Below are 483,337 nucleotides of genomic sequence, written 5' to 3' on the forward strand. Positions count from 1 at the left end.
CTAGTGCACTGAGAATAAATGCTCAAATGCTTCATGAGAGGAATTGTATGTCACTAGTTGTACTAGTAGCAAGCACTTGACAACTACTGCACTTGCACTTTTTTCAGTGTTGTCTTACTAGTGAGGCCAACGAGTGTACTAGTACGTGGACCTTAAGGTGTAAATCAAGGGCAAGGAATAAGTGCTCACACGGCTCTCTATAAATCCTGTGAGTGTTACCGTGGCAACATTTTTCTCCAATTTGTTTTCACGCCGGGGACCCGAATCTCCCTTCAAACCTTGAGCTCCCGATCGCTCGCTCATTTGATCGTTTCAAAATTCGCTGCCACGTTATCGTCGCCCCGTGAGTCATCGGTGGCTCGTTATTTTTAGGGTTTCTCACGCAACGACAACATTGTGTCAAATATGACGCACACGCTGTAACACTCGTGTATGGCCAAAAAAAAAAAAAAAAAAACATGTACAGACACACGAGAGAGACTTTCTTCTCATTCTTTATTTCAACACGTTAAGCTACGTAAAAGTGGCAACATGACACGAAGTTGCGCCGTATCAACTGCTTTATAGGCCTCTATCTCGCTCTCCCTCTCACACACACACACACAATCTCAAATTTAAAAAACAACACTCTCCCACACTAAAAGAAAACAAACCAAAAAACGCACACAGCAATCTCTTGCACATAAAACTCTCACACCAAAATACCTCTCGCGCATAGAATCACAACGAAGACTCTCGCGTGCAAAAATACCTTTCACAACAACAACAAAAAAACTCTCACACAAAGAAATAGCTCTCGTGGCAATAATTCTCTCACATAAAACATCTCTCACACACAGCATTACTTCGCTCACACAACAAAAACTCTCACACAAAGAAATACCTCTGACACACACAATTACCTTTCGCATGTAAAAAAAAAAAAAAAAAAAATCTGACACAAAGAAATAACTCTCACAAGAAAAAACCTCTCACACAAACCGAAGAACTGTTTTATTAAAAAAACAGTTTTGTGCGCGTCAATGTCGTCTGCGGGCTGCACCGCACCTCGTCCGCTGCAGCTTGTGTTCCTATCAAAAGACTTCCACAAATCCAAATGAAGACAGACAGCAAGAGAAGTTTTTGAAACACGCACACGTTGGCGCCATCGGTTGATTGTAAACGTCGTCCGTCCGAGCGTTCTCGAACGCACCTCGTCGTAGCGTTCCCACGCAGTCCTTCCGCCGAGTGTCAGATCTTCTACTACAGAACTGACAAGTCGTGGCAGGATTTGGATTTGAGCCAGAAGGCCACGCCGGGATTGTTCCTGGCCACCATCTTGTCGAGAAATCGCTTAACCTTGGCGGGGAGGCTCTCGCGGCGGGAGCGGGGGCGGGGCCGGCGTTTGGCGTCCCGGCAGTCCCGGCGCAGGCGCAGCTGGCGCACGACGCCGCGGAAGGCCTCCCACACGTTGTGCTGCACGGCGGCCGACGTCTCGATGAACTTGCAGTCCAAAACGGCGGCGCAGACGCGGCCCTCTGGAGGCCAAACGTTCAGCGTTAATTCAGGAAAAAAAAAAAAACACAAAAAAAAAACCGCCATATTGACGTACGCATACCTACATAGTCGTCATTCTAATAACATTTCAGCCATTCGTCATGAAAAAAAATCAGAAATCACCACAACACTAAGATGCATTTGTTTTAGTTTTCGTGAAAACGGCAAATTACGCAATAGGAGAAAAAAAAAAAAAAAACAATACGATTGGCCGGCGACCGGTTCAGGGTGTGCCCCGCCTCCCGCCCCAAGATAGCTGGGATAGGCTCCGGCAGGCCCGCGACCCGCGTCAGGAGAAGCGGTAAAAGAAAATGGATGGCTGGAGAAAAAGCCAATCGTTGCGGTTTGGCGCCCGTCGATTCACATATTTGGTTTGGCAACTATTTTTCCTTTTTTCAGAGGGGAATCCACAAACGCTTCCCGGCGGTATATCCCCGCTCATTCGAGAATTTGGAGGGTTTGCCACCTACGGATCACACAGCAGTCTACATATTGTACCGTGTGCACCTTTTAGAAAACAACTTCACCATTGCAACTAAAGCGGGACAGTTTCAGAAAGAGCGTGCAGTTATGCCCGACCTTGTAAACGTATACATACAAGTGGTGCCAGTGCGCGGTTACCAAAAAAAATAAATACAAATAAAGTGTCATTTGAACTGAGCTGTCGCAATATTTAGTGTCTTGGAATATTTCATTTTGACCGAAGTGCGGTGCGAAGGCAGCACAGCATTGGATGGGAAATCGCTTTATTTATTCTGCTCCTGAAAGCTGCCACCTTGAAGCTTTCGCGAGTGCGTCAACATCAGGCGACTGATCCTGAGGCGCAGCCAATCGCAGGAGGTCATTGAAGTGGTAAGCGCTCGTTCGCGTCGTTGCCAGTGCGCCGTCCGACAACAGTTAATTCGATCAAAATATTGCATTTCGTGTGTTTTCTATCCCCACAGGCTGGATTGAACTGGATGCATTCGTTCTTTATTAACTTATAACCAACCTCGTGCGTGAATCAAAGGACAATTGAGCTGCGTAGATTTAAAAAAATTAAAAGAAACTAAAAACCTTCACAGGTGTAGAATTGGAGGTTTCTCACCGTTGGTGGAAACTTCCCTGCGTCGCACCAGGTCACACTTGTTGCCCACCAGGATGATGGGCGTGTGTCGGGCGGGGCGAAGGCGGCGCAGGCTGATGCGCAGCTCCGACGCCCGCAGGAAGGACGCCCGGTCGGTTATGGAGTACAGCAGCAGGAAGGCGTCGGCCGAGCGCACGTAGCGCTCCTCCGCACAGTCGCTGTCGCTCTGAAAACAAACAAACGCACACGCATGTTGTGGGGAATCAGTAAGATGGGTGTGGTGTATGTGCGTGCACGTGTGTCTGGGGGGGTGGGGGGGGGGCACTCACACAGTTGGGGCCCGGCCCCATGCAGCTATGGCCGACTCCGGCCCTGGCTGACTCACCTCTGCATCCCACGTGTCCAACAGCGTGATGGCGGCTGCCTCTCCGTCCACGTCAACTTCCCTCTCGTGCACTTCATCTGAGCCCAAAAATATACAAAGTCATTGGACAATTCATGAGGCAGGACAACATTTGAAATGTTTAGCACTTAGTCGCCATTGTATCTCAGGTGTGTCGCATATTTATCGATGGGGGGGGAATCCTCGGTTTACGACGGCGTTGCGCTCCTGCGGTGGGAACGAAAGCCCAATTTGTCACCGACCCAACGCAGTAGTAAAGGCGTAATCACCATAAATCGTTGTCTTAAAATAACACTTACAGGCCACAATTCAACAACGCAATAAGTGAGATGAGTTTGTGTTTTTGCATGTGTGCACGTGACATTTTGGTGAGAGTTTTTTCTTAGTTTGTGCGAGATGTTTTTTTTTTTTTTTTTTCGTATTTGCGGGAGAGATCGATCACCCCCAACCCCCCCCCCCCAAAACCGCCTCCTCCTCTCTCACCTCCGCACAGCTCGCAGTCGTCGCTGTCCATGCTGTCGGCGGCCCCGGAGAAGATGCGGGCGAAGGCGCTCTTCCCGACGCCGCCGGCCCCGAGCAGCGCCACCCGGTACGGCTCGAGCGCGTCGGCGGAGATGACGGAGTCGGACGAGGAGGCGCGGCTGGCGCGCCCGGCGCGGCCGCTGCCTCCGTCCGAGTCTCCGGCGGAGCTGGCGCACGACTTGGAGCGGGACATGTAGGCGGGCACGCCGTCCGGGAGCGGGCGGCTCGCGGCCGGTTCGCTGATGCTCCAGCGGTGGATCCGCGACTGCGGGCGCACGCCGGACATCATCGCGGTGGCGTCGGTCCCGACGAACAATTGCGGCTTCTTCGAACTCGGCTTCAGTCACTGCCGCATTTGCGAGCGAGACGAGGTGAGGTGAGCGTCATGGTGCCGACGCGCGGTGCCGCGCTGCTTGCTGGGGCTTTGCCCACTGCGCGTTTATATGAGGGGCGAGGGGCCACGGGGGGCGGGGCTAGACGCACCCACCCGCGGATCACTGGCCGCGAGCATTGACAAAACGACGTAAAAGCGGATTTGAGCCGGCGACACTCGGATGTTCTTTTCGCGTTCGGGCCGCGTCGTCCTCTTCAAATGAAACGTAGTGGTGGACCACCCTGGACCAAAGTCACAGCAAAAGTCCACGATTCCCGTCTTGGCCTTGCGTTTGCCATGATCAGTTTTTTCTGTTTTTGAGGTTGCACGCAGAAACATCGAAATTGAAGGAAATTCCAGTATTGATGATAATCATTTATTTGATTGCCCCCGTTTTCTACTGCCTTCGTTTGAAGGACCCCTCCCTAATGCTGTGAACGTTGACACTTATTCCATAGTTCTGGACCTAAAAACGATGCCTGCAGAGGAGAAGGAGAGAAAAAAAAATAAAAAAAATAAACCCAAAACAGACCGATCAATTTTAGGCTCGTTTTCTGATGACATATTTGGTTGTCAGACACAATTTGGCGCGCCCACATTGCGGTCGAAACCTGCGCGAGCCTGCTGACGTCAGGACGAGGACATTTTCTTCTTGAACTAGTACATGTTCTGCAGCGTAATTGTCGCCTATGTTGTCTCATAAGTCTGGATGTTTTTATTTTTTAAAGAGCAAGTGAAAAGAGTGAGATACATTTGAGTAGGTTTGTTTTGTTCAACTCTATTGCTTCGTTGCCGCATCAGGTGGTCATTTCTGCCTATTAACGCGATTGGCCCGAGTGTTGTTTGTTTACTAAAGTGCAGAGGGAACCAGGCGTCTTATACGAATGCTAGTGTTGGCGGGCGCTCGACGTACTGATGCCCGTTACTATGGAAACTGCCGCACTGATCCATAACAAAGACCGCCCCTGTTGGTCAACGAAGCGCTCGCGAACGGCGCCACTCAAGTGTGACGCATTGGTTCCTTGTTGCCGACAACCTCCAAAATCCAACGCCACAAAAATTTCCGATTGAGAGCATTCCTGGGGGAAACGTATGGCAGAAAGAGACCTCAGCACACCGTAGATATAAAAGTTTACACACCCCTGTTCAAATGGCAGGTTTGTATGAAAAATGAGACCAGGATAAATTTCAAAACATATTCCCACCATTAATGTGACCTATGACCTGTGCAAGTTTTTTCAAATCTTTTTGAGGGGGGAAAGTAAAGCTCAACAACTGTGACAAGCTGGTTGCACAAGTGTGCACACCCTCTTATGAGTGGAATGTCGCTGTGTTCAGAATTAATTGCAATGAAACATGTTAAATACGAGTCCGCACACACCTGCCATCATTTAAAGCTGCTCCGATTAGCCACAAATACATTTCCGATGCTCTAGTAAGTTTTCCCCGACATTTGTTTTTGCTTTCTCACAAAAGCCTGAAGGCTTTGTGCACTAACTGGTACTTGGAAGTGTTCATAATTTGCTGCACGGTGACTAAGGCCCCAGATCCAGCTGAAAAACAAAACAAAAAAAGGGAAGCTGCTGCCACCATGCTTGACTGTAGGTATTTTGTTGTTGTGGTGATGAGCAGCATTGTGTTAGCACCACCCACCCACCCACCTTCTGTACCGCTTCTCCTCACGCGGGTCACGCTGGAGCCTATCCCAGCTATCGTCGGGCGAGAGGCGGGGTACATCCTGAACTGGTCGCCAGCCAATCGCAGGGCACAGAGATACAAACAACCTTTCGCACTCCCATTCACACCTACGGACAATTTAGAGTCTTCAATTAACCTAGCATGCATGTTTTGGGGATGTGCGAGGAAACCGGAGTGCCTGGAGAAAACTGTGAGTCAGATGTGCTAACCAGTCACCACCGTACTGACCTTTTGGAATTACGGCTAAAAAGTTAGACCTCGCTTTCACCGGACAATAGAAAAACACGCTGGAAAACATGTTATGGTTCGATGGGCGGTCGCCCTGTGACAAGTGGTGGGGAGCCATTACACTAATTGCGGGATTAGGCCGCTTTCTCTGCCGTTGTTCGTGTCGTGCGGCGCTTGTGTGCGAGGAGGCTGTGTAGTCTGATCTGCCGCGGCCTTCTACTCTGATCTCATCTGGCTGACGGTCGACGGGGGCGACATTAAATCCTCGTTAAGTGCCGGAGCGAGACCGGCGTCGGAGGCTTTCGTACCGCACGTCGGCAGGGTCACGAGGTGGTTAGTTGAGACGGATAGCCACATCCAAAGTGACGGCAGCGTTCCGCCCCACATGCTGGGACAATCATGGGGACACGACAGCTCATATCAAGCACACTGTGGAACCGCTCATTAGCACAACGTGTTCTGGGATAATGGCTGACCATTTTCCCGCAAAAGACAAACAGTAATGTAAATACAAACAACTTGTTCCATGGTCAAACTGTTACCAATTATTTGGGTTTTTTCTTTTTTTGTAATTACACAAGCAATTTGAAGTCACATTTCTAACTGCTATACAGAGCTGATCAGTGGTGTCAAGAAGAAGACAGTCAGTAACCTCAACCCGCAAGATAAACTTCCAAAGTTCTACTATTTGTTTGGGTTAGGGTTAGTTCCTGTCAAGATAATATATACGTGCATCTATTCATCAGTGAACTGACAGCTTTCAAACTAGGCCTACCTAGCATTTGGCGCCTCCACAGCAATATGCGATAATTCATACTCCATTTGGAGAAAATTCTTTCCAGACCAAAAGCGCACAAAGCTCCATAAAATAAAAGGCCCATGTTGGTTCAGCGGGGGCTTGAGGGACAGGACCCAAGTGAGTGGAAGCGGAAGGACATGCAGTCACATATAGAAAAACGCCCAGTACGCCCACTCAACTTTCGAAAGTGTGCGTGTGCGTGTATTTGGGGTGGTAAAATGTGAGTTAGCCCAAAAAAGTTCAGAAGCCGTCAGGCCAGAGCAAAATCAGTTTAATTGAAACCCTAGGAAGAACAGTGGCTGCAGTATGTAGCAGTGTGAGGCGCTGCACAGGCTGTCCATAGGCAGAGAGGTCATAAAAAGGGTGAGGGGCAAAGTCCGGCGTGGAAAGGAGGAGCACGCGTGAACACAAGACGGGATGTTTGGAGCCACGAAGGCCGCCGCGCTCCGAAGGACGCGTGCCCTCTTTGTTCGTCGATGAGATCACGCCAGCGAGCCTTCAGCGTGCCATTGAAGCGGCAGACGATCAAATATTTGGCGGGCCTGCGCGCTATGTGCAGCCTGCTGCACGTGGCTATAAGCTCGTGCAGCTTAAACGCCAATGATCCTCGAAGCGATCGCGAATGAAATACAAGACGTGCGACCTCTGTGAGGGTTAATGCCAGAGGCTCGGCCCGACTGCCTCTCCATTCAGAGGTCCAGAGCTCACAGGGAATAAACATCCAATCTGTGATTTAGTCTCTCATCAAAACAACTGCACCCCACCCCCACCAGCGGTGGACTCATTCATTTAAATCCATACGACAAGCCTTTGAGCAGGCAGGCTTAAAAAGGTCGGCTCGGTAGCGGACGGTTAAGAGGCTTTTAAAAAAATTCCATCCCGTGCACCCATCAGACACACGCCCCCGGGACACCGTTCGGATCAATCGGACGAGTGACACTCGTTTGTCTGACACGTGTTCAGTAGCAACGCTAAAGCTCGGAAAAAGCTACCGTCCGTCCACCACGAAGGTCACGGATGAGCTGGAACCTATCCCGGCTGAGTTGACTTTGGCAGACAGGCCAAGTGGTTGCCAGACAATCGCAGGGCCCGTTATAGATACTCGCAGACATACCTACGAACAATTTGGAGTCTTCGGTTGGGGGGGGGGAAACTCCACACAGGAACGGCGTGCATGTAAACCACCCTGGCATATTGCCACACACGGTACCATATTCTGGCCTGGCAGATGGGGCAGGCCAACACTGGGAGGCGTCTGGAGGCACAACACTCCTTTAGAATAGTATTAGTCACATTTTATAAATACTGATACACTATTACAAAACTAACGAGAGAGAGTTAAAAAAGAGATGCGTATACAGGGGAGATTTATTCGATTAGCATTTAGTCAATCAATTACTTCAGCTATACTGCAACTGTAGAACAACAACAATACTACACGATATGTCAAGTAAAACTGGAGTTTAAAACATTCCCCCCCCAAAAAAAAACATCATTATATCGAAATGAAGAAAAACTTCAAGACCTAATGCAGACCGGACGGAAGAAAAAGTTGCGTAGCTCCCCGGAAATTAAACTCGGTCGCACACAACACTGCGGAGTGAGCCAAGTCTATTGGAAGGCTAAGCCTTTACTGAGCCACAGGTCGTAATTTCATCTTTAACGTTACAACATTTGGTGAATGTCCCCACTTGAATTTACTTTTTCACATCTGCGTAGGAAAGTGTCGACCGGATCTATTGAATTAGTTTCCATTATGACAGGGTTGTTACAGAATCAGGAGTTCAGAGTATTCGGCGAGAACTTCGCCTCTTCTATTCAGTAGAATAGTACACTGAAGATTCTAATTCTAAATTATTAGAATAAATACAAGTATTACCTGAATATTCTTTAACGACCCTGTAAGAATGTAGTGACTGTAATTTGATAGCTATTCGATGCCAACGATAAAAAAAAAAAAATCAAATAATTGATGGTTAGGAAATGTACTCCAATCCTTGCAATAGACTCCACAAACATCTAGGCTGTTCTGCATTCCAAAAGGTCATATCTAATCACAAAAACACCCAATTCTTTCATCATTTAAAAACAGCACCAACGAAAGAAATAGCGCTTGCCGTCATTCGAGTGGCGTGAGTGGGAACCGATCCCGGCCAAGTGCTGGAGTACATCTTTGACTGGTCACCAGCTAATCTCATCTACCGTGACATTAATTAAAATACAAAGTGTTTTCAATCGACATGAGATTTTTTTTTTTTTATGGGATGTAAAAACAAAGTATAGCGGACTACATCGTACTAAATCCTAATATTAGATCTAATTGTAGTAAAGCCATATGAGAAGAGGCACTTTTGTTCGATGCGCCAATAATGGGAAGTAACAGTCATTTCGTGACCGTTGCAATGCTGAAACTTGGCCACCATTCACTTGTGGGTCAAATATTACGAGTTTGATATTCGGATAGCACAACCGGATCAAGCAACATTACCATCAACACATCATCTAATTAGAGCGAAAGGAGCTGACTATTACAGGCATCACAAGGGGATCAAGAGTAATAATTCTGGGAGTTAATGGAGCGCCTCTCATGAGAAAAGCAGACCATCCCAGAAACGTAGTTATTGCACAAAGAAAATTGCGCAAGAGTTGCGTGGTAAATAATAATTAGCCCTTTTATGTAAAAGCGCAGTTGAATACAAACCACACACGGCACACGCAGAACACTCACGCACGTAACTCCCACGCAGCGCCTCAGTGCCGAGCAGCACCGGCAAACGAGGGTGACGAGTGTCCCGCGTCACTCGACCGACGCGACTCACTGCACCGTCAAGTGGAAGGTCACAGGATGAGACCGCGTCACCGCGGCAAAGCTTATTGTTCTGTGAAACGTGTCAACTCATGGCGGGAAAGTTACAACGCAGGAGAGTGTAAACGAGATTATTCCGAATTGATGCTTTGCATGAACTCTCAGCACCTAAACATGCCTCATCATTAAGATGAACTGCTGTCATCCATATTACCTTCAATGGATGACACAGGAACTCTGCGTGAGCACCACACGAGCCCTGTAACAATGGACATTAAATAATGAATGTTTTAAAGTCACTTTTAAGACAACTCTTTCCATTTCACTTACCATACAAAACATTAGGGACACCAGCACAATCTGAGATCCTCTGTTAACCCAGGAACAACGCCAGCCATCCTGTTTCTCCATTTCAATTAAACTCCGGTTTTGTTTTTTTTGTTTTTTTTTTAGACACCTTACCTACTTTAAGGAGGACTTACAAAGATAATGATGCTCAGTTGTGTTTGCGCATGTGACAGTGGGGTAAAACGACACAGTTGCACTCACAGAAAGGTGAGGCGAGGCGTGTCACAACACATTTCATTATGATGACTGCGGTTCTACACCAGTGGACAACTACAACCCAATGCTGGTAAATTTGTAACTCTCTACGTTTATGTTTAATGCTGGATATTTAGGAGAGTTCATGTTTGCCTGACAAAATCATCTTTTCTTGGTAGCAAAGAGTGGTGGTTATTGTTCCACGTGAGAGATGGTCTGGAAGGCAAAGGTGATGTGGTCTCGGGCGTGATCGAGGTAAGGGTCAGAGAAGGTGTCGGCTTCTCCGGAGAAATGTCTCCACTGCATCAGCTCGGACATGCTGAGGTGCTTCTGGGCCGACCCGCCGCGGTCGCGGCCGAGTTGGCGTGGCCGATTTTCAGAAGACTGCTCCTCTTCCTCTTTCACATCTGAGCAGAAAGTTGGGGGGGGGGAAAAAAAAAAAAAAAAAAAAAAAAAAAAAAAAAAGTGTTTGAGAGAATGTTTAACTGATTTAAAAACAGGCCTACCTTTGACCGAGCCATCCATGTCACAGCCGCAGTTCAACAGGTCGTGGGTAAGAGAGGGCGTGTCCGTCAGGCTGAAGAGATCGCGCAGCTCGTTGGCGGAGAAGCTGGCGTGCTCGGAGCCTTTGCCGAGGTCCACCACTGCCCCAGAAAGCCCCTGTTTGGACACCTGCCGCTGGAATATGCGCTCCTCAATCGTGCCTAAGAGGATCACATAAAGCTTCAAATGAGTTATTGATATTCTGTTTTTGTTGCCCTTCGACTTTCTTCCGAGACCTTTGAAGCTTGTGATACGAGCAGCATCCAAACGGCAGTTTTACATGGATTTTGTAACTGATTTTAAAAATAAATTCTGAACCACAATTTATTGGAGAGAAAAAAAAGAAACATGTACAGGGTGTAAATCAGGTGCAGTAATAAAATGTGTGCAAACAGACATACTTAGCCACGTGCACTCAATTCCAAAAGGATGACTATTTTTACCTGCAGTGAGGAGACGGTAGGTGTGCACGGTTTTCTTCTGTCCGTCTCGCCACACTCGAGCCATAGCCTGCATAAAGCAAAGAAGGAAAAGTTCTAATGCGGTAAACAAAATCAATCATCTACCATTGTTTTTTTTTGGGTGGGGGGGGGGGATTACCTGAATATCAGTGGCAGGGTTCCAGTCAAGGTCATAGAGCACCAGGTGGGAAGCCCCCACCAGATTAAGCCCTACGCCACCAGCTTTGGAGCTGAGCAGAAACAGGAAACTGGGAGAATAAGGGCTGTTGAAGCGGTCGACCAGCCGCTGCCTCTGGCCGGTGGGCGTTTGTCCGTCGAGCCGACAGAACGTGTAGCTCATGTCCACGCAAAACCTCTGCAGCATGTCCAGCGTCTGAGTGTAGTTGGACACCACAACCGCCCTGGGGGAGACACGGCCAGTGTCACAACTAGGGCCTGACCGATTTAATGGGCCAAACTGGCGAAGATCAGCTTTTTGTGTTTCGTTTTAAACATAAGACAACGATGATGAAATCCAAACAAACACCCCCCACCCCCCAAAAAACTTCTCCGTTGTCAAGTTAAACAAACACCAAAGGATAAAGTATTGTCAAACTGCCAATTGTTCTGCCTGCAATTCATACCTTTATTTTGATGTTGCCATTTTATTATTTATATACATTTTTAATTAATCAGCTGACTAATCAGTTAGTAGAATTTTATTCTACCAAATATTGGAATCCGCATCAGCCTCAAAAAAAGGCCCCGGTCACAACTGCAATTTGACACAGACAACAAGAGAAACCCAAAGACTTGACAAAGACGTACTGTACCTGTCTGATGGGCTGAGCCGTCTGATGGTCTTCAGGAGGTCCAACAGAACCAAAAGTTTCCCCGAGTCAGCAGGGTTTAAGCAATCTGAAGAGTAGGTTTCGGAGAAAAACGGTGCTAGGCCTTCATATAATGAGCTCTCCTCTGATTCACATTTCATTTTGTCCTGAAAGCACGTCGCCACACAGAAATGAGAACAATAATGGCGCTTGCATGATTCAATGAATCCAATTTTAAATCCAAGCCAAACAGACTCACCAGGATGGTGGTGTGAAGCAAAGCAGGGTGGTTACACAGCTTTTTCAGGGCAGTGATGCAGGCCAAGTGCGTGTGTGCTTGCGCGGAGCCCTGGAGGCAGGCTCTGAAGATTCTGTGGTTCAGAAGATGCCTGTAGATCTCTCGCTGCGGCGGGGACGGCCTGCAGAACAAGGTCCAGTCGAGGCGCGGCGGCAGGTAGCGGTTGATGATCTCCTGCGTCCTCCTCAGGATGAACACGCCGGTAAGTCGGGAGAGCTCAGACGCTCGCTCGTCTCCCGAGGCTCGATCGTCCTATTGGCAGAGATGGATGCAGGGGCAGAAAAGTTTGGTTTCATATGCTGATTCACAGATGGGGCACACGGGGTTACAGATCTCGATAACTTGGAAGCTTGTGGAAAACTTGATTTATCACCATCATAATCATCGGTATTTCAATTTGGTGTAACTCATTTTAGACAGATTCAATACACAAAAAGTGAAGTATTTTACAATTGTATTTTTTTTTTTTTACATTTTGATTATAGCGTACAGCTAATAATAAAAAAAATCACAATCTAAAGAATTCACAGTTTGTATATTAGAAACAATCAAAATGCGTTTGACTCCATTTATGAGTTTTTTTTAATGTGATTTTTTCACCAACTGTTTATCTGTCATATAATATTTATATTATTATATGTATAAAGTAAGGATGCACCGATACCACTTTTTTTTTTTTTTTCCCCTCAGTCTGAGTACAAGTAGTACCTGCCGATACAGAGTAGCGATACTTGATAATACCATTACATCTTGCAACTGTGATGAAAATGTGTTTTATTGTAAATTTATTTAATGTTAAAACAAAACACAAAAAAACATGGGGGCTTGAAACTTGTTGCTGGCAAACGGCCGGCAGGGCTGATGCCTTCGTTGCCGTCCGAGCAGAGCATCATTTGCATTTGGCAAAAAATGTTGTCACCTGTGTTTACCTTAAAAGCATCTCGACACAACTGACACACAACTGGTGCAGTGGGATGCATGTGTAGCATCGGTGCACTTCACGAGTATTGTACAGACCCACAGGAACAGTAAGTTGCAATATTATGAGGAGAAAGTCTTTAATTTCAAGCAGAATCAGAATCATCTTTATTTGCCAAGTATGTCCAAGAAACACACAAGGAATTTGTCTCCGGTAGTTGGAGCCGCTCGAGTACGACAACAGACCGTCAATTGACAGAGAACACTTTGTTTTTTTGTCAATGTCTTTCTGTCTCCAGTCACTGAGCAATAAAGGGTTGCTAGTTATCTGGTAATGCCAGTACAATAATTTTTTTCTTTTGACAATTGTGCAAAAAGATGCAGAGTCCTCTAGCACTTAGAGCAGTTCGAATGACTAATATCGCAATAGTCCGGTGCAATGACCATAGTGCAAAGGGCGCTGAGACTTCAAGCGAGTAGTGAGATAATCTGGGACTATGTCGATTGCGCAAATGTTGCAGATACTCCTCAGTCAGTGTGCAAATGTTGGAATGTTATTAATAACATCAAAATATTTAATGAATAAAATATCAGAATACGAGAAGCAACAGTTGTAACAGTATGATGACAAAACTGAATTTTGTGACTTTTAAATGCTGCAACAGTACCTAATGAAGAGTGCAGAGAGATGATGTATTGTATTGTACTGTACTGTATATCATCAGGTCCGTGAGTGAGCGTCACCTCGGAGCAGGAAGGCTGCCTGGAACGGAGAATGGGCTCTTCAAACACCTTCCTATACGCAGTGGTGGAGCCAAGTATGCCCGGATTAACAAACTCGATGATGGCGTAGAACTCCTGCAAATCATTCTGCACTGGGGTGCCTTCAAATTATGTAAATCAACTCAGCTGGAGCTTGTCAATTTCCTTGAGCCGTCAAGAAAGGTGCAACGCAAGCATACCCGTTAGTATGACCCTGCGAGCGCAGCTCAGGCTGCTGAGGGCCGAGGACGTTTTGATGCTGCTGTTCTTTAATCTGTGACCCTCGTCGCAGATGATAAGACCGAACTCCACTTTTTGCACCTGACAACAAAAAGGTGGCATTCGAGCAGATGTCTTTCCACAAGATTCAGCATGAAAAGTTGGACACAAACCTGCTCGAGGCAGCGCAGAAGCATCTCGTAGCTGATCACGAGAACATTGTGCAGAGGGGACAACAGAAACTGCTCAATCCTGTGATCCTTTAAAAAGGACAACAAACAGTACAACATTAGACAACAACCGTGAGAAGAATAGTCCTGGTAACTTCACTCACTGGTCACAATACTATGCACGCCTGCATAATTGAGTCAGATCATACACAAAACGGGTTTTTAAAACTCTGCTTTTACACACAATAGTGTAATTAGAACTGCAAAGCGTCCACCCAGACCCAAGCGAACCAACACCAGCACCAGATTTTTGATGTCACAGTCATTCTGTATGTTAGTTGGCCACCTACTTCCTGGTTTACGGAGGAAGGCAAGACGTTGCGGAGATGTTGCTGACACTTTGATTCTGGCGTGCACTGCTACCACTCTCGGCGAGAGGAAATCAAACAACTAAAAGTGAAACGCAAGTCTTCGATGCGCACATTCATCTGCCGTGAGAGATCATCAGGTGTGCCGCAGGAAACTATCCAATTTCACTGAAATGTTTTGATTTACTACAAGTAACGTATCTTTGCCAGCAAAATATAGTGACAGGCAAAACAATTAAATGCTCTTCCACTAGATAGCAGAGGTACATAATTCACCTGCGTAGCCACCTGTTGCCATTTATACAGCAGAATAAGTCACGGCACGCACCCACTGAGTAAATGATTTCAGCACATATATATACTTTTTGTCCCAAATCAAATGTGCGCCTTGGCTCAGTTCAAACGACAAACTCTCTTTCCGTACCCGATCCACTGTGAAAACGCCGATCCTCTCACGGCCGAGCCACTTGTTGAACTCGGCGGCCCAGTTCTGCACCAGGCTGCCGGGAGTGACCACCAGCACCCGCTTGGCCACCGCTTTCCCTCCGTACGGCCCCTGCTTGAGCAAGGTCCAGCACAGCGCCACGCTCTGGAGGCTCTTCCCCAGACCCATCTCGTCGGCCAGGATGGCCCCGTAGCGTCCTGCGGCTCTGACGTCACAAATACACACGGACGCGGATTACTCCATTCCCCGATAAACCGCCGGTACTCAAACTAGGGACCGGGGGACATTGGGCGTCCGCAAGCTGTAGCTCGGGGGTCTGAAAAATTATTTGAAATACGTTGTGTAGTATCTTAGTTTTGTGAACATTTTAAGTTCTGGTTTGATTGTGACGTATCATCACATAAATCTGACGTTCCTGCATGAATGACATTTTTTTTTTTTAAATGTAGAACAAAACATTATTACAAGAATAAAGTGCTATTTTTTTTCCAAGAACAGAACAGTATATTATTACGAGGCCAACGTTGCATTTTTTTTTTAATTCACTGGATAAAATTTCTTCCCTCGTTACCTTTACTTTGCTATCATAACATGACGACTTTATTCTTGTACAATTACAACTTTCTGTTTTTATTGTCCTTATGTTCTACTCCTGAATGTGAGCGCGAATGGTTGTTTGTTTCTATGTGCCCTGCGATTGGATGGCGACCAGTTCAGGATGTACCCCGCCTCCTGCGGCCCGCGGCCCTAGTGAGGATAAGCGGTAAAAGAAAATGGGTGGATTGATGTTCTACTCCAATGACATAACTTTTTCCCTCAAAAAAAAACAAAAACAATGAATTTTTTTTATTGTAACCTTGCACATTTTTTTCTCGAAAATAGGCAACTTTTTAATTCCTATGTTATTTAGGGGTGCACATGGTAGCTGCGTTTAACTGATGTTTGGACTGTGAGGGGTTGTCGGAAAAATGTCTCCCATGTCAGGGGTTCATCCAGAGGTCTCATTAATTTGGACACATTCAAACAGGAATAATACCTCATGCCCATGACACATTCGTAGAGAAAGAGCAGGCCGTCTCTCTGATGGGGGCGCAGGTGGGCCGTCAGGTGCGGGTCAACCACAACATCAACTACCGGAAGCCCTAACTTGTTATAAGACCACTGGTGGTTGGGAGCGGGCCGAGGCATCACCAGAGCACCTGAGAACAACAAGGTCGGTTTTGTCGACATTAAGAAAGAACCTTGTTGAATACTGTTTTGAAGAGCAAGGATAGAGAAGTTCTGATTGAATCTACTCACCGAGAGCTTGTGGATCATAGAGAGGTCTGCGGATCTGTTCCTCCGTTGGTTGAGATCCAAGATGCTCTGCTCTCCCCGACAGCGTAGGGGGGCAGAAAGGTTTTGACGCCAAGCGATGGGAAGGAGGGGGCGCCCTCTTCTGGAGCAGCTCTTCTCCGTCTACCCGAGCTTCTTGGAAACAACGTCCCGTGGCGAAGGTTTCTGCCGATATGACTCCCATAACCTCCACCTCCTTGGCTCCGATCATCAGGGTTTCTCCTTCAGCCAGAGAGGCCAGCACTGACATTTTGTAGCCGCTACCTACGTGGACATACAGTGCTATTACATTGATGCATTTTCAATACCACTGGATACCAGCTAGCGTATGAAATGTGGGGGGTGGGGGGATTATTTACTTCAATTCATGTATCTTTGTTCATCTATCTTTGCCAGCGAATGTATTGTGACAGGCAGAACGAATAAGGGGGTCTAAACCAAGGAACGTCATAGATTTCTGTAATCCTGTGGGGTCTATGAAGCCCTTTGAGACTCTTTTGCAACTAAGGGCTAAACATCGTAAATAACCTCAATTTGATCCTGGTTTGCAACATCTCACCCTGTCCAATGTCCTTGCCCTCCATATCTTTGAGGGTGGCTGTGCGGCCCCTCGTCACCAGCACGGCGTCCCCCTCCCAGCGCTTGTGTTTCTTCTTGCTGGCCTTACACCACATCACGCTGAAGTACCGCACCGTGTCCCGGCTCAGGTCTGCGTTTGGGGCCGGATTTGAAGCGGCGCATGTTTGAGGGAGGCCTGTGGAAACAAATGCAAAATACACAATGATGACGCGCATACGAGACACACAGGCAGGCACCGTCAGCAGATGGCACTGTTGCACAAGTTGTGCACTCCCACGTCTACTGGACGTCAAAACCCATTCACATGCATTCAAGTGTGCTCCCCTAGCAGCAACTTCAAATATCTTTATGAAAAATACAGACATTCAAAAAAAAAAGCAGTTCGAGTGAAGGTGTGATAAAAAAATTAAAAAATTTAAAACCCAGCAGAGTGACTCTCTTTTTAATAGAAAAGACCAAAAAAATGTACAAAAAAACAAAAACTAATTGACAACAATTATGGCCCCAACATTGCATCTCCCTTCTTCCAATTGGCAATCGATCTCATTTTAAAGTCATTTTTAGCAACACACTGAACAGGAAGTGACGACATACAGTGGAACCTCCATAGCTGAACGCCCTGAAAGCCAGACAGTCACCGTGGTGATGCCATGTGCGACTTCAACTCAGCATGTCAAGAACTGAATGCATTTTGCTTTTTCTTTGATTTCGTGTTTTGCGATGCCTCTGCAGTCGTACCAAAGATGGCAAAGAGGAAGTGCGAGAACCAAAAAACAAAAATAGCAAAACCTCGCTTTGCGTGCATGTTTGCGACAACGGGTGAGGAGTTTTACTTTACTACAGTTTTATTGTAGTGTTTGACTTTTCTTTATAAGTGTATGACAGTTAAGAATGTTAAAATGTTAATTAAACATAACCCGTGGGTCTTGAAGTTCAAATACAATTGATCTCAATGGGGACAAATTGTTAAATAATTAGAACAAATTGGAAGTCAACCAACTTTTGTGTGACTTTGGAGGCTCGACTGTACAGCATTGCGTTGTAAGGCGTCCTGTGACATATTTCTAGCAGGTTAACAATTTATCTTCCCCAGCTGCTTGCAAGAAAATGTAGAGCTATTTTTTTTTTTTTAAATAATCACTGAAACAAAGACCACAGGCAAAATCTTATTGCAAATATTCAAATTATCGGAATATTCCAAATACCAGTAATAATGGTGACAGATTTAGGCAGAAATGGCATCCGCTAGATGCCCTTTGTGTATGTACACACACACACACACACAGTATATTGTATTCCCTTATGAAATCATTACTTTTTAAAAAAATATATTCTGGGCAAACACAGTGTTTGGTAATGCATTGGTTTTTACAACAATGGCAACATTAAGCGAGAGTGACGATAAGTAGAACCTCAGTGTCTGCTGGAGGCACGACGTTGACCAAAATTCCGATCTGACATCATAACAGCGCGACACAGTGTAACTTGTCAGTTGAATGAACAAAGCAGAGCGCGGTTGAGGACATCCAGTAATTTGTGTTCTTTCCTCCTGTTCCTCATGTTTGTACGTCTTTTTCATTCCCAGTGTAGCACAAAGGTGACAATTTTCTTGTGACTCATCCTCAGACTGCAGTCTGTCAAGCTCAACCCTTTAGGTACTGCACCACTGCGAGAAGATGCCAACGCGTGGTATTTTCCTGGCTCCTTTGACAAATTCAATGTCAAAATATGCAGACACCGATATGGATGATGTGGAAAACTACATCTATGATGTCCCTTTCCGGGCCGTGCCTCAGACCAGCACGTTCGTCCTCGCTAAAGAGGGACGGGAAGCCCGTGTCGGAGTCGGGCCACCCTCAGCTTCTCCACTTTGATCTTGGCTCTTAAAAGTTCCTCCTCCAGCTGCTGCTTCCTCTTGAGCCCCTCCCTCTTCTCCTCCAGGTACAACGCCACCTTCCTGTGATTGGCTAGCACCAACTCGTGCTCCTCTTTGGCCAGGTGCAGCGGGGGGAAGCGCTCGGGCTCGTGGTGAGGGTAGATATCGTCGGGGTAGAAGTCGTGGCGTAAAGAAAGGGGCGAGGCCGAGAGGGGGACGTTGACAGACGAAGGGGCTGGCGAAGAGGATGAGAGGAAATCTCGGACGCCGTCCGCGTCCTGTTCCCCCGCCTGCTCCGGGCCTGACTCCGCGTGCGTGGAGGGGAATGGGAGATCCGGAGGCGGTTTTATGTCATCTTGGGCATCCAGATGGACCGCCTCGTGGGGACCGGCGGGGACGGCTGCAGAGTAGTCCTGAGGGCCGACCGGACAGGAGCTGCCGCCAGGATGCTCGACTGGACACGTGTGCTTACTGTATATTAATCTGAGGATGGACACAAGGATCGAGGTGAGTGAGAAAACGAGGTCCACGTGGTTCACGGAAGCGTGAAAAAACATCAGCAAATGAGTGTAGACTAGCAAGACGAGCACCCCCCCCCCCCCCCCCGGATGCCTTCTGGATTTTCTCATGCATTCCAACACAAGCGGATGAAAGTGTGGAGCTGCTCAACAGTAAGACCCCATCGAGTTGCAGTATGCAAATTGACACATCAGGTTTTTCCATTATTTTGGAATCTATCCTCCGTGAGGCCCTGAAAAACTCACCGGGCAAGCTTTGTATGTCTGAGAGGAACTAAGTTTAGCCTGGGTTGTTAGTGAAAGAAAAAACTTTTTTATTTTTTTAAAACTACATCTACAAATGACCTGGGCTATGTGTCTGTTTTAATAATTCTAATATGATTTTAGAGCAAAAATGTTTGTCCTCTCCTGTTGTACCTAACGCATCCTGTAGTTCGTAACAGTACACAATGAAAAAAAGAAATGTCTCAAAATGAAAAGTGATACCATTTGTGGCTTTGACCTCAAGTACAACTCAAAATGCAAAGTAAGTAAGTCAATCTCTAATTCCAGACACTTGTCAAATGCTCTCTCATATGCAACAGAAAGAAATTACCAACAAGGCCACTTGAGCATGTGGGTAAAAGACGCAGACCGTTTTGCATGTAGCGTGCACTCCGATTTTCTAATAGTGGGATATGGCACGAACAAAACGTTGATCAGCGCGTGTTTGCCTCTTGCAGGAATGTGCAGCCGGTTGTGGCGAGTCCCCGCCTACCTGCGCAGAGCCAGGTCCTTGTCGTGGACGGGCACATGTTGAAACAGGTGAGGGATCATCTCCATGATTCTCCTGGTTGGCTCAGAGATGCTCGCTCTGTATTCCGGCTGGGCGTGCCTCCGTTGCATCACTTCCTGTTTGGCCGACTCCTTCAGCCTCTTGTAGAGGGTCCTGAGGCCCTGCGCCGTGCGGCGGGGCCTGTCGCCCCCCAGGGCGTTGTACTGCTCCGCCACAGCGTCCCAGCACTTGTTCTTGTCCACGATGACGGCGTGCTTGTTGGTGTGCTCCTCCAGGATGCGGATGTGAGGCCGGACGAGCTTCAACAGGTCCAGCTTCTCGGAGAGCGTGAAGTTGGACGAGCGAGCTTTCCCCACCACGCTGGAGAGGAACACCGAGCCGGACGCCATCTTAAAGCCCCGGACGGGCCTTCGGCTGTCGCCGCCCCACACCTGTCTTTTTCCTTCCCGTTACAGGATTCTCTTAGTCCTCCCAGATATAAGGTTAACACCGATTCAAGTGCTCCACATCCCTTTTTCCTCCTCTTCCCATTCCAAATCGAACACGGGCCGTGATCCGTCATTGAGCGTGGAATCCCACCACCGCTTGGTCCCCCCCCCCACCCCCTCTGCTTCCTTGCACAACGAAATCAGGCTGTTGCCGAGCACAATAAGAATCAGGCTTAACTAGGCCAGCCTCGCTTAGGCCCCCGCCTACCTCCCGGGGTTTTGGATGAATTCCTCCAAGCTTAGACTGACGTAGCTAAGCCGCTTAAACCCAGGCCGACCTACTTCCAGCTGGGCCTCTCTAAACCCCAAACCCGGCACAGCGAGGCCGCGCAGCCACAAAGTAAAAAAACACAACAAAAAATGGTGACACACACGTGTGTGTGTGTGTGTGGGGGGGGGGGGGGGGGGGGGGGAAATCGGTGGATATCAGTTTATATTGGGTCAGGAGACTGCTTTGCCGGAAGGAGTGTGCGGCGCGCGTTTAACTAACGCAACGCTGAGGGGAGTTTACGGGAGCGCGCTGCGCATGCGCGTGAAAGAGAGGCTCGTGGTGATGCTACATGCTAATAAAACCATCGCCAGCTATTTATTTACATGGGCCAACATGCTGGGTATTCTCGCCGCTTGTGTGCTCGTGTCGACTATTAACGAGCATGTAGTTAAAATTGGCTGCAGTTGTTTCGGTAAAGGTGTTTGTTTTCAATAAACGATCATTTGACATCGGAAATGTCGCGCCTGCCTGAAAATTGAAGGCGTGTGCGTGCATAACTCCGAGTGGCCACCAGAGGGAGACACCATGTCTGAAAACAAAATACAGTCAACCCCCGCCTATTCGTTAAAATAATTCGGTCACCAAATCATTCAGTGCTTCGGCATTCAGTTCATGGTTCCGCCCTGCGATTCACAATTACAATAGCCTGTTCACTTACTGAGGGACGGTGCGTTTACGGGCAAAAGTACACAGTCATTTGCGTCAGAAATCTTTGAGTAGTACACGTGCACATCTCCAGGATCACCAACACCATTGCAAGCATAATGCCAATAAGTCTTCCTCAGCAGTGGGGGAGACACATTCAAATGTTTTCAAAACAATGCTAGTCATGGTGCACATTTTATATAAATAAACACGTTTTTCTAGAAATAATTTTTTACATTTTTTTTCTGATGTATGGAAACCGATGGGAGACCCTTTAGAATGCTCTCAGATGCCATTAGCTAATAGGAAATTAGTCATTGGGGTCAAGGAAATGATGCATCTCAAATAACAAGACTAACAACTTTGTATCCCGTAGAGAAATTTAGCCTGGGTTGTTATTAGACGTTTGGCAGAGTTTGTCTGTGTTTGCAATCCCTACCTGTCCACTATATAGTGTGGTCGCCATTTTGTCGTGATGCTTAAAAAGGTGCCATGAGTAAAAGTTATTTTGAGGTTTTGTGCCAACACTGCCTGCTCTTTGGAACTGTTCATAATTCCTTCCACCTGGACTAAGGCCTTCATCTGAAGGAGGAAAAAAAAAAAAAAAAAAAAAAACACCATTTGCAAAGCATACTTCATTGTAGGTCTGGTGTTCTTTTAGTGATAAGCAGTGTTGTGTTTGCACCAGACATATCTTTCTGTATTACGGCCGAAGGGTTCAACCTCGGTTTCACGGGACCACAACACATTTCTCCAGATTTTGTTATGGTCCACTTAAACACATTCCTGATCATGTCCATCCCGTTAGCCCCCAGGACAATCTCAGCTTCTTCAACTCAGCTGTCTCCAGTCTTCTGGCGTACCTCCAAACCATATAACACGGCTCTTACCTCGTTTCTCATACAAATATTTACCATTATTATGACAGCTGTAGGTCTCTCGAGTACACACACAATAAGCGTAAAAGCGGTGACTGTGCTTTGCAAAAAACATTCTTTTTTCAACTAATTCCCTTGCGAAACCAAAGAGCAAACATCGAAGAAAGTCGCTGCGGTCCTTACCTGCCCCTCTGTTTTCTCGCGGTGTTGTGCGCTCTTGCCAGGCAGCGCTCGGATGTTCTGTCACAGCAACATTCTCCTTACTTTCTGTTGCATTGAGCACTCTGGCCAGAGCCTTTGACAAAGCTGGTGCTGGCTGGACAGCGTATCCACTTTTGCCGGGAGGTGGAGCCGCTACACTTCTTTGGACCTGCCAGTCAAGTAGTTGTGTGAGGGAATGCACATTTTTATTTATTTTTTTTAAACGATACAACATATTTATTGTAAGTTAATTTTGCGGACCCCCAAGTTCTGGCTCAGGGACCCCAGTGTGATAGATAGCTTACCTTATTCAAGGCATTGTCCAAGGCAGGTTTAGGGAACTGGGGCTTGGTTTCGGCACCAGTACATGAAGCAGCAGCTCCGGGAGGCACAAAACGAGGCTTTTTTGCAGCATTACCCCGAAGCTGGCTGGGAGCTGCCGAGCGCCTCATGATATCAACCGCTGTCTGTCAAAACCGAACAGAAAACGAGAAACATTAACATTACCGACACCACCGGTGAATGCCAACCACGGTGCCGTGGCATACCAGAGCGCTGCGAGAGATTATCGAGTGTGGCGGAGAAAATTTTCAAATTTCACTGAGCTATTTAGGTGGAAAATGGGTATTTATTCACCACAAATAATGTCTCTTTGTTAATCTAGCTATGCCAGTGATTTATGGTGACAGACAGAGCAATGACATACGCTTCCATAACCTGGCAGAAGATACAATTGACCTGTTGCCATTCATACGACAAGTAAGCAGGCAAATTTAACACTGAGTTAGTAAATTTGTTTGTAAATTGAGTCGAGATTGAGATAACCAGTATTTCAGGACTGTCAAAATACTTTTTGACATTTTGGTATGGTGGTGTACAGTGAGCTTTATCTAAGGTAAAATATTTGCCCTGGCTAAAAAAAGGTTAGGAAACACTGATCTGCACAACACATTATACTAGTATTTAATTACAACTATTCCAGTTAAGGCAACAGTTCAAAATGAAAAATATACAAGTCACCATTAGTTAAGTTTGGAGGATGATTCATTCGTAATGATGTGAAAAGCAATTACATTGATTTGTAATTGATGAAGCCTACTACGACTTTCCTTTTGAATTAAGTGTGCCACTAAACAGTAGATTTTATTTACTTTTTTTGAGATTATTTCTCCACAATTTACTGTCACGATTATTGAAAGATCCTTGGATACTCGGTCAGTAAATAAAGACGCGAACCAAAGTGAGACTGTCGACGCATCGAGCGCCGTCCATCGCTTGCAACAACCAACCAACGGACATGACAATTTGCAGACAATATTCAAATAATGGTTACGACAAAACCTACTTGCTCCTAGCTAGTAGACGCCATTACCGTGTTCGTTAAACCTTACTTGAGCTTCTCTCGTCTGCTCACGACTGATTTGTTTCTCTTCCGCTTTATTCTTCCCGCTGAGTGAGTTGTTAAATGTGATTGGTTGAACATCCAGGAAGTGGGTGAGATGGAATGAAAGGGGTGCGTTTGGTTTGTTGTACCGAAGTAGGTGATGCCGTCGAGACACAGCTAAAGGCGATAATTAAGGAGCTTCATTCCAAATGTGTTCCAATGAAAAAAATACATTTTACGGTCTAGCACCTGTGAAAAATGTAGATGCTCATATTTTGAATTTACATTCAGTTGAAAGTCGAAGGAACAAGTAATAATGTAAGAGGAATAACACAGGGCAGTTGGACAGCGTGAGGGGCAGCTGTGGCGAAGGATGCCTCCTGAGGTCCACGATCATCTCTACAGTCTTGAGCGTGTTCAGCTCCAGGTTGTGTCGGCCGCACCAAAGCTCACTTCCTGTCGATATGCAGACTCTTCACAGTCTTTGATGAGGCCGATGACTGTGGTGTCGTCTGCAAACTTCAGGACCTTGACAGCCGGGTGCGTGGAGAAGCAGTCGTTCGTGTAGAGAGAGAAGAGTAGCGGCAAGAGGACACATCCTTGGGGGGCCCCGGTGCTGATAGTGCATGTGGATGAGGTGGTGTCCCCCAGCCTCACCTGCTGTGTCCTGCCCGTCAGGAAGCTGTAGATCCACCAGCAGATGGCAGGAGGAGAGGAGTTCGAGGATGATGGTGTTGAACGCGGAGCTGAAGTCCACGAACAGGATCCTCGCGTAGGTCCCCGCGCCGTCGAGGTGTCAAATGCAGTCCCGTGTTGACTGCGTTATCCGCAGACCTGTTTGCTCTTGAGGTGGTCCAGCACGAGGCGTTCAAAGGACTTCATGACCACAGATGCCAGAGATCGATTGAAGACCTCTGTGAAAACTGGAGCAAGCTGGCCCACGCAGGATGGGGACCCAAGGCCCGGGCCCGCCGCTTTGTTGGTCTTTTGCTGTTTGAACATGCGACTCACATCCTGTTCGTGGATGGTCTACACAGAAGGGGGAGTCAGAGGTGTGATGGTGGTCGTCTGTGGTGCGTCTGGGCTGTGAAAGCGTCCTTTTAAAATCTGCAGTGTGTGTTGAAGTCATCAGGAAGTCCTTTATTGGGGGGGGGGGGGGGGGGCACAGGTAATTGGTTAGCGATTGTAATCCTCACCAGACTGACGCGGAGTCGTTAGCAGCAAACTGGCTTTCAATCTTTTCTGCATAATTTCCCATGGCGATGTTAATTTCTTTTGTCACCTGGTTTCTGTACAGGGCCCTGTCCCCACTCCTAACTGCTAACTAATCATTTTAAGTGTGTGCGTGTGCGCCACAGCTGTCCAACTCATATTGCATACTGAATGCCATTGCTGGCTTCTCGGTAAATTGGATGTATGACGCCCATTCCCGAATATGTTTCATTCAATATCTTTTTAAGATGGCAGCACAGTGGTCGAGTGGTGAGCACGTCTGCCTCACAGGTCTGAGGTTTCTGGCATGGACCTCGGCTCCGGCCTTCCAGTGACTCGCCCTGGCTTTTGCGCAAACGCCTGCTCTAGCAGTTTTGTGCTTTCTTCAGTGGTGGCATTAGCAGACCTTCAGCTGTGTCAATGTTGGCGAGTCATGAGCAAGGGCATGATAATTCAATTTTAAATGAATTCCTTTTTCTTAACCAGGTAAGGCAACTGAGAAGAGAGAACAAAAAAATTGTTAAATGCTGATAGCCTCACTGTCCGAATTATACTTGAAAATAAATAGAAAAAAAAAGAAGGGTATCGTGACTTTTGGGACTCCGTATATTATTGCATGTTTCCAATCAAAACATTTGATGCTGTGTGTGTGTTGAAAAACGACATAATAAATGGCTGGGATGACCTGCATGCGTTTGTTGATTTTTGACGTCATCTGATGTTGTGCAGCCTGTAATCCAATCGGGGAAGGAGAGAGTTTAATCCAAGTTAATCCCACATCCCGAGATAGAGAGAAACCTACGAGGATAGGCAGCGGTAATCTCTGACCGCAACCCCGTTAAACAGCTCATCTGGTAAGGAAGGACGCGGCCGATAGTTTGTGGGTGGGTCTCATTTGTCTCTCTGATGTGCCCCGACTGTCGTTTGACAGCTGCCTTCGTGTGCCCTCAAACCTTTTGTTGTCAGGGATCCCTCCCCATGGAGACGCCCTCCCGGAGGCAGGGGCGGGGGCGGGATTTGGGAGAGACGAGTCCCTCGGCTTGATGGAGCAGCGAAGAAAGACGCCGGGAAGCTGAGGGACAAGAGTCGCCTGCGGAGGTCACCAAATCAGCAGAAAGCCGACGAGTCGGAACATCGGGTGAGTGCTCCGTATGAACGACACGGGCCTTTGTGGGGCCCCAAGCACAATTTGATTTGGGCCCCCCCCCCCACCACCACCACCACCACCGCGCGCCACCTCGGCTTGACTACTACCCATACAAGTCATGCAGGGTTGTTTTCATATAAATTCAATTCGATAACGGTCAAGGCATGGCCCGCTGCATATACTTTTGAAAAACAATTCATTTCAATGACAGAACTATTTGAATTATTGGAAGTTGTTTTCATTCAAAAGGTCATAATTGTTTCGAAGAAAAAAAATATTCTAAAGTCATATTTTCACACTTTTAATGCCAAAATGTCTGCACAGTTATGTGTCTGAAATGAAGTTTCATGATTTGCAACATGTTTTTGAAGATGCTAATGACATTTTTGGATGTATCGGATTTCTGTCCTATTGCTTAAGTTATCTTTCCATGAAAAATAACACAAATGGATTTTCGTGGTGAAAGTGTTCTATTTTTTTACTTCTTTTACAAACGCTTCTTTATCAGTCAAGCTGTCTTTATCATTATTGCCACGGGAGAGGGCCTCATTACCCAAGATGCATGTCATTGTACAACCCCAGTTCCAATGAAGTTGGGACATTCTGTTAAACAAATAAAAACAGAATACGATGATTTGCAAATCATGTTCGACCTATATTGAATTGAATACACGACAAAGACAAGATAGTTAATGTTCAAACGAATAAACTTTATTGTTTTTAGCAAATAATTATAACTGAATTGTTTGGCTGCAACACGTTCCAAAAAAGCTGGGACAGGGTCATGTTTACCCACTGTGTTACATCAGCTTTTCTTTGAACAACATTCAATAAACGTTTGGGAAACTGAGGACACGACGCTTTGTAGGTGGAATTCTTTCCCATTCTTGCTCGATGTACAGCTTCAGCTGTTCAACAGTCCGGGGTCTCCCTTGTCGTATTTTACGCTTCATTATGCGCCACGCGTTTTCAATGGGAGACGGGTCTGGACTGCAGACAGGCCAGTCTCGTACCCGCACTCTTTTACTACAAAGAAATGAATGTGGTTTGGCATTGTCTTGCTGAAATAAGCAGGGGCGTCCATGAAAAAGACGTCGCTTGGATGGCAGCATATGTTTCTCCAAAACTTGTATGTAACTTTCAACATTAATGGTGCCTTCGCAGATGTGTAAGTTACCCATGCCATTGGCACTAACACAGCCCCATAGCATCACAGATGCTGGCTTTTGAACTTTGCGTCCATAACAGTCCGGATGGTTCTTTTCCTCTCTGGCACGGAGGACACGACGTCCACAATTTCCATAAACAATTTGAAATGTGGACTCGTCGGACCACAGAACACTTTTCCACTTTGCGTGTGTCCATCTTAGATGAGCTCGGGCCCAGAGAAGCCGGCGGCGTTTCTGGGTGTTGTTGATAAATGGCTTTTGCTTTGCACAGTAGAGTTTCAAGTTGCACTTACGGATGTCGCGCCAAACTGTATTTACTGACATTGGTTTTCTGAAGTGTTCCTGAGCCCATGCGGTGATATCCGTTACACATCGATGTCGGTTTTTGATGCAATGGTGCCTGAGGGATCGAAGGTCACGGCCTTGCCGCTTCCATGCAGCGATTTCTCCAGATTCTCTGAACCTTTTGATGACATTATGGACCGTAGATGATGAAATCCCTCAATTCCTTGCAATTGTATGTTGAGGAACATTGTCCTTAAATTGTTGGACTATTTTCTCACGCACTTGTTCACAAAGAGGTGAACCTCGCCCCATCTTTGCTTGTGAATGACTGAGCAATTCAGGGAAGCAATCATGGCCCCCACCTGTTCCCAATGAGCCTGTTCACCTGTGGGATGTTCCAAACATGTGTTTGATGAGCATTCCTCAACTTTCTCCGTCTTTTTTGCCACCTGTCCCAGCTTTTTTGGAACGGGTTGCAGCCACAAAATTCTAAGTGAATGATTATTTGCTAAAAACAATCAAGTTGAGCAGTTTGAACATGAAAGATCTCGTCTTTGTAGTGTATTCAATTAAATATAGGTTGAACATGATTTGCAAATCATTGTATTCTCTTTTTATTTATGTTTAACACAAGGTCTCAAGTTTATTGGAATTGGGGTTGTATGAAAAGTCTCAATAATAAATAAAGTTTGATTTGTTTTTGTTGTTGCAATACACCAGAGGGATCTGTGAGCTGACGTGCCAGGATGTGGCGGCCATTTTGCACTCACACAATAGCAGACAGCAGGATAAATGCTGTTATATCTGCGATATGAATGAATATGTATGAATTTGATGTTTGCTTCATCTCTGTTTAAAAAAAAATCGTCACCATTTTCAGTGGGGCTTAGTGGTCAGGGGCCACAAGCAGCATTCGCGTAGTCGTCGACGAGTGTTTCTACCGTCACGCGTGCTCTTTGCAGGATGGGGTACGACCTGGAGAGGTTCGTGGGCTTCGTGAACGAAGGGCCTCCTGTGCTGCGTGTGTCGCGACGTGTTACAGCGCCCCCTCCAGGCGCCCTGCGAGCACGCCTTCTGCAGCGCCTGCATCAGCAGCTGGCTGCTCCATCACCGCACGTGTCCCGAGGACAGGCAGCCGCTGGACGTGGGCGCCCTCAAGCCTCTCTACAGGTGTGCCATTCGGTCGATGGCGTTCGTAGTGTGGCGGGCAGCCCGGCGTGTGTTCTTAAAAGAATGAGGCAGCAATGTACTCACTGACACAAATTCAGCATACAGCCGATAGTCGACGATAGGACAAACGCTATGGAAATGTCATTGAATTCACGTCTCAGGTCGTGCCGTTGTGTTGCCAGGTACATGCGCAACGATCTGAACCGTCTGCAGATCCGCTGCGTGAATGCCGGCCAGGGCTGCGAGGCGTTGTGCTCGCTGGAGGGCCTGCACACGCACGAGGACGAGTGCGACTTTGCCTTTGTATCGTGCACCAACCCAGGTATGAAGACACGGCTCGTTGTCATATCGTGTGATCAATAAACGCTCAAGACATGGCCCACAGAATTTCCTTTTGAAAATCAACGAGTATTTGAATTATTGAAAGTTGTTAGCCAACAAACTAGGTCGTAGTTTCTGAGAAAGGTATTCTAAAGTCACATTTTTCAAACTTTTAAATGTCCAAATGTCCCAACTTAAGTTTCATGATTTGCAACATGTTTTCTGAAGATTCTAATTCCATTTTTGGATAAGTCAGATTTTTCTCCGATTGCTTAATATGCCTTTTCCATGAAACCCAACACAAATGCATCTCAAGAGTCCAAATTTGTATTATTTTGCTTCTTTGAAAAACGATCCGTCTTTACCGTTATTACAATTGTATAACGTCAAGAGCGTAATGGGTTTCACGAGTAATTAGGACCATTTATGCACTTTTATCTGTCCGCAGAGTTTCAAGGGCAACACGTCAATTGTGCAAGTCACCATTTTTGTCTTTACCCTTACGCACTTTTGTCTTAACCGTTATAAAAGAAGTGCATTTCAATGGTCCACCAGCCTTTGCTCTGTCAATAAGGATTGCCTTTCCTACGAATGCCTAAAACCTTAACTCATCAATAACATTTTGAAAAAAGGACTCAATACGTGGCTGTTTCAGCATGGGAGACATTTACCCATGGAAAATTGCTACGTTACATTTTTCTTTTCTGTCTTTACCATTATTGATTAAATTATATGAAAATGACCCACTTACCTTTGACTAAGTCAATCACTATGTCTATTTTTAAAGGGACATCGATGGATATCCACGTGTAGTGTAAATGTAATCCGACACCTTTGACCATCAACGTGTGAGGGCAACAGGTGGCTCCTTAGTTACCATGGTTACCATACGAAGCGTTAGTGCATCTATGGGGGCTTGTTGAGAGGGCAGCTGGGGTCAACTTGCCATCATTTTTTAATGAGCGTTTGTGTACAAACCGTGCTCTTGTTCTCTCAACGTGACGGCGGACAGGTGGCGACTACATTTGTCAACGTTGCGGTACGTATGGCGAGCACGAGCGTACGTGCATGCTGAGTGCGTTCGTTTGTTACATGCTGCAGTGTGCTACCTTTGCCTGCCTGTCATTCGGATTTAATGTAGATACAGGAATTCAAATCTACAACTGAGGATTTTGTTACATACTATCAAGTTGATTGATACATCTTTTTGCCAATTTCCCTCCTGGGGCCCCCGCGAGCAGCCTTGAATTTCAAATACGCAAGACAAGAAATGAAAGCTGAATTAACACTCAATTATTACAGTAAGTAGCGTTAGTAATTAGTTTCATTCTATCGTCACGATCGAGCTAACAAAATATTTTTTGTTCAAAATGTTCAACTTTGGTTTCATGGGACCATAACACACTTTCCCCACGTATGTTTGAAATATTTCAACAGGGGTGTGTAGACTTTTCATATCCACTGTATGCCCCAAAAGTGACCTTCGCTGTCTACAATGCAGTTTTTCCCAGTTGTGTCGTTGGTACGGACCAATGTCAGCCGTCTCTCGGGGGGCCCTTCAATTGCCTGGGCTGCCTGCCGTGTGTTTGGTGTCTGTGCCTTCTAAACACTATTACTAGCAACACAAATGTACACAATCAATTTTGGTTACTATACCCAACCCTGACTCACTGTGTACATTTTTGTTTTTGTTTTTTTGCACTGCTAAATCCAGACTTGTTTTTCAAAGTAAACATTGCGTGTGCATTTCAGGGTGTCCCGCACAGGTGGAGAGGCGAGCTTTGGAGGCTCACCTGTCAGGATGTAACTTCTGCAGCCGCGAGTGTCCCAACGGCTGCGGCCACACTCTTCTCTCCCTCGAGCAGTCGCAGCACAACTGTGTGGCGGACCTGCGGGCCGAAGTGGAAATGTTGCGGTACGTAACCACGTAGAAACGGCGGCGCTACCGCCCGTCACCTGTCGTAATTCAAATGTCAATGCGCCCCGTGAAGGGTGGAGATGCTGTGCAAGGTGGACGAGGTGAGACGGGAGATGGAGTCTCGCTTGGACTCGCAGAGGAGACACATGGTGCAGAAGGAGTCGCAACTCAAGAACGAAGTCGAGGAAGTGAAGGTAACAAATAACCACAACTTCAAGTCTTTTTCTACTTCCATCTTGTTCAGACTTAGATATCCCCCCCCCCCCCATAGGAAATACAGTGGACCTCCGCGAAGGCAGACTGCGAATTGTGAAAATCTGTGGTTAATTGACACCCATTAGAATTGCAATGAATTCACACCTCCCCCAAATTTGTTATTTTTTTAAAACAAAACATTCTTGACGAAGCAGGATAAACCACCACTAAGTGTTTTCAGGGTTGTCGCCCCCCCCAAAAAAAATAAAAAACCAAAATTGAAAGAACTGAAAAAAAAAAAAATCTAAATCTAAATGCGGGTGGAACCACAAGTTAGCGGCAGTCCACTTTAATGGAATTTTAATTCGTTCAAAGGTCAGACTGCCTTCATCATAATTTCCACTGTCATACGAACAAAGTAGTAAATTGCTGTAAACAAACTTGTATACTTACCCTTTGATGCACTAATGGACGCGGATGGAGATTACTGCTTGTGCTTGGGAGGCGAGTCTCTTCACCTCTTAGCGCAGCTGATTGTTATGTCAGTCGACTTAACCTTAGAAGCCAGGAAACAGACGCATGTATCGCTTTCCTACTTTACAATAAGTTTTTTACGGTTACAATCCCGCATTTCCTCTCTTCCATCTCTGGGGAAAATCCGACATTTGTCGCGAAAGCTTCATGCCTTTCGTGTGCAGGGCCAGTTGTCGCGCATAATGTGTGACGTGCGCGCCCTGCTCGGAGCAGAAAGGCACAGGCGACAAGAGCTAGCAGAGGTGGACCTGGAGAAGAGGGAACTGCTGGAGCTCCTCAGAGACCCGCACCCCGCCAGGAGCCAGCAGTCCGTCGACCCGACGGGCCGAGACCAGGTCCGGGGGGACCGGCCGACACCCGAATGGGAACTCTGCCAAGAGCCGCTACGGCGCCAGCGGAGGGAGGCGTCTTTACATCTATCCGGTCTCTCGCTTCACTCGACTGCGGCTTTAAACGGATCCGCCGGTCCTCCTTCACCTCAGACGAGTGAAGGTGCACGCAAGAGCGGAACCCGGAGTCTGACGCTGGATTGCATCAAGAAGAAGAGCCGTGAGGTCACCGTGATCTGAGTAGACTGAACCAAAGACTAGCCAATAAGGATAGATCCTTTTTTGTATGTGCGTGTTTTTTTAAGACTACAGTCTTCTTTACAATTTTAGAAACAATAGAATACAGTAATCCCTCGCTAAACCCAACAGCGAGTAAGCAGGGGTCCGCTGTATAATTTCACATAAGGAGAAAAAGGAAACCTTAGTGAGCAATTTCAACTCACACATTTGAACATGACCGGATTAACGCACATGCCACAGTTAGAGGTCCATGAAATAAAGTTGCAAATACCAACCAGGCCCCACGATTAGCTAATGCACATACGCATAACAATATGGACAGGAATAAATGCAAGTAAAGAGCAACATTTAGCTTGATAATAATAAGTCGTTTTGGAAATTGTAACAAATGTTATCCCCGCGATAAACGCGGGATTACGGCACTGAGAATGAGATGCGTTTGAAAGGCTTTTGTATGCAAATCTACTTTAGTCGAATTGTTTGTTGTTTGACCTGTGAATAAACTGATTAATTTTGTGGCCTGGCTTTTCACTCGATAAGTGTCAATTTGAAATTATTTTACTTTATAATGGAGTTATTGGTAATTAACCAATTATTTCACATTTTCATTTATTTTAGTCATATTGTATTCATCTTATTTACAATAAATCAATCATCCAATTATTAATTTAATTTAAATAAAAACTAAATGAAAAATAATATTTTAATTAAAAATGTTTGGGGGGCGGGGCGGGGGGGAGAACCCTCTACAATGCAATAAAATAGCTGTGCCTTGAGATAAAGTTGTTCCGTGACCACGCTTGTGACTTAAAAGACTTCAATCATCTTTCTCCATTGAAATGGATGGCATGCCAATAATCCACTCCAGCACCCCCCCACCCCCCCAAAAAAATATTAAAAAGGAAAATAGCAATCTATAATATTGTACATTATAAAAACATATAGTCCTGACATAATTGAGACAGCTTTTATTTTCCTTTTTAGCTACCAAATTTGCTTCACTGTAGCAATCAACGACATGAAAAACACTCCGAACTTTATTTTCTAGTTACAACTTATAATAACAAAACAACACAAAATCTGCATTAGATGCTGACAAGATCACCAGGGACACATTTCCACGGAGATGGCATAAAACAACCTGATTGGTCCGTTTGGAGCCGCGGCAGGCTTTTGAGTCAACATTTACCTGGTGAAGGAGCGCACGTGCCGGCCCCTCCCGCCGCCGCTCCCTCCCCCGCCGCTGAACTTGCTCACCTGGGAGCCTCTCCCTCCTCCTCCTCCTCCGCCGCCTCCCACGTTGCCACCTCCTCCTCCGCCGCCGCCGCTAAGCCACGTCAGCCCGGTGCCACCTCTGCCACGTGGCGCTCGATCACGAGGAGCCAGACGATACGCGTCTGGGAATTTCAGATGAGAGGGTGGCGGCCCATTGAAATACACTTCTTTTCATAACAGTAAAGACAAAAGTGCATAACGGTAAAGACAACAGCTTCATAAAAATCGTGTCAGTTGCACAATTTCAGTGTTTCCCTTCAAACTCTGCAGATAAATGCGTTTAAGTGAGTGCATAAATGATCCGAACTATTCATAAAACCACTACACTCTTGTCTCTATACTATTGTAAGAACAGTGAAGACATGAAATAGTTCCCACTCTGTCACAAATTTGTCCATATCCATTCATATCTGAGAAATAACAGCATTTATTTCCCTGTCTGCTATTGAGTAAATGCAAAATGATTAATTGATTTTCAAAAGGAAAGACAGTGGGGTAAGAAAACGATCCATCCAGTTGGTACAGTTTTATGTGTGTGTGTGTTGATTCCTTACTTGCAGGAAGTTGCCGTGAGGGCAGAGGTCCTCGCGTGAAGTTGCTCTGGCCCCCGCGAGGTTCACTGTAGGTTCCCCTGTGAGTGACGGCCGGGACTTGCGCTCCTCCATGAGCGCTCCAGGACGAACCTCGGCCGGCCTCCCTGCGAGGGTAGTTGCCTGTGGAACCGAGAGGCTTTTATCGCCCTCTGTTGGACAACTTCGGATTAACAAATTAAAAAACGGACTGTTTGGAGCCCTGCCCTCTGGGGATTCCTAAAGAATAATTTTACTGATATTATTGAATTGTTCTGGCCGTTACAAAATTTGTTTCACACTTCAGGCTGTAATGTAATGCAAAGCATTTGCAACCAAGTACTAAAAAGTGAAAGTTTGATTTATGAATGTTAATTTGTCTCATTATTTTTAGTAGGCCCTTAAAAAGTGGGAGGCATATATACAAACATGTCATTCCTCCACCGTTCACCTGATTTGGATGGAAATACCCTCAAAATACAGCTGAAAGTCGGCAATTAAAGCACATGTTGTCCGTTTCTTTTGAAATCCCTCGTAGTGGTGTTTAGAGCCAAAAAGATGACAATTGTGTCGATAATAATGCCAATATTTATGGACCTGACTGTATCGGGAAAAGCTGAAAGAGGCTCCACTTCACCCGTGACAACAATGAGGATCAACTGTACAGAAAATGGACGGACAGACGGATGTGTCGGCACAATATGCACTAAAAGACCTGTTCTGCATTATGGCATATGACTAACATGAACTCAAACCATGTTAAAAAGACAAGATGGGTGCGCTTACCAGAGAGTAGAACAGTTTTGGGCTGCGGTGGAGTAAAGAAGCGCGTCTGATTGTGGAAGGTGGCCCTGCCTCTGTTGCCAGTGAAAAGTCCTCTTGTGGGGAGCTTGGGGGAGCTTTTCAGAGGCCGTTTAGGAGGCAAAAGTCCAATTGGGGTGGTAATGTCTTTAAACTCAGCTGCCACAAAGTCATCCACGTGCATGCTGGGAGGACGGGAAGTGTTCTGTTTGCGCTGGCGGAAGATGTCGTGGGGTCGGCAGAAGTTCTGTCCCAAGCCCCCTCGGCCTCCCCGGCCACGCGGCGCGGCCATGATGTGCGCTCTCTTCGCAGGTTCCACGTAGTCTGACTTACCGCTACAAAAACAATTCCCAATCCTCCAGTCAACGACATTGAAGTCTGCGCAAAGTGTTCAGCAGAGACGTGACTCGATGTGCTACCTGGACGTAATGAAGGTCTCGTGCTTGTGTCTCCCCAGCCGGAAGCCTTTTTGAGCCTTGGCGTGACCAGGCGAGGAGGGCTCGGACAGGAAGGAGCGTTCCAGTTCTGCCTTCAGGTCCAGTTCTGGACAACATTCCTGAGCCAAACCCACCAGATCCACCTTCACCTGTGACACACGCATACAATTATGTTAATTCTCATGCACATGAACAGTGTCCCACGGCCACCAAACTATCACTTTGGACAAATCAAATATTTTTATTTTTACGATTTTACGATTCTATTCTACAATGAAATGGGAGGGGGGGAAATAAAAAAAAAAAATCGGATACACTCTTGTGGTACAGGGCACACTAATGTGACTGGGACTCACTGTTCTAGGTCAAATGGAGTACCCACCATGTCGAGCTCAGTTTCTATGTCATCTGTTTGGAAGGGAGAGAACCACAGAGCCTTGAGTTGCTCATCAAGTGCTTCGGAAAGAATAAAAACAGTCCTACAGATTTAAAAAAAAAAAAAAAAAAAAAGGGAGAATAAATTAGTTTGGTGAGGGGGAGTTTAAGCGGAGTAAAAGCACAAGGGCACAGTTCCATTTGTTGTATTATCAGCAGCTGTACCTGTGATTAAACTGAGTTGCGAGAGTCTCGGCTGCTGGCAGAGTGGGCTCTGTATCAACTGCAGGAGGCTCATCGGCAGCAGCCTCCAACGTTTGCCTCAGGACGGTCACACTCTCCAACAGGGTCTCCAGTGCATCATCCTCCTTACACATTTTCTGAAAGGGAAACAACAAATCCACGTTTCAATACAAGTCAGCATCAACATTTGTTGAGTACGAATCCTATTATGACAAGTGCACTCATTTGTACCTTGATTTGTTTCTCGAAAGTCTGAATAGGATGCGAGTCAGACTTTTCCCACTGCAGAAGAGCCTTCATCTCAGATGCACTCAGCAACCGTGAAGGAGGAACAAAGGGCGACTCCTCGACGGATGCCTGGCCCTCCTCATGACACTGCTATATATATAATACACGTAAACACAGTTCCAAAATGACTCAGGCTTGTGTCTGGAAAAAGTTCACCTCCTTATGAGAGAAAGTTGTGCAAAAAGTCCTGAAATAATTGAACATTTGAACATGAGCATTCAAAAGTTAAGAGAAAGTCAAATTAAGTTCAACTGTGAAGGTGGTATTGCATTTTAGGCTTGTCCTGAAATCTCAACCGAAATTTACCACTGGTTCAGTGTTGACAATCTGTCGGAGGAAGTCCAACAAAGCTGAGAGCAGGTCTGCAGAGTCCTTGTTGAAGGGGAACGCTAATCTCTTCAGAAGCGAGAATAAACCTGGACTGTGTTTCTTCAGAGCCCTGAAACATTGTACCACACTAAAATGAGATTCCTGGAAGTAGCAATAGTGATGGCAAAACATTTTTTAAAAAGTCAATACAAAACTGTCCATAAGTCTAACGAACAACTTTTGGTGGGAAAAGGAGAGAAACAGAAGAGCAGTGGTATTTACACTTTGAGGTGGTAAACTCCATAGTCGTGCTCTGTGAGGAATGTTAAAGTCCTGATACAGGTGAGAAGAAGCGGTGCGCTGCTGTCCCTATTTCCCAAAACCTCCATCAAGGAGTTGCAAATGGATGACATCATCTCTCGGCCTGGGAGCGCGTTGGCCAGCTGTTCCAGCTCTGACACGCAGCTTTCGCTCCCTTGAGAAATCACCAGAGAAATGTCCTGGAGGAGATGGCAATACATCTTTTTAGATTACACTCTTTTCCTTGGAAATATAGTATCGGGAACACCACTGCCGCAAATTGTAGTAGTGGAACTGACTCGGGACAATATTTTAGAATCGCCTATACTGTACTCATTGTTTAAACAGTAAATATAACCCAAAATATGATACCAAAACACCTTAATATAAAAAATAAAAAGGCTTACAGATTTGATTTCGAAAAAAAATCCCCGCCAATAGCCACCCAGCAGAGCAAAAACATACACATAGGGCGAAGACTCTCCATAGCTAGGACAGCCGAGTATCACTTCAACATGCCGGTTCTTCCTTGACACCAATTCTTATGTTCCCATTGTCCAGTGCGTTGGTGGCATGTCACAAAGAGCATAAAAAACGCAACTATTTGTGTTTTTCTCTCAGCTAATAGCTGAGGATAGGTTCCGCAGAAAACAACGGGACTAGGTGAAGTCGTGAATAGACAAACGGCGAACAAGCGGGGGTACACTGTACGGTTTACGCTCTGTTGACTTTGCTTACCTGGTCACACAGTGACTGTAATATGGTTCCCATTAGTTCGCTGCATTGCTGTTGCTGTAATGAGTGGGTGGCGGGAGGAACCAGGAGAGGCAGCAGCAAGGGGAAGAGATCTGCCAGTTGTTCGTCTCCAGACACTGACCCAGAAAGCAAGTGGAGCACGGGACACTTACAAGCTCTCTGTGACGCCAGCGCGTCAGTCAGAGAAAGCAGACGCAAGACTTGGGCCCAGCACGGACGTTTCCCCTCCGCCCTGCAGGTGGAAATTTTTTTCCCTCGGTCAATTTGGAGTCATTAAAAAGTCACCACAGCGCCCATTTGCGTCCGTCACTCACGGCTGTAGCTCCTCCGACAGCAACTCTAGCAAGGTCTTCATGATGAGCGTTGCGGTGGGTGAAGACAGGTCAGCCAGCTGAAGACACACTCTCCTGAGGATGGCCAAGAGCGGAGCGCAGCTGGTGACGCACACACACTGCAATGCCTCAGAGAACACTTTCCATTGTGCCCGTACGTGCATGCTCCACAGCTTCCTTGTGTTTAAGGCCACTGCAACGTCTTGTACCGACAACACCTGAGGAAGCAACGACAAGAACGTGTAACAAGTAAAAAGGAAGAAACAGTCTCGATTGTGGCAAACTGAGGTACCTGAGTGCTTTGCATTGGAAGTGGCAGTGGCAGGAGCTCAGACAACAGTGTAAGACCGGAGAAGAGCCCTTCAGGAGCCTTGAGTAATGACACTAAAACCTCTTTTAACATCAGTGACCACGTGTTACTGGCCAGTGTCTCCTCTGTATGAGTCACCTGCAAAAAACGTGCAAGTTGGTTACCCTGTTGGAAATGTAATTTACTTTTTTTGCAATTAACCTCATGGTTGTTCTTAACACAGATAATAAAATAAAACACGCGTCAATGTAAATACAGAATAAAACATGTTTGTTGCATTGTATGTGTACAGCATGTGGAAAACCACCATACCATACCATGCTGACCTAATGACAAATCTACTCACATTAGACAATATCGCTTCATTCGACAACCCATAACTACTTCAAAATCTCAGACAAACTAATAGATTGCACCACAAGGTGGCACTTCGTGGTCATATGGGGGAAAATATGTCAAGTTTGAGACTAGAAGAATGTTACATGACCAGAGAGAGCCAATCACAAGTTTCAGTTTTAGGAGGAGGAAGTTATATGAAAAATATCTGAGCTTTTGGGGCTATTTTTCAAATCCAACTAAAATTGTAATCATGGAAATTTCCAAATGCAACTGTAATTTAATTACACATTTTCTCCCAGTAAAAGATTATAATTACATACATTTTGTAGTTAACTGACAACGTCATTACATGTAACTAGTTCCTCCGCACCATATGACCTATTAAAGAGGCAACACTTAGTCTCCCAAACCTTACACACCTCTTCATTGACACCCTGCGTAAAAGTCAGCAGGACATCAACAATAAGAGCCTGCACCCTGGTTTCATCCCCATCCAGTCGTCCCGATGCAGGGATGGAACAAACTATCATGTGGAGCATGACCAAGATGTTGGCCACTCGAGTGTCCCTGAACTGGAACGCGCCTCCGCGGAGCAGCTCCGTCAGCATGGTGCGCAGCAACCGCAGCGTACTGACGCAAACGTGGAGGATCATGCAGCGCTGCGGCGTGGGGCCCATGTTTCCGTGCAAGCGCCACGGCTGCAGCAGCACGCTGCACAGCTTCTGCAGGACTCGCACGCATGTATCCAGACCCTCGCCTGAGAACAGCTGAACACAGGCAAGACTCCATTTCAGGTCCCTTTGCTGACCTGGAGAAACATGGTGGACAAGCTGAGAACTGCGTATGGCGCTGCTTACAGTAACTAAAACTTCTGTATTTCCTCTTACAGTGGCCATGGGCAGCGACTACCGCACAGAAAAAAAGATGCCAAAGTTTGAGGTGCACTGTTTATTTATTACAGTACACGAGGAATTCTCAACTGGTAGGTCGGGACCCAAAAGTGGATCGCAGACCCTTTAAGGGTGTGTTGCGGATAGACAACAGTGCAAAAATTACCGGGGGTCCTTCGCTTTAGGGTCGCAACTATCGACTATTTTTGGAACTGAGTATTTGACCAATTATCTCATCGATCAATCGGATACAAATGGATTTTGCATTATCAAACAATAACAGTAACTGAGGTCTAAGTATGATTTTTGCCCACTTGGGGTCACAATCCTCAGGTTCCACACTATAATATCTGTGACTTTCCGTGTTTATGACTTTAAAAGGCAGGAACTGGCCTGGTGAGTGACGTGTGCGTCAGCGAACAAGAGTGTAGTTGGCTGTTGTTGGCTGAGCTTAGTGGCTGGCTGTTAACTGGCTCACTGTTTGCCAGTCAGTTGTGAGCCATGGAGGCTCGACTGTGAATGTGCTTATTACAAGTTTCTTTTGTTCAATAATGTGATTGAAAGTGCACCGGTGGCTGTGTCTTATCCTTCAACTCCTGCGGGGGCATTTCAATCCGTTCTACCTAGTGGTGGTAGGATACTGATGTTCATGTTCATCCTCAGTTTCTTAATAAGGTGCTCTGAATTATTTACCTCCAACAGGAGGCAGGGGGCAGGCAATGTGGCAGATCACCCTTAGAGCAGTGACCAATCCGGTTCCCTCGGGAGTCAACACATTTTCCACATTCTGAAGACATGAGACAGCACACATACAAATGATATATAGCGCTATTACTTTTATGCAGTCATGCACCGATGCAGGCATATGTTAGAGCAGTCCAGACATGTCAGCTGGACCCCGGCATACCATGGAAGATAACTCTTGGGTTTGTTGTAAGATGAGCTCATTTAGCTGAATATGTGCCTTGGAAGACGCTTTTTGCGTATTAAGTCTTGTAAGTTACCAAATGTAATTGTTTTGATAGAGAGGATATTTATACCTGTTTGACGTAGTCTAGAAGTGGTGAGATGCTGCCGATCTCAAAGCGCACTTTTTCCAAGGGCTCCAGCCATTTGCTCAGCTCTGACGAACAACAACCGGAGTAATCATTGAGAGGACATGCCGCCACGGCAAACATTTCCAACACATTTGCACATTTGTCACATTTACCCTGTAACTTGGCATTGGTGTCGTCAGCCTTGGCTATGAAGAGCAGTGGCGCAGCATACTGTTCCATCATCCGCAGTTCATTTGAGCTTTGCGTCACCAGTAAGATGAGCATACACGCGTAGTTATACGTCACTGCTTTGCGAGTCTTGGCTTCACTTAAAAAAAAAAAAAAAAAAAAAAAAGGAAGGATATTTTTACACTTGACATGAGTAAAACGTAGGGTTGGGTGATATTGAAGAAGGAGAAGAAGAGGAACTCACCCTTGTCCTTCCTTGCTGTAGTGCTGCAACAGTGTGACAAGACAGGACAAGTTGTTGTCCAAACTCAATACGTGTACCACAGCACTGCGGCCAGTCGCGGTGAAGGTCATCAGATAGAGTGAATGGAGGATGGCCAGGACCTCCGGATTGTCACCTTCATCCAAGCCCACACCTCCGTCTCCTCCTGAGGTCACATGGCTCAAGAGCTCCGAGACCCCCTGAAGAGCATGCAGGGCCTGCATGAGCCACACGCCGAAGCCCTCTTCACCAAACCCGGGCCCGCTGAGAGCGCCCTCTCCTCCCGGGAAGGCCGTCTCCTCTGCGTCGTTCTCGGCCACGGACGCGAGAAGGCGCAAGACTAGGTTGGTGGGAGCAGGGTTGGGCGAGAAGGAAGAGCAGACCCGACTGCGTGAGCGACAGGAAGCGAAGGAGCTCTCTCACGGCTTGGGTAACGCCCAAGTGTCCAGCCGCCGCTGCTGCAGAAAGCACCACTGACTGTGCTCTCCAGGAAATGGCATGCATGCAAGTACCTGGAGATGATGACTCAAGTCAACCTCGGGGGCACAAGTGAATTTTAAAATGCACTTCGGAACCAAGGGTGTGTCAATGTGTACCTGTAAAGTGTTGGGTATGGATCATCCCTCTCCTGTGGTCCCGTTATTCTCACAGAAGTTGGAAAGGCTTTTCCTGGGGGCTGCACCATGCAGTGAGGGGCGGTCTCCAGCAGCTGATACAACTCCTCCAGGGCACCCACCAAGCGATCGAGCTCGGCTTCGCTCACGGCGGAGGAACTCAGGGCTGGCTCCTCCTCCATGGTGGTGTCCACATCCTCGAGCTCCTCCTGAAAAGTGATTGTTAACAATGGCTGTCAAAATAGCCATAATGTTTAACCCAGTGGTTCTGAAACATTTGAAAGCAAGTACCACCTCAAATAATCCTAAGCGCTCCAAGTACCACAAAGTTAAATGCAACTGAACTTTACTTACTAAATAAAAAAATAAAAAAATACTGTACTTGAGAAGACAAAAATTATTGTACATAAAATAAGTACTTTAATGGATTTAGAAAAACATTGTTTAAAATAACCTGTTCCATAGCTCCAAGCATCATGCATTAGATTGTATTTCATCAGTAATTCTCACGAGAGAGAACCCACGCACCACACCTCGAGAATCATTGGTTTAACCCATGGGGACCTACTTTGACACAGTCTCCTAATGTTCTGGAATGCCCCTTACATGTTTATGCTCGACTCGGAAGGCATAAAGTCCCGAAGTGAAATGTACTCAACAACCTGGTGAGTCTGTGTATCCATGACAACATTTCAACAACAAGTCAGCATGGTTGGCACATTTCAAAAAGGCAAGTAAGCAACCACCCATATGACAATAAAAATTGTCCCTTGTTGTATTGAAGCTCTTCTGACCTCATTGTTTCAAGAAACTATTGTATATAAAAGAACTTAAGAAACTATCACTGTGCCATAAGTCAGCCTTAGCCTTAGAATAGCCTTAACATCAAAATAGTCAAAACTGCTACTTGACACTTACCATATATCACAATAGGACAAATTAGGTAATGCAATTATTTTGAACTGACGTACTATGCTGTTCAAGTTGAAACAGAATTTGAAAATGTAAAGGAAAAAAATGTCAAATTAAATGAACAATAAACTCTATGCATTACATCTCACCGCATAAATTGCGTCGCAGCTTTACTAGAATTCAGCCATTTTCTTTACCGCGTATCCTCACGCGGGCCGCGGGCTGCTGCAGCCTATCCCAGCTAACTTTGGGCGGGAGGCGTGGTACACCCTAAACCGGTCGCCAGCCAATCGCAGGGCACATAGAAACAAACAACCATTTACACTCACATTCACACCTACGGGCAATTTAGAGTCACCAATCAACCTACCATGGATAATTTGATACAGTATGGGTCTCTGTGTGTGTCTGTGTGTGTGTGTGTGTGTGTGTGTGTGTGTGTGTGTGTGTGTGTGTGTGTGTGTGTGTGTGTACCTGCTGCGGCTCGCTCCATGCTGCTGCTGTACGCCGGAGGTCGAGCAGTATCTCAAACATGTGACTTTTCTGAAGGATGGCATTGCCAGCAGTTATGACCCTCACCGTTTCATCACGCAGGAAGAGCTGCACTAAAAGCTGTGAAGGACAAGAATGTAAAAGGTAAGGAAAATAAAGCACTTTTTTCCCCCAGAAAATGCGCATGTAAAGTAGGGACGGCAATTAATTGATTTTATTGATTCATTCAGGTTTGTCAGTTTTCGTAGGTCAACGGGCACTCCTGCTAACAAACTAACAAAAGCGCTAGTACACAAAAGCAGACTCAATGTTGCAAACTTAGCAATTTGGTTGCTACATTTTTAGTTTCGTGCACTGCACAATAAACCTTGGCCTCCCTTCCGCCAGTGCAATTGTAGAACCGAGAGGCTTTTATAGGCCCTCTGTTGGACAACTTGGGATGCTAACAAGTTGGAAGAAACTACAGCAGTGGTTGTCAAACAGATTACACCAAGTACCACATCAAAAAATACTTGGCTCTCCAAGTACCACCATAATGACAAATATTAAAATACAGCAGCATAGTAGTTTTTATTTCCAAGTTTTTTTATTATTATTATGTAAGCCACTGTAAAGCTATGTGGTTTGAACGTAAGCACGCTGCTTAAATACATAAAAATTTAAAATAAACTGTAACACTGTAAGCCACTGTAACATTATGAACAATTTGCAACATTTAATTCAGTGACAGTTTCGCATGCCACAAGAGGGAGTCGGCATGCCAATAGTGGTACTCGTACTAAACTTCAACTACAGGACTGATATACAGAATCAAATAATGACTGTCATTCATAGACACAAGGGTTCTCAAACTTTGCCCCCTTTATTTTTTTAAGGACCACGTTTTTTTTTTAATGCCGAAATATATGCCATAAGAATTTAACATCCATCCATCCATTTTCCATACCGCTTATCCTCACTTGGCGGGCATACTGGAGCCCATCCCAGCTGACTCTGGGCGAGAGGCAGGGTACACCCTGAACTGGTCGCCAGCCAATCGCAGGGCACATATAAACAAACAACCATTCACACTCACACCTAGGGACAATGTAGTGTTTTCAATTAACTGGTATTATTATATTTTATTTTCACTTTTGTCCTTTTCAAGGTGACTCAGCAGCAGTGGTGCGCTCTCTATTGACCAGCCGCCACTGGTCATTTGTTGTTTCTATGCGCAAAGAGGAAAAGTAATGTACTAAAATTGAAAATGGGATTCTTGTGGGGGAAAACAAAATTCCAAAACTTAATAGTAAGACCGTATGGCCCAGCCCTGGTTTAAAGATGTAATTAGAAAGATAAAATTGGTGCAAACCTGATAGCCACTCTTCTCTGACTCGCCAGCGTTGAGGAAAGCCTCTACCCCGACAGGAGAACTGATCAGAGCATCAAGTGCCCTGAGAAGACTCAGTTTCAATGTGGAGGATACGTGGTCCCTGTGGAGGAGCTCCAACAGCACATCCAGAGCCCCGTCACGCAGTAGCGCCTTCAGGCCCTGTGGACACTCCGCTAGGTACGACGCTAGCTTGGCACCTGCTTTCAGTTGTCTGAGGTTGAGCGCAATTGGTTGTGTGAGGGCAATCTCCATACTTAATGCTTGGAGAGCCCACTGGGCTAAAAGACTGACATGCTCTTCCAAGGCCACGCGCTCGGCCTGTTTAATGAGGCAAGCCAAGTCCTTGGCGAGTAGTCCCGACACTTCTTCCAAGGCGGTGACCCAGCGGACATCTCTGTCTTCGCCAATGCTTCCGAGGAGCTCTTTCACCTGCGCAACCCCATCAGCATCATCTCCACCTGCTACTTCCTCGGGACAACTAGGGTCTTTGCTCTTCTCCACACTGGGCTTCTCAAGCTGGGTATCGAAGTGTGTTTTGTACGGAGGGGTGAAGTAGACAAGGGGTCGGAGTTCTCGTTCATAGGGGTCGAACTGGACTGGCGGCACAGATGCAAGGTCCTCGGGAGTGTAGTCCATGTCAAAGGAGGGTAGCTTGAAGGTGCCATTATCCAGGTCATCCTCATCACTCGAAATCTGCTCATAGCCGTCATCACCTAGTCCGAGAAAAAAAAAAAAAAAAAAAAAAAAAAAAGAGACAAAAAAGGAGGGTCGTCAGAAAATGTATCGGCGCCATTGTAAATGATGGTATTCTATCATCACAGCTACAAAAAGGGAGCGAGAGCAAAGAAGCTGTTGACTAATGTATTCTGCCTTTCTTGTTTAAGAATACATAGGCTGTGTTCAGAATCATTTCACTCCTGAATCATTATATAGGGATTTTTCTATAGTGGACTACATAGGACATGAATATCTAGTTTAAGCAAATTTTACCGAATAGTTCACTCACCGGTCAAATGAAAAATTGTTTTCAAACACTTCTTAGGTGTACAGTTAATTAAAACATCACTGTCGCATAATTACAACATACTGGATGAACGTGAGTTGGTGGATCTTTCGTGACAAATACTGTATTCAACAAATAAATACATTATAATAATGTTATATTGTTTTAAGATGAGCGTATTTTACAAAATGAATACAAGCAAAGCATTTTTCCATCCATGTTGTGATGTGTTGCTCACGTAGTTTCACACCACGCCTCAAATTTGTGTCATGTCAAAAAACAAACCGTACCCCAGAAGCAGAACATCATTTATCTGTATCGTCGCAATGCATCATGGGATATATTGCTTTTATCCGGTGTTCACTACTATTCAAGATGCACCGTGTGACCCACTGAGGCCACTGAATAGGGGAGAACCCATACTCACTACTTATTCGCTGCTGCTTTTTACAAAACAAATGAAGGGTAATACAGCCGGAAGCAGTATCTGATTGCTTATCATATTTGTATCTATACATATGGATTGGTATAATGTGTTAAACAATGAAAGGTGAATAATCTCAAAGTGGCCCTTGCATCAGTCCATCCAAGAAACCTTTTTTTTTTATTATTATTATTTTTTTTATACAGCCTTAATGTAGTAGACAGGGGGTGAATGCGAACACAGCCATAGACAGACCTGATGGCAGCAGCACTTCCAAACATGCAGGGACAGTTGAGCATGCAGAACACGATGACAGCATGAGTGCGGTCCATCTTTACTGGTAAGCGTAAGATTGTTGACCGTAAGCCAGGTAAACTGAGGATATTGATGAGGCAGCATGCCATAGCAAATCCATTTTTTCACTCAATCCCAAATGGACCCACTTCATGTAACCATCACAAAATCTGTTAACTTGTGAACGGTAGACGCTGTACTTCTAAGAGGTTTTGAATTTTGCGTCCATTTGAGATTGGAGACTGAATGTGTCCCACCAAACAACTCCCCTACCTTCCTCCATCTCCTCGTCCTCACCCTCATCTTCTTCTTCTTCCTCTTCCTCCAGAGCGCTCCCCTCCGTCCGCGTGTCGTCCTCCTGCTCTTGCTCCTCTTCTTCGTCCTCAGCTTCCTCTTGCTCGGCATCCGAGTACGCTTCGTCGGCAGCCAGCGACCGCTCAGGCGACACGGCCTCCAGGTAGTCCTCGCGGCCCTCGCGTGCCTCGTCTTTGACCATGCCCACTGTCGATCGCAGCCAAGATGACAACAGTTAGCAAAACAATAGGATGTCTTATTTCAAAGAACATTGCTGGAAAACTCAAGTATTACAGCAAACCACCACTTTGCGGGGGGATACTTTCCAGACCCACCCACAATGGGTGAAAACCCACGATATATTGGGAGTAGTTTAAAAGAGTACCGTGATACCTCAGAGTAAGTAATTGAACGATACCACATCTTTTTAGTACCCGTAATTCTGTGCAGATCAACAGATGGTGAACATTTCTCCAAAAAAGTGACTTCAAGCTGTTTAGTACAGTGGTTACTCCACTGACGAGCATGCTGCGGGAGACTGTTGCAAATTGTAGCATACTTTATTCAGCCTCCAACACCCCAGAGAACAACAGTACGACCAGCGCGCGGGGCTATCACCCGAAGCAGTTATGGACGACAAAAATCCAATCTAATCTACAATCCTCCTTATGCAGAGCTTCACATCGCCAAATCTGAAAACAGGTTTGCGGGCTTCCTGGGTATGCAGCCAAACTATAATAGCTACGGGCTAACATTTATGTCCCGTCTCGTCAAGGCGTATTCATCAAAGAGCCATGTTTTGCTCGTCACCGTCACATTATCATTATGAAAAAAGGGGCGTCAACGGAGACAAAATGATATTGTTGATGCTGAACACTATTAATAAGTTATGTTACTCACTGCTGGCTCCCGGAACTTGGACTTGCTCCTCATCGTCATCATCAGGGGGCGGGGGCCCGGGTGGGGTGCGAGGTCCTCGGGGTGCGGGTCTGGGGGGGCTCCCATTGTACTGGTCATCTTTTTCCCACTCTACATAGTAAAACAATGAGCACTGTAAGGGAACAGCTACTCAAATGATGTTCACCGGCCTTTCGTTTGACTGACGCCCACCTTGTTTTACAAGTCTTTTGGGCCCGCATGGCTGCTGAGGGGGTGGGGGAGGGGGCGGCGGGGGCGAGCCTTGCTCGTGTCCATGCGAACGCTCCGCTGTCCCGTACACAGCCAAGGTCAGACTGGTGTACCAGCCACGCAGCACCAGGCCATCTGTGTTGATCTTCGCACACGCACAAATATGTTTGATGGCTTTTGTTGACTTTTCGAAGACACAATTTATCCTGACCGGCATATTTGTCACATCTTGGAGGACGGATCTATGAATTGCTCTAAATACTAGTTTGACCCAACACCTTCAGATGTCTGCTAGAAAGCCGGAAAAAAAACAAACACCTCTCATTTACAACGAACTTAATGCAGCCGAATTACAGGTTGTAGGTTACGCACAAAATATAATTGTTACATCAGGAAAACCTGCTACTTTAACTGGGGTGTGTTCACATTCTATTTCGGCTCACCTTTCCACTGGGTCTGAAGACAATCGACTTGTTCTCGTCATACTCCAGACTGAGGGCAAAAAGAAAGACAGGATATGTACAATAATTTGTCCATAGTTGCCATAAATTAGAACGTGGCACGACAGAGTATATCAGCTCGCAACAAACTATTCTGCTCACTGCGTCATATGTATAAGACATATTTTAGAAAGTGACATATTAATATGAACGCTACCATTCCACACACCGTAACAGGACCACATACAGATACAGAATTGTTTATTCTCTGAAAATGTGTCACTCGTACAATATTTCCTTAGTAGTAAGGCAGCTTTTTACTGAGATAATAACACAGGTGGGTGAGCAATAAGACCAAGGTTATTGTTCCTCTCTAATCCTCCCCAATTAAAACACCAAGAACAAAACTGACTTTCACAAAAAAAAAAAAAAAAAAAAAAAGCGTTGACTTTTTTTTTGGTCTAGGTGATGACAGCTACAAGCAGTAGCCATCGGTGACAACCACTTATGTGGACTCAATAATTATTGGGTGCTTATCACTTTAGTTCTCAGCACCGACAAGGACATCTACAAAAAAATTCAGTGGTAAAAATACTCCTTCCAAGGTCCCTGGCAAAGATAATCAATAACTCAGATGTGTCATATCTACAATTGAATTCAACATTGATTGATACTAATTCAAACTCTGGTGCAACTCCTTTACACCCCTGTTATAGTAGGGGGAATAAAAAATAGAACTCATTCAGGTTTCCTCACTGGACCACTGATGAGTGCTGCGTCACTCTCAACTACAACATGGGTGGGGCCGAGTTTCAGGTGAGACCAGTTAGCCAAAACAGGAACAAAGAAGCTTGAATATGGGTGGGTGCGCACGCACGCACGCACGCACACACACACACACACACAGACACACACACACAGACACACCTCACTGGCCTCTGAGAACACGGTTTGGATGATACGGTGACTGGTTCTACAGGTCAGGCAGACATGTGCATCTTAAGGCACTTTGGGGATCTACCCACGAAATACAGACGTGGAAAGAGGAGAGCCTCATAAGGATACAGAAACAAAACAAGATGGAGGAGGGTGGGGGCAGAGAGAAAGAATGTTATCCTCACCTGCCAAGTCTGTTGAAGGTAGGGCTGTTGGGTTTGGGGACGTTTTTGAAGAACAGCTCCAACTGGAAGGCATGAGGGGACGTCTCTCTAGAAAGTCAAACACACACTCGATGAAATGGATGAATATCTTTTGTGTGTGCTCGAAACACTTGACTTGAAACGCATCAACATAGGAGAGGTGGACAAAGCGACAGGGGACATTTATTTGTTACTCATCAAGAACTTCACAACAGTTGTATAAATTTCATATAGGGACACGATATTTTGTTGTGATATACAATAACGGAGACCAAGAAAAATCTTTTTCAAAACTTTTTCCACCATTAGAGTGACCTATAACCTGGTGCAACTCAATTGGAAAAGAAAAGACACACAGATAGTTTTTGCACAAGTGTGCACACCCTCTTGTAACTGGGGCTTGTGTTCAGAATGAACCAATCACACTCGAACTCATGTTAAATGACAGTCAGTACACACCTGTCACCATTTAAAGTGCCCCTGATTAACCCCAAAAACAGTTTAACTGTTCAAGTATGCTTTTGCTGACACCTCAAAAGTTGGAGGTCCAACTGCCGTGTGTGTGTGTGAGAGAGAGAGAGAGAGAGAGAGAGAGAGAGAGAGAGAGAGAGAGAGAGAGATAGAGAGAGCAAGAGAGAGAGAAACACAAGATAAAGGATACATTCCAAGTGTTACTGAAAACATTGCATTTTTGTCCTGGGAAAATTTGTTTTGAAATGTGAACACATCAGAGGGATACGTCAGACTGGTGATGTGGTTTCAGTGTCATAGTATCGGTGCTTTTTAATGAGTTCAAGCACTGTGCAGACGTACAGTATCGGCACCGGTACCAATACGGGTGCAACCCTGCTAAACGCACAGAGTGGACGTGTTGCCACAGTAATTATTCAGCCACAGATATGAGTGATTTGTGACTTCTATAATCGACGTCTACAAAAAATGAAGTCATTGAAGAGTGAACGTCTCGTTTCTCCTTCCTTCCTCGCTGTGCTCCTCTGTTGTTCTCCTCGACTTAGTCCTTGATGGCATCTTAGATGGAGGGAGCTAACATGTAACCAAAGGAGTGAGGAACGAAGAGGTTGCAAACGAAGAAATAGGATTTAACCTGAGTGTGTTGGTGATCATGGGCTAGTCATCAAATGTCTTACCCGCATGCTCTGCTCTCAGGTAAATTGCTGTGGGCTTTTATTCCGGGAGGAATTACCCGGATTTCTGTGATCAGCGCCACGCAAGGGAAGCGCACCACATCCACATTGGTGAACTGCGTGTGAACCGACAAAGAAACGGGATGGTAAATGTTTACAAGTGCATCCAACCATGACCGACACACAGGCCAGCGACAACAGCTCGGATCGGAAGTAAACAAAGCCAAGATTCGCCAGAGCGCGATCTCCAACTATTAGCAAAAAGCATAAATAACATAGATAAATGACATAGAAAATACACACAAAACTGAATTATTACGTGAATCAATGTTAATTGTCTCGTTTGCGTGGAGACGATGCTAACATTAGCATGCTAGCCCTCGAACCTGCGTTTGGCTGTACAAAAACTACAGAATACAAACAAGACACGTGATAAATGCAGACAACTCTTCGGCTAGAATAAAATAATACGTTTCGTTACCTCAGCGCTTTGGTGTTTAAACGTGTCTAGAAACAGAAGCTCAGTTGAAGAATCCCCCGCCATTGCTTTCGGCTACAGTGGCCGCGGGGTCAACTTCCGCCTTCAGTAATGACTTCCGGGGCACGACCGTCAACCGCATCTTGACGTAATAACAACATAACTGAAAAGAAACATTGTACTTATGAAACGGTAACATGTTATTTGCTGTATACTGAATTCATATCAATATTACAAACCAAAGTTGTTATTATCAAATTCACTGAATGTTCAAATTAAGCAGGCCAGAAATGTACAGGAGAACAGGAATCTACAGTATGGGACGCGGGCCACATGCGGCCCACTGAGCATTTACAATATAAAGAGTCCTCTAATATTTTCTGCATTCATTTAGCCGTGTTTTAAATATTTGGTTAATGTATTTATTTTTGTTTGTTGGTTTTTAGTAAGTTTGTTTTTTCTTTTCGTTTTTTCCCCTTGCCCGATTGGAGGTTTAGATTAAGGGATGTGGTCAATCTTTGGCAACTGTGGGCCTGTGAAGACCTTACAGCTCTTTTGTGATTAAGAGCTATACAAATAAACTGACTGGACTAGTGATTTATCTCATGATATAAGAAGTTGAGTTGCTGTGAATAAAAAAAAAATAGTAATGCAAACAATTTTGCATATACATGAATTTTAAAGAGCTATTATTGACTGTAATATACATGACGTACAAAAGGAGCATGACATGATTTATTATAATTAAAAATCATAGAAATTATGTAAAGTATAACATATATAAAAACAAATATATTTTTATTCAAACACTTTGCTATTTAAATATAATCAAATAAAAATAGTAAAATACAAATGAGCATGAAGTATTTTAGTTTTCAAGTATTTTAGACAAATAAAAATATAATATTTTATATGATATATATATTTTATATTATGTTATATATTAAAATATATATATCTATAATAATATTTTATATTATTTTATATTATATTTTATATAAAATATAAAGTATTTTTATTTTTAACACTCTACTTAAAAATTGCAATTGAATTAATGATTAATAATAGAGTAAAAATGAGCATGAATAAGTATTGTATTATTTAAATGAACAATTTTACCCAAAAAAACCACACAAATATTAATGAAATAAAGACGTTTTCGTTTATTAAGTTATTGGATACAGTTAACTACAGTATAATTCCATAATTACAAATATTAATATAAAAAGAGCATGGATTCGTATTTTATAATTAAAATAACACATTTTACAATCCAAATCCAAAAATAGTAACAAAAAAATGTTTCTTAAATCATTGGCTAAATAATCGTAGTTAAAATACAGGAAGTGAAAAGAAATGTAACGAATTTACATAAATTAGTAAAAAAGTAAAATACTGTAACAAATTCTACATTTTATTTTATTAAATAATGAGGCATTGAACGACAATGAAATGAAATTTGGGCAGTAAAACGATTGAATTATTTCAATGAACTATTTGAGATCTCCAAAGGACCTGGACTGGACCATTCTCCCCGTTTTCCCACCCGAGACGGAGTTTTTCCTTGCACTGGCCACGTACTGTTTCAGTGTTTTTGAACGTAATGACTTCTTTTTTTTTTTGGACACCGGCAGCAGTTGTGACTGCCTCTTCGGTGTGGTCGTCGTGTGCCACGTCGGAAAGAGCACCTGGAGGAGGAGGAGGAGGAGGGAGGCGGCAGGTGGGCGCGTCACGTGACCGCCCCCACAGGTAGCCCGTCGACTATAAAAACGACGTTCGGCCATTGCTGCGCGATGGTGGCTTCGGGAGGCTTCGCGTAACAACAAAACCAACAAAAAACAGCAAAGTGCGGATTATCCACGGAGCTCACCTTTCGCGCCCAGGGAGGAGGAGGAGGAGGAGGAGGGGGGCAAAGGTGTTCGTTCCTCTTTTGGACTCATTTGGACTTTGAGCTCGCAGAAGTCTTTTGCCTTTTTTTTTTTTTGGGGGGGGGGCGGGTGGGGGTGGGCCGGTCCTCGAATGACGGCGCAGGTGGACTACGTGGTGGTGCTGTGCGCCGCCACATCTGGGGCCAGCGGGGAGCTGCTGGGCTCCGACGAGAAGGAGCTAGCCAGGCTGCTGTGGCAGCAGGTGGACGTCAACAACAACAAGGTCAACACTCAACGCCGCCGTATTTGTAAAGCACTCGCGTCCAGGTCAACGGAGTCACTTTTCTTTCGGAACTAAAAAGGTCGTCAAACAACCATGTTTTTGTTTGGTTTAGTTTTTTGTTTGATAGGCTTGAACACGACGTGCTAAATGTCGTTAATTTTCCATCCCAACACATTTGTAGTCCTCTTATGTGAGCATAGGTGTGTACCTAATAGTCACTTAACTGTTTAAACCACCCAAGACCGGTTTTATGTTTTCCATTTCCAAGTCTAACACTAAGTATTCCATTATACGTCCATTCAGTTGACAACACGCTGCACTTGACATGCTTATATTTGTACACATTCCATGTCTACTTGCCAACAAGTCTGGCATGTTTTCCGACTAGTGATGACACCAATATGATGTTAAAAAGCCTTAAAACAGGTGATCCTACCAAATTACCTCGAGATTTATTCGTGATATTGTTAAAATAAACCAACGCTGTTTGTTCTTTAGTTTCAAGTGTAGCTTCTATCGGCTAAGCCGAATATTCTAAACCGTGTTCAAACAGTAAGTAGACTTGAGCATTTGACGCTCGAGACTATTTTAGCTAAGCTTAATGCGTACCCCTTCTACGTAACCGCTTAACCTTGCAAAGGTTGAATCGAGGCAACTTTTCTGGTTTGTCGACGACGTTGCCAAATATCCTCAGCAAACGCGAAAAAGTCCCGTTGCCTTGATTCAGCCTTTGCGGTTTACCTTGGCCTGCATGTGTGAGAATCAACACAGATTCAATAGACTTCTTTTGTCTACGTTTAAAAAAACATTCAGTTATTGTCAATTATATACACTGCAAGCTTTACCCTTTCTACAGTATGTAAAACTGCAGCCATTTACGTTGGATAAAGCCCGTTTTTTTCTTTCGTCCATCTGTTATGATGGCGTTATATCCTGAACAAAGTGCTCACGTGTCTGTCATCTCTCAATGTGTAGAATTGAGCAAATGAGTAGAATTGAACTTAAAATGTGCCACTCAGAATCCTTGTATGCCCTGGATTCGTGTCTGACGTTTTTTTTTTTTTTTTTTTTTCCCCCCGGACATGGTTTTATTGTTGTGAAGTTGGGCAAGGTGAACGAGCTGGTGATTAAACCGGAAGTGTCAGACGTGGCTGATGAAAAAAAGGAGGAGGACGCGGCGGAGGACCTCGTTGAAGAAGAAAATGCATCCGGAGCAGATTGTGTCTTTACAGCAAAGAGCCTGGAGGCTGCTCTAAATATGGTAATACTTACAACACTGACAGTCCATGGCGCAATATAGGCCAGTGTTGTTTTACATGCGAGACTTCATTTCTTTTTGAAAACACTCTGCAGTTCCACCTCCAGCTGACGAACGAGGTGAACAGCGCAGGTGCGGGCACGTCAGCGTGTTTATGTACCGACGGGCAGCTCCCCATCCGTCAAGTGATTCACCCCGAGGCCGCTAGCAAGGTGAGCGGGCTGGCTCGGTGAACGCCCCGCAGCCAGGGCGGATGTTCGCTCGCTCACTGCTCGCTGCAGAAAACCTTTTGCAGCGCACGCGCACACATGCGGCCGCAAAGCATTGTTGCGTCGGCGCTGTGTTTCGGGTCGAAGTTGCTCAGCGGAGATGTATTTAAGATGACTTGATGACTGTAACACACCCATATCACATTTTAGCACAAAGTGTCACCGCCAACATTTTCCCACATCTTTTAAAAGACCAGAAGCCAGAAAACAATAGGGTTGCCTGACTTCTGATTTTTTTTTTCAAGTCAACACTAAATGTCATCTGAGTTGACCGACAAGTCGCTGATGACCTTATTGATATTTTTCTCAGTACAGTACTGTAATAATATATATATATATATATATATATATATATATAATTTTTTTAAAAATATATATATATAATCACAGGCAGAGGGAATGCTTTGCAATAATCTAGGTTCACTGACCAGTGGCGGTCCTACCAAGAAAGGGACCCTGAGTGACACCCCACTTTGCTACCTTTGGCTCCTCCCCCAAAGTGTTGCAGCGTTTGCATATGATCACAGACCTCTTCGTGTGCAGTGAAATAAATCTGCGCTCTCCTTCCACCTTGGTAGCGGCTGGCCGAGAAGGTGTTAAAAATCCTGCTCGAGCCTCACTTGCCAAAGCTGCAGATTGAGAAATGCGAGACAAATCAATTCAGGGGACGGACTCATTTCATTCAGCGCACTCATCTGTTGCTGCAAGCGGTTCTGCCTCCTCCTCAAGCGAGAAATGTGATTAGCATCTAGTCGAACTCGCACTCCAAACGTCGTGGTGGAGTAGCAAAGATGACAAACTGACTAGGTGACTAGTCTGTGCAACCCCTAGATGTCACATACTATAATGTCTTAAACCAAAAAAAACCAAAAAAGGGATGTATGCTCACGTCCTCAAATCATGCCCTCCCTCTCTAGAGCATCCTGGTCCCAGACTGTTTCTACTCCTTCTTTGACCTTCGTAAAGAGTTCAGGACGTACTTCCCCTCTGACCTCAGTTCTTTGGATGTATACGCCATGGTGGAGTGTATCCTTTACACGCGTGACATGCTATGAAAACCCTTCGACAATTGTTGTCGTAATTGTTGATGCGAAGAGCACACACGCTACAAATAAGCCACAGGCTGTTGGCTTTGAGAATTAAAGTTTTGAAATTCAAATGACCAGCGCCTTGCTGAACACCTGGTTAACTCTATGTTTATCCAACAGGGCAAGCCGAACGCACACACCCACTGGAACAGGAAACAATTTACTACCGCTGTCGCTTCTTTCTAACCCTGTCAGTTTCTTTACTTTCTTCCTTTGTCACGTTGTCATTATTGCTTTCCTTGACTGACGTCCTGTTCAGCTTTAAGCATACCGGTAGAGGCGCCTGCTATCTGCGACTCCCTGGGTGCGCCGGATCCGTTGGCCACGTTGCCTCCAGAAGTAGCAGTGCGGCAGGTCCAGATGATGGCCAAAATCGTGCTTTGCCTGCTTTCTGAGCCATTACGTGAGTAGCGCAAACCGCTGTCAGCTCAACGAAAGCTTCGACGACGGTGATGTGTACTGCTGTGTTTATAATATAACGGATGATATGTATAATATGATGAAATGGATTCAGTAAAATAAAGTCCAAAGGCACTTCAGTGGACGGGCGCATCAAATCAATGATTTTAATGTGCAAGGTACAGTCCAGTACTTTCTTTTTTTTTTTTTTAAAGCAAAATTAATATAGCAATAGTTTGAATGCTACATTTGGTTCTGGGGGATTGTGATAACAATTAATGCAAAAAAAGAAGTTCTAATGACAACATATAGGAAGGAAATCCTATCGAATATAGGTTTATATAATTGATATATTATATATAATATGTATTACAATCACAATAGACATTGTTAAATTAACACCTCGAACCGTGTGACCAGTGTAAGGCAGATTTATTCATTTTTCCTCCTCATTATATGATGCAAGTGTCACATGAGTATATTCTGTAGTTGGCACCAACTTTGATGAGCCGTGATTCTACGCCAAGTAAACGTACTTTACATCGTTGTCACTATGATTTATGAAGACACATCTCCACTGCAGGTCACACATTCTCTGAGCCGGAAAGAGTTAACGAGAAGTTTGAGACGGGTACTTGGTAAGTTATGTTTACTCCAGTCTAATATTCCTTTTGGCTCTCGTTAAGGACGCTCATAGGGCACAAGCGCTTCACCTTGATGTTTGTTTGCAGTAGTAAAATGGAGAAAGTGAGTGACGGCACGGTGATCCGAGCCAGAGGGTTGCCATGGCAGTCGTCAGACCAGGACATTGCCCGTTTTTTCAGCGGACTAAATATTGCCAAGTGAGTGTGTTAGCATCAGTGTTGTTTTTGACAGCCATTTTAGGGGGGGGGGGGGGGGGGCGATGAAATTGCTTATTAGGATTAGTAACATTTTAGTCATTTCAGTATGTGACAGACAATACGAGGAAACCCTAAAGCACGTGAAAACATGTCCGACTGTGTATTGCTTTGTGCCGCGCAGAGGAGGGGCTGCGCTGTGCCTCAACGCTCAGGGGAGGAGGAACGGCGAGGCCCTCGTTCGTTTTGTCAGCGAAGAGCATCGAGACCTGGCGCTGCAAAGACACAAACACCATATGGGCAACAGATACATAGAGGTAACCTGTCGGAAGCCGCTTGACCCACAAACCTAAAGCAACCCAACCGCTTCACCGACTACTCGCGCTGTCATTCGATAATGGACTTCCTTTCATTGCAGGTTTACAAGGCAACCGGAGAAGACTTCCTGAAGATAGCAGGAGGTGAGGATAACAGCCTGTTATGTTCATATGATGGAGGTCTTTGTGTTCAATGTATACCACAATTAGATGTCCATCACAAGTCTGCTGTCATCACAATTAGAATTTCAAACACTCGTCACCGAGCACAAATCCAGTATCCATCACCCCGAATTTACCGTGGGAGTATTTTAGACTGCGAGTGGAACATGAACTTGTTGTGGGGTAGTTATGATGTAAATGAACCCCACTGTATACAAGCAATTCAAATGTCAATTTCTGTAAACCCCTTAAATGTTCTTTTTAATCTCATGCTCTGAATGTTCTGAGGTCGTGTTTTGATGTCTGTGTCCTATTCTCAGAAGCGTTGCCATAGTATGGATGTCGTACAACTTCTTACATGCGACATGTTCCTTTTCTTCAGACCGCGAGCTAGTTTATATTCAACTGTCCGTCAGCGCAATTCATTCATAAGGATGCTGAACGATCAATTATGAATGCGTTTTGAAGTGTTGCCAAAACCATGCTGGCAAGAATACAAGGGACTTTTTTTCTTGACTGAAATCACACAATCAAGTGTCATATTAAGCCTAATTTTTGTTGTTGTTTTTGTTTGTTTTTTTTTTAAACCCGTGGTGTCTCTCTGTGCCAGGTACATCCAACGAAGTAGCCATATTCCTGTCTCGTGAGGACCAGATCATAGTGAGGATGCGAGGTCTCCCTTTCACGGCTACGCACGAGCAGGTGCTCGCCTTCTTCTCGCCGGGGGACGCACTCAAAGACGCGTGTCCGGTCAGCGGCGGGCGGGACGGCATCCTGTTTGTGCGCTACCCGGACGGTCGACCCACCGGCGACGCCTTTGTACTATTCGCCTGCGACGAACATGCCCAGTGTGCGCTCAGGAAACACAAGGAGATCCTGGGGAGAAGATATATCGAATTATTCAAGAGCACGGCAGCGGAGGTCCAGCAGGTACAGTACGCGGAATGTGCATTTCAATGCGACTTAGAATTGTCTTGTGGTTTTGCTCAAAGGGCAGATCGCTCCGTTTGCATGTGTGCGCTGCCGGGTGACAACATGCGGGACTGTGACTCCCCCCCTCCTCAATTCTTTGCTAGGACCACTAAAGTAGAATTTCAGGGTGGAGACTTGCAAATGAAGGTGGGCCATGTGTTTACCTTTCCACAGTAACAGTATTAACTCCTCCTTTGTCCTCTGTTCATTGTTTCTTACGTCTTCATTGCCCGCCAGATGTAATCAAGCGGACTTCCTCGAATAACTCGCAGCCTCGACACACATCCATGCAGGATCCATTTCCGACAAGAGTACACTTTTATTAGTTCCCTCTAGAAATGCAAACAGACCGAGGTCCTGTTGGCAACGAGCCAGCTCCTTGCTTAGACAACAAAACAAGTCTTCAGGCCATGTGGAAAATCGGATAAAACCAGCTTATGTATAAGTATGTCTGTATACGTACCCTATGCAATGTACATGAGAGGTTTGCATTCTGTCTGGTGCAGCCCCACAGCACCAGAATGCAAACGGTAGTCTCTTCTTCTAACATCGTCTTTATGAACCAGAAATTAGCCTGCTTATTAACAATATTTTGTTCACTTATATTCCTATAGGTTTTCCTTCCTTTGACGGAAGTTTTTTTTTTTTTTTTGCTTCCCCCCCCCCCCCCTTTTCATACAAGGGGATCCTCAGTTGACCTACCGTCCTGACATACGACATTTCCAACGCGGCGTACTGTGAAACTATCAGTGTTGTGCAAAAGTATTGTGATGATGTCATACCTCTACTTAGCGGAGGTCTGCACTCAATCGAATGCTATTGTAGTTTAGGACCAATCCGAGCCGCAAGTGTAATAAATGTAGAGTTTTGTATTGTAGGTGTTGAACCGCTACTCGTCTGCCCCCCTGATCCCCGTGGCCCCCGCCCCCTTGCTGTCAGTGTTGCCCGCGGTGTCACTCCTGCCCCCTCCCATCCTTGTGAGGGACTGCCTGAGGCTGCGGGGCTTGCCCTACTCGGCGAGCATAGAGGACATCCTCAACTTCCTGGGCGAGTTCACCCACAACATCCGACCGCACGGCGTGCACATGGTCCTCAACCAGCAGGTACGTGCGCTAACCGCAACAGCCGTAAGCGATCAATAAATGTGGAAACGGCACAGAGTAACGCGAAAATACTGCTAGTGCTACCTTATGTTGGCATTTTTTTAGCATAAGGAGGGTGTGCGCTCGAGCGAAGCGGATCTGAATAGCGATCCGAAAGAGTCAACCCGTGTGGATTAGATTTAAGAATGGGAACGGCTAACACTGCGATGTAAAAACTCATCAACAGTAAACATGATTTGTGTGAGCTAAATAGAAGCTAAAAATAGACGAGAAGGTGCTGCTCCAGGATCGGGAATATCCACATATGAGCTGCATCTTTGTTTTAACCGCAGGGGGAAAAAGTCTGAACTTTTCAGTCATGTCTGAGTGCGTTTCCAGGGTCGTCCGTCAGGCGACTGCTTTATCCAGATGTCGTCGGCAGAGCGAGCACTTTTGGCCTCCCAGCAGCTCCACAAACACGTGATGTCCTGCCAGCACGGGCCCAACAGCCGCTACGTGGAGGTGTTCCCCTGCAGCGCCGAGGAGATGGGCCTGGTGCTGATGGGAGGCTCGCTCTCGCACTCGCACACGCACACACACAGCCGCAACAGGAGTGGGACAGGGCTCAGCCCGCCGCCATGTAAGTCCAGACGTAAGTGCTGCTGGGAGCTGGGGGTGCTTCGGGCCTGCAGGGGTAGGTGGGCTCCTGCCGTGAGGGGCTGGGTTTTCTACAATCTAGAAGTGTGGACTGGACATAATGGTCCAACCAGGAGATTCACAACTCTGTGTGTGCGTGTGCGTGTGCGTGTGTCCTCTTAATGAATTGGGGTGATGAATTCAGTAGTCTGCATGCTCCGATGTTACTCTTTCAGTTTGGACCCTACACATTTATTTTGACGAGTTCGCACCAGAAGCATGTTTGTTACGCTCCCCTTTTACACTTGCCAATGATTAATAGTGGCTCAATAAATAATAGGAGGGGTTAAAAAATGTGGCAAAGGGCTTGTCTTGTCTCCACTCTCCAGTCTTACCAGTTCGTCTTGGTTGAAGAGTAAAGTGGCACACCTATTGTGTTTGTCTCATTAATTAATAAGTGGGCAGGGCTTAACATCAAACATGGCAACTTTTTAAAAATTTATTATTATTATTATTTTTTTTTTTTTAAAAGAAGCCTTTCACTCACACTTCTAAATGCTGATTACTGATACATTAATGATCGCACCAAAGAACAGGACACAACACAAACTGTAGATAGAATTGAGGTCATGTTGGGACAAGTCTTGACTTTTATGACCGACAATAAATACCAAATAGTGAGTTCCTGCTGTTCTATAAAGCTACATAAAATGCCCATCGTCAAATACCAGTTCCAGGAGGGGAATGAGTTCAGAATAGATCAATATAAAATTCCAAAAGCTATTAATTAGAATGAACCATGACGTATAATATCGAGAGCATTGTCTAATTTTGCTAGTGTGGCTACAAATAGGAGACGTTCCAGCATGGAGACTTTGCCTGATTTGGGGAAAGTAGAGCCAAAATTAATTCCAAGGAGGCTGACAATTGCAAACCACGGTCACCCACTTTACCTTCAAACCAATTAGGACTAAAAATAAGGGGGGGGGGGGGGGGGGGGTGAGAAATTCTCAATATTTGGACAACACTGCAAACAATGTGATACACGTTGTGTATACATACGACACTTGTGTGCGCGGTGATGTGAAGGTGGTCCTTGTTTGCAATCGTGCATGAGCGCCTCTCCTAAACTGTGAACACACGACACAATCACGCTTTTTGCGTTGGCACACTTTGAGTGGCCTGACGTCTTTTGTTTGTGTTGTTTCTAATCCAGGTTTATCTCCGCCGTCCTACTCCTTCACCCCCACCCCGCCTGTTCTGCCTACCGAGGGCGCCGCCGGCCTCTACCCCCCGCTTGGTCAGGTGTTGCTAGCTCCTCGCCCCCTACCCCCGGGGCATGCCTACTACCCGTCCTCGGCGCAGCTGTACATGAACTACGCAGCCTACTATCCCAGGTAAGCGGCGAGCGTGTTGACAAACGTGCTGCGTTTCTTCAAATGGTGGCCTCCGCGTGAAGTCTTAGAATGAATCTCCAAGTGTGTCATCTACTTAAACATGTTACCTTTTATTTTAATCCCATTTCCAGCAAACAATGCAGTGAGCACATCACTTGCGAGGTAGTCGGTAAAGCATGGGTACACGCATACTTATAATCGTAAAATAATAATTTTGCGCCACTTCCGACTCATGTCAGCAAAGGCCCAATTATCGGACGATTCTAAAAAAAAAAAAAAGATCCTGAGTGATTATCCTGTGGGGTGGGGTGTGTTAAGAATAATTTTAACTGCCTGATCTGCTCGGACAATCATAAATAGACTTTACACCGATCTGATCGGCTTGATCGGTATCGGCCGATAACTGGCATTTATGCTTCACGGCCGATCGGCTTTCATGTCATAATTCGCCGAGCCGTTTAATAACAATCAAGTAATTTAATTGCAGTAAGTTAGCACCATTATTTCTGTCATGTTGCAATGTTGGTTTGATCTGACTGATTAGAACACATGACCTGACTACAGGATACTTTTGAAGATACTCGGTATACAGTACACAAGTATATACAGCCAATGAACAAGTCATTTAAATGGACACATTCCTCCGTCTTGTGATCGGTTATCGTTTTTTTTAAACTCGCTGATCGGTCCCGAAAATCCTGATCGTCTAAAGCCTAAGCAGGGACCGATTGAGTTCGCCTCCTACGGCACTGCGTTCTTAATAGGAACTAAAAATGCATTTCCGTCGGACACAGAAGGTGCAATTCTACACCCCCCCGCGCAAGCATTTGTACAAACAACAAAAGCTTCCTCGCAATTACACTCCCGGTTAGTCAATGAATCAACCCGTATCGCTTTTCGCTCAGAGGGTTGCTCAGCTGTCATATGGACAACTTTTTGACATGCCCATCTCACGCGGCAGGCGGCATGTTTGTTTGAGTACGCTGAGCGCAAAACATTTCGGTGAGCTTGAAGACGATTCTAATGAGGACCTCGGTGGAAAGGCGGGAGCGTAGTAGTGTGAGTCGGAGCGAGGCGCGTCATCTGACTTTTCTGGTTGACCTTCTGGGGCAAAGGGAGTTTATAACAACTCCACTTTATGGTATTAGAACCTGCTTGACGTGGCCGAGCTCTGTGCGGAGCCTTCTGGCATTGAGAAAGAAGGTACAACTGTATTTGTAGTATCGCGATCCCCTTGTTATGTATGCTAATAAACGCGTACTTTCAAGTGTGTCGATAACAGTCGATACCTTCTTTTTCCGCAGCCCACCTGGCTCTCCCACGACTGTGGGTTTCTTCCCCTCCCCGTCTGCCCTGTCCTCCCCCGGGGGGTTGATGCGCATGCCGGGTCTGACCTACAACAGCAAAGACCTCATTAACGCAATGCAGGGCTATCAGGTAAACGAAGCGATTTCTCCTCAACAGAATCCGAACGCCTCAATACAAATCTCCTCGTGTCGAGGGTGCGTGTTTGCCTGGAGGCTCTCAAACGAGTTTATCCTGTCTACTCTCCCTGCTCCGTGAGTCTCGTTTTCCGCCGCTTGTGCCGACTTGTAGTCTCAAAGCTCATGTCAACGTGGAACCCAGACACCCAGAAATGTGCTTAATCACTAAGATTGAGTTATTTAGGGGTCAGTGTAGCCCGTTTTGTGTCGTGTTACCTCCCCCCGCCTTCCTGGTGTCGATCATTCTTCGCTCTCGCCGGCTCTCGACCCACGCCAGGTTGTTGTAGCCCAAAAAAAAATGGCCGTGTTTTTGGGAGAAGTTGTAGGTTTGTGGCAAGGGGAATTTGCAGGTCACTATGAGGGAACCATTACTCATTTCAGGGACAGAGGAGCGACAGACAAAATAAGGCTCAAAATGGATATATTCCCCCAAAACATATAGAGTAGACACACTAATAAGACTTGTTTTCAAGTGTGCGGTATACATGAATTCCCACGTCGTTAGCCAAAGAGCATAATTGCCCAAGTCATTTTTGGACGTCCTCAGAAAAAACAACAAATTCAGCAGTCCAGTAGCCTCGATTGAACCTTTGCGGGTTTTCCGTGACCCGAAGGACTGATGAGCGCAATTTTTCGGGAGCACATTTGGTATTTTTTCATTCATATTGTGAGAGTAAGTTCAAAATGACTTCGGCAATGATGCTCTTTGGCTAATGAGCTGCATCTCACTAAATTCCCCCCCAAAATTGCTTTCACTAGTTCAATTCAGAAAGTGAAAAACATTATGTAAATTCCTTGCACACAGTGACATTTTTAATCTTTGTATATATATATATATATATATATTATTATTATTTTTTTTTAAATATATAATTATGATGATTATAGCCTACAGCCTCTCCTCATGCGCGTTCCCCCTAAATGTCCAGACCGCAGTGGAGCCGGTCTCCGTCCTGAGCAGCAGCCTGATTGGCCAAGCGGGCGGCGGCGAGCCTCCCGTCGTGTCCCTCCCCGCCCTCGTGAGCAAGCCCGCCGGACACTACCTGGACCTGAGCCTGCTCTGAGAGTCACACGCACGTATTGTTAGGTTGTTGTTGTTGTTGTTTTATAACTAGTCTTATTTATATCTTCAAGAACAGCCACTATTATATTTTATAACGTGTACGGCTTTAGCCAAAAGCAGTTTGTCTTTTATTGCACAGTGTGTATCTCTTAAAAAGCTTTGTAGAAATTGTTTTTAATGTTGCATCATTTGAATAATCACTCTTGTATATCTGATTGCCAAAGTAGTAAAGAATGACTTTTTAGCAAGAGAGCTCAGCGTTTCAAGCTTCTCTGTGAAGAGAGAAAAGTGTGTGTGAGTTTGTTGAATGAGAGTAATGCGTGCGTTGTAATTTTTGGCATGGCAGCATTAGGGCCACACTGAGAGGGTTGGGGGGGATAATAATAATAATAATAATGAAAAAAATAAAAAAAATTAGGGCAAATAAAGTATTATGAGGGAAAAAAAGGAATTGTTTGAAAGTCAATATTACAGGAAAGGTTGGATTTAAAAATCCTAATATCACGAGAATAACATTGTAACATCTTGAAAAAGTTTATATATATATATATATATATAATTTTTTTTTTCTTTTTTCTTTTTTGCGTGGCGAAACGTCTGCCATGTTTTAGAGTCATTTAAGAATATTTTAATATTTGTAATACTCTAAAATAGTATTATTAGATGACAGTGGTAATGAGAAAAACTAATTCGGGAAAAAGGTTGGCAACCTTAAAAGAGAGAAAAAGGTTTAACTAAAGTTGTAATACCAAGTGAAAAAAGTCATATTTTTCAGAAATTTGAAATACCGACTATTATTTGCATAGTCTGACTTTTTGGGAAACAAATTAATCTTACAAGAAAAAGTCCTGGGTTTTTTTTATTGGAAAACTCCTAAGAATAAATTGGAATATTCTGAGAATTTTCAGTTTTTTTTTTTTTTTTAAATTATTATTCTTTTGGGGGAAGTTTATGATTAGGTCGTTATATTAAAACAAATCTAAAACGTCTTAATGCTAAAAGTCTTTTTTTTCACCTTAAAGGTCTAATTGTTACAAGAATAAATTTGCCATTTTTAAAAGAATAATATTAAGAGACAAAGTTGCAATCTTAAGAGAATGTCGGAATAGTCGGAGAATATTTTTCAACGATGTGGGTGCAGGAATGTTTTGAGAGCAAAGTCTTAATGGGATTGTTTTTTTCTTAATGATATGAGTAACGTCATATTTTTTTTTTTAAATTTTAGGTTAAACTATTACAAGAACAAAACTGCCGTTTCCGTCAAATTTCCCACCCGCACCTGAATGCGACAGTCTGAGACCAACCGTACATAACATGTAATATTCTTGAAAAACATTTCTCTCAATAGTACTACTTTGTCTTCAAATGATTGTTTCCTTTTCAGTGTGGCGCTAACACTCCTTATTGTTCATATTTTCGTAGCAGATCAGTTTGTGTAATCCACGTGATGTTTTTCAATCCACCTCCAGTACACACCGATTGTATTGGGAGCGTTCGTGCATGAAGAAGTTTAGCGGTTAAAGCTTCCGATGTTTACACAGCCGCCCGTACCGACGCACTGCTAATCGACGCTCGCCTCATGACGGTTTGTTTGAATGCTGGTTCGTGTTACGCTGCGAGTCGCTCATCCAGCTTGGCTTCCATTTCAGCTCCTGACTACTAAAGAGGGCTAACTCCATTTGGATCATTTTGCAGTTTTACATGTTATGGCCGCCGCCCGACGACAAGCGGTCTAAGTCCAAACAGCCGTCAGATTGATCCATTATTCCTGAATGATGAGAAATGACATTCACGTACAGTACAGCGTGCTGTCTCGGAGATGTGTACCTCAAATCGGGTTTCCCAATTAAGATGAATGGAAATACCATTAATCCGCCTCGGTGAGAGGTTAAAAAAAAAAAAAAAAAAAAAAAAAAAAGTTTTGTGGATTCTAATAAAAGGAAACGCTATACTATTTTATTTTATAAAACAATCATAACATAATTGATTAAGCTGTAAACAGTTTGTGCAACATGAGAAGTCAATGGTGCAATGCTGCAATAATATAGTTGTAATATGTCATTTTTTGCAGAGGATAAACAACATATGCTTGTGAGTATTGTTGCATGCGATCTTGTCTGCATGTATTGTTATCGCTTGTGTTGAAATATGTTGCTTAAAGGTTGATCATTACTGCAACATGCATACTAGCGTTATTAGCCTGACTGTGGTGTTTTGCATTGTGTGTTAGCATTAAGCTAGTGGAATTTTGTATGACAGACTTAGTTAACTGTAATTGTTTTATGTTCAGTTTTCCAGCCTACTTCACGTGGGAGTGGCAATAAACGGCTCGAAGTAAACACTCCTTTTCTTTTTTGAAGAATTGTAAACGATCTGCAAAACCTGAGAAGTTGGCTCGCGCTCGTAAGTCCGATTTTTGTTGCTCGCAACTCAAGACAAAAAAACCCCAAAACAAACAGACAAAGAAAAACTGGCCAAGTGACTGTTCGCATTTTGTAACTCGAGATACTGCTATAACATGCGGACGCACTGGCACCCGTGCGGGGGAAAAAAAATGTAATTAATTAACGAATAGTGACCTTCCCCCTGTGTTTCAAAATGGCAACTAAACCTTAATTTTGACCACTATTCATCTGAAAGATTATCGGTTTCTCCATTCATTTGTGCACTTAAGTTCAAAATGACAGAAGTGGAGTTAGCCCACTCTTAATTGTCAGTGGCTCGTTTGGTTTTGAATGCGCCTTACATGTTTTGTTGCCGACGTCGTCGTGCCTTTTTGTTGGCGGTTAAAGCGGCGCTCCGGTTGTGCGTCTTCAAGATCTCTTTTCACATTTGTCCACCAAAAGCTGCTCACTAAATGTAAACTGTCGCTGCGGATTGAAATACATTGACATTGTCGACTCGTGTTTTGTGTATGTAGTAGGACTGGAAGGTCCTGCTGAAAAATAAAACGGATGATGACATTTGCAGTTTTGCAGCTCTCTCACTGGCATTATTCACGTTGCCTATAAGAGGGGGTGACGAGACGGTGGCCCAAGGCTAGAGTGGGAACTCCCTCACATGGTCCACAGTCTCTCTCTCTCTCACACTCACACACATTCTCGTGGTGTTTCTTTTTTCCATAGAAAGGAAGAATAGTGAGAAGAGGAAACGGGGAAGAAAGAAGGAAAGCAGACAAAAAGCATGTCGCAGCCCCTCAGGGAAGATTTGCCATTGTTGTCATTGAATATCAGCGTGCCCCCCACCCTGCTTGATCCCGTGAAACCCTCACACGGACTCTTAGACTTTAACGCCACTCTATGGATCACATGGGCCAGCAACATACAACCCCAATTCCAATGAAGTTGGGGCGTAGGGTTAAACATAAATTCAAACAGAATACAATGATTTCCAAATCACGTTCAACCTATATTTAATTCAATACACGACAAAGACAAGATATTTCATGTTCAAACTGAGAAACGTGATTGTTTTTAGCAAATAATCATGAACTTGGAATTTTATGGCCGCAACGGGTTCCAAAAAAGCTGGGAACAGGGGGCAAAAAAGACGGAGAAAGTTGAGGAATGCTCACCCGACACCTGTTTGGAACATCCCGCAGGTGAACAGGCTCATTGGGAACAGGTGGGTGCCGTGATTGGCTAGAAAAGGAGCTTCCCTCAATTGCTCAGTCATTCACAAGCAAAGATGGGGCGAGGTTCAACTCTTTGTGAACAAGTGCGTGAGAAAATAGTCCAACAGTGTAAGGAAAATGTTCCTCAACGTACAAGTGTGAGGAATTGAGGGATTTCATCATCTACGGTCCATAATATCATCAAAAGGTTCAGAGAATCTGGAGAAATCACTGCACGTAAGCGGCAAGGCCGAAAACCGACATCGAATGCCCGTGACCTTCGACCCCTCGGGCGGCATTGTATCAAAAACCGACATCAATGTGTAACGGATATCACCGCACGGGCTCAGGAACACTTCAGAAAACCAATGTCAGTAAATCCAGTTCGGCGCTCCATCCGTAAGTGCAACTTGAAACTCTACTATGCAAAGCAAAAGCCATTTATCAACAGCACCCAGAAACGCCGCCGGCTTCTCCGGGCCCGAGCTCATCTAAGATGGACACACGCAAAGTGGAAAAGTGTTCTGTGGTCCGACGAGTCCACATTTCAAATTGTTTTTGGAAATGGTGGACGTCGTGTCCTCCGGGCCAAAGAGGAAAAGAACCATCTGGACTGTTATGGACACAAAGTTCAAAAGCCAGCATCTGTGATGGTATGGGGCTGCGTTAGTGCCAATGGCATGGGTAACTTACACATTTGTGGAGGCACCATTCATGCTGAAATGTACATACGGGGTTTGGAGAAACATACGCTGCCATCCAAGCGACGTCTTTTTCATGGACGCCCCTGCTTATTTCAGCAAAACAATGCCAAACCACATTCTGCACGTGTTACAACGGCGTGGCTTACGGAGTAAAAGAGTGCGGGCACTAGACTGGCCTGCCTGCAGTCCAGACCTGTCTCCCGTTGAAAACGCGCGGCGCATTATGAAGCGTAAAATACGACTGAAGCTGTACATCGAGCATGAATGGGAAAGAATTCCACCGACAAAGCTTCAACAACGAGTGTCCTCGGTTCCCAAACGTTTATTGAATGTTGTTCAAAGAAAAGCTGATGTAACACCGTGGTAAACATGAGCCTGTCCCAGCTCTTTTGGAACCTGTTGCGGCCATCAAATTCCAAGTTCATGATTATTTGCTAAAAACAATCAAGTTTATAAGTTTGAACATGAATATCTTGTCTTTGCCGCGTATTCAATTAAATATAGGTTGAACGTGATTTTCAAATCATCATAAAAACCTGACCTGAACAAGAGAAATGAAGCCCATTTTTGGATTGAACGATGCAAAATTGTCCCGAATCAGTTGAATTTGTTTTGTCGATGTAACCCAGTAGAATCAAAAGCGTCTTAGCCACTCTGGTTTTTTTTCCCCTTTCATCCCAAAAATCAGTAAAAAAAGAAAAAATAGATTTAAAAAAATGTTAATATATTAGAATGGTTAGTGTTTAAGAACATTTTGATGTGTTTGAGTGTTACTTACTGAGTTACATAAATTGTTTGGTTGTTTACAGAACACTACTATTTTTTGAATGTGAGACTTTTCTTTCAGAATGATCATACAATAATTCTCGCTCATCCAAATATTTAGAAATGCTGAACTGTGAGGATATAGTACACTTTTTTTTTTTTTTAACTTTGTGACATTTTATTTTGCAATATTTTTATTCATTTTAGAAATAATTCTCCTTCATCAAAATATTTTGAAATTAAAAAAGTACAAACAAAAATATACTGTAGTATGTATAGTACAGGATTTTCACTTGAGTATACTGTATTTGAAACTTTCATTTGTATTTGTATTTTGTTAAAATAAGGAAATCAAACATTTCCACTCATCAAACTATTCAAGAAAACCTGAAGTATGTATTTTTTGGAAATAGAATTCTGAAGGCGCCAATACTTTTGAGCACGAGTCTCTTTCTCCTGAGGTGAGCTCACATTGACATCTTGCTTTGGCTCACAGCAACGTGATGGCGAGAGAGGAACAACTTTCTTATGCTAGATCCAAAGATGATCTGGTTATAATTAACACAGAACACATTTTGTGAGTTTTTTTCCCCAATAATATTTTTCTTGTGTGATTAACTGGTAGAACTCACATTTTGTGTTTTTTGTTGTTGTTTTTTTACTTTTGTATTTAAAAAAAAAAACCAAAGTGAGATCTGCCATCACTGTAATTCCACTCCCATCATTGTGGTAGAGCAACAAAAAAACAAAAAAAAAAAGTGCGGCAAAGTACTTTTCCTTCATGGTTGCACCACTTCTGTGATTGGCTGGGAACAATCACGTGCTTCCGCTGCCTGATCAGGAGAGGCCGTTTAGGATTCCTGTGGTTCATCTCGAAAAGGTTACAGAACCAGATGCTATTAAAAAAAAAGAATAATAATAATAAATATGTTCAAAGGTAAATTGAGTTTCTTTTTCAGCGGGCCTCTTGGCGAAACGTTGAACTGACTTGTGACGAGCATCCTACATGAACGCCTTCCTTTTGTATGAGCGTTAAATTGATCCTAACCTCGCAGTACTGTACAGCAATTACGGCGTGACTCACTGACAGGCTAGGGGGGGGGGGGGGGGGGGGGGGGGAAGCTCAATCACTTATATTCTTCTTTATAATGGCGACATTCCCTTACAGGGAGGGTAGGCCCGCACACACACACACACAGGCGCAAGCATGCAGGGCGAGGCTGATCCACATTCTCATGTCAGCACACACACACACACATCACAGATGCACCTGGGCGCTTTTCCAAGTGCCGATGACGTGGCCTCCGTTTGGTTTGAGGTGAAGTGTGCTGCACATTTAAAAACAACCTCGTGAATCCAAATTGCATGACCATTTATGTTCTTGATGTTCATGAAGAAGAACAAAAAGAAGGAGGCGTTGCCGCGTGATTGTGTGCCGAGGCAGCTGGGTGACTTCGCCCTCATCGGATCGGCAACACAAATAGAAAAACAACAATAGGCGAACGTTTGGCTGTGGGAAAATAGAAAAGAACGTGCCAAAACCATGACGGCGTCACACGGTCCGACATTGACAACCACAATTTGGATCATTTGTTCTGTGCAATTGTTTTGTAAGTATTCATTTTCCCCCAAATTTGCTCGTTGCCTAGCAGGCACGAGCACACACAAAATGCTCAAGCCCCCCCCCAAAAAAAGGCAACAATTAAGAAAAAAAAAAAATCGTCGTATATGGATGAGGCATTATTTATTTATTTCTGTTAACATTGTCAACACAATAATACAATTATTTACAAGGGAAGTGAAGCTAGAGCAGAAATAAAGTTTACACACCTCAGTTGAGAAAAAATGAGACCGAGATGAATCATTTAAAAACTTTTTTTCCACTATTAGTTAACGTGTAATCTATCCAACTCTATGTTAAAAAAAAACAACAACAACAACAACAACAAAAAAACATTTTAGCGAGGGTAAGTAAAAATGAACAAAAAAACTGAAACGTGGTTGTGCAAGTGCACACACCCTCTTCTAAATGAGGATGTGGCTCTGTTCATAATTGCGCAATCACATTGAAAGTCAGAAATTGGAGTCAACACGCAGCTGCCACCATTTAAACTGCCCCCGATTAACACCAAATCAATCTCAGTTGTTCTAGTAGGCTTTTCGTGACATTAGAAAATAATGATAATAATTCCGAGGCATCACTGTCATATATATAATTATGTATATAACTCTGCCAAGGACTCAAATAAAGATATCACAACACTTTGGGTGGAATTGATGACACAGAAGGTTTTTTTTGTTTGTTTGTTTTTTAATATTGATGAATGACAAGGCAAAAAGGGCCCTTTTTTCTCCATCCAGGGCTGCTGAGCACCACTCGGGTTCTATGCGTGCACGTGCCTACTTTGTAGCATTACTTCCAGGACATGGATGTTCATTTTAGATCAATATCGATTCTGAACTGTAAGTCGCGTACGGTTTTATGACATCTACATTCATTATGACATTATTATTATTAGCGGAGATGACCGAGCGAGGAAAAGGGACATATGGAAAGCTGGCGGTAGCGATGCTTCGCACTTACGTACGAAGTCGGGTTACGTCGCCGCAGTGGGAGCGCAACTGCGTCGTAAACCGAGGACACGCTGCGGCGCAGTGCAGCAGAACTGAACACTTCTTTGACCAGCGGGGCGCATTTGTCTCCTCCTGGTGGACGCTTAAGACAACAGCAATTTGATTTAAAAAAAACCCCCCCAAAAAATCAATGTCAAATGAAAAGTTGGATTATTCATTATAATTGACAATCGAGCTAATTTGATGGTCATTATTTGAAAATACTGTATTAAAATAATCAATCGAGGAATTGGATTACACCCCCGAACCGAAAGACATTCAAGCGAGCCGAAAGGAATACGAAAGCAAATTCAGTGGGTATAAAAAGTCTACACACCCCTGCTCTTGTAGGTGGTCATGCTGGAAAAGTTTTGAAATGATTCATCTTGCAAAAAAAAAAAAAAAGACGAGCATCCGAACAGGAGAGCGCGGAGTTTTTATAGCCACTGTACTTATACACGTTCTTGCGTTATGAATGCATGTTGCAAATGAATCCGTGAAATACGCACGCACACAAAAAAAGAGAAAAGTTGATTGCAGTCGACGCTTCGGGTGTCCCGCTCGCACATCACGGCGTCGAGCGACAGGCGCTCACAGCTCGGTCATCAAGAGGGCTCGCAGGATCTTCTCTCGGTCCAGCCTCGCTTCCTCTCCGCTAGACGCACACATACGCACGCGCACGCATACTGAGAATAAAGTGACGTTCCCATGACTGAAGAAAAGCATCGTCAACAAAGAATTGCGGCAAAGATTAAGTTCCCGTGAGAACACCTCACCGGGTGTTCCAGGTCCTTGATATCCAGTTTTAAGGTTCATGTACTAGTATGCTAGTAGTATGTACTAGTAACTCGTCGGTTACCTGTCGTGATGGGCCGCAAGGTAAGGGGCCGAGCGAGGGAGGGGGCTACAGTAGCACGAAGGAGAGAGGTGGGGAGAGGGCAAAGGGGACACACGGCACGGACTAGCAACTTCCAGTGCTGGCACCTTGTCCACCTGGAACACACATGGACGCGTGCACGTGCACGTGCACGCCAAGGCAACGCTCGTTGGACGGTGCGTTCGTGTTCGCGTGTGCGCGTACGTGCGTGTTGGGTCACCTGCGGGTAAACGGACGGCTGGATCTGTCGGTCCGGTGAACCGGACGAGCCGGACTGGGCCGCGCTCTCGCAAGAGATGGCTGCGAGAGCTTCCGGAAGGTTGTCTTCGTCTCCGTGGTCGCTGAGGGAGCAAAAGAAAACAAAAAGAAATGATGATCATTATCGATCATCACTGTATGCATTCATTTTGGGAAACAACGATGAACAATTTTGCCAATTGTCTGACGTTACGGACCAAACCAGGAACTGCATCATAATCAGTTTATGCTTGTGCATTTTCTGCACACATGCGGGATAAGGTCCTGTTTTTGAATGAAGCGATACAAAGAAAAAAAATCGATTTCCTAATTTTTTTATGCGATTCATCATTTAATCGGAAAAACCAATTGACAGATTCAGCTATTATTCAAATCATCGTTGGTTGCGGGCCCAATGTGTTGATATCCCAAATTCTGAGCAGCCACTGAGTCGAATTTGTAAAAGTATGTCAGCTTTGAGGAGAATGTTTTTGAACGATAATCGACATGTTTTTGATTGTCGTTCGTTCAGGCCGCGACGGGACGTGAACTCACAAGCTGAACTGTCTGACGAGACGTTTCCTGCGGCTGGCGCACGAGCCGGACGGCGGCCGGAGCCTCTCGGACGCCGAACGGACGTCCGGTCTCGGGGACATTTTGTCGGCGGGCAAACTGGACGCGGACGAGTCTTGCGAAGAGGTTTGATACCTGAAGACAGCAATTTTGCATGTTTGGCCCGAACATCGATCCGTTCCCTTGAGCGTTTTGTCCTCGTGAGGCTTGCGGGTCAGCTGGAAGGAGAGGCGGAGTCTTCCATTCACCCAAGACGCATGCTTTTTATGTTTTATAACTTTGAAAAATAATTTGTCGTGAGCCTCAAAATACTTTGGGATTGCATACATTCGTCATGGTCTCCACAGTCACGCCCGGTGGCGGCGAGCTACTCGTGCAGCCACCGCCGCCCGCAGGGGGGCAGTCTGACGCAGGGGCGCAGTCCGCCGTTCTCCGACCACCGGAGTTCCAAGTTCATCCCAAAGCAAGCGTGTCGAGTGCACAAGATGAACTTTCGCTTTTGGGAGGGGGTGAATGTATATAGAGGGAGAGGAGAAAGGATGAATAGAGCTTGCCTGTCCTTGAGAGGCACATCGGAGTTCTTCCCTCTTGGACTCGTTGAGCCGTCCTTCTATTTGATGGAGGAGGTACAACAAAAATAAAGAAATAAATACAAAGGATGGGAATAAAGGCGATATCAAATGTATATAAGCCCGAGAACATCTACGGCACCCACCCCGAAAGCCGCCTCCATCTGGGCCTTAAGAATGTTACACTTGAGGTGGTTTGGAAGCAGCGCCGGGGAGGAAGCGGCGGAGGGGCGGAGAGATTTTTCCGGAATGCCGCTTCTCTTCTCCCTGCAGGTGGCACACGAGGGAGAGGGGACGACGTCTCGCGTTGTCAGCGGAGGAAGAAAGTCAACGTGTGGAAAGGTGAGTGGGTGGGTGGGGGTGCGCGTGCGTGCGTGCGTGCGTGCGTGCGTGCGTGCGCCCGTGACCTTGTTGTCCATGTTGATGCAGAGCGAGGGCCACGCGGGACACTCGCCGTCCGACTCGGCGGCCTCGCGCGGACACGCCGACGAAGCCCGACACACTAGCGCAGGTCGAGAAGAACACATTTGGAATGAGCCACATATTTTTTTTTTTTGGGGGGGGGGGGGTGTCTTTCAACAATTGCAAAACACAATGAAATTGAAATACATCATTCAAATAAATAAATAAAACAGTGAAAGTTCTGGACCCCCCCCCCCCCCCCCACAAAAAAATGTCCCAAATCATAAAGATGAAACAAACAAAACAAAACAAATTCAATTGATTCTAATTTGCAAATGTGTCTTTGTTCGTCTAGCTACGCCAGCGACCTCCAGCGATAAGCAGAATCATGAAAAGCTCGTCTTGTGCAGCCGTTCTAGTAGGCTTTCCGTGACGTTCTTGAAAAGATGACACCTTTTGTTTCTCCAAATTGAGTCGTGCAGGTTACAGGCCACGTTTTTCGAACGATCCGTCTTGGTCTCCTTTTGTCTGTGCCACAAAAACCTGGCATTTGAACAGGGGTGTGTAGACTTTTGATACCCACTGCAGAGGCTCCGTGGAAATCAGATGAGAAAGCGGAGGTGGCCTTTTCGCGGTACTCACGGATTTCGCAGTGCGCGTGGCGGCGGCGGCGGCGGAGCTCGGCAGAACACGACGCCTCGTTCTCTTCCGCGCTCAGCTGGAGGTCGCGAGCGGGAGCGCTCGGAGGGAAGCTGAGGGACCAACACAGCACATCCGAAGCAGTCAAGCCTGCCTAAACGCTGCAAGAGTTTTTTTTGGGTGACTTTTTGAACAAAAAATAAACACGCGTGAAATTCAGTTCCATTTCATCCCTTGTGCTTCCATGAAATTCTCAATTACTCCAATGGAAAGTTTCCACCATTCCCCCCACTCAGAGATAGACAAATAGACAATTACAGACTCAATAGAACATGAAAATTCCCTCATCTTCCTTTATTTGAGAAGCAATATGGCAAAAACCCATTGATGAATTCATGAAGGCACAATGTGATTCCAGAATGGAGCTCCGCCCACAATCACAGCAAAAGCACATGACAGCATAAAGTACGTCAACAACTGCAACCAAAAGAAGCAGCAAACAAACGTGCAGCATCCCGAAAGTCCTGCGCAAGTTTGGACCCTCGTAACCTCTGGAAAATGACGTTCTTGAAGAAACAAATGCAATTGGGAAACGTTTTTCCTTTCAGGGACCGTTTGAATCCTCTGAAGGTCGCTCGAAGGCCACGCCTGCACTGATTATTATTAGGATTTTTCTTTTCCAATGGTGTGTTTTCCTACCTGCGGTCTAAAAAAAAAAAACAAAAACAATAACTTTCACCCTCAAAAGCGTTATAAAAAATGTCGCCATGAAAAGTCCAGTTTGGCCAATCAAAATCATGTCGTCTGTGATCGCACAAAATCAGCACAAAATGTTCTTTTGTTGATCGAATGGGAAATACATTCATGTCACACATTTCTAAATGTTTCTATTATGTACTGCGTTCCCCAAAAATGTCACCTAAATTCAAAGTCTAGTAATATTTTTGACAGTTGTCGCTCAAATGAACTCAAATTTAAAAAGGTGTGTAAAAAAATGTTTTTTTAAAAAGTTGATTGTTGTACTTTTTCTTATTTTTTTTTTTGCAGGGTGAAGAATGACATTCAGCAGCAATTAAAATGTATTTTTTTGTGTTACAATATGCTCCAACAAAGTCAAAATTTTGGGGGGGAGGAAATTCTAGAACCACTCCCCAAGTACAGTTCAGTTGTATTTAACTTTTTTTTTCAAACAATACACGTGCGCTTCATCTTGTTTTCAAACTTTTTAGTTAAGCCACATTTTTATTTCAAGTTCATGTGCGTTACATTTTAGTGGGAATGAATATTTAAGACCTTTTTTTTTTTTTTTTTTTTAACATTTAATGTTCATGTTTAAACTGCACCATGTTACAGTGGCTTCTAATCATATTAAATATACTTTTTAGGAATAAAACCTCGGTCTCATCTTTTTATTTTGACTTATTGGACCAACTTCTCTATTGTATTTTGATGTGGGTCAGGATCTGGTACCGGAGCAAAGTATTTTTGATAAAACATTGAAGAACCACTAGCCCCGAACATTCGGTTCTTGTTGTTTTTTTTACAGAAATTTACATGGCGATCCAGATCGAATGCTCTCATTTGGCCCACGAGCCTTAGGTTTCCCACCCCTGCGACAAAGGCACCACGAAGCACGCCCTCTCTTCAGCCCATAGCAACAAAGATATTATGGGATATAATCCAACCATGCACAAACACACTCAGATACTCGTCTGACTCGGGTTACATTCTCGGGGGGGGTCCACAAAGCGGAGATGTGACGGAGGATGATGAGGACGATGATGATGATGATGAAGAGGAATGTGCAAGTCCAAGGTCAAATCGAGGTCAAAGCGTGGTCATGACCTTGTCCTTGTGAACGACACTGATGACTGGCGCGTGGAGCAAGCTGCTGGTTCGCTCCGGGACGGCGGGGTGGGCGGGCACGGGACCGCGAGAGGGCGGCGAGGCCCTGACGGGAGGCCTGAACGCACACGCAAGCGCACGCACGCACGCGCGCGCGCACACACACACACACACACACACACATTCTGTATGTGACGATGCAGGACATGACATGAGATGAAAACACAGATACGATGGCATCTAAAAATAGAAACGGGCCCTGCAGACCATGTTGCCGCGGTGGGCAAAGTTCGGCCCGCGGGCCCGATATGGCCCCGCGCGCCGCTCTTTAATCGGCCACCAAGCATTCACATTTACACAAGGGGGCCTGTAATATTTGTTGCATTAATTTAGCTCTTCTGTTTTATATTTAGTTAATCGTTACATGGTTGTTTCATTGATTTGTTTTGAATAATAACACACAAACAGGGCACCCACCTGTGCGGCGCCGTGTGTCCGGAGGGCTGCAGGTAAACGGCGGGCGTGTAGGCGGAGCGGGCCGGGCGCCACGCCTCGTGCGCCGCCGGCGGGATGTTGTGCCGGTACTGCAGAGGATCGAAGAGACGACGAAAATGAAACGTTGACGCACGGGCCGAGCCGGACGTGGGCGCGCTACGGATGCGCGTGTAAGAAGGTCATCCGAGGTCACTCACCGCATGTTGGCCGGGATCGGGGCTGGCGGGAAGGCGCAGAAACAAACGACAACAATGAGCGATCGCAGATGAACTTGAGCGCTTCGGTTTCATGTACAGTTAAGCCCGATGCGAATCGTAGCCTGAGCAACTTTGGAAAGTTTCTGAAGGATCCTGCTGACTTTGAGTTTGATCCGCGGCAGACGGATGAAACGAAATGTTTGCTGTTCAGTTGCTAATATTATTAGAAAATCTGAGATGAATGCAGCAACTCCAAACGTAATTCATATTTACTACATTTGAACCTTTTGTAGTTGCCCTGTTCAGAAGCATGTCGACTTGAACTTCAATTGAACAAATGTATTCATAGTCCTTGCAGCGAGAATATGCGGAAAGCGTTTTAAGATGAAGTGTGTTGTTGATTGTTGTTGTTCAAGTGCGATGTACTGCAGAATTGAGCTTTCATCTTTCATTTACAGTGTGCAGCGGACCCCCGCGGATTCTCCTATTCACAGATTTTTTTTTTTTTGAAATGTTAAAATTATTATTATTATTTTTAATTTTTTTTGGGGGGGGAACCACCGCCATTTTTCTATGGAAAACATTTACTGGCGGTGTATCCCCACGTATTCAAGAAGGTTTCCCCAGTGGGCGTCAATTCACAGACTTCCATTAAGTGCACGTCCATTTCATGTAATAGCACATCGTAATGCTGTCATGTGAAAAGCATGCGTGTGAGGGTTTCGGTGCTGCTACCTGATGCGTGGCGGCTTGGCTGGCGAAATGGCAGAGACTGAAAGGGCAACGCACACACACACACACACACACACACACAATGTCAGTAAAGACGTACTGTACTGCATGTCGCGGCGTTGACGTGTGCGTCGGATGGCCGTGAGACGCGATCGCGGTTAGCGCTCTATTGAAATCAGCTCACTTCAATTCGAGACGCCGGCGCCGCCTCATCTTTCTTCAAAGCTATTGTCGGGAAAATGACGGCGAGACACGCAGCAGACACTCTATCACGTGTACAACTGCATGAAATCCCACACGCGAAACGTGTTGAGAAGAGAACTCGGAGAAATGTACGTAAAGTTGTGAACGGCGGCCATGTTGCCAGAGCGCGAGCGGACGTGCACACAAGACTCACCCTTGCCCAGCGACTGCGTGCGGGAGGGATATCGTCTGCTGGGCCGCCTCTCGAAGGTGCTGGCCCTCCTCAGCCGGCTCCCGTGCGTCGCCTGGTACTCCGTTTTACCGCTGACATCGGCAGAAAGCGGGAATTACGCATTATCTTCTGGTTATGGCCGCCGCTGCAGCTGCAGCTCCAACATTAGCCGTTGGAAGTTGAATTCAATTCATCCGCGGCGATAATATAAATATTCCCACGGGGGGAGATTATTTGCTTTGATAAACGTGAGACGCTAAACAATACGAAGGCCGTATCTCTGTCGCCATAGGAACCCCTCCACGTAACCATAGATACTAAGTAACCATAGATACACAAAGCGCACGTCTTTAAATACTTTCATTCTTCATTTTTTCGATCGTTTCGATATCTTCGGGGGGTCGAAGTGGGCATAAGCAGAGATGTCCGCGTGAATTTCCGCTGCCGAAGCGACAGACAAATGGAACGATGTCAGCGCACGCACGCAGAGCGGAACATCTCTTTGGGAAAGCAAATACGGATAACGCTTCAAGTTTTGAGCCTGGGGAGCAGCAAATTGAGGGTGGGTGTTCTACACGGGGAGAAGGGTTTTCCTGATTTTGGGGGGGGGCGGTGTATTATACTTTATATCGAGAGAAATGATGGTCGTTGCCATTTTTACCTTTTTGTTCACAGCGGGACTCGAACCGGCGAAGCGGGTGAGCTACCACAGCACCCACTTCGTAGGATTCCATATCAAAAGTAGTGCACTGTAATTAGCGGAAATAATAACGCAAATAACAACTTGACCGGGCTTTGTCTTGATCTGCTTGGATGCGGTCAAGTCGTACTCGTGTCGGTGGTTTGAGCGAATTTTCGCTACGAAATTCTCACGAGGTCCCGTCGCTTCCCTTAGGCGAGGCGAGCGTTACCTGAATCTGAAGCGCGAGCCGAGTCGCGTGAAGTCGCCGCGGCCCGCCTTGCCCGCGGTCGGCTGGCGGAGCCGGAAGAAGGCGTGGCTCTCCACGGCGCACTTCCACACGTGCTTGCAGCTCTTGGCGCTGGCCAGCTGGAACGCAAACGTGTGCTCCTGCTCGCGGCCCTTCCATGTGGGAAACAAATATTTGGGAGTCCGGCCAACACTGACCTCATTGTGACGTGCGGTTGCGTGTGTTTGTCTGCTCGTACCCGATCGTCATCTTCCACCACCACCAGAGTGAGTCGACTCTTTTTAAAGTCCAGACGAGTGATTTTGGGCCTAAACGTCACAAATGTTCAGATCGCACAAATGTCACATTTGACTTTGAGCCATAATGAACACACATTTTGCAAATCATTTGAAAGCAGCGGCTCTGTGAAATCAGTCATAAGATCGACAGCTTTTCGCAGGGGATAAGGACCGAGCCCCCCCCAAAAAAAATTGTTTTGATCATTTCCTATTAGACTGGAAATATACCACAAACTAGCACGCCTAAATGCTTTCACATCATTTCGAATGCATTATTATTAAATGGCTTACAGATGATTTAGTTTTGAACAAATGAACTGGGAATGCACGTGCACATTTGGCTAAGGCTAACTTTCACCAACAACCCAGGCTAAACTAAGCTCCTCCCCAACACACAACGTCAAAATGCATCAATTAAACATCCAATTTGGCCAATCAAAATCAATTAAACATACTGTCTTGACACAAATGACTACTTTCCTATTAGCCAGGGTTTTTGGCGCCACCTTGTGGCGCTGCAAATAGTTGAGGATCGCTTCCACATTTGAAAAAAAGTGAAGAGGTGGATTTGTGAATAGTGAAGCCCAAATAGTTTGTTGTAATTTGAGAAATGTTGTCTTTTTCAAGATGACGCCTTTTTAACGTAGTCTGCCTCGGACGTTCCACGTGATTTATTTATTTATTTTTTTTTTTTTTTTTTGTGACAGACTTTCTAACTACTATGTCTCTCATTAGTGCGCGGACCAAAACGCAACAAAAAGTGAACCCAAAAAAAAAAAAAAAAAAATGGTGGAGCTGAGCATTGTATTTGTGCTTGCTTGTCCGCCTCATGCGGCCAACGCTGTTAAAAAAAAAAAAAAAAAAAAAAAAACAAGAAGCGTTCTTGTGCGCAAGCTTCAGCCACGCTCTCTCTCTCGAGTTATTTGTTGACTTTCATCCCGGCTGCAATCCGCGCTCGAGAAGCGCAACGAGTTTGCAACTTGTAAAACTTCATTCAACTACTTCAAATACGGCCGCCGCGGTATTTATGACACGTCTCGATATTTAAATAGCAGTAAGAACGGAGCAGGAAAAGCAGCAGGGGACGCCCCGCAAAAAAAGGTTTGACATTTTGCTTATGAATCAGACGAGCGTTGAAGACGTCTTACCAAAAGAAGAGGCCGATTTTGTTGGAGCCCTCGAACACCAGGATGCCAGTAGGCGTGAGACCCAGCGCGTAGTCCCCGCCGTCTCTCCCCTGATGAAAACCACACGCACGTTCAGCACTCAAGGAACGCGCACCCTACGCCAACGCCATCGATGCACAAACGAGGCAGACCTTCACAAAGTGCATATCGACGCCGTAGAGCTCCAGCCACTTGCATTTGTTGAGGAAGGAGATCTCGGCTTGAGTCGGACTCTTCCCCCTGAAAGCGAGACGGCGCGCGGGTAACGACATCGCGCCCAAAAATTGCGTGCTGCCGACCGGCGTGTCCTCGCGTGGCTTGAGCGAAAGCACATCATAGGTCATCTAATCCCGGACGGCAACCGCCGCTGGGTTAAACACTGCCCGGAATCAATCACGACTCCCCCGGGGATTAATCCGCTTCATCCTTCACACGGAGCGGCGGGAGGGCGGCCGACCGGCCGAGGAGACGCCGAAAACCGCCCGGAATCTCACCTGAGATCCAGCCACCTGCCGAAGATGTCCGCCTCCATGGCCGCGCTCTGCTTGGGAGCGAAGCGGAACTCCGACACCAGCTCGGGGGAGTGGTCCAAAGGATCGCAGTCGCCCAGCTCGCCTGCACAAAAAATACATTTAAAAAACCAACGTGGAAAAGCCTCACTGTGCATTTCGAGACAACTGCAGCCAACACTCACTGCAACGCACTCCAATATTGATCATTGGCTTTATCGCTACCGATTTGTACTGTTTGTGTTTCCAAACTTGTATCGAAACAAAACGTCACCAACAGTGGATGCACGCGTTCATTGCCTGTCGCTATACATCACTGGCATGGATAGTTGGACAATTCATATTCAGAATGTGATTCATGCAACCCCACGTTCAACCCCCCCCCCCCATAATATTCTTTCCCTGCAATCAAATAGGACACATTACATTCCTTGCCAAATGTTAGTAAAAGGAAATCAAATCATCGTGCAGGAAAAGTCTACTCACTCTGCAAACAATATGCAGCCAGCTCAACTGAGACATCATACGGACATTTCAATCTGAGGAGAGGGGGAAGACAAAGAAAAGAAAGAAAACGGGTGTGATGAGCTGCACCACGCACACTCGCTAAGTCAATTGCAATCATCTGGGTGCGCGTGTGCGTGCGCGTGCGCGTGGAGGAGGAGCAAGCCTTTTCCCAAAATAATCACCTCTCTTCAGATCCTGATCTTGAGCGTTATAATGGAGCTGCACCCGGGGGACCTGTGGCCCAGATAGAGTCGGAACGTCGGGATGGGAAACGCGCTGCCTGCGACGACTGTGAGCGTCGCGCAGGTCGCGAAGCCGCGCAAAAGCGTGGTACCGAATAAGGAGCAATTTGAAAAGTGTCACCGCTTAGCGCGGCCTGCATTTTAAAATCGCACCGCGGGAAATGGGGGGGGGGGGGGGGACGACGACAAACAAACAAACAAAAAAAGCATTGGAGAGGAGACTGAGGGCAGCAAGGAAACGGAGGAGCAAAGCGGAGACTGCGGAGTTCCATGCGGCAGCCGGAGCTAGGGCACAGCGTTTGTTTTTGACGGTTTCCAGCCTCAAACGACGGACGAGCGGCAGTGGTTTCTGCTGACTCGGCATATTTGGAACCGGGCGCTGCTGTATATTGTAGCGCCTTTGCCGGTACAAAACAGCGTGTCAAGTTCTATGCAGTCAAAAAGAAAAAGGAAAAAAAAAAAAAAGTCCAGCTGGGTTACTGTTAAGACTTACTTGGCAGACAGAATGTCCTGTCGGAGCTGCAGCACAAACAGATACCTGCGGCGAGAAAACATCCATTTCATCTTCACTTCTCTCTTACAACACACACACTTTGTGCTAGAAAGTCGACTTGGATTTGTTATTTTTTTTTTCCTTTTCTTATCCAAATCTTCCCATGGCAACAAAGTAATTAGCCTTGCGTCCCTTCTGGACCTCCTCCTCCTCCTCCTCCTCCTCCTCCTCATCTGGCTCAGGCCAAAAAGAGCTTTATTCATTTTTGTTTTGTTTTTGTCGTCTTACCTTGTAAATTCCTCACGCAGGTTATTTGGCTCGGAGGAGTAAAACTTTACTCGGAAGAAGAGTCGGAACGGCGGACCATCTAAAAGAAGGACGGACGAAAGGCAATTGGTCAGCATCATATCTTCTTTTCCGAGCAACACTGCATGCGCTGTAAATGTACACTCGTTGGACACTCGACGCGATCGTCCTCTGCACACTCCAAGGTCTTGGGCAAGAAGTCCAAACAGAAACAAAGACAACTGCTATATGGTTGTTGGAAACGCACAATCTTCCCAACAACCACGCCGCTTTACGTTCGCGCTGTCCATTTAGCGTAATGCGATGAAATCAACGCAAAACGCCACAGACAGGCTAGCAAAGAAGCACCGGCAGCGCGGGGTTAGAACCCTTTATTTAAGCAATGGCGTTTTTGGGGTTGGTCACTCCCCCCCCCCCCCCCAAAAAAACAAAGAAAAACAAGAGAAAAAGGGAAAAAAAGATTCAAGTAGAAAAATAATTGAGAACAAAATATGGGATTGTGCGGCTGTTGAATGGCAAGTGTGCGGTGGTCCGTTCTCCATTTGATTTAATCACGTCATTACTGTATGCTTTGAAATTGCAGTTTCCGTGACATGAAGTACAATATACTGGTCACATTGTTTATTCTCATTCCTGCGTCTGCTGCCCTCCGCAGTCGAGTCAACGCTTTGCGCCAATTACGGTCGCTCTTGTATTGGCTCTCGTTAGAACGCCCGGCGGGGTCGCGCGGGGCAGCAAACGAGAGTTGAGCTCCCGCTGCTAATGGCCGTCGCGGCAACACGAGCGACACGACGACGTCCAGATGAATCTCACCTCGGATCTGTTTCTTGATTTGCTTGGACACGTCCAGCCAGTGCTGGAAGAGCACAAAGCCGGAATGAGCGCGGGCCAAAAAGGAGCTCGTTGACGTGCGCGGCCGGGACTCACCGAGACCTGGTCCGCGTCCATGTACTGCAGCCCGAAGTAATCCGCCTCCACCAGATCTATGTGATACATGATTTGGTCAAAAAGCTCCTGGCCTTTGCTTTTGCTCTACAACAGAAGAACAAAAAAGTGAATTGTTTCCTGGTGCTGAGTCAGCTGATTTTTTTTTTTTTTTTTTTTTTTTTTTCTGGGAAAAGTGAGCCTTTGCCTGTTTTTTTGTGCGAAACAGCCAAAGTACAACGTTTCCACAACAGAATCCCTTGTAGCCAATTTTTTTATTTCAATATTTGTCAGGAAAAAAAAAATAATAATCCAATCACCGATTCATCGGGACGATTGATTTAAAAAACATATCATGAATAAAATGACCTTCTTTTTTGTTCCCTTAAAACTTACAAACACAAACATATGAGTCACAATGCTTTGTCCCACAAACTTGCAACAAAGCATGAATTGATATATGGATGAATGTATACAGCATACAAGCAACACAATAAGTTAGCGGCCAAACACGATTCACTTTCCTCGACTCCATTATTTGATGACTTGAAAATAAAAACCAGAGACGGCTTTCTCCGATGTCAAAAAGGTCATCTTTGACAGAGTTGGCGAGCTCCAACTCAAGGCCGGGGGGGCCAAATCTTGCCTGCCACACCGTTTTATGCGGCCCACGAAAGCAAATCATGTGCGTCAACTTCCTTGATTCTTCCTAAAATCTGGAGCAACATTTTTAATTGTCATACATCATAAATAATAACGTTGAGATTCTGCAAGTATTTTATTTTTATGACCATCATTTTTTTTTTTTTTTTTTTTTTTTACAGTTCTTGAACAATAGTTGAACAAACTGATTGCAAAACGAGTTCTCCGTCGGTTTGTTGTGCATGTATAATAATACGATGAGTCACGGTCGTAACAGAACCTCTGACGGAAACTATGACTACAATACGGCTGGCGAGAAAAATATTAATATCGCGTCCCGGTCGCCACGGAGGACAAACAACCGGAAGTGAACCGCACACACACACTTACACCCGCGTGTGTAAAAAAAAAAGATGTCAGCCTTGTACTTTGGACCCTGATAACCGATTCAAACTTCCTGCTGAGTGTGTGAGGAAATCAGAGGTATTAAAGGGGAAGGCCGAGGATCATAAAAAAAAAAAGAAAAGAAAAGAAAAAATAATCGTAAATATGACATTCTGCGACAGGGTGATTGAAGTCCTGACCTGGATCCCATTCGTGCACATGAACAAAATTTGCCTGGCGCGTCATAGTCCCACGCGGTGAGCGTCTAATCATCTTTTTGGGTCTGGGCTCACCTGTGTCGCAGCCTCGGGGGAAACGCGAGGACGTGAGCCGACTTGTTGCGACACATCTGCGACTAAGCCGACGGGCGCCGACGAGCCGTGTGTCACTTTGCGTTATTGGGAGGAGCCTCCGTGTTGTTGCTGCCAGTCCCAGCTGGACGCACACACACACGCACACGCACGCACACACAGCCCGAGCGGCGTGAGGTGACGCACACGCAACCTTCAAAATGGAAACATCTTACCGAGAGGCACTTACGCACGCATACCCACACGCTCACTCGCTCGCCCACACACGCTGACACCGAAGCAGATGAGGGAGTCCGAGAATGGGCGGCGGAGGAGAGAAAGTGGCCATGAGCAAGACGGCGTGTTAAAAAAAAAAAAACAGAGAAGAAGACGAGGATTAAGATGGCACGAGAAGGGAAGACGAGGGGAATTCTGATGGCGGGGAAAATAAAGAACGAGGCGGGTGAGGAAGTTGGTTGCATTCTGGTCGTTTGGGTGAATTTCCCTAAAGTCAAACCGGGGAAGCAGAAGAGGCCACGCCCCTCCGCGCACGAGGCCAACGCGTTTTGTTCGGCTCGCTCGACACTCATCGCGGTGTGGTTGGCCGCCATTGTTGTGGGATTTTCTCCCCAAAAACATGGAAGGAGCACTTCAAACGCTCCAAAATTCCACATAGCGAAGACATTCGACCGACCGCTGATGTGCGAGACCTGTTTTGCGGCGCGCGCCGCCCCTCATCTTCCAATTGCACGTTAACTTGGGTTTTTAGGGTTAAAAGACGTCGTTAGAAATGTTATGGTACTTTTGACGCAGCGACTTCTCGGAATTTTGGCCCGTGCAAGCGGTTGGTGGAAATTTCTAACTGAAACTTGTCAGCCAATCAGAGAAGGGCTTGGATGAAATGAGACGGTTGTCGGGAAATGATTCAGTTTGACTTCATTTTGAAGGCATTTTCCGACCAGATGATCAATAAGCAATATCAGGCAAAAACCTCTCTGACATGCGCTCGCGGCCGACAACGAGGCACTCTAAAGCAGCCTGCACTGTCGGAAGGGAAGATGCATTTTTGGGGAGCGGGCATAGCTAACTAGCTCGCTAACGGCACATCGCAATAACCGCTGATGCCGACGAAGGCGCCCGAGCTTTTACAAAGTGGGGGAGGGGCAACTGTGCCTGACGCCCAAGTGTGTCACTGGCCCCTGTTTGAGGCGATCTGGAAAACGGAAAAGGTGAAAAACAGTTTAAGGCTGTATCTTCAAATAGTTCTCACTTCTCAGTCTTTGCACATCGTCGGCAATTCTCTCCTCGGCAGTCGAGTGGGCCAAATGTGAAGTTAGTGTTTGTTCGCGTGCGCTTAAACTTGTTCGGCGACTGCCCGCATCGCTCGTTCGTCTGTCAACGCACAACGGTGACGCCAAAAGCGCCGTGCTACTCTTATTTTCCTTTCGTTTGTACTCGCTGCCGTGCGGTTCGAGTCAGATTTAAAAGTGATTTTGCCATCAATAGTCCAATAATAACGATCACCAAAGTGATGGGGGGGGGGGCAGAACACTAAGTTGTAAACCAGGGATGGGAAACCTTTCTGGGCAAACTCAATTGATATAAAACCAATCCGAAGCAACCATTGAATAAATGTGGGCCATGAGATTTGATTGGTTTTCAGAACGGCGCCGATCCAACGCTCCTCGCGGGCCCGCGTGACCCACAGGGTGAAGGTTCGAGCGCCCCGGATGTTAAAAAAAAAAAAAAAAAAAAAATAGACTGGATCCTCATCGCGGTCACGGGTAGAGCCGCGGCCAATCCCCGCCCGGCTGACTTCGGGCCCTTTGGCGATTGGGTCGCACAGCCAGCACGCACGGGCAAACGATCATTCACATTCGCAGTCGTCGGTGAAGAAGCCTGAGGGAAAGCCACGCAATCACGGGGGCCGACGTGCAAACGCCACGCAGGAAGGCCCCGCACGGGATTGGAACCTCCGACCTCGGAACTGCGAAACAGATGCGCTAACCGCTGCCGGAATCGACTAGAAAGTTACTCCAAATATCCCATCCATCAATTTCTGCGTCTCGCCGCCACGGCGCAGCTCCTTACAAAAATGTGTCCCCCCCCCCCAAAAAAAAAAATTTACGTTCGGTCATAATAACGCTCTCGTCTCAATGTCGTCACCAATTTGCTTACGCCGTGTAAATCAGGGTCTGATGAAGTAAATGATTATTGTGCAGCGACAGAATATTTCGTGGTTATGCCTGTCACTATACGTCGCTGGCAAAGATAGATGGAGTCAAGTCGATTAGATAAATTTGGGTGGGAGCACTTCCCCACCCATCCGCCATCTGTCTTTCTGTGGCCACAAAAAGTGATTGAAAAAGTGGAACTCGAGAAGAAGAGAACGATGAGCGGGAGTGTGGATGGAACTCGTTCGAAGGAGGCTGCGCGCTCGCTCGCTCACTCACGGGCAAATCCACGCTGACGTCCGAGCCGTCCAGCAGCAGGACCCGGCAGGTGATGGCGCTGCTCGCGGTGCCGGCGGCCGGGATGTGCACGGCCGCTCCGCCGGTGACCACGGCGGGCGCGTGGACGACCTGCTGCTGGTGGGCCGTGAGCAGGGGGTTCCCTCCTCCGGCCGGCCCGTCCCCCTCGTCCCTCTCGCTCGCCTGGCGACGGCTCCTCGAGCGGAGGCTGAACGTCCGGCGCAAAAAGCCCATCATGCTTCCTTGCTTCCTTCCTTCCTTCCTTCCTCCGTGAGAGGACGGAGTCCCGCGACGGCGGCCGAGGAGAGCCCCGTCGTCTCCCCGGGCCGAGGAGTCACTCGGTCGGTCGGCAGGCGCACGAGACGGAGACTCGGGGACTCGACAGACGCGCTCGCCAATGGACGAAGAAGCCAACCAGTTGATTTGCCCTCCCCCTCCGTTTCCTGCCCGACCTCTCGCGGGTGCACCTGCCGCCTCGTCCGACCGACGCACCGGGGGGACTCTGCGGTGTGGCGACCCCTTCGTCACACGGCCCGGGGCGGGGGGAGGAGGAAAGTCTCGCGCATGTGGCCGGTGTGGGAGCACCCCCACCGCGGGTCGACGAGCTTCACAAGCGCCGCATGGGAAGGGAACCGCAAACTCCGCTGCTGCGAAAAGTCAAACCAGCGAAACTGGACAAACAGCCACATCTGCGCATGCGTACGAACACTTGAAACTTCTGCGACCTGCGCGCGCGCGCGTACGAGTCTGCGTGCGCGCGCAGCTCGTACAGCGACACCTGGTGGTCACATGCCCACCTGGCACAAGGCCGATGGGAGGGGAAATGACACGAAAGCTATTTTATGTGGCATACGTCAAAAAACAGTGTTAACTAGGTTATTAACCAAATATTCATATATATAGATGTATATATACATTCACTTATTCACGGTTTTAGTTTATCATTATTACTTTTTCATTAGATTTATTTTATTCTGGGGGGAGGGGAACCCAGCCTTGTTTTTTGCATAAGCCGCTTTATCGGCACTATTTCCCGGAATACACAAAGCACGCATTACAATTTTTTTTTCATCAATTATTGCATCAATTCACTGATTTTCACTCTTCGCAATGTATGTTCCACTGTTTGTATTGGTGATGTTGTCTCTGATCTAATCACCGTAGACGAGGGGGTCCCACAGGGTTCAATTTTAGTACCATTTCTCTTCTCTTCATCAATATTGAAAACCCCCAAAAATAAAAAATTGTCTGTGTCAACAATTCCAGCCAGTGTTTTGATATCTGACATTCATCTGTTTGAGTCCTTTCGAGAATCAAACGAGTTTGAAAGTGATTGATGGTAGTTAAGAGTTTTGTTTATCACATAAATCTGCCATTTGAACAGGTTTGTATAGACGTTTTATATCCACTGTAGCTTCCCTTCACCTCCTTTGTTATTAGTTGTTACGTAGACTGTCGATTTTGCTATCCCCGGTCCTCAGAACTGTGACGCGGACCCTCTAACCAGTCGCGCACCGTGTGTTCATTAAACTTGGAATTATATCAGTGATAGAAAGCAGCACTTTTTTTTTTTTTTTTTTTTTTCCCCTGACTTTGGTGGCAGCCGGCCAACGGCAGGTTGTAAGCAAACTCGTAACCTCAACTGTCATGTGCACTCAGCATCAATGAAAGACTGCATTCAAGTTTATTAAGATGCTGGCGGACGGCCGACTTATTTGGAGGAGGATCCTAATAAAGCAGACCAAGGGTGTACAAATCAGTGTTTATTTCATGGTGAGAATAATTTAATTGAAAAGTGGCAGCAACACCGCAGCACCCCAACGCAGTATTTTGTGTAGTACACACGCTTGTGCTCCTCTACTAAAAGGCCTTTTAAACACACAAAGCACACATTACAACAATCACGCCGCCGTCCTGCAGACGAGGCTAACTTGTTCCTGAGCTCAGCGGCCTCGATTCGTTTCGTGCGTCGCATTCAAGGTCGGTCGGCGCCGTAGGCAGAGCGTTAAGGCGGACGAGTTTAAAATTCAAATGGTCCAATTTGATCTCAGCTACAGTGCTCGCATCCGGCTGCGTTCGGACGCGACGTCATTCTCATCCGGACCGCGTCGCGACACCGCAGGCGCAACAGAGGTTCGTCTCTCGCGGTGCTCGTCGGCCCCTCGGTGGGAGTCGCTCGGGTGGAAGTTACGAGGCTCAATTTCCTCTGGTGCTCGTTCTGATTTGGGCTACGGGGCCGCAGAGCCCCCTCGCTTCTCCTTGTAGACTCGCAGGATGGCCTCGCACACAAACTGGAACTGACACTGGAACAGACCAAAAGAGAAGTCTGAGACGGGGGGGTAACTGGTCAACATCGCAAAGCAACGCAATTTCTGTAGAGGTTGCACGCGAATGGCAAAAAGCTGAAGCTGATCTTAAATGCGGTGTCAATAATTGAAACGTTGAACATGAGACTTGATGAGAGGCGGCGCGATACGGATGGGAATCAATCCCGAGATGCCCTGCGGGACTTGGAGATTTCGAAGTCGGAATGGTTTGAAATGTCGTGAACGGGCTGAATATTTTCAAATTGGAATGGTTTGCATCACTAAAACAAATGTGAGAGTTATGTAAAATGTCTCTTAAATTGGGGTCTTCTATTGTGGAAAAATGTGGAATTTGGGGGCTAAATAGTTGTAAAGATGTTCCTTCCGAATGTGCTGAACTGTTGAAATTTGCAATGGGAACAACGCGCCACTTTTCACATTGACTTGAACTGGAGGTTTTCAAAGTGGACAGTGTGGAATTCTATGAAAACTGGGATTTTGTTTCACTTTCCCGACGGCATTCTGGAAGAGGTGATCCCTGATTTCAACAGATGTTCCTGGAATGGATGATGTTTGCTCCAGTGTACCGTGGTCTGAATCATCATGGCTCGCTGATCTCTCAGTGTTTTGACAATGTCCAGCGGGAACACCGGCAGCCCCCGATCCAGCAGCGTCAGCGCCGTCTCCATGGTGATCAGAACGCCCGTCCGTCCGATCCCGGCGCTGGAAGAGAAGCGCCGGACCGGAGTGATACGGCGGAGGGCCGTGCGTTCGGTTAGCGGAGGCGCGCGTTACCTGCAGTGCACCACGAGAGGCTCTCGGGCTCGCCTCCTCTCCCGCGCCGAGCCGACGAACAGCAGGAAGTCGGAGGGGTCGTCGGGTACGCCGTGGTCGGGCCACGCCACGTACTGCAGGTGCGTGACCGCACGCTCTTCGCCCCGCTGAGTCGGCGCGCACAAAAAGATCGTTAGCGGCTGGCGCTAACGATCTTCAAGAAGAAGCGCACGACCTCTGTCGCGACATTCGACGAGAGCGCACCACCTACAGACGGCTCCGAGAACGTTTTGTTTTTCGTTTTTTTTTAAAATTTGGCCTTGAAGAGATTTGGAAAGCGGCTATACAAAGAAACGGCGTGCAATCAAATTTGGCGCGGAGGCACGTCGGCCTCGCAGTACGGAGGTTGGAATTGCGCAAAGTTTGAACGTCCAACGCCTCGTCTCTCATCGAACGGAAACAATATATTCCATTGAAATGCGTTCGCAACCTTCTGAGTTAGTTTGGTAACAAACAAAAACAAAACAAAAAACAAAAAAAAACACACATACAAACTTGTTTAGTGTCATTAATAAACCAGAAAAGAGCTGGCACTGCAGGCTTCGACACAGTGACTCTGTTTGGTGTGTGAGGAGACAAAAAAGAAAGATGGCTGCCGTGCAGGAAAACAGAGCGTCGGGATCCCGAGGCGAGATCAGAAAGGGCGGGTGACGACGATGGGATGAAAGCAGGAAAACAGGTGGAGATTATTGAGAGAGGAGCGCAGAAGAGCTGAGTCGATTATTATTTTGTATTTTTGGGGGGTTTAAAACAGCCATGCGGCCTGCGACGCCATGCGGGGATTAACGGCGAGCGCCAGGGTAACAGATGGCCCCACACGGGCGCATTTGCGCATGCGTGTGCGCGCGTTCATACTTCATGCCTCCTTGAGCATTGGCAGCTTCACTCGGGGTGTTCATGCGGAAAATTCTCATCACATTATACGGGGCGTTTTCATATAATTTGGTCGATAACGGTAAAGACAAATGGGGGGACAAACAAAAGTATCTAATTTAGCAATTGTTCTGTGCGTAAATGTCAGAGCAGTGTTGACAGAGCAAATGGCAGCGGCCCGTTGAAATGCACATCTTTTTATAACGGTAAAGACAGAACGTGCGTAACGGTAACCACGTAAACAGCTTCATAAAAATGCCGCGCGTTGCACAATTTCCACGTGTTGCCCTTCAAGCGCGACAGGCGCATGTGCATAAATGATCCGAACTACCCGCTACGCCCATTTCACGCTCTTGCCGCTATACAATCGTAATAACGGCAAAGACGCGCAACTTTCGACGCCGCGATGCGTTCGCGTTACTTTTCTTGGAAAAGTCAACTTGAGCGAAAGGAGAAAAATCTGATGAAGCCCCAAATTTTATGACAACTTGAGAATTTGTTTGTTTTTTCTTCTTCTTCTTGGAAACAATTGACCTTTTAATGCAGAACAACTGCCAATAATTGAAACACTCATGAGTAAGATTCATTGATTTTGCAAAGGAAATTCAGTGGGCCCCATCTTTAGCGTTATCGATCAAGTGATATGAAAATGACCAATTTGACGGTGACGAGTGTGCGCCATGTAAGCCCGCCCGCATTTGGATGTCGCACTCGCTCACCTGTGTACGCACACAGCGGCCCGCCTACACGGAAATGAGCACGTGTTGGCTGCCGGTAACTTCCCGCGGAGACGGGACATATGGCGCCGAAGCGGCACGCGTCGCAGAAAACTAGCGCCGCGTCGGCTGTCGCAATTCGCTCGTGCGGCTATGGAAGTCGGCGTTAAAGGGCCAGCGCGGGGGATTTGGTGGCGCCTGGCAGTCAAGCGAATAGCCCACCCCCCCGACCCCCTTTTGTTTCCTAGCATGAAAGCAAAATGCACCGTGACCTTTAGGTGTCTCATTTAACATGTGTCACTGCCGCTACACGTCCCGGATGAATTACATAAATATCATTATCATGCTGTGATATTGTGACTTCTATTCCACCCGTTTCGGATTCAAATCGGGGAACACTACTTCAGCAGCGCCTCGGTTTCCCCCCCCCCGATTGGCTGGCGGGTATACATTAAAAGCGCGTGCCGCACCCAAAGTTCAGCCCAAGTTGAATCTGCCTTAGAAATTCATCCGCCGCCCGACCACCTGTAACCATGGCAACATTTGTAAGAGCACGGCTGCTGCTTCGAGACGTAGACAACTGCAGCGAGCGCTCCTGGCTTAAGAGCGTAAAGAACGCGATGGAGGGCACGACGTAACGGGAGTGCGTTGATTGACAGAAGAGGGGGAGGGGGCGGAACGGGCAACTGACAAAAATGTTACTGGCCATGACCTTTAGGTTAGGACTTGATTATTTTTGATAACATACGCTATAAGTAGCAACGTGACAAGACGTCTGTCAAAATGCCGAGTTCGGTTGTAACGGCGACATCCACCCGAGTACAACGCAGCAAGAATTGTGAAAATCGGATGATGGGTTCCAGAGAAATGGAGGTTGGTTTTTTTTTTTGTGCCGGAAAAAAAAATTGGGTTTGGGGGAAGGCTTTTGTGTTGGATTTGATTTGAAACGAGCACGTTTGTACTTCCCGTCCAGTAAAAACAGAGAGCCCGAGGTCTTATTTCTATTGTGGTCCTCAGTCGTAGTATGTGTGGGATCGCCTATTGAGGATCTGCCCCAAAAACGCCTTCAAATTGGAGTAAAGCAGTACAAATGAATTCTTTCTCAAGAAAGAACGTTTCGGGGAAACCCTTCTCCGATTGGCTGACAAGTTTCAGTTCAAAATATCGCTCAATGGCTTGGACGGGCTGAATTCCGGAGATGTTGACGCATCCAAATTGCAATGTTTCTCACGCCGTCATTTGCCCTAAAAACTCGACTTCACGCAAATTCTTCTTTTTCTTTTCCTACTAATATTCGGCAAATGAAAGCTAATTGGTGAGAAAAGCTGTCGAATAGGTCCTGTACCCTATCTTTCAATTGTTGCTGTCGTGTAATAGATTTGAACAAAAATACTCATTGTGAAGTGAGGACAGTAAGGTTCTCCTGCTGTACCTGAGTGTGCGCGAGGGTGAACCGCCGCGTCACGTAGGCCAGGTTGCACTCCTCCGAGTGACACGTCACCCGCACGTGTCCGTAATCCTTGCCTTCCGGCGGATGCGGCCAGTACTGGTGGCACTTGGTCTGCAAATGCATCACAGCGAGCGGCAAATGACGTTACTCGAGGCGTCAGTCGCGAGACCATCTCCTCGCTCTTGAAATCTAACTGTAACTGTACGTTTGCGGACCACGGACCGGTGGGGATTCTTCAGGAGCAGGGTGCGAAGCGATTGTCAACGCGCGCGAGCCTCAAGACGGGAAAATGTCAAGGCACTTGACGAAGAGCCGAAAAACGAACAATTAATGAGCGTTTGAGGTTACCAAGCAACAGGCGAGCTGCGAGGGAGCGCACTTTGTTTGTTCAAGACCTTGATAATGACGCCGCGCTATACAGTACCAAGCTTAGCCCGACAAGTAGCGAACACACACGCTCGTGACAAGACGGACAGGAACAAAATGCGAGTAAAGAGCAACGTGTAGCTTGATGTTCGACGACGGTGCTGTAGTTAAAAACAAAGCGATGAATTCTGGGCTGCCATAATCTTTTCACTAACTAAATTGCCAGTGTGAGGAATGGTGCCAGTACTTACAGAAAACATCAATCATGTTTCAATGTTTTGCACTGAATATTGCACTTTGAGGTACATGCTTAGTTTCCTACCTCAGATTGTGTTTGTGTTTCCACATTATGGATGTACAGTCCATAATGTAGTAGTTTAATTCCACAAAAAAAAAAAAAAAAAAAAAAAGTTCATTCAAGCAACAAGATTTTCTTCATGTTTTTTTTTTTTTTAGACTGTCGGGTGAAAGCTGCAGCTGGCTCCTAGCGTGGACTGAATGGGTGGTCACAATGAGGAAGTGACGCACAAGCGAGAAGTACAGTGGCCTGAAAGGTTCAAAAAGAAAAGCGCTCCGTTATAAAAGTGGACCAATGTGATAGCGTGGGGACAAATTACATGTTATACCGTAATTGCTCATGTATAATACGGTCTCAAATATTATGCGCACCCCCGACATCGACCCCAAAAATCCCCCAAACTCTCGTACCCATGTATAACGCATATACTCACAACAAAGTATTATCCGTATGAATTAGGTTTTTCATATGAATATTCTGCTACGTGGGCATGCACTCACAATTCACATTTTGTAACATTAGACATTACATATCATATTGGACTGAAAGTACATCTTTTTCCACAACCCCTAGGTACCGCTATACATTATACAATGTGAAAGAATTCTTTTCATTTTCCTTATAGCTATGTATAATCATTTGGGGGGGAAACATGCACATTACACATGAGACGTTACGGTAATAATGATTCTTCCTTTTCATTCGCATAGGGCAAAAATCACAATTGAGCCTTTTCATGACCCGTGCAGTCATCGCGCATCTCATAAAAGCGGAACTACACCACGTCCGCATGTGCGGTGTCATCCCGGAGCAAACGTGTGCGTTTGCGGCACGAAGGTGTCGAGGGAGGCGGAGTCGTACTCGTACCCTTCCCCGCTCCGTCAGAGTTGTAAGCATGACGACGGTGTGCGACTGCTGCTCCCAAACAGTTTGCCAAAAGTGAGCGCAGGTCTGCGGCAGTGGACCCTGAGCTGCAACATAACGTAAACACACCCCAGACACCGGAGGTTCCACCTAAGAAACAAACGCACACTTTAGCGCGGGACATACTTGCACGCGAGAGGTAAATCCACGGCTGTGACGCGCACCGCGATGTGGCTGGCGTTGATGTAGTCGTCCTGGCCCTGGAGGGCGACTCTGGTTGCGTCATCTGCAAGCGGACTAGGACATGAGCACTCGAGCATATCCGCGCACCTCGACGACTAAAATCTCGACGCCAGCGACGAGTGGTTCAAAGTTCGACAGGAAGCACTCACAGGGTAAAATGTCCCGGTAGCGATTCTTGTCCATGTTCTTGGGAAGCCGAGCGCAGCTTAGCGACAAGCCGGGCTTCCTCCTGTATAAATTCTGGGAATCATAAGAATGCAAACGGGTGAACACACGTACACGAACAATGTTGGGCTAGTGAACATTAGGGCCAGCATCTGCCAACCAAAAAGGGTTAGTACTCAAAAGGCTAATTAAGGTACTCCACATGACGGAAAGGGAAACGCTCAATCCTGCCAAGAATGACAAACCCGTTTTACTGCAGTGTACGAATTAGAGGCTGCACAGACGAGTCAACAATACGGTGAACCCCCGCGAGCTTGCGGCTCCGCACCCGCGGATTCACCTCCTCAAAAGAGTTTTGGATCAAATAACTTTATATGACGATGCGCACGTTCCGCGTAAACTCAATGAATGAGATATTCAATGCCTTGCCATAATCTATATTCATCAAAGCATTCCCTCGTCCTGTGACCTTCATATTAGCGTCCACTTAAAAAAAAAAAAAAACCACATTATTTGATGTCATGCAACCCCGGGTATGAAGTACAAACGCGCTTTTGAACATCCGTCAAGCGCTCTGTAACTCACATACCTCGAAATGGAAGCACAGCGTCCCTGACTGAATTCCTCTCTCCAACAGTCGCATGGATTCGTCCAGCGTGGCGACCCGCCCCGAGCGGCCGGGAGACGGCGGCGCGTCTCCCCGGGACGGAGCGGCGAGGGCGAGGGCCGGGGACGGCAGCAGGAGCGCCGCCGCTCGGCCGGGACCTGGAACGCAAGGTCACCCGAGGGCGGCCGCGGCCGTGAGACTCGGCCTCGGCGCTTATCTGCCATTTGTCTTATCTGCCGTCGGCGAGCGGACCTTTGCGTTTGACGAGCAGGGCCAGCTCCCGGGAGTGCGACTCTCTGCTGGCCCGTATGAACATGACCACCTGGTCGTGCGTGTGTTCAGAAATGTCTCGACCGTTGATGAGCACCACCTGGTCACCCTCCAGCAGTTTGGGCTCACATCGACCGGCCTAAAGACGAGTCAGCGTCACTAAACAGTAAATAGCTCCGATCCGCCCGGCGTGGCCTCAACGACCTTGCAATAAGTTGCAAGTGTAGAAACTCCTTCACCTGCGAACGTCCGCTTTATTCATGTTAATATACAGTATTCCATTTGATTCCCACAACGTTCTGCGGGTTGCCACTTGGAAGGCAAGATCCCCAGTCAATCACAGGATAACATTTGCATTTGGCGATATGCTAATAAAATGAACAACGACGACAGCGGGACAATAGGAACATGTCACTCAACTCTTTTAGAGTCGAGAGATTCCGCCAAATTCCCTCCCTGCTGGCCAGAGAGAGAACGGCAGCGTGCTCGCGTCTTACCGGAGAGTCGGGTTTAACGTGGGATACGGCGAGAGCCATCTTCTGATCCACCCCGCCCTGAGGGGAAATCAAACAGCAAGAATGGAGCGGCAAACGCACGACAGCCGCCACGAGAGGACACGTGACGGTCTTGCACTCACTTTAACGTTGAAGCCAAACTTGCCCTCGCGATCGGGGGCAATGCGTATCAGCAGCAGGTCGCCCTCGCCGAGGGCCTGCCGGATCAACAAACGCTCACGATCAGCACACAAAAACGCCGCTGTGCCGTACGCAATGGCCATTAAGCAAGTACCTTGTTACTGTAGACGGAGCCGCTGACGCCGTCCTCTTCTGCTGCGCCGTCGTCGGCTTGCAACGGGATCTCGTCCAACCTTTGGTGACGCATTGCGATAAGAGTGAGGGCCCTCATAAATCATATCACCTTACATGTTCGTTCAAGAGGATTGTCATGTGCGGTCCATAACCAAAAGCATCAAGTCACTTTTACGGGCGGGTTCGTTCACGAAGCCTTTTTGTGGTGACAACGCGGTTATGCGTGTACCTTATTTCATCAAATAGGGTCCAAAGCGCAGGCTTACGATGGCGCATGCCCATGTGAACCAAACTCGACTGTTGCTATCGTTAAGGTAACTCGGCCACCTGAAAGGCACCACCGGTTCAGTTTTGTTTTTGTTTTTTTTCCCCCCCTGAGCGGAAAGAACGGAGGCGTGGAGCGGTTTACGGGGGCTTTGAGACGGAGGCCGCTGTTACATGGGATGCGCTCAAGATGAATTTAAGCTTTTGAGAGAAAAAAGAAATAAGTACAAACGCGCCACCCTAAGAGATCGTCACATGCATTCTGACAGCGAGTCAAGTGAGCGTGTAACTGTTCTAAATGTTGAAAAACAGGTTATGAACAGACAAAAATATGACGTTTTGCATTCAAAAAAAACTCGCGAGGGTGGGATGTGCAAATGAAAACAAAAAAAAAACACAACACAAACCAACGGCGATCTGTTGCGAGGAGGGTGAATTCGAGCACTTGAAACTTTGAGGAGCTCATCCAAAAATTCAAGTCTACAAACTGAGTCAGCGATTCGGCGTGAAAGCCGCTCGTCAAGACGAGACCGAGATGAAGCACGCACTGATGCAGCGACGCGTCCCCCTCGCTGCCCTTGCTGCCGCCGACGGACGCCCTGTACGTGTAGAAGACGTCTTCGCCCTCGGACGCGTCTTTCTGCTCGCCGCTCAGCTCCATGGACGACGGGCGCACTTTGCGGACGCCGTGGCGAACGCGAGGACTGCGCCTGTCGCGCGGACAAAAAACAGGAGGAGGAGGATGATGATTCTAGAAAATTCTGTCAGATGAGACTTGGGACTCTAGACTGGCCGGCGCTCATACCAGTTGGGCGTGCTGGGGGGCGATCTAGACGGCAGACTCTTTGTTTCCAAATATTCTGACGAAATGGACCGGCGCAGGACCGGGTTCCACACCATCCCGCCCACTACACGCTGGCAAACCGGACCGCTACAAAGATGTCGACAAGATCTGTAATATTTCGGTATTTCCGACAGAAATACATACGATACACTATGGGGGCACCTTTCGTTTTTACTGTTTGCCAGGCCCAGGTGCTGAGTAATCAGCCGCCTGTAGGAATGAACGTTGCTTTTGTTGTGTTTGGGGCTCCCGGCGCTGCGGCTGCAGCTGAAGAAGGAGTGGTGATCCACACAGGAGCGCCACAGGTTCTTGCAGGTCTTGGAGCACGGCAGAACCAGCGACACCACGCAGTCCTGGGTCTCCCCCTGCGGAACAGCGATTGCATCGAGGTCACGTCATCCCCGTTGTTGAACGTAGCGCCAGGATAGAATATGAGGGACGCGCCCGTGCCAGTTTCCGTATCGATTGTACAAATGTTCCAACGCTACGGCGCCGGTACCGCGTCACGGCACTCTTCATCGGTTTATATTGCGTCAACAAGCAGGAATTAGCCTGCTAACCAACAAACGCTTCCGCCGACGTAAACAGTTTGGCCCTGGATGAGGTCTCACTGGCATTCTAGTTACACGGCGAGGTCATTATAGTGTCGCTGAAGCAACTCGTTTTGGTGGCCTTGGACTTTTGGATCACTTTAGCGATTCACAGCAAGAAATGACTCACATGTTTGCGCTTGAGATGGATGAAGAAGCGCTTCCTCTTTAATGAAATCTTGATAATGTTTCCCCTGCATGGGAGCAACATCCTTCGCTGTGAACTTGAGCGTAAAAGAGAAAAAGGCCAACGACATTGCGATCAACGCGGCGATCGCTCACTCACCAGGGGAAGAAACTGGAGCAAATCATATTACAGAATATCGCAACGCCGCTTGATGCCAAGCCCACCGTGAGAGGGGCATTGTTGGTGTCCTGAAAGCGAGAGAGAGAGAGAGAGAGAGAAGCGAGCGTGTCAACGAAATGTCGGCCAGGAAAGGAAAGCGGCGCACGAGTGGCGCTATAAACGCGGGAGGCCGTGATACCAGGGCGGCGTGCGGCTCCACGCCGTACAGCTCCAGCGTCCGGGCCGTGTTGAGGAAACACAGCTCTGCCTCACTTTTCGTCAGACCGCTGCAAGGGCACACGACGACACGCGCGTCAATCGAGTGACGACGGAGCGCAGCGAGGGTTCCGAACGGATGCCATGAACCGCATTATACTTGTGCTTGGGATGCAGCTCCTCCACTTTGGATGCAAAGTTCTCGTCCTGCTCAGGGATGAAGTGGCACTTTGACAAGTAACCGCTTTGCCGGGACGGACCGTGGTCCCCCAGCTCGGCTGGGGGTCAAAGAGGAGGAGAAGCGGTCATGGCAGGATGACGCCGGTGCGCTATATTGGCAAACGTCTTGGGACACACCTCTTGATTATTCAATCAAATCGCAGGGTGCGCTTCACCCCTTTGCTAGCAAATTCATCTTAAAGGCGACATGCCGCGGAAAACGTACTTTTTAATGGCTTGTATAAACAAATACTTGAGATGAAACCGCGTCCGTGACAAATCATTTCCACCTATTTCGGTCTTGCTCGTAGTTGTTACCTTTTTTTGCCAGGAATTCCCGACAGAGTTTCCAATTAATTTTGTTTGCCCATATGTCGGGGCTCTGCCGCCAGGACATTTTTCCTACGACGATAAATATCAATTTCGGATCGTGCTGCCTGGGGGGCGGGGGCAAATCGCAAGGAGGTCAAACAAGGAAAACCTACGACGGATGAATGCATTTCAAATATTGATGACATTTTCAAGATGGAGGGAATTACGTTTGCTTTAAGACTGCAACAAAGTGTCAATCGAGTGACCACAATACTGTAGTATCGGTGCGCCTTTAAGGGGCGTGGCCTAATGAGCGACGAAAGCCGAACTCGCTTTCTTCATGTTCTTAAATGCCTTCTTTAAGTCTTTCCAAAAGACACTTTGGACAATTTTACGCTTCGGACTTTGTGGAATAGTTCGAGGAGCGTCCATTTGTTCCTCGCGCGCATCGAGCAAGAGCCATAAAAGATGTTGCTTTGATAAACGGACCAGAATTCCCACAGAAAAAACCCACAAATCTTATAGAAGAGAGAGAGGGAGAGAGGCGTGTCTACACTGCAAAGTTCCGTATGATTCTCCTAATCCGCTGGTGTCCCAATACTTTTGCAGAGAACTCGAGAGCACGTTCAACAGCGCGCGATGATTCACGCGGTTGTTCTGAAGTCATTCACCGGCGGTCGCCCCGGGAGACTTACACTGGACGGCGTAAGAGGCCAGCACGACGGCCGAACTCAGCGGGCACTGCAACCTGCAATCGGCGTGACACAATGGAACAGCTATGAAAGTGTACGCAAACGGGCCGGGGCGATGTCGCGTGCGTTCGGGCTCGTCGTGCGCACCGACCTGCCCTCTTTAATGTCAGTCCAGATCTGGAGGAAGTAAAGGTTCCTGCGGGGGTCGAATAAAAGAGACTTTAGCACAGGGAAATGCATCGATTTTGGGGGGGGGGGGGGGGCAAATGAAATCATACGAAAGAAACACTTTGTCATTGCTCACCATGTAGCTGCTTAACAAATACTTCTTAGTACACCTGCACAATCTTGAAAGATACCAGTGCTGTATCCAAAATATCGCTTTTATAAAGATAATGTGGGTCAGAGAGATTCCGCAACGTTTATTATCGAGGGGTCAAACTGTAGCGCATCATGTTTGCCGGTGTTTTCACATTTTAGTCGACTAAGAACGTAAAACGTTCTACGCTACTGCTACGACGACCACGATCGTAAACATTTTCAGATAATCCCAAAGTGAGCCATGTTCTCTCTAATAAAGCAGTTCTTCGACTGGATTTCACAAGATTGCGCAGGCGTACCGAAATGTTGCAACGACCGAATACAAAACAAAATGAACTCGAGCAAAAAAAATATTAGAGCACCTCGTCTGTTCACACTGCAGAGAGTTGGGATCGGAAATGAAGAAGCGCACCCGGAAGTTTAGATAAAAGGGACACGCGACACCTGCAGAGAAATGTCAAATCTTAAATCCGCAGTCAGCTCAATCGCCTGCGCGGCGTCTGACGTAAATATCCAAATGTACTTTGGAACGGGAGAAAATTGCCAGCGAATTGCCTGGTAGCCACCTTTTAGCTGCTTCTTCAAGGGTCTCTCAGGCTCCAACCATCTCTAAGAGAAAGAAATTCATCACACATAAAGTCTTAGAGGGGATTCATGCAAGCACACCCTGTGGTAAAACGGCAAATGAGCGAGTGCAACGTGCCCGGGCGCTCACAGGCGAGTGCGCGTCGGCTGCGACGGAGGCGACGGCCGTGCCGGACTCTTTGATCTGCAGACTGAAGAGCTGCCTCTCCTGCAGGTCCAGGTGGTCGCACACTCGGTCCAACAGAACCGCACCTTCATCTTGCTTCTGAAAACAGATGACGTCAGGCGCGCCCCGCCAACGCGCCCGTCGCAGTAAATACACAATCCGCCGTGTTGCAAGGATCCGTGTTTTTGATTTGCGGCCAAACTACAGTGACAATATTCTGTGTGGAAAGATAAACACTTGTTTTAAATGCCACGTGCGGTACAAAGACCTCGTTGTCCTACCCGAAGCTCTTTCCTTTGTTTTCCTCCGATCTTTCTCTCATTATGTCAGGAAAGATTTTGCAAGATCACCACACAAGGACTGTATTGCGGTCACACCAGGGGCGGGGGAGGTGATCATTTTCACCTTTTAACGTGATAAGTTTCACTCTTTTGCATTTGGCAAAACAAAACGAAGCAATTCCTTCGGCTTCAGGTCACTGGCGGCAGGTGTGCCTTCTTTTGTCTCTTATGCAATAGCCGTGGCAGGCGAGCGGTTAGCACGATCGCATCACAATTGCGAGGTTGAGGGTTCGAATCTTGGCTGCGGCCTTCCAGTGCGAAGTTTGCATTTGCTATCCGGGTTTTCTCCCACATTCCAAAAACATGCATGCTACATTCCCGCAATTGCTCATCGGTGTGACTGGCTCGTCCCCGTCTTTGCACTACATACGACTGCAATTTCTCTAAACTCCACTGGAAACTTCAGCTTTACAGATGCCACGCGTATTGCGGTAACGACATCTGCTGCGGACAAATGCTGCCATGAGTCATAATAGTCTCAAGGTAAATAAAGACACCTCGCGACACTCAAATGTTTTTTTGAACCTCTTCGAGGTGGGGAATCGATTGATTCAATTGGATGGCGGCACCCAGCGATGAATTGAGGTATGTTGCCAAGTTAGGGCAGAGGCAACCATTTGAGGTAACGCAGTACTTACTCGGCTACAGTTAGGACGCAAAATATCCCATGTTTTAGTCGGTATACCTTCATCGCAGCCATGACTGCCATCTCAGCAAAGGCGCTCTTTCAATATCGAAGTGCGTACCAAGACTTTTTTACTCCGATGTATCATGTGACTGAGGGATCTTATGTTGCATTTTTAATATTCAGACAAAAAAATGTCGCCTGAGAGTGCAACACTGTGATTGCCTTGGAGCAAACTGGACGCGCACATTTGCATCTAAATGTTTGACACGATGCGCTGATGACGCAAAAGCCTCGCGAGTGTAACAACCGCAAGGGGTGAACGTCTCCTTGACACCAAGGTCACCGGTGAACAGGAGATGTGGATCAATGGGGGGGGGGGGGGCGTCGCGCTCGGACACGCCGACCGTTAGCAGAGCGCGGTGACATAGCGGCAACATACAATCTCTTCATACACACGGGCAGGAAACTGCGCCTCTCGGCGCGTGTCGTACGTTTACTCGGAAGGTCTCGATGGTGCCGTCCAGCAGCTGAACTAGGCAGAGCAGGTCCGGATTTGGCATGTCTGTTACCGCGGTAACCACACCGGCCCCTCAGGCTGGTCACGGACCTGGAACACACGACACGACAACAAACGTGAGCGGCGCGCTCCCGAGGCCGTCGTCTGCCAGCGTCGCGAATGCAAAGGAGCGACTGCGGGCGGTGGCGGACCTACGGCTCGCGGGCCACATGCGGTCGGCGAGAGGACACCGCAAACAAATAAAACGCTGGAGGAACTGTTACGGAAATGCAGTGTTGCCTCGCGAGATCACAGATTCGGTGCGTTGCGGATTATTGTTCATATTCATGTTGCGCATAATTCGCCAAATCACACGATTTGGAGGGTACAGCGGATCATTTTTTCCTTTTCATTCATTTATTGAAAACCGGGACATTATTTCAAATTGACAGTGCAGAAAATGCGCAAACATAAACTGATTACGATTCAGTTCCTGGTTTGAAACGTGTGCCAGAAAATAGGCTGAAACGTGAAAGCAGATGTTTGCAACGGTCTTATTTTGCTTAAACACGAGGATAATAAGTCCGCTTTCAGGGAAGACGACAGAAATGCGAGAAGATTTACGGTTCAGAGGCTGAAATCCCGAGAATTTGGACAAGTTAAATTAAGTGAAACAATGGCTCGAAAACGATTCATCGAGTATGAAAATAGTTGTCGATTCATTTGGTCATGGATTAATTGTCGCACCTCTACTTCCTAGCCTCAAACATTACAACTGTAAAATGAAAACAGATATTACAAGGAATGCAACCCTAACCCGAACCCGCCATGAACGATGGATGACTGCATTTTGTAACTCCAGCGTTGACCGTTAAATGTAGCGTCGTGGGGCTCGCCTCACGCTTTGCGTCTCGTCGCCTCTCGCAAAGATGGCTGAATGAGAAGAATGTCAAACATCCCCCCCCCCCCCCCCCCCCCCCCCCCCCGAGCTCCAACGCACCCATTTTTTTTAGGAGTTGCAGGCTGCACACGTACACTTCGGATGTATTCACTGGCACTCGTAAAGGGTGCTGGAGGAATGTCCCGGCATGCATGCGAGTGTGCCCGGTCCTGTCTTGGCTTCCAGGTAAACGATTAATGAATCGCACTTTAAAAACACACGCACGCACAAGCGCCCACAGTGTTCCCAGTTAATGTTTGAACACGGCGACATACTTGGAATGTATTAAAACCGAGCCGAGCTCTACTCGATGGCCCGTTGTAAGCCTCTCACAGGCTTACTTACAAGTCAACGTTTTATAACCGGGATAATCGGCATCTACGTGCCGGTCAGCATCTCGATGCGATTTGTTGACTGGGACACGCTCATTGGTGCGCAATGAGAGATCGCCAGGTCACTTCCCCAAAAGTATTTATTTGCAACAACTAATGTATTATATGTATACAATCTATGGCAGTGACGTATAATGACAGGCAGGGCAATGCAATGCTCTTCCGCAAGATGGCAGAATGCACATCATGGAGCATAATGAAGTGCCCTGAGATGTCTTATTCGAATGTCAAATAATCATGTGGGGGTTTAAAACGCTTGGGATTCAGCAGCACGCCCGAACCCGATGTGGACTCGTCGACAAGAGTACAGACACAGAACAGAGCCAACGGGGGGCTTCTCTCTAAAAAAAAAAAAGTAGCCACAACGACAGTATGTTGTGGTCCACATCGAGGCCGGTGACCTCTGCGTACTTTGAACCGAACGCGGAACCTGTTGACAGCCTGCGCGCGCGTGCGAGCGTGCGCGTGAGCGCGGCTGACTACACGCCCTAAACACGAAGAAACGAGTCAACTTGTGCTGCAACTCGGCCGACATGAAACTTTTCTTGGGAGGAAGGGAGGCGGGACAGAGAAGAGGAAAAAGTCACGTCTACCTCCGTCGTCCCGCTTCAGAGGCGAGTGAGCGGCGGCAGCGGCGGCGGCGGCGGAGTCCGACGACCCAAGCGGAGGAGGAAGGCGAATATCCGGGACACTTCTCATCACCGGCTGCCCTGATTGCGAGTAGCCCCGCCCCTTCGCGACGCGCGCTCCCGCCGCCCAGAGCTGGACGTCACGCTGCCGGACGGGCGCGCGCACGCAAGCAATAAATAGCCGTGGTGCACGTTTCGACACACTTTCTGGTACTATATATATATATATAAAACAACAAATAAATTAAAAATTAATTACGTTTTTAAGTGAAATGAAGTTTCTTAACTTTTTTTTTTTTTTAAACTTTTTTGAAGTGTTTTTATCTTTTCTTCTCTGTTCGTTTAGCTGGCCCATTAAGGAATTACAATTGATAAAGCTCTTAGCCAGAAGTCCCATATGAATGATACAAAAGGAAAAATAGCAAAATGTCAACTCCACAAAATTTGCCGTGTGAACGTTATACAACATTATGACTGTTCCATACGTAACCTGCCGTGCAGAATTCTTCCGCGTGCCCGAAGCTAGCCGGCGACACTTTGGGCCTTTGTCACGGCGACCGGGGCCGTCGGGGGCGATCGGCTTTCTCTACTCCGCGCTCACTTCGCTGCCACAGCGGAGCCGAATCCTCTTCAGAAAGACTTCACTTGGCCACTGAACATCTACAGTCGATCGAGACTTGGGACAAAGTACCGTGGTCAGATAGCCAAAGTGTTTGGAGGATGAAAACATGAGTCGGAGCCAAAGAACAGCATGGCCGTGGGGGAAAATACAGTATTATGATTCCAGATGTTTTTCTGCATCGCATGGAACGGAGCCACGGACTGGAAAATGTCCTCTCCTCATCAAGAACCCTGAAGACGGGTCACGAAACGTGTGTTGTGGCACGACACGCACCCCCAAAAATTGTGCCCGGGCCCCAGAGGAGCGGCTCAAGACGAAGCGTATTGAGGTCACGGAGCGGCCTAGTCCCGCTCCGTGACCTCAAACCAACGGGAAACATTTGGAGGGAAAACTAAAGACTTTCCTCACTCGCTCTGCCGGACCCGAAATAGCACCTCACGCTATTTTCATTCATCGTACGATCGCGCGTGGTCACAAAAAGGGGAAGATTTACAAGGACGATTGAACAAGTGTAAGTGTAAACAAGTGTAAATGCTGAAGCAGTTCCGGTCGGTCCTAAATCTCAGCGTGGCCCAGTAATGACGCACACACGTCCAGCGGATTGTTCGGCGTGAGACGAGAGGACTCGTCCGCAGTTGTCAAATGCCCTCACTCGAGGTCATGACCTATTCACCATATTTAGTCTGCACTGGACCTTCGATTCTGCTCTCTTGAGTTTCGGTAAAACAGCCAAGGGCCACTGGTGGAGCCCGATTAAGAGTATTATTTGTACTGTTTGCCAGTGGGCATGAATGATCATTTCATTTGTTGGGGGGAATTCACAACGATGACACAAGATCGGGAAATGGGCTCGAGTGCACGCGCAATGAAGGAGCTATTCTTCTAAAGCAGAACCATCTTCTGTATCAAACATATCAAACAAATCATTTGGGTTGAATTTGTTATACAGTATATGTCAATGAAAATATGGACACTCACCTCCCGCGCTGACCTTTTATCACGGAGTCGGCAAAGCTCCGAGGGTCAGTGAACGCAGCACTGCCGGCCATCTGGGCCGGAGGTCTGTGAAAAGGAGCTCAAAGTGCTTTTGAGAGCAGCCCGGATGATTTGTTGGACACATTTGGTCCGCGTGGCGCCGACCTGCGCCAAAATCAGGTTGGCTTGTGTCATTTTTCGGCGCAGGGAATCAACTTCCGGTTACGTCGAATGGAACGACGAGAATGACGTCATACGGTTAAAACCATAACAATAACAATATGGTGGCAAAGTTGAGTCTGGCATTTTAGAACACAGTCAATTATTGCCACTTCGACGCGACTCGCCCCGTTTGGATAGCAATGAAGCGAAATAACCCCATTCTACTTTTGCAACTCTTGTTGCTTTGTTGTTGTCTTTTTTGGGGTTGTATGTGTTGTTGTTGTTGTTTTTGTTTCGTGTCATCTCTCAGTCCTTTGATTCAGGTGCTACTGGCCAGACACACAAAACATGGAGGCTACTACGCTGTGAAAGTGTGACGCAAACAGACCTTTGTCATGAGGAACGAGGTAAACTACCTAGAACACACTCTTCAAACGTCGGACGTGTGTTTGTTTTTACTTCCCCTCTGCACGAGATGTTTTCTTTTGAATTAATTGAGTTGCGAAGGTTATAGGTTACCGTTTTGAAATGATTGACGTGCGAAGGCCCTCTTGTCATGTCTTATTTTTTGGATATCACAAAAAACCTGGCATTTGAGCGGGGTGTGTAGACTTTTTATATCCACCGTCCTTACCTACACGCACACTATTATTACTGCATTTGTAGCAGCCGCACGTGACGGTTGAGAGGCGCGTTCTGCTTAAAGGACTGCAACATCCTTTCTTGGTGGGACTCCACTGCTCTTTCCAGACACCAAGCACGCTCTACTCTGTTGTGGACTGTGCTAATGGAGGCGAGGTAAACAAACGCTGAAACATTCACAGTTGTTATTTCTAAATGGTAAATGTCATGCTGTTGCGAAACCTCTAAAATAAAACTGAAAATCTACACTTCAATATTTGAAATGCTTTATTTCAATTCCATTTTAGTGGTGTATGAAGGCAAAATAAAAACATTTTAAAAAAAAACTCTTTGTCACTGTCCAAATACTTTTGGGTATAATTGTATGTAGTGGGAGGAGAAAAAAAGGTCAGAATATGTAGTTATGACACATTTAATTCTTTCAAAATATACAAGCGCATATTCCAACATTCCCATTCTGTTATCACATTCAGAGCTTTCCAAAGTGTAGAAAGAAATTCTGTACAATGTACGCCATCATCCAAATACAGCAACGAGGAAACATATTTTCTTTCCAAAGTTGGCCTCGGCGGAGGTCTACGCTCTACTGAGCGACCTTTTAGTAACACAGCGGACTCCCGCTGTTGGCGGGGGACAGGGACCGGGTCGGAACGCAAATAGCAAAAAATCCCTGGAGAATTGACGCCTGCTATAATTGCATTGGAAAAAGTCAAAATATTAAAAAATAAAAATAAAAAATGAACCGCCGGTAAGCATTTTCAGGGGTTCCTCTCCAAAACAAGAACAAACAAACAGAAACAAATCTGCGAATAGGTGAATCCGCAGGTGCCGAACTGAGAGTATGCGAGGGTCCACTGCACTGCTAAAACAACAAATCCAATGGCGCTCTAAGACTTTTGCACAGTACCGTCGAACCAAGGGGATCCTTTTGTATCGGTAAACGCTTCACTCCACAAAGCGTTCTGATATTTAATAGACGGTGAAGGTAACGTAGCTTTGGTCATCCTGGCAGGCGAAGTAAGCGATCAGCTGACCATTGCACATCATCAGAAACAAGCCACTGCCTGTGGAACAACATAAATGTGCTGCATTAAAAATACAACGAATCTCATACACTCGCAATGTACAAGCCCGATTCCAATGAAGTCGGGATGTTGTGTTAAACATAAATTAACACACACACACACAGAATACAATGATTTGCAAATCATGTGCGACCTATATTTAATTCAATACACTACAAAGACAATATATTTCATGTTCAAACTGATCAATTTGATTGTTTTTAGCAAATAATCATGAACTTAGAATTTGATGGCTCCAAAAAAGCTGGGACAGGCTCATGCTTACCACTGTGTTACATCACCTTTTCTTTGAACAACATTCAATAAACGTTTGGGAACTGAGGACACGAATTGTTGACGCTTTGTAGGTGGAATTCTTTCCCATTCTCGCTCGATGTACAGCTTCAGCCGTTCAACGGTCCGGGGTCTACGTTGTCGTATTTTACGCTTCATAATGCGCCACACGTTTTCAATGGGAGACAGGTCTGGACTGCAGGCAGGCCAGTCCAGTGCCCGCACTCTTTTACTCCGTAAGCCACGCCGTTGTAACACGTGCAGAATGTGGTTTGGCATTGTCTTGCTGAAATAAGCAGGGGCATCCATGAAAAAGACATTGCTTGGATGGCAGCATATGTTTCTCCAAAACCTGTATGTACCTTTCAGTATTAATGGTGCCTTCACAGATATGTAAGTTACCCATGCCATTGGCACTAACACAGCCCCATACCATCACAGATGCTGGCTTTTGAACTTGGCGTCCATAACCGTCCGGATGGTTCTTTTCCTCTTTGGCCCGCAGGACACGACGTCCACCATTTCCAAAAGCAATTTGAAATGTGGACCTCGTCGGACCACAGAACACTTTTCCACTTTGCGTCGGTCCATCTTAGATGAGCCGGCGGCGTTTCTGGGTGCTGTTGATAAATGGCTTTTGCTTTGCATAGTAGAGTTTCAAGTTGCACTTACGGATGTCGCGCCGAACTGGATTTACTGACATTGGTTTTATGAAGTGTTCCTGAGCCCATGCGGTGATATCCTTTACACATCGATGTCGGTTTCTGATACAATGCCGCCTTTTTGGAACGTGTTGCAGCCATAAAATTCTAAATTCAGGATTATTTGCTAAAAACAATCAAGTTGATCCGTTTGAACATGAAATATCTTGTCTTTGTAGTGTATTCAATTCAATATAGGTCGAACATGATTTGCAAATCATTGTATTCCGTTCGTATTTATGTTTAACACAACGTCCCAACATCATTGGAATTGGGGTCGTACATTAAGTCGTGTACAGGCCAGGTCGTCGGTCTCACCTAAGGCCAACCACCACTGCCAGGCCAGCGGAAACTCCAGCATCACTGCAACATGAAATCTAAATAATATTCGGCAAGGTGTCCAATCGAAAGCGCTTCACACCCAAAGACGACTCGAACTCACCGAGGCTGGTGATGAAGACGTGCAGACAAGTGACCGTGAGCGCGTAGTCCCACACCCTCCTCTTGACCACGGCGGCGAACAGCAAGCCACTGCAGAAGTAAGTCAGCTCCAAGGACAGCAGGTTGACTGGCACACAGCAAACAAAACACACATCAGGAGACCACGTCGCTTGTTGGCGAGCTGCCTTCGGTGTGCCCACCCAAGTATTTCGAGATGGAGTCCTCCGGCTTGGTCTTGAAGTCAAAAGGTATCCGTCCATCAAAGCCATCCAACCTGTGCGAGTAAGGAAGCTCAGTTCGTGCCTTACTCACTGGTTTGAATTCCTTTTATATTTATGGCCAACAGTCATTCAAATATTTACTGCGATTATAACATTTATGGGAGGTTAAGAACAGCACGCAGCTAGTTTCCGGAGCGGCGTGACAATATGGTCACGCGGCATAAGAAAGCACGCCGACTTACCGCCATACGTCATGTTTGGCAATTACGACCACAAAAGTGTTTTTTTTTTCATACAAATATTTAATGTAATTCCGACTTAACTACTGTGTTAGTAATAGACAAGTGAGTCTCAAAAAAAAAAAAAAATCCTCGAATCAAACATAGTTGAATGAAGCTTGTAGCGATGCATGCGTGCCTGTTAAAGCTTTCTTTTTTTTGGGTCTTTTTTTTGTATCCTTGTTCTCACCTGAAGGCACCGAAACAAACACTGCCGATCATGTAGAACAGAGCGTAGAAGATGAGCAGGCACAGCAGCAGGTTGAAGAAAACGGTCTGGCAGGCAGGCGGGCACAAACGTGGAGTTAGGTTACTACGAGTAGGATGATGGACATAAATTCCCATGTTGGACAATTCATGCTCGGAGGAAAGCTGCGGCCTTTTGCTGCGTAATATATATACAAAATATACAGCAGTGTGAGATCAGTTTCCTATTTAAGGGTTTTCACTTAGCAGGTCCAAAAACGATGATTGATTTATTACACTTGTATCTTTGTTCATCTATCAATGTACAGTGACAGGAAGAACAATTGAATGCACTTTAATCTGTAGCCACCTGTTGCCATCCCAACAACAGAATAATAACAGCTTCGTGTTCAACCAAAGTGGCCCAAATTTCAACATTTAGTAAGGAATTATTTTGTTTTTTAAATCAGTGTATATACCATGTGACCTTTTTGTTCGGTGACGTGCCATTAGAGTTTTTCTTCTGTCGAGAAAGGTTGGGAAACACGACACTAGGGCGTGTACCAAAATGCATCACACATTTGTAATGGTTTCGGTCGTGAAGCTTAACAGGGGCACCACAATATCAGCCGCAGCTCTCCGCATGACGCCCTAAAACGTGACGTCGTCCATCAAAACTGAGCGTGATTATGTATCGGATCCTATTCGACGGCATCGGTACCGTGTCAAAGCCAAACTGAGACGCCATTGCTATTTACATTGCAATATACTGCAGCCGCATTCACTGCCGTCGTAAATATCAGCATGCAGTGTTGTGTGCTTGTGCTTTTACCTCCGAGTCGAGCGCTTTGCTTTTGAATGCCATCCGATGGTGTCTTCGGGTCAGCACAATGCCGCAAACGTTCTAATCCGGCCGCGCGTCGTCATCGTCGTCCTCCTCATCCTCTGCGCCCCTCCACGCTCCTCTGCCGCCATCTAGAGGCCGACGCGTGGAGCGACCGAGCGAAATCCGCCCGCTCCTCTTCGCCGTGACTAAATGAACTCACCTCACCCAAGAAAAAAAATACAATCCAATGAAAAAAGCGACACGGGCGTTTGTTCACTAAGAACACTTGTTCCCACCGCGGATAGGGACAACAACGTGTGTACGTGTGTCTTTCGTTGTGTGTTTGTGTGTGTGTGTGTGTGTGTGAAGCATATCAAGTCATCGTTGCAATGCTACAAGCTAAAAGGCGTCTTTGCGATCTGCAGCCATGATGGACGACCGTGCAGGTTGAGCGGGCGCTTGCGCTGCTTGACGCACGTCCAACCGAGCGAGCTAAAACTAACGTTCCTTCCCTCACTTGGAGACAAACTTGGACCTCAATGAGAGCTTGAGCTGCACTCGGGTTACGTTTCGAGCGCGTTGCGTAAGAATCACAAGTATTGTTTTGGTCGACTTTTCCCTTTAAAAACAAACAAACAAACAAACAAACACGTCCCCCACCCCGCTTTTTACACATGCATGCACACAACTGCACGTGTGCTGTGCACGCGTAACACATCAAACCTGAGGAATACCACAAGGTCGGATTCCAATGCATTGTCGTGCAATGATTATAAAATGGAGGTGGCGTGGAATCGTCGTTTTGTTTATCGTTAAGGGCAGACAATGCGAATATAAGCAAGCGCGATGAGCTCGCTCAGGTCGACCGGATGCTCGCGTGTCACGACGCCGGTCAAAGTGACTCCTCGGCGGGCTGTGTCACGAGCGCACGCCGCTCAAAGCGCGCGCGTGTGTGTTTGCGCGTGTGTTGTATTGACCAGCGATCGTAAAGTGAACTTTTTTTTTTTTTTTTTTTTCCCCCGGAGCACAAACTTGTCAGGGCAGCGCATCTTCCGCGCATGCGCAACCCCTTCAGCTCCAAATAAGAGTTAAAAGAGAAACGAGGTGAGTTCCACATTTTTGTTGAAAAACACAATAGGTTGACTAATGGTCATTTATTGTAAGTTAAGGGCGTTTTGTTTGAATAAAATCCCGTGCGGTTTCTCCCCGCGGGCGTCAGTTTGCGTTATTTTGCCCACTCCGGTTTGTGAAACGGTGAGAATAATCGTTTTTCAAGTTTCTATTGAAGAATTTAATCGGGCAACAATGTCGAAGGTGGTGACAGTAAGGCGGCGTTATTATCGGTCTAAATGCTGATGGGCGGAATAGCGCTGAGGTCTTTTTGCGACTGTTATCAACCTGGAAACTTATTTCTGACGGCTTGCCTGCATCCGATGCCGATGCTAATGCTAATGCTAGCTCCCAGTTAGCTTGCCTGTCGGCGGCGCTAAGCTAAACTAAGCTATGCTAGCCGAGCTGGGGCTGACATTCCGTGACAACAAAGTGAAGAAAATCAGCGGAGCGACGGGAAACAGGCCGTCGGGAAATTGCCGGGCGAGCGTCGGCCCTTGTTCGAGGCGCCGGCCCGTCTCGTGTGTGTTGTTTGGTGGCGTAACTTGAGTAATTGACATAGTTTCAAAGGTGTTGGTTGGCCTCTTCCCCCCGCCCCCCAATTGCGCCGCCATTTTGTACCTAGACCAATGCTAATCACGGGGCGCTCTTGCCCTCCACTTTTATTTATGGCAGGAATAAAAAAAGAAAAAAACAAATTCAAAAAAACGCGAGCAGCCGTGTACAAAGTCAAAGTTACGCCACACGCAATCGTGAGTTACTTTTCTCCGGGTCGAGGCCCTCGAACAGCACAAAAACATCTTATTCCCAGCTTTGACCCTGCGTCAGTACGAAAACGTTATATCGCAGTGGAAATTGGATTAAAACGCCGACAAGTGGAGGCAGTCGGCGAGGAAAGCGGCGTTCTTGTGGAAAGTGTTCAACAAACCCAGCCGACGGCTGTTTACGTGAAAGCAAAGAGCCGTCTTTAAGAGATACTGTTAAAACGAGCAAAAGATGAACTTATGTGCTTAACTTGAAGTCTGGAGCAGTTTTCTCGTGATTGCCACTAAACGGGGTGTTGCTTCGCCCTAATGGGCCGCTCTGTCAACACAATTGCCCGCGAGTTGGCCTGCAAAAAGAGTGTTTTTGTGTGGAATCCAAGTGCATGGTGGATCCTGCGAGCCGACACACAGTCGCCATCAAGCGGTGATGTTGCAAATCGCTGTTTACAAGTGCACCTCGCCTTTATTTACATCGGGAGCCACATTCTCAACTCGGTGGCTTACAAAAACGCACTACTAAAAGTCATAGATATATAGGCTCATATATATATATATATTCACACTCTTATTTATATTATTTTTGCTGTATTTATGATGCTAATGTCATTTTTAAGGAATTCCAAGGATCCGGAATGGCTGACACTCCACCCAGCGACGGCCCCTCGCAAGCCGCCGACTTTGACATGATGGGCGCTCTGGACTGGAAGGACGGCATTGCCACATTGCCGGGAAGTGACATCAGGGTACAACAAATGAGTTTCACTCGTTTACATGGTGGCCTTGTGGTGTGCCTCCACTTTAGGCAAAGCGCCCCTCTGTGTGGGGCAAAAAAAAACAGCAACTCAAAGTTCACTCCCCCACCCCTTTCCATGAAAGGATTAGCCCAATCAGTCTCAAGACGTGTGAAATATCACGACAATAAGAAAATAAATAAAATAAAATAAAACAAGATTTAAAAACAAAAAGCAAAAAAAAAAATATTTGCAGTTGTGAATGTGTGTAAAGGTGAAAATGCAGGAAGGCTCAGCCTTCACCAGGAATGTTCACCTTTCGTTTTGGTGACAATCCACATATTGGTAAAGTCATAGAAAAATGACAAAGAAACAAATTCAAAGAATCCTTATGTTTTGTAACAGGCACGGGACAAAAATGCATGTCTCTCAAATTCTTGAAAAAATTTTTTTTTTTCTATGTATAGGCAGGATCTGGGCACAGAAAAAAAAACAAAAAATGAGAGGCCTCTCACTGGTGAGCTATTTTAAAAACAGGCCCGCAGACTACCGTATTTTCATGACCATAAGGCGCACCGTATTATAAGGCGCGGTCTCAGTTACGGGGTTTATTTCTGTATTTAACACACACATAAGGCGCACCGCATTATTGGGCACAGGCATGCTAAAACATACGCTAGCTTAACACATACGCTAGCATGCATGCTAGCTCATGTTTTTAAAAAGGCAGTAGGAGCAAAACTGAGTTCGGTCGTACTTTATTGAAGTATTTAACAATGTACTCACGTTATTTTTTTGGATCAATCCTCATCCGCAAATCCATCAAAGTCCGCATCTTCTGTATCCGAAATGAACAGCTGGGCAAGTTCTCCATCAAACGCGCCGGGTTCCGTCTCCTTGCCGGGGGGGGGGGGCTGTTCAGCAATGATGCCGGCTTTCGCGAAAGCTCGGACAACAATCAACGCAGATACCTTAGCCCAGGCATCCACAATCCATTCACATATGGTGGCGTAACTCGCCCGCCGCTTCATCTTCTTGACTTGGCGAAGCTCGTTTTCCTTCTTCCTCCACTTGCGCACGATGGATTCGTTGATCTTGAATTCTCTCGCGGCTGCTCCATTCCCACGTTCCGCCGCGTAACTGATAGCTTGCAGTTTAAACGGTGCTTCGTAAGCGCGTCTCTTCGCAGGTGCCGTTTTCGGGGCTCCTTAGCCGAACCGATGATGTTTTGCACAATGCACATACCGGCGCTGTATACCTACTGGGGGCGTGCCTTTCGCGTCCTCTTTCACGCGCACCCTTCCCCTTTTAACGTCCGCATGCTGTCCGTCAGTCACGTCCGCCTTTCCTCTATATAAGCAGCGTGTCGGCAGGAAATGCTCCCAGTCAGTCAAGCGGGGCGCCCATCAAAGTCACACAACATTTACAGATTTTGGAACTCGGGAATTTGGTTTCATCTGAACCTTCACTTTATCTGCATCTTCTCATTCTCCGTGATGAATCATATTTTTGTCTTCCCTGTTCTTCAGTTCCGCATGACAGAATTTGGCACACTTGAGATTGTGACGGACGCAGACGTTAAAGGTCAGCAGCAGCAGCAGCAGCAGCAGCATCCGACGCCTAAAAAGGACGCCTCGGACCCGGTGTCGTCTCACAGTCCCACCCCTCCGCCGGAGGGCCAATCGCAGACTAAAACGGCACCCGAACCGGCCGGTGATATTCAGCCGGCATCGTCTCAAAGAAAAGGTACCGTGGTTTATCTTTTAGGCCCACTGGTCGTTTGTTTATATGTGCCCCGCGATTGGGTGGCAACCAGTCCAGATTGTCCAAAGTCCGCTCGGATAGGCTTCAGCTCACCCTCCACCCCATTGAGGACATTGGTATCGAAAATGTCACCAAAGCTGTTCTCTGTTCAAGGTCGCATTCTTTCCTGCAGCCCCTGGCCCTGTTGTTCTGTCTTTGGAGGAGACCCCCACTCTGAAAAGTCCCAAAGTGGAAGTCGGTCCGAGTGTGGAAGTCGGTCCAAACGGGGAGCTCGCTCGGTGCAGAACCTGTAGTGGTCCCGTTGCTCGGGATGCCCTCCTACAGGGAAAGTTCTGCAGCGCCAACTGTGCCCAGCCCACCAGCGGCAGGTACAAATCACATGTTTGGCTATGCTTTTTTTCCCCCGCCGTGAATTGCATTTGTTTCTTACGAGAGCTCCTTTTTTTCTGTCCAGATCGTCTCCCGGAGAGGCCCGGGAGTGCCCGGCTCCCGAAAGCGAGACCTTGGGTAAACGTGTGCGTAAAAAGAGGAAAATCTATATGGACTCTGGCGACGAGGAGGAAGACAACCAAGAGGAACCAGAAGTAGGGGGGAGCGTCCGCATGCCAGTGTCACACCAGCATGCGTAACAGCGACGTCATCACAAATGTTCTCTTTTCAATTTGGCCAGGAGAAAGCCAAGAGTACCAAAGGCAGGAGAGGAGCCAAGATGGCCAAACTCGGTACGTTTGTATGCTGGCACTACAAGGGGAGGGAGTGTCAATCAATTCTGAGGAAGCCCGGAAATGTCACGCTACCAGCATTCTCCGTGTACTACCTAGTAAAACGCGCTATATTCAGCTTGTAATTAACACCAATTGGGTTTTTCGTAGGACGTCAAATGTTGCTTAATACAAACCTTGTCTGGATTGCATCAAGATCCAGTCGATGTTTTTATAACGGGGCTTGAGCCCGCAACATGGGCCCGAAAGGATTTCCTCCTTCAGTTCAGTGAGAAAAATGGTGACGCGTTAAGTACTTGATTCAGCCGCTGTATGTCTTTGTGCCGCCCCCAGCCACGGCCTCGCTGAGTAAGAAGCGGGCGTGGAGCTGGTCCGCCTACCTGGAGGAGGAGCGGGCGATCGCCGCCCCAGTCAAACTCTTCAAAGAGGTAGCGACCCTTCGCGCCGTCGAGACGCGAGACGTCTTTGTGTTCTCTGGCCGCCGACCGATCGTTTGCCTTCTTTCGCAGCACCAGTCGTTTCCTCAAAGCCGGAACAGCTTCAAGGTGGGGATGAAGCTGGAGGGGCTCGACCCGTGTCACCCGTCCCTCTTTTGTGTGCTCACCGCGGCAGAGGTGAGGCCCGCCGTCATCGAGCCGAGGCATCGATGATGATGATGATCGTGACTCGGCGTACAATCTGGGCCTGTTGAACGCGAAGCTCTTGTATTGCAAGCTGTCGTATGTACGGCAACTGGAGGTCGTCGAAGCTTTTTCCAGCTGGCGCAGCGGTGTCAAACATACAGCCCGTGGGCCAAAACCCACCCGCGAGGAGGTGCAATCTGGCCCGCAGGAGGAATTTGAACGTGAACAAAAACACAAGACATTGTGGTGGTGGGCACTCAGGATAATTTGAGGAATCGTTATGCCCATGTAGGAAATGGAATGGTAATAAGTCCGAGTTTTTTTTTTTCTTGGTAAGTTTGTTTAATTTTAAAGTGCAATACTTTATTTTTCAGTTCCAAATACTTGTGCCTAAAAGCTTTGTCCCTTTAAATGACAGTTATTAAGCACACGTGTAGCTGACAAACCGAAGCAAAATTTGCTTTGTAAAATTCTTAAAAAAAAAAAAAACAAAAGTACTTACATCTCAAGATTTTCTTAACGTACTTATGAAAAGCTTATTTATTATGAAGTATGGTATGATTTTAGGGGTTTGGCCCCTTTGACAAATGCGGCTGCGATGACTGACACACCTGATCGAGTGGGAAGAGCATTTCATTGTTCTGCCTGTCGTTATACGTCGCTCATATAGATAGATGAAGAAAGACATTATTTGTCGTGGATAAATAGGGAGCGAAACATATCTGAAGGCCAATATGAGATCAATTTAAAACTCAGTCAACTTTATAAATTGAAGTTTTCAGTGAACTTTATAAGAGATTCTGCTCAGCCTGGGAACTCCCTGCACTTTTTGATTTTGTTTGACCTTGAAGATGAGTGAATTATGAATTCGATAAGTTTGGAAAACTTAATTTGCTGTAGCAAACTTTAAGGGCGGTATTTATTTGTTGAAGTTTTCATTGAACTTTAACGGACACGCTGCCGAGGCTGCGAGTTCCCTGCGCTTTTTGTTCAACTTTGAAAACAAAAATTAATCTATTGTCGAAGATGTATATTAAAAAAACTTTAGCATGTTGCAAATCGGAAAAGCTGTTTTAACAAACACGTGCTTAAAGCATTTGAACAAAGGGCGACGCCCATATTTTCCATTTTCCTCCAAATGGACACGGGCTCCAAATATCGGTTATCGGCTTTCTCGGTATCGAAAAAAAACCCCACATATCAGTCGATATCCATAAATCGAGAGTCATTTTGGACCAATGAAAGGAAATGGGCTCATTTCCTGCGGCAGACCTGACGATCTCTCGCGCGACGCAGCACGGAAAGCAAATCGCTGATTGCGCTGCCGGACTGTATCCGCAGATCCAAGGCTACCGAGTGAGGCTTCACTTCGACGGCTACCCGGAGTGCTACGACTTCTGGGCCAATGCCGACTCGTGGGATTTGAAACCGGCAGGCTGGTGTGAGAAAAATGGACACAAATTATTGCTGCCCAAAGGTAGAAACGCGCGCACACACACACACACAGTGACCAGCTTTACACTTGCGACTCAGTGCTTTTGTATTTCACATCAATTTGGTGACATTTGTGCGGGAGGTTGTAAGGATGGAGAGTTCAACTGGAGCATGTACGTGAAGAACTGCAGAGGCCAGCTGGCGCCCAAGCACCTCTTCAAGAGCCTCAACACCGTGAGTGTCACGCGCCGTCGTCGGCTTCCGGAGCCGTCCTTTCGCCTTTCACCTCCTTTCACCCCCGCCCCGCTTCCGCGTGTCCCCTTCCAGTCCGTGACGCCGTCCGGTTTTCGAGCGGGCATGAAGCTGGAGGCGGTGGACAGGAAGAACCCGTCGCTGATCTGCGTGGCCACCATCGCCGCTGTGGTGGACAACAGACTTCTCGTTCACTTTGACAACTGGGACGACACGTACGATTACTGGTGAGCCTGGCCGCGGCGGTCCCGCTCAGGCGCGAATGCAGAGCGCGTCCATCTACAAGTGTGTCCGCCGCTTCGACATTTACGTCGGCAGTCTAGAATTGCTGGAAGGAGGAAATATCGTAACTTCCGCATTCAGAATATTTTGAGTTTCTGCAGAAGCACAACAAATTCCAAGCAGAAATGTGACATCATTTGAAAAATGAATACCCGAGTAACCGCGTCCCAGGCAAATGACGTGAAATGTTTCAAGTGGAAAAATACAACTCTTGTTTATCAAAATTCCAACAACCTGTTCAAATGGATTGAATTAAGGTTTGCCCGAGGTCTGTTGGGATGGGCTCCAGAAATGCAAACGATCCCTCGAGATCGGAAAGTGGACGGCTCATCGTCGAATCTGTGATGTATTTCTCGATTCCATGTTAAATGCACAGTCGAGATGCAATCTGGGTGAAACTTGGTTTGCCATTTCAACTTCTGACCCGCTGCGCACGTAGCGTTTCAGCGACAGACGTTCGATGATCTTCTTCTCGTGTGGACTACTTTTGGGGGACTATTTGTTTATCAGATTTATCACTGTGGATTTTCAACAAATACTGTCGAGGCTACATCCACAATGAAAACTCGCGTGTGCTTGTGCAGTAGATGAAGACACAACGATGAATTGTGTTGCTGAATCTAACATAAATACTAAATGCTTCATCAACTCTTAATCACTAGAAACTTTTTCTCTTGAGGTATTTTCACATTTCTGTCCAAAAAAAAATGATCATGGAGTTTATAGGGTAGTTGCTTGTAATGTTTAGACAGTAGCAGAATAGTTTTTGTGTACATTCAGATAAGACAGTTCTGGTGGTGCTACAATGGTATTCATAAAATGTTTTAACATATATATATATATATATATATATATATATATTTTTTTTTTTTTTAATATAAATGTCACATTCAATGAGTCAATTTGTGCTACGAAGGTGTGACGCTAGCAGTCCGTACATCCACCCGGTCGGCTACTGCGAAGAGGCCGAGCTCACGCTGACCACTCCAGCTGGTAAGACACAGACCAAGACACACGTGGGTCAGTATCAACTACTTTGCTCTTGGAACTAATATGTAGATAATATTAATCGTTGCCTGCTGACTTGCTATTAACATGTTGATTGTACCGATAAAGTTTTGAATTCAAGTTCATTTCTGTTTTTTAAATGGGTATCATTTTGTTGGAATTAAAAACAAAACAAAAAATGTGGCAAGAGACTAGTATATAGAGTGAATATATTTCATTGCTATCAATATTTTCATTGTTTTATTGATCTGTTCTTGTTGGGCAGTTTTAAAGAAACACAATATGTTGCACCATTCTAAAGGATCCAGGTAGAGTGACATTAAAATGGTCTTTTCCTACTGAAAGATACCCATTTACGAAATTATCACGATTATTATCCAACAAACAATCCAAATACAAGAATGCATCAAAAAGTGTCTTGACAATATGTTCATTATGTGTTTGTAGTTTGCGGTGGTGTCGAACTGCACTGCAACACAATGAGAGGCGTTTCTAATATTTCGCCACAAAATATTCGAACGCGCTCTCGGTAGGATGCAGCTAAAAGGCAAAACTTTTGATGCAGCTCTTTGGATAGCCGCATTGTTGGCTTGCACCTGGTGTCGTGGTTATTGTGATTAGTTTCCTTTGACCCATTGCAAGTTAGGAATGTTAGCAATGCATGCTGTAATCACTGCCTGTACGCTTAGTTAGTAGTGAACAACTCGTCATTTAGCGGCAATGTTTTCATTTGCTCTCACCAGAATATAAGCAACCAAAAAGTTTCTCCTGGGAGAAATATCTGGAAGAGACGAGCACACAGGCCGCGCCCGCCCGGGCTTTCAAACCGGTAAGTTCACGTACACCCATAAATGTCTCCTTTGGGTGTGCAATCCAACATTTGATCAATTAATTTGTGAATATTGCTGAGGATTTGTTTCTTGACATGCACTGCTTCCACTAACATGGCGACCAACACGGAGGAGCTAGCTTACAAAGCGCAGCCAGTGTGGCCAACTGAACATTTTTGACCCCACTAACGACTATTTTGCAAAATAGAAGTCACGAGCGACTTGAATTCCCAAACAAATTTGATTAACACATTCACTGCCATTGACGGCTGTAGAAGTCAAATATCCACGTTAACCGGGAAGGCTGGCAGTGAATGAGTTAATTGCTTTACCTGTCCAGCCCGTAACACAAGATTAAGATATTAAGGATCATGTTTGACATTTTTTTCTCCAAGCGGGAGCACTTATTTTCTTATTGTCTGTAAGAAAACCAGTTTATTTCTGTTATTTCTGTGGAAATAAAAATGGCGGGAGAGAAATAACCCAAAGGTAGCGAAAAAGCAAAATTTGTTTTTAAAAAATGTTCGTCATTTGCTTTCCCTATAAGCAAATTGGGGGGAAAAAAATTATCATCAAAAATGTGATTTTTGTAATAATAACAACAATAATAATTTAAAAAACAAAACAAAATGTGAATTCTTATTTTGAGGCCGTATGCCGGCGGTTTGGAATGTGCGTAACGGTGTCTTTTCTGGCAGAGACCTCTGCACGGCTTCCAGGTGGGGATGAAGGTGGAAGCCGTGGACAAGAGGAACCACGTGCTCATCCGCGTCGCCACCGTGACCGACACGGACGACCACCGGCTGAAGGTACGAAACGGCCGCCGGCTCCGGCCGCGCCGAGGCTCGTCTCCTCGCTCACCGCCGTCGGCCGTCTTTTCTAGATCCATTTCGACGGCTGGAATCCAGACTACGACTTCTGGGTAGAGACCGACTGCCCCGACCTGCACCCCGTAGGCTGGTGTCTCAAAACCGGACACTCTCTGCACCACCCCAACAGTGAGACGCTCGTCTTACTCCTCGTGACGCAATGCGAAAGTCTTTTTTTTTTTTTTTTTTTTTTTGTCTTGCACAAAATCAAAACCCACACGGTCAGACTGGAGCTGAAATTCAAACCCCGAGGCTCAGAAGTGTGAGGCGAACGTGCTAACCACTAGGCGACCGTGTCGCCCGGGAACAGTCCGACGGCTTTTTGTATTTCCTGAAGATGACCCTTCCAAGTGAATGTGTGTGCGTGTGTGTGCGCGTGTGCTCTCAGGCGTCAATGATGCGAGCCCTCCAGGACAGGGATGTCCCACCCCAGGATGCAACGGGGTCGGCCACATCAGAGGACCTCGTTACGGCACACACTACACGTCAGTCCGCTTGGTTTTTTCTCACTTTTGAAAGTTTTGAAATCACGCTTTTACGGTGGCCGAAAAAGGTCAACAGTTGCAAACGCCACAACATAACGACATTAAGGGAGAACACAAGCGAGTGCCGGGACCCCCTCCCACTGTCGAATCCGCCCGGGGGCTCGCATTGCCGACGGGTTTCCGTTGAAAAGCTTGTCCTCGTGAAGTGACACTTGACCCGTTGACCCAAAAGCTCCTTCAAACCTTCGATATCTATGCTTGTCATGATTTTCCGAGACGGAGATTCCCCATCTTTCGATTGAATGTTGAATGTTGAAGGCAAGCATTTCAGTAACAGATTATCTGAAAGGGACAACAAATGACCCGAGCTGCAAATACAAAGACGTTATATATGGAATGATAAGACAACATTTGACAAAAATGGGAATGATGCAGATTGATGAAATGTCACCCACCGGTTTTAATTCATAGGAGTGAAGAACTTCAACTGTTTTTTTTATTTTTTTTTATTTCTGTAGACGTTTTCTGAATCAGAATCAGAATCATCTTTATTTGCCAAGTATGTCCAAAACACACAAGGAACTTGTCTCCGGTAGTCGGAGCCGCTCTAGTACAACAGACAGTCAATTGACAGAACGCTTTGGAGACATAAAGACATTGGCAAAAAACAATTGTGCAAAAAGATGCAGAGTCCTCGAGCACTTAGAATCACTAATATTGCAATAGTCCGGTGCAATGACCGTTGTGCAAAGGGCGCCGAGACTTCAAGGAGCGTATGCTCACCTCTTGACCTTCGAGGCGGGAAGTTACAGAACGAGGCTGGAAAAGCACGTGAAGGAAAGCTATTTTGGAAAGTAAGCACGTTCGGATTGTCGTAATATGAAATGTCGATACTCCAATGTTGTTCATTGAAACGTACGCAACATCCCGGCTCAGTCGCTCGGTCCGGCGCCCAGTCGCGTACCCAGGCAACGCTGCCGAATACGGTGGGAGGGAGCCCCCCCCCCGCTCACTTCTGTCGTACTTTGAATGTTGTGGCGTTGGCGATCGTTGAGGCCGCCGCGCGTTTATCCGTCTGAGCGCTCCAACCGAGTGCGCTACGTGCAGTCAGGTGAGCTGTCCCTACTCGGAGATGAACCTGAACAAAGACAGCCTGCTCCCAGACCGTCTGACCGGCGAGCGACCCCACACGTCAGGCGGCGTCCAGCCCCGCGGGCGGCGCCCCGACTCCAACGCCACTGCGCAGACCGCCGCGCCGGACCGGCCCGAGGCGGCCGACGACTCCCGCGCCAGGTCCGCCCCGACGTGGCTCCTCTCTGCGTTCGGCGCCGCGGCCCGCGCCTGACGGTCGCTTGTCTCTGTTGCTAGGAAACCGGCGGAGGCGGAGGCCGACCTCTCGGCCCGCGGCGGCCAGCCGGAACCGCCGGGGGGGGCCGGCGAGCAGAACCCGAATGGAACGAGACTCAAACGGTGAAAACGACCACGACGACAAAAAAACACCAGATGGAATGAAAATAATCGTAAGCTGTAACGTGGTTCCTTCAGGGCCGCTCCTGTTCCCAAATATCTGAAAATGCACTGCGTGAAAGAAGAGTCTGCCGACGGGAAAGGTGTGTACGCTTTCTGCATGGATGCTGTGGAACCGCCAAAGTGGGCATTTTCAAACAATGCAAAGTCATGCAAACGGACAAATTGTTGCCATCATAAAACCTTTATCAACTCAAAGGCCAACGTTTACCAACATGACGATTTAAAAAAACAAACCAAAAAAAAAAAAAAAACAGCTTTGGTGATATTGTGTGTGGTGTTCTCCGATAATCTCAACACAGTTTAGCGCACACACGTTAAGATTCTGCTCCACCCACCGCCGATCTCGGAATCTCGCTTCATCACACGTGATCGCGCAAAAAGAGAAGAAACACGATGTCACCGCGGTGTTTCCGAAAGGTTGCCGCAAGCGGGGCCTTTGGAAAATCTCCAAAAGATTTACTTTGGAAAAGACTTTTCTCCCAAAAAAAAGCCATTTGTTTTCCTTGCCGGTCGTTTCCGTGTTTGTCAGTCTCGGGCGCCTCTCGATTGGCCCCGTTCCGTTCCACGTCGCGATTCACGGCATCACGACTGAGCCGTCGGCTTTCGCCGCACACGAATATCGAACGCGTTCAAGATTTAAGTTTCTCGGTCCCGACCCGTTGCAGAGCCAATAATCGGGGCAAATCTGCTTTGAGCAAACTTCAGACCTCACGATCATCTTGGCAATAATCTAAGACAAAAGATAGTTTGACGTCCTTGGAAGTGGCAGACAACTGTTAATGTTGGTTGCGTTGTACACTGTAATCACCGTTACTATTAAGACGCAATAACAATAAGACGCTTGAGTCGTTAATGGTGAAAGCGTAATGCGAAGGTCGTTTGCAATCAAAAATGAGACTTCCTGGTTCACGTTTGAATTGTCACACAGAAAGAGACAAAAAAAACCAAAAGTATGCTGATGTTTTGTTGAAGTGTTTTTTGGAAAATGTCAAGTCAAATTGTAGGACCGTCGCTCAGGTGTGCATTGGACTTGTGAAAGGACGTGTCACTAACGCTAATATCGTCTGTGGTCCTGCGCTCAGCCTCCCCGGACTCGCTTTCCCTGCAGCAAGCCCTCCACGAGTCGGTGTTCTCCCCCGGCATCTCCGCCGCTCCCCCCCACCGGGTGGCGCTGTGCTGGGACAAGCACTGTCAACTGCTGCCCGAGGTGCTGGGCCTGAGCGCCAAGCGGGTGGCGGGATGGAGCACCGACGAGGTCACGCATTGCACACACTCGCATTGTCCTCAACTGTACGACGTTTCTAAGAGTACACTTTTTTTTTTTTTAGTTTGATTCGAATTGCAATATTGAATTGTTTAATATATACAGGTACATGTCACTAAATAAGAATATATTTACTGCAATTTCGTGAGATGATTCATCAAAATAAATTGTGCAACAGAAGCCTGCCGAGGACGACAGATGTGCTTCATCGTTCTCCAACTTGTGAGTGAAACTCCTCGAGGCCGTTTGCATTTGCCAGCTCGTCCAATTTTCCGTCGTCTGCAGTCTTCTGTTGCACGATTTATTTAGGAATGTCATCTCAATAAATTACAGAGACTATATTCAAATGTATTGCGATGTACCAATACGAACGCTGAAACCTGTTGTTGTTTGTCTGAATGTCATTACCTTTGTGATGTATTCATGTGCATACAAAATCACAATCTCCCTTTTTGCTGGTTTGAAAAGGGCTAATATCGGCCAATTAATTTGGTCGGGCACCCAGTCCGGCGACTGCAGTCCCTTGCACGGGGGAAAGGAGAACCGCAGTCACCGATGCATAGTTGAAGACAAACGCAATGAGCGCACTCATGCAGCAGCTGCTGTTGGCCACAGTTCACGCCCACGATATTAGCCCTTTTCAAATCGGCAGACATCGGACGATTTAACATCAATAAATAAGTCAAACATCTTCTTTTTAAAGAATCTGCAAAAATCGGCCGATGAGAAAGAAAGTTAGTCTTCAAAAGAGGAATAATCAAAATAGTTGTCGATCAGTCGATGAATTGTTGCACCCGTTGTTGACTTTGTGCTCCCACGCTGTTGAAACACAACAGGCAGGAAACGGCGGCCTTTACAAGCTGTGTACAAGGGGCTGCTGTTATTATGGGATGTGACATCCAAGCATAGAAAATGGGCGGGTCAGCTTCTCCCCCCCCCCCCCAATTCCGTGTTGTTGCCATTCTACAAGTTGAAATTGTGTTCGACTGCGTGAAAGGAGCTTACAATTTGTTTGTTTGTTCTTTTAGGTGGCCACTTTTGTCAAGGGACTGCCAGGATGTAAAGAACACGCGGCCACATTTAAAACAGAGGTACGATTCTCAAACAGCTCCTATACGTGATTGAATTTTGGATTTTTCCTGTTCAAATCCGTGCGCTTTTGTTTTGTCTAGCAAATAGACGGCGAAGCCTTCCTGCTGCTCACCCAATCGGACATCGTCAAGATCCTGTCCATCAAGTTAGGCCCCGCCCTGAAGATCTACAACTCCATCCTCATGTTTAAAAGTGCCGACGAAGAATAAGCGAAGACCAGCGACGGAAAAGTCGTCAGCTTGAATAAGTTGCTCTCGTCTTCTCGATGGACTTCTTTTTACTTGTATTATGTTTACTGAAACGTTAAATAACTGCAGACACCTTCAAAAATGTTCCTTAAATAGTTTGTGGGTTGGTCATCCCCCCCCCCAAAAAAAAGAACTTTTACAGCTTTCAAAGCTGATTCATCAAGCTTTGTCGCTTGTTTTTTTTTTTTTATTATTATTATTTTTTTTTTATAGAGCGCAACCGAGAGCTGAGAACAGTATTAGTTATGTGATCAAATTGAAACTTGTTTTTGTGTGTGTGAGGGTTGGGGAACATTTGTCCCCATCGGGCGCCACGTCGCTTTTTATAAAGTCCTCAGAGGGCTGTTTGAAATTTCTGAACTGATCCAACAAATGTTTATTATTACTGTATGTATATATGGAACATTTAAGGTTGTATTTGTTGGAAGTGCACAGCGGGTCGGATGAAACTGACTTGGTTTCCCCCACCCCAGCTTGAACTCGTAATTTGAGGAAAGTCCTGGTTTATCATTTTCATTGTTTTGATGGCACGTGAATGTTTTAAAAAAAAAAGTGTCTTTGCAAATATACCCAGCTCCACAAGGATTCACTCCAGCTTGGTTATGCAAAGATTGCAGGCAAAGATACAAAATGTCATTTTGAGGCCGCCAACATTTTGAAATGTGTACATCAGCCAGTGTTTATACGCAAACAGCTTTTTATTTATGTATTCTAATTTAAAGGTTGATGCTACGCTGTCCAGGAGTGCGTGCGTGGGGAATAAATGAGACTTCAGACACTAAATGTCCATTCCTGCTATCCTCGGTGTCATTTCATTACACACTGCACAAACGTCATGTAATTTGCTCGTCTTCAACACCTTCCATATAGTGTTTACATATATAATACACACACATATTGTGTTCACCGACTGTGCAGTGTAGTCTGATGGGAAGCAGTTCTTGAAAAGCTGTCAACCTGGTTTTGGAAAGTTTGCAGCAAAACTTAGAAGCCAAAGAGAATTACATGTTTATTGAAGCAAAAACCTCTGCTAGCTTAATGCTAACACATAAAGCAAAACGCAATAGGCGAGCTTACGAATAGCATTGATGTAGCGGTATCCTCTTCTTTTCCTTTGGGCTTGTCCCTTTAGGGGTCGCCACAGCGCGTCATCCTTTTCCATGTAAGCCTGTACTCTCCTGCATCCTCTTCTCGAACACCAACTGCTCTCATGTCTTCCCTCACGACATCCATCGACCTTCTCGTTGGTCTTCCTCTCGCTCACTTGCCTGGCAGCTCCATCCTCATCATCCTTCTACCAATATACTCCCTATTTCTCCTCTGGACGTGTCAAAACCATTGAAGTCTCCTACTTTGTCTCCAAAACATCGAACCTCGGCTGTCGCCCTGATGAGCTCCTTTGTAATTTTATCCAACCTGGTCACTCCTAGAGCAGAACCTCAACATCTTGATTTCCGCCACCTCCAGCTCCGCTTCCTGTTGTCTCTGCAGTGCCACTCTCTCTAATCCGTAAATCACGGCTGGCCTCACCACTGTTTTATGAACTTTGCCCTTCATCCTAGCAGAGACTCATACTTCTCTGCCACTCCAGACTTCCGCATGCAGTACCACAGTTCCTCTCTGGGTACTCTGTCATAGGCTTTCTCTAGATCTACAAAGACACAATGTTGCTCCTTCTGACCTTCTGTGTACTTTTCCATCAACATCCTCAAGGCAAATAATGCATCTGTGGTACTCTTTCTAGGCATGAAACCATACTGTTGTTCGCAAATACTCACTTTTGTCCTGAGTCAAGCCTCCACTACTCTTTCCCATAACTTCTTTGTGTGGCTCATCAGGCTTTATTCCTCTGTAGTTCCCACAGCTCTGCACATCACCCTTGTTCTTAAAAATGGGACGCTAGAATTCTATTGAACAAGCTGGTCAAAAACTCCGCAGCCACCTCTCCTAGATGCTTCCATACCTCCACAGGAATGTCATCAGGACCAACTGCCTTTCCATGTTTCATGCCTTTCTAACTTCATTTCCCTTACTAATCATTGCCACTTCCTGGTCCACCACACTTGCCTCTTCTACTCCCACTGTCTGACCAACCTGTAAAGATCCTTTTCTCCTTCTTTAGTGTCCAACCAGGCAAACGTGTCATCTTATGCCTCTTGTTTGGCCTTTGCCACCTCTACCTTTGCCCTGTGTCGCATCTCAATGTATTCCTTTCGCCTCTCCTCGGTCCTCTCAGTGTCCCACTTCTTCTTTGCTAACCTTTTTCCTCGTATGATTTCCTGTACTGTGAGGTTCCACCACCAAGTCTCCTTCTCTCCTCCCCTGCCTGCCTCTCTGATCTCTGCAAGATTCGGTGCTGCTGAAAGCAAAGACAACACACAGCACAGGGATGCTGACCCAGAATGCAGAGCAGGCTCCCTTAAAAAAACTAAACTAAAACTTTGCTAATGATAGAGAAACGCAAAAAAAGAGACAAAAAGCAGCAGAGCAAAGGAAAATGCAGATTAAACAAGCAAGCTTCAGGTAAGAGGACAAAAAAGTTGGTGACAGTCAATGCAGAAGTTCAAGGTCACAATTAAGATGGTGGAACTGATGTATATCGCGCGCGCGCACACACGCACACACACACACACAGGCACCTTCGATTTTAAACATTGACTGCAACCCGTTCCAAGTCAGTTTTTGTTGTTGAATGGGTCATTTAGTCAGCCATCTTTATACCCATCCCTGTGTTCCTTCATTCATTCATAAATTATAATTTTTTTTTGTTTCCATGTTGCATTATGAAATCCATTCATTTCAGACATTGTTTTGGTCAAAATCTTTTGGAATGATTTGAGGTGAACTACTAATAGAATTAGGACATCTGTTTGAAATATCATCTGTTGTGCCATTTCCTTCACATTGTGTTACTGGAGTTTTGGCGTGATTTGAACGTTTTTGTTTTTTTTGTATCTAGCTACCAGCTGCAACATTCATTCGCAAATATTTTAAGGATACATTTTCAAAAAGTGAATAACAGAAATCAACAAATGTCATAGAAAACTGAACCAAATTGTCACAGTTTGAATATCTCTGCTCCCCAGAAGAAAAGCTTCAAAGCTGAATCGGAGGGATTTACCCCCGTTTACAGATACAAGGAAATTACTCCAAAATCAACAATATTGTAAGTTTATTTGCACACAATCATTTTCTAAGTCAATCCATGCTGCGAAATAAAATACACACACGAAAAGGCATCCAGCGATCGGACTGCCAGACGAGGCGCCGGCGAGGTCGGTCGCGCGGGTCGACGCTTCAGTCGGGGCTCTCGGTGAGCATCCTGTTGAAGCAGAGGACGGCGGGCTGCGCCGTCAGGTTCTGGATGCTGTAGGCGTGGCCTGTTTGCGCGCAGCGCGAGAGACGAGCGAATGAGGAACGCGTCGATAGAGCGGGGCTGGCCCACGCGGCCTTAAAACCAAATGTGGGATTTGAGCCATTCGAGAGCGAGCGGGACTGTTCAAAAAGCCGCCGAAGAGCGGATTCCAGAAAGAACTCGCGGCGGAGTACGAAAACGGCCCATTCCCCTTTCAACAAATAACATCTCGTCGTACTCTCCTACACGTCGTCGCGAGTCTTCAATCAAGGTCGAAGTTGATCGAGAATACATTGCACGCGGTGGCGGCACGAGTCCAAACACAGCACTCGGATACGAGATGACAACGCCGAATATGTAACACGTTTGTACAAAGTCACCTCCCTCGATGATTTCAAACAAATCAACTGGAGTGAATTGCTCAAATCAGTAAGAGTGGAACTCAAGTGGCTGTTCTTACCGCACGGCACCATGAAGGAGTTGCCCGCGTGCACACACGACTCCATGTTGTCTACCATGACACTGACGGAGCTTGTTAGCAGGAAAAAAACCTTCAGGGGGGAAAAAAAATAAACAAACGATTTTGTTGTTTGTTTTTTTTAGCTATTTGGAGAAAAACCAAATCTGACCGTGGTGGCGCTGTGGTCCACCCACAGAGGTTTCTTCATGAAGGAGCCGAGGAGCATTTTCCCTTGGGAGAAGGACGCACAACGCAGATCCTCCGCGACGCCCATGGCTCGGCTTTTGTGGAAGTACCAGTCAAAGTGGTCGGGGGAGACGTTGGCCAAATCTGCAGGGGACAATTGCCCAAAAATGGTTGTGTTTGCTCAACAATTAAGAAGTTATGCTCTGATCGACGTCAGCTGGTTGGGCAGTGACTAAATGAAGCCGGTAGGCACCCAAATCGGTACCAACAATCGGGGCAAATTTAGACCACTTCCGCCACCCGTCGCTTGGAAAGTGGACAGAGAAAATGTTTGTGCTCTTACTCTGGTTCTTCTTTCCTTTCAGGGTGGTGGGGAACAGATAGCGGAGCCACTCGGTCAGGTCGGCCTCGTCCTCGGCCCGCAGGGAGAACGGCTTGAGGGGCGGAGCGCACAGGTCGCTAACGGACAGCTCGGTCGAAGGCTGTCTGGTCGACGGGAGGTCTGGAACGAGGACGAGGACGAGTCGCTCGTTGAATATCACGAGAGCATGTTGGCGCGTCGACAAAAACGGTGGTAAAAGTCCTTCAAGTCGGGGAAGGAACTAAATAATGATGATTCGGCATCGAGCGAGCGGGACGACCAGTGAGGAAACCCCCTTTTCCCCAGCGGCGTCTCCCTGCGCCGCGCGCTTTGATTCAATCTGCATTTCCCCGCTGGAGAAGGCTCTCTGAGACTTTCGGCAACTGCGGGCTGAGGAAGCCCTCGGACATTTTGACGATTAAGGTACATACAAACACATTTGGTTCGAAAGGTTGCTGACACTGACCGGCGTCGTCGTACGGTTCCAGATCGATCATGCGCACCGGCCCGCTATGAAATCTGCTCCCCCGCACCCAAAAAAGACAAAACCATGAAGAAATGAGAAACACATAGCGTAGCATGATCAGAAGCGCCGCGTTTTCCTGACATGTCCTGCGAAGGGCAGACGCCGTCCGGGGTTCCGCCGTGGTTGTCGGGAGCGTAGACCCGCACCGCGACGTCATCACTTCCGGCGGCGTCTCCGTTGCCGGGTAAGGGCCGGCCGGAGAAACGGTCCACAGAGGATTTGAGACTTTTGGGCACCCGCGGCGCCCTTCGAGCGAGCGGACGTCCGACGGCACCTCCGTCCGATTCTGGCGGAGTTCTGCTTCGGGGGTCTTTTGTTTCCTCGCCCAGGCCGGCCCTTTCGCGAGCCGGGCCGAGAAGCCGAAGGGACTCCGCCTCGGCGTCCTTCGGCGCGCCGGCGGCTTTCCACCACTCGCCGGGCGGTCTGGTTCGTCGTTTCTCCGCCGGCTGCTGGAAAGATGCTGTGGGACTCGGCGGGGTGGGCTCGCGGGACACTTTTTTCTTACTTGAAACTTGCGGGAGCGGGTGACCCTCTGTAAGACAAACATGTTGGCATTTGAGTGGGTCAAAACAAACAAACAACCTTGGTTGAACAATACTCTACTGCGGAGACACCAGAGGCCTTCAGCTGTGCGTATTTTGTGTTCATGTTTTCTCGTCATCCTCGTAGCTCGAAGGACACGTCGTGCGGGATCGACTCGGCAGGTATTGGAAAAACCTCGATACGATTCGGTGCAGTGTCTTTGGTCCAATCAATACGACATTTAGAAATAAATGTAAGAGGCAGACGGCACAGCGGCGCAAGGGTTTCAAATGTCCGCCTACAGTCGGGAGATCTGGGTTCGAGTTGGCGCGTTCTCCCGGGGCTTGCTACTTTTTTTTTTTTGCGGGTATCCTCGCACGCTCCAAAAACATGCACGTTAGTTTCTTTGAAGACTAAATCGGCGGTCGCCCTGTGATCGGTCGCCGGCGGGTCCGGGGCGTAGCCGCCCTCTCGCCCCAAACCGGCTGGGTGGACATCGGCGGTTTCGGCTGCGTGCGTCGTACCCGATTTGCGGCTCCGGTCTCGTCGGGTGAATTCCGGAGGACTGAAGAGCACAGGAGCGGAGTCCTGCTCCGGGAATCCCCGTTGCTCCTGCTCTTTCCCGTCTTCCGCTCCATCTGTGGTGGCGGGGTTCTTCAGCGCTCCTTTCTTTTTCTTTTTCTTTTTCAACTTTCCCTCCTTGGCCCTTTCGCCGTCCTTCTCGGTCGTCGTGCTCTTGAGCCCTTTTTTGGCCTCGGCCGGTTCTCGCCGGTCGTCTCTGGGCTCCGGCTGCTCCGCGTTCCGAAGGCAGCTCAGCCACCACTCTCCGGGCGGATTTCTTTTCCTCTTGCCCAGCACCTGATGTGCTTCGGGGGAACTCTCGTTAGGAGCAGACTGATGGTTTTGTTCAAATGTTCTACCGGCCGCCGAATCCTGCGCAGGGTCGAGTTTCCCAAAGTCAAAATCTGTGGGATGAAAGATACATCTGTCATCTTTTTTGAAAACATGAATTCATTTGCAAAGTGTATTCTAGAGCACATTAGTAAGGAGTGACATCAAATTAAAGGAATGATAAAGGGGGTTAAATAACAGCGGCGCGGAATAGTTTGCATCCAAACAACCCCAGCACGCGTTTCTCCACGCAGGGTATAATGGGCGAGGCTGGCCGCATATCCGGGGCCACTTTCAGGCAATTGGCTCCTCCAAGGACGCCGTCCTTCTCCAGAGCCTCTTTGAGGTTGAATAGTAAAAGGTTGCCTCTGCGTGATTTTAGTCGCGCAGGTCCTTCTGACATTCAGCCGTGACCTTTTCCGCGTTGCAGTTTGTATCCGATCGGACATAACGAGAAGATGAAACTCACCTGAAGGGGAAGCCGGGTCAGCATCGGCACGCGCGTGACGCCGCGCCTTCCTTCTTTTGGCTTTTGCATCCGGCCTGCCGCTCTTGGGATCGTCTCTGCCGGCTTTTGAAGACTTCGGCACCCCGGAAGAACGTCCGACTTTCCGGTCGGCGGTCGCCTCACGCGGACGCTGTCGATTCTTTTTTGGGGGGGCGTCACGATGCGCCGGCTCGTTCTTTTTGGTTTTTTTGCGGGCCGTCTGCTCTTCGGCTGACTCGCGGCTGGGCAGATGCGTCTCCGGCCCGTGGTCCTCGGAGCCTCCGTCCGGCGAGCTGCCTTTGTCGCTGCTGGACTTTTTGCTCCTTTCTTGCTTACTTTTGGGTTTAGTGGGGATGGAAAAGCGAAAAGGCACATCGTCGTCCAGAATCAGGAAATCGTCCTCCAATTCGGGAGGGGGTGAGGGCGTCAGGGTCTTCCTGAAATTGAGAAAACAAACACGGAAGGTCTTATTATTTGCTTTTGCGGAAGTTAATTTTCCGTAATATGTAACAAATCACATTATTTTCTTATGGAAAATGTCAGCTCAACTGACGGTTTGGCTTTGGACTGGCCCGAGTCTCGACCCTTCTTCAGGAAGGTCCAGATGTCTTTGTTGACGGGGGGAGGCGAGCTCTCCACTGTGGACTCCCCGTGAACGTCCTCACAGTCCTTCTCGAGAGTGGGCACACGAGGCTGCTGCGCCGACTCGCTGACGACAACAACAAATAGAAACGTCATCTTTCAGCATAACAATGGCCCAAAGCACACATTTGAAACAACAAAAAAATGGCGACGGCAGAAAAAGATCGAGGTTTTGGAAAGGCCCAGCAAGGGTCCAGACGTAAATCTGATGGAAAACGTGCCGTCAAGAGGGCTTTGCATGGGAGGCCTTCAATAGTTGTCCGATTTGGAGCATATTTGCAAAGAACAGTGGGAAAATATTGCATCATCAAGTTGAGAGAAAAAGAGCGAAGCCAAAAGGTGCTGCAACAAAATGGTAGTTGGAAGGTGTGCATATTTATGCAACCATGTTTATAAACATTTTCATGTTTTCAGAGTAAAGTGAAGGTACCTTTGTATTTGAACATTTTAAAAAGATAAATGAAGACAAGATTTTTTTCCCCCCCCATTTTCCATTTTTTTTTTTTGACAAGATTTTTTTTCTAGATTTTTAAACTGGTCAATTGGATCCGAAAGGAAAATGACCAAACTCAACGCTTGCATTTGGAGAGTCTTGTCACTGGCCACGGGACTTTTCTCATGACTGGAAAGGGAACAATTCATAATCATAAAACAATTGGACATATCTTGCCGTGTGCACACCGCTTTATAATGAAAGAAACTTTAGGACGTACGGTTGCGCCCGCAACCCGTTCTTGCCGCTGCTGAAGACGAACTTTCTCGGGGGAGACTCCGCGTCATCAAGTCTAGGAAAAAAAACGTGCAGCCTTCGCAATATTGCAAGCAGAAGCAAAACAAAACTCCGATCAATCAATTCTTACTTGTCAGATGACGGTTGAATCGCGGACAGGTTTTTCTCTTCTTCGGAGTCAAAGACGATCGGCGCCAGCATTTTGCCTTCGTCATTAGCGTCTGCCCGCGCAGAATTGCCAGCTGTGCTCTCCTCTCGGGGGCTCGACGTCCTCACTGGCCCTTCGAAAGGAGCTTTTCAATGTCGTTGCATGTTGAAACAAAATGCCCAGCATGCTTCAGAGGCGTGCACGTCTCTTACCGACGCGGAGTGCACAACTTGGCGTGCGTGCCGCGCGGCGCAACGGATCTTCTTCAGAAGGCTACAGCAATATAAAAGAAAACAGGTTTTGTTTAGTTTAAGGTAAGGCTGGGCAAGATTGCCTGAAATAAAGTCTTTCCCCCCCCCACAACAATCAGATTTCATTTTAAAAAGAGTGAAAGCAACATAAGCGAGAAGGGAACTGCCACAAAAGATTTGGCAAGAGCTTTCTGAAGAATATTTGACTTCCATTTTTGAGATAATGCCACAAGTGCGTTCAGTTGTTAAATCTGCTCAAAGTGACAACTTTAATATTAGAGTCAAAGGTTTGGAATACATTTTTGTTTGGAAATTGGTTCCAGGATTTCTTTTGCAACTTGAATAGTTGTTTTGTTCTGTGCTTTTTGTTTCAGACTAGGATGGGAAAGTGCATCCATTTAAATTTTAAAAAGCTGGAAAAATTGGGGTGGTATAAAACCTTTGACCGGTTGTGTATGTACAACAACGTGAGAATGATTCCGCTCATGTTGTCTTTTCTCTTAGCGGGAATTAAACTCACTGGTTGTTTCTTTGGAAAAATAATCCCAAGGGGGAAAAAGTCACCAAGTATAACAACCTAATTGCTAAGTGCAAACACTAACTGCGCTTTTGTACACCAGCCCCTCTCAGCGCACGTCAGCGGGGACTTGCTTGGATACAATTGATTAAAAAATTATAATAATTATACCCGACAAACGAACTGGAAATAATTGAGTGGGGGACCTCTATAGTGGCCAGCAACCAGACTAGCATCTCCCCAACAATGAGTTGCCATTTTGACTTTTTTTTAAAAGCTGCACCAGGACGCAAATCCGTGACTTCAAAGTAGCGATAGACCGAGATGGGGTTCCCCCCCCCCGTCCCCCGTCCCCCCCCCCCAGGGCTGATACCGTTATCGATTATTAGTTGTCAAGGAGGTCAATAATCAATTAATTGGAGCCGATATTCGTTTTGTGGTCAAAATAAAACTATTGGCGGCAGAATTTGCAATAAAACTCCCAACACTTGACTTCGTTTAAACACGTTTATTTAACAGCTTTTCAAATGGGCAATGTTTTTTTTTTTTATCTTAGAAAATAGGCATCTTTGTTTTAAAATTCTAACAAAAAGTGCAAGGAGTTCCCAGGCCCAGCAGCATGTCTTACAAAGGTAAATAAAAACTCACAGTTAAATAGCGCCCTAATGTTTTCTATAGTAACTAGTTTTCCAAAATTACTATGATTTAAATGTTTTACATCATAATAATATTTTCATTTAAAGTTCAAAAACAAAAAGTGCAGGTAGCTTCCAGGGCCAGCAGCATCTCTTACAAAGTTAACTGCAAACTGAAATAAAAAGTTCTGTGAAGTAAGTAAGCGAGAGTTCGAGTTGTCACGTCCACCGCCGGAGTGCGCTGCGCCGCCTTTCCACTCGTCGACGACCGGCTCCTTGCAGCTCATCCTCACGGCGGCTCACCAGAGCGACGTGCCAGGAGAGCCGAGCGTCTCCTCCGCACGGCCGCGGAAGGAGCGCGTTCTCTCCGTGGCCTTTGCGGTCATTCTCGCGTGTTCATACCTAGCCGCCTGGAGCGGCAGGAACGGTTAAACGGCCATTATTTGCCGACAGTTTAACACGTCGCGCGCACACGCGCAATTCTCTCGCCATGCCTGCAATAAAACTACCTGAATTTGACTCTTCAACTCTCTCGCACTATTTCCCTATGAAGATTTTTAGCAATCATGTTTCCCGTGGCTAAACCTCTCCCCGGAACCACTCATATGGTTGACGCGGCAAAAAAGCAGCTAGCTGGGTGTTAGCCTGTGCGCTAACCTCATCACGTCGTCTACTAGCGGGGGTCAGCTGAAGGGCAAGGCACTGACTGGCAGCTTTATTTAGACAGCGCATTGAAATCACGGACAAGATGAACTTGAAGCAAACTGCAGCGAGCTGCTGGCAGTGCCTGCGAGGAGAGCCGCCGCGTGTGTTTGCATAGAACCTTACAAGGAGTTGTGCGTTGTAGAAGACTAGGACTTACTACAATTTGTGTAGAGTCTGCTGCCTTAACTTACCTTTGAAACATATACTTGCTCCCTGGACCGTCTCCATTTGGTAAAACTCTCTCTTCTCTGTCCCGTGTGTGAGACTGAGAGCATTGTGCACGCGTTGCACGGCTTTTACTGCGCGCTGATTGGCTTTTACTGAGTGCAGTGGCTGTGCACAGGTAACCAATCAGCTGCTGCTCTGAGCGGGCCAATACTGGAGAGAGAGGTCACAGACGGAGGGCTCGCCGCGGCTGTATCAGAGCTCAAATAACCCGGTATTAAATCATCGGCCGCCGGAGTAAAAAAAAAAAAAAGGCCGTGTGTCAAAACGCCAAATCATCAACCCCGGTGATCGGCCTATTAATACTCCAAGTTCAATTCCTTACAGATGAGCTACTGCCGCCCCAATGTGTGTTATGTGTAATAAGTACCGCTGCAGGTTCTGGCGTCAGATCCGGATCCGATTCAGAGAGTCGAAGAGTTGAGGGTCTATCAGAATGAAAGTCTGTGCAGGGGGGGGATAAAGAACGAATGAAAGTCTGTGCAGGTAAAAAAAGAAAGAAAGTAAGAAAATACAAATCTGAAAATTGTGTTCGGCAGATTGATGGAAATGTCGATAACGGCAACGTCGATGCGAGACACTGAAGAAGATGATTTTTAATGTGCTTATTTGTGTGGTTTGAGCAGACGCGGCGGTGTATTATACATCGCGTACACGTCACCAATCAGTGTATGTTCATGAAGTCAAGCTGGCATTGACGGGGGACGTCTATCTGCGGACTCTCATTGGCAGGTATCCGATTCGTACACTTCGTACAGGGAAAAGTAGATGAACCCTCTGGAATTTCTCAAATTTCAGCATAAATTGGTCATCAAATGTACATATTTTCACGACCATAAGGCGCACCGCATTAAAAGGCGCAGTCTCTGTTACGGGGCTTCTTTCTCTATTTAACACATACATAAGGCGCACCGCATTATTGGGCGCAGGCATGGTAAAACATACGCTGGCTTAAAACATACAGTAGCATGCATGCACGCTAAAACATGCTAGCGTATGCTTTTAAAAAGGCAGCGGGAGCAAAACTGAGTTCGGCTGTACTTTATTGAAGCATTTAACATTTTTTTTGATCAATCCTCATCCACAAATCCATCAACGTCCTCGTCTTCTGTATCCGAAATGAACAGCTGGGCAAGTTCTCCATCAAACACGCCGGGTTCCCTCTCGTCATCGCCGGAGTCGGTCTCGTTGCCGGGGGGGGGCTGTTCAGCAATGATGCCGGCGTTTTCCTTCTTCCTCCACTTGCGAACGATGGATTCGTTGATCTTGAATTCTCTCGCGGCTGCTCCATTCCCACGTTCCGCCGCGTAACTGATAGCTTGCAGTTTAAACGGTGCTTCGTAAGCGCATCTCTTCGCAGGTGCCGTTTTCGGGGCTCCTTAGCCGAACCGATGTAGTTTTGCACAATGCACATACCGGCGCTGTATACCTACTGGGGGCGTGCCTTTCGCGTCCTCTTTCACGCGCACCCTTCCCCTTTTAACGTCCGCATGCGGTCGTCAGTCTCGTCCGCCTTTCCTCTATATAAGCAGCGTGTCGGCAGGAAATGCTCCCAGTCAGTCAAGCGGGGCGCCCATCAAAGTCACAACAACATTTACAGATTTTGGAACTATGTGCACGCATAAGGCGCGCCGCATTATAAGGCGCACTCGTCCATTTTGGATAAATTTTAAGACTTAAGTGCGCCTCATGGTCGTGAAAATACGGTAGGCCGATCATCTAAATCACAAGAATAAACTGTCTCCTTAAAATAATACCACACAAAAACGAGGATGTTTTAATATTTTTCATAGAGAATAACACGTAAACATTGAACATGGAGGACAAAGTAAGTAAAGCTTTGGATTCAATAAGTTCTTGACCCTGGACCCTTCGGCAGTAATAACCTCAAGCAAATGTTTCGTGTAGTTGCAGATCAAACGTGCAGAACCATCAGGATGAATTTTTGGATTTCAGGATGAATGCGACTGACGACATCGTCAACAATCGTTATAGATGTTCATTGGTGGAGTGCAAATCTTAACTTTTGTCCACATTCATAACATCGACCAAAAATACCCTATATATGCGCAACCTGTACGAATGTGTTGATTTCATCAGATTTATTTATGAACTTCGGAACGGCCTGGTCGGGCCTGCGTCTGGAAGATACGTAGTACCCCGACAAAGTGGCATACTGGCCCCGGGCCACCTTAATGCATACTAACAGATTGACAGCAAATATTGTAGTATGGCACACAACTAACATAAGATGAACTAAAAACAATAACCTGAGAACACTTACCCAAGTCATCACACATCCTGTCGACGTCGCCCATTGATAGCCTGCGTCGCCATTCTTCGTTAGGTGCACTGGTAACATAAGCAGATTTAGCACATTAGCTTTCAAAGCATGAAAAATGTGTAAATTGTGTAAACTACACATCTTACTTCGGGGGGGGGGGGGAAAAAAAAAAAAAAAAAAAAAAAAAAAAAATCGGAGCTTCCTCTTTGGTCTCCTCTGTCGACGGACAGGTAGACATTTTTTTTTTTTTTTTTACTATTGTAGATATGTATGTAATATTTCAAAGACTGATTGATTTACATGAGACCAGCATTGTCAAAGATCTTTTGAAGACGATTCTACTGATAAAAGGAGCTTCCCTGAATTGTTCAGTCATTCACAAGCAAAGATGGGGCGAGGTTCGCCTCTTTGTGAACAAGTGCGTGAGAAAATAGTCCAACAGTTTAAGGACAATGTTCCTCAACCTATTGCAAGGAATTTAGGGATTTCAGGGGAATCTGGAGAAATCACTGCATGTAAGCGGCAATGCCGAAAACCAACATTGAATGCAGCAACCACACTAGCATCTGAGTGGAACACAGTGGTAAACATGACCCTGTCCCAGCTTTTTGGAACGTGTTGCTGCCATCAAATTCCAAGTTCATGATTATTTGCTAAAAACAATTGAACATGACATATCTTGTCTTTGTAGTGTATTCTATGAAATATAGGTCGAACATGATTTGAAAATCATTGTATTCTGTTTTTTATTTATGTTTGACACAACGTCCCAACTTCATTGGAATTGGGGTTGAACATATAGTGCCATAAACAGTTATAAGAAAGCCAGCAAACGGATTGGCTTTAAAATAAAAATACGTATTATGATGGCTTGATGGATTTGCAAAATGACCTTGTTCGCCTACTAGAAGATTTCGAGGGGTGTTTGTCAACTATAATTTCTGGTAACGATGTCCCGATTGGCGAAACTTCCAAATCGTGATTAAAACTCGGATCCTGTACCCCGTTTTTAGGTCACCATTAGCGCTATACTGGTCAGGCGAAACACGGAAACCACTCAAAATGCTCGATTAGTTGTGTGGCTCGTCGAGGGGCCACATTGGACAGCCAGTCAACGGCGGATCGGCAACACACAAAGCTAACTATTGGACATTTGTCTCCTTCCTAAAGCTTGAGCGCACACGAAAGTTGGGGAAGAAATAGAAACGTTAACTTACCAAATATCGATAGGTTTCCTCCATGTCATGTATTTCTTCCTCTTCAAAGGAAACGGCAAGCTAGCTGTAAGCACACAAGACGCTTTTGTTTTCAAAGACTGTTTGAAACGTTTGACGCGTAACAATGGCGGCGTAGTGTTTGGAAATATCCCGCGCATCCTCCTCTGTTTTGCCTCGGAGGGGCGGCTTTTCCATTTGGCAAATTGACTGGATCCACAAACGGCCCTAAAACAGGTTAATAAATTTTTATTCCGTTTAAACGCATAATTATTGTTTTAGTATTCATTCACGCACTTAAAACACATCAAAATGCGTAATATTTCATGATCGTTTCAAGTTGCCCCCCCCCCTCCAAACTCATGCAATGGAATAGTCCATGTTCTTACTGCGCATGTGCACACTGGACTCATGACGCGCTGACATGAAGAGTGAACCCTCACTGTGAAGAAGTGCTATAACAAATCAAATTCACTTACAATAAATACTTTATACAGTAGACCCTGCGGACTTGCGTTTCCGTGCAGAGAACATAATACTATTACATAATATATCTATAGAATACATACACAATATATCAACATAATACTCTGCTCTGCCTTTGTCTCCCTAATCTCCGTTCAGTTCCTCTTCCGGAAAAAGTGTTCACTACAGCCATTTGCATCCTTTTTGCAAAGTCTACCACCATCTGTCCCTCCAAGTTCCTTTCCTGGATGCCGTACTTACCCATCACTTCTTCATCACCCCTATTTCCTTCAGCAACATGTCCATTACAATCTGCACCAATCTCGACTCTCTGTCTGGGATGCTCAGAACTACTTCGTCTCGCTCCTGCCAGAATTTCTCTTTCACCTCTCGGTCACATCCTACCTGCGGGGCATAGCCGCTAATCACATTACACATAACACCCTCAATTTCAAGTTTCAGCCTCATCACTCGATCTGACACTCTTCTCACCTCCAAGATATCCTTAGCCAACTCTTCTTTTAAAATAACCCCGATTCAATTTCTCTTCCCATCGACACCATGGTAAAATAATTGAAACCCTGCCCCTAAACTTCTAGCCTTACTGCTTTTCCACCTGGTCTCCTGGACACACAATATATATCAACCTTTCTCCTAATCATCATGTCAACCGGCTCCTGAGACTTCCCTGTCATAGCCGCAACATTCAAAGTCCCCACCTTCAGTTCTCGACTCTGTGCTTTCCTCTTCTCTTTCTGCCGAAGAACCCGCTTTCCACCTCTTCTTCGACTGCGACCCAGAGTAGCTGTATTTCCACCGGCGCCCTTCAGGTTGACGTACCGTGTTGTGGGCAGACTCCACACAACAATAACATTCAAATACACGTGAAACCCACGATCCAACTGATAGTCTCAACTAAAATGCAGACGTTTCCAAAGAAACACTGCATGCAAGACAGTGATTCCAGTGAGGAATTGTGCCACAAGATGTTTTTCAATCTCACTTAATTAGTCCAAATTATTCACCGCAAGCGGCACTGTGGACAACCGGTTAGCACATCTGCCTCACAGTTCTGAGGTTGCGGGTTCTCCCCGTGCCTGCATGGCTTTACTCCGGGTACTCCGGTTTCCTCCCACATCCCCGGAAAAACATGCAATGTTGGTTCATTGAAGACTTTCAACTTGGCCATAAGTGTGAATGTGAATGAAAAAGGTGTGTTTGTTTCGATGTGCCCTGCGATTGCTGGCGACCAGTTCAGGGTGTGCCCGCCTCTCGCCCACAGTCAGCCGGGATCGACCGCGACACGGAAAATTGCTGGATGCATATCTACCACGATTGATCTATCTTTGTTCATCTATCTATGCCAGCGACATATAGTCACAGGCAGAACAATTCACTGCTCTTCCACTAGGTGGCAGAAGGTACTTTTAACATGTTTATCCACCGGTTGCCATTTGTGTACAAGAATAATAGCGTTTGTGTTCAACTTAACAGGCCCACATTTCACAATGGGTAACAGCACATTTGAGTTAATTGAGACGAGATCATCATAACTCAAGTACGGTATCTACGGTTTGTGACGTTTTTCTAACTGTAAAATATGTGTCTTGGCCCATTAAAGGTTGAGAAACACAGAATTGTAAGATATAGTATGCATCAACTTTTGGTCGTGCATGCATATGAATACAAATAAGAGCAAACGCAGCCACGTCGTTATGTCCAGGTTGTTTGTCTGTCGAAGTCCATATTTTTAAATCAATGTGAATGTGTCAACCACCAAGAATAACACAACTCACCGTGGGACTGCCCTTGATTCCCACGACCCTCCTCCACACGCACACGCACGCACGCGCGCTCATAAGCACACAGAGCGAGGAGAGGCAGAGCAGCTTTGCACCACTTTTGCAACAACACCGTTACTTCCTAGAAAAAAAAAAAAAAAAAGGGAGCTTCACTTGAGTTCGGCAAGGAGAGGGAGGAAGGGGAAAGTCTCCATTAGAACATGAAAACCCAAAAAGGACCTTGGAGTGGCAGTGCACGAGGCAACTGATGCTTGTTGAGTGGGGACCATGATTCGCACTGATGAGCAAACAAGGCAAGTAGGCATTTTTTTTCCCTCTTATTTTTGGGGGTGAACAACTGCAGTGCAGCCAGCAACAGTGCTACACTGCTGAGAGCACGTTGATGGCTACATCACACTCACACTTTGTCCCCTTGAAGCACACACACATGAAAAATGATGACTTGCGAATGACTGCAGTAAAGTGATAACCACTGAAAGGGGTCAAATCATGCAAAGCAAGAGAGCAAAAATGGTGGTGCGCACCTCAGATGACCAGGAAAAGGGATGTGCTTTCTTGAACAATTCCAAGGAGAAAGTAGAACGGTTAACAGAAATGGGGAAAACGTGTTTGTTCGTTCAACCACATTGTGTCCCGTGGCTGCAAGGAGAGATGCCAGAGTGAAAGCAGTACAAACTGTGCTCCACATCTTGAGACGGAGGGGACTGCCTTGCTCAAGGGCACCTTGACAGTAGCGAGGAAGCAGACGAGCATCTCTCCAATGACCAGTTGCGATTTTTACATTTGGTTGGCAGCGGGCCTCGGATTGCTACAGATGAGCTTCTGTCGCTACATTGTAAAATGAAAACCTCGCTGAGCGTGCCAATCAAAAGTGTGCAAAATAGCCATCTGCAGAATCTTCTGGGGTATTTCCCTTGTCTAACGCAGTCATCAGCAATGGTAGAAATATTCCAGTACGAGTGAAAGAATCTTGCTGCTGCCCCACAGAGGACAGGCATCTCATTAAGTCAGCCACATGTCCTATTAAAGCAGCTATTTCCTGTCGTGTCCTCCAAAACCCACAGTGCCCCCCTTGGTTCTTACTAAAGCTACACACTTTTGTCTTGCAGTTTGAATCAAGATGATGACAGCCGCCAGCAGTCCTGTCAGCAGCCCCTTCTCGTCCCACTCGTCACCCACCTGCCTCCCAGCATGTCACCTTAAAAAAGGCGACGCCACCCGCACCCGACTGCACTTGCGCTCGGCCCCGGGCGCCTGGCTGATGGTGGGCGTGGTGGTGGTGCTGACGGGGATGAGCGTGGCCGCGGCGGGTTACGCGTCCGCGGCGCCGAGGCCCACGGGCGGCCGCGGGTCCGGCCACGTGGACAGGATGAAACTGGCCGGGCCCGTGGTCATGGGTGTCGGCCTGTTCATCTTCATCTGCGCCGCCACCCTGCTCTACGAGAACCGGGATCGGGAGGGCCACAGGTTGGAGACGTGCGAAGACCTGGAGGACTTGAACGGGGACCTCGGCTGGGAGGACCCGCAAGAGCAGGCCAGCTTCAGTAGTCAGGAACAGTGGGAGATCAGAGGCGGGGAGCAGGGGTGCGTTACGCCTCCTCTCTCCAACCAGGACTGGACCCTCTACCCCCCTTCTCTTTCCGTGGCTTGCCAAAACCTTGAGGACCGATCACCGCTGCGTCATCTGGATCACGCAGAGGACGGCGGGGCCGAGAGGGAGGGGAGGTCAACACTTCTGGCTCGAGTTCTGCACCACCAGGAGCCAAGTCCTCACTCGTCCTCCCCCGGCCCATCCTTTCCTCACTCCTCCGCCTTCCCGGACGACTCCAGCGAGATTAACTTTCAGACACGGATCGGCCCTGCACTCCCTGAGCCCTGAACATTTTCACGGGGTCAGAGGAATTGGGCACACCGAACACTATCCTCCACGGACATGTTTGTCTGCTGGAAAGTCAGTCAGATCCTACGTGGAACTTACCGAGTCGGATCACGGAGCGTTCATGTCCAAAGTAAACAAAAAAACATGTCTGACAACCTCTAAGCGCGTCGTCTAATATAAAAATGTATATTCCACTTAGTGGATATGCCAACAAGACACCTTATCATTTTGCCATCCTTGTTCAGTTATTTTTCCATTCAAGCAGTGAGCCTTGACCGACTGTTTCACACCACTTTGTGATAAATACAGTATATATCATATTAGAATTTACCTTTTACATTCATGATGGGCGATGCCATTTTTGTGTGACAACAGATTTGTACTTCTCGGGGAAGTTGGGGTACTCGGTTTGGGGTAGACATCGACTTCCACTGGACTGACTTCCAGAAATTTCAAGGCCTTTTTCCCAGTCCTGGTCAGAGATTTTAGACTTCCCAGTTTTCTGGAACGGAGCCCTCATAAATTCCAGAATCAGAGCCGTAACAGAAGACCTGCCATTTATCCGCTTTGGAATTTGACAAAGAACCCACTTGACAGCGGGATATTGCTGTAACTGTCTGGGCTTTCACACAGCAATACAGAATCCCGCAGATACGGGGATTCTGTATATGCGGGATATTGATCAGTGCCAGTGCCTTAGAAAATGCGTTGAACTTTCAACGCACCAAGGTGCAGAAGAGAGAGATGTGGGTGTCAGGTGTTTGCTGGCATTGCGCTGTCCTGCCTCTTCATCCCCTTCATTGTGTATCAGTGTTGTTTATGCAGAAAGAGGCATAAAAATGGTAGCTTTTTTTCAGGCATTCTTTTTAGTTTAAGTGGCAACTGTTACGGTTCCGAAATTACTTCCAAAGGCGGAAAACTGCGGGTTCAGTTCACCACCCCCATTCAATTGAACTGTCATTTATACAGAACAGCAATGGAAAATGGCGCTTTTTACAAGCAGTGTAAAACAAACTCAAGACTCGCTATTGGCGAAAGGCTGTTTTTGCCTCACCCACCCAAGCTTTGCTGCTGTTTTGTATTTTTTGACTGAGCCCCAACTCCCTAAAAGCTTCTTCTTGTCATACTATATTAGGACTGGAGTTTTGCTGAAATGTATTTCATGTCGCAGGATGCACACTTCCTGCACCGTCTCCTCGGACGGGTTCTCTTTAAGAGGATGAGGCAGTTTAGGTGCCAAATGAGCTTGTATCTTATCTCACGCGTACCATAATCTAGTCTTTATCTGAGGAAATGGTTTCTTGGTCCAAAAAAGAGATGGTACGTTAAGGCCACACTCCTCTCACTCCACACCTACAGCCAGGCTATAAATACCAGCCGGGGCTCTGCATTCTTCTTTAAATTCACAATGTCTGCTGTTTAGCTTTCTCTTTTTCCCTTCAGTGTGGTCAGGCAAGGTGTTAAAGAATTTCAATTAGAGCTTGGATGCAAAAGAAGGATAGCATTTAAAAGGGTGGAAAAATTCCAATGAGGCTATTGACTTTTCCCTGACGCAGCAGAAGTGAGGAAAGCTCAACTCTCGCACCATCCTGACCTTTTCATCTCACTATCATCTTTACTTAAAAATCCAGCAGGCCTTTTCTTCTTGCTGCGTGCAAGGGGTGGTGTTTAATAGTCACTTTAGGCTCACTGAATGTTTTGTCACTGCTGAAGTGTACAAGTCATTTGCATCTCTCCATCCCCCTAGCACAGAGCGGAGGCTTTTGTGTGGGCAGGCTGTGCTGAGATGCTATGATTCTGCGGCAGCGCGAAGTTGGCGAAGGTGCGACTGCATCTTGCAACAAGCTGCCAGCCTCCTTCGCACGAGTTGCTCAGAAAGACGCCACGCACACACGCACGCATACGTAAGTCATTCTCAGTCAGAGATGTGGGACACTATGCCACCTTCAAGAAATGCCTTCTCAAGTTATCAGTTCACCAACAAGTTCGATATTTCTCTCGAGTTTAGTGGGAAATTGGACAAATAGTTAAGCACCGTGTGGGATAGAGTGGCCTGTCCCAAATAATTGGCAGGCGTACTTACTTTCAAAAAGTACTGCATGTGTATTGATGATATGGTAGATGTTTATCACAAGACACAGATTGCACAGCAGACATGGCTTCTGTAAAGCTGGTGCTTAAAGTGGTGCATGAAGAGAAAGGGCTGCTGCAGGCAGCTGCTCAACATTTCAACACTAACCCGAAAATAAATCTGTACTAAAAAAAATAAAAATAAAAATACAAGCTCTAAATGATTTGACATTTGAACAAGAAGAGAGATAAACGCCTGGTACTGCAGTCCAAAATTTGAGGAATTACACTGTTATGCTTAGAAAGAAACATTTTCCACAAGAGTCAATGAACCAACTGCAAAACATTGGGTCAACTTGCAAAATCTGATGAGACAAATACAAGAGCTGTAACAAAAATTCCAAATAATCTCTGTGCCGCTCTGTGCATGTTAAGTAGCGCACAAAAATTGTGAGACTTGGTGGACATCCAGTTGAGTTGCCGTGTATAGGGTTAAGGCAATAAAACAATCACAGCTTATTGTTTTATGAAATCCTATTAAATTCTCCAGAGCACAGATTCCACACACACCGTGCCAGCAAATATTTCACAGCAGATTCTTTGTCCGTACATCTCCATATAAACGCTTCAAATCAAATCTCTGGGCAGTAATCGTAAAATTGACTAACTGGACTATTTCAGCATCGGTAAATGTTGCAACACTAATTTATGTTAGCAAAAAAAAAAAAAAAAAAGCTCTGTCGTCTCCTATGTACGCGTGTGTGCCCGCCAATTGTATAATCCAAGTTTGAATGCATTGTGGATATAACTGAATTAAACCCCCACCTCCGAGTGTGTGCGCGCGTGCGTATGAGTTCATGTGTATTGAGCAGACAGCCAGTAAGATATAAGCCTCTTTACTGAGCGCTGACTCAGGACACACGCAGTTTTGCTGCTCTGAAACAGACACACAAGCCGTGAAAAAAATAAAATAAATAAGTGTGATGGTGAGAAGCAGCCAGCCTGAAAATGTTCATTTCACTTCGCCCACAACAGAACAATTTGCTATAATGGGAGACAGGCGTTGCCATCATCCTTCTCTTCACCGGGAGCTTAAATGTGCCATTTCTCCTGTGTCACACATGGTGAAAATGCTAATAAACCAAATAGCAATTCCGACATTCAAGGCAACACAACATCATTCTGCTGGTCAAGCAGTTGCTTGTTGGACAGGTTGTTGTTTTTCAGGTATGCAGTAGCTGATTAGCGCTGATTGGAAAAGCGGAGGCATCACTGACTAATCCAATTTAGTGCCCTCGCGGTGGAAACGGCAGCAAAAGTATCCCGCTGACGATGAGAGGACAAATATTGTGTCTTTTGGCTGTCTTGATGCTAATGTATGCTCAAGGTAAGACAACAAACATCCGGAAACGAGTCATCAACAGGCCTTAGTCACTCAACTCGAGTTATTGAATTGTATTCGTAGGAAACAGCCTGCTGCACATATTTGTCGTAGTAAAGTGACATTTGTGTTTAATCCTATTACAATACAAGCCTACTTCAATTTGCGTTTACATACCGGAACAGATAGTAATATAATATGTATTTTATACTCTCAGTTTCCAATTTCTTTAAGCGCATACGGTGTGTGTGTGTGTGTGTATAAAAAGTGGCGGCACGGTGGCCGACTGTTTAGCACACAGATCTGGGGACCGGGGTTCAAATCCCGGCCCCGCCTGTGTGGAGTTTGCATGTTCTCCCCATGTCTGCGTGGCTTTTCTCCGGACACTCCGGTTTCCTCCCACATTCCCAAAACATGCATGGTAGGTTAATTGAAGACTCTAAATTGCCCATAGGTGTGAATGTGAGCGCGAATGGGTGTTTGTATATACATGTGCCCTGCGATTGGCTGGCGACCAGTTCAGGTACCCTGCCTCTCGCTCGAAGATAGTTGAGGTAGACTGCAGCACGACCGCGACCCTAGTGAGGATAAGCCGTACAGAAAATGGATGGATGGATGAATATAATATACAACCCCAATTACAATGAAGTTGGGAAGTTGTGCTAAACATAAATAAAAACAGAATACAATGATTTGCAAATCATGTTCGACCTATATTTAATTGAATACACTACAAAGACAAGATAGTTAATGTTCAGACTTATAAACCTTATTGTTTTTAGCAAATAATCATGAACTTACAATTTTATGGCTGCAACATGTTCCAAAAGAGCTGAGACAGGGTCATGTTTACCACGGTGTTACATCACCTTTTCTTTGAACAACATTCAATAAACGTTTGGGAACTGAGGACAGTCATTGTTGAAGCTTTGTAGTTGGAATTCTTTCCCATTCATGCTTGATGTACAGCTTCAGCTATTCAACAGTCCGGGGTCTCCGTTGTCGTATTTTACGCTTCATAATCCGCCACACATTGGGAGACAGGTCTGCACTGCAGGCAGGCCAGTCTAGTACCCGCACTATTTTACTACGAAGCCACGCTCTTGTAACACGTGCAGAATGTGTTTTGGCATTGTCTTGCTGAAATAAGCATGGGCGTCCATGAAAAAGACGTCGCTTGGATGGCAGCGTATGTTTCTCCAAAACCTGTATGTACCTTTCAGCATTAATGGTGCCTATACAGATGTGTAAGTTACACATGCCATCGGCACTAACACAGCCCCATACAATCACAGATGCTGGCTTTTGAACCTTGCGTCCATAACAGTCCGGATGGTTCTTGTCCTCTTTGGCCCGCAGGACGTGACGTCCACAATTTCCCCCAAAAATTTGAAATGTGGACTCATCGGACCACAGAACACTTTTCCACTTTGCGTCAGTCCATCTATGTTTAACACAACGCCTCAACTTCATTGGAATTGGGGTTGTATGTAGAAATGTGCGCACACACTTGGTCTCTATACCCTTGAGTAAGACAGCTGTATTTGGAAGTAATATGCTGCACTTTACAGTCGCAGGGAAAAACCCAAACTGTTCCTAATTGTTGCTGAAATGTCTCACATACAGTGCCAATAAATGACTAATTATAAGGGAAGTAGCCTGGGACTTTTGGAGCTATCGCATGACAGCAGATCAATTATCTTGTGCATTCTTTGTGGACAAAGGTCTTGTTAGATGATGCCAGCTCTTTTCTGTTTCGTTGCCAGCATCTGTATTCTTATTAAAACAGGATGCTGCCACGAGACCACAAGCCATCCCGAACAACACAAATCACCCAAACAAATTCCACAATGCTGGAGAATAAACAAAATATCTCTGCGATGCTGAAGAACAAAATGAGGCTCATGACTTTGGCTTGCTGTCCTAAAACAGAATGACTCAAGGCCTTGTAACTACAAATATTGTATATAACAGGATTTAAGTGACTAGCACATACCATGTGAAACAAGTTTATTCAAAGCAATGTAAAGGACAATTCATATAGTCATGTAAATATTTCACAGATGCTGCTAATTTTATGGTTTTTTTTTACATAAATGGGCTATTTAAATAAAAGATGTATGATATGATGTATTTTTCAATATACAACATTAGGGACACCTTGAATGAACCCATTGTGGTGGTGCATAAGGGCAAAATCTGGTCTTAAAATCAATAGAAAGTGAATGAAATGAGAAAAACATATCAAACCTGGAAAAATGGTTTGCTACGAGAATCAGAAAGTTTTAGTTGGCAAGATTTTTTTAAAACAAGTAAACATAGCTGGCCAGAAAAAAAAATGTCTTAAAACTAGTGTATTATGACCTATACTTCTTATTTTAAGCTAAACATAGTCAAAACCAGTACCGGTAATAACATTTCATTTACAAGTTCTAAAACCTTCTTCATATTTTTAAGGAAAGAAATTCTTGAAGCAAGTGAAATGCTCTTAAACAAATACCCAATGTTAAGAACAACTATCTTGGCAGACAACAAACAAGAATACCTCAACTGGAGTTATTTATTATAGTTTAGCTTTTTTTGCAGCGTGGACCTCAGTGTATTTTGCACAACTCTCTTATTGGGTCTCATTGGAGCAGATTGCCTAATGAAGTGTTCCATAATATGTTTACATGCTGTTGCGGCCACTATCTGTGAGAGTGAGTCAGTAAAGAGTACCTGTGTGGGCTCAGGTGAGGAAGAGGAGCAGCTGGAGCAGATGATGGAGGCGGCAGGTCTCGGGGAAGAGGAGGAATCGCTGCAGTGTTTCCGTTGTGACCTTGGCTTCTGGGACGCATGCTACACCACGGAAACCAACTGCAGCCTCGGGGAACGATGCTTCACGGGCCGCGGGAAGGCAGGTGTGTTGTATGGAAAGCTGTTTGAGCGTTTGTTCGCTATCCTTGATTCCGCTCTTATCCTGCGAACATTGGCACTTATTCCACAGTTCTGGACTAAAAAAAACGACGTCTGCAGAAAAAAATTCCCCCCCAAAATAGACTTAGGCTTTTTCTTTTTTCCAATGCCATATTTGGTTTTCAGCTAGATTTTGGTTTGTCCACATTTAGGTGAAAAACTACGTGAGCATTTTGACGTTAGCAGCATTTCCTTATTCAACTAGTCCAGTGTTCCATACATGTTCCATGTATAAGTGCATTCTTTGTTCTCACTAGTAAGACAACTGTGTCTTGCTAGCAGTACCGGCGCTGGCTTGAATGGCGCCCTGTCGCCATTCTGAATGTGCGTAACTGACAATAGCAAGATCCAGAATTTTTTCAGCGAGTAGCATTAGCACTGCTGTCAGTGTCAGCCAAGGAGAAAGGAGTTGACACAAGTGACGATTTTCATCACGAAAATGTATTACATGCTAAACTATATCAAATGAATATTATTATTGATTAATATTCTTACCAATTGCAGTAAAAAGCATTGAGATTATTTAAGAGTTTAATCCAAGATTTTAATGTTGAATTTTATCGAGTTTAGGGAATTGGAGAATTTTCTCAAATTGACACTTTTAAATTGATATCGATAAATATTCAAAATCTTTGCGGTTGGACAGACGGATGTGGAAGGCCCTCAAATGATTATATAGGCCCACGAGTTGGATATCAAGCATATCATACAAAATCTTGAACCATTTTTCTGTAAAGGAGTAGTATTAAATTACGGGATGTTTCATGGCCTTTCCCCCCCCCCTTTCAGTTGACGTCCTGGATGTAAAGACACTAGGCTGTGTGAAAGCAGAGGAGTGTAATGTGGAGACCACCGTGGAGCTCGTCTCCAAGAACACCGTCTTTGTCATGACCAAACACTGTTGCGACACCCCCTTCTGCAACGCTGCATTTAAGCTGACGGCTGACAAGCTGTCGAGCGTCACTGCAGCCTTCCTGATGTCCTGGTGCGTCGCAGGGATCTCGACACACTGAGAAGCCAACGTTTATTCATTGTGTGTGTGTGTGTGTGTGTGTGTGTGCTGCCAATATGGGGGGAAGATAACAAATCATCAGTGACACAGGTTTTTGCATGGACAGTTGCAAAACAAATATCAAAACATACTTTTGGCAGATACATTTGTCTCTATTTTGTAACCACTTCATCTGACGAAAGCAGCGGTGGGGAACCTAATCAAGGCCCACAATAAATTTATGAAAGAAAATATGCGACAATCAAAAACGTTTTATTTTTATATGAGCATCTGTGGGCTCAATGTTTTGGGGATTTTTAAAGCAATTCCTTTCAGGTTTTATTGGTTTTTAGAACTACATGGTGGACCAGATAAAATGTGGAATGTAGGTTCCCGACCCTTGGGCTAAAGGATAACCAATAAAAGCATCCAACTTCAGATACCAACTCACTCAAGTAAATGTAGTGGAAAAACATGTGCTTCAGTACAACAAATTCAAAATTTGTACGTTAACAAAATGAACAGTAAGTACAAAGCATCAGAATTGTTGTCCAGTATTTTGGAACCTTATTTGGTGACGGAGGAGAACAGTTCAGGTGTCCTGCAGCTGTCCAGCAAAGGGCAGAACCTCCTCTTTCATGAAGCGCTGCACATCCAGACTGCCATCATCCAGGTCGAGGCTCATAAATCTCTCCACCAAAGCCTTGTATCTGTCAAACACGCACCTGGATGTCTAATACACACTCCAAACTGCTGGCTAAACAAGAAGTTGGACCAACCTATTGGCCTGCTCATCTGACGACACACTGTCAATACGCTGGATGGCTCTTCCCGTCCTGTAAAGCTCAGACACTTCCAGCCCTCTCTGTACGAGGTTGGCAGGCAAGCCGGCCAGCCGAGCCACGTTGGCGGCGTAACTGGACTGGCAGACGCCTTCCTTCAATTGGTAAAGGAAAACCAACTCATCTCCATCTACCGCTGTGTCTAGAGTCTGAAACACAAACAACACGCACACATCCTTGTCAGGTAAAACCAATCGTCAGACTCGGTCAACGGGTAGTTCTGTTATCTCCAAAGCTCTGCAGAACATCATGTCAATAGCTTAAAGCCTCATCCTGCACTCAAACACTCCAGGCTGCTGTTTAAATATTGCAGTGAGAGGATCTGCCTGTACCAGGAGAGACAGCAGGCTGGAAGGGGGTAATAGACCCGGCTGAAGCAAACTGTAAAAGTTAGTGGCCAGCAGGATGTGAGGAACGTCCACTGGAGCTTTCCTCAGCCAGTGAGAGATGGTCGCGGCCAGCAAGGACAAGCCATCCACCTGTATGAGGGAAATTGGACTGATTGGTTTGATAGAATTCTTTTTAAAACGTTAACAAACAAACAACAAAACAAACAAGATTTGAACAAAAAACATTGAAATAAAATCTAATTATACATATTAAAAAAGGAGTAGAAAGAAGTAAAACTATTTGCTCCAACCTCTAGCTCTACTTCATTATAATGCTATTTAGAACATCAATATAGTACTATAATAATATAATAACAATAATAAGTTGGAAATATTAATATATACACATCCTTATTCCTATACTGTGGATCCCCGCTATTCGCAGAGGATAGGGACCGGGCCGGCCCCGGAATAGCAAAAGTTCACGCATAATTAACGCCCAATAAAATTGCATTGCAAAAAACATTTTTTTCCCCCGTAATTTTTTTGTTTCGTTTTTTTTAAACTAAAAAAATATATATATTCTTGAATAAGCGGGGAGAAACCGCCACTAAGCGTTTTTTTTAGGTTGCCCCCCAAAAAACAAACAACAACAACAAAATTGTGGGAAAAAAAATGAAAAACAATTGAAATAAAATCAGTGGATAGTACAATAATACAAATGATTATATCAGGAAGAGCAGTATGTTGAATTTGAACAATGATAAGTCAAAAGTCAAGTTCAACTCATCACGCAAAGCCTTGAATGCTTCACATTGTGCACAGTCCCAACAATTCAAACGTGAGCTAGCCAACAGATGATGATGTGTGGAATTTGTTTTCGAGAAAAGCTGGTCGTTTTCCACCATCGTCAGCTTAGTTTTTTTAATCTATGAATTTCTAGAAATACCTTCATCATGCATGCCTTTAACAATAGTAAGCGAATGTACACGTAGCCAAAACATGCAATAAAAAGTGCAGTCTGCAGTCATTTGGATCTGCAAGTATTTGGGCGTAAATGTTTCCTCCGAGATAGTTTTAGCACTTGCCGGTAATAAAGCATTAAAGCTCCCATTTGTGTTGGCTCTGAGGCAGAAGACACTCTTTCAAGCAAAAACTGCCTCATGTATTCAACCTGTGCAATGACGACACCAAATGATTTGTAAATGAAAATGTCACAGTGTGTGAAGCTTTGTTCGAGTGTTTAAATAAAATCATGAATGATTGAGACCATATTTACTTGTATCATTTATTTACTCAACTGAAGAGAGTACTAGGCAACTGTTAGGGGTTAATGGAGGCCGATATTACTTTATTTTATTGTCAAGAATGCATTTTTATACTGATATTCAATAATACACCTGATTAAAAAACATTTACAATACAGAAATTTTTAATAAAAAATCTATATAACTACATTGTATTGCATTGTATTGTAATTGATAAACTATATAATGATGTATGTTATGATATATTGTATTATGGCCTCTCATTCACAAAAGAGTAGATCTCTACGTGTCTATTTGGGCTGCTGTTTATTTATTCAAGTGGACGACGCACCCGCAGCAATTAAGGAGAGGAGACATTAGGCCGCTGTTTTGAAAATAACATTTCCTATGATACAATGCAATTCTACACCACTGCAAATTACACTGGCATTAATAAACTTGGAACTACATCTTGTTAAATGAATACGTCTCTGACAGTGCCAATTAAAACTGAGCAGTTGTTATTGTTAAAAAGGCTGAATTATGGATACATACAGCTCTTGTATTGGATCTCATTAGATTGTGCAAGTGGTCATAATGTTGCGAATGGTGGGTGGCACATGTTAAGCTGCAGCTCAGCATGAAATAATACAGTAAATGTTGGCTGGTGCTGGTTTCGAGAGTTTTAATGAGCACGTTCCCTGTGCATGTAGGCGAATGTGTTTCTGTTTTCCTTACAGTGTTTGTCCCTTTTCCAAATTCATCAACGAGGACTAATGAGCCGCCCGTGCTGCTGTTGACTGCCTGGGACATCTGGGAAAAAAAAAAAAAAATGAGTTGTCACGTTGCGTGGGTGGATTAGTGGGCTGTCCAAATATTTTGACAGTTGCAGTTGGGCGTAGTAGAGCTGGATGACAATTGTTCTGGAATTTGATTTATTTCCACACGCCATTCGTGTGTTTGCATGCATGCGTGCGTGTGTGCACATCAACCTGGTTTAGGTCAATCATAAAGGTGCTGAGGCCCACAGACACAGACTCTCTGCCCGGCATGCAGGTAAATATTGCGTCCACCAGGCCTATCTCGGCGCCCTTGGCAGGCACGTCGGACCCAATGAGAGCCATGAACACAATCAGACCGACCTAGTAAACAAATATCAACAAATGACGTACGGGAAAACAATAGTCGAAACACAAGATCATGAGTCTGAGTAGGGGACTTCACAACACGGATGGTGATTGCAAATGTACAGCTAAAACCCTGATAGGTTTGATAAGATTTGACAAACTAGGTTATCTACCATCATGCTTTATCATCACATCTACAGTACATGTGTTGTGAGGAGGTTGTTGGAAGTGGTGAATCCCAAATCTAAGGCAGAGACGGAGAGCAACATTAACATTAGTACTTAATAATAATACACGTAATAAATTCATTACATATGTCAATTTGCGGCGGCACGGTGCTCGACTGATTAGAGCGTCTGCCTCACAGTTCTGAGGACAGGGGTTCAATCCCCGGCCCCGCCTGTGTGGAGTTTGCATGTTCTGCAGCTTTGGTGGTCGCTGAAGCGAAAACTCGGGAGTTCGGTGAGGCCATGGAGAAAGACTTCCGGACGGCTTCAAGGAAATTGTCCCTGTGCCTGTGTGGGTTTTCTCCGCGCACTCCAGTTTCCTCCCACATCCCAAAAACATGCATGGCAGGTTAATTGACAACTTTAAATTGCCCAAAGGTGTGACTGTGAGTGCGAATGGTTGTCTGTTTGTATGTGCCCTGCGATTGGCTGGCAACCAGTTCAGGGTGTACCCCGCCTCCTGCCCGATGACAGCTGAGATAAGCTCCAGCACGCCCGCGACCCAAGTGAGGAGAAGCGGCTCAGAAAATGGATGCATGGATGGTCATACTGACATTAATACATTTCCATAAGCATTTTCTATCACTAATCTGGATTGTTTATTTGCATATTAAAAACCTATATCTAACGTAGTCTCAACATTAGGAAGAATATTGACTAATACCTTCATATCTGTGAATGTAAGAAGAGGCATACATTCATCAAGCCTTTCTATAATTTGCTGCTCAGTGCTTTGGAGGAGGACTTACAAAAAGACGACGACCATGTGTGATGGTTAGTTTGGGCAAGTCCTGTAAACACCGCATGTAGAGTAACGCAATGTTTCAAAAGCAGAAAAGACTGAGCCATATTTCAGCAATGCAGGCAATTGCACGCAAAGACCCATTACATGGCTCGATCACCTAAGAATGTGGAGTGGTGTCTAATATAAAGGCCAGGTGCCCTAATATGGTTGTATCCGCACCATAGGATCACGATAAAGGTTTTCTATTCTTATTCTATTCTGTGTCTTAGTTCCAAATATGGTTCCTTCCCCTTCAAATGAATGCTTTACCTGCTTGAGGTAGATGCTCTTTCCAGATGAGTTGGGCCCAGTGATGATCTTGATTCTACCCTGTGACTCATAGCTCTCAAAGGAGTTGGCCACAAACACAGGAGAACACACCTCCAACAGCGGGTGTCTGGTGGGGAAAACACCAGCCGTCTTTTAACACTGCAATCGTTCAAATCTTTGATTTTGTCTGACAAGTGCCAACCTGCCCTGAGTGATGGATATTGCCTTGCGGCTGACGAGCTTGGGTGAGGTGTAGCCGTACTCTTGGGAGGCTTTGCTCAACGCCATCAGACAGTCCAGCTCAGCAGCCAGGTCCAGAACCTTCAAATTGTGAACGATCGGGGATGAGAAACTTTCCGTAATTCAAACAATGAAATTAAAAGAAAATACAAATAAAAATAAAAAAACTTACCAACTACATGCACAATAATGAATGCCAATTATAACATTCTACCTTTTGTTTGATACTGTCAGAGAGCTACAGTATTTCACAATATATTATTATAGTGGCTGTACTTTGCAATGGAGTATTATATCTTTTTCCAACACAAGGTGAGGAATATTTAGCCTCTCATGAAGCCAGCTCGGAAGGAATATTAGAGACAGCTCCCTTCTCTTCCCATTGGAATTTGCAGGGGTTCCTAATGTTGTGGCCAGTGAGTGCTCATCATATCGTTAAAGAGGGAGGCAGGTTTGAAAGATGTTGCTGAGATGCACAGTTACTTTATACAGGGCAGCGCTCCTCTCCAGGATGGCGTTCTGAAGCTGAGTCATGACAGTTGTCTCCATGTCTGGAAAAGAGACGGTTTACTATCAGCAGAGCATCTTGGCCAATGTTTTGTGTTTGTGTGAGAGAAATAACAACCTCTAATGTCGCAGTGCAAATCTCCCAGAAGGTTGTCAAGTTCCTTGGTCCTCTGGCTTCTGTAGTGCAGGCGATCCTCTGATAGAAACTAGCACACATGTCGCACGCATGAACACAAGTCGTACATATGTGACTGAGCATACAATCGCAATAAACGCGTTCAACTGTTTCAACTAGGGCCGAAACATTTATCAACTGCAAAATCAATGTGTGAACAGCTTCAACTGTGGTATTGATGTTTTTTCCCCCCCTAGAAATCATTTGCCTCCTTTTAGCATTTAAGAGCCTACTTCTAACAAATTACAATCGGATGACACCTGAGAGGCGGCACGGTGGGCGTCTGGTTCGAGCGTCTGCCTCACAGTTCTGAGGACCGGGGTTCAATGTACCGGCATTACCAGACAACTAGCAACCCTTTATTGCTCAGTGACTGTTTTTTTTATTTTATAAAAAAAAAAATTTGTCAATGTCTTTATGTCTCAAATGTGTTCTCTGTCAATTGACTGTCTGCTGTCGTACTGGAGCGGCTCCAACTACTGGAGACAAAATTCCTTGTGTGTTTTTTTTGGACATACTTGGCAAATAATGATGATTCTGATTCTGATTCAATCCCCGGCCCCGCCTGTGTGGAGTTTGCATGTTCTCCCCCTGCCTGCGTGACTGTGACTGCGAATGGTTGTTTGTTTGTATGTGCCCTGCGATTGGCTGGCAACCAGTTCGGGGTGTACCCCGCCTCCTGCCCTATGATAGCTGAGATAGGCTCCAGCACGGCCGCGACCCTAGTGAGGAGAAGCGGCTCAGGAAATGGATGGATGACATCTGGGAACGTCCTTGGAAAATTCTAACCTATTAGTGATGGACATAATAAGTGATGAGGCTACGTCAACGATTCTTTCGATTATGTGGAAATGAGTGTTGATTAATATTGCTTTGAAGCAGTTGAAGCAAAATGGAGTCTACATAGTAATCCCCCTCCATTGTGGGGATTACACGCAAATATATATATAACGATATAGAAATATCCAATTTAAATACACGCAAATACTGTAGCACCCTTGAAGAGCAATGAAAACATGTTAATAAACGTGTGTTAATAAACCCACCATGAACTCGAGCCCCACCATCTCAAAGTCCTCTTTCTCCACCATGTTAGGCTGCCGAGGGATAGAGAGCAAGAACCCAATCTGGTGGGACAGCAATGTATGAGTGGCAATATGTCTGCGCATTCAGCCTATTATGCTGCTTACGCTGGCACAAGCTCTGCTACTGAATGAAAAAAAAGTTTTGGGGAGGGTAAAAGAGGAAGTAAAAAAGAAGAAGGAAACCAGAGGGATGTAGATGACGCAGCAGGAGGGGATTCTGGCATCCAGGTGCGCCAGCTCTCTTCTCGCAACATCCGTCAGGAAGTGAGACAAGCCCGCCATCTGCCTTTTCTCTGACAGAGAAAAGCAGCATATACAAGATTAGTGATTCCCAGCCTCTCTGCCACGGAATATTTGTGTGTCCAATTTCACTCAATTGGCCCAAAAATGCATATTTACTGAAAACAAATAATGTATCCTTGTTCAAAGTTCATGTAGCTATGCCAGTGGCATGGTAATGTAATGATTGGAAGAACATTTAAATGCTCTTCCACTATATGGCAGACAGTACAATAAACCCGTGCATCCAACTGTTACAATCCATACATTAGAATATTCTTTGTGTTCAAGTAATTTTGTGGGTAAACTGAGATGAGATCATCGTTATTGCAGGATACGGCTGGTGTGAGGCAGAATTCTTGCATCTCCAAAACCATCATTTTTTCAGGAAAACATTGTTGTGTCATTAACATCCCATTGTTGAGTCATTAACATCCCATTGTCAAAGACAGCAAACCGTTTTCAACACTTTAGATTGGTCAATAATATGCAAAAAGAACAGACCTACGTGGGGATCGACCGAGAGAATCCATTTGTGTCACACTCACTCTCATCGATTGCCGGATCTATGTTTGGTTTGATGGTGAAGCGGTTCTCGGCCACGCTGGATTCAAAGTCCACCTGCGTGTCGGCAACAAGAAGCATAAAGCTCGTGAAGTGCGTGTTTCAGCGCAACTTGAACGAAGAAAGATCTGGTCGAGCACCACGCGGCTGATGAGAGAGGCGACGTGGTGGAGGTCATCAGAGAGGCCTTCGCTGATGTCCCGGAAAAGCTGAATGGACTGAGGAAGGTGGCGTACCGTATCTCTGACACATACTGCACTGTACACCGTCTTAAAAAAAGACACAGTCAGCTCCACAAACTACAGTAGCACAACGCTATCTAATGAATGAGCCGTACAACGTGGTTTTACCTTGTAGAGACTCTGCCAGTCTGTCACTTTGGTATGTGAGAGAGACATCCTGCGCAGAAGAGTCTGCAACATACAAACAGGCTTTATGATGTCGGTAAGCGATCCCAGATGGAGCAACAAAAAGGACGATGTGAGTCTTAAGTACTGGGATGTTTCTGATGTTACGTAGCGACATCCGCAAAGTGTTCAAGGAGTCTGAATTCCGAGGTGACGTGAAGAAGCGGATCACTTCCTGTCTCCTGCGTAACACAGCGAGGTCCACTGTTGGCCGCAGGAACCACTGACTGGGGCGGAGAAGGACATCATAGTACAAGTCCGCTTGAACAGTTCCGTAAACTATTTAATATTTACAGTTCAGATAGTTGTGCGCTCAAGTATAAGTTACATGAAGAAAATTCACATTCCAATTGAAAATGCAAAGAGCATGAAATTAAAATGTAATCAGAGTACCGGTAAACAAAGGTGGGAAAGTAGGAAGCATTTATCATGAGATATATAGATAAGATACTGTATATTGTGTATAAAATACAACAGGTGATTCATTTTTAATCATTATCCATCCACCCAATCAATCTATAATAATGGGCTGCAGGATTTTTGTATATGTTTCTAAGTGGTACTACAGCAAACCCCACTCCATCATGGGGTTACGTTCCAGACCCCGTCCGCGATAAGTGAAAATCCGCGATACCGGAATACCTACAGAAATATCCATCCATCCATTTTCTGTACCGCTTCTCCTCACGCTGGACCCTATCCCAGCTATCTTTGGGCGAGAGGCAAGGTACACCCTGAACCGGTCGCCAGCCAATCGCAGGGCACATTGAAACAAACAACCATTCGTACTCACATTCACACCTAAGGGCAATTTAGAGTTGTCAATTAACCTACCATGCATCTTTTGGGGATGTGGGAGGAAACAGGAGTGCCCGGAAAAAACCCACGCAGGCACGGGGACAATTTCCTTGAAGCCGTCCGGAAGTCTTTATCCATGGCCTCACCGAACTCCCGAGTTTTCGCTTCAGCGACCACCAAAGCTGCATTCCGCTTGGCCAGCCGGTACCCATCAGCTGCCTCAGGAATCCCACAGGCCAAAAAGGCCCGATAGGACTCCTTCTTCAGCTCGACGGCATCCCTCACCGTTGGTGTCCACCGACGGGTTCGGGGATTGCCGCCGCGACAGGCACCGACCACCTTACGGCCACAGCTCCGGTCGTCCGCCTCAGCGATGGAGGCGCGGAACACGGTCCGCTCGGACCCGATGTCCCCCGCCTTCCCCGGAACGTGAGCAAAGTTCTGCCGGAGGTGGGAGTCGAAACTCCTTTTGACAGGGGATTCCGCCAGACGTTCCCAGCAGACCCTCACAATACGCTTGGGCCCGCCACGTCGGACCGGCATCTTCCCCCACCATCGGAGCCGACTCACCAGCAGGAGGTGATCGGTTGACAGCTCCGCCCCTCTCTTCACCCGAGTGTCCAAGACATGCGGCCGCAAGTCCGATGACACGACCGCAAAGTCGATCATCGAACTGCGACCTAGGGTGTCCTGGTGCCAAGTGCACACGTGGGCACCCTTATGCTTGAACATGGTGTTCGTTATGGATAACCCGTGATGAGCACAGAAGTCCAATAACAACACACCACTCGGGTTCTGATCGGGGGGGCCGTTCTTCCCAATCACGCCCTTCCAGGTCTCACTGTCATTGCCCACGTGAGCACTGAAGTCCCCCAGCAGAACGATGGAGTCCCCAGCGGGAGCACTCTCCAGCACCCCCTCCAAGGATTCCAAAAAGGGTGGGTACTCTGAACTGCTGTTTGGCGCATAGGCACAAACAACATTCAGGACCCATCCCCCCACCCGAAGGCGGAGGGAGGCTACCCTCTCGTCCACCGGGGTGCACCCCAATATACAGGCGCCGAGCCGGGGGCAATCAGTATACCCACACCTGCTTGGCGCCTCTCACCGTGGGCAACTCCAGAGTGGAAGAGAGTCCAACCCCTCTCAAGACGAATGGTACCAGAGCCCAAGCTGTGTGTGGAGGCGAGTCCGACTATATCTAGTCTGAACTTCTTGACCTCGCACACCAGCTCGGGCTCCTTCCCTGCCAGAGAGGTGACAATCCACGTCCCTAGAGCCAGCTTCTGTAGCCGGGGATCGGATCGCCAAGGTACCCGCCTTCGGTCACCGCCCGGCCCGCGCTGCACCCGACCCCTATGGCCCCTCCCACAGGTGGTTAGCCCACGGGAAGGGGGACCCACGTTACCCTTTCGGGCTGTCCACCTACTGGACAGTTTAACGTTTAAAGGCTCCTTATTTTGTCGACGTGACTGGAATTTCTCACCGTAGCAGTCTGGATCCAAACTTGCAACTGCAGCAGTTCAATATTCCTGCAAGGAACAACAAAGACAAGCAGTGACAGTTGCTTGTAAACTGAGTGTTAATATGTTGGGCCAGAGCCTGTTTCTGTGGCACTGTACCGTAAAGACTCAATCCTTCTTTTTCGCCCGAATGAAGCTTATACACTGATGGGTGACGCTCTGATTTGAAGATCTGCAGAACACTTGAAAATGATAACAATATTTGATCAGTCAACACTCAACACCAACTCTACATATACTTTACTAAATTCTGCACAACATTGCGGACAACATTGTTTGAGATGACATCGCTACGTAATATATGATCGTGGTAATACTGCATAGGGAGCTTATTTACAACATTCATCTGACAGACTGTTCGGGCCTCTGTGAGTGCTGCTTTATTGGTTAGCAACAGGGTTCAAAGGTTAACTCTTTGTCTCTGTGTGAATCATAGATGTCTTTTAACTGAGATTATTACAGTGACTGAACGTTTTTTTCCAAGATGTTAAAAAGGGAAGCATATATTTTAATACGGAAGCGTATTGCTGCCACGCCAGACGTTAAAACGTGATGATTGACTTCCGCATTCAACTAAACAAAACGAAGCAGTTACTTCCGGTTTAGGTCACTGTCAGAGCCCTATATGAACGTACAATACGTGTGTGTCTTCTTTTTAAATATTTTCAAAAACGTTCCCTTATTTTTTTACAGTATCATAGAAAGCAGCTTCGTTACGTAGCTTGTAACTTTGATTTGTAAGGCACAAAAAGAAGACACACGTACCTTCATAGAGCTGCGCCAATGATCTGAACCGGAAAGAATTGCTTTTTGTTTTGTTTTGCCGAACACGAAAGTGAAACTTATGACGGCATAACGTATCACGTTAAAAGATGAAGAGATGAAATTTATCATGATTTAATGTGAAATTCATCACATTAGAACATGAACTTTATCACACGATGGCGTCATACTGAACGTATCATGTTAAAACGTGAAATTACGTTGAAACGTGAACTTTATCGCGTTATAACATGATACCAGTCTCTTCTCAAATCGTGGGTCGCGTCGCTCTCTCCATTTATGCCGTACAGTACTAAAAGAAAAGGGCAATTGCACGTCCACTACAGTAGGTGGCAGTGGCGCTCATTGTGCTTCATGAGACACGGTCTGTCATGCGGGATGAATTTTATGCACAAATGATACTATTTATATATGGAGAGTGGGGAGGGGGAGGGCGAAATGTTTTCTTCTTCCTGGGGGGCGTAACAGAAAACAATTGAGAAGCACTGCGTTATACTGAACTTATCACGTTAAAACGTTAACTTTGTCACACTATAACGTTGTACTGAATTTATCGCATTAAAACGTGAGCTTTATCACGTTATAACGTCATACTGAACTTATGTTGAAACGTGAAAGTTATCACATTAAAACGTGAACTTCATTGCGTTATAACATTATAGTGAATTCATCACGTTAAGACGGGAACTTTATCGCGTTTTTTCTGGTGTGGCAGCAATACGCTTGCATATTTTAATAACACAAATAAATGTGATATATTCAAGTATTTATTTTGTTTTGATCAACTAACTACGAGGCTAAAGAGCATTGTCAACTGGTTGGACGGTTATACAGTATGCTGGATTAATATAGGCCAATAGAGGCCACTTACCTGTATGCTTCCCTGTCGATGTACACCACACCCTTACTGTATTGGGGAAAATAATGAACAACTGTCATTGTCATAGAAAAATCATGTTCTGTGTGTATGCGTGTTGATGAGGCGCACCTTACAGTGTGTAGGCATTGAAGTTCATAATAGGAACGGCAACACTGCTGTCTTCCAGCTCAACTCCTACTCTCCTCCGGTCCAGACATTTGAGAAGACCGCCCAATGCCCTCAGCTATGTCCCACCACCCAATGCACACACACACGCACCAAGACATAAATGCTATAAAACTGGCACTTAACGAGCTGGCATGCAGCATTAACAATTGGCTCACCGTGAGGGGCGCGTCAAAGGAGATACAGGAGGCGAGATAGGCCATCTTGTCTTTCTCAGAGATGGAGGCAGGGAGGAAAGGCAGATGGGCTGAAACCAGCCTCGTCCTACTGACTTCCAGACCTGTCACATTCAAAGTTAAAATTGTACATTTGATGCAAACGTACGGTGCCCCAGACATGACATGGGGGGGGGGTGTTAATTATGGCCACAATATAGGTATGATGTGGACCAAAAAAATACTTATTTTGTGCACACCTGATACGGAAGTATTTTGTGGCCATGAATTCCGTATCAGGTGTGCACAAAATTCTAATTTGTGGTCATTAAGTACTGGTATTATATGTGCAAAAAATACAAGAAATAATTAATAATTGCTGGACACTTGGGTAGGCAAATTGAGGAGCACATTGTGTTGCAGTTTCTTGTAATGGTGCACTCCATTTGCGTCATGAGACTGATACAAAATGGGACTTTGTTACACCTATTTCGTGGCCACAATTTAGTATTTTGTGGCCATTTTCGTATTCAGACATGCAAGTTGTTCGTAGGAATGATATCTAACCCACACATTCATATTTCGTGTGCATGAGACTTGAGGCCACAGATTTGTATTTTGTGCACACGTTACAACTATTGTGTGGCCACAAATGAGTATATTGTGGCCACAACTTTCATATTTTATGACAAATTATAATTTTGTGTGTATGTTCTGGCCACAATATAAATATAATGTTCACGTCATGTTTGGTTCTCTGTACAAACGTTCTTAAAAAAATCAAAAATACAATGAAATTAAAAGAGGGCCATCTGGAGTGTATTCATACCAAAGTCAAGATATGGATAAAAAACCACCTCAGGTTTGTAGTCCGGGTTTGAACCTGAGAAGAATTTGACGAAAATCATGATGTAAGTCTTTGGAGTCGGTGTACAACAGCATATCTTATCCTTTATCACAGTTTCAGGCAGCCAATGCCGAGCTGCACTGATCCACATATCGTTCCCTTGACCCAGATAGCGCTTGCCTGATACACTATGTCAACAGCACGACGAGTCCTCTGGCACATATTGACTTTGTTCTGTCTTTGCCAGAACACCTTTCTTCTCACGGACTCACCGAGCTGGAGCAGGAAGCGGGTCATGCAGCGCTCCTGCTTTGCACTGGTGATCATCACTTGAGGACAAATCTCCTGGATGACTGCACGGTTGAAGAATGGTGATGAGAAAAAAAAGGAGAAATTAGGCACAAATCTGTAGTTTTAACCACCCACTTTATCAATTTGACCCCATTTAACGCTCATCGTCGCTCAATGAATATTTAATGACTCTAATTAAATAGGGACAATTGGGTCAACATCAAATTATTCAATGGTCTTTTTTTCCAGTGTTCTGTACATCTTGTATGCATTAGCCTTGTTTGGGGCCATTTGACCCAATGCTGTTTCAGCTGTATAAAACCTGTCATAAATATATTTAGGGATACTTTGGTAATCAACAAACTAACATTGAATTGCTGCGTTCAATTTGACTTGTGGCTATTTTAGCTGGATAAAACATGCAAGAAATATATTTAGCGTTAATTAGGCAGTTAACAAACATAAAGTAAACAACACATACATTGGAGTACCTCTCGTCATTTTCTGAAGGTTTAAATTATTCTGGTCAATTTGACCCGGGCCTGTTTCCGGCTGTAGGAAACATATATGTTTAGGGCTACTTAAGTAGTCAACAAACACAGTAAGTGACACATGAAGTTGCCGACGTAAAGTACACTGCTGCCACCGTCACTATGTCTGGCATTGGGTGTTTTGAATAATTGATTGTAGGTTAACGTTGCTTTGGTCAATGGCGCCTCGGGATAAACAGGAGCCGTGTTTACCTCTGGCCAGCAGGTGTAGCTCGTGGTTATCCGGCGTATCCACCATGTAGTGAACCGACGAGTCTTTGCTGTCATAGAAGCAGAGGCCCACTTGGCCCTGTTGTGCCAAAACACTCAATAAAATCTAAGGAAAACACAATCTTGTCAAGTGCTGCTATATTTTCATTTCAAAGGAATTGAAAGTTAGGAGGTTGGATTCTTAAAACCTCAGATGAGTCTTCCTCTTCCTCTGTGGAAGCAAAGGTGGCACCTCTCCCTCCCCCCACCTCGTCCATCGCCGCCATTGACAAATCTGAATAATATTATCGAAAAAAGACAGAAACAAGACAGGGTGTTTCACAGCATTTGGGCCAGATAGCCACGTAACCTTGTGGGAAAAGCGAAAACATTGTTAATATTGCGTTGCTGACAAATCTGAATAATATTATCGAAAAAAAGAAAGAGACAAAACAGGCTCTTTAAGAAAATTTGGGCCGGCAGTCTAGTTATTAAGCTAGCCGCTAATCGGCAATGAAATCAAAAGACAACTTTACGTCCTTGGAAATTAATTTAGAACGAAATAAAATCATGTCAAAAACAACTTACATTGTGAACTTTCAGATAAATTTCAGCGTTAATCACGGAGCGTTGTGGGAAAAGCGAAAATATTGTTAATATTGTGTTGCTGTTTAGCTTGGCTAAGAGCTAACATTCAAATGTGTCGCACGGAAGGGCCGCTTTACGGCACTTCTCATGGTTGTCCTAGCAACACTCGCGCCTTGCGCTCAAATCACGTTAAAGTAATGAAATACATTTACTACATTTTTAAAATGTATGTAACGATGTCAAACTAATAAACACAAAGACATATTTATCTACAGCTTTGTTTATAGAATGAAAATTAAGCATATTCTACACTACCAGGTGGGCAGAATAGCCCAAAATTGTACTCGAGTACTTTTACTTTAGAATAATATCAGGTAAGGAGAAGTAGAAATCAGTCCTCGAAATAACTACTTAAGTATTCAGTGAAAAAAACTACTCAAGTATGGTAATGAGTCAGTGATGACCTTTTTTTGTTTTTTTTTTCCTCAACAAGTGAACGTCAATTAAACAAAAACAGAAAACAGGACCGAAGATTCGGATATTGCCCAAAAATATCAGTTAAACGCATCAAGGCAAATTCATTCAGGAGAAATCCTCCTAAATTACCTTTGCACTTTACTGCATTTGGTGCGCGGGAAGAACTATACTGCACATCGTGGCTTATCTGAAATGTAAATTCAAGCAATGACATACAAGTGGAACCTTTATGGGTCATTTATTTTGTATGCGCAAACATAATTTTACCATAGGAAACAAAAGGAACAATGTAAATCTCCAATACAGACACTTGTTTTGAAACGTTGTCTTTATGTTACATTGTAATAAATACTGCATATTATGTCTTATGTACATTTAAAGAAAATCATTTCTTCTTCGACGGGACTGATTGTGTCAACTCTGCAGAGCTGCTCCAGACTGCCACACCAAAAGAAATAATGTGCATCCTCGCCCTTAGCACAAAGTCATTTTTGTCACGGGCCACATCGTCGTTATAGTTTCCCTGCGAAACCATATAAATGTATGATGGCCTCATATTATTACATTTATGCAACAAAATGATGGATAACTACTTTTGAAATCAGAAGCCAGTAAAAACTGGTTGCAATATCTCAATGTTAAAAAGCAATTTTTCCTGTTTTGCTTTTTTTTTTTTTTTGCAAGAAACATGAAGTCACAATGGGCCGCATAAAATGATGTGGCGGGCCGGATCTGGCCCCCGGGCCTTGAGTTTGACGGAGAGGATACCGGGGGTGGGGGGGGGGGGTCTGATAAAATGAGCAATTTCAAAAATGCCCTTGCCGTGTAATCATAGAATCATGAAATCATGACTTTGGCCGACATCATCACGTCAACGAGGATGGTGGCGTCCTTACTCGTTTCCGTCCGTCCGATGGATGGAGGGATGGATGGATGGAGGGATGGAGGGAGGGCTCACATTTGTGTCCGTTTCAAAGGCCTCTTACCGGACGCGTCCGCCCGGTAACGTGTTTTAACGACCTCCGTGGCAGCAACGGCGCTGCGGGTGCTGACGGACGTTTATTCTCTTTCTCTCTTTTTTTTTTTTACGGTAAAAAACAGCAAAAGGAGCCGCGGACAGGAAAATACACTTGAGCCCGTTGTTCTGTTTAAGACCGTCACGCTTTACCGCGTTCGGTAGTGGACATAAACATAAATGGTGAAACACAAGATGAGGAGCAAACTCGGACTTTTAATGAACAAGACGAGAAAAATGAAATAGAATCCAAAGCGGCTCATTTTTCCCCCCTCCCCTGAGGTGCGCATGCGCGGAACGGATGTTTTTATTTTTTATTTTTTATATTTATTATTTATCCCTCAGCGTTGACTTTCAGGAAGGATGGCGATCAGCTATTCTGGGTTCGTTTGTCAGGACGACGGTGTATTGAGGCAAATATTGAAATATTTGCGCATTTTTTCAAAAAGTTTTTTCTTTGAATCAAAATTGATATAGGAAAATTAATCAACATGCTAAATCTCGACTCTTGATTCCTTTGCCTGAGTAGGTTGCCATTCGACATTTGACAAGAGCAAGACTATTTTCATAATCGTGAAAGTAAACAATGGAATTCTGCATTCAGGTTGTAGTTGTTGTTTTATTTTTATTCTAGTTCTTTTTCTATTTTATTTTTCTTTTCCCACCTTTTCGATCGGGTTGCATGGTGAAAGGACACGTGCATTGTGTGGGGATCTTCTCACGTCCCTGTGTTTGCTGTTCCAGCGTCAGTTTTGTACTTTCAGCATGGTGGTCATGGTGACGACAACAAAAAGATTTCTTTGGGCTGCCATATTCTTGTGCGCCCTGTGACAAGTGAATCTTCATTCGCTCACCTGCACAAAACGCCCTCACGCAGCAGGCGGCGAGCGCCACAAGTGCAGCCTGCATCCTCGTCGCGTCCAAGAAGCCAAAAGCCCGCCCGTCCGTCATCCACAATCACACAATCATGAAGTCACGTTTGGACTGCCTTCCAACGGTGAAATCCTTTCTTCATCGCTTTCCTGGCCTGAATTGTCAGACATCTGGAAATTGCACCCAAGGATGAACCCGGATTGTGCAATTCTCCTCCTGATGTTTTGGCTGATTTCCTTGGACTTTCCCATGATGTTACACAAAGAAGCAGAATGTTTCAGCTGTGTCGAGTACAAATACATCCACAGGTGAGTCTCCGACTCAGACGTTGTCAATGAACCTATCGGAAGGTGCTTAAAGAAATGATGTCATCGTCTGGGTTTCCCCCCATTGTTTAAAGACATAGTAGTCTCATTGTATGTAAACTTCGGACTTTGAAGAAAGTAATGAAAAGTTGCCAAAAAAAAAAATAGGGTATTTAGCAAAGGCAAATCATTTTGATCATCTAAATTGAGCTGAAACCTGAAATTTTTGGTCTGATTTCATGTGAGACAGTGAATAAAAAACAAATTCTTTTTAGATTGTGTGTGCAAACATCTGTTTTCAATTGTATTTGAATAAAATACTATTACAATGCAATTTAATATGGTTCTTCTTTGAAGGCGTCCGTTGGGGGCGGGGGGAATAAATAAATATTAAAGCCTCAGCATTTGAGTTCTATTCAATGAAACCCTCATCTTAGCACATCTAACGAGATTGGAAAATGAAGAAGTTAAGCTGATATTAACAGAGAAACCAAACACGATTCAGGACAACACAGTGCAGTCTGCTCAAGTCATCCTCAGCCTCAGCCAATCAGGAAGACATCCAATGAGAACTCGACAATGTGGGTATCACGGAGGCAATCCCGAACGAGGAAAGACGCAAATCCAGCAATCTTGACATCGAAATCGTGGAAGTTATTGGATTCAAACAGAAAATCATTATCAAGCACAAAGCATAAAATGGAAACAAATTGTATTCATCGTGATTATTCTTCCCCCCCCACCCCCCTCACTCTTCATGATGCAGTTGAGGCTCCGCCTCCCCTGGCCTCACGTCCCTGCTGTCACCACTTGTTGAGACTCTCTCACATCCTGAAAACAAAAAATATCACACATACACACAGCTGTTATCAAATATCAGCTAAGAAACTGTTGCATTGCACTCGGAAGTGACAAGAAATAAAAGCTTGTGGCAAGTCTGTCTTAAAAGTACAATTTGCACGAGTCACTCACCAGGCACATTCCTTCTGTAGTAAATGAGCCCAGCAGAAAAAGAAAGCAGACCAACGATCAGCCCCGTTGCCCCCAACGTGATCTTGTTCCTCACGGACTCGGGCATTGGCTCTGAAAATACCAGCAGAACACATTTATTGACATGCTGAACGTTGCAAGTGAACCGAGGAGGTCAAGTGAGGTATGAATGTCACCAAAGTTGCACATGTCCGACATTTTGCTTTGCTTCTCAGCTTTTCAGACTTTTAAGGAGATGGACGTTCAACTTTATTCGAAGACTGCGCCCCAACCTGCAAGTTTTTCAAGCCATCAGCATTTTTTTTTGCAGTCCAAAATTTGCACTATGAGCAACCTGCTCGAGTGAAGTTCAACGTTTTGTTTTGTTTTTTAAATGGAGAAATGAATCGCCCGTAATGCCCTCGCACGTGGGCACGGAGAGCCGCAGTCGCAAAAAGCCGTAACATTTCACGGGTCAAAATATGTATTGTTTCAAATATAACGCATTGATGTCACACACTTTGGCGTTGACAACAACAAAAAAAGTAACCCCCATGAAAATCGGTTGAGGAATGAGCAAGTTCCAATTCATTTCATCTATGTTCTGTACCGCTTCATCCTCGCAATGTCCCCGCATTTCCGTCGAAGGCAACTTGGACCTCCCCAGTCACGTGACCGGCGGACATACCCCAGTCATAAATCCTGGGCTCCTGGAGGCTGCCGTGCTCCACCATGCAGCTGACGGTGTGCCCGGGCGTCGGCGTGTGCTGCAAGTGCGAGTGCCTCTGGTAGAGCCAGTTGCCGTTGGGTAGCGACTCAGTGGACGTCACGTTAGACGTCACCTTCTCGCCGTTTCTCAGCCACGTCACCGCGATATCCTTCGGGTAGAAGTCGTACACGCTGCAGACGAGGGCGGCCGGAGGCCGGCCGTCCGACGTGCCCTCGGCTAACCGCAGTCGGACTTTGGGCTCCACTGCAACGAAATGTCAAGGCAACGAGACGGTGTTGAACTAGAGAAGTGAGACGTGGTGGGGAGGAAGAGAAAAGGTGGCGTTCGTTTCCCCTTTGCAGAAGTCGGAGGTCGCGACTAGAACCTGAGAGAGGGCACTGTTACATTGTTATCGCACCATCTCCGTTGTAAGTTGATCCCAAACGTATTTGATTGAGCGCATTTCTTTCACGGCAAACTCATCTCAACCTTTACAGGGTTTTTTTTTGGGGGGGGGGGGGTTTGTGTGTTTGTTTTAGTTTTGCCGGAACAGAACAAGGGCCTTCCCACAGAGTTGTAAGCGTGCGAAATGTCAAAACATACAATTCAAGAGGCGCTAAGGCATCCAGCCTGACCGCTTGACCAACTGATTGTTGCAAACACTTCTTATAATCGAATGTACAGTAAGTGATAAAGCAGATCACCTTTCCGGTCAAAGATGTCGTATGTTTCTTTGATCCACGTCTTGCAGTCTTCCACCTTTCTTTTGATATTGTTCAAATAATGAGAATTGAGAATTTTCGCAATTTGCTTTCCTGTCTTTGTCTCGGCGCTAAAGTTTCCCGAGGTGCTGCTGTATTGGAGATAAAGCATCTTGTCATAGTAGATCTGCAGCAGGAGGATCATGTCGCGCCCATCACTGGAGGTTCCCTGGCATTGCAACAAAGCATGAATATATTGCGCATCTGCAGCAGAAAAAGAAAGCAAAAATCCATGACTTCAAAAGGAAATTAGCAACAGAAGAACGATTAAAACCATTCAAATCGATCAGTTCGTTTTAAAACAGCTTCAATTGGTCAATACAAGCGCCTGCCCCTTTGGAAAATGTGCCCTTTTTTTGTTGCAGCCTTTTTTTCCCCCCCCTCCAAAAAAAATCAAAATCCAAAAATCAAATCAAATTACAAATGACCCGCCCTGTCGTCAATTTTACCGCAAAGTTTTTGGGTGTATTTAAAATGTACTCACCTGCACGCAAACACACCAGGCAAAAACACAATTGTGAGAGCGGGTGCATGGCGGCGAGAGGAAGCGACAAGTGGACTCAAACTGAAAGTGAAGCCAAAAAGAGCGAAGTTTGACACTTTTAAGGCGTGGCAAATTCAGACGTTTCTCATCAAAATCTCGCCGAACCAGCTGCACTGTCCCTTCATCTTCCTGATGCTATAAAAGTCAAAATGTACGTCACAAATAAACACACTGCGAATCAAATGCAAAAAAAACGAAAAAATACAAAAATAAATCACTTCGACTCCAAAAATATTGTCCCCAATTTCTTCATTTTGGTTGATGATTGATGGAAGCATTCGGGTTTGGCATCCAAAGATGACTCGGAGACATGACACTTCATTGACAGGTAGCATTCGTTCACAAGACCCAAAGTACGTGTTCCGCCGTCGAATACTGCGGCACCGCTAAATTGCGACCGACATGAAAACCAGAGTGCGAGTACGACCGCTTTCCAAGTCCGACCTTTGTGCTCTCCTTCTCTTTTTCTGTCCGACCTTTGTGCTCTCCTTCTCTTTTTCTGTCCGACCTTTGTGCTCTCCTTCTCTTTTTCTGTCCGACCTTTGTGCTCTCCTTCCCTTTTTCTGTTCCTCTACGTCTTTGCTTATCAATTTCCTGTTTCTTTGTCAGGTGTGTGGAAAAACACAGACTTCATATCTAGGGTGCTGGCACGTCTGGCGAATCTGCCCACGCCTTCAAAATGGGGAGCGCTCTTCCATGCCACTTAAACTGCGCAGTGGAAACTTGGTTTTCGTATGCTCTAGTTTTCATATGGTTCAATTCTCGACAATTTATTCTTCTTCTTCTTATTTATTTTTTTTTTTACACGTCAAGTCACATACCCGTGGGTGCACACAAGCTGAAACACGCCGCTTCTTTGTGAAACATCAAGTCAAGTCTTTCTGAAGGATTTGGCAAGCAAGTCGCACGTCACAAAACCGGCGACCTCTGATTCGAAATACATCCAATAAAATCACAAAAGAGATGTTGCGTATCGTCCTTTGACTCCCAGAAAAACTCCAGACGCGACTCCGAGCAACGCCACGCTCAGGCCCACGCCGCAGAAGACGTCCGGCCCGACGCCGGGATGACTGAACTCCACCTCTGTGACGTTGAGAAAAGACGCAATTAGCATTTGTTGCTAAACACGTGAGCCGTAGAAAATGGATGAAATCATCTACCCAAGAAAATTGTTTTTGGCTTGTCCAGGGCCGAGTGCTCCACGGTGCAGCCGTAAACGTCGCCTTCCTTTGGTGTGAAAGTCAGCGTTGCTATCGTGCGGAAGGTGAGATCCTCGTTGTGGTAGTAACGACGGAGCGAGCCCTCCTCCGACAGCGCGACGCCATTTTTGCTCCAGTGAACTCGGATGTCGGGTGGGAAGAAATGATCCATGAAGCAAATCAAGGTGTTTGTTTCTTGACCAGGCTGAAGCTGGTCTGCCGGGTAGAGGACACTCTCTGGGGGGTCTGGCGGGGGGCCGGGTAGAAAAAAAACCCTGGTCATCGGACAGCTAACGTGACTAAAATGACACTTAGGGCCAGAAGTATTTGGACAAAGACATTTCAAGAAAGACCGTCTTGACAGGAAGTCATATCATATAACATAAAGAACCTGATTTTCACTAAGGCAGAAAGCGCCCCAAAGCGAGGTCGCAATTTGGACTTTACACGGTTCACGGTCGGCACAAACAGTTGGAAGTGCGGCCGTCGTGAGTTGGAAGAAGTCTGAATCTCTTTTTCTTCAAGCACAACTCGATCGTTTTATTTGGAATGTCGAGGGAAGGGAAAATCTCCCGCCGCTGTCCAAATCATTCTGGATCTAACTGTATGAACGCGGGAAGCTGAAAGAAAATCTTTTTGTTACCTTCTATGTTTGCTGGATATTTGATGTTTTGCTCTGCAAACGCCAAACCCGCCCGGCAGTCTCGGGTGTTTCTCTGTAAGCTTTTTGGGGAAAACAAATGCAGAAACACCGAGGCTGGATCGAAAATAATAAATTTGGGCATCGTGAACACGAACTTTTTCTGGGTGTAATCCACATATGTGACCTCATTGCCGTTGACTGTCCCCACTTCAGAAGTTGTCTCGGCGGAACAAGACAGGAGGATGCAGCTTTTGTGGAGCACTGAAAGACAACAAATCATCGCGCTGCCACTCAGATAAGCATAGCACGTGAAAATGTGCTCAGCTCGTTCTTACCTTGCGAACGAGTGCCGAGGCAGTTGAGCATCAGGACGATGCAAGTGGACAGCTTCATAGTTCAACGGCAAATAATCGTCAGCGTGGAAACAAAATAAGCGCTCAGAAATCTTCAACGATCAGTCGCCGCTGAAATATACGGAAAGACCTTGAAATCCACAACTACTTCCCCACGATGACGCTTTGTGAATCAGGTTTTACGAGCTGCTTATCTGTTTTTTTTGCAAACTGGATCGGCCAGCGTGACGGGAGGGATTGCGCAATCTCGAGGCGCCGCAAAGCTGGGCTGCCGCATTTCCTGTCTCGCCCGTCAAGCAGAAATGCAGCGAAACGTTGCGACGAGGGAATCACGGGTGTGAAACTGAAACTCCTTCAAAAGCGCACACCAGAAATTGTTATTATTATTTATTATTTTTTTTTTTTTTTTTAAATTTTTTTGTTTGTTTTTACCCTGGACAGAAAAAGACAATATCACACACACAGAGACACACACACACGCACACACGCTTGTTGCACAATCTCTGCACGCACGCCCGCGACCCCAAGGAGGTCTTTCAACTAGGGGTGGGACTCGATTTTTTGTTTTGTTTAAATGGACATAATTAATGAGTCTGTAATGAATTGACCTCAATCGGAGTTTAGTCGAACAACAATAGTTGTCTTAAAAGTTCTCAGGCGCTCACTTGCACTCGTGAAATTTGGGGAAAACACACGTTTTCGCATTCCAGCAAGGTGTCCGATATCCAACCCATTTTGCCGCCTCCATGGTAACCTTCTAAAAATAAACTTCAGCATCAAAAAAAGAACAATGGAAGTCAAGTCTTGGTTTCTATGTGATCAGGTAACAGGTCGTCTTGTGGAGCAGTGCAAAGTGAATATGTTGTCAAAACAAAAAAACAATTCCAAACCCTGTAGCTCTCTTTAATTGTAAATCTTCAAAAAATAATAATAATAATTTAAAAAACCTTACATTGACAGCATGATGCAAAGAGCACTACTGTCACATGATTTGTGTCTTTTGTGTCGCCAGCAGAGAAGTCAACGTTGTGTTGGACACAAAGGCGCAATTGTTGTGTGTTGTTGTGTATTGTTGTGGGGAGGGCGGCACCCACTTCACATCGGGTTCCACCGAAACCGAACGCCATCCATCCGATCCGGATCGGGTTTTAATCTACTGAGTTATTGCTTTCGCTGCAGGCTGCGCGACCGTTTTTGACAGAGGTGGCAAAAAGTAAATCGCAAGCTGTGCTTAAGCCACAAAGCGTTACAGTTGTTTCCTTGTTTAAAAGAGATTTTTGATTTTTAAATAATCATGACAGTCTCAAGTCTCAAAGTCGTGATGTCATGAAAACACAATCGTCGTGATATTACGTGCCCTTGCCTGCGAGCTAATGAGCTAACTAGACCGGCGGCGATGTCGTCTAATATGCCATTGTGACACGAGGAGAGTGTGGAGAAGAACCCAACTGCAAAACACCAACCCCCCGGAAAAAGATGGTCAGGCTTTGAAGATGTCTTGGTGCAAAGGGATGCAATGTTCCATAATCCACAGATAGAAGATCAGGAAATGCTCAGATTTCACTGTTGTCTTAATCCACGATTCACAGAGAGCAGAAACGGGGGAAACTCTTACCTTGGAGCAGCATCCCTAACGGCCACGGGGACCGGAACAGGCAAATGTTCTCAGACAGAACTCTCACTGAGTCTTGTTGTAGCATCTTGCATGTCTGACTGTCGTAACAGAAAACAATTGAGAAGGGCTGGCGTAGTAGCATGGTCGCAACGGGCCAAGTTAGGATTACAATAAGGAACTGACAATTGCGCGCCCCGTCGGAATACGTGACACAGGTGAGGGCGCCCTCGTCCTAAGTGGCTGCCTTCAAGTGACATCACCAGGGAGCCGGCCAAAGGGGAGAGGGGAGCGGAAGGTCTCGTTCACTCCATCTGCGGCCGACACCAGCCAGGTGAGTGCGATCTTTTTCATCGCCGTCTTTGGTTCTTCGCGTTATCTTGGATTTTGTGCTCCACGCACCACAGGCGCGCAGCCGCAGAGTCGTGAGCAGTTGATGGACTTGCAATATTGACGCTGTCCAATCGTATTTACGTTCGAAGTGTTGCTGGGCCGCTTTATTGCTTGACGCTTGATTGTTTTTTGAAACGCAAGCTCTAATTTGCTCAACTAAAATTGGTTGAGGACAACAGCATCATTGAAAGTGTACATTGACCGTGATTACGGCACGCATTTGTTTTGTTGCCGTCAACGTTCAGATTATTTGATGGACCGATGAATGCATTTATTCTAATATTCATAATATTCACATCTGGTTTTTAATACATAATATGAGTTCAGGACTGTGACAGTTTGGTGCAGTTTTGGCGCTGGAGTTGGTTTTTAAGGGAGTATTTTTGAAATGTTTAGTTTCTTTAACTCCTTTGTTTTTAATTGTCTTTTATGGTTTATGTTGGATCTTTTTGTCGAGCACTTCGTTACAGCTGTGGCTGTTTTTAAAAATATTAAAATGTCATGTTGAGTATGAATTCTATTCTGTTCTAATGATCATTTTTATCAACTATTATAAAGATGATTCAATATTATTTTATGACTACATACAATCTGTAAAATGTTTGCCATGAGCACAATTGATTCATAATAATACATTGATAACAACATTATAATATGCATTAATTCATTATTTTAATTGTATTATTTTGATTATGATCAGTTTTGAATGTATTTTTTTTTTTACCAATTTTAGTACTGTTTGATATTCCAATTGTTATATCATCCATTGTAATGTGAAAAAGCGAATTCAATATTAATATGTATTTATTCTATTAATTTCCCAGTTGGGTATTTGATTTGACATTATTTATTTATTACTTCGATGTATTCTTTTGTTATTTTACATATGATTTGAATAATTTCGTATCGTTATTCTTAGCGTTGTTTTCAATGTTTTGTTTGTTTGCGTGTGTAATTTCATGTTGTTTTGTTATATTTGTGGGTTTTGTTTTTTTTTGGTGATGAAAATGTTGTTCTTAACGCTCTTCAGCATTGTTCTGTTACTTTGCAATTTTCGTCACTTTTGGGTCCAATTCATCTTCCCCGCATTTCTCATTTAGCTTATAGTTGCCGCGGGTTGTTTTTGGTTCAATCTTGGGCTCTTGTTACTACGGCAACACGCGCCCCCCCCCCACCCCCACCCCTTACGAACGCGTGAGACTTACAGCACATGACGACATCATCATCATCATCCTCATCCTCATCCTCATCATCATCATGGGCCGCTGTGGTCGTTGGGTTTCCAGGGTGCGCAACCCAGAGGAGGCCGAGCTGGGGAGGAAAAAAACAAAACAAAACAAAACAAAACAAAACACGCAACCCTCGTCAGCGGGTCTCCCGGCGGGCCCCGTCCAAGAACAAACACATTTTAATTGTCACGTGCACGGATAAAACGCGTGCAAAAAGCACTGTCCCGTATGTCTCAACAAATCCACGCCCTGGAGGATGGACCTGCTGCTGTGTTTCTCAGTGTTCAGGTAATGCGAGAAGACAAATTGGCCCCAAAAAGGTCGCTGTTTCCAACGCGGTCCCCCGTTATTGTTCTCCATGGCCACTCACCAAACAATTACGGCATCACATTCACCGAAACAATCGGCGCGATTGTAAAGGAGAGCGTGACAAAGCTCTCACGGCGGCTATTTGCGCAGATGGTCGTCGCGTCTTTCGTAAAAGAAAGTCATTAGAACGAGTAAAGCGTTTGCATTGTCCCAAAAGAACATCTTTTGCTCTGGTGTCAATATGCTGCGCGTTGGGAGCCTCATGTTTATTTCTTTTTTTCTCCTTCCAGGCTCCTTTTCTGCCACAGCGACAACGGCCTCAACCGTTTTGCAAATGCGCACAGGTATCAGGTTCGCTCATTCTACAAGCAATTGACAGTTGGCCGTTCCTTGTTTGAACTTGTTTTGTCAGATGATATAACCAGCATCTTTCAATGGAGGAAAATGATATCCTTTAATCGTGTTTGTACTTTGACCGCATACAGCTCCGCCTCGACGCACGACCTGATTTGCGAGATTTCGAGACGTTCGCGTATATCAGAGCGGCTGGCAATAATATTGAATATGCTCTGAGGGATAAAACCTCTGCCAACGGTAAAATGTTCTTCATTTTGACTGATGTTTTTTTGTTTTGTTTTTTTCCAGACTGCACCAGCGTCATGCCAATACACCTCTTTTTCGGTCTACTTCTCGTCACCATGTCCGGCGCCACCTCCCCGGCCCCTCCGTCCCCCCCTACCACCGGGGTGCCCGCCTCCACGCCGGCCTCCACGTCCATAGGTACGAGCATGACCCCCGCCGCCTCGCCTTCCACGGGAGCACCCGCAACCGCCCCACCGCAACCTGCCGCGAGCACACCTTTATCTACAGCGACCAGCCCCGTGCCGCGGTCGTCCTCCAGCGGCGGCGGCGGCGGCAGCTCAATGACGGCCACCGCCACAGGCACACCTTTATCCACAGGAACAAGCCCCGTGCCGTGGTCGTCCTCCAGCGGCGGCTCAACTGCAGCCACCGCCACAGGCACACCTTTATCCACTGGAACAAGCCCCATGCCGTGGTCGTCCTCCCGCGGCGGCAGCGGCAGCTCAGCTTCGCCCACCGCCACAGGCACACCTTTATCCACAGGAACAAGCCCCATGCCGTGGTCGTCCTCCAGCGGCGGCTCAACTGCAGCCACCGCCACAGGCACACCTTTATCCACAGGAACAAGCCCCGTGCCGCGGTCGTCCTCCAGCGGCGGCGGCGGAGGCAGCTCAATGACGGCCACCGCCACAGGCACACCTTTATCCACAGGAACAAGCCCCGTGCCGTGGTCGTCCTCCAGCGGCGGCTCAACTGCAGCCACCGCCACAGGCACACCTTTATCCACAGGAACAAGTCCCGTGCCGTGGTCTTCCTCCAGCGGCGGCTCAACTACAGCCACCGCCACAGGCACACTTTTATCCACTGGAACAAGCCCCATGCCGTGGTCGTCCTCCAGCGGCGGCTCAACTGCAGCCACCGCCACAGGCACACCTTTATCCACTGGAACAAGCCCCATGCCGTGGTCGTCCTCCCGCGGCGGCAGCGGCAGCTCAGCTTCGCCCACCGCCACAGGCACACCTTTATCCACAGGAACAAGCCCCATGCCGTGGTCGTCCTCCAGCGGCGGCTCAACTGCAGCCACCGCCACAGGCACACCTTTATCCACTGGAACAAGCCCCATGCCGTGGTCGTCCTCCAGCGGCGGCTCAACTGCAGCCACCGCCACAGGCACACCTTTATCCACTGGAACAAGCCCCATGCCGTGGTCGTCCTCCAGCGGCGGCAGCGGCAGCTCAGCTTCGCCCACCGCCACAGGCACACCTTTATCCACAGGAACAAGTCCCATGCCGTGGTCTTCCTCCAGCGGCGGCGGCAGCAGCTCAACTACAGCCACCGCCACAGGCACACCTTTATCCACAGGAACAAGAAGCGGCATCATGCAGCCGTCGGCCGCTGGAACTAACGCTGCTGCTTCTACACAAACAACTTCTGCTAGCTCAGTCCGTGCTCCTAATACAGGAGCCATCTCTGCTTCCTCCTCCTCCTCCTCCTCCTCCACCACCACCTTGATGTTTAGCACAACCTGGAGTCCAAACAGCAACTCCGGGACCATGAAGACAATGCCGATGATGTCGTCTCCCGCCGAGGTGTCCACGTCCACCAGTATGTTTTGGTTTACAGGTTCATGTTGTTCCATCCATCCATCCATTTTCTTCTATCCATGATCGGGTCACAGGGACATCACCTTATGCAGGGAAGACCAGACTTCCCACTCCCTAGCCACTTCGTCCAGCTCTTCTGGGGGGGGGGGGCGTTCCCAGGTCAGCTGAAAAACAAGTCCCTCCGGCGTATCCTGGGGCATTCCCAGAAAACCTCACCAGGGAGGCGTCTGGGGGCATCCTAACCAGATGCTCCCAGACGCCTCATCTGGCTCCTCTCGATGCGGAGGAGCAGCGGCTCTACTCCGAGATCCTCCCGGATGACCGAGCTTCTCACTGTATCTCTAAGGGAGAGCCCGGACACCCTGCGGAGGAAACTCATTTCGGGCCGCTCGTATCCGGGATCTCGTTCTTTCGGTCACGACCCGCAGCTCGCGACCATAGGTGAGGGTAGGAACGTAGATCGACCGGTAAAATGAGGGCTTAGCCTTTCGGCTCAGCTCCTCCTTCACCGTGACGGACCGATACAGAGTCCGCTTCACTGCGGATCTCCCGCTCTATTCTTCTCTCACTCACGAATAAGACCTTGAGATACTTGGGGCAGGATCTCTTCCTTGACCCAGAGAGGGCGCGTCACCCTTTTCCGACTGAGGACCACGGTCTCAGATTTGGAGGTGCTGAATTTCATCCGAACCTCTTCGCACACGGCTGTGAACCGCTCCAGCGAGAGTTGGAGATCACAGCTTGATGTAGCCGTCAGAACCACATCTGCAAAAAGCAGAGACGCAACGCTGAGGCCACCAAACAAGAGCCCCTCAACGCCACGGCTGCGCCGAGAAATTCCCTCCGTGAAGGTGATGAACAGAATTGGTGACAAAGGGCAGCCGTGGCGGAGTCCAACCCTCACTGGAACCGAATTCGACTTACTGCCGGCAATGCAAACCGGACTCTGACAACGGTCATACAGGGACCGAAAAGCCCGTAAAAGGGACTCCGGTACTCTATACTACCGGAGCCCCCTCCATGTTGGGCGAAGTCCCACGCACCCTCGAGCACCCTGCTGAGGGTTTTCGAGCTGGTCCACTGTTCCACAGCCAGGAAGAAAAACACACTGCTCCTCCTTAATCTGATCTGGGTTTTTTTAAGAAATGTCTTTTTTTTAAGATGAAAGTTTCATTTTGTCCAGGACAAAAGTAAATTGTTTGAAGAAAAAACATTTGTAGTTTTTTTTTTTTTTTTTTTTAATTCCACCTCAAGAAAAAAAAAAGTTGTTTCTTTAGGGGAAAAAAGTATCCTATCAAAAAAAAAAAAATCCCAACAAAAGGGTTCCAAGAGAATTTAAACAAAGGTCTAAAAGTTGATGATGATGATGTTATGCAATTTTCATAGAGCTGAAAAAAGTCATATTTATTAAAGAAAAATTCGTAAATGTTCAATTTAAAAAAAATATTATTTTCCCCAAGAATGAAATCGAACGTGCCTCTACGAAAGTCCTTTCATGGTTTTATGATGTTGTCGCTTTCCCACGTAAACAATCCCACGTCTCCGCAGCCACGGCCGCGTCCGGCGCCGGCGCCGGGCACTCCACGATGATGATGACGATGTCCGCACACGCGGGAGGGAGCATGTCCGGTATGACAACAAGCACAATGAACATGGCAAGTCCAACTCAAACCTAACAAGAGCAACCGTGGATGGAAAAAGTCTACACACCCCTGTTGAAATGCCAAATTTTGGTGCCAACATTCAAGAGTGCTTCTAATTAACCCCAAATAAAGTTCCGATGTTCTCGTGAGCTTTTCCTGAAGGTTTTGTGCTAAGACAGACTACTATTTGGAACTGCTCATAACTCCCTCCACCTTGACCGAGGCTGTATTGAGCGGTTCTCGAGGGCTTTAACATTTTGTGAGAAGTCATCGAATAAACTGCTGACACGGAGTGAACGACTAGAAAACTCAAATTCAGATCTCCCTACCTAAAATTGATTAACGAGCCAGTTCGATGTGCAAACCATTTAAAAAGATGACATTTTGCGATTTAAAAAGAAAAGGAAAAAAACAAAATACGAATGCCACGAAAAGCCTACTAGAACAGCTCGATCTTATCTTGCCACCTATTTTAATAGGTGGTATTTGAATCGGGGTGTGCAGACTTATTATAGCCACTCTGTCTCTCTCTATAGACATCGTTTTCCCATATCCTCAGCTTTTTGAAACGTGTCCCCCCAGGTGCAGATCTACTGTCCGGTATTCTCGTGTAATTGCTCAGAATGCAACGCCATGTACGCCAGTCATAATGCCACCCTTTGTGCCAGCGGCGAATGGTGTCAGGTAGGGGGCACCCAAACCGCGCACCGACCACCGCATCTTGGTGCGTCATGAGACAGGAACCGTATTTCATCCTTCCTTTTTCGACTGGTATAACGCTGGCATGGAAACGGGAGTTCAGAATATCCAGTGAGAGGATTTTCATTCCAAAAGAATATGTAAAAAATAAAAAAATTAAAAATACAACAAACCTATAATAACAATATTACAACATGGTATATATTAACACATTGAAAGATCTATCCTATGTTTTCCCTTTTTTCTTTACATCTCTTTTGTTGTTAAGATCATAACTTTTTGTCCTTGACTATACGCAACTACGCTGTGAAAACATAAAAAAAAAAAATATTATTTAAAAAATAGGACGGTGTTATTATACCTCTATGATATTTTGGTTTTTCAAAAATAGGCAATATTACATTGGTGTTTCATTTGCATTATGGATTACGAAAGGGCGCCTGATTTTTATTGAATTGTTAATTGTACGTTTTGCCATCTCGTGGCGGTGACATTCTAATTAAAAGGTTAGATTATCATTTTTAATGGGACAGGAAAACATCTCTCCGAATGTTCTGAACTCCTGACCACAATGCCTGTTGCGTCACGATGAATCGGTTCCGCAATATCAAATCATTAACGCTCAATTCATCGCCGATCGTGCCCGTAGCACCACATTTGTACTTTCTGTACACGTCGATCGAACGTGCCTCTACGAAAGTCCGGAAGTTTAAAACTGCATTCTGGTGTTGTGGTGTAACGCGTTAGCTGTCGAAGATGGACATGTGCGACTACGCGGCCAACTGCAGCGCCCCCTGTGACAGCGGCTGCGCCAACGCCTCTCGCGCCAACTGCGCCGTGGCCTGCTGCAACAGCACGGGCTGCCTCGCCGACGCGTTCGCGTCCCTGGCGACGACGACGACGACCACGGGTAGGCGACACGTAACGCTCGGCTCGCAATCTGTGGAACTGTAAACCCGCATTCACGTCGAACTCAACTCGACGAGTATATGTTATTTAAATGTCTAATTTGTCGGCATTACTTGTTAATTCTGATTACGATGAACTTGTTCATGTGCTTATTGTCATTTGGTTGTTGTTTTTTTAAGACCGATCAATAGTTTCTAGGAAGGAAAACGATTGAAATAGTGTAGCATTTCTAACTCATAAAACCCTGAATGTGGATTGTATGATGAACAACGAGCTCTCCAGCACGTTGGCTATTTTGCACGTCACCTGGTAGCTTGTCCACTTTGTAAACTGTTTCTCATTTGAGCATAAATGAGATGAGCCTCCATTTGCCTGGTGCAACCTATCATAGCCACAATAGTTACGCGCAGTGGCTCGAGGATGTCACTTTAAGTAGTCGAGTCGTAGAGCATTATTTTACTCCCAAAAGAGAGCATATTAACGTAACGCCTTACTGAAGCGTTACTGGCAACGAGATACCAGGTTTGATTTTTTTTTTTTTTAAATCTACTTCGCCAGGGTTTACATCCTTCCGTCCACTTTCGACACATCTTATTCTCAACGTCATTGCTTGATGATGGCGTCTCGTTGTTTTTGCCAAACAGTTGCTCCGAGCACCGCAGCGACCACGACCGCCGCCCCCGCCCGGAAAACTACGCCGGCCCACGTAAGGACGATCAAGTTGCTTTCCACTGCACAGACGTTGGTCGCGTTTCCACTTCGAAATTGTACCGCGGGAACCTGAGAAAAACGGATTTTTTGATTCTTCGATCAATTCGATTTGCGGTCGTGAACACTAAACAGGTTTAACATTCACGATGGCCGGCCTGACCGTTTTGCAAACATCAGGGAGGAAGACAGGATCATCACTCAGGCTCGCCTTTTCGAGACATCCGCCAATCGGGCCTTTGCTGATTTGGAGCGGAGGGGTCACAAAATGCACAAATTTGCTCCGATTGTCGGCACGTGTTTCTGCTCCGCTTTAGGCGCGTCATAAATCTTACGCGCCGCGCAGTGGAAAACGCGACTGGCTGCTTGTGGTGTATCGAACATTATTCCCCCCCCCCCTCGCCCTCGCTCTCGCTCTCTCAGGGAAACAAATGCCGCCAAGGGACGTGCACCGGCGCCACCTGCTACGCCGGCTTCAGCAACACGCTGCAGACGTGCGCCTCCGCGCAGGTGCACTGCCAGGTCAGGACCAGAACACACCAGTCAAGGGCGCGGCTCAGTTCGCTTTGGTTGCAGTCAGTAAAGTCGAACGCTTGTGTACGCACAATTTTATTTCAAATGCCATATGGAAAAAATAAACTGATAGCAGTCAATTCTCCCAAAAAGGAATGATTCTCAAATAAACATTGACAATATTTATTATATTATTTTTAAAAATTATTATTTATTTTTTGTATTTTTTTATTTTATTTATTTATTTATTTTAAAAATAATAATAATTAACAGTACATAACGGCTTCAGTGCTTTCTTCTTGTTAGGAAATGACCGATGGAGTCGAGTGTAACAGTAACAATTTGAACAGTGTAAATTATTATGCCATAAAAACTCCAACGGGTCATTAAAATCAGTATTTTACCATCCATTACCACTCAAATTGTGAGGTGAGGTTGGAATGAGTCAACGAGTTTGACATAACGCCAAAAGCCTATCGCTAGCCGTGACGTCCGCGAGCCAGAAGCTGAGCTGCGCTGAACCGAAGCCCCGCAATTGGCAGGAGATGGGGACCGAGCGCTGCTGCGAATAGCAAAGAAAAATCTACGCGTCATTGACACACGCCTAAAAGGAGTTTGTAAGATGGCAGCCAAGCACTTCAAACAGAGGCTCATAAAGCATCAACACCGCGCGTCGAGCGCAGTGCTTCTCAAACCAAGTGCACCCTAAAATAAGGACTCTTCAAGTACCCAGCCACTGTAGCATGATGCACATTTGGAACATTTAATTCAGTGATTCTTTCACGTACCACTAGAGGGAGCCCACCTACCATGAGCGGTACTCCAACAGCACTTTGAGAACCACGGATTATTCGAGCATGTACACAATCATGAACCGACGATACAGAAATGGTCGACTTCAGTCGAGAAATCATTCAACGCAAACGAACCACCTTCACATAAGGCTCAATATTAGCTAGCGTACTAGCATGAACGACACGCTAGCACGAGCTGACGTGAGCTCGCACACGAGCAAAACAAATTGGATACGCGTTAGCACTTTACACAAACGATATCAGTCATGAAAGTCACCTTTTGCCATTTACACACAGTAATAAATGTGATGGAATACAACAGGCAAAGCTGTAACTGCAACGTAGACGACACAGCTACTTGTCGCTACATCGGAGGAGAAGCAAAAACATGCTTTCGGTTTGGAAGATCGAATGTTAAGAATGGCGAGGGCCGCCGTTACAAAACACACACCAACATTGTTCGGATGGATTTATTGACTGATGTCTGTGACAGCGCGGACAAAAATCATCGGCAAAGCGTCAACACCGTACGTGCGGCGTGTACACGATCATGAGCTCGTGTTACATGAACGACGGTATTCAGTAGTTGGCTCCTGAGCCCTGCGCCATCTTTTCCCCCAGCTGATGAAAGAAACGGTGGGCTCCGCCACACAGTGGACGGCGGGCTGCGCCGCCAACTGCTCGGCGCAGACGCCGTGCGAGGCCGCCGCGCCGCCTCCCTGCCACCTGGAGTGCTGCGACGCCGCGCCCGACGCGTCCTGCCTGTGGCTCAACGGGACGCTCAACCACGTGTCGTCCCGAGCCGCGGGCCCTCGTCTTCTCGCGGGACCGGCGGCGACCTCGCTGTGCCTGCTGCTGGCGTCGGGGCTCCTGCTGTGAGGCGGCCGTCCCTTCGGCGAAGCGCGTGCGCGACCCAGCGCGCCCCCGCCCGTGACCTTGCTGATTGTATTTTACGAAATGTTTGGGAACACACACACGCACACTTGGCAGCTTTTTCCCCCCAGTTAAAAGGCCAAAGACAATTTGATGGAAGAAGTATTTAAAAGAGACATCATCATATTACATTTAGTTTGTAAAACGCAACATGCAACCCGTCCTGTGTCGTTTCCTATTCTATTAAAAAGAAACGTGCCTTACAGCTTAAGATTCGGATAAGGAAGACAACCCTAATGAATGTTGATCGCGTAGCACAATGCAGCACACTGGTGCCTTGAGATACAACAAAAACTTTGCAAATGTTGTTTTTAATAAGGAATATAATATAATATTGCACTTCATAAAAACGGGAAAAACAGCACAATTAAGTAGAACGTAAAGAAACAAACGGTTTTCCCATCGTGCGTTAATGCTCAAATTCATTTCATTGTGCCGCTCCTTCTGGTGTGCCCACATTGGCCACCGGGGGGCAGTACAATACAGTCAAACAGACAAGTGTCAGGTGAGCAAAATCCGGTGAGCACAGCAGGCGGCGGCGGCACTGAGCGCGCGCTGCAGAGCGACGTCCGCCAAATTAATACCTTCCCTGCCATGGACGGCTTTAGAAGTCAAATATCCATGTTAACCGGCGAGGCTGGCAGTGAACGAGTTAACGACAATACATGGAACGTGTCGAAAGGCAACCGAATTTTGTTCGGCTATTCCCCTTTGTTTGTCGAGAATAGGCTTATCACAAGCTCTGGTTTGCGTCAGGGTTGTTCTTTTCTCGTACAACCACACAGTCTAGCCGGCTCCCGTTGCGCACATATCATATCATATATGTAGAAATCGGGGGCGTCATTATGGACGGGAGAGCAACAGGAACATGCAAACGCCCCACAGGAAGGCCGCAGCCCGGATTTGAACCCACCACCGCTGAACTGTGAAACATCTGCGGTGGTGGGTTTCATTGTTTTTAATTCCGTGAACAAACAAACAAACAAACACAAACACTGGTTTCTGATCAAATTTAATAAGTGCATTTTTTTTATTGAAACTTACATTGTGATTCATGCGAAAGGCTACCAGTTTGATACACACTTCTGAAATAACACATTTGCTCGAATTCCCTAAAATAATAAATTACCATTATGTTATGATGAATAATTAATGACATTCATTTACACCATGCAACAATGTATGTCTGTAAATCTCTGTCATTTACCTCGCCATATATTTTTTTCTCCAAAGGAATACAAAAATAATCTCGTACGATTTTGGTGATTGGGTGATTAGCTCAGAAAGTCAAATTAAGTTTTCATGCGCCGTAGAATTCTGCTTTAGCCAGTAATATATTTAGTAAGCAAGATTGCACATTTGGATTCTTCCCGGCGGTTGTTGCGGTAGCTTTAAAAGCAGGGTGGTCCCGGTCCAGGTCCAGGAGGAACGCCTTCAGCCCCGGGTGGAATTCTTCAACCTCCTCATCACGCTGCAGCCACAAAACAAGGAGATTTGATCTTAACTCAGTTTAGTTGGGTTTAATTTTCGGTTCTTTTAGCCACTACCGTGGATACCGGCAACCTCCGAAGTCCAACACCTCAACAGTCTTACAATTTGATTTGGTTTTTTATATTCTGACTATTTTTCTCTTTAAAAAGTACAACTTAATCTCACAATACTAAAAAAAAAAAATTGTTTTTGAAATCTATTTTAATGTTGTATTACAATGACTTTTTACTTTGGATTTTTTTAGTATTATGACTTTAAGATCGTTACATTTACTTTAAAATTACTTTCTTTAAAATTCTTATTTTATATCTTTTCAAATATTACGACTTTCTAATACTCTCAAATGATGCGTTTTCTTTAAAAAAAAAATGATTTTAATCTTTTATTATTGCAACTATGTTTGAAAAGAAATTGAAATCTAATACGACATTTTTCTTTTAAACAAAAATACATTTTTAATCTTACCACTTTGTCTTTAAAATATTATGACTATAATGCTGTAATTATACAACTTTTATTTTCTTTGAAATGATACGACTTAATCTGGCAATATTAAAGCTTTTTTTGTCCTAAACGAAATACTTCTATCGTAATATCATGAGTTGATATTTGAAATAAAATATGCTCATCATCACACGAGAAACGATGTTAAAAAATGTAATCTCGTAATCTTATGTTTTGTTTTGTTTTTTCGCCAAAATAAAAGAAATAAAAAAGTGTTTGGAATGTTATACGGGTTTTTTTTTTGTAAACAACAACAAAAAAAGATTTAAAAAAAAAACAAAAAAAACATGATTTAAAAAGTTTAGTCATACATTTCAAAATTGTAATTTTATTTTAAATATATATTATAAATATATATTTCTTTTTTTTGGAAGAAAAAATATTTCTTTTTTTGGAAGCCCGCAAAAATTGGACCTTTTTATGAAAAAGCTTATTTGGAATGAAAAACACTTTCATGTTTTTGAAAAAAAAAAAAGCCATATTTTCCAGGGGAAAATAAATCCATAATTTTATGAAAAAAAGTTGGAGATCTTGGAGGGAAAACACTTGCTTATTTTATATTTCGAAAACATCATACTATATTTATTATATAGTATATATATAACTTTTTGAGAAATAGTAATTTATTTGCCTGTATGTTTTCAAGAGTATAATAATCAGATTTAAAAAATTTCTGTTTATTAAAATAAAAGTTAAGATTTTTGAGTTGTATCTTTTTAAGAAAACTGTATATTTTCTGAGAAAAAAATAGTTTCAAAATTTTTTAGTACAAATGTGTATATGTATTTTTAAGAACCAAGTTGTATATTTAGTTAACATAAGGAAAAAGGTTGTATAATTTGAGAAAAAATAAATTCAAGAAAAAAACTATTTTCCCTTTTGGAAAAAAAAAAAAAAAAAAAAACAGAGAAAAAACAAACTGGAATTTTGTTCAAGAAAAAAGTGTTAAATGTCACAAGCTGAAAGTTGAAGTCGTCCAAATTCCTCTGAGCGACATCCGTCCTTCACTCGCCTCCCAAAATGACTTGAAAGTTTCGCGAGGTTAAAATGCGTTCAAATCTTACCGGCTGCCGCTCGGCTGTCGAGCGGCCGTCGTCTGACCGATAAAGTCGAGGAAGGCAAACGTCAAAGGTCAACAAGCGGCCGGTGAAAGGACACTTCCTGTCTGCGTTTTGATTTCTTCACGTTAAAAGCCCGCTGGTGTTTCTCTGGATGGAAGTGGATGTCGAAAAACAAATATAGTGGACCTTCAGCGATTTTTGAGATTTTCACTATTCGCGGTCCGGCCCGGTCTTTATTGGCCATTAATAGCGGGGGTCCATTGTATGAGAAAAACAATAACCCCTAACCCTGTACAACACCCGGTGAGGACAAGATGAGAGAGGACAGAAAAGGTCAGGACAGGACAGGACAGGACAGTTGGGAGACGTTAGTGGCCAGAGAACTTAAAGTGTCATTAGCAGGCTGCGACAGAGACTGGAGGAATCACAGAAAGGCACACGAGTGCGGGGGGACTTCGGTCGCTCCGGCCTGACGACCGCGACGGCCAACGGGGTGGCGTCCGCGAGCGTCGGGCCGCGAAGCATTTCTGCACGTCGACGCGAAGCGGCGGCCGCTTCCTGGAAAAAGTCGGACGGGCGTCGAAGAGCGGGCGACTCACCGGGCCGGCACGCGCGGCCAGACGGACGCGATTCCCGTCAGCGTCGACTGAAAAGCCAGACAAAATATTCGCCCGAACGAGACAAACTACATGATCGAGGTCATCTCGGATTTTTGCTACAAATATATATTGTATTTTGTTATCGATTTGTTATAGTTCCTGGTTTTTATGAGCTACATCCAAGCATTTTATTTTTTTAATTTCAAAACAAGACAAAAAGACATTTTTTTCCAAAGTCAATTGAAGGATATATGAAATAAATATTTGCTCCACTAAGTTTAAACATTTTTGGAAAATAGTGTAAAATAAATCAAATAAAAGCTAAACTCAAAATATGATACAAGCCTTTTTATTTTTTTTTCAGACGAGTCATCTAAAAAAAAAAAAACGAGTTCATTTAGTTTTAAAAACTAAATCACCTAATTTCATTTTTATATTTATTACAAAAATGGAGCAATAAAATGTTTTGTAATAAATGAAATACAACTAAAATGAACTGTAAAATATAATATAAATATATTATGAATATAAATTAAATCTATAAAAATGAAAATATATGTGTATTTGTTGTTTTTATAAAAACATATTGTTCTTGTAATTGTTCCAATGATTGCCAGTTGGACAATGTTTTATTGTCGGTGTTTTTAGAGCAAACAAAAACAACAACAAAATTCTAAAGTGATTTTTTTTTTTTTAATATATATATTGACCAATAACAACTCGCTGTCTTTTCCTAAAGTGATGCATTCAATTATCGTTATCATTTCAATATTGGCGATGTTTTGCGATGACCGCCGCGAACTCGAATACGCGTGAACGCGTGCGAGCGACGTACCGCCGCCCTCGGCCAGCAGGCGGCGCCCGGACCGCTCAAATCTCCCGGAGCGCCGCCGGCCCGACGTCGGGCGCGCCCGCCGGGATCGGCGCCGTCTGCGCGGCATCGACGCCATGGAAAAGTTGGTTCGCTGGTCACGTCCTGGTCACAATTTGGCTGGCGTGTTTTAGCGACGGCTTTTCCCTCCAGAAAAACGCTTCTTATGCGTTTCAAATGGCTTACTTCGAGCAGGATCCCTCGCCGCATCGTGGCCGCGGTTCGTTTGAAGCTGCTGCGCATCCACGCTGGCTGCCAACATCTGCTTCTACGAAGCCAGCCGGTGAGCTTGGTAGCTACGGCTCAATCATCTGCCACGACGTGTTGCATGAATCTCGCACGACGGACAGCATCTCGCCGTTGTACGTTATCGTTTGATTGATTTCATTCCAATCCAAAAATTCGGACTCAGCGTTCATTTTTTTCCCTTCTTTTTCCCAAAACTCACAAATCGACTTGACTTAGCACCGATTCATTCGTGGCGCTAGTAACCACGTCAGGAGTTCGCAAACTTAAAAACAGAGCTAAGCCGTTCTCAGGTTTTGTTTCCAACGATGTGAAATGTGTCCGAAAGCCGCAGAGACTGACAACAAGAATTGTTGAGATGCTGGAACTTTATTTGTCAACGCGTCTTAACGAGCAGAAGACAGAATATACTGTGAGTATCAAAAAGAAGAATAAGCGACATCGTTGATGGGTTTCGGTGTATTGCGCTTGAGGCACGCACGTGCACGCGTCGCTTAGAAAAGTCAACACGCACACACACACACTCAGTGCCAATAGGATTTTCTTTTATACGTTTGATAGAAATCCCTGATAAAAGAATGCATACTGTAGCCAAGGTGCAGTTGAAGAAGAAGAAGAATGCGGCGCGTTCACGCCACGGCTTCCTCCGGGAGCGGCTCGTATCCTCCGTCTGCTTTGGCGCGGCTCTGGAAAAGAAAAAGAAAAAGAAAAAGAAAAAAGGCAACGCATCATCTCATTTCTTCTCACACAAACAAAGCGTGTGGGAAAAAGAAACAGCATGATCATACGTCAATTTGACTGTTTTGGAACTGCAAATGTCTTTAATAAAGGAAATGCTCCTATTTAACCTTTGTATTTGGTATTCGTACTGTATATGTTGCGTTAGTAACTGTCTCTTTTATACTTTTGTCACTTTTCTTGTGGAACTGGCTTTTCATCGGAAGAATACACATTTATTTTGCGTATTTTTTTGTTCCAAAATAAATTACACCCTTAAAAAATATGATGATTATTATATGAGAATAAAGCCATGTTTTAGCACACTAAAACATGGTTTCATTCTCATATAATAATAATAATTCTTCAAAAAATACAGCTTTATTCTTTCAGTTTTTAATTAATTTCTTCATTTAATTTAACAATTTTTCATACTTATTTCAATTTATTTTGACGTCATTATTGAATTCAACTTATTTCAATTTGCTTCTTGAAATTATTTTCTTTTGCAACTTTAAAAAAATAATCATAACAGACAACCTTTCCCCCCCCCTCAAATGTATAACTTTTTAAGTATAAAGGAATTATGACTTTATCTTAAAGGAAAACAAACAAAATAAAAATAAAAAAAGAAAGAAAGAAAATAACCCAAAAAATAAAAATAATCACCCTTTTTCAATCTTGGATAAAAAAAATGGAAGTATTCTCACAACATTCCGACTTTGATCTCATTCGGTAATGAATTGTTCTGCTTTTATTGCAGCGCTAATAGTCGTGAGCAACGGTCGACGTCATTGCCCAAGCACGCCAGCAGGGGGGCGGGCAAACGTCTCGACGGGCGGTCGATCGTTACCTGCTGCCAGCGGTCGTCGCAGCCGCCGTCGCCGTCGCCGTCGTCGCCGTCGCCGCGGCACAAAGATTTGATGGCGAGCACGCAGGAGCTGACGACCAGGCACAGTTCCAGTACGCACAGCACGATGGCGACGCCGTTGACGCCTCTCAGCAACATCTACGCCGCCGCGCACAAAAAAACATGACTTTTGATCGAAAAAAAAAGAAACGAACAAAAATCATTCTCATAAATTACGCATTGTTATTTATTCATTCAATGAATTACTGGATAGTAATATTATTTGATTTTCATCATATGACATTTTTTTACATTTTTTTTTTTTTACAAAAAATACATTTTACCTCAAAAAAAACCTTTGTTCTCTCAATATTATTACTACGGAAATACATATTTTTCTTTTTGAAAAAGTACTACTTTATCTGGTCTTATTTGTTTATTTCAATATGACTTATTTTGAAAAAAACGTTTTATTATTATTTTTTTATTGTCATTTCATAAATACAACTTTTTATCTCACAAGATTAATTATTTTTCTTTAAAAAAAAATACAACTTTATTCTGGAAATACTATTTTTTTTCTCTAAAAACTAAATCTTTATCTTTACAAATACTTCTATGTGGAAAGATATGACATTATTCATTTAAGATGATGACTTTTTATTTTGTAAATCCAATGTCATACTGGTAAGATTGCATATTTTTTGAAAAAAATATCGTTTTCATTTATAAAAAAAAAAGTATTTTAGCTCATACAAAATAGGACTTTTTCTCTTGATTTCCCCCCCCCCCCCCCCCCAAGATTACGACTTTATACTTGTATGTGTACAACCCTTTTTAAGAAAAAATTATAAGAAATATGAAATTTGATCAAAACTACATTTGTTTTGTAATTTTGATTTTGAAGTTTTTTGAACTCTCGCGGGATTAGTGCTGGCTAGAAAAAAAAAAAAATGATGATTTTGAAAATACGATTTGTTTTTTTCAAACTTTTATTTTGGAAATGCAACTTTTTATCTCGCAATATTCCATTTTTTGTTCACTAAAAAAATCCGACTTTATTCTCGCGGCGTCGCTGCTTTTTAATTTTTTTGTTTTTTTCATGAACACGACTTTCCTCTCACGTCATTCCAACGTCATCGTGGACGCGCTCGTCCAACGATTTGCGCGCGGCGCGTGAAAGTGGGCGGCCACTCACGAGAGTCAGGGCTTTCCCCTCCATGCAGCGCTCCAAATAATTTTGCGCGGCGGGACTCGGGGTGGTCGCGGTGCGCCTGCCGGACTCGTAACCGTCGTAAACGTCGTACTCTCGGCACACTCGCCACAAGTATACGTAGGCCACGTTCTTGGCGTAAAGGACGACGCCGGCGATAGCGAAGGCGATGCCCGAGAAGTTCAGAATCACATTGACCAACACCTAAAAGACAAAAAGGCACAGATGATAGAAATAAATCAAGAAAAAAATACGACATGCTGGCAGTTCGGCACCCGACTAACCAGTTTGTGGATTTTTTTTTTTTCTTATTTTCTTTCAGTTTTTTAATCATATTGTTTCCCAATTGTTTTTCCTTTTCTACTCACCAGACACGGACTCGGGAACTTCTCGGACAAAATGCAGACGATGCCGAAGACGATGAACTGCGAAGGACAAAGACGACGAACAGACATCAACATTTAAAGGGGAATTATTGCGCTTTTTGTTCACCAACAGTTCCATAGTGTCTTAAAATCATGACATGTAACGCTGTAGTACAACTTTATTATTGTGAGATTGCATCTTTTCTTTGGGGAAAAAAATGCTTTTCCTTCTTGGAAAATATGAATTCATTTTTGGAATATGACATTCTACAAAAAATACAACTCTTCTGTGAAATAAAGTGATTTTTTTCAATCTAAAAATGATATGACTTCATTCTCACAATATGAAGATTGTAAGACATTTTAACTTGATTTTTTTTCTTTTTTTACAATTTATCTTAAGATTTTTTTTATTTTAAATATTTTATCGAAAAAAAAGCATTAAAAAATGACTTTTTTCACTCTTTTTTTTTTAAATACAACTTTATTCTCTTGTTATTATGATTTTTCACGAAGAAAATAAAATTTGTCTAAAAATAATGACTTCATTCTTCGAAGATAAAGATATTATTGATTTATATTTGTTTTTAACTACAACCCCAATTCCAATGAAGTTGGGACGTTGTGTTAAACATAAATACAAACGGAATACAATGATTTGCAAATCATGTTCAACCTATATTTAATCGAATACACTTCAAAGACAAGATATTTCATGTTCAAAATGATAAACTTGATCGTTTTTAGCAAATAATCATGAACTTGGAATTTTATGGCTGCAACAGGTTCCAAAAAAGCTGGGACAGGTGGCAAAAAAAGAGTGAGAAAGTTGAGGAATGCTCCTCCAACACGTGTTTGGAACATCCCGCAGGTGAGCAGGCTCATTGGGACCAGGTGGGGGCCGGGATTGGCTAGAAAAGGAGCTTCCCTCAATTGCTCGGTCATTCACAAGCAAAGATGGGGCGAGGTTCACCTCTTTGTCAACAAGTGCGTGAGAAAATAGTCCAGCAGTTTAAGGACAATGTTCCTCAACGTACAATGGCAAGGAATTGAGGGATTTCATCATCTACGGTCCATAATATCATCAAAAGGTTCAGAGAATCTGGAGAAATCACTGCACGTAAGCGGCAAGGCCAAAAACCGACATCGAATGCCCGTGACCTTCGATCCCTCAGGCGGTACAGCATCAAAACCCGACATCAGTGTGTAAAGGATATCATCGCGTGGGCTCAGGAACACTTCAGAAAACCAACGTCAGTAAATCCAGTTCGGCGCTCCATCCGTAAGTGCAACTTGAAACTCTACTACGCAAAGCAAAAGCCATTTATCAACAGCACCCAGAAACGCCGCCGGCTCATCTAAGATGGACCGACGCAAAGTGGAAAAGTGTTCTGTGGTCCGACGAGTCCACATTTCAAATTGTTTTTGGAAATTGTGGACGTCGTGTCCTCCGGGCCAAAGAGGAAAAGAACCATCCGGACTGTTATGGACGCCAAGTTCAAAAGCCAGCATCTGTGATGGTATGAGGCTGTGTTAGTGCCAATGGCATGGGTAACGCACACATCTGCGAAGGCACCATTCATGCTGAAAGGTACATACAGGTTTTGGAGAAACATACGCTGCCATCCAAGCGACGTCTTTTTCATGGACGCCCCTGCTTATTTCAGCAAGACAATGCCAAACCACATTCTGCACGTGTTACAACAGCGTGGCTTCGTAGCAAAAGAGTGCGGGTACTCGACTGGCCTGCCTGCAGTCCAGACCTGTCTCCCAACGTGTGGCGGATTATGAAGCGTAAAATACGACAAGGGAGACCCCGGACCGTTGAACGGCTGAAGCTGTACATCGAGCAAGAATGGGAAAGAATTCCACCTACAAAGCTTCAACAATGAGTGTCCTCAGTTCCCAAACGTTTATTGAATGTTGTTCAAAGAAAAGCTGATGTAACACAGTGGTAAACATGTTTAACACAATGTCCCAACTTCATTGGAATTGGGGTTGTAGAAGAAATATGACAATTTCTTTTGTGAATTGGATTTTTGTTTTGTTTTGTTTTGTTGGGAAAATACATAATTTAGCTACAAATAACTTTTTGGGATGAATTTCAAACTTGACGGGTGGGCAGACCCCCAATTAACTTTGTTTCACTTTTCCATCATCTGTCCCGTTTGCAGCGTCTTACCAGTGCTCCCAACCAGTGAGGAAAGGCACTTGAATCCATTTCCCAGCTGGAGGCCGGCCCGCTGCACATGAGGATGGCGCCCAGGCCGATGTTGAGCAAGCCCACCATGATGTGCAGCGCCCCCAGAACGGACTGAGAAGTCCCCGTGACGCCCCTCAGGTGGCGGGACACCGAGCAGCACGCGGGGCTGTAGCACAGGCCCCCAAAGATTTGGCAGAGGGGGGGGAAGCGACTTTTGGGGTTGGAGGTCAGCGTCAGCATCATCACCCCGTCCGCCTTGGTCATGGTCACCGACATCCTGTGTGTCTGAATGGATGAATGAGAGGCATTTATGTGCATTAGTTTTGAACAGATCTGCCCAATCCAATATGGCAGACGCGTTGACGTATTGCAGTAACGGGCCATCACGCTCGATGAGGCGCCCACGCATATAATGTCTACGGTGTGGCACACACGAAGCTAAAACAAACAAAAACTAAAGAACGAGCTTGTTAGCAGAAGACGGTTTGTAAACCGGGCAGTTTGAAATGTGGAAACGTACAACAAAAATCCATGTCTTTTCCGATGAGAAGGCGACATTATTTTTTCTCCCTCGCCGGCGGAAGTGGCGCTGGGTGTGACTTTAGCAACAGAGCACGCAGTGCTGCCACCAATGGTCACAAGGTGTACTGTATTTACAAAGCATGGCTTTAGAAAGCCTTTTAACACGCAGAAGCTTCAACTATAATCTCGTATTAGTCTCCAGCCACGAGTAGCACTCCAATTATGGCAAATATTTTCGCCGACGTGTAGTTTGTGAGATCGGAAGACACGCTGCGCCATTGTTGCGCTTTCTAAACCAACAACACGCGAGGACGCCAACGCGGAAAATCATTTTCATTTTTATTGAGAAACGCAACATAATGCTTCTCACTTGCCTCCGTGTGGAGATTGAACAAAGCCGATCGAGTCCTGGATGACGTGTGAGGGCCGAGGACGACTTTCGAGTTGTTCCCGGAAAACCACCTCCAAATGTTTAACCCTTTAACGCGCCCGCCGCAGATCACAATCGCGCAAGTGCTTCTCAAACTTCTTACACCGGCAAATACCACCAAAAAAAAACAAAACAATCCCCAAATACTCAACTCTACAAGAACCATTCACTATCATGACCGACATAAAAGTACGGGAGCCTATACACTGCACTTTATTGTGTAATGTTGCAATTTCTTTTCTCGAATGATATTCATTTCATCCCATAAAGACGATGTTTTTTTGTTGAAAACGGCAACTTTGTTGTCGTAGTAGTACCAAATGTTCATTTTGAAGAAAATGCGTTGGATGCGTGTGGATGGTGTGCCTCCGTGTGTGGGTGTGTTCCCTGGAGGTGGTCAACAATATTGTTGTTGTTGTTGTTGTTGTTGTTGTTGGTGAAACGACCGCCCTGCAAAGCAATGAGTCGCTCACTCGTCTGAAGGCAAAACAGCTGCTTTGCAGGCTCGTGCACACATAGACGTCAAAGGGGGGCTCGAGACCCTGCCCTTTTCCTCGCTCGGCTGCTGGGAAGCGAGTCCGCGCGAAGTCCGCTAAGACGTTTGCTCACGAATACGCGGATTGGCTTTTTCTTACCCACGTTCCCAAAACACGTTCGCTTCGAAGAAGCTCGTTTGTCCACGGCCGCCACGTTGTTCGACCCACGGTTTAAAGGCGACTCTTGCGCCGTGGCCGTCATCAACAGCTGCCCTTTCTGCGTTTGTGGGGTGTCAGATTGCAGGATGATTGCATGACATCGTCTGTCTGGATAGGATCGTGCTACATGTATACAGTTGTTTATAAAGATGATTCTGATTCTGATTTAGCTCAATTCTAACTTTTTCTTTTTGCAACAAACTCCCGTACACCGACTCAATTGTTTTAACAATGCTTATGTCTTTAAAAATCTGTTTTTTCCTAGCAATACTAAATGTAAAAAGTGACCATCTGTAATTTTTTGACATAAAATCATTTCCTTCCACATTTTTGCAACGTCACCAAAAGGAGGATAGAAATGACATTCATCAGACTCACCCAATTAATATACCAACTATTTAGCATTTTATTGGTGTGAATTTTTTTCTTTTTTTTCTTTTGGGGGGGAATCTGGCTTGCTAAGATTAAGGAACACTGCTGTTCCATTCTGTATTCAAATAAATCGGAGAGTGCCTTCAAAATTCAGCTATTTCAGGCCCCACATTTATAAACATTATAGTGGACATCTTTTTTATTTTTTTTTCAAGTTTTCCATTCCACATCTTCTCAAGACTTTCTACCGTACGTACGTAAGTAATCTCACTTGTCATTTGGCACCGAATATTGTGCAGACTGGAAGTGGTGTTGCCTCCCTGGTCGCTGGCGTGTACGTGTACGTATCCGCGCGTGCGCGCGCGCGTCGCTGCTGGGGGCTGAATGATCGCCTGATGAATATCACCCGCGCCTGCCTGGAAATGTTTCTTGCTTGGTACAGAGCGCGAGCAGGCAGGGTGCCGACATTTCTGTTGTATAGTGTTCAAATTAAATGCCAGGTTGCTTCTTCGTGCAGTTCCAGTACCACCTGGTGGCAAGTTTGTGAGTGTATTGTCATTTCAATTAGGCATATCTTCGCCCCCCCCCCCCCCCCATTTTTGAGGACCCACCCGAAGTCTGATGGAAGTGAACAGAATCGGGTGGAATTCCCCCGTCAAATGTCGAAAATCACGATGTGCGCGTCAATTAGCTAGTAAGTGCCTCAATGACAAGAATTATTAGCGAATGTAGCTTGTCTATGTACGCTGAACTGAATTCTACCTCCGCTCTTGTAGGTCATCTTATGTTCCTGCCTCTTCGGGGAAAAAAGTGTTCACTACAGCCATTTGCATCCTTCTTGAAAAGTCTACCACCATCTGTCCCTCCAGGTTCCTTTCCTGGATGCCGTACTTAGCCGTCACTTCTTCATCACCCCTATTTCCTTCACCAACATGTCCATTACAATCTGCACCAATCACGACTCTCTCTCTCTGTCTGGGATGCACAGAACTACTTCGTGTAGCTCCTTCCAGAATGTTTCTTTCACCTCTAGGTCACATCCTACCTGCGGGGCATAGCCGCTAATCACATTATACATAACACCCTCAATTTCAAGTTTCAGCCTCATCACTCGATCTGATACTCTTTTCACTTCCGAGACATTCTTAGCCAACTCTTCCCCGACTCCATTTCTCTTCTCTCATCTACACCATGGTAAAATAGTAATAATTGAAACCCTGCCCCTAAACTTCTAGCCTTACTGCCTTTCCACTTGGTCTCCTGGACACAATATAATCAACCTTTCTGCTAATCATCATGTCCAACCGACTCCTGAGATTTTCCTGTCATAGTCCCAACATTCAAAGTCCTCACATTCAGTTCTAGGCTCTGTGCTTTCCTCTTCTCTTTCTGCCGAAGAACCCGCTTACCACCTCTTTGACTTCGAGCCACAGTAGCTGAATTTCCAACGGCGCCCCGCAGGTTGACGGCGCCGGTGGCAGACGTCGTTAACCCGTGCCACGACCGATCCGGTCTGGAATTCTTTGGATGAACGCTCATATTTGTTTGGCAAAGTTTTAAGCCGGATGCCCTTCCTGACGCAACCCTCTGCATTTATCCGGGCTTGGGACCGGCCTACAGTTTGCACTGACTTGTGCCTCCGTTGAACAAAAAGTTACTATTGGCAGCAAAATCAAAGTAACTGTAATCTGAGTACTCTAATATAAAAAGTAACACGTTAGATTACTTGTGACATCACCGGACCACATTTTGGGAGTAACGCGTTACTTACCGGTATAACTGGTTTTGAAGTATAGTGCCTGCAAGTGCAAACTCCTCACCAGCGGCGGTGAAAAGGCCAAACGCTGGATATAAAAAATATATATACTTGCTGGCTAGTTAGCTGCTAACGACATTGCCGAGTGAGCCGGCAAAACACCACATACTAACGATTGCTTTAATGGTGAAAATAGAAAACAGTAGAAGGCGACTTGCGGACTAATTAGCTGCTAACGTTGCCGCCGAGTACGAAGCCTAAACGTCATGTTCTAACGGTAGCCTCGAAAGTCCAACCAATTTACTTTTACTCACTTAAAATGAGTCAATTGCTGATAGTCACCTAACGGTACCTATTTTAGTCTACTTAACATTTGATATCCAAAATCTTTTGCTTGAATTAACCCCCCCCCCCCCCCCCAAAAAAAAAAAATGGAAAAGAACAAATCATTGCAAAACTAGCTCATACCTTAAATTTCACCGCGTTGGTGTGGTGAAAAATGGCCGCGGTTGGCATTACTTGTAGTCCAGATTGTGTCATACAACGCCAAATTGGCGGCAAGAGGAGTACGGAAGTAAAAATATAGTCCAGCATCTCTCGGTTTTGATGAAACATAAATGGAAAGAACTCTCACGGTTGAATTGTCAGGACTAGAATTGTCACTAATTCGGTGCACTGAGAAAACCCAAAGATATAAGACGGTGCCAAATAAAGCTGTCATGAGACAAGAATCATACAAATCCCATCATGCACCGGCCGTGGTGACCTGTGACCCCTCCCACTTCGCGGTTGAGTAAATACAACACGCATCATATGCGTAGTAGGGCTGCATTTAACATGGCTCACTGTGGTGATGTAAAAAAGCGCTTGTGAAGAAGACAGTCCCCAGTTTCTTGTGTTTTGAACAAAAACAGGAATTCCGAATTGGATTTTTCGGTGTAAAACTCCAAAACTATATTTTCAGTGTTGATATTACATTATAACACTATGTAACCATTCCAAATGCTCAAGATGATTTTTTTTTTTTCAGTGTACCACTGTTAGCCAAAACACTAGCTGTTGCTAACTTAGTCTAAAAGCACAGCAGTGAAGTTCGGTGCTCATATCCACAATCATACAAGCTTCAAACAAGGAAGGCGCAAAGGTTTTTACCGTTCTTATTTAACGGTTAAACAAGAATTAGATACATTTAAGATTCAGCTCCTCCCCTCCCGAGCTGGCCACTAAAGCGTGCGCAAATCACATTCAATTCAATCCTTTGGTCAAAATTAGATATTACACTTTGGTACCAAGCTGTCAATTGAAATTACAATTAAAAAATACAACTGAAATCACAAAATAAAACAAAGATTCAACAATTGAAAAAAATAAAATAAACGTGACGGCATTATTTTTTTCTTCAGTGTATTAGCATGTGATTTCCCATCGATCAAACCTTTATATGTGGCCTTTATTTTTATTATAGCACCTTACAAAGCAAGATAAGTGCTTAACAAAACAAAGGACAAACACATCGATACCCAACGCCCAATTAGTCGCAATTAGAAAAGACGATTAAAACATCATGTGCAGCAGCGCCATCGTGCGAGCTGGTGGACCCCAGTCAAGAAACACTAAACATGGCCAATGAGTACAATAACCGATACTCGCTACACATTCCAACAGCACTACGTAGGGCACTAGTGGATAGGGAGCGATTCCCGAGACAGCCCATGACGACGACTAGCACCCATGCCACTTGGCTCCACCCACGTGCGAGGTAGCCAACCACAACCGCCGAAGCGATGCCATTCCAAACGACAAAAAAACGTCTGGCCGTTGAGAGCCAATTAGCCGAGTCGGAGGTTAGGGCGGGCCGAGCGGGCGTTCGCACAATGGGCGTCCGCAAGGCGGGCGAACGCATCCTCCCGATTCCTCGTGATGTTTGTCTGCGTTCCTGCGGTCACCTGACGACTGACGCCGGCTCAATGCGGCAACTGTGCGCTCAAATGGAAAGCATCACGGCACCTATACAACATTACCAATGTCTGCTTTGTCAGGGCCGGGAAACGCCAAACAACGAGCGGAGAGGTAGAGAATATTTGCATCTGGCACCAGTGCGCTTGAATGGCACGTAATCGGGCACACATTTTCATTATCGCAGGACACACGAAAATCAAAGTATAACCTGTGGTGTGCAACGAATATTAAGTCAAACATTTGAATTTGCCGTTTGTCAACACCAGGAGCGTTGGAAAATGCGTACTAGCGCATCAGTGCGTCCGATTGAGGCAAAATCCGGCACGTGTTGCTCATGAACTCAGAACTCACAAATATCTAAACATTAGCTATATTGTGAAACGCAGGGTAAGTCTGCCATTGTCGTTGAAAGTGTTGTAAAATATTGCCATCCGGCACCAGTGTGTCGGATCAACTCGAAATTCGGCATGCATGTTTGAGCTTGGTGGTACAGTTTGAGGATTAGAAATCTTGAGCCCCGATCTCGAACGAAACTGCATTGTTGTCTTACTTCAAATGAGCGAATAGCTAATTGTTCTTTTCTCATCTTTTGAACAAAGTGCTCAGTGTCAGACACCATTTCAAACCCGGTATGTCTCCACATGACGGGTTGTGACCGGAAAGAATACTTTTGTTTTGCACTTTTTGAACATGACGCCTGCCTTTCTGTGCCATAGATAGAAAAGCCGCCACCACGTGATTACAGGGCAGCCAGGGTGTTTCCACGCTCCCGAAAATAGCCCTTTCCTCCATTTCGGAAATATGAGCAATGCAAATTCAACCTTTTTAAATTTAAATCCAGCACAGCCGCTGCAATGGTTTCATTAATCACATAGAAGAAAGGGGGGAAAAAATATATATATTTTTTTTTTGTTTATTCTGAGAATTCCATTGGAATAACATCTACCGTGAAACACACGGTAATGAAATACGCTAAATAGATGCATTTAAGACAATGTTTGGTAAATATGAGGAAAATGTTCAGATGATAAACTGCTTCAGTAATGTCTTGTGCAACACACGTTTGGTCATAGTGGTTAACAACAGCACATAAATTCATAAAATACGGAATAATGCGAAAAAGGCGTAGCAGTTCACGATAAGCAATTATATAACAATATAATTTCATTTTTGTGCTAGCTACATGCTACTGACAGCAGAACAGGGCAAAATGAGATTTGGCAAGTCATCAAACTTCTCTGCCAGGCTTAAGCTTCACGCAAGACCAAAAACTAAAAATTTCAGAATTGCGCATCGCCCATCTGTCTCGTGCACGTACTGTACGTCCAACTTGAGAGCAATTAGACACAATTCCCAGCATGAGAAAGTCTCTGAAGTCAGAAAGACAAACAAGGCGAAACAAGCCTAAAATGCCTGCTTCATACCAAAATGGCTGACTTCCTGTGCGTTATTTGCCATGGCTCCTTGAGACTTTTTTGTGGGTCTACTCATGACAGACGTTCCTACCAAATTCCATGTTGCTGACTTAAACTGGGTTTGGGGGCTGAATTTTCAATAAGTTGTTCTTATCAGAGTTAGATGCTAAAATGGCCTAAATCCTAAAAAAAAAAACTAAACTCTTGGATACATTCGAAATTGGAAGGAAATGGACAAATTGAGCCTACAAAAGTCCGCTTCTAAACCAAAGGACTGACTTCCTGTGCGTTTTCAGGCATGGCACGATTTTTTTTCTGGTTGTACTCATGATAGACGTCCCTACCAATTTTCCCGTTGCCAAGTGAAACTGCCTTCGGGGGCCCAATCGAGACGCGAGCGCTGTGTTAAGGCGCAAAAGGTGAGGAGCGTCGCTGGCAGCGTGAAGGCGTTGCGTCTCGATGCGACCGAGCCGTTACGCCGAGTGAAGGCACACGTACAAGTTCTTGTGCTCCTCCCAGTAGTGAAGCCCGCCGGCGAAGCTCCAGGCGCAGGCCAGGTCCTTGCTGGTCTTCACGGCGTGGATGGCGCATTCGCCGGGCATCTTCTCGAACAGCATCTCGGCCACGGCCACCGCGCCCGGTTTCTTGTGGCTCTGGATCAGCTGGCGCACGCGGGCGCCGTCCACTGGCTCGGGCGAGGCGCTGTAGGACACCATCACGTTGAGTTTGTCATCCGACGCGGACACCTGGAAGCGGCTCCTCCCCGTGGAGCAGTGGTAGTTCTTGGGGGCGAAGAGGCCCGTGGGCGATTTGAAGATGCGCACCGACCAGCCCACCCAGTCGTACTTCTTCTTCAGCTTGGCGACGAGGGCGTCGGCCATCTGCTGGTTGGTCCAGCCCGGGTTGTCCCTCGCCAGCCGCCTGGCGTCCAGCTCGGCCTGCTTGGGGAAGCTGACCACGCAGTCCCGGATCACGGCGTTCATCTTGTCCTGCACCACCGTCATCTTCTCACCCCACTCCTTCAGGAGAGCGTCCTCCTCGTCGTAGCCTTTCAGGGCGGCGTGGCCCAGCAGGGCGATGAGTCCCAAGCAGAAGAGCTTCTTCAGCCGGGCACAGAAATCCTCCATGGGCCGGCGGCTTTTTTCCTCGTAGTTGAGGATGATCTCTAGCACCGACTCGCCCGAGAAGTTGTCGCCGGTTACGGCATTGTAGAGCACCTGCAGGTTCTTGTCGCCGCCAGTCTTGTCGAAATGCTCCAGGAAGAGCTTCTTCTTGACTTCCCGGAACTTGGCCTTGGCGTTGAGGATGTCCATGTACTTCCGGAACTGGTTGGTAATGTTCTCCTCCACTGAGAAGTAGGTGGCGTCCATGCCGCTCTTCTTGATCTCATCGTGGATGCGCCGCATCTGGTCGGAGACTGCCTCCAGGCGGTCGCGCACCTTCTGGAACTGCTCCTTCATGAAGGCCGCCTCCTTGCTCTCCACATTGTCCAGCGCCAGCTTGACGATGGGCGCGGCAATGGAGAAGACCGGGAAGATGTCGCCCACGATGCTGGCTACCACCTCGGCGCCCTGCTCGAAGGCCTCCATCACCGTCTCCACCATATCCTTCTTCTCCGCCACGAGCCTCTGCAGCTGGTCGGCCATCTCCGGTGTCGCTGTGCTTCTGTCCAAGATGAAAATATCAAAACATGTCATTTCTCAAGTTGAAGGTCTGCTGGCCACAGTTTTCAATCAAGAGCAACACTAGTGTAGCTCTGCAATCTTTCTTTCGGCCAGCTTTTAAAAACAATAGTCATCCTCATAAATCGTAATGAAGGCACAACAATATTAAAGATAAAATTCACAATTGTTTTAGACTTAATGTTAATTCAACATGCTACACTGCCCCCCCCCCACAAAAGGGGGTTGGCTACCTGTAATTAAGCAAACCAACTAGGGCTGCAGCTAACTATTATTTTAACTCTTTCTCTGCCATTGACGGCTGTTGAATTCAAATATCCATGTTCACATGGAGGACTGGCAGTGAATCAATTAATTGATCAATTATTCTTTGATCAATTGATGAATCTAATTTAAAAATGATGTCCATCCCTTTATTCAAAAACAGAACATTTCAAATTGACAACGCAGAAATGGTTTTTTTCTTTTCAAAGATGTTTGCAAATGTCTTATTTGGGGAAAGATAATCAGTCTGCTTTCATGGATGACAACAGAAATCGGAGAATATTTACTGTTGAGAGGCTGAAGTTGGACAATTCTAAGTTAACCAATGTCTCGAAACGATTAACCAATGATCAAAATAGTCGTGGATTAATTTGATAGTGAAGCAGTTGTCGATTAATCGATTTGTTGCACCTCTAGGGCCAACTGTCCACTTGTTTCCAGTCCTCATGCTAAGCTAACATGCTACATTGCTGTACAGTCACTGTCCAATGAAAAACAATTTGGTTTCCAGTAGCGACACGAAAAATCCGTCCAATTGTTTCCAGTCTCAATGCTTAACTAAAATGCGACAATCCATCAGGATTTTGTGGATAAGCAGTTTAGAGAATGGATGGATGAAAAATCCTAATTTTAATATCATGTAAAAACCGAGACCAACTTTCAATGGCCTTAAATTTGGCAATTGGCACTGTATACTGTACATGTGTATGTCGCATTAAGTAACCTGCATCCTCAGTCCCAACAAAATGTCACAGCTTTCCTGAGGTCAAACCCGCTGGACCGAAAGGTGCAGGTTGCCATGGCAACTAGGCAATGGAAAATAACCTGTCTGGCCACATTGCTCGAGGAGATTTAGTGACGGACAACAACACCCAGGTCTTTTTTTCCCCAGTCTGCAGTGTGTGGCTACCATTCGATCCTGCGGTTATTGCAGTGTTAACTCTCATCATGAACACGGAGCGTATTATGATCCAGACGTCAAGTCTCCACTGAAATATGATACGATTGAAATATGACAAGACAGGAGATTTTAGGTGCAGGATTTATTATTTTTTTTAACATTGCAAGATGACAAATTTAACAGGACATTTGCCTCACATGATATATGGGGGGGCTAGTAATTTTCCCAATTTGAGAAATGTTTTTTATAACATTTTAATAATGAAACTTAGATAATTGATACTGATAAAACATTTCAAACCCAAAAATGTATTGCACTCCAAAGGATTTATTTACCATCCTTTCATTTACCAGTATAGTTTTTTTTTGTTTTTGTTTTTTTAAACACTTGATGGGCAATATTTCATTAAGGGTTTACCAGTATAATAGGGAAAACTACTCAATAAATACTTCAAACAAATATATTATGCGCCCCAAAATTCAAAGAAATATTCCAGTCATAAATTTTAAGAGTGACTTACAAGTACACGTTTTTACATGCATTGTAAAAATAAATAAATAAAAAGATTAAAAGATATACGTTTTAAATAAATAGTTAATTTTCAAGCGTGACTAACAAGTATAATACACTGAAATAAATCCATTTTAAAAAAATTAAACCCCGGAAATTATATATTTTCCCAATTTAAGTAGTGGTGGGCAACACATTTCTACTGCATTATATAGTGAGGAGGGTGGAAAGACAATCTCTAATGACACTTAAGGGAGAGCTGAGCAAACAGCCTGTTAATGAGCTCTCAGAATGGCCGACGTATCGATCGACGAGCTGAGAGGCAAACAAAAGACGTTAACAAGCTTCAAACCGCACACGAGCAAAACGTTTGCAAATCTTTTGGCAAACAAAACACCGGCAGGCACCGAACCCGGAAGCTGACGTCATCGCCAAGCGCTGAAGCGACCAACGCCCAGAAAAGTTGGACGAAACACTTTTTTTTAATGTCGGCTTACTGCCAATATGCTGACTTTTACCACTTAACACTAGCAAAAGAAGGAGCCACGCTAACAAATTCAAATCTATTTTTTTTTTAATTCGCTTTACAGGCCAGGGAAGCACAAGCCGCGTTTGAGAGCACAACACGAGTCGTCGAGCTCGAAAGTGAGCATAAGCGTGGAAATATTGCCCCAATTCGGGATTTAGTAGCACTCACCTCCTCTAAAAGAAACACACAAAAAAAGTTTAGTTGAAAAGAAAAGACGTCAAAAACTTCAACCACCGTGAGCTTCCGTCTTTCCGTCACGTGATAGAGGCACACCCATTGGGGCGGTGACAGTAAGTGACGTCATTCACACTCGGCCCTCCCGCACCCACTTGGCAAACTAAAAACTGTTGGATTATATATTATAAACTCACGTTGAATAAATATAGCAAGCGGATTGAACATTTGAAAGCCAAATTGGAAAATCCGGAATTAGCATTTTAAAATGGTATAATGCCTAAACTCCGAGTGTGGGCCGATACAAGTATTTACATCACTTTAATATTTAATTCGTTTTACCGGCCAGGGAAGCACAAGCCGGGTTTGAGAGCACAACACGAGTCGTCGAGCTCGAAAGTGAGCATAAGCGTGGAAATATTGCCCCAATTCGGGATTTAGTAGCACTCACCTCCTCTAAAAGAAACACAAAAAAAAAGTTTAGTTGAAAAGAAAAGACGTCAAAAACTTCAACCACCGTGAGCTTCCGTCTTTCCGTCACGTGATAGAGGCACACCCATTGGGGCGGTGACAGTAAGTGACGTCATTCACACTCGGCCCTCCCGCACCCACTTGGCAAACTAAAAACTGTTGGATTATATATTATAAACTCACGTTGAATAAATATAGCAAGCGGATTGAACATTTGAAAGCCAAATTGGAAAATCCGGAATTAGCATTTTAAAATGGTATAATGCCTGAACTCCGAGCGTGGGCCGATACAAGTATTTACATCACTTTCATTTGGGAAGGTCTTTTATACACACGTGTAAAACAATAAAAACACATTTTAACACATAATATATTGCGAGAGACAGTAAGAGCAATGGATGGCACAAAACCTTTGCACAATTTACAAAAAAAGAAACTAGATGAACAACTGTATTCACAAATCTGTGACATAGCGAAACGTGAACCGCGATATAGCGCGGGATTACTGTCGCGGAAATGACATTTTGGATAGTTCGAAATTTCATTCACGATGTCTGCAGCTGTGACTCGTCGAAACGACAGCAAGCGATAGCTGTACTTCTGTTTGACCCGTTCAAAGCGGAATTGGAGCGAGAGTCATATCGCCGCCGACAAATGACGTCACCTACTTTTGCCGTTCACGTGTACGGGGTTTCTCGCTACATTTATTCACAATTCACTTGCAGATATCTGCGAGCGAATGAGGGATATCTGCAACCGAGATATCATATAACTGAGTTAAATCCAGTTTGAGATATCGACAACGTCATTTCGCTTAGTCAGAAATGAATTGAAGATATCTGAAAATGGACGTGTCGATATCTTAAATTAGAAACATCCGCAACACAATTTTAGTCCAGCTGTCAAATATTCAATGGAATATGTTTTTATTTAGATTTTTTTTCTACACAGGTAGTGGTTTTGTACATTACATTCCTGGGGGGGGGGGGGGACAAAAAAATCATTAGCAAAAAAAAAAAATACAAAAATGGCAAAGTTGAAAGACTGACAAGAAAAGGAACATCACAGTGATTCAAGCACGTCAGATTGATGTTCCAAATCGATCGGGGTCCTGCTCTATGACGCAACAAAGTCAGCGGGGCGTTCTCTTTGGGGTCTCGGCTGCGATGTGACTTTTGTTTCTATAAACAGGAAGCCTCGCTCGCTGCCTCTTGGCTATTTCTCGCAAAGCTAAAACATGCTGGTCTTTTGCAACACGGATTTTTGTCACTTCACGAAACAACAGACTTTGGCTGACGTACGCTTTACTTGGAAATATCGGTCCACGAAAGGAAACCTCTTATGTTGAATGCCGTTGAGCGTTCACGCAATTAGAGTGGCCTTGAGTTGGACGCCTGCGACTTAGCTGACTTCAAACAATTTGAATACGAGCAAATAAAAAGTGCATTTCCCATAATATGTCCCCCTTTGATTCAGATTCATTGCGCTAAGTAGTCTGAGATGAAATAAGGACCTTAGAAAGACATGAAAAGTGGATTGACTTCGTGCTTCAGAGTCCATTGCGGCGAACATTGATGGAGGACACGGCGCGTGCAGCGGCGGGCGCCGCTTCTACTGCGGGTGAATGCACAGGAAGGCCCGCTTGTGCTTGCCGTAGTAGTAGGACTCCACGCCGAAGTTGTTGGACTCCACCACCTCCTTGTAGTGGCTGACGGCGTGCACCAGGCAGTCGGGGAAGCAGCGGTTGAGCGTGAGGGCCACCGCCATCATGTTGCCCTTCAGCCTCTGCTGCTCGATCTGCTCGTAGATGCGGGTCTTGTCGATGGGCTGCGGGTCCACGCAGAACGACACCACCACCTTGATCTTGTTGCCGGTCACGAGCTCGAACCAGTTGGCCCCGCCGCTGCCGTGGAACTTGCGTCCCGCCAGCCAGTTGTAGAAGAAGATGCGCTCGCGGCTGTTGAAGGCGCGCACCGACCACTTGACCCAGTCGTACTTCTTGACCAGCGTGGCCAGGAGCGAACGCGTGAAGTCCTCGCCCACCGTGCACGTGTCCTCCTTGAGCGCGTCCTCCAGGTCCAGCTTGGCCTGGTCCACGAAGGTCTCCGTGCAGTGGTCCACGGCGGCTTTCATGCGCTTCTCCACCGCCTCCATCCTGTCCTGCCACTTGGTCATCATGCCCGTTTCCACCACGCCTTCCTTGAGGGCGGCGTAGCCCATGACGGCGATGAGGCCGACCACGAAGAGCTTCTTGAGCCGAGCGCAGAACTCCTCCACCGCCCTCCGGCTCCTCTGCTCCGTGGTCACCACGGTGTCCAGCGTGGGGTCCCCCGCCGTGTTCTCCCCCACGACGGCGTTGTAGAGGGCGTCCAAGTTCAAGTCGGCCTCGGTGTTCTCGTAATACTTGATGAACTTCTCCCTCTTCTTCTCCTTCATGCTCGGCTTAGCGTTGATGAACTCCTGGAACTTCTCGTACTGGCCCAGCATGTGGGCCTCGCGGTCGAAGCTCTGCTTGTTCATCGACGTCCTCTGCAGCTCCAGGGCGATCTGGTCGATCTCGCTCTGGATCCCCACCAGCTTCTGGTTGACCTGCTCGATCTTCTGGCTCAGGTAGACGGCCTCCTTGCTCTCCGGGTTGCTGAGGATCTCGGCCGAGGCCATGAAGACCGCCTCCAGGATGGGGTGCAGCTGGCCCACGGTGGCGGCCAGAACCTCGGACGCCTGCCCCATGATGTCCACCCCTTTCTCGATCTTGTCCTTGTTGTCCACCAGCCAGTTCGCTACGCTGTTCATGGTCGCGCGGTTTAACGGCCGCTAGCTAACGCCGACAATATGATTCCGCCACAGCCGGAGACGTTCCTGAAAGGAGACCAAGGGGGAAACCCTTAAAGGAGACATTTTATGCCGTTTCCCCACCAATCAAAACAGTTCCCAAGTGACTTCATAAAGTGTCACTCGGCCAGACTCTCTGAACAGCCCTGTTGAAATCACACTGTTTTGAGGGGGCGGTCCTGTCTCACGCAAACGAGCCCCTTTCAACTCCGCCCCTCTCACGCGAGGTGTGACAAGGTGAGTCATAGAACAAGATAGGAGACTTCCGAAACAGTTCCCAGGTGTTCACGTTAGGCTGCTTGACGACTCTAAATTGTCCTCGGGTGCGAACGCGAGTGCGAACTATTTGACGATCCGAAAGTCCATTTTCCGCATCCTCTCCTGAAAATTCCTTCCGATTGAGCAGATGACACTGCAGCCTCCTCAATGGTTACCTCGACGGGCAGACGTTTTAAAGCATTTGGACCGATCTTTTCGTGTTCTGTGACAATTTGAGAAACGCACGTACCGAAAGACATCATATACTCTCTTCTTTATTTAGAAAAAACAAACAAAAACAAAAACAAAAAAAGTGAATGTTTTTTTCCATTATTTTTTTTTTACGTTCTTTAGTCATCAGCAGCAGAACATGGGTCGGTTCCACTAACAGAACCGGTTTCTGACCTAAAAGCGAAGACGCCAGCCACAGCCAGACAAGCGTTTTGCGAAAAGAAACATGTCAACAGTGACTTTTATGTGCTTTTTTTGTCACACCTCAAACTCCGAAACAAGAAAAACAAGACTGAGAAAGGGCTTTTGATGGCAAAATCATCATTTATTTACAGATAAACAACTGAGAAACACGCCGTCAGCGATGCCGACTGAGCGCACGGCTCGAGTGGAGCGTCAGCTGCTTTTGTCCACGCCGTTCTCCATTCGCCCCGCGAACCGCGTCATCTTTTCTCGCCGCAGTTGCACACACTTTCTAATACCTAACCGCGACACATGCTCTGTTGATACCTCACGTATGCGTCGCCTGTCCGAGATTCGTTGGCTGAACTTGATCTTCTACTCAAAAGCTGCGCTGAGCTCAAAACCAAAGGGATGGCACTCGATTGGCGGACGGACACCAAAATATGTGCTCAAACGCGGCACTTTCCCCGTCACGTGTCGCTTGGAAGAAGCTCACTAACGTCACTGGCAGGCACGAGCGCCAAGAACCGGACCTTGTCCCGACACGCAAAACCTCCTCCGGGGTCGTGTCTGCACACGTCGGCGTCGAGCCGCACCCTCGCGGCGCCGTGGACGCGCCGCAAAAGTGCACGCGCGCGCACGCGGACACGCACAAATGCCGCGGGCCTAATGTCGTCTTTAGGATTGCTCATTTCTAACCAAAGCTCGGCGCCAATGTCAACACAGATGTTCGCAGAGGAGGAAAGGAGGTGGGGGATTTTACTGCGCTAGCACGTCACTTATCGTGTGACACCGGGGAGATGATCTACGTTTCGCTTTTACTGCCTGGCGTGTCCGTGTTGTGTTGAGGGGGAAAAGGCACACCCGAGCGTGGCGCACTTGTGCAACCTCGTAATGACGCGCGCACAGCGTACATTGCCTTGTGTGTGACAAAAAGACAAATGAGGGTTTCTGTCGTGGTGCGGGTCGAACCCGTTTTCAAGTTGAAAGCGCTGCAAAACACAATTGTCACTTTCATTCGTTTTATGTTTTATACTTGCTCTTATATAGATAGATAGATTTTTTTCACACACTTTCTAATATATATATTCACAAAATAAGGAAGGCCTTATCATCTTTTGTTTGTCTTTTGGATAGGTTTTTATTTTTTTATTTATTAAAATGTTTTTTTTTTTTTTGTTTAAATGGGAGGCCCTCGTTTGTATATATATATATATATATATATATATATATATATATATATTTTTTTTTTTGTAATTAAAAATGTTTTCTTTTTTGGGAGGATGTACTAAAAATTGTTTCTTCAACAAAAATATATTTATTTAAAAATGAAGAGGCCGCCTTTCTTCCTTTTTGTAAATATTTTAAAATGATTTTATTCTGTCAAATAATTATGGATTAAATCAATAAGGAGGCACTTGTTTTTTTTGGTATATATTTTAAAATCCCAGTTATTCTTATTATTATATTTTTTTCATGTACAGAGTATATGAAATATTGACAGTCAGTGACAAGTGGGCAAAATGGGGCAAGAAATGTCCCATTTCTACAGACACGCACAGACTCATTCCCGTTATGTTTGTACGTGACATCATGTTTTATTTCATTTTTTTTCCCTTCTTTTTTTTTGCCGGTTAAACGTAGAGCGGCTGACATTTGACCCCTAAGCACTTTTTGCGGGTGTCATGGAGCCCAACATAGCGGGCGGGTCAACCGACGCCACCTTGATGCGCGCGCTTGACCGGCGTCTGCTGCTGCTGCAGCGATGAGGTCACCCGGGGTCAATTGTACCTCACGCCCACGATCACGTGTTCCACGTTCGCGACGGGAATCGAGCAACCGAAAACGGGGATGGTCGAATATTTCCGAGAAAAGTTTGCCGCGCAGACACAGCCACAAGTTTGGTCTTTTAAGGTGGAATGTTCTGAAAGGGCGAGGCCCTGGCGAGGGAGTCCGACCCCCTCCTGTTTTGCAGCTCGCGGGAGCTCACAAACACAGCCAATGGGGCCGCTCCACCGCCCGAGCCGTGCGCGGCCTTGACGACGACGCCCGAACGTTTCGTCTGATTTTTCCACTTTCTTTTGTGCTCAAATATGCAACAAAGCGCAAACTAAGAGCTCATTGAAGTCAAACACGCCTTCAAATCCTTAACTCGGAGGGTCTCCGGTGGACTGGCAGAGCGAGAGCCGGCTTTAATTCTTGCTATTGCACTTTTCCCCTCTTTTCTTTTTTTAAACCCAAGTTTGATTAAAAGTGTTAAGTAATGGAGGACTCAAGCTGAGCTGACCTTCAAATCCTCAGCTTGAATGGTCTAAAAGCATTGGCACAGCAAAAATAAGGCTTTCGTTCTTTCTATTTCACATTCCTTTTTTAAAAAAATGTGCTCAAAATGTGCATTTCCCCTTTCTTTTTTTGTCTTTTTTTGTTCCTTTCACCAAAATGTGCTCTAAAAGTGTTAACTGAGTGAGAATCAAAGTCAAACTCCCATTCAAATTCCCTACTTGAACGGTCGAAATTCATCTTCATCTTCAGCAAAACGGGCCTTTCATTCTTTGTGTTTCACTCTTTTTCTCCCCCCCCCCCCAAAAAAAACAATTGTGCTCGAAAGCAACAATTAAGGGAGGATTAAATCCAAGATCACCGTCATACCCTCAACTTGAACGAACATAATCCATTTTCAGAGCAACAAGCGGCTTTTAATTCTTCCCGTTTCGAGTTCCGTTTATTCGAAGGCCAAAAATGCGCTTTCAAGCTTTGATGAATAAGTTGGAGGATTCAAGCCGAGCTCACCTTCAGACTGCCTCCAACGTAGTCCACTAATCCAGTCGGGAGGGAAAGCCGGGAGGGACCAGCCTCCGCCGGATGTATTTGTGCTCGCTCTCTCTCCTTCCCTCCCTCCACCTCAGTCCGTCTCGTCACTCCCCCTCTGGAACTCCTCCATCGTTTCGCAGCATTCCAGAGGGTGAATGGAGAGAGAGAGAGAAAGAGAGAGAGAGAGAGAGAGAGAGACGGACGGACGGACGGACGGACGGATGGAGAGGCCCGCTGGGGAAGAAAGAGATAACATCCTGTCAACACTCCTCCCGTGCAGGGACATGCTGGGAGAAACACCCAGAGTGTGTTTGTGTGTTTGTGTGTGTGCGTGCGTGCGTGCGTGTGTGTGTAGTAGCCGTTCCGTCCTTGAGATACGAGTTTAATTTGTTCTCTGGCCGTGCTTGCATCCGAACAATCCTCTTCTCTGTCCTCTTCAAGCAAGCTACAAAAGCGTATAAGCGTGCAGGTTGCAATGTCCTATTTGAACACAATCCTGTGGAATGTCAAGAATGAAACCCTTTTTTTTTTGGGGGGGGGGTCACCCTCGTTCATCAATTCAATGGTGACACACACACGACCACCTGAGTGTTTTGTGGTACTTCTGCAGTACTTTTGCCGTTATTTTCTTCCACTATGTACATTTTTACTTTAAGAAAGGAGTTTAATAGGGGCTTGTACTTTTACCAGAACTGGCTTTTCTTTTCTTTTCTTTTCTTTTCTTTTCTTTCCTTTTTTTTTTTTTTTTTTGCAACACAAGCGTGCGAGTACGTTTTGGTGTCTGGGGGGAGTGAAAAGCGAGCCGCTGAAGCCGCTCGTCCCCGAGACAAAACCGGCCTTGTTGTGGCTGGGAGCCGGTCGCCACGGCAACCGCTCCCACTCCCGCCAACCTTGGCCCGCTAGCGCCTTAGCGACGACCGCGACGGCGGGCGATTGGTCGCCGGGCGAATCGGTCGGTCACGGCGCCGCGGCCGGATGAAGGGTCGCGTTTGTCTGCGCTAGCGAGCCGTGACAGGCGGCGCGGCTGCACGTCACGCGACATGACAAGTTTGTGCAAATTGCCTTCTGCTGTTTGAATAAACATAACAATTCTCGAGAGCTTATATTCTTTAACCTCTGTAAAGAATAAATCATATCACTGCGGCTCACTGCGAAGTTGTGACCGTCCCCTCCGTGTTCATGCATGTATATTCATACGCCCCTCTTACACTGCCCCCAGGTGTCCAAGGCGCGCGCACCAGAAGGAGCAGCACAATGTCCATGAAGTGCGGCACAAAGTCCGACAAAAAGTGTTCAATCATTTTTCATTATATTTAATAGTGTTGTTACTGTATGTTTTTTTTATAAAGTATATTCTATAGCTGAAAAGCGTTTACATTTTTTTTTTGGGGGGGGGGGGCTGGAACGCATGAATGGCCTTTCCATTCATTTTAATGGGGAAAGATCATTTGAGATGCGTGAAGTGTTTAAAGTTATGAGCTTGGTTATGGAACAAATTCAACTCGTATCTCAAGGCACGATTGTACTTTGCGTCTTTCGAATAAGTTGAAGTGTGCTGACCCCAGCCCCCCCCCCGCCCCCCACTCACAGCCTGGCTCAACGAGTGCCTGTTTAATGTCTTGATTTAAAAAAAATAAAAATTGAAAAATATTTAAAAAAAAATTTTTTTTTTAAACTTAGCCTTTATTAATTTAGCCTCCTCGTAAGATAAAACCATTTCAAAACTGTTCTTTTTTGGGGGGGGGGAATCATTAAAGCGACCTATAACATATGCAATTCAATTGAAAGTTCTTATTCATCTTTTTGAGAGGGGAAGTAGAAATAAACAAATGAGATGATATGATTGCACAAGTGCGCACACCCTCTTACAACGGGTGACGTGGCTGCGTTCTCAGTTAACCGATCGCATTCAAACTCGTCGAATGGGAGTCGACGCACACGAAAGTGCCTTCGATTAACCCCGAATAAAGTGCAGCTGTTCCAATAGGCTTCCCCTGACTTTTTCTTGTGCTTTCTCGCCGAAGCCTGAAGGTTCTGTGGGTGACATTGACTGTTATTGGGAACTTTTTTTTTGTTTTTTTCTTCTATTTCCAGTGGTTGTGTCGATTTCAAATGTGCAAGGTACCGATGTCAAAAGAGCTTTCGGATATCTCCTGCGGGGAAACATCGGTGCAAACAAACCACACCAGGTAAGTAGAAAGCTATCAAACACAAATATTATTGCGCTATTGTCAATACTGGACTGGACAAACCAGTTTGTGGCTGCCAGTGAAAAATAAAAACAAAGTTATTAAAAAGAAAAGTCTCCAACAGTTGTTTGTTTTCCTTCCCGTAAATGCAAGAATGTCTAGATTTACAATCATAGGAAAAAAACAAATTTGGGGGGTTTTGTATGCTTTTTCTTTTGTTATATCGAGGCACCGCTTTAGCACCAGGCGGAGAAGGTCCCCAACTAAACTCTCACCAAGTATTAAGTAGTAATGCCGGTGAGTATTACCGTTTGCTCTGTTTTGGATGTGTTGATGATACGCGTGTGTTCAAGTCGTAGTTGTTTGTTAGTTTACAATTACAACGACATCTATGCTCATTTCTGTTTGCCTATCAATGGCGTTTCGCATTATATGTTAGCGTTAACCTAGCGGACTTCACTTTTCGATGGACTATACCATTTTGAATTCTCTTCTTTTCCGCTTGATGTGTTTGCGTTTTACAGTAAACTTAGCGGCCAACTAACAGAAGCGTTTTCTCCGGTCTGCATCGCGGAGTTTCGCACGTTGCGGGTCTGGAAAGTATCGAATCGGCGATGAACGGGTTCACTGTACTCGCCGTAACTGCGCCGATATGAACATTTCAACAGAAACCTGTTACCCGTTTTACGGGAGGACGTCCCCGCAGGTGTTTCCGGGTCACGCGGGACAGGACGCGCGGCGACACGCTCGGCCCGCAGGGGTCAGCAGAGGACGAGAGGGAAGACGAGCAGGCTTCCTGCGCACCGTCCGGTCATCCGTCAGCCTCTCGGGTCAATACGGAGCGACGTGCCAGGAAATGGATAAAGAGGCCGGGAGGGACGCGGTATCGATTCCCCGCCGGTTTTGCCATCAAAACCGCCTTCCGGCTCCACGAGAGAACGCAATCCAATTACTCGCAATGGCGGACGCGCTAGTTAATTCCATTAAATGCTAGATTAGATGCGCTTATTTATGGTCCGCTCCCTTCTATTACTTAAAGGACATCCTGACATTTACGCATGTGTCAGCAAAATGTCCTTTACGTGCAAAAAGGCTCGTTTTTCCGCTTCGAATTACAGAGGAGCATTCAGGCCCGGCTGGAAAGAAATAACAACAACATTTTGCAGTTTCAAAAATGTTGAAATATTGAGCCAATAAAGTCGTTTTGGGTTTTTTTGGGTGAAAAATTTGCCTTTCCCCCCCCCCCCCCCTTTAATATAGGAACAACGTTGCGGTTACAAAAATAATAATAATAATCGCAATTTCAATGACAGTAAAAGTTTGACCAAAAAAATTGTCCTCATTTTTTTCATTTTTCTTCATTTTAGCTTTAAAAAAAAAAAAAGGAATATTTTGCTGAAAATGTTTGAACCTAAAACATTTATTACATGTTTTAAGTTCATTTTGCTGAAAATGTTTGAACTTAAAACATTTATTCAAAGAATAAAGTCGAAATATTACTGAAATAAAGCTGTTAAAGGGCGTAGAAAGACAACAAAATATTTGTCAGATGTGTCATTGATAAAGTGACACATCTTGTAATGTTACAATTTTCAACTTTACAACTTGACAAATGTATCATTGTTCGGTACAGTGGAAGTTTGATTTACCAGACTTTGGGTTTAATGTGTGTGTCTAAATCGCGCTTGGCAGCTTTTTGCGTTCGAAATCGTCAGTGAGTCCGTCGGATTGGCCGAGAGAAGCGAGATGATCCCAGCGGAGGTCTCGGCCTGCTTCTGCTCTCCTTCACTTCCTGTTTCTCACGCTTTGCTTTTTTTTGGGGGGGGGGGGGGTTCTTGCGTGCGTGACGACCGGCGGCGGTCGCGAGTTTGTGCTTTTGCAGCATTAAAGCCACGAAAGGGAAACGCGGATGCATTTCTACGTTTGCCTCGACGTGCCCTTGTGAAGCAGCATGTGGCTCGAGGTCGTTTTCGTGGTGGGCTTCAAAGTACACAACTGTGTGTGTGTGTGTGTCCCCAGCAGGTGGCATTGCAAAAATTGTACATTTGTCACCAGCAGGCGACTCCGTGTCCGGCTTGTCCTCGTCCTTCCAGAGGTGCAGCAGCATGCGGCTCCCGATCCAGGATTCCTTTTCAAGCACTTGTTCCAAGTAGCCGCACACAATTGTACATTTGTCACCAGCAGGGGGCTCCACGTCCACACGTCTCGTGGGCTCTTTATCCGATTGGATCAGGCAGGCCAAGAGCAGGACGGATGCCTAATCAGATCACCCTGAGCCGGGAGGAGCCCAGCATCGATTTCGCTTATGAAATATTGATATTGACTTGTATTCGATGCCGCAGATGGGGAGATTCTGTCACGTGGGTTGGGCTGACTTCCTGTCTGTTTGCGAGTGGGACATCTTCTTTTCGCGATGGAGGGCCGCCGCGTGACGCACGCGCTGTCTGTCCCGGCGCTAGTTGGATGGCGCCCCCTGTCGGCCAATGACCCGCGCTACGCTTTCGCCCGCAGGCGCTCGACAAACGCGTCAGCCCACTAAAAGTCTTCCTCTTTCCAGGCGGTTGTGGCCGGGGATCCCGTCAGGATGCGCAAAGTGTTCCTGGCGCCGATCGATGTTTGTGACCTTTGGCCAAAGGTCACAGCGCCGCCAATCGATCTGCTCGCGTGCGGCGCAGCGCGCAGACGAACAGAGCGGAATAAGAAAAGAGCAGGTCAATTTGACAAGGAAACGTCGGAGTCATCATGCAAAACGGAATCAAGTGGAGGAGAAATATGATACGGAAGATTTCCAACTAAATACAACACAAATATCAAATGAATTCGTTGAATAATAAAACAAACACAGTTGTTCATTATTGAGGTTGTATATTTTGGTGAGCGAAAGAAATATAGAACTCATAGAAACAGTGCATGAAGTGCATATTTTCTTGTCATTGCTGTTAAATCATGAGAAGTGTTTTCATATAAATGACTTCGAGCTCCCCCCCCCCCCCCCCACCCCACCCCCCGCCTCCAACCTCGGACCGAAACGCACAAATACTCTTTCATTCTCTTCTTTTAACACGATACAACATGGAAGGCAGCACGACGCCATAGTGGTTACCCCCTCAGTCCCCCTCCCCCCCAAAAAAATATTATATATATATATATATATATATATATATATATATATACAGAGGCTCAAAGAACCATTGGCAACATCGTTGGGAACGTGACCTCGGAAACGGAATGGCTTACAATTAGCCGCAGGTTAGCCTGTTGGAAATGTGACAGTAGTGCAACACATTCTCGGAACAATGTGACAAACTACATTTGATTACATTTGGATGACTTTTCGTGAACGGATGTCGAACGAACGTTTCCTCGGCAAAGAGGGGATTGGGAGCGGAGATCATTATTCCGGTGTTAGCCGCGTATTTGATCTTCACCCAAATAATAAACTCATAACAAAGCACGATAAATTGCAAATGCATTATAACAAATGCGTTGGTTGCATTTTGCAAAGCGCCCTACCGTACCATGCTGACCTAATGACAAATGCGGACCCTATATGAGACAATATGGCCTCATATGACGAACCAGATAAGTGAATGTCCCATTAAAAAAAAAAAAAAAGTCCAAAATGATGAAGACGAAACTGCTCAGAAATCAACGTTCCCTTTTATGCGTTCGAAAGTGGAACAAAGAGTCGAAGCGTTTCAAAATTGCAGAAAAAAAAAACGAACTGTTTGCACCACGAGGTGGCGCTCCGATGACATATTTGCAAAAATGCGTCCACGTCGAGACGACGGCAGAACAGCACCTGACCAGAGAGAGCCAATACGTCGCGACGCCGAGGACGCTCGTCTGTTGATATTTGCCGTTGGCGACGGTCCGCTGACTAAACGCCCGCAATAAAGCGCGCCGTCGTTTTTTTTCCTCACCGGTCAGCGTCCGTTTTTTTACGGCCCGCTAAAGACTCGCCGCGATTCCAAACGCCGTCCGGGTGGTGAGCGCCGCGCGCGCTAAGCTTAAGCACTTTGCTACGCGCCTGCGGCGGGGGCTTTTAGCGCCGCGGTCTGGAAACGCTGACGCCGGTGCAAAGGGGAATTCAATTAGCGGCCGCAGATGCTAACGGCGTGCGCCGTCGATCGCATTTGCGCTGAGGGAAAGGAGCAGCGGATTCGATGAAACGCTTCCCCGCATCCATAAACGACACAAGGTTCACCGTGCGCTCGCTTTATTGACACTGTGAACAAAGCAATCAATAAATACTTTGTTGCAATAGGGAATGCTATTTCAAGACAAATATGCGCGTAAAAAAAAGTCTCAGCCTCATTGTGTGCTTAAAACATCTGCCGTTCTTAAATGGAGGACACTCGGTTACATTTGGTGGCGTTAGGGTTAGGGTTGGGTGGTTAGTGGGTTCGGGTTTAGGCCTTGAGGTGCCCGGGGGTTCTCGGGTTTAGGGGTTGAAGTTCGTGAGTTAGGGTTCGGGAATTCGGGGTTAGGAAAACGGTTTGGGGCGTTAGGGTTAGTCTTTGGTTTTCGACTGTTAGGTTTGGGATTGCGGTGTGAGGATAAGTGGGTTAGGGTTCCATATTTGGAGTTAAGGTTAGGGGTTAGGGTTTGAGGTTTAGGCTTTAGGGGTTAGGGTTTGAGGTTTAGGCTTTAGGGGTTTGGGTTTGAGGTTTAGGCTTTAGGGGCGAGTGCGAGAGTGAATTCTAACCGGGAAGTCCTCAAATCAACTGAATAAGAAATTAGGTGGACCTTCTGGCCCATGTTGTTCCACTCCGGGCCTGCAGGTGGTGGTACCGAGCATTGCAAACTAGCACATCCCCGTGTTGTACCCTAATCAGTGGTTTTTAATCTGGGTTTGATCGAACCCCAAGAGTTCGGCGAGTCTGGGAGGTAGAGCGGAAGTCGAGACACCCTAACCCGAACCTTTATTTCAACTCACGTGTTTCCCAATGGAGCCAAAGCTGACATCACACACAAAAACAAAATCTAGCCAGTAAAAGTTGCTTTTTCCGCCCACAATCGGATACATTCTCCCATTTTGAAGCGCTACGTCATCTCGTTGCAAGACGCTTGACCGGTAAAGCTGAATAAATCCATGCCTAGAGCAGAGGTTATGAGTTAAATACGACGGAACTATAGTGGGCAGTGATTGTTTTGCGCCCCGCTCTGCAATGTTTTCAGTCGGAGTGTACGCACACGGCAACGTTCTTGTGGCTCTCCCAGTAGTGACGATCTTCTGGGAAACTCCAGGCGGCCGCCGACTCCTTGTGGCGGCTGACGGCGTGAACCACAAACCCGCTCATCTGCTTCTCCAGGACGTCCACCACTGCGGGTGCGTTGGCCTTGCGTGCGGCCCCCTCCATAGCTCCCAGGACGGCGTCCCTGGGCACCGTCCGGGGCCTGGTACTGAAGGACACCACCAGGTTGATGTTATTGACCTGCAGAACCTCGAACCAGTTGCGCCCCGCCACGTGGTGGAAGCGCTCCCCGGCCCTCCAGTTACGGTAGGTGCTCCCCGAGTGGTTGATGAGGCGCACCGACCAGCTCACCCAATCGTACTTCTTGACCAGGAAGTCCAGGACTTGCTGGGCGGTCTCTTGGAGGTTGTGACTTTGCTTCTCTTGGAGGAGGTGCTGGGCATCCAGTTTGGCCTGCTCCGGAAAGGCGTCAGCGCAGGACCGAACGGTGGTCTTCATCCGGAGCTCGATCTCGTCCATCTTGCGGCTCCACTCTCGGATTTTGTCCTGTTCTTCCTGGTGGTTTTGGGTCAAGGCAGAGTGTCCCAGCAGAGCGATGAGGCCCAAGCAGAGAAGCTCCTTCATGCGCACGCAAAAGTCCTCCAGGAGGCGGCGGTTCCTGGAGACGTACCTGATAACGCATCACGTCGTCATCAGCATTGACACTCAAGCTCAGCACGACACAGCACTCACCCAAAACCTGACCCGGAACCTTTATCCTGGCCATAATTCCTAAATTCAATTCACACGTCTATTTAAATAATGTTCAAGCCCTATCTAAAAACCCCAACACTAACCCCTTACCCCCTATTCCCTAACACCTACGGCCCAAATCCCGAACCCTCACAACCCTTCCCTTGCGCTTCACTATTCCCGGAAACCCTCAGGCGTAACCTCTTAATCCCAACTCCAAACTTTAAACTGAACCCTGACCCCTATCCAAACCCACTGACCCTAACCCTAACACGTTATTTGAACCCTACACCCACATCCTACCCCTCGCCAGTTATCCTCTAAATCCCCCAATCCTAAACCTGACCCTCTAATCTTAACCCTAACCCAACCCAAATTCTTAATCTCAAAACCAACTCCGAACCCTTCCCTGTAATCTTACCCTACTCATCCTCACCCTAATCCTAATCCTTATTCTTTGAACCAAATTCCCAGTGCTAAACCCTCCAATCTTAAACCCTAATCCTAACTTGAAGTTGAACCTGAACCTCTAACTTCTACCCTAAACCCAACTCACTAACCCCGAACACTGAACGACACAACCGAATGCAAGTGAACCAGACAACCATAAGACTATTGCAGTCATTTCAAAAAACAGGATAAACTACTCTACTGAACGTACCTTTCCACCAGGTCTAGAATGGAGTCTCCGAAGCCGCTGCTCCCCATGAGCGCGTGGTAGAGCACGAACAAATTCTTCTCGCCGCCGCTCCTGGAGAAATGCTCCAGGAATAGTTTTGTCTTCACCTCGCCGAACTGCGGCTTGGCCTCGATGATGTCCATGTACTTCCTGAACTGGTTCCGGAGGTTCTCCTCCGCGGCAAAGTACCGCGAGTCCAGCCGGCTCTTCTTGATCTCGCAGTCGATGTCCTCCAGCTGGCCCGAGAGAAGGTCCAGACTGTTCCGGACCGTCAGGAACTGCTCCTTGACGTAGAACACCTCCTTGCTCTGGACGTTGTCCAGGGCCAGACGGAGGACCGGAGCGGCAGCCTCGCACAGCGGGAAGAGTTCGCCCACGGCGCTGGCCACGACCTCAGCGCCGCGCTCCAACATGTCCATGGCCGCCTCGATGGCCTCCTTCTTCTGGGCCACTACCTTCTCCAGGGAACTGCTCATGGTCTACAAAACGGGACGAGAAGGTCCATGGTAAATATGCAAAACCTGCCGTACAAATACAGAAAATCCCTGTTTATTGCACATTTTTAAAATATTTCCGATGGGTTTTCACAGGAGACAGGCGAGTCTGCATTTAGGGTCGTGTACCTTCAGTGCAGTACCACATTGTGCCACAACATGCCAGGCAACAGTGAGCGCAACTGAAAGACATGCCGCGTCATTAAACGCAAGAGGAAGAGCGAGCGACGGTTCTTGTCTGCGCTGTTTGCGTTTTGTTGCCGCGCCGTGTGTCTTCGAAAGCAGCTGTTTGAGGAGTGAGCGCACACCAAATCGCGTTTTGTTTATTTGCTCATTTCAAAGCAATTACGGCGCTGCTTTGGTCAAATGGGGTGCGCAAGTGGCCGGAACTGCATTCAAAGTTATTTGCCGCCATCTTGTGGCATCTACAGACAACGACAGTGGAGCGCAAACCTTTTCGGGGGCGGCATCCCCCCGCGAATAGCAATACCAAGTCATCTACTGTATGCTAATTTCCTTGAGCCCATCTCTGGCGTTTCGTGTCGTATGTTAGCATCAAGCTAGTGGACCTTCATTAGAGTCTTCTTTTCATTTCCTTCAAGTGATGTGATACGACGATAGGCTCGTGTTTCTTGACAGCGACAAAGCGAGAACAGGCGCCGAGGAACATTTCAGTTTGTCGTAATACATTTGGGAAAGGTAGAACTGTAATAAAATATAACATCATTATTTTGCGATATGGAATTTGGGGTTCACTGTACATCCCGAGCGTATTCTCCATGAGAAAAATATTGGTGCGTCTGGCTTCTATTTATCAACCTCACCGGTAGCTATCGGGCGTCGTCGTGACAACGGCCGAGCTCCACAAGGCCAGAGAAAGAAGAAGAAGAATTGGAGAACAGCAGGAGAGTGAGCGTCTCCTTGTGATGTTGTTGTTCCATTTGCCCAACAGCGTTTTCCGCTCGGCATCCATTATTCACGCCGGCGGCAAAATTCCACAGGCGGCCGCCGTGGACTCAGAAAGTGGCTGCCCTCTCGATCAGCCAATCAGCGTGCTGCGAGAAAAGCTCGGCTCGGCTCGCTTATAAATCACTAACCTAATTTATTCAAATTCCCGCCCTGTGGCAAATTTGTGCTGACATCACCCAAAAAAAGGCAAAAACAACAACGACCACTAAAAAGCTTATTTGGTGACCGATAGAGTGCTAGGCGAGCCCAACAGTTCAACTTCCTGTCCTATGCGCAATCCCTGCCAGCCTTCCCAGTTAACATGGATATTTGACTTCAAAAGCCGTCAATGGCAGTCAACGTGTTAAGCTATCGTCACGCTTGGCCTCTCGCCGTTCTGGCTAAATCTCTGTGGCGGAGACATCCCGACAACAACAAAAGCAAAAAGCCAAACTCACTACCGAGATTTTGTTTTTTATATATATCGTGGACTTTATGGTTGACTAGGGTTAGAGTAAGCCGATATATTTTTGCGGCTCAAACGTAATAAGAAAGTTGTCGGATGAAGCGGCGGCCATTTATCAGCGGGGTGCGGTTTCGCCTCATTTCCAAGTCTCATTCATTCGCGTGCCCATTTTTTTTTTTTTGTCATCATTCAAACTTGTGCTGTGTTACGGAACTACACCAGCTGCGACCGCCGCAGTCGAAGCCACATTTCGACATGGTGTTCCAGTGCAGGTGATGTTTCCATAAATGCACTTCGTCAAGAAAACAATGATGTCATGCACACAAAATGGAGGGCGCGTGCGTGTGTGTCCTTGACTAGATGTGTGCGTGACTCATTTGAAGCATCCAAGGCCGAGTCTGCATGCAAAGACAAAAAAAAAGAAGAAGAAGAAGAAGAAGAAGCTCCCTGACAAATATGATAAATCATCAGAAATAATCCAAAGCGGGGCTGGTTCTGGTGGCTAAATATCAGTAAATGATGTCGAAATGCGCAGTGGATGTGCAGCCTTTACGCACAAGAAGTGCCCCCCGCGCCCACCGCCCACCGCCCACCCGCCGCCACCCATCACCTCGCCGTCCGTGCATATTGATCATCTCCAGGCCAGATAAGAACTCGGCCCATTCTTACCTGCGCTCCTTGTTCTTCTACGCGTCGGACAAGTTCTTCAGTTGAAGATGCGTCTGCGTGAGAAAATTCATCTGCATGCGCGGGGAGGGGTCCAAAAGAAGAGGGGAAGAGGGGGAGAGCGAGGGAAGGAGGGAGGGAAAGGAAGGAGAGCGGAAGATGGGAGACGTGCCAACACCTTGGTGTCGTTTTTCGTCGACACTGAGAAGGATTCGAATGTTTGGGTTCTGATTATCGTGTGGGTTTGCCCACCTCGAGGAGCCTCTTGGAGCTTGACAACACCGGGGATCAAAATGAAGGTAAGAAGATGAGCTCGTCGAGGTTTCGTACGTGATGGCACACAGGTAGTAAGCAAACATGCCTGCGTATGTCCGTCAAGGAGCTTTGGTGGGATTTGTTGTTTTTCTTTTTTTTCCCCTCCCCAATTGTGCACTGAACTAAAAAAAAAAAAAAAAAGCTGCATTTCAAAGATGGAAGAAAATGCATGTTTATTCGTGGCAAGGAGGAGATGTGGAGATGATTGCGCAAATGCTGCGTGCGCAAAACGGACAAATGACCCTCCCCCGCCCCAAACATAAATCACGATGGGGACGCAAAGCCTGCGAGATATTCCGACACGACATCCAAGAACACATCAGGCAACCGTTGATGTCAAATGTAAGAAAATCTATCGACGAAATGTCGGCGCCTCTGTGATTCCTGTGAGCTCCTGCGGGGAGGAGCAGCAGAATTGTGCGGCTCGGAGCAACATTTGCCAGTCAGGAGATGAAAAGATTGCGCGACCAGTTCATCTGGAAAGTGACGGCGACGACTCAGTGAGGGACACACTCGCGTGACCTTCTTACACAGTGACAGCGCGAATGGTCGTCCGTGTCTACATGTGCCCCGCGACTGACCGGCGACCAGTTCAGGGCGTAGTCCGCCTCTCGCCCGAAGTCAGCTGGGATAGGCGCTCCAGCGCCCCGCGACCCTAACCAGGATAAGCGCTGTTGAAAATGGATGGATGGATGGATAATATACTTAGTGAGAGGGTCGGTGAATGTGTGACGGACAGTCCGTGGAAACAGGTGGACTGTTGAGTTGTGGGAAACAGCGACATCTGGTGGACGCAGTGACAACCTGCACGCTTGGTTTCATCTGCTAATTTGACGGATATGGTTCGTATATTCGGGCTCGACCGTTATGGATTTGTTGATGCCGATTTTGAAATTTGGCAAGGGGAAAAAAATCCGATAACAGATTGATTGGCCGATTTCATTAAAAAAATAAAATAAAATAAAAATACATGGTGAATAAAATAAATAATTTTGGGGTACTTTAACACTGACAAAAACAAAGACTTTTACAATACTTTGACATTTAGGATGTTTAAATTTACAACAGAGAGGAATTTTCAAGTACAAAACTTCCACAAAAAAAAAAGCATTAATTAACAAATGTAGGTCATAAACGTATGCAGGACATAAGCGAAATTATGAGTGAAGGTACTGACAAAACATTATTTATGCACAATGCAATTTCTTCTACACCATTACTTTCTTTGCAATGAAGTGATGACTTCAAAATAAAAACTATATTTACTTATGTTTTACTGAACAGTGTGAAACTGTCACACAAAATATTATATATATATATATATATATATATAAGTAAAAAAAATGGGAGTGTAGTACTCTGTATAATACACAGTTAGGTAAACTTACGATGTTGCCTGTACTGCATTCAACAGGAAAAATATACCTATTAATGCATTGAAGAAAAATAATATTCTCTTAAGGTCAGTTGATGCAAGCATGTAAATATATGTATGAAATACCAGCATGCAGAAATTCATCGTACGATGAGTATGGAGGACGGAATTGAGACTGTGAGCCACGCATGTCGTTTACGTCACGCCTTTCTCTACTGAACTGCATTTACTGTTTCATGTGAAAGGACAAATAGATTGGCATTTCATCAGCAAAACACCCCCCCCCCCCCCCCAAGGACGTTGCAATAATACAAGAAAAATAGCATTTTGAGCATTTTATTTTATGCAAACATAAAAATGAATCGTCCTGGTGAGGTTATTGCCATTACTTTACGAAGGATGTTGCAATAAAATCAGTTATTTTGTGACAATTTTGTTCTAATTACATTTTATTATGAATGAATTGCGATGTTACAATGTGAGATATATATTGTATATTTTTGAGTACAGAAAAAAAAAATTACCTTTATTAAAACAGTTTTGATTTCAATGTTTTGGGGCAAAATGTTTTGACAGTCGTGCAAAAAGATGCAGAGTCCTCTAGCACTTAAGAGCAGTTTGAACGACTAATAGAGCAATGACCATTGTGCCGAGACTTCAAAAAATGGATGCGGTTTAAAGTGACGAGCAAGCACTATTATACGATCATCTTGAAGGCAGCACGTGCCCCTAATCAAATGTCCCATAAGACCAGACATCAGCAGGCAGGGAAGCCAAAAAAAAAAAAAAAAAAGACTCCAAAAAATCATGTATGATTTATTTATTGGTGGTGGTGCTTAAAAAACATGCAGAACTAAACAAGCAACGTACATGGTCCAATACAATAGAAAAGAAAACATCATATAGCGATATATATACCTATATGTTTGTACACCGCGTAACATGCTAAGAAAGCAACAACTTTCCAATCAGAGGGAGTCTCACAATATTGTGCAAAAAAAAAAAAAAAAAAGGAATATAAACATTGAGGCACCACTGGCTGTTTAAAAAAATAAAATAAAAAAGTGGTCGCTGTTGCTTTGCTTTTAGGATAAAGTGCTCATACAACAGAAAATTACCAAACATGAGCTTCATTGCCCACTTTTTCTTTTTTTATGCACAAAATATGGAAGTGCCTCCATGTAGTGTTGGTCAAGCGTCAGTCTCATATCAACTGTCTTGAAAAGGAATGTAACAATATTTAGTCTTTCTCAAATGAAAACATTTTGGGAACTTTCAAGCAGCTTTTCGGGATTCGGATGAGCAACATTCAGTGGACGCGGAAGTTCACAAAACAAAACAAAAATGCATCCATTTCCCATACCGCTTATCCTCAAAAAAAAAAAAAAAATATATATATAAAACAACTGCCAACAAGGAGTATCAAGGCCACGCTGAAAATATGCAAATGACCAGAAAGAAAGAAATAGGTGTACAGTAACCAGGAAAAGGTTCTGAAGCTTTTATGGAGGAACTGGCTGCAATTTGCAAAGACAAAAAAAACAAAACAATTTGAAACTCTACGGGTCAACCAAAACAAAGCACTCACTTTGCAAGTCGCAATTTCCGCCAAACGTTGCCAGAAAGACAAAAGAAATGGAAATTGTATGAGAATATCATCATTTTACAAAAGGACGAGTTCATTAAAAAAAATAAAATGGACATGAGAGAAGGCAAGATTACGAGAATTTTTTGTTTTTTAAAGAAAGTTGCAATTGGAAAAAATAAATTTGATGATAATGTTGGAAAAGAACAAGACAAAAAATGTATTTAAGAGGAAAAAGTCTTATCACAGCTTTCCTGTAGATTTGTCTGAATCCACAATTGGCACTTTTTCTGAAAGTTGCTACATTAGGATTATTTGGGTAATTCAATTTCATACTATAAAGTGCCAATTTAGTTTGCAATCAGTTGAATTTTTTTCTAACGTTTCCGTTTTCCAAGTGTTTTCTTGACAGTGTATGTTTTTATGAGATATATATTTCTTATAGCATCATCAAATGGAGACATCCTAATTTTTCCCAAAAAATGGCATTTAAGTAAATGTTTTATGAGAAACAAAATGCAGTATGGGAATGTTTTTGTAGTGAGAATGTCAACTTTTTTTTTTTTTTTGCAAAACAACGTTTTTCAAATTATTTGTAAACTGCCGATCTCTATTGATGTCACACTAAATTTGAGAACTGCTGAGTTGTTTGTATTCAAGAATTAGGTCCCGATTTGACGACTTATTTTTTTCCCCCCCAACTTAGTCCTGGTAACATTGCGTCATGTAACATAACTTAGTGTGTGTGTGCGCGCGCGCGTGTGTGTGTGTGTGTATATGGCAATTGTCTTTTCTCCTCCCTGGTCGCACACAACTTTTGGTTGACTTTGATCCCCAGAAGAGACGACCACGAGCGATTTTTGAGGGTTGTTGTACAAAGTCATTTGTTACTTGCGCTTGCCGCGTTTGGACGTGCGCCGCGTGCCGCCGTCACAAGAAACGTGAACGCGTTTAGCGGGCAGTAGCGGCGGTTCGGGAAACGAAGCGGGCGAACGCTGGAGCAGGTTACGGGCCAGCTCACGCGAATGGGCGGATGTCATTGCAGAGTTCATTTCTCATGTTTTAATTTTAGTTTTACACTGCATATTCGTGGTTCAGTAGTCACAAATTATTTTTAACCTATTATTCTTCAAGGGAACCGCCCCTTTCAAAAAAACAACGATCCTGCGTATTCATATTCCCTTTCACCAATGGAAATTTTAAGGGAGTGTCAATTATTTACAGATTTTCACTATTTGAAATCGGGCTCTTCGCCAGCCCATGAGAGTATTGATTAGTTAGCATTAATTAACCAATTAACTAACAAAAGATTTAACGACTGTATTTCATTATTTATTTTTTCATCATCAATTGCCAAACTATTTAATCACAAATAAAAAGTGAATATTTTAACGAACCAATTTCAGGTTAAAAATGCTAAAGGCAACAAATTGTTTAAATCAAATGTATTCTTCATCTCAAATTGAAAAACTGATTTCCTTTCCAATTCCCTGCCCAATTATTAAGCAAATAAAACATACATTTGCAGTGGACCCGCACAATTTGTGAAGCGCGGGGGCCGAACCCGACAGACAGCGAACATCTGGGAATAATTGACGATCCCTTGTAAATAGAAAACAAATCTGGGGGAAAAAAAAAGGGAACAGGTGTTTTCAAACAAACAAACAAAAAAAGCATGAAGTGGGGATTTCCGTGAGAAATAAGAGATGCGTAGCCCTCCCGACCCCCAAATAGGTGAATGCTGCATTGCAAATTTGCGGGGTTCCGTCGTATTTGACTAATCTTTCATTACTGACAACAAATCAATGAATTAGTGAACGAGACATACAAATTAAAAAAAAGTGAACTAACCAATTTAGGGACACAAAAGAGGCTCAATTATTTCAAGCGATATTCCAAACTTCTGCTAATGTAAACGCTAACCGGTCCTCAATGTATGTACGACGCGTGTCTGCGAAGCTAATGACGGCACATGCGCAGCGCCTGCTGCATCTTGTCCTGCACGTTCTCCATCTTCTCGGCCCACTCCTCGCTCAGGCCGGCGTCGTCGTCGCCGACGACGGCGGCGTAGCCCATCAGGGCGATCAGGCCGATGCAGAACAAGTAGGTGAGGCGCGTGCACAGACGCTCCATCGCCCGACGCTCGCCCCCCGAGTGCTTCAGGTACACCTGAAAACAACATTTTGCACAGCCTCAAAACTACTTTGACAATTTCGGTCAACATGTGAAAATCAGCGAGCTAGAGAAACCATATTCAAAATAAAAAATGTTTTGCCACTTATTCAAACACTTCGACTTGCGAAAAGACACAAAGCGCCTGTTTCTCACGCTTGCTGTCAAAATAGACTTGTATAACATCACTTGTACGACATGAAAAGAAGAACGCATTTCTATTGAAACACCAAAATGTTCAACCAGTCTATCATTTCGTCTAACCAATGACCGTTAGCTTTAAAGCTAACATATAACGTCAAGCGCCTTAAACAGGCTAACCGAAATTAGCATACAGTAGCTGTTACGGCCATTCCGAGTAGAGTAGAAGTCAACTGTATAAAAATCCCCATATAGTGATTTTTATACTGCAGACCTCATTAGCTCCAATTATGTCCACTGAAAATCCCTACGTAGCGATTCAGGAGTAGCGAATGATGGATGATGGTGCGTTCGGAACCATTATCATTCCCTACTCCCGAATCACCAGACTGTAATTTTTAGTGGCCTAGTTACAACGATATACAGTGTACCCCCGTATATTCGTGGTTTAGCATAATGCCAGCTAACACTATTAATGAGCCTCGTGTGAATGTGGTTTGATTGCGTTAAACACTCCAAACTATTGAATACAGTTTATGTAACATGGGTTCATGACTGTGCACATGCTAGATGCATGGATGTTGCGTTCAGAATTATCCACTCATTCCAAATTGTGAATCCGCATTTTTTTTGTGCTCTTTCGAATGAAAATGATCCTACATGTTCACGGTAATGAGAACATTGCGAACAAGTGGCGCTAGTTTTGCACACACGTTCCCCTCGATAAACGGGGGTTGACCGTACTTGGTGACTTACCTCCAGGATGGGCCGGCTGAAGAGTTTTGGCTTTCCCACCACGCCGTCGTAGAGCGTGTGTAGGTTCTGGTCTCCCAGGTCGTTGGCATAGCTTTGGATGAAGTCTTCCTTCTTGCGTTCGCTGTGCTCCGGCTTCACCTCCACCAGCTCCATGAACTTTCGGAACTGATTCTTGAGGTTCTCCTCCACCGAGGCGTACTGGCTGTCCAGAGTCTCCTTCTGGATGGCCACCAGGGCCTGACGGTTCTTGTTCGAGAGCTCGTCCAGGGCCCGGTTGACGGAGCCGAACTCGCGCTTGAGCGTGCGGATGTCCTCGTCGTCGATGTGGTGCAAAACCACGCGGATCAGGGAGCCCGCCACGCCGAAGATGGGGTTGACCACGGCCGCCGCCGACGAGATGGTGGCCACGCACTGCAGGACCTTCACCATGCCCTGCTTCAGCTTGGCGCGGTCCTCCACTATCTCCTCGTCCATCATGGCTGCCGGCGGAGGCTGCTGGAGGGACCGACATAAACATCAAATCCACGTAGGCCCCGCCTTTGCGTGGAATCACACGTACATTATCGGACAAGATGGATATGAGGGGACGCCAAAGTACTACTTTCTTATAGAGGGGACTTTGTTTCCATCTTGCGGCACACTCGGGCATTTCAGAAAGGACAAGGAGCACTAAAGCGGATTTAGCAAATATCTGACGATTGGTTGCCTGACAATATCTGAATAAGTGAATTTGCAAATAGAGCTAGACTGACTAATGATGCAGTATAACACCAAGGCCAGAGCTATCCAATATTTTTAGAATAATCTATTCAACCGTTTATCCCATCAATTGATCGAGGATCCGGGGGGGAAAAAAACAGATTTGACATGATTAAACACGGTAACGTTGCGCATATAAGGTTGCGGTTATTATTATTGTCCAGTTGGATTTGTCATCCGCACATTCCACACTACAGTATCTGTGACTGAGTGTGTACGGCTATAAAAGGCGGGGCTGATGTGGGTGTCAGCAAATGAACGCGTAGACCTGGCTGCTGTTAAACGGCTCAGCCGTTTGCCTGCAGTTAGCGAACACTGATACGTTACCTTGTGTTGGCGATCGTTAGCATGCTGTTGTGGATTGATCACTGTAGCTCTACTAAATACACTATAGCAGATGTAGTCTGGTTTTAAAGAACACAGAAATCTCTAAAAAAAAAAAAAAATCTTGTTTAACATGCTGATGTCTGAAAAAGGGTCCCAAAATGGATCCCTGTTGGACACCGTTTGGAATCAGAATCTATTGCATCGTTCACTCTCCTGTAAAACCTTTATGAGTTTTATGGGGAAATTTCTTATTTTTAGATTTATGGATAAGGTTTTTGGAGCATTTCTATTTCGAAAAGATAGTGTGTGTGAATGAGTGGCATTTTGTTCACTTTTTCAGTTTCTGCTTTCTCACGTTCAGGCCATGAACTTGCATCAGTTTAAGGTGCAGATCTTCCACAGCAAGCACGGTCGACGTACTTATGTATCCCGGCAACGGGCAAACCCGCTTAAAGCGTTTTCTATTCATTTTTTTTCCATCTCTGGGTGAAGATGAGGGAGGCCGAGCTGTTATCTCTGAGCCAATGAGCGAGCTCGCTGGGAAAATGCTGCTTCAATACATCTTTCCCTCACATAAGGACCTCCCGACTGACAACAGAAGAGAACAGAGGATGTCGAAAACAAATCGAAAACGGATGATTTCATTGATCTGATTTAATTTGACGTGGCGATCCCGGTGCAAATACAAATCAGACGGACTTTCTTACTCTTTGTTTTTGGCGACCTCCTGTGGCGGCATGCCAATGCCACCTCAGGCCTGGTCCAGTTTATCTGCATTTATTATTTTTATTTTTTTTGTGAACACGCATTTCCTGAAATGATTGCGTGTGGACCAGAAACCTTTTAAAAACGAAAGCAATAGATCGGCACAGTTTCCGTGTCCTTGATAATTACAAAAACATGAAGTTTAGGTTCAATTCAAGGCTCTTTTGATCATCTGTATGTAAATGTGCAATGCATTCTTATATACAGGGGTGCGGGAAGGTAACTAGTCATTAGGATTGCTTACAGAACTTATCAGCGAATCATTACAAAAACATTTTTTAAGCAGGTAACACTATTGGGGATTTCTTATTGTATGTTCATGTTGCCATCTCTTAATGCAGAAAGTTGTTCATCGCATCCGTTTTGGCCATTTGAGGAAACTTGTTGATGTTGAAATACAAAGATTGACTTTCACTTTCCCTTGTAATACAGAACACATGATTTGTTTTCAATACATTTGTGACAGTAATATGGATTTTATTACCAATTTTTAATGTCTACCTACTTTTCATCCACTCTGGATAAAAAAATGTCTTCAAAGGAATCAATGAAAACCAAATTGTGTCCTACAAATTAGCTTGACAAACACACAGACCACCACCCAACTTTCCCAGAAAACACCTTGTGTGTCCGATTCTTAGAGAAGTGTTAATCGGAAACTCGCCAGCTTATCACAGACATGTTTTGATGTTTTACGACAACATTTGTCAGCTTATTTGTCATCAGCTGACAGACAAGCAGCACAAGCGCAACACAAACCGTCGGCAGACGTTAGCCCAGCGTGGCGAACCGATAGCCTCGGCCCCGTCACAAACATTTCCCGGAGCATTCCTCGGCGGGACAGATGCTTACGTCTTTTTTCTCTCCCCCCTTTCCTCGAGCTCCAACTGGAACAAAAACGTCTTCGTTCCGGACGGGACGGGCGCCGTGCTGCAATGACACACAAGCCAACGTTGAGAGAAAAAAATAATTCGGTGAACCGGAACGTGGAGACATTTTTGGTTTCCATTGAGGAAAGAGTTAAGTGCAAGTCTCTCTCGTTCCACTGCGGCTTTTCAGCACCAGGCTGCTCTGAGCGTGCGTCCACGGGCCGACACGAAGGCTCCTCGTGGGAGGGGGGGGGGGGGGGGCGTGTCCCTAAACTAAGCTAAGCTAACAGACAAGAAAAGCAATCCGTGACTGAAGGTGGAAGTCGCGTGTGATACGTGATAGCGCCTCATGAATGTGTCACGCTAACAGTTCCATGCCACAATAGTCTGCAGGCCGCGTGTGCTGTGCATGTGTTGCCACTCATGGCCACTAGAGGGGAGCAAAAGTGTCTCTTCATTTCAGCACCACCGCCAGTGGACTGAAAGCGCACGCTGCAAGCCTTTAGTAGCCAAATTAGCCCTTGAAACAGCACAAAATGACCTAATTTATTGGAGAAATCCGTTTAAATTTTCACTTATTCTTTTTGTAAGTCTGTGGTCTTGGTTTTATAGCTGAAGGTACGATAGCTGTATTAATGTAATTGTGTTCTTGTGTACACAGGTGATGAGGTTGTGGTCCAGTCCAGTGACAACTCGTGATGGCCGCCATTGAAGACGATTTGACGCAGAGGAAGTGAGCATAATCCCAAACGACGGCAAGCAGGTGAGCCAAACTCATGACGGCAGCGAGTTATGTTATTTTGACACATAGGAAGTTAGACAAAAATGGATGGAATAAAAATGTTATAAGGAACTGTTATATACAATTATTTTCTTTTGGGTCGGGGGGGGGGGGGGGGGGGCTTGGGGGGGCCATTCAAGACTATAAGACTGACAGTAAATAAAATCCAAAATCTAGTTTGAGTTTAGTGTAATGCAAATGAGGTGAGCAGAATTCAAGCTGGCCGCCATTTAAGATGCTTTAACACGCAAGAGTTTTAACTCGAGACGGCATTCATTTGTTTTACGCTTTGACACTCAGCTGGTGAAATTAGTCGTCCTAAGTGTACAATTTTGACATTTTGGTTCAATTAAATGCAAAAACATAAATGTCATTTTAATGGACTTTTGTGTACTAGCAGGTGTGCGTCATCGTCACAAACGGGACGGATGTAAGACGAAATGTCGATTTGTTTGCTAAACATGGAGCCATATTTACAGAGAAACCACGTGGAATTGTGTTTCAAGTTGACTTTCGTCTCCAATCCCAAACAAGGAAGTGAAGAGCTTCCTGTTGACGTCACCTGCTAGCAGAACAGCTCGACGGCCATCTTGAAAACAGCAACGAGCTAAGCTCATTTTAAAATCCCCTCAAATTCCACCGTCAAAGCTAATCATTTATACTTTAACTGACATTTTTCTTCCATATAAACATTTATACGGAGAGTTTGCTGTCAGTTAAGACAAAAACATGGAGTACCAGTGAGGCAGTCTAGGCCATGGGAAGCACACACCCTTGAGGCTAATAAAGTGGAAATAACGAACGACTGACGCCCAAATGCAACAATAAAGAGTCTTCCGGACATGTCGAGTGTGTGCGGATGCTTGAATTCGGGCAAACCTCCGCTTGGGTAGCGAATAGAGTGGAATTGCGGCTGCTTTGGCTCCCTCTAGCCGCGCCTCCGTGTTCGCTTGTCGACGCGCAGCCCGGCCTGGCCCGCTTGGAAATGCGGCAAACGCACCACATTTCTGAGGAAAACTCGCCCTTCTCGGCCTCAACGCGGACTATACCCCCTGCAGTTGGGACCCCGGGCAATATTGGGCACCGGTGGCCACGGAGGGGCCGCTTAATTCTCACCTTTCTGTAGCTACGTTCCACCTTAGCTCGCGCGTCCGACGGCCCGACGTCGACTGGCTTCTTCTTCGTCTTCTTCCCAGCAAGCCCTGCAAAAGGACACGTCCATGTACGTTCAACGTGTGGGGGTGAACGTCATGGGATAAACCATTATTTAAGGGCCTACAGATGCCCCAGAACGCGTAAAATGGTCATTTGGAGCTAAATTCAGCCACTCTCCAAAGTGCGACTTCAAAACGCCACCTTAAATGTCTGAAATATGAAAACCACATCCTGACATTCACAGTAATCTCCCCCCTTTGTTTTGAATTTATTCTGGTCCATCCCGCATTCAAATAGTTGAAACCAAGACAGCGATTGTCAATCTGCGCGCAGCCGAGCTCCAAGAAGAAAAAACTTTCAGCGGCTCGCCAAGCCCCGCGGCATCTTTCAGAGACTAATAAACACTCCATTCATGATATTTATAAGTGCAAGAGACACTTTGGCCTTTAAGAGCGGCAAGCGGACCACTTCCAAACGAGTCAAAGTCGACAAAGTTGAGGAGAAGGACGTGGACGGGAAGCATCTCCCCAAAGGTGCACAGGTGCGCCCTGACGCAAAAGGACTCCTTTATTGGCTCAAAGGGAGTACACGTACTAAAAATCCAATACATGTTCGGAAAATACACTAAACATGCATGTTTTGCCGTAAAATTGCCAGTTCCGCAGAGAAGAAAGTGAACGATGGAGTCCCATTTAACGCACAGAGCGCCGGACAGCGCACCAAGAGGCGCACTCGGCACGAGAAGTACAAACAACATCCATTTATCGCCCTTAAACTTTCCAGTTGTTCCAATCAACGTGGATAAAAAGTATTAGTGCTGCTTGCGAAGCGTTTAACTGGCTTCACAAGCGAATAACGGGACACAATTGAGCCTTTGAACGCGCCAGTCGCTCAGAAGTTGTGCGCGCATGCAGCCAGCTGCTCCTCCTCTTTCTCTTCCGTCTCCTCTTTTTTTCCTAGTCTTTGTCCGGCGCTGCACGCTCTCAAAAGGCGTCCAATAAATGCCGTGCCGTAAAAGCTCCCAAAACCAAGCACGAACAGTATATCGATCCTTGGAGCTGTTTTGCCCCCAAACAAACTCGCTCCGTCTTGTGGATGCAAAGACGCTGCGCGCAAAATCCTGCGTCGTGTATGCGTGCCTTTAAAAAGAAGAAGAAGAAGAAGAAGGAGGAGAAGAAGACAGAGGACTTGCGTGAAAATTTGCGTGTTGAGGTCTGACCGGTCCGATTCAGGTGGAAGGTAAAGAAGACCCGCTGCGCGCCTGTTCCCCCGCGGCAGCTGACTCGCGGATCCGATTGCACGTGCGCACCAAATTCGCCAACAGCAGTTGCGGGCAGCAGGTGGGCGGTGGGCTTCTGCGTCAATAGAGTCGGCAGCTGCTGCAACGATGAGCAAATTCAACACTTGCAAGTGCCTGCAGTGAGAAATTCATTCCCCCCATTTATTGGCTTTATTTATTATCGTTGGCAAAATTTTAGTTTAAGGCATAATCCTATTTAAGAATGCATTATCAAATGTCTTCTAATGAGAAACAAGCTTTACATGTATTATTTGAGATGATTATATAATGCATTATACCTTCGGTGTCAAACTCAAGGCCCGGGGGTCCGATGTGGCCCACGAACGCAAATCATGCTCGTCAACTTCTGTGACTTTTTGGGCAAAACTCTGTACCCAAATTCCAAATTGTCATAATAATAAACAATAGTGTTGAGATATTGCATTTTTCTGTTACCAAATCCTTCTTCTACAGTAACTTAAAGAATACTTGAACTATTATCCTTGTCTGCTGATTTCAAAACTAGTTTATCCCTCAATTTGCTGTGTAATAGTAAGAATGTTTTGGTGATGATTAAACACCCCTGCATTATATGTGTGCCTTTATTCATTCATTATCCTTTTTAAAACGAGAAATTAGCTTTAAAATGATTATTTGTTTTATTACCGTTATTTGAAATATAATGGATAATATATAGATAACTTATTCATAATTGTTTTTTAGCGTCATATGTAAGTTTTTACTTCTTCTGTGTAGTGCATAATACATAATACTTGAATAAACGAAATGTGCAAAATGTCATCTTTGTGTGTGTTTTTTTTAAATAATTGTTTGGATGTGAACTTGAAGAAAATGTGCAAGAAAGCATACAAGAAACACGTTTAATTCAATGATTTTCATCCAACATGATCAAGACAAGTGGTACAGAAAGTGGATGGAAAGATGTTTAAAGTAGATCAGCACGTCTGCCTCGAAGTCCTCAGCATTCCCTTTAAAGATACAAAACATGTATTCAGCAATCCAATAGAAGATACCAAAATGTGTCGCTCCTGATGTAATTGCGGATAAGGGACGACAGGGGCGCTGCAGCGCTTCCATTTGAGGACGGATGACGACTTTGATGAACATTTCGGTATCTGCGCAGCACATGATTTCAGGCTGCGCTTGGGAAACACGCATTGTTTCCCACAATGCATCTCGAAAGTAGTGAGCGACCCCCAGTCACGAGGAAAGCCAGCTATCCCATGACGCATTGCACTAAAACCGTCCCAAAACTACTTCTCCTTGAGTCGACGACACAGTCCAGTCCACTCTGTAAAAAAAAAAAACGAGAAAGTGACTCGAGATTATGGGATGGATCATTTCAGCTCTGAAGGCAACTCTCTTTTCTAACCACGATGCTATTTTATGACACCTGCCATCGTCTGACAGGGAGAACGAAACAAACCTCGTTGGACGGCTTTATGACGGAGCCATGCTGCCTCCTGGTGGCCACAACCGGAAGGACTTCAATTAATTAATGATGCACAAATATGTTCTTTACACTGTTAATAGTTTTATAAAAGGCAGCATTAGTGTGCTATTTTCTTATTTAAAAAAAAAAAACCCACTACAATTATGGATTTTCCATATCGTAATAATCCTTATATGGCGATTTGATGGTAACACATGAGCGAAGGATTCCGAACGCAGCGACGGACTGTATAGTTGACTCTAGGGCTGAAACGATTAATCGAAAACTCCCTTATTGTTATATAGGAATTTGTATTTAGTGGACTATAGAAGTTGACCAAAAAGTCACTATAAATTTATTTTTAATGTACTTTCTAGTCAACTTCATAGTCCTCCAACTAAAAATTCCAATCTAGTGATTAGGGAGTCGGGAACGCGTGAATGATTCCCAACACAACTTGTCGGAGTTCTTCGTGATCAACGACACAAAATTCCCTCCAGTCCTCCTCTGTCCTCCCCCGGCGGCTCGGCGTCGCGGTACTGCGGGGCTCCGTGTTGCTGTTGGTGCGGCATTTTCCTGGCGTGGTAGTAGCGCCTGGAGGAGGCTCGCCACGCCTCCCTCTGCCGGGCCTGCGAGTCCTGAGGCGAGGCGCCAACGGGCGTCCGCTTCCCGCTGTCGTCGGCGAAAGGGCCGCAGTGCGACGCGGGGAGGCGCGAGGTCGGCGGCGGGCGGTGGAAGCGGGCGTGGCGCGACGCGGGGCCGGCCTGCCGGCGGGCCACCTTGCGGGCGTAGTAGCGTCGGGAGGCGGCTCGCCACGCCGCGCGCTTCTGCTGCTGGGCCTCCTCGGGCAGCTCCGCCGTGGGGACTCGTTTCTTTTTGTTCCTGAGGACGATGACGACGTACGTGATGGATTAGTCGCGTCTGCCGTTGTGCCACGCTGCCAACGTTACACTTAGTGCAGACTTCACAAAGCTAAGTCTGATTTCTGCATCACTTGAGTGTTCTGAAAAGCTAAACGTGCCTCAAGCCTCTTAAGTTTGCCATATGAGTCGACCTGGCATCTGCTTTTGTATGTTTTCGAGGATAAAAACGTAACAGCTCTCAATCTTCCAATTCTTCTTCATTTTCTTAATGCAATGCCGAGTATCGCAACGGCACGATACTCAAGTGACGCAATGGGGACATTCCCGGTAATTATTGAAGGTTTTAACCTCAGTTGCTCCGCCTCTGTGGCACGCGCCAGCCCGTCCGCTTCCTCGCAGGCCATCGCTTCTCGGAACTCCCGTTCTTGAAAACAACAAAACAAAAAAAATATTTTGTAACGCAACATTTTCGCTGTTTGGCATAATGCTCGCTCATACTGTTGATGAGCATCAGGTGGAGGTGGTTTGCTCGTGTTTGGATAATTTAACTACTGAATACAGTCGTTTATGTAACATGGGTGTAAGATTGTGTGTACACACACATACACACACTATATATATATATATATATATATATATTAGACTTTACACCGATTTGATCGGGCTGATCGGTATCGGCCGATAATTAGCATTTTATGCTGATTGGCTTTAATGTCATAATTCGTCGATCCGATCAAAAAGACATTAACTCCGAGTTGCCGCGTGCACAGTATATTTGAATCCAGAAACTAGTTTAGTTTTTGCCTTGTCGCGTGTCTTTTGACGTAGTCCTGTAAATATCTGACGGCCAATGAAGTTATTTATATAAAAAAAAAAAAAAAAAACATGTCGGCAGTGTGGGACAGACAACACGTAATGCCCAGATCAGACTACAAGACAAATTTGCGTATTCCGATACCACCGCATCCCGTTTTTTACGATCATTGGAATTTAGCTTGTCAACTCAAATGTGGCTGGATACACTCGTTACCGCGGCGACGACAACAAGAGTGGATTGCGACAAGACACACACACATACTGTATATATGTGTTTTTTTCACTTCTATGTATAAATGCTTTGTCACCATCTTGTGGCATCTATATGTAAATACAAGTCACTTTTTTGGGGGCGGGCAGAGTTTCACAAAAGGGCAGCGCACCTCGTTTCTCATGCTTCGATGCTGGTGCGGCGGTGCCATCTTTTGAGTTTTCAAAAATCAAAGTTTGCGTCTGGCCCGCTATACGTGCTTCTCTAACAGCAAAATAAATCTATTAATATTAGCGCTGTGATTTGAAGGCAATACCAAATTACCTAGTGTAAAGTTTGCTGCCTGGTGAAAATAAACATTTATCAACATGCTTGCATTGAGAAATATATCTTCAGGCCAATCCAGGAAAGTCATATTGTTATGTCCCTAGTTTCATTGTCAGCTGTAATGCTGTATTTTTGATCAAAGAATCCAAACTGTAAATGTGTTTTTATTCATGCGTCGCATGTTCTGCACATACGGTTCATTTAAACCGGCGGTCGCACGGAGGTGCGGCATAAACACCCGCCTCGCACACATCCGTCTTGCTTTTCGCAGGGCCGGTTCACTGTAGTCGGTGAAAGAAAAATCAGGAGGTCGGCGTTACCTGCGTCCCAAGGGGGACCGCCCGTCTTCTGCTCCTGTCGCTCCCGCGAGCTCTCCTCCTCGCTCTGCTCCCGTTTGACGAGGACGGCGTCCACGTTGCACGGCTCCGCTTTGACGTCGACGCCGCCCGCCTCCGAAGCCCCCGACGGGTCCGTTCGGCTGCGGGGGGGCGAGGGGATGTGCGACGGGGGGCCGTCATAGAGAGCCACTGCGGACGGAGGACACGGCACAGGCGGGCTAAGTCAAGAAATCTTGCTCCGTCACAACAATATAGCAACAATATCAACAATATCAACAATATCATCGGTCGATGATCTGGACTCGTGTTCGTTCGCCGTACTGACACATTCGCAACCGCATCATTTTCTAATTGCTCCAAAAGCAAAACTGCGCTCAGTTATTCTTTGTTATCTGTCGATAAGTCATTTTTTATACAAAAGAACATCATTACATTTGTGTGATGAAATATTATGCCGCTGTACAAGTGTAACGCAACACTAGTGAGCGTACGTGGCGGCTGAGAAGACTGGGAGATGCAGTTTGCCCTGTTTTCTACCAAAACTGGGTGGCATCCTTTTTTACAGATGAACCAATGATGGGGGGTGGGAGAATGAATTTAAAAAAAAAAAAGGCAACGTATGTAAATATCAGACTTCAAAAAGGTGCAGAATTGAGACATTTTTTCAGCTTGCAGACGCTGTGGGCGTGTCGCTGAGTGTTTTGAAAAGCCCGCCGTCCCGGAACGCTCAGCTGTCCAATCAAACACGCGCAGTATTACAGTATTTACTAACACTGCAACAACCAAAATGAAACGATTAATCAATCACTCAATGAACTAGATAGATCAGATACATAAACATAATGTGAACTTACGTACAGGAGAAAGTTAGTTCACACTGCTGCTGCTGGCCGGCGTCCCCACCGCCGTCGCGGTCCCTGTGCTCCCCGGTGCCCGGGGGGGACCGGTCTGGGGTCCCCCGGTCGCGCTCGCTCCCGGAGAGCAGCGTGCACGAGGCGCATCCCCGCCGGCGAAGCGCGTGCACCTCGCGCTGCAACCTGACGATCTCTTTGTCCCTTTCGGCCACCATCCGCTGGTACTCGCGACTGCGGCCGCTGTTGACGCCGTACAGTACGTTGACGACGGAGTCTACCGCGAGTCGGATGGCGTTCTCCACCACCGCCGCCTCCTCCGGCCGCAGGCTGTCGTTTTGTAACAAATTCATCCCCGTTTTGCTTTTGGCCAGGAGCTAGCAGCTAATGTGGCTAACACGAGGATGCGACCTGTCGGACACCAAGGACGCTCGCGCTAAAAGTCACATTTAACACGCCAAAGCGACGCTCGTCATCGACGGGAAAACAAAGTTTGATTAAGTAAACACACAACCGCGGAATTGATTGAAAACTTGACCTTTGCGTTCACTTTCGCTCGCCTCCGGCCGCTGTCTGTTTTCGTGACGTTTCGTCGGCGGTCGGACGGTTGCCCAGTGGCCCGGCGGCACCACAGCGCCACCCGGAGGCCCGTGCGACTGGTGGCAAGGCAATAATACATCAACTATGGTGACGGTGACTGGGATTATTTCAGCGACAAAATATTTGTATTTGGAAAAAAGAATGTAACAAATGAGACAGAGCCTGGTGATTTGATTCAAGGGACAAAATAAAATAATAGATTAAAAAATAAAACAATCCACGCTGATTTAAAAAAAAGTAGAAAAAAGAAAATAATCTAGGTGTGATGTTTTGATTGAAAGGGAAAAAAATCAATAATTATAACATTAAAACAAATAAGGTATCATGATTACTTGATTGACGGAAAAAAAAGAAAATTGATAAAAATCATGAAAAAAAGGCAACCTGATTTTTGATAAAAGCGACAATATAAAGTACAGAGAACAAATATCCAGATGTTTTGATTCAAGGGGGAAATGAGCTAAAACAAATACGAAAACTATTTTTGGGGGGGATTGGAGAGACAAAATAAAATCTAAAAAAAAAAACAAGGTACCCCAATGATTTGATTGAAGAAAGAATATAAGCCATTCTGAGATTTTGAATAAATGGACAAAATCAAATAATGTTTATGGGGGGAAAAAAGACAAGTTATCCTCATATTTTGATTTGCAGGAGCAAAATGCATACGAAAAAATACATCCTTATGATTGACTTGACACAATGGAATGGTTTCACAAAATAAAAAGTGTCATTGGCCTTTTGAGTCAATGGACAAAACAAAAAAATATCTAAAAATAATACATGAAATTAGACCCATAGTTGGTACAGAAGGGGACAAAATAAATACCTAAAGATTTTAACAAGGTATTCTGATTCCAACAAGAATAAGATGAACAAAATATGTCGAAAATGTCACCCTTTGCACTTCCTTCAGTGAGATGAAGTTATTAGTGACCTACAAACAACATTCTGTATATTGTACATATATAATCCGTTTACAAAATGAAGAGTAAAACTACTCGACTGTTCAACGTGGAGCGTTTTCCGACTCTTCCCCAGCGTCACTACACATCATCCACTGCTTGACGTAGTTGGAGCGCGAGGTTAGTCGCCCGGGTGGGAAATCTCCGCAGCGGTCTCGCGAGCCGGAATGGGACGGGCTGGCGCACTCCCCGAAACCGCTGTCCACCGTGTCCAAGTCCACGCGGGGGTAGCCGTCGTCCGACCGCTGCCCGGAGGCCAGCGAGGCTCGCTCCTCTTGCTCCTCGTCCTGCTCGTCCACTTCCGGCTCCGCCGGCTCGCGGTCCGGCAGCTCCCCGTAGTTCGGACTGGACCCTTCCTGGGACTCCTCTCCGCACAGAGTCACCGTGTGAATGGACACGTGTTGCAATTGTGCCAAGGGGGCGCGGACGAGGAGGCGTCCCGCTGCCTCGCGTCTCCTCGTCCGCTTCTGCGCTCGCGTCGCGTTTGTGGCAGAAAAAGTCGTGCTCGCTGAACATGGGCTTGACCCAGTCCTACCACGGACGTTAGCAGGAAGCAAAAGAAACACGATGTGTAAGTATTAGGCCCGTATCGATATACAGTGGGTACGGAAAGTTTTCAGACCCCCTTCAATTTTTCACTCTTCACTGTTATATTGCAGCCATGTTTGTTAAAATCATTTAAGTTCATTTTCCCCCACATTAATGTACACACGGCACCCCATATTGACAGAAAAAAAACGGAATTGTTGACATTTTTGCTGGTCTATTATAAAAGAAAAACTGAAATGTCACACAGCCATCTTCAGAGCCTTTGCTGAGTCTTTAGCGGAAGCCCCCTTTTGAGCTAATTCAGCCATGAGTCTTTGTGGGAATGATGCAACAGGTTTTTCACACCTGGATTTGGGGATCCTCTGCCATTCCTCCTCGCAGATCCTCTCCAGTTCTCTCAGGTTGGATGGTGAACGTTGGCGGGCAGCCATTTTCAGGTCTTTCCAGAGATGCTTAATTGGGTTTAAGTCAGGGTTATGGCTGGGCCATTCAAAAACAGTCACTGAGTTGTTCTGAAGCCACTCCTTCGGTACTTTAGTTGTGTGCTTAGGGTCATTGTCTTTTTTTAAGGTGAACCTACGGCCCAGTCTGAGGTTGTGAGCACTCTGGAGAAGGTTTTCGTCCAGGATATCCCTGTACTTGGCCGCCTTCATCTCTCCTTCGATTGCAACCGATCGTCCTGTAAAAACACCCCCACGGCATGACGCTGCCACCGCCGTGCTTCACTGTTGGGACTGTATTGGACAGGTGATGAGCAGGGCCTGGTTTTCTCCACACGTGCCGCTTAGAATTCTCAATCTTGGTCTCATCAGACCAGAGAATCTTATTTCTCACCATCTTGGAGTCCCTCAGGTGTTTCTTAGCAAACTCCATGCGGGCTTTCATGTGTCTTGCACAGGAGAGGCTTCCTTCCGTCGCGCCACTCTGCCATAAAGACCCGACTGGTGGAGGGCTGCAGTGATGGTTGACTTTCTAGAACTTTCTCCCATCTCCCGACTGCCTCTCTGGAGCTCAGCCACAGTGATCTTTGGGTTCTTCTTGACCTCTCTCACCAAGGCTCTTCTCCCCCGATCGCTCAGTTGGTCCGGACAGCCAGGTCGAGGCAGGAAGGGTTCCGGTCGTCCCAAACGTCTTCCATTTCAGGATTATGGAGGCCACTGTGCTCTTAGGAACCTTAAGTGCAGCGGACATTTTTTTTGTAAACTTGGCCAGATCTGTGCCTTGCCACAATCCTGCCTGAAGAGCTCTTCAGGCACTTCCTTTGACTTCATAATTCTCATTTGCTCTGACATGCACTCTGAGCTGTAAGGTCTTCTATAGACAGGGGTGTGGCTTTCCTAATCAAGTCCAATCAGTATCATCAAACACAGCTGGACTCCAATGAATGTGTAGAACCATCTCAAGGATGATCAGAAGAAATGGACAAATATATCAGCGTCACAGCAAAAGGGTCTGAATACATATGGCTGTGTGATATTTCAGTTTTTCTTTTCGAATAGCAAAACAGCAAAAATGTCAACAATTCCGTTTTTTTTCTGTCAATACGTGGTGCTGTGTGTACATTAATGAGGGAAAAAATGAACTTAAATGATTTTAACCAATGGCTGCACTATAATAAAGAGGGAAAAGTTTAAGGGTGTTCTGAAAACATTCCGTACCCACTGTAGTATCGAAACCGAAAATCACCATACTATAAGACAGGTGTGTCAAACTCATTGTTGTTCAGTGGCCATATACAGCCTAATTTGAGGTTAATTGGGGGCTGGACCACTAAAATAATGCCATACTTAATATAATAATCCATTACAACAAGTTTTTGCCTTTGCTTTAATGCAAAACAAAACCAGTACAGTGGGAAACTTCAGATTTAAGGACATTCTTATTTTACAAAACAAGATTTTGCCTTAGTTTGTCATCTACATGTGTGCATATTAACTTATCACAGTGACTGTATTTGAAGGCACAAAACTTGAAGTCACATATGTTTGGAAATGAAAAAATACAGTATGGCACTTTAAAATTAATTCGTCTTATGAAGACAGAGGAATTATTACCATTCCACGTTCTAAATTAACATAATAATTCTCAAATTTATCCTTAGTCCCCAACACCACCATGTTTTGTGTATTTTTTCTCATTTTAAAATTCATCCCCGGCCGGATCGTATCCCCTAGCGGGCCGGTTTTGGCCTGCGGGCCGTATGTTTGACAGGCACTTGCGTCGTCTCGGAAATGGCAGAACCGCGACACGCGCTTTAAAAAGTGTGTTTTAACAAGTTTCAAAGTGTCTCAACATGTTGTCTCTGACGGTGATCTGATAGCTTGTTCAGGCGAACTCAATATGTTCACACATTCACTGTTTGGAGTCTGAGCCTTTTCCTGTTTGTGATTTAGCGAAAAACTTCAAATCGCATGAATATTTACAGGGTATTTAACCAGTTTAACAAATGTTTTTGAGGGCGGGTGTTACATGAAAGCGTCATTTGTTTCAACCGTCTTGTTACTTTTTCCCACTGAGCTGGAAGACAAACATCAACCCACAGCTCGTCATTACAAAAAAAAATAAATACAAAAATACTGCGGACCCCTCTGAGCATGCGCATAATAAACATTCACACCATCTCGGCGGCCCCTCAGTGTGACTTTGAGGGGAAGTCCCAGGCAGCGAGGGTTTGCTGAAAGGCCCCCCACCCTCAAGGAGCGCCGCCTCCTGGCCACCAGTGCAAACTACACCCTCTCACCTTGAAGTTGCCTCGATAGTTGAGGTAGAGCGGCTCGAAGAAGCTGTGCGGCTTGGACACGTACGTGCTCAGCTGGAGTCTTTTCAGCAACAACCTGGGAAGACACACGCGCAGCTGTACCTAATATATTGACGGACTCGACCAGGGCTCGGCGTTGTAAGCTGGCGCTCAAGGGGCACATTTGAGTTTGAAAAATGGCAGCTTAAAAGCCTTTTGCATTCTTCTGCCTTTCAACACATCATGAGCTCCCTTGTTTTAATGTTTTAACATTTGTAACTTTGTTACTGTTTGATTGTTGTCAATTGTTTTGTCTTTTGTTCAATTGTTATTCATGCACAGCACTTTGTTTCAGCTGTGGTTGCTTTGTAAAGTGCTCTATGAATAAAGTTGAGTCAAGTGTTGCATTTGCAGAACTGCGGCGTGTGACTTCCTGTCAAGCGAAGTGTGGTTTCTCGCTCTGCCGGAGGTGATGCCAGGAAAGGGTAAAGCTGAAGCGGTGAGAAGAAATATCATCATCATCCTCCGCCGTGTACGGGAGGTGAGCAGGCGGCGCTGGCGATGATTCATGCTGTGTCCGAATTGACTTTCGCTTTTGTGTCATGTTTGTGAACAGCCTAATAAATGAAGTCCGTTGGAGAAAATCCAGCAAATCCCCGTGTTTGTTTTAGTACTCACGGTTTTCGAGAGCAACCCAGCAGCAGCGCGGCGCCGACGGCGACGACGACGGCTAGCAGGACGTACAGCCAGGATCCTTTCACTAATGCGCAGGAGGAAATCAGCAGCCAATTAAAAGGTTTTATCCAGTGTAAATACTGTACATTGGGACAAGCCGAAAGTCACAACAACAACTGTTGCAGTGTTGTAAGTCTGCCTTTAAGGGGCGTGGCCAAGTGAGACATCGAGACTGCAGGTCCGGTTGACCCAACTCGGCCGGTTAGACTTCACGTGAGCATCGGCGACTGCCCACATGCGAGGGCATTACAGTAGCATAATTGCTCCAGGTTTTTCCTTTCACTTCACTCGAGAGGCAGCGTATGTGAAGCTAGCATAACTCAAATTTGGAGTTATGCTAAAGTTGAGTAAAAAAACAAAAAAAAACAACCAAAAAACAACTAATGCCTGGATCGGACCACAACAAATTTGATATGTCAGACTACTGCTCTAAAATCCTGCCGAGAACACTGGCAACCCTACACGACAAATATCACAGTATCACCGTATCCCGTCTTTGACAATCATACGGTTAATATTGTAAAGATTGGGTAAACTACCGGCTACAATAACGGATACCACGGTGCGAGTTTTGATTGTGGCAATGTTTTCTGTTGACAATAAAGAGCAAAGACGAAATAACTTCTGTGGTGTCGTCCCCGGAGGAGCTTGAGGTCATGGTTCACATGCTTTTAATACTGCTAGCAGGTTGTTTTGCCGACTGGAACTCAGTCAGACGCTCTATGTGTCTGCTTAATGTCGGAACTGACTCGCTACTCTGTTCTGCGAATTCTGCCTAGCAACAAACGGGAACTGAATCCCTACTCTGTTCTGCGAATTCTGCCTAGCAACAAACGGGAACTGAATCCCTACTCTGTTCTGCGAATTCTGCCTAGCAACAAACGGGAACTGAATCGCTACTCTGTTCGACAAATTCTCCCTCGCAACAAATTGGAACTAAATCGCTACTCTGTTCTTTTTTTGTTGTTGTCCTGTTCGGCTGTTAGGTCAAGCAGAATGGAAAATCTGTATCCCTTTAATGCCGAAACAGTTTTACTGCGTCACAGTGGAGTTTTTAAGGTTCCGCGGTGGCATTATAATGAGGTTTATTGAGAATCAGACTTGATCAGTCGAACAGGACAAAGTTTGTAGATGGGAGAAAGAAACAAAGACAAAAGACAAAGCACTAATTGTAAACAGGATGAGCGAAGTAAATTATTACATTATCGACAACAATGAAAGGTTAAATATGAGTGTTGCATGGGGCTGTGGTGCTCCACCCTGGGAGGGAAGGACAGGACAAGATAGAACAGGACAAGGACAGGAGAAGAAGCATGCAGGACAAGGGTCGTGAACCCGGCTGTACAATTGAAGTGTGGTGGCATTAATGATGTAAATTATAAAAGTGTACAGGGCGAGAGGATAAGTGAGGGGATACACATGCGATTTGCACATTCACGAGTTATTTGTTGCAGTAAGGGGTGTGTGCCTGCGGATACATGCAAGTGAATTGATACCGTTTTACATGCACAAACACTGACAGAGGTGTCCTGTAATCGCGGCGGCGGGGGACCCCACCCGATCATTCGAGGGGCGGGATCTGGCCCAGGGGTCCACCCGAGAGCAGCCCGGCGGACGGGACACGTCCCACACCGAGGGATCCGGGGCGCTCCGCCGGCCCCACCGAGACGCCCCGACAACCGGCCACCCGGCGGGGGCCGCAGGGACCCGACGGTCCCTGGGTCTCGCCACTCTGTTCTACAAATTCTGTCTAGCAACAAACGGGAACTGAAGCGCTACTGGTCTACGAATTCTGCTTAGCAACAAACGGGAACTGAATCACTACTCTGTTCCACGAATTCTGCCTAGCAACAAATGGGACCTAAATTGCTACTCTGTTCTACGTATTCTGCCTAGCAACAAACGGGAACTGAATCGCTACTGTTCTACGAATTCTGCCTAGCAACAAACAGGAACTGAATTGTTACTCTGTTTTACGAACTCTGCCCAGCAACCTTGCTGTCTCCTTGGCCACACTGCAAATCATGGCAGAAAAAGGTCAGGAAGAGCCGGCAGGAACACAATAAGACACATGCTTAATGTCAGAACTGAATCACTACTCTGTATTACATATAAACAGGTTTTACAATGTACATGAGTATCTCCCTGTGTAACAATCAATAAAATAGAGACTCGCTTCTCCGTTACCTCCGACGTCCGCTGAGTTTGTCGGCGTGGTCGTCCACTTGACCGTGAAACTCCACTCGCTCCACGGGCCCTGAGACGGGTTACTGGGACACAACTTGGCCTGGACCGCCACGCTACACGTGGCACGGGGTGGCAGCTCCTTGTGGCGTATGACGAGGAACCTCTCATCCACCAAGAAGGAACGCGCTGGATCCTGACAGAGGAAATAGTAAAAACATCTCAAAAATTGCGACTGTGTTGGAGATCACTGAATCATTCACGATACAGCGGTGCCTCGAGCTAAGACTTTTATTTTTATATAGCGGACTATACGCACCCCTCCTTGAGCCGTTACCTTATCGTGGTGGAGGGGTTTGTGTGTCCCAATGATCCTAGGAGCTAAGTTGTCTGGGGCTTTATGCCCCTGGTAGGGTCACCCATGGCAAGCAGGTCCTAGGTGAGGGACCAGACAAAGTACGGCTCCAAAAACCCCTATGACGAGTACAATTAATGGATTCAGGCTTCCCTTGCCCGGACGCGGGTCACCGGGGCCCCCCTCTGGAGCCAGGCCTGGAGGTGGGGCTCGAAGGCGAGCGCCTGGTGGCCGGGCCTGCACCCATGGGGCCCGGCCGGGCACAGCCCGAAAGGGTAACGTGGGTCCCCCTTCCCGTGGGCTCACCACCTGTGGGAGGGGCCATAGGGGTCGGGTGCAGTGCGAGCAGGGCGCTGGCTGAAGGCGGGGACCTTGGCGATCCGATCCCCGGCTACAGAAGCTGGCTCTAGGGACGTGGAATGTCACCTCTCTGGCAGGGAAGGAGCCCGAGCTGGTGTGTGAGGTCGAGAAGTTCCGACTAGATATAGTCGGACTCGCCTCCACGCACAGCTTGGGCTCTGGTACCAGTCCTCTCGAGAGGGGTTGGACTCTCTTCCACTCTGGAGTTGCCCACGGTGAGAGGCGCCGAGCAGGTGTGGGTATACTTATTGCTCCCCGGCTCGGCGCCCGTTCGTTGGGGTTCACCCCGGTGGACGAGAGGGTAGCCTCCTTCCGCCTTCGGGTGGGGGGACGGGTCCTGACTGTTGTTTGTGCCTATGCACCAAACAGCAGTTCAGAGTACCCACCCTTTTTGGAGTCCTTGGAGGGGGTGCTGGAGAGCACTTCCGCTGGGGACTCCATCGTTCTGCTGGGGGACTTCAATGCTCACGTGGGCAATGACAGTGATTGGGTGGAACGGCCCCCCCGATCAGAACCCGAGCGGTGTTCTGTTAATGGACTTCTGTGCTTATCACGGATTGTCCAGAATGAACACCATGTTCAAGCATAAGGGTGTCCACACGTGCACTTGGCACCAGGACACCCTAGGTCGCAGTTCGATCATCGACTTTGCGGTCGTGTCATCGGACTTGCGGCCGCATGTCTCGGACACTCGGGTGAAGAGAGGGGCGGAGCTGTCAACCGATCACCACTTGGTGGTGAGTTGGCTCCGATGGTGGGGGAAGATGCCGGTCCGACGTTGCAGGCCCAAACGTATTGTGAGGGTCTGCTGGGAACGTCTGGCGGAATCCCCTGTCAGAAGGAGTTTCAACTCCCACCTCCGACAGAACTTTGCTCATGTTCCGAGGTAGGCGGGGGACATCGAGTCCGAGCGGACCGTGTTCCGCGCCTCCATTGCTGAGGCGGCCGACCGGAGCTGTGGCCGTAAGGTGGTCGGTGCCTGTCGCTGCGGCAATCCCCGAACCCGTCGGCGGACACCAACGGTGAGGGATGCCGTCAAGCTGAAGAAGGAGTCCTATCGGGGCTTTTTGGCCTGTGGGACTCCCGAGGCAGCTGATGGGTACCGGCTGGCCAAGCGGAATGCAGCTCTGGTGGTCCCTGAAGCAAAAACTCGGGCATGGGAGGAGTTCGGTGAGGCCATGGAGAAAGACTTCCGGATGGCTTGTGGGTGGTGCTTCGGGAGTATGGGGTACCGAACCCCCTGATACGGGCTGTTCGGTCCCTGCACTATCAGAGTCAGAGTTTGGCCCGCATATCCGGCAGTAAGTCGGACTCGTTTCCGGTGAGGCTTGGACTGCCCTTTGTCAGCGATTCTGTTCATAACTTTTATGGACAGAATTTCTAGGCACAGCCGAGGCGTCGAGGGGGTCCGGTTTGGTGGCCTCAGTATTGCATCTCTGGTTTTTGCAGACGATGTGGTTCTGTTGGCTTCATCAAGCCGTCACCTCCAACTCTCACTGGAGCAGTTCGCAGCTGAGTGTGAAGCGGCCGGGATGAGAATCAGCACCTCCAAATCTGAGACCGTGGTCCTCAGTCGGAAAAGGGTGGCGTGCCCTCTCCGGGTCGGGGATGAGATCCTGCCCCAAGTGGAGGAGTTCAAGTCTCTTGGGGTCTTGTTCACGAGTGAGGGAAGAACGGAACGGGAGATCGACAGGCGGATCGGCGCGGCGTCTGCAGCGATGCGGAATTTGTATCGGTCCGTAGCGGTGAAGAAGGAGCTAAGCCGAAAGGCGAAGCTCTCGATTTACCGGTCGATCTACGTTCCTACCCTCACCTACGGTCACGAGCTGCGGGTCGTGACTCAAAGAACGAGAGCCAGGATACGAGCGGCCGAAATGAATTTCCTCCGCAGGGTGTCCGGGCTCTCCCTTAGAGATAGGGTGAGACGCTCGGTCATCCGGGAGGATCTCAGAGTAGAGCCGCTGCTCCATCGCGTCGAGAGGAGCCAGATGAGGTGGCTTGGGCATCTGATTCGGATGCCTCCCGGACGCCTCCCCGGTGAGGTGTTCCGGGCACGTCCCGCCGGGAGGAGAGCACGGGGACGACCCAGGACACGCGGGAGAGACGACATCCTTCGGCTGGCCCGGGAACGCCTCGGGATCCCCTCGGAAGAGCTGGATGAAGTGGCTGGGGAGAGGGAAGTCTGGGCGTCCCTGCTAAAGCTACTGCCCCCGCGACCCGACCTCGGATAAGCGGTAGAAAATGGATGGATGGATGGACGGACTATACACAGTAGCTGACTAAAAGTAAGTATTCCCTACTCCCTCCAGAGTAGGGAATGATGAATGCGTTTGGAATCATTCATCATTCCCTACTCCTGAATGACTATACAGTTCAGGAATTTTTAACGAGCGATTCCGAGCACAGCCCATAAAAAATGGAGTTTACCTGCGAGACACCTGGGCTGGCTCGGATGCGCAGCCTGTAAGTCAGACAATGGTTGCGGTCGCTGCTGTGGTCCCACGTGATGTTGTAGAATCCGTCAGCGCTCATCGCCCGGACGTTGGAAGGCGGCGGAGGTTTCACTGGGATCAATGCAAATGAAGCTGAATGCTAACAAGCTGCGCGACATGGATGATCGTCTCGATTTGTTATGTTGTTACATTAGGCTATTGGTGTACAAAATTCATGTCTACACTTGATCCTGACCTGGATGGTCTTATAGCTATCTTTTATTTTTATTAATATTGTTTTTTGAAAATAAAAATACATTAAAATAATTATGAAATTATGAAAACACATCATAATTTTGTTTACAATTTTTGTATGGTTGCCTTAACGTCGATTTCCTTATTCACCACACTCCGATATAAAAACACTAACTCATTTCATTTTTATCTGAAAAATAAAAGATATTTCATGTTAATGCTTGTTTGTTTCTATGTGGTTTGCGATTGGCTGGCGACCAGTTCAGGGCGTACCCCGCCTCTCGCCCGAAGATAGCTGGGATAGGCTCCAGCACGCCCGCGACCCGCGTGAGGATAAAGAGGTACAGAAAATGGATGGATGGATATTTAATGTTAATACATATTTTTGAAATTGTATAGTTATGAAAATATGAATCACATATATTTATAACGTATGTAATAATTTAATAATTTAGATATTGATGATTGAAATGATTTAATGACATTTTCTAGCAATTTTGTTTTCTTTCTAAAAATGTCACATGTTCAATAGTTCGGATTTAATATGGAAAACATTTAGGAAAAAAAAAATCACTTTCTATCCAAAACACTACCTCAAATATTTTGGGTGTTTTTAAAAACAAAAACAAAAATTCTCCCCCCTAAAAATGACATAATATTTCCCTAAAAAAAGAAAAAAGAATATGATAATGTGACATTGTAAGGAAAAAATGTTGTCTGCTTAGATAAAGAATGTTTTTATAGATATATATAATTATTTATTACCGGTATATATTTGATAGATAGATAGATTTACGATACATTTTATATCTATTCAAAATAAATCAGAAGTTATGAGCCAGTTCAATCCGGAGTGGCTCCAGAATACACGTTTGGCAATACGCTTTTAACATATTCCGACTCAAATCTCACCAGATCGGGTTGTCATTCATTGAATAAAAGTTCATCCGGAAGCAGCTTAACCTGCCCTCCTGTCAACCACAAGTCACGGTCTGCAGTTTGGGCTTACCCACGTTGTAGAGCGCCCAGGTGGACAACTCGCCCTCCGGGCCGCCCCGTCGGCCGACCGTCGTCGTGCATTCGGTCCCGACGACGGCGACGTCGTAGAGCGCCGGCGGGTACATGACGCACCAGGACTGAGGAGGCGTCACCTGGCAGCTGCCGGCCACGTGGAGCTCGCCGTCGCTACGAAAGCACAAGCAGCTTGGGAAGATGACTTTGGAAATGTAGTTAGTTACGAGTTGTAATAGTACAGGTACATCTCAGTAAATCAGAATATATTTATAGTAATTTTTTGAGATGACATTCCTCAATAAATTGTGCAAAAGAAGCCTGCAGATGACTATAGATTTATCGTTTTCAAATTTGTAGTGGAACATTTTCCAGCTAATAAAGTACATCTTCAGTCAGCTTCTGTTCCACAATTGATTTAGTTATGTCATATCAATAAATTAGAATAAATATATCCAAATGTATTGAGATGGACCTGTTTGTACTAGTATGCAGCCAGCTCAGCATCGCAACTGAGAATGTGTTCTCAGTGGCCAAAACATTTCAATCAAATGCATCATAACTCAGGTCACTACAGACGCGAATAGCTTGGCTCAGCCCGACCAATCAGAGGACAGAAAAATGCTGACGTGAGCAAGGGCCAGCGCTCTGGCCCTGTGAGGATGAATTAGAAATGTGATTGATTCAGGAAACAGTCCCGTTGCAAATGTAGTTGATGTTGAAATCTGATCGGACCCCCCCAAAAAAATCGAACATCCAAATACACGTACTGGAAGCAGTGCAGACAAGAGTGACAAATGGACTGCTGGCAAGAAAGCCATACAACTTCACGGAACAAATATTCAAGATGGCGTCAGGTAGGGATTACCTGCAGTTGACGTCAAGGCGCAGCGGGTGCGTCGGGACGGACGCGCAGGAGCAGTTGAGGAGAGCGTTGTAGTCGGTGGAGCAGGTGACGCCGCAGGCGGAGGAGGCCACTGCGGCCACAGACGAGCCTTTGACAACATGCGGTAGACCAGGAGTGCGAAAAGTAAAGCGTCGCCTTTGGGGTGGCTTTTTTGTCGACGGAGGTGTGGGGAGCACTGATAGAAATGTTTTTTTGCCCCAAAACATCATTCTACGAAGACCAATATTGAACCGTGAATGAACCTTTGCCATTAACACATATTACCAAATATTTATATCAAATAGGCCTCGCGATGCCACTGCCGTGCACTGTACTGCATTCATACACTCGTGCAGGAGATTCAAATAAAGTTAAAATGGTTACAGTGTTCCCTTGCTATATCACCATTCACTTAATGCAGATTCAGTGCATTGCAGAATTTCTTAATAGTCATAATGCGCATATAGCGAACCCCCGCTATATCGCAGTTCCGCTATTTCGATCCTTTTTCAAATGATTGCACAATAGCTTTCTTTCTTTTTTTTAAAAAACAGTTTAGGCAATTGATAGTACAGGTAGTCTCTCTGGGATGCAAACGCCTTCTTTTTCGCACTGTATGTGTTCTCACATCCTGGTCACCACCTTCTCCACCTCTTTCCCTCAGATTGGCGCTTTCGAACAATGCAGGCAAAAACCAGCAGACATTCCAACAGCTTCTTTCCTCTTGCCATTCGAATGCTAGAAGCTACGTGATTCTCCGCAGTGTGCTTTTATGTTTTTATGTCTCAAAAGTATTTTTCGTCAAAAGGGCTGTCTGTTGGCATCCGAGAGCGGCTCCAACGACTGGAGAGAAATTCCTCGTGTGTTTTTATCATCATTATCATCGCAGTTATAAGACAAACATCACATTGAGTACGTTTACAATTTGCAAAACAACAACAACAACAACAAAAAACGTATTGCCACGCCTTCGAAGACACATTTCGGACTGCAGAAAATTGACAGGCTGTCTTCGCCTGCGCCTCTTTTCCGTATCAAAAACGGACCAGCAACTCCCCCCCCCCCCCCCCCGCCTGTCGTTCAATTATAATGGAACGAAACATTTTGTTTTTAATAAAAAAAAAAACAGCAATGTATATGTATATATATATATATATATATATATATAATTGGTTTTTAACGTGTTTGGTTGCTAACTAGCCTGTATCCCACCTAATAATTCCGGGAAGTCGTATGAAAAACACCTTAATTAGTCCATTTTTAATTCACAAAACAACACAAACAGTAAGATTCCGCATTCTAATACTTATTCCCAATGGCGGAAAATTGACGGGTTGACTTTGCCTCGATCCCCTTTCATTGGACGTGCAGAATGTGGGAATAAAAAGATGGAGAAATGTGTACAGGCACTATTGTGACTTCAATGACGTACCGCCTTGGATGAGCAGTCTGAGGCTCCACAGCATCGATAATAAGACGGCGGCCATGAAGGTGCTCGCAAAAGCAGGAAAGACAGCCACTGGAAGTAAATATAGCAACAGTAGCTGACATGCAACACAAAAAACATTTTGAAAAGACATCACAATACACAACATTAAAAATGACAAACGCCTAAAGCGGGAGAAATCAATTTAAAGTGAATTATATTCACTTTAAAGCCATTTGTATAACCCTGACACAAAAGGAAGAGCTTACCTTTTTTTTTTATTTTGGACCCTAAAGACATAAAAAAAAAAATAAAAAATAAAAAAATTTTTTTTAAAAAGAAAGCCGATGATGTGCGAGTGAATAAGCCAAATTTGGTCCGCACGGTGGCGTCCGCCGCTGTGATGTCAAATGTGGTTACATCGCCTTTTGCAACGTGGCTTCCTCGCTGCGCCGCGCCGCCGATGCCGCAAATAAACTTAGCGCATCCTTTTTTTTTTTTTCTTGCCTTTTGTTGCCTGTTTCTCCTTCACAGAACCTGCAGAACTCAAGAGACAACACGAGCGCTTCAGAAACGCACCTCGCAGCAGACACGCTTGCGACACTCCAGCACATCATCTTCACATGGCATGTAAATTTTGCCCTATGACTCAAAATAATACCACAGCAGTTTCGCTACTGAGATGATCCGAATAATACACACACACGCACACACACACACACACACAAAAAGACCCTTATGATGAGCGTGCATGCCTGCAACAAGCACTTTATGAGGGGTTTCCAGTGTGTTTAGGGCCGTAAAACCCCTCACTTCAATGTTTAACTCATCCTATTACTATTTTACATTAATGATGGACTGGGAAGTGTGTGCATTGTAGCTTTAAAACAGTTTAGAGTCACTCAGTTCAATAATATACGCCCACAAATAAAAAGTACAGTGGGTCCCCGTCGGTTTATGGCGGTCCCGGCACATGACGTTTCGAGGTTAGGGACGCCATAAGAATGTTGTTGTTGTTGTTGGGTGGAGTCTTTTTTTTAAAAAAAAAAAAAAAAAAAAAAAAGACTACATTTTCGGAACATTTTTAAAAATGCCATCTTGCTCGAGGAATCAAACAGCGTATCATTCAAATTGGTATAACAGCAGGGGGTTACATAGTTTATCTCAGTGGTTACATTGAAAGCCCAGCGACAAATGAAAATCCGCAAAGAAGCGGCCATATATCAACTTTAATACTTACGTTTATATATTTTAAAGCTGTATGCCAAATGCCAAAACAAAATGTGCATATTTTTGTCCACTTGGGGTCATCCTCTCGTTCTGCACTGTAGTATCTGTGACTTTGAATGCGTGCGGCTGGAAAAGGCCCCCGCCTTTTAAAGTCTCCAAAACATCCAGACTTTCAATCTTGAGGCGACACAATGCCGAGGGAGACTTCTTCTAACATGAAGACTTCTTCTGCGTACATTCGGTGTATGAGCTGTCCATTGTCAGTGAATATAGATTATTGCAAAGCATTCCCTCCTTTTGTGAGTCAAAAATAAATATATATACGTATATATATTTATTGTACTGAATTTATTTATTTATTGTACTGAAAACACATTGATGGCGTCATCAGCGACCAATCGACGTCAACTCGACTTTTGTCACATGAGCGTTGAGTTGAAAATAAATCTGAAGACGCGCAAGTGCGATAGGTCACTGCTGTCTGCTGACTGTCTTTTGCTTCATGTCCCTCAACCAAAATTAAGAAGAAAAGTTATTCAGGACTTGCAGTCTATTGCCTCCAAATTGTGAAATGCACAATCTTCAGCAAACGCTGCCTGTTCAGTCAACAACTTTAAAAAGAAGCTAAAACACATTTTGTTTATACAACCCCAATTCCAATGACGTTGGGACGTTGTGTTAAACATAAATCAAAACAGAATACAATGATTTGAAAATCACGTTCAACCTATGTTTAATTGAATAAACTACAAAGACAAGATATTTCATGTTCAGACTGATAAACTTGATTGTTTTTAGCAAATAATCGTCAACTTAGAATTTTATGGCTGCAACAGGTTCCAAAAAAGCTGGGACAGGTGGCAAAAAAAGACTGAAGAAAGTTGAGGAATGCTCATCTAACACGTGTTTGGAACATCCCACAGGTGAACAGGCTCATTGGGAACAGGTGGGTGCCGGGATTGGCTAGAAAAGGAGCTTCCCTCAATTGCTCGGTCATTCACAAGCAAAGATGGGGCGAGGTTCACCTCTTTGTGAACAAGTGCGTGAGAAAATAGTCCAGCAGTTTAAGGACAATGTTCCTCAACGTACAATTGCAAGGAATTGAGGGATTTCATCATCTACGGTCCATAATATCATCAAAAGGTTCAGAGAATCTGGAGAAATCACTGCATGTAAGCAGCAAGGCCGTGACCTTCGATCCCTCAGGCAGCATTGCATCAAAAACCGACATCGATGTGTAAAGGATATCACCGCATGGGCTCAGGAACACTTCAGAGACCAATGTCAGTAAATACAGTTTGGCGCTACATCCCTAAGTGCAACGTGAAACTCTACTATGCAAAGCAAAAGCCATTTATCAACAACACCCAGAAACGCCGCCGGCTTCTCTGGGCCCGAGCTCATCTAAGATGGACCGACGCAAAGTGGAAAAGTGTTCTGTGGTCCGACGAGTCCGCATTTCAAATTGTTTTTGGAAATTGTGGACGTCGTGTCCTCCGGGCCAAAGAGGAAAAGAACCATCTGGACTCTTATGGACACAAAGTTCAAAAGCCAGCATCAGCATCTTGGACATACTTGGCAAATAAAGATGATTCTGATTCTGATTCTGATCTGTGATGGTATGGGGCTGTGTTAGTGCCAATGGCATGGGTAACTTACACATCTGTGAAGGCACCATTCATGCTGAAAGGTACATCCAGGTTTTGGAGAAACATATGCTGCCATCCAAGCAACATCTTTGTCATGGACGCCCCTGCTTATTTCAGCAAGACAATGCCAAACCACATTCTGCACGTGTCACAACAGCGTGGCTTCGTAGTAAAAGAGTGCGGGTACGAGACTGGCCTTCCTGCAGTCCAGACCTGTCTCCCATTGAAAACGTGTGGCGCATTATGCAGCGTAAAATACGGCAACGGAGACCCCGGACCGTTGAACGGCTGAAGCTGTAGATCGAGCAAGAATGGGAAAGAATTCCACCTACAAAGCGTCAACAATTCGTGTCCTCAGTTCCCAAACGTTTATTGAATGTTGTTAAAAGAAAAGGTGATGTAACACAGTGGTAAACATGACCCTGTCCCAGCTCTTTTGGAAGGTGTTGCAGCCATCAAATTCTAAGTTCATGATTATTTGCTAAAAACAATCAAGTTTATCAGTCTGAACATGAAATATCTTGTCTTTGTAGTTTATTTAATTAAACATAGGTTGAACATGATTTTCAAATCATTGTATTCTGTTTTTAACACAACGTCCCAACTTTTAACACAACGTCCCAACTTCATTGGAATTGGGGTTGTACATTAAACAAGATTGTTTTGATTATTTTATGTATTTAGTTTTTGTTTTTTCTGTAAAAATGTTGATTGTAATTCTCGGTAAAAAGTGTTAAATATCTTGTTTCTTATTTGACGTTTTTGTGTTCATGGTCTTCAGTCCAAATTGGGAGGACAGTACTATTGTAGCTACACTCTTGTGCCACTAGATGTCACTACCTCAGCGTCGTTGTTTGATAGGCTCTCATCGAAGCCCCCCGGAAAGGTGAGTCTTTGGTTTTTACTGCTTGCTTTTTTGGGGACAGAATTGGTCATTCGGTACTCTGCCTTCTTGCCTGCTCGACCTAATTATTACTTTAAATACAGCACAAACGTACAAAAGCCATTTTGCCAACTTTTGCCCGCCAATAAGACGTCAACGTACGTCACCGGCATCGCCAGGAAATAGACCACACCGACGTATTCCTCCAAACTGATTAAATACACGACAATCTACGAAATAAACACGGATACGTATGCAAATAAACGTACCTGGCCAGCCATGAGATATAATGAGTCCACTTTGGGCATAGAAAAGATTCTAAAAACGGGAAGTATTATACTTTAACTGCAGTTTCTCGACGTGCCGTAAAGTGAAATCAAGTGTCGTGTAGTTCTGACCAACTCAAGTTAAAACACAATTCAGAATTTGAGTAAATAAATATAGTTTGGGCCATTTTACAACCCAAATAAATCAAATGTTAACAATGAAATTCATCAGTTCTTCTTCTACTTGAGCTTCCAGGGTTGGAGTCATATTAATTGTATGTTATGTTTTTGTTTATTTAGTATAATTGTTTTAATTTCCCATGTAAACCTCCTAACACATCATCATGTGGCCAATATATGGTACATGTACAAGACCCACACCAAAACTCTTGCATATATGCATTATCTCTAATTCGAACAATGATGATGATTGTTTACCTACACACATTGGCATTCATTGCTCTTTATTAATTAGTATTTTTTTTCTTACACGTTGACAACCAAGGGCAATGTAGGATACATGCTTATTGTACATGCGCACAAATTATTACATATGTCCAATATTTATATTTATTCCAAATGTTATTTCATCCATCCATTTTCTGTACCGCTTCTCCTCACGCGGGCCGTGGGCGTGCTGGAGCCTATCCCAGCTATTTTCGGGCAGGAGGCGGGGTATACCCTGAACTGGTTGCCAGCCAATTGCAGGGCACCAATTGTTATTTTTTAAAATTAAATGTATTGTGCTAATAATAATCCCGCCAGTGGAAATTCAATTATTATTATTATTATTATTATTATTATTATCATCCAATGGCTGCTTATTTGAGGTTATGAGAGTAATCTACACCTTGTGGGGAGCAGAACGTAAAACAGTAAGAATTCCTATTGTGCGTGTGTGTGTGTGTGTGTGTGTGTGTGTGTGCATAAACATGTTTGTCTGTGACCTTTTTGTCATTTCTCAGGAGGTGTCTCCACGGGTATGAGCACTGGTCTGCGCGCGCGCGTGCGTGCGGAGGGGGTGGGTTTCGGGGAGTACTTTATGCCTCCGGAGGGTTGTCGTGTGAAGTGACCCACACACGCCGAAATAATGTGCTGGAGGTGTCTGTGCTGTGAGGCGGGCGAGGCCGAGGGGAGGCTGGTACCGTTTACACGCTCCGAGGTGCTGTTGATGGTTTGTGTGTGTGTGTTGATGGCAGTTGTGCCAAGTAACCAAGTACAAATAGTTTGTTACTGTACGTCAGTAAATTTATCAGGTTTCTATTCTTGAGTATTTATTTATTTTTGATGAATTTTGACTTTTGCTCCTTACTAGGGATGTGCGAGTAGTACCGATACCAGGTATCGGGGTCGGCCTGATACCGGCGTTATTTCAATGAATCGGGTACTCGTGAAGGCTGCCGATACCAGCCACCGATTCTTCAGGCAAAGAAATAAATAAATCTAACCACGACTAAGTCCTCCTTGCCAGTAGTCTGCGCTCCGTTGCAGCGATCCAACACATCGGCGAATCATCCAAAAACAAGTTCCGGCTTCAACTGGATTTATGGAACGCTTTGTTGAGCTGACTGAGTAACCTCGGTGCTGTTGAGACCACTACAGTCAGAAAAAAAGAAACATATTTTGCTCACAATTGTATGTCATTGCGTTGAATACAATTTTATCTATCAAACGTGCTACCAGTATCGGTATTCGGAATCAGTGAGTACTCCAGTGAATATTTGTACTGATATCGCTCCGAAAAAAGTGCTATCGTTCACCTCTGCTCCCAACATTTGCAAGCAGCAGATATCTGTATGTTTTACTCCTATATAATACACTAAGCAAAGCAAATTAATTTATAATGCGCATTTCATACACAAGGTAACTCAGTGTGCTTTACATGATTAAAAGCATTTAAAAAAACAAAGAAAAAAAAGCTTATACACATTTAAAACAAAGAGAAAAATTAAAAGTGCAATTAAAACAGCGTACTGTGCAAGAAATCTCATTTAAGTGAAAATGCTCTAAAAAGCATGAGAAAAAAGAAGAGTTTTTAACCTGGACTTCAAAACATTCCCACATGGGGCTGACGTCTTTCCTGTTGGCAATTTATTCCATTTGTGTGCGGCATAATAGCTAAATGCCGCTTCACTGTGTTTACTTTGGACTCTGTGCTCCACTACTTGACCTGAGTCTGTCGATCTCAAGAGCCCTACTGGGTTTATATTCCATTATCATTTCTTTCATGTATTAAGGACCTAAACCATTTAGTGCTTTATAGACCAGTAGCAGAACTTGAAAATCTATTCTAAAGCTAACTGGAAGCCAGTGTAAAGACTTTAGAATTGGAGTAATATCCTCTAACCTCTTTGTTCTGGTCAGAACCCAAGTTGCAGCATTCTGAATGAGCTGCAGCAGTTTAATGCTCTTTTTGGGGAGTCCAGTCTGAAGACCATTACGATAGTCAAGTCTACTTGAGATAAACACATTGATGAGCTTCTCCTGGTCTGCTTGACACATGCAAGCATTCACTCTGGATATGTTCTTCAGATGGTAGAAGGCAGTTTTAGTCATTGATTTGATATGACTGTTGAAAGTCAAGTCGGAATCTATCAGTACGCCAAGGTTTCAGACTTGGTCTTTGTTTTTTAATGAGTGACTCAAGGTATTTACGAACAGCAATCCTCTTTATTGCCAAAAACAATTATTTCAGTTTTGGGTTAGCTATGATAGTCAAAATTAAATTAAAGAAAATTAAAGTTCTGAAGAATTGGACCCGAGGGTAGCATATACAGGCAGAACGGGAGGGGTCCAAGAACTGACCCTTGAGGGACCCCATAGGTCACTGCCATTCGATGAGATTGAACACTATCAATGGTTATGAAATAACTCCTTTCCTCCAGGTAGGACCTGAACCATTTAAGGACTGTTCCATTTAGTCCTACCCACGTTTGCAACCTGTTCAATCGTATATCATGATCTACCGTATCAATAGCTGCACTGAGATCCAGCAAGACCAGAATTGACACCTTTCCCGAGTCACTATTCATCCTTATATCGTTTAGTACTTTGATAAAAGCAGATTCTGTACTGTGATGAGAACGGAAACCTGATTGAAATTTATGTTCAAGAAATTGCTGAATAAAAATTTGGGACAGGCCGATATGGATTTCTTTTTTAGGCCAATGTCGATATATATGCTGAATAAAATAACTTATTTTGGTAACGTAATGCTTCCAACGACAAAGATTTGAATTACAGCAGAGCATTTGAATGTTTTACAATATTTTGTCCTTAAAAAGACACAGAGCAAAATTGGCAGAAATTGGCCAATTTCTTGCTTATTTTTGCCGAATTTTCGAAAATGTTTTGTTTTAATGTCAACTTTGTCTTGTAAAGTGTTAATGTAAAAAAAAAAAAAAAAAAAAAAAAAATCAGCACAAAATGGCCCATTTTTCCCGATTTGAAAATGGCTTGTATCGGCCGATGAAATCGGTTGGCTGATTCATCGGTCGCACCCTAGTAAAAATCCCTAAATTGTGATTATAGGGAGTCTGGAATGATTCTGAGTGCAATTGCTTTTTTTCGCGCACACAAACACACACAAACACACACACACACACACAGACACACAATTGTAAATGTCTCTCACATCCGATTGATTGTGGCCTAAATTCACTGGACACGAAAGTTTTTTTTTCTTTGTTTTTTTTTAACGAGGGTTTCTGTAGTTTTTGTACTGAAGTACATTTCACAGCCAGTACTTCTTTTAAAATTAATTTTTTATTTTTTATTTTTTTTTTAACTTTTTCTCAAGAAAGGAGTTGAATCAGTAACATTTTTTTTTTCGACGCAAGTATCTGTACTTCGACTTAAGTAGAGATTGTGAGTACCTTTACCACCTCTTGTCGATGGTGTGTGTGTGTGTGTGTGTTGGTGAAGTGGGTTGCAGCTGTGCGCGTGCTTGTCCGTGTCTGTGCAAATAAAGGGTGCAAGGTCCAGAGTGAGAGCAGGGAGGGGGTAAATACAGGTTGGGAAGTGTCGAAGCATAGCATTTCTCTGCCTCACTGTCCACCCGATCACTCCTCATGTCCTCCGCCCCTCTGTTGCCGGGCCAGACGCGCAAGCAACAGCAATTTGTGCGATTTCACAGCTCAGCGGATCCCTAAAACTCTTGACAGCCGTGCGCTGGCGTGGCTCTGACGGGGCGGCGCCAGGATGCGGCGGCAGCGAGTTGGCGGGTGAGCCGTGGAAAGAATGAGGGAGGAGTGTTGTGATGGAGGAGCAGACTAGACGGGTATGTTGGAAATTGAAAATGGAACAACAGTCGAGGGGGTCACAACATCAGCTTGTGTTTCCATGGGAAAGTGTCGCTGAAATCAATTTAACAGTCAATGTAGAACTTTTAGACAGTTGCTACTGCGCAAGCCGTTTTTCCTATCGGAAATAATAAATGGAAATCAAACTCCAACAAACCATTGGTAACTGTACAGACAATGTTTAAAAACACATTTGAACAACTGTCAAGCAGTGTAAAAGTAAGTTAACTGCTCTTAACTCATTCACTGCTGTGCCCGTTTACCATATATTTTTTTAACTGGAATCAAACCGTTGACTCCACCAAATGTGTAGAAAAAACAAAGCGTATATGGACATATGAACACACCGATGTAAAGGTGAAATTCATCCATCCATCCATTTTCCTTGCCTTATCCGAGGTCGGGTCACGGGGGCAGCAGCTTAAGCGGGGAAGACCGGACTTCCCTCTCGCCAGCCACTTCGCCTCGCTCTTCCGGGGGGGATGTTCATTTGAACATCAAAAAATAATTAAATGTATAACAACGTGGGCTAAATAATGGATCCTCCCCTTCTGCTTGCTTTGTTTATCCTGTTATTTTGTATTTGTTATGCTTGTTTGAAAACAATAAAAAACAAAATCACCCCCCCCCCCCCCCCAAAAAAAAACAAACAAACTGTGGTATAGCATTGGTGCAAATGTTGAACGGTGACTAAGTGGGGGAACACGGTATGTCCTATTTCAAGGGCCGGCGACCAAAGAGGGGGTGGGGCCCGTGTGTGGAGGGCGACCCCGAAGGAAGATGCGGAACAAAGCGGCGGAGATAGCGGCAGATATTCCCCATTCAAGGGTTCTTGTGATAAGAGACATCACCCGAGTGATGTGTTTTGAGTGCGGGGTCAAGAGAGGGTTCGAGACGAGTGGTGGGTGGAAGTGTGTGGTGGGTGGAAGTGTGCGATGGGATGGTGGTCGGGGAGGGGGGAGGGGGACGGGGGCGGGGGGAATCAGGACATCTGTTGGGGCTTTGGAGAGGTCAGCCACGGGACAGGAACCCGTCTTAATCCTCCCAGCTGGGCCCGCAGGAGAGGATTTGGACCCGCGCTCGCTCGCTGGCTCTCAAACAGCCGAACCCACAACACAAGCTAATTGAGCCGCGCCGCGCTGCGCTGGCATCGCGCCACTTCCATGTAAAGCCCTGCGCCATGTCACCGCTCGCAGCGGAAAATCTCTTTACTGTCTCACTAAGAACGTTACCAATACCTGGATTGGACGTTAGCCAACTGAGAGTCACTTCGTCACTGCTAACTGTTAGCATCTCAAATTGCGAACTGAAACCAGGACAAGACCAAGACGTTTGAGAGTCGAGACCGAGTTAACACAAAGACCGAGACAACCCGAGACCACGACAAGATCGAGACCGAAGCAAGACGAGACCATGACAAGATCATCCTTTTTCTTCGCGGGGGGCAGCAGCTTGAGCAGGGAAGCCCAGACTTCCCTCTCCCCAGCCACTTCGTCCAGCTCTTCCGGGAGATGCTCATTTAAACATAAAAAAAAAAAAAATAATTAAACATACATATGTTTCTCGGTAAATGCATTGATCCTTTTATTTAAAAAAAAAATGTAAATAAAAATGTTTTCTTAGTAGATAATACTAAGACTATAAATAATTAAAAAATAATGAAAATGTATCCAGAAATAATGCATGGCGCTTCTTTATTCACACATTCATTGACAAAAAATGTATACAAAATTGAAAAATCTAAATCTGTGTGTTCTCACTAAATGCATAATTATATTTTTATTTAAAAAATTTAAGTCAAATGTATTCTGCGTAAATAATACATTCTTTTCAAAAAATAATAATGAATATCAATAAAAATAACAGTAATTTCTCAGTAAATATGGCGTGAATCTTTTTTTGTTTACATTTAACAAATAGAATATTAGAAATAAAAAAATATACATATTTTCCCGTAAATGCACGAAATTATGATTATCATTTTGTCCATTATTTGAAAAAAAATAGATAAGAATCTGGAAATAATACATTGAGCTTATTTATTCACATATTATTTATTTAAAAAAAACCTATTTAAAAATAAAAATATAAATAAATATTCTCAGTAAATGCGTAATATATTTTTAATTAGAAAAATGTGTCCTGAGTAAATAAAATTGTTGATTTGTATAATAAATATGAATGAACCAAAAAGTGGTAATTTCTCAGTAAATAATGCATCAATCTTTTATTTACAATTTTTATCTAAAAAATAGAATATTAAAAAGTCAAAAAATATATAATTCTCAATACTACTGTATGTATCTGGTATGTTATCGTTTGAAGGCGTACAATTTGATGCTCGTTACATTTGTTCGACCTTGGCAGAGGTCCATTCTCGTATTCATACGGGACCCCTGAGAACGGCCCCTCCCCCTCCCAAACATTAGCATACAGGGCCGTGGGGGTCAAGTGAAGGTTCTCTTCCTGATCGGCCAACTGGAAAAGTCCCAGGTTCGGAGGTCACGGCTAAGCCGCCCTATTGGCCGACAGATCGGACGAGTCAAATTAGCCCCCCCGCCCGCTGATCCGCTCTCAGCGGGCCGCCCGTAAAGCGTCAGATGAGGTGCATGTGTGCACATCTTGTACTTAGCGCGAGTCATGACGTCCACTTGGCCGCCGCTCGCCCTGCGTCCATAGCGTGAAAAACCTTCCGGCTCTCATTTCTGTCCGTCCGCGGCGACCTTGCGCGTCCACCAGCGTTTCGTAAGCACTGATTTATCCGCCAAATAAATTTCTCAGCGCCGTCGGAATGCGCTTAAGGTGGGGGGCCGTGGACTAGGTCAAAATGGCAGCTCGTGAATTTAAACCGCAAAAAAAAAGGAGGCGGCGAAGGAGGAAGACAGCAGCATTTAAAAAGTACAACATGTACAACGTGTACAACATGAACTGCGATTCTGCGAAGAAGAAGAACATGGCGTTCGCTATGCCAAGTTGAGTCACATCTAAGATTAATCCCATCATATTGGAAATGAATAAAGCTATATGTAAATGTTGTGGCAATAGTTCCTAAATTACTGTAATATAAGGAAAAAAACCACAAATGCTTCACCAAGAACAGCATATTCTACTAAATTTCCATTAAAATAAACCAATATACCAATCATATTATTTTCGCTACGTAGCTTGCCGAACATTAAAATTCTAAACCCTGCATTGTTGCTTTACAAAGTGGCATTGCCACCTACTGCTCTGGCATCCACATGACAGTGTCTTCAATGTCATTTGTATGCGAACATTTTCAAACATGCGAAAGAAAAAAAAAACATTGGTTATGGTCATGTGAGCATGACCGTAGTTGCAGCTTAACTGTAAACCCACAAACTGCTGTTGTCGTAAAGTTGGTTTATGGTGTTAATGTGAGAAACCTACCAGGCGTCAGACTTTTTTTTTTGGAAGAAATAACGAGCCCCGTTTGGCAATGAAATGTGATTGAAATCATGTGAGAAAGAGAGGGCAAACCAAGAGCAAAAACACCAGGCCACATGCTACATCCCTTTACCAAATTTGGGGAAAAAGGCTTTTTTTTTTTCTTTCAGTATAATCCTGCAAACAGACCAAACAACTCTTTGGTGGAATTATGGAATTAACAAATAGCACTCGGAGTTATTGGCCTCGGACTTTGTGCTTTTATGACACTGAGATGGTGTGTGCGTGTGTGTCTGTGAGCCCCACAGTTCATTTTTATGGCCGTAAATTGCACCGGCGGGGCTCATTTATCTCCTTTTTTAAAAGGTTTTTGTAGCGTGATGGGAGTTCTCAGACTATTTTCAAGCAGGGCTTTGGTTACAAAAACACTTTTTCATGGGGCACTAAAAATGATGAACACTGGTAGATTTTGATTTTAATCACACTGGGTCATGTTTGTCTAGTATACAGAACCGCCGCTTATCGCCTTTGGTGAAAAGCCGCGATATAGAGAGACCATATCATTTTTGAAAATATTATTTTCCTCTTTACATATGCTTCAAACACATTTAAACTTATTAAAAGTGATTAAATTTTAAGTGATTAAAAATCACTCGAAAAAAGTATTCCTTCGCGCCTGTTTTCAAGAACAGACGCTCTTCTTGCTCATAATTAGGCTGCATTTCTTCCAGTGGAGCTCAGTGCTGCCTCCCTAGCATGTTATGGCACAATGTGGTACTACACTGAAAGTGTGCAACTCTAAATTAGGACCTGCCCGTATTCTGTAACCCCCCACAAAAAAAAACGATCGCTGAAAAATCATCGATATATCCGTGCTTGACTGTGTACTTGCACTATGAAGGTGTTGAATGGGATCAATACTTGATCTGATGAACATCCACGCTTGCTTTGCTTTCATTTTCAATGCTTGCCTGCCTTGCAAATAACAATTACTTGCCAAGCGAAGCACAATACAAATTGTTACAGCGCGGCATCTACATGTGGACGGAAATCAATACCCAGGAATTGTTTGTCTTTTCAACTATTTCTAAACACCCAAACTAACATCATGCTAAGATTTTTTCTCTATTGGAAGTAATGAAAATAATTCACTCTGGGAACAAACTGTCATACAAAATAAGTTAACCATTGTAGAAGGTAAAAAAAAAAAAAAAAGCCTGGATCTTAACTTAGACAGTAAGTAACACTGGAATAGTCGTCACAATAAGCCAGAGAAGAAGCAAAACTCAGAGTTAATCAGTGGATGCTCGTAAAATTTTGAATGTAATGGAACTCGATAAGTCACTGATGGTGTAGCGGTACACTCGCCTGACTTTGGTGCAGGCAGCGTGGGTTCAGTTCCCACTCAGTGACGGTGTGAATGTGAGTGCGAATGGTTGTCCGTGTCTATATGCGCCCTACGACCGACTGGCGACCAGTTCAGGGTGTAGTCCGCCTTTCGCCCGAAGTCAGCTGGGATAGGCTCCAGCGTCCCGCGACCCTAACCAGGATAAGCGGTGTTGAAAATGGAATGGATGGAACTCGATAAGTGCCTTTTTAATTTTGTCAAATCCTGCTAACTAACCTATGAATTAACAAACTAACTAACTAAAGTCAGTACTTGAATCGCTCTAACCAACCAATCAGAAGACGCGAAATGCTGACGTTATCAAGGGCCAGCGAGAGAACAAATCTGAAATGTGATTGATTAAAGAAACAGTCCCATTGCTCATCTAGTTGATTGTGAAGGTGGTGGACAGATTACATTGACATGGCAACACAGAGACTTGAATCTGATTGGACAAAAACACCTAACATCCACAAACATGTACTGCGAGCATCAGAGAGAAATGCTACCAAATGAGCAGACTGTTGGGAATAAATGGAGCCTTAATTGTAAATGTGGATCAGTGCTTGTGATTGTATTCAGGCAAGAAAAGAAGGCCTTTGTGGCCCGATCCTACAGCAAGTTGACATTTCCTGGCAACGCCATCATTCAGACGCGGCAAAAAAAGCGTCAACCCTTTCATTTTGGTAACAACCCTCCTCCTCCTCCTCCTCCTCGCCCGTCTCGGGGAGATGGATGAGCGTCGTCGACGGTGGGTTCGGGTTCAGGCGGCGTGACCCGCGAAGCCGTCCATTGCCAAGGGCGAGGAAATAGGCCAGATTAAAGAGCTTGTAAATAATGGCCCATAAACATCTGCCCGTTAGCCGACCCAATCCATCTCGCGCTCCCCATCTGTTCGCCTCCTTTTTCTCCCGCCGCACGCCTTGAATGCATCATCCCCAGCAAACTCGCTCCAACCCAAACAAACACTTGCATTGACCCACGGGTCATGTACAGTTCATTTATGACCCCCCCCCCCCATCGCCTCCACAGTCCCCATGACTCAACCCAAAGACAACAATGGGGGAGCATTGCTCTCATTTTCCTTCCTTGGGTTTGCTTCCATTACATAAAATAAAAATGTCAGTTAAGTTAGATAGTTAGTTAGAAAAGTTAAGACAAAATTGTGATGGCAAATTGATGATTAGCAGGAAGCAGCAAGTAACTAACTGACCTTAGCTAGTTTGTTGGTTGGTTGGCAATTTGCAGGCTGCAGGATTAGACAAAGTAAGTTACTTTGCTGGACCTATATTAGCGGGATGCAGAATTACAGGAAACGGAAACGGCATTAAGATTTAGAGTTTGATAGTTAGTCAATCAGTTAGTGAGTTAGTTAGTCAGTTAGTTAGTTAGGATAAGACAAAAAGATGCAGTTGATGATTAGCAAAATGCAGGATTATAGAAACATCTAAGTGGCAGTTAATTAGCTACTTAGTCAATTACCAGGATTGGACAAAATGAAAATGGCAGTCAGCTAGTTATTTGGCTCCTTAGTTAGTCAGTTAGTTAGCGGGACGTAAATCAGGGGGAGACAGTATTGCAGGAAATGGAAACGTGAATAAGATAGTTGGTTCGCTAGTGCATTATTTAGTTATTTCACTACTTAGTTCGCAAGACAACACTGGGGGCGGGTTGGTTGGTTTTATTTCCCTTCCTTGAGTTTCCTTTTACTTTTTCTGTTTGATTATCGCTAGCAAGTCGCTAATGATTAGAGTGTGATTAGAGTTGCGGGCCTCCCTAACCTTGTGGTGATTAGGCGCGTTTCATGTCAGCTTCTCGGCTGCCATCTGCTCCCCGTGATTCGCGTGGGTACCGGCCGCTGGCAGGTTGGGTTCGTGTCGACGGACCCCTGGTACCGGCGCTGCGCCGGTGCCAAACTGCAGGTGGCAAATGAGCGCAAACAAAGGCTAATTGGTTTGGCCGTCTCACGTTGGCCTTTTTATGTGGCGTCCAAACTTTGAGCGGCCATTGCGTAAGTGTTCGTCCAAATGTTACCAGTAAGCTTTTATTTAATTCTGTGCTGGCGGAGCGTGGTACGCGCAACCCTTGGCATTTATTAGGCTCCTCCTGGCACAATCCCGGTGGGAAAACTGGTGGTGCTTTTAACCACTGTTTTTTGACAGTTGCTTAGTTAGTAGGATGATGATTAGCAGTATGCAGGATTTTGCTAAATAAAATGGCAGTTCGTTAGATAGTTTAGTTAGTTACAGGAGTACACTAAGTAAGTAGTTAAACTAGTTATTTAATCCTAATCCTACTGAATGACTAAGGAGCAAACTAACTGACATCTATCTATTGATCGATTGACCGACCTACGTACCTAGCTACCAACAAACCTCCCAACCAATCTACCAATCTGCAACAGCCAATTTTGGTTTGTGTAATCCTGCATTTAGGTTAGTTAATAAACCGAAAAGCGGATTGCACAAAATGAAAACGTCTGTCAGCAATTTAGGTAGGTACTGTGTTAGCTACTCCCCAATTAGTTATTTTGCCAACTATTGTTAACTATTGTCTTACTAACAAATGCCGAACCTCTCGCTCTCTGCCGCCGGGCGGAGGTATGAAGCGGCGTGAGCACTTAACCCTGTGGAGAGGTCGGGCGAGGAGAGGAAGGGGAAGGCGTTATACACTCGTGCAGCGATGAAGTCGTGATGAAGAGGCCACTAAAGCGCTCGTCAGATGCTCCACTCTCCCGTGCGCCTTCTCCACTTTTTCGTTTTAATTCGGCGTGCGGCGGCGGCCGAGGGCGATCGGGCCCTCCGCACCGCTCTCCTTCATCTCCTGCGGGCGCACTTGAGCCTAATTCTCCCATCTGCTCCTCGGTGAATATTAGCCCACTCGGCGTGGAGATCGATCGGAGGTTAAAAGCTTGCGAGACCTTGGCTTGAGTGCGCGTTGCCAGGCAACGGCCATGTCCCCCTCCGTGGCCCCCCTTTTATCCAGACTCGTCCGACCACCAGGGGCAAGAATAAAGCGGGTGTCCGCACGGTTATTTAGTTAATGTGGAACCTATCCCCAGCTAGTCACTGAAGAACGCAGCTTTTGCGGTTTTTGTACTCTTTTGTGAAACAACTCAAAATGCCAGAAGATACCGTTCAAGCGTCTCTCAATAGGAAAGTAGTACTTGGTGTCAAGGAAGCACAGCGGAACCCCGCATCGTTGTAATTCGGCATTTGCAAACTCACCTATTGACTGATTGTTTTTTGTTTTTTTTTACCTATCCCACGTTATTTGCAAAACCCCCTTATTCAAGTTTGTTTTGACCCGATCCACACATATTTTCTTTTTTTACTTTCTTTTCAATTTCATGTGACGGGGGGGAAAAAACACCAACTTGCTAACTAACTAGCTGACTAGCATTTTAATTTCTTGTGACCCTGATAATCACCAACTAGCTAACTAGCTAGCTACCGTTTTCGTTTCTTGTTATCCCCTGCAAATCACCAACTAGCTAAGTATCTTACTAACTAGCTAAGTGCCATTTTCATTTTTTGTAATCCCACTTTGTTTTTTGTGAGTGCTGTTTGTCAACGGTTGTGAGTCTGAAGGTCATGGGGGGCACATGGTACCATCCCCAGCCTTGATTTCCATCCCCATCAGTGTTTCCAACCCCCCTCTCTTCACTCTTTCTCCCTGACGCGGTGACCTTAACCCCCAGACCTCCATGCGGCGGGGTCACTTAACCTTGAACCCAATTACAAGATAAGGTTACTTAAGCGTGACCTGACGTTTAAATGGCACAGGCTCAGAGACAAAAAAGCTGATACGCCTCTCGCTTAATTCGCTCGGCCATAAAGAAGACGGCCGCCGTGGCCGCCGCCGCTTCGATTTCTCATGCAAAGTGCGACTCAGCAATATGCAGCCCCGATAAGATGGCCGCTGCGCTGCCAGGTGCTTGAACCCGCATGAATTTGTTTTTATTAAGTACATGACTCAATATCAATACCGTGATGAAAGGCTTGTATTAAACTAAGCTGATGTCATTGGCTACATTGGTCATTGCTTACCTCCTCGACAACATTTGAAATAGACCAGCATGGATTTTCTTTAAAAGATGGTTCGATCTTAACCCAGCGGCAAAAAAAAAAGGGTCGGACAAGTCATCATGACAGCACGCACGAAAGTCTATTAGAGTCTCAAGGACCCGTGTCCGAAAGTGAAAAAGTTTGACATGTTAGTTTGAAGCAGTCATTTTGGGTGAATTCCAGGGCTTGTACTTTGACAAATTCTAACGATGATATAGAACCAAATGAGATCCAATCAGAAGCAAATAGCCTCGACAGATAGGCGAAAAACATTTTAGTGTCAAATACACTGTAAAAATGTGGGCGGAGCATGGCCTCAAAGTTTTTATTTTGGGGATTCTTGGGGGGGGAAAAAAATAAAAAATTACCCCTGACATTAGTTTCATTCATCGACATGAAATTGGGTGGACGTGTCTATCATGACAGGGAGCACGAAAAATGTCTGAAAGCCCAAAATCTAACAGGAAGTTGACCGGTTTGGGTTAAATCAGTCATTTTAAGCAAACTCCACAAGTCGTACTTTTTACAAACTCCTACTAGGGAATTCGCTCAAATGAGGACAATGAGAAGCAGCTATCCTTGACACATGGACAGCGCTAAACTGCAAAAAATATGCATTGTTCTTTTTTTTTGTAAATTTTTTTCCATCCATCCATACAATGCAGTGAAAAGGTATTGGCCCCCTTCTCTAATTCTGACGTTTTTGCATAGTTTCCCCACTTTAATGTTTAAGAACATCAAACAAATGTAACCCAAGTGAAGTTAAAATGCTGTTTTTAAATGGTGATTTCATTCATGAAGGAAGGGTGTTCAAAGTGACCTGCTCTGTGTGTAAAAGTAATTATCCCCCTTGTTAAATCATTAATTAATTATGGCTAATCAGTTAATTATCACTGATAAGACTCCAGACCTGTTCAATCAAGAAATCATTTAAACAGAACCTGTCTGACAAAATCAAGTCGGACAAAATATTGGAAAAAGCTGCAACGAAATGGCACGATCCCAAAAATTCCAGAACAGGTGAGAAATAAAATAATTGACATCTATCAGTCTGGAAAGGGTTACAAAGCCATTTCTATTCCAGCGAATCATGGAACACTGGTGAACCTTCCCAGGAGTGGCCGCCCTGCAAAGATTACCCCAAAAGAACAGCAATGACTCATCCAGGAGGCCACAAAGGAACTCAGGACAACTTCTGAAGAACTGCAGGCCTCCTTGGCCTCAGTTAAGGTCGGTTTTCATGACAAAACAATAAGGAAGAGACTGGACAAAAATGGCATCCATGGCAGAGTTCCAGGGCCAAAACCACTGCTGACCAAAAAGAACATTACGCCACATCTTACTTTTGCAAAAAAAACACAACACAACACAACAAAACAAAAACATCCGAATGATTCCCAAGACTTTGGAGAGAGTATTATATGGACTGACGAGATGAAAGTTGAGCTTTTTGGACGATGTGTGGCTCGGTTCATCTGGCGTAAATGTAGCACAGCACTTGAGAAAAAGAGCATCACACCAACAGTCGTGGTGGTAGTGTGATGGTCTTGGGCTGCTTTGCCAGTTCAGGACTTGGACAACTTGCTGTGATTGATGAAACCGTGAATTCTGCTCTTTCACAGAAAATCCAGAAGGAGAATGTTCAGCCTTCAGTTCGTGACCTCACGCTGAAGCGCACTTGGGTTCTGCAGCAGGATAACGATTGAAAACACACCAGCAAGTCAACTTCTGAATGGCTTAAAAAAAGCCACGGCTAGTCAAAGTCCAAACCGTTCATGCTTGAAAACCCTCCATCTTTGTTGAATAAAAATAATTCTGCAAGGGAGAGTGGACCAAAATGTCTCCACAGAGTTGTGAAAGACTCATTGGCAGTTGTCGACAACGGTTGGTTTCAGTTGTTGCTGCTGAGGATTGCCCAACCAGTTCTTAGGTTTAGGGGGCCATTACTATTTCACGTAGGGCCAGGTCACTTTGTATATATATATATATATATATATATATATATATATATATATATATATATATATATATATATATATATGTTTTTTTTTTCATAATGAATGAATTGGCCAGTTAAAAACAGCATTTTTAGTTCACTTGGGTTATATTTGTCTGATATTCACATGTGTTTGATGATCTTACACAAAGTGGGGAAATTATGCAAAAGTATAAGAATTTGAGAAGCGAGCCGATGCTTTTTCTGGGCACTGTACGTTTTCTGTAGTGCTGGGTGAGCTGGAGCCCGTCGCAGGGCACATATACTCAAACAGGCATTCACACTCACTTCGGCACACATGAACAATTTAGACTCTTAAATTATACTTTTTTTGCCATGAATAGGCTCAGTGTTAATCCCTTTTCTTTAGATTAATTTAAGACACGTTGCGTAGATTAGCCTCAGAGCTTCTGTTGCGAAAATGTAATTTGAAGGGAAATAATATCACCTCCATGTTAACGGCTGGCCTCAAATAAAGCCAGGATAAAAGCCAAATAACACGGCGAGAGTTGATTCTGTCATCATTTTGGACTGATGGCGTACCGAGCAGCTGTGTCCTGTCTGCTCACTCATGCACGCGCGCGCTCACACGCGCACACACGCACACAGACACAGACACACACAACAAACCTAACCAAAATATTTACTTGCATCTTAATCACTAATTTTCCATCCACATAGTTTAACTCCCTAGGAATGCAAATCCTTGGGGGGATTATTTTTAAATTTCCTGTTGTTTTAAGGGTCATCCCACACTTTGACCGACACATACAAACAGCATGCGACGATACTCACAGGCATGATTTTATTCTCTCTACTCTTTGGAAACGTCAACTATTACAGGAGCTTAGTTAGGATCTTCTCTGCCTCTTCTTCTTGCTCTTAATTACGCTGCATCTTTTCCAGAAGCGTTAAAAATCAGCAATGCAGCGAACAATGGACTGCGATGCAATTCGGGGGCTCACTGTGCACATTTTGCCGTGATTAATCGGTCTTCTCTGGCGCCCGATTCTGCGCTCCGACGCCGTCCGGCTCGTTAAAGCCGGCCCGGTTGGCTCGAATCCAGCTGGGATAATGCGGCACCGGAAAAGGTAGGGAGTTGAACACAAGACCCAGACGGGTCACACATGATTTCAATTTCCGGCATGCGTTTCTTTTTTTTTTTTAATAGAAGTTTCCTTACGTCCTGTTACAATAGACATGTCCAATAGACAAACCAAACCAAAATGGCTGACTTCCTGTTGGATTTCGGACATGGGTCCTTGAGACTTTTTCGCACGTCCTATAATGATAGACATGAGCGCACGACTTTGTGAGGATTGGTGCGAAATCTCATTTATTCTAACTTTCCAGGGATGCTACTGAGTGAGTGTTGGGGGTGTTGTGTTCACCTCCCCTAAAATGCATTCTATAATTATTAACCTACAGAAGAACCAGATTTATAAAGCCTTTGTGGCGGTACCCTTTTTGTGTAATAATTTTTGTCAAACGTACAGTGTATGCTGTATATTAAAAACTGGTTTTCCACATCATTAACCTGCACACTCGGTTTGTTTTACTCCTCACATTAAAAATAAATGAACAGATGAATGAATGATTTAAACAAACATACGGTGCTCTTACCGGTGTGTATTTATGCCAAAGTCTTGACGAGATAACAAAACATCTGAAAAAACGAATGACGAAAAATGCCTCGTGCACAAGAGGCTAAAAATAATGGCAAGTTTTAATACAGCCGGCTGATTCTGCCACAACCCGGGTCAAACCGGAGACAAACGATCAGCTGAGTGCTAAAAAGAGATGGGAGTCATGAGAGTACAGAGAGTGTGAGTGCGTGTGTGTGTGTGTGTGTGTGTGTGTGTGTGTGTGTGTGTGTGTGTGTGTGTGTGTGTGTGTAGTAGTAGTAGTAGTAGGTGTGGGGACATATTGGGTGGGGGGTGGGGGGTATTAGAGTGAGCAAGCGAATGAATCTGCTCCGGCTGTGGCCCGCTGACCGCCCGTTGAACCTCCCTCTGAACTCGAGATGAACCCTAAACTTGACGATCTACACTCGTGGATCTCCCGGTGAGCCTGGAGAGTGACACGCGCGCGCACACACACACTGCTGTGCTTACAGTCAATGCCCTTAGAGTGCAAAATCACACCTCACACATGCTCGGTTTGAGAAGAATTGACATGACCTGGTCTTTGAATAGTGTCCCAACACTTTTGCACAGTGCAGTGAACCCCTAAGTTAACTAGCTGGCCAGTGTGGATTTACACATTTTAAGGCACCGAGACTGGCGCAAAACAGACCACGGCCGCGCATTGCGGTTGAAGTAAGCCATTTCAAAGTCAAAAGGAGTTTCTCGGCAGCCTCTTTTTGGCAGTTTCCAAAATGCATCAGCTTTCCGTCTTTTACGGTGTTGTGAGAAAATCTGCGACCCTCCCAAAAAGGCTGCCGGGACATAACCAGGGAGCTGTAGATAGTTTTCAAATGATCAAATTGCATTTTTCATCCGTTGGACAAGGACTAACGATTCGATTCTGATTTGCTAGTCATTTATTACTGTCAATGCGACAAATAGTGATTAGGGATTTAGATGCTGAGTCATTTAAAAAATGGTTTTACCCCTCCATATACTTCATACACATTTTAAAGTTATTAAAAAAAAACACTTTTAAAAAGATTCTTTCGCGCTTGTCCTCGCTTTCTCAGTGTCAAGAAATGGGAGCCTATATTATAACATCACTTTGTGGAAACATTAAGAAGACTCTTGCTCGCACAGTTCTCTAAAAAAGAGGCAAAACATGCTTGCTTCACGCTGTTTGTCAGTCCGATTCGAAGTTTACTGTAAAACTGGCGCAGAAAACAAATGACATTTCAATATTGTATATTTAAACATCAAAATGTTCAACCAAACCTTATCATTTTGTCGAATGAAAGTCCACTAGCTTAATGATAAGATATAATGCGAAAGGCCATTGAAGGGCTAATGTAAATTAGCAAAGATTAAGGAAATCGTAAACCGTCAATCAACTGTTACTTTAACGCACACGGAGCAGCATCACATACAAACAGAGCATCTTATCTTTATCCGCAATGGAAATTCACTGTTCCACCAGTCTCCAAACTGAAAACAAATCAAGGAAAAGCTGGCATGTCATTACAAATAATTTTAAACATCGCATCTATACAAGTCTTTTTTTGTTTTTGTTTTTTTCAACAGAAATGAAATCGAGGTCATTATTCCTGAAAGTCCAGAATAAGGTTCATGGTGAATCTGAAAGACTGCGAGTTGATCTCCAAACAGTGAGTGGAAGCAGTGCAGTGCAGTTCTTGGTAGGTGGCGCTGTCCCCGACATCTCCCCCACCTGCCCACCTGTCAATCACGCCGTCTCCGAGCCCAACGTCACTCGTCCTGACCTCAGGGGAGGCCCAAATCCAAACATCCCCCCAACCCCCTTTGCTTTCTGGTGGTCTCTCCCGTCCAACGGCCGTCACAGCGACCACAGACATGATTTCCCAGACGCAAGCTAATCCCCTTCTTCTCATTAGAGGAGCTGACTTTTTTTTAAACACGGATATTGACAAGCGTTTGACCCTCGGTTTGCGCCAATTGACCGTCGGTAAAAAACAGCGGTCACGGACATCGATGCGCCGGCTGGGAGCTCTGATGGGACATCCAGTCCAGGTCCTTTTTTTTTGAATTCAAAAAATAAAGCTAACACCACCAAATGACAGCAATTTTGAATACAATGATAACATTTCAATATGTCATCACTGTCTCCAAAATGACTACTTTTCACGAAATAATCCCCCAAAAATAATACAATGTTGCTTGAGTTAGCAAACATGACATCATTGAAGTTGGTATTATGCCTTATATTGCTTTCATATAAGGTTGCGCAGCAACATCAACAACTTTTCTAAACTCTATTCCAAAAGTCTAAGAGCCATGAGTGATGCAATACAAAAAAAAAAAAAAACATGAGTTAATAGGTGGAAATGAATCTGCACGCATTGTGCTTCCTTCTGCACTGAAACATTACAACGATTCATTTTGAGAAAAACAAGCTCACTCAAATGAATGTAACCAAACTATTGTCACTCATTATTGTCGCCTGTGTGGAGTTTGCATGTTGTCCCCCGTGCCCGCGTGGCTTTTCTCCGGGCACTCCGGTTTCCTCCCACATCCCAAAAACATGCACGCTAGGTTGATTGGCGACTCTAAATTGCGCGTAGGTGTGAATGTGAGTGTGAATAGTTGTTTTTTTTTAATCTGTGCCCTGCGATTGGCTGGCGACCGGTTCAGGAGTGTCGATTCTTGACTATGATATGCGGAAAGAGGATTGTCTCAGTTACGTGGGGTTCACACCTACAGATGATCGGGCCAAATTGAAGCTTTTTCTCTCCCTATTGATGAGCTGCGATACAGCAAAGGTTCACTGTATGCCACACCCTATAAGAATATTAATAACACTTCCCCCCATCGTGTGGGGTCTCTCAAATGTAAAGAATAAGGAGCCTACAAATGTCAAAGTCGTGGTGGTGCGTATTTGAGGGGACTTGACTTTATGGCCGCCATGTTGTGTCCCATAAAGCGTAACAGAAGCCAGCTGGTAATTATTCTCCATGTTTTTATAGGCAAAGCGTCATTGTGGCCGAACGACGACTGGCGTCAAGCTGCCCTTGACCCTCCTGGCCGCCTGCAAATGGATGGCAGGGTGAAACGAAACGTGTTTGGATCTTTCGGTACGGCCCGCAGGGACAGTGGGAATTGTCCATTACGGATTTTCAGGTACTTTCCTTGAGAATATATTTTTCTGTCAACTTTAGACTTTGACTCCCTCCTAAAATCATATCTGTACTTTATACTGCTTGTTTTTTTAACGAGGTGTTAAAAAGACAAATAAAGGGAAGTGAAGTCCTATTGGGGTCTTATTCGAAGGATAAAGACAGGAGCAGCGGCGACACAGCGGAACGAGAACCAGGGAGCAAGATCGTTTCCGTCGGTGGCCTTACTGTCGGCTCTTGAGCCAGGCTAAAATCCACCGGCTTCTCCGTCTCAGGCCCGGTACACGTAAAGATACTCAGGTTGTTTTTGTCACGATTTTGCCCCTTCCCGACAAAGGACAACAAACACTAGATTATGTTATGATTTTATAAGATTATCTGATAAAAGGATCTTGTGGTCCAAGGTGTGTTGAGAATGAATTTGTCCCGATAACGGTGTCCGAAACAGATCGAGGCGACAGCGTTAAATATTAAACATGTCCACTATTTACGACGACTCGTGAGTCCTAACAAGTTAGCCCTGACTCCCGACTACCGACTTCGTGCATCGAGACGTGAAACGGAAAGTAGCCAATCAAGGCGCGACCTGATTGAGGAGCAAAGAAGCGGCCAAAACGACAACAAACTAGCACAAAACAGCAGCCGTTAGCATCATTTGGGCGCTCACCTCTAGCTTGCTCGATGGATTACAAAGTCCATGTTTTTTTCCACATTTTTTAAAATTCTTTAATTATTTCGAGATTTTTCGGTAAAAAAAATAATCCCAAAACTAACATCATTCCCTGCTCTCGCGTGTCTTCTTCCATGTTGTGACTTGTATGTTTCTTCTTCTTCATTTTTGTTAGCCCACGTTTGGTCACGGGTGATTGTCTTGGAAGATCGGATTCTAGTTCGGTGGTGGAACAAAAACTTTCTGGGCGCGGTGTGCTGCGTTGACGTTTTCGCTCGTCATGTCAAACTCCCCCCCGGCCCCACCCGTTGAATCCGTCTGGCTGTCAGCTCAACACAGAACCCGACCCATTCCGCTCGCCGCTGACCTGTCCGTGACCCAACTCTGCACTCTGCCTTCCCTCCTCGCTCGCTGGGGGGTTAGAGAGTAGATCAAACGCTAACACAACTACTGTGACTGCGGCAAAGGGTTTGATTGCGTCGTGGTGTGTGTGCGCGCGTGGTGACTTTTTGACACAATTGTGGAAGCCAGAGAACGCCGGTGGGCCAAAGGGCGACGGCGTACTTAGCCTGACTTCGACCACTTTGCGACGGCCACCGTTCAGACTAAAGGCCGGTCCATTAGGGACGGCGTGTTGGCCCGGGGCGGGGGCAAGTTGTGCACCAGGCGGGCGAAAAGCCAACGATTTGTGGATCATTGCTTTACACAGCGGCGTGTTCATTGTGTTCATTTGGTCCGCAGCGGTCATTTTAGCGTCAATTTGCCCATGTTCAGGGGACCGTCGAAGGATATCAATGAAAACAAATTCTGCCCCTGAACTCACTTTTATTTAGTAACATGAAATTGGGTCTGCATATATATCAGGATTGGACCCATAAAAAGGCCTCAAGAAGCCTTGCCTGAAAACACACAGGAAGTGTAGTATATGTTTTATGCTGGAATTGTTCATTTCCAGGAGTGCTTCATAGGATAGCAGCAAAGTTGTTGTTTAAAAAATAAATAAATAAATAAATTTAATTCAGCCCCCGAAGCTGGTTTCCCTTGGCAACATGAAGTGTGATCGTCATGACGTGTCATGAGTAGACTCCCAAAAAGTCTCCAGAAGCCATGTCCAAAAAGAGAGAGAAAAAAGTTCACTTTCTGTTTGCAGCAGCCATTTTCTTGTCACTTCCGCCATTTCCAGGAGTCCTTCAAAACATAGCAATCGAGTTTTTTTTGTGTGAAAATTCTGCCTCCCTTAGCAACATGATATTTGATATGGATGTCTCATGAGGAGACTTGCAAAAATGCCTGAAAAGACACAGGAAGTCTGCCAATTTGGTTGGATGTGGACATTTTTGGGTCATTTTGTCCATTTCCAGGGGTGCTTCAAAAGATAGGAATGCAGTTTTAGTCCTCTAATCCTAATTTAGAGTTGCATGCCACCTTGTGCCACAATGTGCCAGGCATCATATAAAATGATACGATAACGGCATATTTGTAAAATATGTAATTGCATGCGGCAATTAACAAGCGCCTGTCTGCTTCGGAGAGGCCATTTTGTGTGTGAAGACGTTAAATTACATAAAGCAACAACAACAGACGGCTCACATTGTTCGTGTGCAGCAAGTGGAATTGACCACACACACCGTACTGTACTGTACACGCTCACAAACACACACGCACGCACACACAATCATCATCATCATCAGCGCCAATTAGCGCAGCTGTGACCTCACACGTCCGGGTCAGCGCTTCGCAGCACAACGGAACAAAAGGAAAAGTTGTCCCGGAATGCGTGCTCCCAATTAGCGAGGGCGCTGCGCGGCGCGGCGCACAATGGCGCAGGTGAGAAGTTGGACGGGTCCGGGCGTCGCGCTTTCCACCCGCACAATGTGAGGACAACGCATCGCCTGTGACCCTCGCAGGCGATGCGTTGTGGAAGACCCCGCGCCTTTCAGAGCCTGCCAACGTGACGTAACACCGTGGAAATTGGGTTCTGGTAGTTTTTTCACAAATATCCCTCTTAATGAATCTACAGTATGCGGCACAAGACCAATCGGAATTTCCTACACTCAATTGCTGCTGGAAACGATCCAGTTTTTCAGATTTGATGATGAAAGAAGACGACGGTGCAATTAAGCTGCAGTCGTCGTTCTTTGCGAAGGATAAAGAATGTATGCCTGTGAGCTTTGTGAGAGGTTCTGTCATCATGTTGCTACTGTTTGTGTTCAAATATAAGTTGTTTACAAGTTAATCATTAATGCTGGTTTTGTGAGCCCGTCTATGGCGTTTTACATTGTGGGTTAGCAAAGTGATGTAGTTCGGTTGAATCCGCAATGTGAAATTCTCTGTTTAATTTGAAAATAAACTTCGAGCGGGAGCTTGAGCAAGGCACTTGGCTTCTTTTGAAGAGCGGTTGCCACCGTCTAGCCCTCGTGACGCAAATTTTTGCTTGCAACTCAAGACAAAAAAAAAACGGCTCCTGTCTCAAAAGATTAAGTATATAAGTCGACGTATATCAGCTCAGTGCTTAATTCAACAATCCCACTTTTCACACCGAGACGGGATTATCGTTATTTCAGTATTCATCCTTTTTTTTTTTTTTTTAACACTTTTTTGTTTGGTGTATGCGGTGAGATTTTCTCATGTAAAATGTGTGCCTCGTCTTATTATTAAGAAAAGAAGAAAATAATAACAATAACAACCCAGAACTAACCGGAACCCGAACCCTCAACCAGAACCCAATTCCTAACACACGAACCCACAACCTCTAAGCTAACACTAACCTCAACCAAATCCCCAACCTAACCGGTCTCACCTACCCCGAGCCATAACCTGCTAACCTTACCCTTAACCCCAACCTCCTTGAAAAGATCAAAATGAGGCTTATTTGTTTCCGTTTTGTTGAATTCAGCCCCTAAAGCCAGTGTCCCTTAACAACAGGATTCTTCTTCTATTTCCTGCCTGAAGTTACGTTGCGACAAATGAGACGGCAACATGACTCGCTGTTGATGGCGCACGTGCGCCCAGGTCAAAAAGCGTCACGGGACCCGCGCCCGCCCTGGGGGCACCTTCCAATCAAACTTCTTTCAGCGGCAATTACGTCGTCCTATTTGCACGATGGTCTAACGACATCCAGTCTGCACACGCGACGGCCGTACACTTCGTGTCGCATGCAGCCGAAAAAAAGTGGCACAAATAATGACATTGAGACTCATCATGTAGTTGAGCAACGATACATATTTGTATACAGTGGACAGTAATATTTGTATATATTTATATTGGTGGTTCACCAACTGGATTATTTTTTTCTGTGAAAAACTCGCCCATTTGCATTCTGTGTGGTCTATCTGAAATGGCACAAGATGGCACCAAAACCCTGTCTAAAAGGGAAAGTAGTACTGCACCTACCCTTTTTTTTTTTTTTTTTTTAATCACATAATACGTTCCCGACAAACCCACAATAAGTGAAAGTCCATATAAAACCATACAAACCTTGTAAAAACATGAGATTTATGATAGCTTTCCCTATACTACATGCTTTTTCGTGGCTTATTGGGAGTATATCAATACTTATTCAAGAATTATTGTGTAAAAAAAATCATTTTTTAAAATGCAATTATAATGGCCATTAATTATTCACAGATTTGCGCTAGTCACGGGGGGACAGGGATAGCGGATAGCGGCGGTACCTTTTCTCACTCTCTCGCTGTCAAGAAATTTGAGACTTTCATATATAACATCACTTCGAGGAAATGAAAAGAAAAAAGACTCTCTTGCTCGCCCAGTTTTCCAAATAAGCGCTACGAGCCCGTGCTTGTGTCAAGCTGTTGATTTGTCATTCCCAGTCGACGTTTTACTGTAAAACCGACACAAGCTGACAATGAGACTGAAACCAAACAAACCATATCGTGGCTCCCTTCAAATGGCGCGCTGCGGTCCAGGTCCGGACCAAGTGGGAGCCTCATGCGGTCATTCGTTGTTCATCGAAGATAAAGTATGTGCCGCCATTTTGTTCTCACTGTCACAGACTGCATACGGATTTGAATGGAAGATAACTGCGCCTTCATTCCGTGCAACCGAAGTCTGCTAGCTTAATGCTAAACAATAATGCGAAATCCCATGGACAAGCTAACGGAAATGAGCATAGAAGTAGTAAGTATAAACGTTCAAACAATTGCTACTTGAACACACGCGCACAGATTATTTCTCGAGATTATAAATATTCACCTGGTGTGTGTGTGGGGGTCTGTAGCAAATCTCCCGCCATAAAGTTCGCTGTACTTGTCACTTAAGTGTGTTATGTGCATGTTATTTTTTTTCGCACCCTGCATGCGCTACATTATTGCTCGATTTTCGATGCGTTGATTTGTTTCATACAACTGGGATACATAAACGGGAATAAATCATACTGTAAATTATGGGTTGTTGCGTTTTGTTTTGTTTCGTTTTTTTCTTGGAGAAACAGCAACGTCAAGCGTGAGCCGTCGTGGTTGTTATTTGTCGGCCCGTTATGACACTTGCCCGCCAAAGCAAAACACTCAATAAAGCCCGGGGGCCATGTGAACATGACTTAGTGGGTCAAACGCAGCCTGCAGACAACACACATGCATTCGAGCATGTGCTAGTGTGTGTGTGTTTGTGTACGTGTGCGTGCGTGCGTGCGTGTGTGTGCAGAAGCAGAAGGCACTAAAAATAAACCATCTGAAATATTTAACTTAGTGACCCAGAAAGGCGCCCCAGCGTAATCGCATGTTTGTACAAGCCGAGCGCGACAGCCATGATATGATGAGGCCGCTCGCGTCGCTAATAACGCGTCAAACCAAACATCCGTTCCACGTAAAAAACAATCATCACAATTATGTATGAAGAACCTGATTTCCGGGATGCAGGTTTATGTGTGACAAAAACGTAGCACACCTTGGACTTTTGTTCAGACAGGACTATACATGCAAAATTTATCATATTTTTTTTTCTATATTCTATAATGAAATGTACATTATAGTTTTATTTATTTGTATGAAACATTATTTTTCATAGGCGGCACGGCGGGCGATCGGTTAGCACACCTGCCTCCCAGTTCTGAGGACCGGGGTTCAAATCCCGGCCCCGCCTGTGGGGAGTTTGCATGTTCTCCCGGTGCCTGGGTGGCTTTTCATCCCAAAAATATGCGTGCTAGGTTGATCGGCGACTCTAAATTGCCCGCAGGCGTGAATGTGAGTACGAATGGTTGTTTGTAGGTGCCTTGCGACTGGCTGCCGACCAGTTGTGGGTGTACCCCGCCTTCCGCCTGAAGATAGCTGGGATAGGCGCCGGCACGCTCGCAACCTGCGTGTGGAGAAGCGCTACAGAAAATGGATGGATGGATGTTTTTTTTTTTTGTTTTTTCCATACATTCTCTAAAATTGCTAATATATGTGGAAAAAGTGAAGTGCTGTGAATATTAACTATTGTTTTATTTGGATGAATTTATAATATATATATATATATATATATTTTTTTTAAACAGTTTCCATTGTGGCCAGTGGTGTGTAAAATGTGGGTGAAAAATGAATTTACTCCATTTTGAAATAAGGCTGTGACATAAAATGTGGAGAAAGTGAAGGCCTGTAAATACTTTCTGTATGTGCGTGTGAGTTTCCTATTTTTTATTGTTAATAAATTGCCATACAAAATCTCAGAAATGTTTTTCATTATGCGTTATTTAATGTAAAATTTTGAGAGCAAAAAAATGAATTTAATCCATTTGCAAAAATCTCGAGTTTTTTTCCATATTGGCATTATGGAGTGTGTTTTTGAGTGTCAATCTTTTTGGGAAAAAGCGAATCGAATCAATTTTGGAATATAGAGATAACTCAAAAGTGAAGCGGTGCGAATACTTTCCGGCTGCATTTTGAATGAACTTTCTTCTCTTCCCAAAGTTCGTTCGGCCGCCGTCATCGGATGAAACATTCATTTTCCCCGGCAACTATCGCGGTCGCCAGGGGAATCGGATCGGATCTCGTCGGGCGCGGGCCGCCGCTCGCTCCGCCGCGCCGCTCCCCCTCCCTCGCTGCCGTGGAAATTGCTGTGCAGGAAAAATGTTCTCCCCTCGCTATAAATCCTTGAGAGGGCCTCGCCTGCAATGTATGGCAACAGCATCAATATTGATGCTGGACAAAGTTCCTCGCTGGCCGAGCATTAATATTGATGCGTCTGGCCGCCCGGGCACCCCGAATGCTAATGCGAAGACGTCTCGTCCGGGGGGTTAGCGGCCCAAATACCGACGGGGGCGGCGGGACGGGACAGGACAGCAGGACAGGACCGGTCGGGCTGATGTAGAGGTCATTGGACGCCGCAACATTTCAGATTAGGGTTTGAAGCCTGGTTTACGGTTTCAAAGTAGGGTTTCAAAACGTGTTAAGGTTTCAATTTAGGGTTTCAAAACAGGGTAGTGGTTTCAAAGTAGGGTTTCAAAATAGGGTTTCAAATTACGGTTTTAAAAAGTGTTAGGGTTTCAAATATGGGTTGGGGTTTCAATTTAGGGTTTCAAAACAGGGTTAGGGTTTTAAAACGGGGTTAGGGTTTCAATTTAGGGTTTCAAAACAGGTTTACGGTTTCAATTTAAGGTTTCAAGCCTTGGTCAGGGTTTTATGTTTGGATTTCAGGCCAGCGTTTGGGATTCCAATAAGGGTTTTAAAATGAGGTTAAAGTTTCTTACAATAATAATTGTTCCTTTTAAATGAGCGATTAGTGTTTCAAATGAGTGTTAAATGCTGAGAAAACATTTAAACGAGGGTTTGGGTTTCAAGGAAGGGTTATGTTCCTGAAATCGGCTTCAAAACAAGTGTTAGGGTTTCAAATTCTTGTTTAAAGCCAAGGGTACGGTTTCAAACAAGGTTTGGGGTTTCAAGCCAAGGTTAAGGACTTGGTACTACATTGGTGTGTATTGCATACTGCTGTATGCTGTACTATTGTACTGTGGTGTGTAATTGAGCGTGCGAGTGAGGGCGCATTTCGCATTTTGCTAGCGACGACATCCTCTTATCGATCCCACCCGAGCCACTCAGCTGATCAACACGTTGCTTTGACGCCCCGCCCCCCCACGCGCTCGTACACAAAAGCGTGACCTCCATTCCGCGAGATCGATCTGCGTGGCTGCCCAGTTGCCATTTTGCGGCATTGGAAGTGTGCTACAATGACAAAATGGAGGACGAGGTGTCATCTGGCCGACCGCTCGACAATTACCGTCATGGCCGCCGGCGTCAGGAGGCATCTGCCGCCCGATTGGCTGTGGCATTCCCCCCCCGAGCGTCAATTTGGGTTTCAAGGATGGTTCCAGTTTCAAGTTTTAAAGACAGGGTCAAAGTTTTGAATTAGGGTTTCAAGACTGGGTTAGGGTTTCAACAAGGGTTAATGTCTCAAATTAGGGTTTAAAGCCACGGTTATACTTTTGAACAAGAGTAAAAGCTTCAAGTTGCTGTTTCCAGTTAGGGTTAGGGTTTTAAATACAGTTGGGGTTTCAAGTTAAGGTTTTAGGCCAGGCTTAGGGTTTCAAACTAGTGTTTTAAATCTCAGTTAGAGTTTCAAGACAGGGTTAGGGTTTTAAATACAGTTAGACTTTCAAGTTAGGGTTTCAAACCAGGGTTAGGGTATCAAATTAGGGTTTAAAAGCAGGGTTAAGTTTTAAAATTGGGGTTTCAAAACAGGGTGTGAGTGTACTCAACACGCTTGCATCGTGTGCACACATTTGGATGACCGTCATCAAATATCTCAAGTATGCAAAAAAAAAAAAAAACGCCTTCAGTGTTTGACCAAACGGACGACGGCATTCAAACGGTGCAACGCGTTCGCTTACCTGGACACGCATGCGCGCACACACCATGTGTTTTTTATATTCATACGCTTTGGGGGTGGAGGGGAGTTCAATATGTCCTGCACGGTTCCAAAATGGAGGGTGGGGGGGTCACGGTGTATTTGGCCACGAGTGACAGCTCGCAAATGAAAAGAAGTCAGGTGGGGCTTACCTCACGCACGCACGCGCACAAAGCGGAGATGCTGAAGGAAGGTGAAAGCCGGCTGGAAAGCGTGCGTGCGTGCGTGCGTGTGTGTGTTTGTTTTTATTTCATCACAGTCAGAGATTCCACAAACACTCAACACACACACATCGACGCCCACAGTGACACACCTTGAGCCCAAAGGTTAAAGAGCACGTGTGTTCCTCCTCTGGCATGCAAACGCACACACATGCTGAGAGTGTTTGTTTGGTTGTGTCAGGAAGCCATCGGGTCTTTATTTTCTTCTTTGTCAGCGTTTGACGAACCGGAAGAATCGTTCATCGTTCATCGTTCTTCGTTCTTCGTTCATCGTTCGTCGTTCATCGTTCGTTCTTCGTTCTTCGTTCTTTTTCCTGCCGGCGAGATTGAGCAGAATCCGAGTGCAATGCGACGGCTCGGTCACGTCGTTTGCGATTCGTTTGCGATTCGAGTCAGGCCGCGGTTCTCAAGCGACCCAAAAGTGCTCGCGGATTCCGCCGACACGTGGTTAAAAAAAAATGACACAGGTTCCTTACTTTATGACGGAACATCCCGTCATAAAGTTTTCGTTTTCGTTTTATAGTCATGCTTTTTAAATGAACACTGAAAGAATATACTATGAATACTGTCATTTACTGTGATGAGGACTTTTAACTTGGAAAATAATACAGTGGAACCCAGATTGACGAGCACCTCAATGTTGGAACTATTCCATTGACGCACCGCAGATCGAAGAAAAATATGACATAAAATAGAACCTCGTGGCAGTGTGCGAACATTTCGGTCATCCATTTTATGCCGGGCGATGCCGCCATTTTGTAGCAGGCGGTGGCTACTTTGCGTAACGCGTCATTGTGTGACTTTTCAGGGTTTTATTGCCTTTGTTTGTCCGTTTTGCTAGCTGAATATGGGTCCAACAAAATCGAGGTACGAGCTTGGCAAGAGGGCGGGACTCGCTGTGGACTTGACAAAGACGATTTGTGGTGAGTATTTTCAATGTGGCGTTGTGCTTGTTGTTTTAGTGAAAAATGACAATCCATCAGGTTAAATATTAGCACAAATCAGCAAAATGATCAAATGATACTACATCTGAGGCCACCCAGGAAAAGCGGTTCAGCAGCTGTCTTGACTCAATACCATCTGACTTTTTCCAAGCTATTGCGAAGTCTGTGCTAGCTGATTTGCAGGAACTCATCAATTGCTCACTTCAGTCAGGCGAGTTTCCTCAAGCTCTTAACGTAGCTGCCATTAAGCCTCTGCTAAAAAATAGAGCGCTGGAAGCTTCCATGTTAGCAAGCTATAGACCCATCTCAACTCTCCCTTTCATAGCGACGATTGTTGAGAAAGTTATTTTTCATCAACTCAGCAATTTCTTCAACTTAAATGGACTTTTTGACGAGTTTCAATCAGGTTTCCGTACTCATCACGGTACAAAATCTGCTCTTATCAAAGTGCTAAATGATATAAGGTTGAACACTGACTCGGGAAAGGTGTCAATTCTGATCTCGTTGGACCTCAGCGCGGCTTTCGATACGATAGATCATAGCATACTGCTGAACAGGTTGCAAACGTGGGTAGGACTAAATGGAACAGTCCTTAAACGGTTCAGGTCCTACCTGGAGGAAAGGAGTTATTTTGTAACCATTGGAAGTGTTCAGTCTCATCGAATGGCAATGACCTATGGGGTCCCTCAAGGGTCAGTTCTCGGACCCCTCCCGTTCAGCCTGTGTATGCTACCCTCGGGTCAAATTTTTCACAACTTTAATTTTGACTATCATAGCTATGCAGATGACACACCGTTATATCTAGCAGTGTCTCCGGATGACGACAGCTCAATTGAGGTGTTGTGTCACTGTCTAAAACAGATAAATATCTGGATGAGCCAAACATTTTTTCAATTAAACCACAACCAAACTGAGATAATTTTTTTTGGCAGTAAAGAAAAGAGGATTGCTGTTCGTAAATACCTGGTGTCACTCTCTTTAAAAACCACAGACGAAGTCCGAAACCTTGGTGTTCTGTTAGATTCCGACCTGACTTTCAACAGTCGTATCAAATCAATTACTAAAACTGAAGAAGAAGACGATATCCAGAGTGAAGGCTTGCATGTGTCAAGCAGACCAGGAGAAGCTCATCCACGCTTTTACCTCAAGTAGGCTTGACTATCGTAACGGTCTTCTGACTGGACATTAAACAGCTGCAGCTCATTCAGAATGCTGCAGCTCGGGTTCTGACCAGAACAAAGAGGTCAGAGCATATTACTCCAATTCTGAAGTCTTTACACTGGCTTCCAGTCGACCGTAGAATAGATTTTCAAGTTCTGCTACTGGTCTATTAATCACTAAATGGTTTAGGTCCTGAATACATGAAAGAAATGCTCATAGAATATAAACCCAGTAGGGCTCTGAGATCGACAGACTCGGGTCAAGTGGGAATGTTTTCAAGTCCAGGTTAAAAACTCTTCTTTTTTTCTTATGCTTTTTCGAGTATTTCCACTTTTAAATGATATTTCTTCCACTGTATGCGGTTTTAATTTAGAATTTTATTTTATTAATTTTTTCCCTCTTTGTTTTAAATGTTTATAAGCATTTTTTTCTTTGTTTTAAAATGCTTTTTACTCATGTAAAGCGTATGCGTATGAAATGCGCTATATGAATACTTTTGCTTTGCTTTAGTTTACTCTGTAAACAAGTCTTCAATCTTCAGTTATTTTCATTTTTCTTGTTTGAAAAATGTGGGTTGCGACTAGCGACAATAGGAAAACGCGCTCCTTTAAAACCAGAGGCCTTGTCTGAAACCCTAAGCTGGTTTTAACCCCCCCCCCCCCCCGATTGGAAACTTGACTCCGGCTCCAATGAGTGAAGGACAAGCACAAAGTCAGTGTGAACAACAAAATTTTATTTCAATAAATGGGATCGTCCATTTGTGGTTTTCGTAAAAACAAACTCCCAGGAACATTTGTGTCACGTCATCAACCACCAAAAACACGGACGACAATCAACGGTTTCTCCGAAACGCTGAGAACACAGCGAGCGCCGTGTCGGAAATGTCTGTTGCCAAATCTTCTCAAAGTTTCTTTCCCACCGCGAGCGAAGACGAGCGGGAGGACGGACAACTTGAAACTAGTCCTACGCTAAAAGTCACGGCCACAAGTCCGAGCGGGATCAGGATGAGAACCGTATCAGAACGTAATAAAGACTTGTTTTCACACATTAGTGACACACTCCACGCTCCGATATATAAGCGCCGATAAACTCTGATAAACTCCGATTTTGTTGTTGTTGTTGGACTTAATACCTGTTATAACAGGTAACGACAGATTATGGCACAGTCATAAGATAAATGTGACAAAGTCTTTTTTTGTTCGAAGGCAAGTACAGGTCATTTCGGAAAACCACCCACCAACCCGGAATAAACAAAAGCCCCTCCCCCAAAAAGCGCCATTGGCGACAATGGTAACGTAGAAAAATGAGCGTGAGGAGTTTCCGTTGGCTGCGCTTCTCAAATCAGCTTCGCCATGCAAGTGCCTTGGCTTTTTATTTGGATTTGGTTTTGGCGGGTACGTCCTGCGATGATCGCCAGCCAATCGCAGGGCAGCTAGACGAACAAACATTCACATTCACACCTATGGGCAATTTACAGCTACTAGCTAGCTACTAGCTGACTTTTGGGAAGAAAAGCAGTGCCCACACTGCAAAAACTAAAAACTAAATCTTATCAGGAATATTTGTCACATTTCTAGTCAAAAGTCTTAAAAATAGTCTGATTACACTTAAAATAAGACATCACCTAAACACGTTCAATTGTTTAAAGACATTCTAACTAGTTTCAAGCTCAATTTTACTTGAAATAAGTCGATTTCTTTTTTCCAGCGGAGACTTTTTTTTTTCTTACTCCACTGGCAATTGTTTTTCTACTTACAGTATTTCAAGTAAAAATGAGCTTGATACAAGTAAAAAGTGTCTTAAAACAATTGACTTTTTAAGTTCCTCTCTTATTTTAATTGGACTAATTTGACTAGAAATAGAACAAATATTGGTGGTACGCTTTTGAGTTTTTTCATTGTGGGGAGTCGGAAATGATGAATGATTGCAAACGCAGCGATTGCGTTCGTAATACTCTCTAATCGCTATATAGACATTTTTATAGAGTGGACGAAACCGTTAATCGAATACTCCCTAATCACGAGAAACGATTAATCGATCAGGTGATTTTTTAGAATTGTTACCTGTTTCAAGCACATTTGTACTTGAAATATGTAAAAAAAAAGAAAAAAACAAAAAAAATCAGTGGAGTAGTTTTTTTCTTTCTTTCTTACTGCACTGGCAAATTTTTTTGTACTTATGTCAAGTAAAAATATTCTCAGTATGATTTTGAGTTTTGTAGTGGAGACAAAGAACACTTGCACCAAAGGGCAATTTCCAGTCTTCAATCGACCTAAATGGACTTTTGTCGACAAAAGCGGGGTACACCTTGGATTAGTCGCCACTCGCCGGCTGATGGCGGGGCACTTTTGCAAAACCCCAAATTAGTACTCATGTTGGTAGATAGCAAGAATTTGGAGTCCTCAATGAAGCTGAATGGAATTTTGGCGAGAGAAGCGGGGTACCAGACCATCGCAGAGCACATTTGGACAAACAGACATTCCCACCTTTGCAAAATTTAGTCTTCAACGGGTCGGCAGTTGGAATCCCAGCGCCGACCGTCTGCTGCCGAAGTGCCCTCGGGCAAGACACCGAACCCCAAATTGCCTCGAACGTGAGAAACCGGTCTCAATTGTTTACCTGCTTAAACAAAGGAAATTCTGATTTATTATTTACACTGTCTTCGATGAATCCAACGTGCGCCTTTTTGGAACGTGGCTGTTGAAAACCCACATGTAAACTCAAGCCCAGAATTGAACCCTGAACCTCACAACCGCTAGCCCACCGTGTTTACCACCCCCACCCCCCTAAAAATGTGTTTTAAAAAACGTCGAATTTGACTTTGGCATGATAAATGTCATTTTTTCCTGTTTTTTTGGCCCATGCCCATCTAGTCACCCACTTTAGAGCCTGAACTGCCCCCCCCCCCCCCCACCCAAGTGGAATCCCGCTGTGCTATGAGTAGACGATATACTGTACATGTGGACACAATCATGACGTTTCTCTCTGTTGTATAAACACACAATAAAACCTTGGCAAAAAGGTCCAAAGAGACTTTTAGTTTTTTCAATTCTAGTTTTGTTTTAAATGGCTTGCGGTTTTCATGGCTCTCTGCTTTCGTCCAGTTTTTAAAAATTTTGTATTTATTTATGTATTTTTTCGGGCGAGCCCTCGTCCGGGTCAACGAGAAACGCCCCGCCGGGGGCCGGGCGCGGGTGCGGCCTCAGGGCCCGTTGTCGTTGTAGTGCAGCGAGATGGGTCTCTCGCGGGGCACGGCGGCGGGCACGTAGGGCCAGTTGTAGCTGGAGCCCGACAGCAGCATGTCGCGCAGCAGCGTCTCGATGGGCGTCTTGCCCACCAGCCGCACGAAGAACAGCTGCTCGATGACGGGCGACGACACGATGCGCAGCGACGGCAGACGCAGGAGGAGCCGGCCGAAGCGGTTGGGCTGGCTCGGGTACTGGTTGCGCACGTACTCCTCCAGGGCGCACTGGGACTTCTCCTGGATGCTCTCCACGTGGGCCACGTCCGACAGACCCATCGCGTCTACGCCGAAGACGACACAAAACAGGACGTTAGCGAATGAAGCGAATAAAATCGCTTGAGAGCAAATCGATCCGCATCTCGAGCGTTCAAGTGAGTGTGTAAAACTCAAAGTGAGGGAGTCGTATGGCGGTACGTCGCCTCAACATTGAGCGCCTGGATTTTTTTGTTTAGACAATAACGAGTGAAAATGGTGAGCTTAGATATATTTGAGTACGACTGTTTTGTTAAAAATGGATCGATGTAAGGCTTCGGTGCAGAGGGAACTGGTCGGCCACGAAGATAAGCGATTGAACGTGATGTTGGAATATCAGAATCAGAATCAGAATCATCTGAAACCACTATAAGCTATAAACAGAGAATTTTCAGCCACTGAAAACGCTCTGCTGAAAATGGCTCAAAAGGTCAGCTTTAGTATAGAGTTGGTAGTTTGGCTTAGGTTGGTGGTTAGGCGTGGGGCCTCGTTAGGGTTTAAGTCAGGGTTTAAGTCAAGGTTAGCGGGTAGTGGTTACGGTTAGTACTTAGGGTTTGGGCTGTGTCGGTGGTGATATTATGGAGAGAGCATAATTAATTCCTAATTCATGTTTGTAAATGCAAAGTGCGCATGCACTCCGGCCTTGACGTGCGCCTCGCCCACCCCAGCCCCCCTCGCCCGATTCCCCCCCCCCACTGCACAGCTGAGGTTACGTTGCGCGCTACACTTTTCACACCCTCTGTGGCGGGGAGGCACGAGGGATTTGCCGCCGTGTGAAGTCCAAACAAAGACGCTTTTTTCCCTCTCTTTTTGCCCGTGACCCCCGCACGACCCCTCGTGTTTCTCCCCCGCGTTCGTTTGAACCTGTCAGCTTGCATCGGGGCTCCTTTTTGTCACGGCGGGCTTTGATGTAACCCCCCCCCAAAAATGTAGCGTGTCAAGCTGTGTGAATCACTGCTCTATTTCTCTGCTGCTTGGAGGACAGCTGGGCTGCTTTTCTTGTCTTTCCTTTTTTCCCCTCGGCTTTTTTTGTGCGTGCGTGTCGGGCGGCCATGTTTGTGACAAAGCGGCGGAGATTAGCCGAGCTGTCCTCCGCCGCCCCAAAAAGCGGCCTCGCGTGCCGAAGCGACAGCTCTGCGGGCGCTCGCGCCAAGCCACCCAGACGGCGCGGGCTTTTTTTTCTGGGGTAAATCCATAAATGAATGAATATGTTTATTGGTCACTCCAAATAATTTGGCGTATCAGTCACCATTTCCTCAACATGTCGACCATGACGAAGGCTGCCAACTATTGGCTATTTTCAGCTGAGTCGCTCGGCAAAGGATTTGGCCAATCACAGTGGAGACTGTTTGTTTGACCAGTCCCAAAAAGCGTGTAAGCGAACGAAGCTGTCATATGCGGCGAATTACATTGTTTTCTATTGAATGGACAGTATATTGTTAAATAATATGTATATGATACGATAGTATGCGTAGTACCTGAATATTGCAAATTGTTCATATATTTTATTGTTATTTTACTTTTCAAATGTTCCATTAATTTTTTTAGAAACAAAACCGACATTTACAGGCACAAAAGTGCATCTAAATAATTATATACGCTAACAGGATGGTGTATATATAAATAGCTAGGCTAAGAACGATTTCAATTGATTGACTTGGATTTGTGTGTGCGTGCGTGTCACACGGGAGGCTGAAGGCGACGGGGGGTTACGATGTAGGTCACGGCCGCGCTGTGGCCGATCCGCCGCCATCCATAATTTAACCACCGACATGAGGGGGGAGGCGGCTGAATAATAGATGGGATCACAGAGGAAGCAAAAGATCCACGTTGCACGGGGGCGTTGGTGGGGTTTTCCATTTGTTTTCGGGAGGGGGGGGGAGGGGTCTTCTGTTAACTTGTTCACATGATGATCTCCCAGCGAGGCGTCTGGCTTGTGACAGCACGTCAGAGGCGACGGGAGCCGAGTGACCCGCACAATCGGCGTCAGCAAAAACGCACACCGTAGGAAACGCGGCGTGAAGAAGAACAAACACGCCGAGAGTCGTCAAAAACTAAACACAACGTATTCATTATCGGGATGTATGTATTTGATAAATCATACATTTCATATATTTTTACAAGTATAAAGTGATCAAAGAAGCTATAATTCTCTAAAAAAAAAAAAAAAAAAAAAAGGGCTACATGCAATCAAGTACTCGTTCAGTACTTTGAAATTTGAATCAACGATGATATATTGTACAGTGGAACTCGGGTTTCCGTACGCCCTACTTTTTTTGTAAGATTTGGTTTGCGTCCATTTTTGTCATCTCAATTTTGTCCCCGTTTCGGTCCATCCGCTTGGTTTTTCGTACAAAAAATGTTCGTAATTTGTGCATAAAAGCCTACTTCACAATGCAAGCTTTGATGAACAACGGCAAGTTTTAACCCAGCAACGTAACAATTCGGTTTTAGTTCGACTTTCGGGAACAAAGGTTTTATACAGAAAAATGAAAACCATTCGGACTTTAGTACGAAGTGACCAAATGCCATCGTCGCTAGGTTCATTGAAGACGCTAAATGTGAGCGCGAACGGTTGTTTGTTTCTACGTGCCCTGCGATTGGCTGGCGACCGGTTCAGGGCGCACCCCGCCTCCCGCCCGGGGATGGCCGGGATAGGCTCCGGCACGCCCGCGGCCCGCGTGAGCAGAGGCGGCGCGCACGATGAATGAATGAATGAATCTTTGCTTGGGTTACAAACTCATGAACGTTATTGTACGACATTCCAATTTCTTGCCTGGAAATTTTGGGTGGGGTGGCCGAAATCAATTGTCAACACGGGGGCGGTTGATCGAACTTTTCGGCCTTGAAAAAACACTATAGTGGTCAGTCTGGGGTGGCCGCGCCCCCCTGGCCACCACGTAGCTCCGCCCCCGCAGCCAAGAGCTACAATCTGGCAAACAATACCGATTCAGTCGGTTATCTTTGATTACCGTGGAAATGCTAAACTACACTCGTATTTCAGCAGAAATATGATATGGTCAGCATGATGCCACCTTGAATTTGACCTTTGATGACGGTACAGGCGATGTCAAGTGCGAAATGGCGTGATTTTGTTTCCTTGTTACTTTTAACGGCTGTTACGGCTGTTGCAGCGGGCGAAGATATTTCTCCGTGACTCACCGGACGTGAAGAGCACGATGGACTTGAGGCACGAGTACTCGGCCGTGTCCACCTGGAGCGCCTTGAGCTTCTCCACCTGCTCCTGGAAGACGCGGATGTGGTCCATGAAGGCCACCACGCGCTCGGCCGACATGGGCGAGGCGTGCAGGCCGGCCGCCGCCAGCAGGGGCGCCACGTGCAGCGGCATGGAGCACTGCGCCGCGTTCAGGACGAACAGCTCGCTCCACGACATGCGCAGCAACGCCACCTGGGGACAACCGAGCGCAATAGAGGGAGTGTGCGAAAAGACATTTTTTGAAAGGCTCTCACAACTCACACGGGCTTTAAATTAAGGCCGCAACTAGCAATTCTTTAAATAATCGATGAATCTGTCGGGTGTTTTTTCACTTTGACAAATCAGATCCAAAAAAAAAATAAAGAATTATTTCAAATTGACAGCGCAGAAAATGCACAAACATAACTTGATTACGATTACGTTCCTGGTTTGGTCCATAACATCCGTCAGAAAATCGGTAAAAACCGTGGAGACGCTGAAAGGAGTTAAACAATGGCTCTAAACAACGAATACATGATCAAAATAATGATCAAAACACAAAGGTAGATGGAACAAAAGTTAACGTTGTGCCCTGTGGTATTATAAAAGAGAATAGCTCAAATGCTAACATTTAGCAAGATGGCGACCAAGATTAGCGATGGCTATAACGCTACCAGTCGTTACGGCAACGCGGGGCAACGAGGGCAAGCGCGATCAAATTCCCTGCTCACCTGGTCCATGAGCTGCAGGTCCGGGAAGAAGGGGATGTTCTTGGCCCACTCGACGGCGCTGAAGAGCAGACGTGCGGCCAGCTCGCAGATGTTCTCGATGCCCATCAGGTTGTTGCCCTGCATGCACTGCGCGCCGTAACGCGACGTCGGGTAGGGCTCGGCGCGCAGCAGCAGCGAGATGAAACCCGACAGGTACGGCTGGCCGTTGTACGGGTCGCCCCCGTTGCTCAGGTACTGGCCCGGGCTGCTCTGAGAGTTGGACGTGCGTCCTCGTTGGACGGCTGAGGGACGCAAAACACCCATTGTCACATTCTGACGCGGCGGCGGCGGACGCGATTTCAGAAAAACATATATGACAATGGCGCCAGTCCACGGTGTCGCGATTACAAATTTGGATATGTTCAGGTACATTTCCACTGAAGGTGCACGTTCAAAGAATTTTTTCGACATACAATCAAAATCAAGCAGAACAGTAAAAGTAGTCATATTTCAGCACAAAAAATGGTGTTGTTGTTTTTGGGGGGGAGGGGTCTGGATTTCAAAGTTTGCCTGCCGTTACCGTTGAGGCCAAACAACTCCATCGTAAACAGCGACCTGCATTTTTCTGTGCTGCATTCGGGGACGTCAGGGAAAAACCCGCCGTGTACGCTGGCGAAGGGTTCGACCCAGAGGCCGAGTGTTCACGATGGTGGTGATGGCGAGCGTTTGGAAAACACCTGTTCGTCGGTCTCGTGTTACACAAACGCACGTGCGCGTCGTGAGCGGCAAAGCGAGGGCGCAGCTGCGCAAAGCGAGGGCGACGCCGCGAGAGCACGGCAGCGATGCTTTTCATTTTCTCGGAAGGAGAAGTCGCTTCCAGGAAGGCGAGGACGCCACGCCGTGTGACCTTCACTTAACAGCTTCGAAGTCATCTCGACGCCAGCCTGCCTCGAACGAGCCCGACGGCGTCCCGCCGCCGTTTGCGTCCCACAGTCGGCAACGCACTCGGCCGAAGTGACCCGCGGAGCCAAAACGGTGAAATGGAAGCGACTCAATGTCCTTCTCTGACGACACAACGGCGTCCAAGTCAGAATCGATGCCACCCTGGCTTGCCCGCCGATTCCCAACGTAAACATGATGTGCTCGTGGTGGACCAGCCGGGACACCTTTTAACAAGAACACTACTGCTCAGAGCTGTAAAAAAAAAAAAAAAAAATCGAATTTGTATTTCCTCGATTTAACCCGGGAAAGCAATTGAGAACAGTTTCTCATTGACAATGGCGACCCGGAGGCAATTTCGTTTGTGTTATCGGTGGGCCCGCGAGCGGTATGTTTGACACCGCTGGCTGTGAAACTGCAATTTTGGAATTCATCCCCGTGATGCACGGGTTCACGTGACACTTTTTGGGGTCAAAGCTGTCGCGAAGGTTTTGCTCGAGCGATGCAGGTGGGAGCCGCGCTGGAGCAAAACGTGCAATTTCGTAGGCTCTGCTCAACCGACGATATGTGATCACTTAAGCGCCACAGAATCATATTGATGCTCGCCTGCTTTGCAATCAGGGCAATTGACACATTTGTGGACCAGCCAGGACACTGGGGGCGCATCCGCGCTAAAACTACCGCTGTTCAAATTGGGATGCATTCCTTACCCGAACACACTTAAGCGGTCCGGCGGGATCCCTGGAGCACAAAAAACATTTCGAGCAAATATATGTAACAATTGAGCCCGTAATGATACGGTTCTTAATGAACATTTGTCTGGAACGTTCCTCCCGTGATGAACGGGGGTTCGCTCTCGTCGTGTGGTACGCTTTCAGTCGGCGTTCGTGGAAAATAAGAAGCGAATCAGCAGGGGGCGCTGTGACGCAGACACAGACGAGAAAGCATCGCGTGCCCAAATATGAATTATTTCTTTTTGAATGTTTTTTTTTTTTTGCTGCGAGGATGCCGTTGCCTCCGTCTTTGAGACTTTGATGAGGCACTTCCTGAATTAATTAGTCAAGCGAGCGAGCGGCTGTATGTGATTCACGCGATGCTCGGAGATGTCTGACGGCGGGAAACGCACGCACACAAAACGCAGCTATTTTTAAACGGGCTCCACCGAAACACGCTCGTCCGGCTACGCGGCTTCGGCAAGTGCCGGACAATCGTTTGTTTTAAGGTGGCGCGCGACAACATGCCGCAGTTGCGGAGCGAAACGTGAACGCGCAAACCAGGAAGCTGAAATTTCAAGCAATATGGCAAAAAACGAAAGCCCGGTAGTTACAAATGAATAAATAAAAAATAAAAAGGCGAAATTTAAAGACTGACCTTCAAAAAACTGCGTTATACTACGACTAATCACTACATAGGGATTTCATATAGTGCACTATATAGTCGACTCTAGGGCTGAAACGATTAATCGAATAACGGCTAATATACAACGGAGCCGAACTAAATAATTGGCCGTGATGGCGATCATTGACTCATTCCCTGCTCCATAATCACTATATCGACATTTTTATATGATGGATAATGTAGCTGACTCGAGGGCTGAAACGATTAATTGAATAACAGCTAATATAGCCAACCCACTCTAACTAAATATCTGTCGGTGTTGGGATTTATGAACTCATTCCCAACTCTAAAATCTCTATATAAGGATGTTTATGTAGTGGACTGTATAGTTGACTGTAGGGCTGAAACGATGAATCGAATGCCTTCTACTATCGTCAATGTAGTCTAACTAAATAACTGTCTATGTTGGGATCCATTGACCAAGTTGTGTCGATTCGGGTGTCCGAACGTGTGAATAATTTATTCCTCATTCCCGACCGACTCTCTATTCACTACAAATACAACTTATTTTGATATAGTGGACAATATAGCTCACTCATCACATGAGTAATTATGCCACTAATTATGTTTTACTCTTGCATGATTACTACGTTGATCCGGCTCGCCAATTACGCAATATAGTGTAGGCACATGTTCAGGGCACAGTGGCCTCCAGGGGGCGTCACAAATTCAGGAAACGTAATTGCCTTCCGTAAAGTGTAAGCGTATTAGAACTAGTTATTACGATTAACTCCCAAAATGGAAACGCCAACACCGATTACTTGACCAGTTAACATTTTTCCTGCCCATCAACATTTCGCCGTATTGATAAAGCTAATCTTATTTGCAAATCAGAAAATAATATATGTGGACAGTTGACAACACGTAACTATTCGGTTTTGACATTTTTATATTTTTAAATTCGAATAATTCAATTGTTTCAAATTTGATTTTATATTTTAAATTGGCTTACATGTTATAAATGCAAGACAACTTAAAAAAAAAAAATCAGTTCGATTTCTTTGGTTGGTAGGGTCAGGCTTCACTCATAAACAAGTATAATAATAATAATAATAATAATGAGTATTATTATTGAACAAATAATGAACAATGGTATTCTTTTGATCTGCGTGTAGATGCCTTTTCTGTATCGGGGCGCTGGTGGCAGAATTGAGCTCAATTGAAGTTATCCGGAAAAAAACAAAACACGAAGGGGGAATGTGAGTTGGGTTAAGTGTCGGGATTTGTCACAGGCTAAACGAGCCAGCTAACAACTGTTAGCGTCATAGCGGCGGGATGGGAAGAGAAACCCCTGACCCCCTCCCGGCGACGATACTCTTCCATGTGGACTTTGGACCCGGCTGGGTGTGCTACGGATGTTTTAGTTTTGCTTGACCTATATTCGGCACCGCTGTTTGCTCAATATGGGTCACGCGCGGGAAGCGAAGGGTGCGGATCCCGCCGCGCGAGTCCAGCGACGGGATGAACAAATCCCTGGATTGATCGTCGACAATTATTCCACTCATTCCTTTGAATTGATTGGTTTTTATCCGCATGTATTCCAAGAAGAAACGAGCGTCCAAACAGCTAAACATTAACTTCCCCGTTCAAACGAACAAACAAAAAAAGCAAAAAGACGAAGCACGACGGCAGCAGAACCACCCCGCCCCCCCAAAAAAGCCAGAGGCTCCGAGCTCAATCTGGTCACATTTAAATGTCAAGTGTGATCCAATAAAACAACACGAGCCTGGCAACTCCGGTGGGGGAACTGGAAAGCGGCTAAGTCACAACGCCGACACTGAAAGCACAAAACACGCAAACTTTAGCTCCCTGGGCGACCGCAGTTCATCCACTTTTCACCACTAGAGGTCACCACTGGAGGTAGGGCCCGACCGACATGGTGTTTTCGAGGCAGAGTGCAATTCCAATAACCGATTAATCGGTCGATTAATTTGAAAAAAAAGATATTGAATACAATAATTTATTTTCTGGTCCCTTAACGTATTTCAACAACAAAAATGTGGGGAAAAAAAACTGTTTTACAAGACTTTGTCCTTTAGTATTTGTTGAACTTTACAACAGAGTGAAAAATGTCACTGATTTTCACCATTAAAATTATTATTTTTTGAACGTTATTATCTTTGTAAAGTGTTAATTTGTTTAAAAAAACAACAACAACAACAACAACAACAAAATTTGACTAAAAATTGGCCAATTTGTAGAAATTTGGAAAGAGCCAATAAGTATAAAAAAAATAGCTGGCCAATGAACTTATTCCCTGCCAATGCCGTCTAAAGGCGTCAATGGCGTTTTTTAACGGGGATGGGTGGGGGAGGGTCTATGCCTCTGGATAACTGCAATGAGGAATGGCACCCCGTAGAGGGCAACAATGCCTTGAGGTGAACGACCCTTCCTCAGATTGAAGAAGAGGAAGCGGAAGAAGAAGAAGGGAGGGGGCGGTCCGGCGGGGTGCAACAAATAATGAGAAGAGACAAACATAATGGCGGAAAAGAGAGAAGACAAAATGAAAAAAAATAAAGGATGCAAATAAAGGAGCAAAATGGCGGCCCGCACACACGGCGAGATGCTCTCGGCCGCTTGTCGGCCGATCGTCTGCCGACCGGGATTTGAGTGAATGGGATCCGAAACGGTCGGATGAGCGAACTCGCTTTCGGACAGCCGGCCGAGCTTCGTCCCGAGCTTCCTCCGATGGAGATCGACGACGCTAACTCGATTGCAGCTCGCGTCAGCTACATTTAGCGAGCAAACACGCTCCTTCAATCCTTGTCACAGCAAAACATAATTTAGTCCCACTCGTTCACATTACAATGTAACATCTGTTGCCGGTACTCAGGCGAATTTTCCATTTCGTCCATCTTGCGGGAATTCAACACCCGCGAGTCGAACGTCTTTTACGATGGCGATGAAGAAAAGTAATGTTTTTTTTTATTACCCTTGCAAAACACGCCATCAATCAAAAGTATTCTCTAGTAATGGTATCTATTTTTTTCAACTTACAGGTGATGCATCCAGCAGACGTTCGACTCCCATCCCGGTCCGCAGTGCAGTCAAAACAGGTCATTGAAAGCTTTTTTATGCGCAAGGTCGTAAAAACCTGGACTATCGAGCAAACGGTAGAGGAGGAGAATTTGGAGGAAAAAAAGCCCCATTTGTTGATGCATTTTTTGTCGACTTGTAAATCAATGGTTTTGTGTTATCCGTTGCTCAACATTATTATATGTGTTTCGGCCTGACACAATAGCAAATATTTGAGAACGATATATCTTCCCCAAACCTTCAGCAATGAACGATAGTATTGCCGTTGTTGTTGTTGTTGTTGTTTTTTTTTTTATATGCCACGGATATATAGCATAATAAAGAAATGTACACTTCTTACAAATCCTGCCATGGAAATCAAACGTATGAGCACAACTGTGTCACGGTCTCTCATTTACTCAATGAAAGTAGAGCTGCGTTTCCAAGTAAAAGACAAAGTTATACGTGTTCAAATAAAGTGCTTAACTTCAGAGAAGTAAAAAAGTGAGGATGATCTGTTTGGCATCTGGCGCCAACAGCTCAGTCTCAAACAATTTGCCATATTTGAATTGAACAAATCTGAACAATGGAACCATTTTAGAGGATCTGTTTGGTGAAAACCTTTGTTTTGGTTCAGAATTGCATTTCACATATCGCGGTTCCTCGCTATTTTGCGTTTTTAAAACAATTACTATTATTGCGCAATACCCCCCCCCCCTCCCTTTTTAACCTGTTAAGGCGATCGATAGTACAGGGAGACTCTCCGGGATGCAAACGCCTTATTTTATGTACTGTATGCGGGATTAATTTTGATATTTTGCCCATTTTTTATCCATTGCTCTTGCACTCTCTCTCTCTCTCTCTCTCTCTCTCTCTCTCTCAATCTATTCTGTTTAAATGTGTGTGTGTATTGTTTTAAAAGTGTTTTTGAAGACCCTAAAACAATTTCATGTTAAAAAAAACAACAACATTGTTTAGATGGAATTGTATTTCTGGTTTCCTGTGTGCAACTTTTAGCAAGTGCTCCCAGTGGGAACTGAGACGAAGAAACAAAAATGACTCTGGCCATTCCATTTGAAGCGCTTTGTTCCAAACGTTGTCTTGCTTTAAGCCGATCTATCGCCGTCTTGTACTAAACTTCTTTTTTTGGCTCTGGTGCGGGTCCGTCCGGACGGGACTGTTTCCGGGTCCGGACGTGGACTGCGGTCCGCCGGTTAGTGACGCGTCTTAAACCATGTCGCCACGATCGATCGAGCCGGAGCGAGCTGTTTAGCCTCTTAGCTCCTTAGCGAGTTAGCTCCCGGGCTAAGGAAATGTAATAAATAATGTACGTTCCCTGAGGTGCTCCGGTTGTGTGCATCTGCGGGGCCAAAGCCGTTCCGCCAGCGGCTCGCTGCGTCGTGAGCGGGGATGTGGGAGGAAACCGCAGTACCGGGCAGAAAACCAACACAGGCAAGGGGAGAACGTGCAAACTCCACACAGGCGAGGCCGGATTTGAACCCGCAACCTCACAACTGTGAGGCAACTGTGCTAACCGGTCGGTCATGCCGACATAGGTATTTCATTGAATTGATCTGCGCGGCGTAAAAACTGAAATGTTCGTATCACGGCAACGTTTCTTCAGCAAATTTGTTTGTTACTTCGGCTTCCCTTCGAGTCGTCGTGGCGACTTTTGCTTTCCTAGCCCGGCGCCGTTGTCCACTTCTCGAAGGCAAACGCAAAACATTAGAGGAGAACACGCGGCGGTTGTGCGAGGTTAGACGAGGAACGCCGCCCCGCCTCGGGGGAGTCGCAGACACGCCGTCGCTCCCGACTCGGTGACGTCCAATGATATGACGAGGTCAGACGTGCCCCTCGGGGCGGGTGGGAAGAAGGAGAAGAAACCCGAATCTTCTTCATGCGAAGAGGTCACTAAACTTAGCGTGTCTACTGGGAATGTCAAGGCGATATCAAACCAAACACTTGCAAATTCAAATGATTTCACAGACAAAATCCCTCGCACTTTGCAGCTGATGAACGCCGCCGTCTTTATGCGGCCGGCTGCCCCGGGGCGGGTTCTGGACAACACGCCGCTTGACGCCTTTCCTAAGGAGCAAAACGTTCCTGCAAGATCAGTGGTGGGAAATAACCAAGTGCAAATACTAAGTCACCCACTGAGCCAAAATCCCTGCATTGTGTGTAAGATGTATTTCAGTTCATTGTTTCAGCCCTACAGTCAACTATATTGTCCACTCGATTAAAATCCCTCTCGAGTGATGAGGGAGCGTTCGATGAATCGTGTCAGCCCTAGAGTCAACTATATTGTCCACTCGATTAAAATCCCTGTGTATTTATTGGGTAGTGTTCGATGAATCGTGTCAGCCCTAGAGTCAACTGTATCGTCCACTCGATCAAAATCCCTCTCGAGTGATTAGGGAGCGTTCCATGAATCGTGTCAGCCCTAGAGTCAACTGTATTGTCCACTCGATCAAAATCCCTCTCGAGTGATTAGGGAGCGTTCCATGAATCGTGTCAGCCCTAGAGTCAACTGTATTGTCCACTCGATTAAAATCCCTGTGTATTTATTAGGTAGTGTTCGATGAATCGTGTCAGCCCTAGAGTCAACTGTATTGTCCACTCGATCAAAATCCCTCTCGAGTGATTAGGGAGCGTTCCATGAATCGTGTCAGCCCTAGAGTCAACTGTATTGTCCACTCGATCAAAATCCCTCTCGAGTGATTAGGGAGCGTTCCATGAATCGTGTCAGCCCTAGAGTCAACTGTATTGTCCACTCGATTAAAATCCCTGTGTATTTATTAGGTAGTGTTCGATGAATCGTGTCAGCCCTAGAGTCAACTGTATTGTCCACTCGATTAAAATCCCTGTGTATTTATTAGGTAGCGTTCGATGAATCGTTTCAGCCCTAGAGTCAACTATATTGTCCACTCGATCAAAATCCCTCTCGAGTGATTAGGGAGCGTTCCATGAATCGTTCCGGCTCTACAGTCAACTACGCTGAACAAAAATATAAATGCAACACTTTTGCTTTTGCTCCCATTTTTCGTGAGCTGGACTCAAAGATCTAAATCTTTTCTACATACACAAAAGGGCATTTCCCACAAATATTGTTCACAAATCTGTCTAAATCTGCGTTAGTGAGCATTTCTCCTTTGTCGAGATAATCCATCCCACCTCGCGGGTGTGTCATATCAAGATGCCGATGAGACGGCATGATTATTGCACAGGTGTGCCTTAGGCTGGTGACAATAGAAGGCCACTCTGAAATGTGCTTTGTTGTGGGTGTCTGGGGGGGTCGGAAAAGCAGTCAGTGTCTGGTGTGAGCGCCATTTGCCTCACCCGGTGCGGCACATCTCCTTGGCCTGTGGAATGTCGGTCCGCTCCTCTACGACGGCTGTGCGAAGTCGCCGGATATTGACAGGAACCGGAACGATCCGGAGCATCCCAAACGCGCCGGATGGGCGACATGTCCGGGAAGTATGCTGGCCGTGCAAGAACCGGGACGTTTTCAGCAACACGGGGCGACGGTCGTGCGTGAACGCCACGGCAATGGGCCTCGGGATCTCGTCACGGTATCTCTGTGCATCCGAAATGCCATCAATGAAATACACCTGTGTTCGTCGCCCGTGAGAAGACGCCTGCCCGTGCCGTAACCCCACCGCCGCCTCGGGCCACTCCATCCACAGCGTTGGCGTCAGCAAACCGCTCACCCGCACGACGCCGCACGCGCCGTCTGCCATCTGCCGTGAACGGCGAAAACCGAGATGAGGACGACGAGCGTGCGGATGAGGTTCCCTGAGACGGTTTCTGACCGTTTGTGCAGAAATTCTTCGGTTATGCGGCAGCTGTCCGGGTGGCTGGTCTCACACGATCTTGGAGGTGAACGTGCTGGACGTGGAGGTCCTCGGGCTGGTGCGGTTACACGCGGTCTGCGGTTGCGAGGCGGGTCGGATGTACTGCCATATGGTCTGAAATGCCTTTGGAGGTGGCTTACGGTGGGGCAACGGACACGGTGGACAGCGCTGAAGTCAGCACGCCAATTGCACGCTCCCTCAGAACTTGCGACATCTGTGGCATTGTGCCGCGTGATCAAACTGCACGTTTCAGAGTGGCCTTCTATTGTGGCCAGCCTAAGGCACACCTGCGCAACAATCCTGCTGTCTAATCGGCATCTTGATACGCCACACCTGCGAGGTGGGATGGATTGTGTCGACGAAGCGGAAATGCTCTCTGACACGGATCGTGAAGAATATTTGAGGAAAATGGCCTTTCGTGGACGTAGAAAACGTTTTCGATCTTGGAGTCCAGCTGACGAAAAATGGGAGCAAAAACAGAAGTGTTGCGTTTATATTTGTCTTCACTCCGCCAAAATGTTGCGGACGGATAGCAAGTGTGTGCTAGCAAGAACTTCATCTCTGCCTGGCGAGCCTTTTGTTCTTTGTTGTTTCCAGTATCAACAAAGTTCATTCGAGACGATTTCTGGTGGCTACGTTTGCCCGAATGTATGTTATTTTACAAAGATGACATGTATTATTGTTTGGGTTCAGGTAATATTGTCGGGCAATATCTGAATTTGCGCATTCCCGATGTATATTTGTTGGTTGAGTTGACATTCATGCTTTGATGAAAAAAAGAAATCACAAGTTAGTCACCAGGTACTCCGTTCTTTCTTTCTTTTTTTTTTTTTTTAACTGAACACTTACTCTTACTCAAGTAATTATTCCGAGTACTACTTTTTCCTTTTTCCCGAGTCATATCATTCTAAAGCCACGGTACTCTTAGCTGAGTCAAATTTGTGGCTACTTTTTTTTGCCGCCGCTACGCAACGTGGCGACAGTGACGTCGGCGCGTACTGTGCTGAAACAATATCGGCGATGTCATCGATTCATCGGCTCGACTTCGCTCGCGTAATAGTCGACTGTAAGAAAAAGAAAAAATCTTCAGTCGCGCCGCGCTTCAATTTCCCACGGATGCCGCCATAAAATAATCACGGCGGCGCCGGAGTGCTCCAGCATTCATGTCGACGTCGTTTATTTCCCCCGGGACACGCCGGCGCGGTTTCAAAGCGCGCTTCCTGTTCAGCAACACGTCCGTTTGTCCCTCGGGCCGGCGTCCGAGGGCGAGCCGGTGCGGTGTCGATAAACATAAACACGGCGAAGAGGATTTGAGGGCAGCCGTTAATCCCGCTGACCTCAAACGCACCGGCGCATACAGAGCCGGAAAAAATAATAAATACATGAAAAATGATTTGCGGCGTTTGTGAATCCGTCTAATCCAAACGAGACCGCGAACTCAACGTTGCTGTCCGCTTGTAACTGCTTGAAGTGGTTTCTGGTTTATTGTCCGCCGAAGCGATCGGTCGCCGTGACCTCATTTCCAGTCGACGTGTTAACATGGCAGCTTTGTTTTCGAAACAACAAAAACAAAACGTAGGTGAATTAAAACCGGTCTAATTCAAATAAAATATATGCGCTATACCGTGCATAAAAAAAGTACAATATCTGGATGACAAATCCTGACAAGATTTGTTTATTTATTGTACTTTGATGTAAATGATATACAAAAAAAAATTGAAATGCAAAATTTGCTGTTTGGCTGATCAGGATGTCAAATGTTGACTTTTTTTTTTATGTAAAAATGACACCGCAATGAATGCATTTTAAAAAAAATTTAAACAAATGATGTGAAACATAAACGCTAAAATTCCACTGAAAATATGATGACGTATAAAAAGGTAAAACGATGTACAATGCGACATCTTGACAACATTTCGGAATTGTGTCTCGCGAGGCCTCCCACATCTAAAACGTTTTTTAAAAAAAATAATAATAATCACGTTAATTATAACCTGTAAAATTCAATGCATCATATAATTGTCAAAACGACATGAAAATAGTTTACAGCCGCGTACAATAAGATGGCCGTCTAGCAGTACGAGCGGACAATTTTTGACAACGCTTCCATGCGAGTGCGCCACAACTGCGTCCGGCGGCGAGGGCGTCCGCGGCAGAAAATCTGGTTGGATTTAGGCCTGGACTCTCACTGGATTCACACTGAACACAACCTTGTCATGAAATAATACACTAGCGGCTTTCTCCTCGTGTAAAAAAAAAAAATGCAATAAATAAATGTAAAACTTTGTTCCAAAAGTTATGTAAATTAGAACAGTAAAATTTTGTGAAAAATATCATTTTAGAAAAATGATTCAAAAACAGAAAAGAAAAATAAACTCACTGTCTTGACTTGACAGTACTTGCTTTTCAAAACATTACACCAAAGTAAAGACATTTTTCCAAACTGATGTAAATTATCAGTAAAATTCAGTTGAAAATATCATTTCAAAATAATATCAACTATTTTCAGTGACAATATCTGGTAAGATGCTCCAAGACTGCTCCTAATGCATCTAAGGACAAGGGCATGACCCCCCCTCTGCCCCCTCTGCCCCCTCTGCCCCCCCCCCCCCACCACCTTTGGTGGGATACACTTTGAATTACATTTACATTTGAATAATTGTAGCGTAACAAAGTGGATTTGATTGGTTTTAGCAAGAAAATGTCGCGAGTACGATTTTATTTTATTTTGGGGGGGGGGGGGGGGGGGGTGCTTCTTATTTACAATCTTTTCACTTGAAGGCTCCCATAAAACATTTTGATCACATGGCTAGATTATGGATGCTTTTTATGTACTTTTAACACTGCAGCTCATCAGGAGATTTCCTCACATGACCGAGTTGGTGTGGCTTGTGGGCAATGGAGGAGATGGGCACGCACGCACGCACGCGCGCGCGCGCGCGCACAAGCCAGCACGAGGCGAGGCGCAGTGCGTGACCTGGTAAGCCAGCAGGGATCATCTCAGGTGACTCTCTCGCCTTTGAATGGAGTCAGAGGCTGCCGTCCCTTTAAGAGAGACTGCGGAGGTGTCCTTGAGCAACCCCTGCTGACCCTGGCTATCAAACTCACGGCACTGGGGCCAAATCTGCCCCCCCCCCCCCCCCCCCCACAATCGGGAATAAAATTGCATGGCGCCCCCTTTTTACAGCATTTTGTCACCCACTACATCTTTTGTTAAGGGAAAAAAAAAAAAAAAAAAAAAGCTTGTGACTATGTTCCATCCGTCCATTTTTTTTACAGCGCTTATCCAAATGTGGAAAGAAGCCGGAGTACCGGAGGGAAAACCGCGCGAGCGCGCAAACGCCACACGGGAAGCAAACATCACCGCTGCCGCGATTTTCCACCACTTTAGACATAAGTCATCGGTGTCAAGGAAGTACGTTGAAGTGACGCATCTCGACTGAGAGACTTTGTACATCGGGGAGGAGCCAAGTTTAGCCTGGGTTGTCAGTGGAAGTTACAGAAAGTATATATATATATTTTTTAATCAAATCATCTGTTTTTGCATTTATTTTGAAGTATAAGCTTGGAAAGTGAGTTTGACATTCTATTGTTTCGGGACAGCAAAAAAAAACAACAACAACAACAAAAAATCCTTTTTTTCTTGTCCATTCATTTTCCCCCCCCACAGCTGTATCATCATAAAACCAAGGGCGAACAGAATACGTCATCAAATAATGAGATGATTATACATAGAGTCTCGAATTTGGAATGTGCGTAACCCTCACGAACACTGCCAAAAGGGTGCCAATTCCTAATCATGAACAATTTCGCCCCTTTTCACCCACCGGGCCGTTTGCCGTTACTCGCTTTTTGGCGCCAAGTGATCCGTTGTTAATACATCGCCAAAGTACCGATGTCGGACCGATGAGGCGGCATCGTCTCGAACGAAACACGAGCACCCAAAAAATTATATATATATATATATATATATATATATATATTTTTTTTTAATTTCTGCATCAAAAAGTGCTGATATTTGTCCCGGTATGACAAGCGACAATATTCTACGTGTATAGGGAGGAAGTCATTGATTTTTTAAAATGTGCTCACGTATCTAATGAATGCGTTAACAACCAATGCAAAAAAAGTTTTTCATTTCGCATTTTACTAAAGGCAGATTGAGCAAAATTCCATATTTTCTTTTCGAATAGGGACGTCCATCAAATGGTTGAAGACGAAAAAAAAGACTCTAATAACGATGAAAAGAAAAAGTACCCATTGAAAGAAATTCAAAGGTCGCTTGTATTTTGTATTATTTTGTGTGTGTGTGTGTGTTTTTTTTTTCTTTTTAATTCCAGCGGCTGGAAATGTCGCAAGACGTGTGAACCACGGCGATATTTCTACTTTCGTCTCGTTTGGGTCCAGCAATAAGCAAAAGTTGCAAATGCTTCCGACTGAAGAAGATGTTGAGCTGACTCGCTCACTTTTCTCCGTTCGAAGACGCCAACAACAAGCAAGCAGCAGCACGAGCAGCCAAGGTGCGCCCGGCCTTACCTTCTCTCCTCATGCCGACTTTGAGGCACTTCTTGAGGCGGCAGTACTGGCACTGGTTGCGGTGGTGCTGGTCGATGGGGCAGTCGCGGTTGCCCCGGCAGCTGTACGACAGGTTGCGGCGCACGGAGCGCTTGAAGAAGCTCTTGCAGCCCTCGCACGTGAACTGGCCGTAGTGCTTGCCGCTCGACTTGTCCCCGCACACCATGCAGTCCACGTTGGCTTGCAGCTTGTCCGCGGACAGCGCGTCCGCGGCGCCCGGCGTGGAGCCGGCGGGCGTCCCGGGCGCGCCGCCGCCGCCGCCGCCGCCGCCGCCGGGATCCTGCCCGCAAATCTGCAGCTGCGAGCCCGGGTCGGCGGAAATGTTCTCTGGCCACTGGTTTACTACCATTGCCATGCTATCCCCCCCACACGCACTTTTTTTTTTTTTTTTTTTTTTTAGGACGCAGGAGGAAGGACGAAAAATGAGGAGGGTGGTTGGGGGGGGAGGGGGGGAGGGGGTAAGAGAGGGGAAAAAAACAACAACAGAATTTTCTGGATCAAAGTTCACAAGCGGGGCAGAAGCGGCGAGTCATGACCGAGGGGCGTCCGGTGAGCGGCGGATGATGTCCGGGTGCTGCCGACGGTCGCGCGCGGATCCATAAACACGTCCTCCGCGTGGAACCGGCGTCCCGGGAAAAGGAGTCTCTCACCCGACCCCACCCCACCCCACACACACACACACCCCCCCCCCAAAAAAAAAGGCAAAAGAAGAAGAAGAAGAAGAAAAAAAGAAAGCTCGAAGCGACTTTTAACCACACCGATGATGATAATCCAAAGGATTCACGTTCGATTTCTGCGCATTTCTTTTTTTTTTTTTTTTTTTTCCCCCCGTCCCACGTCCACGTCGCGGCTGACACTCCTCGCTGGCGGCGGCCGAGCGAGCGACTGACTGAGCGGGTGCGCGAGTGCGCGAGCGGGAGCCCGACGGAGCCTGGCTTGGCTGGCTGTGCGCTCTCTAGCGTGCATTCAGGGAACACGGGCCGATAAACACGCAGCGTCCGCGGAGCTCCCACGACAACACGCGCGCTCCCCTCCCCGAGGAAGGGCGCACATTTGCGGGGAGAGGGGCACCGGCCCTCCCGTCACCCCGCCCCCTCCGGCCGAGGGAGGGGGCCCATATAAGGGCACGAGTGCCAAATAAGGTCATGCTGACTGACCCCACGCGGCAAAACGCGGTCCGGCACTTTGGAGGGACAAAAAAGTAAAGACATGTGATTCATTCCCAAAAAATATTTTGAAACGCTTTCTCAAGTAGGTTGAATGTTTAATTGTCAGAAAATAATTGAAAAAAAGAGAAACATTGTCAATACCGAATGAAGTATAATCTAATATATATATATAATAATCTAAGAAAGAAAAAAGAGTTGAATTCTCCATCCACCCATTTTCTGCAGCGCTTCTCCTCACGCGGGTCGCGGGCGCGCTGGAGCCAATCCCGGCCATCTTCGGGCGGGAGGCGGGGTACGCCCTCAACCGGTCGCCAGCCAATCGCAGGGCTTGAATTATCTCATGAATCCAATATTGGACAGCTTTGGAAGAAGTTTCCTCAATCGAAATACTGTCATTTAAAAAATAAAAAAAGGATTATCAAAGGAACAAATGGAAAGGTGTTAGTGGTTTTGCCTTACTTTAAAAAAAAAACAAAAAACATGTTTTTTTCTTTACAGCTTCAGGAGGACGACATTGAAATGTCTATTTTTAAAATATGCAAGACACATTATAATCCAAATGTTAACAATGCCTTGAAAAGCTGCCAGAATACGTAGCCCAAAGTCCCGCTTGCGTGTGCGCGCGCGCGCGTGTGCGCGCGTGTGTGGCTACAATGTAAAGAAAACATGATTCGTGTTAACGGGGTCTCCTCCTAAAATAAATCTAAACCTTGAAATATTTGAGTCAGGTCGAAGTTCCTCGTACGCGTTTGCGTGCACTTTGCCCTCGGAAGCTATCGAAACGAAGTCAAATCATACAAACGCACGTTACGATTCGACGTTGACTTCCTTGACAAGCGGCCAAGAAGTGCAAATGTTTCACGCAGCAATTGTTCTCTTCTATTTCACCGTGCCTGAATTGTTCACTTTTCGGTGTGCGGTGGTCCAAAGACCTCCGATAGAAGACACGATTCTTTGTAAAAGTATTTCAAGAACAACACGAGCAGACACGAGCAAACAACAAAAGGTCCCGTCGCCGGGGGGGTGGGGGGAGCACGCAAAATTGTCGGCCATTTGAGAAAGTGCCGATTTCCGGGGTCTTTATTGTGTGCAAAGGTCACGGACGAGGAGCTGGGGTCGGTGGCGCTGATTCTTTTTCCAGGTTTGTCACACGGAGGAGACCCAAGTCTGCTTCTTAAGAGACGGCAAACTTCTCCAAAAGGACTCAAGTACCCACATTTCAACTATGGCGTCAAGCTTTCCGATTGCGATCGCGATCGTGTTGGAAAAGTCGGATTATGACACGTAGCGGGGGGGTCGGCGCAAATTAGGCAGAAAACCTCAGATAAAAAAAACAAAACAAAACAAAAAGTTGTCAAAAGTCTCAACAGCATGAAAGCTACAAACCTTCCAAAACATTTGTTGCGGGGCCAAATTGGATCGGATCCTTTTGTTTCAAGCCCCAAACGTTCCAACGTTATTGAGGCTTTTTTTTTTGCGCGTCCTGTTGCGATTGACACGCTCACCCGATTTCGTGCCCATCAGTGGAACTGCCGTTGGGCGCTCATTATTTGTTTGCGTCAAAATAGAAGCCCCGCCCGGCATTCATCCAAAATGGCTGACTGGCAGGCAAATGTTAGCGAGGCTTTTCTGCGTGTCCCTTTACGATGGACATGTTGAGCAAAGTTCACGTCGACTCGTGAAACTGATGTCGAAGTGTCAAAGAATAAAAGTACGAGCCCTCCAATTGGCCTGGAAAGGGGGGGGGGGGGGGGGGTCACTTCGAGCCAAAACGGCGGACTTCCTGTTCAATTTTCACTCTCGCTCCTTTCGATTTTTGCGCGCATCCTATTCCGTCCGACACGTCCAATCGATTTGGCGAAAGTGGTATTTGGGGGTTTCGCGACGTCTCCGGTTCGATGACGCGAGCGGCCGTGCAAGCGCGCGCGAAGACTCGGTTGCCGGAGCGCCTCCTCGAGCGAAGAAGCCGTAAAGGCCGCTTTGGAGGTCCCGAGCGAAGCCGCCCCGAGGCCATAAAGTTGGCCCCGCGCTCGGCTTAATTGCTGTCACATGTAACCTTACCTGGCGGCCAATTAGCCCCCTGACTCGCTATTAGGGGGATTCCGCTGCGGCCCGCTGACCGAGTCCGCCTCTTGAGGGCTTTGCGGGCCAATAATTAAAGCGAAACCCGACACGCCGGAGGCTTACGATCGAGTTGGGCAGAAAAGCTCCCGAAAGCGGGTAACGCGCTCGACGGGCCGACTTTCGGCGTCGCGCCGAGGAGAACCGCTGAGACGGAAAGATGTGCGCTCGCCAATGGCTCGCACTTCAGTAGCAAACGAGCAGAAAGGCAATTATTCGTTGAAAGGAACGACAGCCAAGCCGAACGCGGACCGACGCCAACGTGAACGTCGGCCCTAATATTCATGCTAACGCTAACGCGAACCGCAACAGTTGAGAGATTTGCAAAATAGTTTTCTTTTTCTTGACGGCGGACATTCAGATGTCTTTTCATCGTATTTCAGTCAATTCATTTGAATATATCGTGCAGCGGACCCCACATCATCGCCGTGCAGCACCCGCTAATGGGGGGCTAGGGGGACACCCCCCACTAAAAAGGAAGTCAGGTACGTAACTTGAGCGTGTGACCCAAATAGAAAGCAAAAACTCACAATGACATGTTTGCTAATAGCTTTACGTCCGTTTGTTAATCGGCGACGTACGCCGCCCGCCCCAAACCCGCCCGGACGCCCCCCGCCCCCTCCGCGTAGCCATTCTTGTCTCCAACACTTGTTTGTATGTGCGACGTGTCAGATGGAAGGAAGATGTTACGTGAGGCCAACCGCTTGGAAGGCAGACGGAGCGACGAGAATCCGGATCGTCGTTATTTGCCACGCGCGTGCGTTCCGAGACGCACGAGCCATTTGCGCCACTCGAGTGCTCGATTTCATAAGATTTGGTTTTGTTCTCTTCCTTTCTAGAAAGATTGCAGATTTTTTAAGAAAGCGTCTTGACAAATGTAAATCTCCTTTCTTCAATCGGTCGAAATAAATATGTATTTACGATATATGTTCGGTTGGGTTGACCTTTATTAATTCAGCAAAACATATCGGCGACCCCGCTAGCTAACGTTCCATTTCAGTGTCGAACGAGCGTCGTCTGTGCCATCAATCGGAGGAACGGAAATGTCGGTTCTTTCAAATATCGTCGTGCTGACAAAGTTGGAATTTCCACCACATCTATTTCGGAATCAACGCGCATGAAGATTGTCGGTATCCCCCACCTCAACTTTGATACTTGTCCACTAGAGAAAACCCGCGTAGCACTAGCGGCAGGACTTTTTGAAGGCGCTTGCGACTTATCCTGTTTGCGGCGAGGCCGCTTCCACATCGCGGCGTTTAGTCGGCCGTCCGCGTTTCCTCGGGTCCGATTGGGGTTGATTAAGAGGTTAACGGTGGCGAAGCGCAGGGAAGATTTATCTGTTCCTGCTCTGACCCCCTCGAGGAGGAAGCGGGAGGGGGGACGGGGGGGGCGGGGGGTGCGGGGGCTTCCCCACCCCAGTGTCCCCAGGATTTATTCGCTTATTTGTTTATACGCCGCCGGCCGGTCCCATCTGCCGACTCAGCGCTCAGCACGCCGGCGAAGACCTTCGGCCGGTCTCCTGACCTGTGACACTTGGCAGCGGATTCGCCGCCCAGCACCCCCCCCCCCCCCCCCCCACCTCCCCCACCACGCAAGTCATTTTTTTTGGCGCCCCCATTTGGAGGAATGACGGCGTTTGTCCTAATTGAGACTTTGGCTTAAGCGCTGTAAATAGCGTGTACGGTTTCCTCGAGCCCGACGTGAACGCCGACAACTCGCTTAGCTGTGATTGCAAATTGGAAGTCGGCGTAACAGCCAATAAAACACATTTTGCATCTCGTGATCTTCCGCCTCAAAAATGACGTTTTTCAGCTACCGAGCGAGTTCCGGCGAGCTGCCACCAAGCCATCCCAATGCGCTATGTCCTTTTTTGTTTTAAGCTATGTATATATATATTTGCCCCTTCCTAATTTTGTCCGTGGTTTTATGCGGTTTATGGCAAAACCGGAAAACGCCAATACGGAGCCAACATGCAGGTTTCGTTACTCTGTGCGCGAGTGTGGTCGCCTTCACTCGCCTTCTCTCGAGCCCCAAAACCGAAAGGAAAAAAAACAACAATAAAATAAGAAGGCGGCACGGCGAGCGACCGGTTAGCACATCTGCCTCGCAGTTCTGAGGTCCGGGGTTCAAATCCCGGCCCCGCCGGTGTGGAGTTGGCATGTTCTCCCCGTGCCCGGGCGGCTTTCCTCCCACATCCCGAAAACATGCGTGCGAGGTTGAGTGACATCTCTAAACTGCCCGTAGGTGTGAATGTGAGCGCGAATGGTTGTTTGTTTCTCTGTGCCCCGCGACCGGTTCGGGGCGTACCCCGCCTCTCGCCCGAAGATAGCTGGGATGGGCTCCAGCGTGAGGAGAAGCGCTACAGAAAATGATTTGAAGCTCAAACCGAGTTGTTCCAGAAAGAGCGTCATGCACAATTTCAGTAGCAGACTCATTTGGAGTCCTGAGACCCCCAAATCGGATTCATTGTGCTCGCGAGCACCCGACTAGTACTGAAGATCGGCCCGCGACGGGGGTAAGGTCACGCGGCCGACCTCTCGCCGGTGCAGCGAGGTACTCGGACGCCCCCGATCCCGCCCCCGCTGAACACAGAAGACGAGGAATTACCGAGACCCCGGCACCGGGAAACCGTCGGGCGCGGCCGATTGGCAAAACACTGACACGAAAAAGGAAAATGCCAGCGCAACGCGCAACAGAGACCTGCGAGGTCACCGACGTGAACTGATGATGGCCGGATGTCGGGAAGTTGGCGAGGCAGAATCTCCGGTGTTCGTTTGTACTCGGTTTTGCCGTCGAAGCGCCCGTCCGGAAACGTCTCGCTCGTTCCCCGAGCCGAGGAGCAGCTCCGTGTCCCCGGGATTTTAGTTGTCTACCCGTGTTCCGGTCCCGTCTGCCGACTCGGCGCCTGTGACCCCGGCGCCGGCGACGGCCCCGGCCGGTCTCCTGACCTGTGACATTTGGCGGCGGGTTTGCCGCCCGACGCCCCCCCCCCGGGCCCCCTTCCCCCACCGCGCAAAAATGCTCGTGTTCATGACACGTCCTTTTTTTTTCGGCCCTCGTTTGGAGGAACGATGGCGTTTGCCCTAATTGCTTCCTGACACTTGGGATTTACCGCTGTCGATTTCCTGGTTTTCCGCGAAGGCTTCGAGGCCGCCTCCGTTAAATCATTTCACGTAGGAACTCGCTGATGTTTTCTTTTACTCCGTCGCTATCAATTTATTACGCCGGCCGGTAGTCTATTTTGACTGGCGCCGGCGCCGTCGGAGCATCCGTCTTATTCGGCTCTATTTACTCGTCTAATTTGGGATTCTCACGTCCTCGCTCGGGAATTCTTCTTGTGAGTTTTTCAAGCGCGTCCGCGCGGGTGGAAATTGACGTTCGGCGATGGGCGGCGGCGGCGGCTCTCAAAACACAACCCGCCTGGAATTTGGGGAAAGGTCAGCGTCTGAATCCGGTTTTACTCGCCAATGTGAACTTCGGTCGACGTGTCTCACGTGAGCGGACCCACCAAAAGGCCTCTTGAAACCGTGCCCGGAAAGACACAGGAAGTCTGCCGTTTAGGTTCGAAGCCGCCATTTCCAGGGATCCTGAGACGCAAACCTCACTTATAACGCTTATTTTTCTGAGCTCTGTCCAATTCCAACTGCGCATACAAGAGTGACGGATGGGACGAATGTGAGTTTTGGTGCGGACAGAACATGGAAGTGAAGTTTAACGATTCGCCCTCCCAAAATCAAAATCACAAAGTCAAAAAGCCAAACAGCTATTCGATTCCGAGTCAGCCGAAACTTCTGCCCCAAAGCCAATTTCATTTAGGAGCAAGAAAACCGGTACGGATGCCTGACACGAGAAGACCCGCAAACATGTCTCGAGAAGCAATGCCGGAAAAGACACAAACAGTCCACCATTTTGCTTCGTGACGCAGCCGCTTCAGGGTCATTTCGGTCGCTTCCAGGGGTCGTTCAAAAGCAAAATCGTTGGAATGTTTTTGTCCGATTGCTACGGAATTGGAACAACAAAATCTCTCGGACAGCGAATTTGACTAAGTTCTTCTATCGGAGGTAGACCCATCAAAAACCAAGGCCCCAAAACAAACAGGAAGGCAGTCATTTTGGATCGAAGCTGGCGTTTTAGGGTTTCCAGGTGTCCTTGAACAGCACATTCATCCCCACGTTCTTGTCCGATCGCGACGGAATGTGAACTATTCAATCAACAAAGTCTCTTGGACGTGAGGTTCATCTCTGACTTAGTCGTCGGCTCGTCTATTGTAAGAAAATCAAAACCACAGGGAGTCAGCCATTTTGGTTCGAACATTTGGTCCGATCGCTACCAAATTTGAAGCGCGTACGCGAGACAGATGGACAACCCGAAATTGAGGCAAACTGCGGTCAGTGGCAAAATTTGATGACTCGCCGTAAAACCCGCAACTCTAACTGAAGTCCACTCGCTGTGGAATGCTTTTGAGTCCCAAAATTCCAAGTGACTCTGAAGGCGTCACGCGCACGCACGCTCGCCGGGCCGCATGCGCTCTCACACCTCGTGTGTAAGACGGTTTGTCAGCGGCGAGGATGAAGGGGGGGTGGGGGGTGGGGGGGGCTGGCTGTACAGGGAAAGCTATGTGGCTCGCATGACCTGACATGTCTCTGAAGCCGGAGGGGGTCTCGACCTTTCACCCCACGCTCCAAAACGAGGAAGATGAAAAAAGAGAGGGGGAGAGGAGGGCGCCGGGGGGGTTCACCTTTAAACAAGGGCTTCTGTTTCCACCACTACAGGAATGTCACTTGCACAAAAAGATCTATCTATCTATCTATCTATCTATCTATCTATCTATCTATCTATCTATCTATCTATCTATCTATCTATCTATCTATCCATCCATCCATCCATCCATCCATCTTTCTTTCTGTTTTTTTTCGCATCAGCGGCGTTTGGACGGATGCCCGACTCAGGCCGGGAGAAAAAGCCGTTAATCTGTCCCCCCCCCCCCCACGTGTTGAGACTCTCCGGACTTGACGACTTCACCGCAAACTCTCGACGCGCAAGTTAAAGGGACGTGACTGCCCTGCGGGAAATGGAAAATGCTCCTAAATCTGAAGGACGACACGCGACGCTGCTGCGAGCGTGCGTATGTGCCGACCACGTTGGAATATGCTTTTTTTGCGATCCGCGCGCAGTCGACGCACTACGCCGCCGCCGATGGCGGCTGTCCCTGTCGTACATCATTATTCACGGCTCGGCATCCACGTACCGGATATAGTCATTATTAGTCGTGTCGACAACCACTTCTACTCGCCGCTCGATCCCTCACTTCTTCGACACTAAGCGAGCGTCAAACTCCCCCCTCAAGCCGAGCGCGCCTGCGGCCCGAGACCCCGCATCGGCCCCCGCGGTGACGTCGGCGTCCGTGAAAAAGTCAGCCCGCTCTTATACGACCTATTTGCGGAAATCCCGGACGAGCGTGCCAGTGACTAATCGGCACCTCGTCGAGGGTTTTCGGACGGTGACGTCAGATCGGATCAGCGCTAATCCCGTCGGCTGTGACGTCCTCCGCTGGAATTTCCAAACGGGCCGCCGCGGGACGACGATTCCCCGCCGAGAAACCGAATAAGGCGAGGTCGTGCCGGGTGCCCTCAATTGCCGCGTTTGGGGATTTTATTTTGAAAACCCAAAGACAGTTCAACTCAGCAACGTGGAATTTGCTCGACAAAAAAAGCCTCAAGAAGCCTTGCCCGGAAAGACGCAGGAGGTCTGCCATTTTGGCTCAGTAGCGACCTGCAGATCATTTTTCAATTCCGCCCCCGCAGCCGGTTTGATAAAGCGACGTGAACATCGGGTCGGCCCGTCCATCGTGAATGAACCCGCGAAAACGTGTGAAGAAGTGGAGGGGGCGGGCGTCGCTTCACTTCACTTAACTCCTCCGCACTTAAACATAGCGCCGCCAGCGCCCAGGTCAACTCCTCTCACTGCCAAATGTGTGTAGGGGTGGAAAAAGGCCACATTCCCCTCCCTGCAGTTAAAAACGCAGACGGTGGTCTTTAACACATTCCCCTTGCCCCCCCCCCCCAATAAAAACCTCTGACCAACCGTTGACCTTTTCTTGCGTTCGCCTTCGCCGCGATGCCGCACGGCAAAGGCGATGGGCGCGGCAGCTGCCCGGAGCTCGGCTGGATTGGGGATTGGGGGAGGGGCTCCGGGGTCAAGGGGGGTCAGAGTACTGGTAAAGTCATCGCATAGCCTCCCCCTTCAAAGGCTGCGCAGTGACGTCCGTACACCTTTTGGACGCCCCCCCACCCCTTGGGGTCTGCTGTTCCCTGGCTCTCAGGGGTCAAAACAGGCGAGGGTTAATAAAGTGATACCAGGTGTTGGCCACAGAGAAGCACCCCATCCCCTCCCCGTGCCCCCTTCTTCTTCTTCTACTGTGGGCCCCGTTTCACAGGACCCTGATGGGACATCGCCGCGAGAGGCTGCCATTTTCCGGGATTCCCGCCGCCTCCCGTGGGTCTCGCGAGATTCCCGCGGGATGGGAGTGAATTTCGCTCTTAATCGGGAGCGGGAGCGAATGTCAGCAGGAGCGGGCGACAGCGGGAACGACGACAACAAAACCGTGACAGCGTTAGAAAACTTTGGTTTTCGCAGGATTCTGTCAAATTCTGGGACGGAATGGGATCGGTGTTTGTGGAAGCGGGAGGCAGAGGGGGCCGAAATCCAATCCCGTGCCAGCCTCTAATCTTGCCACGGCAAGTCTAATGCTCAGTGCTGCCACCCAGCATGTTGTGGAACAACGTGGTACTCCACTGAAGGCTCACCGCTCTAAATTCCGACTCGTCTGTACACTGTAAAAACTGGGAATCGAACGACTTTGGATCGTTTGTAGTCGACGTTAAGGTGTCGATCGTCGAGTAAACGATGACGCCGTTTCTATTTTTGCAGTCACGAACTCGATTGCCCGTGCTCGCAAACACGAGCTCGCTCACGCCGCGGCCGTCTCGAGTTCGACGGGCCCCGCCCGCCGACGCGCGCATCCAATCGCATTCAGATATCGTCACGCTCGTCGCAGCCGGTCGGAACTTGTAAAACTGACACCGATTCAAACAATAGCCGCGGGGTCGCTGCTCGCTCCAGGAGGAGGGAACGATTTGCAACAATGCGTTGCAGCCAAGCTGCAGTCGTCTTACGAGTGTTGTCGCAAGAGTTTTCCGTGAGGCCGTCGAAATATCCGAACGTGATCGGATGAACCGGTCCGGGGGCGGGGCCAGTGGAGGATCGTGAGCTTGGGTTTGCCGGAGGAAGCCTGACGCTTGAGAGACATGCTCGACCGATGTTTTGTTTGGCGTTCATTTAACTGTTCATTTTTGACAATAAAGAGCTTATTAATCGGCGAGTACGGTATATTGTCTTTCTTTCGACTCTACAGGAGGGCATTCGGCGAATTTGCTGATGGCTGACATGAGGATTAAAAGCTTAGCGCTAGCAGATCCCTTTTCGGATGGGGGCTCGTAGCGCTTTGAGGATAGAATTGCATATTTTGCCAGTGACCATGCTACCGGTCTCAATGTTAGTCCAATATTTCCCCACGCTTTAGGACCCATCACCTGTCGATTTCAGCACGGCGTCCGTGCTGCTGCCAAAACACGTGATTGGCGATGACGCAACCTCGATCTATAACAGCCGTCGGCACGTCGACGAGTCAACTTGTCGGATCCGCTCCTCGTAAAAACCCAGGAACGATGATCGTGTCAAAATCGGCCACATCGTGTGGCTTCGCTGTACTTCGGTGTATTTTGCTCTGTGGCACCACGCTGCCTCCCGCAGGTCAGTTTGTGTACTCCAACCCCGCGAGCTCGATAGGGCGAGATTTCTGGTTTTGGGGACGAGAGCCCTGACAGCACACGCCGCTCTTCACAGCTAGCCTAGCTTCTTCTTCCTCTTCGATGTGTCTTTATTTTCACCCTCGGCTTTTTCTTCCACTACTGCTTTGTATTTTCGTCCCGTGACGACAGACTTTTTCTCACGGGTCAGTCCGGGAAGCACGCGTGCCCTCTCCCGGCCGCTCCCCAAACGTGTACATGCGTGTGTAGTATGCGTTTGCGCGTATGCGTGTTGGGTTAATCTGCCAGCAGGACGAGGGACTTTTTTTCCCGCGGCGGGTACTCGAGAGCCCGGCCGAACGGAAGTGCGGCTCTAAACGGGCCTCCGGGACAATACGGGGTTAACCGAGCCGACAAAGTGGCCGATTAAGTCTCCGCGGAGGAAACGCGGGTGCGGAGAGAGCTCCGATCCCACCGATGGATCAATGGACGCACGTCGACTAAAGAGCACTTGAAAAAACTACCACCGCTCTAACAAAAGTGCCGTCCGTAAGTCAAACAGAAAACATTGTAAATGTAAGAAGAATACACACAAATAAATACATACTTTTCCAATTAAAACATACAAGAAGAGGTCCTGTCACGTTTGTTGCGGTCTCGACATGTTGCGCGAAGTCGTTCGTCGATGAGAAAGAGGAACTCGATCAAAGTCTCGACCGAAGGCGGGCTTGCCCGAGTCGGAACGTCAACGGACAACTGCGGCCGTCGGTTCCGCAAACCATCGCGGCCATCGAACGTTTTGCCGTCGTCGGCGACGGCGCCAGAAAAAAACCCCAAAAAGCCGGATTGCGGCGCTGAGCTGAAGTCTCGTCAGATGGACATCGTGCGCGAGATCCAACCCGAAGTAATCGCAGGATGCGGAAATCGTGTTTTTTGTGTGCATCCCAGTTGACAAGCGAGCATTCACATTCACATTCACACCTGCGGAAAATGTTGTCTTCAGCTTTTGCAACGAGGGAGCCGGAGTACCCGAAGGAAAAAAAATACCCACGCTTGCGAACCAAGACCCGAAGCCAGAAGCTCCACCCACGGGAAAAAATGTGATTCATATTGATAAATCTACTCCCCAAAAGTTTGAGATGTTCTTCTTTTAAAATGCGGATTGAATTTTCACAGGTAAAATTCTCGGCAGTTCCACTGCTGTTCTGTCAACTTGTCTCGTCACTGTTTGCCGATTTTTCAGGTTTGGATTCTTCTTCGACATTTGGAACATATTTCCTGCAAATTGTTCGGCCTCTGACCCACCCAAGTCCTTCATTTACCAGATTTTCAGTTCCCAATTCGTCAACATCTGAGGAACATTCTCAGACAAATTCTGTGTTGTTCAAGCGTCGAATTATGATGGTCCATCATAGAACGCAAATAGTTGAGGGCTGTCGATTCTCTTCTAGTTTTCGGGTGATTTTAAGATGGACCGAACTCCACAACCTTTTCAATGGTTGCGACGCCAAGCCATATGAAAGTTTGTCTTGACACCATTTTAATTTTTTTCCTCGATATTTTAGATCAACTTCTGAGTTACTGCAACAGCTAACCATCCAAGTTTGTCTGCAAGACAAGTTTTGGTTTTGGATCCTGTTCCTATAGTTGGGTTGGGTTCAATTTCGTAATTTCAGCCTTTGAATCAACCACACAGTCGACTATCGACAAATCTGTGATTGGGGAGTAGAGAATGAGTCCCTGATTGCCAACGCAGCAATTTATTGAGTTGGATTCCTTTGGCTATATTAGCTGTGATTCGATGAATCGTTTCGGCCTCGAGTCAACTTGTATTGTCCGCTATTCAAAAATGCTGATGTAGCGATTTGAGCGGGTGAGGAATGGTGTGAATGATCTGCGTTCGGAATCGTTTACTTATTCTCTACTCCCTGATCACTACAAAGATCGTTTCAAATAGCAGACCGAGTTAGTTCCAAACATGTCCGCTAAAGATCCCTACGTCGTGATTCGGGAGTAGGGAACGAGTGTACGATTCCGAACCCGATCACTCGGCATTCTCCACGTCCGAATCATTACAATCGGCTTTGGAGTGGGCTCGTCACATTTCGTACAGCCGCAGAAGTAGTTCGAAGAGTCTAAAACAAGCACAAACACGAGCCGGGACGTTTGCAAAACACCCGCGCCTTGGAGTGCGAGGCGCTAAATGAAGGGCTTCCTAATTCACGCTAATTAACATCACTGGCAAGTCGGGGGGCCATTAGTCCGGCTAATCCCCCGTTTACGTTTTCCCCCTTTCGTCCGGAACCCCCGCTGGCCGTTTCTCGCCCGGCACAGAAAGGCCGCATTGTTAGCCGGGGACTTGGCATCAAAGATACGAGCCCCCTCTCGGCAAATGAGTGGCCTCCATTATGTGCTGATCCCGACACTCCAAACAACCCAAAAGAGTCGGCGGGGGCGGTTACGGGTTTGCAGGGGTCAAGTCCCACGTTTTACACGGCTCCGGGCCATCCGTCAATGACTCGTTTGCTCTCTTGTGTGAGCCACGACCGGGATCAAGCGGAGAAAGAAATGACAGTAAGGAATGAGTAGCGGTCACCTCAGGCAAGACGTTTCTTTGTATAGCGACATTCGTATCCGTAGAGGCAAACAAATAAGGATTCCAAACAAAATGAAACCGGAAGATCGTTTTCGTTTGTATTTCTCGTATGTGTTTTGACTGCTTCTCGATGCGCGCCACGTGGCTCGCTTCGCTCAAATTTCTGAATTCACTTGACCGGGTCTTAAAGGCCAAGACCTTAAGCCTGTGGTGGGGGGAAAATGCCGGTGGAACCAGTAAAACCGAAGAAAATTTGCAAATTTGGAACCAATTTTCTTCCAAAATGAAAAGAACAAATATCTTTTCACGAGAAAAAACAAAGTCGACGCACTTTGTTGGCCCTCCCTCGTGGGCCACATAAACCGATTCGGCGGGGCCAGGTCTGGCCCCGGGGCTGCGAGTTGGACACGCGTGGCCTATAGAATCCATTTCTTGTTCTTTGTGGTGCGGTGGGCACAGGAAGCGGAGTTGCGCGTCGGCGGCCGTTCGGAGAACAAACGGCTCTCTCACAGGAGGTCAAAGAGGCAACGGGGGAGCACAGACGTTTTTCTGTGCGCCGCCGTTTCTGTATGCAAATGAGCGGCAGGCGGCAACACGGGCGTTCCGCGTGACCGTCACATGGGACGTTTCCACCGACTCGCGACGCTACGACGGGACCGCCGAGCAGGAAACGACAGGAGAGTTGCAGGGATTATTGGAATAGTTTCGAAATCATATCGGAGCCAGAAAATAGGTTTGGATTTTGGCGGATCATTTCTATTCAATTCAACTGAAATCGATTTTTGGAAATATTTGATTTCGTTTGCGTTTCGCAATTATCAGTTGTATTACCTTTCATTTCCACTTCAAAATACATGGTAAGAACATTTAAAAAAAAAAAAACAACACTTTTTAACTTCGTTTAAGTTGTCAAATATTTTATGAAATTGAATTGTATTTTTTTTCATTTGATTTAAGGTTAAATGCAGAAGTAAAAGTACAGAAGTACTCATGGGCCAGATTCGTATTTGTAAGTCGGAATTGAAGTCTTGGGCGTAGTACCGCGATGCGCCACAACATGCCGGGCAGGCAGTACCGGACGAAATGCAGCGTAATTAACAACAAAAAGAAATCTTGCGTGCAGCACTTCGTACCGCAGTTGTCCTCCAAGTCGGGGGCGTCGCTACGGCTGCTATTGGCGAGGACGCCGCGGGGTGGAGTTTCCGCTGCATTTCTGGCCATTTCGGGTAGCCGTTTCTCCTTTCCTTTCCGGAACAAGGAACAAAAGCCACAACAATGGCGACCGTGGGACAGTGTCTGCGAGAACAAATGGAGCCGGACGACCGGACGATACGTTTAACGATGCTGCAAATTCCAACGCGCCGGCCACGCGGCGCAACGCGGGCGTCGTCGGGAGTACGAGGAGGCCGCAAGGGTCTTTTAATAAGCCGAAGTGTGTTTGAAGAAATCGAACCGGATCGTTGCCTACCTACCACAGGTGGTTCCGGGTTAGGCGCCGTCTCGCAAAAAGACGCAGATTACGGCTCCTGCCTACGCATCCGACCAACTGCTACTTTTTGTTTTGCCGCCTTGGGAGGTCAATACAATAAATTCCAGCACATAGCCACGGCCGGGGTGTTGTGTTGTGTTTCGGGAAACAATGCAGACGCAGCTGTGGCCATCAGTCCGTGCTCCCCGGGAGCCGACGGAGGCCCCGGCCGCCCCCCCTTCGGCCCCCCGGAGCACGTGGCGGTTAATGACGGCTGACAAAAGGCCCGCAGCGTCGCCGCGCCGCGTGTGTGCCACCATTTGAACCAGCGCACCTTCCGCTAAATGTTTCGCCCGGCTCGGCGCTTTAAGGCTCACCGACGACGTCTTTGTTAGAGCAGATCGATGCGGCCCGGCTTCAGTCCCCAAACTGCTTTTGTCTTCCTCTGCCAAGTCGGCGACAAAAGAGCAGTGTCGGCAGTACGCTGCAACTCCGCTGTGTCGCAGGCTCGAGATAAGACTACGGGCCGACATCCAAGATCGATTGACAGCCGATATACGGTACATATGTTGAAATTTAAAAATATGAATACAAATATATATATTTAGTTAGTTCGTTTGTTTGTTTGAATTAGGGCTGTCAAAATTAATGTGTGAATGCATATGACTATTCACCAAAAATTATTGTATTAATCATGCATGATTGCAGATTGTATTTTGAGCGCGCAAGCTCCTTTACCTTAACGGCGGATGGATATCTGAAAGGCGTCGCCGGTTGCTATGAGGTCAGTGATAAGGTCGACGCTTACGCCGGTGCAGAGAACACGCCGAATGGTGTGCTCAGTTGCAAATTTTGCTTCAAAAGTCGCCCCGATGGGACTCTTTTTCTTTTTTTTTTCTTTTTTGTTTTTTTTCCCCATCGGAGCACAACATCTTTGAAATGCCATATGAAAGCAAAATGTGATATTGTGTGCGGTAGAGTTCCACTTGCGATTCATTGCGATTAATCAAGCCCGAAAAATGATTGACAAAGCAGGGAAAGTGTTTCTGATGAAAAACAGCGTTTGGTTTGGGTCCCCCCCCCCTCCACCCAAAAAAAACGTCCTAAAATTTGAAAACAAATCCGCAATTAGGTGAATTTGTGGGTGTCAAATCAGGAAGACGTGGGGTCCACTGTGCTACGAACAAACATGTCAGTCAAAAAAAATGTCTGAATTTAGAGTTGTATTTGAGCAGTTTTCAAATTACTGCAACAACTTTGCTCATTTCTACTAGCTTATCTATGGCATTTCACAATACACGTTAGCATGAAGCTAGCAGACATTGGTCAGACAAAATGAGACAGTTTGGTTGAACTTTTTGGTCTTTCAATATACAGTGGTGCCTTGAGCTACGCGTGCCTTGACTTACGAGCTCTTCACTTTTTTCTGGATATGTGAGCACCGCCACCCCAGCGAGGGTAAGCGGTGCGGAAGGTGGACGGATGGATAGGTGAGCAAAAATGCGAGGTACGAGCGCGTGTCAGACTCTCACCTCGAGACGGCGGCGGCACGTTTCACGACATCTGGCCGTCGTCAGTTCACATTGGTTTCGTCGCAGCGGAGCGGCCACACCGGCTGGTGGCGCCGATGTGCCACGAAGCTGCTTTGCCAACTGCCGACGAACACCGCAGAAGAAGAACGGAAAGACAAAACATTAGGTACGGGCGTGTTTAATGCTCACGTTTTCCGTTTGCAAGGTTAGGACATTTTTTTGCATGAGAAAAACGTTTTAAAAAAAAGTGAGCATTGTTTTTGGTTTTATCCGTCAGATTTGCAGTAAAACAACTTGAAGCAAGCATGCTTGGCTTCTTATTTGGAGAACTCTGCAAGTGAGTCTTCTTTTCAGTTTCTCAAAGTGGCGATGTTATACGATCGTCTCCCAGAAAGTGAAAACAGGCACGATAGGATACTTTCAAAAGCATCTTTTAATGGTTTTAGTGTGCGAGTAGCGCCGATGACGAGGCCAGAAGTCGTCGTGTTTAACAGCTCCCGGCTGAGCGGGCGACGGCCCAAAATGGATCTGAAGCATATTTGCAATTTCGCAGTGCGCCTCCAGATGCCGCAAACAATGCGACGCGCCGAGGTCAGCGTCCCGAGCGGTCGCGGTTGCAAAGCCGGCGGGAAAAACATCAAGAGAAAGTAACGAATGCTGCGAGCGCTAACGGCGTGACAACACGCGGAAGGGCGAAAAGGAACAAAAAGAAAAAAGAAAAACGCACAAAACAAAAACGGCTGTCCATCCATACGACATGTGCACGCATACACGCAACACACAAACATGCAAAGAGAGCACCTATCCCTTCAGGGCCCTCGGGGCGGGGGGGGGGGGGCCTCCCCCACCCTTGAAACTCGATCTGTCGGCATGCAGCGCGGAATTCTCCCAATCGCCCTGACTTTTCACCTCTGACCTTTTTGGCAGCGCACACAGGAGTAGATGAAGTGCCCGAGCTTCTCTCGGCCTCCGCACAAAAAATCCCCTGTTTCAGACACTCTCCCGCACACGCGCGCACACGCGCACGCACGTACGTTGATGACCATTTGCGACGTCCGTAAAAAAGTTGCAATGTTACCAGGAAAACGTCATGTTTCATGTTATTTTGTTTTGGTGAGTCGAAGTTAACAACTTGGCCATCAAGTTGTGTTTCGAGAAGAAAGATTTTTGAATCCCCCCCAAAGGTTGCAATGTATTAAAGTATTTGTGCAAAAAAAGATGACATTCATGGAATAAAGCCATATTTGTTTTTCAAGACGAAAAATGACCTGTGTTAGCAGAGTAAAGTTGTATTTTTATTTTGAAAAAGGTTCCTGGAATAAAGTTACAAGACAATAGTATAGCATTTGCTTCAAGAAGGCATTAAGTTAGTGAAATCAGTCTTTTTTGCTTTTGGAGAAAAAGTCATACCAGGGGAATCAAGTTTTTTTTTTTTTTTAAGTTCAAAGTTATGTGGAATAAATGTATTTTTTTTATCCAGGAAAAAGGTCATCGCACGAATGAAAAAAACTCAAAGTCACAATGTGGAATCAAATCATTTTCCCCCAACTTTCTTTTTTTTGTGGTAAAGTCGGTGGAATAAAAAACCTATTTTACGAAAAAACGAGGGTGAGGGTGGGTGAAAACGATCGTTTGAGGGGTTATAGGTCAATGAGGTCCGTGGACCCGTTCCTTAGCGCAGAAGGGTGCCCGCGAACATCCGTCCGTGTGCGCTGAAGTCTGTTTGGTCTCTTCAAAGCTTTCTTCTAATAAATTGGACGTGTCGAAAGCTTGTTTCGGGGGTCCAAAACGACGTCTCTCGACATTGCGCATTTTCCCGAATCGCGGACGGGTCAGGAACGAAAAGCGTCCACCACCCGAGGGCGTCCCGAAAGCCGACGCGGCCCACGATGAATACGAGTTTGCCGCCCTGCCTAAAGGTCTCGCTGTCCCGCGAGCGCATGTTTCCAAATATCCGCTCCGGTCACGCTAAGCCTTCGATTGGCCCGGGCACAATGCGTTCAGTGTTGCGGCTGCGTGAAAAGGCCTGTTATGCCGCGTCCCGCCGATGCCCGTCGTTCACGCACGCTGACAAACGGCCGAGTGTCCGCCGCCTTGCGAGCGAGCATGTGTCACGGCCTCTCGATGGACTCCTTTGTTGAAGTGCGCTGTGAACGTCACCTCCAGTCCTCTGTGGCCTCGCTGTCCTGCCCGCCCGTAAGTGCCGTGGCCGTAAGCTTGAAATTCTAATGTACAGACGCGACGGAAGAATCGCGGCAGTGTGCGCGGCGACACCGCCGGAACAATCGGACGCTTCATCCGAGATTTTGGGGCTTCGGGGAACGAGGAGGACGTGATTGATGGAGCCATTCTGGGCCCCGAGCACTGAGATTCAAGTCGTAAACGCAAACGCTATTGACAACAAGCAAAATATGATCTTAAAGTTGACCTGAAATTCAGAACTCTGACAAAAGCGGGTGGCGGGGCGGGGCGGGGGGTCGCATACTTCTTGCGGATATCCGGGACCTCGGCTATCGAAGTTGTAGCTATATTGTTGAAATGTGTGCCGGTATCAGTGACACGCAAAGCTCCGGTGCTGCCTGGGGCGGAGGGATATATTTTTTACGCTGGCGAAATCAAAGCGTCAATGGGGGGGGGGGGGGGGGCTCGAACCTTGATACCCCCGAAAACTGCACACGAGGGCGGCGCGTTTCGCAACTGGCCAGCACATCCGCCTCACGGTTCTGAGGACCCGGGTTCACCTCCGGCCTCGCCTGTGTGGAGTTTGCCCGTTCTCGCCCTCCCCGCGTGGGTTTTGCCCGGGTACTCCGGTTTCCTCCCACATCAACGTTCATTGAATACTCTAAATTCGGAATTTGTCCTCCAACGCCGAGGAGAAACTTATTTTACTTTTGGTTTATTTTAAAACATTCCAAAACACAAATGGGATGGAACAAGACGAGCCAAATATCGAATTTTATATCAAATTTCAAATGTCCTCATCGTGATGTGCCAAAAGCACTTTGATCATTTTTGTGTCGATACGTGATAATACATTCAGCACAATATTCATGAATTATACGTTCCAAATGTTGAAGAATCTAAAACCAAAAAGGTCTCAGAACAGGACAAGATGAACTCTGATGGATTAGCTTTATATTGCTCAAAAGTCCAAATCCAAAACTTGGACAGATCGGGACAAAACTGAGAAATTTGTCCCAAAACCTCAAGAAATGTACGATGTCGACGTTGAAGAATCAGCAACCGAAAACGGGACGTGACAAACTTGGACGGAGCGACGGTCGAACAAACAAAATCAGAATTGAGCAAAAGATACTTTGTAAAATGTTGAAGAATCAAAACGATGAAAATCAGACAAAATTACGTGTTTGAAAAAGAAAAGAAAATGTCCCAAATTTTTCCGGGAAAATAAGGCCCAAAAACACGGACCTAAAACGTCAAGGAAAATACGATTCCAATATTGAAAAATCAAAAACTGAAAAGACAAACTGGGACAGTTGAGCAGTCAAACAACCACGAATTTGATCTGAAACTTTCAGGGACACTTGCTCCAAAAGTGTAAGAACGATCCCAAACCAAAAATCTTTTGAATAGACATTGTCTGAATCGGCAAGTCGGACGAATCGGCAGTCGAACAACTACAAAGGACTGGGAACGGATAATCGGGCAAAACGGGACAAGACAAACTTAGACGAGGACGGTCAAACCACCGACCTAAAACTTCCAGGAAAATACGGTCCAAATTTTGAAGAATTGAAAAGCGGAAATGGACAGATCAGGGGTCTAAAAAATTGGAAGAATCCAAAAACTGAAAATGTGGCAAAACAAGATCAAACCAATTTGGAAGGTTCAACGGTGGAACAACTCAGGATGTGTCCTAAAACGTCAATAAAAATAGGGTGCAATTGAAAACAAAAGATTGCAGCAAACTTGGACAAACACGGGAAAAGAATCCAAACCCAAAAATGCAGCGAAAACGGACGAGCCGAAACTTGAACGCATCGGCGTTCGAACGACGACGAATTTGATCCAAATGTTGAAGAAGCGGAAAAAGAAAACCGGCTGAAATGGAGCTTGAGTGAGAAAACTCGAGCGTTAGCCGTAAAGTTCAACGATAGTTCAGATAACACGGCAACCGTGATGAGCGGCATTCCAATTTCAATGCTATGACGTTACCGTTCCTGCCGAAACCAACGCTGACGCAAAGTTGTCCGACGTCATCGGACAACGCACGTTTGTTGGCTTCTGACTTTGACTTCCACTCGACCACAATAGAGGGAGCCTGGGAGCAGAACGCCTTTTTTTAAATTTATTTTATTTATTTTTTTTATCGTCACCGACTTTCCACGTGAACGTCAGCGTCGTCGACCGAGACGGATCGGGCCTCGCTCGCCGCAGGCTCGGCGCTGTCTTGTCTGGCTAAATAACTCCAGAGCCACGATGAAGTGCCGTGACATTTGCTGCACGTCGTCTTTGCCGCTGCCCGGGAGGGAGCGATAACCCCGATATTTTTTTTTCTGTTCATCTCGCGTCATCAGAAGGTCAAATTGTCCGACATTTAGTTCACGTCCGAGCACCCGTCCGTGTAAGACAGATGACAAAAAGGAGAAAAAGACCTCGGCTGTTTTGCGAACAGTTGCCCTCGTTGGCCGTTTACCGGTGCCGTCGGAAAGCGTAGCGAGCGGCGCTCGGATTCGCCCGCCAAATCTCGATTTCGTTATTCGTGTGGACGGTAACGAATCCCTTCCGACTCGGCATCGAATCGCGACTTGGTGTACTGTTCCCAAATAAAGACGTTTCGCCGTCCGACAAATGAAAAATCCAATTTGATTCTTTGAAAGCTATTTGAATGAATGAACGGATGAGTAGGCTGCATTTGAATCGGGACGATACAATTGAACATGAACTATGTTCAACTGTATCGTCAAAGAGCCAAATATGCGACTGATGCGCTGTACAGAAGGTTTATAGCTCGTACTAGTTTTCAACCCTTGACCCTGGTTGGGCTTGCACGTGCAAAGGGTCATCAACACAAACAAATACAAATGCTCAATATGCTAAAACTACATGACGCAGAAATACAATACAAAAAAATCACCTTAGAGGGAGAGTTAATTGAGTTAAGAGTTAATACAGCTTAGTTTTTCTTTGAGCCAACTCTCGACCTTTGCTGCAAACAATTTGATGTCTGAAACGAATTTGCCTTCTGTGTTCCGGAAAGTAAAGTCGTACGATATTCTAAGAGTCGATCTGATTTCCGATGACTGATTCTGATTTTGATTTGTAATTTTCTGATTCGATGATGGCTTTGCCACACCCGCTCAAATGCTAATTCGAGTCACGAGCTATGTATGCATAGCCCACGGAGTGAGCGCGGTTTATGCCCTCAGTGTCTCCCACGATGCATCTTGAAAAGTCGAGATCAGCTGAGATCACTCGAGAAGCGACATATATCCCATGATGCATTGTGCTGAGACAGAAAAAGTAACCCACCACAACATGGATGGACATAAACTGCAATGTTTATGTTCGTGAGGCAAAATACGCTCAGCTTAACGCAACGTACCGCTGTTAACATTGTGGAATATTCATTTGGTTTTGCATTCAAACATGAAATATCATAGATGATGTACGTAATGCATGCGGTATAATAACGCAATCAATTCTTGCCGTGATGGATTACAGGCATCAGGACTGATATTGTTAAAAACCTCACGATTCGCTTCGATTGTGATTCTTTCGGTTGCGATTCAATTTGATTCATCCCATTTAGGTTGCCATTTGATTCGATTGCAGCGCATCGATGAATCCGTCCGTATTTGTCCCCCGATTATTATTTCCACCTCGATTATCCACATTTTACAACGCACGTAACGGTCATGAACATTCGGTCAGATTGAACAATTTGACGCTGAAGCCACCTTAATATATGACATAATATCAATATTGGTCTTGCGATACTCGCCGTGAATTTACAGAATGCCATGTCAGAGGGAAACTCAATCGATATCATTTTTTTTTTTTTTAAACTAGATTATCATATGATGTCTTAACAGAAGTGAGCCAGTCATAAAACAATCCTGCGGCTTGGCAGTTGTGCACTCCAGCCTGTACAATACCGAACAATATACAATGTCACGTATATCATAATGTCGCAAACGCTTCCCATGATGCATTGCTCTCTCTTTTCATTCGGCATTTCAAAAGGAATAACCTAATTACGGGCAAATCCAGTAAATTCCTTCCCCCGGATCGGTCCAAACAAAGCATTACTTATGCATCACCCGACCGGCAATACGTGACCCCCGCACGGACAACGGGGCCACCCCGCCCCCGCCCCCCCCCCCCCCCCCCGGCCTCCAGGAGGGCGTTAAGACCTGTCGCTGCCCTCCCCGGGGAATGCTGGGAAAGGAAGGCCTCCGCATCTGTCCTCCGCCTCGGGCCCCAGGGACGGCGGGAACGTGACATTCCTCCGTTGCGAGACGAGAAAGACGAGGACGGCGAGGACGACGAGGACGACGAGGAAGACGAGGACGACGAGGACGTCATCTGAACAAAAAAGAAGCGCTGCAAAAAAAATGAGCTCCACGGGGGGGAAAAAAAGGGAACGGATTACTTCGTTAAAATACAATTCTCTGGCAAAGGAACAGGAAAAAGAAATTTGCTGGAAGATCATTTGGCATCAATTCTTTATTTCATGACTTTTTTCCTCGTTTTTGAAGTCCCGTTTATGCAGTGTATTTTTGTTGTAGAACATTTTCAATTTTGCTTCAATGAAGTAACATATCCCTAATTTCGGGACTTTTTTCTTATTTTTGCAAGCCCAATTGTAACATCTGTTGACTTGAGTCAAATCCTCTTTTTTTTCCTGACCTTTTTCTATTTTTGAATGCCACTTTTCGCACGATTTGTTTCTCTTTGAATCTTACCCTGTCAAATCTTCCTGTTCTATCGGCAAAAAACAAAACAAAAAAAAGCTTCAATTAAACAACATATTCCAAATTCTATTGCTTCTTCCGTTTTTTTGCACTGTAATCATTGAGTGAAATTGAATTTCACGTTGGTAAGAGTTGACTTTTGGTTTTTTTTTTTGCAGCCGGAGTTTGTTGGGACGGACGCAGTCTTCTCCGGCCCCTCCGTCATCTTGTTGTTATGACGCGATCCATCGGCCTCGAAAAGCGGCGCTCCATCAAAAGCGGAGGAGGAGGAGGAGGAGGCGGCGCCGTCGGAGCTGGGATCTTTACCGCAACCCCCCTCCCCCCTCTACACCGATGACCCCCCCTCCCTGTGAAGGCAGCAGGGAAAGTGATTAGCAGACCCTTCTTCTCCCTCCTCTTCATTCCGTGCATTTTCACACTTTTCAGGACCTCTGCGAGCGAGCCAGGCTCGATGCTCATTCCAAATAAACCTTTTATCGGACACACCGAAAGCTCCAGAGTTGCCAAACTGCGGGGGCGGGGGAGAGAGGGGGGGGGGGGGGTCGTGCATGACGTTAAAAGTGTTGGGGGCTAAACGGGCTTTGAGCGCGTGTGCGAGTTGTGTCCGTGTCACGGTGTTGAAGATGTGCATCTTAGAAAGGCTCGGAAAGTCGAGACGGACGATTGGGTACGCACCCAAGTGCACATGTAGATCGCGGGAGGATTAACCACAATGTCTTCCAACACAACAGACAACAATACAGCGAGTGCAACTTGCTGGAAACACATCGGATTGCACTTGGGGCACCTCAAGGATCTGTTCTGGGCCTAAATATTTGATTGAAGACTCAAAATTGCCCTTAGATGTGAGCGTGTGCGCGAATGGTCGCTTGCGTCTATGTGCCCTGCGATTGGCTGGCGACCGGTTCAGGGTGTAGCCCGCCTCTCGCCCGAAGATAGCTGGGCGAGGGTCCGGCACGCCCGCGACCCGCACGAGGATAAAGCGGGACAGGAAACGGATGGATGGATTCATGACATCTGCGTGGTTTCTGAAGAATTGTTTTTGTTTGTTTGATGAAAGGAACAATAAATACATACATGTGCTTTGTTTTATTATTTATGTTTTATTGGTAAGCCCTTTGTAACTTGTTTTTGAAGTGTGATATAATATATATATATATATATAATATTGTACCCGGTGTATGTGTACATATCCTTCATCTGTTGGACAGCTGTCACACGTTCACATGGTGCCGGATTGTGGCCGGGTGCGAGGTGGTGACCCCCCCCCCCCCCCCACCCTCCCGGTGTCACGGCCCTGCTGCCCCCCGCACGTTTAAGGTCTTTATTGGCCCTCTAAAGTCATCAGCGCTCTGCCTCCTTCTAACGGAGTCGGTAATTGGTGTCGATGAGCTGCGGGAAAACCGCCTCGGCCGGCCGGCGAAGAGGTAGCGTGTCGCTCATTAGCATGCCTCATTAGCGCACCGATGCTAACGCAAATGTCGACTTAGCATTGGCGATGATGACGGACGGACGGGCGGATGGCAAGATGAATGCGTCCCGTAGATGTAGTTGCAAAGACGTAAGAAGAGACCCAGATCGACAGATCGATCGATTTATCTTTTATTCTTCAAAAAAATCGCTACGATTGGTCCGTCCCCCACGTTGTCTATTATTTTTTACATATTATTAAAGTGTTGAAAATAGCTTGAGAGCAAATCTGTTAACTCACTCAAGGATGCTTTTTTAAGACGGTAACGAGTGAAAATAGTTCAAGCGAAATATGTTGAAGTTGGTTTGTTTTGGTCAAAACGGATCGCTGCGATTCTTCCACGCAGAAGGAACGGGTCAGCCGCAAAGGTAAGATGCCTGCCCGCCTATGCGACGGCTTCGTCAGCTCATCATTTTATTTATTGCACCTCCCGTGGCTGGGAAATATTTGTGAAAGATTTTGTGACCACAGCGGTTTGCGTTTGTGAAGTATCGGGGGAGGGGGGACGAAAAGCAGACTTTGATGTGCGTGTTTGGCGACAAAATGAATGAATGGTTTTTTTATTGTTGTTTGTGATCGAGCATGAGTTTCTTCCTTTTCTCCCAGCTGCGGGACCTGCCGCCCAAAGGTCCGAAAGGTCCTGACTCGACACAGCGCCATTCATAGACGACCCCCCCCGCTATCTTTTCTTTGAGCAAGATGCTTTTGCTGGAGGAAAAAAAAGTGACACCTCCTTGTTCTGGATGAGAGGAGGACAACAAGTGTATAAAAGCCCCCCGATGCCTCCCCATACGCCTTTCTCCCACTGCTCAAGAATTGCCCCCTCACCCCCCATGACCCCTCGCGATCGGGGCCTTTCACCGGGCACACAATGGCCGCCGGGGGCCGTGTTAAAGAGCCGCCCACCCCCGCCGAGGGCTCTTTCGCCCGCACCTCCGCTAATGACAGGTTTCATACACCCCCCCACCCCGAGCGGGAGGGAGGGAGCGGGCGCCGCCTCCCTCGCGCTCATCCACACACAGGTACGCTTGCAGTAACACACACACACACACACACACACGCGCGCGCGCGACCAGTGTTTTACCGGAGCTGAGAATGTTGCGACACATACGCAAATATCCCTCCAAATCAGTTTTAAAAACAATGTTTTTTTTTTGTCGTCACTGTTTTATTGTTTTGAAGTCTTAATAGCCAATTGGTACGAGTCATGTTCGTAGATAGCCACAGATTATTTCTCAAGGGGGAAAATGTTTTGTCCACTTTGTCGCCTCTATAGTTGGAAAGCTTTGGCCGCTATGAAGCTGCCTAAATATTTGACCGACAGCTGTCAATTAAAAGCACGTGACAGACAATCGACTTTAAGCCTTTTGGGGCGCACATGTGAGAAACAAGAAAAATGAGAGAGAAATTCCGACCGGACAGGGGCTGACCTAAAAACACACAGCTCGGGCTCCGGTACCGGTCTTCTCGAGCGGAGTCGGACTCGCTTCCGAGCCACAGCGAGAGGCCCCGAGCAGGGTATTGGCATGCTGATTGCCCCCCCCCCCCCCCCCCCGTTGGGACCACCCCAGTAGACGAAAGGCAGCTGACGGGTACCGGCTGGCCAAGCGGAATGATCACACTCCTCGGCCTCCCGGTAAGGTGCTGGAGAGGAGGGTCCGTCGGGGAGTCGAACCTCGGATTCGTCGTAAAGAAGGAGCCGAGACGAACGTTAAAGCTCTCGATTTAGCGGTCGATCTCCGTTCCTACCTTCGCCTCCGGTCACGAGCTGCGGGCCGCGACCGGAAGAACGACATCCCGGACACGAGCGGCCGAAATGAGTTTCCTCCGCGGGGTGTCCGGGCTCTCCCTTAGAGACCGGGCGAGAAGCTCGGTCATCCGTAAGGGGCTCGGAGTTGAGCCGCTGCTCCACATAGGGAGGAGCCAGATGAGGTGGCTCAGGCATCCGGTGAGGTGTTCCAGGCAGCCTCGTCTCGCTGCTGGCCTGGGAATGCCTCCCGGGAGAGCTGGACGAAGTGGCTGGGGAGAAGGAAGTGTGGGCTTCTCTGCTTGAGCTGCTGCACCCAGAAGATGGATGGATGGATGAATTTCCTCACTTTTACAACTGCAATACGGATGTTTTTCTCATTATAAATCATATAGAAAATGTTTTATTCAATCAAATCATTTTTTGTTCCATTTATGTGTTCTTCTTTTTTAATGACGATGATTATTATTGCATATGATCGGCTGATGACCTGTCGATTGTGCTACTCTGCCTCTCGCTCAAAGTCAGCCGGGATCGGCCCCGACTCACCCCCCCCCCCCGTGAGAAGCGATTCAGAAAATGGATGGAAGGATGATCGTTATCAGCAAAACCGCTTTGAGCGGCATCTTTTTTGGACCAATTTATTTGTTTCCAACAAAAAATGGCGACGGGCGAGACCCCGATTTCCAGCTGATCTGGAAACAATGTGTTCCGTGTCAAGTAGCTGCCAAAGATCACACAATGTGCTCGGCGTACAAAAGAGAAAGATCTTGGCGTTCTCGTGTAATCGCGCGTCATCGTGCGCGTCGTCGCTCACTTCACAACCGCCGCGGCGAGGCTAGACGGCGGCGGCGGCGGCGACGACGACGACGACGACGGTGATCTGTCAAAGAGAATGGCCGGGCTCTCCATTAGAGAGCAAAGCAAATAATCTGCGTCAACTTTTGTGGATGTTGAGATACTGCGAGCCTGTTTTGTTTCAGTTCCACTGAATAACGGTTGAACCCGTCCAATGTATTGCGCGTATGTAATCATATGGGGGGGATCGTGTATTTCGATGGGTTCACAGTCAAAACGACTCCCTCACTGACTCTCTTCGTTCACCGTTTGTGCCACAAAAGTCAGTCAAGCCGACAAATGCTTCAGAATGAGCATACGCCGTAGTCATAACGTGCCTACTAGTGTATAGCCATGGGTCACTTACCAGTTTCAAGGTAGGGTTTTAAAAACGGAAGGTTTCAAAACCACTCAAGCTTCCCATCAGTGTTCTGAGCTGTTTTGTGTTTGTTTTGTTTTGGGGGGGAGTCATCAGTGCAGGCAAATTGACACGACCCCTCCCTCTCACGGTGTGTTTGCGAGCGGTCAGCGATCCCGACGACCGAGTCTTCCTCATGTTTACCGCGGCCCGTGAGAGGCAGGATATGCAAAACGCGCTTACGAATAGCGGCTGAGAATTCAAGCCGTCACTCTTTGACGATTTCAAAGCGGCACGAACATCACAGTATTGGATCGAATGCTTGCGAGCGGCCGCGAAGGTCCGCGTGTCAACAATCGATGAAAACAAATGCGACAGATTCACTACCGAGCCGGCTAACCGGCGTGGCCGACATCAGCTCGTTTACCGCTCTGGCGTTAGCTCGCAAAAGCGCAGAAGAGGCGAGAAATCGCGACTCATTTTGATACTTTTTTGCGAGCTCTCATCGGAATAGCAAAAGTTCCACTGCTATTACATTTGAAATAGGCTAACTTGTAATTGTACATCACCAAAGTCATCTTCCCGACATCGCGTGTCGCTTATTTAAAAGCGAAGCCGAGCATTAGCAAGTATTAGCAAACCCACGCCCCATCGCGAAAACAGCGGTCATGATTGCAGCCTTTGCCGTTCGAGCTTACATACATCGGCGCGATGACGTCCTCCCTGCTTTTGTTTGTCCGAAGCAACTGCTCGTTATATAAGTGTGTGTGTGTGTGTGTGTGTGTGTGTGTGTGTGTGTGTGCGTGCGCAGATGCAAAAACACACAGGCCATCTCAGGAGATTTGGATTAAATCAAAAATAAACAGACGGATTGGACAGCACCCCGGCAACGGATTTCCCAGAATTCAATAAAAAGCAACAATCGTCGCGGGGGGATTAACTCTCTCGCTGTGTGTTTTTGCATGTCGGAGAGGGGTGGTCTTGAGGGGGGCAGACAGATGTGGATGCGCGCGACGCAGTAGACACGGAGGTACGTATTATGGGAGGTATTATAAGTGGCTTGCTCCGACATGACCAAGTAGGTCAAGAGACTCAAGGCGGGAGTGACGGCACGCACAAAGCAAGCGTGGGGAAGGTCAAGCGTGAAATACCCCCCCCCCAACACACGCACACACAGCGCATTGCGTAGAACCCCCCCGAAGGGATGCGGACACGCAGTGAGGCATGTGTGAGTTTCGAGGTGGAGTGAAGGATACAAATCCAGACAGTTGTTTGGCCAAACGCCGACAAAACAAATGTTGTTTACACGTAAAGCTGCAGTATACAGTACAAACCCCCCCACCCGCACCCACCCCCGGCAAAATCACGTTTCATCGTTCATACCCCCCCCCCCCCATCACATATTTTAAGCGATCGTTTTCGTTTGGTTTTTACAGTATGAAGGCAATTCGGAATTGAGAGTTTTAGGCCTTCAGTGTAGTAACGCTTAGCGCCACAACACGGAGGGCAGCACTGAGCGCGGCCGGAAGACACGCGGTGTAATTAAAAGCGAGACGAAGAGGCGGAGAAGGTCCCCAACTAAGCTGTAGTCATAGTCAGTGGGCCTTTTGGGAAAGTCAGTTCTCCTAACCTTTGCACCGCCTTTGTCGGAAGACGTCATGGGGTCAAGGAGAGATGAAAAGGTGTTTCCTTTCAAACATAAGCAACCCCTTCCATTCAACTAGCTCGCTAACCGACATCAGTATTGTTGACGAAAAGAAATCCCAATAATTTGCTTGTTTCTGCCCTACGTTCAATTATTTATACCCCGCACCTTTCTAAATGTTTTCTTATATTCCATTTTACAGCACCTTTTTTTCCGTAAGGAATAGTAATGTTCGTCTCACTGTACAAATAGGGCTGCAACCCACGATTATTTTGGCAATCGATTCATCCGTAGATGATTTTTTTTCCATGAATCGATGAATTGAAAACAATCACGGAGGGTTGTAAACTCATCCAAAATGGTCAAGTGTGAACATTTCCTCCCGCTTAGCCGTCCTCCCCTCAAGAAGAGGAGGAGGATGAGGAGTTGAGAGACATTTTGTCCACAAACAAAAGCGAGGAGGAGGAGGAGGAGGACATGTTTGGTAAACAGCGAGAAAGCCGAGGAAGGGAGAAACCACTCGGGAGGAAGTGGAGGTGCAACTCGAGCAGTTTGTGCCAAGGATCTCAATAGAGGAAGGACGAGCCCGGCACGGGAGAGGAGGAAAAGCCAACTGTGCAATAAGGCAGTATATAGCTCACCAGAAAAATCCCTGCACAGGGGATTTATTCGATTTATTCGGGAAGTATTCGATTCATCGTTTCAGTCCGCGATCTAAAAATCTCTTTACGGCGATGAGGGAGTAGGAAAGAAGTCGATGATTCCCAACACCAACTGTTATTGAGTGGGACTTTGTTGATTATATTCTGTTAATCGATGAATCGTTTCAGCCCTCGGGCCATCGAGTCATCGATATCGTCGTACACTACACGTTGCTCTCACACTGGTTTTCATTTGGCCTTTTCACATCGTCCCTATCGTTGCGCTGTATGTTTTCATCATTAGCTACGATGCGTTGTGATTTTTATGAGTCTTTGCAAGTTGTTGTGTACCCTAATTTTTTTTTTTTTTTTTGGGGGGGGGGGCGGTATTTTTATTATTTGTTTGTTATATTATTTGTTTTGAACTACAGATGGAAATTATCTTTCTGCTAAACCTGTTGCAAGCATCTTTTCCTGGCTATTAATAGTGATTAATGTATAATATAATAAGAAAGAAAGAATAAGCAAATAATATTAAAATCCTGTGATAGTGATTCAGGAGTTGGGAATGAGTTCATGATTCTGGAATTGTTCACTCATTCCCGACTCCTGAATCACTGCAATGGGATTTTCATATAGTTGAATATATATTGCACCTGGTTAGCACATCTGCCTCACAGTTCTGAGGACCGGGGTTCAATGCCCGGCCCCGCCTGTGTGTAGTTCGCATGTTCTCCCCGTGCCCGCGTGGGTTTTCTCCGGCCACTCCGGTTTCCTCCCACATCCCAAAAACATGCGTGCGAGGTTCATTGAAAACTCTAAATTGTTCGTAGGTGTGAATGTGAGTGCGAAGGGTTGTTTGTTTCTATGTGCCCTGCGATTGGCCGGCGACCGGTTCAGGGTGTACCCCGCCTCTCGCCCGAAGTCAGCCGGGCAAGGCTCCGGCACGCCCGCGAACCGCGTGAGCAGAAGCGGAACGGAAGATGAATGAATGAATATATTTCTCCTGTTGTGAATTTTTCAGTTCTCCTCCTTGCGAGAAAACAGAAAGAAAATATTAGCGTCAAAGTCACTTTTTTGCTCCTTTTCTCAAAAAGCTTGTTTTCTCCGGCTTTTGCTCAGAAAGCATTACATTGAGTTCACTCATCATAATTCCTCGTGTTTATGTCTCGTTCGTGTCCGTTTTATTGGCGCGCCGGTCTCCATGTGACCCCCCCCCCCCCCAGCTACGGCTAGCGGACCCCAGTTTGAGAGCGGCTCACACTGAAACGACGGCAAGAATGGCGGCGGCGGCGGCGGCGCGGGTTCGAAGCGGACGATTACGCCGGCAGGCCAGAGCGTTATCTGCGAGCCATCTGCCTTGACGTGCAGGTTCCTCTGGTTCGTGTCCTGCGGGGCTCGCGTGCGTGTCGGCAGGGCTCACGGCGAAGTACTCGGCCCTCCGAAAACCCGCCCGACGAGTCGAGAGGGAAAAACTCCCATGGCTTTTTTTTTTTTGTATGTCGATCATGAATCGGACGCTAACCTGAAACGTCAGCCGATTCGTCACTCGGTGTTGGGGCGGGGAGGGTCACAAAACGCCAGTGTGTGACACTGGCCGATAATTAACCTCCCCCCCCCCTCCCCCCCGGCGCGGTGTTGGACCCGTCCAATAGTCCGCAGCCTCGCTCCATGTGATTCACACAACAGACGCTTAGGGGAACATTAACTGTTTATTGCGTTCGCTAGCCGACGAGCTAACGAGCGAGCGACGGAAGGAGCTAAACAACTCGCTCCGCTGCGTTGCAAACATGAGCGCTTCGCTCAGAGTTGTTGTGTCTGTTAGTCCCCAATTAACATAAACAGCAACGTTATGTTTGCTAGCCCACGAGCTAACGAGCTAGCCAGCTAAGGAGTCAAACATCTCGCTCCACCGCGGCAAAATAGCACTCCATAATGTGATTTAAAATAGTAATGAATAATGAAATAGACTCAAGAAGGAAACTATTTTTGTCGCGTTTTCTTTCATTTCCTTGTCGGCGCCCGCAAAATTGTGGCTGGTGAAAATGCTGAGTGGCTCGCAACTCTGGGAAGCCACTTGCCACCGTTGACGCAAAAAAAGTTCACGTCCGACTCTGCTCGGAACGCCGCCGTGAGCAGCGAATGCTAATTGTTAGCTGGTGGCTATCGCATTTAAATACACAGTCTAGTTTGACGGTAAACTTCAAGCGAGAGCGGCAATAAAAAAACTTCAGCCTCTTCTTGGAACAATCGTTCAGTAATTCTGCCAAAGTGCGACTTGTTGTCACGTGACTTGAGGCTGCGAGACAGCTCGTATCTAAATCGGGTCCCTCGTAACTCGAGGCGCCGCCGGAGTCCCCGAAATGCGTGGCTAACTACGGGTCATCACCGTCTACCAAAATCGGACCCTTCTTCGTATTTTCTTTTTCTTAGGAACGACCAGCCGTCGAGGCGTTCGCTTCTTGCTTGCGAGACTGCGTTTTGCGTCTTCGCGGGCGTGCACGGCGCGCCCGGGAGATGCGGCCTCGCGAAGACCCGATGCGGGGCGAGCGGTTCATCCCGCCTCTCAAAATCCTATGACCCCTTCCTCCTTCCCGGGGGCCTCCCCGGCTGGCGTTCATCAAACGAGGTAACGTCTTGTCATGTGACCCCCGACCACCCGACCCACCTGTGTGGACTTTGCTCTTAATCCCTCTCAACGCCCCCAACCGCCTCTTCCCTCGGCTTTGAATACTTAGACTAGTGAGTGTAACTAATTCTCCCTCACAAGGATATTGTCTTCCCTCTATCTCTGCTTTTGTCCTTCGCTTTCAAGCCGCCTATTCACTCATTCCATTAGTCCGAGGTGCGGGCTTAGATGGGGGGGGGGGGGTCTTACCAATTAAAATATCTTACTAGCCTACTGGCATCCGCCTAATGCAAAGCAACTGTGTTGAGATGCAGCATTTTAGCTTCTGTCCAGGCAAAAGCGCTTCAATGTGTTTAGCAGGCTGCTCTGTGCAAACATGCCGACCCCCCCCCCCCCTCGGGACCACCAGACCGACCGGCCCCATTTGTCGTACCCCCCCTCGCCGGGAGTTCTCCGTGGCCATAAATCAAGGGCATCTCCGTCGCGGGAATTCCGCGCTGCCCAAGGTCCCAGCCTGGCACCGTCTGTCCTGGCCCGGGCGGTGACGCGGGGACGTGGCGGACAAGGTGGGTTCCCAGAGACCCGCGTGCCCCCTACGCCACCGCCGGGTCCCACCTGGGACCGCAAACGGATCGGTCGTCGGCGGGTCACGGGGTGCTGGCGCAGTTTACGGCCAGTGCGTAACTACTACGGCGTAGTTCCAATATTAAAAGCAGGAACGGAGTACGGCCTCGTTTATCTCGGGGCACACTTTTCCGACTCAACCGCTACCGGTGAAAATCTGCGAAACAGAGACCTCATCAAAACCCGTTTTAGTTTAACCCTCACACAAACTTGAAACGCAATTTGTCTTGCCTATTCCCTATTGTAGAAAATGCTTGGAAATGTTTGATTCGCTTTAAAGTTGATCCAAACTCAGCTCGTCCAACTGGCAAGCGCACACTTGGCTGCCATTTTTAAGGGCGCAGCAAGCACGTGGCTAATTTGCATACAATTGCACACACTTGCACTTGCAATTACTCACAGCGCCAGTCCGTTACTTCTGATATCCGCTCAATCGGTCCGTTTAAACGCGGGTCCACTGTAGACTGTAAAAAACTATTTTCAAAAAAAGGTGAACGCCGAACCACGATATAGTGGTGATAACGATACTGCAGTTTGCATGTTATGTTGGAAATTCCATGAACTGCTTTTTTTTGTTGACACCAAAGAAAAATCTGTTTCAGGTTTGGCATTTTGCTCCATTAACTGTACCACGTACACCGACCGTTAAACTGCAACTCGCTTATGAAAGACCGACATGTCGTATCTTTTTTGTCAAAAGGGAACTTTTACAGAGTGCGTCGAGAAAGCGTCACGTGTCAAACAGCAGGTGGACACCCGAAGCGTCTCCTTCTTCTCATGAGCGCTTAATTGCATCACCGCAGGCTATTCTTGTCACATTCCCAAGCAAAAGACACTTGTGATTAAAGTGCAAAAGTAAAAGTATCTGAAAAATCTGTGGTAATTTGTGACGTTCCACCTTAGGCCATGTGGGTTGACCTGCCCCGCCATTGGCTATTTTGCCCCCAAGTGCCGCTCACCTCGCTCGCTCGCTCGCTCGATGTGTCCCGTGTGAAACGGCTCCAGACAAGCCCGGTCGTCGCACCTCCACGACTCCGCTCGACCTCTCGCCGGCACCGCGCCTGGAACGCAGATGCCGAAATCAATCGGAAATAGGCCCCGAGTTGACTCCCGGCTGGAGAAGACCCAGTGGGAGCGAAACTAAACGATGGCCGCCATCTAGTGGTGACTGCATGGTACTATTACAACTTAAAACGGACCAGGTAGAGTAGAGGAAACATGTTTATCATTTTCCCACCTCAAAAGGGGATTAATAGAGGGGGCACGCATCCCTGTTATACATTGTTCATGTTTTTTTTTTTATGTCAAATGTAAACTGATGAGCACAACTGTACATCGCGTTTGAGCACATTTGGTCTTGCCGCCGGTTTTACGCGAGCCGTTTGTTTCGCTTGTTCAGTACATTGGAATATCTACAAATGTACGGGGTCAAAGTTCAAGTACGACAGAAGAATAAAAAGTACAGACAGCGGGGGAAAAAAATCTACACGGGTACAGTTACCGAGTATTTGTACTTGGTTACGTCCCGCACGCACGACAGCACGAGACCGCCGGCCGGGCCTTGGGGTCGTGGCGAGGGTCATGAAATGTTTGTTTATTTTATGCAAGGTCTGAAGATTCGACTTGTGTGACGACAGCGCGGTCACGAGAGGCATCGCGACATTTGCGGGAATATTAATGCGGACTCAAAACACGCTGACGCCTTCGCTCGTCGTGTGGGAAAGACAGCGAGACCTTCCGTGTCAAACGCACACGCGCGCACACACACACACACGAATCCAAGTACAGCACATTTTGTACTTTTGTCCTGCAGTAAATGAAATCTCAGATATCCTTTAATGATCACACCGTGTAATGAGACTACCGAGTTGATACAATATTATATAAGTGTTCATTTTATGTTGGTATGACTTCAGGGACCATGGCTTCTCATTCCTCGGGAATAAGAAACATAACCATGAAGACATCACACCATACATGGGCTAGTTGTGTGTGTGTGTACATGCCGCCCTCGTGTGGTCAAGTAGCGGTACTGACATTCTTGTGACAGCAAGTTTCACACAGCCCAAAAAACTCACTTCTTGGTCTAATATTTTGGCTCACTCGTGGCTTATTGAACATATGTTTTGTTACCTGTAAATAAATTCTTATTTATCTCATACATTAAAATGAATAGATGGATAGATGTACAATAAAAGGCAACAGCTGATAAATCCAGAATCTTGTGACACTTGAACACAGGCACACACACATTTATAACACTATCGTTGATTCACTATTTCAATACTTTGCTGTGTATATGATCCTTTTTTAAGAAGTGCTTGTATATACACTTAAAATAAAAAAAAAACATTCAAATAGAAAATATAATATAGTTAAGGTTTTATATAAACAGAAGGCCAACATATTCCACATCTTCTGTTAGGGCTAAACAGATTATTTCAAGAAATAAAATACAAATAAATTGATTACTATAACATTATGTACACATATTAGAGCGTTTGCCTCACAGTTCTGAGGACCGGGTTTCAAATCCGGCCTGGCCTGTGTGGAGTTCGCATGTTCTCCCCGTGCCCGCGTGGCTTTTCACCGGGCACGCCGGTTTCCTCCCACATCCCAAAAAACATGCGTGCTCGGTTGATTGAAGACTCTCTTTGCCCGTAGGTGTGAATTTGAGTGAGAGTGTTTTGTTTGTTTTTCTGTGCCCTGCGATTGACTGGCGACCAGTTCAGGGTGTACCGCGCCTCTCGCCCGAAGTCAGCTGGGATGGGCACGCCCGTGACCCGCATGAGAAGCGGTACGGAAAATGGACGGATGGATAATGCAGTCCTCCAACCGCAATTATATCCATTTCCATTCCGCTTATCCTCACGAGGGTCACGGCCGTGCTGGCGCATCCCAGCTGACTTTGGGCGAGGGGTGGGTACACCCTGAACTGGTCGCCAGCCAATTGCAGGGCACATAGAAGCAAACAACCAGTCGGACATACGGGCAATCTCCAATTGGACCACCAGGCATGTTTTTTGGGATGTGGGAGGAAACCGGAGTGCCCGGAGAAAACCCACGCAGGCACGGCGAGAACATGCAAACTCCACGCAGGCGGGGTCGGGGATTGAAGCCTGGTCCTCAGAACTGTGAGGCAGACGCTCTAAGCAGTCTCCACAGTGCCACCCACCACAATAATAGTTCCAAAAAAAAACAACATTTTATTAGAATGATTTTCTTTTGACAGCTTGCGTGAAAATAAAAACACACAGTCTATGTTCAACCATTAACATAATCCTTTATTTGGCTAACGTTCCATTGAATAGACGGTGACAAATTCAAATAAGGGAAGTGTCCCCTGCCGCCGTCAACGTCCCACTTTCAGTTTGTCCTCCACGGCGCCGTCCCCTCGCGACCCCCCCAAGCAGGGGGGGCTCTCGGCCAGGGCGGGATCTTCGCGCCACTGCTCGGGCGTCTTGGCCTGGATGGCCAGCGCGTGAACACGAGCGCTCAGCTCCGCCTTCAGCGCCTCGTTGACCAGACGGTGGCGCTGCAGCGGCGTCAGGCCCCGGAAGCGGGCGCTGACCACCAGCACGCGGAAGTGCGATTCCGAGCCGGGGGGCACGGCGTGCGCCCGGCTCTCGTTGCGCACCTCCAGGTGCTCGGGACGGAACGCGGCCGTGAGTTTGGCGACGATGGCGCCCTCCACGGGCCGGGCGGGCTCCATGCGGGCCGCGAAGCGGGCCACGGGAACGGACCGGGCGACAGGGACGGGCCGAGAGCAGCGAAGGATGGCGGGCAACATCGGACGACGTGCCCTCGAGGCCGCCTGATGTCTACCTAGCACATAACGCATACATTTATATTGTCAAAGTGTACTATGCGTACCGGGCTCCCTCTAGTGGTATGGGAAAGAAGAATCACTGCCTCAATTCAGTTCAGTTCAGTTGTATTTCACTTTTTAGTCCAATAATACATTTGCATCCAATTACTCTTTTTATTTAACTTTTATTTCTTCAGTACTGTTTTTGTTCTATAGTTAAGTGAAATGTTGCAATTTTATGAAAAAAAATATAAAACAAGAAAAATAAATGAAAAATAAAACATGAAGATAAAATGGAAGTCATTCGTGCATGTATAGTATGAATGAACTACAATAATATAAAATATACAGTGAAGTGGAAATTTCACAGGAATAAGTTTGAAAATTAAATATAAAATACAAATAAATAAGTTAAACGTTCATAGGACTAAAGTGGAATGTTCATGAGACAATGGTTGTCATTTTACAAGACCAAATAAATAACATCCAGAATATGAAGAATAAGTTGCATTTTTACAAGGAATGATTAAAAAAAAATTTTTTTTTAAATAAAACAGAATTTGTAAAAATATATATTATTTTACAAGTAAATTGGTAATATTATGCGAATACATTTGTAATTTTACAAGACATTTTTAATAAGAATAATGAGGGGGGGGAAGAAGAGTTAAAGTCTGGCAGAATGAAATTACAATCTTGACAAGTAAAAAAAGGGGGGCAACATTCTATAAATAAATTATTTATTATCTATTTATAAATTATGGGGGGGGGGGCAAAATTCTCAATTGTAAAGCAATCAAATAGCAGTTTTAAGAAAATAAAGTGGTCATATTACAAGGGTGAAACTATCATTTACTGAGGGAACAAGAAGAACGTTATTAGGAGCATCAACGTGCGTCAATTAAGGCTTTGTAAATGTCATTCATTCGTTCACATTTACAGATTTATTTTCGTAGGGTTGCCATTCAAAGGCACCAACATTTTTATTTGTATTTCATTTTTGGACGTAACTCGCACTCAGTAAGTCAATTAGCAAACCAGTCGCTTGTTAGGCTAGCATTAGCTGCTAGCGTTCACCCATTTTGGTTAACGCCGATAATAAATCTGACATAATTGTGCTACATAACGCCACTATACATCAAACTAACAGTGACTATATGGGGAACTCGAATAAAGATTAATAATTAAAGCATTAAAAATGAACGTCGCAATTTTACCTTGCTACTTTTGACGCCGACTCCGTCGCTCTCGTGATGTAACAGTCGCACCGGAAGTGTTGGTATATGTAGTTTCCGTCTGTTGCTTCGAAATTCAACAGTGATTGTGTGTGGTTGTGTGAGTTTGTGGAGTTCCTCAAAATAATCATGATAATAGATATATTTTAATGCAAAGCGAGGAAGAAAAGGGGGAGACGTTCTTTCCCTTATGAAGACTTGATAGGCCAGCGCGCTGCTGCAGCCCGGCTGACCAATGTGCCTACGTGGCGGCCATGTTGGGTGGGTCGACGTTCCCATCAAAGGCAACGTATGCACATTGAAATTCAGTCGAAACTAATTTCTCAACTGATTTTCATGAGGTTTGCTTTATTTTGTTTGTTAACGCCAAAATGCTAAAAAAAAAAAAAAACGACTTTAATTTTTTTAAATCTCTAATTTAATTTTTAATCTCTAATTTAATCTTTAATATCTTCATATCTGTTTTAAACTACAGTACTGTACTTCGAGATGCAGTTATCATAAATTACTCAGGTTTCTCTTGTGCGCGCCTCAACCGTAATGTTCAAAATAGTCATATTAGTAAATGAAAAACAATACGGCGGATGACTGGATAGCACATCTGCCTCACAGTTGTGAGGTTGTGGGTTCAAATCCGGTACTTCAGTGTCCTCCCGCATCCCCAAAACATGCATGGTAGGTGCATTGAAGACTCTAAATTGTCCGGCGGTGTGACTAGTTGTTTGTTTCTCTGTGCCCTGCGATTGGCTGGCGACCAGTTGAGGGTGTGCCCCGCCTCTCGCCTGAAGATTGTTGGGATGGGCTCCGGCACGCCCGCGACCCGCGTGAGGATGGAGTGGTACAGAAGATGGAAGGATGGAAAACAATACACACACAAAAATCAATCAATAAATAAATAAATCACATACGGGGGCATTAGCTGTCACTCAAAACGAATTAGCCAATGGGGATGCAGTCCTCATAAAGCTCACCCATCCGAGCGCTTTGTGCCAAAAAGAAAAAGAAAAAAGTCAGCAGCACACGCGCGACAATCGTCATCCCAAGCAAAACAGATTTTCATTGCATGTAATAACTTTTTTTTTTTTTTTTTTTGCTTGAATTTGATTACATATCACAATGTCTTAATTTTTGCTTGCAATTCAAGGAGTTTTGTACGATAGTCTTGCTTTTTGTGTATTTCTTTTTTGGCACAAATCCGATTCGATAAAAATCTATCGCGTACAGGAAAAGGCGAAAAAAAATAGTTATCATAAAATAGAAACAAAGCAAAAAAGGGAAGAGAACAGACAAAGACGCTCTTTTCATCATAACTTTTATTCTTTGTGTTTTTTCCATTGTGATTCTAAAGGGTTGGTTGCGCAACAAGTGCAAACCCCATGATGAGATTTCAGAAAAATATCACACAGCTTTTTAACAAAACCAAAGTCTCACTTGGGTTTACTATGACCCATAACGTTGACATATTTACTTATATATTCCATTCTCTTTTTAAAAAAAAAAAAAAAAAAAAAAAACACACACACACACACAAAAGCAAAGACAACATACAGAATTGACACTTTTTTTTTTTTCAACCTTGATATTTATGACTGCACACACAGTTGGCTATGCTTACAATGAAACTACACATCCTACGGCACAGTACACACTGACAAAGGCGATCGATACTTTGCTACGTTGAATGACAATGGCAATCTATTGGGACAAAAAAAAGTCTTTAAAGGACTTTTAGTGTTGTTTTTTGATGCTCGCGGACGAAAAATATCCAGACAACTTATTGCTTTGTTAGCTTTTTGCGTTCGTGACTGGCTGCTGTTGCCGTGGCAACAGATTCTTTGTACAAAATAAACCCTGAACATAAGTTAGGTAGCCAAGGCTCCGGGAACTTGTAGTTCTTGGCACCCGAAGTTCCGGGAACTAAAGGGTTCCGATCAGATACGTTGGTTCGAAAGTACAAGCGGGATGTTCTTTCTACCCCAGAACTCGATTTAAACAGACCAGAGACAATCTGAAGCTAAAGTTCCAGAGACATTCGGTTCTCGCTAGCTGTGGTTCCCGGAACTCGACGGATCCGATCAGATACGTTGGTTCAAAAGGACTGGCAGGGGCCTTCAAAAGTTCCTAGTTCTGGTGTGAAGTGACTTGCAACATTTTTATTGTTGAGCAATCAAAATGGACAGTTACCTTGAAATCCTGCTCGCCGTTCGATGCCTTTTACGTTTGTTTGATTTGAATTTTTGGACATTTTGAGTTGAAATCTGTGAAAACGGACAGTTCCCATATCTAGAGGTCACATGACTGACAAGCGCACTCTAAAAAAGGTTCCAAGAGCTATCTTATTGTTGTTTCGTTACACTATTATGATCATTTGTATGTACATATTTTCATATCTATAGAGCACAGATGGCGTGTGGCGTAGAAAACATTTGGCAAGAAATAACGACATGACAAATGGCACACTAAAATAATGATTTTTTTCAAAAATCAATCAAAAATGGAACCGGCGGGTCCAGAGCTGCTTTGTAACTATGATTCAATTGTCTCGTTTGGTAGAATTTGTGCTCTTTTATTTTGGCGTGTGCGTGTACGCATGTACGTTTAGTGCAACGGGCCGTCTGCATTCGAACTTTATTTGCAAAGCATCCGCAATGTATTCGTACACCACATTTGACACATTTTCTCATGTTACAACTTCATGCTAAAACTGATTTTTTTATTTATTTTTTTAATCCTTAGAATTCCGCATACATCATCCGTGAATGACGCCATTATTCTGAAATGTTTTATTTTTTCTTAAAAATGAAAAAAATATATATATATATTTTACGCATTTGTCACCAAGCTATTTCATTGGAAGCATTTATTTGGCCAACCTCCCAGTAGCGAGAACTAAAAGTTCCATGAACATTACCTTCAGATTGTCTCCCTTCTATTTACATTTAAATCTTGTTCTAGAAAACTGAATACATTCATTCCCTCACAATTGCACACATAACACTCCATTGTGACAAATGTGATTGCTTCAGTTGAGTTGTTTTTTTCAATACATGTGCAAAAATTCTACTCAAAGAGTTTTCTCTTGACCCCAGAATGACACCGCATAACAAAATGGACTTCTGAAGCTTAAGATGCACGAACTAGGAAATGACACTTTGGTTCCAATTTTGGTGTTGTGTGATGAACTTTGAGGGAGGGCAAATGAAGTCATAACATTTTCCAGAACGACATTAATGTAAGTAGATGATAGGTTCTGGGTACCTGGAGTCAGCGGAACAATCCAATCCAATATTTGATGACAAATATGCAATTTCTAAAAAAAAAATATATATATATATATATATAAACGACAATCTTGATTCATATTGTCAATATTGTGGGTTGGGTGCAGAATTTTGAGGGGGAAATGATTGGAATGCATTTTGGAGTCAGGCTGTAACATAATAAAATGTGCCTAAAGTGAAGCGCTGCGAGTTTGCAAGTTTGCAAGTTTGGCGGCCACCCTGTATATAAAGTCGCGTTCATCATATATGGCTGCTATCCTACAAAATGGCAGTTCGGACATAAACGATGTGAACGAACGTACGCGAATGAGCTTTGCCGAGTTTTTTTGTTGAATCTACCCTGTGCTGTTATGCTCTCAGCCCTTGGCAGTGAATCTCATTGACAAACGTTATTAGCGCCACCTATTGGTCGAGCCCTACGTGGTACGTCTAATTCGTTGCTGTAATTTTGCCCGAAAACAAATCTGGAAAAAAAATAACACGATGGGCGATATTGCGCAGGAGGGTTAAATAGTGCACGATAATCACGCTAACGTTCAACATTCACTTCACACAGGTCATGATCATCATCATTATTATTATATACTGTATATTAGCCTTTCTGTCATGGCTGACATACGTGACAGATACCTTGCGGTACAAGCCGATAATGTGGTTTTTCCACCACGCCATCACGTACTAGGGACGACAGTATTCCTTGGGTCCAAGAGGAGAAGCTAACGTTAGCGTAGCTTTAGCTGTATTCCACAGTGTCCACTTGGCTGCCCTCAGTCTCTTCTTGGATAAAATGGGTTTTGTTTCTCATGCATCGCTAATGAGGAGAATAAACACGCACGCTAATTTTACCTTCGTCTTAGTTCTGAATGCTGCAGCAAAGTAGAGACTGCGGAGTCGGGCTGTTGAAAATGTTTGGAATCGATTATTCTGTCGATTTCTCCATCGATTATTCCAATAATCAGATCGCAGTTTAACTTCCATTAAAGTTTATTGCAAAACCTTTCGGGGTTTTTGCAATGAGTGTTTATTAACCGATCACGGGCGGTTGTTGATTTGGTATTGTTTAATGATGAAACAAAATCAAACAAACAAGAGTGAAGCAATTTGGTGCGAGAGGGTGTCCCGGTTTGCTTTTTCAAAGTGAGAGTAGTTTGGTGTACACTTCTGAGGCGGCCTTCGGGTTCAACTACACGTTCTTCATACTACACCTGCAAATAACCATCATTGTCATCATAGAGTCAACTATTTATTTTTATTTTTTTGCCATGAATTAATGATGATTCAGTTACTGATTTGGTCCATAAGAGGTCAAAAATCTGCAAAAATGTGGATCATTGTTTTCAAAAGTCAAAGCAGATGTTTGCAAATGTCTTCTGTTAACTGAGCACAAAAGATAATCAGTCTGCTTTCATGGTGGACGACAGAAATCTGAGAATATTTGCTGAGGAGAGGCTGAAATTTGAAGTTAAACGAGGTCTCCGAACGATGACTCGATGATCAAAATAGTTGTCAATGAATATGATGATCGATTAGTTGTCGATTAATTGATGAATTATTACGCCTTTCCTGAATTCTAATGCTGTTACATCTTGCCGTCCGCAGTCTCCTCTTGGACAAAAGCGACCTCCCTTGATTTCCTCCGTTGCTGTCGTCCGTTAGCCTCGTTACGACCGATGCGTTCAACGTCGCGTGGTTTCCGCGGTTTCCCTTTTGCAGTGGAAAAGCATCATTTTGAAAGTGCCTGTCCTCATATCTGTTCCGCACATGGTTTTGATGCTTTTGGAGCTCCCGATAGTCATACACGTACATGCAGCACACGTCCATACATACGTACACTCGGACATGTAGAAGGCGAGGCGGGAAAGGTACAAAAAAAAAAAAAAGGCCTTTCTTCACAAAGGGATTCACGACATGAGAGCACGCGCACTCACGCTACGCTTGTGCTTTGAATGGACACTCGATGACTTTCAACTTGCGACGGTAACGATTGTAAATAAAGTTTTCAACGGGCAAAAGGAAGCTTCGTTTCGCGCTGCGCCCACCGCAACAAAACAGACCCCGAATGCTTCATTGGCAACAGAATCAACACCAATGAAACACCTCAAAAAAACAACGACCACAACAACAAAAAGAGAGGCATCAAATCAGTAAATATTTGTGCGTGTGAGTGGCTACTGGATTTTGCACGGCTCACCATCGAGAGCCTTCCCGGTTCTCGGACCCCCCGCCATCCGCCTCTTTTCGGGGGGGTCTACAAATTGCGTCATGATTCCATTCAAACCAATTGTGACTAAAGCGCCGCCTCACCTGCGCAAGCGCCCCGGTGGGTGGCGTTTGATTATTGCAGCACCTGACCCCTCGTCTCGGGCAGTTTGAGGGCCACGAAGCTGCCGGCCGCCAGCGCCCCCGAGGCGAACAGGATGGGCACGGCCTTGGTGATGCCCACGAAGGACGTGAAGATGCTGATGCCCAGCACGGCCGCCAGCTTGCACAGCGCGTTGAGGAAGCCGAAGGCCGTGGTCCTGAATGCGACGAGTGGACGTTAGTGAAACATATCCGTTACAAGTCAGATAAGTGCTGCGACTGCTACGTTACCTTTACGTGTCTATAAATCTATCTTTCTTTCTTTCTGTCTGTCTGTCCATCCATCTATTATCTATGAATATAGCAATCCATCTACTCATCTACACATTTTTGCATGTTTTCGAGGACGCCCAGTAAGATCAGGCGAAGGGACCTCTGCTGAAAATGAGCCCTCCACCTGTCTCGGCCAGAGGTGGCTACTAACGACTTACATTTACTCAGCCCGCTTCTCACTTGAGAAAACACCTGGCCGTAAATTGCAGATCTTTCTATTGATCTGTATAAATAGAAAAAGAAATCTGTATATACATATCTCGCGATACACTGTCGAGCCACTTGGTAGCAGCAGAATAGCATAACTACAAAAACTAAATAATAAGAAGAAAAAAACACCCAACCGACCATGACGTCACTTCAGCCGTCCGGCTCGTCAAGGAGAGTCGTCCGTACATTGACGTACCTCTTGTCGGACGGGTAGAGCTCGACGGTCAGCACGTCCAGGGCGTTCCAGGAGGCGATGCTGATGCCGCCGAACAGGCAGAGCAGCGCGATCATGGCCGACTCGCTGTTGCCGAACGACAGGAAGAAGCAGCTGACGCAGGAAATCACGCTGGACCCCGCTACAGAAGCAAAAAAAAGATCAAAACGTTGGAAGCGGGGCGGGGGCAAACAACAGCAAGGCCAGAAAGGCCTTCGCTGCTGACTCTCATTGACTCCCAGCATTCCATTGCGTTCATTCGGTTGCGTTTCTCACGGCCGTGTCGATCTTAAAAATGTTTCGTTCAACTGGATTTCGGCCTCGATGTGTTGCCGTGCCAGTCTAATCTGGCCAAGGCCTTCAGAACCAGTGCCGGCCCATACGGAGGGAGCCGCAACGCTACAGGGAACCACTACTACAGGTGGGAAATATGCACCGAGCCCTGCTGCGATTTGGGAACACTCGCAAGAAACTGTCATACCGCCTAAAAAGGGTTGATGACTGTCCATAGATGCCAAGTGAAGCTCCTCAACTCACTTTATTACTGTATTGCTTTGGGCTGAGCACAAAAATAGCCAAAATATGCATAACAGAAGATTCCCACCAAAACAATCTGTGAATGCTAAAGTGCTTCTTCAACCAATCACGTTTCAAATTCATCCTCACAGGGCCAGAGCGCGAGCCTCAATGACGTCAGCACTGTTCTGTCCTCTAATTGGTTGCTCAGAGCAAAACTGGTCACAGCCAAGTCGGAAGAGCAAAACATGTCTGTAGCACTGCGGACACATTACCACCGCTGAGTTGATTTCAATGTTGTGGTTTACTCACATCATTAGATAAATATTGAAAGTCAATCACTCCAGATAAAGTATGTGGCCCAGTTTTATTTTTGATGTTGATTTACAAAGTAGTCCCAATGTGATAGTGGTCGTATCGAGTCGGGTCAGTCTCCGCTGAAGGCCTAGGAACCAAACGCACGGCCGTCACGCCACCGACAAACAGTAACGGCGGACGCCAGTCGAGCAGAAGCCGTGTTTACCGAGCATCCTGAGCCGGCCGATCTTGTCCATGAGCAGCGCCGACACGATGTTGCCCGGCAACACGGCCAAGGTACCCAGGAAGCTGACAAAGTAGACCATGTAGGCGTTGTTCTCGTCGCTCACGTCGCTCAGCAAGCAGCCCTCCTTGTTGTGCAGGAAGGTGCTGTTGATCAGCCGGCTGTTGACCAACCGGTACTTGAACAGGTCTGGGGGGAAGGTAGGGTGGGAACCACAAATACCGGAAAGTGTTAGACCAGACGGGTGGTTAGAGGAGAGGGACTTCGGGGAAGTCTACCAGTACGAGTTCCAACAAGTAATATTAGTTGAGGTGTAACTTTTGCTGTTTAGTTGGACGGACCGCACTATGGGCGAAAGAAAAATGGCAGCAAAAGGTACCAAATGTAGAGATGTCAATGCAGCAGAAAGGACCAAAAACAAACAGTCAAAAGGGGTATGAAAGAAACATATGGTAAAAAGGTAACATACACATCTTTATTTTCACATTTAAAAAAGAAAACATGCCAATAAACTCGTTATTGCACACAGGTAATGTCTAAATGGTTGTATAAATTGCCTTGTCCTCCAGGTGATTCTAGCCTAGTAGTAAAAAAGAGAAGCAACCTCGCGGAGAAAGGGGATCGAGCTGAAGAGTGGACTTACGAAGTGGACCACATCACAGCTAAAGTGGCTGACAGTAGCTTTGGAGGCCCCAGAACCCACAAAAGTGTAAAGACTGGTACTCTGGTGTCTCCGAGCTCGGTCAACGAAATGATCTTGGAATTGTGTTCCACGGAACTTGTTTGTGACAGATCCAAGATGAAGCAGTGGACAGTAGCCAGGACCCACGAAGAAATCCAAAATCAAAACTGGCATTCTGGTGTCACAAAGCAGGGTAAATGATTTTGGAGCTTTTCTCGGTTTTGTGCTCCACATTGTCTCTCAAATTGGTCTTCTATGTCCCTCATTAGAGCTGAAGCGGTGGACGGTAGCTTTGGAGAGTGAAGAGGACAGTGTGCGCCAAATTAAAGATGAGGTTGTGAACAGTCGCTCTGGAGACCTCACAACCCAACAGAGAAGCCAAAGTCAAGATGGACCTTAAAGCCGGGACAACGGAATGCTTAGTAGCATTCTGATTCTGGAGGTTTGCCTGGAATTGTGTTCCACCGTCCTTGGTTGTGGAAAGGGGGACTTTTCTCTGACACATCCAAGAGAATAAAAACAAGACTGGCATTCTTGTGCCTCAAAGCTGGGTTAATGGGATGATTGTTAGGGTATTGAGCCTGAAGTAGGTTTTCTTGTTCTCGTTCCACAGGTCTCTAAAGAGGGACTTCTTTGTCCCAAATCAGAGCTGAAGTGGTGGACGGTAGGTTTAAGGACTCAAGAACCCAAAGGAGAACTAACCAAAATCAAGATTGGTATTCTGGTGTCTCAAAACTGAGTCAGTGGAATGATCTGTAGCGTTCTTATTCTGGACAAGATTGGCTTGGAATGGTGTTCCACGGGTCACTAAAGGGGGACTTTGTGCCACGTCTGAGATGAAGTGATGCACAGTAGCTTGGGAAACCCCAGAGCCCACCAGGGAACCCAAGGTCACGATGGGTATTAAAGCTGGGACAACGGAATGCTCAGTAACCAAAACCCACACTGGCATTTTGGTTTTGTTTTATATGGTGCAATATTGTCAAGGTGTTTGATGACAGAAGGTAGCAGAGTGAGTTTTGGGTCTGTTCGAGGTTTCTTCCCAAGAGGGAGTTTTTCTTCCCTCCGTCGCCTGGTGCTTGCTCATGTGGGGTTCAGTTGATCTTTTAATTAGGGAGGGGTTTGGTCTTTGACCTGCTCCATGTGTAAAAGTGCCCTGAGACAACGTCTATTATAATCTGGCGCTATAGAAATACAATTGAACTGAATAGCTTAATTAGAATTAGACTCGTCTGTGACAAGTGGACTTTGCGGTGCTTTGAGTGCATCAAGGAAGCAAACAGTAGAGCAGAGGAAACAGGATAGAGGACGGGAAGAACAGAAAAGCAAGCAGGCGATGTTTGTGCGTCAACAAAAACATTTCCACCCGGGAGCCGTGGAAAAGCTCCACAGCTCTCTCTAAGTAAAATGAAACAACGGTAGTGGCGCAAAGGAAGGCGAGCCGAGGAGGCGTCGAGAACCTCGTGAACCAGTTGTTGAAACGGATGCAGGGATCTGTTGTCTTCAGGTGGTCGTAACACAGGGTAGCATTCCTCCAAGAGGTTTCAGGCGATAGGAGAAAGAAAAGTTCTGGCAGTCTCCAATGACTTCCTGATAACTGGCAATGGCACGCGTGGTTCAGGTGAGACCCTTTTACCCCAGAATATCTCCTCATCCCAGTTGGGTTCCCGTGGATCAGCCGGGTAAGCAAGGCGTAGAAGCTTCCCCAAGTCGGGGTCCGGGTCGGCAGGGTGGGCCACAGACGGGAATGGGTCAAGGGAATCCTGCCTGTCTTCTTCCAGAATCAGGAGATTTCCTTCGCAGGGGATCTCGAAGAGTGTCTCCAAAAGTGATACGCAGTCCTTAGAAGCAGGAGAGCCCAGATACTGGCCAGCAGCTTTGGTTACCATAGACCCGACCAGGGCACCTAAGATCAACACTGGCATTGTGCCGTCAAATTCTTGTGTTGTCCAGTCCAGTACAACTTGTCTACATTTTTCCAATCAACGATAATTCCGGTGACCATCAGACACCGCTGGCGGCTTTGGTGGGTCGCAACATGAGAGCTCTGCCATGACATCAGAGAGTGGCGCCACGTTGTCATCAACATGACAACGTCAAGCTGTGATGACCCGAGAAGAAGAATTTTGCCATCAGCGAGAGCTTTTGCTAACTCTCACAAATTTTTGGGCTTAGTTTGTCCACCGGGTTCCCGCACCTTGAGACAGGCACAGCTCCAATGGTTGGGTGTTAAGGCACGGGATCCGAATCCGCTTTGGCTGCATAATATCCAGCGACATGAACCACTACACTACCAGTGCCCTCCACAACTACTAACTGTACAAGATCAAAACTTGTGGGTCAGGTGGATAAATCCTGAGCCACCAAGACACCCAGTTCCGCTTTCTGCTACGGAATTGGGTACTGTAGCCACGCTTCCCTTACCTGTGTTGTAGAAGAGGGTGGCGATAAAGGTGCAGTTCTTGAAGAAAGTGTTACTGGAGGTGATGTCCTCAAAGTAGCACTCCTCAAACAACGAGTCCTCGAACACCATGGACCTCATTCTCAGATTCATGAATCTGGAAAGCAGTCGAGCCAGGCCGGTTTATTCCCCCAAATCTTTCCGACGGCACTAGTGTTGGCAGTCGTTGACTAACTTGTCGTTGAAGTACTCCCCCTGGCGGTGCACCTGGTTCTCCAGGGTGAAGTTGAAGGTGACGTGCTCCACCTTCTCCTTGACGAAGACTTTGGTGCGCGAGGCGTACTCTTGCTTCTGAATGTACTTGATCATGTCGGGGAACCATACGGTCAGACCATAGTAGCTGGGACGGAGAAACAAAGTGCTCTGTTCAAATGTCTGGTAAACGAGGCTCACTGAAGTAGATTGTACACTATGTTCCTCGGTCATTATAGAGTCTACTGTGGTGAGATTACCTAAAGGACATGGAGAACCAGACGGCCATCATCATGTAAGTGGTGCGGCGGTACTCAGGGGAGAAAACCGTCTGGAAATTACTCCACACCTGAAGGATCACATGGACAGAGCATATTAATATCAATTAGTACTGTAAGTAGCCTATCTGTCTCAGCTACCTGCTTCTGATTGAAGGTTTTTTGAGGATCCCTACGAGGAGTTCGTCAAAGTCCAAGCCCTGGAATTTGCCCAAAAAGGCTGACTGTAATTGAATAATTTCATGCAAGGGTTCTTGAAACTTGTTTTTTTTTTGTCCTGTTATGATAGCTATAGCATGTCCATCGGTGAAATTAGTTTCAGGGGCTTTTTTTTGTTTGTTTTTACTTGAGAAGAATCCTCAAAATGATCACGAAATTTTGACACCATGATCTGCTGGCGCTAGGTGGCATAAGCTAAAAACGATTGGGGCTCATTTGGGCGAATTCCCTGGCAGGAGTTCGTCAACCTCTGAAATCTTTCTGTCCAAAAACGCGCACATTTCCCGTGATTACTGTTCGCATACCTGATGGAAAAGGGAGGTGAGCTTGATCCTCCATTTCTGATGCCAGGCGGCGCCGTCTCCCAAGTTGACCAGCTCGTCCATCTGCTTCACCGTTTTGATGGTGGTCACCTGACATCATTTGAATTCAATTGAAGCCAAAGAAAATATGATAGATAAGATTGCGATTATAAAATACACTTCTCCCAATTAGGCTTTCAGGTAAAATTTCAGGATGAACCTAAAATATACTATAAGCTGTAGAGGTGAACTGAATTTGACATTTGAATGCAAATGTCCAACTGTTCATCCATCCATCCATTTTCCATGCCGCTTCCCCCCCCACTATCTTTGACTTGCTGTTCTGTAACAAGCAGCTGAATGGCAAAATTCACAACACGTGGTCGAAGCATGAACGGACCGATACATTTCCTGGCTCAATTCAAATTGGCTGTTCACATTTCGACATCATGACACCAAGATGACACCTAAGTAAGGCCTGGTACGCACATAAGGATTTTTCCAATCTGAAAATATGTTACAGACCATACACATGAAGGTTAAAAAAAATCTGGCATTTAACAGTTTTGGTCGTATTGTCTGTGTTGCGCTCCAATAATCTCGACACGGCACTACTCATAAAGATTCTGTTCTACCACTGAACGAAAAACCTCCGAGGCAGAAATCCCGCGAGATCGCACAATCTCACACAAACGAGGACGAGCAGACACTCCGAGGTATGCGCCGATGTTTGCCAAGTGTTGTGGGAGGGACCGCAGGCCAGAGCGGTGTAAAATGACAATGTTGTACAAAAAAAGGACTTGCTTTGGAAAATACTTCTTGCCTTCTGGGGAACACGCGTTGATGCAAAGCCTGACATCGGTCGGGTGTGTCAAGTTTGATTTGACTTCTGGTCGTTTCCTTGTTAGTAAGTCGGCACTTTGATTGGCAACATTCCTTTCCGTGTCACAATTCGCGTCGTCCTGACTCAAGGGGAAGTCGGCTTTGGTCGTAATTATCGAACGCATTCAGTGTTTAAGATTGTCTGCCTCGATCCATTCCGGACTCAATTATGGGGACAAAACCACTCTTAACAGACTTCAGACGAAAAGAGAATCTTATAGGATAACCTTCTCAGACATAAGATGGTCTGGCATTCGGCGTCCTTGGTCGGTGAGGTGCAAACTCTGCAGAAAAACAGCCCCATTGTCTTTATGTGTGTACCGGGCTTTACAATTGATCAGTATGAGGCTGCAAACAAGAAGCGGTGACTGAGCTTAGCGTGTACAGTTGCCATCAGCAGGTTGCTACATCGAGAGTCAAAGGGACATACGAGTGGACGTCCTTGAAAATGTTCATGGATCAAACGCCTGTTGTGAATTTTGCCAGGTTTTTTTTTTGTATTGTATGAATCATTCCGACTTACAGAGAAGACCCTCTCCGGATATCCTTTGGCCCTCATGTTGGTGTCGTGCACCTGCTTCAGAATCATCCAGGCCTCGTCGTGTTTCCCATTCTGGACGTGCAGAAAGAAATGATCGTACGTTAAACACTATATACACCGGGTATGTCATACCAGCCAACGGTGTCGTAGTGAAGCAGCATGAAGCTAAAAGTCAATCAATAACAGTAGGTCCATATTGTATTCGTCCACTGTGTCTCGGTGTGTCAGGTTTCAAATGCTCAGGGGTCCCCTCGTATATATTTTTGTTGCTAGAACCTTTCAGCCCACGAAACCAATCGTGTTGGGGGCGTGGGGTCTTGATTCGAGCCTGGCTCTAATGACACGCATAGCTTACACGAGGATCCAAGTTACTGACTGGCGAGTGGGGTGGCCATCAAATGGAAAGGGGCACCACCCCTGGGCACCCCCTTATGGCGCCCCCGCACACGCTGAGGAGCTTTACTGTATTTTCCTGACTCAAAACGTTGGCCTGACCTCCAGGTAGAAGCGAGGGCTCTCGGGCATGGTGGTGAGTGCAGAGATGGCCGCCACCGAGGGGAAGGCGCACACCAGCACGAAGACGCGCCAGCTGTGGAACTGGTAGGCCGAGCCCATCTGGAAGCTCCAGCCTGAAGGTGGCGAGAGAGCAATCGTGTATCCGCAGTCAGTTTAGAGTAGCCTCTTTACAAGTTGACAGAAATAAGGAGAAATCTGAAAATTATGACAAAATGAGCAGCTGTTGAATTCACGAAAAACTAAGTTGGGCTGAGTTCGGATCCGCCGCTGCTGAAGTGAGGTGAAAAATGTAGCCATTAATGTTAGGGTTCTACAATGCCCTGGCATGTCAGCAAGGAGGACCGTAGTTGCTGACGCACTTTCAGCCGTGAATTAAACACCACAATCCGTCAAGTACAAAATGAGAATACTCACGAGGAGCAGACGTTCACACTGAAATAACCCGCCAACTAAATTGACTCCAGTTCCTGACGTCACTAGGCCACACCCCTTAAAGGCACACATCAAACAAATACTACAGTGCGTAATACGTAAAGTAATTACACTTTAAAAATATGTTTACTTATTGGGGGACTGGAATGGCTTCATGGAATTCAAATAATACGGAGCTAATTAATCGAACACGGATTCGTTAATCTAATTCGATTCATTAATTAATCTAAATTGAGGTACTCCAAACCCTTTCTTTTTGTAAAGAGATTGGCCACCCTTTATTTCCAGAAAAATAGGGGAAAAGTAGAAATCTCACCGTAGTGTGGGATGATGGCCCAGGCCATGGCTGAGGCGTAGATGCCGCCGATCATCCAGAACATGCAGAGCCAGCTGAGGTGCTCCCCTCGCTTCTCCTGAGCCAGAAACTCAGAGTAGTAGGAGAACACGATGGGTATGGAGCCTCCGATGCTGCCACGGAAACAACAAGAAGAACTTCAGAAATCAGGTGAGGTGCACATTGCCGGCGTTCTCTTACCCGACTCCGGACGCCAGGCGGCAGAAGAGGAAGGAGCTGTAGCCTTGCACGAAGGACGAGAAGAAGGCGAACACGCTGTTGATGGACAGCGAGATGAGCAGCGTTTGCCGCCGCCCGATCCGGTCGGCCAGGCCGCCCCACACGAACGCGCCCACCATCATTCCCAGATATACGATCAGGCCTGATGGTGGGAGAGGAGAAGGAGAAGGAGCGCAGTGTGGTCGGATATCCATGGATATGGATGGAGAGTCCAAACGTTAGCCGCTGACATCAGTATAGCTGTTCAACATGAAATGGGGTGGACACAAAAAAGTCTGAAAGACTCATGCTGGAATTCAACATGAGGTCCACCGTTTTGGTTTGGGGAAAATTCTCCGCAGGATTCTCGTAAAGTGAAAAAAGGTAAAAACAACGACATCAGCCACATGGAGGAATGAGAATCACGGAACATTGACTGCCAACGAAGCAACAGATTCGGAAAAGCAACACGTCCCCCATCCATTTATTTAAGACAATTGTTTGATGTCGTCGGCTCCAGGAATAATTTGTGGCAAATGTGTCGTGTTACATCCGCGCATAAAACGCACCACTTCCTTCTGATCACAAAGTCTCCATTTGATCTGAAAAAAAAAAACCCACATTCGGGAAGGCTTACTTTTTCAGTTATCATTTTACTAGTTTCCGGGCCTTTGTTAAATCTGCCAGAAGAAGAACGGCCACTACACCCGAGCCTAAAGATAGAAACAGGCGGAATGTGGTGGTCTCCTGTGTGGCTGCTTTGTCAGTGAAACTCAATACAAACAAACAAAATACAGACGCATTTCAAACCCACTAACAACATCAGACGAAAACTGCTTCGCTCCAAGGACAAAATCCAGAGAAGCAAACCTAGCAATGCTGTATATGCAGCGCAGTGTAGTGAGGAACGCAATGACCTCTACATTGGAGAGACCAAGCAGCCTTTTTCACAAGCGCAGAGCACAACATGGGCGAGCACTTTATTCGGGTCCAGAGTCTACAATTCATTTGCATCGCAAAAAAGGGTTGTTCCTTTGAGGACGACGACGTCCAAAGCCTGAGGGTAGACCTCCCTCCGCATCAACGGGGAAGAACGTGTGTTGGTGGTCACCGGCGCTCAGGACAGGAGAGGACGTTCGTTTAAGGCTCGCTTGAGGTATGTTCACGTACCTTGAATACAATGCGGCTCGCAAGCAGGCAACAGAAACGTTATGTAGCCTAGCAAGCTAGTGCTAGCGCTAACGGTTGTACGTAAACATGCCGCCACTCCGTCGAAGCATGCTCTAAAGTTTCGGTGTGGCTGAAGTCATTGAATTACAGTCAGTTAGCACCCGTTATTTCTGTCACGTTGTAATGTTGCTTTGACCTGACTGATTCGAATCCACGATCTGACTCGAGCGGTGATTTCCAACCTTTATGGAGCCAAGGAACATATTTTACAATTGAAAAATCTCACGGCACACCAACCAACAAAAATGCCACAAAAATCGGATACATGAATTACTGTATTTACTTCCTGCCATCTAATAGAAGACCGTTCATTCGGTCGGTCACTATGCCTTACTGGCTTAAATAGAGGAAGCTACATTATTGATTGTAAAGATATATATATATTTTTTAGCAATTAAGTACACAAGTATATACAGTAAATGAACAGGTCATTTAAAGAGACACATTGCTCCATCTTGTGATCGTATTTTTAAACTCGCTGACCGGCCCCAAAAATCCTGATCGTGTAAAGCCGACTTGTAAACATGTACAATCTGACCAACTACGCCGAGGGAGTTGGTAATGAGGGTCCATTACTGGCACCAGCCGCTCGAATCCCTTATTTTCTACGGCGCCTACTAGTAGCATGTCTTTTGCGATACAATTGGCTGTTTTCGGGGGCTTTACCGCTTCTACGCTCTGGGATTGTAAAGTCTTGCGTTGAGCGTGCGCTAGCCGGTGGCACTGCTTCAGGCGGTAAAAAAGGATTGCTGACATTCATTCTCTGTCTTTGGATAAACATCCACTTGACATAATTTGCAGCGCACGCTACCGTGTTTCTTGTCAAAACCAAAAACAGCCGCAACATTTGCCGCCTATTGCGTCTCGCTGCTAATGTACTGCGCGCCGCAACCTAACGAAGAAACTCAGATGATTATTGGCTATTTGTAGTGTCTGTCAAAAGATGGACAAATGCAATCTATTGCAATCTCTCAACCTCGTCTCAAGTTATTTTGATTTTGACGGATCGTCGTAGCCCCTAAATCGCGAGACTCAAGATCCCCTCGTCGGTAGCTCAGCCGACGTCGCCTCCCCACGACTTGCGCCGTTTGCTACGGACTTTCTTGACTTCCGGCTCGAGATCTTCCAATTGAATATTCCATCTATTCTATTCACTTTGATCACATCTATGGCGATACATATTGTTATCGTTTTATCGCCCAGACCTGTGCTGTGTAAATCAGAGGAGCTCGCACGACGAATTCCTTCCGGCTTCTCCCAACACGAGAAAGCCAAACTCAAAAAGTCGCCTTCGAGTCGCCCTCGACGGCCGAGCGACCTCCGGAAGCCGGGGAGAGAGGGAACACTCCGATGCTATTTATAGTCACCCCTCTCCCTCACACATTCCCGCCCCCCATGTGTGCATGACACACGAACGAGCCTGCAGTGAGACACATCTTGACACACACACACACACAAAGCCTGGAGCTTTCCAGCATCGTTGTCACAGATATTCCATCGTCCTCCCCTTTCTCTTTTTCCCCTCCCCCTCCTTCCTCCCCAAGCCTACAGAGATGCTCAGCTGCTTCCTCCTCTTCCTCCCTTGTCTTGCCCCCACCATCCCTCCATCATCCCGCTCTTGTCATCGCAACTATTCGGTCTGTCTCTTTTCGTCAGCCTGTGCAGGTGGTGCTTTCTTGTCCAAGATGATTTCTGGGAGGTCTTTACAAGCCCAAAAATGTGATTATCCTGGTAAATATGGATGTATACGTATTTTTCAACATCATCCGAGAAAGAAACATTCAGCCCCTGACGCCTGTTTCACCAATGGATACGGAATTTGACGACCATGTCTATGATAACAGGACGCAAGAAAAAGTCTCAAGGATCCGTGCGCTGAATTGAAAAGGAAATCGTCCATTTTGGCTCAACGCAGACCTTTTGGCCAAATTCCATGGCTCATACTTCGAAGCTTAGACGCTAAAACTAATGAGCCCTCGACACGACTTTCACCAATGGACGTGCTATAGGATAGACGTGTAATCAGAACAAAACAAAATTGAACAGGGAGTCAGACATTTTGGCTGGAAACATACATTATGGGCGAATCTCAGGGCTCGTAGTTTCACGCTAAAAATGAGGAGCTGCCAACACCGGTTTCACCGATGGACACAAAGCTGCGTGGACATGTCGCACAAAAAGGGTCGGAGGACCCGTGGCTGAAATTGAGCAGGAAGTTGGCCATTTGAGCTCGAAGCAGCCATTTTGGACCACACAAAGCGGTCCATCATTTGGTAACGTAGCTAGAAAAGCTGCTCCAGTTTTCAGAGTGACGCGACCCCCCCGTGACCGGCAGTGTGCATCTGGTCAGCGTGCTCCTCTTGCCGTCACGTTGCTGCATTGCGGCGACGTCTCGCCGCGTTTTCTCTGCCACGCTCGAGTGAAGCACATGAGTCACACGCAGACACGCGCGCCCGCACACACATACACACAGCTCAGGGACTACACACCGATGCGTACACACGCACACGCTAGTATGCTAAAACGCGTGGCCGTCGCCGCTCCGGCGCGCACACGGCAATCGATGGAGGAGGAGAGTGAAAGTCACCTTGTCACTCCGGCACTGCGCCACCGACAGCGGCTGCGTCAGCCGCTCCGGTTGAAGGAAGCCTCGAAAAGACACCGGTAATTTTCTCATCGCCAAACAAAACTAAGGCGTACTAGCAAGTGGAAATTGCCTCGCCTCATCCACGCTAGTTCGGAACACGTGACCACGTTGCTCTCAAATAACCACAAAATGAAAAAGAACAGGTGGTTGGCCATTTTGGTTCGAAGGAGCTATTTCAGGGTTGGTTAGCATAACGGTTGGGGTTAGCGTTTAGGGGTTAGGGCAGGGAACAGCATGTCAACACCTCCCCCCAAAAATTTGGACAGTTCAAAGGTCATTACTGTAGCACGTGACCGAGCTGTAGCTTTGGAGGAGACAAGTTAGCTGGCACAATGGCGATTCCCGAAGTTTGTATGAAAATGGTAGCCCTTCGATCGCATTAATCAGTTCCTGAGAAATAGCTCAGCTTCAACAAGGTGGCTGACTTCTGCGTCAGGGTTTTGGGTTGGTTTCGGGTTTGGTGATTGGGTTGGAGCCCGAGTAAGGGGTTAGGCTGAGGTTAGGAGTTTGGTAAGGTTTAGGGTTCGGTGTTTAGCGGGTAGGGTTAGGGTTTGCGTTACGGGTTAGGTGTTTAGGGTCAGGTTCGGGCGATTGAAATATAATGAGTCACTCAGTCGTGCCCGTGGGGAAAGTCAGAAAAAGAATTAGACCCCGACCACAGTGCCGACTGCTTCAGCTTTTTCACAGCGGTGCATATAGACTTTGCTCTGTCGTCGTGGAAACTGCTGGTTATTATTATCATCATCATCATCATCATCATGATTTGTGCGCTGACAATCAAAAGCGCAACACTTGGTCAGAAGTGAGGTCAGGCACCGACGATCCGCAAAAGGTGGCGAACACCCACTCGGCCTTTTGTGCCGACGAGCTCACTGGGACACACGGGACGCTCCATTAGCGTCGAGACTGTTGACAGCTTGTCAATAAGTGTGTGCGCGCGTGTGTGTGTATGAGATGATAGATAGCGGCAGGGATGAAGCAGGTGGGATGTGAGTCATGTCAAGACTGCTTTTGGGTTCCGTTAGCGTGACGTGCATAGCTCACCCATCGTTGTTATTTTAATCGGCCTCGGTGGAGGTTTCCGCGACACTGAGTGCTCTTGTTTAGTTAGGACGTCTAGCTTTAGGGTTTGGGGTCAAATTTGGGGGCAATGATTGGGGTCATTTTAACGTGGATTGTTGCCCAAATTCATTGGTACGTTTGGGGCTTAGAGTTAAAGTGTGGTCGGGTTTACCGGCTTTTGGGGTAAGGTTAAGGCTAAGATTTTGGGTGGGGTTAGGAAATCCTGCTTAATTTCAATGGAAACATACTTGAAAAGTGTTAACGTTAGTATTGGGAATATCCTTGGAAGAAGCCCTCTCCAGGTACATCGCAGATTATACGGGAATTATTTGGGAAGGGTTGTGTTCGGGAGGGGGTTAGGTTTAGGTTAGGGTTTGTGTTTAGCATCAAGGTTAGGGATTCTCGCCTAAATACAATGGTCCCATTTTGGGAAAGGGTCAGGGTTAGTACTGGGAACGTCCAGGTAGATACGTCCACAAGAAACAAACCCCCGCAGGTGGAAAGCACCTTGGCGGAGATAAACGCGACGAACTCTTACCCAGCATGCCCTTGTTGGGCTCCGACAGGCACATGTCCTTTTCGGCACTGGGCAGGACGAAGCCCACCACGAAGATCTCCACGCCGTCGGCCATGAGCGCCAAGCCCAGCACGAAGTAAAGCGTCCACTGGAACTTTCCGTGGCCGCACTCCTGCAGGATGCTCTCGTACTGCTGGGCCAGCTCCTCCTGGTCCTTCCTGCGCTCGCCCTCGTACGCCGACAGGTCCCGGAGATGCTGCGCCTGCGCCGCCGCAACGTCCGCCTTGCCCGAGTCTCCCCGCGGGATGCCCTGGTACTCGCCCTCGTAGATCTCGTCATCCTCGTCGTGGCCCTCGGTGGAGTCGCTGTGGGCGTCGTCGTCATTGGCGCGGCTGTCGTTGCGGTAGTAGCCTCCGCCGCCGTCTTCGCCGCCCGGCACCCCGGCGTAGTCGTCGTCATCGTCTTCCTCCTCGAAACGCTTGTAGGAGCGGCGGGTGTACTCGTCGGCCATCTTGTCCACGCCGCGCCCCATCTTCTTGCCCACCTGCTTCTTGGCCACCTTGGCGATGTCCTTGGCACCGCGGATGAAGTCGGAGCGGTTGTCTCGGTAATGGCCGTCGTCGTCCATCTCGGGATGCGGAGCTGCTGGTTACTCGTTGCGTTCGGGATCAGGAGTGGTCCGAGCGCATGAGGGGTGACGTTGACTCTTGAAGGCGACACGCAGAACTCCTGCTCGTGTGCGCCCAAGCCTGAACAAACAAACAGGAAGGAGTTGATGCCAGAAACATCCATTTGAAACCGTTATATAGTGAACCCGAAACTCTTAGCCCACCTGCAAATACTGAAAATCCACAGAATAGCAAGGCCACGCACATGGGATGAGGGTTTTCAGTTGAGCTGGGGTTGGAAATGAGGCTTTCAAACTTGACGTAGGTATGTAACTATCATTACAAATTCGGGTTTAGGCATGGATTATGGTTTCAAACCATGCTTAAGGTTTGACACCAAGGTTGAGGTTTCAAATTAGCACTTCAAGGTACATGTTCAACTCATGTTAAAATACTAAATTTACAGTCCAAAACTCAGGTTAGGGTTTTAAATTAGTGTTACAAGCCTGTGTTAGGGTTTCTCAGTCGGGATTCGAGACTAGGTTGGGGTTTTGAATGACAGTTTTGACAATAAATTATGGTTTCAAGCCAGGGATAAGTTTCAAACTAGGGTTAGGGTTTCAAGACAAGATTAGGGGCTTTAAATAAGTCTGGCTTTAGGTTTCAAGTCTGGGTTGTTATTTCTAACAAGGGTTCGGGTTTTAAACGCTGTCATCAAAGTGCAGTAGATCGCTTTCGCTCGTACTTCACAAAGGCGGGATGTGTGCCTTCAGTCGGCGGGGAGTGAAAAGGATTCATTTCATGAGCGAGACAGCTCACACCTCGGCTAAGCGAGGTTAGCGCTTAGCTCAAACGTTAGCCGTTCCACACCCGTGCACAGGCACGCGCACGCGCACTAATTCGCTCTCCGCGCTTTCCGCTGACATTTTGCAGGCACGTGACGCGCGTCTGCTGCTCCGGGAACTACAAATTTAATAATCAACAGTTGATCCTATTTTCTTATTATCAATTGCGATCGGCTTTCTTGTCAACATCGTGTAGCACCGTCGTCACGTTAGCGCCAGCCTCAGTGTTACCACGGCAACCACGCAACTGATTCATCCTGCCTCCTTTCATGTCGTTATGTCGGCGACGGAAAGAAAGGACGCCGACGTGGGTGTCAAGGCAGCAGAGCGACTCTCGCGTCGGCTGCGAAGGAGGCGAGAGGACACCAATGTGGGTGTTGAGGTGGTAAAAGGACCAACGTTTGGTCTAACGGTGGCACAAGGGAACACATTTCGGCACAGAGGCAGCAGAGAAAGCCGACATTTGGGTGTTAAGGCAGCAAAATGACTCCCAAGTTGAGTGTTAAGGTGGCTAAGGACAGACATTTGGGTGTTAAGGCAGTCTGAGGACCGAAAGTAATCCAATTACATATGGATTACTCTTTCATTCACTTTGAAAAAAATGCATCGACATGACTCTTGGATGTTTCGTCGAAAAAGGGGATTCCAATCGTAGTTCGCTATGTTGGAATTAACCACATATTTGTTCATGACACACCAAAAATAAACTGATAACAAAACATGATGAAATTGAAATGTATATAATACACCTTTTTGCTAACGCTCGCGCCCACATCCGTGACAGCATTACGCTGCCGCCAGCCAGCCGCGACGCTAGCGGGTAAGTGCCGCGCCGCAGAGTGCGCCGATTCACGCGGACAGCCGACAGGAGACGCCGAAAGATGCGCTCCGTTTCGTCTTGGTGCCGTCGACCTGGCGCTAGCGCGACTTTGCCAAGACCGCCGCGACACACATCAAGCTCACGGCTAGCAACCCCGGAAGACAGTTTCTGTTCCAACATGGTTGTACGCAATCTGTTTTATTTTGAAGCATAGTATCTTTGGTACATTAGTAAACAAAACATAAAAAGAAAATACTTTCACTTTGGTGAAAACAAAAATGACAATCAATAAATCCAAATGTAGTAGAACAGTAAAAGTAATCCGAAGATGGGTAGCTACATCTCTGCTCTTCTCTCACTTTGTGACCTCAGGTCAAAGCGGAAACGAGCTGCTGTTACACACATTGACTGCCATTGACGGCTTTAGAAGTCAAATATCCATGTTAACTGGGAAGGCTGGCAGCGAATGAGTTTTAACCATGCTAGTTCGCTGCTTCGGTAGCGAGTCTCGTATTTGTTTCACCAATTGTAGACATGCTAACTCTCGCAGCTAGTTGTAAAGCGCTATACAAATATATTAAGGTTACCCTGAACTGACGAGTGGCGCTCTCGCAAATGTGATGTCGTACTGGAAGTACACGTTTTGCATTTCCTTCTACCGAGCCGTGAACCCAAACCGACCGCTTGCGCCAACAACGGGAACGGGAGAAGTCGGGTCACCTCGCAGCGCTGGTGGAAAGTCTCAGCGGTTTCGAAACCGTGTTTTCGCCATTTGTTCGTGAACAGAAACATCACTTTTTTAATTGGGATGATTTGTATTTTTGCTCTCCTACTTTCTAATCAATCGTCTACAAAGATAGGCTGGACGCTACCAAGTGAATTGCGGGGTGGGGGTGGGGGGGGGGGGGGGAGTTGGTAAGGGTGCAGCGTGACCTTAAATCAGAAAGCATTGTGTTCTGTGGACTTGCTGCCAAATAGCCCCGTTGAGTGTGACATCATAACGCGTGTGTGCGATGATGATGATGATGGTGATGATGGTGATGGTGCTGGTGTGAAGATGAGCACAAGCTCGGATGCAAATGAGCAACAACGACAGCGGCCTGGGGGGGAGACAAAGTTGCCAAATATCGACCGCCCCCATTGTGTATAAATATAAATCAATATTTCATGCATTTGATTTTTCATGATTCTCCCATCAAATATGTATTTTTTGGGGGGTGGGGGTGATGAACCAGCAGCAGTGATGCACAAGTGCACAAGACAAGGTCATTTTGAGGCACGACGCAGAGCGTGGGACCCCCCCCCCCCCCTTCCCCACCGGCAACTCACGCAATGTGTCACGAGAAATTGCTAGTAATCATCTAATGCGGTTATTATTAATGAGTATAAATGCAGGTCAATACAAAATGAAAGCACCCCAAAGCGTGCTCTCGACGTTCACCCTCAAGCCTCCTTCTAAAATGATTTATTACCTTTATTCTTTTATTTTTCCTTGGCGGAGGTACCCACACGCGCACAACGACGTCTCTTCTCTTTCCAATTCAATGGAGCCAATTGATGATGATTAGCCTCCTCCTCTCAATCATCCTCCATTGCCTAAAATTCGTTTTTTTCCCCTTTTCCTTAACACATCATGTGCATTTATGCGTATGAATAATAATGAAATCATGTTTCCTACCTTATTCTAATTCTTGATGTCTCTTTTCGTGCAGGCAATGTGAAGCGGCTCCTCTCTCCCGTCTCTTTCTTTCTTTTTTTCTTCTCTTCCCTTACTGGTCGACGTTCCGATGGCTGATGACGTCGTGGAGAAGGCCACGCCCGCGCCCCCCCCACAATCCAGCCTTCATCATGGAAAAAAAATCATAAAAAGAACAAGTGAGGTGTGTGGTGCGCGCGTGGTTGCGCATGCGCACCGGCCCGGCTTGGCGCAGTGGCGCGTGCACGCCGCACGTGCGCCGGGCTCGTGTTTTTTTATTTTTTGGGGATTTGCCCACGTCGGCGCTCCTGGGAGGCGCCCCTTGGTGGACACCTGCTTACAGCACGTGCACGGTGGGCCAAATTCGAAAGGTTCATGCAGTAGGAAGAATGGATTCAAAGAAAGAAGCAAGGGAGGAACGAGGGATGGCAGGAAGGAAGGAAAGAAGGAAAAAAGGGCAGACCACGTCAGAACTGGAAAGCGAGGGAGCCCGCAATCAAACCGCAGCACCTCCTAACACTCATCGTGGTGTGTCCACGGCGTCACAAAAAAAGCCACAAACCTTCTGTTTCCTTCGGTTCCATCATGGCGGACAACACGTAGCCAGCTAGCTAGGCCTGTTTTTTTTACGGCGCATTTCGCAGAGGTCAACTCGGCGCACGACGAAACGCTCGTCCTGCTTTGGTCAAGCCGGTGACGAGCGACGCCAAGCGTCATTGCGAGCTTACGGAAATCACGCCCATAGGCCGCCGGTGTCAAAAACTCAAGGCCCGGGGGCCACCTCATTTCACGTGGCCCGCGAAAGCAAATCATGGACGTCAACTTCCGTGGTTCTTGCTGAAAGCATTTGTCGGTTACCAAGCCGCTTTGACAATGACAATGACTTTTTGATTTGAAAACAAGGTATCTATCAATTTCTTGTGCATACTGTTTGGAATAATATGAGGCCATGGAAGATTGAAAGTTCTGTGTAAGGTTTCACCGTCATAACGGCGCCCCGAGGGAAACCGTACCGACGACGTGACCAAAACTGTGAAACGTCGGACAGCCCTGCCATAAGACCTGGTCCAGTTCATCGGTGACGCACCTGCTGCATGAAACGATATAGGCTTACTTTTTGAAGGATAGCACACAGTCTGAAACCAAAGTAGCTAAAATCGGGTGTGTTACCAATGACGTGCCTTACCTTCGTTGAAGCGGTACGGTACACGCAGGTCCAAGGCGCGCAAGCACGAGTCCGCAGAGAGTCACTTGCGAATCGGAGCTTCTGCCGTGACTCCGACGCGTCGCGATAACTCGATTCGGTTCGCAAACGGGGCCGCGGAGCAAATGAAGTTCGTATCGGAGGTTCCGGTATATGCAGAACGAGCCCGAGTCACTGTAATAAATACACTGGATCACCGGAACTTTATTAACAAAGTTATCGACTCATCAGCACATTTGAACAAGTGCACTGTCCAGAAGTTTAGTTCAAACAAGAAGAAGAGCGGAACATCCCGAGCGCTAGAGAAGTCCAGAAGTCTACATGTTGCTGTGCAGGAACAACAACGCATCGACGTTTTCCGGCTCGAGCGTGGCGCGTCTCCCTTCTGCGAGTCCGCCCGCAGCGACGCCGAAACACCGCACGGACGGCGCGCTCGTCGCCGGGATGGCCATCAATTTCTTGGCGACGGGCGCCAGAGCGCCAGACCTGTCCTTCCAGAAGTCCAGCAGCGAGCGGGTGGCGGCTATCTTTTCGCTCATGTAGTGCCGCACCAAGTGGCGCCCCCACGACCGCTCCGCCCCCCGCTCTTCCTCCTCCTCCTCCTCCTCCTCTTCAACGCAGGCCGCAAAGAAGTCGTCGACCGCCGAGACCCCCGCCGCCGGGGGTTGACCTGACACAAAGACCGGCACCGATTGTTACGGACGATTCTCTTGACTTCTTTGTGATCGCAAATGTAGAGAAGCTCACTTGTTGAATCGCCTCCACGTGTGAGTGTGCGCATCCGTGTGCGTGTGCAATGGAGGCAGATATTAGCCCTTTTCACAAAATGTGCAATCGGATTGGAGTTTTGCCGATTTACAATTGTCTTTTTGGGGAAATTCCACACGTTAAAACATTTGGCAAAGATAACGATATTCAAACAAACAACAATAATACAGGAATTGAAGAATACAGTAAATCCCCGCCATATCGCGCTTCATGGTCCCGCTATTTTAAGTTTTTTTTTTTTTTTTAAATATTATTATTATTATTATTGCGCAATACCTTTTTTCCCTACTTTTTTAACCTGTTAAGGCGATTGAGAGTACAGGGAGTCTCTTTGGGTTGCAAGCATCTTATTTTTTGTACTGTACATGTTATTAATTTTAATATCTTGGGCATTTTTTTTATCCATCGCTCTTGCACACTCGCGCTCTCTCAATATATTCTGTGTTTCGGCAGCACAATAACAAAAATGACATTTTGCAAATGTCTTAAAATCAAAACCCAGGATGTCCATGTTATTCTTAGTCCGGCCCTAAACAGATACAAAAAAAATAACATTCCATCTTTTATCATTTTCAACTTGGTTTGTTTCAAGCCCTCCCGTGCTCTCTCTGTATTACTGTAATGTAAGTTTTCACATTTATGATGCAACGTGAAATTGTATTCATGACTTTGAAAACAAATCGTTTTTGTGTCAAACAGTCAAATGGTTTGCCGGACATTCTTGTCTTTGTTTAATGCTTCGGCATTAAGCATAAAGAAGTTATTTGGACTCTTTTTTTTAATTATTATGATTAAATCGGCCGATTCGTGCTGTATCAAAACTTTCTTTCTGCCAAATATTGGAATCAGCCTTAAAAAAGAAAATCCATATCGGTCGGGTGTTAGTATAATGTACTGTCAGTCAATCAATTAATTAACACCTTTATTTGACCAGATATGAAAAAGCTTGTTTTATCCCAAAATATTCTCGGGGGAAAAAAAGAAAGATGTAATAATTTTGTTGTTCCTTCCAATAAAAATGTCGAGTATGCAGGGCTCCGCTGTGTACATAAAAGAGCGCAAGGGAACGTTGTTGTTGTTGTTGTTGTTTTTTTTTTTGCACCGCTGCAGTTGGGCCTCGTACTCACCGACCGCGGGTTGCTGCGGCGCCTCCAATTTCTCCGTGAGCCGCGCCAGGGTGCTGACGACCTCCTCGTATTCCTGCGCGCTCACGGTCTTCCTCAAGAAACTCCTCAGGCCGGGGCAGAGAGCTGTGGCCGCCTTGTGGTACAGATGAATTTGGAACTTCAAGTCCACCGCCTGGGCCAACTTGACTTTGAGCTGGAGGCCAGACGTGCATTACAACCACGACTATGATGCGTGCCGGGGGGGGTCGGGGGGTCGGGCGTCCCTTCTGACCGTGAGTCGGCCGTTCCCCGCTGTATAATTAGTGCGCCGTCAGCGATCTGCAGCAATTTTGAATTCCTAAAGGCCTCGTCATACTCCCGCGCCCGCATTGCATCACGCGACCGACGGATCCGCGTCGCTTGCCGCGCACACGGCAAAAATTGTCGCTGCGCGGAGATCATCTCTCGTGATCGGTCCGTTTTAGTCACATGCTGTGATGACGTCATCGCCGTTCCACACCGCAGCTACGCGGCCGCCTTCGCAGCATCATTAAACGTATCATCTGGTCATCCGGGTCCATTTGTTCTAGCAGACACGGTTCCACGGTCGCCATTGTTGTCGCTTTGTTCCTTGTTACTGAAAGGAAAGTAAAAACGGCCCAAAAATGCAGAGGAAACTCCACCCTGTGGCGTCCTCGCCGACGGCGGCGGCCGTAGCGACACCCCCGACTGGCAGGAGAACTGCAGCGCACGTTCAAAACAGCGCGCGTGGGTTGCGCTCGAGTATAAAGGCGAACTGCGTGCGGGGCAACCGCAGTGACGTCAGCGCGAGTATAAAGAAGCCTTTAGTAATCATAACTTGGCCCGTTTCTAGCAGTACAGTGTGCGGTTAGCCATCCGGCTATGCCTGCAACCCCCACAAATGCCACGGGGGTCGTCCGATAACGTCAGCGCCTCGCTCGCTCCCCGCATTTAAAGGACGCGGCGGCTGACATGTTTTTCCAATCAGGAGGGCTCTGTTGTTCACGAGTTTGGATATTCTCAGTACAGTAATTGCAGTGGTTCATTTATTGCAGACTCAGCCCATCGCAGATTTTCTTGAAGGTCAGTGCTCACCTGTCATTGATTTAAATGCGGAAGCAGTGACTCACGGCCCAATTCGGCTCAGTCCTACCAGAAAAGGGAACCTTTAAAACACAAGCCACTGTCAGAGTTTTATGAAATCAAATTCCCAAAGACCAACCCGAGCCCGAACAATAACAAATGCAAATGTAAGTGAAGAGCAACGTTCAGCTTGATTTCCTACAACGACAGTACTGAAGTTTAAAACGTCACCGCAATGAATTCTGGGTACCCATAATGCGTTTTGCTGACGACATTGCCAGGGCCGTGAGTGCGAGGAGAGCCGCGCCAATTGTTCATCCGGGAAATCGCCTGCTCCGTTCACGTCGTGACCAACGAGGGTTTGCTGTACTGTAATTTGACAGGCTCGTCGACAACACTCTTCTCTGCGGCGTGTCAAATTTACAAGGCCAGATTGTTTTCGTTTTTAAAGGGGATCGCTCGGGCATGTCGACGATACGTCCGTTCGGATTACCTCTGTCACAACGGGACCGTCTTCATCGCGGCGGCGCAAGCCCTTGAGCAAGGTCGCTTTGGTCGGGAGGACCAGGTGAAGCGTCGGCGTCTCGGAGGAGAGGTGCCGCGTCGCCTCGTCGAACGGCGTCAGGAGCGCCACGACGTCCTCCAGGAGCGCCGTGTCCACGTCGTCCAGGAAACGCAGCTCGTTACGCCGGAGCAGGATATCGTAGATCTTGCCGCACTTCAGAGCGTCGTGGACCGACTTGAGCATGGCGAGTTTGGAATTCCATCTGGTCTCCGCTGCCTGTTGCAAAGATTGCTCCAGTTCCTTCTCCAGTCTAAAATTCGGCCGACGCAAAACACGTCGGGAGCTCGTTACTCGTTACGAATCAGCCCAAATACACTCGGGGATGCGGCACGACCACATTGACGACAAATGATTGATTACAAAAACCTTCCTGACAAAATGTTCCCGTTAAAAAAATACATGCCCCCTCCCCCCCGCATTGTAAAACGTTTTTGAGGGCTTTAAAAGACAAGCAGGATGACTTTTCTTACCCCGCTCTTTTAAAGTGGCCGACGAGGATCTTTGTCGCGGCCAGCAGCTCGACGACGGGTCCGTGCAGCGGGTTCTTCTCGTCCAGGCGCTCAAAAACGTCTCGGAGGATGGAGGTGATGTTACGGCCGGCACACGACACGACGATGCAATCTGTGAAAGCGGCCGCCGCGTCTTCCGTCACGAAGACGACGTCCTCGCTCGGGATGCCAAATTCCTGCAGCCGGAGTCATTTGTGACATTTGCTTTGCAGTGAAGGACGACGACATCAACCATTACGCCGACAGATGGAACAACATTTTTTTTTTTTTAGAAAAATAAAATAAATAAATAAATAATACAATTATATTACAAACATATATACAACAATATTGACTAGAGCTGAACAATTTTGAATTTTTTTTTTTTTCGCCTTCAATATTGGGATTTAATATGCCATTATTTTTTTTCAAGGTCCTCTTCCCAGGTATTTTATAACATACACAAGCAATAAATGAATCTGTATTACAAAAGACGATATCAGATTATCCAAAAATGTTTGACAAATTAAGTTTACGCTCAAATAAAGGCAAAGTGCCAGCGAATGAATATGAAAGACATTTTATTTATCTACGTCCATTAGAGTTGTGAACTTCCTCAACACTTTGACTTGGAAGTCTTTGAAGTGTTTTCGACGACAACGCCACAAAATTCGACAGAACGAGTGCGGACGTAAACATAAATCAGATTACAGCAATAATGCAAACGAATCTCTGGCTTTATCACGTCAGCTTTTCACGTTTCATGAAACAATGACATGCAAACCGTGGATGCCACTTAAGCAGTGAACTTGTCTAGATGGGGTATAAATGAATAAATAAATAACACCTACGGAAAAAATAAAGCCCACCGACCGACAGAAATGAAGTCGTTTGTTCGCCCCCCCATTTGCATTCGACTACATTGCCATGTTGATTTGAATTTGATTAATAGTTGACGCCATTATAACTGCATTAAATATATATGTATTATTTAAACCCCCCAAAATCTTGAATAAGCTTGGATAAACTTCTAATTTGCGTTTTCGGCGTTGGTGCTCCTCAACAAAAAAAGAAAAAACTACTAGAAAAATGAAAGGAAAAAAAAACAACAACTATATTATTTATTATAATTTATTATATATCCATTATATGGATCCATGGAAGCGCGAGTACGCAGGGCTCCACTGGCCATTCGGTTCTCCCGTAGGCCGACAAAAGATCACAAGTCACCCGCAAGATACAGCAGTTTACAACAAATGCGGCACTTTCACAGGACGAGACGATCCCGAGCGAGAAGGAGCGTACCTGAAGGATTTCCTCCGCAGTCCTTTTGACGTCCTCTGCGTCGAGCAGCTCTCTCGTGGCCAGGACCCGATTGACCACGTGCCACTCGCGGATGTAGTGGGCCCTCACGGTCAGGTAGCGCCTGCCCGTCCTCTCTTCGGTCCAAACGTCCGTGCTCACGGCGTGCCCCTGGCACTGAAGGGACAAAAGATCGCACGGCTCACTTTCATGTCATCAAAAATTCGAATTTAGCAATTTTGTGACGTTGCATTGAACTCTTGTGTAAATGTCTCCCCTGCTGAAACTGTCAATGCTAAAGACAGCGTGAGTGACAAACAAAGACCGTTTGTTTGTAAAAGAAGTCTTTTCATACTAGGATGCATTTGGGTTAGTTTTTCATGGGGGGGAGACAAATCCCATATATCTGAAAATGTCATTAGCATCTTCACAAAAATTTGAAATCATGACACTTCATTTTGGACATATGACACTTCGGCATTAAAAGTTTAAAAAAATATATATGATTTTTTTACTGATGACCTTTTGATCGCTATCAACTGCCAATAATTGAAATCAGTAAAATGAATGGATTTTCCAGAGGAAATTCAGTGAGCCGTGTGTTTTGATCAACTGAAATGAAATGTACTCATATTGTGCTGGTTTGACGTTCAGTAATTTCCCCCACGAAAAAAAAAATACAAAAACTTTATTGCTGGTTCCGACACGGATAGTTTATTGCGAGGGACTTTGGTTCTCTTCCGGTTACGGCTGCCTTTTTCCCCCCCCCACGCGTTATAGAACTTCCACATAGGTTCCAGGCAGAACACGCTCTGCTCCAATATTACTGGCTGCAGACACGCGCCGCTGCACTGCGATTGGCTGCTGTATCCCGGTGGAACACGCCCTACTGCTCCCAGAAGGGAAAGGGGAAAGTTAGCGACTCAAGGTGTGGCGGCGTGAATATGTTCGCCTGGCACAAACCTCGAACCTACACTAACCTATTCCCTAAACCGAACCATAACAAACGTCTTCATTCTAATTTAGTACAAATGAGTTCCATACACGTTGGCGTCGCAGGAGCCAATCATGTTGCAGCGGGGCGTGTCCTGCCTGGAACTTGCGTGGGAATGCAAAAAAATAGCTTCTTTGGCCTCGCGATATTGTCAGCGTCGCAGGAGCCAATCATGTTGCAGCGGGGCGTGTCCTGCCTGGAACTTGCGTGGGAATGCAAAAAAATAGCTTCTTTGGCCTCGCGATATTGTCACGAGGTCGCAGTTGCTGTTCCGTGCTAAACGGAGGACCGATTTAAACCTTTTGGACGCGGAGCGGTCGAAACGCAGGCGACGAAAATGACCTGGCGGAGCTCGTCCGCGACGTCTCGCTTGGTTTTCTCGTAGTCCTCCTCCAAGTGTCGCGAGACGGTGCGAGTGGACGGCAGCAGCTCTCCCAGCGGAACATTTCCGCCGAACCGGGCTCCGATGACGAGCAGCTCCTGGGCCACGTCCGCGAAGCCGCGGCCGTCCACCAGCGCCGGCGGCCGCAAATCCCGGCAGCACATGCGAGCCACCTTGGCCGCCAAGCGCGTCTTGACGCCCTGGGGCAACTTCGGGCGTTTGCCGAGTCCTTCCGAACCGTTTTCGGGAATGTCGGCGGCACTCGGCGTCGCCGGACATCTGTGCCGAATGAGGCCGCTCGTGCCCGAGTCACTCGTGTACTTGACCGGAACCGCGCACGACCGACAAGCGGCGTAATCCGTGTCGACGCCGTCGCACTCAATTCTTGCGAATTTGCCGCAAATGGCCGATTTGCCCCGAATCTCTTTGAGTTTGACGCACGGGTCCCGGTTCCTGACTTTGCTGCTCAGGTCGGACTTGATGCGTTCTTGGGTCCCGGTTCGCGACTCCATTGTCCTCGAGGCTGACACGAGACACGGGAGCGGATTTGCACTCCTGCTCCCTCCCGCTCCCACGATCCCAGTCCGCCCAATCCCTTGGGTCGGTTTCAAAAATACATCCATAAATCAATAAAGTTCACTCCCACTCCAGACTGACATCATTCCCTTCCAATCCCGAGCGAGTCTTTCAGGGGGAAGAAAAAAACCAAAACTCTCACTCACTCCCACTCCCGGTTGATTGCAGTGGCGGTTCTGGAGGGGGAGGGGCTTCTGCCTAATCACGTGATTCCGACTGAGTGACATTTCCTGGCGGGACCCGTGGGAATCCCGGGTCCCGCGCGGCTCCCCCACTCGTGCCAGCGGTCTCGTCGTGGGGAACGAGCCTGACGACGATGATGATGATGATGATGATGACGATGATGGGGCTGTGCGCATGCGCGCATGCGCGCTGCTCATGTCGCGGACGGCAGCGCGAGCGCGAGCGCGAGCGGCCGTGGACGAACATGAAGATGGACCTTCTGTGGAGGATCCTCGCCGCGCTCACCTTCGACTGCTTCAAGTCGTCCTCGTCCAGCAGGTCCACCGCCATCATCATCACCATTTTTGAAATCATAAATCCATTCGGATGTTGTCACGCGGGATTCTGCTCGCGTCGCGGACACCTCACCGGCGTCTTTGGCGTTGTTGTGATGTTTTGTTTGTCTGCTGAAGAAAATTGGTCGCCACCGGACCGTTTTCTTTCATTTCAAACGTCCTCATTTCGAAATGATGTCACGTTTAATCGGACATGAAAGAATGACAAATAATAGCGCGCCTGGATCCGTTTGACATTTATCTTATATTTGGGGTCCCCAGTGACGTCATTAATAGCGCTAATAGAGCTCACCTTGTGTTCGCTGGTGTCAAAAACGCTTTTGGTTTTTTTCACCATTGTTGGGAGAAAACTGCTTGAAATGTTTTGATTGATTTATTTTAGTATTGTTGCCGTTGCAGCATCTTTATTATGATATTTTCCCGAAACAAACAGTTTTATCTTTACTAATCTGGGACACGACGAATTTGACTGATTTCTTCTGTTTGCAATTTGCGTCGCTTGTCGTCGTTATTCCGTCAACCGACTGCAATCCGCTTTGTTTCTTATTATTCGGCCAACTTGTTTTGAATCATTACTTGGGCCGCTAATTTCAAGAGACGGTCGAATGAATGATGCAAATTTCCCCCGAAGATCCCGTCTTGTTCACTTCTCCAAACTTCAAATGTGACACTCGGATTCCGACGCTATTCGGAAATGAGAAGCGCCGCGATGGCAAAAGCGAGCCATCCCGTCTCGTTCTGCCAATACTATTAATTATTGATCGTTTATTGCTGAATTTACGCGAGGGATTGGAATGATCATTTAGGCCTGCTAAAAGTTAACAAAAGTCAAAGTGTCATCTGGTTTATTAGTTTGGGGTTAAAATAATGGCAATGTGCAAACGGTAATTTCTTAAGTACAAAAACATAACGCAACAGCAATCCTTGATGCCAAGGAACTATGTTCAAGTGAATTGAGGAGCTTCATTTAGCTTCTTGAGGCATTCATAGGCAGTTAAAAACTTTTTGGGGTCCGTCAATCATTTACAGATTTTAATTTTTTCATTAACCACTTTTGCCAGATTCTTTTGCTTCAATTCAATGGACAGAGTGCTGCTCCTGCTGATGTGCACACCTTGGCCACCTGGGGGCAGGTGGCCAAGGTGTAATACAGACGGGGATAGACACGGAGACGCTCGCAACTCCTCAGTAAGCCGCAGTAGTATTAGTCTTTGCAAAAGGTAAAGAATATATGCCCGAGTATCGTTCTACAGTCATCCGCCGCTATATCACGATCTTATTACACTTGTTACTTGTTTTTAACTTGTTACTCTTTTTGTTTAAATGTCTTTGTATTAAGTGTTTAATAACCTTAAAATATGTAAGTGCCGTAAATGCTATAAAACAAACGGGGCGAGGGCACCGAGGTGGTTAAAAAGCTCCTCGGTGGCGAAAGGCGGAAGGTGGCGTGCCCTCTCCGGGTCGGGGATGAGATCCTGCCCCGAGTGGGAGGAGTTCAAGTATCTCGGGGTCTTGTTCACGAGCGAGGGAAGAACGGAACGGGAGATCGATCGGCGCGGCGATGCGGACTTTGCGTCGGTCCGTTGCGGTGAAGGAGGAGCTAAGCCGAAAGGCGAAGCTCTCGATTTACCGGTCGATCTACGTTCCCGCTCTCACCGATGGTCGCGAGCTGCGGGCCGCGACCGAAAGAACGAGATCCCGGATACGAGCGGCCGAAATGAGTTTCCTCCGCAGGGTGTCCGGGCTCTCCCTCAGAGAGAGGGCGACAAGCTCGGTCATCCGGGAGGATCTCAGAGTAGAGCCGCTGCTCCTCCGCATCGAGAGGAACCAGATGAGGTGGCCGGGGCATCCGATTCGGACCCCTCCCCGGTGAGGTGTTCCGGGCACGTCCCACCGGGAGGAGACCCAGGACACGCCGGAGAGACTAAGTCTTTCAACTGGCCCGGGAACGCCTCGGGATCCCCCCCGGAAGAGCTGGAGGAAGTGGCTGGGGAGAGGGAAGTCTGGGCGTCCCCGCGAAAGCTACTGCCCCCGCGACCCGACCTCGGATAAGCGGTAGAAAATGGACGGATGAATTTGGTAACAGATTAACAGGCTGATTTATAAAATACATAATGAATAAAATAAGATTAATTACAGGCAGAACATGTGAGTTTTACAAGTGGACCCCGATATTGGCGGAGTTTTGAGGACTGAGAATAGCGGAAATCCGCATAAAATTGACAACTTTAAGAATTGCACTGAAAAAAAAAAAATGACCCTACAAATTCTTGAATAAGCAGGGATAAACAGAGTTTGGGGGACTGGTTACCTCCCCGAAAAGATAAAAAAAAACCAACTAAATAATCGTGAGTTCTACTGTACTTTTGTCTTTTCCTATTTCACTTTACGGGAAAAATATCTGCCTTTTTTTTTTTGAATGTCATTATTGTTTTTTTATGTTGTTGGATGTTAATGTGTAAAGACAAAAAGCCCCGAAAAGGGCTACTATTGAGCGATGAAGCGGTCAGGGCCTCGGTTTGCTCCTCGCTTGAAGTGACCCGCCCTAACCCTCCCCCCCCCCCCCCCCCCCCCCCCCCCCCCCCCCCCCGCCAGGTCCCCCACCAAGCTGAGCTCCGGCCAGCCGGGCAGCCCGGACAGCAGCTCCCTGACGGGCTCGCTGTCGCTGGGGCCCGACGCGCCGCACTGCCAGTGCTGCATCTCGTACGAGGCGCGCCTCAAGCGCCTGTCGTGCGGCCACCTCTACTGCGACCCGTGCTGCCAGCGCATCGTCAACTTGGCCTTCCGGGACATCGAAGGCCTGTCCGACTACCCCTGCCCCATGTGCCGGTCCCTGAGCCGGCCGGGCGGGCCGTGGGCCTCGTCGTCCGCGGCAACGGGGTGCTTCTGGGGCCCCCGCGGCGGGCGGGTGGAGCCCGCCGGCTGGTGGGGGTGACGGGCGAAAAGCTCGCGTCTGCAAGTGCCGGACGCACGAGACAGCTTTTTAAATGATGAATTTTTCCGGTCTCTCTGTCGCCACCTGCTGATTGCAAGGCTTCACACAAGATGTTCTCAGAGGGTCAGCGATACCGGAGGAGTCACAGAAAGGCATACAAGTCCTTGAAAATGTTCACCTATCAAACAGCTGTTGTAAATGTTGCCGTTTAGTTCCTTGTGCGAAACGTTTTACAGTTTGACAGTCTTTTAAGTTTACACGAGGTCGAAGTGCAATTTTTAAAAGGAAGATGTAGATCGGCGCATTTTTTACCTGTTTCGATTGTATGCCCCACCCACGCATTTTGTAAACGTTTGCGTCGCGGGATATTTGTGACGTTTGGATGAGAAACAAACGATTCTCGTACACTGAGTGCTGTGCTACTTTTTAACCGTTCCAGATCATATTTATTTTGTTTAAGAAAAGGAAAGAATAAAGTTTTGTGAACTGTGTTGCACAAGTCCCAGTGCTGTTTTTTTTATTCATTTAATGAGAACAAAAACACGCCGATACAAATACAAAATGTACGTCTGGTAAATTCGTACCAAAAGGTCTTGAAGTTCCACGAATGGTATAAAGGCGTCAACGATGCTCGAACGTCATTCAAAAACACGGGTGGCCATTTTCTTCACTTGGTCACTCGTCAAACTGCTTTGTTTCTTATCGTTTCCGGAAAACGACTTGATTTCTTTTTAGAATTACCATAACTCAATTAAAATTGGTTTGGTTCTTATTCCAGCATATAAGGTTTTGTTTCAACTTAAGTCTGCAAACTAATTAAAACTGCTTGCTTTCTGATGACTATTATTATTATTCCAGAAACTCATTTCAATAGATCCTTTCTCCTTCTGGAAACAAATTGAAATTGGTTTCTTACCGTTATTGCTCCACAAATGAATTGAAACCACTTTGTTGTTTGTCGTTATTGGAATTGCTTTGTTTTAAAATGCTGCTTCGAGGGCTCGGCAAATTTTTGCCAACGTGCATCCCCGGGAAGCCGTACCTATTTTTCTGGCGGTACTGGCGGAAAAGTGTGACCAACCCATGCCTGCGGTTGCCGAGCCCCTAGCCAACAAATTTGTGGGAAAACGGAATTTTCCTTAAGGAACTCGCATTGGTCCGTGTGCACGTGCGCTTTGCACACTGACGAGAAAACGGTAAACAAAAGAAGGAAATCACCTCAAAAGTTGAACACCTTTTAAAAATAATACTACTCCATTTGGTCCGAACACGGTAGGACTTTCCGCCCCCCTCAAAATAAGGCCGTTATGTTGTGCGAGGGAAATGTGGGCCTCGCTCGCTCGCTCACATGTGTGGGCTGCCGCCGCCGCCGCTGCAGTGAGCGCGGAATACCAAAATAACTCTCATGCCCCAAATTCCACAAGGAAACGTCAGTGGGCACGGCACTCCTCCTCCTCGGATAGAACCTGATAGGCACCGGACACCTCATTAGGTACACTTGGCCTTGGCATGCTTTGTCAGTGCAGGTCGGCGGGCGTACCTAATGCAGTGTCCGGTCGCAAATGCGGGGACATTTTTCATGTGAGTTTTAAAAATGGGCACTTTTGTAAATACTCCAAGTTAGAGACTTTTCATGGGAACTAACTAGGAATTGAAGGCTAATTTAATGATAAATACATGTGCATCTCAAGAAATGAGAATATGGTCAAAAAGTTCCATGACTTCAGTATTCATACATTATATAGATTCATTCATGACTCAAGAAACTACTTTTCAGAGGGCAAATTCCTGCCTAATTTCTGAATTAAAAAATAATTTACATTGTTTGTTGGGTAATATTCTACTTTCTTGAGGTGGTGAATTTGGGTTTTCAAGTTTTTTTAAATCCTGAAAAACTTCACTCTGAGTGTGTGCATTGCATTTGTAGTATGAGTTTCATTTTTTTTTTAAAGTGAAGCACCTAACTCAATTCAACTTTTTTTTGGACACTATTCTAATTGAGATGTGGCTGTATGAACAGTTTGTTTTGTCATAAGCAGACATCTGTGCAAAATAGATAGCTCTCGTTGCCCACATGAGAGGGCATTCCATTACCTTTGTTCGAGCGGCGGCGTATTCAAAACACAAATTTTAGCTTGCAGCAGAAGAGTAAAATCAGAAAAGCAACCTCGTAACTGGAAACACTGAAGCTGGGACACCCCTTACGTCAAGGTGAGGCTAGAATCTATTTTCGCCAATTTACTACTAACGCATTATTTGCAGCGGGCGTTAATTTTCGTCAATTTCAATCCAGCCGTTGACTGCCACCGACGACTATATTCGTCAAATACGTTTTCAAGGGGTACACGCGGAAGTGGGTGTAGCCCAGCTCGTCTGTGAAATTCCAGTTTGTAAATAACTAATGACGACTTGATTGCCTGCAGATGGCGGCGTTGCTTCGCTTTGGATTTTGATCAGCACAGCTTTTGAGCAGAAGATAAAAATTACGCAGTGAATCTCAGCTCGTCACATTGATCGTGACGAAGAGAAATGCCAACACGGACGGCGGACAAGTTAGGCACCCTTAAACTCCGACAGAGTCTGTATATGTACGAGATAAACGGTATGTGTCACGCTAGGTAGTAGAAACTGTGTGACACAATGGTGAGAAAAGATGACGCAGTTCACAGAAAGAATGGCGAACATCGTAAAAAAGCCTCTGACGCTCGACTTGAGCCAGGCGCTGAGTCAGCGTCGCGCTTCTTAGTTGGAAATCTGTAAATAAATGAAATTATTTTGCCATCAGTAGCCCTTTCTCAGTCTTGTTTTTGTTGCTAGTGTTTGAGGTGTCTGTGGGTGTTGAGGGACCATTGAAAATGCTGTAAAACGGCTGCAAACATGGGCAACGCTGATTTGAAAATGGCTGGCAGTGAATGAGTTCAAATGAATTCCCATGAAACGTTTCCACTTGTGAAAAGTTTTGCAAGCACCTTTTCAATCTCGACACCCTTTTTCCATTTGCAGCCTAAAAATAGACGCCTCCTTTCATGCAGAAAATGTGTCAGGGAGGTCTCCCAAGTGCATTGTGGGTCGTCGTCATCGTCTTATCTGGTATTTTTAGGTGTCAAAAACCACAAAAGAAGAAGAAGCTGGGGGGAGGGGGGGCACACGACTAACTTCCGTCGCCTTTGGCCACTTTGGAGTTGGCGCGTCCCGGGCGGGCGTCCGCGGCGTGCCCGAAGAGAAAGGTGTGTTTGTTCGCATTTTCTTTGGGCGCGGCCGCGGCACAGGGGGCGGGGGGCTCTTTGGGGGGGCTGGCGGATCCGTGATGCTTGGGGAAGAGGAAGGTGCCGTTGTTGGCGTTGTGGTTGAGGTCGGCGAAGCCGGCCGGCCGCGGCCGCGGGGTCTCTGCGGCGGCGGAGGAGGCGGCGGGGCACGCCCGGGCCACCCGCTCCTGGAGGCGTTGCACCTCCTGGGCCAGGAGCTCCACGGGGTGGCGGTGGTTGGCGCTGAGCGGGTGCGAGAAAGCCTGGTGGACCACAAGGGCGGTGAAACTTTACCACAGAGTCACGAGGCACCGAAAAGCCGCAAAACCGACTGATAAATAGAAGAAAATGTTTGACTCGGTTGCACAAAATCCTTGAAATGGCCACAAATGAAAGAAGTTTCTTCCTATTCCGGCAACACCGATTGAAAGTTGAAAGTGCTTTCTTATCATTTCAGGCGCAACTCATTCAAATTGCTTTGCCTGTCATCCTTCTGGCGGGTCACTTTCAATTATTTTGTTTCTTATTACACTGGCAACTCACGGCACAGCGTTGCTTTGTTTTTGTTTTTTTTACTCATTATTATTCCGATAAATCATTCAAACTTTTTTGCTTATCATCGTATTTATTCCGACAAGTCATTCAAATGTTTGTCGCTATTAGGTCAGTGGCATTTTGAACGGCGTCTTCACGTTGACGACATTCGCTAAAACTCCACGCAGTCATTCGATAGACAGTTTAGTCGCCGCTGTTTTGGTTAGCGACAGAGTTCAAATGGGCCAACCACATAAACTGGGGGGGAAAAATAAAACAAAATTTCAGTTCCTCCCAGTTCTCTTTCCTGTTGGGACGAAGCGCACATCTATTTGAGGGAGGCGTTTATTTGTCTTAAGTTGATGCTGTACCTGGCGACTAAATGGGCAGCGGCGTCCACTCGAGGGACGGCGACCCAACTCATTCACCGCCAGTCCTCCCAGTTAACTTCAAAATCCGTCATTGGCAGTGAATGAGTTTGAAGCAAATATCGGATTTCTGTCGTGCAAGAGATTTGCTAAAATAATTTAATCTTGAAGGTTCCGCACTAAGCAGCATTTGAGCATAATTCTTACCGTTCTCCACCCGTCAGCCCCCTCAAAATAAACGCGGAGACTCGCCGTTCGCATCGCCATGGAGACGGCGCTGGAGAGCCCGTGCGAAACAGCACCCAGGTGGGGAGGAGTGGCGGCGGGCGGGGCCGCGTCCCAAAAATGTGTTGCTGATTGACAGCTGAAAAGAATGCTGACGTGCTTTACGCTTCTACGATCAAATTCATCAAACCGCGCATGCGGAATCGGCCCAGACAGCCGTGGCACTTGGAGGATTTTTTTTTCGATTTTCTCTCAATAATTTGGCTTATTAATCATTCATACAACTACTGGAAAATTATTGAGGCATTATTAAACTCCAAGAGACAATTGGACTGGATTGGATTGGTCTCGTCTCGGATAATTGTTGCAGTTTACGTAATGCGGTCAGGCTCTCGTTTCTGCTCGTCAATGTTCCTCATCCTTCCTCTTAGGCGCTTTGGATTCATTTTGTAGTATTGCTTTAATTTAGAATTAAACTGTGAACAAAACCCAAGTGGCGCATATCTGGAGTTTTTCTTTCACTGATGACGCAACGAGGAAACGATCGACCGGCGCGTCAACCTAGGCCTTCATTGATTATGAACCTACAGCAAACATTGAACTTTTCTGTTATTCTCTTGTTCATCAACACTACTCAAAATAAAAATACAAAAAGAGAATGTGGATCCACAGCAAAAAGTGTCGCCTTTTTCCACACATCTCTCAGAAAACGTGTTGAATTTGCGTCAGTTGGTGTCACAATTCCCACCTCGCCACGTACCTGAGCATGCAGCGCCCCCCGGTGGTAACACTCCTTCCACAGGCCCACGCAGGGCCCCATGAGGAGGGGCAGCAAGGGCTCGTAGGGGTCCTGCACGGGGTCGGGCGGCGGCCCCGAGGGGGCCTCGGTGAGGGACCGAGCCCTCAGCAGCCTCTCCAACCCGGGGACGCTCTCTGAGGACGGCGCCCTCCGGTGGCTCTTCCGGTAGACGCCCGAAATACCGCTCCCCACGCCGCCCCGCCAGGGGAGCAGGTTGGCGGGACAGGAGAAGACGCCCCGGGACAGGAGGAACACGGACCCGGGGCTGGCGTCGCTCGGCTGAAATATTCAAGGGCACGGGAAAATCATTCCTCATCATAAAATTTAACATAGAAAAGAAAAGGAAAAACCTTGACGGAATTTCTCTCTCGACGAAGAAGAGAAAGAAGTAGCGAAAACTGAAATCGTTCAAGCCGTTCCCGCTGGTTTCTCCGTAGCACTGCCTCGCTCAAATGACATTGAAGGGTTTGTTTACTAATGCTACCATCTTATGACGACATGGTGAAAAGTCACCAACAACTATAGAAAAGTGCTTCCAGTGGACACTTGAGTGAATTACAGCCGTCATCTGACATCTTACTGCAGCACCACTAGGTGTCAGCGCTGCACCGATCTTACCTTGCCGGCCTCCAGGTCGGCGTTGAGGTTCCCGTTGAGCGTCGGCCGTGGCGCGGACGCGGGCGGGACGGGCTGCGTGAACCCGGCCTGCCGCCGCTCGCTGTACCGCAGCGACCAGTCCCACACGGGCGGCAACGGCGGGTCGGGCGGCTCCGGGCCGCTATCCGGGTGAAGCGGGTCTCGCCAGCCGTTGACGGGCGTGTAGCACTGGCCCAGGTTCTGCGGGCAGAGGCGGCAAAGGTAGTACGGGAATCCCTCGTTTATGCCGGGGATTAGGTTACCAACCACCTCCGCAATAGCTGAAATCCACCAAGTAGCGACCGCACATTATATTAGTATATAGATTCTTATTCATCTTGCCCAGACTCCTATTCAATTCTACCGTACTCTTATAAACACTTTGTATACTCTTAAACACCTTTTAAACTCACCCATACAACCTTATTGTCAAGTATTGTTAACTGAAACTTGTCAGCCAATCGGAGAAGGGCTTTCCTGAAGATGAAAGGGTTCACGTGATATGTGGAAACATAATCAAGTTATACTGTTTTCGGCAATTTTTGACCAGATTTTCTGCAGGCGATGTCACACAAAAGCGTTGCTCCAAAAGGGGCAAACCCCCCCCACACACACACAATAAAAATAAATAAATACATAAATAAATAAAGCACTTTCTGCAGTACCTGTGAGCCTCTGCTTCTCTCCCGTTGGGAGTTGGCAAGGAAGCTGGAGAAGAGCGGCAGGTGGGCGCTGTCGTGCAGCGCCAGCAAGAAGTCTTCGCTCAGCTGGAAGCGAGACGGGTACCGAGACCACAGCTGCCACACGCAGTCCAGGAAGAGCAGGAAGACGGGAGCCTGCGCACACACCGGACGCCGGCAGCGACGTGAGACGGCGACCGGTCTGCGTGTGAGGGTCGGGCGTGAGCTGTGGCCCACAGCCGCTCCCGTATGACTGTGTTCATTGTGTTTTCTACTGTTCTCCAGGCAGTCAATAACAGCGGAAAAGTTCATCTGAGACTGTGGCCCTCCTTGCCCACGTGCCAGGGCATTACAGTAAATTCATGGCTTTATTTTTTTTATTCACTTATTTTTACTGGAGCATCTCTGACGCGCCCTTGCAACGCTAAAAACGCTATCACCGGGGAACAAGACACGAGGCCCGAGACGTCGCGACGCGGTTTCACCTCCTCTTTGTCGTTGTCGCGGTGATAGTTGCCGCGGCTGTAGAAGCGGTGGCCCGCCGTCACCCACTCCTTCTGCACCAGGCTCTGGAAGCCTGCGCGGGTGCGGCAGTGAGGGTCGCACATGACCTGCACCAGGCTGGACACCACGCAGCTCAGGTCTCGATCCTCCGCCTCTGCAAAAAAACACAGACCGATGATCGCCTTCGAGACCCACCCCCGCTCTGCCGAAGAAAACATTATATAAAAAAAAATAAATAAATAAAAATAACGTTTTTAAACACGCGCTTTAAACATTTAAAGTGACAAAAAGCCGCTTCTTAAAGCCTTCCTTAACACCTGCTGTCACTCTCGCTCGAACAGTTCTCCAGGGAAGAGGCCGAGCGTGCTTGCTTCAAGCTGATTATTCGTCGCTCCCAGTCAAAGGTTACTGTAAAACTAACGTACAGGTTAAAAATAAAAGGGGAAGAAAAGCTTATGGAATCAAGCCCTTCCACAATACTTCATTTTATTGACAACTGAGTAAACAACTATAAATACTTGATAATGGGTTTTAATGAGGAGTAAGTGACACAAACAAAAAATTGGATATTTTAATATTTACATGAAAATTGTACAGTATGAATGATGGGGATTAGGATAGATATTTTCCAGTCTGGAATTTTTCATTTCAGATTTGAAAAGTGGATGTGATTTATTAGTTCATTCCATAATTGGGTTTCTTTCATTGAAATACAGAAAATGATGATGATGATGATGATGCAGTGCAATTTTAGCATCGTTCTAATGTTTGTTGGAATTGGTTGAGTTTCCTGGTGGAGTAATTGCAATATTTAACTTGAAATTTTTGCCAAATATTTTCTGGCATTTCTTTATTTAAAAAAAAATAAAATAAAAATATTTACATTGAAAGACATTTTTAGTTTTACAATCTCTCAAAAATGTAAAAGTCAATATACTGACTAAATGAGTTGTGTGTTCTTATTGGCCTACATTAGAAATGACTGTGATTACCTTCTTTTGAATTTTTATTAATTTGCGGAGGTTTGTATGCTATCCCAAATCCACTACTTCCCTATTCACAGATTTTTTTGGGGGGGGGGGGGGGACACCGTGTCGCCGTTATTTACTGAAAAACTCACCAATTCACAGTTTTTGTGCTCAAGCCAAAGTCGGACAGTAACACAAAAGTAATCACTTTGGTGCCAAGGAACTACAGTATGTCGAAGTGAGTTGAGGAGCTTTGTTGATACAAAAGTAGTGCCATCCTGTGGCCTTTATAAGCAATTCTAAACCTTTTGGGCGCATTTTGACGGGGCAACGCCGTACAGCGAGTCCTCGTTTCTTGACCGAGGCGGCGCGCGTGGGCGCGACGGGGGCGTGTCCACGTGGGCCGCCGGCTAACGGGGCATTCACGATGAGGGCGAGGTCACGTGACTCACCTTGCAGCGCCACAGTCATGTGACCGCCGCGCAGGAGGCACGCCACCTCCGAAGCTTTCTTTAGGCACCACCTACACGAGAGAAGCGATGCGCATTATTGGCTTTGTCAGAATCGCACGCACGCACGCACACACACCCACGCACACACACGTTCTCTTCTCAAAGAGCGAAATAGGGGAAGAAAAAAATATCTCGGATATTGTATTGCATCTCGTGATGTAGCAATTAATAAGTTGAAATATGTTTAAGTGTGTGTGCGTTAGAAGTATTATTATTTATTATTGTTTGTTTGTTTTTTTAAAGGATTTTTTTGATCTGGTCTGTCTATATGGCGGATTTTCATGTACCGCACACGGGTTTGGTACTCTGGAAGGCCTCCTTTAAATCCAGGCTGAAAACTCTTTCAAAGCACTTTAAAATTATTCTGGTATAGATTTATTTGCACCAAGGCAATCATTACAATTGTTGCTGTTATAAGGCAAGGCTTTGATTGATCTCATTTTTAAAGTGACATTTTACAGACAGGCGGCACGGTGGGCGACTGCTTAGCACATCTACCTCCCAGTTCTGAGGACCGGGGTTCAAATCCCGGCCCCGCCTGTGTGGAGTTTGCATGTTCTCCCCGTGCCGGCGTGGGTTTTCTCCGGGCACTCCGCTTTCCTCCCACATCCCCAGAACATGCGTGCTAGGTTCATTGAAAACTCTAAATTGTTCGTCGTGTGAATGTGAGTGCGAAGGGTTGTTTGTTTCTATGTGCCCTGCGATTGGCTGGCGACCGGTTCGGGGCGTATCCCGCCTCTCGCCCGAAGCCGACTGAGATCGGTGCCAGAAAATGGATGGACGGATTTGTTCGCACTGTATGCTATTTTTAGTCATTTGAATAAGCTCTTTTATGTCCTTTGTTTTTTACAAAATGTTTTTGACTGCTTTTAAAAGTTTTTTAATTTTCATTCATGTAAAGCACGTTGCGTTTACCTGGCGTTTGAAATGCAGAAACACAAACGTGATGATCCGGGCGTCAGTGTTCATTTGATTTTTGGGGGAGGATGATGATGGTGGCGGCGGTTACCTGGTGTAGTCCAACCAGTGAGTCCCTTCCAGCGTGGACAGCCACTTGTCGTCCGGCACGGTCACAGACGTGGAGATGTCTGCACAGGAAAACGCATCACTGAGAGGCATTCGTGACTCCTTAATAAGACGATGGCGAACCCTAATTGAGGAAACCGGCGGAAAGCGACACGGGTCTACTTTTGTGCGCGCGCGTGCGTGCGTGTGTGTGTTGCGTCTCGACCGGCGCGCGGAATGCGCCGCGTGTGCACGTCCGGGTGACAAAAACAACCATTAAGTCCTTTCTCCCAAAGCCTCTTCTTAACGCGTCACTAAATACTCGGCGGAGTGACTCGTCGTCGGGCATGTCAGCACAATCGGAGAAACGAGATCTGATGATGATGCCCCGTTTTGATGGACAGGTAGTAATTAAATAGGTTTATTATACTGTTTGTGGTGTGCACTGGTGTACAACTACACTGCATCATACTCAAGAGTTGTTTCTAGAAGATAAAGCATCCAAAATGCCCCCCTTATATTCACGGTTCGGCATTTGCAACGTCACTTATTCACCGATTTTGGGGGGGGGGGACGACATATCCTCCACTATTTGCAGAACACCCCTCCCTCTTTTTCACGTTTCCTCTTCAGATGCCCTCCCTGCTTATTGGAGTTTTTTAAGGATTTTTTTTCCTTCTTCATGGGAATGATATATAAGGGAGTGTCAATTATTCACAGTTTTTTGCTATTTGCAGTCAGGCTCAGCCCACATTCAGCCGCAAAAAAAAAAAAAAAGGAAGGGAAAATAAACAAATAAGTGGGGGATAGTGTTAAAAAACACCAGTGTTTTTTTTCAGTGGCGTCCTCTTTCGTGGGATTCCGACCGAGACCGACCACGAACAGCGAAACTCTGCGTATAATTGATGATCCCTTACAATTGCCATGGAAAAAATAAATACATAGACTAAAACATAAGTGGGGGATCAGGTCTAAAAAGTAGTTTCAAACGTGACAATCTTCCAAATATGAGCTCGAAGTGTCACCTTCCCAAATAATGATGATGATGGGTTTTAATCTACTTTTTCCAAGGGTCCTGTTGATGCATTCATTCAAAGTCATCAAAATACAGTAAGAGTACGCAATATTGCGGTTCACGCTTTGCGTTCACGCTGTTTTGCATTTTTTTTTTTCTTTCATTATTGTGCAATACCTTTGTTTTTTGTTTTTGTTTTTTTGAAACCAGTCAAGACAATTGATCATACAAGTAGACTCTCTGGGATGCAAACACCGTATTTGTTGTATTGTGTGTGTTATTGTCACCATTTTTTTATCCATTGCTTTTGCACTCTCTCAAAATGTTCTGTGTTTCAATGTGGGTATATTGTTTTAAAAGTGTGTTTGAAGACCCTAAAACAATTTAAAGGAAAAGAAATCTATATATTTTTTTCTTTTCAAAGAAACTATTTCTATTAGGCATTTCTATATTACGGAATTTCACTTATCGTGAGGGGTGGGGTATCTGGAATTGAACCCCCACGATGGAGGGGGGGGGTTCAATTCCTTTGAGAAAGTAATTGAAATAGTTACCCAAATACTGCAATTTCAACAGTAAAAGTAATCTTCCCACCACTGACACTGTGTGCTGCATGTTTGCCTTTAAGGGGCGCGGCCTAGTGAGTGCTGTCATTAGCTGGAGTCATTCGGTTATTTCAGTGTGAGCGTCTGCGCTTTGGTATTTGACTGTTTGAACCGTTCGATAAGCATCCGAAAGTGAGTCGGCGACGATGGCTCTCCTTGCCCACATGCCAGGGCATGACAGTACCTTAATTTTATTAATACGTCGCTCGTACGGCAGCGTAGCTGAAGCTCGCATGTAGCTCAAACTTTGGCTCGCAACGCAATGCAATGTGGCCAAGCAACAGTTTGAAACTGGGAAAAGCGGTCGGCTAAGTCCGCGTGGCAGCGTGCACGTGCGCCCCCACCTCCGAGACAGAGCGCTCGCAGGCGGCCGTGCGCCAGCTGGATGTCGGCCGTCGAGGGCAGCTCCTCGCCGAGCTCCACCACCACGCACAGGGACGAATGGCACCCGAACAGGATGAGCTCCAGGTTCCTACGGACCACAACAATAGTCCGGTCCTAAAGTCTTCGGCTGTGTTGGCAATCTTCCCTACCCCCCCATCCCCAACCCACTATAAAGGGATTTGTATATACACGTATTAGTTCAACAAAATACACACACACACACACAAAAATAAAAAATAAAATAAAACGGGGATTTTGTTTTACAGTTAAGTTGTATTTCACTTGTTATCCCTTCTACATCGCGATTAAGGGCTCGGGAATGAGTCAAGGATTCCCAACAAAGCCAGTTATTTAGTTAGACTCTGTTGGCTACATTAGCCGCTTTTCGATTAATCCTTTAAACCAGAGAGTCAACTATATAGTCCGCAATATAAAAATCCCTATACAGTGATTACGGAGTGATGATTCCCGACAGTTATATATACTGTATATGGGATTTCTTTATAGTGGACTATATAGTTGATTCTTGTGCTGAAACAATTAATCGAATCACGTCTCATCAAGCCAAAGGGCTCTAAACTAACTAAACTAAACCTATGGCTGAGTTGGGAATCATTGACTCATTCGCAACTCTCAAATCAATAAGATGGGGTTTTTATTTACTGGACCGAATTTGATCAATAACGTTAAATACATGGCCCACTGAATTTGCTTTTAAAAAGCAAAAATTACTTATTCATATTTGAATTATTGGCAGATATTAGTTCAATGGAAATGTTTCCAATATTCTAAAGTAATATTTTTCAAACTTTTAATGCCAAAATGTCTTTACCGTTATGTGATGCTAATTGACTTTTTGGGAGATATTGGATTTTTCTATTCCTGTTGCTTAATTCCCCTTTTCCGTGAAAATGAAAACAAACTTTTAACACGGTGCGCCTTATGGTCGCGAAAATACGGTACCTTTCCTATGATTGCCTAAAACTAAAAATCATCAGTAACCTTTTTGAACCTAGCGTGGCTGTTTTAGCATGGGAGACATTTACACATCAAACCAAGGCCGCATTCAAATAAATTTGCTAAATTAGATTTGCTCTTTTACTTTACTGTTATTGATCAAATGTGGAAAAAATGACCTATACACTTAAGGCACTAGGGCTGAAATAACGGCTAATCTAGCCAATGGCGTTGAACTGAATGTGTTGGAATCATTGACTCATTTCGATTGAGTATATGGTGGATAGCGATCATCTTTTCCGGACGGCGAGACAACTACGGCACCTGATGTCGTCCTTCTCGTGGTAGATGTTGTTCTGGAAGCTGGCCATGCGCAGGAGGTCGCTGCCGCGCGGGTGTCGCCAGCACCAGCGCTGGAACAACAAACAAACAAACAAATCGGATTTCAGTTTGGAGAGCTTTCCGGTCTGATGGATCTGTTCCGCAGCGGTTGCTTGTCCCACTCAATAAAAGGTTGAAAGTGCATCAACCACGGTGGCTCTCCTTGCCCACACGGCAGAGCATCTTCACCGCTCGATCCCCCCCCCACCCCCCCACTCGAGTGTCAGAGAAACCGAAGCTCGCTCCAACCTTCAATTTTGCCACGCAACAAAAAGAAAAATCTACCAAGGGACAACTTCTAGGTAGAGAAACAAATAATTTAAATAATTTAATTTAAAATAATTTCAAATAATTTATATATTTTTTTTAAAAAATAATAGAGAAACAAATAAATAATTTTAATTAATTCACTCGCAGATCAAGGCACCGGTGTTGTTACGATGAAAAGAAAACTCACAGGGATGCGTCCGTCGTTGAAGTGGGCGAAGCTTTTCTTCAACTCTGTGTCTAGAACCTTCTGTGGAACAACGATGAACCTTGGAAGACTAAAAAAAAAAAAAAAATAGCAGTTGTCCAAAAATGTTATCATATGCACTAGTGGTGGAACAGTATGCTAAGTCTCTGTTGCATGTGTGCTGGGGCTGCAACTAACAATTATTTTTCGATTCATCAGACTAAGGAAATGTGTTTTTAATTTCCATCCCGTTACTGAGAGAGACAAAATAAAAGCAACACAGCCAACCCCCACTATAATCGCAGTCCACACTTCGCAGCCCTGCTATTTTGCGGTTTTTATTATTGCACAATACCATAAAAAAAAATGGGGGGCGGATTTAAAAAAATAATAATAATAATTCTTACTTCTTTTTTTAAGTCATCAAAGTACAGTAAACCCCTGCTATATCACAGCGCACGCTTCGCGGTCATGCTATTTCGCTTTTTTTTTTTTTTTTTTTTTTTTTTTAACGAGTTAAGGCAATTGATAGGTAAACTCTCCGGGATGCAAAAAATGTTTTATACTGTGTTATTAATTTAGATTTTTACGCTATTTCTTTTAATCCATTGCTATTGCACTCTCTCTCTCTTTCTCTCTCGATATATTCCGTTTGAATGTGTGTTTGTTATTTTAAAAGCGTGTTTGAAGAAGCTAAAACAATTTCAAGTAAAAAAAAAAAAATAAATAAAACTTCTCTTTCCATTTTTCTATATTGCAGATTTTCATGATTTTCATTTATGGTGGGAGGGTCTGGAACGTAAGCCCGCGATGGAGGGAGGTTTACTGTATATCATGTGCGCGGCTTTTTTATTTGAATTGTACCTTGTGGACATCTCAAAGCGGTCATTGACGGAGCTGACTCTCCAGCCGGTGGCGCCGCAGCGCTCCAGCTCGCGCTGCCAGTCCGCCGCCGACTCGTGCCAGTTCATGTGGGCGTCCCGCCGCCGGTTGCTTAGAAACTGCTTCATTTCTGGAGCAAGGGTACAGAAAACGTACAGAAAAGCGAGGAAAGATCGTACAGTCAATTCGCTTTTGTCGCAGACCCGCCCGCAATGGGTCAAAATCTGGCATATAGAGCGACCATATAAAATTAGAAGCAAAGCAGCATAAGAAGCATAAGAAGCAAAAAAGAAGTGAAAATCTGCAATATAGCGAGACCAATTCAAAGTTTTTTTTTTTTTTTTTTTTTTTTACAGTTTTACCTCTCCCACATGCTTTCAACATATTTCAACTTATTAAAAAACGTAAAATTATTAAAAGAACAACATCAAACTTTTGCACTTTTTCATTGTCTTAATTACACTGCCTCTCCTCCGGTACAGCTCAGTGCTGCCTGGCATGTTGTGGCACAGCGTGGTACTACACGGACGCCACACAACTCTAAATTGGGATTTGCCTCCAATCCAAAAAAGGATTGCTTAAAAATCTGCGATACAGCAACAGCACGAATGCTGAACTGCGATGTAGCGGGGGAACACTGCACTAAAACACACAGGTTGCGTGCGTCTATGTTGTAACATCGTGAATACACTTGAACCCGGGGGCAGAGTTGAACTTCGGGTCGCTATATCGCGCGTTTCGAGTGGAGGTGGGGGACGTTTGCATTATTTATCTGATAGCTGACAGTCACGAGGCCCTGAGCCCAAACGCGGCTCATGTTCCCCGAAAGGATCGCGCTGGAACGGAAAGCGCGAGCTTGCATACCTACGCTACCGAGGGCGGCGTTCTGGAAGGACAAGACGGAGCCCGGTTTGAGAGGCTGGTAGGTTTTGGCGATGGCGTGCGTAATCTGAAAAAGAGAAGACGACAGCCAGCCTCGAACGAGCGGCAAGACGGCGCGCGCGCGCCGTGGACCGCACGCGAACGGGACGCACCTCGATGACCTGGGCGTCGGGGGTGAGGCGGTCGAACAGGAAGCAGACGACCCTCAGGTCGCGGCAGTAAAGCACCAGCTCCTCCGGAGTGAACTTGAGCGAAGAGTTTGGGGTCACCAACTTGGTCCTGTTGGGGCCCACTGCAAACACATCAAGGCGGGGAGGCGCCCTTTGAGTCGTATACTTTCATATACCTTCTTCCTCATCATTTGAATGCAGCGTTTTACTTCATCGTGTTGAATAAGATACATTTTTTTAAAAATTATTTTCACTTGTATAGGGAAAGCCCATGAATCTATTTAACAGAAAATAACCAAAGAAAATAATGTACAGTTTTATGCACATTTATATTTTAATACAGTAAACCCCCACTATAACGCAGTCCTGCTTTTGTTGTTGTTATTACTTCATTTTTCTGTACTTTTAGTATTATAATATTTTGGTGTTATCAATTGCTCTTGCTCTCTCTCAATATATTGCATGTTGAAATGTGATTGTATTGTTTTACAAAAATTGTTTAAAGACCTTAAAACAAAATTAAGCGTCACAAATATAAAAACATGCCTAGGGTGTATTTAAATATCGCAGAGTTTCACTTATGGTGGGGGGGGGGGGGGGGGTCTGGAACCTAAACCCCGCGATGGCAAGGGATTACATTACTGTTCTACATAAAATATTGTTTATGTATTGTCATTGTTAAATAAAATAATTCATTTTCTCATTTGCACGTAAAGTGGACCCCCACAGATTTTTTGGGGAAATCAAACCCACGTAATTATCAGAACCCAGAGCTTATTTGCAATATTTTTTCCCAATTGCCCACTTATTTTGAGTTTTTTTTTTTTTTTTTAACCTGATCCCCTGCTGATTTGTGTTTGTTTTTAGGGTTGAAAAAAACCCAACCTCTTTTTTGTTTGGCAATTATAATGAGCAATAACCCGTTTGGCCGTGCGCCCAGCAAGTCTGTCAGATTTTCACGACTCGCGGTCAGGCCTGGTGCCTAACCCTGTACAATATGCAGAATATTCAAAGTATCCATCCATCCGTTTTCTACCGCTTATCCGAGGTCGGGTAATCCGAGGTCAGCCCGTATCAGGGGGTTCGGTACCCCGTACTCCTGAAGCACCCCCCACAGGACTCTCCGAGTCCACAAAACATGAAGACTGGTTGGGCGAACTCGCACCCTCGAGGACCCTGCCGAGGGTGTAGAGCTGGTCCACTGTTCCACGGCCAGGACGAAAACCACACTGCTCCTCCTGAAGCTGAGATTCGACTTCTTGACGGACCCTCCTCTCCAGCACCCCTGAATAGACCTTTCCAGGGAGGCTGAAGAGTGTGATCATTCTGCTTGGCCAGCCAGTACCCATCAGTTGCCTCAGGAATCCCACAGGCCAAAAAGGCCCGATAGGACTCCTTCTTCAGCTCGACGGCATCCCTCACCGTTGGTGTCCGCCGACGGGTTCGGGGATTGCCGCCGCGACAGGCACCGACCACCTTACGGCCACAGCTCCGGTCGGCCGCCTCAGCGATGGAGGCGCGGAACACGGTCCGCTCGGACCCGATGTCCCCCGCCTTCCCCGGAACGTGAACAAAGTTCTGTCGGAGGCGGGAGTCGAAACTCCTTCTGACAGGGGATTCCGCCAGACGTTCCCAGCAGACCCTCACAATACGTTTGGGCCCGCCACGTCGGACCGGGATCTTCCCCACCGTCGGAGCCGACTCACCACCAGGTGGTGATCGGTTGACAGCCCCGCCCCTCTCTTCACCCGAGTGTCCGAGACACGCGGCCGCAAGTCCGTTGACACGACCGCAAAGTCGATCGTCGAACTGCGACCTAGGGTGTCCTGGTGCCAAGTGCACGTGTGGGCACCCTTATGCTCGAACATGGTGTACGTCATTATGGAAAATCCGTGGTGAGACTGTAAGTCCAATAACAGAACACCGCTCGGGTTCTGAGCTGGGGGGCCGTTCTTCCCAGTCACGCCCTTGCAGGTCTCGCTGTCATTGCCCACGTGAGCACTGAAGCCGTCCCCCCAGCGGGAGCGCTCTCCAGCACCCCCTCCAAGGACTCCAAAAAGGGTGGGTACTCTGAACTGCTGTTTGGCGCATAGGCACAAACAACAGTCAGGACCCGCCCCCCCCACCCGAAGGCGGACCCTAGTGAGAAGCGGCTTAGAAAATGGATGGAGGGGGGGGGGAGATATATATATATATATATATATATATATATATATATATATATATATATATATATATATATATATCCATCCATCCATTTTCCATACCGCTTGTCCTCACGCGGGTCGTGGTAGATTTTGTCAATAAGCCATAAACACATCAACATTGCCAAATATATTAATATATTTTCATATTTAGAAATTAAAGTACATTATTCAATGAAATATTTTTAGAAAAACCTTTTTAATTAAAAATAACGTAATAATATCGGAATCATTGTCGCTCCCCTTGAAGTGATTCGAATTGCCTCGCCTATATTAATAGTTTCAAACCTACTGGTAAATATACCACTAAGTATGATCCCAAAACACACAAATGCTTAAAGACAGTATTTCGCCATGACAAGAAAATGAAAATGATTCATCAAGTGAATAGGCTAGTTTTTCTGTAAATGACAAGAGGATAAGGTACAAAAATGTAATAAATCTGTTAATCCACTATAACGCTAATAATAAATGATCATCAAGTATACTGTAGTACAATTATATAGGATGATTACCTCGGAAAACATGCTTGCGGTAATAGCTTTGCGATTGATGCTTTACTCACCGACTACGACTTTCTCAATCGACGCCAAGGCTACGTCATGATCCCCCAAAAGAATTGGGTCGGCATTGTCCTGCAACAGACAACATTTTCTGGAATGTATATTGACTTTTCTTATTTTCACGTCGCGTAGGACAAATTGTTCTCACGTCGGCTTTGGGAGCATCTCGGGGCACGAAGGCTACTCGGAAGTGAGTGCAGAAGAGCGTTCCCGACAGCCAACCTCTCCCTTCGCTCGCCGTCAGCTTCTTCCTCACCATGACGGCCCGCTGCAGCACGCACTCGCCTTTGGACACAAAAAGGTTCCAACAAAAATCACTCAGTAGCGCCCCCTGGACAGTTGGAAGGAAAAAAGGACGAAAGAAACACCAGCTCCGCCCATCGACACAAAATCGGGCGGACGTTCTTGTCGTAACGGGACGCAGCCAAAATTCTCAAGGACACGTGCGCGAAACTGAACAGGAAGTCGGCCATTTTGGCTTACAGCACCCACCCCGTGATTGGCCCAAATCCCAGGACTGCAAACTGCTGGAACGCCCTCCTGCTACGGAATTCACCCCGATGAGCACCAATCACAAGCCGGCATCTTAAACTGATGGACGATGCTAAATGGCGAAGCTTACACCCCCTTACGCTGACTAACGTTGGTGAAGTTTGACACTCGAGCCGAGAAGTCTCGGAAAGTTAAATTCCTAAAAACTTAGCCCCCGGCACGAGCATCATCGATCCACATTCGTTGTTGCACCTTCAGACCAAATAAGTTAGAAAAATAATCAGGAACTTTGCGGTCATTCCCTGAGAAATGAAGGAACCTGCTGAAAGAAAATGTCAGCACCGAAATGCAGCCTCCTTGGTGGAGGTGACAAATGAGCCACGTTGGGATACATAACAGGAAGCGCAAAGCGGGAAAAACGGGAGCAAACAACGAGCTGATAAATAAGATGAATAAAGCAGACATCGGCGTTCGCTAGGAGAGAAAAATGTCTGGCGAAAAGGAGCGCTGGAGGAAAAATGAAATTCTTCTCCAGCACACGTGTGAGGAACAAACATTGCAACATTGTCCCAGATGATCGCACTACTCGTCACTTTAAACCGCATACGCTCCTTGAAGTCTCAGCGCCCTTTGCACAATGGTCATTGCACCGGACTATCGCAATATTAGTCGTTCGAACTTCTCTAAGTGCTAGAGGACTCTGCATCTTTTTGCACAATTGTTTTTTGTCAATGTCTTGATGTCCCCAAAGTGTTCTGTAAATTGACTGTCTGTTGTACTAGAGCGGCTCCAACTACCGGAGACAAATTCCTTGTGTGTTTTGGACATACTTGGCAAAGAAAGAGGATTCTGATTCTGATTGTAAAGAAACGGAAGAGATGTGCGGAATGATCGTCACTCAATGCGGGCTTGAGGGAATACCAAAACCCAAACAGGAAAACGCTCATTTTTGCCACTCGTGGAACTCTTGTTTATACTGCGGGAGAAAAAAAGAGCCACATGCCAAGAAGAAAGAACACCAACTGTCGTCCGTGTTTGTCCTTTGTTTATTGTGAGGCCTTCCTCCTCTTTGTTGAATTCAATGGCGCCTTGCACGCTTCTCTCTGCTGCCATTCAATTCAACAATTAATCCCCCCCCCCCCCCCCCCCATGTCGCGTTTACGTAAAAACAAGCAACCCAACCCGACAGTTTTACACCTTCGGAGTACAACTCAAAACACTTTCGCCATCGAAATGAACTGAAATGCCATAAATCCGTTCCAGCCAAAAACAAGTCGGTGGAAAAATAGCACTTTTTAACATTGTACTTTATAAAAACAGAGTAATAACACAATTAAATGGAACAAATAATTAAACAGTTTGTGCATTATGATTTAATAGCGCAGTCCAATTCATTGTGCTGCTCCTTCTGATGTGCCCACCTTGGCCACCGGGAGGCAGTATAATAGAGTCATACGGAAACAAACCAAGAAGAATAGCACTTCTTCTCCTACTGTAAGTCTAGTAAGATGCTGCGATCGTTTCGTAGAGGATAAAGGAAACGTCGTCGGGGGCCATCGGTGTTTGATGTCCGGACGGCAAAGCCAAAGATTGACGCCAAAGCGAGTGCGGCCTTTGGCGTCAATGAGGGCCATTTTTCTTTTTTTCCAAATGATTCCTTGGCATCCGTTTGCGCTCTCTCGCTCACACAAAGTTCTCCAAAAGCACTATTTGTCACTCTCCGTTGAGGTTTACAGTAAAACTGGCACATAAAACAAAAAGAATGAAATAGTGTTTCTTGTTCAACCCAACCATATTTTGTCTAATGAAAGCCCGCAAGCGTAGCACTAGCCTATTATGCAAAACCCCATAGACGGGCTATGCAAATGAGCCTAGATATTTTACAGTAAATCCATCATTGGTCAGGGGTGCGAGCGATGAACCACAACTCTGTACGACTTATGTTCTTCTGGGAGAAGTTTGCCTTCGCAAAATGCTGAATAAGCATATTTCGACCAGCTCAGGAAGCTGTTGAACATCTGTTTTCTCTAAAAGCCAAGTTTAAACAAGCACACTAGTGTTTTTAAGAGCGCTCTTCATTTCTGTTGATCTTGTGGTCGCAAGGTGTGCGCCGTGTCGAGGACTCGTCTGAGAAAACACAGCGCAGGCGTATTCTCTCGCCTCGCTTTTGTTTGTTTGCATTGGCGTATTTCCTCGTTTTGCGCTTCCCGCTGCGGGCTGGCTACCTGCGAGGAGGAGCAGTAAACACCAGCATCAGCCTACGTTGGCTTTCACGGTACAAAAAGCAGTGCTTACGGTACTTGAGTCCAGTTGTCAGGTACCTGTTCATTCCATGCCAACCTTGGACTTTCAATCCCCATTTGAAACAAGATGTTTGTACTTTCTACTCCTTAGTCAAAATGGGCTCATTACTTTTTTTACAAACCTCAAAGATGAAGACACAACATGGGCGATTTTCTTATCATTGAATAAATTGAATCCCTTCATGGTAACGATATACCGTACGTGTAAAAATGACAATGAAAGTATTTCTGAATGAAATGGGGAAAAACAACACTAGAAAGTAATTTAGAGAATATTTCTTGAATTAAAAATCTCAAAAAACTCAAAAAAGTTCAAACTCGGCACTATAGTGCAAAATGTTGCAAAGTAAAACAAATGACATTGCTGATATTATCCATCTATCCATTCCCTTTACCGCTTATCGCGGGCGTGCTATTCTCCAGGCTGACACATGCGCGAACATTGTTCCAGTCACGATTTTAGGACGTGTGTGCATGCTGGGTAGCTGTTATTTTCTCTCTAGACAATTCTTAATTTACTCGCTAATTTGCTGTTCATCGTTAATTACTCTCCACTGTAACGCCATGCTAGCCACGCTTCTGCTAAAAGCGTAACGTAGCACCTAAACGCTGGTTGTGGTGTTTGGCTACATGTCACTTTAGCTTAGCAGTTAGCATTGTTTCTCCGTCTTCTCCTTTCTCGGTGTGACATGATTATCAACTCCTCGCCCTCCTCTAGTGATACCGACACTTGTCAAAAGTGTCGCCTATTCGCCGCCGTCGAGATGAGAATTAGAACTCAGAGGAGCGGCTTCGCGCCCAGAATTGACTGTGTTTTAAGCCGCGCTAGCTAGCTAGCCGCATCTTAGCGACTAGCGTTCCGCCGGCAGTTTCCGAGCAGCCGGGAAGCACGGAGGGTGGTCGACTGGCCCTCCAGCTCACTGGTCAGTCGTGCCGGAAGCCATTTTCACATTGAGACAGATACAATATCATCAACAACAAGGGTTATCGTGATTGGTCGGTAGAATTCAAATCTATAACGTAGGATAAATTTATATCGCCTAATGCAGGGGTGTCAAACCCATTTCAGTTGTAGTTATGGTTTCCCTTCGACGGCCATTATGACTGTAAAGCCATATAAATGTATAAGCGCTTCATCATATAACTACATACAGTATTTTGAAATACGAAAGAAAACAATTTGTTTAACTATTACTCAATTTATTTTAGAAAGCGCTTTGGTGATAAAAAAAAAAACAAAAAAAACCCTGGATTCTCTCAACGTTATTAACAGTGAAGATAATTTGCAATTTTGGAAGAGATTTTCGCAAAAATCACACATGATTTGCTTTGGTGGTCCACACAAAATGATGCGGTGAGCCGCATCTGGCCCCCAGGCTTTGAGTTTTGAGTCTAACGGAAATACTGCCCCCCCCCCCCCTATTGTCGCCTTGTCAGCTCCAATAGTGATTGATGGCAAATGCGTTGCGTCTTGTACCAGCTTGCAAACTACCAGTTTGGTTCCTGTCGTGCCATTATCCCGTCGCTGGCGGCTGCCACCTAAATAGCGACCGGGAGACTGAGACAAGCGCTGGCATTGACGCGGCGCCTATTTGTCGCTGCGTCAGTGCGTTGCCATGAAATAAGATAAGGGTTGATAAGGAGTCCTCCTCAAGGTCGAGCCAATGTGTGAACACGGGGAACGTCAGTCCCCAGGATCAAAAACAACACTCGCTCTGATCTGTAGCTCAACTTGTTCATTTGAAAACCAAAGCTGCTTCTATTTACCTGGAAGACAACGTAGTTCGAAGACATCTCGACCCCTCGCGTTCATCCCGCTCTGACTCAGCAGCCTCTCCTGCGGAGAGAAGTACAATTCATTTGAACGGCGTTCCTGATAGGGGTTTGCTAAAGTACGAGCTCGGGAATTTGCCCAAAATGACTTCCTGTTCAATTTTGGGCATGTGTCCTCGAGACTTGTTTGGACGTCCTGTCATGATAGACATGCTTACCCAAGTCCGTGTTGATCAGTGAAACAGGTGTTTGGGGCCTTTGTTAAGTATTTTTTTTTTTTTATTTACTTTCTGAGAATTCTTGAAATAATCATTTGACACAATGATCCACCCACACTATACGAAGAAAGCAAAAAAAAAAGCTTGGCAATTTAGCATGGCCCATACAGTGGGTACGGAAAGTATTCAGACCCCTTTAAAAAGTTCATTTTTTTCCTCATTAATGTAAACACAGCACCCCATATTGACAGAAAAAAAAAACGGAATATATTTCAGTTTTTCGTTTTTAATAAATCTACAAAACTGTCAACAATTCCTTTTTCCCCCTGTCAATATGGCTTGCTGTGTGTACATTAATGAGGGGGAAAATGAACTTAAATGATTTTAGCAAATGGCTGCAATAGAACAAAGAGTGCAAAACGTAAGGGTGTCTGAATACTTTCCGTACCCACTGTATGTCTGGGATCCCCGCTTCCGACTGGGGTTCATTTGGGCGGATTGTCTAGTAGGAGGTTGTCAAAGTACGAGCCTTGGAATTCGCCTAAAATGGCCACTTCAAACCAAAACGGTCGACTTCCTGGTGACATTCGGGCATTGGCACTTGAGACTTCTTCCGATGTCCACCCAATTTCGCGTCGATCGGTGAAACGAGTATCCCAAGAATCTCCCAATTTTTTTGGAGGATCCCAAAAAGTTCAATCCGCTTCCACTGTAAGGTTCGGTCAAATTCAATGTAACATTACATCAAATCGATCCATTTCCCCATGAACTTAGCTCAGCTGCTCATGATCCTGATACATTCTCTCAGTTTCGTTCTCTTAGTAAAACCCAAAACCACAAAGCCAAAACCCCGACCCCCCTTGCCAGAACATATGGAGACACTTCGGTTTACTACAAACCCCCAGTGAGAAGCGCTTTCTCATTTATGAGCAAGAACGCCCTGGATGCGGACGGCGAGGCTCGTAATGCCACAGTTTGATTACTTAAGTGGCCAGACAAAACCTCGGCAGAGAAAAGTTTACGTTTGAGAGCCTCCGAAACGAGCCCGTCTGCAGTTCTGGTTCACGGTGGGGGAGAAAAACAAAAAAACGAACAAAAACATCAGTTCAGTTTTAGCCGCCACCTTTATCGTGCAAAATGCACCGAGCCAGCAAGAGTCCATTCAGTGGCCAATGCTATGCTAACAGCTTGTGATGAATTACGCTTGTGAAAAGCCAAAATAACGGCAGCTCTTAACATTTAAAGGCTGGAAAGTAAGATTTCCTTTGGCCACGTTGATGATGTTGGCCGATCTGGCTCGCAGACTTCCTCGCCTCGTCCTTAATGCGGCACCAACGCAAGCTCGGAGGCGACGACATCAGAAGCCAGTCAGACCGGAGCAATTTCTTTCTCGGCCTTGGCCGAGACGGAGGACCGTTGTCACGGCAACTAAACATGGCTTCACAATCGCCTCGGGAGTCCAAAATTATCCCAACACGCAAAAAAACTAACACAAAAGTCAGAGTTACAGTTAATATGAGTAACAAAACACTTACATAAATAACACGCATCAATTAAAACATTCAAATCGTTAGCCTAATAGCATAGTTGCCCGAGTCATTTTTGAACGTCTTTCAGAAAACAAGACAATAAAAACCTTTGCGGATTACCAACACCTGAATGACTGACAATCTACACAGTCACAAACTTAAAAATAAATAAATAAATAAATAAAAAAATGGTTAACCATAACTTTGGTTAACAATTATTTTTATTGATATTGTGACGGTAAGTTAAATGTAACTTGTGCAATTGCGTTATTCGGCAAATGAAATGAAAAGAGTAAATATGAATTAACCGAGTGTGCCTTTGTGGCGATTCGGATGTATTCAACCCATCGATCCCTGCAAATTTTCAGCGAACTTGACTTTACGCAATTGGCTCAACTTTCCCGCAATTGCCATTTTGTCCGAGTAGCGTCGGTCAACCGCATCACCAATCAAATGCATCCGTGTCGTACTCGCACATCCTCACTTCCTGGTTTACGTATGGCTTGCTAACTTACAAAGTCACATGCCTCCGATGAACGTGGACTCTGACCTTTTGGCGCCGATTTACATGTTTCACGAGTGTTTTTTACAGCGAGACATGAAACTTGGCTGGCATGCACCGCCCACACGCAATGGTAATAATAACCCAAATCCTTAGCCAATTAGCATGATTTCTCTGTTTAGGATACTGTACATATTTCAAATTTGGAAGCAATCGGGTCAAATTGCGGACAAGTTTAGCTTTGGAGGACCGCTAGAAATGGCCAAAATTACCGTAAAATGGCAGATTCAAGTCAAAATGGCGGACTTGAGACTTTTTTGTGGGTCCACTCATGGTAGACATGTTTACCAAATTCCACGGTGCAAAGTGACGCCGGCCTCGGGGGCTGAATTTGAAACAGATCGCGTCTAACCGCGAAATCGCATTCTGGGAGGCACGACCGCGATAAGGTCTCAGTTTGCCGGGGACAAAAAGTGGGGCCTTCCCAAACGTGCAGAGACGCCACCCCTCCTCCGCCGCTAATTCCCATTTGCTGACGTCACATTGGAGGCGGGCCTCCTTTATGCCGTCGAGGAGCCGCCCATCACCGCTTGCTTATTATTATTATTTTTGCACTTTCCATTGCTCATGTCTTCCCTCTCGCTGAACCAGAAATCGGCATCATGGCATTCTGGAACATTCTCCTGGTTTTCCCATTTGGCAGCGTTGATGTTAACTGTACATACGCAAATATCCTACCTATAGCCACTGTAAAGGGACAAACAAATATGTCTTCTAAAATTTGACAAAGCAGAGAAAAGAGTGTTTTTGACAACCCTGTCAAATTTGAATGATTAAAAAAAAAAAAAAGTACGTACACTAAAATGAGGCATGAAAAATGGAGAAAAATGAAGCCGTTCTCTCTGCTGTCAAATGCTGTGGGCGTGTCCACTGAAGGTGCTGAAACCACGCCTCCGCTCAACTGTCAATCAAATACCACGACTAAAACCTGGAAAAATGGATACTACTTTGTCTAGCATCTTCTTTTCTTACAAACGTTTGACGCAGGAAAATGTATCGGCTTCAAGCCTCCGCCGGCTGGACTACATCCCCGCGGGTCGTCGCGTGGTTTCACCACCCCGTGACAACGAGGCGTTCTAAAGCGGCCATGCCAGCACGGAGTCCCGCTCCAGACGCTGACCGTCACGTCGTACTTTTTCTTAATTTCTCCTCGCTATTCCACCTTCTCTGTGACATGCGCACACTCACAGCGGACGACGAGGCGCTCTATAGCGGGAATGCCAGCGTGAAAAAACCTCTCCACATGCTGGCTGTCAAGTCTGACTCTTTTAAGAAAAACTTCACCCACAACTCGCTCTTCCGCCTTTCCCTCAGTGAGGTGCGTACAACCACAGACGGCAACGAGGCACTCTTAAGTGGCCACGCCAGCGGACTATCAAAAGGGAAAGCGTATCCAGAAAACTGAAATGCTGAAAAAGTTTCAAATGATATCTCCACAACTGAGTACTACAACGTTCTCAGTATTTCCACCTAAATACACATCAGCAGCCGCGAGCTGCTAGCGCTCACAAAAAGGTCACATGCAGTCCACACGCATTTCCTCAAGAATGACAAAAAGTCAGACGGTTATGCGAGAATAAAGGAGGAAAGCTGCTAGTTGATGTTTTTATTCTAAGCCAGATGCTGCCAAAAACAAAACAAGGATGGAATATTTACAGAAGAAAATGTACACATTCCGAAATTCACGACACGTTACCTGAGCCTTGGTGGAGGTCTTCCATTGTGTTTTGGGAGGAATTCCAAGTAGGATAGACCAACAATTTAGGGATAACAAGGGTTAAACATCACACAAATATTCGAATACTCCACAAGTCCCTCGAAGGCCGCAATAGTCCCGAGATTTCACTGCACCCTGCACACATTCAAAACACGCTGTACTGGATGCAGCGAAACAAGCCCCACATCATTCATATATTTCGCTTCGATGCTCTTGACAGTTCATCATACCCCGCACAGATTCAAGAAATCCTGCACTGGATCTGGCAAAACAGCTTCAGAGCCAAGATATTTTGCTCCAAAACACCTTCATATTCTTGAGATTTCATCGTAACCTGCACAGATTCAAGAAACCCAGCACCAGCGGACCTCCTCCACGGATCCCAGCAGCTTGACACCAAACAAATTGCTTACAAGCTAAAGTATTTCGTTGTGGTTTGGTGCAAATCTCTTTAGTGGCCGTTAATTAGCTCTTGAGAACAATCAGAGTGCTTTTTTTTTTTTTAACCGCTCTGAACAAACGACCGTGAGCCCGTTCCCCGGCGAACACTAACAGCTGCTTCGTTATCTATCGCTCGTCTGGCGATCAAGACTGTCCCGCTAAACGAGGACCCGTAAATCTGCTCTCATTGTTGCACTAAAAGACTCCCAAGCTTGACGCGGGGGTCCTGTGGGAATGGGCGAGGATTTGTGTTTATCGTCTTATCAGGAAGAGCTCAGATGACGATGATGATGATCCTCTGGCCACTGGGAGGTTCAAAGCATCCATTTTGGGACATTTAAGCTCGCATTAGGAGGCATACATACAGCGATGCCGTGAAACTCGCCGTACAATTCGGAAAACTGCCCAAAATTCACGCAGCCAAGGTCGTAATCCGATCACGGCTCGGCAAAGGAAGCATGTTTCGCTTTTTCTTTGCCAATTTGGTCAGCGGCTTCTAAAAGAAGAACAAGATGAAGGTGCAATGACGCCTCCTAGCCGCCGTGCGGCTCGCAGCTGAACGCGTGGCCGTCGTTACGATGGCGACAGCCACGGCCCAACACGGATTCCAGTCAACGTGCGTTCAGGAGTCGAATTTATGTGGGTGAAAATCTAAATACTTCAAAACTATAGGTTTTTTTTTTTTTTTTTTTTTTAAATATCATTTTATCCCTCCCACACACTTTCAACAGATTGAACCCTATTAAAACACTAGTGTCTGGGTACATGCGTTGCTTTTAAGAGGCGGAGCCTAGTTGGGTGACATGTGACATCAGCGTGTGAGTGTCAGGGTGTGAGCTGTGGCCGACAGCAGCTCCCGCATGAGAAAGCTTGGCGGGGTTTTTTTTTTTTTTTTTTTTTTTTTTTAACGGCTCTGCTGGCATTCAAAAAGTGCATTGGCAACTTTGGCTCTCCTTTCCCACTTGTAAAAATACATTTAACAAAATCTCTCTATATGCAGCAGAATTAATTCGATTGCCACGACAAACAGATACGTTCCACAAACAAATCTGAAATATAGCAGAGAACCCTGAACAATATTTCAATTTCCATTGTCATACATGAGGAAAATTTCAAAAGAGGAAAATCTGAAATCTAAGAACGATATTTGCGGCACTTTCATGAGAAAACAGAAGCTTCTCAGCCTCAGCACAAGGAGATTAAAAAAAAACAAAAAACTGCTAAGCCATCTGGGACAAATTCTGTCTTCATACAAGCGCGCGTGTGTATGTGTGCGTGTGTCGCCTCCTACCAAATCACGTGAACACCTCTCCGCCACATTAGCATAACAGGAACGCCTGAAAATTGGCATCCACCCAGCTCATTTTCGGAGGTAATCGAATGCTTAAAAAAAAATTCCTCAACTGCAGTCTCCATGGCGACTGCCAGATGTGCACTTCCCCTCCTCTCTCACACACACACACACACACACACACACACACGACTCCTAAGGTTAGCGTACACGAGCATCTGTTAGCGTTTCCCCTGCGGCTGCTGAAAATAAGCAGAGAGGAAGCAGAAAAGAAGGAACTTTGACAGCTTGCTTTCTTTAGGCTGTGACTCATCTCTTCCTGCTTCTTCCTCGTCGTCTTCTGCTCCCGAACAAACAAAAAAACGAATTTGGATCGAAGCTCCAAATTTGCTTCCAGAGCCGACTCAAGACAGTTCCCGATAGCGCCAGTTGGCATCATCTGGTCCAACGCTGAAAGCTGACAAATAGCGATAACAATAAATGCTGAGATATTACAATATTTTTGTGGTTGAAGTGGGTGAGAGGTGTTCAGAATATGTTGGCTCTCTTTTTGAACGACATGAGAGGGTGAAATGAGGAGAACCTGCTCTTATGAACAGGCCGTGTTGGAACAATTCTCACATGTCCAAAAGCATCGTTTTTCAGAAAACCCAAAAATGGAAGGTTTGTCCAGACATTCACAATGCATCGACCAAACATATTTAACACTTTCCATCGGTCAATCATTTGTCAAAATAACAGACTCACGTGGGGGCTGACCATTAGTATATCCATTTGGGGGAAAATATGAAATTGAACAAATTTGGAGATGGGAAGTTTCCACCAGACAGTGACTGCGCACACACACACACACACACACACACACACACACACAAAGATAAATGTTCACAAACAGAAATATGTACATACAGCATCAAGACAAACCTACACAGACTACCACGCATGGACACAACTACACGTACATACACGCCTATTGTTAGTATGAATTATTTCTATGGTGACGGTGCATGTAATAGTTTTAGTAGCAGTGAATGTCAGTAAAATTATTTTCCATATTGTTGTACTATATGGACATCTGTCAAATACAAAATGGAGGCAATAAAATCTATTGAAAACGCTGTGTGATTCAAGACCGATTTAACCAAAGTTTAAATATTTGAACGCCTATTTGGTACGCCCACCGACATCTCGGCGAGACCAATTCGAAGCTTTTCGTTCTTTGTTTTATTTATTTTAAACCTTCTTTTGAATGCCAGTTATCTCGATTTAGTTCGCTTGTTTATTCGCTTACCTTGATGTCCGTCTCCATTTGTCTGACTTTGAACGTGCTTTTGGATCCAGCCAACATGGTTCAAATTCCCTCAAAAACACCAGTTATTGGGGGGGGGGGGATGATAATAATAATAATAAAAAATAAATAAAAATACAGCAAGTTCAAAGAAAAAAAAGTGTCGCTAGTGCCGTCCTCGCTTCACGTTTACTCGTGAGAGGGGTGGAAAAACAACAACAACAACAAATTGACGAATGTGCGGCAGTCATCCAGCCGCGGCGTCGGCACCGGCGGCGGCTTCCGCGCACGTCAGCGCCGCCGAGCCCGCGACAACTCTTGTCATCGCCGCGCGTGGACGCTCGCGAAGGCAACAAAATTTAACAAAAGAAAAAAAAAAACGGAGCCAGTCGCGTCAGGAGCGAAGAGTGCCGCGCCGCTGCTGCTACCTCCACGCAGAGCCAAGTGGAAGCTGACTTGAAGTGACTGTTGAGTGTTGACGCCTTCTTCGTCTTCTTTTTCTTGTTGTTTCTTCTTTTTCTTATTCGTCACCTTTTTGCCATCGTCAAACACGACGAAAGGAACACAGCGACGTTGAGCGTCTTAAAAGGGCAGCACACCCGGAAGTAGTGGCAAAACAGTGGCAACAGTTTCTTTTTTCTCTCTTTTTTTAATTTATTGATTTTTTAACTAACTTTATTCTTTTTCAAGCAAAGTGTATTGGCAACAGTGTTTGTCTTATTATTTAAGGGTTATTAGGTATCCCACGCGCGTTCCTGACAGGACACGCCCCCGCTGCAACATGATTGGCTCCCGCATCGCAGGAAGGGCAGGCTACGCGGATGTAAGATGACCTGGCCTAACATGGATCACATTTGTACGAAATAAGAACAAAGACCTTCGTTAATGGTTAGGTTTAGGGCTAGGCTTGGGACTAAAGCGGTTTAGGATGGGTTAAAGTTAAGATTCATATTAATGTCACACACTGATGTCACATCCTGTGCAATACAGTGAAGCCAGGAACATTTACAGTTCAGCCTTCGTGAATTTTCTTATTTGGAAATTCGTCTGAGCAACCGATCCTCCATTAATGGTTGAAAGACTCACCTGTTTGCGTTTTTGTGTGTGTGCGCGCGCGCGCTCAGGCCAAAGCCGTGTCTCATATACAAATGTTGCTTTGTCGCCATCTTGCGGCATCATGGCGACAAGCACCTATATTCGACGTCATTTAATCAGGTCGTCGTGTTTGCCTCATGTAAACAGAAGTGCTTTTTTTTTGGTCTCTCTTTTTTTTTTTTTAGATCACAAAAACCTGGAATTTAAACAGGGGTGTGTAGACTATATATAACTACTGTATGTGCCCTGCGATTGACTAGTCCTGTGCTCGGATAAGCAGTATAGAAAATGGATGGAGGAATACTACTAATGTAAAAGGTAAATGCATCAATTAAATCTACAGTATGTACAACCCCCACTTTCCTTGCATTACGTAATAGCTTCGAAACCCCTAAAAGTCCATTTTGATTCAACTGTTTTGGGGGAGTTAACGAACTCTATGTTTGACCTACTTGAACAGCAACCAAAGCTTGTTTCACATTCACAACAAAATCAATCGTCAAAGTTTTTAGGTTTTTTTTTCCGGTGATGTAGAACATAAAAAGTGGAAATAGAATAGAAAATAATAACAGAAAGTTCATTCATTCATTTCCCGCTGAACTGGTCGCCAGCCAATCACAGGGCACATAAAGACAAACAACCCTTCGCACTCCCACTCACACCGACGGCTTTTGCGCCCAAATCCGCATTCGCTACCTTTTTGGGAGCCCTCAGCAAGTTTGGCTCCTCGTATCTCACCCGAAGAAACTTCCAGAAGCTGATGTTGTCCTCCCGCGCACGGATAACAACAAAGCACTTCCCAGACACGAAAGGAAAAGTGGCCCCAATAATCCCCAGGTCCTGGTGCATAGGTGAGACCAGCGAGGTCTTTCTTTTTCTTTCTTTCTTTGTCTCTAGTGTCGTGTGTGAGGACGCTCGCTAACGGAGAGGGTCGTCAGGATTTGGATTTGTGCCCGTTCAATATTGCATCAGGCTCTCGGATTTCTCGGATGCCAAACAAAGGAGGCGGCAGGCATCACGTGAGCCGCATTCAAGCCTTCAATGAGACCCGGCGATGCATCGGCACAAGCACAAGACGCTTCCAGGATTGGGATGGAAATACAGCGAAACCCCCGTTGATCGCGAGGGGATACGTACCAGGCCCACTCACATTTGGTGGAAAACTGCAATATATACTCTAACCGCATTTAAACTTATTAAAAAAAAAAACTTTTGAGTACTCCTTAGCGCCTGTTCTCACTATGGCGCAGGGGCGTCGCTCTTCCTATTTAATATAGAATTGTTATTTTATTATTATATTTATATGTATTGCATACATCCATCCATTTTCTACACCGTTACAACTCACACGTGTCGCGGGTATGCTGTAGCCTATCCCAACTGACGACACCCTGAACTGGTTGCCACCCAATCGCAGGGCACATATAAACAAACAACCATTCGCACCTACGGTCAATTTAGAGTTGTCAATTAACCGAGCATGCGTGTTTTTGGGATGTGGAAGGAAACCGGAGTGCCCAGAGAAAACCCACGTGGGCACGGGGAGAACATGCAAACTCCATACTCCAATGACTTAAAAAAAAAAATTAAAAAAAAAAAAAATAATAATTTAAAAAAATGTTCTTAAATAAATTCACAAATATCAATCTTAAACCTATAATAGCTAATGCACACGCACATAATATCGACAGGGACAAATGCAAGTAAAGAGCAATGTTCAGCTTGATTCTCTACAACTACTGTAACTACAGTGTAGTTAAAAACAATTTCCGCAACAAATTATGGGTTCCCAAATCGCTATTTACTGACTACATTGCCAAGACTGTCAGTGTGAGGAACGGTGCCAATGCCTAAGGCAGGAAATCGCCTGTTCAGACCATGTCCTTATGGGCTGTGACTTATGTGATGTAAGCGGCGCACACCCACCTTTTAAAGGCATGTGCTCGTGTAAAGTGTGTGGACAAATAAAACACATGCACCTCAATAAAGTAACACATATTGGCATTGGATTGCCTATATGAACTGTATAAAAGTATATAATAATGAGGCAATTGCTTGCTACTTGACGTATTTCACTTCTTGTGAGGGTTTTCTGGAAGGTAACGCGATAAACAAGGGTTTACTGTGAAAGTACATCGTGCGCTTCGACCTTCCGGATTCGTGCAAATCCATTTCTTCTTCCGCCTTGTCGAAGACTGTCAGCGCGCTTGGCTATTTCGACCTCTATTGAGTGACTCTCGAACATGGATTTCGTATAAAAGTGTCAATTTCATTAAAAAAAAATAAATAGTAATTTGTCATGCGAGTGTCCAGAAAAGGCCCCTCTGACAGATGCTTCTGTTTGAGCCACGTTTGTATCCGCTTTGTCTGTATTTGGCTAAGACTGCCCCCTCTTCCTCTGGTTGGTTGTCCAGATTTGGCTAAGACCGCCCCCTTTCCTCTGGTTGGTTGCCTCCATGTTTGTTATGTTGACAGCACTGGCTTGGGAGCGGAGACGTAGGCGGAGATCTTCACTAGTGACGTAGATAAGCTCGAGAAATTCCAATGGCCTGATTTCAGGCCTGTCGGCAGAAAAACGTCTGGAGCTCAGGAATGCTGGGGCCATTTTAATTCATATTTCACGTTTACTGAGGCACCATAGAGACAATATTACATCCCAAATACTACAAAAAGTTGGCTTGGTAAAATATGGGACCTTTAAAGGGAACGAGAGGAGCCGCTTCCATTGGACAGGAGCCGAGTCGGCCCACACAGCCGCAAAAGTCGCCTTTTCAACTCGCAAGACAAAAAAGTCGCACACAGTAGTCCCCAAATACAATGACAATTTATTTAAATGGTGCAAAAAGAAAAAGAAAGAAAAAATAATAATAATCAAAATAATAAAATCTGATGCTTTTTCTGTCCACATTGCACACTCTGCAGCCTTCGTGAGGGTGGGAGATCTCTCAAAAGCATTAAAAAAAAAAAAAAAAAAACAGATGTGTTAAAAATAATGCACACGTTTGGTTAAAGTCGGGTCGCCGTTCCCATGCAGTTTGTCCATTCTGCTGTAGAAAAATAGAAACGATTTGCAGCCACTTTGTTTTTGTGTAACTGCAGGGAAAGAAAGAAAAATGCCACTAAAAGGAAAAAAATATATCAAAAGGCAGAGCACTAAGCTAAAAAACCAAACAAAAAACCACCATAAGGAAAGCTATTTAAAAGAGATCTGGCTATAAATATATATTTTGAAATTGCTGTCTGCTCTTTGTACCGCTCGATAGGATCCCACAAAATACATTCTTTACCATTCTTTTATTTTATAAACGCTGGAAAACTTTGGGCTTACAAAAATAACCACACACGCTCTCTGTTGCCTTTCGACTTAAATACAAAACAATAATTTGTTTCATTAAGCCTGCAAAGTCCTTCCAACGTCTGCTCATTCTTTGGAGTATTCACAAAAACAAAACAACGAACAGGCATCACTTTTCCCGTGAGTGATTCAAACTCTAGTGCAGGGTTAACAAAACGCACACAAGACACAGCAAACGCTAACTTTGCTATTTTTTGTTTGTTTTGTTTCTTGAAACACGGGTGTACTGTCGCTCGAAATACTCCGCGAGGCTGACGCAACCACACAAAAGCACAACAGCGCCCCCCGCTAGGCGTGGCAGTGAACCGCATGCTAGCCTTTTTGCTTTTTGTGCTTTCAAACCCCCAAAGGCCCACACAAAACGTAGAGTCCACTAATGACGATAGTAAGTACGCTCTTTGTACTGACAAGTTGGACAACTTTTGGCATACTAATTCCAGGAAGCCCTTTGAGCATTTATTCCATATCCTTGATTTGGAATAAATGCCTAAACGACTTTTATTCCAGATCAAGGATATCCAGCTGAAAGTTCATGTACTAGTACACTTTTTGTCCGCACTTGGAGGCATAATTTGGCCTCCCAGTAACACGACTACGTTACTAGTGAGACTAAACTACACCATTTGGCAATTGTGCGCTATTTGTACTACTAGTGCCATGCAAATCTACTGGCTAACATCTAGCAATTCACTAGTAGTACTAGTAGCATGCAGATGCCAAGGAGTGCAAAGATTTGTCATACATGAGTGGGGGGAAAAGTTCTACTACTAGTACAACCTAGTCATTCTACTATTGTGCTGAATTGTGTTACTCGTAAGGACAGTCTACTAGTACATGAATCTTAAAACTGCATTATCAAGGATATCAAATAAATGCACAAACAGCTTTCCGCAATGCTGTTTGAATACTAGTGCTCTCTTTGTGATCACTAGTAAGACACTAGTGGCCTCCTGGACTCTACTAGTAGCACCAAAATGCCCACTAGTAACCTTTGCTTACTCCTATCGTAGTTGTCAAACTATTGTGCAGAAATATAAAGCAGTAGAAAAAAAAATGTATTTTTTGGACACAGTTGTTCCACTTGTGAACCCTAGTTGTTCTACTAGTGCGATGAATAGTGAAGACAAAGAGTGCACTAGTGCATGGAGCTGAAGACGGATACCAAATGGGGGCGGTTCGGTCAGAAAATCCCGGTGGGAGGAGCTCCAAATGGGGGCGGTTCGCTCAAAAAGCAACGAGCCCAATTTAATTTGACCTACTAATATTTGAGAATGATTTCAGAAATGTTCACCGTTTCTAGTTTGAAAACTTGTTAAGGTTTATTTAAAAAAAAAAATAATAATAATAAAGTTTTGTTTCAGCCTGTCCTCTTCCGGTCCGCCATTTTGGAAATGACGTCATCGTTGGATTCCCATCAGAAGCAGAGAGCTGCGACTGAATTTCTCGCTTCGGAAGCGGAACCGCCACTAAAATGTGCCAAAAAGTGGGTGTCCAGGATCAAAGGCCAATGTCACACTTGAGTGACAAGTTCCGTGACAAAGCAAAGGAGCAGCAGATCCCGGAAATAGTGCAAAAACTCTCGTTCTTAAATGTTCAAACTAGTATTTACACTTCTACACAGTGTGAACATTTCTGAAAAAAATTAAAATCACGAATAGGTTGAATTCAATTGGATTTATTACTTTTCTGACTGGCCCTCCTATCTATCCATCCATCTATCAAACTGTATTCTTTCATCTTAGGGGGGAGAAGACTCCGGTCAAGCGGGACTCGGCACCAAGTACGATCAGTGGAGAGCCATCGTCGTCATTTCTGTGTTTCGGTTCGAGACCTTTTCCACGGTGCATTTTTCACAAGCAGTAGTGTCAAACCGAAACTCTTGGACGCAAAGCCATTTGAGTATTTATTTAATATCCCTGATATTCATCTTGAGTATGTACTATGTACTAATACACGCTTTGTCCTGGTAAGCTAATTCAGCGCACTAGTAGAATGCCTAGGGCGCACCGGTAGAACAACCGTGTCTTACCCGTAACATATTTTTTCCACTTTTTTGCCGACTAGTATGAACTTCGGCTTCCGGCTCCTTCCCTCAGGTAGGCGCTACCGAACAATGCCAACTAGAACTAGCAGACATTCCAACAGCTTCTTCCCTCCTGCCATCAACTTCTTAAACAGCTAACCTACAATTCCATAGCGACACGCTGCCAATTTCTTTTTTTTTTCTTTTCAATTTCAATGATACATTACTGGTGCACTCGCTGTAGTCGTCTCGCCACGCTGCACTATTTGCATATCTGTTGTTGACCAATACTGGCCACTCATGCGCCCGAGTAGCATCTGCACCACTTGCACACTGACCGAGGAGTATCTGCAACATTTGCACAATCGACATTGTCCCAGATTATCGCGCTACTTGTCACTTTAAAGCGCATACACTCCTCGAAGTCTCGGCGCTTATTGCACCGGACTATTGCTATATTAGTCATTCAAACTGTTCTAAGTGCTAGAGGACTTTTTGCACAGACATAAAAATAAAAAATTGTACCGGCATTACCAGACAACTAGCAACCCTTTATTGCTCAGTGATTGTTTTTCTCAATGTCTTTCTGTCTCCAAAGTGTCTGTTGTCGTACTCGAGCGGCTCCAACTACCGGAGGCGAATCCCTTGTGTGTTTTTTGGACATACTTGGCAAATGAAGATTTGCTCAAATGGCTTTCCACAATGCCTTTTGCGCATTTATTCCAAAAAATATCCAGAATGAGGTCTATGCACGAGTACACTCTTTGTCCTCACCAGTAAGACAGTTCAGTGCAAGCAGCCATTTACTCTTTCCTGTCCCTGGAGGATTCTGCAGCGGCTGCATTTAAGCTTTGGTGGATATTGGAAAACCGCTCAAAGGGCTTGCTAGAACCTTGCGGAGACCATCTTCATGCATCCCTGTGCCTCCGCGCTTATTACTGTGGGGCGCCTGCCCTGTCGTTTACATTCTCTCCGCTAGGAGGTGACAGAGGCCAGGACTTGAACTCCGATCGGGAGGGCAACCATGCAGCACACACACTTTCAGACACTTTCACGCACACACGTACCCTCAGACACTTGCATAAGAGCCGCAGCAAAAATGTAACAGAAGTGCAGTTTTCTATGGGTCTGAGACAGCCCTGTTTGATTCTCGGGACCGGGTCTCTTCCCGAGCCAGGAAGCGGTAGCCGACTGAGTCCCAACTGAACTGAAGAAGGCCACTCGTCAGGGGGAATCTGGATCAGAACCTCTGGACGTCGGGCTCCGTCTCCTTCTTCTTGCGGTAGCAGCAGGAGCAGTAGTTGCCCGTCTCGGGGTGTCCGTAGAAGTCGCAGCTGGGGGTCCGACAGTGGCCGGACGGCATGCCAGGTAGAGCGCCCACGCTGCCCAGGGAGTAGTGGCGCACCGGCGGGAGCCCGCTACCGGGCTCCAGGAAGCCGTTGGAGGGGTGGCACCTGGGGTAGTCGGGCGGGATGAGCTCGGGCGGGTACGAGGGTGCCACGGGTGCCGGAATAAGGGGAGCGGGGCCTTGGGAGGTATTACACTGAGCGTTGGGCGTGTTAAGGGCGCCTCCCTGTACCGTGGAGCAGTGCCTCGGAAGGGTGGCGTACGACGGGTAGGAGGCCGCGGAAGAGCCGCCGGCCAACTGACGCCGAGTTTCCGTGTAGTGGACGTGGAGGGGCACCGAAGAGGGCGGCTGATCTGTCAGGGAGGGCCGCGGGATGGGCACCGCGCCAGAGTACATGGACGGGCTGAGGAGGGTGGTGTTGAGCTGGTTGAATGTGGGCGGCGGGTTCTGAGCGAGCTCAACGGCTCCCGCCGCTGCCCCATTTTTGGGCGGCGCGACGGCATAAACGACACCCTTGCGCTCGGCCTCGCGCCGCTGCTCCTGCTCGGCCCGGTAGCGCTCCTCCACCTCGGTGAAGTAGCGCCGGATCCTCTGCTCCCGCAGCGGGTGCTGGTTGTCGGTGGTCAGCATGCCGGCGAAGACGAACTTCCTCTCGCCTTGCATGGCCGCCTTCATGATGCCGAGGCTGACCTTGACGTCGGCGCTGTACTTGTACACCTCGCCCTCCGCGCCGCTGCTGCTGCTCACGCTGCCGCCTGTCCCGTTGAGACGCTCGCTGCCCGACGAGGGCGAGCCCTTGCCGGAGTCCTCAGACACGTGGGGTGAAGAAGGGGAGCCCTCCATGGCATCCTTCTCAGCTCGGAACGAGCCCTTCTTTTTGATCCCGCTCTCCTTCTTGCCGTGTCCGGCGCCCCCGTTCTTGCCAGTCATGAGACCGCCAACGTTCCTCTTCAGCTTGCTGCCCAGCGTCTTGCCGAAGCTGCCCAGCTTGTTGGCCACCGACTCGGCCCTCTTTTTATCCTTCTCTTTCTTGGCTTTGTTCTTTTGACCCGTCGCGGGCGCGCCGCTCGCCGCCGGCGCGCCGCTCTCCGCCGAGCCGCCGTTGGATGACGTGGACGAGGTAGATGAGTTGTTCTTGGCCGGGTGTCCGCAACCGTTGACCGTGGGTCCCGCGGGGGCGGCGTCTCCGTTGCCGTTGGAGCTGCTGCTGACCGACTCCTTGTCCGACTCGCCGGAGTCCGCAGGCGTACGGGCGTCCTCTCCGGCAGACGCGGTGGGCGACTCGGGCTGGGCCAGTGGCGCTTGCTGGAAGGAGCGCAAATACAGGTTAATGGACTAGGTGGGGGAATAAGGGTGAAGTGGTGGGAAGTAACTTGGTTACTGGCACAGTTCTGCTCCGTTGTTAACCAGTGTACTGCTCCCCCACTGTTTTTTTTCTTGCTATCTGCCAGTCCTTGTGGCTGTTTGGTGTTTTGCTGTAACAACATCTCAGTACGAGTTTCCCTGTCTCGCGACCTGGGGATTCCAGAGCATTATGACTCTTATCTGTCCAGGGCCCTGAACCTCTACCAAACCTGCACAGACTCTTTATCTGAACTTTGAACTGCAAAGCTACTAACCTGTTTGCTTTGGGACCCGTTGAAGACAATATTAGACATTGTTACCAACTATTCCTGTGGTTTGGCGGACTGCGTTTGAGTTCTACACGCACCTGTTACAGTTACCGTACATGTCGATTTTTCAAGTATCTCCACTAAGACCGGACTGTGTAAAATGTGCCTGCGGACATCCTTACCTCGCAGGGCAGCGGCAGCCAGTTGACGGTCATGTAGCTGTGCAACATCTGGAGCTTTGCCTCCAATGACAAAGCCACACTAAGAAGAAGAAGAATTGTCACTGTTATTACATTCTACTGAATTGCTAGTGCTGTCCTAACTAAGCCTTGTTGCACAAACTGACGAAGCCCGCTCGGATGAGAAGCCAAACATCTAAGGCAACGCTCTCAGGCAAAGGAAGATAAAGCCTGAGGTTATTTACCAAGCTACTAGTTTCTCTGCTCCATTCCTTCGAAACTACTTAGAGCTAATCTGGTGAGCGAGTAGCGCTAATCTGGAGTCGGCGATCAATCCCTAAATAGGGACACACTACGGCCTTATGCACTGAAAGGACGACTGGAAAGTTTCGAGGTGTTTTTTTTTTTTTTTTATCTGATTATTTTCAACGCTCAACTGGTGAGGGGAGGGTTTTTGTATTCAAATTCCAAACATTTCATTGCTTTAATTTTTTGTAGGCCTACTAGGGGGCTAACGGAACATGTATTCCAATTCAGATTTGTTTCGTACGGAACATACGCGACAATAGTGGAAGTCCTATTTTATTAACAAGATTTCAAAGTTAGTTGAAAACTTGTATGAGTTTGCTAGTCGAATAAAGTTGACGAGTTTTGCAACAAAACAAAAAAAAAAAACATTTTCAGAATTTAAAAAAAGTCATAGCTAGTGGAATAAAGTTGTATTAAAACAAAAACAACAACATTAAATTAGTACAATAAAGTGTATTTTCACAAAATAAATCATAAAGTTAGTGGAATGCAGTAATCCCCCCCCAACGCTGGATCGGTACCGTAGAAAAAACTTTCAAGACCGGACAAGGCTCGGCTAATTTACACCTGTAAACTTTTTTGCTATAAAAGGGTTAAAGGAATGATGATTTGATAACAACAACAATATTAATAATGCGAGTACCTGCCAAGCATGGTGTTGTCGGTGTCGTCCTTGCCCCACTCCCAGTCTTTTCCTGGATCCACGGCAAAGTGCAGAGGAAGCATTTTGTGCTCAGAGTCGGTGAGCGGGATCACCACTGGAACCCAAAAACTCACTTAGCAACAGCGGGCGGAAGAAACCAAGTACAAATACTTCATTACTTTTTCTGTAATCTGTATTTATTTTTCAAGCAATTTTTCTTTGACTTGGACTTTTCTGAATCGGTGCGTCCGCTTTTAGCAGTACTCGAGCAGACGGAGCGTGAAAATGAAGCACCTTGCTCGTCGGAGCCGTCCTTCTGCTCCATGGGCACCAGCGCCGAGAAGTGAGCCTGGTCGTAGGCCAGCACCAGCGGAGAGCGGTGGCACTGGGTGGACGCCACCTCCAGTGGCAGGTAGATGCCCCCGAACGGGATGGGGGCAAAGGCTGTGGCGGGACAAACAAGGACGTGGCTAAACAGCCTACAAACTGGCCACAGCATTAACTCATTCACTGCCAGCCTTCCCAGTTAACATGGATATTTGACTTCTAAAGCCATCACTGGCAGTGAATGTGTTAAGTACACCTGCCCGACTAATACAATCGCTGGATAGAAAAACGTGGCGAGGTGGCAGTGGTTGACTTCATTTTACACGTGTATGATGGTTAAAAACGGTCGAATGCTACAAATGGGTGACGGGTGACACCCCTCTCTTACTAACATTACCTTAAATTTGAATATGATAAGGTTAGACTATTTTTTTTTTTTTTTTATTTCTACGACGGTTAAAAATGGTAGAATGCTGCAAATGGAGATCTGTGACGAGGACCCCGTTTCACCATTTAAGACTGATGTTTTTGGCTTACATTTTAATTTGATAAGGCTTACGTTATTTTTGACACTTTCATGATTATGAATAGTGTAATGTTACAAATCGAGAACTGTTAGGCCCCTCTCTTTCCATTTAAGACCGACGTTACCTGAAGTTTTAATATAACAAGGCGTACATTGTTTTTATTTTTAGATGGTAAAAAAATGGTGGCATAAACTGCCAACAGAAGAGAAGACGGCCCCAAGTGTTCATGTTTTTAAATCCCAGTAAAAACGATTCTTTTCTCTCATGCTTACGTTTGAGCCCTTTTAAAGCATTTTCATATTCTTTTAAACTCTTTTACTTGCACTCTAGGTTCATTTAATCATTTCAGCCTGTAATTTGTTTCAAAATGTCTTCTGTTTTTTTTTTTTAAAAATGCTTTTAAATGTTGTACTTTTAACCAGGTAAAGCACATTGAGTTACCTAGTCTATGAAATATGCTATATACATAAAGCCGCTCGCCTTGCGTTGCCTAGAACGGTAGAAATCGAGACGTGAGGCCCCTCTCTCGCCGTTTAGGACTGACATGACCTAATGTCTTAATATGATAAAGCTTATCTTGTCTACAATTTTATAGCCATCCAAAAATGTTAGTCATGTTTGTCAATACCGGTATTATGGTAGTGACGTAGCAAAATATGAGCACATCTTTGAAAGTTTTTTTTCCACCTTTTGTGTAGCCAAAAGTTACGACCGCCAACATCTCACCCTCTCCTCCGGAGTCCCTCAGCATGGTGTCGGCCACCACCACGATGGGCCGCTTGAGGACGTGCGCCAGGACGAACACGTGGAACTCCTCCAGGCTCTCGTACACGGGCTCGTCCGACGACTCCCCCCTAGAGGCGACGGCGGGCTTTAGCGTCGGGCGGGCCGCAGACGTACGGATCGACGGCCGTCCTCGTGGCCGCTCGCTCACCTGTTGTTGGCGTGGTTGCTGTAGTTGACTCGGGGCTCGCTGGAGGCCAGTTTCAGGAGCTCGTTCCACTCCTTTTGCCACTCCTCCTCGCTGTAGACCAGGCCCGACTGCAAAAGAAACGCGCACGTTCACGGCATCGATCCCCGACACTCATCAACCCCGTCACTGGCGGAGATCCGCATGCCGCCGGCCGTTTGAAAGCATTCTCCCTCGTCTTTCAATACCAACAGAATATTTTGCTTTGGGACAACAAGCTCCGAACCTACCAAAAGAAGAAGTATATTCTCCTCTTTCACCAAAGAGAAAAAAAACAAGTTTGGTTCTAGCTTTTTCCATTCTTTACTACTCAGCAATAGAACAAGGGTTGGTTTCACCAAAAACACTGACCAAAAAGCAGCGAAAAAGAGCTTTTTGGGCAACTGAACTGACTTTCATGCTATTTCGGTGCTTTTGTGAGCCCTCAGAGTCCAGAGCGGGAAGTAAGTCATATACTGTATGTGCAAGTCGCGAGTGTCAACCTGGGTCTCCTCTTCCACGCCTACCCATTGAAAAATGGACTCGATGATTAGTGTATATACGTCGCTGGGATTCCAGTAGACAAATATTCGGAAAAGTACACGGCACTGAAGGAGTTAATGTCCTCTGTGACTCATTCGCTCAAATGTGCTGTTAGAAGGAGTCATAGTTTCCTGACCCACCCTCCACCCCCAAAAAAAAGCGGCTATTTTTTTGTAAAGGCAGTCGTCCAACGGTAATTTGAGTAGTAGACGTCCATATCTACGTTTACAGATGAGATCAAACTTTGCGGTCAAGTCACTGACTCAAGTGGCGTCTTTACAGGACCGGAGCAGTTCGCTAAAGCGGGAACAAACCCAAAGTCAAACACGTGTGAGCGGGCAGCTAGCCACAATAAAGACCTGCTCAACCTGCAGCGCAAACTTTTGATCATTTTTGTGGTGGCGGGCATTCGGAGGCCTTTAAAATGGAAATGAGACAACGTTTTCAAAGTCAATAATTACCTGCTGCTGCGACGCCTGTTTTCTGACAAAAGACGCAACAAGCCAACTGAATAAGCACAAAAGGCACTGCACGCACAGAAAATTCACTTTAGCCTGTCATTTGACACAAAGGGCACCCTTAAAAATAGGATTTAAAATCATAACCTGTTATAATTAAATAATCCATTGTAAAAAACAAAAACAAAAAAAAACAACAACAACATTTCAAACATAAAAAAAGGGCTTCATTTTTGGAATGTTCATATACTACTTTTGATACTTTATTGCATTATCTTTCTGCTGTTTTTTTTTTTAAAGTCTCATTTTTACAAGAAAAGTTGTTACATTACGGGTATAAAGGTTTATAAATGCCCTCACATTTTATAATTTTAAGAAGAAGGTGTTAGTGGAATAAAGTCAAAATGTCTGGCAATACATTTTGTATTTTTATGGGAAAATAGTCACATTGTTGGGAGGCATTTTTGACAGAAAAATGAAAAAAAAAAAAGTGGCATAAAATTGGGAAAGATAGTTATGCTTAAGGGAATATATTTGTGGTCTTTAGAAAGTCATTTTTTTATATTAAAAAAAAAAGGTCAAAGTCAGTGGAATAAATTTGTTTGCCACAAAAATTGCAATGTTAGGGGTATTAAGTCTTATGTTTAGAAAGACTCATTTAGGGAATTTTTTTCAGTCCGAATGGTGGGGGAATAAAGTTGCACTTTTGCAAGAACATTTAGCATTAGTGGAATAAAGTCAGACTTTCGGGGGGTGAACGTGAGTGGCACAAAGTTGTATTTTTGCAGAAAAAAAACCAAGACTCAGGGAATAATAAAAAAAAAAACATTTCTGAGAAAGTTGTTACTTCTTTCCCAGATATAAAATGTTACATTTTTATTAAGGAGAAAAAAAAAAAAAAAAAAAAAAAAAAAAGTTAAAATGAGTGGAAACAGTAGATTTGCAAAAGAAAAACTGCAATATAATGTTCATTTTAGGGAAATATATTTTTGGGGAAAAGAATGGTATTAGAATAAAGTATTTTTGCAGGAAAAAGTCCCGCAGAAAGGGGATACGTTTGTCTTTTTGCCAGACATCCATCCACCCATCCATCCATTTTCTGAACCGCTTATCCTCACGCGGGTCGCGGGCTCCCGGAGCCTATCCCAGCTATCTCCGGGGTACACCCTGAACCGGCCGCCGGCCAATCGCAGGGCACGTAGAAACAAACAACCATTCACACTCACACCTACGGGCAATTTAGAGTCTTCAACCAACCCACCACGCATGTTTTTGGGATGTGGGAGGAAACCGGAGTGGCCGGAGAAAAGCCACGCAGGCACGGGAAGAACATGCAAACTGCACTCACTGTGAACTGCCAGCGTTTACAAGCAAATTGTTAACTTGAAAACCTGTCATCATTCATAATGAGCTTCTGCTATTTAAAGGCAACAAAAAGTATGCTCACTATTTGGCAAGCAGCACGTGTACTTATGAAGTGTCGAAACCAGACAATGAGTCTGGAGGTGCATTTGGTGGGCTGCGTGCGGCGTCGTACGGCCGTTGGTACGGACCTCTTTGTTCTGCTGGGTCAGCTGCCACCTCCAGCGGTGCTTGAGGGCGTTCTGCTCGGCACCGTGGTCCATCTGCTCGCGCAGCGCCTTGCGCAATGACAGGTCGCGGTCGTGACAGCCCCACATGCCTAAGCCGCAAACCCCCCCAAAAAGTACAATTTGTGGTTATAGTCTCGGATTATGACAAATGTAAACGCCTCGAGATACCGGTTGAATTCGTGATCATGCGCGCAACTCGCAACACTCGTGTCTCAAGTCGTCTTTCCCCGCTCACATGAATGGAAATGACATTAAATCGGTTTCAGCCTCGTCCCCCAAAAAACTATTCTTGTAATGTGTTTTTTTTAATACTCAGACTAGCACTCTATAATATTGCACTTCATTAAAAAAAAATAACATTTAGTAATAACAAACACAGTGTCAACAATTAAACAGTTTGTGGGTCATGATGACTTCATTGCAGCTCCTTCTGGTGTTTGAACTGGGGTGGGGTGGGGGTCCTGTGTAATACTGTCATGAACACAAACAAAGACAACTACAGTACTGTGTGTCACTCAGTAAGATGTTAGCCGTTTTTCGCACAAGTTAAAGAATTTATGCCTGTGAGTGTCATTATATTATGCCGTCTACATTTGTTGCTGCGCTTTTTGTCTTCAAATATCTGTTGCTTCTAAAAGTGCAACTACCGATGCTAACCATTAGCATGTCAAAGGCGTTTTGCATTGTTTGTTAGCTTTAGGCTAAGCAGACATTCCTAAGGCAAAGCTATGTGCTCGTTTTAAATGCATATGCTGTAATTCGCTTTGTTTTATGTTCAGTTCGACAGTAAACGCCAACTGGGAGCCTTTTTTTTTTAAACTTTTTAAGAAATGTTCACTAACTGCCAAACTGCTGCTTATTGTGAAGTCAGCTGAGGTCGGCCGTAAGTCGGGTCAGCTGGATGTCAAGGCAACACGGTTATGCCAAATCCAAGTATGGAAATACTGAAAGTAACTACGTGTACGCCACATGCGAGAACGAGAGCTGACCGAGCGAGGCGGCGTGTAACAGGCAGTTTCCGTCTCCCGTGGTCGTCAGGGGCAGCAAACTCTGACAGTTGGGAACTACTTTGGTCCACCAGTTCAGACGCCCTGCACACAAACGCCACAAACTATACTCACAAGCAAATGGATGGGGAATAATTCAGATAAGTCAGATTTTGTCACAGATAAAAGTTGTCACCGAAGGGAATTCAAGTTGCAATGTAAAGGAATGAAGTTATATAGAAAATGTCGTTATGGTATTTGAATTAAGTCGTATTGCAAGTTTTGCAAGGGAAAGTCAATGTTAGGGAACGAAGTGGTAATGTTGGGGAAATACAAGCATCGGTGCAGACTACTTCCGTACAGTATCGGTATTCGAAAACTTGTCTGATACTGTACACGCCAACAAACAGCACAGAACCGGCCTGACATACGGAGCGCTTGTCCGGTCGCCGTCCGTGTTGGGTACTTTAAGGGCACTAAAGGATGACAACACTTGATGATGAGCTCCTTCATATTCGTTTGTGTTTTGTATTTCACCGCCTTATGATCTCAGAACAGCTTTCATTCGTTGTTATTCGTGTCGCCTTTAAAGTGACAGTTTGATGCACTTTAGCCACGTTCAACTCATGTGAAAAGAAATACACGGCTTCACTGTTGCCGCACCATTTTTCTTATTTGTCTTTGTAAAAAGTGTATTTGTTGCTACTTTTCATAGACTTTACACCGATTTGATCTGTATCGGCCGATATTTATCATTTTGCGCTGATCGGCTTTAATGTCATAATTCGCCGATCTGATCAACGACGTCATTGATCGGCTCCGCAAAAGACATTTTCTCCGCGTGCACAGTATATTTGAATCCAAAAGCTAGTTTATTTTGAGCCTTGTCGCGTGACACAGAAGTAAAAAAAAATATACAGGGTGGCTCCAGTCTGTCTATCGGCTAAGAGTCTTTCGAAAATTGTACCTGAGAAATGTGTGCTTGTTTACATTGTTTGGTACTTACTATAATTGGTGTGTCAAGTCTGCACTAAGTTGCTGATTTATTATTTTATTATTATTATTTCATTTATTGGTTCATGTTGATGATGTCATTTGGCCAACATTACCAGGTAATGGGTACGGTTAAGCTAATCCTCTATTTGTCCTCCGGATAAGTGATATTCCTGCCACTTGGCAGCTGCTGAAAATAACTGAAAATGTTACTTGTGATGTCACTTAGTGACTTTTAAGATCAAGTAATCATTAAAGTAATTAAGTTACTTTTTCAAGGTAACTGTGGCAATATTGGTTGCAGGTGACTCCATGCAACTCTGTGTCACTCCTGTTGGATTTTGTTTGTTTGTTGTGTAGTTAATGCTGGATTGCAGTTGTGTTTAGCCGCCATTCTTGTTTACACGAGCAGTCACACAACGGCTGCGTGAGCTGCGTTCAGGAACACTTGTAACACCCGGAAAACAAGTGTGTTTATTTCTTTCTGTACAATTTTATCAAACGGATTACTAGGCTGAATTAACATTTGTACCACAATTGTAATAATTCATTTTGTTTTGTAATATGGGATTTATTCAATGTTAGTGTTGTGATGCTGTAATGACAAGTTGTTACTCTAAAAAGTGTTATACAGGAGTTGGATTTTTATCAGAGAATGTTGTTATGTTGGAAGAATAAAGTCGGAATGTAAGGGAATAAAATCCTCAAAGTTAGTGGGTTGTTTTCAAGAAAATGTTGATGTTGAATGTGAGGGGAAGAAATATATATATTATATTAGGAAAGTCAAATTGAGTAGAATAAGGTCGAATTTTTGCCAGGAGTCACAACATTACAGGATTAAAGTCGCTTAAAATTAGTTTCTTTTTTTTTTTTAATTTAAAAAAAAAAAAAAAAAAGTCTAAATGTTTGGAGAATGAAGCCATATGTTATCATTTCAATTTTTAAACATTTCTTGGCGTAGATTTTTGCAAATGTTTGTACGGAAAGTGTTGTTGGCGGTCCAGCGTTTGCGCTCTTACCGGCGTGTTCCAGCGCCACCATCATGGACTTCTCAATCAGGTCCCGCTCGTTGACCCGGAAGTCGTCCTGGTACATGCTGAGGTCGGGCAGCTGGAAGGTGAACTCGGGCGTGTTTAGCAGCTGCTCGTCGCTGCCCCCAGCGGGGCCGGAGGCATAAGTGCGCGCCAGGGAAGCAACCACGGGCGAGGCGGCGCGGGCCGGGACCCCCCTCGGCTGACGCTTTTCGTCAGCTGCGGGAAAAATTAAAAAAAAGAGGCTCAGGCAGTGACGGCGTTCATTGCTGATGTGCCCGCTATACTGCAAACTCATTTTTTATTTTTACAGTATACAGGCAAGTCCGGATTTCGGGTTGTGAGCCTTCAGTGTAGTACCACATTGTGCCACTACGAGATGGGCGGCACTGAGCGCCACTGGAAGACAGGCAGCATAACGAACAGCAAGAAAAAGAGGCAGAAGGACCCCAACTAAACTCCAGTCTTTGGCAGAGAATATATATGCCTGTGAGTTTTTTGTATGCGCTTTGTATATGTTGCTGCACCCCGTGTGTTATAGTAGCATTTTTTTTTCAGGTTAAGATGAATTGCTGTAATATCTAGCTAATTTCCGTGAGCCTGTCTACGGCATTTTATATTACAGTGTTCTCCCTAAAAAGGTTTATAATTGTTTATCGATGTGACAAGATGGCTGCAAAGCGCTACTTTTCTGTTGCACCTAGCGAAATGAAGCTTCTCCCCTCACATCAACTTAGCTCCTTCGCATCAAGATGCCACAAGATTTTTGGGATTTTTTTTTTTTTTTTTTTAAAGAAAAACGATTAGCCCTTTTAATCTCCATTCATAACCACACTCTTCTTATTGTGTCCGCCCTTACCTTCTCCACCTGTTTGTTGTAATTTCTAAATGCTTTTGCAGCACTCTGAGATTTATTTAAAATGTGATGTGCAGTATGAATCAAACGTTTTATCGTTACTTTTAAATTACGACAGGAGAGTTTTTCAGCAAATAACAGAGGATAGGTTAAAAAATATATGCGAATATGCGGGGGAACACTATATGTAAACGTTAAGCTAACAGACTTTGGTTAGACAACATTCTTTGGTTTCGTTGAATTTTAGCGTTTAAATATACAATGTTTAATTCTGTTTTGGTTTGTTTTTTGCATCAGTTTGACAGTAAACATCAAGTGAGAGTGAACAATAATGCGCTTATTTGGAGCGCTGTGCAAGTGAGTCTTCTTTTTGCCTTCTCAAATTTTGATGTTATACAGTAGTCTCCATTTAATAACCTACAATGTGTGTGCGCTCCCTGATTGTCACCTGTGGCGGTGGGTTGCATCATGTCAATTCTATTTATTTTTTTAAACAGTGATTGCCTCACCTTGGGTCACATCGTCTTGTCTCTGCAGTACGAGGCGTCCGAGGCGGGCCATCTCTTTTTCCGGGGGCAGGTACGTCCTCTCCTGGGTGAAGGAGTACATCAAGTTCCCAGCATGCACCTGTCGCAGCTGCTCAAAGTCACTGAGGGCGGCGTTCAGGTCCCAATTCTTGCCTGCGGGAGCGAAATAATGGACTTTTTTCAATGTGGTCACAAGATTAGGCACACCTGTGTGCCTCGGCCTACCTACCCTCTAGCAGGTCTCTGGCCTAATCCTGGTTCTGCTCCTGTGGACTGGACAAAGTGGGATAGGACTGTGTCCATATCCACGGTCATGTGATCATGAATTCACGCGGTGGTGGTCGGAGTCCGGCCAGAGAGAGAGAGGAGAAAAAAAATAAATAAAATAAAATACAGGGAGGACAAAAACAGAGGAGTGTGGGGAGACACGGGAGGCCGAATAGACGTCTCCCGTCACACCTGGAAAGAAAAACGACAGAAAACGAGACATTTACTACTGTAGCGTTTATTTGGAACACTTTATGTCTCTTTTTCCGTAAGTATCACAATAGTCCAAGAAAAATGAAAAACTTCCCTCCCTGTCCGAGCATTTTATAATTCCCTTAGTTAGTCCTGTACAGTCATGTATTTCATAATTGTATTTTTGCGTAGAAATGTGGTAATGTTATGGGAATAACGTTCTGTATTTGCAAGAAAATGTAGGGGAAGAAAGATTTTGGGGGGGAAATGTCAGAATGTTAATGGAAGCCACAGAGATACAGTATGGACAGATGCTTCATTAATCATGTGAGGGAAATCATATGTATTATACAGTCCCCTCCAGAAGTATTGGAACAGCAAGGTCAATTCCGTTGTTTTTGTTGTATACTTAAAGACATTTGGAACAAAGTTTTATGGACTAACGGGACCAAGATTAACCTTCATGTTTGCTTAACAGCAAATGCAGTTTTCACAGGTGAAACCCAAAGTCAAGCTCATGTTTAAGTATTCAATCTAAAAGGCAACACCTGAGCAACTAGAAACACCCACCAGTCACGTGTTCCAATACTTTTGCTCACATGAAACGTGGGTAGCTTCTGTCCTGAGTTGTTGTTGAACACATCCAGATGTAAATACCATGAAATAAAAGATGGAATTCTGAACTATAGACTCATGTTCATCTTTTGATCCGAAACCCAAATGTCTTCAGTATACCACAAAAACAAAAGGAATTGATCTTGCCGTTCCAATACTTTTGGCGGGGACTGTGTAAATATTTTGTCCAACCAGATTTTAGCCTCTAAGTGTTGCCATGTCAAGATAATCTGAAAAAAAAATAATACTAATTGGATTGGATGATCTGCCAATCAGTGGCACCAACCCATGGAACGCAAAACTAGATTAGCAATGGGACCGTTTCTTTAAGCAATCACATTTCAAATTTGTCATCACAAGGCCATTGCGCTGGCCCTCAATGATCTCAGCATTTGTCTGTCCTCTGATTGGCTGGTCAGAGCAAAACTGTTCTCCTATGTCGCGATCTGCACACAAGAATACATTTCAAAATCAGCATCTGTCGTGAGCATGATGCATTGTATTAAAACGCTTGATGGTTCCGTCATGTTATTAGCACCATATTGATTGTGAATGATGTAGGTGGCACAGCTGTGTGCTGTTCTATTGTTTTTATGTTTTTTGTTAATAGTATTGATGGTTCGTATAGCTGCGCTGACATTGATTAAGTCAGATCAGTCTGCAGTGAAGGCCCACGTATCAAACGCACGCCGGCCACTGCTTGTTAGTAGCGCTTGCTTTCGATTTGAGGGAAAGCGTAGCAGGAAGAAGAAAGCAAGAAAAGGTGCGCGGAGTGCGTTGGCCGCCTTTGGGCTTAATCTGGTTAACCGCTCAGCTCCCCCCCTCCCCCGTCAGTCGTTACGTAACCGGGACGCTACGGGATGAACGCGGCGTAGGCCTGCTCGGGAATGTCTGACCAGCCGTTTGTCCACCGGGTGTCTTTAATCCACAACTGCGACACTTTTGGAAGGTCAAAAACAAACCAGTCTACACACAAGAGAACGACTTTCTGTACACGAGTGTGCGCCGTAGGGTGATTAGGGGACAACATGCGACTTTCCAGACGGTTTACATAATCCCACGGATAGTGCCCGAGGCTTAGAGGGTGCGAGGCTTCCCGTTGAATGCTCCAAGAGACGAAATAAACCATTTGGCAACGGGTTTCACCCCATCAGTCCACAAAAAAGTGGGGGATAATTGGCTTAAATTAAATTTGAGGGGAGTGCTGTACGGCGACAGTGAACTCCACTCACTTCACAACAACACATCATTGACACGTCATTGTGTTAATTCAAATTGGATCTATCAAAAGTACTATTGGTATCTGTACATGGTATCGGTGAGTACTCAAGAGTGAATACTTGCGCTGGGATCAGTCTGGAAACAAAGTGGTATCGAATATCCCGACTTGAATTCTTTATATTGTATCTAATTGTGTCATTACTGTGTTTTTATAAATTACAATAATATGGCGTGTTATTTCTCTTATTAAAAAGAACAGAACATTTGTTTGCAGATTATTGAAGAGGGCAAACAGTAAAGCGCACAAATACAAAATGACAACACTTGAAATGAGCTGCTGAAGGCCACAACCCACGCTCAGACGCTCACATGCAAAGCAACTAAAGCAACAGTGATCAACATTTTTGCAGATTTTTTGACAGATATTACGGATCAAATGAGTAACTAAGTCATTGTCAATGTATGTTTGTGCATTTTCTGCACTGTTAATTTGAAATAATGTCCAGTTTTTAAATAAATTTGAATTTAAAATTTGGGAATTTGTATTTTTTTTGAAATATCCAATTCATCGAGAAAATAATAGACAGATTATTTTATTTGTTTTTAAATCTTGAAATGGTCTTGACCTGCTCCACCCCTACAGTCCCACCCGGTGCCTCAGGTCAGCTGACCAGACGCTCCTGGAGGTACCGAGGACTAAACGGAGGCGCAAAGGGGATCGATCTTTTTCTTCTGCCGGTCCCTCACTTTGGAATGACGCCCCCCTAAACATTAGGCTCGCCCCCTCATTGTCCATTTTTTTTAAAACTTGTCTTAAAATTCATTTTTATTCTTTGGCTTTCAACTCAGAATGAGAGTTTGGGCTCTTTTAGTCTTTTTTTATAGTTTTTAATGTTGCTATTAACCTAATGTTTGATTTATATAATGTACAGCACTTTCTGTGCAGCTGTGCACCGCGTAGGAATTACTCCCATCTTGCGTTGAAATTGTGTTTGTGTTCCAAACAAATCGTGCACTGAGGACTCTCAGTTTTTCAAACACGTATTGCGACAACGGTAGCTGTCGTATTTCAAAAAACCTTGAAGAACGACGACGCCGTTGAACAAAACCCACTGAAAAAAGTTAGCCTTTTTTTTTTTCCCTTTAGCTTAGCTTTTTTGCTTTAGGCTAATTTAGGCAGCGTTGAACTTCTTGTCGGGGAAGTCTCCAGCTTTCTGGAGACTTCAGTTTCAAGACGGCAGACTGTCATGGCACTCCCCTACTGGGTCACCACTCTTATGTATAAATACACCTAAAGTTGTTCGCTTACGAGAATGTATCCGGTTATTAGCAGAGGTCATAATAAACCAATGATAACACATATATAAACGTAAACATCGATTATAGCCATTAAACAACTGACAATGTTACGCGGTGTCCCTTTTAAGTGCTCTATAAATAAAGTTGAGTTGAGATGATTAAAAAAAATCATTACTTGCAGCCCTAATACTATGCCATTTTTCTCTCTTTTGAAGAATGAAGGGCAAAACAATACAGTAGCTTTTTGGGGGGAACGGATTAATAGCATTTCAATTCCTTTCAACGGAAAATGGCGTAACTGGACTTATTAGCTTGGTGAGGCAACAAAAGAAAGTCGTGAGTCAGGTTACCGCCGCTGTACCTTGCCAGAGGAACACGGAAGGATGTGAGAAAGTCCAGCGTGACATGCGAACAAGCTAGTGGACTGGGTCAACCCATTCATGCGGACCAAGAATCCCCTCGCTGACCCCTCCAGTCCGCCCCGTCCCCTGCCCCGATCCTCTCCACCAATCATGATGAACAACATTTGCCGTCTCTGGCGGCGTGACAAATGGAGCGTGTAGCGTTCCTGGTCCGGCAAACACAAACACACACGCACACACCAGGCTGATGTCAGAGATTCCGCACACACCCACTGTCGGTCTGCAGCATGCCAACAAGGCTTCAGTTGGGTCAGAAAACGTTAATCTGCCAAGTGGAACTTCCCTACCGCGGCCTCCTTAGCCGCACTGATGGCTGGGAAACACACACACACACACACACACACACAAACTGACAATTGCGTCCAAGTTGAGCATTTTCCCCTTCCGGCAGAAGTCAGCATCTAAAAGATGATCCTGAGCGATCAAACCACAAGCGACAAGAACTGAAATCTTAAAGCGGGATACGCCAACACAAGGCGTCGCCAATGTTCTAAAAATAGCTCACCATTAATGGGACATTTTGATTTTCTAGGAATGTTGTAGAAGTGATTATTTGAAAATGTAAACACTGGCAGAGATTTATAGAACTAAAGTATTGCATATTTAACAGTACATTAGCACTTTTCCCCCCAGGTGTGAGACACAGTTGTTCAACAAGTGCACTGAAATGGCTTTGTGCTCGATGAGGGTGAAAGGCCCGCATGCGAGTCCATGCTTTGCCCACATCAGATGGCGTGGGGGCTCGGCTTTTAGTGTTGTCCATCTGTCCCGGAGACCTGCTTCCAATTGGGATCATTTTGGTGAATTCCAGTGTCGGAGTTTGGAAACGTACACGCCTTGGAAATCTACTTCAAATGAAGATGTGCTGTTCCATTTTGGGTGAGTGCTCTTAAGACTTTTTGGTGCGTCCTGTCACGATAGACACACCCACACAATTTCATGTCCATCGGCGGAATTATTTCAAACAATCCTCGAAATGGTTATCGAATTTCGATGTCATCCATATTAGACAGCATCAGCAAAAAAAAAAAAAATTTTAATTTGGCAAATTAGCCTCGCCCATCTGTCTAGGATAGCTGTTGTCACACTTTTTACACCAATTACCATCTCATTAAATACTTAACTCTCCAAGTACCATCATTATGACTGACATTAAAATACAGTAGTGTCATAGGTCCAACTGTTTATTAAAAAATAAAGACATGTTTTACTCCTAAAGAAGTAATATTATTGTAAACCACTCCAACACATTTTCAACAAAAACACTGATCTTAGATATCGGAAAATAACAGTTTCAATTCAAATGTAGTGCACATACAGTTAAATACAAATTGTACGTAAATGTTTAAAAACTGTTTTACAAGATTAAATGCAAAAGTATTGTACTTAAAAGTTAAACACAACTTAAGTGTACTGTACCAAATGAACTGTAAACATTATGCACAGTTTGAAAACTTCATTCGGTGATTGTTTTGTGTACCACTAGAGGGAGCCTGCATACCATATTTGGAGAACCGCTGGTCGAGGGTAGCCGCTTCCGATGGGGGCTCCTTTGGGCAAATCACCCGAGTAGGAGTTTGTCAAAGCACAAGCCCTAAAATTCAACCTCAAAATGGCTGACTTCCTGTTCAATGTCCCGCATGAGCATTTTGAGAGGAAAACAGGACTGACTTATTTGAATTGAGGCTGCAGCTACAGAAAGAATAAATGATACTTGGGGGGGGGGGGGGGGGGGGGGAATGACTAACAGTGTTATTTAAATGGACTCAAAGCATGTCTCTTCTGGCTAATGTGTTTTGTCTTCTGGTAATAAATATGATAACATAACAAGCCACAGCTGGTGTATTGCCTTTCACAGGGGAAGCGTTAGGCTATAAAATGTTAAAGTTGTCTCTCAACGGACACCCGCGAACAGCTGCTGGCTCAGCCTGCGAGCGCGAGGAATCCAGTGTCACTTTCCGAGTCGGGGCCCATTCGACCGCGTTCCCGCCAGAAGGCTCAAAGGCCGGCAGATTAATAAGCAAGCAGCCCAGTCGCTCGGGTTAGTAGGACACAAGACGTGCAACTCCAGTGTGTTTCCGTGCGTGTACTGCACACACCACCAAGTCCACATTGGCTAAAGGAGCAGGGAACTTGAACAATTGGGAGCTAAAATCTTCTTTCCTGACAAGAAAATGGGATTAGGACCATCCATCCATCCATTTTCCAGACGACTAATTTGCAGGGGCTCGTCCCGGGTGACTTTGCGGAGGAGGCGGGGTAGACGATGGCAAGGCACGTATAGACCTTAAGTTGTTGTCACGAGCTATTTTTTGCTCATGCAGGACATGATGTCAGGTCGATTATCTTGTCAGAAATCCTTTGCAAAATATTTGTCATTATTACCGTAGCAGGATGGGGAAAATCTCTCGTGACCGTTATGAACTCCTGTTTCGCCGCGTGGGATGCACTGCCAAGCGGAGTTGTGCGCTAGCGGAGGTGTCGGCGAGTGTAGCGTAATATCCCGCAGTGGGCCTTGTCATGTTGGCTTCTTTAGGCAGCGCACTCGATTGTTGCCCTCAAGTACTTTGCAGACCAGATTAATCAAACGATTCATAACAATACATTCATTTCAAAACAGTTTTTTTTGGGGGGGATATACACGGTCACGAGAAGGCAGACTACTTGCTCGCGCACAATTTCGTCGAGGCTGCGTCTCGTCAAGCCCAACTTCCGCCTCTCGCGACACGGCCCTGGCCGGAAGGGTGGAGAGGCCGCCTGCCGACATATTTATGAGCCGCTGCCACACACCCAGCTATGCGGCTAAGCTTGGGTGTGGATTCGTCAACGCCGTGGCAGCAAAAACAACCAGTCCGACGTGTGCCAATTACGTGACTGGCTGGGAAAAGTCCAAGACGTGATGAGGAGTCGATGCGCTCGATTGGTCCGTATTTGACTGATAAGAATTGCGCCAGTCGTGTCGAATTTGAGCTGACATTCCGAGCAGCGAGGAGTTCACTTGACTTGGAAGCGAGCTATCATTCAAATAGTTTGCGGAAATCAAAGCAAAAACCTTCTGCTGTGCTTTCAAAGTCCTCCAATAGGAAGACATTTGATGTTTTGATATGTAAATAAATGGCATTATTTTGGTATCCTTTACACTTATTTACATCTCCAAACTGCATCAAACAGTCGCTGCCCCATTTTGCATTGCGAGCTACTTTATTTTTCATTTTTGAAAGTGTTCCTATATTTACATCACAGCAGCCAAGTTTCCGCTTAATGTGATTTGTGTAACACACGCACGTCAGAACGAATTCCATCAAACGATGCAAAACCCGCAAGAAACTTTTTCGGATTCATTTATGTGTCTCGGAGCTTATTTCACGAGCGATGTGACAACATTCGCCAAAAATGACAGTTGAGTCTGGTTGGAATTCGTACTTCAACGCAGCAAAAATGTTGACAAATCAGGCAATTGAATCGAGTTTGTTTTTGTGAGTGGGGAAAATGTCCTTTTTGGGGGATATCACCTGTTCAAAAATCTGCTCAAAAATGTCTTTGTTAAACAGTATAAGTGGATTAGTTCTCAACCTATCCACACGAGACCCGGACTTGGTCCGGAGCCGGACTGCGGTCTGCTACCTAATTCTATCTAAAATTTGCAGAACACTGCCTCAAAATGTGATTCTCACGAAGCAAATAAATCAATCCATAACAACTCTAGTTTTACCAATCAATACACAAGTTGGTGGACATCTCACCAACAAGTCTCAGGAGGACCCAAGCACAAAATTGAAGAGTTGTTTGAAAATCCAAACAGATTGGAACTTGACCAGCATGACAGGAGGGATTTAGTGACCTCAGTAGCAACTACTAGACAACGGCGCCGGACAGGCATCTGAAGCCCACTTGAAGAACCACAAGCTCGCCCTTACTTGATACCCGCTCGGCCGTTCGCCCGACTCCCTGTTCTAGCGGCGCGCCAGCCGTCTGTCACAGCTCAGACACGTGGCCTCGTCACACCGGGGTGGCGTGGGGGCAGAGGGTGGGACCTTTATACTGTATCCTCAGGGAAACTATTTCGACAATAATGATGAGCGAACACTTTCGCATGTCCACATGTGTAAAAGAAGTTAACCACTGCAAAACAACAAACAACCCGACCTTAACTTGGATCCTAACTCACTCACCGCAAGTCACACTTCGCAAAACCTCCCACGTGTACATACTTCTTCTCTCTTGCCCTAAAGTTTCAGAAACCTGGGCTACTTTGCTCCTTCAGGACCTGCACAACTTTCTGTGATTGATGGAACCATGAATTCTGCTCTTTAACCGAAAATCCTGAAGGAGAATGTTCAGCCGTCAGTTTGCGACCTCAAGCTGAAGTTCTGCAGCAGGATAACGATAGAAAACACACCAGCAAGTCAACTTCTGAAGGGCTTTCAAAATAATAATGATAATAAAGTTCCATGCCCAAACCTCCCAACCCTTTTTTTCCTGAATTCAAACAATTCTGAAAGGAAGTGTGGCCCAAAATATCTCCACAGAGATGTGAAAGACTCATTGCCAGTTCAAGAAAACGCTTGGTTTCAGATGTTGCTGCTGAGGAAGGCCCAACCAGGTCTTAGATTTAGGGGGGCATTACTTTTTCACACAGGACCAGATCACTTTGAATAGGTTTTCTTTCCTTAATAAATGAAATCACCATTTAAAAACAGCATTTAAGTTCGCTTGATTTATATTTGTCTGATATTTAATTGTTTTTTTTTGACAATCTTAAACCAAGTGGGGAAATGTAATATAAGAATTTGAGAAGAGGGGCAATGGGTTTTACAGCACTGTACGATTTAAAGAGATGTTATCGTGAGAAAAGCTGACGCAGTTGACAGAGTGAACGCCATGCAAATGAGCCAATGACGTTCGATTCGTGCCGTGCAGTGAGTCCGCGTCGCTCCCGGCGCATTTGTTTGTTGTACATCTGCAAATAAAGGATTCATTTGTCACCAACAGCCATTTCCCAGTCTTGTTTTTGGTTTTTTACAGTTTGAAGTGTGAAGCAAAAAATATTTGCGTCACAGTCACTGTTCTGCTTGATATATTTCTTTTCACAAACAGCTCATTATTCTCTGCTATTTTGGTCAGAAATTGGTGTTTTGGGTGAGCCCAACCCATGTTTTTGAACATGTTCTTACTAAAGGAAAAAAAAAAAAAAAACACTAAAAAATGCTCAAAACAAAACTTTGTTTTTCTGTTGAGATGAGGAGAGTCTCCTTTTTCTATTTCTTCTATTGTCACAAAATACAACATTGTGTAAGTCAAAATGCTGTAAAACGGCTGCCAGTCAAGGAATGAATGCCCAAAATGTGATTTATTAACAGTTTTTAGTACAATAAATACTATTATGGTTTACCCTCCTCTCTGCGCATTGTTGATGACTCAAGGTCCCTATTTTTGTTTTGTTTTCTCAGTTGACTCTTGTGTGTCCCCGACACACAAGAGTCAATGAGTGAACGCAACTTTTCAATAACTGGACAAGCGAGGGTGCACTTGTTTTATTGCCTGGAGTCCAAAACAAACAGACTTCTCAGGGTATGCTCGCCTTAAATCTGGATTACATCGCCGGCAGACGTATGCGTACACACATGGCCGCTCACACCTCCTGCGTGATCGGGACACATCACAGTCGACGTCCACTCAGATTTGGGGGACATTTGAAAAGCACCCAAATGCACCACGACAGAGGACACACGCGGAAGCTAACTTGGCTAACTTAGCACCTGTAATGCTAACCGATATGTTTGTATTGGAGCTTGGCGGGTGGAGGAATGTGGAGGAACAATGCTTACATAAAAAGAGGCGTTGAAGTGCATGTGACCGTCCTCTTCGTGTCTTACAAGTTTACCGACACGCGTTAAACACCACCGTACGCGTCAATTGGCCCCCAAAAGACAAAAGGTTTTAGTTCAGGTTGAACATCGCCGTTTTTGTGGCGACTTGAAGCCGCGGCTAATCGGAAGCTAGCGTTAGCCGCGTGCTAAACGACATATTTTACTCACCAAATTGCTTTTTAGCTTGAGCGGCTTCGCAGATGTTTCCATCCTTCCCGTCCTCTTACTTTCCCCACTCGGTGAAAATGGACAACGTTTAACTTTGGAGCATCTTGTCGTGGGGCAACTGAGCGTTAAATCCCCAAACAAGCCGGACCATCATCAGCCACAAAGTAATTTCCACTCCACTTACAACAACAACGTCAACTGAATCTGAGAGGAGCCCGCCCACGCTGCGAAACGGCCAATCGGAGACGAGAACATCTTCCGGTGACACCGATACGAGCCAGTGGCTGAAAGACTATCGTTTTGATGGACGTCGTGATTGGCCAATGGGGACGGGAGAGATCCGAACGAGTGTTTGCTGATTGGCTCGGAGCAACAACCGGAAAAAAAGGGCCAGTGGGTGTTTTTCCGTGGCCAGCCTATGGGAGCGTTGCTGCGGGGAGAATGACAGGCAGGTGTTTCGGGACCGGGCGGTGAGGTCATCCTGGATGATGCAAATGCTACGTCACCAGTTGAAAAATGAAATTCCATTCATTTTAAATAACAGAAAGAAAATGAAATTGATCAGACAACACTTTAAAAAATACAGTACATGTATTTTGTGTTTTTTCTTCAACTACTACTTCATTAAAATATGGATTACAAATAATTATATAAAATGAAAATTCTATAAAAAATTATATAAATAAATTTTCTTTAGCACTTGTCCTCATAAGGGTCACAAGTGTGCTGGAGCCTATCCCAGGTACAGCCTGGACTGGACACAAAAAATGCATATATAAAAAAAAAAAAATAGAAATCCTAACCCCCCCCCCCAAAAAGTAAGAAAAATAAGCCGTTAATCTTCATAAAATATGAATAAATAAAATTGTACACAAAATAAATATTCTATACAAACAACAGTCTATGTACTATACTAAATATTCTAGGAAAAACTAAATAAATTCTATAAAAAAACTTTACCCCCAAAAAATCATTCACAGAAAATAAATAGTATCTTACATAATGCTATGTTGTAATCTTTGTGCATATTGTTTGTGCACATTCATAGTTTGCTTTAAATTTATTCAAAATAAAACATTTGGCCAGACTTGTTTTCCTTTTGAAACTTTAATACTACTCATAAGTCACGTAAAACAAAAACACTGCCATCCAAAAAATGGGAATCAACATTTTCAAAATAAATGACAATGGAGCTTTTTGAAGCCCATGGATCAAGTTACAAAAATTGCTCAAGTGGATTGTATCTCAGTGTTTGAGATTGCCAATCGAGATACTTAACTGTTGACGAGAGTTGTGTACAAACAGAAAGGAAAAGAAAACAGAAAGAGAAATTGGCGTGAAGATGCCAGAGCCCTTCCGGTACCGCGCTAATTTCCTTGTTCAACGCCGCCGCCTGTCGGGACTCCTGCTGCGTCGCCGTCCGCCGGTCCTAAAAATAAGCACACAAGCACAAACGTGGATTAACAAGCTCCCTCCCCCAGAGCCTCGTGCAAGCATCCACCAGCCGGGACTCACCTGCGTCTGTTTTTGGGAGGTCCGCGAACAAAGCCCCAGTCCACGCTGATGGGCTGGCCCATCAAGTCCTGGCCGTTGAGGCCCTCCATGGCGGCCTGGGCCTCTTTGTAGGTCTCGTATTCCACCAGAGCGTAACCCTGGGGGGAGGGAGGTGAAGGAAGAAAACAAAATGTATACCATTTTTCACCATGCCACCACACGTACTTCCGGGTGGCAAAAATGAAGATCGGGCTACCAGGAAACAAAACTTTTAGTCATTTGAGCAAGGTAGAGCCATTAAGAAAACAGGTGAAATGGCTTGAATGATGATTTTAGCCCTTTTCTCTCCTTTGGACGTTTGAATGTGTTAAGTATCAGTTGTAAAGAAGACGTTGCTCAACCAGGCTGTAATTTACATTTCATCAGATATATTGATTGGAAAATAGTCATGACTTTGTCATGTTTCAGCTCAAGTCATTAGTAGTCACTCACTTTCTGCCACCAGTTTGTAGCCACCCCCTCTATTGCTTGCAAACATTACAAAATAATCTAGATCTTGGAACAAGAGTGGAAAATAGAGTGGTTAGAGCGTCTGCCTCACAGTTCTGAGGACCGGGGTTCAATCCCCGGCCCCGCCTGTGTGGAGTTTGCATGTTCTCCCCGTGGCTGCGTGGCTTTTCTCCGGGCACTCCGGTTTCCTCCCACATCCCAAACAATGTGTGTGGTAGGTTGATTGAAGACTCTGAATTGCCCGTAGGTGTGAATGTAAGTGCGACTGGCTGGCAACCAGTTCAGTGTGTAGCCCGGCTTCTGCCCGAAGATAGCTGGGATAGGTTCCAGCAATCCCGCGACCCTAGTGAGGATAAGCGGCTCAGAAAATGGATGTATGATGTTCCATAATGGTCAATCGAATATAGTGAGTGGTCAGTCCATGTTGACATGACTGGATATCCCCACCACCCGAGAAGCCCCATGTTACGGCTTCTTTAAAGGCAATGCCGCCCTCTTGTGCTCCAAAGTGGAAGCGCTGAAGTGGAAGACTGGCCCATAACTGTTTTTCATGTGACTAATGAGTGAACTCGAGCCCACGCTAAAAATTATTTAAAACAATAAAAATAAAAATCCCCATTTGGTGATTTTGGGAGTAGGTAATGAGCGAATGATTCCGAATGTGATTCACTCATTCCCTACTCCTGAATCACTACAAGGGGATTTTCAGTGGACATTTTTGGAACTAGCTAGATCTGCTATACATAAAAAAAACCTTTGGAGTGTTTCTGGAGTAGAGAATGAATGAAAGATTCGGAACGAAGCGAATAATCATTCCCTCCAAAGGGATTTTGAGTGGACTAAAAGGGTGATGGAAATGAGCGGTATATCCGTGCGGTCTCACCTTGAGGTATCCCGTCCTGCGATCCAGGTTGAGGTTCAGGTTCTTGATCTTGCCGAACTCTGAGAACTTTTCGTTGATGTCCTCCTCCGTGGCCTCCTCGTGCACACCCGTCACAAAAAGGATCCAACCCTCCACGGCTAACACACAAAACAAGTCTTATGCGTGGGCTAAGGTATATAATTAGGCATTTATTTCACAATTTCAAACCGTTTTGGAGGTCAGACTAACGTATATTTCATCGAACCACGTAACTTGGATTTACGCACGCCTGCTAGCTTAATGCTAACACACAACGCAAAAAAAATAAAAAATGGGCTAACGAAGGGAGCATCGATGTTACGGTCCTGTAAGCAGGGGATATGTGAACAAAAAAGTTGCTGCAACACACGTAGAAGGACAGCAACAATACTCTCATGCAAAGCATGACCAATATTGAGTCACATCTTTGGGACAATCATATTTATTATACCTGTATTATACCTGTATTATACTGCTCACGGTGGCCAAGGCACACACACCACAAGGACCCGCAAAATGTCCTTTGAATTAAAGCATGACATGATGATGCACAAACTGTTGAATTATTTTACATTCTAGTAAATTAGGTTAGTACGCTACGCGCATACTTTGTACAATACTGTAGGTGCTATTTTCTTATTTAAAAAAATAAATAAAATCTGTTTTTGGCAGTGGACAGATCAATGGCTTTTCTAACCATTTCAATGGGGACAGAATTTAAGACGCACATGATTGTTCGAAGTTACGAGTGTGGTCACAAAACAAATTAAACCCATAATCGAAGCACTGTACCTAATTTGATTTTAATTTATTACTCTAATTATAATCCCTCAAGAGCTGTCCAAGTCAAATTTTGCTGTATATTTCTGGTCCGCACCACACAAAGAACTAGATCAGGGCGCAAAAAAGTGGTGCCTCTTGCTCAATGACACCTTGACAGTAGTCAGGGAGCAGACTAGCATATTTCCCACAACTAGTTGCCATTTTCAACAAGTTGGTTTACAATTGAGCTAGTCGCCCGATGTGGCGCTCAAAACTACGACGCTTAGATCAGGAGCCGTGCCGAGTCTCCACACCGGTCCGTGCATCCAACAGCAGTGAAGCTCATCTTAGCGTTTAGTTTCCACATCCTCGTGCTTGAAAATGTTGAAGCATCACCCAGGCGAGCTTCCAAATCATAGGTGCACAGACAGCGTGGGGACGCGAACATGCAAATGATCCATACGATGGCGTCACATCCGACCGTAATCCATATTGCAGAAGTGCTCGCTTTCAAGCAACTGGCAAACTATTGACTTGTTGTTTTTTTTTTGGTAATTCCGTACTAAATGAGTGGGCAGGCACTCCAGAAAGCCAGCTACTAGTCTACAGGCAGTAAGAAAGCAACTTTCCCCCTTGGAGGCATGTCATTGTTGCTGTCACCCAGCAGCACTCACATCTCTGAGGACCTGGCTCGTCTCCATCCTGCTCCACGGTGTCGTAGTCTTCTTTCATGCGAGACCTGGCGCCTTCATCTCCACACACAAGCACACAGTGGGCACTCAGTTCGCACGGCTTGATCTCAACGTTTAGCAGTCATTGCTCACCAGAGACGAAACCTCGTCCTTTCCTCTTCTTGGCTTTCTCCTTCAGCTTGTGGATGCTTTCTGGGAGAGCAAAGGTTTACGTGTTACTCCACAAGGTTTAACTGCAACACTATTTATACATTATATTTATAAACTACTTAAGCGCGGTATTAGCAGTACATTCAAATTTGTTGGCTTTTTAACGCGCTCACGAAGTAAAACGTGTACTAGCAAAGCCAACACGGTTTGAACGAATAGCCGGCAGCGCCTTGTTAGCTTTAGCTTGTTAGCTCGGGCCTTCTTCCGCGCACGCGTTGCGTTTTCGTCTTATTTCGCTACACAACTCCTCCGTATTTACACACCGCTGGTAAACTAAACTATTCTCCGCTCGACAGCGAGCGCAAATATGAAGGCTACCATCACCATCCTCATCCATAGGAAAGTCTTCGCATCCCGCTTCGTGAAGTTCCAGAACGTCCGCCATGTTGTCTGCGAGTGAGGGAGTTAGTGCGCATGCGCGGCGTGAAAATGTGACGTTCTCACGCACAGCCAGGAAGCGAAGGAACGAAAATCACACAAGCGTCACAATGGCGATATACATGTGTGTGTGTGTGTGTGTGTATGTATGTATGTGTGTGTGTGTGTGTGTGTGTGTGTATATATATATATATATATATATATATATATAGAGTCGTCCTAATATAGGCATCGCACGAATAATAAAATTACATTTGTTTTATGTAGCGGTATATTTTATAGCAGGTTTCGGTTTAAAAATAATAATATTCTCCAGAAGAGGTCACTATTGCACCACTTCCGGTCCAGCATCAGGCTCCAGGCCCGCCGGTTGCCGTCTGGGGGCAACGAGCTGACCTGACTGGTTTTTATGAATGCTCGCATTACTTCTACTGCATCAAAAAAAAAAAGTCACATTTTTGTGATATTTAGGGAATTGCATTTGTATTGTTATTAGTGGAAAACAAGGTAATGTTTTTGTTTCATTCATTTGTATTGTTTATACTCGATATATATATATATATCATTTTTTTATACTCACAAAAAAGTGTTTGGATTATTCTTAAATAAGATTTCTTTGTTTAAAATCATTTCCCTTAATTGTTTCTTGTTTTTGATTGTATCATCCTTTTAAAGGACGATGACCCGGTGAGTTAACAAAACACCATATAGCGGGGTCTTCGGCGTCTGCCATTTTCCCGTGAGCGCAACACAATACGTGGAGTCGTGGACTGTCAGCGAGCACGCATCAAGGTTCACGCGACAGGATGGTGGCACTCGGGCCTCCCCCGGGCTAATCCCATCACGTCTTTAGCGCTGATGGTTCGCCGATTAGCCGTGATTCACTCATCCTCGGAGGGCCATAAAATGCCCCGGGCACTGTTAAGTCCAGGTCCAGGAAGAACACCGACTCTCATGAACTTCTCCATGTTTACCGCTCTCGCCGTTTTCCTGGCTCTGGCCCACGGTAAGACATAATAGAGTAAGAGGATTTGTAGGATACGTTCCATGAAATACTTATTGCGAAGTTCGTGGTTTTGTTGAATAACAGACTACAGTATATGCCTGAGTATTGAACAATCCATTTGTATGCGTTGCTGCTCCATGTGGGTTCAAGCTGGCGGACTTGAAGACATATCAGGACTGTAATTATATCGTTTGGACGAACATTTAAGTGGCGAAATAATCAACGTTTGAGTCTTGTTTTATCTGTCAGCTTCCCAGTAAACCTCCACTGGGAGTGACGAACAACTTAAAGCAAGCACGCTTTGCCTCTTACTTGGTCAACCGTGAGCTTGTCTTTTCGTTTGATCAAAGCGATGTTATATGATTGTCTGTGATTAGTTTAAATTTGTTATAAATAAACGTAATTTGTTAGTTTTCCAAGCGGGGGGACTGATCGACAATGAACCATTTAATGTGGAGGGGGCACGATATTTTTCGGAGGCACACACAGGGGCACATGGCGTCAAAAGTGACCCCCACTGACCCCTGTACGCACACACACACACACACATATATACACAAGTAGCCAAACTTCAAATTTGCGGGGGTCCACTGCGTGAGTTCATCTTGAATGATTCCCAAAGCGTAAATTCAGGTGTTACAGCTGCACACCGCCGATTGTTACAAAAACTAAATCGCGTAGTATAAAAATACAGTACCTGTCAAGAAACTGTTAAATACAATGACTTTTTCAAAAGAAATGATGTTTGGTCCCACCCATAATAAAGCAAACGCTGAATTTTCTTGCGCCCAGGAGCCGAGCGCGGTTCCCCGGTGAAGCGCGACCTGCGGGGCGGCGCTAGCGAGCTCGACCGGCTCGTCGACGACACGTCGGCCAGCCTCGCGAGCGCCACCCAGGATGCGGTGCAGAAGGTCAAAGGTCACATCGCCACCACAGCCCGGTAAGTCAACCCCCAAAACGCTCTTTTTAGCGGTCGAAATGGGCTGCCTGAGGAATTGCGACATTTTACACGAGCGACAACCTGACCACCGTCAAGAGAACAAAATATGTATTTTTGTGAAAGTGGGTGTTAGTACTTCTCTCAGTCCAAACGTTTATTAGTTTCGAAATATCGTGAGGCAAAAGTGACATTGTTGACGGTGCCCCGGCATCGCCCCCAGTACTCCATTTGCTTGGATGTCGATACTGCTTCCAGCCATAAGGGGCCGTACACTATTTGCGTCATGTGATGTATTAACCAGCATTTTCGCCGTCATTATTTATTTATTTATTTGTTTCCCCAGGTAAGGCGATGGAGAACAGATTCTCATTTGCAACGCCTCGCTGGCTGCAGACAGCAGAGTCAAACAAGGCGAAATAAAAGCAAATGCAAATACTGTACAAAGAAAACAAACTGTACAATGTGATAGCGACATATTTACATAATACACGACATTACAGTTTAAAATCCAACCGTCCATCCATTTTCTTTTACCGCTTCTCCTCACGCGGGTCGCGGGCTGCTGGCGCCCATCCCAGCTATCTTCGGGCGGGAGGCGGGGTACGCCCTGAACCGGTCGCCAGCCAATCGCAGGGCAGCATCTTAAAATAAGGTGAATAAAAGGTTCAAAAGAGGCTGCGAACGGGCGCAGCGATCATAACGTACAGTATGGCGATGATTCCAAGAGTAGGATTCTGTTCCACCGCCGACCTCTCGCGAAGTCTCGCGCGATCCCACAAAAGCGACGAAAGACTTCCGGATCTGTGCCGATGCTTTGCCGAATGTTCCCGAAAAATGGCGATGCCCTCAAAAAATAAAATTGCTTTGGAAAATACTTCTTGCCGCGAGGGGAACCTGCTTTTATACATAAAACAACATCGGGCAAGACGTTTGTTTTTCGTGAGGGTCTTTTCCTTTTGCCGAGTCGGGGTGCTTCTTGATTGGCTGTATTCTGGTCCACGTCACAATCCTCAGCGTTACCCACACACACACGAAGACATTTGGTCGTGAATATTTGACGCTTTCATTATTTACGATTGTCGGCCCCTAAAATTGGGACGAATCCACTATTAACACAGCTCAGACCAAAGGACAGTCTTATAGGCTCGTCTTATAAGCTTTAAGATTGTCTGGCGTTTGACATGCTCGGTCGGCAAGGGGCAAAATCGGCCCCCCAACGTGCCAATTGTCTTCGTGTGTGTACCGGGCCTAACTTTTGAAACAGCGATATTGGAATAATCCCAAATCGGAGACATCTTCTGCCTTTTATGATTTTACGATCCGGCTCGCGCTTATTGCAACGGAGTCTGCAGTAACGGTCCTGGTGGAAAATCCTCACTAAATCCCGATACATAGCGAAAAATCTGTTATATAAAATGAGATACTGTTTATGTAGGATTAAAAATTATGCGATACCGTCAATAATGAGCTGATGCTGGACGTGACAAAATTGCCAATCTGGGGAAGTTCATCCATCCAGTCACTTTCTTTACCGCTTCTCCTCACTCGGGTCGCGGGCGTGCTGGAGCCTATCCCAGCTATCTTCGGGCGGGAGTCGGGGTACGCCCTGAACCGGTCGCCGGCCAATCGCAGGGCACGTCGAAACAAACAACCATTGGCGCTCACATTCGCACCTACGGGCAATTTAGAGTCTTCAAACAACCTCGCACGCATTTTTTTGGGATGTGGGCGGAAACCGGAGTGCCCGGAGAAAAGCCACGGAAGCACGGGGAGAACATGCAAACTCCACACAGGCGGGGCCGGGATTTGTTCTCCAGAACTGTGAGGCAGATGTGCTTACCGTGCCGGCTGGGGAAGTTCCATCGAAATGAACGAACAAAGCTAAAAAAAGCTAAGCGAGGTCCGCACAACTGGCCCAGAGAGTTAAGCACCGATTCATTCTGGAACTTTCTGAGCTTGTTTCTACATGGCGGCAGAGCTTACGTGGAGGACAGCCGGGCCAAGATCCCGCCCCTGGTGGAGAAGGTCCCTGGCGAGGCGGTCGAGTGTCAAGAGCGCGTCAAGCCTTTCGTCGCCAACGCGGAGGAGCGGATGAAGCCCCTCGCGGACAACTTCCAGGCTCAGGTCGAGCCCCTCGCCCAGCTCATGGAGAACTTCTTCAAGCGGCTGATGGACCAGACAGAGGCCCTGCTGACCCCTCAGCAGAACGACCGGCTCCTCGGATGCTCTTCAACGTCATCATCATAAAAAAAAGATGTATAATAATAATAACAAATGTGTTGGCTTCTTTTTTTTCCTCATTTGCATTCTGACCGGAGGGATTCTCTAAGTGTAGTACGCCAAAGAATCATTGAACGAAATGCAATGAAAATGTACATTTAAACCATGAAATTCAATCCAACATTCGATTTAAGCTCGTAGCTTTGCATACAGCTTGTTGAAACTTGTTAAAATTCCAATTCAGTTCGTTTTGCCTTTCAAGTACAGCACGATTTTCGAAGTACAGTTCAGTAGTATTTAGCCTTCCAGGACAAGACATTTGCATTTCATCTTTAAGAACCCAAAAAGAATTATTTAACTTTTATATAAATTGCATTGTTTAAGATCAGTTTAATTTGATTTCACGTTTAAGCATAACACATTTGCATTTCAACTTTAGGGACTCCCCAAAATAGAACTTTTATGTACAGCACGTTTTTAAGTACATTTCAGTTTTATTTCACTTGAACGGTTATTCAACATATAAGTTTGATGACATTTTTACTTAGAGTACATTTAAGTACTGTATTCAACTTGAAAGCACATTTACATTTCAGATCTTTTTGTTTGTCAACATTTATTTAAGCCATTTTTGGTATGATCCTATATGGAAACACAATGTTGAAATTGTGCATAATGTTATAGTGGCTTACTGTTACAATAATAATAAATAGAGTATACTTTTTCTCATTTTTGATGAACGCTCTGGCGTCATACGCTGCTGTACTTAAAAAAAAATTGTCAAAAATCAATAGTGCGCATTATACATAGATATAGGGGAAAATGGGAAAAAACGTTCACATTTTATAAATGGAAGCCGCCATCCAGAGGTTATGAAAAAGGTGTAGCCTACACTTTCAGTCCAATATGACAAGGGTACATATGACTGCATATATTGGGCTCATAAGTTTACATACCCTGGCAGAATTTGTGAAATATATATATATATATATATATATATATATACGATTGATGACTGAACAACAACCATCATTAATTTATTTGTTATGTTTTGTTTGATGATCATGCTTTTCTGCAATGATTGACAGTTTAATTTGAAACCCATTAAAATAAAATTAAGTGTGTTTCGCCTGGCACTTCATGTTTTCTTTAAATAATTGTACCCATCTTAAAAATGCTGTCTGGGTAATCAAATATATGAGAATATATTTACTAAATAAAAGTAGGGCTGTGAATTTCCAAATAAGAGTAAGTAAATAAAAAGAAAGTATTTTGTGTTAAAATAAAGTGCTTAACTTCAGAATATTTCTTTGAAAAAACATACAAAATGAAGATAATGTTTTGATCATATGGGTATAAGCAAAATGATGCGTTGTAAAAATGCATTATACATAGGTAGAAGGGTTTTCCATAATTTTGAGGTCAACTTTGGGGGTGGGTATTATACACGGGTGCGCATTATACATGAGAAACTACGTTAATTTTGAGGCGTAAAAAGTTTGAGAAGCACCGAGCTAGCCAGTGAAATCAGAAATGGATTGCTTAACCTTTGGGTCACTCGCCATCAGTCACGCGTCAATATTGTGACGGAAGGTTCGTCTCGTTAGAGATAAGCCCCGTCCGTCCGTTAATTAACAGAATTAAAGCCGATAATTCATCAAGTACGAAAACGCAGCTCAACGGGACACTTCATTAGGTACACCTGCACCAACGAATACATTCCAAGCAGATTTGGTTAAACACGTTTGCGATAAAAAGCCTTTTAAAAAAAAAAAAAAAAAAAAAAAGCCGTTGAGGAACATTGTCCTTAAACTGCTGGACTATTTTCTCACGCACTTGTTCACAAAGAGGTGAACCTCACCCCATTTTTGTTTTGATTTGCAAATCATTGTATTCTGTTTTTATTTATGTACATCCCAACTTCATTGGAATTGGGGTTGTACCTTTTTACCAGCACCTGACCTCAAAATACATCAACTAAAAACTAATAATAAATAAATGAATACAACAAAATTGTAGGGTTTTTCCTACCTACATGTCGTCATTCTACTTGGACAGTTATAAAAACAATCAAACAAAAACTATATAGTTACTAAAAATCAATAATTTTTAACGAAACCAATTCATTTTAGAATTTTATTTTTTTACCTTTCTCCACAGCACCAGACCTGGACAGTATTATAAATAGAAAATATATAAATATAAATAAATATCAATTACAAATAAAACAATACATTATTCTAACCTTGACAATAATAAATCAATAAAAATACAAGTAATAAAATGCAATCTAGAAATAAAAGCAATGAATTTTCTAGAAATTTCTTGACTTCTCCCCGCAATCTTACCTTGACAGTAATAAATCAATAAAAAGTTTAAAATAAAAAATACTTAAAATAAATACAAATGATTAAATTTACAGAATAATACAAATACAGAATAATAACATTAATTTTTCAATCTCTCCACAATTGCATCACCTTTTCTTGACAGTAACAAAACAATAAAAAAATTACATTTTAAATTAAAAAAAATAATAATAATAACATTTGAATTGTTCTGCTTTTCCCCACATTCTTGTTACCTTACCTTGACAGAAATAAAACAAAAATCAAAACATGGCGTCACTTTGCATGACAATAAAGGAGCTCGAGAGAAAAAAAAAAATCACTTAAAGTCTGCAGAGTGTGTGCACAGATACCAACAAACAAAAAACAAAACAAAGAAAAAAGTCAATTAGCAGAAAAATAGCGTGTTGGTGCCGGATCGATGGGCAGGCTCCACTTTGTATTGATTCGAGAGGAAAAAGTGGAGCAAACTGACGATCGTTTCATGGCGGGCGAGCGAGCGGGCGCTGTTGTCTCCACAGCGGTGCGGGAGACAATGACTTGCTGTCCTTTCCCAGACAAAACAACAAAATCACTAGTCTTCCATGCCGCCATTGGACCGTCTCCCTCGCCGTCGCGGCCGTGTCGCTACGCGAGGCCGCCGCACTCGTGTCGGTCGACAGTTCAGCGGGCGAGGATTACGCGGGCCGGGTCGGTCTCGCTCGAAGGCGTTGCCCGGCCTTCTCCTCGTGCCGCTTTTATTTGCTTCCACATCGCCTTTTAAATGTACAGTGGACCCACCAACCGATATTGGCCCTTTTCAAATCGATTTTGCAGACATTACAACATAAGAAAACGATAATTCAAACGTTCAAACAAACTCGGCCAAATATTCTGGCGCAGATTTGTTCTTTTTTAACACATTGTAACATAAAACAAAGATAATGACATTCAAACAAACGTGAAAAATCCGAAAAAAAAAAAGTTCAACAAATACAAAAGGACAAAGTAAAAATCAAAATAAAAAACAGTCAACAGTCATCATATCTGTATGGGCGTAAGCGTTAAGGGACCAAAAGAGAAGTTATTTTGCTCATAATATATTTTTTAATGAATTCATTCAATGAATCGGTTATCGAAATTTTACTCTGCCAAATGTCGGAATCGGCCTAAAAAAAATCCACATCGGTCGGGACTACCCCCTTACATCGCGTGGGATACGTTCCACACACACACAGGTGAAAATACACAAAACAGAGACGATCGGAAAAAATATATTATTCAGTAGTGGTGCCTTGAGATACGAGTTCAACTCATTCTGTGGCCATGCTCGTAACTCAAGACACTTATCTGAAAACATCGTTCCCCATTGAAACCAATGGAAAGACCATCAATCTGTCCCAGCCAACAGTCATTTTTTATTTTTTTTTAATGAAAAAAAAAAAAAAGCTCCTCACATATTTTTTAAAAACATAAAATAATGACATCATTAAATAGAGTTAAAAAGAATGAAAGTGTTTTGTCACACTTTCTGGTTCAATTGAATGGACATCGCACTGCTCCTTCTGCTGCTTGGCCATCAGGGGGCAGTATAATACCGATATGCTGTATGCAGCAATAAAACTAGCGGCTCTTCGCGGAGGATAAAGAATAGATGACTGTGAGTATTAAGACATTGTCTGTCTAACGTGTTGCTCCACTGTTTGTCTTCAAATATCCGTTGCGTGCCAACGGTAGCATGTAAATGGAATTTTCCATTACATGTTAGCATTATGCTATCTATTGGAAATGTAAGTCATAATTGTTTTCATTTCGGGAGCGTGTTGTCTGTGAAACATATTCAAGATCATACATATTGCACAATTTATTTCATATAGCCGCTAAATAGCAACAAGATGACTTGAGACTTAATTCCCCCAAGATCTGCCACCTGTTGCATTCCGTGACAATTCCACTCCACAGGTACACAAAAGCGGTCAATAATGATCAATCATTTAATAATGAGGATGACGATGATGATGATGATGATGATGATGATGATGATAGGGCTGAAGGCAAAGAGCCAGCCGACCGCTCTTCTCTGGCTGGCTTTTTGCCATTCTTGTTAATACTCGGACACATTAAAGTGATGGATATTTATACAGTACATTACAGGCACACAGGACACGTCATTAGGAACACCTGCTCAGATTCTTCCACGAAATACCTCAGAAGTGGCAATTATGATCTTTTGATCACAATTGGTGATGAGAAGCGATGGTGTGGGTGTACCTAATGAAGTGGCCCGCGAGTCTGTCGTCAAAAGAGGCACTTTACATCCCAAATGTGTTAATAAGGGTCATGGGATTGACATTAGGTGGCGTATTACAGTGACACAACGGATTCCGACTGAGCTTGAACGCAGCGCCAGTCACCGGGCCACTTCATTAGGCACACCTTCTTGTCCAATTTGAACACTTTTGATTGACACTTACAAGCTGTTTCAGATATTTTGGCTGTATATTGTTCAATAAAGAGTCTCAAATTAGCGCATCGTCCTACCAGCAGCTTATTCGAAGATTTTGCTTTCACATTTTTCAACCAAATGCCCCCATTTTTACTTTTGTAAAGGCAGATTTCTTTGTATCGGAGCGCTTCAGGTACAGCAGGTGTACCTAATGACATGGCCATGGCCCAGTGAGTGCATCTCATCATAAGGAAACACTTCTTACAAACAGACAAAATGACGCATGCCTACTGGCCTTGAATGCAGCGCGAGTCATTTTTATACAAATATTCTGCCTTTACAGATGTAACAATTTACCGTCTTTCTGGGTATTAATTAGTCAAACAATATGTAACCAAAATATTAGGAACAGCCACAAATGCGGTTGTACACCATATATTGTGTTATCATTGTGTTGATTGTGTCATCAATCCAAACCATTCAAATGAGATGAGCAGGGGTACCTAATGAGGTGTCCTGGTGACTAGCTGCGTCAGTGGTCAGTGGGAATCTATTTTTTGTCATTTTGTCAAAAGTAAGATGAGCGATTCGATCGTAACCTAAGGAAGGATGTCACATTCGGGAGCACTTTTACAAGGACAAAAACGCCTTGAAAGTAGCGCTAACCACTTCATTAGGTACACCTGCAGCGCCATCCTATGGGCTGCAATTTACAATTTTGCCTTTATAGAGGACGCAATCATTTGCCATTTCATGTGGAAAAGCCAAAATGTCATAAGCTAGTTGTTTATGACATTTCGGCTTTGGTTGTACACCACTTGCAATCGCAAACATTGAAAAAAAAATATTGAAATGAGACGAGCAGGGGTACCTAATGAAGTGTCCTGGTGACTCGCGCTGCATTCAAGGTCGGTAGGAATCAGTATTTTGTCATTTTGTCAAGTGTAATATGAACGGTCCTGTCATAACCCGAGAAAGGACGTCATCAGCGAGCACTTTTACAATGACAAATTCCTACTGGCCTTGAACGCAATGCGCGCCACTTCATTAGGTACCTGTGGTAGCCCATTTGAATCATTTTGATTACCTCTGTCTGGGCAGAATTTCCACATGTCAGTAAAATCTGACGAGGTGTACCGAACGTTTTGACCACAATGCAGAATAGCCTCGAAATCAAACTGTTGCAAGAGAAAAAATGGGGAGAAAAAAAGTGCTGGACAGAAAATGATTGACACTCACCCCGAGGTGAACGGGCCGCCGGCGGCGGCGGGACGGGTCGGCCTCGTCAAAAGAGCAAATTTTCCCCGCAGCAAAGACGACACGCCGCCTGTTAAAATCGACACAAGAAAATGTTGGAGGACGTACAGTGAAAGGGAGGCCAATTTGAGAGGAAGAGGAGGAGGAGAAAGAAGAGGAAGACGAAGAGCGGGCCGGGCGAGCCGGGGCGTTTCTGTCCACCCGGTTTCCGTTTTCTGGCGACTGACTGACATGCGGACTCGCAGGTGCTGCTCAAGGAGAAAAAGAAGTGTGCGAATGTGACGTCACCAAGAAAGAAAGGAAACACGGAGCCCTTGTGGGCATTTGCGTGCTCCGCCCACCACATGTTGCTCAATTCTGATTTTTCAATTTTCTCCCTTTTTCTTTTTCTGCTCGCCCTCGTCTCGTCTCGTCTCGTCTTTGTGTGTGCGTGAGCCAGATGTGACCCTTTCCACGTCCTCGGGTACATTTGAACAGAGGACCCTCACCAAACTCGGACACAAAGCCAGGCCCGCAATGTTAATAATGATGCTTTTTATTTCAAGCACCTTTCAGAGATCCCAAGGACACTGAACAATAAAATAGTGGTTAAAAGAGAGAAAAGGAATACAATTATGGAAATATGCATGAACATACATACATTCAGATGATAAATAACTATACAGAATTACACTGCAGTAGAATTGCAGCTTGAGGAAAAGGAATAAGCAGTCTTGAACAGGTGAATTTTGAAAAGAGGACAAGAGCGGATGTTCCAGAGCTGGGGAGCAGAGCGGCTCAACGTTTTGCTTCCCGCGATGCCGAGGGGGGGGGGGGTGAACAGAAAGGTGAAGAGATCAGAAATGACGATATGGAGAAGGTCGGACAGATAAGGAGAACGCAGATCGCCATAAATGTGTGTACACGGATTTTGAATTGAATTCTGTCCGTAAGCGGAAGCCAATGAAGTTGCTGTGCGGTGGGGGGGCGACATGGTGGTGCTGGGGTGTTTGGCTAATCAGACGGGCTGCAGAGTTTTAAAGCGGAGTGATTTTGGAGGAAGAAGAGAATTACAATAGTCCATGCGGGGAGCAATGCGGACGACAATGTGTGGGGGGGGGGGGGGGGGGGGGGTCAGGGAGGCGGTTGATGTTGCGGAAGTGACAGTATGACGACCAGGTAATGTTAGCGAGCTGCCGAGGAATTGTCAATTGTGAGGGGGAACTGTCGACTTTGGACAGGGAGGTTTTGGTCCCGATGAGGAGAAATTCACTTTGATCGCTATTGAGTTTCAAGAAACAGGAAGTGAACCAGGATTAGATTTCTAAAAGACATGAGGTAAGGGAAGGAGGAGGAAGTGTTGAACTTGGCTGAACAGAAATGGAGAGCTGGGTCTCATCCACAAAGCAGGGGGAAAAAAATACTACATTTGCAGAAAATACTGCCAAAGAGCAGCAGGTAAAAGATGAATAAAAGAGGCTCAAGGAAAGCGCCCTGGGGAACGCCAGAGGTAATGGGAAGGGATCGGATTGAAAGATTTGAGCTGAATAAACTAGGTGCACCTGCACATTCATATGCTCTATAACAGTCCCGATGCTCACTTTTGATGGACAGCCAGAGAGGTAGTCATTTCAAATAAATGTGAAAAACGTTTGATTATTTTTGTGATTATATTGTAAATATAACAATTTAAAGGGTACATTTATGTAGTTATTTATTTTTTGTCAATCGTATTCATTTTGAATTATTTTTTTATTGTAAACATTCATTTATATGCCAATGTAATGCATACGTTTTGCAAATGATATTGCTTTAAAACTAATATATCAATGTATTTTTGCAAATGTATTATTTCAAAAAATATTTCGATTAAGGATAAAATACTGTGGACATTTTTTTGCATGGTATTCATTTAAAATTGATGTTACATTTATTTATTGTAAACATAATGTATTTTAATTCTGTTTAAATTTATTTGGGTAAATTGTACCACTTTAAAATGGTTAATTTATCATTTGTAAAATGCATGTATGCAGTACTTTAATATATGAATACATTTACGGCAAATTAACTCATTTGAAATCAATGTAATCATTTATTAATTGATTCATTTAAAATTGAATGTAATATCTATTTCAATAAATGTAAAAACTAATTCCAAATTTTACATTGATGTTGAATCAATGCATTAGTTTTGTAAAATCTATTCATTCAAAATGACTTCATTTGAATATATAAATCTCGATATTGTAAATGTATTAATTTAGAATGAATGATCAATTCATATATTCATTTCAAAATATTACATTATTGCATTGATAAAAAGGTTTTATGTAACTTTAAGCAATAATAATACATTTTAAAATGAGTTATTTTAATATATGAATCTACAGATGTAAATGTATTATCTTCAAATAAATTATCTCTGTATTTTGTGAAGTGTTTTCATTTCAAAATAATATTTCATCCATCCACCCATTTTCCCTATCGCGTCCCCTCACACGGGTCGCGGGCGTGGGCGAGCGGTGGGGCACACCCTGAACCCATCGTGCCGCCATAATATTTCATTCATGTATTCATTGACAACGTCACAGCAATATAATATGAAGTTACAATAACAATACAAAATATTACAAAGCATTAAGCATAAGGATTAATAATGAACCCACAAAACCTCACCGAGAGATGTTTGCACATTTTTTTGTCGTCTTTTTCCAAACATTTGCAGAGGCCCCAATATATTAGGAACACCTCATTTTTATTTACATTTCGTCATCAGCACTCGAGCGCTTCCTTCCCGTTTGTCTCATCTCCGTCTATATCTCTCTCTCCATTTTTCTCTCTTTCTCTCTCTCTCCATTTCTCTTTCTGTCTCTCTCTAATGGCCAAACGTCGCTTTGTGAAATTACAGCACAATTTGGAAAAGTAGAAACAGGCAGCGAGCAATTCAGGTCTCAACAATGGAGTGCTGGCCTTGGTGACGGTCGCTAGGCGACCGGGAAACACAATGGCCTCCTCGGAAACCAAAGGCCTCTAAGTGGACTGACACACACACACACGCACACAGCGGTGAAATAGTAGCGGTGCTTTTTGGCGGCCTGCAGGCGAGCGAAGACGGGCTTGAACGCGTTTGCCTTAGCGGACATGCTCCCCGCAAACGGAGGTGACACCGCCCTGCTGTGAGACTCCCACAACAAGACGCTTCGGACCCTCAAGTGATTAGCAGGTCCCCTCGGAATCTTGGTTTACAGTCATCAAAAATGTCCTTTCTGCGTTTGAACTCACAGCAGGCCAAAAGGGACCGATCGACAGCAACAAACTCCTTGCTTAATATCAAAACATGCGCGCAAAGGCGCCACTCGCAGGCGTCGAGAGGAACTGCAGAGTCGACCCGGGCGGACTCTCATTTGATGTTTAACCAAGGATAAATGTCTGTTTTGATATTTGGCAAAGTCCGCAGAATTATTCCAAATGTCTGCCTTGAGGTCTGTGTCATTGTGTCAACTTTACAAACGCAGCTGTGAGACTTTGAGAATTGTTTGTCTCGATTTGACTCCCAGCAGCATGAAATGTGATTTGAATCGTAAGCAGTTGATTTGCCAAAACTAAAGTATAAACGTTCCATAAAAAAGAGAGTACCCGGCTGAGGTTATTTTCTATGAATATCTGACTTTCAACCCACTTTATCAAATTTGTCGACACGATTGAAGCTGATGGGTGTGGTCTTCTCCGTCCCTCTTCCCTATTTTTCTACACCTTTTTCTTCCGCAACCAAATCTGTCTCCTTCTCTTCCTGAGACGCCGCCGGAGAGAGACCACCACCCGCCAGCTTGAACCGACGCTCGTGAGTAGACACGGCGAGCTTTTGCCAGACGGTACAATATTAGTGCCTAATCATTTTGGGGAAATTACTCGCTTCAGACAAAATCTCAACTTTATCCTCGCTCTCGCACGTCCGCAAAGGACGCGTTAAACGCTCGCGTTTTCCACTTTAGTCCGACACACGGCGTTCTAGTTCCCTTTTCGTATGCCTAATTTCCTTCTTTTTGCCATAGTTCGTATTATTTTCTCTCTTTAGTTAGACCGCTTTGTGTGTTTCCCTCTCGATCCCTTGTAGATGTCATTAAATATGCTTAAATATGCGTTCTTTGCTTTTGTGACATGTCAAACTATAAAACAAGAACAATGAGACTGAGAGAGAGGGCTTGTGAAGGCAAAAGAAATATACAACTAAGAAAGGCACCGTGAGTGATGCTGACTGAGTTGAACGTACTGTAGTACAAGGCAAGTGCACACACAGACCCCAAGTAGTGCTCAAGCACCTGCGCATTTTTGAATCAAAATCCTCCTTCAGCTCGTGCCGACGCAGCATCAGCAGCAACTGGGGGTTCGCGATCTTGCTCAGGGACGCTTGAACCCGGGATCGAACCGACCGCTCTCCCATCCGAGCCACTCATACTATTACTACTGATATGATACTACTATAACCACTGGTAGTAGTGCTATTATTTTTCGACTAGTTTGACTTAACATTCATTTCGGGAAAATCTCTTTGAGACTAAAAATCTCTTTTACAAGAGTATCCTGGTTACCATGAATATTCCCACTACCACTGCTGCTATCACTGTTGCTAGTTACGACTGCAGCTAACATTCTACTAGTATTGTGACTTATGAGTATTATTAGTAGGACTACTCGGAGGGTTGTAAAAATAAGCCCATTAAATTGATTCCAAATGTTGCGTTCGTTTAGCTGGGATGTTTGTCTCCTTTTTGGCCTCCAGGCTGTACACTAGTAGCTCACGAGCAGCCACTTGAGTAGCGCAGCAAGCGGGCGCTCTTGCGTTATTAGCAGGACGCACGGCGGTGCGCTCGGGGAGCGGGCGCTGGAGTGGTGCACTCGGGCGTAATGCGGATTCCATTTCAGACGCTATTAGGCCGCGCGCGCCACACGCGGCTCGTCCTCCCGCTCTGGACGATTCCCCCCCCCCGCCGCGCAATGCACTCATCCGCTCGTCTTCTTGACCCATCTGTACACCCCCAACACACACACACACATGCACACCCTCGCCCCCCCTCGCGCCCCCGGGGGGGAACCCTGCAAACTGCTTATCCAACAGCCGGCCGCCATGAAGATGTGTAATGACATTTTGGAAGGCAAAGAGGCCTGTGTGGTTTTTAAATTCATATTTAATGGCTGTCACGAGCCGAAGTGGCGGAAGGAGACAAGAGGCAAGACGGACGGACGGACGGAGTGCTTGTGTGCACCACTTAAGACTCGCACACGGTGGTCCACATCATTCACTCATCCTCCTTTCCTACTACTACGTTCTGTCACTAATGTAATCAATTAAGAACTCATCGATTATCAAATTAATCAACTATTTTGATCATGGATTAATCATTCAAATACCTTGTGTAACTTGTTGACCACATTTTCACAATCGCCCTCCATGAAAGCCGGCTGACTATCTTTGTGTGTGTGTGTGTGTTTTTTTTTTACACACATTTAGACCTTTGCAAACATCTGCTTTTACTTTGCAAAACAGTGACCAACATTTTTGTACATTTTCTGATGGACGTCACAGACCAAACCAGAAACTGAATCTTCCTCTATCTTTGGGCATTTTCTGCACTGTCAACTTGAAATAACGTCCTGTTTTTGAACAAAGGACGGAAATTGTTTTTGAAATCCGATTCGTCAATTAAAAAACTAAATCAACGGACTAATCGCTTATTAAAATAATACTTAGTTATAGCTTTAAAAGTACATTTAAAAAAGTACAAAAAAGTTAAAAAAGAAATTAGGGCGTATTCGATGAATCCTTTCAGCCCTAAAGTCCACAACATTTTTTATAGTGATTCGGGAAAAGGGAATGCTGAATGTTTGTCGCTGCGTTCGTAATCATTCACTCGTTCCCTCCTCCCGAATCACACCAAAGGGATTTTCAGTGGAAATTTGAGGAACTATCCAGGTCCACAATATCAAAAGCCTTAAATCGTGATTCGCGAGTACAGAATGAGACAATGATTCTTAACTCCCTTGCTTTGTTAAACATTGGTTCAAAAAAAAAAAAAAAGTATCAAATTGATCATCATGAATGGAAGCAGGGCGGTGTAATATTTATCGCAGCATGGGGACAAGAGATGCGGGGGAAAAGAAATAGCGCGCTTTTGAAATGTGAGGTAATGGCGAGACACAGTTGCGCGCTCAATCAGACGGCGTAATGCAATCACATCGGCCAAATAGCCATTGATTACACGCAGGACGACGCGAACCTAAAGACGTGCGCTCGTTCTTACATTTGCCGCACCGCCGGGAGAACAACAGGCAAGGTGGCCGGTGCGTGACATGTAGAAATTATTTGGTAGCACAACACCACCATGTGTTTTTAAAAAAAAAAAAATATATATATATTTTTTTTTAAAGTACACGGGCAAGTCCACATTTAGGTTGAGTGCAGTGTGCCACGTTGTGCCACAGCGAGCCGGGCAGCGCCGAGCTGGACTGGAAGAGATGCGGCGTCATTAACAGCAAGACGAAAAAGCACAGAAGGTCCCCAACTGCGGTCCAGTAATAGTTTCCCGCGGAGTAAAGCAAAAGCAAAGCAAATGTATTTACAGAGCGCATTTCATCCACGAGGTAACTCAATGTGCTTTACATGATTATAAAGCATTTAAAAACAAAGGGGGGAAAAAAACAACTTATAAACATTTAAAACAAAGCGAAAAAAATCATCAATAAAAGTACAATTAAAACCGCATACAGTGCAGGAATTATCATTTAAAAGTGGAAATGGTCTAAAAAGCATGAGAAAAAAGGAGAGTTTCTAACCTGGACTTGAAACCATTCCCACTTGGGACTGACGTCACTTCTGTTGGCAACTTCTTCCATTGGTGTGCAGCATAATAGCTAAATGTCGCTTCACCGTGTTTGCGTTGGACTCTGTGCAACACTATTTGACCCGAGTCTGTGGATCTCAGAGCCCTACTGGGTTTATATTCTATGAGCATTTCTTTCATGTATTCAGGACCTAAACCATTTAGTGATTAATAGACCAGTAGCAGAACTTGAAAATCTATTCTACGGCCGACTGGAAGCCAGTGTAAAGACTTCAGAATTGGAGTAATATGCTCTGACCTCTTTGTTCTGGTCAGAACCCGAGCTCCAGCATTCTGAATGACCTGCAGCTGTTTAATGTCCAGTCAGAAGACCGTTACGATAGTCAAGTCTACTTGAGGTAAAAGCGTGGATGAGCTTCTCCTGGTCTGCTTGGCACATGCAAGCCTTCACTCTGGATATGTTCTTCAGATGCTAGAAGGCCGTTTTTGTAATTGATTTGATACGACTGTTGAAAGTCAGGTTGGAATCTATCAGAACACCAAGGTTTCGGACTTGATATATGGTTTTTAAAGAGAGTGACTCCAGGTATTTACAAACAGCAATCCTCTTTTCTTTATTGCCAAAAACAATGATCTCAGTTTGGTTGTGGTTTAATTGAAATTTGTTTTGGCTCATCCAGATATTTATCTATTTTAGACAGTGACACAACACCTCTATTGAGCTGTCGTCATCCGGAGACACTGCTAGATATAACGGTGTGTCATCTGCATAGCTATGATAGAAGTTCTGAAGAATTTGACCCAAGGGTAGCATATACAGGCTGAACGGGAGGGCTCCGAGAACTGACCCTTGAGGGACCCCATAGGTCATTGCCATTCGATGAGATTGAACACGAGTCGTTACAAAATAACTCCTTTCCTCCAGGTAGGACCTGAACCATTTAAGGACTGTTCCATTTAGTCCTACCCATGTTTCCAAGCTGTTCAACAGTATGTTATGATCTACCGTATCAAAAGTCGCACTGAGGTCCAACAAGACCAGAATTGAAACCTTTCCCGAGTCAGTGTTCAACCTTATATCTTTTAGCACTTTGATAAGAGCAGATTTTGTACTGTGATGAGTACGGAAACCTGATTGAAACTCGTCAAAAAGTCCATTTAAGTTCAAGAAATTGCTTTGGCCTGTCTAATATAAAAGTACTGCTTTGGAGCCATCTGGGTGCCAGGGAAGCGCTAGTAGGAAGCCACGCAGCGATATAATTGGCTATAATTGACGTCACATACGTCTTTTTCCATCCGGAAGCAGTAGGGCGTGTCCTACCAGGACGCAACAGCCAATCATAGTGCAGTGGTGCGTGTCCTGCAGCCAATCATGTTGCAGCATGGCTGCAGCAGTGGGATTCCTAATAATGTGTCAAGGAACTATGCTGAACAAAGGGGAGGAGCTTCATTTAGTCAGGCCATAGCCCTGTCTAATATAAAAGTAGTGTTTTGTTGCCATCTTGTGGCATCTATCAGTAATTATAAACCTTTTGGGCAGGTGTCAATTACTCACACATTTTTCCTATTCACAGCAAGGTTCAGCCAATACTATTTGCATAATTAAAAATTGAAAATTTAAACGTGCGGGAGGGGTAAAACAGCAGCAACAACAACAAAAAAACAGTCTCCAGATCGCGGATTTGCAAATGTGTGTGGGACGGATCCCACGCGATACAGCGGTAGTCGACTGTGCTGTAAAATATGGATGATTTTCTTTGTTTTTCCAGCGGAGAGGCAAAATGTAGAGAAGAGTTGCGGCGGCACTTGGGTGAGCACTCCCGACAATCGAGAGGATTTTCACGCTGCCCTGGAGAACCCTTCCACGCGCCGCACGGCAACAAATCAGCAACTGCTCTCTCGCTCGCCTCCTTCCACCTCTTCCTCTTCTTCTCACGACTTTCTTTCCTCTCTCCACTTTCTTTTTTTTGCCTTTTTTTTCTCCCCTCCTAATGGTGGCTCTTTTGTACCCCTTCCTCCTTCATACAGCAGCTGTCTGATTTAAAAACATAAATTACAAAAGATAAAAATAATTCAAAAAAAAAAAAAAAACACACACAAATCAAACTGATGCATTTTAAGGAAGAAAAAAAAAAAAACAACTCTATGCATATCATCACTGCATATTTCCAAATATGGCCAATTTCATTTCCCCCCCATAAATCACTACTATTGATCAGCCCCCACATTGATATTGTTTTTTTACACATTACCAAGCAATTTAAAGTGCTGAAAAAATCTTGAGAAGAAATGTATTAACTGTCTAAGAAGTGTTGTAAAACTCCGCCTCTTCCTTCACCCTGCGAGAGCCGTGCCTCAAGATGGAAAGTCTGGATGTTCTTTAGACAATCATGAGTGAAAATAGTTCGGTCCGATACATATGAGTAAATCTGTTTTTTGTACCCATTGCTAAATTACCTCTTTTTAAAGGTAATAGATTACATTTTAAAATAAAATGATATCAATTCACCTTTTTTTCTCCAGGTCCTTATTTGGAGTCGGTAAAAAAAACAAAACAACAATAGATAATTATGGATACGGACTTTTATGAAATACTTTATATATTGTGCTACATTTTTCAGCCATAACACCCAGCCCGAGGGAGCGTTGAAGCATTTCTTCAACGCTCTGTTTTGGCTCCCCCCGACACAACTGCGAGAATATCCAAGCTCACCGGTGGACTTGCAAAGACTTGAAAGGAGGTGATCCTTGGCAACGTCGCACCTCAGGCGCCAGGAGGAAGGCGGCCGAGGTGTTGAAGGGCTTTCAAGCAACCCAAAGAGAACTTGAGAGAGGATTGGCTCATCAACAGGACCCGTAGTGCCACCCCACCGCTCGCGGCGGTCACTGCCTCACTTTCCTTGGAGACAAAAATCAATAAGTGACAATATCCTGAATAGAATACAAATATTTCTAAATAATCATCTGCACGAGTCGGATACAAAGTATATCGTTTATGATGAGTGAAGTCGTATGGCTCATCCCTGTTGTCTGACTTTGTGACGTGTTTCTGTTCTGGGATGCGCCAGATCGCTACTCATATTAGCATCATTTGCAAATGAGCCTAGCCTAGCCTAGCTTAGCTTTGAGTGCTTCTTTTGGGCACTGATGCCGTTTGACTTCTCATCTGTTTGGCTCCGCGAGGCGCTCGATTCGCCTGTTACGTAGCGAAGACGGCGAGGACATTTTCTGATGCGGATGGCGCAGACGTGCCCTTTTGATGGTGAAAGGGACAGCGCTGTCGCTAGGCTGGAACTCAGAGTCACTTATGTAAAAAAAACTTTGATGGAAAAACAGTGGAACAAATGTTTGGTCTGTGTGCGGCGTTACGTTACAAACTACTAATAGTATTTGTCTATGTTAAACACGACAAATAGTTCATGTGTTTCTTCATGTGACGGATTACATTAAAAACGACTAATATCTTATCTTTGTTTATGTTAAAAATGACTAATAGTTTATTTCAGATCTTTGCTTGCAGGAATGGTAAAAACCACTAATGGTTCATCAATTTCTTTGTTTGAGTGGAGGATTAAATTTAAAACAAATGTGTCTGTGTGCAAGATCACGTAAAAACAGTTTAGCGAAATCTTTGTCTATGAGCAGGGTTACGTTAAAAAATCTCTTGATTTGCTTTGATTAAAAACTACTAATAGCGCATCTATTACTTTGCTAGTCTGCCGGATTACGTAAAAACGACAACCCCAATTCCAATGAAGTTGGGACATTGTGTTAAACAGGAAAAAAAACAGAATACAATGATTTGCAAATCATGTTCAACCTATATTTCATTGAATACACAACAAAGACAATATATTTAATGTTCACACTGATCAACATGATTGTTTTTAGCAAATAATCATGAACTTGGAATTTTATGGCTGCAACAGGTTCCAAAAAAGCTGGGACAGGTGGCAAAAAAGACCGAGAAAGTTGAGGAATGCTCATCCAACACGTGTTTGGAACATCCCACAGGTGAACAGGCTCATTGGGAACAGGTGGGTGCCGGGATTGGCTAGAAAAGGAGCTTCCCTCAATTGCTCAGTCATTCACGAGCAAAGATGGGGCGAGGTTCACCTCTTTGTGAACAAGCGCGTGAGAAAATAGTCCAACAGTTTAAGGACAATGTTCCTCAACGTACAATTGCAAGGAATTGAGGGATTTCATCATCTACGGTCCATAATATCATCAAAAGGTTCAGAGAATCTGGAGAAATCACTGCATGGAAGCGGCAAGGCCGAAAACCGACATCGAATGCCCGTGACCTCCGAACCTTCAGGCGACACTGTGTCAAAAACTGACATCGATGTGTAAAGGATATCACCGCATGGGCTCAGGAACACTTCATAAAACCAACGTCAGTAAATCCAGTTCGGCGCTCCATCCGTAAGTGCAACTTGAAACAAAGCAAAAGCCATTTATCAACACCACCCAGAAACGCCGCCGGCTTCTCTGGGCCCGAGCTCATCTAAGATGGACCGACGCAAAGTGGAAAAGTGTTCTGTGGTCCGACGAGTCCGCATTTCAAATTGTTTTTGGAAATTGTGGACGTCGTGTCCTCCGGGCCAAAGAGGAAAAGAACCATCCGGACTGTTATGGACACAAAGTTCAAAAGCCAGCATCTGTGATGGTACATACAGGTTTTGGAGAAACGAATGCTGCCATCCAAGCAACATCTTTGTCATGGACGCCCCTGCTTATTTCAGCAAGACAATGCCAAACCGCATTCTGCACGTGTTACAACAGCGTGGCTTCGTAGTAAAAGAGTGCGGGTACTCGACTGGCCTGCCTGCAGTCCAGACCTGTCTCCCATTGAAAACGTGTGGCGCATTATGCAGCGTAAACTACGACAACGGAGACCCCGGACCGTTGAACGGCTGAAGCTGTACGTCGAGCAAGAATGGGAAAGAATTCCACCTACAAAGCGTCAACAATTAGTGTCCTCAGTTCCCAGACGTTTATTGAATGTTGTTCAAAGAAAAGGCGATGTAACGCAGTGGTAAACATGAGCCTGTCCCAGCTTTTTTGGAACCTGTTGCAGCCATAAAACTTTAAGTGAATGATTATTTGCTTAATAATCTTATGAACAGTTTATGAACATTAAATATCTTGTCTTTGTAGTGTATTCAATTAAATATAGGTCGAACATGATTTGCAAATCATTGTATTCTGTTTTTATTTATGTTTAACACAATGTCCTAACTTCATTGAAATTGGGGTTGTCGTACAATTGACATATTTCTTCATTTGTGCGCCGGATCACGTTAAAAACAACTACTCGTCTAATGATTTCTTTGTGCGCAGAAGGAGGTAAGTAATGATTGCTTAGGTTTTTCATGTCGACTTCGGCTCGATGTAAAAGTTGAATCCTCTCACAGCAAATGTGACGAGTCAGGCGTAATGATGAGTTCATCTTCTCATGAATGTCACCAAACGGTGGCCGCTCTTCTTTTTCCGAGCCGCGATGCTATTTCGGAGCAAAATCGATTCGGGTCTGACATTGATCCGTTTGGATGTCGAGGCCGTCGTCGTGGCGTTCCGAGTTCTGAGGCCGAAGAGCCCGAGCGGGTCGGCCGGGGTTGAAAGGGTCTGACCTGGCTGACTCGGGTTGAACAAGCGCTGGGGTAAACATGACAACGTGACACCGCGCGGAATGGATTGTCCTGGAAATGAATCAATATTGGAGAAGAGTTATAATTGTACATTTCTTAAAATGTATTATTATTATTTTATTTTATTTCTTATCTTGGTTTTGGTGAATTTCAGCGCAACACAGCCAGACAGACAGATTTTGAGCTCCGCGCTTTGCAGGGTTAGCAAATGCACCATGGAACGACGCCGTGATCGACAGTCTGCTAGTAGGCGTGGCTCTATTTTTGTCTAAACGGCTTTTGAGTTTGAAGTCTTTGATTTGCCGCGGCACACCTGCCGATCGATTTCACCGCGCCTAACCCATTTATCTCATTCACTGTCATTGAATCATCTTTACGCTTAGATTAGACGACAGGATTTTAGCCCGATTCGTTAGCACGGGCGTGACGTAACTGCTTGCGGTTTGCCATAATCCACGGCCTGCGATAGGCCTACAACGGCAAAACGCAAAGTCTAGCATGCTTACTTTTTTGGGGATATCGTCCGTGTAGAACTACGAACAACAACTCTCCGATAGCGCACCTTGACGTCGACCGATAGGATTGTGTAATTGCAATCGGCGCTTCGCCTCCCTTGCTTGCCTTTGTCGCCATTTTTTCCACACGCATGAACCAATGTTTACCAAAGCTTTAGAGCACGATTGGACAAAACGCCGGCGCCGGTGAAACGTTTTCCTCCTCGATCGTGTTTGATTTGACAAGATAAAGCCCAGCGATCACAAAAGACGGGACACAGTGGTACAGTAATAAATGACTTGTCGTGTTGCCAGTGGCAAGCCAAGACACGGCAAGAATTCATGACAGCAGTCTGACATGGTGCAATTGTCAAAGACCCAATTTGTCTGGCAGTCTGATCCAGGCATTACAAGTCAAATATCAATGTTAACTGGGAAGGCTGGAAGTGAATGAGTTAAGCATCCCCGTTAGTCCCGCGAGTCAGCCGTGAGGTCCTCAAGATTTGTTTTTTCTTCTCTATGAATTCGACATATCGCCAAAAGCATATTGCTAGCCATGTTGCCCGCTAGCCACTGTATGTATTTACAGAGTCAAGCCATGACGAAGAGCACAAGTGAATAACATTTCCTGTGGTTGATCTAATACGCATGCTCCATGTAGGAACTTGGTACGCCTCTGTAATGCAACAAAAACCCAAAATCAGAATATAAAACGTGACCAATGTCATTTTTACTAGCTGTTCACGACCCACCCAAAATGGACCTGACCCGCCCTTTGGGTCCCGACGCACCAGTTGAGAATCGCTGCTTTAAGGGTACAAAAAAAGTGGACCCCGGTTGCCGTTTTGCCACCTTTCCATTTTCATCAAAACCACTCGATGCGCTTTTATCGCTTTCAATCATTTTCTCGCCTTTCACTGGAATTGAAAGCAGACGAATGGCTCGTGTGATTCTTGAACGGCTGCGAGAAAAAAGTCGCGCCAGACCTCCTCCAGGGAAGAAGACGCCTCCGCAATGTATTTGATACATTTCATTTCAATTTCATATTTAGAATTCGTTATTTCAAACAGATGACGACTTGACAGTCGTGCTAAATTCACGGCTCCAGATGACACCCACGTTTTGGGAGTGCCCAAATATCCAAGCCTTCCGGGGGAGGGGTCACTCAGCTCTCCAAAACGTTTGGATGAAGATGTACATAACGGAGACCGATACCTCGCCAATATTCTTCCGGTGGCCGGGAAGAAGGGAAGAGGAAAAAAACGGGCTTAAGACCGAAGCGCCATCATTCCAACAATGGCTGTCAGCCGTGGACGAGATACGTACTTGCCGTGGAACGTCTTACGTACAGACTGAACTTGAAAGAAAATCTTTTCTTTCAAAACTGGGGAAAATGGCTGACATTCAAGAAAAAAAATGTTTGTTAAGGACCCAGAAACACAGAGAGGCTCTGTTCTTTTTTTTTTTTTTTTCCCCCCATTTGTTTGATATTTCATATTTGTTTCTTTGGGTTTCATACTCCTTTTTCAAGATTTGGTTGTTATGCCTACAAAATTGTGCAATAATATATAATAAAAATTGTTCAAATGAAATGTGTATTTTATACATTTAATGTATTTGTAATATTTTCTTTTACATTTTTTTAAGTTAAATTGTTGTATTTTGTGCATTGACACACACACACACATTTATATAAAAGATTGGATTTAATTTTATTTTTCTATACTTTGTATACTTGATCTTTTTTATATTGTCGGAATTTGTTTTGTCTATATTTTTGTGCACTTAAACACAAATTAGATTTCTTTGTTTAATATAGTGAATCTCTATTATCCCCATGTTCTATACATTAATATTTTTAATATTTGTGTATTGACATCAAATTTTAGTGAACTTTGAATTCATTAAAAAAAAAAATTTTTTTTTTATTTATTTATTTATTTTATTTTATTTTATTTATTTTTTTAAGTGTCGCAGAAGTATCTTGTATCTTTTTAAATTGAATTAAAATGCCTTTTTAATGTGGAATTTGTGAATCTACATACAGTATATCCGCCCAACCTCTACCTGCAGTGGTCAACTTCTTTTTACATTTGTATAAAAGTGAAAATTGCTCAAATCAAATCTGTCTGAACAGTTAATAACCAAGGCAACAGTTTGACCCCCGAATGGATTCTTTCTATTTGCTATGTAGGTTGTTCAAGTTGCCATGATATCTAGACGGGTTTGAAAAAAAACTGTGCGGATAATGAAAGGCCAATAATCAGTAAGATGATCACTTTTTTAAAGAGCGAACCTGACAAAGAAAATGGCGTTTTTGAAAAATGCAATTTTCCCAGAGGACGCAAGCTTGCTCCATCTGCGTGATTGCGATCCACTCGTCCGTCTTGTTTCTTCTGTATTTTCCGCTAATAAGCGCAAGCGGCCAACGATTTTAATGTTCCCGCTGCGCGTTTCGTTATCGACTTTCCTAGAGCTGCAGACGGACGGAGCGCACGTGAAAGCTCTAAACAGACTCCAGAGCACGCATTAACGCCTCCCACGTGCACGAAAGGGCAAACTTCTGGGAACTTTCGAGCACTTTGTACAAGCTGCAACTGCTTTTCCACAACTGGATGCTGCACTGCAGACAAGGTTTGCCTGAAAAGAAGCTTTTTCGAAGGAAGAAAGAAAAACGGGCGGTGAATTTGAGGGAAAATTCTGAACAAAATGTTGCAAAAACGCTGTGCCAAGCGTGCCTCGAAAACTGCTCAAGTGCAAAGCAAGAACCTTTCATGGACATTTTATATTTGCACGATATATTTCATATGATTTCATCTTGATATATTCATCAGTCGCTCATTCACCGGCAGCAAAGTTCCACACATTGCCAGCATTTTCACTCATGTTTCAAGAGCCCCAGAATGGCTCCTATGAAATTACAGTAAAAGCACCGAAGCGACCAAAAGAAAGAGTACACAAAAACCTTCCCTCTTCTTTAGTAATTAGCAGTAGCTCATGGGGTGGCTTCACCAAAAAGTCTCGGTTTATGGCCAAAAAGCGGAGAAAATGAGCTTTTAGTGGAAAAAAAACAAAACAAATGTCAAGCAGACATTGACGCAAATATTCTTTGCTTTTGTGAAACCTCCGACTAAAGAAAACAACAAAAACAAAACTGAGAAAGTGCTTTTGATGGCAAAATATAATCATTTATTTACAGAAGTACAACTAAGAAATGCGCATCAATAAGTTTCCCAGCTCATGTATGAACTTACATTGTTTGGTTTCGCACGAATTGTGTCATATTAAGAGGCTACGGAAAAGCAACCCTTCCTGTAAAAGTCACGAGAAAGAAACACACCTTTTTTTTTTTTTTTAATAACTTTTGTTACAATAGCGGATCAGCGCTAACCTACAAGCCCGCGCTTGTGCAGGCGAGACTTGAACTTCAATCAATACGACTGAAAAAGTCTGTCTGTCGCCCTTTGCTGGCTGGCGTGGTGTTGTCCAGACTTTTTTTTTTTGTCCTTTTCAAAATCACACTGTCGACTTTGCGAGGCCTTTTCAAGACCCCCCCACCAAACAGCACATGCACAACATTTCCTGTAACCGAGAGCGTCCAAAGATGTATTTTTGACTTTTACACAGACGGAAATATTTGGCAATGACAGCAATGATAACGGCAATGATTGTTATTAGATTTATTTTTGTCATGTTTTGTCAAGTTTTCCTGTGTCCCATGTTCACGTCAGCTCACATGGTTTTCATCTCCACCTGTTCTCGTCAGCCCCGCTCCTCGTGTCAACCAATCAGATCCCTCCAGCCGCCCGTGTCTTGTCCGGGCGTGCCTCGTTGTCTCGAAACTTTGTTTGTATTCAGTCCTCTGGGTTTGTTCGGTGTGCGTCGGATCATTCTTGCTGTATGTCACATTTTTTTCATTTCTAGATTCGTCATGTTTCCTGTTATGGTGAAAGTTTTGTTTCCTGGTGTTGCTTTGTCATTTGGAATTCTACCCCCAACACTATGCGCTTGGGGAAATCACTACTACTTCTGTCAGCCTCGGGATACGGGCTCGTCAAGATACGAGTCATCGTTGGGACGATTTTTTTTTTTGCTCCGTCTTGCCCACAAGAACTTGAGATACGAGCGCTGTATGGTGGCAGTGAATTCGACTCAACTCGCTTCACGACAAGCAGATGTTTGCCAGATCGTGAACAACTGTTCCAAAAAGAGGCTTCAAGCTCGTTACTCCCGCTACCAGTTAAATTACTTACTGTCAAAATGAACAAAACAAAGACAATTGCACATCGTGTATTTAAAGCAACCACACAACTCTGCCTTCTGCTAGTTTAATGCGAAACGCATAAAAGGAAACGCCATAGATGGGCTAACGACTAGCATCGGTGTAATGGACTCATGACGTTTGAAACAAGAGATATTGGAACACAAACAGTGGAACAACCAACACAGGAAGGTAATATAACAATAATCACAGGCATATGACTGGCGTCAGGCTGAAACCTTGTGTGTCCAAATTTGGTCAATTCTAAATTTGCCCCCAAATTGATACAGTTGGTCAACCCTCATGTGAGTATGTTATTTTTACAAATTGCTGACCAAAATAAAGTGTTGAAATTGGCTTGCTCTCTTTGCCAATGTAACGTTAATGAATCCAAAATTTAAAAAAAAAAAAAAAAAAAAAAAAGATGCAATTTTTTTTGGGTTTCCTGACAAGTGACGGTTTTGGAGAGCCAACGATTCCGCCCGACGCCCGCAAATGACTGCATGCTTCATCTTCTGCGAAAAAACGACTACAGTAATATATCAGCCGCACTGAGACCGTCTCCATGTGGAGTATATCTGCATTGTGTGTATTACACTGCCCCCAGGCGGCCAAGGTGCACACGCCAGAAGGAACAGCACAATGTCCATTGAATGGAAGTAAAAACGGTTGAATTTCTTGACTTTCTATTGAATGATTTCATTACGGTACGTTTTTCTATCCATCCCTTTTCTGTAGTGCTGAATCTCACGAGGTTTGCGGGTGTGCTGGCTCCTCCTACCCCAGCTGACTTTGGGCGAGAGGCGGGGCACACTTTGCAGTACAATTTAGCGTCTTCAATGAACCTAACTAGCACGCTTGTCGAACGTGGAAGGAAACCGGAGTACGCCGCGCGCAGGCACGGGGAGAACATGAAAACTCCACAGAGCAAGGCCGGAGCCCGGATTAGAACCCGCGTCATCTGAGCTAACCACTCTTTCGCCGTGCAGCCCGACATGTTTTCATGGAGTCAAATATATGCATTCATTTCTGTCAGCAAGCTTACTAAAATCGAATGCAATCAGGCTGCATACTGCATGGTGGGAGGTGAGATGAAAGCGTGACTGAGCAGCAGCCCTCCAAAATGTGACCCCCCCCCCCCCCCAAAAAAAAATCCTCCTCGGGTTTCTGCTCATCCACACGAGCCTCTGGTGTCCACAGGACGGCGACTAATGATCGGGTTTCACGCGTGCGCACCTCATTGATTCTGGGTTTGCCCAAAGCGTAATGATCAAACACACACACGCGTGCAGACACACACACACACACACACGCACATGCACATGCACACACACACACACACGCACACAAACGCAGTAATAAACACAGGCTAATGCGGGCATTAGAGGGAGGGTGTGGATTCCGCCTGCGATGCCAAGGAAACAATGACGTGCTGGTGTTTTAAAAAAAGATGAAGACGAGGAACGATGAAGAATCAGAGACGGCCGCTCGATGAGGAGAAAAGAGGCGGGGGGGATTAAGCGGCATGAGGGGGGGGAACTTAGTGGTTTGGGGGCTCATGCTCGGCCATGTTCAGATGTGCAGATAAGGAGAAACTCTGTGGATCTTGTTCCATGAGCCTGTTGTACTTGGCTCATCTGATAAGACGTGTTGGCTGACATGTGCTCAACATGACCGAGGTCCGGTTTTTTAGCATCGCTTTCTCCGGCACCGATCACCCGGGAATCTCGGGAATCTCTCGGAAGGACTCCGGGTCATTCCTAAATTTGCAGCAAACACGGCCAAAGCAAAATGGCAGACTCGCTACGTCTTTTCCCGCATGGCCGCTTGAGACTTTTTGGTGGGTCTACTCATGATTGACATGCCTACCAAATGACACGTTGCCATGTCAAACTGGCTGCGGGGGCTGAATTTCTGTAGCCTAAAACGGCTCCTTCACAGCAAAATAGCTGACTTGACCCGAATCCCTTGGCTGCGGATTACGGCCAGCGAGGTTTTTTTATTTTGGGAAAACACAGTCGGAAGTAGCATGCGTTGAATGTTGCGAGGCCCGCTCTGCCTTTCAAAACGCGTGCAACGAGCGCAGCCATTTGCGGACACCTGAGAAGCGACGAAATGTAACGACGAGCAGCAGAGCCCCGTAAGAGTTTCCGCGACTTTTGCTTACCTCAACGGAGACTTTTGGAGGAACGCGCCGCAGTACAAGCGTGTATGCGAGACAACACGCACGTAACATATAAGCGCAGCCGCTTAATGGCAGCCTGTTAACGTTTAGCGCTGTGCTAGTGTAAAAGCCTTTCCTTGTACACGGTCCAAAAGAGCTTTTACTCGCCCGCTCGTCACTTGAGTTACGACCCGGCTTTATGTTTCCCCTCCTCTTCCTTCGTCGCCGTTTATCAAAATGAAAAATGACGGCCTGTTGTTTAACGGCAGCGGCAGAACAAAGGACAAGAAAAAACAAAAAGAAATGCATCAGTCTCTCATTTCTCTTCATTCCAGTTTCCTTCAGAGGTTGTAAGGCAAACTACATTGTGACCAAGTACTTGTTCTTGATAGGAGTATAATAAATATGAGGCACACTGTGAAAAGCTTTCAGTACACCGTTTTGTGTTGTCGACGACGACACATGCGTGGAATATTCCGGTGCTGGCCGGCATTACGCGAGGCCGTCTGATTGTCAAGCGATCGCGAAATAAAAAGTCACGACTGTTGCGGCGATGGTCTATTTTGCTCAGAACTTCGCGGTAATTCACAAGCTCGCTCCTGGAAATAGCGGCCGATCGACAGATAACAGCCGCCTCATTTTTCCTGGCGTATTTAACCAGATTAGCGTTTTTGTGCATCCCGATGATTGATGGCCGTAGGAGGGGTTAATTACGACACTTGGCTTTTGAATCAATCTCCCGCTGTCACGGTAAAGATAAATACGCCGCCCGGGACGTCACCGGCAGGAAACAGACGCGCTCATTGTCGTGTCGTCAAGTCGATCCGCGTTATCGGACATATTTCCTTGTCGTCAAACAACCCACGCCCACACGTCCGCCGCATTTGTTGCCCGCCACCACAAACTAACACGTGTTGTTAGATTGACAAGAAAAAAATGAATAATTTCACACGCAATTGTCTGCCTCTAAAGGCCTCCAAATAATACAAGGGA

General features: G+C 45.7%; 30 protein-coding genes and 2 long non-coding RNA genes across 59 annotated transcripts; 9 read left to right on the plus strand and 23 right to left on the minus strand.

The window, feature by feature from the left end:
• Positions 1-478: 478 nt before the first annotated feature.
• gem (GTP binding protein overexpressed in skeletal muscle) lies at positions 479-3,964 on the minus strand. Its single transcript, XM_061675270.1, has 4 exons — positions 3,489-3,964; positions 2,988-3,064; positions 2,624-2,828; positions 479-1,517 (listed from the first exon to the last, which is right to left on the minus strand). The coding sequence occupies exons 1-4, from the start codon at positions 3,814-3,816 to the stop codon at positions 1,243-1,245; spliced, it is 885 nt and encodes a 294-aa protein (XP_061531254.1). The 5' UTR covers positions 3,817-3,964; the 3' UTR covers positions 479-1,242.
• Positions 3,965-4,095: 131 nt separating this feature from the next.
• Positions 4,096-25,087, minus strand: rad54b (RAD54 homolog B). Of its 9 annotated transcripts, none has more exons than XR_009768470.1 (17): positions 23,906-25,086; positions 22,839-23,000; positions 22,516-22,702; positions 16,862-17,056; positions 16,267-16,566; positions 16,004-16,166; positions 14,947-15,172; positions 14,158-14,244; positions 13,966-14,086; positions 13,748-13,887; positions 12,047-12,337; positions 11,791-11,954; positions 11,118-11,379; positions 10,961-11,027; positions 10,481-10,678; positions 9,762-10,381; positions 4,096-9,690 (listed from the first exon to the last, which is right to left on the minus strand). XR_009768470.1 is itself a non-coding variant. In XM_061675267.1 (16 exons), exons 2-16 carry the CDS (start codon positions 22,983-22,985, stop codon positions 10,167-10,169), a joined length of 2,754 nt encoding a protein of 917 aa, XP_061531251.1. In that variant the 5' UTR covers positions 22,986-23,000; positions 23,906-25,087; the 3' UTR covers positions 4,096-10,166. The 9 variants fall into 9 exon arrangements, 5 of the variants coding, with proteins under 5 accessions (XP_061531251.1, XP_061531250.1, XP_061531247.1 ...); XR_009768473.1 differs by having other exon boundaries at positions 4,096-4,379; positions 9,354-10,381; XR_009768472.1 differs by having other exon boundaries at positions 4,096-7,880; positions 9,354-10,381.
• Positions 25,088-28,693: 3,606 nt separating this feature from the next.
• On the plus strand, positions 28,694-32,951 carry rnf41l (ring finger protein 41, like). The gene is given in 6 exon segments (XM_061675269.1): positions 28,694-28,735; positions 28,737-28,900; positions 29,083-29,222; positions 30,974-31,136; positions 31,213-31,333; positions 32,033-32,951. Coding segments are annotated over 6 exon segments (1,035 nt in total). The 3' UTR covers positions 32,438-32,951.
• A 439-nt stretch (positions 32,952-33,390) lies between these two features.
• Positions 33,391-50,976, minus strand: virma (vir like m6A methyltransferase associated). Its single transcript, XM_061675262.1, is given in 29 exon segments — positions 33,391-33,834; positions 34,267-34,425; positions 35,068-35,417; positions 35,502-35,668; positions 35,902-35,998; positions 36,120-36,274; positions 36,369-36,515; positions 36,732-36,864; positions 37,017-37,234; positions 37,773-38,022; positions 38,105-38,340; positions 38,415-38,570; positions 39,191-39,579; positions 40,355-40,448; positions 40,702-40,784; positions 40,872-41,026; positions 41,132-41,508; positions 41,510-41,623; positions 41,625-41,661; positions 41,746-41,972; positions 43,150-43,287; positions 44,519-45,252; positions 46,534-46,761; positions 47,455-47,583; positions 47,665-47,827; positions 48,126-48,174; positions 49,244-49,330; positions 50,410-50,522; positions 50,888-50,976. Coding segments are annotated over 29 exon segments (5,460 nt in total). The 5' UTR covers positions 50,951-50,976; the 3' UTR covers positions 33,391-33,622.
• A 1,893-nt stretch (positions 50,977-52,869) lies between these two features.
• Positions 52,870-66,340, plus strand: esrp1 (epithelial splicing regulatory protein 1). 2 transcript variants are annotated; one of them, XM_061675271.1, is made up of 15 exons: positions 52,870-53,035; positions 54,138-54,296; positions 54,389-54,505; positions 55,480-55,588; positions 55,910-56,053; positions 56,633-56,687; positions 56,781-56,891; positions 57,073-57,205; positions 57,307-57,349; positions 57,978-58,297; positions 59,218-59,442; positions 59,821-60,073; positions 61,274-61,454; positions 62,759-62,891; positions 63,868-66,340. In XM_061675271.1, the coding sequence occupies exons 1-15, from the start codon at positions 52,904-52,906 to the stop codon at positions 64,000-64,002; spliced, it is 2,250 nt and encodes a 749-aa protein (XP_061531255.1). In that variant the 5' UTR covers positions 52,870-52,903; the 3' UTR covers positions 64,003-66,340. The 2 variants fall into 2 exon arrangements, with proteins under 2 accessions (XP_061531255.1, XP_061531256.1); XM_061675272.1 differs by having other exon boundaries at positions 59,821-60,061.
• Positions 66,341-71,011: 4,671 nt separating this feature from the next.
• Positions 71,012-88,499, minus strand: epb41l4b (erythrocyte membrane protein band 4.1 like 4B). Its single transcript, XM_061675274.1, is given in 24 exon segments — positions 71,012-72,351; positions 72,556-72,689; positions 72,794-72,914; positions 73,366-73,518; positions 73,938-73,993; positions 74,099-74,203; positions 74,205-74,219; positions 74,360-74,454; positions 74,997-75,106; positions 77,316-77,422; positions 77,531-77,552; positions 78,266-78,302; positions 78,660-78,769; positions 79,589-79,758; positions 79,845-79,914; positions 81,033-81,121; positions 81,203-81,290; positions 81,545-81,665; positions 82,046-82,098; positions 82,802-82,846; positions 83,090-83,168; positions 83,921-83,963; positions 84,035-84,139; positions 87,801-88,499. Coding segments are annotated over 24 exon segments (2,247 nt in total). The 5' UTR covers positions 88,056-88,499; the 3' UTR covers positions 71,012-72,287.
• Positions 88,500-89,568: 1,069 nt separating this feature from the next.
• On the minus strand, positions 89,569-105,626 carry ptpn3 (protein tyrosine phosphatase non-receptor type 3). 4 transcript variants are annotated; one of them, XM_061675276.1, is made up of 26 exons: positions 105,505-105,626; positions 103,575-103,690; positions 102,079-102,213; positions 101,930-101,972; positions 101,726-101,807; positions 101,194-101,238; positions 101,046-101,098; positions 99,980-100,097; positions 99,803-99,890; positions 99,604-99,692; positions 99,448-99,511; positions 98,890-99,092; positions 98,689-98,814; positions 98,432-98,593; positions 97,600-97,678; positions 97,448-97,522; positions 97,308-97,364; positions 96,793-96,949; positions 96,523-96,698; positions 95,918-96,008; positions 95,750-95,811; positions 95,529-95,675; positions 93,980-94,108; positions 90,920-91,065; positions 90,712-90,847; positions 89,569-90,121 (listed from the first exon to the last, which is right to left on the minus strand). In XM_061675276.1, exons 2-26 carry the CDS (start codon positions 103,641-103,643, stop codon positions 90,047-90,049), a joined length of 2,607 nt encoding a protein of 868 aa, XP_061531260.1. In that variant the 5' UTR covers positions 103,644-103,690; positions 105,505-105,626; the 3' UTR covers positions 89,569-90,046. The 4 variants fall into 4 exon arrangements, 2 of the variants coding, with proteins under 2 accessions (XP_061531260.1, XP_061531259.1); XM_061675275.1 differs by having other exon boundaries at positions 98,689-99,092; XR_009768475.1 differs by lacking the exons at positions 89,569-90,121; positions 90,712-90,847; positions 90,920-91,065 and adding an exon at positions 94,686-94,910 and having other exon boundaries at positions 94,025-94,108; positions 98,689-99,092.
• A 2,690-nt stretch (positions 105,627-108,316) lies between these two features.
• LOC133401835 (putative transmembrane protein 244) lies at positions 108,317-113,612 on the minus strand. The gene is made up of 6 exons (XM_061675287.1): positions 111,959-113,612; positions 111,131-111,216; positions 110,642-110,715; positions 110,443-110,568; positions 110,319-110,363; positions 108,317-109,005 (listed from the first exon to the last, which is right to left on the minus strand). The coding sequence occupies exons 1-6, from the start codon at positions 111,989-111,991 to the stop codon at positions 108,911-108,913; spliced, it is 459 nt and encodes a 152-aa protein (XP_061531271.1). The 5' UTR covers positions 111,992-113,612; the 3' UTR covers positions 108,317-108,910.
• Positions 112,980-127,749, plus strand: l3mbtl1b (L3MBTL histone methyl-lysine binding protein 1b). 3 transcript variants are annotated; one of them, XM_061675284.1, is made up of 22 exons: positions 112,980-113,056; positions 114,441-114,569; positions 116,087-116,303; positions 116,494-116,689; positions 116,776-116,905; positions 116,992-117,043; positions 117,377-117,471; positions 117,553-117,657; positions 119,008-119,143; positions 119,243-119,334; positions 119,428-119,579; positions 120,551-120,654; positions 121,386-121,471; positions 122,171-122,281; positions 122,356-122,470; positions 122,730-122,826; positions 123,934-124,119; positions 124,195-124,296; positions 124,372-124,436; positions 125,439-125,611; positions 126,649-126,711; positions 126,793-127,749. In XM_061675284.1, the coding sequence occupies exons 2-22, from the start codon at positions 114,459-114,461 to the stop codon at positions 126,919-126,921; spliced, it is 2,517 nt and encodes an 838-aa protein (XP_061531268.1). In that variant the 5' UTR covers positions 112,980-113,056; positions 114,441-114,458; the 3' UTR covers positions 126,922-127,749. The 3 variants fall into 3 exon arrangements, with proteins under 3 accessions (XP_061531268.1, XP_061531266.1, XP_061531267.1); XM_061675282.1 differs by lacking the exon at positions 112,980-113,056 and adding an exon at positions 113,714-113,814; XM_061675283.1 differs by lacking the exon at positions 112,980-113,056 and adding an exon at positions 113,714-113,814 and having other exon boundaries at positions 120,551-120,627.
• A 37-nt stretch (positions 127,750-127,786) lies between these two features.
• LOC133401831 (nascent polypeptide-associated complex subunit alpha, muscle-specific form-like) lies at positions 127,787-141,944 on the minus strand. 5 transcript variants are annotated; one of them, XM_061675277.1, is made up of 17 exons: positions 141,826-141,944; positions 141,103-141,166; positions 139,886-139,953; positions 137,972-138,045; positions 135,481-135,541; positions 135,251-135,401; positions 135,104-135,175; positions 134,965-135,012; positions 134,302-134,457; positions 133,731-134,185; positions 132,895-133,335; positions 131,930-132,380; positions 131,789-131,841; positions 131,305-131,463; positions 130,945-131,105; positions 130,776-130,866; positions 127,788-129,316 (listed from the first exon to the last, which is right to left on the minus strand). In XM_061675277.1, exons 1-17 carry the CDS (start codon positions 141,827-141,829, stop codon positions 129,108-129,110), a joined length of 2,718 nt encoding a protein of 905 aa, XP_061531261.1. In that variant the 5' UTR covers positions 141,830-141,944; the 3' UTR covers positions 127,788-129,107. The 5 variants fall into 5 exon arrangements, with proteins under 5 accessions (XP_061531265.1, XP_061531261.1, XP_061531262.1 ...); XM_061675280.1 differs by lacking the exon at positions 127,788-129,316 and adding an exon at positions 130,116-130,340 and having other exon boundaries at positions 141,826-141,942; XM_061675278.1 differs by lacking the exon at positions 134,965-135,012.
• Positions 141,945-143,444: 1,500 nt separating this feature from the next.
• On the plus strand, positions 143,445-146,344 carry LOC133401834 (uncharacterized). The gene is made up of 2 exons (XM_061675286.1): positions 143,445-143,659; positions 144,476-146,344. The coding sequence occupies exon 2, from the start codon at positions 144,487-144,489 to the stop codon at positions 145,243-145,245; it is 759 nt and encodes a 252-aa protein (XP_061531270.1). The 5' UTR covers positions 143,445-143,659; positions 144,476-144,486; the 3' UTR covers positions 145,246-146,344.
• A 2,208-nt stretch (positions 146,345-148,552) lies between these two features.
• LOC133401838 (sperm acrosome membrane-associated protein 4-like) lies at positions 148,553-152,793 on the plus strand. The gene is made up of 3 exons (XM_061675291.1): positions 148,553-148,702; positions 151,429-151,596; positions 152,441-152,793. Exons 1-3 carry the CDS (start codon positions 148,648-148,650, stop codon positions 152,662-152,664), a joined length of 447 nt encoding a protein of 148 aa, XP_061531275.1. The 5' UTR covers positions 148,553-148,647; the 3' UTR covers positions 152,665-152,793.
• A 37-nt stretch (positions 152,794-152,830) lies between these two features.
• msh5 (mutS homolog 5) lies at positions 152,831-169,411 on the minus strand. Its single transcript, XM_061675292.1, has 25 exons — positions 168,869-169,411; positions 167,117-167,202; positions 166,911-167,034; positions 166,149-166,229; positions 165,859-165,912; positions 165,033-165,154; positions 164,823-164,932; positions 164,701-164,736; positions 163,146-163,228; positions 163,010-163,055; positions 160,814-160,952; positions 160,669-160,731; positions 160,459-160,587; positions 160,303-160,375; positions 159,659-159,768; positions 159,437-159,517; positions 158,334-158,421; positions 158,192-158,259; positions 157,671-157,789; positions 157,469-157,595; positions 156,053-156,202; positions 155,799-155,873; positions 153,817-153,963; positions 153,422-153,633; positions 152,831-153,352 (listed from the first exon to the last, which is right to left on the minus strand). The coding sequence occupies exons 2-25, from the start codon at positions 167,192-167,194 to the stop codon at positions 153,235-153,237; spliced, it is 2,433 nt and encodes an 810-aa protein (XP_061531276.1). The 5' UTR covers positions 167,195-167,202; positions 168,869-169,411; the 3' UTR covers positions 152,831-153,234.
• A 175-nt stretch (positions 169,412-169,586) lies between these two features.
• Positions 169,587-173,672, minus strand: LOC133401836 (H-2 class II histocompatibility antigen, E-S beta chain-like). The gene is made up of 6 exons (XM_061675288.1): positions 173,593-173,672; positions 173,089-173,169; positions 172,548-172,808; positions 171,823-172,107; positions 171,138-171,248; positions 169,587-170,996 (listed from the first exon to the last, which is right to left on the minus strand). Exons 2-6 carry the CDS (start codon positions 173,135-173,137, stop codon positions 170,914-170,916), a joined length of 789 nt encoding a protein of 262 aa, XP_061531272.1. The 5' UTR covers positions 173,138-173,169; positions 173,593-173,672; the 3' UTR covers positions 169,587-170,913.
• Positions 173,673-173,686: 14 nt separating this feature from the next.
• On the minus strand, positions 173,687-175,655 carry LOC133401837 (SLA class II histocompatibility antigen, DQ haplotype D alpha chain-like). 2 transcript variants are annotated; one of them, XM_061675290.1, is made up of 4 exons: positions 175,326-175,655; positions 174,991-175,274; positions 174,309-174,593; positions 173,687-174,231 (listed from the first exon to the last, which is right to left on the minus strand). In XM_061675290.1, the coding sequence occupies exons 2-4, from the start codon at positions 175,268-175,270 to the stop codon at positions 174,101-174,103; spliced, it is 696 nt and encodes a 231-aa protein (XP_061531274.1). In that variant the 5' UTR covers positions 175,271-175,274; positions 175,326-175,655; the 3' UTR covers positions 173,687-174,100. The 2 variants fall into 2 exon arrangements, with proteins under 2 accessions (XP_061531274.1, XP_061531273.1); XM_061675289.1 differs by having other exon boundaries at positions 174,991-175,251; positions 175,326-175,652.
• A 5,012-nt stretch (positions 175,656-180,667) lies between these two features.
• Positions 180,668-182,748, plus strand: LOC133401961 (uncharacterized protein DDB_G0271670-like). The gene is made up of 2 exons (XM_061675494.1): positions 180,668-181,073; positions 182,621-182,748. The coding sequence occupies exons 1-2, from the start codon at positions 180,668-180,670 to the stop codon at positions 182,746-182,748; spliced, it is 534 nt and encodes a 177-aa protein (XP_061531478.1).
• Positions 182,749-192,393: 9,645 nt separating this feature from the next.
• LOC133402216 (uncharacterized) lies at positions 192,394-198,458 on the minus strand. 2 transcript variants are annotated; one of them, XM_061675856.1, is made up of 6 exons: positions 198,284-198,458; positions 197,371-197,676; positions 195,192-195,248; positions 194,809-195,027; positions 193,614-193,769; positions 192,394-192,729 (listed from the first exon to the last, which is right to left on the minus strand). In XM_061675856.1, the coding sequence occupies exons 2-6, from the start codon at positions 197,665-197,667 to the stop codon at positions 192,673-192,675; spliced, it is 786 nt and encodes a 261-aa protein (XP_061531840.1). In that variant the 5' UTR covers positions 197,668-197,676; positions 198,284-198,458; the 3' UTR covers positions 192,394-192,672. The 2 variants fall into 2 exon arrangements, with proteins under 2 accessions (XP_061531840.1, XP_061531839.1); XM_061675855.1 differs by having other exon boundaries at positions 198,288-198,454.
• A 5,505-nt stretch (positions 198,459-203,963) lies between these two features.
• Positions 203,964-209,991, minus strand: rpz4 (rapunzel 4). Of its 2 annotated transcripts, none has more exons than XM_061675296.1 (2): positions 209,052-209,991; positions 203,964-206,205 (listed from the first exon to the last, which is right to left on the minus strand). In XM_061675296.1, exon 2 carries the CDS (start codon positions 206,184-206,186, stop codon positions 205,014-205,016), a length of 1,173 nt encoding a protein of 390 aa, XP_061531280.1. In that variant the 5' UTR covers positions 206,187-206,205; positions 209,052-209,991; the 3' UTR covers positions 203,964-205,013. The 2 variants fall into 2 exon arrangements, with proteins under 2 accessions (XP_061531280.1, XP_061531279.1); XM_061675295.1 differs by lacking the exon at positions 209,052-209,991 and adding an exon at positions 208,595-209,045 and having other exon boundaries at positions 203,965-206,205.
• A 102-nt stretch (positions 209,992-210,093) lies between these two features.
• Positions 210,094-215,482, minus strand: rpz5 (rapunzel 5). Its single transcript, XM_061675294.1, has 2 exons — positions 215,366-215,482; positions 210,094-211,930 (listed from the first exon to the last, which is right to left on the minus strand). Exon 2 carries the CDS (start codon positions 211,862-211,864, stop codon positions 210,683-210,685), a length of 1,182 nt encoding a protein of 393 aa, XP_061531278.1. The 5' UTR covers positions 211,865-211,930; positions 215,366-215,482; the 3' UTR covers positions 210,094-210,682.
• Positions 215,483-221,264: 5,782 nt separating this feature from the next.
• On the minus strand, positions 221,265-227,042 carry LOC133401843 (protein rapunzel-like). Its single transcript, XM_061675298.1, has 3 exons — positions 226,762-227,042; positions 224,167-224,663; positions 221,265-223,443 (listed from the first exon to the last, which is right to left on the minus strand). The coding sequence occupies exons 2-3, from the start codon at positions 224,658-224,660 to the stop codon at positions 222,753-222,755; spliced, it is 1,185 nt and encodes a 394-aa protein (XP_061531282.1). The 5' UTR covers positions 224,661-224,663; positions 226,762-227,042; the 3' UTR covers positions 221,265-222,752.
• LOC133401846 (uncharacterized) lies at positions 226,890-251,797 on the plus strand. Its single transcript, XR_009768476.1, has 4 exons — positions 226,890-227,057; positions 236,484-236,585; positions 249,162-249,288; positions 249,364-251,797. It is a non-coding gene; the product is annotated as an uncharacterized LOC133401846 (long non-coding RNA).
• LOC133401845 (protein rapunzel-like) lies at positions 229,252-237,819 on the minus strand. 2 transcript variants are annotated; one of them, XM_061675301.1, is made up of 4 exons: positions 237,720-237,819; positions 235,806-235,883; positions 233,103-233,594; positions 229,252-232,202 (listed from the first exon to the last, which is right to left on the minus strand). In XM_061675301.1, exons 3-4 carry the CDS (start codon positions 233,577-233,579, stop codon positions 231,993-231,995), a joined length of 687 nt encoding a protein of 228 aa, XP_061531285.1. In that variant the 5' UTR covers positions 233,580-233,594; positions 235,806-235,883; positions 237,720-237,819; the 3' UTR covers positions 229,252-231,992. The 2 variants fall into 2 exon arrangements, with proteins under 2 accessions (XP_061531285.1, XP_061531284.1); XM_061675300.1 differs by having other exon boundaries at positions 233,103-233,597.
• On the minus strand, positions 239,920-244,983 carry LOC133401844 (uncharacterized). The gene is made up of 4 exons (XM_061675299.1): positions 243,904-244,983; positions 243,028-243,234; positions 241,702-241,777; positions 239,920-241,372 (listed from the first exon to the last, which is right to left on the minus strand). The coding sequence occupies exons 1-4, from the start codon at positions 244,247-244,249 to the stop codon at positions 240,967-240,969; spliced, it is 1,035 nt and encodes a 344-aa protein (XP_061531283.1). The 5' UTR covers positions 244,250-244,983; the 3' UTR covers positions 239,920-240,966.
• On the minus strand, positions 245,040-258,467 carry il21r.1 (interleukin 21 receptor, tandem duplicate 1). The gene is given in 9 exon segments (XM_061675297.1): positions 245,040-245,896; positions 245,898-245,992; positions 248,751-248,844; positions 249,426-249,507; positions 251,670-251,862; positions 254,809-254,945; positions 256,078-256,253; positions 256,948-257,056; positions 258,398-258,467. Coding segments are annotated over 9 exon segments (1,332 nt in total). The 5' UTR covers positions 258,453-258,467; the 3' UTR covers positions 245,040-245,505.
• A 3,637-nt stretch (positions 258,468-262,104) lies between these two features.
• LOC133401848 (uncharacterized) lies at positions 262,105-288,374 on the plus strand. The gene is made up of 3 exons (XR_009768477.1): positions 262,105-262,156; positions 280,788-280,900; positions 282,206-288,374. It is a non-coding gene; the product is annotated as an uncharacterized LOC133401848 (long non-coding RNA).
• Positions 288,375-293,899: 5,525 nt separating this feature from the next.
• Positions 293,900-315,052, minus strand: nr2f5 (nuclear receptor subfamily 2, group F, member 5). 2 transcript variants are annotated; one of them, XM_061675304.1, is made up of 4 exons: positions 314,329-315,052; positions 300,611-300,891; positions 299,846-300,092; positions 293,900-296,712 (listed from the first exon to the last, which is right to left on the minus strand). In XM_061675304.1, the coding sequence occupies exons 1-4, from the start codon at positions 314,720-314,722 to the stop codon at positions 296,390-296,392; spliced, it is 1,245 nt and encodes a 414-aa protein (XP_061531288.1). In that variant the 5' UTR covers positions 314,723-315,052; the 3' UTR covers positions 293,900-296,389. The 2 variants fall into 2 exon arrangements, with proteins under 2 accessions (XP_061531288.1, XP_061531289.1); XM_061675305.1 differs by lacking the exon at positions 314,329-315,052 and adding an exon at positions 305,924-306,620.
• A 36,079-nt stretch (positions 315,053-351,131) lies between these two features.
• On the minus strand, positions 351,132-353,028 carry bola1 (bolA family member 1). 2 transcript variants are annotated; one of them, XM_061675858.1, is made up of 2 exons: positions 352,977-353,021; positions 351,132-351,772 (listed from the first exon to the last, which is right to left on the minus strand). In XM_061675858.1, the coding sequence occupies exon 2, from the start codon at positions 351,739-351,741 to the stop codon at positions 351,304-351,306; it is 438 nt and encodes a 145-aa protein (XP_061531842.1). In that variant the 5' UTR covers positions 351,742-351,772; positions 352,977-353,021; the 3' UTR covers positions 351,132-351,303. The 2 variants fall into 2 exon arrangements, with proteins under 2 accessions (XP_061531842.1, XP_061531841.1); XM_061675857.1 differs by having other exon boundaries at positions 351,136-351,776; positions 352,977-353,028.
• Positions 353,029-354,298: 1,270 nt separating this feature from the next.
• Positions 354,299-377,012, minus strand: sv2a (synaptic vesicle glycoprotein 2A). 3 transcript variants are annotated; one of them, XM_061675308.1, is made up of 14 exons: positions 376,856-377,012; positions 372,926-373,653; positions 367,431-367,611; positions 367,212-367,363; positions 366,443-366,576; positions 365,930-366,019; positions 364,528-364,635; positions 363,986-364,074; positions 363,709-363,873; positions 363,497-363,630; positions 360,373-360,579; positions 359,316-359,475; positions 358,580-358,794; positions 354,299-357,979 (listed from the first exon to the last, which is right to left on the minus strand). In XM_061675308.1, exons 2-13 carry the CDS (start codon positions 373,530-373,532, stop codon positions 358,611-358,613), a joined length of 2,211 nt encoding a protein of 736 aa, XP_061531292.1. In that variant the 5' UTR covers positions 373,533-373,653; positions 376,856-377,012; the 3' UTR covers positions 354,299-357,979; positions 358,580-358,610. The 3 variants fall into 3 exon arrangements, with proteins under 3 accessions (XP_061531292.1, XP_061531290.1, XP_061531291.1); XM_061675306.1 differs by having other exon boundaries at positions 354,299-358,794; XM_061675307.1 differs by lacking the exon at positions 376,856-377,012 and adding an exon at positions 376,650-376,836 and having other exon boundaries at positions 354,299-358,794.
• Positions 377,013-388,483: 11,471 nt separating this feature from the next.
• mtmr11 (myotubularin related protein 11) lies at positions 388,484-418,932 on the minus strand. Its single transcript, XM_061675309.1, has 17 exons — positions 418,406-418,932; positions 411,351-411,420; positions 406,937-407,073; positions 406,791-406,860; positions 404,004-404,143; positions 403,834-403,918; positions 402,952-403,099; positions 402,091-402,178; positions 401,577-401,665; positions 400,256-400,383; positions 398,296-398,374; positions 397,227-397,297; positions 395,788-395,960; positions 395,288-395,458; positions 394,605-394,823; positions 393,948-394,265; positions 388,484-392,323 (listed from the first exon to the last, which is right to left on the minus strand). The coding sequence occupies exons 1-17, from the start codon at positions 418,460-418,462 to the stop codon at positions 391,967-391,969; spliced, it is 2,400 nt and encodes a 799-aa protein (XP_061531293.1). The 5' UTR covers positions 418,463-418,932; the 3' UTR covers positions 388,484-391,966.
• Positions 418,933-422,302: 3,370 nt separating this feature from the next.
• On the minus strand, positions 422,303-447,994 carry otud7b (OTU deubiquitinase 7B). The gene is given in 13 exon segments (XM_061675311.1): positions 422,303-427,528; positions 428,019-428,097; positions 428,968-429,082; positions 429,262-429,411; positions 430,548-430,675; positions 430,756-430,862; positions 433,325-433,452; positions 434,353-434,454; positions 436,362-436,592; positions 437,739-437,909; positions 437,986-438,004; positions 438,006-438,215; positions 447,811-447,994. Coding segments are annotated over 12 exon segments (2,709 nt in total). The 5' UTR covers positions 438,072-438,215; positions 447,811-447,994; the 3' UTR covers positions 422,303-426,115.
• Positions 447,995-448,898: 904 nt separating this feature from the next.
• rbm8a (RNA binding motif protein 8A) lies at positions 448,899-452,787 on the minus strand. 2 transcript variants are annotated; one of them, XM_061675860.1, is made up of 6 exons: positions 452,704-452,787; positions 452,302-452,361; positions 452,152-452,229; positions 450,698-450,834; positions 449,326-449,462; positions 448,899-449,239 (listed from the first exon to the last, which is right to left on the minus strand). In XM_061675860.1, the coding sequence occupies exons 1-6, from the start codon at positions 452,762-452,764 to the stop codon at positions 449,191-449,193; spliced, it is 522 nt and encodes a 173-aa protein (XP_061531844.1). In that variant the 5' UTR covers positions 452,765-452,787; the 3' UTR covers positions 448,899-449,190. The 2 variants fall into 2 exon arrangements, with proteins under 2 accessions (XP_061531844.1, XP_061531843.1); XM_061675859.1 differs by having other exon boundaries at positions 452,698-452,769.
• Positions 452,788-453,666: 879 nt separating this feature from the next.
• LOC133401962 (type-4 ice-structuring protein LS-12-like) lies at positions 453,667-456,950 on the plus strand. The gene is made up of 3 exons (XM_061675495.1): positions 453,667-453,763; positions 454,556-454,703; positions 456,680-456,950. The coding sequence occupies exons 1-3, from the start codon at positions 453,712-453,714 to the stop codon at positions 456,948-456,950; spliced, it is 471 nt and encodes a 156-aa protein (XP_061531479.1). The 5' UTR covers positions 453,667-453,711.
• Positions 456,951-483,337: the final 26,387 nt, after the last annotated feature.

The sequence above is a fragment of the Phycodurus eques genome, chromosome 4 (genome assembly GCF_024500275.1).
Source record: "Phycodurus eques isolate BA_2022a chromosome 4, UOR_Pequ_1.1, whole genome shotgun sequence".
Taxonomy (NCBI): Eukaryota; Metazoa; Chordata; class Actinopteri; order Syngnathiformes; family Syngnathidae; genus Phycodurus; species Phycodurus eques.

What these genes read in the sequence shown, in the direction of transcription:
- gem (XM_061675270.1), bottom strand. Translation starts at nt 3,816, where the DNA reads ATGATGTCCGGCGTGCGCCCGCAGTCGCGGATCCACCGCTGGAGCATC. An exon ending in CGACTGCGAGCTGTGCGGAG is followed by an intron (nt 3,065 to 3,488) that starts GTGAGAGAGGAG and finishes TTTTGGGCTCAG; the next exon opens with ATGAAGTGCACGAGAGGGAA. An exon ending in CAGGGAAGTTTCCACCAACG is followed by an intron (nt 1,518 to 2,623) that starts GTGAGAAACCTC and finishes TTTGGCCTCCAG; the next exon opens with AGGGCCGCGTCTGCGCCGCC.
- rad54b (XM_061675266.1), bottom strand. Translation starts at nt 22,985, where the DNA reads ATGAGGCGCTCGGCAGCTCCCAGCCAGCTTCGGGGTAATGCTGCAAAA. An exon ending in TCGCAGGGTCATACTAACGG is followed by an intron (nt 13,888 to 13,965) that starts GTATGCTTGCGT and finishes CATAATTTGAAG; the next exon opens with GCACCCCAGTGCAGAATGAT. An exon ending in GGCAGCCTTCCTGCTCCGAG is followed by an intron (nt 12,338 to 13,747) that starts GTGACGCTCACT and finishes CTCTGCCAATAG; the next exon opens with GACGATCGAGCCTCGGGAGA.
- esrp1 (XM_061675271.1), top strand. Translation starts at nt 52,904, where the DNA reads ATGACGGCGCAGGTGGACTACGTGGTGGTGCTGTGCGCCGCCACATCT. An exon ending in TGGAGGCTGCTCTAAATATG is followed by an intron (nt 54,297 to 54,388) that starts GTAATACTTACA and finishes AACACTCTGCAG; the next exon opens with TTCCACCTCCAGCTGACGAA. An exon ending in CGGCAGCGGAGGTCCAGCAG is followed by an intron (nt 58,298 to 59,217) that starts GTACAGTACGCG and finishes TTTGTATTGTAG; the next exon opens with GTGTTGAACCGCTACTCGTC.
- ptpn3 (XM_061675275.1), bottom strand. Translation starts at nt 103,643, where the DNA reads ATGCCAAATCCGGACCTGCTCTGCCTAGTTCAGCTGCTGGACGGCACC. An exon ending in AGTTTGGCTTCAACGTTAAA is followed by an intron (nt 97,365 to 97,447) that starts GTGAGTGCAAGA and finishes ATTTCCCCTCAG; the next exon opens with GGCGGGGTGGATCAGAAGAT. An exon ending in CTACCGGGACATTTTACCCT is followed by an intron (nt 95,812 to 95,917) that starts GTGAGTGCTTCC and finishes GTCCGCTTGCAG; the next exon opens with ATGACGCAACCAGAGTCGCC.
- LOC133401835 (XM_061675287.1), bottom strand. Translation starts at nt 111,991, where the DNA reads ATGGCATTCAAAAGCAAAGCGCTCGACTCGGAG. An exon ending in CTCCATCTCGAAATACTTGG is followed by an intron (nt 110,569 to 110,641) that starts GTGGGCACACCG and finishes GCTGTGTGCCAG; the next exon opens with TCAACCTGCTGTCCTTGGAG. An exon ending in GCAGTGGTGGTTGGCCTTAG is followed by an intron (nt 109,006 to 110,318) that starts GTGAGACCGACG and finishes GTTGTTCCACAG; the next exon opens with GCAGTGGCTTGTTTCTGATG.
- l3mbtl1b (XM_061675282.1), top strand. Translation starts at nt 113,731, where the DNA reads ATGGCAGGAATAAAAAAAGAAAAAAACAAATTCAAAAAAACGCGAGCA. An exon ending in TGCCGGGAAGTGACATCAGG is followed by an intron (nt 114,570 to 116,086) that starts GTACAACAAATG and finishes CCTGTTCTTCAG; the next exon opens with TTCCGCATGACAGAATTTGG. An exon ending in AATGGAACGAGACTCAAACG is followed by an intron (nt 124,297 to 124,371) that starts GTGAAAACGACC and finishes TGGTTCCTTCAG; the next exon opens with GGCCGCTCCTGTTCCCAAAT.
- LOC133401831 (XM_061675277.1), bottom strand. An exon ending in TGACCCGGCTTCCCCTTCAG is followed by an intron (nt 133,336 to 133,730) that starts GTGAGTTTCATC and finishes TTCATCCCACAG; the next exon opens with ATTTTGACTTTGGGAAACTC. An exon ending in GAAAGGAAAGAAGAACCAGA is followed by an intron (nt 131,106 to 131,304) that starts GTAAGAGCACAA and finishes TGTCCCCTGCAG; the next exon opens with ATTTGGCCAACGTCTCCCCC.
- LOC133401834 (XM_061675286.1), top strand. Translation starts at nt 144,487, where the DNA reads ATGATGACAGCCGCCAGCAGTCCTGTCAGCAGCCCCTTCTCGTCCCAC.
- LOC133401838 (XM_061675291.1), top strand. Translation starts at nt 148,648, where the DNA reads ATGAGAGGACAAATATTGTGTCTTTTGGCTGTCTTGATGCTAATGTAT. An exon ending in GATGCTAATGTATGCTCAAG is followed by an intron (nt 148,703 to 151,428) that starts GTAAGACAACAA and finishes GTGTGGGCTCAG; the next exon opens with GTGAGGAAGAGGAGCAGCTG. An exon ending in CACGGGCCGCGGGAAGGCAG is followed by an intron (nt 151,597 to 152,440) that starts GTGTGTTGTATG and finishes CCCCCCTTTCAG; the next exon opens with TTGACGTCCTGGATGTAAAG.
- msh5 (XM_061675292.1), bottom strand. Translation starts at nt 167,194, where the DNA reads ATGGCGGCGATGGACGAGGTGGGGGGAGGGAGAGGTGCCACCTTTGCT. An exon ending in ACTGGCAGAGTCTCTACAAG is followed by an intron (nt 160,588 to 160,668) that starts GTAAAACCACGT and finishes TCTTTTTTTAAG; the next exon opens with ACGGTGTACAGTGCAGTATG. An exon ending in TTGGAAAAGGGACAAACACT is followed by an intron (nt 153,964 to 155,798) that starts GTAAGGAAAACA and finishes TCCCTCATACAG; the next exon opens with GTGGATGGCTTGTCCTTGCT.
- LOC133401836 (XM_061675288.1), bottom strand. Translation starts at nt 173,137, where the DNA reads ATGCACCCGCTCTCACAATTGTGTTTTTGCCTGGTGTGTTTGCGTGCA. An exon ending in GCCCAGGATTTATGACTGGG is followed by an intron (nt 171,249 to 171,822) that starts GTATGTCCGCCG and finishes TGGTATTTTCAG; the next exon opens with AGCCAATGCCCGAGTCCGTG. An exon ending in CTACAGAAGGAATGTGCCTG is followed by an intron (nt 170,997 to 171,137) that starts GTGAGTGACTCG and finishes TTTTGTTTTCAG; the next exon opens with GATGTGAGAGAGTCTCAACA.
- LOC133401837 (XM_061675289.1), bottom strand. Translation starts at nt 175,383, where the DNA reads ATGAAGCTGTCCACTTGCATCGTCCTGATGCTCAACTGCCTCGGCACT. An exon ending in CCTCGGCACTCGTTCGCAAG is followed by an intron (nt 175,252 to 175,325) that starts GTAAGAACGAGC and finishes GTTGTCTTTCAG; the next exon opens with TGCTCCACAAAAGCTGCATC. An exon ending in GCCAAAAACAATTTTCTTGG is followed by an intron (nt 174,232 to 174,308) that starts GTAGATGATTTC and finishes TCAACGTCACAG; the next exon opens with AGGTGGAGTTCAGTCATCCC.
- LOC133401961 (XM_061675494.1), top strand. Translation starts at nt 180,668, where the DNA reads ATGCCGTGGTCGTCCTCCAGCGGCGGCAGCGGCAGCTCAGCTTCGCCC. An exon ending in CGAGGTGTCCACGTCCACCA is followed by an intron (nt 181,074 to 182,620) that starts GTATGTTTTGGT and finishes ACGTCTCCGCAG; the next exon opens with CCACGGCCGCGTCCGGCGCC.
- LOC133402216 (XM_061675856.1), bottom strand. Translation starts at nt 197,667, where the DNA reads ATGTCGGTGACCATGACCAAGGCGGACGGGGTGATGATGCTGACGCTG. An exon ending in AGGGGAAAGCCCTGACTCTC is followed by an intron (nt 193,770 to 194,808) that starts GTGAGTGGCCGC and finishes GCGGCGGCGTAG; the next exon opens with ATGTTGCTGAGAGGCGTCAA. An exon ending in GCGACGACCGCTGGCAGCAG is followed by an intron (nt 192,730 to 193,613) that starts GTAACGATCGAC and finishes TTTCTTTTCCAG; the next exon opens with AGCCGCGCCAAAGCAGACGG.
- rpz4 (XM_061675296.1), bottom strand. Translation starts at nt 206,186, where the DNA reads ATGGCCGACCAGCTGCAGAGGCTCGTGGCGGAGAAGAAGGATATGGTG.
- rpz5 (XM_061675294.1), bottom strand. Translation starts at nt 211,864, where the DNA reads ATGAACAGCGTAGCGAACTGGCTGGTGGACAACAAGGACAAGATCGAG.
- LOC133401843 (XM_061675298.1), bottom strand. Translation starts at nt 224,660, where the DNA reads ATGAGCAGTTCCCTGGAGAAGGTAGTGGCCCAGAAGAAGGAGGCCATC. An exon ending in ATTCTAGACCTGGTGGAAAG is followed by an intron (nt 223,444 to 224,166) that starts GTACGTTCAGTA and finishes ATGCGTTATCAG; the next exon opens with GTACGTCTCCAGGAACCGCC.
- LOC133401845 (XM_061675301.1), bottom strand. Translation starts at nt 233,579, where the DNA reads ATGATGGACGAGGAGATAGTGGAGGACCGCGCCAAGCTGAAGCAGGGC. An exon ending in TCAGCCGGCCCATCCTGGAG is followed by an intron (nt 232,203 to 233,102) that starts GTAAGTCACCAA and finishes TGTTGTTTTCAG; the next exon opens with GTGTACCTGAAGCACTCGGG.
- LOC133401844 (XM_061675299.1), bottom strand. Translation starts at nt 244,249, where the DNA reads ATGAATTTGTTACAAAACGACAGCCTGCGGCCGGAGGAGGCGGCGGTG. An exon ending in GTGTGAACTAACTTTCTCCT is followed by an intron (nt 243,235 to 243,903) that starts GTACGTAAGTTC and finishes CTCCGTCCGCAG; the next exon opens with TGGCTCTCTATGACGGCCCC. An exon ending in CGGTCCCCCTTGGGACGCAG is followed by an intron (nt 241,778 to 243,027) that starts GTAACGCCGACC and finishes GTTGTTTTCAAG; the next exon opens with AACGGGAGTTCCGAGAAGCG.
- nr2f5 (XM_061675304.1), bottom strand. Translation starts at nt 314,722, where the DNA reads ATGGCAATGGTAGTAAACCAGTGGCCAGAGAACATTTCCGCCGACCCG. An exon ending in ACCTGCAGCTCATGGACCAG is followed by an intron (nt 300,093 to 300,610) that starts GTGAGCAGGGAA and finishes GGTTGTCCCCAG; the next exon opens with GTGGCGTTGCTGCGCATGTC. An exon ending in CATCGTGCTCTTCACGTCCG is followed by an intron (nt 296,713 to 299,845) that starts GTGAGTCACGGA and finishes TCTTCGGCGTAG; the next exon opens with ACGCGATGGGTCTGTCGGAC.
- bola1 (XM_061675858.1), bottom strand. Translation starts at nt 351,741, where the DNA reads ATGTTGCCCGCCATCCTTCGCTGCTCTCGGCCCGTCCCTGTCGCCCGG.
- sv2a (XM_061675308.1), bottom strand. Translation starts at nt 373,532, where the DNA reads ATGGACGACGACGGCCATTACCGAGACAACCGCTCCGACTTCATCCGC. An exon ending in CACCCTCTTCTACAACACAG is followed by an intron (nt 360,580 to 363,496) that starts GTAAGGGAAGCG and finishes CCTTCCCCCCAG; the next exon opens with ACCTGTTCAAGTACCGGTTG. An exon ending in CGGCCGGCTCAGGATGCTCG is followed by an intron (nt 359,476 to 360,372) that starts GTAAACACGGCT and finishes TTGCTTCTGTAG; the next exon opens with CGGGGTCCAGCGTGATTTCC.
- mtmr11 (XM_061675309.1), bottom strand. Translation starts at nt 418,462, where the DNA reads ATGTTGGCTGGATCCAAAAGCACGTTCAAAGTCAGACAAATGGAGACG. An exon ending in GCGACAACGACAAAGAGGAG is followed by an intron (nt 395,459 to 395,787) that starts GTGAAACCGCGT and finishes GTGTGTGCGCAG; the next exon opens with GCTCCCGTCTTCCTGCTCTT. An exon ending in AGAGAAGCAGAGGCTCACAG is followed by an intron (nt 394,824 to 395,287) that starts GTACTGCAGAAA and finishes CTCTGCCCGCAG; the next exon opens with AACCTGGGCCAGTGCTACAC.
- rbm8a (XM_061675859.1), bottom strand. Translation starts at nt 452,764, where the DNA reads ATGGCGGACGTTCTGGAACTTCACGAAGCGGGATGCGAAGACTTTCCT. An exon ending in TATGGATGAGGATGGTGATG is followed by an intron (nt 452,362 to 452,697) that starts GTAGCCTTCATA and finishes TTGCTCTCCCAG; the next exon opens with AAAGCATCCACAAGCTGAAG. An exon ending in AGGACGAGGTTTCGTCTCTG is followed by an intron (nt 452,230 to 452,301) that starts GTGAGCAATGAC and finishes TTGTGTGTGGAG; the next exon opens with ATGAAGGCGCCAGGTCTCGC.
- LOC133401962 (XM_061675495.1), top strand. Translation starts at nt 453,712, where the DNA reads ATGAACTTCTCCATGTTTACCGCTCTCGCCGTTTTCCTGGCTCTGGCC. An exon ending in TTTCCTGGCTCTGGCCCACG is followed by an intron (nt 453,764 to 454,555) that starts GTAAGACATAAT and finishes TCTTGCGCCCAG; the next exon opens with GAGCCGAGCGCGGTTCCCCG. An exon ending in CACATCGCCACCACAGCCCG is followed by an intron (nt 454,704 to 456,679) that starts GTAAGTCAACCC and finishes ACATGGCGGCAG; the next exon opens with AGCTTACGTGGAGGACAGCC.